The 576,716-nt window shown below is 43.8% G+C and overlaps 1 protein-coding gene across 1 annotated transcript; it reads left to right on the plus strand.

Annotated features, from left to right (window-relative positions):
- Window positions 1-351: 351 nt before the first annotated feature.
- LOC144824184 (putative methyltransferase DDB_G0268948) lies at window positions 352-245,161 on the plus strand. Its single transcript, XM_078683339.1, has 4 exons — window positions 352-462; window positions 75,183-75,343; window positions 244,711-244,924; window positions 245,066-245,161. The coding sequence occupies exons 1-4, from the start codon at window positions 352-354 to the stop codon at window positions 245,159-245,161; spliced, it is 582 nt and encodes a 193-aa protein (XP_078539465.1).
- The last annotated feature ends 331,555 nt before the right edge of the window (window positions 245,162-576,716 follow it).

A 576,716-nucleotide genomic window follows, 5' to 3' on the forward strand; every position in this document is an offset into this window, starting at 1 on the left:
ATATATGGCGTTATGACCAGAGTTCCCAACTTTGTAGCTGGGGAACCAGGTTCGAGCCCTGGTGACATCCTGTGATTCTGGGAAAATCACTTAATCTCCTTATGCCTAAAAAATAAATATGATGCTGTGTTATGTAACTGGTATGTGCTGTTGGGCTGAGTTTGTGGTATATACAACTGCAAAAATAAATACAATATTCCTCATTGGCAAAACGTGCGTGACATCTGTTCAACATTGGCCTCGGAGACCATTGACGCTGCCAGTACTTGTTTCCTTCAAACGTCCTTGTTTCCTTTAAGACTGAAGGATGTGTTATCATTTTCTGTATGCTTTGGTTTTCTGTCATAGGAGATGGCTTACCGATTCTTTGAGAGAAAAGAACATTCCAAACTCTATGAAAAATACATGATTCGTGAACCAGATGCCGTGCTAAGGATGATCCTTTCCTTCCTGGAAGAGAAGGTAAGAAACAATCACTGTAAGCTGGTGGTAATTAAGAAAATGTTTAACATATACACATATTTTCATAGCGAGTTTCTGTGCACAAGTGGTGAAGTTACAGTTTCAGAACTGTTGATGGGGTATTAGTAGCTGGCCCGTCCGGAGAGCATGGAGATTATTCACCAGGCCCCACACTTTTGAGATTCCTGCACTCGTGTTGCAACATTTGTTTATAGATTTTTGAAAGCAAGCCTCCTCTGGTACTAGTCTAAATGACAAGACACTTAACATGTCTAATATCATTAGATGATAGATGATACATACCACCTATTGGAAGTGCTGCGATTTTTAGGTATGTCATTAGCCAAAACCTTTTATTTTGGTAAAACAATAGCAGCAGATGTTTACCTGGCTGCCGGGTTAATAGTGAATTTCCACTGCTATTTATATTGCTGCTGGTTAAATAGCAGAGATTATGCACTATTTGAAGGTGGCAGTGCAAATGTGCAAATACTGTTGGACATGATTGCCAGCCAGCAAACTTTTCAAAAGCTTTTTGTTTTTCAAAAAGAAACTTCCAAAGATGGGGTTTGTTTTAGGAAAACAATAAATGAATGACCCCCCGCATGCTGGGAGTTTTCTCCCAGTGTCTCGTTGTCATTATTTTTTTTCTATCCCTTTCAGACAAGTTTTTCCTAAATAGGGTGAACGGTGTGAAGTCCATCCCAACCCTAGTCTGTCATACCACGATAGGAAGTATTCCATTGAGGAGCCACGAGCGAGTGAAAGAGACTATAATTATTTACACGAAATGTCATTGGAATATGAATAAATATTCCTAGTTAATCAGTGAAAGGCAAGTAGGCATCAAAGCCAGAGAATAAAATAAACTCTCACAGATATTTCATCATTGGCTTTTGTAAATATTGTAAGAAATAAGATACTGAATAAACAGAGACATTTTGTAACCTCCATTCTTGTGACCTATGGACCAATCATTTCACAGTTCCACTTTTATATTTATTTTCCAGACAGAGGATGTGGATGCACTGTTGAGGTTTCAGAACTGATTTGTGGTGATTCCCTTTTAAATGGCATTCTGGCTGTAGCTCAGTCACAGTCTCTGTTCTAAGTGATGAAACATACAGAAGTAGCAATAGTGATGGTTCCAAACAGGAAAAAAGGGTAGGCCTGCTTAGAATCTTTGGCACCTTTAACACGAGAAACGTTTGACCTACCCCTCACTCCTAACATCGACACTATGTCATCATTCAGGAAGACCTAATCAGCTACCCTGTGCACCATACATCTCAAATCATTTTTGTGGATAGCCTTTTTTCCATCCTCTCTCATTTCAATGTCTAGGTCTACACTAGGAGACTCCAAACATTTTTATAATGAGAGCTACTTCTGATCAGTGAAATCCAGTGTGAGCTACTAAAGGCAGCGCAACTCGCAAATTGTTCCGAGGGTCTCTCCCATGCCCAACTTCATTAAATAAAGGGCCTCTACGGAGAAAGAGCTATCGGTAACACTCTTAGACTGCTTGTTAAATTGCTCAGTTGCACAGCGAAAAGGGGAAGAATTGTTTTTTAAATCAAAAATAGCTTTTAACCCTTTTTTTAAAATGAATAATGTTTTCACAAGAATACCTGATTTTAGGTCAAGCCTAGTCAGCGCGCATGCGCTGTCTGCAAGACCTATTGTATTCAATAATTTGACTTAATTCCCGCCTCCTGCTTCCTCCTGTTCACCTGTGTCCCTCTTCTTTGGTGCCTCTTAACTGGTTCTAATATCCAATACTCAATTCCTTTTAGGGCTCAAGGAGCACCAGTAAAGTACCATTACCTTATGCCATCAGTGTTCATCTGTTGTTTAGGTGAACTCTTTTGGTTCTGCTGTTCTTCACCCCAGGTCTCCCTGATCAGAGACATTAAGTGCTCTACCTTTTACAAATACAAGACCGATAACATTTGAGATACGTGTGTTAATTACTTGCTGTGCGCCTTCGCATCCGACCATCCAGAAAGTTATTAAGTGTGAGCAATTTAGACCATAAACATACTGATAACAACGGACTCTAAATATAACTAAACATATGTATGTATGTATAGACGCTCTTATAGAGCGCTAACACTGTCACCCGATGGGCATCCTGGCGCTTAGACTATTATGACACAGAGCAAGATTTTACCAGCTTCCGATCTATTTACATTGTTCTGGGGAACAGGTGGGTCTTTAACTCTTTTTTAAAGGTGGAGAAATCTTCCAGGCCCCTAAGACCTAGCGGTAGAGAATTCCACAGCCGCGCTGCGGCAATCCTGAAGGATCGTCCGCCCATCCGGGACCTCCGGAACTTGGGTACTACGACCAAGTGAGCTGAGGCTGACCGGAGTGATCTTGAGGGAGTATACCATGAAAAAAGATCCTGCAAAGGGGCCGGACCTTGACTGTGTAAAGCTCTAAAAACAAAACATAGAGCCTTAAAGTTCACCCGTTGAAAAATTGGGAGCCAGTGAAGGTCCCTGAGTGCCTTAGCAGAAGAGTCCGAGCGACGTCGCGAAAGTGCCAGTTTGGCGGCAAAATTCTGTATTTGTTGGAGTTTTCCTAGCACCGTAATTGGAGCCCCCAGTAGCAATGCATTGCAATAGTCGAGCCGACTTAAAATTGTGCACCGCACTACTTCTGGTCTTGCCTGTGCCGGAAGCAAAGGTAGGATCTTTCTCAAGGATCCAAGTAGAGCCATACACGTAGCCACCATTTTATTTACTGATGTGTCCAGCTGTAGATCGGAACTGAACATTACCCCCAGATTCCGAACCGAATCAGCAGGCAGACTAGTGCCTTGGAAGTCGGGAGGCCAAAAACCCTGTGGTAGGGGTCTGGGGATCCGGTCCGTGGAGCAGTGTAGTACCTCGGTTTTCGAGCTGTTAAATTGGAGGGAATTATTCCCCAACCATTCTGCCGTAGTACCCATGCATCGATGAAAAACCTCCTGTGACACCCCGCCCTTACCTTCAAACGAGAAGATAAGTTGGGTGTCGTCGGCATAGTTGGTCACTGTTATGCCAAACGATTTGATCAGCCTGATCAGGGGACGGAGGTACAGATTGAAAAGGATAGGGCTGATGGCTGAGCCCTGGGGTACTCCCTGTCCAACCCTCTTGATGTTCGATTGAAAGGGTGGTAGTGCAACTACCTGGTGCCTTTGCTCGAGATATGACACCAGCCATTCAAGGGCCAAGCCCGACACCCCCGCCTCTGTCAATCTCCTGATCAGAATAGCATGGTTGACCGTATCGAACGCGGCTGACATGTCAAGCAGCACTAGAAAGGCTGCTTGACCCTAGTCGGCCCGCGTCCGAAGGTCATCAAGAACAGTCACCAGAGCCGACTCTGTCCCATGTGCCGGTCGAAACCCAAACTGAGCCACATCCAAACAATCATTTGTCTCAAGAAAGTTGGAAAGATGTTTTGTGGCCAGTTTCTCTAAGATTTTGATAGGGAATGGCAAGAGGGAGATGGGCCTGAAGTTAGCTGGGCATGTGGGGTCCAGATTCTCCTTTTTAAGCAGTGGAGAGACCACCGCCAATTTCCAGCAGTCTGGCACCCGTGCCGAGGTGAGAGACTGGCAACAGATGGAGAACAATGGGGGAAACAGCTCTTCACGACAGAGTTTCCAGAATCTGGGTGGTAAAGGATCAGAGGGTGAGCCAGAAGACACCCCGTCAGCCAAAGAGCAAAAGTCCTCAAAGGATGGTAGAGGGAAGTTGCTCAGCTCACCTGCTTTAATACACTCCTTCCCATTTTCTGGCGAGATGGAATCATATGTAGTGCTGCCAGTTGAGGGGGAGAGATTGTTTAAGATGTTGGTAATCTTATCCTCAAAGGCTTGTGCTAACAAGTCGCAGAGAGCTTGTGAGGCCGGGATGGCGTTTTTGGTGCAGCCAGGATGGGCCCAGTCCTTTACGATCTTAAATAAGGCCTGAGAATTGTTAGCGGCTGCCAGCAAAGATTCTTATAGAAATCTGGCTTTGGCCAGCTTGATCTGGATGTTATAGGATGCCAATGCCTGTCTAAAGAGGACTCTGTGTGATTCCAGGTACTGTTTTCTCCAGGTTCGCTCAGCCTGTTTGCATTGTAGCTTGAGCTGCCGAAGTTCTTCCGAGTACCATGGCATGGCGAGATTAGTCCTATCTTTGATTTTCCGCACCGGGGCCAAGGAATCCAGAGAAGTAAAGATTTGCTGACAGAGAGTCTCGTAGCTCTCATCCACGTTCACTCCCAATACAAAGCCCTCCGGCAGCAGAGAAGGCAGAATGGCTTGTCTAAGGAGTCCGGACCATTGTCTCCCCGTTCTAGTGCCCGCCGCACTCCCTTTCTTCAAGAAGGTGCTAGTGCACGAGAGGGAGAACTGGACAAGGGCGTGGTCCATCCAACACTGAGGCAGGACGTCAAGTATTGAAGTACGACCAGCATCAGCAAAGAGTAGATCAAGAATATGGCCCTTTGAGTGGGTTTTGGAGAGTACTAGTTGTTCTAGCTCAATGTTAAGACACGCTTCTACCAATTCTTCATAGGCCGTATTGGTCGATCCTTCTGACCACAGATTGAAGTCCCCCAACACCATCATCTTTGTGTGGGAATGGGAGAGATCATATACCAAATCTATGAGCTCAGGAACGGCCGATAGCGGGCAAGCCGGGGGTCTATAACATAGTAGACCCGTAAGTAGCACACCTCCCAGGTCCTTGATGGAAAAGCCCAGTGTTTCGCACCCAGCAATAGCCTTGACGTTAAGCTGAGTGAGGTGTAGAGTCTGTCTGAAGATTATGCCAATTCCACCTCCTCTGCCTCCCACCCTAGGATTATGCATTATTTTGAAGCCCGGGGGACAAGCTGACCCCAGTTCCACCGAACTAGTCGGTGTTGTCCACGTCTCTGTCATAAAGAGTACGTCAAGATGATGAGACTCGATAAGTAACGCGATCTCATCACAGTGTTTGATGAGTGAGCGCACATTCAACAGCCCACAAGACACAGTAGCTGGGTGCTTACTGTAGGAGTTGTACTTTTGGTTACTAACAGAACCAGGATTGAGGCGTAGAAGTTCATCGCGGGAATAGGAATGGAGGGGAACATCTAAGTTCCCAGAGGTAGTATGTTCGGCAGCCGGCGCGTTCCGTGCGCGAACGGGTGCAAACGGGCTTACCTCTGGCACACCTCCGGCGCTCCGCCGGCGCTCCCACTGCGCGCCTACGCTGCGCGCTTTTGGGACGCCATCGTTTATAGCCGTAGACGCAAGAGTCCTCTAGTGCGATCACTAGACCCCCCAACCAAGATGGCGCCAGCAATTCGGCACTCCCTGGTTCCCTCACTCATTCAAGATGGCGGCTACCAACACCGCAGCGCGATGTCTCCGGGAGCCCTGAGTTCCCTGAAGTGGTCGATTTCCCGCTAAGTGCGGAATGTGGACACAATTTATGGTGCAGGTAAGAGGGGAAGAATGGTGTTAAATAAAACGCTAAAGCGAGATAGCGCCTAGCGCCGAGAGCAACAGCGCGAGCACGCAGTAAAGTAGATAAGTTTTTAAAATAATTTAAAACAGCAGCAATGCAGCAATAGATTCAGCAGCGCGCAATGGTCAAAGAAGTCTGACCTCACGATGGGGAGTTCTGCTTTTATGCACTTCTAGTCACAAGAGTCCTGTAGTGCGATCACTAGACCCCCCAGCCAAGATGGCGCCAGCAATTCGGCACTCCCTGGTTCCCTCACTCACCCAAGATGGCGGCTACCAACACCGCAGCGCGATGTCTCCGGGAGCCCTGAGTTCCCTGAGGTGGTCGATTTTCCGCTAAGTGCGGAATGGGGACACAATTTATGGTGCAGGTAAGAGGGGAAGAATGGTGTTAAATAAAATGCTAAAGCGAGCTAGCGCCTAGCGCCGAGAGCAACAGCGCGAGCGCGCAGTAAAGTAGATACGTTTTTTAAATAATTTAAAACAGCAGCAATGCAGCACTAGATTCAGCAGCGCGCAATGGTCAAAGAAGTCTGACCTCACGATGGGGAGTTCTGCTTTTATGCACTTCCAGTCACAAGAGTCCTGTAGTGCGATCACTCGACCCCCCAACCAAGATGGCGCCAGCAATTCGGCACTCCCTGGTTCCCTCACTCACCCAAGATGGCGGCTACCAACACCGCAGCGCGATGTCTCCGGGAGCCCTGAGTTCCCTGAGGTGGTCGATTTCCCACTAAGTGCGGAATGGGGACACAGTTTATGGTGCAGGTAAGAGGGGAAGAATGGTGTTAAATAAAACGCTAAAGCGAGATAGCGCCTAGCGCCGAGAGCAACAGCGCGAGCGCGCAGTAAAGTAGATTCGTTTTTAAAATAATTTAAAACAGCAGCAATGCAGCACTAGATTCAGCAGCGCGCAATGGTCAAAGAAGTCAGAACATATAACAAAACATAACACCGAACTATCAAAGCACTTTACATACACTAAACTACAAAAAAAACCTCACAACAAACATAAAATCCAAACCTTATATACACTATATAGTAGCTAACTACCTTCGCCCTACCCCTAAATTAAGTCTAAAAGCAATTAAATTAAACTTACCTTAACCTATGCAACGCAGCTTTCAACCGTGAGCTTTTCCTCTCATAAATGACCTAAAACAACACCAATAGCCTAAAAAATAACACTCAGTTTAAAAAAATGGGCACCTAATTAAAATAACAAAAATACTTTCCTACATTAAACTCAATATAAATTAGAAATGTTATACAAAAAAGTTTCAAAAACACTTATTAATATTACTAATGTAAAAAAAGAATTCTGTTATGTTAAACATGATAAGATGTATAATATTAAATGTTACAACACAAATAATATTCATTATTATACATTTACAACATTATAATAACTTATTATTGTAAGAAAAAAATGGAACTGCTTGCTAAAAATTATGAAAGATTGTATTAATGTTAAAAATAGATTTTTTTTACAAAATGCTTACTTAGCTGTATAATATTACTTTTTGAGACACATTAAATAATATTATACAAAATATAGTATTATTTAGTATTAATTATGCAAATAAATAGAAAACAAAAATACAATGAAAAAAGTGTTACAAAATGTATATTATGAATAATGTAAATTGTATATATTTATCTAATGTATATTTACAATATAAAAACAATTGTGTAACTTTTAAAATAAATATATAGATAAAAAATTGTATTCAAAACAGTGGATAACTGCATCTTTCGTTTTTAGGATAGGATAGGATAGTATTTATAGAGTGCACTAAAACCAAAAGGTGTCAAGGCACTGGGCGAGCGGAGGAGAGACCAGCAACAGGCAGCTAAGAGGCAAAGAGCCAGGTCTTCAGAAGCTTCCTGAAGACCTGGAGTGAGTCAGCCGTGGTGATAGAATTGGCGCAAAGAGTTCCAGAGTTTAGCAGCCGCCACTGAGAATGAACGGCCTTCCCATTTGGACCTACGGCATCTGGGAGAGACAACTTTTTTATGAATGGAGGATCTCAAGGCTCTTCTTGGAGTGTACCATTGAAACAAGGATTTAAGGTGTGGTGAGCCGTTGGTATGCATAGCTTTGTACACCAAGTTCAGAGCCTTGAAGGAGATGCGCTTCCTGATAGGAAGCCAGAGCAAGGCACAGATTTCTTCCCTGGCGGACTGGTGTTTTGGGATGTTAAGAATACGCCTTGCCGCAGCGTTTTGCACCACCGGGAGCTTGTTCAGAGAACCTATGCTGGCATTAAGGTACACTGCATTGATGGTGGGCCGATGTAGCTCCAAAGGGATATACGGCAGTACTTTCTTCAACATTTTAAGAATGTAGAAGCAGGTACTAACTGTGCGGTTCACCTGGGTGTCAAAAGACAGGCCCTCATCAAAGAGGACTCCCAGTTTTTTAGCCATGTTAACCAGAGCAAGAAGGGGACAGCAGTTTGATGGCCACCAAGCGGCAGACCAAATAGAGGTTTGAGGGCCAAAAACCAGAACCTCGGTTTTGTCCATATTGATTTTATGAGAGATGTCCTTCATCCAGCATATTATGCAGGATATAGAATGATTGAACTTTTGGGCAACCAGCTGCAGATCATTGGAGATGGAAATTATGATTTGCGTGTCATCCGCATATGAGAGTACCTGAAAGCTGAATGATTTTAACATTGAAGCCAGGGGGCTCACATAAAGATTTAAAAGAGTGGGGCTGAGCGAAGAGCCCTGGGCACCCCACAAGGGAGGCCAAAGGCCTTGGCTTTGGACCCACCATAACTGACGACTTTGGTTCTGCCGTGCATTTATGAGTGAAGAAGCTGCAGGGCCCTCCTGGTAACTCCTGCTTCCTGCAGTCGATGAAGAATGCAAACTGGGAAGATGGTATCGAATGCCGCCGAAAGGTCGAGCAGAATCAGCACCGCAGATCCACCCTTGTAGACCTGCATGTGGATACAATCTGAGGCTGCTAGAGCATGTACTTATTTCCCAACTTTTACATTATATAAAACATAGAATTGTTTCATACTTACTATGCTTAAATATTGTATATTAATGTTTAACTATATACTAAATATGTGACATATCAAAAATAAAAAAAAATCTTTATGGGGGTTTATCACAATATATATGAAACATTGTAAATAAAATAAAATGCAGTATATTTCTTTGCTTGAGTCTTTGAATGAAAATATATAAATAAATAAAATATAAATATTTTTATGTACCTAATTTCTATATTATGTTTCTTATACTATCTTTGCATTACTATATTTGCATTAAAATAATTTACATTTAATTGCTATTATAATTTAATAAACATATATTATGTACTATTACCACTTAAACATACATTATTTTCATTAATCTTGCTCCAAAATAAACTATATTTTATTACTCTCATACCAAACTACATTACCTCACAAAAGGCACTGGTAACTAAACAGATAAAAAATTATATTCCAACTCCAAACTATATTAACTCAGGGAAAGTGATGGACAGTCATTGCCTCTGAAGGCCTTCCAAACACTTCTGTCACATGACTCTTGATGGAGCGAGATAGAAAACAAAATTTTGTTTAAACTCGCAAAGTCACATTTCCATAACATGAATAATAATATTAATGATTTGTGATATGTTATGCTAATACAACTTAGATTAAACTTTACACGTGGGGGGACTAACATGTGTGCTCATAAACGTGCATAAATGTTGCATCTTTTTGTTCGTACAAAATAATAAAATAATTTATTGTTTTCGTTTTTGTCATTACTAATTGCTGCAAACTTAAAAGAAGCATGTGCTTGTTTTGCTTTTCTTTGTCTGTGTGATGTCATTTCTACTATTCTAGGTGCATATGGGTCTCATGAAGAAACGGAGACTGGTAGATATAAACGCTGCTTTATTTGTTTGCAATGGCTAGGTAACATTTTGATTAATCGGGTGGGTTAATTAATTAGTAAACCATGGGGTGGATACAGAATCTACTTTATTTCTTACATTAATACTTTTCTTGTGTTTGTTTTATACTAGAAAACATAAGTTGCCTGCTTTTGGGCCTAGTCATTTGAACCGCAGAAAAAGAGCTGACATATAATCCTGCAGAAAGTCACGAGACGCCCATTCTGAATTAAAACGTTTATTGAAGCTGCATTCACAAAGCAAAAACTGATGAGCTGACATCATTCTGTCGGACATGGCCAAGGTCGAAAGTGAACATTTTGTCAGTCCTTAACTTGGCATCCGCGGAAGTTGTATTAAAAGTCTATGGACGCTGCGAGAATGACTTAATACATTTGTTGCAATCTCAGGAAGCTTCTGGCTTCACGTGGAAGAGACAATGGTCTTTATGTGACATGATTTAATGGAACTTTTTGAGAAACGGGTGACATGTCACTTGTCACTCTCAGCCAATGGGACGTCGAGGATTTCTGAAAACTTTCCTTTGCTAGTTTAGTTAGTGTAGAAAGGTATAAAAAGTCATGCCCTTAGGGTTGGGCTGGCTGCTGCTTTCTGACTTTCCGATGAGGGTGATGTGCTACTGGACTTTGCGTGGAGCACGTAAGAATCCTCAAAGAACTTTACTTTAATTTCTATCTATTTAGCTTAGTTAGGGAATTAGGTTTTAGAAATGCTAAACTTTATATATTTTCTTTAAAATTGTTTCAATTGCTTAAATAGTAATTTTCTCATATTTCATTATAATCATGCTTGCATTATTGCTAATAAATTTCATTTATAAAACTTTCAACTTATATACCATAATTTAGTAAATAAAATCTTACTTTTGACAAACAAGCTGGTCTTGGTTATTCAGAAGTGTAGGTTACTATTAGCTAGATCACGTCGCCTATGGTGGTCATTTAAATGGTTGGGTTTTATTCTAATGACAATATTCTTTCTGCAAATGTATAAAAATGTATATAGTTTGTAGATAATGTGTATATAGATTTATTCTGACCACCTGATTCAGTAGGCCCAAAAATATATCAGGTTTATAAATGGGTCCATATTTAGTTTAGAATTTTGTTTATAGGTTATGAAGTTGGGTAGCGTAGTTTATGATATATTTTCTATAGCCCGCTGGATCAATTCTCTGGTAGCAGAAATTGATGGTTGCTAAGAGGTAACCAAGGTAATATGTTGGTTGCTAGGGGTTGCGTTATGGTATGGAAATAGGATCGATGTTTTAACACTTGTTGAGTTCGTTTTTCGTGCTATCTGTAAGCTATACCGGTATAGATTGTGTGGCGAGAAATTAGTCACGCAAGCCATCTGTTCTGTTTGTAGTGATATCGCCGAGTATCACAAGAGGTATCGCCGTGTACCATAGTGTTGTCGCCGAGCAGCACAGTTTTAGGGCTAGATCTGAATCTTGTATAGTGAGGGTTTTCTAAGAAATTAAAGCAGCATGAGAATAGGGACAAAGCGCCTTCCATAAAACTCACTGTGATGAGAGTATTAGTTATATCCGAGCTTGAGTGAAGGGTAAAATTAACGTCGGTGCATGATTATCTATAAACAGGTTAGAGTCCTGTACGGGTACATGTTTCATATCTATAAACAGGTGAGAGCCCTGTACGGATAACGTCGTTATTTTGCTAACGGTGCATGAATTCTATAAACAGGTGAGAGTCCTGTACGGATTTCATGTGTGTTTGAAATTAGGGAAATTTCAGTGTGAAAGTGCGAGTTTGAATTGTATTTTATGTTCAAGTGGAACTCTTAGAACTTTCACTTCGCGGTGGGTTCAGAGCAAAGCGAGTTCATAATTATACTTGTTAGAAGGGTGGGGTAAGGTTACTCTACTGACAATTGAATATTATCCTTAGTGTGAATAGCGCCGTCTATTCCGAAGTGTGGATACTTGAATGTATGTAAACTATCCTAAATAGTGAAACGAACAGATGTTGTCTTTATAGTCATTGTTAAGAATTAATTTACACTGAAAAGTGTCCTTAAAATGGCGCTGTGAAAAGATTTTGTGAAGGAGGGGTAAGCGCCAGGAGTGAGAAGCGAGAAACCGCAGCTGCTGTGTACGTCACAGAGCCGCGCTGGGATTGGGTGACCTACGTCACAAGCTGTATTCTGATTGGCTCTTAAGTCTCTGACGGCCTGTGAGCTGATTGGTCGTTCGAAAAAACTCTAAATTTATTGGTTGAGCAGAAAAGTGACGTAGCTCAACTATCATTGGCTTGTTGGTGTGTTTCGCGCACGGATTGGTTGTTTTGCGGAACATCCCGGAAATATTTTACGAACGATTTTGTGAATTAAATTTAACTTTTAAAAATGAGTTATCATTTTAAACATGTTGAGAAAAAGACAACATTATTTCAGAAATTTAAGAATTTATTTTCACCTGACAAGAAAATCGAAACGCGAGGTGGTAAACTACTTCATAAGTATAAAACACCTGCAGCGTACATGGAAGGTGAATACGGATATCATACTGTCTTATGGTTCGACAGTTGGAAACGCTATACTAAAAACGACGGTGTTTTAGCTTGGCCTGATGATGGTTCATTTAATGTAAGAGTTTTAAGAAACTTACGAGAAAAAATGAATGCTCTTGTTCCAAAACCGAGACCAACTCAATTTGAAGCTTTAGTTGAGTGGGAAGACGAGATGTATCAGTTACAAAGAGAAGCTAGTGGAATTAAAAGACCTTCTAAAAATCCATCTTGGAAAAGAGAAACTCATGAAGATAGATTGCGAATGTGGAGACAGGGAAACATGAGTGAAGGATTGTATTTAATTCATGAAATGGTAATGGGTACTCCTACAGGGAAATCTATGGAAAGTGAATCTGAGGATGCAGTTATGGAAGAAATATATACAACTGCTAGAAAGAATCAGCCTAATCAGCCTTTGAGACCTCCTAGATCATGGTCTACTCCGGTGGTTTCTACTGAAACTTCACCGAGTGCACCTCCAATTAGTGAAGCTCCTAAACTTTATCCAAATAATTGTGAAATCACTGAAACTCCTAGAAGATCAGAATTCGAGAATGCTCGAAATGAAGGTAGACATTTTACAATGACTCCAAGAGCAAGGGAACCTCCAAAAGATTATGCAAGAGAGACAAGAAATGTTGAAGATGTTGATTATAATGAATATTTAAGATCTAAAGAAGAATTAATTAAAAGAATGACAAAAGGCATGGAAGCTGTCACAGTTCCAGTAACAATTGGTCCTGTTCAGCCCGTATTTGAACCAAGAGAAACAAACAAAACTGGATTAACTATTCCTTTAAATACAGAAATTCAAAAGGCTGCTGAAAGATTTTATTCAGATTTATCTGAAATAAACACTTCTAAATCGAGAATGCCTGATTTAACCTTTAATGAGGATTTATCTCCAAAAACACCAATGGGTGCTGTATCAGATATAGGGAGTCCTGAAGTCAGGGTAACCACACCAAAACTTGATGTGGCCAAATTAAAAGCGAATATCGAAGAATTAATAATTGGAACAATTGGTCCAGATAGTTTAAATTACTATCGGGATGATGAACTACTGTTCATTTGTAAAAGCATTCAGTGGAAAACGAAAAATAAATATGATCAACTAGAGGATCTAGCAGCAGAACTTGAAATCGATGTGAGTAAACAAAAGAATTTTGCAAAGCATTACAGATTAGACTTTTCAGAAAGTGACATTGAGAGTTTGAACTCAATGGGAAGAATAGTTCACATTAAAGATTTGATTGTCTATATCAAAAAGCTAGGAGAACTGAATAAATGGAGAGTAAAATGGACGAAAAAGAAGGAAGATGAAAGATTGGATAAATTGTCAAAACAATTTCCAATGAGAGAAGTTGCAGGTGGAGGATATGTTCATATCCCGTGGTCGAGACAAGACATTCTGTTATTTACAAATGACTTTCCAAAATTGAGGGAAAAACCAGTTGAGTGGTACAGGCAAGTTGATAGATTTATCAAAGTGTCAAAAGTTCTGTGGATTGATTTAGATGGATTTTTTGACATTGTAGTTCCATCTGATCTTTGGACAGAATGTAAAATATCTATTAGTTGGCCAAAAGCAGAACCTGAACGAATCAAAGAAACAGGCGCTCCAAATCCACTTGTAATGGATTTTTATGAGAAAGTAATTGTTTGGATGAAAAACAAAATTCCACCCAAAGAAGTCGATTGGGTTAAAATAGAAAGAACAGAACAGGAAACAAAAGAATCAGTTCATTCTTTTTATGAAAGACTATTGTTAATCTTTAAACAATACAGTGGTTATGAAAAATTAGATGAAAAAGACATGAGTCATTTTGTCTATAGATTTGTTTATGGACTAAAACCTGAAATTGGAGAAATGATCAGAACTAGTATTGTCGGATAGCAATCACTATCTGTAGATGATATTCTAAGAAAAGCAAAATATTGTAGCGATGAAATAGAAGTAAAACAGAAGAAGCTGAAGGAGAAAGCCATGTGGGCTCAGGTAAAGGTGGCTGAGCAACAGATTGCCAGCATGGGAAATAAGAACACTAATTTTGTTCAAACTGGAAATACAAACCAGATACAAGGAAAGTTTAAAGGTAATAATTTCCCAAAGAAATTTAGCCCAAAGATAGAAGAGCTGAAACAAAGATTACCTTGTTTTAATTGTGGCGAAATTGGACATTGGAGGGACGAGTGTCCTCATCCTCCTAAAAACTTAAAGAATCCCTTATTGAATCCACAGATGCAGAATGGTGTTAACCTGCAGCAACAGCTACAGATGCAACAGGGGTTAAACGAATTTAATATTCAGCGACAGTTACAGCAACAGCAACAACAACAGGTGAATAATCGTCAAGACCAATTGCCACAACCACCTTTTCCGAATTGTGGGGGAGTTCAAAAATATAATCCAAACGTGGGATTTCAGGGAAGTGAACAGGTAATAAAACCACAAAAACAGCAAAAGCAGCAAAGGGTTCAAATGCAAAATGCTTCACAACAATTTTTATTAGCAGAAAGTCAAGACAGTGATTCTGATGATTATTGCTGACGGTGCCCGAGAGAGGAGGAAGAGTGTGTTGTTGGAGCCACTCTTGAGGATGACCAGTCTGGTCCTTATGTAAACGGGAAAGTTAATGATGTAGACATCACTTTTCTAGTGGACACTGGTGCTACCCGTTCTACTGTTAGATCAGTGGAAATTGAAAACCTACCTCTCTCTGGGGATACCATCCAAGTTGTGGGAGTAAGTAATCAGCAAATTAAAACAGACTTAACTGATCCAGTACCAGTTGAAATTGGAAATTACAGAGACAAACACAGATTTGTGGTTTGTAATAGTAGTCCAGTAAATCTATTAGGCAGAGACATCCTATGTAAAATGAATTGTAGAATATATTGTTCTCCTGATGGAGTTGAGTTACAAACAATGGAGGAAGATGGTTTATACAGGATGACAATGATGATGATGGAAGCAGAAGAAACAAAATTGTTTCCTGCATTTGAAGAAAAGGATTTACCTGAAGAGCTAAAAGAAACAGTGAAATCTGAAATATGGGATTTTACTGGGAATGAGATGGGTCTAATGAAAAACGTAGATCCTGTAAAAATTGCATTGAAACAGGGAATAGAATTTCCAAACACTCCACAATATAAAATGAAAACAGAAACAATTGAAGGTATTACACCTATAATTGAAAAATTAATCAAGCAAGGTGTATTAAAGGAAATGAAGAGTAGCTCTTGTAATTCACCAATTATGGGAGTTAAAAAGTCTAACGGAACATTTAGGATCGTACAAGATTTGAGAAAGGTTAATCAAATTGTCATTCCATGTTGTCCTGTGGTTCCAAATCCAGCAGTAATTCTATTTCAGATTCCACATGATGCTGAATGGTACACAGTCATTGACCTTTGCAATGCATTCTTTACTGTTCCCTTACATCCAGACAGTTATGAAATCTTTGCTTTCAGATTCCAAGGTAAGACCCTTGGATGGACAAGAATCCCTCAGGGCTATACAGAAAGTCCTTCAATCTTTAACGAACTGTTAAAAAGATCATTAGAAAATTTAGACTTACCAGGTAGGTCTACGTTGGTGCAGTATATTGATGATTTGTTAATAGCTGCAAAGACAAGAGAAAATTGTGTAACAGACACAAAAATTCTGTTAAATCGCCTTGCAGAAGAAGGACATAAAGTGTCCCCAGCAAAACTACAGTTTTGCAAACAAGAAGTAAAATATCTTGGTCACAGAATTGCAAAAGGAAAAAGACAAGTAACAATAGAGAGAATAAAAATGATTCAAGCAATGTTACCGCCAAGAACACAAAGACAGGTCAGAATGTTCCTGGGAATGGTAGGTTACTGTCGACAATGGATAAGTGGATTTTCAGTAATTGCAAAACCACTACAAAGATTGACAAAGTCAGATGTAAAAGATCCAATTATTCTCAATGATGCTGAGATGGAATCTTTTGAGAACTTGAAAAAGAGCTTATGCCAAGCTCCTGCTTTAGGCATGCCAAATTATGAGAAAGATTTTGAACTGTATTGCAGTGAGAGAGAAGGATGTGCATTATCTGTATTAATTCAGAGACATGGAAATTTAAAGAAACCTATTGCATACTTCTCTGCAGTTCTTGATCCAATTGCAAAAGCATTACCCGGTTGTTTAAAAGCAGTTGCAGCTACAAGTATCAGCCTCGAACAAAGTGAAGGAATCATTATGGGATTTCCTGTGAAAGTTTTTGTGCCTCATTCAGTTGAAATATTACTGACAAGAGGTAAGACTCAACATTTAACAAGTAGCAGATTGACAAAGTATGAGAAAATCATACTGGGAGCAGATAATGTTTCGATTTCAAGATGTTTGAATCTGAATCCTTCTACATTACTGCCTGATTCTGAAATTGTTGATGACATTGAAACTGAACATGAATGTTTAGATGTCATGGAATTCTGCACTAAACCAAGAAAAGACATCAAAGACAGACCTTTGTCTGAATCGGATTTTGTCTACTTTGTAGATGGTTCATGCTTAAGATCCGAAGGAGGTGTCTTGAAAGCTTCATACTCAGTTTGTACAGTTGTAGATGTTGAAGAAGCATCATGTCTTGAAGGAGTTCGTTCAGCACAAGTGGCTGAATTGATTGCTTTAATTCGTGCATGTGAAATATCAAAGGATATAAGAGTTACCATCATTACTGATAGTCAGTATGGGTACGGAGTTGTGCATGATTATGGACAACTCTGGTCACAGAGAGGATACATGACATCAACAGGATCACCAATTAAAAATGCAGTTTTCATTAGAAGATTAATTGAAGCAATACAATTGCCAAAAGAAATTGCCATTGTCAAATGTGCAGCGCACACTAGAGGAACTGATTATATTTCCAAGGGAAATGCCTTCGCAGATGAAACAGCAAAGTACTGCGCAAGGAAAAATTATTCATACAATCGGGAGAGGAGTAAAGAAACTGATTCAAATTCATTAATGCTAACAACTGTTGTAGAAACATGGCATGAGATTAGAGATTTACAAAACGAAGCAGATGATGAAGAAAAAGACCTATGGTTAAGATCAGATTGTAGACCACGAGAAGAAGATGGAGTGTGGGTTTACAAAGATGGCAGAGTAGTGTTACCAAATTGCTTGATTGCTGACATGGCCAGATTATATCATGGTCCTGCACATCTAGGAAGAGATTCTATGGTCAGACTTTTTAGAGAAACATGGTTCAATACCAAATTTAGAACCATTGCTGAATCTTTTTGTCAAAGGTGTTTGTCATGCCAACAAATGAATCCAAACAGAAAATCAGTGGTGGGGACAGGAATAATAGGTCGAGAGGGTGGTCCCTTTACCAGGTTACAAATGGATTTCATTGAAATGCCCTTACACAACTGTTTGAAATATGTACTTGTAATTGTATGCTTATTCTCAAGATGGGTAGAGGCTTTCCCTACACGACATTGTGATTCAATTACAGTAGCAAAACTATTGCTCAGAGAAATCATCCCAAGGTACGGTTTTCCAGTCACTATTGAGAGTGATGGAGGAAGCCATTTTGATAACAAACTGATGAAGTTAATTTGTGAAGCTTTGAGCATTGAGCAGAAAATACACTGTGCATACAGACCAGAGGCATCAGGTGTAGTTGAACAAATAAATGGAACAATCAAAAACAGAATTGGAAAAATGTGTCTTGAGACAGGTATTAAGTGGACAGATGCTCTTCCACTTGTTTTGATGTCATTAAGAAGTACACCAGATAAAAAGACAGGTTTGAGTCCTCATGAAATTTTAATGGGAAGAGTTATGAGGCAAGCTTTTGTACCTGTAGGTAAACTGTTGAGCATAAATGACAGTGCAATTTTGGATTACTGTAAAAGGTTATCTGATATGGTAACTTCTGTGTCTAATCAGGTGGGAACTGAAGCTCAATCAAATGAAAAAGTTTTGACTCATGATCTGAGACCTGGCGATTGGGTCAGAACGAAAGTACATCGGAGAAGGAATTGTCTAGCTCCTAGATGGCAGAAACCTAGGCAGATAATCTTGATCACTACTAATGCTGTAAAGTGCAGAGGATTGAAACGTTGGATACATCCTAGTCATACTATTCCAGTACCAACTCCTGAGAGTTCTGATGTTGAAAGTGATACCACAGATGATTCTGATTCTGAAGCAGAAGACAGAACAGAAGGTGAAGTAATTCCAGATTCTGAAGATCGACAAGAAAGTCGACATCTGGAAACTGTGCCAGTGAATGGAAATCTGACAAGAAAAGACTTAGAAATAATTGAAATAGATTCTGAAGGTGAAGAGAATCTGTTAAAAGGAAAGATAACTGAGGATTCGGTTGTCTCTATTGAAGACAAAGAAGCTGAACCAAAAGAAGTTTCAGACCAGGAGAGTATCGAAAGGCAGAGAACAAACTCTGAAGTAAGGAACAAAAATCCGAAATCTGGGAAGTTAGAGGTAATTGAGGAAGAGGAGGAGAACGAATTACCGAGTACCAGTAATGGAAGACAAAGTGAAGTACCTGAAGGAGTGAAATTGCCGAATAGAGAAGTTCCTGAGTCAATTGAAATTTCAGACTACGAAACTGAAGAAAGTGACGTGGAAGGTGGAAGTGAAAACAGAAAGAAAAGGACTTGGAAGTCAGAATCAAATAATTCTGAACCAAAGAAGAAGTATGTGAGAAAAGCAGACTACTGGCCAGGTGGAAGATTGAGAGTCAGATTGATCAAAAAGCCAATAGAACAAGTAGAGGAAATAAGTAGTCAAAAGAGTCCAGGAAAAGAAGTTGGAGTTGGAAGAAAAATTGAAGTGATATCGAGAAAAGGGAAGAGAATAATAAGACCAAACCAGAAATACAAGTCTCCTGAGTGGACTTACTTAGTAATTCCACCTGTTATTGACATATATGATAGTAGTGAAGAAGAAAACGAAATACAAGAAATTAGTGACAATGATTGAAGTACAGAATTATTAAATTGGCAAAAGGCTGAAGAAATCTTGTTAGTTGACACAAGGTCGAAGAAAAACTGTTTAGTTGAAGAAAACTTATGTATGACATAAGGTCGAAGAAATCTTGTTTAGGGTTATAAAAGAAAAATATATTTTAAAAGGGGGGTGTATATAAATTTTAAAATTTATTTTTATTTTTGAGGCTAAAACTAACCTAAAAATGCCTTATGTTAAGGAGAGCACTTCAAAGTGTTCTGTTTTTAAAAGATGCTGTAAGATGACTCTGGTATGTCTGCTCATTTTAGTTCTGCTCTGGTTGGTACTAGCTGTGATTATCCCTTTAGAAATGAATAGAGAATTACACAAAGTTAACATAACAAGCAAAGCTCTGGTTAGCCAAACTAAACATAGTACATCTGCAAAAGTTATTGATCATCAGCCTAACATTCATCAAGATAAATCAATAGGTGATTTTTCAAGTAATACATTCACAAAGCTATTGAGTGAATATGTAAAGGTAATGGATGCAAAAGACTGCTATGTCTGTGTTAAATTACCTGCTTCTGTTTCTGAGGGAGTAACATATAATATGCTTCCTCTCACTTATGCTGTAACATGTAGTGTATTAACTAGTTTATTTTATCAAACTGGTCGTTTAGAATATTACTATTCAAATTATGATGAAATTTTTGCTAATGTTAAGATTGACAATGCTTTAAATAAGCATAAGAAAGCAAAACAAATGAGAGATTATTTCCTTGTTACTAACGAACTCACTTACGAGTATGCTTACAAGAATAATCTAACATGTAAATTAAGTGCTGAAGGAAAGAAATTTTTGAATATGGTTGAGGAGAGAAGAGCAATTTATAAGAGAAATGAATTAGTCAAGCAGACTAAGTCAGCCTTCTGGCAAAAAGAGGATGAGAAATTAAATGGCAAAATGCTTGAAAATATTGCAATACACATAGACAAACCAGTTAGTGGAAAACTTTGCATTAGAAGAGATAATACACTTTTTGATAATTATTTTGTAGGTGCAAGTAACTGTGAAGATACTTATCAGATTATGGGAGGTTGGGGATTTAAAGGTGGAAAAGATCCTATCTTTCCTGGGATTTATTTTGTTTGTGGTGACAAAGCCTACTACAACCTTCCAGACCATTGGTATGGAACTTGTTATGTGGGAATTGTTTTTCCTAAAGTGTTTCATGTTGACAGAGATTCAGAAGGATTGTTTAAAATTCATAATTATGTAAATAGAGCTAAAAGAGAAACTTTTACCGAAGTTCTGGGAGATATTTTTCAAGCTGTAATACCTTTTGTTGGTATAACCCTAAATGCAGGGAGAATCAGAAAATTGTCCACTATAGTTGATAGATTATCAACTGACACTGCTGATGGATTTCAATTAGTGAATGTTGAAGTTATTGCAATTAGATCCATGGTAATTCAAGATCGTCTTGCTTTAGACATACTCCTAGCAAAAGAGGGAGGAGTCTGTGGCATTTTACATGTCCAACATTGCTGTACATATATACCTGATGAAAGTAAGAATATTGAAATGTATATTAAGAATATTACACAAATGCATTCAGAAATAATTCCTTTAGAAGAAGAAGATTTTACAGGGAAACTTTCAAAAAGGTTTCAAGCAATTAAAAACTGGTTTCATAATATCGGAAGTTCAATTCTTGGCAAGATTCTGGCACCTTTGATTATAATAGTATTCATTTTTATTTTGACCAAATTAGGTTGTTTGTTACATAAAAGAAAGAAACAGTTGAAAGAAAAGAAAAGAATCTATAAACTCAGAAAAGAAGAAGAAAGAGAGATCGAATTACAGGAGTTACATAGAGAGCGTCATGTTAATTGCAAAGATTATGCAGAAACAGACTTTTAGGTTTACTGATACAAATGAATTTGAATCGATTTCTTAAAAATTTAATTTACCAAAATTTTGAGTGCTGGTGTGGTGATTTGTTAATCACCAGATGAGGGAGTTGATGGAGCGAGATAGAAAACAAAATTTTGTTTAAACTCGCAAAGTCACATTTCCATAACATGAATAATAATATTAATGATTTGTGATATGTTATGCTAATACAACTTAGATTAAACTTTACACGTGGGGGGACTAACATGTGTGCTCATAAACGTGCATAAATGTTGCATCTTTTTGTTCGTACAAAATAATAAAATAATTTATTGTTTTCGTTTTTGTCATTACTAATTGCTGCAAACTTAAAAGAAGCATGTGCTTGTTTTGCTTTTCTTTGTCTGTGTGATGTCATTTCTACTATTCTAGGTGCATATGGGTCTCATGAAGAAACGGAGACTGGTAGATATAAACGCTGCTTTATTTGTTTGCAATGGCTAGGTAACATTTTGATTAATCGGGTGGGTTAATTAATTAGTAAACCATGGGGTGGATACAGAATCTACTTTATTTCTTACATTAATACTTTTCTTGTGTTTGTTTTATACTAGAAAACATAAGTTGCCTGCTTTTGGGCCTAGTCATTTGAACCGCAGAAAAAGAGCTGACATATAATCCTGCAGAAAGTCACGAGACGCCCATTCTGAATTAAAACGTTTATTGAAGCTGCATTCACAAAGCAAAAACTGATGAGCTGACATCATTCTGTCGGACATGGCCAAGGTCGAAAGTGAACATTTTGTCAGTCCTTAACTTGGCATCCGCGGAAGTTGTATTAAAAGTCTATGGACGCTGCGAGAATGACTTAATACATTTGTTGCAATCTCAGGAAGCTTCTGGCTTCACGTGGAAGAGACAATGGTCTTTATGTGACATGATTTAATGGAACTTTTTGAGAAACGGGTGACATGTCACTTGTCACTCTCAGCCAATGGGACGTCGAGGATTTCTGAAAACTTTCCTTTGCTAGTTTAGTTAGTGTAGAAAGGTATAAAAAGTCATGCCCTTAGGGTTGGGCTGGCTGCTGCTTTCTGACTTTCCGATGAGGGTGATGTGCTACTGGACTTTGCGTGGAGCACGTAAGAATCCTCAAAGAACTTTACTTTAATTTCTATCTATTTAGCTTAGTTAGGGAATTAGGTTTTAGAAATGCTACACTTTATATATTTTCTTTAAAATTGTTTCAATTGCTTAAATAGTAATTTTCTCATATTTCATTATAATCATGCTTGCATTATTGCTAATAAATTTCATTTATAAAACTTTCAACTTATATACCATAATTTAGTAAATAAAATCTTACTTTTGACAAACAAGCTGGTCTTGGTTATTCAGAAGTGTAGGTTACTATTAGCTAGATCACGTCGCCTATGGTGGTCATTTAAATGGTTGGGTTTTATTCTAATGACAATATTCTTTCTGCAAATGTATAAAAATGTATATAGTTTGTAGATAATGTGTATATAGATTTATTCTGACCACCTGATTCAGTAGGCCCAAAAATATATCAGGTTTATAAATGGGTCCATATTTAGTTTAGAATTTTGTTTATAGGTTATGAAGTTGGGTAGCGTAGTTTATGATATATTTTCTATAGCCCGCTGGATCACTCTCTGCCACCCTCCATCGGGCTCCTGGAGTTTCATAGACCACTAATCTGGTGCTGAAGCAATCCCTGATGGCCTTGATTCCCACTGCTATCACAGCTGGCAACCAGAGCCCCAACCAGAGCCCCTCCTTACTAAGAATCTCTCTTTATGACATCTAAAGTGATCAATCTAGAGGCTCTCCCTCAGCCCTTTTTCCGCTCATCTGAGTTGACTTATGATCCTCAGCTCCCCTTTGTTGATTGTCATAGCCCTTTGACCCCCTTTGTTGGCCTTACCCCTTTTTGATGACTTCAGTCCTCTGAGTTACTCAAAACCTGTTTGCTATTCTTAATAGACCACACTCCTTTTCACCCATCCACCTATAGAACCCTATCCAAAGTTTCAGTCCCTCTGTCACCAGATCCAGCCTCAGACTACTGTGCCAGCATCACTCCGTGTCTACGGTCACTCTGAGGTCAGAGTATAACATTTCTGTTGTTTTATTAATTTTACATACTCAGATTTTTCAGCAAATGCTTATCACTTCTATACGTGGGTTAAAAAAAGGTTGAGGTTTATTGGGTTGACAGCATAAGCAAAATGAATATGAACCCTTTACAAAAAGGATATCCTAATACATGTAGCATAGAATTATATAGTTGTCCTCCGGATCCCTGTCTTCTTTCTTCTTCTCCAGGTTATTCTGTGCCTTCTGGTCAGGGGCTACTGGAGTTCATTGGCAAATTGGGCGTTGCCCTGCCAACCTCGGGGAAGAGGCAAAAACAGGGAAAATAAACAGAGAGTCGCTAAAAAGAAATTACTGCTCTGAGTCTGTGGGGTTAGTCTCCTGGGTAAACTGTAGTGAACTTTGCAGATGTCCTACTGAGAATGCGCCAGCCAGGCAAGGTTGTCTTCCACCTGCAAGCACAAGCTACAGTAGTGACATCACATGAATTAGAATGCTATGGATCCAGTTGCTTTTGGGGCGCATGAACAGTTGCTCTGGGAGAGGTTACAAAACTCTATGCACTTCAATGGTGGGGAAGGCAGAGGTAGAGGGTGGCAACAATTTTCTGATTATCAGGGCAGGCTGTAGGAGGGGGCAGCTCTCCTGGCAGTAACACCCATTTAGTACTGCATTTGGTTTCACTTTGAAAAAAACAATATGGAGCTGAGCACACAGACTGCTCTTTATCACAACCGTAGAGCCCAAGATAAGGAAGGAACCAGCTGCGTAGAACAATTGCAGTATTGGACTAAAAGGTAAGTGTGCAGTTAAGCCTCTTAACCGGGGCATTGTCACCCTCCACTCTCACTCCCACTTTAGCAGCTACAGAGTGGGGTTCTTGATGGGCCTCTTTTGTCTGGAGCTTGGCAAACAAAGGCTCATAATACATTTTGGAGGGTGAGTGAGTGAAAGAAAGGATGGCTGGATGAATGCATGGAGGGAGGGATGTATAGATGGGTTGATGGAAGGGTGGAGGGATAGATGCATGTATTCATGAGTAAAAGTATGGATGTAAACATGGAAGAATGAGAGAGAAAGAGCCAGTATAAGTGAAAGGGAGGATGGGTGGATGGATGAATAGATCGAAAGGAAAATGGATGGAAGATTGAAAGGATGAATCAACTAAGGGTGAGAGAAAAGATGGATGATAGAAGAATGAGTGGAAGAATGGATGGATGAGTAGAAGTGTAAAAGGATGGATATTGTGGATGAATGGATGGAGTGAAAATATGGATGGGTGAGCGAAGGGATGGATGTGTGAAAGTATGTATGTAAAGATGGTTGTGTAAAACAATGGATGGTTGAGTGAAAGGGAGGGTAGATGGATGTCTGGGTAAAATAATGGATAGCTGGATGGGTGAAAGGGTGAATTGATGAATAAATGAAAAGATTAATGAGTGATTTATTGGATGGTTGGCAGAGTGAAAGGGTGGATGTATAGATGAGATGAAGGGTGGATAGATGGGTGTAAGGATGGATGGCTGAGTGACAGGGTGGATGAATGGATGAGCCAAAGGGGGGATGAATAGATGGAGTGAAATGGTGGATGGATAAGGGAAAGGATGGATGGATGAAAGGGGGTGGATGAGTGAAAGGATGGATGATTGAGTAGATTGATTGATTTAACAGATGACGGTCCCTGGACCAGTAGAAGCTCTCCTTTATGGGCTCTACAGCTACACTGTACCCTACTTGTTTTGTGGTCCATTTGTATTGTATCTCAAGTGAATAAGTATTGACTCGTGCTACATCAAATATAAAATGCAAACCCTCTTTGGGTCCAGCAACCAACTGAAGCTGATAGTGACATTGTGTGATTGCTGACACAGGTGCATGAAGGGGCCTGTGCCATCCAAGCACTGTGAGCATGTCTCTGTGACTATGTGTGTAAGTTAAAGTGAGAGAGTCAGTGAAGGAGTAAGTCAGAGTAAGTGAGAATGAGTGACAGTAAGGAAGAGTATGTGTGACAAAGAATGTGAGTGAGGGAGGGAGACTGACAATGAATATAACTGAGTGTTACTGTGTGTGAGGCACAATAAGACTGAGTAAATCAGACTGAGTGAGAATGAGTGGGACTGAGTGAGTCAGAGTGGGTCAGAGTAGAATGAGTGAGACTGCATTAATTAGTGAAACAGAGTTAGACTGAGTGAGTCAAAGTGAGACAGAAAACTTAGAGGGTTATTTACAAAAGGCCTTCGCCATCAGGGTTCACTTTTTGAAATTCTCTGATGGCACAGGCCTCGTAATCATGGCTTTGAGGCAGCGCAAAGACTACCTGCATGGCTTTGCATGGTATCATAGATATGGAATAAGACAAGGCAACACAAAGCGCTGTATGCCTTTCTCTGTGTAAACTTTTCATGATATTATTGAACCTGGTCCTCCTCTTCCTTGTCATCAAGTCAAGTCAAGTCAAGCAAGCTTTATTCGACGATTGTCATAAAAGCATACTGTACAAATAAATGTATATATAAAATGAATAAATATTCTTAAAATTGGAAAAAAATAGAATTCATAAAAGTATTACAGGTATCCTCTTAAAAGGTACTATTGCACATTATTTAAACAGGGAAATGTTGTCACCCATGATATAAAATTAATCTGATAACAGTTTACTTCTGATGGTCCATGCCCACCCCAGGAATTTTGCCACAGCTACATACACAGTCATGTTTGTACAAGTACAAATTATTCTAACTGCAGCCAATCCACTGCTAGTGCCCAATGACCTACACATTGGACGTAGCCTGATCTGGCGGGGGGGCGCATATGCTGGACACTCAAACAATAGGTGGCCAATAGATTCCGAAGGTGCCGGGCAGGCTGGACAAGAGGCTTTAACCCCCCTAGACCATCTGTTAGTAAATGCCCTTACAGGCAAACTCCCAATTCTCAATTGGAAGTAAAGTTTGCGATCTAGGGGTTTTTCGATGACATCCCAGAAAGCTTCCAAGTTTGGCCCCTCTTTGATGTCCATAAACATGCCAGTCAAAGAGCGGGGATCAGTGTTCCTAAAGGTTTTAGAAACCACAGACTTCCAATACAGGTCCTTGAGAGTCTTCTTGGGAGGAAATCTATCATTCGCCGGGTCCTTCCACAATTCCCATAGGGCCAATTCACTCAGAACACCCCGGATGTGCACTAGCCACTTAATTTTATGGGAATTGTCGTTTCTAATTATATCCAACAATCCCCTGGTATAGGTTGCCAATTCCGGCGTGGTCCAAATCTGCCTCCAGTATAAAACTGGACGTAGGGATGCGATAAGGGCTATTGGGGATAATCCTAAATCATGGAAAAGGGGATTCAGAGGGGTGCTCTGAGGTAATTTTATTAGATTCCTTAGAAATTAGTTTTCTGAGACTGACATCCCCCTGAGGTTCTCAAAACCCCAAATTTCCACTCCATATAAGGCGGAGCTAACCACTTTACCCGTATAAACCATTAGTGCGGGGGCTATCGGCTTAGTAAGGGACCTGGAGTGTTCCAGACTCAGGGCACCTGTGAACTGCCGGTGTTTCAAAGTAGCCAGCTCGATCTGCTGCTTCCAGCATAAATCGTTCTGAATACAAACACTCAGATAACTAAAAGCCTGGACCCTCTCCAGGGGACGCTTATTCATGGTGACAGTACCCTTAAAAGATTTTGAAGCATTAAAAGACATAAACTTTGATTTAAGTACATTAACTTCTAAACCACGAGCGGAGCAAAATTCTTCAAAAAGCAACAGAGCCTTCTGCAACCCGCTTGGGGTTTTTGCTACTATAAGACAATCATAGGCAAACATTAAAATGGGGACTTTGGCTCCTGCAAGGATAGGTGCGTCAACATTGGAGTCGATTAATATTCTGGCCACGTCATTGATATATAAGGAAAATAAAGTTGGGGCCAGGACACAGCCCTGTCGCACTCCAGTTTCAACTGGGAAACTGGGTAGTAACATTACCAGGGCTTCCCCACCTGATCTGAGCATAAATACGTTTTTTAACTAGTGAGAGGAGGGGCCCAGGCAAACCCATATCTTTAAGGACATTCCACAGGATAGAGCGAGGGACCAGGTCAAATACCGCTCTTAAATCTATAAACGCAGCATATAAGCTGCCACGTCCTATTACCACAGTCTTCCAGTACAGCATGGCAAAATGCAATACCTGGTCGACTGTGCTAATGGAGGTTCTGAAATCTGCCTGTAAGTGGGGCAAGATGTTATGATCCCGTTCCCACACCAGTACTTTATTAAGGATAAGCCTACCCAAAAATGTTTGGGAGGTGTCAATCAGGCTGATCGGACGATAGTTTCCGGGCTGAGATTTGTCCCCTTTTTTAAATACAGGTATGATTTCAGCCCCATTCCATGAATGAGGTATAGGAGCACCCTTAGCAACAATGTTTGACAGAAGGAGTATGTAGAAGCCCCAAGAATCTCTATCCTACAAGAATAGATCCGCGGGTATGCCGTCAATACCTGCCGCTCTACCAGGAACCACTAGGTCTAAGGCACATTTCAAATCTTTCAAATTAAATGCATCTTCCATGAAAGGTGTGAAAGGTACCTCCATAAATAAGTTTGTGGCATCACCCTTCGCATATTGTGGCTTGAAGTGGGATAGCCATTTATCCTGAGGAACCCAATTCTTGCGGCTTGTCTGGATTGCCATCCACACCCCACTTGTAGACATTCCAGAACCTTCGTGAATCTTTATGGGATCCTGCCTCCTTTAAATTATTCCACCTTTGCTCGTCCCATTTGCGTTTAGCTTTTGAGACGGCATTTTTGTACGTCACCCTAGCCAGTCAAATATTCTGACTTGACCCGGTTTTAATTGTTCTGCCCAGATCCATGCAGGCCTGCCTACATTCCCCTGAGTACCAACGTGGTGGTTAAGGTATACGGGGACCATTTTGCTTGCAAGGCCTAACAAAATAACTTTTTAAATCACCAAAAAAGGCCTCATGAATCCTTGTTGCCTCCTTTATTGATGAGGGCAATATATCCTCTTTAAGGAATACCTCTAGGTCACATGTTGCTTGAACAAGCATGCTAGATATAGAGTCAACACTCTCTTGATTTATTGAAACTTTGGACCAATGGACGTGACACATGTCATTTGATAAGACAGTATCAATAGAAGAAGTGACACCCATCTCCTCTCCAAGATGGTCTCGAGATTTCCAGTAGGTGAGAGTCATACACAGGGGGTTGTGATTGCTCTCTACCCTTTCAATAATTAACATATCCTGGAGATATCTCCATAGACCCAAACTGACCAAAATGTAGTCGATTCTACTCTCACAGGGACCATTCTTAAAAGTATTTTCCCCGGACTTGTCACCAACAGTCCTGCCATTGGTTGATCTTACGCCTTTGTTAAGACAAATTGAATTAATTTGAATCACTATTTCTAACCATCTTTTGATTGGTTCGAGATCGAGTTTGGGTACCCCCCACTACCTGTCTTCTTTGTCCAATATATTCCAATTATCATTTAAAAGAGGTTCGAAGGTTACATTAAAATCTCCCCCTACAATTGAGTTGGAATGGGCAGAGTGGCATTCAAGCATATCTTCCAGAAGTGCTATGACTTCAGATTTCTTCCCCCCAGTGCTGCGAGCATATACATTGAAAATATGGATGGGCTCTTTATTTAGAAACTCAAGTCTTAAAACCTGCAAATCCCTATGGTTGGTAGGTATGGCTTTGATTTTTACAGCATGGTCCTGTTTGACAAATATCGTCAGACCACCAGATGGACGGCCTCTCCCTCCCTTCTCTGTTAAAATACTGTAATTCAAATAGCCAGGAAAGTGCAGTGGATCTAATAGCCAGGTTTCCTGGAATAAACATATTTCATGCTGGCTAATAAAAGTTGCCCACTCCGGTGATTCTATTTTGGATTTCAAACCAGCTATGTTCCATGAAAGAACCGATCCGGGTTTGCCAATAGTGGGCACAGTACCATCATTTTGAGCTGCCTCTGCGATCACACAGACCTAGCTGCAGATAGTGGTGTGACGCAAACACCCCTCCCCCAGCAAAATAAGCTGAGGGGCCACTGAAACTCTCATACCTCACACACATTCTCAGTATGGAGGCTGAACTGGGGGCCCTTAAAGGTGGAACGACACCACCGCAAGAGCCTGTGCTGCGCCCCTGGCTACAGAGAGACATAAAGACGCCATGCCAGCGCTATGCAAATCATTAAAATAATTGAAAATATATACAAAAGCTTTTTTTGAATTCATTATTAAATGTGTGAAATTTTGCATACATTGAATATATTGATGTGACGCACATCCCCTTATAACTGAACACCTCTTTGCCAAGCAGTCCTTTCATTATGCTCTAAAAGTAGGGCCATGCTGACCTGTTACAAAGCCAGTATAACAAAATACGGCAGGCCACAACAATGACGCTATTTGTCTCAACCGGATGCCTGTGCCGGTCTCATCGCCTCCAGCATGGCTTGGGGCGGCTTAAACGCTATACTGGATTACATTTGCATTGCATGAAATTATTAAATGGCTGGCGTCAAGTCGTAATTAAATAGACTCACTTGCGGGCCTCTCTTTCCCAGTCCTGTCTCTAGCCTTTGCGATGCCTGCCTCAGAGTCACGCACACTTTTTAATGCATGAGCCCAAATGCGCATGTAATGATGAGTGTCACCAGGCAGCAGAGACCCCACCCTAGGTGAAACTAACTGTATAACCCCGGCACGCAGATGTGGAGGCAGAGACATCTGTGCGCGTCAACGACTTTACAAACATCATCATGGTCAGGTCAGGTGGTTTTTAATCAGTGGTCGAAGTGGGGGGGGAAAAAGTAGGAGAACTGTGGGCGGAGACTCCAAAGGCGGGGATAACCCAAGGATTGGATCAGTGGACAGAGTCAGAGGTATGGCCAGAATGTGCCACACATACCAATTTTTAGTATTTGTTTGGCATTTTACCGACCAGTTACAGCTATTGTGTCATTTAATTCAACCAATGGATGCACTTGATTATTTAAGGTTTAATAGGAGTTATTGGCATTTAAATACATTCACAAAGTGGGATATATTTCCAATCACACAATGTCCCAAATAAGCTTAAAAGTGGAATCACAAGCCATTTGTCTCCAAGTCATGCAATTTCTCTCATTAGCACTTTTCCTCCCTGCTTCCACAAGAGCAGTTCAAACATGAATGGCAAAATATCCTAGTTAGCAATTGTTTTCTATATAATTATGGCTCTGCCATATTTGCCACATAATACATCATCCACTGCATAATCTTAAATTTTTAACTAATCATTTTTGTAGCTCAAACGGATAAAAGGTTACTAAAAAACGTGACTTGAGTTACTGCAAAGTGGACGGCCCTTTGCAAAGGTTGACTGATCACCTTTCTCACTGCTGCATTTGTATGTTACACTGATACTAAGGAGGCAGTATCTTTGCAGAAACTTAACATGTGTAAAATGTCTAAATAATAAAGTATAAGAAAATATATTGCATTAAGCTGCAGCATTTTGTTTGTTGCATAACTTAGTCAACACTGCAGCATCATTTTGTCCCCCATTGCTGTATAATTCCAGTGGCTCCAGAGCAGGTAGCACATGTTAAACGTGCTTGTGCATGAAGCAGAGAGACTGTGAAGTTTGCAAACTTAGGGGTCGATTAGGATGGCGGACGGAAATGGGTTCCGTCCGCCAAGGACGCGGCCAAGATACTCCCGACCGCTCCGCGGATAAACCGCCGTTGCGATTAGGGTAATAATGTCATGAAACTCCGTCCACGGCGGACGGAGTACACCTGAGACCGCCGCAAGCGGACGGAACCTAAGAAACACCGTCCGCCGCGGACGAGCATTACCGCGGGAACAGGCACAGCCACCGCAATACCTGCGGAGGCTCCGTGCCCGCGATTAGGATAACGTCGCCAGTCCCACGGAACTCACCTCCATCCACGACCGCTGCGGAAACAATGCAATGATAAACCCAGCATCCCAGCGGAAGGACAACACGAACACCATCCCTACCGTCAAACCAATTTCCAAATGGCTGACGGAAGTAAATACAAAACACACCACACAGGACACCCACCCACCTGAAACACCCACACCAATCACAAGCCACAATGACACCCCCCCAAGCACCTAAAAATCCACACAAGTCAACACACCCACCTAGCACCTGACTGGCAACAACCATTGGGACACTACCACGACACCGAGTATAAAAAGATTCGTACCCACTACCACAATCCTTTGCACCACAGCATAACTGCAAGCAAGAGGGTCAATACAACGAACAGCAGACACTAAAGTCCACACATACAACCTGCACACAAACACCCACCACACCCTTCCTACACACCCCACACCTGCACATCCAAACCCACTCCACCCACACCTTGCACATCACACACCATGGCACCAAAGAAAAATCCTAAATTCACTGGCACAGAGTTGAAGGTCCTGTTGGATGAAATCATCGGTGTCGAACCCCACCTATTCGGCACACTAGTCCAGCAGACCACCGTGGCTACCAAAAACCACATATGGGACAGGATAGTCAGTCGGGTGAATGCGTCAGGGACCGTGCCACGAACAAAGCACGACATCCAGAGGCGGTGGCAAGACCTCAAAACAAGGGTCAAAGGCATCCGTGCAAAAAATCACCTGCGGGCACACCACACTGGCGGAGGCACACCCCCGGAGCCCATACCCTATGCCGATTGGGAGGAAAAGGTGCTGGGCATACTGCACCCAGAGAGCCTTGAAGGAATCAACGAGGGAGAAGAGGCTGGTAAGTACAAACTAAACACCACTATCACACCGATATGGTCTGCCTCACACAACTGAGAGGACACGTTCCCCAGGCCCCAAAACCATGCATGTGGGCCACATACTCACCAAAATGTGAACGACTCCCAACAGGCCCTCATGTCCACAGGGAGGGTGGTGGTGTGTGTTGGGAGGTGGGTGGTGTGTGTTGGGAGGTGGGTGGGGTGTGTAGGGAGGTGGATGGTGTGTGTTGGGAGGTGGGTGGTGTGTGTTGGGAGGTGGGTGGGGTGTGTTGGGAGGGTGGTAGTGTGTGTTGGGAGGTGGGTGGGGTGTGTGAGAGACGAGCACTACGACTCCCAACAGGCCCCCATGTCCACAGGGAGGGTGGTGGTGTGTGTTGGGAGGTGGGTGGGGTGTGTTGGGAGGGTGGTGGGGTGTGTTGGGAGGTGGGTGGGGTGTGTGAGAGACCAGCACTACAACTCCCAATAGGCCCCCATGTCCACAGGGAGGGTGGTGGTGTGTGTTGGGAGGTGGGTGGGGTGTGTTGGGAGGTGGGTGGAATGTGTTGGGAGTTGGGTGGGGTGTGTTGGGAGGTGGGTGGGGTGTGTAGGGAGGTGGGTGGTGTGTGTTGGGAGTTGGGTGGGGTGTGTTGGGAGGTGGGTGGGGTGTGTTGGGAGGTGGGTGGGGTGTGTAGGGAGGTGGGTGGTGTGTGTTGGGGGGTGGGTGGGGTGTGTTGGGAGGTGGGTGGGTGTGTTGGGAGGTGGGTGGTGTGTGTTGGGAGTTGGGTGGGGTGTGTTGGGAGGTGGGTGGGGTGTGTTGGGAGGTGGGTGGGGTGTGTTGGGAGATGGGTGGTGTGTGTTGGGAGGTGGGTGGTGTGTGTTGGGAGGTGGGTGGGGTGTGTGAGAGACCAGCACTATGACTCCCAACAGGCCCCCATGTCCACAGGGAGGGTGGTGGTGTGTGTTGGGAGGTGGGTGGTGTGTGTTGGGAGGTGGGTGGTGTGTGTTGGGAGGTGGGTGAGGTGTGTTGGGAGGGTGGTGGCGTGTGTTGGGAGGTGGGTGGGGTGTGTGAGAGACCAGCACTATGACTCCCAACAGGCCCCCATGTCCACAGGGAGGGTGGTGGTGTGTGTTGGGAGGTGGGTGGGGTGTGTTGGGAGGTGGGTGGGGTGTGTAGGGAGGTGGGTGGTGTGTGTTGGGAGGTGGGTGGGGTGTGTTGGGAGGTGGGTGGGGTGTGTTGGGAGATGGGTGGGGTGTGTTGAGAGGTGGGTGGGGTGTGTTGGGAGATGGGTGGGGTGTGTTGGGAGGTGGATGGGGTGTGTTGGGAGGTGGGTGGGGTGTGTAGAGAGGTCAGTGATATGTAATGTTGGAAAGATTAAAACATGTCATGTCCACTGCATTGATCATTAAAATCTTGTCCCTCAGGTGATCGCAACCTGACTGGCGAAACCAGCAACCGCCTGCAACAGTCGCCACACTCACAGCACGGACTCTCTGGGGACAATCCCACTGTCAGCTCCGGTGCGGAGGACGAAGGGGGCCCAAGCCGACTCCCAGGGCCATCTGGCTCACAGGACATCCCTGCCTCCACAACCTTGGCCTGTGTCACCCCACCGACACCTGCCATAGTGACCTGTGCAGCCACCACCACCTGTACCACCACTCCTGCCTGTGCCACCCTGCCTGACCCATCGCAGGACGCAGACCCATCTACATCCCAGCCAAGCAGGGAGAGTGGACGGCAAAGGACAGACCAGAGGCCACATCTCACCCACAGGAGTGCCTCTCACCGGCGAGGTGTGGAAGGACACCCACCCCATCCTGCTACAGAAACACTGGAAGCCCTAGCCAGAGTCCAGGCCTCCTATGACCGGGGGCAGGCACAGGCCGACCGTGTCCACCAGGACTCAGTGGAGAACACAAATCAGTTGCGGTCAGTTGACAGGCGCATAGGTCTTTTCATCTACCATGACCTTCAACTCACACTCCCCCAGCCAACACTTACTTGTATATATCCACCAGCATCAATTCACAACCTGTAAATAAATTTCACTTACACACTCAATTATGTTCTCCATGTTTTAATCACATGATTGTATCTGAATCAGACGTCACCAGGCGCAGGGAACTATGTCGGTGAGAATTATGCCTCAGTGGGAGTGACCTAGGGAAAATGAGAGACAACAAACACACGTCAGGAAACTGATTCACACCCATCACAACACACTGTACTGCAACATACCACAAACCACACTCACCACCAAATCTGTGGATGAGAGGACACACATCATGGAGCCTTGCATGTCCACAATGAATACAACACACACATGCAAACATAACATACCAGAACAGCCAGCTTTCAAACACCACATCCACACACCACCAGCAAACATACATCACGCATTGTCTTCCTGCACAAGAGGTAGTCACTCACATTCAAGGTAAATAGCGATCAATGAGCTGACGCCTCTGGTCCACACCTTCTTCTTCACCACTATTCTCATCAGTCGACATGGGTGGGATGGGAGGCCGAGGGACTTGTTGGACTTCAGGGCCCAAGATCAGTTCAATGTCATTGCACACGGCCAGGTTGTGGAGCATGCAGCAGGCAATCACGATCCTGCATACTTTGCCTGGTGAGTAAGGCAGGGCTCCTCCGGTTTTATCCAGGCAGCGAAACCTAGACTTTAGCAGTCCAAAAGTGCGTTCCACCACTCTACGTGTCCTTCCATGGGCATCATTGTATCGCATTTCACCAGCTGTAGTTGGATTACGTATGGGACTCAGCAGCCACGGCCTGTTTGGGTACGCTGAATCGCCTATGTGTGGGGATGACAGACACAGATATCACTACCAGGATTGGTGGGTACCCCATGCCACACAGAATACACAACTGTCCCCACAGCATACTCACCAACAAGCCACGCACATTCTGGTCGCAGATTTGCCATCAGTTGGGGGACAATGCTGCTCCGCATGATGTGGGAGTCATGTGCGGAGCCTGGAAATCTGGCACACACATGTGATATGATGTTGTCGGCCAGGCACACCACCTGCACGTTCAGCGAATGAAAGTACTTCCGATTGCGATATACAGGCTCACGTGCCCGGGGTGGAATGAGACCGATATGGGTGCCATCAATGGAGCCCACTACGTGTGGTATCTGGCCCAGTGCATAGAATCTGCTTTGACTGCTGCCAACTCTGCCGCCTGTGGAAAATGGATGTAATCATCCTTGTAAATCATCATGGCCCTGAGAACATCCCGCAGTACCATGCTGAACATGGACTGTGTCATCCCCCCGGCATGTCCAACTGTGTACTGGAAGGTGCCAGTTGCAAAGAAGTGAAGTGCCACCATCACCTTTGCTGTGGGTGTAATGGAACCAGGATATGTTCTTTGTGGCTGCAGATGAGGAGACAATTGGTCTACAAGCTCCAGCAATCTACGTCGATCAAGCCGGAATTTCCTGATCACCTCCTCGTCAACCATGTCCTCCAGCACAGTGTATGGGCGATGCACATTTGGAGCCCTCCTGTGTGGCAATAGATGTAGTAGATGTCAATTTACCAACAACGCATAGCTGTGCAACTCTATCACATGTAGGCCAACACAATCAAAATGAGAAATGTCGTCGACAATTATCATATGTGTGACATGTCTGCAATTACCTACAATACAGAGTAGCATGCAAACAATGTGCAGCCACTAACAACATGATGTGTGCCAACATGTACAATGTAACGTACTCACACATCAAAAGAACTGCCAACAAGACATGCCTAACGACCCTAATGTGGGCAAGCGTCATCACAGACACACATGCACGTGCACACAGAATACAATAATGCTACACACACTCCATATCTTCATGCACTAGTTACCAACTCCTACAATGGTGAGCATCCTCACATTACATGCATGGTCACACAAGAGGCAACACACATACGCATACACTGAATCCATGTGTACCCCCACCATTGTTACTTGCACGCACAAACCACACACTCATAACAGATCCTGAATGTGGCCAGACAGCCTTGATGTAGTGTGTAGATGTGTATGAGTTGAAACGTGTGTACGGAAAAACAAGAGGTCGACACGTAGACATGCACATGTGTAGCAAATTGGGTGCACATCAATGGCCATAGTGTGAACACACATGATATAGTGCATGACATATGCTGTTTAGCCATCACGTTCACACCCCTCATAACGCATGTGCGGACTACCACGACGGTGCTGCATTTGTAAATATACAATCAGTGGCATCGACATGGCGGTGCACGGCTTCCGCCATTGTCGATGGCGCATACGCGCCCCGTGGTACCTCTTCCCATTGGCTGCCTGTGCACGTGCCGTCACGGACACACATCGGCAACCGCAAGTGAGCACTTCCGCGACGGTTGCATGTTTTGCAACAATGTACAATCAGTGGCGCCACCATGGCCGTGCACGCCTTCCATGGGGGTGGGGCAGGCCAACACATATTTGTGATTATGGAAATCAAAATGGCAGTTCATGACCCCCCTTACAGTCACATTGCACCATCCACCGTAGACCGACCGTCCCAGCCCGGTCACCCACCGCCGTCCCAGCCTGGTCACCCACTGCCAGGCCAGGCCAGTCACCCACCGCCGGGCCAGGCCAGTCACCCACCACCGGGCCAGGCCGGTCACCCACCGCCGTCCAAGCCCGGTCACCCACCGCCGGGCCAGGCCAGTCAACACCCGGCGGTGGGTGACCGGGCTGGGACGGCGGTGGGTGACCGGGCTGGGACGGCGGTGGGTGACTGGGCTGGGATGGCGGTCGGTGACCGGCCTGGCCTGGCGGTGGGTGACCGGGCTGGGACGGCGGTGGGTGACTGGCCTGGCCTGGCGGTGGGTGACCGGGCTGGGACGGCGGTGGGTGACCGGGCTGGGACGGCGGTGGGTGACCGGCCTGGCCCGGCAGTGGGTGACTGGGCTGGGATGGCGGTGGGTGACCGGCCTGGCCCAGCGATGGCTGACCGGGCTGGGACGGTCGGTCTACTGTAATGTGACTGTAAGGGGGGTCATAAACTGCCATTTTGATTCCCATAATCACAAGTATGTGTTGGCCTGCACCACCCCCACGGAAGGCGTGCACCGCCATGGTGGCGCCACTGATTGAACATTGTTGCAAAACATCCAACCGTCGCGGAAGTGCGCACTTGCGGTTGTCGATGTGTGTCCGTGATGGCACGTGCACAGGCAGCCAATGGGAATAGGTACCGCGGGGCGCGCATGCTCAATCGACAATGGCAGAAAGAGTGCACCGCCACACCAGGGCCTGTCATTGGGCCTTTTCGAATGAGGCATCCAGGGGGAACCAATAGCTGGCGACGTGTGCCACTGACATGGGCTCTGGGCCCTATATATGTGTGATTTTCACAAGCACACATTCACTGCTTTGATCCAGTGCTGCCTGTGACCATCACCTCGACCTGCTGCTGCTGAGCTGACCAACGGCTGCTGCCTGTGACCATCACCTCGACCTGCTGCTGCTGAGCTGACCAACGGCTGCTGCCTGTGACCATCACCTCGACCTGCTGCTGCTGAGCTGACCAACGGCTGCTGCCTGTGACCATCACCTCAACCTGCTGCTGCTGAGCTGACCAACAGCTGCTGCTGCTGTGCCACAGTCCAGGACCTTGCCATGCAGGGAGTGCGAGAGACCCGGTCTCGTCCCTTCACCGCAGCGGAGCTGGATGTCCTTGTGGACGGTGTGCTCAGCCACTACCAACGGCTCTACGGTGCACCCGGACAGGTGGTAAGTACAGTGGTGTACATGTTGTTGGCCATGAGGTGTTCAGTGGCTCCTGTCTTCTGCAAGCCTGGCGGTGTGCTGTGGGACCTTCACATGTGTAGTGCTGAGCATGGCTGCATGTAGAAACGTGCTACTACGATGTTTGTGCATGTCATACTGTCCACTTACGTTACCCTCTTGTCTCCCATCATGGTAGGTAAAGCTGCACCTTCGCAAGGCCGTGTGGAGGACCATAGCACGTGATGTACGGGCAGTGGGGGGTGCAATAGACAACACACACACTGCCACAAGCGCTGGGACGTCATTTCCAGGCTTAGCAAGAATGTGGCGGAGATGACACTGGGGATGATTCCAAGATCTACACGTCTGGCCCGCCGCACCATGACCCCTCTTATGCACCGTATCATTGCTGTGACGCATCCTGACCTGTCCGCCTGGCTGAGTGGGGATTCACAGCAAACTAGCGGTAAGCAGAATGTATGTGTATGTGACTTGGGCCTGCAATGCATGTATTGGTGCTCAGACACAGTAGTGGCTTCCGTGGTGCGTATGTTTAGCTGAAATACCATGCTGGTGCCATTAGCAGGAGTAAGCGTTGGCATCCATGTCCACCAGGTGGACAGCCCACTTGCTTAGTAGTTGAGGGTTCCAGGACATGCCGTTGAGGTCTATGGTCCCATGGCATGACATGTGTGCAGATCCTCAGGCACTTGCCATGTTCGTGTGATGTACATGTTTGACAGCCAACACGGTTCTTTGATGTGAGGATGACTGGTAGGGGTGGGACGTGTGCAGGATGTGTGCTACATGTACTATGTATGTAATGGAATTCTAGATCTGTTGTCCTGAAGTACGTGAGTGTGGCACTTACTCACACCTCGTTTCTCTCTATTTCAGCTTTGGCAGAGGGCACTGACCCACAGACGACGGAGATGAGTGGTGGCAATGCTTCTGGATCAGAGGTCACACACACGCAGACTGACACTGAAGAGGGCAGCCCCGGAGAGGGGGACAGGACCGTCCCTGAGGACTCACATGTGGAAACACCATCGCCCTCATCCTCAGAAAGTGTTGGTGAGTCCGCACTGTTAGCACAGACAGGGAGTGGGCAATCGACACCTTCAGTCGGGACACAGCACACAGGGCCCACACTGCCACCCACTGCAACATGTACTGCTCGTGCTCGCCAGAGAAGGGGGAGCAGAGTTGCCCCTGCCCCAGTGACACAAAGTGCACTTTGTGCAGAGGCTGTTGATCTGCTGCGACAGCTGTGTGTAGGGCAGACCAACATGATCAATGCAGTCCAAGACCACGATAGGAAGTTGGGACAGGTGGTGGCATTCATGGAGGGTATGCATGGCGATGTTGCTGGTCTACACAGAACAGTTCAGTCATTGGCAAACACTGTGTCTTCTGCCATTGTACAGTCGCAAAGACAGGGTGCTACTTCTGTTCCCCCATCCACACCACTTGATATCTCAGGGGGGAGTGACTTCTCAGAGCAGGACTCTTTTACAGGTTATTGCACTAGGAGCAGCAACAGGCAGCAGGGCAGGGCACGGAGAGCACAGACCCCATCCCCTAGGACTGGTAAATCTGGCACCAAAGACGACGTGAGCTACACTGGAGTTGACACTCAGGATCCTCAAGGGGTGTGGGTGGAAATGGCTTCACATGCTACACAGGCATCCCCCACAAAAGGTAGTCCCAAGGGAAGGGCGACTCCCAAGTCCAGGGACACTACCAAGGACACCACGAAGGAAGGTTCAACTCCTAAGAGCAGGGACACTCCCAGGGACAAGAACACTACAAAGGCAAGGCCACCTCAAAAGAGCAGTGACACTCCCAAGGACAAGGACAATACAAAGGTAGGGGCAACTCCCAAGAGAAGAGACACTCCCAAGGACAAGGACACTACAAAGGAAGGGGCAACTCCCAAGAGAAAAGACACTCCCAAGGACAAGGACACTACAAAGGAAGGGGCAACTCCCAAGAGCAGGGACACTGCCAGGGACAAGGTTGCTTCTAGAGACAGGTACACCACAAGTGAAAAGTCTGCACCCAGGGACAGGGCACAGCCCAGGGAACAGGGAACTTCCAGGGACAGGACACCTCCTACGGCCAAGGCACATCCAAGGGACAGGGCTTCTCCCATAGACACTAGCTCCATCAAGGACAGGCATACATCACCCCTGGCTGCACTGAGGCTGATGTTGTTGAGGGAACGTAGTAAAGATGTGTCCGCGGTGGAGTCCCCCCATACCTCCACTCCGATCCAGGCCCGTCAGAAGCAGAGGAAGGAGTACCCTGTTGTTGCATCCCCCATTAAACATGATGCAGAGGCCAGAAGGCAGGCACACAGCAAACGACAAGCAGGCTCCAGCACGTCCCCAGAGAGCAGACCCCCAGCAGCAGATGCTGATTTCATTTGAGTCCGCACCACTTGCCAGTCTTGTCATGTCCAGGATGCCCTCACATATCCCTAAGAAACATAGACACACACCATTGACACCTGAACACCCCGATGTCGCTCCAGTACAGCTATCCCCAGCTCCCAGAGCACCCTGCCTCCTGCCCCATTCAGCCCTGTGGCTCATCATTTCAGTGGTACCAGTGGCGCAGATGCAGTTGACTCTCATGTGTCAGATAGTGGCACTGTGTCTGTTGTTTGCTGTCATGCATCATGTAGTAGCACTGTCTCAGTTGTGCCCTCTCCTGTTTCTGGTGCTGGCAGTGTGTCTGGGTCTGTGGCTCATGTGTCAGTCACTCGAGCTGTGGCTGTGTCTCACATTCCTGTTTTTGGTGCTGGCAGTGTGTCTGGGTCTGTGGCTCACGTGTCAGTCACTACATCTGTGGCTGTGTCTCACACTCCGGTTTCTGGTGCTGGCAGTGTGTCTGGGTCTGTGGCTCATGAGTCAGTGACTCAAGCTGTGGCTGTGTCTCACACTCCGGTTTCTGGTGCTGGCAGAGTGTCTGGGTCTGTGGCTCATGTGTCAGTCAGTAGATCTGTGGCTGTGTCTCACACTCCTATTTCTGGTGCTGGCAGTGTGTCTGGGTCTGTGGCTCATGTGTCAGTCACTCGAGCTGTGGCTGTGTCTCACACTCCTATTTCTGGTGCTGGCAGTGTGTCTGGGTCTGTGGCTCATGTGTCAGTCACTCGAGCTGTGGCTGTGTCTCACACTCCTGTTATTGGTGCTGGCAGTGTGTCCGAGGCAGGTAGTTCAAGCAGTCCACCTGATTCTGTGATGTGAGGTGCTGTTCACTTCACTCACATGTCTTTTCACATGGTGTGTACATTGTCCATTGTAACCAGCCTTGCACTGTTGTTGTCCTTGGGACGGGTGGCTTGATACACGTACTTGTGTTGCTAGTGATGTACCTGCTCTGTTGTCCACAATGCCCTGTTGCTGTTCTGATACTGCATTCTGCCCTCTCACGTGCTGCCTCTGATGTACCTGCTCTGTTGTCCACAATGCCCTGTTGCTGTTCTGATACTGCATTGTGCCCTCTCACGTGCTGCCTCTGATGTACCTGCTCTGTTGTTCACAATGCCCTGTTGCTGTTCTGATACTGCAGTCTGCCCTCTCACGTGCTGCCTCTGATGTACCTGCTCTGTTGTCCACAATGCCCTGTTGCTGTTCTGATACTGCATTCTGCCCTCTCATGTGCTGCCTCTGATGGACCTGTTCAGTGCAATGGACTGTTGATGCACTTAGCCCCTCTCATGTGCTGCCTCTGATGAACCTGTTCAGTGCAATGGACTGTTGATGCACTTAGCCCCTCTCATGTGATGCCTCTGATGGTCCTGTTCAGTGCAATGGACTGTTGATGCACTTAGCCCCTCTCATGCGATGCCTCTGATGGACCTGTTCAGTGCAATGGACTGTTGATGCACTTAGCCCCTCTCATGTGATGCCTCTGATGGACCTGTTCAGTGCAATGGACTGTTGATGCACTTAGCCCCTCTCATGTGCTGCCTCTGATGGACCTGTTCAGTGCAATGGACTGTTGATGCACTTACCCCCTCTCATGTGATGCCTCTGATGGACCTGTTCAGTGCAATGGTCTGTTGATGCACTTACCCCCTCTCATGTGCTTCCTCTGATGGACCTGTTCAGTGCAATGTACTATTGATGCACTTAGCCCCTCTCATGTGCTGCCTCTGATGGACCTGTTCAGTGCAATGGACTGTTGATGCACTTACCCCCTCTCATGTGATGCCTCTGATGGACCTGTTCAGTGCAATGGACTGTTGATGCACTTACCCCCTCTCATGTGATGCCTCTGATGGACCTGTTCAGTGCAATGGACTGTTGATGCACTTACCCCCTCTCATGTGATGCCTCTGATGGACCTGTTCAGTGCAATGGACTGTTGATGCACTTACACCCTCTCATGTGATGCCAGTGATGTACATGGTCTGTTGTACCCAATGCCCATGCTCTTGGATATTCTGATATTATGCACCTATTATGTTGAATAAAGCTAATAAATCATGTTTTGTGGTTTGTCGCTGTCATTCCTGGTTGTGTACTTCAATTGTGTATATTTTTGTGCGTTCGTCAATGTATTTCCTGTGACATGACACTCCCCCTCCCAACGTCACAGCCCTGCCAGATACTCCCCTTCCGACAGTAAATGGTGTGTAGCGTACCTGCGTCGTCGTCGATGATGGTCCATGACTTGCTGGTGGAGGATCGTGAAGAGTATCGGAAAAGCGTGTAGCGCTGGGTCCATGTGGGCGAGCTGCTTGTGATGGGTATCTTCGCAATGTGTGGTTTGTTAGCTGTGGGGAATCCGCCGTGTTCAGGCAGGTTGTTTTTCCGCAGCGGTTTTATGTGTGTTTTCCGCCATCGTGATTTGGGACACAGTCGGAGACGTCATTCCGTACGGCGGTGTCTCTGGATTGGTTACGTCCGCCGCCGGTCGGTGTGATTCCGCGGCGGTGCGTTCCCTTCCGCCGCATACGGAGTTTTGACAGTGTTTCCCATCCTAATATGGCAGTCGGACTGTCCGCGGCAGGCGGACGGAAAAAGGCTTTTTCCCCCTACTCCAGGACGGCGGTCGTCCTTCCGTCCGCCATCCTAATGTGCCCCTTAGTTTGGTGTACGTGCAAATCCTGCATTGCCGATCCTTGGTGAGTTGCAGCTACTACTGCTGAAACAAGGCTAATGGCGATACCAATGACCTCGATAGAAGGGCCGGCTTTAGTGCAGTTGGCGCCCTGTGCAACAATGTTGGTTGGTGCCCCCAATGATCACCTACACCTCAGACTCCCTCACTACCACCCTATAACAGTCTCTCCCAAGTCTCCATAACCACACTCTTTCTCAGATGCATTTAATTTGATTTACAGCGCCACTCATACCAGTGTACGGTATCAGAGCACCTACATCAAACACACTACACAGAGACAATCATTTATATGTGTGTAAATCACTGTATAGGAAATGTTACATAAGACAAAGGACTACAAGGTGTAGAAGCCAAATGACAACCATAATAGTAGGCAGTATAGTTTAATAGCTCACTGTTCTATGTTAGGATTTTAACTTATAAACTGCAAGTAACAAAAGGATCTCTCTGACAAAAGCAGTAATCTACTAACCTAGTTAACATTATGTGCACTTTGTGATCTGCATGTTCGTTGCAGCAGGCACATTAACCCTCTGTGCTACCTTTCCAGGAGTCAACCCTTCCACTAGACAAAACTCCAATCTCTCTCTAGGAAGAACATTAATCACTGAAGTCATCATGACATTTTTATTATTGCTGAAAATTGATGGAGGCAAGGAAGGAGGCAGCAAGTTATTTTTAAACCATAATATACTTGCAAACACTAAGCACCCACCTGAAATAGGCACCCAGTGTGGTCACACCGTTCATACCTCCCTAACCTGCTCAAGGTTCGTGTGACCTCAGTGACAGAGTCACAGTGACTGGATCAATGTTGCTCTAGGGTGTGCTGCTTCGTAGGCCTGCCCACAATACTGGAGATTAACTTCAGTATGGATTGTGGTGGACAGGCCTTCCAGGTTAACCCACAATTGACACCACTAGGGTACATCTGCTTGTGCTAAGACATCAGGCCTTCTAAGGTCTAGCATGGGAATATGCTCCCTCAGTAGAGTGATCTGGTGAACTGGTCATGAAGGCTGAACCCGGTTCCCCAGTACCAAATTTGACAGCTCTTGCCATAGTGCCACATCCTCTCCCCCACTGAACACCATACTGACTCACTGAGAGAAACTCACACTACAACCTAATTGTGCCGTGCTATAAACACTTGTATGTGGCTCAATTCAAATTATGCACTTGACAAGAGTAATATAATGCCTAAAAAAAAAAGTAAAAGCACACACTCATAGGGAATGAAAGATTAGGTAAAACATTTGAAATGTAAGCAGAAATAACATGTTTACCTTAACGATCTCTCACTCACTATTCAGAAATCAGCAAGTGGTTTTACCTGAAAAGTTAGGGACATGACTACAGGGCCCTGAAGGGAACCTTTTTAATGTCCATTGCTTATACCCTTACAAAATTTAAGCAGTCTTGTTTTAAAAGACCACATCCATAAACACAGGGTCATCGTACACATTTTGTTTTCCAATCCACCCATCAACCAAGTATTACAATACATCCAGGTATGGTGCACTTCCCCACCTGGGGACAACAGTGCTGTTCATAGAAAGATGAGAAAACAAAAGTAGCGCTTCACTGCAAAGTCTGTAAAGTAAGGCTAATGTGTTTGGATATCAATAAAACCAATTGGGCCACTTTGCAACCACTCTGTCCTGCTTTATTTAGTTATGTATTTATTGTTCATATTTAAAATCTTTTATTTCTCTCCATCCCGAGGCTGCACTTCGGAATAGAAAAATGTCAGAAAAAGGGAAATTCTCGCAAGTGTTTTTCTTTTTTGGATCCATTTCACAGGGAAGCAACTAAATGAAAGAAGGAAAGAGAGGTTGTGAACCATTTCTTCAAGTCACAGTTTTCAGTAAGTGAGAAGCAAGACAGAAAGAGAGAGAATAATAGAAAGAGAGGGGGGCAGCTGCCAGCACGGAAGCAGAACCGGCCCCCTGTCCCAAAACCGGCCCCCACCCCGTCCAGCCTACCTGGGGATTGCTCGATGCCCGGACTTACCGGTCCAGCCCTGGCGGTAACGGTAGCGATATTTTATTATCGTATTTTACTGTTCTTTGAATGGATGTCTATTTGTACTAGGCACTTTAGGCCTGTGACTGTGCCGCACATGAAAAGTCCCGACTAGCAGAGAGCGCTGTAGGACACTCTTTGCTGACTAGGTATTGTTTAGTCTTGTGGATAAGGCACCCATTGATAATACAGCCAGGTCCACGTGCTACTGCAAATAAGATGTTGAGATGAAGTGTCTATGGGTGGTAGATAGGGTTTCTGTTTTGAGATAGATCCGGGACCAAGGCAAAGTGCTGTTTTTTTCTTTTTAGAGAGATTTCTCCCATCTATGGATGATAGATGGCCATTTGTTAGTTTCCCAGTTGTACCAAGGGCTATTTTCATTTTTGGTACCTGTTTGCAGATGCCCAATGTTCATTTGGTTTATTTTCTTCCAGAATTTCCGTGGACTTATCTGTTTTTCTTGCCATCTTGTTGATGTTGATACACTTGGGTATCTCTGTAGATCCAGTATGCTGAGAGGTCTGTCTCTTCTTATATGTTTCCTTTGACTTCTTGGTATTTATCTGAGGTATGTATACCTTTGGGTCACAAGTGTTTGATTTTCTTTTTCTAGACTTTTTGGAGGTACTTATTTTGTATTCATTGTCTTATCTTTAATATCTGTCTTGAAGCGCCACTTTCTTGTGAACGTTGCCATTCACTCACTCTTTTTGCCTATAATTAAGGCAGAGTTCTATATGGAGATGTAAGCTTCATTGGTAAGTATGGCCTATTGGCTTTGAGGCTATGACATTAGAGTCGTTCTCTGTAAGCCTTTGGATCACACGGTGTTGGCAAAAAAGTCAGACTATATTATTTTATTTTGTTCTTTATTCTTGCACTGTGTAAGGGTCATGAACTCCTTTCCTTTTTCTGAGAACTACATGACCTTGGCGGTTACCTTTGGCGGACTTAGTATTTTCTTATACTATATAGATTATTATTGTTCTTGTTACCTCTTCCTCTCTGAGGGCAGACAGTGATAACCTTAGTTTGGGATGTCTCTACCTTCTTTTTTGATATTTTCACTGTATCTTTTTCCTTTGTCTTTTTGTTTACCAGTACATTATACTTGGCCCGTGCAAGTTAAGCTCTTTTAACCCAGTGCCCTTTTTGTCTGGTGATTAATATTTATCCTTTTTTTATATATAAAGAGCCTTTTGGTGATCTATCCGCATGTCGCCTAGCCCTCTCTTGGACCTTGGTATACCTACTACTTGTGTCGCCCTGAAGAAGGTTGCCTTTATTGTGGTCTACTCTGAAATGCACGTTGGCGCTTCTGATTAGAACAGTCAGACCAAGACCACTAATGCAATTTAAGAAATTCGGGCCATTCTACGGCTTCAAACTCTAATCAGTTGATAACATTTATTCAATATGGGGTTCTTTAAAAAAAAAAATCTTCTTGCTTTCTTGTTTATTGATAATGATTGGTTTGTTTATCTTATTTAAGAATGTTTTTGCCAGAATGAGTCAAGTTCGGAATTGTATGTGTATGCTTGATTGGAATATATGTGAATTTGTATGAAATACTTTTCCTGAGGGATGCTTCCTGGCTTTTTGTGAATTTTGGTGCATATCATTTGTACAGCATTATTACCTTTCCATTTTTGTCAATGTATGTGTTATGTTGTTTTGCATTATTGTTGCCTAAAGTTATGATATAATAGTTATTTTTAAAAAAATATTTTTATTGAATTTTTTTCCCCCTCGTTTTATTTCCTCCCCCTCCCCCATTACATGGACAAGGCACAATAAGATTCATAAGGCAGCCACATACTCAACCACATATTCAAGAAAAAAAGGGATAAAAATATTACAGTGTACATACTACATACAGATCCTATCAAAATATATACAAATACAAATAATATATGTTAGCTTTCCATAATACATATATTCCTCAAAATACCTTATTCAGTTCCAGCCTTCCAATCAATCAAAGGACCCCAGATTTGTATACCCAGCTTTTTACCCTTTCTCCCTTTCCTAGAATAAATAGCTGTTTCCAATTTTTGTATTGACAAAGTTTTTCCGAGCCATTGATGATACGTGGGAGGATTTGGATCTAACCAAGTTGAGGCCACAAGCAATCTAAAAATCGCCACTGCTACAAACAGAAAATATTTACAATTAATTTGTCCGTTAGGGGAGATTCCCAGCAAAATAGTTGCTGAGTCCAGCTCTATAGTTGTGTCTAAGGCATTCCAGAAAAAATTCCTGATATCTTGTTTTATCTTATCTAAATGTGGACAAGTAGAGAAAATATGTAACAGGTTGGCCTCCATACTGCCACATCTAAAACACGTGATGCCCGACACAGCCCCCCATTGAGCAATTTTCCATGGCGTATAATACAGGTGATACAAACTCTTGTAGTGCTGGGCCTGAAGAGACGCTGAGCATAGTAGTTTACATCCCATCTCAAGTGATTCAGAGAAAATATCTCTTTCTCTAGCTATATCCAAATCTGAGGACCATTTAACTATCCATTTATCAAGATCATCCTTTTTTAACTTTGTCATTTCTAAATAAAATCTTTTTATAGTACAGTCATTACCTTTTTGTATGAGATCCATCATTGTACTCCTCCCAAAACCTAGAGCTCCCCCTTTTTTATTTAATATACAGCTCCTTATTTGAAGGTATTTAAAGAAATGATTTGTGTTTAACATATACTTATTTTTCAGATCTATAAATTGTAACATACCATTGTCATCCCACATATCACCAATCATCCTTATACCTCGACTCTCCCATTCTTCGTATACCATTCCTGAGAACACTACCCTAGGTAATGAGGGATTATTTTTAAGTCTAGTATATACACTATATTTCCCTATTCCAACTTTTTTGGAAAATCCTTTCCATATATTATAGGCTGCCATGATTATCTTGAAACGTGTTCTTTTAAAGTAACTTCCATCAGTAAATCTTAAAAAAATATTTTCGGCATTTGTACCCAAAGCTACACCATATATAGCCAGCGAACCTGTCTTATCCCATCCATCCATCTCAGCCCCCCCAATTAATCCAACCATTCCTTGTATTGCTGCAGCCCAATAATATACCTTTAGATCCGGCAATGACCACCCCCCTTTCTCCCTAGGAAGGGACATATACCTCAATGCCCTCCGGGTTTTACCTCTAGCCCAAATAAACCGATTTACCATACTTTCGCAAGTTTTAAACCACTTATTTTCAATTAGAAGAGGAATTGCCCTAAAAAGATACAGCAGTTTGGGTAAGATCAGCATTTTAATAATATTAACTCGCCCAACTAATGATAAATGTAAGTTCTCGTACCGATCCAGATCTTTTCTTGCTTTTTCAATTACTGGGGCAATATTATTATCCACCAAGCTATCTAAATTAGACATAATATTGATTCCGAGGTATTTCCCTGCCGGCACTACTCTACTATCTTCACAAGGTGTAAAAGAGTTTTTAATAATCTGAGTTTTAGACGCGTTCAGTGAATACCCTGAGACTTGACCAAATCTTAAGGCCTCAGCCTCTACAAACGTAGTTGCTTCCGTAGGGCAGGGTGTTATCACCGCAACGTCATCAGCGTAGGCTAATATCTTGCATGGCCCAAGAGCTGTACTGACTGGAGTAATCTCTGGTGCTGATTCTATCTTACGTATTAAGGGATCCATATAGATGGCAAATAGCAGGGGAGAAAAAGGACATCCCTGGCGAGTTCCTCTCTTGATTTTAAATTGACCAGTTATACCCCCGTTTATCCTTAATGCTGCTCCTGGGTCCATATATAAAGTCTGAATTGCTTTCAAATACCCTCCTCTAATCCCAACTCTAACTAGGGTCTGCCACAAATACTGCCAGGAGACCCGATCGAATGCTTTTTCCGCATCCAAAAGCATGACTGCCATCGGGTCTCCTGCTACCTCCGCCACATCAAGTAAAGTTATAACTTTTCTGATATGGTGAGTTGACCATCTACCAGGAATAAAACCATGTTGGTGATCACTAACCAGGGTACTTATAATTCTTGCAAATCTTGCAGCCAGCGCCTTCGAATAAATTTTGGTGTCATTATTCATCAATGTTATTGGGCGGTACGAACCTGGTTCACTCGGTGGCTTTTCTTTTTTTTAAATTAATACTATATCTGCCCCGCTCCATGATTTGGGAATGGACACCCCACTTTGTGCAGCTTGAAATGTTTGAGTTAAATTATTACCTAAACATCCCCAGAAAGTTTTATAAAACTCAATCGGTAGCTGATCAGGTCCAGCAGCTTTCCCCGAGGGTAGAGCAGTCATTGCTTCTTTAATCTCAGTTTCGTCCATCACGATCTCTAATTCATCTGCATCTTCAGGGGAGATAGCTTTTACCTCGATGTTCTGGAGATATTCGTTTATTCTTTCGATACTACTGGGATCTTTCTCATCATATAAAGTTTGGTAAAACTTCCTAAAAACCTCCCGAATTTCTTCTGGTTCTGAATGTAATTGTCCCTTTTCATCCTTTATTTCCTTAATCGTCCCTGCCGCCGCTATCTGTCTGGTTCGTATAGCAAGGACTCGCCCTATTTTCTCACTGAACTCGTAACATCTCTCCCTTCTAATTGTATATTGCTTTGCGGCTCTATTAGCAAGTTCTTCCTCTGCTTCACTTTTCACCTTCAATAATTCTATTACGGATTGTTCAGTCGACTCTCCCCTTATTACACAGTTATTAAGTTGTTCTTCTGCCACCAGTACTTTTCCCTCTCTCTCCTTATATCGCAGTTTTTCTGTTTTCCTCTTGAAGGCACTATAACTACACGTTTCACCACTATTATATCATCAGGGATGATATAATAGTTAAATAAAAAACAAGAAACAGAAAAGAATATGTTTTGTAAGAAATTCATTTTCTGTAATAGAAATCATTGTAAGGGATTGTGGGGCATATTATCAAGAATGGGTGTTACATTATTGCCGCTTTTATCGGCAGGAAACTGCCGATAAAGCGGCGATAATGGGCTTGATAATATGCTCTATGAAGTCCAAACGAAGCCCATGTTAGATGTCTTTACATCTCCGGAGGAAGGCACTTGTGACTTCATTTGATAATGTGAACTATACAATAGAGATACACAATATATATGCTGTGCTTGCAAACTACTGTTAGTCAAGGGAGTATTCTGAAAAATTACAATTTCTACTTTCCTCGGCTGTTTTTGAAATTGACCTCTCTGGCCTCCGGTAATATAGTTGTTACCAAGCTTACCCCGACTAATTACTTGTTTACAAATCGAACAAATAACGTGGTTTTCCGCCTTTTTGCCAATACTAAAGAAGTCCCAAACTTGGGAGTTGAGATTTCTGGTGGTGGTGGTAAAGGTGCCACTTTCAATGCCAGATGAAGTGGAGGATGGGAGTGGCGGAATTTGACTCTGTTATGCACTTACTGCACCACTACTTGAGGTAATGGAGGTCAAGCCGGATGGAGGACCCTGCCGGCCCTTCTGAAGAGGAAAATATGGAAGCTGTAGGTCGTGTTGGTGTAGTAGTTACCTGTGTTGGTGGTGGTACCAGTGCCATGCCACCCACATCCTGCACAGCAGCATTTCGGGATAGCGTAAAAATGTCTGTCTGCTGCATGCCCGCTGGGACTGGAGTGACGACTGTGATGACTGGGTTGTCACCTGCCCGAGGCCACGCCCACTTTACCTTCTTTAGGAGCTGAATTGCAAGCTCAGTCCCTCCTCAGACTCTCCCGAGGCTTCTCCGGGAACACAGCCATTTTCGAATCCCTGCCTGCCTTTTAAAAATACCTGTGCCCACTTCATTGTTTTTAACCCCTGATTACTCACCTTCTTTTGGGTCTCCTGCTCGCCTCCCTGTTCCCCGCGCAGCCGAGGTGAACGCTGCTGCAGGGACACGCTCTCCCTACTCGCCGCCATCAGCGAGCCTCCCCGCAGGCCACGCCCACCTGCCCGAGGCCACGCCCACTTTACCTTCTTTAGGAGCTGAATTGCAAGCTCAGTCCCTCCTCAGACTCTCCCGAGGCTTCTCCGGGAACGCAGCCATTTTCGAATCCCTGCCTGCCTTTTAAAAATACCTGTGCCCACTTCATTGTTTTTAACCCCTGATTACTCACCTTCTTTTGGGTCTCCTGCTCGCCTCCCTGTTCCCCGCGCAGCCGAGGTGAACGCTGCTGCAGGGACAGGCTCTCCCTACTCGCCGCCATCAGCGAGCCTCCCCGCAGGCCACGCCCACCTGCCCGAGGCCACGCCCACCTTACCTTCTTTAGGAGCTGAATTGCAAGCTCAGTCCTTCCTCAGACTCTCCCGAGGCTTCTCCGGGAACGCAGCCATTTTCGAATCCCTGCCTGCCTTTTAAAAATACCTGTGCCCACTTCATTGTTTTTAACCCCTGATTACTCACCTTCTTTTGGGTCTCCTGCTCGCCTCCCTGTTCCCCACACAGCCGAGGTGAACGCTGCTGCAGGGACAGGCTCTCCCTACTCACCGCCATCAGCGAGCCTCCCCGCAGGCCACGCCCACCTGCCCGAGGCCACGCCCGCTACGTCGCCATAAAACATGTGCTTTCCACGTACGCGCAGCGGACGGGCGCTAGGCGTGCCTAAGGCAAGCCCGTCTGCGCCCGTCCGCGACCGACCGGGACCAGGGGCCATAGACCCTGCCTGTCCCCTGATCTACTCCTCAGCCCAGCTCGCCGCACACCTGGCTCCCTTCCCTCTTCCCTCCCCTTTGTCACAACGTCTTGACTCTCTTGGTATTTGTGCCCCCCACCCACCTTGTCCGCTTCCTCTCACTCTCTGCCCAATCTCTCCTTCCTCCGCCCTCCCGCCTGTTTCTTGGCCCCCATCCGCTCCTCTTGCTGCCACTGCTTGCCTGCTCAACACTCGTTCGGCAGTCAGGCACCAGATCGAACTCTTTAACCTCCTGAGCACCGATTCCCCTGATTATTTATTTCTCACCGAAACCTGGTTTTCCACTGATTCCCTACCGGATCTCCTGGCTATTCTCCCCGACACCTATTATGCCCTTCGTGCGGATCGCCCGGCTGGGAAGGCTGGGGGTGGCGTGGCGATGATTATTCGCTCCACCCTTAAATTTCAGCTCCTTGACCACCCACCAATACCCAATGTGGATTACCTGGTGGCCCGTTCCCTCAATCTCCCTGATCCCCTCACTGTCGTCCTTATGTACCGTCCCCCCCAATCCATGCCCCTATTTGTTTCCACCTTGCAGGACCTTTTGGCCACTCTGGCGGTCAACCATTCATCGGTCATCTTACTTGGCGATTTCAACTACTGGCCAGGTGACCCTAGAGAAGATTCTTTCTCCAAAGACTTTTCTGCCACCCTCCAGTGTCTGAATTTTTTACCTCACATTTTTGCTCCCACCCACGCCAAGGGTCATACCCTTGACCAGATCTGGTCATTGCGCCGCGATATCTCACCCCCTTTTTTAATTCCCTGCATTTGGTCCGATCATTTTATTATTTCTTTTTCCATTTTTTCTGCACTTGCGGTCAAATTACCCTTACCTAAAAATGTACTAGCTCGTAGCTGGAACCAAACGGATCTTAACATACTTTCATCTTCTCTGGCCTCTTCAATGCCAGATCTTACTGGTCTCTCCTTAGACTCGCAGACAGAAACCATTAGCACCTGGCTTTCCTCTTCCTGCGATCAGGTTGCCCCTCTCAAAAAGGTTAAATCTGTCCGACCCTACGACGCACACAAATGGTTCACCAAGGAGCTTAAAGATATTAAGCTCGGTCTTAGGCGTTCGGAACGTCACTGGAGACGTAACTACTGCCCCACCCTTCGTGCCAAGTATAAACTCCTTCTTACTGATTATAAAAAAGCGATCTTGACGGCTAAAACTAACTATTTCACTGAGAGAGTCGCTCTCTCTGCCAATAAACCTCGAGAAATCTTCTCCTTGGTTCATCATCTCGCTACCTCTGATCGCACCAGCACCAGTCTTGTCCCTACCCAGACCCTCTGCCTCTCACTCAACGATTATTTTATTGACAAGATCGCCAATATAAAGGCTAACATTCCCTGTCCCCTTCCTTTGCCCTCCTCGTCAATGGATCATTTTTCTCCCATTTCTACAGATTGCTTTCTCAATCTGCTTTCCAAAGTCAAATCCGGCTCGCCAGCGGACTGTGCCCCGGCACGGATCCTTAAAGCTCTTTTTACCAGTTGCCCCGCTCCTCCTCTTGCTCTTCTTAATGCCTCTTTGACTTTGGGTTCTGTTCCTTCTTCTTTTAAAACCGCAAGGGTTCTTCCCATTCTAAAGAAACCCGGATTAGATTCTTCTCTCCCCTCTAATTTCCGGCCTATTTCCCTTCTCCCCTACTTGGGAAAGATCCTCGAAAGCCATGTCACTTCTTGCCTGTCCTCTTACATCGAGGAGAACCACCTCCTGGCCTCCCACCAGGCAGGCTTTCGACCAGGACACTCTATGGAGACAGTTATCATCGCTGTCCTGGACGAACTCAAGGGGAAAGCGGACACCAATCTTCCCCAAGCCCTGGTTCTCCTCGACCTGTCCGCTGCGTTTGACACGGTCGATCATGCCACTCTTCTCGACTGTGTCAGCGCAGCGGGCATTTGTGGCGTAGCCTTTTCTTGGCTGGCGTCCTTCCTTTCGGGCAGGTCTCAAGCGGTTCACCTCTCGGGCTTTTCTGCTCCCCCCCCGCTCAGTCACCTGTGGGGTCCCTCAAGGCTCTTCCCTTTCCCCTCTTCTTTTTAACCTTTATATTCATCCTCTCATTATTTCCCTTCGCGAGCTGGGGGTCTCTGTGTATAATTACGCGGATGACCTCCAGCTCGTCTTTGATCTTTCTTCTCCCTCGATCTCTCTTCCTAAATTCTGCTCCACTCTAGTCTTTATTTCTGATTGGATGTGCACCAATCATTTAAAGCTCAATCCCGATAAAACGGAGCTTGTCCTCATGGGTGGTCCCTCCAACCCTTGGTCCCCGATCCACTAGCCCCCCTCCTTCGGCTCCCCCCCTTCTCCGGTCCCCTCTGTTCGGACCTTGGGCATCAAGGTCAGCCATGACCTTACCATGCACGCCCAAGTCAGTTCCGTTGTATCCTCTTGTTTTTTGTCCCTTCGTCTCATCCGGAAGATTTCCCGGTATTTTTCAGCGGACGCCCTTAAATCCATAGTCCTGGCCCTTATCACCTCTCGCCTTGACTATGGGAATGGTCTGTATTTAGGCATTCCTGCTTATGAAACCCGACGCCTACAGGCCATTCTAAACCAGGCTGCCCGTCTAATCCTCCGCCTCCCCAAATCATCTCATATCACGCCTGCACTTAAGTCCCTCCATTGGCTCCCCGTGCACCTCAGATCATTTTTTAAATTAGCCTGTCTGACTTTTCGGGCCTACACTGACTCAGCCCCCTTCTTCATTAGTTCTTTGATTACTCCTTACACCCCCACCCGCACTCTTCGTTCCTCTTCTCTCTCCCTCCTACATGTCCCCCGCTTTCGTAAATCCAGAACGGGGGGCACCCGCTTTTTGGTTCAGGCCCCTCGGTTTTGGAACACCCTCCCTCTCTCTATCCGTTCTATTCCCACCTATGCTCACTCTCGCAAAGCTTTGAAAACATTTCTTTTCTTTTCTCCCTGTTAGCTCCTTTGGTTTCCTCAGTTGAGTCTAGTTTGGTCTCAGCGTCAGGAAGCCGCTTGGCCGCAGTGCGCTTTATTAAATTTCTTTTTTATTTAATTTCATTTCATCGTCAGACTCTTCATCAGCAGCAGAATACACCACTTCTACTTCTTCTTCGTCATCAGCCATAACTGAAAGCCTTGCGGGAGCCTTCGTTTTACCTAGCTTTGTCGGCTCATGATGTGCCTCCCTCTTAGACTGAATTGGTGGGTGCCAATCAAGATCTAGGTCATCAGAAGGAAGTGGCGCCACTTGCTTCTTCTGCTCCTTCTTACTGGCAGTGGCACTGGCAACTTTCTTGATAGAGGAGCTACGGCCACCTTTCTTTGGGCCCATCTTCTTCAGATGTCAGTACAGCAGGATGCAGTTGCATGAGTTGCAGAGTTGTCTGTGGCCACCACACGTGACGTCACGTGACGTTGTGCACACACCGCAGCAGGACTTCTTCCTGGCACTACAACAAGTGATGATAATGTGGATGATTCCTGGTTCTCAGTCTTTGTGCACATAAAAGCAAAGAAGCCAGAGTAACATCAGTTAAATAAATGTTGCATATGTCGTGCTTCAATTAATACTATTGCAACTAGGCATTTATTATTATTAATACAACACACCGGAAAACGGAAAGACCCAAAATAAATTCTAATCAAAAATGGATGTTTAAACTTAATAGAAGAGAGACCACAGAGAGTGAGTTGTTTCATGCACCCATTCATAACCCTAGGCCTACTGGCCCGCAAGCTTCACTGTCTATGGGAAAAACTGCCTGGCCTCAATATGCCTCCCACTCCACACCCACATGGCCAGGCCCTGGACCAGGCCCCAACAACACCCCAAAAATCAAAATACACACAAAAATAACCCCAATCCAATGCCATCCATGCCCTAAATGATGTTTAAATTCAAGAGACCCCACAGAAAGACTTGGTCCATGCTCCACTGAGTACCCCTGGGCATAATGGATGAAAGCAAGGCAGACTGGGTGCAGGCCTATGGCACAAAGCACACTGCCTGGCATCCAAATGGCCCCTAGACTACCACCCTCATGGCCAGGCCCTGGACCAGGCCATTAAAATGGCCCCCACCCACATGGCCAGGCCCTGAACCAGGCACCAACAACACCCAAAACATCGAAATACACGCACACAAATCACCCCAATCCAATGCCATCCATGCCCTAAATGATGTTTAAATTCAAGAGACCCCACAGACAGACTTGGTCCATGCACCACTGAGTACCCCTGGGCATAATGGGTGAAAGCAAGGCAGACTGGGTGCAGTCCTATGGCACAAAGCACACTGCCTGGCTTTAAAATGGCCCCTAGACCCCCACCCACATGGCCAGGCCAGGACCAGGCATCAAAATGGCCCCCTCCCACATGGCCAGGCCCTGGACCAGGCCCCAACAACACCCAAAAAATCGAAAGACACACAAAAATCACTTCAATCCAATGCCATCCATGCCCTAAATGATGTTTAAATTCAAGAGACCCCACAGAAAGATTTGGTCCATGCACCACTGACTACCCCTGGGCCTACTGGCTAGTGTGGCTTTAACACGCACCCCAAAATTAAAAAAAACTTCCACATATAACAGTGAGCTATTCAATTGCATGCCATCTATGCCGTAAATGATATTTAAGTTCAACAAAACTCACAGAAACAGTTGTATCATGCACCCATGACTAACCCTGGGCCTACTGGATACTGTGGCTACCCACAATATATTTTTGTTAAAGTGTGAAAAAGTTTATAAATTGTAATTGCAGCAACTGCAATGCCCCAAACAAACAACATCAACTCACTTGTAAAATCTCAAATCCAAAAGTGATAGAAACAAAAAGTCCTCAAATACAAATATCCAGCAGCAGCCACAAAGAGTAATCCTTCCAGCTCCAGATCCAAATGAAAAGTGACCAGGACATGGACAAAGCACTGGGAGGAGTCTGCTGAACTGCAACAGCAAGTTGGAGACTCTGGGGCACTTCATTCCTGCCACCCCCCAAAATGGACTCCTTGCACAAAAAAAGTGCAGCCAAATGTCAATCTGAGGAGTTATTCTGATCCAAATCATCATTTTCAGAAGGTTTATGCTGCCAGCGATAGATTTATTGTGCCGAATTGAAATTTTTGCGACTTCGGGAAAGCGAGCTGTTCAAATGTCCTGCCGGATGTCAGCGGCACGTCGCATCTATGTATTCGCTATTGTTTACTCTCACGATGCGTGATCACGGTCCCTTATGAAGTATTCGAGTTCTGAAAGTCTCGCAGTGCAAGATGGCGGGACTCCATGAAGTACTCGCGGTCGAAAAGTCTCACTCGATCACGCAGCCAGATCCAAAATGCCGCAGCGCACGAAAACCGGGAGGAAAACAACTCGGCGAACTCAGAATCACGGTAAGTCAACGCTACGCGCGCGAGATTGTATTTTTGAAGTGCGACCAACCCAAAAAAATCCCCCAACTCGCGAATTGCGAATTGTTTGGCAATTTCGCGTGATTCGCGGACCGCGAAATTGCCAACAATTCACAAATTCCACGAGCAGAACGAATTTTCAGCCCATGCTTAGTCCTCTGCACCCACTCCCATACTGTTGGCCTATGCTGGGAGTCCTCTGCAACCACCTCTCATATGTCTGGACACTGCTGGGAGTCATATACACCCGCCCCTCATATGTCTGGACACTGCTGGGAGTCCTCTTCACCGACCCCTCATATATCTGGACACTGCTGGGAGTCAAATACATCCACCCCCATACTGTTGGCCTATGCTGGGAGTCCACTGCACCCACCACTCATATGGCTGGACACTGCTGGGGGTCCTCAGCACCCACACCTCATATGTCTGGACACTGCTGGGAGTGATATCCACCCACCCCTCATATGTCTGGACACTGCTGGGAGTCCTCTACACCCATCCCTCATATGTCTGGACACTGCTGGGAGGCATATACACCCACCCCTCATATCTCTGGACACTGCTGGGAGTCCTCTGCACCCACCCCCATACTGTTGGCCTATGCTGGGTGTCCTGTGCACCCACCCCCATACTGTTGGCCTATGCTGGGAGTCCTCTGTGCCCACCCCCACACTGTTGGCCTATGCTGAGAGTCCTGTGCACCCACCCCCATACTGTTGGCCTATGCTGGGAGTTCTCTGCACCCACCCCTCATATGTCTGGACACTGCTGGGGGTCCTCTGCACCCACCCCTCATATGTCTGGATACTGCTGGGAGTCTTTTCCACTCACCCCTCAGATGTCACGCACCGTACCCCAACATTCATGGCGTGTGTGCGGCTCGTATCACTATTGCAATGGTGCCATACGCGACCGTGTGAAACGCACCGTACCCCAACATTCATCGAGTGTGTGCGGCTCGTATCACTATTGCAATGGTGATATATGCGAGCGTGTAAGACGTACTGTACAAGTACACTTCCGTTGTTGCGGTACATTGTACTCACCGTCTGCGCCGTCGGTTTCTGTGCACCAGGTCGTAGGCGTACAGGACTGGGATGACAAGGACGATGCGGTTCATGGCGTGTATGTCGCGTACCAGGGGTGCAGTTCGGGCCGGACTCTGCTTTTACGGATGTTTTCAGATCCCGTAGAAAAAAGGTTGTACGGAGTGTCGCCGACACGAATTGTACTTGCTGGGCCGGAAACTGCTGCTTGTTTACGTACGGGCGTCGCGTACTGCGTGAACCGTACGTATTTTTTTGTCGTATGGTGTTTGGTACGATTCGCACAGAGATCTGCTTTGGGTTTGGATCGTACTTGCTCGTACGTACGGGAACGTTGAAGGTGTTCAATTTGTATGGGAAATACGCTCCGTACAACTATTCGTAGGGGAATTTACCCAATCGTAATTGGCCCCTATATATGCAGTAGCTCTATCTGTATTACAGAAAGGGCTTCAAAAGAGTCTGAGGCCCTTTCTGTAATATCAAAGTGCCCTGGGGGTGCACAAAGCGGTTGCACATGGAGGATATATTTATGTGCCATACATTCAGCGTCTTGTGTCTTGTGTGCAAATAGCAGCGCATAAGGTGAAACTTCAAATATCATTTTACAAAAAAAGACAGTAGACTGTAGAGGAGGTCCCCAGCCCTTGAGCAGCACATGCTTGCAAGGGAAGGCTGAATCTCAGACTAAGATAATTAAATAATTCACTTACTGAAGCTTTCTCATTAGGCCAGCCATGTAAGCCGCTCTTTAATTATCATAACAGCTGCACTTTTGCTCTAACTTGAACTAGGCTTTCGGTGAAATAACCATTTTAATGTTGTGAAGCCAGTAACACACTAGATTTTCTTTGAAAACAAATCCCAAAGCCACTTTATACCAGGATGTTCTCAAATATTCACTCTCTTCTGGGGAAATCTATGATGAAATTGGAGTCCAGTGCTTAATTTAGGCCAGAGGTTGCCAGTGGGGCCCACTGGCACCCATTTTTAGGGACCAGCTGTTTTTCCTTATCAGATATTGACTGCAAGCAAGAGAGAGGAAAACGAGGAAACACACAAATGGGAAAGAAGGAGAAAGAGAGACTGTAAAACCGGGATAAACTGGGTTTGCAGGGACAGCAAGAGTAAGATAAAGGGGCAGCAGTGTATGATAGCGAATTAAAGAGGCCTGAGTTGAATTCAACACTAGACAGCATTTGTATGCGGTTTCTCAATTTTTTAATAGCACGGTCGGGACAGAGCTTTAGGCACCGGCACTCATTTGTTTACAAATTAAGCGCTGTTGATGTCCGTCATATGAAATACTCAAAAGGAGACTGGCCTTTCCCAATGCCTTCAGACCTTGAAATTCCGTGTGCAAGCGGAAGACAAGCAGGCAGACCCAGCTTCCTAGCCCAGTCTCTCATTCTCCGTTAATCCAACCCACTCTACAGACAAACTCCCTTATGCGTGCTGCAAGGGATGTCTGCATGGAATGATCTGTTGGATGCTTGTTTATCCAGGCTGTGCACTCAATCCACCATACAGCCTACGCTCAGTCTCCTTTTTAACCAGGCATGTCTTGCATGGGGGTTAGCTGCAGGGCCTGCCCTGTAGCCAGGTTCTGCATTCAACCAACTGTGTTGCAAATACAACTACAGATGGCCTGATTCGTATGCTGTAGGGCCTGGGTATAGGACTCGGTCTGTAGCCAGTCGCTACAACCAACCTCTCTCACAGCAAATGCACCATGGGGCCAAAGTCTGCAGTGCACACCCGCTAATTCTTCATCTCAGCATGTACCAGGGGCCAAAAGCCAGGTCCTTGCACCATATCTATGCACTTCAATTTGATGCACACTCTCTTCAGCCAGAACAGTGAATTCTTAATGTAATCTTGGCATTCATCCCTGTCTGTGTTGGATCCTGTGCCACTCACCCAGCTACTACTGTTACCTGTGTTTTGGCTGAAGAGCCTAGGCTGTAGTCAGACCTGCATCCAACTGAGCACTGAGCCAACCACTGCTGTGCATAACCTTTGGCTCATGTAGCACTAGATCAGGCCCTCTATCTAACATTCTATGAAGCTAACTGTTGTGGGTAAAAGAAGTCCATGAGTCAGGGATATATTTATCTTGCTTTATTCAGGATAGTTACAGGTCCAGATGTCAAGATGGTAATTAAGAGACCCCACCAGGAGTGACCTCCCTGTCACTCAGCCTGCCTCCAACTGCCAGTAGGCTCAGGCAAAACCCCCAACATTCTATGATGTCACCAGGTAATCTCACAGTGACATCAAAAGAGTAACAAGGAAATACAAACCCGGGGAAAAGAGATAAAGTCCAGGTACAACACTAACCACTGCTGCACTTGCCCTTAGCCAATGCGGAGAGTGATGGGGTGCAGGAACATTGTCTAATTTCCCTTGTGGCCAGCCCTCACAGCAAGGGGGGTGGGTACAGGGGCTGGCCTGCAGCTAGGCCCTGTGGCCAACTGCCATGCAGTCAGGCCTGACCAACAAACTTTGGCCATGCACACCAACAGATGGCTCCAGGTTTGGCCTGCAGCTAGGACGTGCAACCATCCACCCTTCCAGCCAGCCTGCCATGTGACACATAGTCACTGTGCAGCCACAAGGCCCATCTTAGTTCAGAGTTTTTTTTAATTGTTTCTTTTAGTGTGTGCAATTGGGCCATGTCTCAGGTCATATATGTACTCTAAGCACATGAACACCAATGTTTTAGGACCAGGTAGTCACGACCAACAGCTGCGCAGTGTTGGCAGGGCTTCTGGGGCAACCTATTCCAGTCAGCTAGCTGTGCATGGCCTTTGGTTGCAAACTTGGCCTGCAGCCATTCCCTCTTCTAGCCTCTCTGCCACTCCACCATCTGTGCATGGCTTTGGTCATACAGCATTGCCCATGGGCACAAAACCTGGACTACAGCCAGGTCCTGCACTAGACACAGGTCCATTGAGCTCATTGTACATGATGACTGCCCATGCAGAGTTGCCCTGTGATTTTTATTCTTTTCAAGATTCCCAATAAAAATTATGTAGATTTTGTGGCCAGGTTCTGGCCATTTGAATCCTCTGGGACATCCCACCTCATCCATGGGGTCAGAGGAAGCTCCGTCTGTACTCATATACTTCCCCTGGCCCTTTTTCAGTACCTAGGCTCCGGTGGCTGGAATTCTGTAATGTCCCCCTTTGAATGGAATGTATTTATTTTTCAAATTTTGGAAACCCAAATCGTTCAATGATCCAAACAGAAGGGGCTATGATTTAAAAGACAAGATCGACAAAAGTCCATCTCTAATTAACTCTTTGAACCTCCCTTGACATCTTTTTGTAATGCAAGCATCTCAAAAATGAATGTCTGACAAAATATTGAACGACAGAAAATCAACCTACAAAAATACCGACACAGAAATATCAAAGGCAAAAATATCGAAGTCCTATCTACATAAAGGTAAGTACAAAAATATTGAGAAAAAAATATAGTTATAAAAAATATCGATGTTATAAATATAGTTTTTTTAAATGATTTAATAATGTAAAAATAAGTCAATAATAACTATAATTATAATTAAAAACAATTATAGATAGAAATATTAAAACATATTTAAAAAATAATAACTAGTACATATAATGTTCAAATTAACCCCTTGCATGCTGATGACGAGCTCAGCTCGTCATCAGCGTTACCTGCCGTGTGCTGATGACGAGCTGAGCTCGTCATGTAACGCGGTAATTTTTAAAATGCCGCCTACCGCGGGAAAAGCCGACCAACGCTTGCGGTTAATTAAACATCTACATATAAATTAATATATATACTTATTCCACATATTGCAACATTAGGGAAAGTGTTGGATAGTGTCAAGGTCAAAATTACTATGCCCACTCCAGTGAGTGCAACAGTAGGGAAAGCGTTGGATAGCAGGAGGGTAAAAATTACTATTCCCACTCCAGTGAGTGCAACAGTAGGGAAAGTGTTGGATGGCGTAGGGGTAAAAATTACTATTCCAACTCCAGGGAGTGCAACAGTAGGGAAAGCGCTGGATAGCGTGGGGTAAAAATTACTATTCCCACTTATTAATGTAGGTCGATATTTAAAAATCGATATTTTGACTGCTCACCCTCAAAAACTACTCAGTGGCTATACAAAAAACCACAAACATGCCCTTTTCTGTGTAAAGTTCTAGTTTTATCCTAAGTTTGGTGTAATTCAACTCAGTGATTTTGCTGCTGCAGTGAGCAGAAATTTGTATGGGAAGTTCAATGGGAAAAGCTCTTTTTTTTTCCACCACCCACAAATTGAACAGAGCTCCATCAGGCTTTGAGAAACACCCCTGCTCATTCGCTATGGCGAGCCTGTTCTTGGCAGGGTAAGATTTTTTGAGAGATATAAGTCCTTTGTCTCAAGTAGATACAGACACTGGGTTAGGTGGAACAGTGGTAACCACCAGCTCATGCAGCCCGTGCTCATGTGAACAAAATCGAAGCAGAATTAGGCAATTCAGGGTGCAGGCTGTCACTCAGTCTGCTCTCTCAGGTAAGATGGCAAGCCCATTAGATCAGAATGCAGGCTGCATGCCTTCACACATTGCTGCTTGGGAACAGAGTCCTGCTGCCCATTAGCAGCCGGTATCTTGTTGGAATAGTTGGGCAGGCACAAACATGCCCACTTACTTCCACCCATTCACAAGCAGCACACACAGTCATACCCATTCATTTTAAAGGACACACATGTGCACTTACAACCATCTATTCTCAAACACATTCACACATACTCACACCCATCTAGTCAGAAGGCCACACACTCACGCATATAGTCACACCCATGTATTTGCAAACAGATGTGCATGCCCATACTCACACCTATCCATTAATAAGCATGAATGCACAAACACATTCACCCACCGATACATAAGCAGATGCAAAGACACACTTGCACTTCCCCATTCACAGCACACACACACAAATATGCATACATTGCTACATACACACATGCACACTAACATTCAATATGTACTTACTGGGCTGCAGAGGTAATGGTAGGATCAGTGGGTGTTATGATTACTTCTAATGCCATCCCGGATCACTGAGAAATAATATTGAGCCCCTCATCAGCTATGAGAATGATCTCATTTGTCAAAGTAAGTTACAACACTTTATATTGTAATCCTATGTGCCTCAGAAATTAACGATAGGCTACACACTACAAATGCTTCCTGGGGCTCCATAGCAACATCATTTACTGTTTATAAATGGAAACCTAACTGGGTCTTAATGTTCTCTGGGGTTCAGTGACTTAATGTCGAGGGACATAATATAGAATGCCCAAAATATCGACTCCAAAATATCGAAGTATAAAATATAGAATCCCTATCTACAAACAGGTAAGTAATAAAATATTGAATCAAAAATATAGAATGTTAAAATATAGTTAACTAAAATATCGAATTTTTGAAAAATAATTAAATGAAACATACTAAAAATAATGTAAAAAAGCTTAAAATGTAGAAATATTAAATAAAATGTAAAAAAAAAAGTAGAGAATTTGTTAGGTAGTGAGAGGGTAAAAATTACTATTCCCACTCCAATGAGTGCAATAGTAGGGAAAGGGTTGGATAGCGTAGGGGTAAAAATTACTATTTCCACTCCAAAGAGTGCAACAGTAGGGAAAGCGTTGGATAGAGGAGGGGGGGGGGGCAGTAAAAATTACTATTCCCACTCCAGTGAGTGCAACAGTAGGGAAAACATTGGATAGCGTGGGGGTAAAAATTAGTATTCCCACTCCAAAGAGTGCAACAGTAGGGAAAGCGTTGGATAGCGGTGGGGTAAAAATTACTATTCCCACTCCAGTGAGTGCAACAGTAGGGAAAGCATTGAATAGCGTAGGGGTAAAAAATACTATTTCCACTCCAGTGAGTGCAACAGTAGGGAACGCGTTGGATAGCATAGGGGTAAAATGTACTATTCCCCTGCCAGAGAGTGCAACAGTAGGGAAAGTAATGATTTATTATTAAAATAAAATTAAATTAATTATCAATACCAATAAAAAATGAATTACAAATAATTACCAATTAATAAAAATTAATTGCCAATTGAAAAATGTAATTACAAATGAATAAAAATTAATGACCAATTATTAATTCATTATCAATTATCAATACATATAAATAAAAATAAATATTTACTTTATAACTATTAAATTACTTCCCACCCTATTCCCCTATAAACCCACAACCCACTCCAAATAATAAATAATACGGTTAACATAATTATCAATTAATCAATTAAGAAAAATTAATCATTAATTAATCAAGATGAATTACCAATTAAACAAATAAATTACCAATTAATAATTAATTATCAAGTAATTAATTATCAATACATATAAATAAAAATAAATATTAACTTTATTACAATTAAAATACTTCCCACCCTATTCTCCTATAAACCCACAACCCGCTCCAAATAAATAATACAATTAACATAATTATCAATTAATCAAATAATACAAATTAATTATCAATTAATAAAAAATAATTACCAATTAATAAACATTAATTACCAATTAATAAAAATTACTTACCAATCCATAATTAGTTATCAATCAATTAATTATCAATACATATAAATAAAAATGTATATTTAATTTACTATAATTGAATTATTCCCACCCTATTCTCCGATAAACCCACAACCCACTACGGAATTAAATTACGCAAAAATTAAATTACATAACATTTATTACTTAAAAAAAATAAACATACATTACAAAATTAATTCATAATTTTAACACATATACTACCATACATAACACTAAAAAAATTGGAAATTATGGAAATCAATATTTTAAATTCGATATTATGGAAATCGATATTTCCTACCCCAAATTCGATATCCTGACTAACTATATTTTGGTAATTCGATATTCTGTCCTATCTATATTTTGGAGTCGATATTCTGTCCATTCTATATTTTGGATTCTATATTTTGGTCGTTTACCGTTCTCTGCATCTAAACACTGCATTTTATATTCAGAATAAAATGCCATATTATGGTGTATTTCCCACCAGCATTCTTGCAGAGAGCTGCTTGGTTATTTCACAGTACTGTATTTCGAACTGTGACCTTTGCCTTACTAGTTCTTGAAGTGCTATGTCAACATCAATAAACTGTGTCATGGCAAGGGTACTTTTGACCCTATGGGAAGACTTGCCCTCCAGCCTTTTCCCTCTCTGTGTTCCTTTCTTCATTATTCACCTGCACTTTCATTGATAGGGGGGTGTTCAGTGCTGCTGTTCCAAATAGAACTGAACTCCAAAATTGGCCCTGGCTCCAGCAACAGTATAGACCACATGTAGATGTATACATTGATCACAGATATATGCAGTTTTTGAAATCAGCTAGAACATTGATTCCTATACCTTAGATGAACATTGTTCTTTTCTGATTATAATTTTGTGATTAACCATGCACCAGGTACAAGCAATGGTAAGACATACCCATTATCCCAACAGAGTCAACCTAAACTTCAAAGTAAAGTGGTTAATAATCCCCCATTGATAGTTGCATGTGAGACTCAAAAAAGTCACTATATAGCTCTAACCACAGTATAAGCAGTTCTACCAACAATATGCAAAGAAATGCAGTCTATTGACAAAGAAGTCTTAGTTAGAGCAAAGGAAGTTCAAAATGAGATGGATGGCATACTGGATTCCAGTATGATGTATTGACTCTCCGCTCAGATAAGTCATCAGGCTGTTTTCATGATTTGATTCGAAGATTGCTGGGCATCCTTGAATAGCTACAACATTAGTAGAAGTTAGAAGGTATTTCTGGTGGCTCACTTTGTTTAGAGATGTAAAGGGGGAGTGTATATGTATTCCATTTGTGGATATGTTAAGAGCTCATATAACATACCTATAGATCTTTTTTTGATGCCACTTCTGTTCATCCTCAAATCTGGCATACTATATCCAAGGTTATTATTGTAGAATTGCCTGAGAGTTAAAAATGTACTGTCATTCTGGTGCTTGTAGACCATCTAACAAGGATAGGGCAGCAGTTCATTTCAATACCAAGTTTGCCTTCTTCAAAATAGTTTTTACAAGGTTTTGTGCACCATATCCGTTGTTTGCATGGAATACCACACGTTTTAGTAGCAGACAGGGATTCTCAATTTACCTCTAAGTGTGGGTCTACATTGTATAGAGAATTAGGTTTGGAATCCCATGAGTCTTCTAGTTGCCACCCACAAACAGGTGGATCAATGTACTGAGCAATATCTAAGATATAGAGTCTTACTCTACCTCAAGAGTCCTGGAGTAACACATTGTAGCTAGCAGATTTTACATATAGCAAAACAGAAATTTCAGACACTGCGTGTCACCCTTCCTTTGTATGAATGGACATCATCCCAGAAAATATCCATAAGATTCTTCCTCGTCTACATTAGTTCCGTTAGTACAATAATATTTTATGATCTAAAGTAAATTCTAAAGTCAGCACATGAAGCATTTGAAAAAGCTGAGGCTCATTATGAGCTGTATGCTCAACAGAAAACCCCACCATACACAAATATGTAGTCAGTGATAAAATCTGTCAAGTAATAAAGAATTTTGCATTAGAAGAACATGTTTTAATTCACAACCAAGTTCATTGGTCTATTAATTTTCCATTGAACGAATTGTGAATCCCGTTATTGTACAGTTAAATGTTCCTCAGTCCATGACAATGGTTCCCATATTCAATGTGCTCTTGTTGAAACCCTGTTCTGCAGAGACACGCCTTGCTCCAAATTAACACCAGCTCAGGTAAATGCTGAAAAAGAAGTAAGGAAGAGCCTTGATGCATAAATGTTAGAAGACAATTGTAATATTTAGTAGATTAGAAGTGGTTTGGTCTTGAAGAGTGATCATGGGAACCAGCCTCCAATTGTCATGCTGCATGTTTGGTGCTGCTTCAGCTCTCTGCCAGTAACCTGGATACAACTGGAGCTTGATTATTGAGATGGTGGCCTGTGATCTGTGGCAGGGACCTACGTCTTCATGCTCGACTAGTGCAAAAGTCCAATACACCAAATTATCTGATGGTGTGAAGATTCAGAAGCAGGAAAGACTGCCAGTCTACACTGAGTGTAAATGCTGCTTGGAAAGGGGCTTCACATCTCACTGGACTGGCTACGTCATTCACATGAGCATGAGTTCGTCAGTGATCTTACATGTCCTATGACGTCACAGTACCTTCAGTGGGTTTGCAAAAGGTGGCAGTAACTTTGAAGTCCCAGAGCAGATGCAGCTTGTGGTCAAGACACTCTTGCTAGGCTATTGGGATAAATAGTTGCTCCAGCCAGGATTTTGTTTTCAGCATTAAGAGAAACCTTGAAGGCTAGTTGTGATACTTTTGGATTTGACAAAAGTTTACATTGGTTGCAGATAGGAATTCTAAGAAACTATTCATGGTCGATAACTTGGACTATATTTCCAAGTACTGTTTCAGGAGCTATCAGTTTAGGATTATGAACTTGTACTTAGATAAACGTGTCACTTCATAAGGGAATTGAAAGAATCTTTATCGATTTAGACTTTGACAACAGCCATTTTGACACATATATTGTATTGATGGATTTAGACAGGTTGGGAAGTGATTGCTTGTTTTCAGGAGAATGTTATCATCATAATGAGCGTTTATTATGATGATGTTTATGAATCTGTCGCTTTGAACAAAATATGAAATCCCACAGCATATTCCCATTTAAAGGAAGGTTTTTGTCTGTAGTTGAAAAAGCATAACATCTCTGAATGTTTAACATTGATTTCATAGCTGATAATGTGTTTTAGCTCCAGGAAGACTCAGGGTTTCTACCAAGTTTAGAGAGTTGGATATGCAGATATAAGGTATATCATGTCATATTAGGAACTGGCCACTTGTTCTTATCTTCAGATATCAGCACTCCTTTAATAGCACTGTCCATATGAATGACAAATCACAGTTACAATATTCAGCCTCTTTTTTTTTCATCCTATACCCTTTTCCCAAATCTGCTTCTAACAAACATATTCTTTTGTGTTTGTTTGACAGTAGAATTTGAAGACGTTTGGAAACATTCATCATTCCCCCAGAATCAGGTGGACAAGGTTATTTCATTCTTACACATGCAAACTGGACTCCCCCTCTCACTGTGATATTTAAACTACACCAAACTAGTTATCCCCACAAATCTCATCAAGTGCTTTGAGTGCATCCCTAAAAGATGCAGAGTAGAGGGTTACACAATTGAATTCCTTTCCTCTGTGCTTCTAATTTTCATGAGAAGTTCCACTGCAATAGCAATGTATTATAGGTACAATGTTCATGTGTACTCTTGTCCTCATCGTTGTGATCACTGTGGCATGTATTTATAATGTGGTAGACAATGCGGTAGACAAAACATTAGCGAGGAGTGGAGTTTCATCATTCCTGAACATCACACTGATTGAACATAAAAAGTCTAAGGGACATTCTATTTAATGTCATTTACACTTCTGTTTTGGAAAATCCTGTGATCATTCATTTACATTTTTTCCTTTCCCAAATCTTCTCTTGGGTAGAGGTGTTATGTTATGTTATGTTAACAAGATTTTATATAGCGCTCGTACACCCAGGGGTTTCATGCGCTGGTGGTTGTATCTCATGTAATTTGCTGTTGCAGAATTATGCAAAATTCAAGAGATTATGCTGTTTTATGTGAGAAGTATAACCCTGCATTTAGCACTATTTTCACTACCTATCCCTGTGTTCCTATGGTAGCATTGTTGCCCCAGATTACTCTAAATTACACAACCAGGAGTAATCAAGTAAGTTTGGTTAATTTCCCATCAGAAGATTAACATGGAAGGAACAAAATTACTCAAATTACTCCTACAGAATTAAAGCATCACTCAGGTCTACTAACATTGAGATTAAGTTTAGGTGAGCCTTGTGCACTTGTGTCCAGGAATTTTTCTCCTTTACCAACGTACTCTTGACTTGCCACTTTGTTTTTTAGGTCCCCACAGTGCGTACCCATATCTACAATGAATTGACAAAGTCTGTCAGTTCCTGCCATATGGCTGCTTTCTCCCCTCCACTGTCGGGGTATGGAAGTAGACCCTTGTTCCTTCAAGTAATCAACAACAAAAGTAACTTTAACTTTTGCCTCCTCCTCTTTGAAGGTCCTCTCCATCTGTAGTGTAGTTCCTATTATCCCAATAGGCTCTGCGCATTGGAATAATACCTTCAATAGTATAGGCCTAGACCAGACGTTAACTAGGTCTACTACTGTCGATATTAGACTTAAAGTTTTGGGTTTGCCAGCTAGCTCAGAGTTCACTAGAAACTTTCTCGAATAGGCAAGGAGGAGTTGAACCTCCCTGGATAGACAAGAAGGGATTTAGTTTCTGACAACCATAGAACATGACAACTTTGCTCTCCCCTAATCAAGAGTGTATCTCTAGAGTCGTGTGAAAACAAAAGACGACTTATTTTACTCAGTCAGTACGTGCATTCTTAGTCTCACCAGATTGTAGAGAAAAGGAAGAGACGGGCGTGTTCAATAAAAGATGTTATTTATTGATCAGTCTCTTTTCTCATACAAGAGAAATGGATCGATATTATTGCAATACTTATGGTTAAGTAAAGTGCATACATTAAAAGCAGAAGTATAAAATAATACTGTAAAAACATTGATATGGTTTCTAAGCCATATGAAGGTTTAAAATGAATAAAATAGATACATACATATATACATTGGACTAATCGTACTCAACTGGTGTTTCTAACTACGCCTACCCCGTGTACCTGACCTAAGCCTAATACGTGGGTGGGAATAGAAAGTTACAGTTTAAGTTAAGTTTGTTTAGCCAAGTGACTGACTATGGAATTCTCTGTGAGGGGTTATTCAGTTCTGTACCTGGAATCTAGGATGAATGAGGGATGGTATCTCTCGTCTCTGGTCTCGATATTCCAGGCTGCCTGCGAGGGCTACCCGGAAGCGCCGGAGCTGGATTTCTCGGCAGGAGAAAAGGCAGCGTGTCGTTCTCAGCGCGTCAGGAAGGCGGGGCTGCGCCAGCGGGGTCTGCTCTGCTCTGGGCTTCGGCAAGTCTGGCTGCTCCGATCTCGTCACCACCGAGTGTGTTTGCATAGGGCAATATCGGTAATATTTATACCTTTAAGGTGCCGAGATTGACGTAAGGATGGACATAGATACGTCAATAAGGATGTCATAAGACTTGGTCGTTAGCACATTCTTTTGCTGAAGTTCTCGATGAAATCAAAACAATGGCCGCAGGGTTTTTCCCAGGTTGTCATAGGTTTGATTTGTTTTGAGAACTCCGTATGCCTTATCAGGGGCTGGAGGAATATCGCTTGTCTAATTAGATGGCAAGCGTTATGACCTAATCAGATAACACGTTCCTGTGCCGTAGTGTGGCTTTTTCAGATAACGGTTCCTGCATCATGGGGGTTTTCAGCACCATGGGCTGGCTGCTAGTTAACTTGTTAACCAGAATAGGGTCAGGAATAGGGGGATCGATACAGAACCTATAGGAATACATCACACATCTTGAGTGGTGTTATCCCCATCGTTAAGGCTGTAGCAGGTGTTAGAAATTGGGTTTCTGGTTGGCAGATGTATGCACCATGTCTAACCAGGAACCACAATCCTAGTCAGGGTAAGTAGGATATACAATAAAAGTTAACCTGTGCTCACCCTCTGGTAGCTTGGCAAAGAGCAGACAGGGTGAACTTAAGTGGCAATGTGTAAAGCATTTGTGCAACACAACACACAGTAAGACAATAAAAACACCACAAAAGACTCCACAGCAGGATAGAAAAATAGACAATAATTTTATAAATAAATCAATACCAAAACAACACAACTCAAATAAGTAGATGTCAAGATATGAATTTTTAAAGAATAAAAGCGTTCCTAGTGCTTAGAAGCATCAAGTGCCTATGGGGGTTATCTGGTTGCACTGGACTGTGGCAAAGTCAAAAGTTTAAGCCGACCATAATGGAGCGCAGGCTGGATACAGGAGACATGTAAACCAATTCAACAAAGTAGCTTGATCTTGGTCACAACAGCGAGATGCAGGATGTTGATCCCACAATCGAGGGAGTGCAATGAGTTTCTTCTCACAATGGTGGTGATGCAGTGGTTGTGAAGACAAAGCGCCAGAGTCAAGGGGGTTTGTTGAGTTTACCAAACTGCTACAGCAGTGATACACGGTTCCAATGTGTCAGTTTCTGGAGGTGATGCATTGGTTTTGAGTGCATGTGTTGGGTCCACTCCCACAACAGGGTAGTTGCGTTGGTTTTGATTCATGCAAGCAGAGGATGCGGAGGTTACACTGGAGCAAGCACCTGGCTCCACTTCCAATCGACCAGGCAAAGGAGCAGATGATGTGACCTTGATATCCCTGAGTCTCTGAAAACGGAATGCAAGCCAACAAGTCCTAGGAGATCACTTTGGGTTCAAGGCAGAGTCCAGTGGCCTCTCAGCAGGATCAGAGAGCAGCAGGCAACATAGCAGAAAAGCAATCCTTACAGAGTGACAGTCCTTGTAGCAGCACAGTAGTTCTTCTGACCGAGGTTTTTTACAGTTCCAGAAGTGTCTGATTAGATGGGGTCAGAGACCCAGTATGTATACCCAATCTGCCTTTGACGTGAGGGTGACTTCAAAGAAGGTTCTCTGAAGTGCACAAAAGTAATTTCATCCCAGCCTGGCGCCAGACTATGTGACTTGTAGGGGGTTATCAACCCTTTGTGTAGGGACAGGATACTGCCTGTTCAGGTGTAAGTGTCAACACCTCCCTCTCATCCTGCCCACGATGAGCCTTCAGGATGTCATGGGCACTCAGATTCACCTAACCTTGCTTTGTGTGTGGCTGTCTAAAGGGAAGGCACAAAGTCAAGCTGCCACCCACCCCAGACAAGTAATGGAGGCAGGCTTCAGGCTCGCAGAACTTTAAGAGCAGAGAAATGCCAGCTTTCTAAAAGTAATGTTAAATCCAATGTTATCAGTGTAGAGAAATTATCATTACCATTCCAAAGACATAAAACATGACTTAGCTACTCCTTCTCAATCAGGAAATACAGTTGAAAGTGTAATAAGGACTTCCCAATGTAAAAGACAACATCAACCTCCTCATGGCGGCTGACTGACAGTCACCTCCATCTGCCTACCTTGTGGAACATCTTCACCAAGAAGTAAACAACATACAAAATGAGATCCTTTCACTCTGGAGTTCCACCCAATCCCACGACCACACTTTTAGCCTCTGCAATCAGACCATCTGCAAAGAACTCATTGAAGGATGAAGCCATCTGAATGAACAACAACTGTCTCAAACTCAACACAGACAAGACAGACGTTCTCATCTTCGGGAAAGGCAAGGACACCTTATGGAATAAGGAATTGTGGCCACCCGAGCTGGGCCTTTCTCCCAACCTACCGAATATGCCAACAACCTTGGCATCATCCTCATCAGCAAGCTATCCATGAAGAAGCAGGTCAGTGCCATCTCATCCTCTTGCTTCCTCACCCTATAAATGCTCAGAAAGGTCTTCGGATGACTCCTGCCTAACGCCAGGTGACCTGTCACGCAAGCTGTAGTCACTACAGACTCAACTATGGCAGCTACCTCTACATAGGAATCACTGCCAAACTCTTGAGGAAATGCCACACCACCCAGAACTCATTAGCCAGACTCATCCTCGACCTCCCAATACAGAAGCACATCATCCCTCACCTCATGAAACTCCATTGGCTACCAGTCACTAAGTTCAAGCTGCTCTCCCACGCTTACAGGGCACTACACAATAAACGACCAGTGTACCTCAACAAATGAGTGAAATCCCACCAACCTATCAGGGAACTCCATTCCAGATCCCTCTTCCTAGCAGCTACCCAGTGCATCCGCTGGGCGAACATCGTTGGCCACTCCTTCTCCCACCTGGCGACTAAGACCTGGACCACCCTCCCACAACACCTCAGAGCAGCTCCATTGCTCCAACAGTTCAGGAATGGCCTCAAGAACTGGATGTTCAACCAATGGGAACAAGCAACGGATTCCCACAACAGGACCCCCCAATGCCTAGTGAGCCTCCCAGGAGATGCAGCCAAGATATACAAATCCTGATCGATTAATTGATTGAACCTATAAGAGGGGTGGGCCTCATAGTAGTGACAATGAATGTAGGTGTTTTTCACTACCAAGATATGCAAAACGTAAAAGTACTTTTACTTCCACAGCACCCTGCCTATGGATTACCTATGGCCTACCTTAGTGGTGACATATGTGTAATAAAAGGGGAGTTTAAGTGGTTTTAGATGCCAAGTTGAAATTGCAGTAAACTGCACACACAGCCCCTGCAGTGGCAGGCCTGAGACATGTTTGAAGGGCTACTGGTGTGGGTGGCACAATCAGTGCTGCAGGCCCACCAGTAGGATTTAATTTACAGGCCCTTGGGATATGGTATATCCCTCTACAGTGGACTTACAGGTAAATTAAGGATACCAATTCTGAATAAGTGAATAATCCAATGTTACCATGTGTTGGGGAGAAGCACATGCACTTTAACGCTGTCTCGCAGTGATAAAAAGCTCAGAGTCCTGAGGCCAACAAAAAGAAACAGCAAAAAGAGGAGGTAAGCAGGCAAAAGGTTTGGTGGAGGACCACCCCAAGACTGACAGGTCCAACTCGGTCTCTGGCAGTTAGCAAAGTAACATAGTCCAAGAGACAGAGGGCAAAGCCTAAGACATTGGCTGCATTTTTGTGCTTGCTAGGTTACTGTTTGTCAGCTGTGTGAGATTTAGGTCAGGTGAATGTTTTTTCCCTATACTTTTCTTCCCCTCTACTGCGGAGATATCTGCATATAGATAGACATCTAAAATCCATTCACACACTAAGGATTGCTATAAAACTTGAATCTATTTGTGGGGACTGCACCAATGATGGAGGGTCTCATTCAGCAACTACTCCATTTGAGGGAACTCATCCTCACCTCATGTCTTGTAGTCTTTGTGACCTGAAAGAAACCTACATTAACCAAACAATAAAGTGTGATCTATTGTTTGAAAATATTAGTGTTGTTTACAGTTCCACACTGTAAGGACTCCTGCAATATTCAGGCCTGATGACTTAGTGGAGCAATATATCCTCTCTTTTATTTGATCCCATGAATGCATTTGAATTCTGGCAAGTCCACTCAGCCTTTCATTCTTCCAAGGCTGATTAACATGAGTATCATTGAGCTGCGTAGCCATCGTCATTTGTTATTCAGCACCCAAAAGACCAAAGATTTAAAGCTGCCCTTCAAAATACGTTATGGTACGTTATGTTGTCTTCTTCCTTTTGAGGATGGTCACAACTAAGAGTAACTCAGGTTTAAGTTAGGTCTCAGGTAAATAAAATCAACATTGTTTTAGCGAGATAATTGTCAATTTAATGTTTTGGGTGATCTCTTTAGGAATAGGAAATACAAATATATAACCCCTTAGTTGCTTAATTTCCAGAGTGCTTTGAAAATGGTATAAACCCTATTTTTTGTTTTAGTGTATGATGAATAAATAAAAGCTTTAATTACATTGTTTTGTAGGTTGCATTAGAGAATTATGCATTTTGTTGCTTCTATTTTAGATGATTACTGGCCATATTTTAAGTTCTTATCTGCTCCAGCAGGGTAGATCTGATTAAAGTGAGTTCAGATTAATTTAAATATGATTGTCATTGTATGTTAAGAGGCATCTGGCGCACAGTATCACTGTAATATGTATTTTGTTTACGAACCAAGCCTTCATGTGATAGTCTTGCTAAGACTCTTCTGTCGTCCTTCTTCAGAAAGGTAAGCCCTTTGACATTGCGGTGGATGTTGGCTGTGGCACTGGACAGAGCACACGGATCCTGGCCCCCTACTTTGAGAAGGTTGTCGGGGTTGATATGAGTGAATCGCAGATTGAAGAGGCAGAGAGTGTTATGTCCGCCAGCAATGTGAGCTACAAGTAAGTTGACTTTTTTTTAAACTTCATGTATGCTATTTTCCAGGGTGCCTCTAAACCAATATCAAAAATAAATAAGACAACCACATCTCCAGTACTGCTGAGCTTGGCACCCACATTGCCATGTTGGTCCGCATCAAAGTTGCACAGGTAATCCAGTCACTCATTCATGCTGGCTTTCTGAAAGTTAGGCACTCAACTAATAATACCAAATTGTTATGTCAGGTGTTTAGTAAACTTTTCCCACTATAAAAATCCATGTGGAGTTTTAACTTTAGATGCTGAAAAAGCTTGTAATAGTTTTTCTTTGGATTTCTTACTTAGTGTTAGGCCATAATGTAATTTTGGAATAAATTTGTTAATATTGTAAAGTGTTCTATATAGCTCATTCTGCTTTCTTGTTTATGAATGGGATGGTCTCCTCTCTTTTTAGATTAGACTTACATAGTAGACAAATAAATAATACTTATATAAAACTATCAGCTTAGATTGGTGATATTTTATTGTTTGTAACTGACCCTTTAAAATATGTTTCTTGCATTTACTCCATGATTTCTGAATACTCTAAAGTTTCTGGCTATTTGATCAATGTATGTGTTGTTATTCATATAATGCAAACCCAGCTAGGAAGCAGCAGAGTACTGTACATTAAAAGGAAAAGGCTCATTGTCAAATCTCATTGCCCGCAACATCTGTATATGATCCACCCTCACCTCCAATACCACATTCTACACCTGATTCGATAGTGTCCCGGGTGTCCTACAATGGCAGAAATTAACAAATGCTGGAATCCCAATCAATATTTTGAGAGCCAGTTAGATGCCCAGATTTCCGTTGAGGAAATGCAGGAGGCTCTTCGAGCCATGCCGGGATCCAAGGTCCCGGGTGCAGATGAGTTTCCCATGTTTTTTTTGCAGGCATACTAGGATCAGTTGATACAGCCTCTTTTGCAGGTGTACAAGGAGGCCTTTTAGTTGGGGGCGTTGCCTCCCTCAATGCGCGATGGGGAAAATGTCATGCTCCTTAAGCGGGGGGAATGCACAGGACCCCTCAGCATATCGACCATTCACGATAATCAACTCGGATGCGAAAATATTATGTAAAGTCTTGGCTACCAGACTGGCCCCTCAAATGACTCATTTGGTCCATGAGGATCAATGTGGGTTCATATAAACTCTTAATACAGGCATGAATATCAGGAGGTTGTCCCATATCTTACATGAAACACGACAAAGAGACAAGGAACTGGCCATATTGTCTATAGACCTGGACAAGGTCTTTGACTCTGTAGATTGGGGAATACTTTTTGGAGGTGCTTAGAGTGGTTGGATTCGGCCCCAAGTTTAGAAGATGGGTGCAGATCCTGTATACAGCGCCTGGTGCTGGAGTCCGAGTGGGAAGTAGCAGGTCAGGCGAGTGGAGGCTGGAGAGGGGGACGCGTCAGGGCTGCCTACTCTCTCAGCTGATGTTCACGCTGGCAATAGAGCCATTGGCGATTTGGATACGGAGAGATCTGGCCACTTGGGGTATTAATGTTGTTGGAACTTCCCAGGGAATATCTCTGTATGAGGTTGATTCATTATTCTATGTCTCCGCACCCCAGGAGGCAGAACCAAAACTGTTACGGGTGCTGAAGGAGTTTGCAATTGCTCTGGGCTTAGACTTAATAGGAGCAAATCTTTACTTTTTCCTCTGGCTCAGTTGGCTGGTTGGTCAGTGGAGTCGCTCCCTCAACTGGGACTGAGATGATAGATTGGACACTTTAGGTACCTAGGCATACAGGTGGCAGGTGAGGACTCTCAAATGTTGCAACTAAATATCAACCAAATGTTGGAGGCTTTAAGGGGTTCTGTTGGATTCTGGAACACTCTACCACTATCCCTAATAGGTAGACTGGCGATAGCCAAAATGGTGTTGCTGCCTTGCTGCCTGTATATGTTACAGAATACGATGTGCCCCATAACTCAATGAATATTCTGGGCTCCCTTTTGATAGACGTTTGCTGGGTGGGATGGCAAAGGAGTTGTTTTTGCAACTGTATATCGTACGTACCAGGGGGGTGGACTAAAGGCCCCCAGAATGGAGCTATATTACTATGCTGCTCATCTGCAGCACGCGACCAGGTGGTTTGCCGAGTGGGAGAAATGGCTCATCTGCGATGGAGTGCCTGCATCTGAACTGATAACCTTATTCATGGAGGGTGCAAGTACCCCGGAAACAGCACCTTATGTGGCTAGGCAGACAGCATGTGTGTGGCAGTTGTTTGTGGAGCGAATGCTTAGGCATGCTCTGTTCCATCGGGAATTGACTGTGGGGGAGTTGTTACCGGTCCGGAAAGTAATGGTCAATATGTAATTTAGGGTGTGGCAGGAGGGGGGCTGTAACTCGCTCTCAGAAAAATATCTGTGTGAGTGCTTCATTATGTTTGAACGGGTTTGCAAAGCTTTTGGGTTGGGGCAGGGACAATACCTACAACACGCTGTCCTAGTCAATATATTTAAAGAAATATGGTCCACTTATCCTCTGATACCACAACTCATACAGACACTAGATAGCTTACGCACAAGTGGGACAGGCAAGCACATTATATCCCTGTTATGCAGATCAATGAGGGCTGACGCCGGTGCTTCCCCACCGGTAGCATACATGGTTTGGAATGCAGACCTGGTGGACCCATTGGAGGAAAAGGACTGGAAGGTGGTGGGTGCACTCACACACATGATATCCTGTAATGCTTGTTTTCACTTAATTCATTACAACTACGTTCACTGTATGTACATGACCCCAGTAAGGATACATCGCATAGCACCTAGCAGACCCAACTCATGCCCCAGATGTCATAAAGCTGGGGCAAATTTCTTGCACTTGGCTTGGGAATGTCCTGACGTTAGCGGCTTCTGGACGGAGCTAATAAGGGTAAAACACTGCCTCTTAGGTTTGATTCAGAAAAGCAAAAAAATAGCAAAATGGGGTATAGGATACAACAGCTGCTGCTGGTGAGGCGTAGAATTGCAATAGTGTAGATAGGGACACGCGCACCGGAATATCGGCCATGGTTGCGAGATGTACTCGAGCGGACACTAGCAGAAGAAGTACACATGAAGAAAAGTCATAAAGAGGAGAAGCTAGAGGATGCGTTAAGGCTCTGGAGGGTGTTAAGCCGCGATTTAATGGCCGGGGGGGTCCCAAATTAGTAGTCATTGCACAAATGTGGGGGAAAACGTTGGGGGATCTGAAGAGGGGGAGGAGAGGGAGTAAATTGACTTGAATGTCCAGTCCCTGCATCAGAAAAGGGGGGGGTAGCGGAGGGTCCGATATCTTGAATCATTATCACTGAATGTCTTGTATATGTACTGCCCTTCCTCACTGCTGAGTGTACAGTTATGGTTATGTTGTTGAAAACTTTAATTAAAGTTTATAAAATAATTATTTGAGAGCCATTAAACTTTTGTACACAGACACTTGGCAACGTGTAAAGCTGGGAGATGGTATCAAACTCTCTATAAAAAAATGCACTGCAACCAGCCAGCAACCTATATATCTTTGATTTGTCACAGGGGCCAAACCTACCCAATGCCCATCCTTAGAAATTGGGTGGCCTTCCCATGACACACATCTTTTTTTTTTTAAATTAATTTTATTAACAGTTCACAATAGGTTACACACTGTATTATTGCACCAAGTCTTAAATTAACATGTATTTGCCATTAGGTAACGTTATAGGATCGTGATCAGTAAACACTTTGAAATCTAACACAACAAGAAACTTGCACCTAGCATTTTGGACAACGTGCAGTACCATTTTGTGGCTTGGTCACACGACAGAAAGAACATAAGCTGCATCATACTCAATTCAGCTACCCTGATGATACACAATACTTATGACCTTCTTTTACTGAGACAGGAATCAGTTGGATTGCAGCGCCTTCCGATCAGTCTCTTCAGATACACACAGATTAAACTTGACGTAAACCTCACTAAAACCAAAGGGGTCAGATTTATGAAGAAGTTCAGAACACCAGGTGCCTGGACCTTTGGCGGTAATAGACGTGTGTGTTCATCGCAGTACATATACCTATGAGTGGTGTTTGACTCAAGAGGTTCTTTTATTCCCCATATGGAGTCTGTGAAGTTAAAGGCTGCCTTATTAACATCAGGCTTCCTGAAGGTAGCAAAAACCTTGCATGGCCCAGTTCTTGGGCCACTACAAAAGGTGATGGCAGAGAAGCTATTACCCACAATAGCATATGGTCTCGAAACTGTGGGAGATAAGGTGGCAAAACCATCAGACCTGTTAGCAGCCAAGGCCTATTGACAGATCATCAAAATTCCAACCCACATCAGGCAGGCACAGGTATGTCTTGTATTTGGCCTCATTAAACACAATTGAACCATTAAACGTGCCTTCCTCAAAATGTGCCATTGCTTTTGCAAGGTCGAAACCAACACTGTGTCTGCTTGGGTATGGCAGGAAATAAATAGCTCACAAACAAAGTCGGGTTTAAGGAGTTCATTCAAACACAACTCAATCCCTCCATGCTGGAAATATCTGGAACGTGCACATTTCAATCAAAGTATTTAAAAAAACATATCAACCGAATCATCAGATGAATCTCTTTCCAGGAGGTTAAAGCTATACTGGCAAGGGAGACGCATCATAAACGCTTATAAACATTTTAAACCCCAGCCATACTTTGACCATGGGTACTCATTATATCTAAAGAACACATTCATCTGTGTTCATCTTGGTGTTCATCCAACTCTGGACTGTATTACGTTGTGGTCCAGACAGTGTGGAATGTAGGCTTTGTAGAATAGGAAAGGAGACGATGATTCATATTCTATGTGTCTGCCCTGTCTTACCCCCTGCAAGAAGGAAACTGTTGCAAGTCCCCTTGATCCAAGTTGGAGAAAAACTTGTTGTGTCGACAAGCACTTACAAGGGTCCTTACCCCCGAACACACTTGCATGATCATAAGGATAGAAAGATGTGTGCAATTACTTGTCGCGCTCAAACTCATGAGAGCAGCCCTGAATTTTACAGAACACAGTAATACGTCCACCCCACAGTGTACCACAGGGCTCCTCTTTGAACCCTATGCCTTTTAATCTGTATGTCTGCCCTCTGTCTGATATAATCTGTTCCTTTGGTTTTATGATGGTATCTTATGCATACGATTCACAGATTATTGTCTCCCTAATGCCCTTATATAGTTTCAGCCCCTTTAAGGTTTAACAACTGTTTAAAGAAGGTGTCCAACTGTATGGTAGCTAGCCGTCTAAAATTAAACTGTGATACAATGGAGGTCATGATCATTGGTAACAATCCAGCACTTTGGGACCAAATCAACTGGCCTCTGGCCCTAGGGGAACATTCAATGCCCAAGTCGAAGTCAAGAGTTTGGGGATTACTCTGGACAAACATCTTTCCATGACATCCCAGGTAAAGAAGGTGGCTGCCAGTTTCTTTGGCCTCCTGAGAATGTTAAAGAAGTCTGAAATAAATTCCTATAGAGGTCCGAAGGACTGCTATTCAAGTATTCTTTTTATGTTGCATTGGTTAAGGCAACTCACTTTATCTGGACAGCCCAACGTCCATCATAAAAGAACTCCAAATCATCCAGAATGTTGTGGCCTGAATATTGAGGGGAATTCCTAAAATGCAGTCAGCACAAGTAGCGCTCAAATCCCTTCATTGGTTGCTTGTACAGTGTAGAATACAATGCTAGGCACTATGTATCACATATCACACAAAGCATAAAGTAGGCCCACGTATTCAATTCTCCATCATCTTGTTACCACGATCGAAGTAATAGGGATCTTAGGTCAAACAATCTGGGCCTTTTTGTCATCACCAGAGTCAAGAGAGCCAGAGGTGGGGCTGGTGGTTTTATATATCTTGCACCAAAACTTTGGAACACATTTCCTACCAGCTTGAGACTAATTGACAAACTAATGAGCTTCAAAAAGCAAATGAAAACGTACTTCTATCCTTAAACATCTTTAGACAGTCTAACTCCAGCTAAGACTGACAGCGCTGAGAAGCCCATACTGGGTAGCCATGCACTTTACGTGAATAGAATAGAAAGTCCTTTGGTAATCGACCACTTTCCGTAATAATCGATATCATTTCAAACTAGAAATTGTTGATTGTGCTCCTATTTTTTCCTATTCTTTTAGTGTAATGCTTTTTATTAGGCCTGAGCGGTGAACTTTGCTCCTTTCGCTGAGTTTTCTGCACTCCGTGGAGCTTGCGGAGTGTAGAAAACTCTGCTTCGTGATGTGCAGCAGAGTTTTTCCCCCCGCAAACGGTAAGTTCGCGATTGCAAACAGTAAGTTTGCCAGTGCGAGCTGCCGCTTGGGTACGATTTCTACCTGAGCGGCAGAAATACCAGCACAAACTGCAGTTCGCACTGCACTCCGCCACTCACAGAACTTCGCTGAGTTTTGTTGTAACTTCGCAGAGTTCCGTGTAGCAAAACTCCGTGAACTAAGCCCAGGCCTACTTTTTATGCACATTTATTTGTAATGGTTTTAACAGACTATGCACTTTATTAATACATCTAAAGACGTGACGTGAGTCCCAGGCTCTCCACACCACTGGAGTCAAGCTATCCAGGCTGATGAAGGCTGATAGCCAGAAACCGGTCCTTGGATGCTTGATTCCGGTCTGGGAAAGACATGGCTTGGTAGTTCGGACTGGACTGTTCCCATGAGGCACTGGGTCAGAGCTGATTTGCATATAGCCAGTGTCTAACCCAGGGTGGTGTGGAGTGCAAAAAAACTATGGATTTAGGCCCAGATCCTTGTACTGGGGTGAATGTATGACATTGTTCTACATTCTGTCCATCAACTGTGTTTTTTGCAATTTTCACCCCGAGTGGGCTGGGTATGCTCAGACGTGAGTCCCAGGCTCTCCACACCACTGGAGTCAAGCTATCCAGGCTGATGAAGGCTGATAGCCAGAAACCGGTCCTTGGATGCTTGATTCCGGTCTGGGAAAGACATGGCTTGGTAGTTCGGACTGGACTGTTCCCATGAGGCACTGGGTCAGAGCTGATTTGCATATAGCCAGTGTCTAATCCAGGGTGGTGTGGAGTGCAAAAAAATGACGGATTTAGGCCCAGATCCTTGTACTGGGGTGAATGTATGACATTGTTCTACATTCTGTCCATCAACTGTGTTTTTTGCAATTTTCACCCCGAGTGGGCTGGGTATGCTCAGACGTGAATCCCAGGCTCTCCACACCATTGGAGTCCAGCTATCCAGGCTGATGAAGGCTGATAGCCAGAAACCGGTCCTTGGATGCTTGATTCCGGTCTGGGAAAGACATGGCTTGGTAGTTCGGACTGGACTGTTCCCATGAGGCACAGGGTCAGAGCTGATTTGCATATAGCCAGTGTCTAACCCAGGGTGGTGTGGAGTGCAAAAAAATGATGGATTTAGGCCAAGATCCTTGTACTGGGGGGAATGTATGACATTGTTTTACATTCTGTCCATCAACTGTGATTTTTTGAATCTGCCAGAGACAGCATAGCCCCATAAGGAAAATTACAATTAAGAGGCCCTGTGATGCCCAACGCTGCTTCACTGACAACTTAAAAGCAAAGAAACTGACAAGCTGAATGTATATGGAGATGTGACTATTGCTACGATAAAAAGGCTACTTATGTGTCCCTACTCAGAGACTACAAAAGTGCCATCTTCAAGACCAATAGTACAAAAAGGGGGGAATTTACCTATGCCTCTGTGAACAACAATGAAAAAGACATTTAATGCTGAACAGAGGGGAAACCACAATTAGTTAGTTGACCCAGACATTTAATTTCTGTCATTGACTTTTTTCGTTGTGTGATTCACAATTTCGGGCGAGAAAAATACATTGTCAACTTCACATTAAGCCCGACATGAATTTTTTAGAAGGAAAAAGCAAAAAACAACAAATAATACAACTAATGTGTAGAAGGAGTAAATAGACAAACCATACAAATGTACTTTTACAGAAATGTTGCCAACAGTCATAAAACCATTATCAAAAAACAGTACAAGGACGATGTCAATAAGTCAAAGCATAACATTTCAGGGGGTAAGTTCTATTCACTACACAACCCAAAAACCTGTCACGATATTATTGCAATAGTTTATATTATTAGCAACAGGAATAATAGCCAAAACAATCAATTTTTGACAAGCATGAATGACTGAATGCCTGATTTAATGCATTACATCAGGCATTCAGTAATTCATGCTTGTCAAAAATTGATTGTTTTTTGGGTTGTGTAGTGAAAGTACATTTGTATGGTTTGTCTATTTACTCCTTCTACACATTAGTTGTATTATTTGTTGTTTTTTGCTTTTTCCTTCTAAAAAATTCATGTCGGGCTTAATGTGAAGTTGACAATGTATTTTTCTCGCCCGAAATTGTGAATCACACAACCAAAAAAGTCAATGACAGAAATTAAATGTCTGGGTCAACTAACTAATTGTGGTTTCCCCTCTGTTCAGCATTAAATGTCTTTTTCATTGTTGTTCACAGAGGCATAGGTAAATTCCCCCCTTTTTGTACTATACATAGGCCCTACCTACCCTCTTCCCTACAGGGCCAAACCCCTCTTCTTCCCCCATCTTCCAGACCAAAGCAGAATATTTTTCCTAAAGAATATTCAAATCAGCCAACAAAACCAAGGACATCTTCTTTATAGTGGATGAACTTGTTAAGCCTGATCGAGTCATTGCAAAACCTACTCCATCACAACTTTTATGTGAGTCTCTCAATTCCTTTTTCATTAAGGAAATTGTCACCATTAAGGCCAGTATCCCTAGATCTACCTTACCCTTGGTCCTTCTGTGCCCACACATAAACTCTCTTCGCCTTGACCAAATCCCACCAATCACTAGAGATGTTTTCTTTGCTCTACTTAAAAAGATCTGTTCTGACTCCCCTACGGATAGTTCTCCTCCTCACATCCTTCAGAAAGGTTTCTTTTCCTGTCCAGACCCCCCTATCGCTTCTAAACTACTCCCATGCTCAAGGTACTGTTCCTAACTTATTTAAAACTGCCGAAGTTGTCCCTATTCTGAAGAAACCCAGCTCTGACCCTTTGATCCCCAGCAATTATCATCACATCTCCTTGTTGCTTTACTTAGGCAAAATTCTAGAAGCTCATGTCGCCAATTGTCTCAGTTCCTTTGTGGAGCAATCCTATTATCTGGACTCCATTCAAGCAGGTTTTAGACCTGCACATTCCACTGAGTCAGTCATCTTGGCAGACTTGGACGCACTTAGAAGGGGCTGACCAGGGCATTACCCAGGCCCTGGTGCTCCTGGATTTGCAAGCCGCCTTTGACATGTTCGACTATCACCTTCTGATCCACCGTGTCGACAGCGCCGGTATCCAGGGCCTGTCGCTGAAGTGGAGCTCCTCCTTCCTCACCAACCGCTTCCAAGCAGTCCGCTTTGCTAACTTCTCAGCTGCAAAAAAGAAAACTGACATGCAGGGTCCTGCAGGGCTCCCCCTCTCACCCCTTCTTTTTAACCTGTATATTTTACCCTTGATTCTGGCCCTGCGTTAAAAAGAGGTTGCAACTTTTAACCACGTTGATGATCTCCAGCTAGTGTTTAATATCGACTCATCTGCTTCATCAGTGGCACGCCTTCAATTTACAATGCGTTTTATCAGCAACTGGATGAATGTCAACCAGCTCAAACGGAATCCTGATAAAAACTGAGCTGATTCTCACTGTTGGGCCTACCAATCCGAGGACTTCTAATTTCTGGCCCCACTGCTAGGGAGTCCCCCACTCCCAGCCAGCTCTGTCAAAAGCCTGGGAATGGAATTGTGATCAGTAATGACCTGACCATGAAGACCCAGAGCAGCTCAGTGGCCTCTGCTTGTTTTTTTCCATCAGCGAAAAATCCGGAAGATCAGTAGATTCTTGGCCCCCGAGGCTTTTACCTACGTGGACCTTGCCCTGGTAATTTTGCATATTGATTACGCAAATTCCCTGTATGCTTGTATACCAGCATGCAAATTACATCATCTGCCATTAGTGCAGAATCAAGCGGCCAGGCTAATCCTTGGTCAACTTAAGCACCATCATTTTAGACCTTTGCTGAAGAGCCTCCATTGGCTTCCTTTATCCCAGTGCTGTCTCTTCAAGTTAGGGTGCACCATCTATAAAGCTCTCTTAGGACGCGGCCCTCCTTTTATCACTTCTAAGTTAAAGCGGTACTTAGGCTCTTCTAACAAGAACCTGTTGACTCTCAACTACTTCAAACGTAAGAAACATGTGGGCCTTAGATTCACAACTCTGGCTCCTCAATTTTGGAATCTTGTTCCTTTCGAACTAAGTACGACCACTTCTTATGCCCAGTTCAGAAAGCTACTCAAAGCGTGGTTATTCTCCCAGGCATATAATTGAGCTCACTGTGCTGTGAATGCTACCGCTCGTATTTAACGCTAAGAAACCGCCCGGTGTATGCGGGCTCAATAAATAATTTTTAACATAACAGCACTAGGCCACATTTCCTCCCTGGAAGTAAACCAGACGTTTTACCTCTTAATGACATACATTTTTAAAATTCTAAAAAGCTTATAAAAGATTATATTTAAATGGCCTACACTTTATTTAACTTGGTGGGGGAGGATAGATGCCTTTAAAATTATTATTTTTCCTAAAATCATTTTGTTTACTTAATATGTTACCGATTTCCTTTCCTCCAAAACGTCCTTTAAATCATTGATTCTTTAGTCTGTCATTTTGCATGGCAAAAAAACAAAACATTGCTTTAAATAAACTCCAAGCCTCTAAAGTGCACGGGGAAGTTAATTCACCTACTTTACAGCATTTTTACTGGACATTTTTAATAATACAAGGGTCTCTGTGGTTTAGGAAGAATAGCAGTGTCATTGTTCTTAAAACGTTATTAGTAGAGAACGGTACAATTTTATCAATTTTCCATATCTGTCTTATTGCCTATGCCTGTTTCTAAATAATTGACTGGCTATAGTCTACAATGAGAGCTTTGTTGAAATTAGATACTTCACTTCCTCATAGTATTGCGAAGTCTAATTTAATTTCAATTCAGCATAAGCCAATTATCAAATATTCCGCTAATTATATACTTTGGCAAGATTGGAATTTGAGAAGCACTTCCCGTCTGGGTGATTACTTGAATAATAATATCAGTTGTACAACTAATGGATTTGTTTCACCCTCCTTCAGATGAATTTTAACATTATTTATGGACAGTGCTTTATTTGTGCAGGAACTTTCAGGTGCTAAGCACCTGCACTTTTTTAACAGGGCCAGGACTACTGAATTTTTCTCCCCAGTAAGATGAGCCCATATTTATTAAAAAAAAATGTACCTACCTGTCCTGTGTCCTGTGTCGTCTTCCTTCCTGCAGGATGGCCCAACCAGGTCCAAGCATAATGGCTGCATCACATTAGTGATGTCAGTAGAGCACGCCTGTCTTTCAAGGAGCATTTTCTTTCGCATTGGTTAATTATTACAGTTGAGGGCGGGATGATGGGTGAGCTGGGGGCAAGGCAGACTGGGTCCCGGAAGGTTCCGGTCTCGGCAATAACCTTAACATGACATTATTGAAGTAATAAAAAAGGGCGTAGCTGCTTTCTGTTAACCCCTTCCATGCTCATGCCGGAATGGTTCCGTCATGAGCATCGGTGCTCCTCTGCTGATGACGGAACCATTCCGTCATGAGGCCAGGGGCATGAAATCCCTCTGCTGCAGACAGCAGAGGGATTTCCTTTTCACCCCTCTGACCTTGGGAGCTGGGGAAGAGCTTCTCCAGATCCCGAGGCCCCCTCTCTGGTTTCTGTTCAATGACGATCAGCGCGCACGTCGCGCTGTCGTCATTGAACACAAACCGAAACTAAAATGAGCCTTTAGGCTCATTTCAGTTTCACTTTCTACATGCTCAGTGGGCTATCTCAGCCCCCTGAGCACGTAGAAAGACGGGAGAGGTATCATTGGAAAGGGGAGAATCTCCCCTTTCCAATGGTACCCCTCCCGAGTGGATCCCTGCTTGGCAGAAAGCCCACTATACACCAGGGAATACTTTTGGTGGCACTTTTTTTAGGGTGGGGGCTGCCCGAAATGGGCGCGCCAATGCCCCCACCGCCCCCGGCACCATTACAGTCTTTCTGCCCCCCCGGGGGGAAATGGGAGCAGTAGCCCCCAATTTGCCCCCCCGGGGGGGGCAGAAAGCCCACTAAGCACCAGGGATTTTATTTTGTGCACTTTTTTTAGGGTGGGGCCTGCCTGAAACTGGCACGCCAATACCCCCCCCCCACCACCATTACAGACTTTCTGCCCCCCCCCCACTATGCACCAGGGATTTTTTTGTGTCCACTTGTTTTTTAGGGTGGGGGCTGCCCGAAATGGGCACGCCAATGCCCCCACCCCCGCCACCATTACAGACTTTCTGCCCCACTGGAGGACAGATGGGGGCAGTAGCCCCCAATTTGCCCCCCCGGGGGGGCAGAAAGCCCACTAGACGCCAGGGATTTTTTTGCGGGCAAATTTGAATTTGGATGGGGTGCCCAAAACGGGCAAGCCTATGCCCCCACCCCCTCCCCCACAAAATTAACAGCCTTCCTGCCCCCCTGGGGGCTGATGGGGCAGTAGCCTCCAATCTGCCCCCCCGGGGGGGCAAAAAGCCCACTAGACACCAGGGATTTTTTTTGGCAAAATTTTATTTGGGGGGGGGGCATTGGCATGCCCGTCTTGGGCAGACCCCACCCTAATCAAAATTTGCCCTAAAAACTCCCTGGCGTCTAGTGGACTTTCTGACCCCCCTGGGGGTAGATGGGGGCATTAGCCCCCAATCTGCCCTGCCAGGGGGGGCAAAAAGCACACTAGACGCCAGGGATTTTTTGAGGGGGCAAATATGAAATAGCTTGTGGCTCCCCAAAACAGGCATGCCCATGCCCCCCCCCTCCCGGCAAAACTTACAGCCTTCCTGCCCCGCTGGGGGGCAGATGGGGCAGTAGCCCCCAATCTGCCCCCCCAGGGGGGCAAAAAGTCCACTAGACACCAGGGATTTTTTTAGGCAAATATTTATTAGGGTGGGGGCATTGGCATGCCAATCTTGGGCAGACCCCTCCCTAATTAAAATTTACCTAAAAAACTCCCTGGCATCTAGTGGTCTTTCTAACCCCCCTGGGGGGCATATGGGGGCATTACCCCCAATCTGCCACGCCGGGGGGGGCAAAAGCCCACTAGACGCCAGGGATTTATTGGCAGGCAAATTTGAATTTGGATGGGCTGCCTAAAACGGGCATGCCTATGCCCCCACTCCCTCCCCCACAAAAATAACAGCCTTCCTGCCCCCCCCTGGGGACTGATGGGGCAGTAGCCCCCAATCTGCCCCCCAGGGGGTCAAAATGTCCACTAGACACCAGGGATTTATTTAGGCAAATTTTTATTAGGGTGGGGGCATTGGCATGCCCGTCTTGGGCATACCCCACCCTAATCAAAATGTGCCCCAAAAACTCCCTGGCATCTAGTGGACTTTCTGACCCCCCTGGGGGTAGATGGGGGCATTACTCCCCAATCTGCCCTGCTGGGGGGGCAAAAAGCCCACTAGACGCCAGGGATTTTTTGGGGTGGCAAATTTGAAATAGGGTGGGGCTGCCCAAAACTGGCATGCCCATGCCCACCCCCTCCTCCGCTAAAATTACAGCCTTCCTGCCCCTCCCGAGGACAGATGGGGCAGTAGCCCCAATCTGCCCCCCCTAGGGGGGCAAAAAACCCACCAGACACACGGGATTTTTTAGCACAATTGTCTTAGGTTAGAGGCTGCCCAAAATGGGCATGCCAATGCCCCCACCCCCCACCTGCAACAATGACAGCCTTTCTACCCCCCCTGGAGGGAGGATGGGGGCAGTAGCCCTGAATCTGCCCCCCCCGGTGGGGCAAAAAGCCAACTTGACGCCAAAGATTACGCTGGCTTTTTTATGTGTGGGGGTGGGAGCTGCCCAGAATGGGCATATCAATGCCCCCTCCCCCCCAAAAATATAGCCACAATGTTTCTACCCCCCTTGGGGGCATATAGGGGCAACTCCAGCCCCGAAATCTTCCCCCAGGGCAGCAGAAAGCCGACTAGGCACGGATTTGTTTTTAGCAATATGCCTACCAGTTGATTTTAGGCCCTAGCGCAGCTGCCACATAGGGAAACCTAGCAAACCTGTACATTTTTTTAAACTAGACACCCAGGGAAATTCAGGATGGGGTGACATGACTGCCTCCCACCAGGTTCTGTTACCCAGAATCCCTTGCAAACCTTAAAAATTGACAAAAAAACGCATTTTCTTCACATTTCTGTGGTGGAAAGTTCTGGAATCTGCGTGGATCAACAAATTTCCACCCACCCCGCGTTCACCCAGGTCTCCCGGAAAAAATGGTACCTCACTTGCGTGGGTAGGCATAGTGGCTGCAACAGGAAAAGGCCCAAATCGTACGGTGGAGAATTTAAAATAACCTATAGCAAAATTACCTTCTTTTATGGGGGCACCTGAGTTTTTGGCCCGGGGCTCGGCGGCAAACTTGTGAAACTACCAAACCCAAACAGTTCTGAAAACTAGACACCCGGGGAAGTCCAGGGAGGTATGGCATGCGTGGGTCCCCCAATGTTTTCCTACCCAGAATTCCTTGCAAACCTTAAATTTAGGTAAAAAAAATCACTTTTCCAAACTTTTTTGCGTGGGATCTCCGTGCCGGCACAAATGTCCTACCACCCAGTGTTCCCCTTGATCTCCCAAGTTAAATGATACCTCACTTGTGTGGGTGGGCCAAAGGCCTGTGACTAAGGTTAGGTGCTTAATTTGTCAATCCTAAATACAACAATTTTAAAAAATTCATTTGTAGCCTGTTCTGCTTTGGGGCACCCACACAAGTGAGGTATTATTTTACTCGGGAGAACAAGGGGAACGCTGGGTGGTAGGACATTTTTGCCTGCACGGAGATCCCACGCAAAAAAGTTTGGAAAAGTGATTTTTTTTACCTAATTTTAAGTTTTGCAAGGAATTCTGTGTAGGAATGTATAGGCATTTATATAGCGCACTACTTACCCGTAGGGTCCCAAGGCGCTTCGACCGCTGCGAAACCCTTCCTGGCTTCCCTGAGAGATGGTCCCTTAATGGGTATCTCCAGGGTGAGACCAGGCATCCCCGGCGGTCTGGTGGGGCCGTTAGTGAAGATGAGGCAAGCTAATGCCCAGAGTTGCCGAGTGTGAACGCTGATCAGAGTGGGCACCGAGGCGAGAGAATTATCGAGTCCGCTGACCCTGGTCCAGAAACCTGCCGCGCCGGGAATCGAACCCTGGTCCCGGGCCGTCCTCTGCTCTCGGGTCTGCCGCCTCTAACCAGTGAGCCACACTACTTCACTACACTACAGGAAGACATTAGGAGACTCATTTTATTTTTTTTATTTTTTTTTGTTTTTATATTCTTATAAAGCGACAGACTAGACCCCCGAAGGGGTATCTCCGCGCTATTGCTGCAGCAAGAAAGTGTTCTGATTCTGATTGTGTGTCCAAGAAGGAGATAAAAGCAGCAGGGCATTAGTTACCAGGATACAGATAGGTTTTTAAAATTTTCTGGAAAGTCAGGTGACTAGAAAGAGATCTTAGTTCTGGGGGCAGAGAATTCCAGAGTGCTGGTCCGGCATAGGCTAGTGCACGGCCGCCTTGTCTGGTCTTTTTTACTCTGGGTACCTGCAGTAACTGCTGATGGCTAGAGCGCAAAAGGCGCCCTGGAATGTAAGGCTGGAAGATTTCGGTCATGTATTTTGGGCCCTCCCCTATCATACTCTTGTGGATTGTACATAGAGTTTTAAACTGGACTCGTTTCCTCACTGGAAGCCAGTGGAGTCTCATCAGCAGGGGACATGAGGGTGTCCTTGGAGGAGCATTCAGGATAATCCTTGCTGCTGTATTTTGGATTACCTGTAGTTTGCTAAGTTGCTCCTCGTTAGCTCCAAGGAGCAAACCATTGCAGTAATCCACCCTGCTGATGACAAGAGCCTGTACAAGCGTCTTTCTGTGATGGTCCGGTATGTAGGGGAAGACACGTCTTAACATGCCAATAGCCCGAAAGCAGGTACCAGCAACTTGATTTACGTGGCCTTTGAAAGTAAGTTGCTGATCAAAGAGCACTCCCAGATTCCTGACTGTACTCTTGGGAATAGGAACAGGGCCTAGCTCTAAGGGCCACCAGTCAGATGCCCAGTGTATTGCCGCTTGCCCAAAACACATGACCTCCGTTTTCCCCACATTACACTGCAGACAGTTTGATGACATCCATTCTGCAATGGCTCTCATGCCATCTGCAAAAGATCTTTTTATTGCAGGTGTAAGGTTTTTGAAGGGAAAAAGGAGTTGGGTGTCGTCGGCATACGACACCGGGGTGAACCCGAAAGATCTTGCTAAGTTGGCTAAGGGGGCCACATACACATTAAAGAGTGTAGGACTTAGGCACAAGCCTTGTGGCACTCCCTTATTGAGCTCCCTAAGAGTGGATTTGTGGGAGCCCAGCCTAACTTCTTGGTAACGACCAGTCAAAAAGCTCTTCATCCATGCCAGAGCCTCTCCCTCCACACCCACCTCGCCTAGGCGGTTGAGAAGCACCGTGTGAGACACCGTATCAAAAGCGGCGGAAAGGTCCAACAGCACCAGAATCATTGAGCTGCCGTCATCCAGTGCCATTTTGATGTTATTGGTCACCGTCTGAAGGGCTGATTCTGTGCTGTGGTTTGGCCTGAACCCAGATTGCGAATAGTCCAGGCCATCCGTCGCTTTAAGATGTTGAGAAAGATAGGTGTTCACGTGCCTCTCCGTAACCTTGCCCAGGTAGGGTAGGAGGGAGATAGGTCGTAAATTGGAGAGGTCTGTCCATGGGGAAGATGCCTTTTTTCTAATTGGGTTCACCACCGCCCTTTTCCAGTCTGCTGGGACCTGGCCTTTTGTTAGGGAGATGTTGACCACATCCAATATGGGAGGACCCAGGAGGGAGATCATGGGGCCAACCATCTTAGCGGGAATGAGGTCACTAGGCGACCCTGATTTAATATGACTGCAGAGGGAAAGGAGCTCTGTATTGGTAATTGGAGGAAAGGATGTTAGAGGTGTTTTATTATTTGTAGCCGAGGTCTGAAGATGGCCATTGTTAGTTTTATTTATAGCGCGTTGGCTGCTACTATTTTTTCATAAATATTGTTTATTTTATCCTCAAAAAATATCGAAACTTCATCACATAGATCTTGTGAGAAGTCCTCTGAGCTCTCACATGCGGTTGGTTTAATGAAATTCTGCAGGATATTAAAAAGCTCCTTAGAGCAATTGCCTGCTTGTGCTATCTGTTGCGTTAGGTGTTGTTTTCTGGCAAATTTAATATTCTTGTAATACTTTGATTGAGCATCTAAGAAAACTACTCTGCTACTCTCAGTTTTCCTTTTTCTCCAAGCTTTCTCAGCTCGCCTACAGTTTTGCTTTTCTGCTCTCAATTCGTAAGTATACCAGCTATCTTGTTTGGACACAGGATACTGTTTATGCTTCTTTAAAGGAGCTACAATGTCAATGGCTTGCTTAATAGAAATGTTGAGCTTAGCTAAGGCCGTATCAGCTGTGTCTATTGCCAAAATTTCTGGATTTTTCCAGAATTCCTGAATTTTGTTGGCAGTGACTTTGTGCCATTGTCGTCGCCAGGTGGGGGGAAGAGAAACACTCTTTACAGTTCTTAATGGGGTTACTAATAAAAATTCTAACATGGAATGATCTGTCCATGACATTTCTTTTACCGGGGAGCAGATGACTTTGGCACAATTACAGAAAAGTAAATCCAGCATATGCCCTCCTTTATGAGTGGGTCCTTGATTTTGTAATTCTAGACCTAAGTTAAAAAGGTCAGTAATCAAGGCAGTGGATTCGGAAAGTGTTGGTAGATCTACATGCATGCCATACGTCCCTGGACTCCCCTGGGTGTCTTGTTTTCAGAACTGTTTGGGTTTGGTAGTTTCCCAAGATGGCCGCCGAGCCCCGGGCCAAAAACTCAGGTGCCCCCCCCAAAAAACAAGGTAGTTTTGCTATAGGGTATTTTGAATTCTCCACCGTACGATTTGGACCTTTTCCTGTTGCAGCCACTATGCCTACCCACGCAAGTGAGGTACCATTTTTTTCGGGAGACCTGGGGGAACGCTGGGTGGGTGGAAATTTGTTGATCCACGCAGATTCCAGAACTTTCCACCACAGAAATGTCAGGAAAATGCATTTTTTTGTCAATTTCTTAGATTTGCAAGGGATTCTGGGTAACAGAACCTGGTGGTAGGCAGTCGAGTCACCCCATCCTGAATTCCCCTGGGTGTCTAGTTTTCAAAAATGTATAGGTTTGCTAGGCTTCCCTAGGTGCCGGCAGAGCTAGGGTTCAAAAACAAAAGGTAGGCTCTTTGCCAAAAAAGTGCACGATTTCACTGCGAAATTGAGTTGCGACCACGTTACGTTTTACGCTGTTTCCTGTCTCAGGAACTAGGCAGACCCAGGCAAGTGAGGTACCATTTTTTTCGGGAGACCCAGTGGAACGCTGAGTGGGTGGAAATATGTTGATCCATGCAGATTCCAGAACTTTCCACCACAGAAATATGAGGAAAATGCGTTTTTTTGTCAATTTCTAAGCTTTGCAAGGGATTCTTGGTAACAGAACCTGGTGGTAGGCAGTCGAGTCACCCCATCCTGAATTTCCCTGGGTGTCTAGTGTTCAAAAATGTATAGGTTTGCTACGTTTCCCTAGGTGCCGGCAGAGCTAGGGTTCAAAAACAAAAGATAGGCTCTTTGCCTAAAAAGGGCACGATTTCACTGCGAAATTGAGGTGCGACCATGTTGCGTTTTGCGCTGTTTCCTGTCGCAGCCACTAGGCAGACCCAGGCAAGTGAGGTGCCATTTTTTTGGGAGACCCAGGGGAACGCTTGGTGGGTGGAAATTTGTTGATCCACGCAGATTCCAGAACTTTCCACCACAGAAATGTGAGGGAAATGTGTTTTTTTGCCAATTTTTTAGCTTTGCAAGGGATTCTGGGTAACAGAACCTGGTGGTAGGCAGTTGAGTCTCCCCATCCTGAATTCCCCTGGGTGTCTAGTTTTCAAAAATGTATAGGTTTGCTAGGTTTCCCTAGATGCCGGCAGAGCTAGGGGTCAAAAACAAAAGGTAGGCTCTTTGCCAAAAAAGGGCACGATTTCACTGCGAAATTGAGGTGCGACCATGTTGCGTTTTGCGCTGTTTCCTGTCGCAGCCACTGGGCAGACCCAGGCAAGTGAGGTACCATTTTTTTTGGGAGACCCAGGGGAACGCTGGGTGGGTGGAAATGTGTTGATCCACGCAGATTCCAGAACTTTCCACCACAGAAATGTGAGGAAAATGCATTTTTGTTGTCAATTTCTTAGCTTTGCAAGGGATTCTGGGTAACAGAACCTGGTGGTAGGCAGTCGAGTCACCCCATCCTGAATTTCCCTGCGTGTCTAGTTTTCAAAAATGTATAGGTTTGCTAGGTTTCCCTAGGTGCCGGCAGAGCTAGGGTTCAAAAACAAAAGGTAGGCTCTTTGCCAAAAAAGGGCACGATTTCACTGCGAAATTGAGTTGCAACCACGTTGCGTTTTGCGCTGCTTCCTGTCGCAGGCACTAGGCAGACCCAGGCACGTGAGGTACCTTTTTTCTTTGGAAACCCGGGGGAACGCTGGGTGGGTAGAAATTCGTTGATCCACGCAGATTCCAGAACTTTCCACCACAGAAATGTGAGGAAAATGCGTTTATTTTGTCAATTTCTAAGCTTTGCAAGGGATTCTGGGTAACAGAACCTGGTGGTAGGCCTTCGAGTCACCCCATCCTGAATTTCCCTGGGTGTCTATTTTTAAAAAATGTATAGGTTTGCTAGGTTTCCCTAGGTGCCGGCAGAGCTAGGGTTCAAAAACAAAAGGTAGGCTCTTTGCCAAAAAAGGGCACGATTTCACTGCGAAATTGAGGTGTGACCACGTTGCGTTTTGCGCTGTTTCCTGTCGCAGCCACTAGCCAGACCCAGGCAAGTGAGGTACCATTTTTTTTGGGAGACCCGGGGGAACGCTGGGTGGGTGGAAATTTGTTGATCCACGCAGATTCCAGAACTTTCCACCACAGAAATGTGAGGGAAATGCGTTTTTTTGTCAATTTTTTAGCTTTGCAAGGGATTCTGGGTAACAGAACCTGGTGGGAGGCAGTTGAGTAACCCCATCCTGAATTCCCCTGGGTGTCTACTTCTCAGAAATGTATAGGTGTGCTAGGTTTCCCTAGGTGCCGGCAGAGCTAGGGGTCAAAAACAAAAGGTAGGCTCTTTGCCAAAAAAGGGCACGATTTCATTGCGAAATTGAGGTGAGACCACGTTGCGTTTTGCGCTGTTTCCTGTCGCAGGCACTAGGCAGACCCAGGTACGTGAGGTACCATTTTTTTAGGGAGACCCGGGGGAACGCTGGGTGGGTGGAAATTTGTTGATCCACGCAGATTCCAGAACTTGCCACCACAGAAATGTGAGGAAAATGCATTTTTTTGGTCAATTTCTTAGCTTTGCAAGGGATTCTGGGTAACAGAACCTGGTGCTAGGCAATCGAGTCACCCCATCCTGAATTTACTTGGGTGTCTACTTTTCAGAAATGTATAGGTTTGCTAGGTTTCCCTAGGTGCCGGCAGAGCTAGGGTGCAAAAACTACAGCTAGGCACTTTGCCATAAAAGGGTCCATTTTTAACTACAAAATTGAGGCGTGACCACATTGCATTTTGCGCCATTTCCTGTCGCAGGCACAAGGCCTACCCACACAAGTGAGGTACTGTTTTTATCGGGAGACTTAGGGTAATTCAGATTGGTAAATCAACTGTTATTACCAATTGACTTTTCATGCATTTCTCCCTTCCCAATGAAAGACATTGTGTAAAAAAAAAATCTTTTTCAAAAATGACCAATAATTCTCATGCTAATATGAGTCTTCCCAATTTTGAAAATGTGCAAATATATACTGTTTCTAAACTCTATAATATGTACCCAATTCAGAAATACATAGGTGTCTTTCATACAGATTTTTCCATGTATACATTTTCCAAGAATAAGTGCTCTATACCCAGTAAATAATAAAATACCATTGCAAGTTGCTGCTCAGTTTTTGGATCTGGGTTCGTCGGGTTCTTGGTGAAACTACCAGTCCTATATATCCCCACAACCAGGAAGGTCTAACGGATGTAACGGTATATTGCTTTCCAAGAGCTGTCAAAATTACAAGAAGTTATAGGTGAAAACGCTGAGACAAAAGGCTGTTTTTTTCAACAAATTTTCAATTATTCCAATATTTAACTGTTAGTTTCTATAAAGAAACATTCATGGATTTAGACAAATGACCCCTTTCTGAATTCAGAATTTTGTCTACTGTGTGAAAATGTATAGATTTCCAGGATCCATTATTGCTTTCAAACTCATTTCTACCATTAACTGGAAGGAGTTTGAAAGCTCTAAAAATAGCAAAAATAGGCTATGTCCCAGAAAAATGCCAAAACTGTGTGAAAAATGTTGGTTCTCTGACAAAAAACTGTCATTCCCTAAAAGCTGAGAAAATGGAGATTTCAGCCCCACAAACCCTTTTTTGATAACATTTGCAGGGAAAAACCCAGAGGGTTTCCTTTGCAGCCCGTTTTTCGCATTTTTCTGAAAAAAACTAAAATGTCACTGTATTTTGGTTAATTTATGGGACCCCTCCAAGGGAATCCACAAACCCTGGGCACCTTTAGAATTCAAATGATGTTGGAAGAAAAGGACGCAAATTTGGCGTGGATACCTTATGTGGTCATAAAGTTACAGGGGCCTAAGCGCGCACTGCCCCAAATCGCCAAAAAAAGACTTAGCACAGGAGGGGAAAAGGCCTAGCAGCGAAGGGGTTAACAACTAACATGCACTGAAATGAAAACCCAGCAGAAGCAGACCATAACTTATTCCTTTTGACTTGTTATTTGCATTGCATGCTGATGCTCTTGACCATGCTAATGCATTTGCCCGCGAACTAATGGAGCCAGTGCCAGGGAGACTGTAGGTCACAGGTAAGTGAACAGTAGATCGTACAACAAGTCGCTATTAATTAATCTGGAACAGATTTACTATTCTGTGTCCTCTTCACCAATTTCTTCGCCTCAAATAAATGTATAAGTTAACTGTCAACTCTGCTTTTTCAAGCACAGTACCTCGTGACTCAACAGCCCCTTTCCTCTGCCACACAAGACCTCCCAATGTATGGGTTACCAGAATAAATTGCCAATGCCAGTGCTTTTCTGCATATGTAAACCGGCATGTTCTTCTTTCTGCAGTACAAGTTTAAGGCAGAACCCAGTGACACACGTGTGGACAGAAGTTCCTGTAGGTTATCTATGTTTGTGTTTCTAGCGCAGATTGGTCCACTGTAGGACCCCTGACTCTAGCATCTCCATTCTTGTAGTAAGCTTTTATGTGAATCACGCAATTGAACTATTATCAGACAGGCCTTGTGTGTGAACACTCACAGATATTTTGAATTTGCACATTCATCTCAAAGGCCCGGACAGTGCCACGTTTTTCACTGATGACATCATCCTTGTGAAAGAGTGGCAGACCTTCTCTCAGCGTAATATGACCTTTGATACACACCTTCAAAAATAGAAACTAAAATTTTCGAAAAAATTGAGATACCAATACCAGTTAGAAGAACCTATTCAGTAATTCCAACATCTACATACACATCCACTCATTCACCAACAGTTCTATATAGTCACTCATACATGTACTCACTCATCAAATGTACTCATACACCTATACATCCTGTTACACACTGATACTCATCCATAGAGTTACTCACACACATGCAAATAAACTATCAAACATCCATTTACTTGCATGTACAGCTGTACACACACCACTACACTTACTTCTACAGAAACATACACATACTTACTTTCTTAAACAATCACTTATAGAAACACATCCTTCTTTATACAGGAACTCTTCCAATCACTCACTCTCACGTATACTCACTTATATATATATCAATACTGACATATACTAGTTTAAAATATATGTAGTTACTCATAAAGATACTATTGAGACAGTCATGCACTCACTAACACAGCCATACACACACTCATCCACACATACAGTCCTGCACACATGCTGTCTTCAAAAAACATACAGTGAGTCACTCATTCATGCATCTATGCTCTAAGTAATACCCCCAGCACACCATACAAACACTCATACTAATACTCAAAAAACCAACTAATAACCCATACTCACACTCATGTAGCTACTCACCAACCCATGCAGCCACCTATACACAAAGTGAGACACTGACACAGATATTTAAATATTTAAAAATTATTCACTAATACATGTATTCACTAAGATACACTTAAGAAGTCAGTTATACAATCAATTTTACAAAAAAAACATCCATTTAGACACTTATTTACCCATTTATTCTTCCACCGACCTTTAGATATACATATATAAAAAATATTTATTTTTCAGAAAGACACACATTCACTGGATGATGTCATGAGTGATGTCATTTGAGATGTCATCAGTGATGTCATGAGTGATGTCACTGACTATATCATGAGTGATGTAATATGTGACGTCATCAGCAGAGGATTGCGTGCGCGCGAGTTATAGTTAGCTGAACTAACTATAACGGGGGAATTTAAATGGTTTTGTATGAGTGAAATGTCCAGCTAACTGTAACGTGTGAAACCTATGGTTTTTTCAGTGAATTTCTAAGGTCTTTGGGGGCATGGTGTTGGAAGTCTTCCAGATGCCTTATTATAATTAGGGCGGTGGGAACGTCATTGTCCTGCCACAGCTGCCAGAGAACCCCCATTCCCTGGCGGTGGTGCGGCCGTTTAGAGGCAGCCAGTGCTTAATTTGTGCCGGCAATTTCCCATGCTCAGCACCAGCACTTATTTGTCTGGGCTGGGTTTATGCGTGATATTAGTTGCTGTGTGCTCAGGGCTCACTGAGTTCAAATGGGTCTCCCCAGTGGCGGTGAAGAGCTGATTTCGCACTTGACTGCTTAAAATTTTTCAGATTGGACACAGTAGACACTCAACCTATTATGAGACACACACACACACACACTGCCAGAAACCGGCACCCTGGTCCCAGCCTCAGCTCACCAGTCACTACAATCAATCACATTAGTGCTACCAATGATGCCTGGAAAATATGTTATTAGTCTGGCCCCGTCCCTGCTTGGCAAATCATCAAGTGTGGGTCCCGGGTGGGACCAATGATCACTGTTTTCGCCCGCGGCCCGCCCCAGTATATTGCGCAGCTCCACACTAATCGGCTGCCGAAGACAGAAGATAGAAGCAGCTTGTTGCGCAGCAGGCCTCAGGTAAATTCGAACTAAAAGGCTGTCTCAGTAATGTTTAGTCTGTGATTCTGTTGTCTCAATTCAGTTTTCTAATATGGAGCAGCCCGGTCCCTGCTGCAGTCAGGCAGAAGCCATACTGGTAAAATGCGTGTCAGGGACAGTAACTCTTTCTGCAACATGTAAGGAATAACCTGTTCTTTTTAGTATAGTACTTAGCGACTTCGTTGTGGGACTTCATAGTACTTTAAAAGCTAACCGGCTGTGCTCATTTAATTGACTTCAAAATGAAGACGTAGAACTAAAGAATCTCATGTTGTATTCAAATCTTTGCTACTGGGCACTAACCCACTGAGCTATATTACAGGTGTTCTAGCTTGAAATTAAAGGCAGTGTAGAAATTCAAGCGTCTTAATTTATTTCTGATAGCAGCATTTTACTGTTGTCATTTTTATGCTGTGAGTCAGCCGTGCAGTAGCTAGCATTGTCACGGTCACTAGTATGTGAGAATCTGCTTGGAATGCAATTTGTTTTCAAAATAGGGAGAGGAGAGGACTGTGCTTGGAAAGGCATGTTTAGTGAAATAAATGATTCCTCTTTATATTGGGAGGAACAGGCTGGGGATGTGGATGAAAGTTCGTGGGGCACTCCAGTGGAATGGAGAGAGATTCCTATCACTGGAATGTTATTGAAGGGACATAGGCTGCCATCTCTGTACAGCCATGCAAAATGACCGACTTAGACACTTATACAGACCAACCAACCTTAGGAAAACATTTAAAATATAATGGTAGCTCGCCATCTTTGTTCGCTCTTGGAAGATAACTGTGTGCTAACACGTAGTGAACCAAACAATGCTACAAAAACAAATTAATGCAAACACTACATTTTAAAATTCTCATCAAAACATTTATGTTTCAAACAGAGGAAATAAGCTGAGTAGTCTCAGGTTGTTGTAACAGAGCACATGGGAGGTCCATCCCCGCCCTACCTTATATTTAATGATAAGAAAGTGCACAAAAGTATACTATATGTGCACACACAAACATTTGCATTCCTGAGGGTTTCGCAGGACAAGACTATTAAAACCTAGTTACAAGTGACCATTTAAACTGTGATCCTAAAATTTCACTGGTAATTACGAGGTGCGACAAAGATTGAACCCATCAATAGGGGAAACATCCATTAGTGCGCGGACATTTCTACGTGTACCATTACTTCGCATGCGTTAGTACTCATGCGATTTAACAATGTGTCGCCTTTAGTACGCATGCTGTTACATTACATGCGTACTAACAACGCATGCGTAGAGGGCAGGCGCCGCTTTTGGAGGTCGTCGTTGTAGCCATTTGCACCCAGGGTCTGCTGCTGCTGAGGACGTAGGATGCCAGAGGAAGCAGGAAGGGGGAGAAGATTGGAACCAATAGTGGAAAGAGGTAAGTGGGGCTGTGTAGGGTCATGGAGGGGCTGTGTAGGGTCGTGCAGGGTTGTGTACTTGTGTAGGGTTATACTGTTTTAGGGTGGTGTCGTGCAGGGTAGTATTTGGGATTAAGGACTGTTAGGTATGTATATTGTATAGTAGTGTATTTGGGTGTAGTGTAGAGGGTAGAGTTTAGGTAGTGTAAGGTTAGGGTTTAGGGTAGTGTTGTGGGGTTAGTGTAGTGTAGGGTAGTTTTTTAGGGTTTAGGGTAGTGCCGGGATGTCGTGCAGGGTAGTGTTTCAGTGTAGGGACAGGGTTGGGGGTAGGGGCAGGGTCGTGCTGGGGTAGTGTTTTAGGGTTTAGGATAGTGTTGTAGGGTTAGTGTAGTGTAGGGTAGTGTTTTAGGGTTTAGGGTATTGTTGGGGATTGTGCAGCATAGTGTAGTGCAGGGGGTCGTGAAGGGTAGTGTTTGGGAGTAGGAACAGGACTAGGGGTAGGGCAGGGTCGTGCTGGGGGTAGTGTTTTAGGGTTTATGGTAGTGTTGTGGGGTTAGTGTAGTGTAGCGTTTTAGTGTTTAGGGTAGTGCTGTGGGGTTAGTTTAGTGTAGGGTTTAGGGTGCAGTGTCGGGGGTTATGCAGGGTAGTGTTTGGGGTAGGGACAGGACTGGTGGTAGGGGCAGGGTCGTGCTGGGGCTAGTGTTTTAGGATTTAGGGTAGTGTTGTAGGGGTAGTGTAGTGTAGGGTAGTGTTTTAGAGTTTAGGGTAGTGTTGGGGGTTGTGCAGTGTAGTGTAGTGTAGGGGGTTGTGAAGGGTAGTGTTTGGGAGTAGGGGGCAGGGTCGTGCTGGGGGTAGCGTTTTAGGGTTTTGGGGTAGTGTAGTAGTGTTAGTGTAGTGTAGTTTACTGTTTTAGGGCCAGATGTAGGTAATCCCATTTTACCGACTCTAAAATACCGAATTTTACCGATTCGGTATTTTAGATTCAGAAAATGAGATGTAGGAAAAATTTCGATAAAAAATACTGATTCGGTAAAATTCGGATTTTCCGATTCGGCATTTACCGATTTGGTAAATACCGAATTGGAAAATACTAATTCGGTAATACCCATTCAACCCTATGGGCCTCCAGGCCCATAGGAATGAATGGGAATTACCGAATCGATATTTACCGATTCGGAAAATATCGAATCAGTAAATACTGAATCAGCAATACAAAAGATACCCAATTGAGCCTGTCTACCAATCAGGATCATCCACCACACCCCATAACAAAGCAACAGAGGAACCAACCAATCAAATGCATCTACCCCACCCCACTACCAGGAACTGGCCACACCTATGCAGGTGCAGAGTAACTGAACAGTCTGGAGAGCTGTGAGACACTGAGGAACAGGCTGCCCTGAGCTGAGCTGAGCTGCACAATGGAGTTCCAGGATTCACAGAGGTATGGAGCAGAGCGCAAAAGGAAACTAAAATTCAGCACACCTGAACTGCAGATGCTGGTGGAGGAGGTTGTGAAACACCACACCCAGTTCTTTGGTAAGCAGCCTCTGCATGTTGCAGAGTCTGTGAAAAGAAACACCTGGCTGGGGATCCAGTCCAAGGTGAATGCCATCGAGGTCACAACAAGGGAAATTGATGACCTGAAAAAACTGTGGTATGATCTTAGGATCATAACCAAAAAAAAGCTGGCAGCACAGAAAAAAAGAAGCCAGTGCCACTGGGGGAGGAAGGAACCGGGCACCTGCACTAACAGACCTGGAGCAGCTGGTGTAGTCTACCCTGGAGCCAGAGAGTGTACATGGGATAGGGGATGCTGACAGCTCAGCCCGAGCTGCAAAAAAACAAGGTAAGCTGCACGAACATCAATCCACACCCCCTTCCCTGTCCCCCTTCCCCAATGTGGTTGTGTGTATCACACTCCAGTAAAGGTTTTAGGATTTACCTGCAATGCATCATGGGAGACGTTGTCAGAGAAACATACATAAATACATTCCTCACAGAAAACAGCAATGCATGCCACACACTACATCCAGAAGCAGTTGAGGACTATGCAATTGTGTGACAGGAATGTTATGTAATAATGACACACAGGAGTACATCACCACTGAGCCATTGTTCATATCTGTCCACAGGAGAGTCATCGCGCAAGACAGCACAGGAAAGGGGGGAGAGGGCACCGCCAGCGGAGAGGAGTGAGGACGCAGGCACAAGTGCAGGGCAAAGCACTGATCCGCCACCCGCACCCACAGCACAGGCAGCAACAACACCAGAGCGACCCACCACAGCACAGCCTTTGTCGACTCTGCTGTACGACTCACCACAGCAGGATCCATCACCACTCTCCCCCACACCAACTACAGTGTCATCAGAACTGGTAAGGCCAAGGAGGCATGATGTGCCCCCTCTCAGGGTCTTGGAGACATCCGATGAGGATGATGGGGAGGGTGACACACAAATAGATCCACTGGAGGCAGACAACACTGGGCAGCAGTCCACATCTGAAGGTGAGCGTACCGGTGCCAGACGCCGAAGGGTACGGGAGAGAAGCGATGCTCAGCATGGAGAGGGGGTCTTCTATGGGCTGGAGTGGAGTGAGATGGTGTTGAGGTGAGGTACCGGTAAAGTCAAGGATGAAAGCTTGTGCTTAAACTGTGAGCTGAGTACTGTAAACTGATGTGCTCTGGGGGTTGTAGCACACTGGCGTAAGCAAAGTATTTACCCCTACCAGTGTGAAAGTGCTGTTTTGCCTACTGTGCGATTGTGCGGAGGTGAGGTGTCGGTCACTCGGGGATGAAACTGAGCCCCCATACTGTAAGCTGAGTGCTGTAAACTGATGTGCTCTGGGTGCTGTAGCATACTGGCTGCTGTAGCATATCTGTGGAGGTGGTGTTAGTATGCGTTTAGAGTATAGCGGGAGTGGGAAGCAAACTATTCACAGGTACCTTTCTGAAGAATCTGGGATGAAACTGTGAGTGTAAGTCGTGAGTTTATTGCTGTAAAGTGATGTGTGTGGGCGCTGTAGGATACTGGCCGCTGTAGCATACCTGTATAAGTAGTGTTAGTATGAGTTTATACTTTATAGGGAGTGGGAAGAAAAGTACTCACCCCTACTGGTCTGAAGACTCGGATGAAATGTTTTAGCGACCAGAATAAAGAAATAATCGTGAAGAATATAATGCAGAATGTACAATGTTTGGCAGACTGCATCGGTCAGGACTCAGACGTCAAGCCAAGTATCAGATACCACGGTGTAATGTCTATGACATCACCTTGGCACAAGAAACCAAAACAAACAACGCAACCATTTCACAAAGCCTTCTAATCCACACTAGGCATAACATAACCTAAATTATACTAATTTATCAAAGCATTACAAAAAGAGCAAAGATACACTAAGCAAACCATTATTCATAAATACCAAAGGACTACATTACTTTCAAATGATAGCCAAAAGCATATTATAAATTAAATTTAATCCTACCAAGACCTCAAAAAATACAACAAATTGTAATCCAACAAATCCAATCCTTTTTCTATATATTAACATAAACATTCTATTACATCAGCATCAGTGAAACAATTAAGTAAAATCACCAAGCTGATGTAATATATGTATTTGTATATGTGTATATTACCTACTGGCGGTTGCCAGTAGGTAGTTATAGTTAGGACCTAGTTTCCCTAGAAAGAACATTTTTTGTTTTGCTAATAACTTTAGTGTTGTTTGATGAATCTTCATAAAATTTTCAAAGCTAATTCTTTGTTCATATCAGCTCCTATGTTGAATGTTTGGGGGTGATTTGTCAAGGGGGGCCGAGAAAAAAGAGGGGTCCCTAAACGTATTTTCTCCATGTTCATTTCCATAGGAAACTTTAGACAAGGCTACAGTTTGAACGGGTGAATGGAATTACCCCAAATTTGGCAGGGAGAAGGGTATTGCTCTAGAAAGCACACTTTTGTTTATTTGGTGTAAATCCATTCAGTAGTTTTTGTGAAATACCAAAACTTACAGATATCGATATATTTGGGAATTCTGCCATCTGATTGGCTGAGGCGTTACGAGCACAAGCTTGTCGCTGATTGGCTGTGAGCGGTGCGAGCGGTTGCAACTAGGAAGTGTTGGCTGCCATTTTGTGATTCAGTTGAAGCGAGTAAGGGGAAAAAAGGGAAAAAAGAGGGAAAGAGGAGGGTTGGAGCACTGTAACCTCTGTGGGGTGTTTAGGGTATGCTATAGAGGGGGTGCGAAGGGAAGTATTTAACCCTTACCATGTAAAAGTGCTGTTTTACCCACTGTGAGAAGGTGCTGAGGTGAGGTGTCATGGGAGCATATGCAGAAGCGAGTTAACTGAAAAAACTAGTTGTCATTTGGATTTAGCAATGCTTGTTGATTTACTATTAGGTATAGTATGCTTAAACCAAATAGTCATTTGGATTTAGAAATGCTTGTTGATCACTAGGAATATGTTACTCGTGCTGTTTTCCAGGCTCCCGCATGTTCTGCCTCACGTTTCCAGAGTGTTTTAACTTTTTTTCCCAAACACGTGTTAGGCAGCCTACGCCCAAGCAGAGAGACTATAAAAGCCCTGCCTCGGTTTTCAGAGACGCTTCGCGTCATTCAGCGTCTCTCGAGTGTTCCAGCCAGCTGTTCGTGACTCTCCTCATCAGCCCGGACTCCTCGCCTCCCTCCTTCATCCCGTCTCCTCTTCCCTGCTCAGTTCCTCCCTCCTGGTTCCCCGGAGCTCAGTTCTTCCTACCTGATCGTATCTTCATCTCCGCTCATTCCGAAGCAATTTTCCCCGACTTCTGGACCTCCGTGCCTCTCGTTGGACTTCCAGTGACTTCATCCTCGGACATCCGCTTCCTGCTAACAGTAAGGAGAGTATCTTAGCAATCTATACATCAACAAACAAACCTTGGCAAAAACAATTTCGATTTTTCTTGTAGTTGCTTTGAACAATCAATCCTTGCTTTTAACGCAAACAAACCTTGGCAAAAACAATTCAGATTTTTGAGAATTGAAAGATAAAGACTTAATGAACAATGTATGTTTAATAATGATTGAACTGACAACTTTTAAAAGGGTTCAACAGTGATTGAAATGTGTTAGGAAACCCTGATGTAACCAGTTGGCGAATAATCCTGGGTTCATTTATTATTGCGAAATTTATGTGTTTTCTTAAGAAGATTCTGGTGAAATTATATGCGTGCACTTGTACTTTAGGAAGAATCCTTTTACATAGAATTTGGTATGTTCTTTCTTGTCCTTTTTTCTTTATGTGCTAATATCAATTGCAAAGTAAACAAGTTTGATGTGTGATACGTTAACTAACTCACCACTAATTACTAATCAGTTGTCGATAAGTCAGGAATTTTGAGTAACATGCTATTGTATTTATTTAAAGGCGACACAAGTCAAATAGACAACGTCTGGCAACTGTAGAAGTGTTTGAAAGGGCTTAAGTTAACATGGTATGTACAACATGTTTTCTTCTTAACATTTTTTGATGTTGAATCAAGGTTTGTTTATAGTAAGACGTTCAATAATATTTTAGTAATAGATGAACCGACCAGAAGTCTATGACAACACTGAAGCCCTGAACACTTCAAGAGAGAACTTTGCTGACATCTCCTGAAGAGATCCAGTGTTTGTTTTGTTTTCTCTGTCCACTTCCCCATTCTCTTGTTGATTAATCAATTGGTTAAGATTCTAATTCCTTGCCAATTCATTAGTTTGCAAAGGAGTTGAGAGCTTGCATCACCAAGAAGGAAACAACCGGAACCTCGTGAGCATCGCCTTTTAATGAGGTGCCGGTACACTAAGGGATGAAAGCGTGCGTGTAAACCGTGAGCTGAGTGCTGTAAACTGATGTGCTCTGGGTCCTGTAGCATACTGGCCCAAGCAAAGTATTTACCCCTACCGGTGTGAAAGTGTTGTTTTGCCCACTGTGAGATGGTGCGGAGGTGAGGGGCCGGTGAACTTGGCGATGAAAGCGCGTGCCTAAACTATGAGCTGAGTGCTCCGTAGCAAACTGGCAGAAGCGAAGTATTTACCCTTACCGGTGTGAAAGTGCAGTTTTGCCTAGAGTGAGATGGTGGTGAGGTGAGGTATCGGTAAAGCCGGGGATGTAAGCTTGTGGTTAAACTGTGACCTGAGTGCTGAAAACTGATGTGCTCTGTGTGCTGTAGCATACCGGAGTAAGCAAACTATTTACCCCTACCGGTGTGAAAGTGTTGTTTTGCCTACTGTGAGATTGTGCGGAGGTAAGGTGTCGGTACACTCGGGGATGAAACTGTGCACCTAAACTGTGAGCTGAGTGCTGTAAACTGATGTGCTCTGGGAGCTGTAGCATACTGGCTGCTGTAGCATATCTGTGCAGGTGGTGTTAGTATGCATTTAGAGTATAGCGGGAGTGGGAAGCAAACTACTCACAGGTACCGATCTGAAGAATCTGGGATGTAACTGTGAATGTAAGTCGTGAGTTTATTGCTGTAAAGGGGTGTGCTGTGGGCGCTGTAGGATACTGGCCGCTGTAGCATACCTGTATAAGTAGTGTTAGTATGCGTTTATACTATATAGGGAGTGGGAAGCGAACTGCTCACATCTACCGGTCTGAAGACTGGAATGAAGTGTTTTAGCAAGCAGAAATAAAGAAATAATCATGAAGAGTATAATGCAGAATGTTGCAATGGCGCAGAAGACAAATGGTGATATGAGATGTTTCTAAGAAAGTGGCTGTGTGTAATAAAGGGATGGAGTTTGAAAATTATATAGAAAGTGTCAAATCAAGTCAAAATAGTCTTTATTCGATTAAATAATCATAAAAGACATTTACAAATTATAATAATAACAATAAAACATTAGAATTCATCCTTACAAAATACAAGATCCCCATAGAAATGATCCAAAGTTACATATTCCGGACTTACAAAGTTACAATAAGTTAATATAAAATTCATCATAAAAACAATAATATCCATAAAACAGCCACCATATATATACCAAGTATCAATAAAACCAGTTAATACAATCACATCTTATACATTCATTGGTTACTCAAACCATGGGCGGATTATCCACATGCCATGTAAGAATTTGGAGATAGCGATTATACTTAAATCATTCCCATCAGTTTTTAAAATCCTTAAGGCTTCAGTGCCTGAGGTAATCCCCATCGAAAGACAGATCGGCTTTAATCATTTATGCCTCACATTCCGACAGACTAGGCAAATAAAAAGAACATGGCCAATAGATTCCAGTTGTGTTGGACAAAACGGACATTCCATACTTGAGCCTGTACCCCATTTGCATGTGAATAATTTGATAGGAAGGGTACCTATCCTAAATTGGTGGAACCATTTCGTATCACAGGGAACCCAGTATTTTTCATAAATGGGTACATGTTTGGTCTCTAAGTAGACCCTAGACAGGGAAGTGCTCGTCATAGACGAAAAGCGTTTTTATCATAACAATATTCCAGTATAGCCCCTTTAGTTCTTTACGGATCGGAAATGTAGGTCTGTTTCCTCCGGGGGAAATATCATGCGAACTTACCCACGCGGTCCTCAATAGGCGCGGCCATCTTGTTTTTCATTCATTGCTATGGTTCTGGGCATGCTTTTTCAATCCTCCCCTAATCTTTGCAATCCTTTGTTTCTTTTAACTTTTTTTTAATCAGGAAGTCATCCAGTCCATGCTTCTACATCTATATTTTGTGTTTTTTTCTACTTTTGGTTACTTTAAAGCTACTTTTTTTAAACTCTTTTCTTTTCTTTACTTTTTCCCTATTCTTTCCTATTTTTTTCAGCTGTCCAGTAGCATGGCAAAGGGAGCCAGGAAGAGCAAGGGGAAGGGTCCCCCACCCCGTATCCGGCGGGCGGTTAAGGGGGGAAGCAGTAATAGCCCGGGAGATTTTCAGCGCGGTGGAGGTGGCCACACTGATTTTCTCCGTTCAGCGCCACGTCCCTAAAACCGTCGCGGCAGGCGGCAGGCTCGGTGCTGGGTATGAGCTTCGGGAGCATTGCCAGCTATGGGGGAAGGTGTGCCGGGCCATGTATCGTGAGTCTGGGGTCCGGCACACCTACAGCCAGGCGACGCACCGGTGGTCCGAGGTCCTGGACCGGGAACACGACCTGCTCGACCTGCTAGACGTCGAGATCCCTGGGCTTAGTGACTAGTAATAGCTATTTAATCACTGCTCTGTTTTCTCCTGCTCTGTTACCATATTGCAAATATTTGTTTTTTGCGAAGAGCAAGGATGCTGCCGATTACATTGCAGGTAAATTATGTTTCAAAAGTTTCGGTGATTGCAGGTGCTGGCCTGCTCACTGGCGATGCTACTATGCTTACTTGTTTTCAATTTTGTGTTCATTTGGCCTGGGTGATGATTATGTATCAGTGTACTTTACAGAACTGCCTAATGCTAGACATTAGAGACTCAAGTCCAGTCCTTCCTTTGAATTCCTGCCACTAAGAAGAGATAGTGGTGGTGATCATGACAGACTGTGTCTGTCACTTCGCGTGCTGCGGAGTGCTGCCTGCCAGTCCTAGTAGAACCTTTTTGTAGTTGGTTTAGTGAGTAACATAACTTTCCACGACGGTCCGCGAATCCAGCAATATCCTAGTAGACCACATCAGATAGGTCAATAAATTTAGTGCAATTGTTGTCTATTTCCCCGAAATAATTTGTTATTGTTTTTTTGAAATGTTTGATGTGGTTGACAACAATCATCCATGCTTGTGTCTTTCTTTCATGTTGTACATCAGCTTCCCCCAGGGGCAAGGGGACACAGGAGGAGGAAGCAGTACCGGCGGAGCAGGGACAACAGCAGGAAGGCCAGGATCGGTCCGGTGAGGGCTCCTCTGCTGGCCCCAGTAATTTTTCTTGTTAATATTAATAATTATACTTCCCTATCTTTTACAGGACCTGTATTTTTTCCAAACGTTCCTCATTCTATATTTTCCTAAATCGTCTTTGATCTTCTTGTAGACTGTTTCTAAATTCTTATCATGCCCCTAGTGACTCCCTGTGGTACTACTAGATTATTATTAGTCTGTCTGTGTAGCTAACTAAGCTTGCACAGTTGGCAAAAGGTGTTAAACAAAACTCCTATTCTATTCAGCAATAGCTCTATGCACTGAGTGCAGTCCTCTGGGTTGTGCTTAATGTCTATTGAAGTCTTCTAAATGTTTATTCTTTGATAATTCCCAGCAATACAATGTCAATGGCCACCAAGAATAAGATACTAGTTTACTTTTTGATTGGATAGGAGGACAATCAATACTACTACTGTTGCAGGGACTATTCTGCACAAACAGAACTATGGACAAGAAATGGGGCATTGGTTATAAATTATAATAGGTGCAGTTAGACTTTCCACATACCTCAGTCATAACAGAAGTTGAATCCCCAATCTCCTTACTGACTAGCTAGTGTGTCAGAGTCATTATTTAGCTCCCGAATGCAGCGATGATTGATCCCCAATGATTATACAACCCAGGACATAAGACTACGGAGTCCTGCTTGCAAATTGCAAACCCTTACGCTCACTCACTCCAAAAAACACAGAGTCTATGTAAGTTTTAAAGCTTTATTAAAAGTAAAAACATTTATTAAAATCAACTTCATCATATAAGATAAACGGTGAAGGATTCAAAAATGAAAAGTGGCTGATTTCACACATTAGTTGTGGGAGAGCCCTCACCTGGTTGGAACTTCAAGTCTTCTTTGTGGGGATGAATCGTTGCTGACTCCAAGTGAGGATGATCTGATCTTGCTCTTGTTCTTAGAAGGGAAGCTTCTGTCTGTTTTGAGAAAAATGGTGCGTGTCAAAAAGCAAGCATTCATCAGTTGTGTCAAAAAGTGTAGCAATACATGTTACGGCTAAGCATAAATACAAAAAAACCTTCCCTGAAGAAAGGGAAATTTGTAGCTTAGAGACTAGAGAGTCACAAATTATTAAATGTGTTTATGTTGTACTAGTAAAAATTTTTCATTCCTAGACAAAATAGGAAGTGGTGTATATGGCATCTAAGAATATGAAATGTATTTTCTAGGCGGAACATCGGCACAGCCATCCACCATTGCCGGGGCCAGCGCGGAGGTGGGCACTCGTGGGGCGGAGGCGGTGGAACAGCCATCCGGAACTGCTGTGAGGGATGCCACGGTAGTGGCGGGCAGTGGTAAGCTATTATATTCCTTACTTATTGAGATTGCCGACTGCAGAGTGTGCTCTCTGCACGGGTGTATATATTGTACAGTACAAGTACACTTTACTGTTAAGAAGACTTACAAATTTAGAAGTAAGTTTTTGTCAAACAGGTAGAAGACATTCACCCTTGACTTCGCATGAGCAATAGCATTAGCGGCGGGTGTTGACGAGTTTTATCGAGAAGCCATATCAGAGATGAACTTGATGGATGGCATGAACGAAAAGGGAAAGAATGGTGTAAGGAAGGACGAGCGAGTTTAAAGTAATGACTGGCAAAGAATGATATGTGTTTTTGAATGCTGCCCGAGGTGGCTGGGAATATGATGCATGGCCGGTTGAAGGCTGAAGCAAGAATGGGTGGAAGGCGAAAGGGAAGAGGACTGCCTGGGTGGGTGAAACAGAAACTGTATGTGTGCGCAATATATCCTTTGGTTCAAATTCAAATGCAAGTCGAGCACGGATGCATGGCTGGCGATTTCCAACTTACCAATTTAGAAGTAAGTTTTTGTCAAACAGGTAGAAGACATTCTCCCTTGACTTCGCATGAGCAATAGCATTAGCGGCGGGTGTTGATGAGTTTTATCGAGAAGCCATATCAGAGATGAACTTGATGGATGGCATGAACGAAAAGGGAAAGAATGGTGTAAGGAAGGACGAGCGAGTTTAAAATAATGACTGGCAAAGAATGATACGTGTTTTTGAATGCTGCCCGAGGTGGCTGGGAATATGATGCATGGCCGGTTGAAGGCTGAAGCAAGAATGGGTGGAAGGCGAAAGGGAAGAGGACTGCCTGGGTGGGTGAAACAGAAACTGTATGTGTGCGCAATATATCCTTTGGTTCAAATTCAAATGCAAGTCGAGCACGGATGCATGGCTGGCGATTTCCAAAATAAAATTAAAAGGTCATTTTTCCGTGAGAAAAACTAAGGTTTGTCCAGTTGAGACATTAAGAAGAATGATTGACATTTACTTCGAATGGATGGATGCCTGGATCAAGGTACTATCTTACTCATAGATAGCATAGGTGTATGTACACAGAGTGGATGGTCACTGGGTGAAGTAAGTGTTACTTTGAAGAGCATTTAAAACCGCACCCGCACATCCGTCCCAGTGTAGCAAAGGCGAGGAAAAGAAGTTGTAATTTTTCAGAATACTACCATGACTAGTAACAGTAGTTTGCAAGCACAGCATATATCCTGCCATTACAGGGGCCACTCACTACCTCTGTTAATAATTTTATTACAACTCTGTCATTTATGTGTGGCCTATCAGTGTTCACTCAAAAAAAACAAAGCATCCCATATGTAAGCAAATATCGTGTGAAGGGATAGATAATCATATTATTTATCTTCTTCATTTTCCTTTTCTAGTAGTCATTGGCACTGCAGGGTGAAAGTTAAATTAATTTAGCATTAGCCTTTGTAACCGAGTATGGCCAGTGCCACCCATAATAGAAAAGTAAGAGTTTCACCACCTGCATGTACTAGAGTGGTACAGTAACGCAAGTCTGTGTCATCATGGCTTGCGTCTGTTTTTCTCGGGTGCAAGTTGACTGCGCTGGCATTATGTCGGCTTCCAGAAGTTTACGTACCAATTTCGCTAAACAAGAGAGAAGAAGAAGAAGACCGGTGTACTGTCTGAGTCTAATGTAGTACGTCCATATAGTGCTAGTAGAATTGATTCCTGAAACTCCCACTAGTGTTAGAGAAGAGGCCGATGAAGTGGGAGGTTAGATAGATACAGGCCACAAATGTTATGTACTGTGCTTGCAAGTTGCTAGTGCTACTGTGACACAGCTTTCCGCTGAATTATTTTGTGTTAATCTTCAAGCGCATTGGTTACAGTATGTTTTTCTTTCTTCATATAGAGGCAAAGGAAGCTGGAGGCGATTGTCGCCGAATATCGGCGACTGGTGGTCCAGGAGGAGGTGGACACGCAGTCTCAGTCCACAATATCCACCACGACAGCTGCATCCTCCTCCGCGCACCCTGGGTCAGCCAGTCAGCGCAAGCCTCCAGCGGTACGAAGCCGTGGTACCACAGCCACCCACCACCACCAAGCAGCCAAAAAATCAGCGCCCCCCCCCCCACAGCAGGTACAAGGCACGCATCCACCGCCTAACCCTCAGGGTGTCCAACCTTGAGCAGGAGATGGAGAGAGTCAAAACCCTGCTCAAGAACCTCTGCAGGGAGCAACAGGACCACCTGGCCAAAGGACACCGCCGGCGGCAGTAAAGGAGGCAAGACTGTCCCTTGCCCCTTTTTTAAAGACTTTTGGGGGGTGGGAATTGGGAGTTGGGTTTTTTGGACTTTGGGGACTTTTTTATTTCACGGACATTCTTTGGGGTTAGTGAGGGGGGGTGGGTCAGGTCTTGCGGGTTTATTTTTGTTAGGGATAAAAATAATTATTTACTTTCGACTTAAACATAGCATAAGCGTTTTTACTATTTTGCGGGGAGGCGGAGGGGGGTAACTGTACGTTTGTTTTCCTGAAACTTAACTGGCTGCTTGATTCAAATTGTCTAAGTAATCGCCCAAATGTTTACAAAAGTAAGTTCCACTCACAGAGTTAGTGAATTCAATTGTCCTACTACTTTACTAGTACTATCGTCAGTCTCTCCTCTCTCCTCCTACTCCATTATTCTTCCTCCCACCAAACGCTTATCTTACCTGTGATTCGTGTTTAAGAATAGGGCTAGGCACAGGGCTGGCTGCATGTCAAATGGCGATTAAGGTTGGCAATCCTGGACGGATGAAATGGCATCGTTGTGGTGGTAGTAGTGGTGGTACACAGTGGCAGTAGGAGCATATAAAAAAAAAGAAAATGAAACCTTAAGTGGCCTGAGTGGAGCATTAGAACAGTACGATAGATAGCACAGTACACAAGAACAGTGCCATAATTTAGCCTAACAAATGCTAAAGTATTCAAAGTATAACTACTAGTTACGTGGAGTTTGGCTTTGGCTACTACAAGAAATAGTACTGAAGGTGAAGGACACAGCAGCGTAATCATTCGCCACGTGTAGGAGGAGGATGTTCTTGATGATCAATCCAGTTGATAGCGCCCATGAAATTCAGATTTGATTTGCAAATAGTCATGGGTCTATGTCAAGCAGAGTGAGAATATATCCTCGGATTCCTTCACCAGCCTTGAAATCGATTTTCTGTTGCTTTGACCTTATCCTCCCCAGAAAGTGTGTGGAATTATTGTTCTCATTTAGTCATACCTCAATGAAAACCACACAGCCCGGGGGAAGAGCGGTGGGGTTTGAAAATTGGATGGGAATGGGGTTGTTTGGGAAAGTTTTGTGGAGACAGGAAAAAAACACAGCATGGACAAACAACAAATGAAGATAAGCAAATCTTTGGATGCGAAGATATCCATAAATCTTTTAAGGGACATAAAGGAAGTGCATGCACTACTGCATGCATTAAGTTGATTGCTAAATGGATGGTTAGGTTACTTAAACTAAGTATTATTTTCTACAACTTACTAACTATGTAGAAACAATGTGACAGTACAGGGCTGCTGTAATTACGCAATTTCACTTGCCTATCTGCCCTCAGAGAATAAACAACATTTAGTATTTGAAATTAGTTTTAAAAATAGCAAACAAAAACGTATACAATGGCTGGAGGGATGAATTTGAAGCAGAGAGCAAACAAATGCACAGAGTCACACTCATAGAACTTCACAATAATAACATTATTTAAAAGATAAGGAGAAGTGAAGAGGATACTGTAACTGTATGTTGTAGTTGTCCTGTTGAATTTGGGAAGTTGCGTGCATCCAGCCATTCCTCTTATTCGCGGTACTCCTCCATTCCATCTGACGCTCTGTCGATCAATCTTGGTGACCAGACACACTGTCCACTGCCTGCCTGGCGGATGCGGAGTTGCGGATCGCTAATGGTAAGTCTGAGTTATTTGTTTCTCCAATCACACAGGGTAAAAGCCAGCCTGTAATTGTTGATGGAAAAACAGGAAGTGATAATAAAACACCATGGATAAAAAATATAAGGTACGCTGTGTAGTGCAAAAATAACACTTTCAGTTTCAGAGGCGACAGTAATACATACAAGCATAATTTCGAAAGTGCGTACTCGGAGTCTCCTTTTCAAGGATAGTAATTAGTAAGTATGGGCGAATTGTGCGGATCTGCGGTCTGTGAGTTTGCAGGAAATAGCAAAAAAACGCGAATTTGCGGATTTTTCCGCAAACTCGCAGATTTGTTTGCAATTTGCATAACTACTACTGGAGTACTTTCTACTGGCTAATCCAGTAAGTGCTACCTCGTTGGGTAAATGTATAGTGCTTTTCCTACACTACAGCTGTGTAAAGTGCCAGAAGAGTTGTCTCCAGTGACATCTGCAACAACGCATTATCGGCAATGTTAGCCTATGGGCTGAAATGCACCTTAGAAACAGGGCCAAATCACCTTTCCCCTCAACCTACGACCAAACTGCTGTTTGGACACAAAATTAGACCTTTCCAGCAGTGCTCCCAGACCCCTAAACCCACTCCCAAAACTCGAGAACACCCCCAGATAGCCCCCCCAAAACATGCAATACTGTTACGTCGCAGAGGCCTAAGTTAAAATCGTGCCAAAACGCTCTCTGCAACTAGGCCCAAACCCCCATTTTCCACCATGGACTTTCTTCAAACCACTTGTAATCAAAATTAGACCTTCCCAGCAGTGCTCCCAGACCTCTCAACCCACCCCCAAAAATCTCGAACACCCCCAAACAGCCCCCCAAAAACATGCAGTACTGCCAGGCCTAAGTATAAATCGTGCCAAAACGCTCTCTGCAACTATGCTCAAACCGCCCTTTTCCACCATGGATTTTCTTCAAAGCACTTGCAATCAAAATTAGACCTTCCCAGCAGTGCTCCCAGATCCCTCAACCCACCCCCAACAATCTAGAACACCCCAAACAGCCCCCCAAAAACATGCAGTAGTACTAGGCCTAAGTTTAAATCATGCCAAAATGCTCTCTGCAACTAGGCCCAAACCCCCCTTTTCCACCATGGATTATCTTCAAAGCACTTGCAATCAAAATTAGACCTTCCCAGCAGTGCTCCCAGACCCCTCAACCCACTCCCAAAAATCTAGAACACCCCCAAACAGCCCCCCAAAAACATGCAATACTGCTAGGCCTAAGTTAAAATCGTGCCACAATGCTCTATGCAACTAGGCCCAAACCCCCTTTTCCACCATGGATTTTCTTCAAACCACTTGCAATCAAAATTAGACCTTCCCAGCAGTGCTCCCAGACCCCTCAACCCACTCCCAAAAATCTAGAACACCCCCAAACAGCCCCCCAAAAACATGCAATACTGCAAAAAAAAAAACATTCCACCATGAATTTTCTTCAAACCACTTGCAATCAAAATTAGACCTTCCCAGCAGTGCTCCCAGACCCCTCAACCCACTCCCAAGAATCTAGAACACCCCCAAACAGCCCCCAAAAACATGCAATAGTGCTATCCCCAAAACAAAAAATTGCTCTTTCCAGCACTTCCACTACTTCGATCCTCTTGAAACTTACCAGGACACTTGTTCCAGCGATTCCCAAGAATCTCAGCAAGGCAGAACAAAATCGATCCACTGGAAGATGTACGACTTTTCACTCAAACACACTCACTCGCAAAACACCAAAAAAGGCCAAAATTTGGCCAATTCTTGACCACAAAATGCCAAACCCCCCTAAAATCTTGCCAACATCATTATGAACGAGCCTGCATCGGGCCCTGAGCCCTAGACTCCGGGAACCCTACCAAATTCAACCCAAAAAAACCTTATAAACTGCGCTGAACCCCCAAAACAGCCCTAAACCCTAGATATGCTTTGTCTGTCTGTGACAAAGAGCCTAGGTATGCTACATCAGGTTGCTTCACTCAGTGGTGCCTGCCTTGACCTTCTGCATGGCCCTGCCGCAAGCCATGGGCCAAAAATCCGTTACGCTCAAGAATTTGCGAATTTTCGGCAATTTCGCGAGATTCGCACTTTTCGAATTTGCCTCCGAAAATCCGCAAATTTCAAGAGCGGAACGGATTTTTGGCCCCTGCTTGCAGCAGGGCCATGCAGATGTAGCATACCTAGGCTCTTTGTCACAGACAGACAAAGCATATCTAATTGTATGCAGCAAGCCACATAGCCCCAATTTTACATGAACTGCTGTCTGGACTCTGCCTGGCATAACAACACTACACTGCCTCGACAACACTACACTGCCTCGACCACTCCATACCACGACTAGACAGACATGTAGTTCTGCTGTAGTAGTTGTTGTAGACTGGTTTACCTGTTTGCCACTCACGAATTGGCCATAGTTCTTCCTTAAACCAATGCTGATGATCCATCCATCCCAGTGAGTGACTGTAAAGAAAAAAGATATATCATTTATTCAATCATCATGGTTTATTGGCAAACAGTAAGTTCAAGGACATTTTGCATATTGGAAAATGCAACGTAGTGGCACCTGCAGTTGAAGTACAATTTGAATTAAACAAGGTAAAAAAAGCAGAGTAGACTTGAGTTACATTTAGTGTGTAAAAGATTAAATAATAACAGAAGACATATGATTCATTTCATGCACAACAAACAAACAGCAATTGCTTTCATCAGAGCCAGACAGCCATTGCTGTCCACTGCATGCCATCTTCTTCTCATTATTCATTACCTGTTCCACTTTTTGTCCGCATCTTCTTCTGAAAGTGAGGGCCCACAGGGCAGCCTCTCTTGTCAATTTCAGAAGTAACTGTCAGCGATCAGCAAGCATGTAGTCAGTAATTCCAGTCCCACTTGAGGGGACTCGTCTACGAAGACAAAGTTTCTTTATTCTGCGTAATCCAGCCTTCTGCCTTGAGGAAAATGGATAGGGGGAGTCTGGAGGAGGAGGATATAGGTGAATGATTGAGTTGTGAACTTGTGAACCTCAGGAATGCAGACTGCGGCACCTTCAAATCAATAAAGAAATAAGATGAAGACAGTGCTGCTGATGGACTTGTGATTGGGTGATTAGAGTTTTGTTGTGGTAAAAGCTGCAAAACAAAGAAAGACACACAGGAATAAAAGTGAATAAGGACGAAAAAGGAAGTCATTTTCAGGCCTTGGTGTCAGGGAAGTAGAGCTCGTCCTCAAACTCTATGAATTGAGACGGGAGTAGGTCAGCTAACAGAGAAGAACTTCTGTCACCTAAGTCGGTGTCCTCTTCTTCCTGCGTGCATTCACGTATTTTGTAATCTGGTGGTATGAAGTGCTGATTCATCTTGATCAGTGTTAACCTCTCCACATTTTTGGACGGGAGGCGGGTCCTTTTTGAAGTTACAATGGCACCAGCAGCACTGAAAACACGTTCAGAAGACACACTTGCGAGTGGGCAAGACAAATAATTTATAGCCAGGCTGGTGATCAGTCGCCATAGAGGCCTTTTCCCATACCAATACAGCAATGGGTTCTGATTAACAAAGACCTCTGTTGGGTCATCCAGCTAATGGCCTGCACCATCGACTCAAGGTTCTCCAGGGTTGCTCCACTTTGCGTACCATCTGTGGCCTTTGCATCACTAGAACGAGCAAACCCTTGATGAGTTAGCCAATCCGCTTCCGACAATATTATGGCTGGGCCTGGTGCAGGTGAGGATGATGATACAGTTGCTGGTGTCTGTGATTGAAAGTGACTCCCTTCGGTCACAGATTCAAAAGTGGAACTTGACGCAGGATGGCCTGCTGATTCAGTAGTACTTCTGCCGGCTCCTTCAATTTTCTGCCACTCTTTTTGGAACCGAGTGGCTGACAGAGCTAGCCAATGTCTGTACTTTGAAACATCTGCTTCATCAAAAGGAATGAATGCTTTGCTGGCCACGGCCTTTTTGTACCGTGGATCCAGAATAGTGGACAACTGATAGGCGTCTTGCTTTTCAGCATCATCTCGGAACGTTGAAGACACTGCCTTCAGTTGATGCTCTAGCTTGCGCAACAATGGGATAGCTTTTCCCAAAGAACAGTCCTCCCTGATGACTTCACCGTGAAGACCTCAAAAGGATGAAGCATGTCTTCCAGGATTGCAACTAGCTTCCATTCCTAAAACTCTAGCCTCATGTCTTTCATAGTAGAACCCAGTGCAAAGACATACTTATTGATTACCCCCCACTGCTCAGACAGACGCTCAAGCATGTAGAACGTTGAGTTCAAACTTGTTGCCACCTCCTGGATGAGTCCTTTGACTGGCAGTCTTCGTTCATGTTGCATGCTCCTCAGCTTCTTCCGGGCCTTAAAATAATGGCTGAAATGTGTGCAGATTCTTTGGCGGGTGGTCAGTAACTTGCTGACTGTGATTTCTTTTTTCAAGAAACCTTGCACAACAATGTTAATACTGTGCGCCAAACACGGCACTCTGAAATAGCCACCTTGCTGCATGGCCTTAACTATATTACTGCCATTATCCATGGAAATATAAGCAATCATGCGATTTCTTTGATGCAGCCATTCATATACCTTCCTGTCAAACTCCTCCAAAAGGTTAGGTGCAGTACGAGATTTCTCCATGGCAAACATGGCTACTGTCGCATGTTTCCGAGTAGCTTGGAAAACTGTGTCCGTGTCAACACCTGCTTTTAACTTGTCTTTAACCCCTGGAAAAGAGACCCAGTGTGCAGTGATGCACATGTAATCAAGGGTTAGGCAACTGGTCCACATGTCTGTTGTCAGGTGGATAGTGTGAACAGCACTCTTCAGAATAGCTGCGCCAATCACCTCCAGCACATCTTGATGTAGTGCTGGAACAGCAACTCTGGCAAAATAGGACGGCTAGGAACCTTCCATTTATGGCAGACTGTTGCCACAAATTCTAGAAAACCCACCCCTTCCACGAAAGAAAGAGGGAGAAGGTCCAGCGCTAGCATTTTAGCCAGCTTTGCGTTATACAGACGTGCCGTCGGGTGGTTGCGTTCAAATGGCACCTCTGACCAAAACATGCTTCTAATGGTGGTCTGGACCGTTTTACGTGATGATGATGATGCAGACTTCTTCAAACCAGTTAGGCTCATTGATGCACTTTTTCGCTTTGGTGTCTCTCCCAGACTCTTAGTGTGTCTCATAGATGTTGCTGGGGTAGAGGGTGTGGGCGCTACCACTGCAGTACTGCTGCCAGGGGTACTGGGTGTACCAAAAAAAATGTATGTCGCTTCTTCACTTCCCCCTGCACGATCAACCCCTCGTCATCATCAGATGCAATATGATTGGATACATTTGGATTTGTTGTACGTGTGTTTTCCCGGATCTTCCTCATGTGCGCCTCCCAAATGATAGTGTGGTGTTTTGGGAGATGACCTCTCTGGCCTCCGGTACCATAGTTGGTACCAAGCTTACCCCGACTAACTACAGCTTAACAAATCGAACAAACGACCATGTTTTCCGCCTTTTTGCTAACACTAAAAAAGTCCCAAACTGGGGACTGGAGATGTCTGCTGGTGATGGAGTTGCTACTTTCAATGCCAGATAAAGTGGAGGATGGGCGTGGCTGAATTTGACTCTGTTGTGAACTTACAGCACCACTACTTGAGGTAATGGAGGTCGATCTGGATGGAGGTCCCTGCCGGCCCTTCTGGCGAGAAAAGATGGAAGCTGTAGGTCGTGTTGGTGTAGTAGTTAACTGCATTGGTGGTGATAAAAGTGCCACGCCGCCCACATCACGCTCGGAAGCATTTCGTGATAGGGTAAAAATGTCTGTCTGCTGCATGCCCGCTGGGCCTGGAGTGACGACTGTGATGACTGGGTCATCGTCAGACTGTTCATCCGAAGCAGAATACAACACTTCATGTTCGTCGTCATCACCAATGAGTGGAAGCCTTGCGGGAACCTTCCTTTTAGGCTTAGCTACCTTTGTCGGCTCATGGCGTGCCTCACTCTCAGACTGTATTGGTGGGTTCCAATCAACATCAAGATCATCAGAAGGAAGGGGGCTTGAAGAAGAACTTGTAGTAGCCATTCTTGACCTTTTTCTTGCTGGGGATCTGGAAGACAATGGATCACCATCAGGAGGAGTGGCTTCCTCGGATGATATCTCTGCTTCAATCTCGATTTCCTGATGTGCCCTACTTCCGGAGGAACAAGCATTGTGGGCAGCTGTGCCGCTCCATGCGCCTCTAGTTCCGCTTCTCCATGCACCTCTCCATGCGCCTCTCCATGCGCCTCTCCTTGCACCTCTACTTGTGCCTCTACTTGCCCCTCTACTTGCGCCTCTACTGGCGCCTCTCCTTGCGTATGTACTTGCGCCTCTCCTTGGGCATGTACTTGCGCCTCTCCTTGCCCAGGTACTTGCGCTTGTACTAGTTGCACCTGTGGTTGTCGTTGCGGCTGTGGTTGTTGAACACTCGTCAGCTGAGTTACACCCGGCGTTGATTGGATGCTACTTTCTTGCGATGAGCCAACATCACTGGTCGTTGGTGATTGAACAATTAAAGTGGCTGCCTCTGCAACACTCATGGGCTTGGATCTAACTCTGCGTGGTGGCACTGAGCACAATGAAGTGTCGGTGCTGCTCCCAGCTTGGTCCCCGGCGGACACCGCTGCTGCTGCAGGCGTAGGTTTTTTTTCTCCCAAAAAAGGTGTCTGTGGGCACACCAGTCTCCTTGGTAGGTGGTGCCACTTGCTTCTTCTGCCCCTTCTTACTGGCAGTGGCACGGGCAACTTTTTTCATAGAGGCGCTACGGCCACCCTTCTTTGGGCTCATCTTCTTCAGATGTCAGAACAGCAGGCCGCAGTTGCACGAGTTGCAGAGTTGTTTGTGGCCACACGTGACGTCACGTGACGTTGTGCTGCACACACCGCTGCAGGACTTCTTCCTGGCACTGGTGGTTCTCTTGTGCACCTAAAAGCAGAGGAAGCCAGAGGAACATCAGTTACACACCCCAAAAAGACGAAAAACACACAAAAATCACCACAATCCAATGCCATCCATGCCCTCAATGATGTTTAAATTCAAGACACCCCACAGAAAGACTTGGTACATGCACCACTCACTACCCCTGGGCATAATGGATCAAAGCAAGGCAAACTGGGTGCAGGCCTGAGCACACTGTCTGGCTTCAAAATGGCCCCTTGACCCCCACCACATGGCCAGGCCCTGCCTGGACCAGGCCTCAAAATGGCCCCCACCCACATGGTCAGGCTCCAACAGCACCCACAAAGTCGAAAAAGACACAAAAATCACCTCAAGCCAATGCCATCCATGCCCTCAATGATGTTTAAATTCACAACACCCCACAGAAAGACTTGGCCCATGCACCACTAACTACCCCTGGGCATAATGGATGAAAGCAGGGCAGACTGGGTGCAGGCCTATGGCATAAATCACACTGCTTGGCTTCAAAATGGCCCCTTGACCCTCACCACATGGCCAGGCCCTGCCTGGCCAGGCTTCAAAATGGCCCCCACCCACATGGCCATGCCCCAACAGCACCCAAAAAGTCAAAAAACACACAAAAATCACCACAATCCAATGCCATCCATGCCCTCAATGATGTTTACATTCAAGACACCCCACAGAAAGACTTGGTACATGCACCACTCACTACCCCTGGGCATAATGGATCAAAGCAAGGCAAACTGGGTGCAGGCCCGAGCACACTGCCTGGCTTCAAAATGGCCGCTTGACCCCCACCACATGGCCAGGCCCTGCCTGGACCAGGCCTCAAAATGGCCCCCACCCACATGGCCAGGCCCCAACAACTTCCCAAAAAGTACAAAAACACACAAAAATCACCTCAATCCAATGCCATCCATGCCCTCAAAGATGTTTAAATTCAAGACACCCCACAGAAACACTTGGCACATGCACTACTCACTATCTCTGGGCATAATGGATGAAAGTAGGGCAGACTGGTTGCAGGCCTATGGCACAAATCACACTGCCTGGCTTCAAAATGGCCCCTTGACCCCCACCACATGGCCAGGCCCTGCCTGGACCGGGCCTCAAAATGGCCCCCACCCACATGGCCATGCCCCAACAGCACCTAAAAAGTCGAAAAACACACAAAAATCACCACAATCCAATGCCATCCATGCCCTCAATGATGTTTAAATTCGGGACACCCCACAGAAAGACTTGGTCCATGGACCACTGAGTACCCCTGGGCATAATGCAGTGGTTCCCAAACTTTTTTGATCTGTGGCTCCCTTTACATAATTGCCAGTTGGCCGTGGCTCCCCATCATGTCACTTTTTTACCGGTATCGGAGATGTATGCCCGACCTCTGGAGTAATTCCAGTTTTCTGCCTTAAGGGCAGCAGTAGCCAGAGGTGCTGGGGCACTAGAGGGGTGTTAGATGGCGAGACCTCAGGTTACTGCAATGCCAGAGAGGTGCACCCTTGATGGTGGCCATGGCTGCTGCAATACTAGAGAAGAGATTCTGCTGTGCTGGATTAGGTGGAACCTCAGAGTGCTGAGGCTGTGTAGAGCAATGCAGGCTTAGGTGAGGGTTTTCGATGCTGCAGTGCCTTAGACATGCCGATCTGGGTGAGGGTTTGGGGTTCTGCAGCACTAGAGAGGACCCGGATAAGGTGATGATTAGGCTTGCTAAAGTGATATAGGGAGCTGCTGGATTGGGTGAAAGTTCAGGGTGCTGTAGTGCCAGGGAGGTGCTGCACAAGATGATTTCTAGGGGGCTGCAGAGCTAGAAAAGTGCTGCCCCGGTTGAAAGATCAGGTCAGGATGTAGCAGTTTGAGAAGTGCCGGCCTGGGTGGGTGTTTATCAGGGGTGCTGAAACGCGAGTGTTGAGTGCCCGGTTTTAGGTCTGATTAGGTTGCTCCAGCAGTATAGAGATGACGGCTGGGGTGAGAGCTAGCGGTACCATAGCGCCAGTCAGACCAGTGCCGCCCCAGGTCGAGGGCTTGGAGTGCTGCAGCACCAGAGGCCCAGACAGAAGCCGGGTGGGTGAGGCCATGAAGTGCTCCAAAGCCAGAGAGGGGCTGGGTGGGTGAGGGCTCGGAGTGCTGCAGCGCTGAGGCTGCTGTGCCTGTCTTCATGTCAGTGCATGGAGGGGTAAAAGACGCCCCTGTTTTTCTCTGCTGAGGTAATCAGGATTCAGCCATCAGAAGTTACCGGCTGAATGGGGATCACAATTTCCACAGAATAATCTTCTGTTGGGATTTACCCATCCCCCAGCATTATTACGCACTTAAAATGGTGAAATTTGTGGGTGAGAAATCAGATAAAAATGGAGAATTGCCACACAAATGTGTGCACTGCGGTAATAGCAATTCCTGAAGTAAATCCCCATTTTTCAAGGTCCATGTCAAAATAACACTATTTCCAAAAATTACAAATAATTATTTGCAACAAAAATAATTTTATTTCGGAGCGGAAATACCGCATCAGAATCCTTTCCCTCCGCTTTTTTTATATATCATTTGTATCTTGAACATTCAAACAAAATAGGCATATGGCACCCTTGATCTTATGGGGCGCTCGGCTTTTAGCAGAATTTACCAGGACCTGGTAAGACTGGTCGTGTTATGTTTACTGTTACCAGGTGAACCAGACAAAACTCTGTGCTGTCTTTTCGCACCAATAACGAGCACTTCTTAACTGTTAACAACAAATGTAGATAAATAGAAGTGGCTTTTTTTGCAGTTAACCTATTTACCTCGTTATTTTAATTTTTAATTTCTCTCCCCTAGAAAGCGGTAAACATGATTGCCGCTTTACAAATACACGGGCTTGTAGTCACGAGTTTGTCTTTGCAATTGTTCTAGTAACCTACTTGATGTAAAACACAGGCAGCAATAACACTCAACAGTAATCCTGCATATGCGGTGGCTAAGTGAACACTTACGTGTGAAAGGCGGCTAAAGACTCTGGGTGTCTCTTGTAACTCCCCAGTATGTTGCGACGCAGCAGGGTGTATTTAAATGAGGTTCACTTGCTGAAAGGCTGATGAAAAAGCCAAGGCTGCTGGTATAAATAAGCAATAAAATGCATTTATATTCGATTCATTGCGAGAAGTCTGATAATATTAGAACACTGGGCCATACCACGATTCCTGATGCCGGCTGACAGGTAGGGCGCCAAAAGGTGCAACATTTTTAAATTGCTCACAACATGATGTGCACTTTCCAAAGACGTGCATGGCGCCCCTGGCTGCTGCTAACGGTGCACCAGGGTGCCGCGGCGCACAGTTTGGGAACCACAGGCATAATGGATGAAAGCAAGGCAAACTGGGTGCAGACCTGACCACACTGTCTGGCTTCAAAATGGCCCCTTGACCCCCACCACATGGCCAGGCCCTGCCTGGACCAGGCCTCAAAATGGCCCCACCCACATGGTCAGGCCCCAACAGCACCCACAAAGTCGAAAAAGACACAAAAATCACCTCAAGCCAATGCCATCCATGCCCTCAATGATGTTTAAATTCAAGACACCCCACAGAAAGACTTGGCCCATGCACCACTCACTACCCCTGGGCATAATGGATGAAAGCAGGGCAGACTGGGTGCAGGCCTATGGTACAAATCACACTGCTTGGCTTCAAAATGGCCCCTTGACCCCCACCACATGGCCAGGCCCTGCCTGGACCAGGCCTCAAAATGGCCCCAGCCCACATGGCCATGCCCCAACAGCACCCACAAAGTCGAAAAACACACAAAAATCACCACAATCCAATGCCATCCATGCCCTCAATGATGTTTACATTCAAGACACCCAACAGAAAGACTTGGTACATGCACCACTCACTACCCCTGGGCATAATGGATGAAAGCAGGGCAAACTGGGTGCAGGCCTGAGCACCCTGTCTGGCTTCAAAATGGCCCATTGACCCCCACCACATGGCCAGGCCCTGCCTGGACCAGGCCTCAAAATGGCTCCCACCCACATGGTCAGGCCCCAACAGCACCCACAAAGTCGAAAAACACACAAAAATCACCACAATCCAATATCATCCATGCCTTCAATGATGTTTAAATTCAGGACACCCCACAGAAAGACTTGGTCCATGGACCACTGAGTACCCCAGGGCATAATGGATGAAAGCAAGGCAAACTGGTTGCAGGCCTGAGCACACTGCCTGGCTTCAAAATTGCCCCTTGACCCCCACCACATGGCCAGGCCCTGCCTGGACCAGGCCTCAAAATGGCCCCCACCCACATGGCCAGGCCCCAACAACACCCCAAAAAGTCGAAAAACCACAAAAATCACCACAATCCAATGCCATCCATGCCCTCAATGATGTGTAAATTCAAGACACCCCACAGAAAGACTTGGTCCACGCACCACTCACTACCCCTGGGCCTACTGGCTAGTGAGGCTTTACAGGCATCCCAAAATAAAAAAAATTAAAATCCACATATAACAGTGAGCTAAAATTCCATGACATAAATGAGATTTAAGTTCAAAAACTCACAGAAACAGTTGTATCATGCATGCATGACTAACCCTGGGCCTACTGGATACTCTGGCTACCCATAATATATATTTTTTAAAGTTGTGAAATAGTTTTAAACTTGTAGTTGCAGCAACTGCAATGCCCCAAACAAAGAACACCAACTTACTTGTAAAATCTCAAATCTAAAAGTGATCCAAACTCCAAAGTCCCAAAAGTCCTAAAAAACAAATATCCAGCAGCAGCCACATAAAGTAATCCTTCCAGCTCCAGATCCAAATCAAAAGTGACCAGGACATGGACAAAGCACTGGGAGGAGCCTGCTGGACAGGAGCAGGAAGTTGGAGACATTGGGGCACTTCCTTCCTCCCACCCCCCCAAAAATGGACTCCTTGCACACAAAAGTACAGCCAAATGTCAATCTGAGGAGTTATTCTGATCAAAATCATCATTTTCAGAAGGTTGATGCTGCCTGCGGTGGATTTCTTGTGCAGAATTGCAATTTTTGCAAGTTCGGGAAAACGAGCTGTTCAAATCTCCCGCCGGAAGTCAGCTGCGCGCCGCATCTACGTGTTCGCAATTGTTTACTCCCGCGATGCGTGATCGTGGGCCCTTATGACGTACTCGCGTTGTCAAACTCTCACTGTGCAAGATGGCGGGCCGCAATGAGGTAATCGTGGTTGAAAAACTCTTGCGCGATCACGCAGCAAGATCCAAAATGGCGCAGCACACGCAAACCGGGAGAAAAACAACTCGGCGAACACAGAATCACAGAATTCAACGCCGCGCACAAGATATTGTATTTTTCAAGCGCGACCAAGCAAAAAAAATCCGCCAGCTTGCGAATTTATGGATTTTTGGCCAAATTCGCGGGATTCGCGGACCGTGAAATTGCCAAAAATCTGCAAATTCCGAGAACGGAACGGATTTTGCGCCCACGGTTAGTTAGGACCTAGTTTCCATAGGAAATCCGCAACATTATATTTCGAAAAACTTTGGCGCCGGTTGACAAATACGCGCAAAATTATCCAAGAAAAAAGCCTGCTCCGCTCTGCTCTTTCCCTGAAAGTATCGGGGTAATTTCTGGAGCGGGGGCCGAGAAAAAAGGGGGGTCCCAAAACGTGTTTTATCCATGCAATTTTCCATAGGGACATTTAAGACGGGCTACAACCCGAACTGCTGAACGGAATTATACCAAATTTGGCAAAAAGGTGGAGTTTCGTTCGCAGTTTACGCTTTTTGTTAAATGGTGTAAATCCGTTCAGTAGTTTGTGAGAAAATCTAAAGTAAAATAATAGATATATCTATAGACGAAGTACCGTACAAGTACTCTCCGAGGATAGAGTGCGTACCATTACGAGCACGAGCTGCATGCTAATTTGTTGTCGACTTTCTGTCAACACTCCAAACCAGGAAGTGTTGGCAGCCATCTAGTGCCTCGGTAGAACCGATGCACAAGAATGCTGCGAAAGAAATGTGAAAAACACGCAAAGGGGGCAGGGTAGATACACCCTGACGCAGTAGGCCTGCTCAGGGGGTTTCACAAGGACCCCCTAGGCAAAAAACTTTTATTGTTTTAAAAAGTTGTGGTATACGCATAAGGTACGCGTATGCTGTGAAAAAGAATTTTAAAAAACGAAGCCCGCTTTATTGTTAATTAGCCCCGGGGGGGCCAAATCCCGGGGGGAATGTTTTTATTTATAATGGGTGGCCCAGAGGGGGGCCCACTCCTCTGACAAGGCCTTGGCCGAAATCCTCTGTAATGAGATAACCAGACAAGAGGCACACCCTTATCGTACATCATGGCCAAGACCTGTGAAGAACTCCACCTCAGCATCAGATTAACCCCTACACTGAAAGCATTCAGGAAGAGCCATACACCTGCCTTTTCGAATGACGAAAGCTGCACAAATCCCCCCTTTGAAATCCTCACAGCTGAATAGTGAGGTCTATACATCCCTAATTGATTAATTCATATGCCCCCACAGTTTGTGTTTGAGTGTTATGAACAGGCCCTGCCATTGCTTTGGCCTTCTGTAACTCTTAAGGGTAGTGAAATGAGCAGTGCTACCTTTTTTAATATGCAAAGAATCTCTGAGATTGGTTTGGTTTGGCTTCACGTCTGAGAGCTACTTTAGGGTGCTGGTGAGCTACCAGTAGTTCCCGAGCTAGTTGTTGGAGACCCCTGGTATATACAGTGAGTGGGGAATTGTAGTCCTGAAGCATAAATGTAAAGGTTATTACACCACAAAATGCATAATACATAGCACTTTGAATCAGTGCATTCCCTAAAGCCTGCCTCACTTCCTGAGTAGATGCTTACTGAGTGAATGATTACATTAATATACCGTATTAAAGAGAATTAAAAAAAAGTTTAAAAAAAGGGAAGTTACTAGAATAATAAGTATAAAGCATTTTAGAAATTATACGAAATTTAAAAAGTATGGAATGAGCCACATTTACATCAACACATGATACGCTAAAAAAGTGGAAATGAGAACACCTGTCAACTGAAAAATGTGACTTAATAGTGGGAGGAGCAATAAATTGATAGACTGTTAAGTAACCAAAAAGTATATATACCACACCATGGGATGATTAGTTTTGTTTCAGAGAATCAATACGGGCAAAGAAACTACGAGCAAAGGAATGATTCAGAACTGTGGAAACATCTTCACATGTTCTTTCATTTCCTCAGAGAGCACATATTGTTAATGTATATTTAAAAATACATAATACCGTATGTACTTTTCAGGGGAGTTGGATGAATTTCTACGGAGGATGGAAACAATATCGAAATACATGTTATTTATTGAATTAGTACGTGCAAAGTATTGATTAGGAGCGATATCATAATCTTCAATTCATCTTTCATTTCCAGAGAGGGTTCATATTGTTAATGTATATTTTAATTTATATTAAACTGTATGATCCTTCAACTGAAGTTGATTGACTTACAACCGCCATTTTTTTTTTTTAGTATGCAAGTATTTCTTTATGATTGAAAAATGTACTAAAACCAAAACTCTTTACCTTCTAGAGTGAAATTGGGCTAAAAGTATTTATAGTAAGTAGTGCTTTTTGCAAATTTCACTCGTGAAGAATAAGAGGAATATCTTCGGAAGCACTTTTTTGAAAAAAAGTAATATAATTGTGGTTTAAAATGTCATGATTGTTAAATGTAATAAGGACATGAAATGTACATGAAAAAGAAAGATGAAGTAGTGAAGGAATGTTTGTCGTAGCACTTCAATTCTACTTTATCTGAAAGTAAAAGAAGCCCAAACATTTATAAAAAGATGATGGGGCAACACTTATATAATGTAAACATAAGGAATGAGTGCTTATGGTAAACTTTAATTAAATGTATTCGAACGCGTAATACTAATGAATGTAAAATAATTTTTGCATTTCAACCATATGATGAATATAGAAGACTCAATAAAAATATTTTGAAAACATGAGCATTTTTCTTTCAAGGATGGTTTGAAAGTTATACATTTTATAAAAGAACATAGTACTGCACGCTAAAGGAGAAAAGTCAGCACAATTATGATAGAATAGAAAATAGAATAATGTTTTTAAATACTTTTACAGTCAACAAACTCGTAAGCAGAGTACACAGTTTAAGTTAAAAGCACCCTACCACAACTAGTTTTCGAAACGCATAGTAAAGTAAAGTGCTTCACAAAATGGGCTACATACATGGTGACTGTCTCGTAACGTCACATAGGAAAAAGAAAGCCAATCAAAATTAGAATGAGGAAGGTAGACGTAAGTACGCAACAGCCAATCGAATTTTTTTCTAAATCTGCGCAAGGAAAGGGATTGGTTGCTGATACGTTTTCTTACAATGCTTCATAACCAATCAAAAAGAGGTGTTGAAAGTTTCTGTTTTTATCATATGAGTAAATGAGATATCTTTTTATGTACACGCAGCGAGAGGGAATTATTAAAGATGACTTTCTTTCGCAAGACCCCAAAAGGCTTCTTCCTGAATAAGTACGCACTTCACTGCCAGACCCCATTTAATGATTATCCAGGCTCTCAAGCTTAAACACGTCAGAAATCATCTCTCATCACTTTCTCTTTTTTTTAGTGTATTGTGTGTGGCAGACTGCGTGACCCTATGCCCAGAGTCCTCGAAGGCCCTGGAGACTGCCACACCGAAGACCAGCTCCTGTAGTGTCTCAGAGCCAGGCGGCCCCCCTCCCAACATTTAAAAGCCCCAGGTGGAGGTATAAATTAATCGAGACTGAATACGTTAGTACAGCCCACTCCGCTTACGTTACCAGGAAAACACAACAACACTACATGGCCCAGATTTCCATTGTAGTGATTTGTTAGTTCCAGGTCTAGTTGTCAGATCGGCACACACACACTCCCTCATGGTTGGTATACACCCACACCACACCCATCCAGTGCATCCGTCGCTACACACATGACCCTATCTATAAACAGGACGGAACGCATGTGTTGTATGCCATTTTAGAGTTGTTCCCAAACTACCGAACAAGGGGCCCACTACCACATGCGTGACCTCTTTGATCACTGAGTTAGTGGTACCCGAAGCACTGAGCGGGTGAAGAACCTGTGATGATGATGATGGGAGCACGAGTATGTCGTTAGCCTTAGAGTATCACAACTCTGCACCATATATGAGACTTCTTTGTTACAGATCGGGACTACATGATGCAGGAGGTGTCAGCAGTGAGGCCTGGGTACGCATCAGGGGGAGTCAAAGGGTTGTAGCAGACTAGATGCAAAAAGGCGACGCAGCGATTTCGACGAACGCACTCCTATATAGTGTATCAATTTACATGTATACATTTTTTTCCCAATAGCAGGAACGTTTTTATAATCGCTGAAACGTCCGGAATATTACCTAGACAACTAGTTCGTATAAATGTGAGAAGGAACGTGTATGAAAGCGTGATGTTATCTATGTGCACATTAAGATGGTAACAATTACCAATCATAATATCTTTCTTTTATTATCTTTTAGATGTAGAGCATTATGTCCGGCACATGGTGAAAAACACCGGTGACAGAAAGGTGAGCTGCGAATATTGTTTTTAGTCACTCTCTTATTTCCTATCTCCTTTCATAAAATAATTACACACAATGTTAACTACCTTTTTATCTTACAGGTTGTGTTTTACAAATTGATGAAACTCCAGCAAAAGAAACCTACAAAGCTCTACGTTCGTATATTTTGCGATGATGCATGGCCACTGTAACAATGACTTAGAATCCTGCTTCGACACGTAGTGCACCCTCTTTGACTGACGCCAATGGCTCAAGGTGAGCAAAGAAGCTTGTTTCCGAAACAACGACAAGTTATCTGTGAAAGGAGAGAATATGTAGTATGCATCAGGCGCGCAATACCCATTAGGCTAACGGTATTTCAGCGCCCCACCCATCGTGTGTGTCTCTTCCACGTTTTAATGTCCTTTTTCTCTCTCTTTTTTACTATTCCTCACATTGTTTTTTTTTCTTTTTTACAGTTATGGACACTGCTGTATCCACTGTGCCGTATAGAACCTTACCTGAGTTTAAGTGGTGAACTCTGTTGGCTATAGTGAAGCCTGCTTCGAGACGTAGTGCACCCTATTTTAATCATGCCTATGGCACTAGGTGAGCAAAGAATTTTGTATCCAAACAACAACAAATTATCTGTGAAAGGAGAGTGGGTAGTGTGCAGCAGCTTGACTGTGTAGAAATGTATAATTACCTCCGAGCAGTGACAACCGATAGGTTACAACAGTCTGAGGAACAGATCTACAAGCTTATTGCCCCACTTTTGTGTCACTTTTAACATGGGAAAAGTGGCACAAGGAGCTTGTAAATCTGGGTCTGACTTTTCAAGAAAAACTCTCATTCCAGACTGTGTGAGTGCAACAGTCTAGGTACGGAATATTAAGAACTCACATTAAAATTCACTTTTGTCAGGAGTTTTGCAACTCAGAAGCAATCACGGCATATCGAGCAACAGCAATGGAATTGTCCGCAACGTATTGAATATACTTTGACGTGTAGAAGCAGAGTTAAATTCAAGTTCTGAACACTGATGGCCGCAGTGTTTATACAAGGTAAGCAGCGCCTAGATATACAATGCCTCCAATTAAATGCATTAGAAATAAATCGGCGTATTTACAATCCCGTTGTCCCACTTTTGTGTCAGTAACGCAGTAGGCACTTCCTTTTAGACACTTGAACGCGGGACTATAACAGAAGTGAAATGTACCAGGCACACTGCACACGTAAAATCGTAGTGTTACCTTGACTTGTAATGTTTCACCTCATTTGGTCACATGTACATCATTTTAAACTCTAAATTTCTTTTTTGCTTTGCAGATTGCCTATCGTAGGTCTTTTGGAGTCCACATCACAATTTGTTTATAATATTGTTTTATTAAAGTTATTTTTCTAGTTGTTTATTATATTGTTATCTTTAAGTTACGTTTACAGTTATTGTTGTTTTAATAAAAGTTAATAAAAAAAAATATACGTCTTTTTTTTGGAGGAGTGACGGTCCACAATAGAAATAATATTTATAATTTGTAGTACTATGGTAAGATGTTTGAGAGTAGGGTTGAAAAGTACTGGTTGTACAATAAGTTATATTTAGTCTGGATGCTCTACAAGACAGAAAGGAAATCAAAGTAAAACAAAACAATGTGTACCAGATTTACAAACCCCTTGTGCCACTTTAGCGTGCAAAGCCACCCCCTACAAAATTAAAAGTGTGTGGGCCTCAATGACACCCTTCAAAGCGCGGAAAGAACGACCCCCGGAGCTTTCTATATTGTGTGAGGGGGCTGCGTGGCCCTCTGCCTGGTGCCCTGGAGTCCACCACGCCCAGACCCGGTTCCTGCAGTGTCCTGGGGGGGAAACAGCCATTACAACGCGGTCATAACCACGCGTGACCGTCACCACAAAGCCATTAGCACGCATATGGATTTACCATGCATGCTTTTACAACTAGTATGCATTTACCACGCATGATAAAGGCATAAGCGTGGTAATGGCTTTGTGGTGACGGTCATGCGTTGTAATGGCTGTGGCTTACATGCTTCAAATTAGTTTTTAGGTATTCGTGTGACCAAGTCTGATAAGATCGGAGAACAAGGACAAATACCGTGGTGTCTGTGGTAGGAAATCTCATGGCTCACAGAGAAGGTAGACGGGGGGTAAAATAAAAATGAAAATGGTAGGCATAATAAAAATAACGGAAGAAAACTACTAAGACGGAGTATGTAATCAAGGTTTGGCGCACCAGGCAATATGTTTCAAATAAATATAGATAGAATATGATTATTAATATATTAGAAAAGTTTAGCAGCGGATGAGGCACACGGCCCGGGAGAAGAAAGCGGCAATGTAATACCTGAAATGAGGAGAGGCTTGCTTGGCGAACTTGAAGAAAAAGAAAGAAGCATGATCTTGGAAACGAGGCTGCGCATGCATACAGACTAAAACTGGTGCCGAAAAAAACCGGAAAGTTTTACATACTATCATAGAAATATAGCACTTTTTTGACCAGTGAAGTTAGTTCTGAAAGGAATTGTTTTTTTTGTCTTTTTTTAACATAAAAGAATAAATTGGAAACAAAACAGTGTCTCCACGGAACAAATAAACAAAAAAATATGTACGTTGTGAGCAACGGTGCCCCTGTTTGCGCCGTTTCATTATATTAATTGACTCCCCATAGCAGAGCATCTCATTGCAAAATTTGCAATGGATGATTAAGTCAGCAAAATCCGGTTCGATATTTGGATGCGGAGTCCGTGGCTGTGTGGTTGGTGCGCTTGAAGTTCTGGGAATAGCAGTTGATGGATTGTCCCGTAGCCTATCAGAGCAAGCTCTTGCATAATTGTGAGGATGGTAGTTTTTCACATGGCGAACCATGCTTGCTGTCCCAAATGAGTACTTCTTGCACGGATCTCCTCTTGACAGTGTGGTGTCACAGATGTTTCAGATGACCTTTGCAGCATTTACCTTTTTCTGTCCTTCTGGAAAGGTGAAAAAAATCCAGATCACTGCCTCTTTTCTTTTTCCCTGTGACTCCTCAGCTATAAATTCCTCCTCTGAAGAATGTTCTGAAGTGGATTCCAGAAATGCAGCCATATTAAAATTGTTTTGTCAAATGACAGGAGCTCCCGACAAGAGATGGTTCTTCTGAGAAAGTCAAAGAAGAATGATTAAAATGGGTGTGGTCTTTCAACAGTTGGAATTGGAAGTGTTATGACCGAATCAAATCTCTTATTTTAAAGTTACATGGCGTATGCATAGGGTGCGTTTACTATGCGTGAATGGACGACGTACACCGCTATTTGCGTAATTGCTTTTAAAAGTAACATACGCTTACTAAAAGTTAATAAATCTTATTTTAATATTTATCGTAGATAATGTCTTCCCTTAATATTTGCATTAAATACATAGATATATCTTTTTAAACATTAGGAAACTTTTGCGGTATGCGTACAGTGCGCCGTACAAACGTACATGACGTCACGTGGAAGAGTCGATGCGACGCGGTCTGTGAAAAGGTATTCATAACGTATGAGCGGTTGGGCGCACAGTACGATTACCCGTACAAAGGATGGTGAGATCACCGTATGCGTAGCGTACGAGTACTGATAAAAATACAAAAAGAAAATATATAGAATTTTAATTTAATATATTGAATTTTTTTTTTAAATATTTTAATTTTGTTTTGTATTATTTTATATTAAAAATGTGTAATGTAACCTAAAAAATAAAATAACTTAAATAATTATTATAAAAATGTTGGAAATTACTATAAAAAGAAATAAATATAATAATTAATACATTTAAAAACTATCATTTACAAAAGTTTTGAAATTCACTGAAAAAAACATAGGTTTCAGCCATGTTACAGTAGGAATTAACATTTAAAAAACCTTGCAAATTCACTGAAAAACCATAGGCTTCAGCCACGTTATAGTTAGGAATTAGCATTTAAAAAACCTTAAAAATTCACTGAAAAAACCATAGGTTTCACACATATTATAGTTAGCTGGACATTTCACTCATACAAAACCATTGAAATTCCCCCGTTATAGTTAGTTCAGCTAACTATAACTCGCGCGCCCGCAATCCACTGCTGATAACGTCACATATTACATCACTCATGACATGGTCAGTGACATCACTCATGACACAACTGATGACATCTCAAATGACATCACTGATGACATCATCCTTGTGAAAGGTTGGCAGACCTTCTCTCAGCGTAATATAACCTTAAATACACACCTTCAAAAATAGAAACAAAAATTTTCGAAAAAATTGAGATACCAATACCAGTTAGAAGAACCTATTCAGTAATTCCAACATCTACATACACATCCACTCATTCACCAACAGTTCTATATTGTCACTCATACATGTACTCACTCATCAAATGTACTCATACACCTATACATCCTGTTACACACTGATACTCATCCATAGAGTTACTCACACACATGCAAATAAACTATCAAACATCCATTTACTTGCATATACAGCTATACACACACCACTACACTTACTTCTACAGAAACATACACATACTTACTTTCTTAAACAATCACTTATAGAAACACATCCTTATTTATACAGGAACTCTTCCAATCTCTCACTCTCACGCATACTCACTTATATATATCAATACTGACATATACTAGTTTAAAATATATGTAGTTACTCATAAAGCTACTATTGAGACAGTCATTCGCTCACTAACACAGCCATACACACACTCAGCCACCCATACAGTCCTGCACACATGCTGTCTTCAAAAAACATACAGTGAGTCACTCATTCATGCATATATGCGCTCAGTAATACCCCAGCACACCATACAGACACTCATACTAATACTCAAAAAAACAACTAATAACCCATACTCACACTCATGTAGCTACTCACCAACCCATGCAGCCACCTATACACAAAGTGAGACACTGATACAGATATGTAAATATTTAAAAATTATTCACTAATATATGTATTCACTAAGATACATTTAAGAAGTCAGTTATACAATCAATTTTACAAAAAAAACATCCATTTAGGCACTTATTTACCCATTTATTCTTCCACCGACCTTTAGATATACATATATAAAAAATATTTATTTTTCAGAAAGACACACATTGACTGATGATGTCATGAGTGATGTCATGAGTGATGTCATTTGAGATGTCATCAACGATGTCATGAGTGATGTCACTGACCATATCATGAGTGATGTAATATGTGACGTCATCAGCAGTGGATTGCGGGGGGCGAGTTATAGTTAGCTGAACTAACTATAACGGGGGAAGTTCAATGGTTTTGTATTAGTGAAATGTCCAGCTAACTATAACATGTGTGAAACCTATGGTTTTTTCAGTGAATTTCTAAGGTCTTTGGGGGCATGGTGTTGGAAGTCTTCCAGATGCCTTATTATAATTAGGGTGGTGGGAACGTCATTGTCCTGCCACAGCTGCCAGAGAACCCCCATTCCCTGGCGGTGGTGCGGCCGTTTAGAGGCAGCCGGTGCTTAATTTGTGCCGGCATTTTCCCGTTCTCAGCAACAGCACTTATTTGTCTGGGCTGGGTCAACACGTTATATTAGTTGCTGTCTGCTCAGGGCTCACTGAGTTCACATGGGTCTCCCCAGTGGCGGCGAAGAGCTGATTTCGCACTTGACTGCTAAAAAATTTCCAAATTGGATGCAGCAGACACTCAACCTATTATGAGACACACACACACTGCCAGAAACCAGCACCCTGGTCCCAGCCTCAGCTCACCAGTCACTACAATCAATCACATTAGTGCTACCAATGATGCCTGAAAAATATGTTATTAGTCTGGCCCCGTCCCTGCTTGGCAAATCATCAAGTGTGGGACCCGGGTGGGACCAATGATCACTGTTTTCGCCCGCGCCCGCCCCAGCATATTGCGCAGCTCCGCACTAATCGGCTGCCGAAGACAGAAAATGGAAGCAGCTTGTTGCGCAGCAGGCCTCAGGTAAATTCGAACTAAAAGGCTGTCCGAGTAATGTTTAGTCTGTGATTCTGGTGTCTCGATTCAGTTTGCTAATATGGAGCAGCCCGGTCCCTACTGCAATCAGGTAGAAGTTATACTGGTAAGATGCGTGTCATGGACAGTAACTCTTTCTGCAACATGTAAGGAATAACCTGTTCTTTTAGTATAGTACTTAGCGACTACGTTACGGGACTTCATAGTACTTTAAAAGCTAACCGGCTGTGCTCATTTAATTGACTTCAAAATGAAGACGTAGAACTAAAGAATCTCATGTTGTATTCAAATCTTTGCTACTGGGCACTAACCCACTGAGCTATATTACAGGTGTTCTAGCTTGAAATTAAAGGCAGTGTAGAAATGCAAGCGTCTTCATTATTTCTGATAGCAGCACTTTACTGTTGTCATTTTTATACTGTGAGTTAGCCGTGCAGTAGCTAGCATTGTCACAGTCACTATTATGTGAGAATCTGCTTGGAATGCAATTTATTTTCAAAATAGGGAGAGGAGAGGACTGTGCTTGAAAAGGCATGTTTAATGAAATAAATGATTCCTCTTTATATTGGGAGGAACAGGCTGGGGATGTGGATGAAAGTTCGCGGGGCACTCCAGTGGAATGGAGAGACATTCCTATCACTGGAATGTTATTGGAAGGGACATAGGCTGCCATCTCTGTACAGCAATGCAAAATGGCCGACTTAGACACCTTTACAGACCAGCCAACCTTAGGAAAACAATTAAAATATAATGGTAGCTCACCATCTTTGCTCGCTCTTGGAAGATAACTGTGTGCTAACACGTAGTGAACCAAACAATGCTACAAAAACAAATTAATGCAAACACTACATTTTTAAATTCTCATTAAAACATTTATGTTTCAAACAGAGGAAATAAGCTGAGTAGTCTTAGGTTGTTGTAACAGAGTACATGGGAGGTCCATCCCCGCCCTACCTTATATTTAATGATAAGAAAGTGCACAGAAGTATTAATGTGCAGACACAAACATTTGCATTCCTGAGGGTTTCGCAGGACACGACTATTAAAACCTAGTTACAAGTGACCCCTTAAACTGTGATCCTGAAATCTCACTGGTAATTACTAGGTGCGACAAAGATTGAACCCATCAATAAGGGAAACATCCATTAGTGCGCGGACATTTCTATGTGTACCATTACTTCGCATGCGTTAGTACTCATGTGATTTAACAATGCGTCGCCTTTAGTACGCGTGCTGTTACATCACATGCGTACTAACAACGCATGCATAGAGGGCAGGTGCCGCTTTTGGAGGTCGTCGTTGCGGCCAATAGTGGAAAGAGGTAAGTAGGGCTGTGTAGGGTCATGGAGGGGCTGTGTAGGGTCGTGCAGGGTTGTGTACTTGTGTAGTGTTATACTGTTTTAGGGTGGTGTCGTCCAGGGTAGTGTTTGGGATTAGGGACTGTTGTGTAGGTGTAGTGTAGAGTAGTGTATTTGGGTGAAGGGTAAGGTAGAGGGTAGTGTTTAGGTAGTGTAAGGTTAGGGTTTAGGGTAGTGTTGTGGGGTTAGTGTAGTGTAGGGTAGTTTTTTAGGGTTTAGGGTAGTGTCGGGATGTCATGCAGGGTAGTGTTTCAGTGTAGGGACAGGGTTGGGGGTAGGGGCAGGGTCATGCTGGGGTAGTGTTTTAGGGTTTAGGATAGTGTTGTAGGGTTAGTGTAGTGTAGGGTAGTGTTTTAGGGTTTAGGGTATTGTTGGGGGTTGTGCAGCATAGTGTAGTGCAGGGGGTCGTGAAGGGTACTGTTTGGGAGTAGGAACAGGACTGGGGGTAGGGGCAGGGTCGTGCTGGGGGTAGTGTTTTATGGTTTAGGGTAGTGTTGTGGGGTTAGTGTAGTGTAGGGTTTTAGGGTTTAGGGTAGTGTTGTGGGGTTAGTTTAGTGTAGGAATTAGGATGCAGTGTCTGGGGTTATGCAGGGTAGTGTTTGGGGTAGGGACAGGACTGGGGGTAGGGGCAGGGTCGTGCTGGGGCTAGTTGTTTTAGGGTTTAGGGTAGTGTTGTAGAGGTAGTGTAGTATAGAGTAGTGTTTTAGAGTTTAGGGTAGTGTTGGGGTTGTGCAGTGTAGTGTAGGGGTTGTGAAGGGTAGTGTTTGGGAGTAGGGACAGGACTGGGGGTAGGGGCAGGGTCGTGCTGGGGGTAGTGTTTTAGGGTTTAGGGTAGTGTAGTAGTGTTAGTTTACTGTTTTAGGGCCAGATGTAGGTAATCCCATTTTACCGACTCTAAAATACCGAATTTTACCGATTCGATATTTTAGATTCAGAAAATGGGATGTAGGAAATATTTCGATAAAAAATACTGATTCGGTAAAATTCGGATTTTCCGTTTCGGTATTTACCGATTTGGTAAATACCGAATTGGAAAATACTGATTCGGTAATACCCATTCAACTCCAGGCTCATAGGAATAAATGGGAATTACCGAATCGGTATTTACCAATTCGGTAAATACCGAATCGGTAAATACCGAATCAGCAATACAAAAGACACCCAATTGAGCCTGTCTACCAATCAGGATCAACCACCACACCCCATAACAAAGCAACAGAGGAACCAACCAATCAAATGCATCTACCCCACCCCACTACCAGGAACTGGCCACACCTATGCAGGTGCAGAGTAACTGAACAGTCTGGAGAGCTGTGAGAGCTGAGCTGAGCTGCACAATGGAGTCCCAGGATTTACAGAGGGATGGAGCAGAGCTCAAAAAGAAACTGAAATTCAGCACAGCTGAACTGCAGATGCTGGTGGAGGAGGTTGTGAAACACCACACCCAGCTCTTTGGTAAGAAGTCTCTGCATGTTGCAAAGTCTGTGAAAAGAAACACCTGGCTGGGGATCCAGTCCAAGGTGAATGCCATCGGGGTCACAACAAGGGAAATTGGTGACCTGAAAAAACGGTGGTATGATCTTAGGATCATAACCAAAAAAAAGCTGGCAGCACAGAAAAAAGAAGCCAGTGCCACTGGGGGAGGAAGGAACCGGGCACCTGCACTAACAGACCTGGAGCAGCTGGTGTAGTCTACCCTGGAGCCAGAGAGTGTCCATGGGATAGGGGATGCTGACAGCTCAGACGGAGCTGCAAAAAAACAACGTAAGCTGCATGAACATCAATCCACACCCCCTTCCCTGTCCCCCTTCCCCAATGTGGTTGTGTGTATCACACTCCAGTACAGGTTTTAGGATTTACCTGCAATGCATCATGGGAGACATAGTCAGAGAAACATACATCAATACATTCCTCACAGAAAACAGCAAGGCATGCCACCCACTACATTCAGAAGCAGTTGAGGACTATGCAATTGTGTGACAGGAATGTGATGTAATAATGACACACAGGTGTACAGGGAGGAGAGGGCACCGCCAGCGGAGAGGAGTGAGGACGCAGGCACAAGTGCAGGGCAAATCACTGATCCGCCACACGCACCCACAGCACAGGCAGCAACAACACCAGAGCGACACACCACAGCACAGCCTTTGTCGCCTCTGCTGTACGACTCACCACAGCAGGACCCACCAGCACTCTCCCCCACACCAACAACAGTTTCATCAGAACTGGTAAGGCCAAGGAGGCATGATGTGCCCCCTCTCAGGGTCTTGGAGACATCCGATGAGGATGATGGGGACGGTGACACACAAATAGATCCACTGGAGGCAGACAACAGTGGGCAGCAGTCCACATCTAAAGGTGTGCGTACCGGTGCCAGACGCCGAAGGGTACGGGAGAGAAGCGATGCTCAGCATGGAGAGGGGGTCTTCTGTGGGCTGGAGTGGAGTGAGATGGTGTTGAGGTGAGGTACCGGTAAAGTCAGGGATGAAAGCTTGTGCTTAAACTGTGAGCTGAGTACTGTAAACTGATGTGCTCTGGGGGTTGTAGCACACTGGCGTAAGCAAAGTATTTACCCCTACCAGTGTGAAAGTGCTGTTTTGCCTACTGTGCGATTGTGCGGAGGTGAGGTGTCGGTCACTCGGGGATGAAACTGAGTCCCCATACTGTAAGCTGAGTGCTGTAAACTGATGTGCTCTGGGTGCTGTAGCATACTGGCTGCTGTAGCATATCTGTGGAGGTGGTGTTAGTATGCGTTTAGAGTATAGCGGGAGTGGGAAGCAAACTATTCACAGGTACCTTTCTGAAGAATCTGGGATGAAACTGTGAGTGTAAGTCGTGAGTTTATTGCTGTAAAGTGATGTGTGTGGGCGCTGTAGGATACTGGCCGCTGTAGCATACCTGTATAAGTAGTGTTAGTATGAGTTTATACTTTATAGGGAGTGGGAAGAAAAGTACTCACCCCTACCGGTCTGAAGACTGGGATGAAATGTTTTAGCGAGCAGAATAAAGAAATAATCGTGAAGAATATAATGCAGAATGTACAATGTTTGGCAGACTGTATTGGTCAGGACTCAGACGTCAAGCCAAGTACCAGATACCATGGTACAATGTCTATGACCTCACCTTGGCACAAGAAACCAAAACAAACAACGCAACCATTGCACAAAGCCTTCTAATCCACACTAGGCAGAACATAACCTACACTATACTAATTTATCAAAGCATTACAAAAAGAGCAAAGATGCACTAAGCAAACCATTACTCATGAATACCAAAGGACTACATTACTTTCAAATGATAGCCAAAAGCATATTATAAATGGAATTTAAACCTACTAAGACCTAAAAAAATACAACAAATTGTAATCTAACAAATCCAATCCTTTTTCTTTTTTTATATATTAACATAAACATTCTATTACATCAGCATCAGTGAAACAATTATGTAAAATCACCAAGCTGATGTAATATATATATTTGTATATGTGTATATTACCTACTGGTGGTTGCCAGTAGGTAGTTATAGTTAGGACCTAGTTTCCATAGAAAGAATTTTTTTTGTTTTGCTTACAACTTTGGTGCTATTTGATGAATCTTCGTGAAATTTTCAAAACGTATTCTTTGTTCATATCAGCTCCTATGTTAAATGTTTGGGGGTGATTCGTCAAGGGGGGGGCCGAGAAAAAAGGGGGTCCCTAAACGTATTTTCTCCATGTTCATTTCCATAGGAAACTTTAGACAAGGCTACAGTTTGAACGGGTGAACGGAATTACCCCACATTTGGAAGGGAGAAGGGTCTTGGTCTAGAAAGCACGCTTTTGTTTATTTGGTATAAATCCGTTAAGTAGTTTTTGAGAAATATCAAAATTTACAGATATCGATATTTGGGAATTTTGCCATCTGATTGGCTGAGGCGTTACGAGCACAAGCTTGTTGATGACTGGCTGTGAGCGGTGCGAGCGGTTGCAACTAGAAAGAGTTGGCTGCCATTTTGTGATTCAGTTGTAGGGAGTAAGGGAAAAACAGGGAAAAAAGTGGGAAAGAGGAGGGTAGGAGCACTGTAACCTCAGTGGGGTGTTTAGGGTATGGCATAGAGGTTGTGCGAAGGGAAGTATTTAACCCTTACCATGTGAAAGTGCTGTTTTACCCACTGTGAGTTGGTGCTGAGGTGAGGTGCTGGTACACTAAGGGATGAAAGCGTGCGTGTAAACCGTGAGCTTTGTGCTGTAAACTGATGTTCTCAGGGTGCTGTAGCATACTGGTCGAAGCAAAGTATTTACCCCTACCGGTGTGAAAGTGCTGTTTTGCCCACTGTGAGATGGTGCGGAGGAGAGGGGCCGGTGAACTCGGCGATGAAAAAGTGTGTCTAAAATATGAGCTGAGTGCTCTGTAGCATACTGGCAGAAGCAAAGTATTTACCCGTATCGGTGTGAAAGTGCAGTTTTGCCTAGAGTGAGATGGTGTTGAGGTGAGGTACTGGTAAAGCCGGGGATGAAAGCTTGTGGTTAAACTGTGAACTGAGTGCTGTAAACTGATGTGCTCTGGGCGCTGTAGCATACTGGCATAAGCAAAGTATTTACCCCTACCGGTGTGAAAGGGCTGTTATGCCTACTGTGAGATTGTGCGGAGGTGAGGTGTCGGTACACTCGTGGATGAAACTGTCCACCTAAACTGTGAGCTGAGTGCTGTAAACTGATGTGCTCTGGGAGCTGTAGCAGACTGGCTGCTGTAGCATACCTGTATAAGTAGTGTTATTATGCGTTTATACTATATAGGGAGTGAGAAGCGAACTGCTCACATCTACTGGTCTGAAGACTGGAATGAAGTGTTTTAGCAAGCAGAATAAAGAAATAATTGTGAAGAAAATAATGCAGAATGTTGCAATGGCACAGAAGACAAATGTTGATATGAGATGTGTCTAAGAAAGTGGCTGTATGTATTAAAGGGATGGAGTTTGAAAATTATATAGAAAGTGTCTTTATTTAAGTGCCATAATTGGACCCACTGGTGCAAGAGCTAGGGCATCCAGCTGATGCAAAGTGTAACCACTTCTGCTGTATTCAAATGTAAGCTCCTGCATCAGTGAATTCCATATTACATGTTACATTTCCATGTGACATAAACAATAGCTATTGCACTTGAATGACTCTAAATTCTATAAGGGAAATAAAGGTAGGATACGATGACCACATGTATCCTTTAAGAAAAAGAAAGAAAAAAAAAAGAAATTACAAAATGTAATCATCAAACTTTTTAGGTACCTTGGCAGTGCTTTTTTGTAACATAAAATGATCATAAGTAGAACAGTCAGCAATATGTTGTACAGTAAATTCAATGTGGTGCGTGTCAGAATTGGTACTAGTTCTACCCACATTGGAACTTTGAGGATGAATACAAACATTGAGCTTCTGAGAAGCACATTCAGTATCTTTCTAGTGAAACCATACATTATTGTCTTCAGCTGTTTCAAAAAAACATTCTTGTGTAGAGAGCTAAGGCATCGAGCTGAGAGAAAGTCTAACCGCTTCTGCTGTAGTCAAATCGAAGCTCCTGCATCAGTGAATTCCACATTATATGTTACAGTTCTATGTGACATACAGAATAGCTATTAGACATGAATGACTAAATTGTATAATGAAAATAAAGGTAGGGTATGATTACCACACAGTGTCAACCACTACCTAAACCAAGTCGCCTTTTTTCATTTTTATCGTCAGGTTGTGAGCAGAGGCTGTGTATGAGCAAATTTGTGTGAAAGGGCTTCGTGAATAACAGACAGGCAGAGAGGCGTGTGCATAAAGAATAGATGTTGTTTCTAATTGGGTGTCGGGTTGAGGCTAATTTAGCAAGTAAATAGCATATTTGCATAGGTCATAAATCACTGATCCCTGGTTTGAGTGGAGACGTAAGGGGTAATAATGAAGATAGAGTTCAAATGTCTAAGTATACTTAGAAAGTTATTAAATCAGAGTAGTAGGATTGAAGTGTATTATGAAAAATATAAAGCAAAAAGTAAAAAAAGATAGAAAAAATCCATCCAAGAATACAGTGAGTTTCTTGGAGATTGCAGTCCAGGAGTTCTTCAGTGCCTTAAGATGCGTAAATTTCCAAGAGGCTATTGTTGCCATCGTCTGAGAAAAGCATAGCGATCCAATTCATATCCCCGAAGGGACAGTAATGTTCCTCGAATGTTGGAGCGGCAATTTGAATAGGGAGGCAATCTGTGATGTTGTGAAAGGTCGCACATTGCAGGAGATCTTTCGTGGCTGCGCAGAAATCCCATTCCCCCACAATACCTTTTTGCATTGCATTCGCCATTGCTCCACTGCCAGAACAATCACGTTCATGGTTTTCAAGATACTGCATTACCTGCTGGATATCAGGAGCGATTGTTGCGATGTTGGCAAGGCATAGATCCATTCGTCAGTCGAATGGGTAAGTTTTGAAAGCAAACGATGGTTGTACGCATATTGCATAAGTGTAGATGAATGTTATGTTGTAGCTGGCTCCGATAATAGATAGAGGCAGGTAGCCGAAAAGTTTTTCCATTTTTCACAGTATTGATGTAGCTTGGCGTACAGGCGTATTCTGTCGGACATAGTTATTACCACAGAGAGTGTAGACATCTTTTTACAAGCAGAATTAGTAGTAGGATGGCCGCAAAGAGAGCGAGAATTATGGACACCGTTCTTGTTATTCCAGAGATGATCGAATGAATGAAGTGTGGTATTAAAAGAAGAACAGTCTGAAAGCATGTTAGAAGGCCGTAGGAGACGGTGCAAAAAAAGTGTGCCAGACCTTGAGTGAGATGTGTTGATAATTGTCTAACAATTCACAAAGTGTAATTGGCGGTTTGTATTTGAATGGGAGTGTATTTTACTTGAAATTCGTGGTATCTGCAGTCGATACATTTCTTTTGCAGAAGTGAGGGAGACTTCTGTTCTGAAAAAAAGCGCTTTTAGTTTGGTTTGTTTCATGAAATCTGTTTTCAAACTAGGAATTGAAGGCCAAGTAAAAGTTTGGGAGTTAGTTTGTGTGGGTGGGAATAGACATTGCCACAGGAAGTTACTCGGTTTGAAACAGTAAGGACATGCGGTATGCCAGCTCACATTCCGTAGGAGTGCATGTTATTGAGAAGCAGATAACTGACGTTAGAAAGCTGTGTCAATGTTGGTCTAATTGTGGGAGTTGGTATCCTTTTAAGAAAGGATACAATACTGGGGGCTGGAAGCTTAGAAGCGCCGTGTAGTTGGACATTCTATAGTTATAGATAGTAATGAATGACTGCCATTGTGGTCGCAGTTTTCACCTGTGAGAAAAACTTCTGTACGCTCTTTAAGACAGCGATATGTAAATGGGAGAAACCACTGCTTCTGAAAAAATGCACTACTTTATATAATCATATTCAACTAACCCTGGGTGTAGTTTACATAGCAGCACTACACATAGCTTCACATAGTAGACTTTGAACTACACGTAGTACACGTAGTACTGAGTAGCGTAGCTGATGGCACTGTGTACTTGTCTGCACTGTGAAATAATTGCAAATGGCATCCTGAACAGTGCAAGTTATGATAAAATAAGTATCTCTATCTTTATATACTAAAGATTATTATTTTACAAATTAAGCACTGGAGGCAGCAGTATGCTTGGCGGCACCGCCGCGGTCTTGTGAAGCACATTACAAGTTTCCTCTCCACCATGGTTTTCATGGTGTTGTTTACTCCATGAAAACCATGGTGGTGAAGAAACAAAGGGGGCCCTACAGGACCTCCTGTTGACTCTGGGCCATGGGGTGCATGCAGGGGTTTACAGGCCATGCCTTGCAGGAACTGTTTTTGGCTTTCCTATTGCGGTGCCCATTCTCTGAGGCACCGCAGTGGTAACATTAACCCCTTCTACGCTCAGCTCGTCATGGCCCGTAACCTGCGCTACGCGGATGACGAGCTGAGCTCGTCACGTAACGCGGGTTTTTGCGAATCGCAGCGCGCAGCGGGAAAACCGCCAGCGCGCATGCGGTTAAAGAAAAGCCCACCGGACACGAGAAATACTTTTTTTTAAGTGAATTTTTTTTATTGTTTCAGTTAATTAAAACCATAACAATACATTTTATAAAATCGACTACTGCATTTAAAATTTCCTAATATAAGGATACATTCTCTGTTAGTTCATCTAAAACATTCTGAGTCTAGTGCAAGAGTTTGGTATTTAAAGCAATCGAGCAGTCCGTATAGCTTATAGTTCCAAGAGTTCTAGTAATATATTTCATTAGATTCAAAGGTGCCCTCTTCCAAAACAGCCGCAGTCCTGTTTTCCTTTTGTGGACGGGTACCAAGTTGTATTTCAGCGCTTGGACATGAGCCATGAGGAACTTTAATAATAGGCAGTTCAAACGCGTGTCTGTTGGGTTCAGGGTTGCCATAATCCGATCTACACGTTCTTATGCCTCGCTCGTTCATAGCCTTTTTTGAAAGGTGGCTCGAACTTGGGCTAGGTTCGGGCAGATACAAACAAGATGAATGAAGTCCTCCTTGCTGCTCTCACATAGTCTACAGGTTTTGTGTCCGTCGTGCACCCAGATTGGTTGGTCCACGGTTGATGGAAGTTTTCCTAGGCGGAGCCCCATTAACTTTTGTTTTCTGTGAGCTGGAAATGTAATTGTTAGGTATGGAGCTGCAATGAGCGTTTTGTAGCTTGATATGACCATCCAAGCGTGTTTTCTTGTACTGAAGGTGGCTTTGTCAAGTAAAAGAGAATGGAATTTTGTTGACTTATTTATGGCTTGTTTGAACGCTGGGTAAGGCAGATTTAGTTCCCAAAGATTTTTTGTTCCAGTCTCAGTTATGGCCTTCTCTAAGTACTGATTGTATGGGGACTTAACATCAGTTTTTATTTCCTCCCACAGGGCTTGGTGCAGGGCTGAGGCTACCATATTCTGTTTCAAGCTATACCAGTACTTGATATTTGCGTACTTTCTTCCCACTGTTTCATTTATTATTCCAAATTCTAGTCTCGTCTGAGCTGGTGAAGCTCCCTGTTGAATTTGGAAGGTGGATTTAAAGATGGCTGTCTGCATTTTATTAAGCAGTTCCGCGTCTTTCCCGTGCAATCCTACGCTACCGTATGACAAGGTAGGAAGCACTTTTGCTTTTATCGTTGCCAATAGAGGTTTATATGATGGCCCCGTAAGCTTTTTAGCTAGAGATCTAAAAGCAAATGAAAGTGAGTTTGCTCTCTGGGCAATGTACGTCTTTTGCTGCTGATAGATATGTCGATTATCAAAGTAGAAGCCCAAGTACTTGTAGTTGGTCACAGCCTCTAGCTTTGTTCCCTCCAGTTGGATGTTTAGGTTGGCTGACCGTCGTCTGGTGATAAGCATTGTTTTTGTTTTTGTTGTATTTATCTCCAGGTTGTTATTTGTTATTGATTCCGCTAGACCTGCTAGTGACCTTTGAAAGCAATTCTTCGTAAGGCTCAACAATACCACATCATCCGCATAGGATAAATGGGTTAAAGATAAGGAGCTTAGTTTAGGTGGGTGGGATGAGATCTTATTTAGGCTTGGGGCTAGGTCTGCCATGAACAGATTAAAAAGAAGCGGGGCTAGAACGCAGCCCTGCCTCAGACCTTTGCTAGTATTGATTTTTCTGGAGAGCCGTGTTCCATTCCCCAGTTTCACTTCCATCCAAGTGTTGGAATAAAGGAGTAAGATTCCTCTCAGTGTTTTATCCGGGATGTTCCAGCTGCGCAGTTTCCTCCATAAGATGTTACGATCTACGCTATCGAAGGCCGCCTTTAGGTCGATGAAACATAGGTGGAGGGGCTGTTTCCTTCGTAGGTATTTGTCAGCTAACACTGAGAGAGACAGAATGTTTGTCATTGTCCCGGTCCCTTTCCTGAAGTCTGTTTGATTCGGCGGTATTCTCTTTGTGGTGTCAGATCAATTTGTTAGATCTTCCAGGATTAGGGATGCAAAGTACTTCGCCTCCACGTCCAGGAGGGCGATCAATCTGTAATTTGATGGTGATGTTCTGTCTCCTCCTTTGAAGATGGGTGAGATTATGGAGCCTAGCCAACTTGATGGTATTTGGTTTTCGCTTTCTATCTCATCAAATAATTTTTTTAATTTTCCGCTCCAAAAGTCCGGATCAGTTTTGAAGACTATTGGTGGGATGCCGTTCGGCCCTGGAGCTCCGCTGCCATGAGTCTTCCTTAAGATTCTTCTTATGTCCTCTTCACAAAACCATATGTGTCTGGACTTGTTTGTTGTCTCCTTCTTCTACCGTGGGTGAACCGCGTCACAGTGAAGCCTTGTTGTCCGGAGATCCCCGTCTGGTGATTGATTTGCTCTGCCTTCTTCCTTCGGATATGGAGTTTGCGTGCGGGGGGTTTTGAGTTTACCACTGGATACGGTGCTCGCTTTTCTTTGTTTGGCCCCTATGTTGGTATTTTGTTGGTCTAATCCTGTATTGGGCTGGTCAGGTGTTGCCTCCGAGAACCTCTGTGTTAATAGCGCGGCCCACTTTGCTTCTTGGACAGTAGATGTTATTGGGTTTGAAGGATGGTTTAAACTGTTATTGATCCTCCAGAATGCGTTTGAGTTGGTGTTCTTTGCCATGCAGAGTAATTTTGCCAAGAAGTCATCCTTCAGCGATCTTTTATGTTCCCACATTTTCTTTTTATACTCTTTCTTAAGGTACTGTCTTTGAGCCCAGTCTTTTGGGGACGTAGTTGTCTTTTTTAATGCTCTGGCGTTTCTCCTTATTTCTATTTTGAGCTTTACCAGGTACTTTGGCAGTGGAGTATTGTAAGTTGGAGGCCGTGATTTTTTTGGGATGGACATAGTTGTTGTTAGCTTTTCCGTAAAGCCCTCCCATTTTTGTATTTGATTGCCTATTGTTGTCCCACTCTCCGTTTTTAATCTCTGTACGTTTACCTGCAGCTCGTCAAAGTTGGCCATTGTCCAATTAAGTCATTTCAGGTTGGTGGAAGAGGAGCTGTCTCCCACTGACTAGGAGCTACGATGTTTAGTGAGTTTTAGATCAAAACAAGTATGCTGATATGAATGATCACTTTTTGATGTGTATTCAATTGAAAATTGCTGGACAAATGGCAATAGTGGAAGTGAAACTGCTGTGTAGTCGAGTCTTGAAGAGGTCAAGATCCCTAGGTGGGTATACTGCGGCGGGTTATCACCTGGAGTTCTTCCATTGAGGAACCGCAGCCCAAGGAATTCCAAGGATGTTACCAAATGTTGGCCGATTGGATCGAAGCGCTCTATTTTAAGCTGGCTTTGTGGTTTAACATTCCAGAATTCGTTGTCAGCTGCTAACATCTCATCCTCCTCTGGTGTATAGATTAGATTTGAGTTAAAATCACCTGTTAGGATGACTTCCCAGGTAGGATTGTTGTTTCGAATGTCCTTAATTGTGGATACTAACTGATTCAGCTGGGCTTGTTTCTCTTTCACCTTTGGAGGTGCGTAGAAATTAACCAATAGTACCAGAGCTAATCTACCCGGTAAAGATAGTTTTATTAATTGCGTGTTTGGTCCTTGCGGGGCTATTTGTTCTGATTTAATATTGATATCCGATGAGATATAAACTGACAGTCTCCCTTTTTGTCGACCGTAATTAAGTTTTTTCTTGCAGGGATGTTAAAGTGTGTGTACCCAACAAGAGGTAGCCCCTCGAGTGCCCAGGTTTCTTGAAGGGCGATGATATCGCATGATGTCCAATTGTGGGGGGGCAAACCATCTTCCAGCCATTTCCTGGACCCGGCTATATTCCAAGACAGTAGGTGGAACATTTCCTGGCTGTTATCCTTTTGGGGTTTTTGGGGTGGTCAGTTTTTCTTCTGTTTATTCAATGTGTCAGTTAGCCAGCTCCAGTAATCGGCGTCGTCTTTGGAGTTTGCTTGATTGCCTCTGTTAGTCGAAGGATGGGTAGCCGGAGATGGGCTATTCCCTCTTGCATTCTGTAGTACTGAAACTGCCTGATCATTTTTTCCTCGCAGGTTTTTGTTTTTTTCTTTTATTGCCGGACGTTCTTCAAGAGGGCCTGGATAGTGTGGTTTTGCCGGCCTGGAGAGCCTTATACCCCATGAGTTGAACCTCTCTCTGAAGGATAGTATTAACTGAGCAATCTCTGCCATTCGCCATGTTGTTAATGTTTGTTCTAATAAGTTATTATTATCTTGCTTGCGGAATTTGACTGCGAGTAAGTCTGCGTTGGTTAGATGTTGTAGGCCTTCAGTGTTGGCGTAGAGCTTAAATATATTGCCCCTGTTGAGAATGTCGTGCCTCCCCTGGGTTTCGAATTCGGGGGTGAAGAGGAGTTGTTTGAGATGTAGATCGTCTTTACTAGACCAGTTCCCAGAGCCTTTCCCAGATTCTAGTCTGCTATCTGTTCCAATTCCGCAATATGGCCCAGTCCCGGCGGATATTTGTGTTCCGTCCATACCGATTGCCTGTACGCATTGGGATGTCATAATCCTTGTGATCTGATTGCTCTTTTTCGTCCAGCCTCCGCTCCTAACTGGGCTGATCTGGGGGGCTCTGGTATGCTCCATCTCTGTCCCCCTCTCTAAGTTGGCGTCCTCCATGCAGTTCAAATTTACACTTCGTCCTCCGCCACTTTTTAGAATTTTTATGTCAGCGATAGGGGGTAAGCTTTTTCCACCCCCAACCTGGAGTTTCCAGTTTGGGGTTCTTTCAATGATTTTAGGTGGTACCTCTTGCTTGTCGATTTCATTAGCGAGCTGGTCTTGCTTGATAGTCCCGCATGATGCACCTTGAGACCTGCTTAGACTGGGGTTTGATTCTTCTCTGCCTTGTAGGCAGCGTTTAATTCCTTCAGGCCACTTTTCCAGATTCACGTTGGCTTTTTGTCCGGCTGGTGTTAATTTTTTATTCTCGGCCACCACTCTGCATTTTGCTGTTGTCTCCGATGTGATAGGTTTCCCTAGGGGGCCAATTGGTTGTGTCAAACTCCCGCTTTCTATACGGCTGCTTTTTTCCGCGGTGTCGTCTGTCTGTGTTAAGTTGCCCGAACCCAGCCTCGGGTGTGCGTCTCTGTTGTTTGTTTTGTCTGTAGGAGCTACTCCAGTACATGTGCCAGGGTTGCTTGTGACCTCTGCGGGTAGGACCTCCCTTCCTTTTTTTATTAAGAGCTGTTGTCTCGATGAATAGTGTGTTTGGTCTGTTCAATCATCGATTTGTCTTGTGGTGTTTAGGTTTTCTTCCTTGCTTTTGGCTGAGGTGAATATGGGGAACATTCTCACCCCTTCCTCCGTGTACCCTGTTAGTTGTTTGTTCCTTGCTTTCCTTTCCCGTTTTTTTTTACGTCTACTTAAGGTGTTTTTTTTGTTTGAAGTTGATGTATTTAACGTTGGGCTTACTTCTGCCATGTTCTTTCCTTTATGTATGTCTATTTCTGAATTCTTGGCGGGATTATGATCAGTGATGTTTTTAGGTGGTTTCACTTTGGGGGGATAAAAGTCTGATTCTTTTAGAGCCAGTATTTGTTCTATTAGGTTCGGAAGGAGGTTCAGTTTGTCTATGATTGGACCGCAGGAGCAGGGGCTTTGTTCCATTGTATACTTTGATTGAGCTGTTAATATCAGATTGTTTAATTTATCGAGTTTATTGTCGATCCCCGCAATGTAGTGGGCTATGGTATTCATTAAGTCAATTTAGGTGTCCATTTTGTCGGATTGCCAATTTAATGCCGTTGCTAATGACTGAAGGGTTTCCATTACTGAGAGAAGCAGCCCTGAATGAATTGCACTAGCACTCTGTTTGAGGTTTTGATTGAATCGAAGGTCAACGCGCTCTTGGCGAGGCGAGACGTTGCCAGATGTTGGAGTTACAGGTATTCCTTCTCTGATTTTTTCCGATGTTTTTTCTTGGCTTCGCGGCTGAGTAGTTTGCCCTTCTTCTTTTATGTTACGCAGTTTTTCCTCTGGGTTTTTTCCCCCTTTGTGATTGGTTTTACTTGTGTCTTGCAGCTTTTCCTTATTACTTATTGGACTTGATATGAGGCTTAATGATTTTCTTCCCACCGGGTTTGCTTCCCCTTTGTAATTGTTTATACTTGTGTCTTGCATCAGTTCTTTGTTTGATATTGGGCTTGATGTGAAGTTTAGTAGCTTCAGCCATGACGTTTCTGAGGTGTTCTGATGAATAGATTCCATTTGGCTTGTATTTTCTTCCCTATGTATCTGGACTTTGGATCTCTGAGACTCTGTCAAGTAGTTTCTTTGTTTGCGGTTTTGTGGGGGGGCTCCGTGATTTAGTTTTTAAAAATTTTATGAAGAAGGTTAGTGCTGCTTTGGGTGTTATAGATGTTGCGTTGGATGCTGATTTTTCTACACACGTCCATTCTTCCTTCGTCCTCTTGCTGACTGGGGTGGCCTCTGTTGGAATTCCAGTCACCTGTATTATACTTTGGCCCTGAATAGGGATTGCTCCTGTGCTGCACTTTTGTGGCAAGGTGGATTTCCGGTCGAGGCGCTACCCAGGTTCTTCCTGAGGGTGAACCATTACTATTGTCTCGTCCTGATGCTGACTTTGGCGAGATGGGGTAGTTAAGTTTGCCCGAGATGCATGGTGAGTTAATCTTCTGAATATAGATGGTAAGCCTTTATTAAAGGCGACCTTCTCGGGGGTTAGAGGCATGGGGAGACCTGGGAGAGATTGTTGGGTCGTTAGGAGAGTGGCTCCTGGGTTTTTCAGAAAAAAGAAAGCTTTGTTTGTCTCTAATTTCTCTCTCCCGTTCTGCTTTTTATTTTTGAACATTGTTGCAATTGGGGAGATAAGTGGGGTGTGTAACACTGTTGTTAGCCCTTTTTTTGTGTCCGTGTTGTTAAGTGACGTTTTTTCCTGGGTTGCGTTGCACTGATCGGTTAGTGGGGATTTCCTTGCCTTTGAGGTTCTTTTTTTTGCTTTGGTGATCTCCTAACCCTGCCTGATCTCATCCTTTCAGGACAGGGTGGGTGGCTTAGGTGGTTTGTTTGTTGCTTTGGGGGCTCCCACGACAAATTTGCGCTATTTGCTCTGTTGCTCAGTGCTCCCCGCACTGTTCTCTACTCGGCTTAACTTGGCTTGGCTTGCCTGAGCTTGACCGCAGCAGTGGTCAGATTTTCGCCGGGGTCCGAGGGCCCAGAGCCAGAGAAAGTCCGAGGGAACCTCCCCACTGCTTCCACCTGCTTTGTTTCGCTCTTGCCTCCCTTTTTCTGCCTCTCTAAGCCAGTGCTGGGTCAACTCAGGGACTCCAAGATGTCCCTCTCCTGGGGTGTTGACCCTCCCACCTCCTCTCCGCACTCTGCGCTGCTTTCTGCTGCTATCCTGCTGCCGCTTCTTGTGTTTTCTTTTTGCGTGCTGGAGGGTGTGCTGTGCTCTGTATGCGGGGTGATTTTGAGGAGTGCAAGAGCCAGAGAATCAGTAGCTGCCGCGGGGGGGGGGGGGGTGTTGATGGGTCGCACCAACCTGTACTGCTGCTTTGGTTTTGGTCCCGCGATGACCCCCCACGGTCCTGGACCCCCCGCGCTGATTTTCAGCTTCCTCTGCTCCGTTTCTTCGTCCTCCGCTCTCCGTTCTCGGACCACCGCCACCGCGCTTACGAGCAAGGCTACAGCTAAAGGGCCCCTTCTCTCTGGGAATGCTGTCGACTCAGTTGGTTGCCGTCCGAGTGAGTGAGTGCTCCTCACAGGCTGCCGAGTGAGTGCTCCTCGCAGGCTGCCGATCGCAGGGTGTCAGCAGCGAGGACCCGCGGCTGCTCCTTAGCTCCTTAGCTGGGTCAGGGTTTCAGGTTTCGAGTCCCCTGCCCAGGCGTAGGCGTAGGCTCCGATCCCAGAACCTGACCAAAACCTGCGGTTACTGCCTCGCTTCTTCGCTTCGCTGCTTCGCTTCGCTGCTTCACTTCGCTGCTTCACTTCGCTTCACTTCGCAGCGCGCTGCTTCGCGGCTCTCGCTGCTCTCTCCTCTCTCTGCTCTCTAGCGCCACCGGAACTCCGAGAAATACTTGTTATTTGGCGGATGGCCCGACATCGGGTTTGGTGGTGCAGCAACAGGTCAAACCTAGCGCCACATCACCAAACTCATAATCAGGCCCACAGTGTAGAATACTCCAGTAACACTAAATTCACTTTCGAAATAAAACAAATGATAGCACTAGTCTACATCCCTGTCACAGAGGTAGTCAACCACTATAGCTTGCTAATAGAAAGCCCTTTCGACCAACAAAATGAAGACAAACTGAGCCCCCTAATGGACAATTTCGAATGTACACAGTTTGGCAGATTGCATCGGTCAGGACTCAGATGTCAAGCCAAGTACCAGATACCATGGTGCAATGTCTATGACATCACCTTGGCACAAGAAACCAAAACAAACAACGGAACCATTGCACAAAGACTTCTAATCCACACTAGGCATAACATAACCTACATTATACTAATTTATCAAAGCATTACAAAAAGAGCAAAGATACACTAAGCAAACCATTATTCATAAATACCAAAGGACTACATTACTTTCAAATGATAGCCAAAAGCATATTATAAATTAAATGTAAACCTACCAAGACCTCAAAAAATACAACAAATTGTAATCCAACAAATCCAATCCTTTTCTATATATTAACATAAACATTCTATTACATCAGCATCAGTGAAACAATAATGTAAAATCACCAAGCTGATGTAATATATGTATTTGTATATGTGTATATTACCTACTGGCGGTTGCCAGTAGGTAGTTATAGTTAGGACCTAGTTTCCATAGAAAGAAATTTTTTTGTTTTGCTTATAACTTTAGTGTCGTTTGATGAATCTTCATGAAATTTTCAAAACTAATTCTTTGTTCATATCGGCTCCTATGTTGAATGTTTGGGGGTGATTCGTCAAGGGGGGGCTACAGTTCGAACGGGTGAACGGAATTACCCCAAATTTGGCAGGGAGAAGGGGTTTGGTCTAGAAAGCACGCTTTCGTTTATTTGGTGTAAATCCATTCAGTAGTTTTTGAGAAAAACCAAAACTTACAGATATCAATATATTTGGGAATTCTGCCATCTGATTGGCTGAGGCGTTACAAGCACAAGCTCGTTGCTGATTGGCTGTGAGCGGTGCGAGCGGTTGCAACTAGGAAGTGTTGGCTGCCATTTTGTGATTCAGTTGAAGCGAGTAAGGGGAAAAAAGTGGGAAAAAAGTGGGAAAGAGGAGGGTAGGAGCACTGTAACCTCTGTGGGGTGTTTAGGGTATGCTATAGAGGGGGTGCGAAGGGAAGTATTTAACCCTTACCATGTAAAAGTGCTGTTTTACCCACTGTGAAAAGGTGCTGAGGTGAGTTGCCGGTACACTAAGGGATGAAAGCGTGCGTGTAAACCGTGAGCCAAGTGCTGTAAACTGATGTGCTCAGGGTGCTGTAGCATAATGGTCCAAGCAAAGTATTTACCTTTACCGGTGTGAAAGTGTTGTTTTGCCCACTGTTAGATGGTCCGGTGGTGAGGGGCCGGTGAACTTGGCGATGAAAGCGCGTGCCTAAACTATGAGCTGAGTGCTCTGTAGCATACTGGCAGAAGCAAAGTATTTACCCATACCGGTGTGAAAGTGCAGTTTTGTCTAGAGTGAGATGGTGGTGAGGTGAGGTACCGGTAAAGTCGGGAATGTAAGCTTGTGGATAAACTTTGGAGTGAGTGCTGTAAACTGATGTGCTCTAGGCGCTGTAGCATACCGGAGTAAGCGAAGTATTTACTCCTACCGGTGTGAAAGTGTTGTTTTGCCTACTGTGAGATTGTGCAGAGGTGAGGTGTCGGTACACTCGGGGATGAAACTGTGCACCTAAACTGTGAGTGCTGTAAACTGATGTGCTCTGGGAGCTGTAGTATACTGGCTGCTGTAGCATATCTGTGCAGGTGGTGTTAGTATGGGTTTAGAGTATAGCAGGAGTGGGAAGCAAACTACTCACAGGTACCGATCTGAAGAATCTGGGATGTAACTGTGAATGTAAGTCGTGAGTTTATTGCTGTAAAGTGATGTGCTGTGGGCGCTGTAGGATACTGGCCGCTGTAGCATACCTGTATAAGTAGTGTTAGTATGCGTTTATACTATATAGGGAGTGGGAAGCGAACTGCTCACATCTACCGGTCTGAAGACTGGAATGAAGTGTTTTAGCAAGCAGAAATAAAGAAATAATCATGAAGAGTATAATGCAGAATGTTGCAATGGCACAGAAGACAAATGGTGATATGAGATGTGTCTAAGAAAGTGGCTGTGTGTAATAAATGGATGGAGTTTGAAAAGTATATAGAAAGTGTCAAGTCAAGTCAAAATAGTCTTTATTCGATTACATAATCATAAAAGACATTAACAAATTAAAATGATAACCATAAAACATTAGAATTCATCCTTACAAAATACAAGATCCCCATAGAAATGATCCAAAATTACATATTCCGGACTTACAAAGTTACAATAAGTTAATATAAAATTCATTATAAAAACAATAATATCCATAAAACAGCCGCCATATATATACCAAGTATCAATAAAAGCAGTTAATACAATCACATCTTATGCATTCATTGGTTACTCAAACCATGGGCACGGATTATCCACATGCCATGTAAGAATTTGGAGATAGAGATTATACTTAAATCATTCCCATCAGTTTTTAAAATCCTTAAGGCTTCAGTGCCTGAGGTAATCCCCATCGAAAGACAGATCGGCTTTAATAATTTATGTCTCACATTCCGATAGACTAGGCAAATAAAAAGAACATGGCCAATAGATTCCAGTTGTGTTGGACAAAACGGGCATTCCATACTTGAGCCTGTACCGAATTTGCCTGTGAATAATTTGATAGGAAGGGTACCTATCCTAAATTGGTGGAACCATTTCCCAACACAGGGAACCGTTATAAGGTCCCAGTATTTTTCATAAACGGGTACATGTTTGGTCTCTGAGTAGACCCTAGACAGGGAAGTGCTTGCCATAGACGAAAAGCGTTTTATCATAACCATATTCCAGTATAGCCCCTTTAGTTCTTTACGGGTCGGAAATGTAGCATTAGTTGGATTTTGCCACAACAGGTTCAACCCCAGGTCACACAATGTTAACTTGACCTGCTTCAACCACAAAAATGTTTCCGCACCAACTGTATCCCTGACTCCAAAAGAGAATAGGCATACTCGGTGAGCTCTGGGGTGACCCTCCAGTAGGCCACGGTTCTAAAACAGGCCACATCCTCCAAATACTGGCTTCCCAGATCATAATAGAGCGCTAGTAGAGGAGTAGATTGAGGTAAGCCCGTGATAGACCTCATGAGTTTGTTTTGCGAGGTCGAAAGTGATAAATTACTAAAGCCCCATAATTCTGCCCCATACAATACTGATGGTGACATTTTTGCATTGTACATTTTCAGTATAGGGGCAATCGGGTTGGTGTAGGATTGCCAATGTTTTTTTAACAAAGCACCAGACAGTTGAGCATGTCTAAGCAATAACATGTCCAAATGTGGATTCCACTTAAGTTTGGAACTTAATGTAATTCCAAGATACGTAAAAACATTTGCCTGCTCAAGTATAACATTATTCATAGTAGCTAGCCCTTTTACTATTTTCTGTTTGTGAAGGACCATGAACTTGGTCTTGTCTACATTTATGATGAGACCATAGTCCTTACAGAATAGCTCGAACCTTGCTGTAGCAGTCTGGAGCCCTTGCTGAGTTTTTGTTAATAGCAAGGTGTCGTCGGCAAACATTAACAAAGTATTTTACTACCATTTAAAGTCTGGGCATCAGTAGGGTGATTATCATAGTACTTCGTCACCATATTAATGTAGAGTTGGTACCAATACACACCCCTGCCTGACCCCTCTTTCGACCTGGAATCTATCAGTCACTTGGCCATGCAGACCCCAGCGGATTTGGGCAAAATTTGCTTCATGAAGTTTAATCAAAAATGCCAACAAGTCCCTGGGCATACCCTGTTCGGCTAAAATATCCCACAACCTGGCTGTAGGGACCAAATCGAAAGCCGACTTTAGGTCTGCGAAAGCGGCCTATAATCTCCCGCCATTAAGGATAACGACGCGCCAATAAATTAAAACAAATCTAAAAACCTTGTCTATTGTACTCTGGTGTGAGCGGAACCCCGCCTGTAACGGGGATAGGATATTACATTCATCGATCCAGTCTAGAATACGAGTCAACACAAGCCTAGCTGTCACCTTTTGTAAACAATCGATTAGGCTAATAGGCCTGTAATTACCCGGATCTGATCTATCCCCTTTTTTAAAAATAGGTAAGATCGCCGCTCCTTTCCATGACTCAGGGATTGGGGAGCCCTTTGCAATCGCGTTTACAAGAGTCTGTATATATGTAACCCAAAGTACCTTATTGTTCAAAAACATACATTCAGGGACACAATCAAGCCCAGGGACTCTGCCACGTCGTACACTGTTTAGGAGAGCTTCTACTTCCTGTTTGGTAAAACACAATACAGGAAGATCAGCTTGATTTTCCAGGGACCCCTGAGGTACATCACTGTCTCCATGTTGAACGGCAAATTGTTTTTTAAAATACGAGACCCATTGCTCGGGTGCTACATGATTAGTCGGTGATTGGCTAGTGCTACCTTTGCCCCACTTCAGCAGATATCAGAATCCCACCATGTTCCTATCTAAGCTGGCACCATACAACTCTTGCCAGTATTCCTCGTCCCACTCCTTCTTAGCTTTGTATTGTGCCAGCTTATACTCCACTCGAGCTTGGTGGATACTATCCCTATTCTTACATCTAATTGCCAAAGCTAATGCTTTGTAAGCCACCCTACATGTATTCCCATACCAGGAATCTACGGAAACCTTTACGGGCTCTTTCTTATTTGATATTTTGGAAGTAAAATAGCCTTTCAGCTTATTAAAAAGATCATTATGTACTAGTGCAACTTTGGACTCATTTCCTGGTTTATCTTGGCAGCTTAGGAGATCTACTGTCGCTTTAGACACCAAAGTATTTATAGCCTCCAACAGGTCATCTTTTAATATTATTTTTGACAATTTTCCTCTTCTGGAGTCATTGCTTAAATGGGTTTCTACTCCCGGGTGGGGGTGCCTCATCTGAATTTATACCCACACATGCCGTTTTCAGCACCAGGGGATTATGATCACTCTCCACCCTCTCCTCAATGATCATATCGATTAAATGTGGCCAAAATTCCTTGTTAACAAGTATGTAGTCAATACGACTACTTCTTGTCCCGCAGCTATAGGTTGGTAACCCATTCTTATCAGACATGGTCCTCCCATTAGCCGCTCTTAATCCATGCTCCAAGCACACAACTTTAAGTTGTATGGCCGCCTCTGACCATTTCTTAATCGGGCCAGGGATAATTGGGGGATTTCCCATAACATGTCTTCTTCCTGTCCTAGATCGATATCATTTGAGTCAAGAGGCTCAAAAGTACAATTAAAATCACCAGCGACCACTATATCATTCACTCCTCTGTACGTATTAAGATAAGAATCTAGAAGGGCAATGGTACCTGAGGCTTTTCCACCGGGTAGCCCTCTTGCATATACATTGATAATTATAAGGTCCTTTAGACCATTTCTTCTTATCTTAATTACCAATATATAATTTCCATTCGTATCCTGCTACTGAACTGAATACCTATCAGACTGCCTTACCCAGATCATAAGCCCCCCCCCATCAGTCTCCCCCTATGCACAGCAATGACAGGTTTATAAAAATTGATATATCCAGATCTAAATACCGGGTCCACTAACCAAGTCTCTTGTAGGACCACAATATCGTTAGTGTTAATGAAGGACCGCCAATCCAATGACTGTAGTTTGTTTTTCAGGCCAGCTATATTCCATGAAATCAGGCCGAAATTACGTGCCTCATTCCGAATATCTCCGCCATTTTGCACCGTACTAAAACTTTCCTCAACACATATATCAGCCCTGACCATTTGTGGTCTCGTAACCGCTTGATATGTTACTATGGGACTTTCATCAGCCTCTGTAATAGTTTCATTATATGGTTGGCTAACTAAAGGAATATTTATATCCATTTGAGAACCCCTCCATTGATGACTGATTTTGATGAGACCCGTCTCTCCTGAATCCCTGTTAACTGGTTGCACACAGTTATAGTCTTGAGATGGCAACCCAGTCAATCATTTTCTTCCAAAGAACTCAGAGCCTCATATCTATTATAAAATGGGACAACATAGTTAATTGGTCCCAGCACTTGACCCTGATACCTATGGGTACCCCCTATATTAGATAGGCTAGCACGGTAGAAGAACCCCAGGGGAAGAACGACGATGTCTTCTCTTATAAAGGCGGATGATGCCCTTTCTAGAATACACCTAACTAGTTTGGGGGACCTAAAACTAATAACTATACTGTCCCCTGCCATACCTTTAACAGATTTACCCGCCCAAACCACCCTTCTGACCATCAAAAATGTATCAAATAGGTGATTCTCAAGCCCCGTTTTTGCATCAAAAAAGTGAAGGGCCTTATTTTTTAGTGAAGGCCAGTGTTCCTCCTCACATGGTCGCAAGAGCGGAGCATTTGCCAACACTATCGTGTAAGGTGTTGCTTCTGGGGGTAGATCTAAAAAAAAAACTTGGATTTTTTCGCCACTGCCCTCCACCCTACGCCTCAGCACAGTTAGGCAGTTGATTACATGGATTCAAAACATTAGATATTATTGACACTGGGGCAAGAGGATTATTGGGACACACCGGTGGAGGGTTAAGGTTTGGGGGATCTTCACAGGCCGGTGTTTGGGCTTGAAGGTTCACAGAATTTCCTACCCGTGTAGGCCCTACTGCTTCACTAGAACCACTCCCTTTAGGGTTATCATCTGCTTTAAATAGATGTTCTTCAATTTTGTCAAACCTTTGATCTATTACATTTAATCTACACACGAGCGGATCAAGTAAGACTATGAGTAAATCTTTAAGTTGTTGCATAGAATCTACATTAAGCTCTTTAGAATTTAGATGTGGCTGACCATACTGTGATTGATCCATAGCTGGTACATCATCCCCAATATGAACTAGCGCAGTGGTTACTACATTAGACCCTCCCCTTGCAGGACCTGTGCTCCTATTTTTGGCTACTTTCGCAACCTGGGCACTTGTTTTCGGGACATTACAAGCTTTCCTTTTCCTTGTTTGAACAGCTGTACCAGGCGCTATTGCTGCTTTCTTTTGTCTAGTTCTGACCTTGCTGTCAAGAGCTACAGAATTACTAGCGGTCCTCAGGTCATTGGCCCTATGGGAGGGGTCTAACTGGGATTCACCACTAGACAAAATTGAAGATTGTGAGCACATTATAGGGCCAGAAGGGAGATCTTCAAAGACAGCTTGTCCAGGGGGTAGGCTTAAAGGATCTAATGAAAGCCTCCTTTCAGTAATCTCAATTTCGTGCATGAGCACGCTTTTTGCACGATTAAGAAAGGCATCCAGGGTCCCAACCACTCCTGCCCACCCTTTGTGTATGTTCTTATTGATGACTATACCAAATTAGCTTAACCACAATACCCAATGCGCTAGGGAAAATAATACATGCAGTTCTACTCAAAGTCTTACTTATAGTCCTAGGGTAGTGTTAGGGGAATGGCCCTGCCCAGCCTCTTCCGGTCGGGGACGGGCATGGGACGGGCCTGCCCTTGGCCCAGGCTTCGCATGGGCATGCCCGCGTGCGTCCCGCACCGCGTTGATTTAATCGCCTTGGCTGTGATGGCTTTGCGGTGCGCGGCCCCTCCCTGTGCATGCTGGGTAGTGTAGTTCCGCCTCCCCGAGCAACAAGGGTGGGGGCAATTCAGAGTGGCTCGGCCGGTCCCGTGGCGACGCTGCAAAAGCCCCAGAAACAGCTACAACAACAAGTAAGGGCTTAGTTTGAGAGAGAAAGTGTCCCGTGCCGCGGAAGGCGCCGCTTTAATTTAAGCGCCTCCGGGTGCTTGGCTGTGATGGCTTTGCGGTGCGTGGACCCTGTGCACGCTGGGTAGTGTAGTTCCACCTCCCCGAGTAACGAGGCTGGCGGCAATTCAGAGTGGCTCGGCCGGTCCCGTGGCGATGCTGCAAAAGCCCCAGAAACAGCTACAACAACAAGTAAGGGCTTAGTTTGAGAGAGAAAGTGTCCCGCGCCGCAGAAGGCGCCACGTTAATTTAAGCGCCTCCGGGCGCTTGGCTGTGACGGCTTTATGGTGCGCGGCCCCTGTGCACGCTGGGTAGTGTAGTTCCGCCTCCCCGAGCAACGAGGGTTGGGGCAATTCAGAGTGGCTCGGCCGGTCCCGCGGCGATGCTGCAAAAGCCCCAGAAACAGCTACAACAACAAGTAAGGGCTTAGTTTGAGAGAGAAAGTGACTTTATTTAAGTGCCATAATCGGACCCACCGGTGCAAGAGCTAGGGCATCCAGCTGATGCAAAGTTGAACCACTTCTGCTGTATTAAAAGGTAAACTCCTGCATCAGTGAATTCCATATTACCTGTTTCAGTGCCATGTGACATAAACAATAGCTATTCCACTTGAATGACTCTAAATTCTATAAGGGAAATAAAGGTAGGATATGATAACCACATGTATCCTTTAAGAAAAAGAGAGAACAAAAAAAGAAATTGCAAAATGTAATCATCAAACGTTTTAGGTACCCTGGCAGTGCTTTTTTGTAACACAAAAATGATCATCAGTAGAACAGTCAGCAATCTGTTGTACAGTAAATTCAATGTGGTGCGTGTCAGAATTGGTACTCGTTCTACCCACATTGGAACTTTGAGGATGAATACAAACATTGCGCTTCTGAGAAGCACATTAAGTATCTTTCTATTGAAACCATACATTATTGTCTTCAGCTGTTTCAAAAAAACGTTCTTGTGTAGAGAGCTAAGGCATCGAGCTGAGAGAAAGTCCAACCGCTTCTGCTGTAGTCAAATCGAAGCTCCTGCATCAGTGAATTCCACATTATATGTTACAGTTCTATGTGACATACAGAATAGCTATTAGACATGAATGACTAAATTGTATAATGAAAATAAAGGTAGGGTACGATTACCACACAGTGCCAACCAGCTCCTAAACAAAGTCGTCTTTTTTCATTTTTATCGTCAGGTTGTGAGCAGAGGCTGTGTATGAGTAAATTTGTGTGAAAGGGCTTCGTGAATAACAGGCATGCAGAGAGGCGTGTGCACAAAGAATAGACGTGGTTTCTAAATGGGTGTCAGGTTTAGGCTAATTTAGCAAGTAAATAGCGTATTTGCATAGGCCATACATCACTGATCCCTGGTTTGAGTGGAGACGTAAGGGGTAATAATGAAGATAGCATTCAAATGTCTGAGTATACAGGCACACAGCACCCAGCCTGAGGCTCAGGAGCGTGGAGTGCTCTGTATACTACTAACACAGTAGTCCAACAGGTAGCAACAGTTGAACGGTGTTTTAATACCATAGTGGTCAATGCTCGAACTGTATCTGAGAGTGGAGAGTGGAGATGAAGGTACTCTCTCCGACCAGAAGCATCCAACTCTAGGTCTCAACATTGGAACGGTGTCTTGATCCCACAATGGAAGATGTCCAATATTACCTGCTGCTTGGGTTTCACAGAGCTCCCTCCAGTGAGGTGCATTAGACTAGTTAATTGCTGCACATGATTATTAGGCTTGGTTGACTGTAGTCGCTGGACTACAGTGTGGTGCAGCAGGTGTGAACAGCAAAACGGGGGTCTTAATTTTATGATTGAGGATGTCAGAAGTTTAAGTGTGTGATGATTTTGTGTACCCACTCTGATCAGGTGCAACCAACTCTAGGTCCCCACAGTGGAACGGTGTCTTGATCCCGTAATGGACGATGTTAGAACCGTATCTGAGAGAGGAAGTGGAGGTACTCCCTTCGACCAGGTGCAACCAACTGTAGGTCCCAACAGTGGACAGTGTCTTGATCCCACAATGGACAATGTCCGATATGACTTAGTTTTCACAGAACTCCCTCTGGTGAGGTGCCTAACAATCTGTGCTTCTGTAGTTAACTGCTGCACATGATTTTTGGGCTTAGTTGACTGATATAGCTGCAATACACCATGGTGCAGAAGGTCCAAACAGTGAAACAGGTCTTAATTATATGATTGAGGATGTCAGAAGTTAAAGTTTGTGATGATTTCTGTGTGCCCCCTCTGATGAGGTGCAAGCAACTCTAGGTCCCAACAGTGGAACAGTGTCTTGATCCCACAATGGACAATGTTAGAACTGTATCTGAGAGTGGGGATGGAGGTACTCCCTTCAACCAGCTGCAACCAACTCTAGGTCCCAACAGTGGAACAGTGTCTTTATGCCACAATGGACGATGTTAGAACTGCATCTGAGAGTGGAGATGAAGGTATTTTCTTCGACCATGCGCAACCAACTGTAGTTCCCAAATGATTATTGGGCCAGGATGACACTAGTCGGTGGAGTATACTGTGGTACAGCAGGTAGGAACAGTGAAATGGGGTATTCATTCTATTATTGAGGATGTTATAAGTTAAAGTCTGTGATGATTTCTTTGTCCCCCCTCTGATCAGGTGGAACCAAGACCGTGCTTTCAAATCCAGTGGTACGTGGATGTGAGGTTAGCAGGGTTCACAATTCAGATTGAGTGGTGATTGTTTAGTTACAGAATCCAGTAGTTAAGTAACTACAACGTCTATTGAAATATACACAATATTGTTTTATTAGAACATTGGAATGTTGGGTGCTCAACGGAGAACAATGGAGTAGCTTTGGGCTTATAATGGCTGGTATAAGCCTGGAGCTGCAACATTACAATGTTTCTTTGTTCACAGTTCTGGCTATGAACAAAGGCTTCAGGGAGCCTGAGGAGATTCCAATCCCCTCACGTTCCCTTAAGGCTTTGCTTATTTGCTAAAACTTTATAGTTAGTTGGACATTTGACTCATAAAACCAGAGAAATTCACGTTTTATAGTTAGGTGAGCTAACTATAACTCGCGCGCCCGCAATGCACTGCTGATGATGTCACATATTACATCACTCATGACATGGTCAGTGACATCACTCATGACATCACTGATGACATCTCAAATGACATCACTCATGACATCACTCATGACATCATCCAGTGAATGTGTGTTACTGTCAAGTGTAAATATGTTTTATATATATACACGCCAAGGTGTATTGAAGAATGAATGCATTTACAAGTGCCTAAAGGAATTATTTCATATGTGCGTGACTAATTGTATAAGTGACAGTTTGAACGTGTCTTACTGAATGCATGTGTTTGTTTCTAAACTGTGTAAAAGTCTGTATTAGTTTTTCTGTTGATGTGTAAGCAACTGCATGGGTTGGTGAATAGCTACACGAGTGTCTATGTAGGTTATTGAGGTGTTGCCTGAGTATCTGTATGGGTCCCCGAGTGTCTGTGTGGGTGGGTGCATGGGGGAGTGTATGAGTCTGTGTATAGATGTCTGAGTGGGTGATTCAGTGGTTTTATGGATTAACAAGTGCATTTGGGAAGGACTGCATGGGTGAGTTAGTGTGTGTATGGTTGTGCTATTGAGTAAATTAATGTCTCAGTGGTATATCTGTCACTGACTACATATGTTTTAAGGCACTATATGTTAGTGTTGAAGTATATAAATGAGAATACATGAGACTACGTTATTTGAAGAGTGCGCGTATAAATAAGTGTCTGCTTCTATCAGTGATTGTATAAGACAGTAAATACGTGTAAGTATCAGTATAAATAAGTGATGTGGTATGTCTAAAACAGCAAAGTTGGTGTGTATAACTGTATACATGAGTAAATGGGTATGCGATTGATTCTTTGCTTTACTGACTAGTTGTGTGAGTAATTCCATGGATGAGGGGCAGAGTGTGACTGCATGGATAGATGTATGAGTGCATATTACAGTGCTGTATTGAAGAGTAACTAGAAGTATAAGTGACTGGATGTGTGTGTAGACCTAGGAAATAGTGAGTGTTATGTACTATATGGCATTCTTGTGTGTATGGTTTCAGAAATAGTCTGCACTTTAGAATGGGTGTATCAAAGTTTATATTAGAGCAATAGTATGTGCATCAGAGTATCATGTGGATGAAGTCATGAGGGAGGTCATCAGTGATGTCACTTGAGATGTCATGAGTGATGTCACTGACCATCTCATGAGTGATGTAATATGTGACATTATCAGCAGTGCATTGCAGGCACGTGAGTTATAGTTAGCTCAACTAACTATAACAGGTGAATTTCTCTGGTTTTATATGAGTCAAATGTCCAACTAAATATAACGTCCCTGAAACCTGTGTTTTTTTCAGTGAATATATATATATATATATGTATAATGCTGGTGGCGTGGAAAAAATCAAATAAATAATTCACCTTCAAGTCTGGGTCAGCTCTCGTTTCCTTCTCTGGTGTCCTGTCATATGGAGGATTGCTGGAGTTGCTGGTTCGAGTTGTTTCTGCACACACACACATATATATATATATTGATGTGATCAAGGCTCCGCTGAGCCGAAACGTCGGTGACTCTTTCTGCTAAATAAAACCTTTTTATACACCTCGAGGTCCGTGTCCGGAGTCTGCTTGCTGTGTTGCACGAACGCGCGAGTTAGGAGACAAACGGTGTACAGGATATATATATATATATATATATATTCAAAACCAAAAAATCGCCGCACTCGCCTTGGGTTTCAATTTGCAGTTTTATTATTCAAAACGTGACAACACCTACGCGTTTCGAACCGTAGTTCGTGTTCACGGTAGCCAGTTAGTGTAGTCCCCTCATTAGTTTTAACACATTGATGCCTGTAAGACACGCCCCTGAGTTTTGGGGCATGTTGGGACATGTAGTTTTACTCTGTTTGAGCCATCACAGTTTACAGTGTGAGTCATGGGGATTCGCTGCATTGGGGCGAGTTTTGGCGCTATTTCACCTAAAAGCGGGCCCTCTGTTAACCAGGGCAAGTCGCGCTTTATGACGCACATGTTGACATGTGCGTGTTGAGTCTACCCACAGAGTGGAAGGGGGCTGGCTCACGTGAAGTTTAGCTATTATGGAGATACTCCATTTAGGATAAAGGGCTGAGTGCCCTACGTCCCCAATGTTAGCGTCCACCCATGACTGTTTTGTAAAAAATTAATTTGGCAAATGTGAAGAGCAATTAAATACTAACAAATAACAAAATACAACTCTATTTTGGTGTCAGTGGTGAATCTCAATAAACATATTAAGCATATTAAAGAAGAAGAGTCCCAATTTGGTGATCATAAAGATCATTAGTAGTGTCCTTCATATGTGTACATAAAGTTCCTCATCGCCATTGAGGCCTCCAGGTTGTTTGGTTTTGAACCTCATGATCAACTTTGATTCGAGTCTTCGCAGTTGTTGGATACGGTTGCCACCTCTTTCATTTGGTGCGATCATAGCTAAACCAAAATATTTCACATCCTGCCAAGTTTTGTTGTCATGCTGGACGAGATGTTTCGCGATGGCATATGAGTTGTCATGATTCTGGATTGCACGGATGTGTTGTAAAATCCGTGTTTTCAGGGAACAAGTGGTACTGCCAATGTAGGATTTTCCACAAAAGCATTGAATCATGTACACTACGAAGGATGAGTCACAATTGATGTTGCCTTTGATTATGAAGTTCTTGTTGCTTGCATCCTTGAGGCTTTTGATGTTTCGGCCTATTTTGCAGGCTTTGCAATTTGGGCATTTGTTGAAGCCTTGTTTTCTCATTTCCAGCCATGATGGTACTTGTTTATATTCAAAATGACTTTGGGTCAACTCGTCTGCTAAATTGCGTGCCCTTCTATAGGAGACCAATGGGTAGTTTCCTATCGTTGTCCCAATGTCCGGGTCTTTCCTAAGTACTGGCCAGTACTTTTTCATTACATTTTGAATTTTGTGACTTTCTTTGCTGAATGTCATTATCATCCTTGGCTGGTTCGATCTGTCATATTCAACTGGTTGCGAGGGCGCGGGATGTTCCTTGGGTATTAGTGTTTCAGCTCTGGTTTTGCTTCTTGCTCTTATTTCGCAGTTTCTTAAGTCCACCTGTTTGTACCCTCTTTGTCTGAAGCGTTCTTTTGTTTCTTTGAACTTTGATTCCATCTCCTTCACTTCCGAACAATTTCTTTTCATTCGTAAAAGTTCTCCATACGGGATGCTTTTCACAAGTTTTTGAGGGTGGAAACTTAATCCGTGCAGGATGCTGTTTGTGGCTGTCTCTTTCCTATGAACAGTTGTTTGAATTTTGTTTCCTGCAATGTACACTTTGGTGTCAAGAAATACAATTTCTTTGGAGTTGATGGTATACGTAAACTTCAGTCCTTCTGAGTTCTGGTTGAGGATATTGAAGAAGGTGACAAATTCATTTTCACTGCCTTTCCACAGGAGGAATAAATCGTCTATGAACCGTAGCCAGAGTGCTACCTTGGCCATATGCTGTTCGTTTTCTTCCCTCCAAGCCACGCACTTCTCCCACCACCCCATGGTGAGATTAGCGTAGCTTGGAGAAAAGGAAACTCCCATAGCTGTTCCGCAGCATTGTCGGTAAATAGTTTTATTGAATATGAAGATGTTGTTGTATAAGCAAAGGCTTATCATATCTAAGATCATTTTTGAATGTTCTCTTTGGGAGATCGGTTGCTGGTCTAGAAAGTATTTCATTGCTGCAAGACCAATTTTGTGGTCTATCGACGTGTACAGTGAGACCACATCGATCGTCACCAATAGGTAGTCTGGTTGCCATTCGGTTTCCATTAGCGTGCGAATAAAATCGCCAGTGTCTTTTATATGTGAGCTGAGGGTAGGTACTATCGGAGCAATGAAGAAATCTACATAGCTCGACACGTTCTCGTACAGGCCTCCACAGCTGGAAATTATTGGCCTCCCAGGCGGATTATTCAGAGTCTTGTGTACTTTTGGTAAAAAGTAAATTGTTGGGAGGATCGGATTGTCAACCATCAAAAATTTCTTTTCGCTGTCTGTGATGAGGCCCTTTGAGAACCAGCCATCTAGCTTGGTTTGTAGTTCAAGTTTCATTTCTTCAGTTGGATTTTTCTTAAGTACTGTGTAATTCTTTTGGTCGGTTAGTTAACGCATGGCTTCTTCTACATAATTTGTTTTATCCAGGATCACGATATTCCCGCCCTTGTCCGCAGGTTTTATTTCAATTTGGACATTGTTTTTGAGACTCGAAATGGCTTGGCGTTCCTCAATTGTTAGATTTTCTTTCCTCTTTTTGTTAACGTTTTTTGGCATTTCTTCTATCTCGTTGGTCACTAGTTCATGAAAAAGATCGATTTTATTGCCGGGATACAAGATCGGGCAGAATTTCGATTTCGGTTTGAAAGCCGTGGGTTGTCTGACATTAGTTTGAATATTCATTTCATCCAGTACTTGTGTATCAGAAATAATTGTTTGTTCCATTTCATTCGCCAGTTCGTGAGCTGCTCTGAGGCATGGAATTTCAGAGATTAGGTATTCCGTGTTTATGGCACTCTGTTCTTTGTCTTGTGGCACGATGGGTCTGTTAATATTCCGTTTGGAAAAGAATTTTTTCAACTTTAGTTTTCTTGTGTATTTATATAAGTCTATTTTGGTTTCTGTTAAATCATGGTGAGTTTCTGGACAAAAGGAGAGCCCCTTATTTAGTAATTTCGTTTCAGAGATTGTTGGATTGTACAAGCCATTTCGAGTCTCAAAAACAATGTCCAAATTGAAATAAAACCTGCGGACAAGGGCGGGAATATCGTGATCCTGGATAAAACAAATTATGTAGAAGAAGCCATGCGTTAACTAACCGACCAAAAGAATTACACAGTACTCAAGAAAAATCCAACTGAAGAAATGAAACTTGAACTACAAACCAAGCTAGATGGCTGGTTCTCAAAGGGCCTCATCACAGACAGCGAAAAGAAATTTTTGATGGTTGACAATCCGATCCTCCCAACAATTTACTTTTTACCAAAAGTACACAAGACTCTGAATAATCCGCCTGGGAGGCCAATAATTTCCAGCTGTGGAGGCCTGTACGAGAACGTGTCGAGCTATGTAGATTTCTTCATTGCTCCGATAGTACCTACCCTCAGCTCACATATAAAAGACACTGGCGATTTTATTCGCACGCTAATGGAAACCGAATGGCAACCAGACTACCTATTGGTGACGATCGATGTGGTCTCACTGTACACGTCGATAGACCACAAAATTGGTCTTGCAGCAATGAAATACTTTCTAGACCAGCAACCGATCTCCCAAAGAGAACATTCAAAAATGATCTTAGATATGATAAGCCTTTGCTTATACAACAACATCTTCATATTCAATAAAACTATTTACCGACAATGCTGCGGAACAGCTATGGGAGTTTCCTTTTCTCCAAGCTACGCTAATCTCACCATGGGGTGGTGGGAGAAGTGCGTGGCTTGGAGGGAAGAAAACGAACAGCATATGGCCAAGGTAGCACTCTGGCTACGGTTCATAGACGATTTATTCCTCCTGTGGAAAGGCAGTGAAAATGAATTTGTCACCTTCTTCAATATCCTCAACCAGAACTCAGAAGGACTGAAGTTTACGTATACCATCAACTCCAAAGAAATTGTATTTCTTGACACCAAAGTGTACATTGCAGGAAACAAAATTCAAACAACTGTTCATAGGAAAGAGACAGCCACAAACAGCATCCTGCACGGATTAAGTTTCCACCCTCAAAAACTTGTGAAAAGCATCCCGTATGGAGAACTTTTACGAATGAAAAGAAATTGTTCGGAAGTGAAGGAGATGGAATCAAAGTTCAAAGAAACAAAAGAACGCTTCAGACAAAGAGGGTACAAACAGGTGGACTTAAGAAACTGCGAAATAAGAGCAAGAAGCAAAACCAGAGCTGAAACACTAATACCCAAGGAACATCCCGCGCCCTCGCAACCAGTTGAATATGACAGATCGAACCAGCCAAGGATGATAATGACATTCAGCAAAGAAAGTCACAAAATTCAAAATGTAATGAAAAAGTACTGGCCAGTACTTAGGAAAGACCCGGACATTGGGACAACGATAGGAAACTACCCATTGGTCTCCTATAGAAGGGCACGCAATTTAGCAGACGAGTTGACCCAAAGTCATTTTGAATATAAACAAGTACCATCATGGCTGGAAATGAGAAAACAAGGCTTCAACAAATGCCCAAATTGCAAAGCCTGCAAAATAGGCCGAAACATCAAAAGCCTCAAGGATGCAAGCAACAAGAACTTCATAATCAAAGGCAACATCAATTGTGACTCATCCTTCGTAGTGTACATGATTCAATGCTTTTGTGGAAAATCCTACATTGGCAGTACCACTTGTTCCCTGAAAACACGGATTTTACAACACATCCGTGCAATCCAGAATCATGACAACTCATATGCCATCGCGAAACATCTCGTCCAGCATGACAACAAAACTTGGCAGGATGTGAAATATTTTGGTTTAGCTATGATCGCACCAAATGAAAGAGGTGGCAACCGTATCCAACAACTGCGAAGACTCGAATCAAAGTTGATCATGAGGTTCAAAACCAAACAACCTGGAGGCCTCAATGGCGATGAGGAACTTTATGTACACATATGAAGGACACTACTAATGATCTTTATGATCACCAAATTGGGACTCTTCTTCTTTAATATGCTTAATATGTTTATTGAGATTCACCACTGACACCAAAATAGAGTTGTATTTTGTTATTTGTTAGTATTTAATTGCTCTTCACATTTGCCAAATTAATTTTTTACAAAACAGTCATGGGTGGACGCTAACATTGGGGACGTAGGGCACTCAGCCCTTTATCCTAAATGGAGTATCTCCATAATAGCTAAACTTCACGTGAGCCAGCCCCCTTCCACTCTGTGGGTAGACTCAACACGCACATGTCAACATGTGCGTCATAAAGCGCGACTTGCCCTGGTTAACAGAGGGCCCGCTTTTAGGTGAAATAGCGCCAAAACTCGCCCCAATGCAGCGAATCCCCATGACTCACACTGTAAACTGTGATGGCTCAAACAGAGTAAAACTACATGTCCCAACATGCCCCAAAACTCAGGGGCGTGTCTTACAGGCATCAATGTGTTAAAACTAATGAGGGGACTACACTAACTGGCTACCGTGAACACGAACTACGGTTCGAAACGCGTAGGTGTTGTCACGTTTTGAATAATAAAACTGCAAATTGAAACCCAAGGCGAGTGCGGCGATTTTTTGGTTTTGAATACAATTTTGGGACACTGCCCTGGTCCCATCGCAAGCACCGGCTGTAACAGTGCTCCCGCTGTGACAGGACAAGTTGTATGCGATATATATATATATATATATATATCAAAACAAAACCCTTTCAGGCATAGAGTGATGCATAAATTATGCAAAAACGAAGGAGAGAACTCTGGGTAGTTCTCAAGTTTAGGTGGATGCAGCCCCTGTTAGAGCACTCTAAACACCAGCGACCCTCTAAATCTGCTCACTTCAAATGTCTGTTTTTCTATCAAAGTTTTTAAGCATAGGATTAGCACAGTGCTATCCACGCCGAGATAGAAAATGACAAAGTCTTTTGCAATTTATACAGCAAAGTCTTTAAGCATAGGACTAGTACAGTGCTGTACGAGCTTGAGCTATATTCATCTTCTTCTTTGGGCAGAAATTAATGCCCCGTTTTAGAAGCGTAGTTTCAGTCTCTGTGATTATTCTTTTCGAGAGGTTGATAATTTGTAGTTCATTATTCACTTCCCCCTCTTCTGGCGCATGCTCCGTGTTTCTGTGCCCACTTTCTCGGTTGATTGATTTGTTCCTGTTGCCCCTTCTGGTCTTTTTTTGCTGCTTGTGGTCCATTGTCGACCTCTTCCCCTTCCTCTTGTTTGATTTGATGCGCCCCGGTTCTGCTCCCACTGTCTCTGTTGTAACACGAGGCGCATATCCTTTAAGAAAGGCGTTTTTTCAATATATACAATATATATATAACAAATATTTTTTTTAAATACAATAATCCACTAGCCAATGTAAACAAATACAGTATATCATATCAAATAAATACAACATATATTGAAAACAATTACACATAATATCATTCATACTGCTTCAACAATATATTCTCACATTTCCCACCAATACATTTTTTTTTTAAGTTACTTTTTTGTAGCTGCAGATCATTCTTCTTTCCCACATAACACAAAATAGGAATCCACAACAAAGATAAAAGTCCGAAAGCAAAAAGCTCCCCACAAAATCCAAACATATAAACAATCCAACAGAAATCCCTCAAAGCAATCCAGAATCTGTAAGTTCCATATAAAAAGAACAGAAAAAAGTATAAAAAAAAATAACCACTCCAGGAAGCCATAAAAAAGTAAATCTAGGTAAAAACAATTGGTTTATAATAAACCAAAACAGATTTCCGTAAACAAAAACGTATAATCAAACTAGAAATCATTATGGAACAAAAACATATACAAAAAAATTAAAGACCCACCCTCATAATAGAGTACAGTCCCAAATATACAAATACACAACACTTAGGGCCTAATTATGAGTTTGATGGTCTTGGTTCCGAAGTGGCTGCGGCATCAGATTCACAGCCGCACCGCTGGCGGTCTGACTACAGTATTACAACACATCCAGTTACATAGACAAAAGACCGCCATGGTCCTGTCGCCACTTCCAGGAAATCCAAACTGAGGTGGTGGACAGATAGGCCAATGCATCTGTCAGAGGGAAGACCACCAGTGTTATCACAGCCCAATTTGGAGGTTCCCTACTGCCGACGTGTATTTGGTGGTCCAACCACCACATCTCTGCTGGCAGAAAGGGAGGGATATAAGACCAAAACTCACCTGTACTCACCTCCAAATTTCCTGTGCCACCATTATGCTGATCGTACACGTCCTGCCTCTGCTGCACCTGCTTGATGACTTCCTCACAACTAGATGCAACGTCATGGACCTGGCAAAGGGGTTTTGGGACCTTGGGCCAAACATATTTTTTGGACCCATGTTCGGAATTGTTTTCAATGTATGACCCAATTACAGCTCCATCATGCCCTCTATGACCTGGTCACTGACACTGAACAGGCACACTCTACACAAATAGACATGTGTTTACACCTCATAACCAGTGATAGTGATGTGTGCATTAAATTGTGTCACACAACATCACCTCTTCATCAGTATCACACCTATTAATCTATGTGACATCCTCACATTGCCCACATCCTAGGTTCTGTTGTGATATCGAAGGAACATCTGTATGGCTGTGTCATGAAACTGAAAAACACCTTCTCTGTTACAACTCTGTACTGGTCTCTCAAACATCACCTAAATTAAAAGGTAATGTCAGTTAATGGGATGACACATAATCAGTGTGAGAAGCATTCAAAGGGTACAATGTAAACCCTCAATGCAGAGTAGGTATGTGTCTACTAGGGGTAACCCTTAAAGGCTGGGGCCTAGCACACAGTCCACTTTACACATGCCTTAAAACCTCTATGTGCACAGGACCTCTGTCTGAAATGAAGTATATCAGGTTTAACGAATAGCATAACCAAGTGCCATGCATGTGTAGGAAATGTGTATGTGCAAGTCCTGAAAACAAACACAGCACTAACAGCATTCGCCACACATTTATATATAGTAAAAGTAAGGCACACACACAAAAATGGACACATGTCCCTACAAATGTCTACAAAGGTATAACAATTTAGCACTAGGTGTGGATAAACAAATACCTAACTAGAACAAATCAAACACATATCCAACCTACATCATTGGGAGAAGTGCAACCTAAATGATGTTGTTATTGGCCAGGCCAAGCGGAAATGCTTACCATATAATAATACACCTAATGCAATGTCAGCCCCGATTGAATTCATCCCACATATACATCCATTAAACATTTCCCTTGTCCTGTGTACTCCGGCAGTAAGTCCAAGGTTAGGTTAGAGAGGGGTGGGTTTGGTTTTGGGAGGGGTTTTCTTGGACTTCTTAGGGGTATGGCTGAATTAAGTGGGATAGGGATCAGGTTTTTAAGGGGTGGATTTGGATGTGGAAAAGATAGGTTGTGGTTTGGGTGAGGTTTTGTTTACTTTGAGGGGATGGATTTCACAGGGTTAAGGGCAAGGGCAAATAAGACACTATCGTGGAAAAAATGGCCAGGATGTTAGATAGGGAGTTGGGTTTCGGAGGTAGAGGGAGCAGAAGTGAGAGGCGTGTGTGCTGTAAATTCTCCATGTTCTGTAGGTGTCCGTGGTGTGGTTGACTATGAGCATTTGTGATTTGGGGGTATATGTGATGTGGATGTGCTGCATATTTGAGGTATTGTGTATGGGTCTCTAAGTGTTGATGTGGTGTCTGAGGGAATGCTAGGGTTGGGGATGGGTCTGTGGTTGTTGGTGTGGTGTCTGTGAGAATGCTGATTGTTGGGGATGGTTCTGGGGGTATTGGTGTGGTGTCTGGGGGATTTTGGTGATGGGGATGTGTCTGTGGATGTGGTATCTGGAGTATGTTGGGGGTGGAGGTTGTAGTAAGTGGGTGAGTTTCTTGTGAGTGATTGCATGCCTGTGTCTTTTCTGCTTTTTTTGTTTGTATGTGGTATTTGGGCCTGATGGTGTGTGCCTGTGGATGTGTGCATGTGCTTAGGACGGGCATTGAATTAGGGAATTTAGCTGGGTACGGGGGAGGAGGTAGGGTGGAAGGTTTGGATGGGTGGAAGGCTGCTGTGAGGGAGGAGATCAGAGGCTGAAAATACCCCCCATGTGCCAGACATAGCACAGTGGATGCCTACTGGCTAGGCTGCCATCTGTGACAGCTGGCTGCCTTGCCCCTGGATGAGCACATGTATGCATTCTACATAAACTGTAAACAATTGGTTCCACTTATGTCATAACCCCAGGCAGCTCAAAATGCATTGATGAACTTGTCTACACTCCATCCTTATTTCCATACTACCATAGTTGTTCACCTTGCATACTCTGGCACTTGTAATGTACTTTAGTAAACTGATGTTATCAAATAGGATTGATACAATTTTTATATTTAACAATGTTCACATAAGGCCTATATTTCAACAAATATTAATTTCTGTTATAACACATCATGATGTTATGAAGGTCATGTTAAAAACCAAGGTACAATGAATATGTGATGTAACAGCAATCAAGTGACGTACAAATGCCCATCGCACACTGATGACACTTTTGACTTGAAACTTCATCACATGTCCAATACCTGAAAAGCCTCATGAAAACTGTACTGAAGTAGTTTAGCTATGTATCACATGGAGCAGAGAAAAGTAGCCTTGAAATGTTGAGGGGCAATGTTTTGGGAGATAGATTCTCCAAACTCACACAGCCTAAGACTTCATATAGCCATATGAACATCCACAAGTCTGCTTGGAGGAGGTGATAACCCCATTCATAGATTACATTCCTACAAGCCAATCCACCTTTGAAGGTTGTTGAGTGTCAGTGAATATTTATGACACGAAGATGAGGGATCACTGTAGTCCTTATGGGATGGCACATCACAGCACTCTTTATTATAGCAAACTCAAATTTCCATGTAAGGATAAGTGTAGACACTCACACATTATCTCTACATTTCAACATCTAACTCCCTGACGCATGTCACCAGTCAGTGAATGAATCTTGAAACACTATTGCAGATGAACTAACAACAGGGAAATGTACACTGGATAACATGTAGGAATTAATGCTGATGGCAACAGTGATGTTTGCACACTCATGCCACTGTTAAATCACAACTTACCAATGGGAAGTGTTGTACAGTACTGCATAAAGAGTGCGCTGTCTGGCCTGTCACATGTAATAGGGTCACCATCGCCTGAGAGACAGTAGTAAGGGAAAATCACCCCTTACACAAGGAAGACAAGTGATGTTTGTTATAATTGTCACCCAGAACATCAAATAACATGAGATGAATTATTAGTTTGCTCAGCCTCATATCTGGTTTAGACAGCAAATTGACAGTGGACTGGTCTCTGGTGTGTTCCAGGTCATAAAGGCAATGGGCACAGCACTTCTGCATGCACCTACTACTTGACCTACACAAATAATAATTCTTCTTGTGCGTCGCCCATTGGCCACCCCCCAATCTTGATGCAGAAATGCCTGCCTGTAACACACAACGTTGGCAATGTAACATGCATTATTCTGGCCAGGATCCAGCCCTTTGTAGTTGCTATTGGGTCCTAAGCTGCCGATCAAGCTACGGGCAGGCCACCACCAGTATGTGGGCCACTAGGGGGGGTAAAGGTCAGGCGTTCCCTCCTTCCGCATTGGGAGGACTTCCCCAGCTGGTCCTCTGCGATCTTTAAAGTCCAGCACCTCAGGTCCTCCCACCTCTTCCTGCGGTGGATGCTGCACCTGTTAAATATCTCCAGGGTCCTCACCTTTCAGGAGATGGCTCTCCAAATGGCTTTCTTCTGATGGGTGTTAACCTGTATAGATGTAATAGATGAGGAAATAGATCGTACTTGCAGGTTTTTGGATATCTAACAACATGTAGCCCTGGGCCAGCCTATATGTACTGTGATGTGAGGTACTACAAAATACCCCACATTATTGTGATCTTCTGAAGGGTAAAATACCTGTGCATGACTGTACAAACACCTTTACAGCCAGGCCCATTGACTTGATGCATACGGTCCATAGAGCTTGGAACCACAGTTTGGATTACATCCTAAGACTAAGGTCACAATGAAAGGGCTTGCATGTTTGTCACTGAGAGTTTCCTCTTTGGGGAGGTATAGACATATAGATTACGTAATTGTATATCATACTACGTCTGATTGAGTTAGTGTGGTATGTACTGTCGTCACAGAACACATATTTTGCCATACATGGCACTGTTACAGGGTTGACAATCAACATACAATTGTATGACTTGTATGACTGGATTGAATGTAACAAAGCTGGTAATTTACATCAAAATCTCTTGAGAAGTATTCAACTATCTACACTGTTAATGTGTCACATGTGCAATAGGTTTATAGTGCAAGCATGATTTATGGAAAAGTGACAACAGACATGTGGAAGTAAGGGGCCTATCATACGTAAATGCCACACATTGACACTGTGGGTAAATGGAAAGAAGTATCAGGTCAGGGGTTACCTTAGTCACCAGTCCAAATGTAGTCCATGTAAAAGCAATCAGGGCTACTATTGGTTCAGAAAAGTCATTATTGAACATCCTAGGATCTGCAGGTCTACAGGGAGAATCAGTTGTATTGTCACAGAAACTCTGCCCCAGCCTGGGCTATGGCCCATAATGGGCACAACTCATTGTCAGGCCTTGCTCTCTGCAGGCTGAGCATGCTGATCCCACATAAACAACACATTTCCACTAATTCATTACATACAAGTACATTTTCTGGCCAACAAATACCTGACCTCAAGGTTGTGTGGCACTATGAACGAGTCTGTGAGGCATAGCTAGCTCCCAGACTACAGTTAGGTGAGGCCTGATGTGAGCTTTGGGATATGTGGGAGTGTACACATTGCTAACATCATCCTCAACTGCTTCTTACGGTATACAGACACAGCTTATGCTGTAACGCCAATACATGTATTTTAACATTTACCATGATCTGATCAGCAAATATATCATAGGTTCCATTGTAGGAAAGTAGGGTCTGCTTTCATGGTTACCCCCACTACTTGCCTGGTGCTATTCTGTTTCTGACTAGTCTGACTGGGATCCTGCTAATCAGGACCCTAGTCTCTCTGCTTTCTCCCCTACATTATTATGTGAGTAGTTAGGTACATCCCAGATTGGACACTTGTGTACCTCTATCAGTCCCTAGTGTATGGCACTGAGGTACCAGGGCATAGGTAGACCAGGGTTCCCCCATGGGCTGATGCGTGTATTATGCCACCCATTGAGACAACTAAATGTGTAGCTACAGCCCTGCCATTTCAGCCTGTATAAGTTGGTGCTAGCACCTCTTACGAAAGATATAGTTTCCCTACATCTAGGGTCACTGCACTTGAAAGCTATAAGTCACCCCTACAGCAGGCCTTTCCAATCCTGAAGGCAGGGTGCTCAGTTCTTAGTGTGAGGGTACCCCTGCTTGAGCAGGAGACCCCTACAGCCTTCGGAGTCCATTATTGCAGGTTGTAAGTAAGACAGCCATATAACATATAGAGGAGCACCGTGCTATTGCACGATGATCATCTCGAAACTGGCTGTTACGAACCCTATCATGTTTGGTATCAAACATGTTGGAATCATACCCCCACACCGCAAACGGTGTGGGGGTATGATTCCAAGCTCTGTAAAGGCCCTCCGTTAGGCCCTCAGTGCTCCCAGTACCAGTCTTCTAGACCCGGACAGCACAACATGGCTGCTGCTGACCAGAGACACGATTCTGCCCTCCTGCTGCTGAACCAAGCTCGATCAGGGGAAGGCAGAACAATAGATATCCTGTCACAGGGAGGTATGACCACTTCCCAGTCAGGGTTTAGTGTATTCGGGACGGGTGGGAGCACTTGCCAGAGCCACTCAGTTGCTTGAAGGGCACATTTGGTACCCCACTTGCATTGTCCAGTTCAAACCAGCTCAGGGGGCCGTTGGGTCCCGCTCTGGTGCGAAACTGGACAAAGGACATGGGAGTATCCGCCCCACTGTCCAACCCCTCCCCTGGGATTGAACCCTGATTCGCTCAACCCTTTCCTTAGGGTACTTAAGGGCTTACCTGAGGGAATATCCCTAGATTTGTCGTGGGAGACGATTCAATTCAGACACCACTTCAACTTCGACAGTCTGGGCATCAAAGCTGCAACCAGGAAGACTCCTGCTGCTCCTGATCTCTTCAGCCTGCTTGTCTGCTGCAATGTCCGTGCCTGTGTACCATACAGGAAACCTTACAAGGCCTGTGAGCATCGAAAACACCTGAAGGAATCTACCTTGAAGCGAAGGAGTCACTTCCCTGCATCTACAGGCACCGTACCTCAGCTGGCCAGTCTTCTGATCCTGGGCTCCCACAGACTTAAAAAGGCATAGCAGCACAGGTGGTGGTTCTCCACATCCCTCAAGGCCTGCCCGGTCCTCATACCAAGTTTGAGGCAAGTATTCCACGTTGGAGCTGCAGAAACCGAACCCCTCTGCACAGCGTCAACTTGCAGTTTCAAAGGCTTGTTGGCTTTCCTCCATCAAGATCTTTGGGCTCCATGTAGCCCCATCCTCAAGCTTCTCCAGTGACTAGAATCTTCAACCACACCGCATTTCTTGCACCGTGGGCCTGCTTCTTTAGTAGGCTGCTGGAGGTCATCTTGCGATTCCAGTGCTTCCAGCCTGTGGGTCCTGTTGAGGGTCACCTTTGAATATTTTGGGCTCCACTGATTGCTTAGGGCCTACCCTGGCTCCCCTGTTTGTGGTGAGTCTTCTGTACCATGCAGGTCCACACATTGCACCTTTTTCAACTTCCATATTAATTGCAGTTGCTAAGGCTTGTTGGTGGTCCTGCTGGACACCGACCCCTCAACTCTCGACATTCAACATGGGACAGCTTGTGTACATCACCTGGTTTACACAGCTGCAGTTCCAAGGTCATTGTCAGCTCTCCTGCAACACCCGACATCAGTGTGCCTTCATCTTCCGTGCCTCCTGGTCACTCCTGAGTGACCTACACTCTGTCCACTCTACTTGAAGGTTCTTCTTATCGTGAATCCACCTTTGGGTTCCCCCTGACACTTTCCTACTCTCCAGCAGTGGCATCTTCCTGAAGTCTCCCATAGAGTTTGATGCCGATTTCCGACACCACTTCACACCTACGCACCCAGCTTCCCTGGTGCAGATAACCTGGTTCCAAGGGTATCCACGGGTGGGGTAGCACTCCAACCTCTAGTCTTCCACTGCGCTTTTTCAGGGTCCACAGGGAAGGGTCCTCTTTCTTTAAAATTGCAACCATGACTTACACGTTGATTTGTGCGGATTACACAGTCGTGTTCCTATACTGTACACATCCTCCAAGGGGCTCCTAGATACTCACCTTGAGTGGTTCCTTGGGTCCCCGGCACTTCTTCATTCTCTGACTATTGTCTTGACTCATGTCATGGTTCACATACCACTATTTTAGTATATGGTTTGGTCTCCCCTTGGGGACCACTGTGTATTCTGTGCTACTTACCTGTTTCTATTGCAAATTATCGTGTGCATTGTGTATATCTCTGGCTAGGGGATATCTGTATGTGTTAGTAAGCCTCTTATAATAAATTCATATTTCTACATTGTGTGGTTCTTTTTCACTTAATCTACACCTATAAGATTATGTTCTAGTGAAACAAGCTGCTTTACACTCCTTCTGGACTAAGCCTGAAGGCTGCTCTCCACAGCTACCACTTAGAGAGCTTTCTAAGGTTGTCTAAGACCACTAATCTGGATCAGTGCAGGGTTTTCTCTTACATAAGTGTAAATCATATACTGAGCAGTCTTTCACATCCATGAAATGCATACATGCATAGATATGTCCATGCAACACAAGTAGGATATAAGGCTTATCACACATCACAATGGTGATGTTAAGTCCACAAAGTAACATGCCTCAAAATACATTGCATGATTGTCCTATGTAGGGACCACAAAAGAGCACAATAAAAATTCAGATTTCGCTCTGGGACTCAGGGGCATATTGTAGAATGTGGGAATGTAAAGGATGACATTGAAGAGAGTAAGTAATATATTTTAAATTGATACCTGTTCCTTTGGTAAGGCATACACCTGGCCATACTGGGGAAGGATCTCGCCAACCAGGGTCTCCAGCTCCACTGGACAGAAGGGACATGACCTCTCACATGCTTGGCCTGGCATGATTGCCACCAGTGCTGCCAAATACAGCTACAGTGGAGGAGGTGTTCATAGCAGCAATGTCAGTAGGCAAGTGAGTTAGTTTTCAAACAGCAGAGTACATGTAAGCGGTCATCAGCATAGACAGACACAGCCATTGGACCGCGTCTGTCACAATCATCAACATTATCCTACGGCTGTTTCCACCGTGTAAGAAACCAGGCACCACACGGTTCATTTCGCAGGATGTCCCAAATGTCTTATATGCGAGGTCTGGCATCAGCCATTTTATCGGTTGGAACTACGGTATTGGTGACTGTTAAGTGCCTCACCGCCACTACAAATGAGGGCTAGCATTTTCACATTTAAAATGCAGCCATGTAATTTCCAACTCACAAATCATCTGTGTAGTGCAGACAAAATGTGCAGGGTGCACTAGACTAAATACATTTCTTAATTTATTATTATAGTGCACATTTTCACATTTCTAATTAGATAATGTGCATATTTCTGTTATAGACAATATAGGGATTATTAGTGGATGTTGGACAGTAAACAATGATTATGTAAATTATGTGTAATGCTTTACGAAGCAGTTATGTGTTGTCACGTTTTTTGACTCAGTCTTCATATATGTTATAGTGGACTTTGTGACCAGTGTTCAAAATTGTTTTCACTCCTCACATAGGTACCCTGGGAGAGGGAGGATATGGCAGCCTCCAGTGTACTGCCCCTTTCAAGACCTTCAGATATTGCATGAAAGGCATGTCATCAAGACGTTTTGTTTGAATAGACAAACAATACAGGATTTACGGCTGATCTCCTTCCTCAAATCACTTATCCTGCATGCATCCCACAATTGTGAAACCTATGTTGGTATTGCATTTTCTGGACACAGGTTGGTTTCAATATATTGTGAGTATATCGGGTGGTATGCCACAACCAATGTTAAGTGGCGTACTACAATATATGCTTTCAGCAATGATGAGACACATGGACAACTAGATCCAGTTCCCCAGAGATGAGTATTTAGCCACTGTGAAGGAGGATTTCTATAGATCTGGCCACATCCCACATGTGGTTGGTGCCATTGAATGCACCCATATTTCCTTAGTACCTCTGCAAGCCAAGGAACAAGTTTAACGTTACAGGAAGCACTTCAACTCTATCAACTTGCAAGTTGTCTGCTTACCAGATTTGCACATCTAAAACATCTGTGACTGGTTCCCAGATTCAGCCTATGATTCCTTCATCTTGCAGAATAGCACCATACCCCAGATGATGTCACAACTACTACCGGAGAAGGCCTGGCTTGTTGGTAAGTTTGATCTGTACTAACTTTGTGTGGGTAATGTCAGGTGCTATAATCAGAAAGCATATGATTTATTGTTGCACTTCTGTCTATCTTCTATCTAGGAGACGCAGCGTATCTCAACTGTCCATGGGTTCTGGCACCACTGAGGAATCCAACGACACCAGGGGAAGTCCTCTTCAACAAGGCCCATGGAAGAATACCAGTGCAGCAGGCTTTTGGGCTCCTGAAGGCCAGATTGAGATGTCTGGACAAGACTGGGGGAGCCCTCTTCTACTCACCCGGGAAGGTGTGTCAAATCACCATGGCCAGCTGCATGCGCCACAACATTGCCCTACTACAGAACATCTCTTATATTTCGGGGAATGAAGACAATGATGACCCACCGGGTGAGGATCTTGCAATGGAAAATGAAGATGATAGTGGTGAAATGGAAGGAGCTGGCTTGAGTCAAGATCTCATTGGTAGCTTCTTCTCATGAGTGTAAGTATTTTGTGAAATGTCATGACTTTTACTATTAAAGTAACTCTTGTAATGACATGAGGAGGATGTTTATGGGAAATACTAGGAAGGAAAAGCTTGGGCAAAATCTGGTGAAAGGTGTTTATTGAGGAAGGTTATGAGACATGCTTAGCTTTGTTAGTGTGGCTCTGTTTAGCTTAGAATGTTGCCATGGACTGTGTTCTCCAGAAGTTGACTATGCAATTGTGTCATACATGGTTTCATAGCTAATCTCTTTGTTTTAATCTGTTTTGGGTACCTTCACCATGGCATCTTCATTTGAACTTTTCAGAGTTGTGACCGCAGCAGTTATATATGCTGTTTGAACGTAAAAGTACATATGGATTGTTCCTGGAAATGTCTGCCACAGATCTTGGGTGTACAAAATCTGTACCAATACAGCTTACACAGCAATAGAGTGGAAGTAAAGAGGGTTCATTGGACTTGTTCCTCATGGTGTGGTGGTCTTAATGCAAAATGTGTGCCATCATGTGCTCCCAAAAATGTTTGTGTTGGTCTCAAATAATTTTATTCTGCCTTCACATTGGCTAAATCCTCATTGCGTATGAACTGTATGTAGCTGTCGAGGTCTGTCCTCATTGTAGGCCAAAGTTGCTTGTGGCCCATCACTGACATTTATTTGTGGCATTCCACCAGATGCAGCAACACTGGATTGGAATGATGCTGTGATCAGAAACTGTTGCACTGCCATATATCTGTTTATTGGTTTAAAATGATGTGGGATTGCTTTTGTGAGGTAGGCGATATGCCTCCAGCTGATTTTAAAGGCCTGTTTTTATGTTGCCTATTCTATAGGAAATTGTCTTATGTGTCCCCTCATTCCATGATGTTAAGGTCTGCACCTGAAAATATGATCACTGACACAGAATATTTGAGTAATGTATGATTTGCTATGTTTTTGACATCATGTCAGACTATGATTGGAAGAATGGAATACATATAATATAAGACCAGACACTTGTATGTATTTGTTGGTATGACATGGTTGTAATGCTGTGGTAAACATTGTTTACAGTCAACATATTCATACTTACATGAGTAACTTGTTTTGGCATTGTAAAGTTCACATGGGATCATACATACATTGTTAGATGTGAGATTTACTACAGGAGGCAAGGATGCTCTGCTGTGTTCTCACCTATACGCGACGTAGCCCGTAGCCTGCAGCCCGCCTCTGCCTCCGTCCCAAAGCCATCCCCACGTACGATCGATGTCCGACGTAGAGGAAGGAGAGTGAGACAGCGCAAGCAGCGGTGAGCGGAGCTGCAGAAGGCAAACCGGCATCGATTTTGAAAACCGGCATCGATTTTGTACCCGGCACGGAAGGAAAAATGAGGACTGCTAGAAAGGCTACAAGAGACGTGGTGGGGCAGGGGGTTCCCTGCTCAAAGCGGCTGGCAGACGGGCCGGGCACCAGGTGCGCTAAACAAGGCAGACACGCAGAGGTAAGTGAGGGGTGAGGAGAGGAGGAGCATGAAACCCCAGTAGCAGAGTGGAACTGCGCTTCTTGGCTCGAGCAATCGGGGGACCCTGTGATTTGGGGTTTTTAGACAACAATACAGCAGCAAATCGGTGGTTGAACTGACACCCCACCGAGGTCTATTTTTGTGCATACGAAGAGCCATAATCACAAGACTTGTTCGACTTAGGCAATAGTAGTAGTGGACTAAACCATACTACCAAAACACTCCCCCCCCCCCCCTATCCCAGACAACGAAAAAGAGCCACTAGCCCCAAGAGTAACATTAACACCGGGTGAAATCGCCAAGATGGCCGCCAAAAAAGGTAAAAAAGTGGCGGAGCAAAACTCAAAGACAAAAGCGAAGGTGGCAAATGTAGTAAGCCCGGGCTCCCTGGAAGGGAATAGTGGGAGTCTAGACTTGTCTCCAGTTAAAGGGAAAAGAAAGGGGCTAATGAAGACCAAAGCTGTGGTTGACCCTACAGCCAGAGCCACAACAATGAAGGACTTTGTGGGGAGACATTTCAAAAAAGTTGTCACATCAGCTCAAATACATGACCAAACCCTAACCCACGGAAAATCTATAAGTGAATCAGCTACAAGAAATGGGAACTCTGATATGGGCGAGAAAGGAAGTACCTCCCTACCGGTGGAGATGCATGAGACCGATTCCCTTAATATGGTCAACCACTCTCTACAGCTATTACTGGTTCAGGGGGGTCTACCTTCGCCACGGTTGTCATCATCACCACAGGCACTCTTCTCATATGACCTGGAGAGAGACGACCTGGATAGCCTGATCCAACAGGACAGCCCAACACCCTCGGAAGGGAAGGAGAAAGCATCAGAAATCTCCCTGAGCTGCAGGACAACCGAGAAAAGAATGGACCTTAAAAGTCTGCTGGGAACCCTAGATAACAGCTTGAAGCAAGCCGACGAACTAAATACAACACCAGAGATAAATCCAGATCTAAATCGGGACTTATCATCAATGTCTGCAGTCTCTATGTTGGATCTAATGTTGATTCTCCAAAAGACCTTACAAGGTCTACTAGAAGTAACCCTGTCTAATAATACGGTGTTAAAAAATCAAACTGTTTACTTAGGCAAAATAGAGGGGGAGCTGCAGGGGATAAGGGCTCTCATGCCAGCAATGGTAAGACAAATCCCTGATCATGAGTCACCAATACAGATACAGGAGGAAAGCAATGAACCGACCTTAGGGAAGGAGCTTTTGCCAAAGATGGTAGATAAAACGCCAATGCCAGAGAGAGATATTAAGGGGAAAAGTCAAACTGATAACCTCCTCAAGGAGAGCCATCAAGTATATATATAAAAATGGCCTATGAGGATAATAAGGAGAGCAGAGCATAATAGATGTGGACATAGAAGTAGTGAAACTAAATGTGCAAGCGGTGTAGGTAAAATATTGTAAGTAAAAGGAAACAAATAATGGTCGAGGAAACGGAGATGGTAAAGATAGGAGGTATTATTATTATTATTATTATGCGTTCTTATATAGCGCTCGATTACCCGTAGGCATCTCGGCGCTTGCCTTGGGAACCCGTCCTGGCTTTATCCCTGTGAGATACTGGGCATCCCCAAGGTGAAAGCCAGGCATCCCGCCGCGGGGGGGCCGTAGTGGAGATTAAGCAGGCTAATGCCCAGAGCTGCAGAGTGTGAACCCGTGATTCGAGTAGGCACCGAAACGAGAATTATCGAGTCCGTGGATATTTGGGCTCAAGACCCTGCCGCGTCGGGAATTGAACCCTGGTCCCGGGTCTGACCTCTGCTTCAGGATCTACCTCCTCTAACCAGTGAGCCACACTTCTCCACAGGTACACAGGGAAGAGTCATAAAAGGATCTGTACACTATAGTAGTACACAAAAAAAGGAAACTGCAAAAGGGCAGTTAAACGCGACGCCCCGTCTCAAGAATTCGAACACACAAAAGAACCCAGATAGAAATGGCCCCCTAGCTGTGTCCAAAGTGACTGCGAGGCAATTGGGAGGAAATCTGCAGACCTGGGTCACAAGGGAGATTAGACCTGGTAGTTCTAATGAAAAAGTAGTTAAAGCTAATATGAAAGAAATATCCCCACTGTCTAGGGTAAGAAAAGAGAAAAACGGGAACATGGAGTTATACTTTGAACAAATCCCGATAAGAAAAGGGGGGAAGAAACTTGGAAAGAGGCCGCCCCTAAATAGATCACAACTGCTGAAAGGTTTTGCAAAATGTCAGAACCTCAAAGCAATTGGAACAAACAACCTAAGGGTAGTGGGGTTCAGTCAGGTCGAAGAAGGGAAAGAGATTACAAAAGATACACTGTATTCCAACCTGGTAATAGAGACGATCAAGAAAGCAGCAATTGGGTTACAGAAGGAGGGAATAAGACTGCTAGAGGAGAACGAAGTATTGGTAGATGTAGGTGAGAAGGAAGGGCAGGGACAACACTTCCTTAAATGCCACGCAGGTCTAGGAAAGAGACAGGTCAGGTTATGTGAGTACGAGGTTGAGGATGGCGAGACGCCAGGAAACATAAAAATAACAGCAAATAATTCAAATATCGACCAGTGGTGGGGGAACTGGAGCAAGGAGTTAGGGCAGGCAGGCCCATCACAGAAATTCGTGGAAGAACAGGGGGAGGAAGGTTGGTTAGAGGACATTGAATAGGAAAAAGGTATGCCACATAGCATAAGACTGGCCTCCTGGAACATAAATGTGTTAGGAGCTGATGAAAAACAAAAAAATGTAAATGAACTTGGAGAAAACGTAGAAATTATGTGTATCCAGGAGACCTGGTTATTGGCAAGACACTCATTTTCGATGGTTTCTGCCAGTTAATTCCACCTGCAAAGAAGAATAGATTTGGGCGTCCTGCGGGTGGAATAATGACCCTGGTGTCTACGAGAGTTATGAAAAAAAGGGGCCGTGGCCGACAGCCGGCGGGAATGGTCGCTTGCTAACGCGACTCCCGACCCCTGCCCGACGATCCGCCACAGTGATCCGTCCGCAGACGGGGGATCCCTCTCCTATTTAAGGGAACCCCCCCAGGAGACGACTGTGCCTGTTTCAGCGAGGTGCTGGCCCCGTCCGGGCTCCCCGGAGGCTGTGTGACCAGGACTTGAGAGGTCCCGGGGCTCCGCAATATGGTGGCCGCATTGGAAACCCGGCCAGCCTTCTGACCGGCCTCGGCTAAGAGTAGCTGGGCCCGGGTTGCATCGGAGCCCGTGTCGCCTCCCTGCCGCCCGCCGGACTTGCTTTCTGCCCTACCGGGGTGGGCTGGGCCGCCTGCACAATCCTCGAAGCTGCCCCTGGCCTGTGAGGTGTGGCGCTGCGGAGATCCCTCCTGCGCCGGGGAGCCGTCTACGTGACGCCCCGGCTTCGGGGCCTACTGACCGTGGAGCTTCGGACGGCCCGCGTCCTGCAGGTTGGACCCGATTTGCCGCTTTGCTGCCCGCCGTACCTCCATCCATCCTGCTGAGGAGGGGTGGACCTCTGGTTCGCGCTCTGCAGCCACTCTGGACCCATGTGAGGGTGGACGGCAGGGATTACTTCCACACCAGGGCGCATCTCAGGCGGCCCCCGGCTTTGAACTCACTATTTCTGAAGCCCCGGAGCGCTGCCCTTCTGACCTGTGAGGACATGTGGCCCCCCCGCCTGTGTCCCGTCAGCAGCGCCTCCCTTGAACTGCGGGGGGTGTGCCCTGGGGACCCTGGCGAGTCTCTGCTTTTGCCGGCCCTGCTCCGGGCCTACTCAGTGGGAATTTATCCGGCTCTGTAGAGTCCACCGGGGGCCGGGACAGGGACTGACGCCTCGGGTGTGATCTGGCCACCTATCTACAGTACACGCCACCCCTGTCCCGTAGCTTGAACCTGTCCTGCGGTGGTGACGGCGCCCCTGGTTGCTGTGCCCCTCTATGCCCTGGCACTTGGCGCTTCCATCCAACGCTTGAGGGCCGTGTGCCCCGTGGATATACTGGTGTAGCCTCGCACGTTGCGCCCACCTCTCGGGGCGCTGAGGCGACCTGCGCCTGTGGACCCACACGAGGTGTGCCCTGCTGGTGTTGTGACAGATGGCCCGAGGGTGCTGTGAAATCTGCTCCTGTTCCGCTCCATCGCCGTGGGGACGTGTTGGCCGTCGACCTTGTGCTCGACCCCGTCTTGCCCAGATTGTTCTGAGATTCCACCAGCCGGAAGAGATGGCATCCGGCAAGGGGTCACGGCCCCAGACTCAGAGACAGATCAATAAGAACTCCTGGGGAGCCAGATGGGACCACAAAGACGCTGCCCCCCCGGGAGATCTGAAGCTCGCGTCCCCCTCGCAAGGGGCAAAGACACTCACCCTTGAGGACGTAATGGAGGCCATTGCTGGAGTTCGTTCCTCACTTGAGACTCGAATTGACTCCGTGAACATTGAGGTGACCCTCTTGCGAGCCGACTTGCGTAAAATGGACACTAAAGTTAAAGACGTGGAAGTCAAGACGGCGACCTTAATTGATGATACTTCTACACTCCAGCAGCAGGTCGCCCAACTTCAGAAACAGCAGAAACAGAAACGTCAACAGCTGGACGACTATGAAGGGAGGGCGAGACGAAACAACATCCGTATCCTAGGGGTCCCGGAGAGAATGGAGGAGCCATCAGCTGACCTATTTGTGGAGTCCCTGGTTACGAAGCACCTTCAACCGAAACAACTTTCGAGTTATTTTTCCATTGAAAGAGCGCATAGGGTCCCAGGGGGTAGACCTAGGATTGGGCCCCCCCCACCCCATCATTGCGAGGGTCTTCAACTTCAGAGATCGCGACGCTATACTACAGGCTGCTAGGTCCGCCCCGCCTCTTCTCCTAGAAAACGAATCACCATGTTCCCGGACTTCACGGTTAAGGTACAGGTGAGGCGTCGCAGCTTTTTGGAGGTCAAGAAGGTGTTGCGAGATAAAGGCGTCAAATACTCCATGCTCTTCCCGGTGAAACTACGTGTCGAGATGGATGGAAAAACATGGTTCTTTCTCTCGCCGGAGGAGGTATGGGACTGGTTGGAGGGCTGGAGTAGGGTCGGAGGTTCTCCACGGAATCGATCTACGCCGAACGAGCCCTCCTTAGAAGACCACCCACCTGAGAGCCCGGATCTTTTCACCGGACCTCTTGATGGAGTGGAATGACATTCCTTTGCTGAGGTGGGATCTGCCGAAAAGCACTGGTGTCTCTACCATGTGGCTGCTTTGAGATTGAAGTGACTGCCTGCGGCAACGTGCTTCTTCTTTTTGGACTGACCTCTGTTTCTGGGACCTCTCTCCTCCGACCGCGGTCGGGACGCACCGGCTGACTGACAAGTAAGTTTTCTATTATGTGAATGTTGCATGAGTCTTCTGGTATGATCTTACAAGTGTATTTCATTTATACTGTTTTTAAATCGGGCAAGCGGCACTGGCGGCTTCTCTCGTACCCCAATTATGAGTGGGAGGACGACAGGCACTCTGCCTAGTTGGGGGTGGATAGTTCTGAATCCGCGGGCAGGGAAGCAGGGTGGGGGGAAGGGGTGGGGGCGTTGGCAATGTTTTGTTGCTGTTATGTGGTTCACTTTTGTCCTTAGCAGAGTCTCCAACGGTCATCTAGTCTTGCTCACCCATCCTTGTATCTCCAGCAGAGTCGTCTTTAGTTTTGCCTTCTGCCTGCCCAGGGTCCCGTGGTGCATGGCCTGCTGTCCTGGCGGCTGCCTAGCTCCCAGGGACCGCATGTCCTCATCCGTCCCAAGCTCCGAGTGACCCCGAGGCCTGGCCGACATAATTGGTCCCTGCCTGGACGATCCACTCATTTGACTCTCCCGCCTTACAGCTATGGCTCAACTATTTTCTAGATCCCTTTCTATCCTCACATGGAACGTCAATGGTTTAGGTCACAAGATAAAAAGGAGTGTGGTCGCTCAATTCCTTAGGCGCCACTTCCCCGACATAGTTTTGTTGCAGGAGACCCATTTGGTTGGCAACACCTGTCAGGCGCTGCAGAAAGGGGGGTATAAGCTTCTGGTCCGCGCTGGGTTCACCACTAGGTCCCGGGGCACCGGGATTTTAGTTCGGAAATCTCTTACACTCACCCACTCACGCTGCTGGGCCGACCCCCTGGGCCGTTTTGCAATAGTGGAGGCTACCTGGGAGGGGCGTCCCTTGAACATCATTTCCGCATACCTCCCGCCAACCTTAGTAAGGGAATCCCTTAAAGAACTGGGCACCCAATTGTTAGGCCTCTCCCCGGGTACACTCATAATAGGTGGGGATTTCAACGCCACAATGTGCGACGATCTGGACCGCAGGCCCAAGAGAGGATCACACCGTCAGAGCTCGAAACTGGCTGATTTTGCCCATGCTTTGGGATTAAAAGACATCTGGCGTCTCCACTTTCCGGACACACCATATTTCACGCATTATTATAACGTACACAGCAGCATGTCCAGAATTGACTATTTCTTTTGCCCCATCGCAGACCTTGGTTGCTTTGTCCGTCCGAGGGGCCTTCCGCGTGGTATATCCGACCATTCGCCACTCGTGGTAGACCTAACTTATAATCGCGAGGTAGCGCAAAGACCTATCGTTATTACTCCCTGGCTCGTGCAGATCCACTGTATTAGAGAGGCGCTGCGGGAGTGAAAGGATCTTTATTTTGCGGAAAACGATGGCTCGGTGGACTCGGCGGTTACGCTTTGGGAGGCCTACATAGCAGTTATGAAAGGTGAAGCTCTAGCACTCAAGATGAGTCATTTGCGTAAGCACGCCAAGCAAATCACGCAGGCGGAATCTGCCCTTATCAGCCTTGAGGCGTCCCATAATGTTGTACCCTCGGATTCCACTGCTGCTCGCCTACGTGCCCACAATTGATCTACAAAGCGCTGGCCCAAGAGAAAGCACAGGCGCGGTTGCTCCATACGCGTCATCGGGTCTATGAATTTGGGGACAGTGCAGGCAAGATGCTCGCATGGCTGGAGTGTCTTGACCAAGGATCTCGATGGATATCTTCCATAACTAGACCAGATGGGTCTGTGGCGATGGATCCACAAGACATTGCAGAGGCATTTGCCGACCACCTTGAACAGGTTTACACTGCTGGTAATGCCTACTCGTCCGCCGAATCCAGGCAACTGTTGGATGAGATCCGTCTCCCGACCATCTCGGGCCCCGATCGGCTTGCACTTGACGCTGACCTCTCCGTGGACAAGCTCACCACGGTGCTCTTTGCGGTGAACTCCGGCAAGGCCATGGGCCCCGATGGAGTCCCTGTTGAATTCTTGAAAGGAATGGTCCCTGATATTATTCCTCATCTTCTCAACATGTTTACGAAGAGTCTAGAGCTCGGAGTACTACCCCTCAATCAAAGACTGGCTTCAATTGCGGTCATTCTAAAACCAGCCAAGCCTCCCACTGCTTGCAGCTCCTATCGTCCGATTTCCCTGATCAGCGCTGGGGCCAAAGTCCTGGCTAAACTATTAGCGACTCCTCTTCTCCTGGTGCTCCCCTCCCTGATACACTCCGACCAGTCCGGTTTTCTTCCGGGCCAGAACACGGCGCTGAATCTCCGTAGGGTGCAAAACATGCTGAGTCGTCAGCCCACCATGTCTCATGATGCTGCTTTTTTATCCCTCGACGCAGCGATGGCATTCGACTCGATTGAATGGCCTTACCTGTTTGAGGTTCTCCATCGATTTGGCTTTGGACCCAAATTCATTGGATGGGTGCGTCTTTTGTATATGGACCTCCTTGGTCAGGTCCGGGTCAATAATTTCACGTCCCGGAGATTTCCTCTCCATCGGGGCACCAGGTAGGGCTGTCCCCTCTCCCCATTGCTGTTTGCCCTCACCCTGGAGCCTTTTGCTCACTGGGTCCGCACCGATGTCTCAATCAAAGGCCTGCGGTGGAGCGATGAGTCTGTAGACAAGATCTCTCTCTACGCCGACGACATCTTGATATATGTGTCGTCCCAACAGTCCTCCATCAACAGCCTGTTCCACGTCCTTACTAATTTTGGAAAATACTCGGGCTACGCCATAAACTGGACCAAATCGGTGTTGTACATGTTACATGGTCCTCCGCCTCACCTGCCCAGGGGGTTTACAATCACAATAGCCACGGATGGCTTTACATACCTTGGTATTTTCATCACTCACGACCACAAGTTGTTCTATGACCGTAACCTGCTAGGCCCACTACGTAGGCTCCGTGGCGATGTTGCTCATTGGCGATCACTCCCGCTTTCTCTCCCGGGCCAGGCGGCATTGTTTAAAATGTTAGCGCTTCCACGCTTCCTGTATGTCCCACAAAACTGCCCCTTCCCCATTCCGGACTCATATTTCAGGGCGGTAGAAAGCGAGCTCCGAACGCTACTTTGGGACGGCGGCGCAGCTCTGATTGCTCTCTGTAAGCTGTTTCAGGGCTGGTACGATGGGGGAATAGCCCTTCCTAACCTCCGTCTTTACTACTGGGCCTCCCAGCTTGTGGTGATCAACCACTGGATACAAGGTTCACCTCTGAATCCGGCCTTCCTATTGGATAGAGATCAAACGGGTCGGGAAGGTTATCTGGGGGCCCTATATTGTAAACCCACTAAATCTAGATACATTGGACCTATGGCGCACACGGTGGACATTTGGCACAGAGCCAATAGAAAGTTGGGATGGGCCGATAAACTTACCAAGGCATCCCCTTTGTGGTCCACACAACGCCTGGGCTCCCTCTGCTTCTCCCAGGGCTTTGACAGATGGGACGTGATCGGGATTTCTGAGGTTGGAGACCTTCTCCACAAGAGTAAATTGCTGTCCTTTAGTGACCTACAAGCTAAATACGCCCTTGCATCCACTGAGTTCTTTAGGTACCTGCAAATCACACACGCTCTTCGGGTCGCTTTTCCTGACTTTGCCTCCATACCTGACACCTCCTCTCTGGAGGACAGGCTGTTATCAGAGCCCCTACCTGAAAAGGCCATCTCCCTTACCTATTGTAAGCTCTGCAATAACCTCCCCAACCCCTTCCTGTCCCTGCGGACCAAGTGGGAGGCAGATTTGGGTCCCATAGTTGAAGAAGACTGGCGGTCGGCGCTAATGTCTCCGAGGGAATCGGCCATATGTCATAGGTTTAGATTGATCCAACTAAAAGTATTGCACAGAGCATACATGTCCGCCCTTACCCTGGCCAAAATTGGTCGACGACCTGACGCACTATGCCTACGTGGTTGTGGACTCTCTGGGACCTTTTACCACATTCTGTGGATTGCCTATGATACAGCGGTTCTGGACGGCTGCGATACGTAAAATGAGCAGCTCCCTGGGCAAGCCGCTCCCCACATCGCCTAGGGAATGTGTCCTCAACGTGTGGGGACCAAACGACCTAACCGCTCCGGAGTTACAATGGGCGGCGCTGGGGTTTCTGTTGATCAAACGCTCCGTAGCGATGAGTTGGGGCTCCCCTGACAGACCTTTGGTAGTGGGATGGGTGGCTACACTGGACCAATGCATGATAGCGGTAAAAACTGTGTATAAAAGAAGGGGCTGCCCCAAGGTGTGGGACAAGAAATGGGGACACTGGAATTCATACCGTGGCGAACTGTGTGATTCTCCAACGGTGGAACTGGCGTTGCCCCGTAGGGATCCAGGGGGGGGTGTGTAAGCTAGAAGGTATGGGACTTGCCTTTGCTGTGATCTGCCTATGTTTTTCTACGAAATATGTGTTCTTCCTGTGAATATGTTTTATACCGACAGGGGCCTTGGGCGCTCCGGCACCACTAGTTGAAGCTGGTCACTCAGGTTGGACTATGTGCTATTCTGACTCTCTCTGCTGGATTTATTTACTTGGTTATTGTTATTGTTATTGTTCAAAGCAAAATAAGTGGTGTGAATACCCTATCTATGTCCAATGCAGGTAATAATTTGCTTTTACTGTGGTTTTACTATACTGAGATGCCGTCCGACCTCAGGGTTGTGGACTGAATGGCTGTGTTCTACAACTCAACCTGATTACTGCTCTTCACCTTTTGCCTGCAGGTATGCAGATGTGACTGTATCATTTGTTTTTTGACAACACCACAATAAAAAAAAAAAAATAATAGAATTATGAAAAAAGTAGTTGAAATAACTGTAAGATGCAAATGTTAATGTTAATGTTAATGTTAATGTTATGGGTGTCTTATATAGCGCTCGGATACTCCAAGGATTGTCTTGGCGCTTTCTGACCCATAGCTGAAACAGAAAGGGGAAAATGGATAGGAAGCATGCCTTATTGACTATAGAGCCAAGTTTTCAAACCTTTTCTAAAGGACAGCAGGTTCGAAGTACAGCAGAGTGCCAGGGGGAGGGTGTTCCACAACTTAGGGGCGAGATGTTGGAAGGAGCATCCGCCTACCCTAGCTTTCCTGATAATAGGGACCGTTGCCGGACCAAGAGATTCTAATCTGAGGGATCTTGTCCGCTTGTAAAAGGTAAGGCGTTTCTGAATGTACTTGGCACCTCCAGCATGAAGTGCCTTGTGCGCCAATGTAAGTGCCTTAAAAACAATCCGCTTTCTGACAGGAAGCCAGTGAAGGGAGAGTAACAAATCCGAGGCTCTAGCATGGCGGGGAAGGCCAAAAATGGCCCTTGCTGCCGAGTTTTGGACCACCTGTAGTTTTTGCAACAGGTAGTCCGGAAGACCCAAATATAATATATTTGAGTAATCGAGCCTGGAACAAATTAAGGCCTGAACCGTCGTCTTCCTATGGACCAGAGGGAGCAAAGGGAGAAACTTGCGTAGCATTTTAAGAAGACCAAAACAGGTACCAGTTAAGCCTATGATCTGGGACTTCAATGATAGCCTATTATCAATTTTGACCCCAAGGTTCTTAGCAACCGAGGAGGAAGATGAGGGAGGGAACATATTCACAGGCCACCAATCCTGCCATGGCGGGTCAGCCTGACACCCGAAGAAAAGAACTTCCGATTTGTCAGGGTTGCACTTGAGGCTGTTTTGCTGAAACCAGTCGAAAACAGCCCCAAGGCACCCGCGGATGCCCTCTCCATCGAACTCGGCACCCTTTCTACAGGTGAAGAGAAGCTGGGTGTCATCAGCGTATGATATGATCTGGGCCCCAAAAGACTCCGCCAGCACCGCCAAAGGAGTCATAAAGATGTTAAAAAGGGTCGGGCTAAGCACCGACCCTTGAGGAACTCCGACCTCCAGAGGCGGAACTTCGGCCGAGTACGGGGGGGCCCAGACCACCTGTCGACGACCCGCTAGATAAGATCTAAGCCAGCTCAACACCGTCCCTCTCAGGCCGATCTCATAGAGTCTGCTGAGGAGACCCTCATGAGGGACGGTGTCAAAGGCCGCCGACAGATCTAACATCACCAGCATAGCTCTTCCACCTGAGTCAAGTACTTCCTTGATGGCTTCATTTACCTCCAGGAGAGCAGTCTCAGTACTGAGATTGGAGCGAAAGCCTGACTGGGTAGGATGGAGCAAACCATGAGTTTCAAGAAAAGTGGAGAGCACAGAGTGAACATGCTTTTCCACGATCTTTGCCAAACCCGGTAAAAGAGAAATTGGCCTATAGTTTGCATGATTCTCAGGATCAAGGCCAGGTTTTTTAAGAAGTGGGACAACCATGGCCTGCTTCCATGCCAGAGGGACCTTGCCACTCGCCAGCGATACATTGAGAATAGGATTGATCAAAGGGTTCAGAATCTTCGTAGTACTAGCCAAAAGAGTAGCGGGACAAGGGTCTAAGGGGGAGCCTGATTTGATCTTAAGAAGGAGGTCAAGGGAGGTGGAAACAGACATAGCTGGAAACTCAGAGAGAACAGGACTGGGCTCAGTTGATACACTTGAAGGGTTACTAGAGTTGGAAACTGCGCTAGGACCGGAGAAGGGAAAGGAGTCTTGGATCTGTTTAATTTTATTTGTAAAGAAGTTTGCCAGCGAAGTAACCCATGGCTCAGAAAACTCTCGATGGACTGCACTAACCTTGGGGGAGACAAACTCCTTGACAATAGTAAAAATTTCCCTACAAGAGTTAGACGCCGACTCAACTCTGGCGGCAAAATAGCTCTTTTTAGCAGCCAGAATGTAAGCATGATAGATCTTAATAGAGGCCCTGTAGGCGGCCTTTGCATCCGAGTCATATTGCTTACGCCAAAACCTCTCAGCTACCTTACAGTTACGCCGGGATAGAGCCAGAGACTCCGAGAACCATGGCGCCGAGCTCCGCTTAGTAGAAGAGCGGGGCGTGGAAAGTGGAGCAAGTTCATCCAGCCGCTCAACCAGCCACTTCTGTAGCGTATCTAGGTCATTATCTAAGTCACCTGATAGAGTGCAGGGATGTTCCAGGCAGGCCTGAGCCATACTTTCAGGAGTGACCCGATGGTATGCCCGCCTGGGGTGCCTAAGATGGTTAGAGTTTACACAAGGTAATTTGCTCGTTCCCAGAATTTGAAAACAGATCAAAAAATGGTCCGACCAAAGAACAGGGACGGAGCAGGCCATGACAAGGGGAATGGTGGAAAACACTTGATCAAGAGTGTGGCCCTTATCATGGGTTGAACCCGACAGATAGGGAATAAGACCAAGAGGGGCGGTGATGTCTTTGATTTTAATTGCATCACCGTCCTTCTCAGTATCCATATGTATATTAAAATCCCCTAACACTATGCAATGTTCTGTCTTAAGGCAAAGTGTTGTAATTGCTGTCTGTAACTCATCAAAAAAGGGACCCCGCAGGCCAGGAGGTCTATATATGAAGAGCCCTGAGAAAGATTGATGGGGAGATAAAACAATGGAAAAAACAAGGGACTCACAACCTGAAATGGACGTCGACGGCACGACCACACAAGTGGCAGATCTTTGCACTATCATTGTAACCCCTCCACCCCTACCTATAGATCTATCCTGTCTATAAAGTACATAGTCAGGCGGGATAGCTGTGGCAATATTCGGATTTGAGGACGCACTTAACCAAGTTTCAGTAAGCATTAAGCATAAGGGTTTTTCCTTTGTTAACAGCTCAAAGATGTCCAAAGCATGTCTACACAAGGAGCGGGTATTAAGTAACAGGCACTTATAGTTGACAGTGGGGATAGGGCAAGATGCCCCGGGCACCGAAGAAGTATTAGGGTGCTACCCACAACCGGGACAACGGCATTTACCTTTATACCGCCCAGGAAAGACCGGCCGACACATGGCTATACTCTTCCTGTGTGACAGCAGATCAGCTGCGGTATATATGAGCCTTGGGCCAGCATCTTCCGCCGCGCCGTCCGCTTCCTAGACGCGGACGAGCGCAGACGGGCAGGACTCTGGCACGACTCCGGCGCAGGTCCAGCGCGTCCGCTGTACGCGTCCGCTGCGCGGAGTCATCTCTGTCTGTTTTTAAAGCGCTGCTAGAGCGCGTCACCAGCCCGACCCACACCCAATATGGCGGCCAAAACTGAAGAGCACAGCCCTCGGCGTCAATCATCAGCCGAGAGCCGGTCCGGAGGCGAGGGGAGGGGGGAGAATGAACACAGAGCGCCAGGAAGCGCAAAGAAGTCTCAGCACACTTATTAAAATCAAGTCTGCGAAACGCTATGGCAGAGGTTTAAGAACTGCTATAAGCACAAAGTCACAGCACACTTATTAAAATCAAGTCTGCAAAACGCTATGGCAGAGGTTTATGAAATGCTATAAGCACAAAGTAAAGAGGGAGACCTCCCGGCTTCCGCCTCAGGAGGAAAAAGCAGCAGTAGTCAGAGTATCACTCGCTCTAACCTGACAATCCCTTTTAAAGCGCTGCTAGAGGGCGTCACCAGCCCGACCCACACCCAATATGGCGGCCAAAACCGAAGAGCACAGCCCTCGGCGTCAATCCTCAGCCGAGAGCCGGTCCGGAGGCGAGGGGAGGGGGGAGAATGAACACAGAGCGCCAGGAAGCGCAAAGAAGTCTCAGCACACTTATTAAAATCAAGTCTGCGAAACGCTATGGCAGAGGTTTAAGAAATGCTATAAGCACAAAGTCACAGCACTCTTATTAAAATCAAGTCTGCAAAACGCTATGACAGAGGTTTATGAAATGCTATAAGCACAAAGTAAAGAGGGAGACCTCCCGGCTTCCGCCTCAGGAGGGAAAAGCAGCAGTAGTCAGAGTATCACTCGCTCTAACCTGACAATCCCTTTTAAAGCGCTGCTAGAGCGCGTCACCAGCCCGACCCACACCCAATATGGCGGCCAAAACCGAAGAGCACAGCCCTCGGCGTCAATCCTCAGCCGAGAGCCGGTCCGGAGGCGAGGGGAAGGGGGAGAATGAACACAGAGCGCCAGGAAGCGCAAAGAAGTCTCAGCACACTTATTAAAATCAAGTCTGCGAAACGCTATGGCAGAGGTTTAAGAAATGCTATAAGCACAAAGTCACAGCACACTTATTAAAATCAAGTCTGCAAAACGCTATGACAGAGGTTTATGAAATGCTATAAGCACAAAGTAAAGAGGGAGACCTCCCGGCTTCCGCCTCAGGAGGGAAAAGCAGCAGTAGTCAGAGTAAGCCGCTGGAGCCGCTTGACTTAATGTGCGCTGTAATGTAATCAGGGAGTTGAAGCTCTAATCACCTTCTGCCCCAAAGGTGCAATTGTCTCAAGACTCTTGGAAGGGGGTGTTACAGATAATTAACACGGAAACTGCTGGGATGCAGGGACTGGTGCTGCTGGCTGCTGGTTTGTAGAATAATGTTATCGGAGTGTATAAATCTTGATACAATACTACTTATAAATGTGTACATCCAATGGGCCTCTATGGAGCAATATGTGGAGGAAATGGCTCTTTTTCAAGAGGATCTGGTTTCTCTATGTGAAAAGTACTGTAAGGACATTATTTTGCTTCTTGGAGATTTTAACCACAAATTACACACAAAGAATGTAGACTGCTGTTTCCGAGAAATACTAGAGGCATATGACATACAGCAGGCAATATTCCCTGAATGTTTACTAGGTGCAAAGGACACACAGTTGGCTAACTTCCTAGGAGCTAAGAATCTCTTCTGCCTAAACGGAAGGGGCCCCCAAGACTGTCCTGCCAAAAGAACATTTAAATTAGGTACACAGAGTTGCCCTATTGACTATGTTTTTTTTGGCACCCTGGAACTTCCACTTAGTCTCGGGGTTTAGCTTCACAAATAGAGAAGGGAGTGACCATAATGTGCTATCCCTAGAGTTTCCTGCAGCAAAGGTAGAACCCCGCCCTCAAGTGTTAGAGCAACAGATGGATTACCCTAGACGCCGTACAACTAAACTAACGGATGAATACATCTCAAGACTAATAAGGTTGCAACAAAATCTAGACCTACAGATAGATAGTGGACAAACCCTTGACTGGTATGTAAGAAAAATCGAGGAGGTTGTCCAAATACTCTGTAAAGGATTAAGAGATGGTAATGGGGGAAATAACAAAACCAAAGTGAGTAATAGAAAGATAGGAAAACGAACAGGCTGGTTTACAAAGGAATGTCTGGAGAAGAAAAGAGAAGTCAGGAGAATGGCTCGCCGGTTTGCCTGAAATGAGAATCAGGCCAGTGGAAATGCTTTAGTGGCCCTAAAAAGAGAGTATAACATGTTAACAAGGAGGTTAAAAAGAGAATTTAAAGAAGGATGTTGGTTAAAACTTCTAGAGATGATTGAAACAAGGAACCTACGCCAGTTCTGGCAACTAGTGAATTCAGCAGCAGAAGGCCACAAAGGGGCAATGAACTGCATTGTTGAGGAGGCGGCCTGGGAGGAATATTTACAGGACCTGTATAGCGCAAAAACAGACCAGGAAGAGAACCTGTACACAGACTGGAGCGGTCTGGTAGTAGGTATGAAACCCGAGTTTTCTGTCGATGAGGTTAGAAAAACGATAAAGAGTTTAAACATTACAGGAGAGGCAGGCCCTGATAACCTCCCGGCACTGATAATTAAAACACAGCCAGACTGGTGGGCAAAATTCTTCGCGGATATGTTTTAAATAATCCTCAAAACCGGGAGATTCCCCGATACCTGGAAAGGGGCCATAATACGGCCCATACATAAGAAGGGGGATATGCATAGTCCTAAAAACTATAGACTAATCAATTTACTTGACATTGGGGAGAAGATCTTCGCCAAAATAGTCCTAGGCAAATTAAAAAACTGGGTAGAAGCAAACCTAATTATCCCAGTGGAACAGGGAGGATTTAAGGAAGGCCATTCCACAATGGACCACTGCTATGCACTTTGGGCGCTGGCCCTGAAGACGATAGAGCAAAGGGGAAACTTGTTCTGTTGCTTTGTCGACTTCCGGGCAGCCTTCGACTCAGTGGACCGCGGGAAATTTTGGGAGTGCCTGATTAAATATGATATCCCAACTGACCTATTAGCAATATTAAAAGAACTACATAGAGGAAACTGGGCCCAAGTAGTAAAAGATACACAGGGGGCACTCACAAGGAAAATAGCTGTAGACAATGAACTCCGACAGGGCTGCGTGTTAGCTCCTCTACTCTTTTCAATCTTCCTAGCAGACTTGCCGGTAGTATTGGAGGTGGAGAAGAGTGCTAGCCCCAGAATGAGTGGTAAGAAAGTTTCATGCTTATTGTATGCAGACAATCTTGTCATCACTGACCAGACAGAGTTGGGGCAAGAGAGGAAATTAAATGCTTTTAATGAATACTGCAAGAGTAAATTGCTAATAGTAAATATGGACAAAACAAAGGTAATGTGCTTTGGTAAAAGGCCAAAGAGCTTTTGCTGGTTTCTAGATAACACTAAATTAGAAACAATAAAAGAATATAAATATCTGGGCCTATGGTTTGAATCGTCCTTAAAATGGACCAAACATGTAGAAAACCAAAATGCAAAAGCTTCTTCCTCCATTTGTGGTTTGAAAAAATGTAATAAAACCTACGGAGATATGTCACACAAACCCATGATAAAAGCTTTCTCAGCCATGGTCCCCCTACAAGTACTATATGGGGCAGAGGTCCTATTCTTTAGTGGTAAAGGGGATTGGAATCGGGAGGAAGGTAAAGCAGTAAAAACGCTACTGTCCTGGCCAAAGTCAGCCATGCTACAGGCAATTAGACTCGAAACAGGATTGATAGGGTGGAATACCCAGGCCAGAATGGTGGTGGTTAGATTTTGGAAACGTCAATCTCTAGAAGAAGCTCAAAAGGTGTCACACTGGTGTAGTGAGGAAATACAACATAGCAATTTAAGATGGGCAGCTGAGGCAAAAAAGAAGATAAAAGAGACAATGTGTTGCCTAGATGTGGGTACAACCCAAAACCCCTTAGAAGCAGTCTTTACAAAAGTGACACTTAGAGCACAAGGAAGGGAGCAGTCGAGAATGCAGGACTTAGGTTATCTAAGAAACAAAAAATCGGTAAAAAACATGATAGAAGTATGGGAAACCGATACAGGATATCCATACCTAGAGGCACTCCCAAACTATGGATTTAGGTGGGATATTTTAAAAATGAGAATTGGCATAATCCCCTGGAGAGTGGAGGAGAAAGTCACGGCAGAAATGATGTACCCAGATGGTTTATGCAAGTGCGGTATGGGGACTAAGTGTGAGATAATGCACATTCTTCTTGATTGCCTCATGTATGTTGAAGTGAGAAAACGGATTCTGTTCATAAAAATATGACACAAGAGTGAGAGCCCAAGCAATCAATTTAGTGCTAAGAATGGAATATCTAGAAATAGCTGTAGCTCTGGGTTACTACCTGAAAGAAATAAATCAAATGTTCAGGGGAAAGCGCAAAGAAGTGTAGTGAGAAACCCCAGTTACCCTGTATATAATAAAAGAAGAAGAGTAACTTAGGCCGGACAAGTCCTATGGGTTTTAATATCTTTTAATCTCCTTACTGCAATGGTGGACTGCTGAAGATAATGAATAGCCTTAACTTTAAAAGTCCAAGACGATTCAGCTTTTAAGTAGAATGTTCTGTATGTTTTTATACCTGTTAAAGATTTTAACAAAAAGCTGTACATTGTTTTACTAATAATTAATTATTTCTAATACCCTGAATTGTATTCGATTTGGTTTTAAAGACTAAGGTCTAAATAAACAGAGTTTTTCTCTCTCTACAGGAGACAAGGAATTTGTGACTAGTGTATTTATTGCAGTGAACAAGGAAAACAATGTGCAACACCAAACAGGGAAAACTAAAGGTGAAGAAGTCAGTCATGGTGATGGAAACCATAGTTAAAGCTGCCAAATTGTCTGAAATCCAAAGTCTATAATACTACTCCTATCAGAAACAGAAAAGTGACTAGAAATAGTCCATTAAGTAAATGTGTTGCACACACTGGAGGAATTTAGGTGTGAGGTTTTTTACAGCCGGTGGTGGGTGTCTTGCAATTCTCACCTCCCGGAATTTTTGGTGGACGATTCCTCATGTGGGGCAGAGGTAATCCACTGCTGCTTCAACAGGTGTGTTTGAAGTCGTGTCTTCCTCTGACAAGCCTCCCTTTCTGTGGCTGCAGCAGATGTCGAGGGGCCGGATGTGGTTGGACCCAAGGAAGGGGTATATGGTGGTGGAAAAGTCCTGCAGAAGAGTGCTGTTGTTGTCCTGCAGCACCCCAATGAGCTGACCCATGTTGGTGTTGTCAGTAGCCAGCTACTGGTAGATGTACCTCTACAGCTGCTTCCTCTCCTGGATTTCCATTAGTACCTGGCCCATCATGCTTTGGGAGTCCTAACTGGGTTCCATGACTTGGTTAACAGTGGCCTGGGTGTGAGTGGCACAAGTGGGTTCACTCAGCGGACCCACTGTTCATCTCCTACAAACCCTACCTCCACAGGCCTGTGTCTTTGGCCCAAACTGCACCCTTCCACTGGGTCCTGGTTCCTCAGTGATTGGGTTGGTGATTGTCACCTTGGAACCCAGGACTGGGGGGGGGCTCAAGATGTAAGTAACTATGCTAGGGACATAGTTTGGGGGAGGGAGTATGGCTGAGATGTTGCAGCCGAGGTTGGGGGTGTTGTTGTAGGTACAGTGAGACGCACTGTTGCCATCTGCCCAGGTTGACCTGATATGTCAGGAAGGTCATCCATGTCAACATGGACAGAAATGTTGTCATCGCTGAGGGCTTCATCTGTGGGTGGAGGGCGAGTCGGTTCAGTGGCCAAGCTCTGTCCAGGTGCTTTGACAGATCGACCTGTTGAGAAATAGAGAACATTGTTATTGGTGGAAGTATGGTATATACATCCACATCATTTGTGTGATAGTAAGTAGAGACATAGGAATAAATAAAATAGATAGAGATTACTTTTGTGATCTATTTTCATGATTACAAGACATTTGTTGACATTCAATACATAAAGTAGAATTGAGAAAATCCATGAATATGCTGATACATTGCATTTTTGGATTAAGGAATAAACATGGCATAAAAACATTTACTCCACCACAGTGCAGAAGTAACATGGGTATCTGACCATTGTAAGGCCTAGTTGTGTACATTACAGGTGAACACATAACTTCGTTTTATATTTAGCATTAGTCATCATGTTAGAATTGCAGAGTCAATTGGTCACCTGCCAATTCTAATCAGCTGAGTGCCTTACATATATTTGACGTGAGCCCTTGGTCATGCTATCAATATTTTCAGTTGAGAAGACAGGACAACATTGAGCAAAGCAGGCAGACATGTCTCTGAGTAGAGCATTGCATGTAGATTGGTCAGTCCATAAGAAGTGCAAACAACACTATTGCATCTTGTTTAGAATTACAGAAACAGAGCTTCATAATAGTTGGTCATTTCAATCTCTGCTTCCCTGCGCTTGGGAAATGGGTAACTCCATGAGAGGTGAACATCAGTTGTAACCTAGCTGACAAGTGAGAATGGGCAAACAACACTGTTGCATATTGGAGAGAGCTACAGAAACAGGGTCTCATGGTAGTTGAAGTCATTTCTATCTCTTCTTCCCAACACATGACAAATGGTTAGTGTAACATACCTGTTGCCAAAATTTAGTTGGGCGGACCATACATTTACATATTGACATTTATAACATGGGTCCTGGGATGATAATTTAATAGTAATACACTTACAGGCAGCATTGCAATATGTGGCATGAACTGGAGATTAATACATGTGATCCTATACGCAACAATGCACATGGAAACTAACACTCAAACATCTCTGATGCTTTGAGCACTGCATGTTAGGAAAGTAAATAGAGAACACATTAGCAAACGCTGAGATGAGAGCATACAGGACATTGAAATATTGTGACAGTAAGTGAGGTATAGCCTACCATACTTCACTCCCCCAACTATTCCTGTCAATCCCTCAGAATGCAGGATGGCGTAGACCTTCTCTTCCCAGGGAAAGAGTTGCAATTGGGCACTGGGAGGACCACCACCAGTCTTCTGGGCCTGCAAGTGATATTTGAAGGCCAGAAAACAGACCTTCACCCTCAGGTTGTGCCAACTCTTCCTAATTTCCTCCTGTGTGCGCAGGATGGTGGCTACAGCTTTCATTTTGTTGACTATCCTGATCCACATTTCCATTTTTCCACTGGGTGGAGTATATTGGACTTGGGCTCCAAACAACTGTAGCTATACTCTTACGATTTCATCCACCATGACTGACAACTTGGCCTCTGAAAAACTTGCATTTTTGTGTGTAACCTAACGAGAGATTTAAGTGGGTGACAATGACTAACAGAAAACACAGTGAAATTTTTTTTTAAAAGTGTGTGAAGGTGTTAAATGGGATAGTGGAAAACAAAAGAAAGTTGTTGTAGGGGAAGATAAATCGCCACACAAGACTTGTTGCTTGATTAGAAAGGTATTTAATATGAGCTACAGAGATAAGCTTATGTCCCCATAAAGGCTAACAGGAAACTGATCTTACAATCTGCATACATGGAATACAGGCGACACAAGAATCTAAGTAGAACATTCACATCAAAGGGAAAGACCCCACAAAGGTGATAAGTGAATACAACATATCCTCTTCCCTTCACTCATTAACAATACAATCTTTATGTAAAACCTATTAAAAAAACAGAAATGATAAAGCAAACAAAGTACATATTAAAATAAAATGAAAGACAAAGTCACCAATAAATAAGAACTACATGTTTAGTCACACAAGTCATTTTTTAAATAACCAGGAGGAGGCCTGCATCTCTGGTTAAAAGGAGTTCTATCTGAAGACACCATGGTATTATCTTCTTTCCCATTCTGAAGAAATCTTTTAACTCCATGTACTCCTCTTGAAGACATCATGGTATCTCCTTCACTATCAATCTGATGAAGTTTTTGTCCAACAACCCCCTTACACTCTCTACCCACTATCTTATTCTTCTGATATAAGGCAACTCTTCTTAAGTTCCAATGTTCTCCATTAAATAATGTGACACATCCATTGTGAACTGATTTGACTTTAAATGGGCCCCTGAACTTCGTCAAACCACACCCAAAGCGTCCAGGTTTAACCTTCACTAAATCATTTACAGATATCTTGCTAATCCTTTCCTTGTTACCTTCCTCTTCTGGTCTATCACTTCTTAAATTTGCCAAACCAATGCAATCCTTCATCCATGCTGGCATAGGTTTAGTACCAGCAGAACGTCCTCTCATCATTCTAAAAGGAACTTCCCCAGAAATACTATTCTCAGTGGTGCAGTAAGCCCACACCAATTCCTCCACCATTTCTTTAACCACACCACCAGTCGACACAGCCATTTGTATCGCACCTTTTACCATTCGATTTGCCCTCTCCACAATACCGTTCCCTTGTGGGTTATACAAAGAAGTCCTACAATGAACAATTCCAAAATAATTCAAATACTTGACCATCTCATCAGATGTCAATTGTGTTCCATTGTCAGTTATCAGTTTTGCTGGAAAACCCTCCTCCCTAAAAAAATTTTGACATCAACCTAATGGTACACCTGGTAGTTATCTCTCTACAAAACTTCACAGTCAACCACTTTGATGTAACATCAATCATCACAAGGGCAAATCTCAAATCTAAACCCAAGCCATTAAATGGTCCTATAAAATCCATACACACGCTATGCCAAGCTATTCCCAGATCCTCTATCTTCCCAAATGTAACCTGACTACCTACTTTCAACCTTTTCTCACTCTCAAAACACTCAGAACACCTTTCAACCCACTCTGTAATCTGTTGATCCATTGTCGGCCACCAAAAATACGCTTTTTCGTAAGAGACTGACCAAGGTGCCCTTCGTGTGCTAACTTAAACAAGACAAATCTTAAATCCTGTGGCGGAATAAACTTATCCTCCTTCATCACTATGTTTTCATCTTTATCAAAAATGGACAAGTCATCCAAGACCTTCAAGTATGGTCTAACAGCAATCGGAAGCGTGCTCTCACGCCTCGTACCCTTAACAATCATTTCTTTTACACACCTCATAACCTCATCTTTTGCCATACTCTCATTCCACTGTGTCCTCCCTATTGCACCACAATATAACTCCACAATCTCATCAATAGCCGCAACAGATACCTCACATTGAGATAACTCCACACCAGATTTATCTACCTCGTACCACCGCAATGGTAGTCTAGACAAACCATCCGCTTGTGCATTCTTCCATCCAGGAACATAATCAATCTTATAAATAAATTCCTGCATCCTTGCTGCCAACCTTGCCAATCTCGCAGAACCTTTCCCTGCACCACCCGGTGACAAAATCCTCAACAAAGGTTTATGGTCTGTTTGAAGTTTGAACTGAAAACCCCATAAGTACATTCTAAAGTACTCGCAACCCCAGGCAGCTGCCAATGCCTCCCTTTCAATTATTGAGTAATTCCTCTCAGAACTAGTAAGAGACCTTGATGCAAATGCTACTGTCTTAATCCCAGAGCCATGTTCTTGTGCTAAAACTGCGCCTATACCGACTGCACTAGCATCCACAGTCAGTACTGATTTCAATTTCGTATCAAACGGAGTAAGTATGTTTGCTTCACATATCTCTCTCTTAATTTTCTCGAAAACCTTTCCTTGCTCCGCTTCCCACTGAAACTTACAACCCCTTCTTAACAATTTCCTTATGCCCTCAGTTTTATCTGCAAAGTTTTGCACAAATTTTGCATAATATTCTATCAGACCCAAGAACGATCTTAATTGGTCTCTATCGACAGGTGTAGGAGCCTTTCTTATGGATTCCAATAAATCTCTCTTTGGTTTCACACCATCTTCTGAAAGCGTGTAACCCAGGTATTCCACCTCCCTCACACCAAATACAAATTTTTCTTTCATCAAAGTTAAACCTGCACTCTCGATTTTCTTTAACACCCCATTCAAGATCATATTGTGATGCTCTATTGTTTACCCAAACAACAAAACATCGTCCTGAAAATACACAACATTGTCCAACCCCTTTCAAGACTGATCCCATCATACGCTGGAAAACTCCTGCGGCAGACGCCAATCCAAATGGCATGCGCCTAAATTGGAACACCCCTTCAGGAGTTATGAATGCAGTCAACTGCTTTGATTGCTCATGCGACCTTATCTGATGATACGCACTGCGTAAGTCTAATTTTGTAAAGAACCTTCCCCCCTTTAACATCAAAACTAATCAGTTGATATTCGGTATCGGAAAGTTATCTACAATTATATTCTGATTAAGCGTGTGTAAGCCCACAAAGAATCTGTATTTTCCATCCGATTTGGTAGTGATAACTACTGGTGAAATCCAGTTTGATGTTTCAATTTGTTCAATCACACAACATCTTCTTCACTTCCTCTCTTGCTATTATGGGTACTTTCCTCACCTTGTGTTGCATTGGAACTGCATCCGGTTTGAGAACAATTTTGTGTACGTACTCCTTCAATTCACCAATCTCCTCCTTGAATAAGCTAGTCATCCCTTCCACAATTGACTCAGTTGTCATCTCACTCACCACCATAACCTGGTCCTTTGCCCTAGGATTTATTATGATGTGTAAATCGTACTGATGACCCCACCCCAAAATTGAGCTACATATACCTTCCCCTTCACTACTCTTCTTTTAAAAATGATGTCTGCTAACACGTATCCAATTATATCTATTCTCTCATCTTGGTAACCACTCGGATTTATATCTTTTGGTTCCAAAATCAGGTCAGGCCAATTTCGCCGAAACAATTACTCTGGAATAATGGTCCAAAATGAACCCGAATCAACCAATAACTCCATTTCCTTCCCATCGATAACAAACATAGCAATCGGTCTCTTCCTCCTCCGAGGCTCCATTTCCGACTCTTCATCACTTATGCACAATATTTTTTTGTTTTCCTCCACACTGCATCCCGAGACCTCACTCACACACTCTCCTTGAACTACAGCTATTTTCGTTCTACCCCCTGACTTACACATTTTATAGAAATGACCTTTCTTCCTGCATTTCTTGCATTCCTTGTCTAATGCAAACCACTTTTTATATTCTGCTGTGTGATATGTGCTTCCACACCTAGTGCACATTCTTCCCATACTTTTATACTGATCTGAGTTGTTGAAGACAACGTATTTCTTATTACTTTTCCCACCCTTTTCACCGCTCTTTTTACTATCTACAGCGGCTACCTCCTCTTCATTTTCCACACAAGACACATTCTCTTTCACCTTCTCCTTCCTTTCCATCTCCCTCATACATGCATCCGACTCCTCCACCACCTTTGCTATTTCTATCACACTTTGTAGTGAAGGATTCTTCGCCGCCCACAGTTTCTCCTGCATCTTCTTATTTCTGCATTGCACTATCAGTTGATCTCTTATGATCTCATCTCTAATCGTGCCAAAGTTACATTTTATCGACAACTCCCTCAAACGTGTAACAAACTGGTCAACTGTTTCGTCTTGTCTCTGCGGCTGTGTATAAAATTTGTGTCTCGCCATAACAATATTCACCTCCTTGGAATACTGTTTTTTTAGTCTTGCCTTTGCTTCAAGGTATACATTCAAGATATTCCTTCATTCTGCATTTGTGCCTGTAGGTAAAAACTTAAATGTGTGCTGCCCCTCTTTGCATATGGCCATGTCTGAACTGGGGTGGCTGAGTGAGCTAAAGAATGGTGATGGATTAAACTCAGATCAGTTGACTGGGGGTGAGTGTTTGATTTGCTCAAACACTCCATCCATCATCCCCTTTTGTATCGCTTTGTTCGCCCTAAGTTGGCAGCGTATGCTCAGACGTGAGTCCCTTGCTCACTTGGCCACTGGATTCCAGATTGCCTGGCTGATGAGGATTATGAATCCGAAACCGGTCCCAGGATGCTTGTTTCCGGTCCAGGGAAGACATGGCTTGGCAGTTCGGGCTGGACTGTTCCCATGAGGCACAGGGTCAGACTGATTTGCATATGGCCATGTCTGAACTGGGGTGGCTGAGTGAGCTAAAGAATGGTGATGGATGAAACTCAGATCAGTTGACTGGGGGTGAGTGTTTGATTTGCTCAAACACTCCGTCCATCGTCCCCTTTTGTATCGCTTTGTTCACCCTAAGTTGGCAGGGTATGCTCAGACGTGAGTCCCTTGCTCACTTGGCCACTGGATTCCAGATTGCCTGGCTGATGAGGATTATGAATCCGAAACCGGTCCCAGGATGCTTGTTTCCGGTCCAGGGAAGACATGGCTTGGCAGTTCGGGCTGGACTGTTCCCATGAGGCACAGGGTCAGACTGATTTGCATATGGCCATGTCTGAACTGGAGTGGCTGAGTGAGCTAAAGAATGATGATGGATTAAACTCAGATCAGTTGACTGGGGGTGAGTGTTTGATTTGCTCAAACACTCCGTCCATCATCCCCTTTTGTATCGCCCCTCTTTCCCTAACGTGCTCAACAGTAATGCTTTTTTTCTTGCTGCACTGAAGTCTTTTCCATCCAATGCTTCTATATAATTTTCGAATATCTCAATCCATTCGTCCCATTCTATGGGCGGATATCCACTTTGTTGCAGGAATAATGGAGGTGTAATTACATTGAGATTTTCCATGATGTTTTAATTTCCCTTAATACTCCAAAAAATGCAACAAGCTCACTTTTTTGTTGTGTCACATCAATTTACTTTGTTTGTTTGAGTCTTTGTATGTTAACAGTCAACTCTATTGCTTACTGCTCTGTGGGATATCCGGAAAAAAAAGTTCCCCTAACACCGTCAGTCTTACCGAGTTCACCTCCGTTTCAATCTACCTTTACCTCCTGATTCCTCTCCAATTGACCTCCCATTGCTTTCTGCTTTTCTGCACCTCCCACTCGATCCGACGTCACCTAGCAACCACTTGTTATTTTTAAGATGGCCGCCACGTCGTTCATTACTTATTACGCTCCTTTGCGTAACACGTCAATCCGTCAACCCGTACGTTACCCTTTGCGTTGCCTTCGTCCCTGCGCTACTTCCTGTGCTGCTCTGTGACGCTCTCACTTTACACAATGGCACTGTTGGCTTCTATTTTTCCTCGCTGTCCTCACGCTCGAGAACGCGTCTTCATCCAAACCGACTCCTAAGGTAGCATTTTCTGAAACTTTTAAAAGTGAACACCCGACTCCAACAGCATGCGACAATTTCATTTCATGCCTTTCAACTGATACACTTTCTTTTTTTACTCGTACCTTATGCTCTTGCCACGCATTTTCTTTACTTTTTTCCGTCAGTTTCAAATGCTCCTTTTCAATTATTTCTTTCTTTCATTCTTCATATCTTTCTCGCGTGTGCCTTAATTTTCCTTTACACACTTTTCTTTTCTTCTCATCATACACAAAGTATCTTTATATTCCTTACTTTTCCTTCTTTTTTTCCAATTTTCACGCGTTGTTCCATCAGCTGGTTTTCTTTTAACACACTCTGTGCTCCAATTCTCTGCTAGCCATCGTCGCCATATGTTGTAGGGGAAGAAAAATTGCCACACAAAACTTGTTGCTTGATTAGAAATGTATTTAACATGAGCTACAGAGATAAGCTGATGTCCCCATAAAGGCTAACAGGAAACTGATCTTACAAGCTGCATACATGGAATACAGGTGACACAAGAATCTAAGTAGAACATTCACATTAAAGGGAAAGACCCCACAAAGGTGATAAGTGAATACAACAAAAGTCTTATGTACACAATGTGCTGCTGTCTCTTGCTGTGCTGCACTGTAGAGGTATAAGGATCATGGTCTGTAATGGGGTGTGTTTTATTGTGTGATTGGCAGGTGTGCCCCCTTGGCCAATGGCCATCATCTGTTTAGTGTTAGAGGGGCACTGTTGATATGCTTAGCAGCAAGCGTTTCGCGGCGGTCTACCACTATCGGGGAAGCGCCGTTAGGACACCACCAGTAAAACTGTGTTTGCATAATTGGCTCAGCAGGAAACCACAGCCTTGACGGCATCAGAGTGTGCATCACCAACATTGTAGACCACCGAGGCCCAAGCGGGAACCACACCATTGATACTGTTGGCGGTGTGGACTGCATGCATCATAATACGGCAGGAGGAAGACCGCCGGAGATACTGTCGCCACAGTGCTACGGCTGTCAGACCGCCAAACTCATAATCATGTCCTCAATCTTTGAAATATACCTAACATCATGTAATTTAACATAAAACATTCATACATTTATATCACATTTAAAAAATGGCAAAATGATAAAACAGTGCAAAACCTTGCCAAAACACATCTAAATACCAATTACACTAAAACAGCACTATACCCAACTTTTAAACCTTCATCCTTAATCCAGCTTCCCTAAATACCCTTAAAATCCATAAAAAAGGACTTACCTGTTCCAAACAACAGCAGCACTTAACGGCGACATGGTTGCTGGAAAAATGACCCCTAATAACACAAATAGACCACAAAATAGAAGGTAAAGGTAAAACAAAAGGTCATCAAATGAAACTGAATAAAGTACTATTTTCTTATAGAAATCGAAGGGAAGTATCGCATACATGTTTAAAAAGTGTTTAAGAAAGTAATACATTTAAAAAAAAGCTAAACTTGTCAAGCAATATTGTAAAAAATGGCAAAGTATACAATAAATATTAGCTTAAAATCTATACAATTATTTAATATGTACTTATTAAAAAAATATTAAAGTTAAATGAAAAAGCAAATTACAAAATTAAGAAATGTATAAAACATGTAATACACTTTTTAAAATGGTATACTTGTCAAGCAATGTTATAAAAAATCTTTAAAAAAGCTGTAAAGTATAAATTAAAGAATCATATGAGATATATATAATTTCTTTAATAAATACATTTTTTAAAATACTGTGAAAAAATACTAAAAAAAATTGATAAATGTAGAAAAATTCTAAGCAATGACAAATAATAATTGAAAATGTAGATTATACAAATAAATTAAATATGATGTACTTCTGTTTTTTAACAGTTGAAAATTAATTTCTTTTTACTTAACTTAATTTTGTAAGGTAAGGGCGCTTCCTGGGATTCTTACCTGCCATCCGTGAGGAGCCAGACTCGTGCTGTGTGCTTCCCTGCATTTCCTGCATTTCCTGCATTTCCTGCAACTGTTCGCGACACCCGCTCCGCGGGTGCCGCTCACCGCCTTCTTGCCCTGTCCTCCCTGGTGTGAGCGGCTCCACAGTCAGTGGAGAGCAACGCGCTCCCAGGTTGAGGCTAAATTCAGCAGATTGTGCGTGGAGCCTACCGGGGGACTGCGAGGTCCAGCAGCCTCAGCTGCACACAGCTGCTGCCTCTTCCCCCGGCGGCCACGCCCCCAGCCTCCGCATTTAACACCGCCTGGGTTTTCTGGCTGACTGGCGCTTCCTGGGATTCTTACCTGCCATCCGTGAGGAGCCAGACTCGTGCTGTGTGCTTCCCTGCATTTCCTGCAACTGTTCGCGACACCCGCTCCGCGGGTGCCGCTCACCGCCTTCTTGCCCTGTCCTCCCTGGTGTGAGCGGCTCCACAGTCAGTGGAGAGCAACGCGCTCCCAGGTTGAGGCTAAATTCAGCAGATTGTGCGTGGAGCCTACCGGGGGACTGCGAGGTCCAGCAGCCTCAGCTGCACACAGCTGCTGCCTCTTCCCCCGGCGGCCACGCCCCCAGCCTCCGCATTTAACACCGCCTGGGTTTTCTGGCTGACTGGCGCTTCCTGGGATTCTTACCTGCCATCCGTGAGGAGCCAGACTCGTGCTGTGTGCTTCCCTGCATTTCCTGCAACTGTTCACGACACCCGCTCCGCGGGTGCCGCTCACCGCCTTCTTGCCCTGTCCTCCCTGGTGTGAGCGGCTCCACAGTCAGTGGAGAGCAACGCGCTCCCAGGTTGAGGCTAAATTCAGCAGATTGTGCGTGGAGCCTACCGGGGGACTGCGAGGTCCAGCAGCCTCAGCTGCACACAGCTGCTGCCTCTTCCCCCGGCGGCCACGCCCCTAGCCTCCTCCTTCTTTGCTGGCCTCAGCTCTACCGCGACGCGGGCCGGAGCACGGGGCGAAGACCGGGCAAAGAGCGGGCCGTTTAAGGCCGTTCAAGGACGGCAGAGGACGGCCCAGGCCCTGAATCCCTGTCTCATCGCCCTGAAACCACCATCCAGGTAGGCCGGCTGCCATCCAATCTTCTTCGAGGCTACTGCCATTCAATATCTGGTATAGCATTTTTCATCTTCAAAGTCAATCATGCGGCATAAAACAAGAAGCTGCACCAAAAAAGCTACGGAGGTAGCGCTAGTGACTGGTCCCATTGACCTTTTTATCTCTCGGGTAAATGAGACAATTGACAAGAGCATTGTACTCCTAGAGAAAAGAGTCTCCCTTGACCTAATGAATGCCAAGCGTTCTTCCCTGGGTTCTCTTGCTAACGCAAATTCACCTCTTCAGCAAGCTTCCAACAATTGCTCCTTGCCCTTGACCACTATAGGCACTATCACAGTACCGAGTGCTGTCGACCTGTCAGTTTCCTGCTCGGAGTCGGACCCGTCCTTTGTGGATTTGGAGGCGACCCCAGATCTAGAAGCCTGTCAGTCTCCTGGAGAGGTGGAGCCGAGCATGGACGATCTAGCTGCCAAGTCGACCCCTCATGTGCCTAGCGATCCCAGGGGAAAGGCTGATCTTATTCCCATAAAAGTGGTAAACAAATCTGTAAATAAGGAGTCCAAACCCAAGGAGAAGGATAAAGCCAACATACAGCGCCAGGCATCCCATGCTGGGTTGATAATATGGTCACGGACCTTAAGCATGATCTTGAAGCTACAATAGCGGCCCATATTAAACCCTTGATTTCTAAACTTGATAGGTTAACATCGCTCATTAATACCAAATGGCCCAATAAAATTAATGAGCTTGGGCCTGTTCAGCAACAGGGGTATAGAGAACCGCCATCTAATTCCCAACAGTCAGCCAGGGTCACTAAGCCCATAACTGATAAAGCGAAAATCCTTCCATCTCCTAAGGACCAAGCTGTATCATACTCTCCCCACCTAGGGATTAACCCTGCTCAACCGCCACTTATTTCCAATGCAAAAGCGGTGAGCAACTCTTCATCTGTGCAGCAATTAGCCGTTGGTACTAAATCTAACACCTCCCAAACTACGGTTCCCAATAGTAAACCTACGAATACTCTAGCCTCTGACCCCACAAACAACTCTGAAGCCCCTAAACCAAGGCAGCCTCGCTTCAAGTCTATTAACCTGCCACCAGAAGTTTCTCCTTTTGTGGTTGTGTTAACTGCTGTCCCCCCTCTGAAGGAAGGAGCTAAAGAGACTTATGTGGAGTTAAGAAATAAATGTGCTCAGTGGCTCCAAATTCATAAACCCTTGCCTAGTAGTATGAGTGGGGAGATTCTAACTGTACGGAGAGGTGATTGGGTGGGTAGGAGTAAGAAAACAATACCAGGGGATGTAATTACTGTTAATTTTAGGGATGTGGGGGCTGCGACCTTTATTTGTAAATCACCTAATAGTGGTCCTGCCACCCAGATCAAACCACTCCCCTTATCTCACTTCCTTCCCCACTTGACAAAACCCAATTTCCATCGGCCAGCTAATCCAATTAATCAAGGGCTTGCACGTCCCCCTCAATATGTCCCTAACCACGGGCGACAGCCGTTTAACTTTCCACCCTTTGTCCCGTACCATGCTGGTCACCAGTGGCAGCAACCTCTCCCCTCTGTACCGCCCTTTTTCCATTCTACTGAGCAGTGGCAGCAACTTCCCCAGCAACCATCCATTGCCAATCATTATTGGCAACAGCCATGGCAGGACCCGTCTCCATCCCCGTCCTTTAACCCCTCCTATACACAGTTTGCCCATCCCAATAGGTACTGTGTATTGGATGAGGTTGATTGACTCTCTTTTGAGGGAGGTTTAGTCACTAACCTCCCTCATGTAAATGAGGGGAAAAAGGATGCATCGTTGGGTACATTTCTCCCTACAAACTTAGAGGTGTCATCACCTATATCAGTTAGGGACAGTGCAGATTTATCTAACCCTCGATGTATTGCGGTTCCTGCCGGAAACCCAGCGCATGGCGAGTTAAAAATCCTTAGCTGGAACCTTGCTGGGATTTCAAGGAAGCTGGCCCTCCCGGAGTGGAATGCCCTGGTTGATGCCCACAATATCTGCATTTTTCAAGAGACATGGGCTATCGAGCCACTGCATAGGGTGGGGTTTGTCACTCTCTTTGTACCAGCAGTAAAAACCAAGGCGGGGAAGGGACGGCCATCGGGGGGGCTTATTATCTGGATAAGTATCCTGCTTAATTGCAGAATAACTACTAAGAAGGCAGGAACTCCGGATATTCTTGGTGTCTCCCTATTGGGTCTACGGGGAAGTATAACCGTTGACCTTTACAATGTTTATATTAGGGGAACAAAAAATGGGTGTATTTCACCCACAATGAAGGAGCTTGAGGTTCAGCTGGGAGAGCAGAGTGGTTGTGGACATATCCTAATAGCAGGGGATTTTAATTGTACATATGAACCACTCCCCTTAGAAGGAATTCCAGATTTAGGAGAAGAGGACAGCAGATGGGGTATCCCTATTCTCTCTATCCCACCCATTAAGCGCTGGACTCGCAGTGCAATCCATCTCAATGCATTTACTTTGGAGTTTGGATTAAGAGCTGCTAATGGTCGCACTCGATCTGATCTCCAGGGTGCGCCCACATTCAACAGGGTTGGCCAATGCACTCGGATTGACTATATCCTGCTGGATAGGGCCCTCTGGAGTTATGTTAACGATATGGTTATTACCAATACCGTAGAGAGCGACCATAACCCACTCTCCTTATCCTTAAAAAATCCTTGGAACATTGAAGCACTGCCAGTCTCTCTTGGCCGCCCACAGGGGATTACTGTCGCTACTTGTGGCAGGCGTCTAAAGTGGAGTAAGTTTATGTGCAATACCGACAAACTATCCACAATAGACGAAGTGGTTAAAGGCATGCAAGCTGAAATTGGCTCTATTAATCTGACCATAGCAGCAGACAAGGTCACCGCTGTTTTTGAAGCTGCTATAAAAACTATTGGGGACCTCTTTTGGGTACAATTGCCAGTAGGGAAACAGAAACCTAAACCAAAAGGCACACATGATTGGTATTCGGCAAATTGCAGGAAGGCCAAATCACGCCTAATAGAGGCAGTTAAAGGGAAGTCTCTCCCTCTAATCCAAATTGCCAGAAGAGACCATAAAAAGGCTTTACTGGTAGCAAAAAGGGAGTGGGAGGATAACTATTGGCTAACCCTTAAGGAAGCCAGCACGAAAAAAGACTCTAAATCCTTCTGGGACACCATAAGGGCGCGAAACAGACCGGATATTGACCTCGTAACCTGCAATATTCCGGGTCAGGTATGGGAGGTTCATTTTTCCAAACTGTATTCCTGCCATGACGATATGAATGGAAGAGGGTCTGTCCATTCCTCTCCTCATGTTGACTACTCCCTTTTCCCTGGCGATCCCGATTTTACACTGAAGGAAGTAGAGTATGCTATTAACCCCATCATTCCACAAAAAGCTGCAGGACCAGATGGCATCCCTGGGGATCTGCTAAAAGCTGATGGTGCTAATTGGGGTAAATTAATCCACTCCCTCCTCCTTGCCATCTGTAGGGGTGCCCCCATTCCTGTCTCTTGGAAGGGGGCAGAGGTGGTTCCCATCCACAAGAAAGGCCCTAGGGATGATCCGTCCAATTATAGGCCGATTAGCTTACTGGATGTAAGCCAAAAAGTTGTCGGTAAAGTCATTCTACTCAGGATACTCAACTGGGTGGATGAAAACAAAATACTTACCGATTTTCAGGCCGGCTTTAGAGTAGGCACTGGAACGATAGAGCAGGCCTTTAGGCTTATGATGATCCACTGGAAGGTGGTAGTGATAGGCAAGGGCAGTCTTTATCTCGCATTCATCGATTTAAAGACTGCCTTTGACCTCGTCCCCAGGGACACGCTATGGAGGGTTCTGGCCAACATGGGGCTCCCACAGTACTTATTGTCCCTATTAGTTAGGCTCCATCAAGACAGCTTTGCCCAAATCAGGTGGGGTTCCGGAGGGGAGAAAACAGGCTGTATTCCGGTCGAGAGAGGGGTCCGCCAGGGATGTGTTCTGGCTCCCACCCTTTTCTCCCTGTACATTAATGGGGTGGTGGAGCACTTACTTAAATCTCCATCTGACGAACCATCCCTGGGGGGGGGTACGTATACCGACCCTCCTCTTCGCGGACGACACGCTCCTAATCTCCAAAACCCCTATGGGACTACAGAAACTCTTGGATAACTTCCAATCCTTTTGTACCGACCGAGGCTTGGTCATAAACACCAATAAAACAAAATACCTCGTCCTTAATCCCCCTAAACAGAAAGTGCGCCCCCCTACTTTAAACACCGAATCCCTGGAAAGGGTGAAAGAATTTGATTATTTAGGGATACGCATTTCTGACAAAATGGATTGGACTCCCCATCTAGATAAGATGCTGCTGAATCATAAAAGGATCACAGGTGCCCTATTAAGGGAGCAACGTTCCAGTTCGTTCAAACCAATAGGAACAGTCCTAGAGATCTATGCCGCCAAAGGTGTCAGCTCTGCGCTTTATGGAGCTGAACTTTGGGGCTTCGCATCTTCTCAAGCACTGCAAAAATCTGAGAATAAATTCTGTAGGCAAATAATGTCCCTCCCTCAAAGTACCCCCCTTTTGCCCTTATTTATGGACCTCGGCTGTACCCAGATCGGCGAAATTGCGAAATTTCGCCCTCTCCTATTATGGGCCCGCATTTGGCGGGTAGAGGAACTTAGTGCCTACGCGAGAAGTTTGGAAGAAATAATGGAGTCACCACACTGGGCCAGAGTCAAATGGTTAACTGATATGAAAAATCTATTGTCAAATTTGGGCCTATCAGACTCTTGGTCCAGCAGAACCTCTCCTCCAAAACAAGTTCTTAAAAACCTCTTTCGGGATTGGGCTTGCTCCCAAAGGCATTCTAGTCCATCCATTGGCAGACTCACAGAGGATTTTTTGATGTTTAAAGACTGTCCCAGGCGAGAACCCTATCTAGACACAATCGGGAAACCTTTTGCCCGGTCTTTGTATTTTAAATTCAGAACGGGTACTCTTCCACTGAACACTTTTACCAAAACATGGAAATCCTGTACAGACAAAACTGACCTGTGTCCATCATGTTCAGCCCACCCAGAGACATTAGCTCATTTTTTATTTGTCTGCAAGGAATATGCCAATCCAAGAAGGGTGTGGCTGAAGAACTTGTGTCGGCAACTTGGAACTAGGAGCCATGCTGAGGCAACCAGGATACTTGTTTCGGATAGTTATGTACCCTATGCTTGTGCCCTAGCAAAATTTCTATTTTGGGCTTGGGCTATTCGAGCCAGAAAGCTTAAATACTCTGTTTAATTTTTTCTTAAACAATATTTATTCTAGTAAATGCTGTACTTCTTGTTATCAACTGGACATGTATCATTAATTTTATTATTACTTTTAAACTGCTTTTATGATAATGACATTTTATCGAAATAAAGCTTTTTGACTTTGACTTTGAATTTTGTAATTACTTTTATTTTTACTAGGGGTGGGAATGTGAACTCCACTCCTCTGGCAGAGTTTGCAGAGTTTGTGGCACTCGTCACTTCAAACGGAGTTCCCAAAAAAACTCCACCAACTGCCAGTGGAGTGGCATTAATCGGCGTCAAGCACCCATTATTTTCACCATGGGCTGACCAGTTACCGCTTGCAACCTCAGACGGAGCCAGATTCCCACAGCAGTCAGTGCTTGTGAATCAAGCCATGTAGCGCATCACAGAGCGTGGATTCCTCAGGAAAGGAAGAGGAGGCGAGTAGGACATGAGGACCGAGAAGTCCTCTCACTAGGGGTAGCTTCCGGTCTCAGGTTTGGTACAAAAGTTTGACTGAGCAGTTAAACGTTTGGATCAGGTGAGGGCTTGCACTACTCACCAGTCACTAAATGCACCCTGAGGCTATGGTTCTGCCAGTGGAGTGATTTTGGCTGTTTTGTCAAGGGAGACATAATGGTGTGCGGGAAAAGTGTTCTGGTAATGGGAATCCTTGATTTTGGATTCCTAAACTTGGATTCAGCATGCCTTGGACAGGGGTCCTGCTGTTACTGTGGACTGTGCTGCATCTCCTCTCGGACGGGGCTGATGTGAAGCCCCGCAGCTGTGGTGAGGTCAGGCAGGTGACTGGCATCTAATTTTGAGGTTCAAAGATGTAACGTAAATTAGTCATATTGGAATATCTGTGAAGTTCGTATTCACTGGTTGTTCACTTAGGATGGTGCCCATACCGGTCCCTATGGACAGGCATACCAACGCGCATTAACCGTATGATAAGATATAAATACCATATAGTTTATAATAACATAGAAATGGTTGCACAATACCCGTGCAACTTATTGTGAGATCCGCCTCTGGGACTTGATATATATGCACATCAGAGAGAGAACGGAGTTCGCATATACATGAACACACCCAAGATGGCGTTTTGCACCGGGCCTAGTTATCGTAATAGATAACGCGTGTGCATCACATAAATATGAGACCTGAGTACCACTTCCGGGTACACAGCACTGACTCAGCGGGAGATACAAACATGTAGTGGACGCGTATTAGGCATCCCCAATCAGGTACGTTTTATTGCAAAATATGGATGGGTAATGTAATTGAATAAAAGATGTTGAGTACAATGAGGGGTCTAAGGTGTTGGCCTAACGGCTAGGACGGTCAACCTCAAATCTGGAGACATGGGTTCGAGTCTTGGCAATAATGCTGAACATCCTGTGATTCTGGGCTAATCACTTAATATGCACGTATCTAACAAAAATTAATGTGTCCTCCTGTAATGCAACTGGTGCTATGTAAAGCGCTCTGATACCCGATTTGGGTCAAGTTTGCGCTATATAAAACTCTTTAAAAAAAAAGTTGAATTCCTGTCTTGTTTTACTTTTTTTAGAGTGTGAGAGCATCTAAACACACTTGCATAAATTAAATAGTCGCATACATGAGGCTTAATATTGGATTCACCTGATTTAAGATACTGAGGTGAGGACGCTTGATGGTATTGACTCGAAGATGCCTATAATCTTATACAAATGAAATATACGGTCTTAAAATAGAGGAATGATATTATTTAAATCATATTTACACAGAATATTCAGTGAGTGGGGTACATATGCAGTCTGGCTGCGATAGAAGTGTAACCGGCATCAAGGTACGATGTCTTGAATGGAGGCATTTGACAATTATGTTTGAATATTGTTTTGGCCCATTGGAGGTTGTATACTCATCACGAACCTTTACCTTGCCATCCAGGTGCATAACGAGATATATGAGAAGACAGGTATGCACGGTGCCAAGTTTTAGGTATTCATGTTTGGATCACGGTGCATATATGGGAGCATGATATGAAATCCCACTTGGGGATATATATCCACATTTTATGTGTTAGAACTGAGGATCTCTAGTTGGCAATGGTATACACCTTTGTCCAAATAGGGACCCCTGCTTCTAGGTCAGGATAAGTGGATTACACTACTGGATAACCCCTGCTCACCCGCTTGGTAGCTTGGCACGAGCAGACATGCTTATCTCAGAGGAAGTGTGTTAAGCATTTGTGAATATACACAGTAATAGAGTGAAAACACTACAGATGGACACAACACAGGTTTCATAAAAATAAGCATTCTTTATATAGACTTAACACAAGACCACAAATGACATAAATCCACAATACTGTACTTAAGATTGACTTAAAAGATGGTAAAAGTTGCTTAGTTCAAGTTGGTGATAAATGCGACACAGTTCTCAGAAAAGTACCTGGATGCGTAACGCAAAATGAACAACAGGCTCGCAAAGGGAGATGCGTCGGTTCCGTGCTCTGGGGGAGATGATGCGTCACGCCTCAATGCTTGCGCAGAGTAGGGGACGTGTTGTGATCCTTACCGGTGCGGGGATGATGCATAGGTTCTCGGCCTGCGGCCCGGTTGCGATGTGCAAGATGGCGCCTCGATGCGGTGCGACAATCCTGGTGCGTTGCGAGAAGATGGCGCCCTTGATGCGATGATGCAAAGCCGGATGGAGCCGGACAGGCCCTGTGCCACGCTTCTCTGGCGATGCGATGGCGACCCTCTCGATGGCATCACTCTTCTCCGGCAGATAGCTTTGACGAAAACACGCTTCCTAGGAGATGCGGCGGTGGCACACTTCTCTGGTGGTGTGACAACTATAGCTGCGGCGGTTTCACGCTTCTTCTCGTTACATCACGCTTCCAGCTCCCAGCGACACGCAGGCTTCTGCAGATAGAATTTCCAGCAAGGAAATTTGCAGGGGAGCTGGATGTGAAGTCTTTTGTCCCTGAGACTTCAGCAGGAAGCAAGCACAAGTTCAAGCCCTTGGAGCAATATTCTGCAAGGTGATGAAAGTCCTTAAAAAGTTCTCCACTGCAGGCCAACCCAGCAAAAAGCACACTGGAAGAGGGGCAGTACAAACTCCTGCAGCTTCCTTGGTTCTTCTCCTTGGCAAAAAGTTTGTCTTGTTCCTAGAACTGATCTAAAGTTCTTGGGCCTGGGTCCCAATATTTATTCTACTTTTTTCTTTATTCTCTGAAGGCAGAGGGGCCTTTGCCCAGTCCAAACAAGTTCTGGAGCACATGACTCCTTTTTTCCTTTCACAGTGCAGGGCAGAAACATCAGTCGCCCCACAGGTGGTGGAGCCAGCATTGTGGAGGGAAAGCACAGCCCTGGAGCACTTTGTTGACATGATTCCTTCTCTTCTTTAACAGTGCAGGGCAGAGGCATCAGGTGCTCCCCAGGGGGTGGAGCCAGCATTGTGGAGGGAAGGCCCAGCCCTATTCAGGTCCCAGGTGCAACTCCATTCTACCATCTAGATGCAGACCTCCCTATTCACCACTGGGCTGACTCATTCTGTCTCTTGGAATCCCCCAGCCCTGTCAGTCAAACGCCAGACAAGGAATACACAACCTACCAGAGGTAGACCGTTTATAACCCTCATCAGCCTGATTTGCATATGATCTGGGGTGGTGGAGTGAGCTAAAGAATGATGATGGATTAAACCCAGATCATTTGACTGGGGGTGAGTGTTTGATTTGCTGAAACGCTCCGTCCATCATCCCATTTGGTATCGGACACTCAAGGGGTGACATTTAGTATTCCCACTCCAATCTAAGCCAATTAGTGGAAAGTGTTGGACACTAAAGGGGTGACAACAGGCCAGTCCAGAGTTCAGCTGGCAGGCAGAGTTCGCCGGTGCACCCGTTTGCATAGCGAAATGCAACACGGAGTATGTCTTTGAGTTCCAAATCACGTGCAAACGGCACCATGCAGTTCGTATGGGTGCGGCCATTTTGTTTCTTACTTTGTTTATGGTGCTGGGCCTAATTTTCAACCCCTCTGTTATCTTTGTAATCCTCCGCCCTCTTATTTAATCTACCCCTCATTTTTATTTATTGTATTAGTGTTATTTACATTTCTTTAAAAAATCACGTTTTTCGTGACATTTTGTATTTTTTATTTTTCCCCTTACTTCCTTGTTTCTACTTTCCTTTCCTTTCTTTTCTAATATTTTCTCCACCCAGAGCCATAGCAGAGAGGGTAGTCTGTCTAGCAGGTGGCACTGCCACCCAGTTGTGAGGTCCCAGGCTATATTCAGCAAGGAGGAGGTAGCAGTCCTTTTCTTTTGTTTAGCACTGCACCCCCTCAATGCTGGCAGCAGGCGGCAGGAACGGCAGCGGATACCCCCTGCGGGAGTTTCAGCTGCACTGAGGGAGCATGCGTTGGTGCGTGCGGTGCACCAGCCAGGCTCAGTGCACCGTCCAGCAGCTGACACACCGGGGCTCGGTGAGTATTCATTATTTGTTGTTTTTCTACAATGCTAAAAATAAATCCAAATAGCGGGTAACACTTAGAGGTAAATTACTTTTAGTTTACATTAATAATATTGTTACTATGTGATCCAGTTTCTGCTAGGCAGGTGCTCAGAACTATCTAATCGTACTCACCATTGACGATCGCTTTGGCTGATTGATCTATTGTAAACTCTTCTGTCCACCTGTCACCATAATGAATCAGTGATATCAGTGAGTTACCATTCTCTGTGACTTTGGTTTTGTCGCGCAAACAGTTCCAAGCTACTATTTAACAGTGATGTGTAGTATGCACCTATGCATTGCAAAATAGGAGACTGAGTTGGTCCATCAAAGTGTTTGAGAATTGAGAATGAAATCAAATCAAAGATCATTCAATGCAATGCATTTGTTCCAAATGTAGTTTTTGTTAAGGAAATTTTAAATAGGGATTTTAGGATCAGTATGGGCAACTCAACCATTATCGATAGACTCAAAACTACAACTACTGGTGATCTGTTTTAGAGAAGTACAATTATGTGATTGAGTTTGTCTGTCATAATAGTTTTGTAGAGATTAACTGAATCACTAATCTGTTTTTTTTAATCTTCTTCATTTCTTACATCAGCATAAGGTTCAGAAGTAGCTGGTCAGCAGGAGGCTCTGAGGGTTCTTATAACCCTAGTAAGGCCTATTCTTTATTTTTATAATTTCCCTAATGTTGGGTTTTATGATTGTTGTGGGCTTAGGGTAGAATCTTATGGTATTGAAATGTTGGTGTTTGATTCCATGATGGCAGTTGCTGCCTGACGTCTGTTGTTGCTGGTGAGAATAAAGTTACTTACCTGCTGTCTTCCTTTCATGTGGCAGATAGGATGGGATATGAACCCACTCTTACAAAGCACAATGGATGAGCTCTTTTTCCTCTGCCCACCATACCACTTTAAAATCTCGACTTGATTATTTTTCTATACTGTCTCCTCTTTTTTTCCAAATCCCCTATTCAATTTGCATGTCATTCCTGTTATTCCTGCTTTATCTTTTTCCCCCCTTATATTAGATGTTTTTCTTTTATGGTAGCTGACTTTTTCCGGTCTCTAGTTCACTTATTTTCTGCTTTGATTATAATATTCTTTCTCTCTTTCCTATATATCTTGTAGTACTGTAAGACTAATACATTTTTGGTACTCTAGTGTCTACCGTGAAGATTGCAGGCCCAAGTAAGGTAGTATTATAAATAAAATTCACCATGTATATTTATTGAGAAGGCTTGGTACCCCCATTAAGATAACCCATGCAGGGACAAAGATGCTCAGTTGGAATATTGCGGGGTTAAAGAATAAGTGTGATGATGTTAGGTGGAGGGCTTGTCTAACTGAGTCTGACATTAATGGGTTACAGGAAACTTGGGACACCAACAATTCATTTAATTTGGATGGTTATACGACCTACTGGTCATCTGCAACAGCTTCTCCCATGGGGAGGGCGAAGAGTCGTTTAATGACACTGATCTCCCTGAAAATTGCGGGTACTCACACCAAATTGGAGACAGGTTCTCCCCACTGTCTGGCAGTTCAAATTGCGTCCACTGAGGCTGGCAACTGGATTATTGTTAATTTTTATAATTCCTTTGAAAGAACTTTTAACAACGAACATTTAGTCAGTCGATATCATTTTCTCAAATCATATAGCAAGATAAACATCAAATCTTATTCGGTTATTGTTTTGGTTGATTTTAATATACATTGTTGTAATGAAAAATGCCATGTTTGGGATAGCTTGGGACCGGCTGACCAAGAGGATGGATGCCCATTTTGAACATACCTCACAGGGACTTTACCTGGAGGAATTGGTGGCATTAAATGGCCTGATTTATCCTAAGCCAACTGGTGGGGGTCTGGCGGTTCCAACTTTTAAGAGCAATGGCACTGGGTCAATTATTGACTATATTTTTATTGGAGATATATTAATTAATAGGGTAAGTGGGTATACTGTATCTTGGTCTATATTTAGTGACCATAATCCCTTCACACTGACCATAGTGGATGACCTAAAGAAATGGGGGAAAAATAATAGATCTGTGGGCAAATTAGATATACGGCCCACAGACCAATCCCGTAGAATTAAATGGTGTCGGGTGATACCCCAGGATTTCCATGCCACTCTGCTGGCTACGGCCGTTCACGAGATGTCCATTTGCATGAATGAATGTAATGGGGATGAAGATGTTCTGGCGGCTTACACTAAAATCTGCACTCAGATCGCCTCGGACCTCAAACGGCCATGCAAAGGACAGGATATAGTAGTGGAGAGATGGTTTGACCATAACTGTTCAGTAGCCCACAGGAAGCTGTCGGCTGCTATAAAACTAAACCCACTAGATAAGCCCAGTGGCGGCTGGTCCATAGGGGCGCCGGGGGCAGCGCCCCACTAGGCAGAATCAACAGCAGAAAAACTGCTCACAGGCAGCAAGAAATGTAAGCAGACGGCAATTCGTCTGTTTACATTTCCGGCCTGTGCTTCACAGCCTCAAGTCAAGTATGCATGAGTCATTAAACAAACGCACAGTGCACACATGCAGGCAAAAGCAGCAGAAGTCCAGAACTGGACTCCCACTGCACATCTGCGAGGGGCGCTTTTAATTTCAGCACCCAACTCCATTGACATTACACTAGGCATGCTGCGCATGCCTAGTGTAGTACAGGAGCCTGAAGATAGGATCCTGCTCGGGCGGTGACGTGCATTCGCCCCATGCCCTGTCAAATGGCAGGATTTTACCGAGTAGCCACGCCCAGTCGCATCCAGTCTTATGATTTGCCACTTACTTGCCATGAAAGGGCTCGGACACGTGATGCGACATGGTACCAGCGGAGGAGATGCCTCATCCTGGTGGTAAGTTTATTTATTTTTGTTTTATTTAATTAATAGTCTCCCCCTCCCTGCACATACACCCCTCCCCCCGTCATGCCGGCCGCGACTGGGAGTCAGCGAACTGATATGTGCCTCGTTACAAGGCTACGTGGGTTGTGATGTGACTGCCTGTCCCTGTGTCCCAGCGCTACCAGCCGTGTATCAGGTGAGGTCATCATGCATGTGAAAGTTTCTTCCCGTGCTGAAGCAGTCATTCGAAAATACTGACATACTCCCTCTATTCAAGTAGCTAAGTGCGCCCTAAGGAGAACACGTCTCACCCGGAGGCCCCGCTCTGACGCAGACTCTTCCTTCCTGAACTCCATCCAGCACTGTCTTTGCTCTAACGCTGGGAACATGTCTGTCTGCAGCCTAATGATAGTATCACTCTCACCGGTGACGGGCATAGTTGTACAATGACCCCCATTTCCTGCCTCTTGTATCGCTCCCTCAGCCCAAGGAGTCAATCGTTAATAGTAGTCGCAAGTGCAAGAGGGCCCCCGGGTTCCTGAAGATGTCAGATATTACCTACCGCCGGGCTTCTGTACACCACGCTAGCATTCTGCCTCGGCCTTCTTGGTTCTGTCCTAGAAACAGCATCCATCTTTAGGTATTTACCATGACCCCTCCTCCTCCAGCAGTGCAAACAAATGACCAAGCACTTTCACCCACCCCCATCCTTTGACACCTATTGTAGACAGATGCTACCCCCACCAACACCCCAGTCTCAGGCATACCCCTCCCTCTGTCACCTCAGTCCTCTTGGGTCAGGAAGAACGGATGCCCCAGAGGGAGGGTGGCAAACAAACTAAGCAACAGCACAGCCGAGAAAGGAAACGGAATTATTTTGAGTTGATGTGTGACATATTCGTATCTACAACGTCCCTAGCGCTACACTCAACTTGCTTCCTGTGCGGGGGGACTGGAGACGCGTGGGGTTTCGGGGGCGAGGGGAGGAGGGGGGTGTTGAAGCACTAGGGAACAGATCAACGAGCATTTTCAATTGCTTGGATGAAGGATCAGAGGAGGGTAATTGTGCATTGATACCTTTCATCATCAATGCATGGTGGTGGAAGACGCCCCTACTGAACTCTGACTTACCACCACCCTTAGCCTGTATGGTGTTAGTATTTATATAGTGCTGTGCAGAGTGCATGCGTGCATGTGTGTGCTGTGAAGTATGTATGCCTTTGAGTGCTAAAGTACACCAAGGTCTATGAGTTCCATATTGCAATTCCACTCCAGCTGTTGTATCCAGCGTGCTGTCTGCCGTACTCATATAATTTTGTGTGCGTGCTGCCAGGTTTCAAGCAGAGCACTTACCTCCTCCAGGTTATGCATATGGACTTACACCACCTTGTGAGGCTCACCCTCTGCTTAAGGCCTAAGGATGATACAAGTCTCAAGTTACAAAAGGAATCCCACAGCTGCCACTAGGTGCTGGAGGTGAGGGGGATAACACCACTTACACCACTTGCATTTTGATCACAGCCACGCAAAATCTTCGGAGTTTGAGCTTGAAAATACACCCTTCACCCACTCTTTTTTCAAAATGTTAGATGTTCGGGCTCGCTCGCTGCGCTCGCTCGCCACGGTGCACTCTGACAGAAAGTTTACGGCTCACCACTTTCAAATGTCACCAGCCGCCCCTGGATAAGCCAACAATAGCTGCACTAAGGAAAACTTATAAATTGGCACAAACAAATTGGAAAAACGAGATCAGAAAGGAGGCTTGGAATGAGTTATTATCCACTGATGTCATCAAAAATAGCGCCAAGTTTTGGGAAGTGGTTAATAAGCCCTTCTTTCATGAGTCTCCTAATTGCCAGCTTGATTGTGGCATCCAGGAGCAGATCTGGCATAATCATTTTAAATCAGTATATGATGGGGATGATGTTTGTGGCAATCCAGATTTTAAGATTGAGGCGTATACTTTATCTTTCTCAAATTCAGAGGTGTCAGTGGCAATAAAACAGATGACGAGCAACAAGGCTCCGGGACCGGATGGTGTGCCGGCTGAACTCTTTAAGTCTGATATTAAGACATGGTCCAAAATATTGTGTAACGTTTTTAACAAGGCCTGTCAATTTGGCCTACCCAACACGTGGTCAGAGTGGGTAATAGTACCAATTTTGAAAAAAGGTAATAGAGGGGATCCTACTTGTTACCATCCAATCTCCCTCATTGATTCCGCAGTCAAGGTGCTCGGAAGGGTGGTGCTTAGTCAACTCACAGGATGGCTAGGGGAAACAAAAACCCTTTCAGATCTGCAATATGGTTTCAGGAAGGGTAGGGGCACGTCAGATCAATGCCTCAACTCACACCTACTGATTGGGAAATACACAGTTGCCAAGAAGGGAGCACTATTTCTGGCATTTGTGGACCTTTCCTCGGCCTTTGACCGAGTGAACAGGTCCAAACTGTGGGTCATGCTCCAGAAATTTGGAGTTGAGGTAACATTGTTTATTTCCTTGCAGATCTGCATAGGGGTTTATCTGCCACTGTGCGATATGATCAGATGGGCAACTGCACAGGAGGATTACGTATCACAAACGGTGTCAGGCAGGGGTGCATTCTGGCCCCCTTACTTTTTACTCTTTACATTAATAATCTGGACTCTGCAATATGTGATGCGTGTAAAGATATCCCGCATGTTGGGAAACGCCTGATCCGGGCACTACTTTATGCGGATGATGCCGCTCTTCTAGCACGAACTGCAGTGGGGTTACAACTACTTTTAAATTCCTTTGCGGACTTCATGAAATCCCTAGACCTTAGTGTCAATTTCTCCAAGTCCCACATAATGAAAATTGGTCCTAAGACCATAAGGGCTAAAACCTTTCATTGCGAGGGGAATGTATTGTCCAAGGTTTCTACCTTCCCGTATTTAGGAGTTATATTTGATGATCATCGCTCCTGGGCTCCACAAATGTTAGCAAAAAGAAATGCCTTGTCGAGATCGACGTCTGCTGTTTGGGTTTGCACGGAATTTGGGGGCAAGACCCATGCAAGCCCTTTTGAAAATATACAGTGCGAAATGTGTCTCCCTCGCAATGTATGGTGCTGACATTCGGGGAATTAGGAACGTGAAAGCAATCCAGGTCATTGAGGATAAGATTTTTAAAAAATGTTATCTGTCCCACAACCCACAGCTGGTTATATTGTTCATCAGGAGTGTGGAGCTGGTTTTGTGGAGGATGTAATAGCCATGGCACCACTTTTAAAATGGATATTGACCTGGCTGAACCCGGAACTGGAGTTAAACCAGGAAATCTTTAAATATTGTTTAGCTCTCGACCATGGGAATCGCATCCCCTGGCTCATATATGTTTATAACTTGACAGTGCAATTGGGCCGACCCGAGTTATATAACTCGCCTGAGAAGCTGTCGAAGGGGGGACATCAAATGGGTCAAGGATTCATCTCTCTCAATGGCTGCCATGGCTAGAGAAGATAGGGAGTTGGCAAAGCCGACGGTAAGGGCTCATCAACTGCGGAAACCACCTTGTCTATTGAACCATATTTGGTTAGCGTTACAAACCCCAACCATCGATTCTTACTGGTCAGATTTAGGCTGAACCAAGTTAATTTCCTCCTTGCAGGGTCATCAGGATGGAAGAGGGTGGAAGAGTTGGGTTTTGTTCGTGTGATGATTTTTCCACACAGGATACAATGCACTTTATTTTTTTCTGTCAGCACTTTACCGCTATCCGGAGGCGTTTTATCCTCCCAATTCTAGCTAATAAAGGCTTTTTACAAGCTAAGCCAGCTCTTCTTTACCTCCAGCTATTATCAAATGTGTGGGAAATTTTTAATTTCGCTAGCTTCCTCACTGCGGCCGTAAGAATCATGAGGAAAAAATAAGCTATGTATAACCGGCCCCAATGCACCTATCTGAATTAATTGAATGTATGGTTGTCTTAGCTCAGTAATGTGGTTTTATGAAATTCACCCAAAATGAATTTGAACATATGTATTGTGTATTTAAAAAATGTTCTATACTGTTACTATTTTTATATGTAATTAATGGTTTTATAATTCCTTGGTATAACATTTGTAGTATGCTTTTATGGTTTTAAAACAAACCGAATAAAGTATTTTGACTGACTGAGAGAAGGCTTTCTTTTTCCTGTTAACGAGAGAGTGGCCATGATCAAGGACCCCCCCTCAATGTTGCGTGCTGTGTAATTTATTGATACAGTATAGCAGCAGTTTCTATGAGGGTGCAGCATGGCTGGAAAAAAGTATGGGGTCCAATTGCATTTGCCAACCAACACCATATGTCTTTCATTGACCATTATTCCACCTGACATTGTCCTTCAATGACTGAGTCCTCATGATAATCACGGGTTATAGCTCTGCCCCTCTATTAGGAAGCGTTTTTGGTTGGCTTTACTACCTGGAGGGTCTAACATTGTCCAACCAACCAAAATTGAAGAGTGATATTTTTGTTAGAAGATCCTGCAGTGCTATCCAAACTGTAGTGATGTATTGTGGTTGTGTTTTTTGATTGAAAAAATAAGGGGCAACATATCTGTCATCCAAAAATATGTATAATGGTTCATTCTAGCCACACAGACCACCAGTTACGCCTGCTCAAATAGTGCTGCTGTAGCAGGATAGTCAGTTGGAGGGGGAGAAGTGGCGGCAGAGACAGGCATTGGTAAGTCCCACTTGCTTATTGGCAATTACTATTATACTCATGAGCTACCAGGGTGTTGTCAACTCGTGACTGCGAACTCCCCCACCCCGCTTTACCAGCTGCAGCGGTGGATGAGTTATGGCCTCTTTTATCTGCAATGCAGTAAAAGCTCAAATAATGAGTGTTCATGGCTTGAGGGAAACATGAAAGAAAGGAGGGTTAAAAGAAAGGAAATTGATAGGGGGGTGGGTCAAAGAGTACATGGGCGGGTAAAGAATGTACGGGTGAAAGGATGTTTGGAAGAAAGCGATGATACTGAATGGATGTATAATGGATTGGAGATTTGGTGAAAGACTGGATGAGAGAAAGTAAAGCTTAAGTCATGGTGGCTATGGGTGAATTAGAATGAAAGGATGAATGAATATTTGCATTCCTTGGATGAAAAAAAAAGGCTGCTTTTCTAATGGAGAGTGGCATGCTGCTGCTCACCTACTTTGCTTACTTTGTTTATATAGGGTTATCAACAATGCTAAGGTTTAAAGTAGGTGGTATTTTTTAAATGTGTGTTCTACTCCCTTGACTCACTGTATTTGTTAAGCAAGACAGATATTTCCCACCCATCATCATTCATCACCCCCCTCCCTGTCTATAGCATATTGCCACGCATGACAAAATAAAGTGCAGTATGATTCAATTTCAAACTGCAGCTTTGGCGGTACAATGTACATCTGTATCAGTTAATGTGACATTTACACAGATTTCAATGCATTGCAAACTGAACACACAAGGTGTGTTTCCCTTCACCCACTCCATCACCTCTTAGTAATTCAATCCTTTATTTCTTTTTTAAGTCCTTTCTCCCCAGCCTACCAGAAATTGAAACACCCATTCATGGCATGTGCCACATTTGATATTATAGTCCTATGAAGTGATTCAAAAATATATTTCATGGTTTCCCAGAACATATTTTTTTCACGCCTGTTCAAGTTTTTCCCTTTCAACTTTTGTCGACTAGTACAGTGGCTGAATAAGCCAAAGATGATGAATTAATGATCATTGTAGTGACAGTGACCCCTCTTTTCTATATCAAAAGCTCTACCCTAGCTGCTTAATCCCACTACCCTACCCTGCAGTAAAGTAAGTCAAGCTTCCATTCCTTACTAAAGAATTTGTGGGAAATAATATGTGGTGGTGGGCAAAGCCAGTGTGCAACGTGGGAATAAGTGCATGATTTGATGTTAAGTTTGGCCTATGCGATACGCTGTAACAAACATGCCAAATGCAATTCGTATAGCCACTTCCTTTCCCTGTAGTACACTACATCATTTTTCCCAATGTCTGCTTTTGGCAGACAGGATAATATCTGCATTTCATACATGAGGTGTGTGACATAGTATCTCATTTAATATTCATCTCCCTCTTCCGAGTCAGGGTAGAAAGAGAAAAGCTTTTGGTAAAGAGCAGTGCCATTGGAATTAAAAATAGATAATTGTCAACTACAGTTGCTCCAGCTGCAAAGAGTAGCAAAATATCAGACGCTCTGGGTAGCACTGAGCAAGGCTTCATTCATTTGGCACAACACACAACTTGTACTTCACAGTACATAATGCTTCACTCATTAATGAGATGTAATTTATTTTTCCACTCAAGGTGCCTATTTGGATATTTCAAAAGCCTTTAGAAGAAAAATTATTATAATCACATCAAACGCCAATGACCCCATGGGACCAGCAATGTACTGCTACTGTGCCACCCATTAATTTAATGCAAAAACAACAGTTGATGGACAGAATGCAGAACAATGTCATACATTCACCCCAGTACAGAGATCTGGGCCTAAATCCATCGTTTTTTCTGCTCACCACACCACCCCAATTCAGACATGGCCATAAGCAAATCAGCCTTGACCCTGTGCCTCATGGGAACAGTCCAGCCTGAACTGCCAAGCCATGTCTTCCTTGGACCGGAATCAAGCATCCTAGGACCGGTTTCTGGCTATCAGCCGTCTTCAGCCAGGATAGCTTGACAGGCAGGCAGGAGATATCGGCCCATCTAAGGTGGCAGTGGCTGGACCACATCCAGCAGGAATACTGCCAGCTGGTGGTCTTGGATGAAGAGGAGGTGGAAATAGCTGTCTCTCAAGGCCCCAGTGCAGCTGGTCCCCCTAAGCCTCCATCCTTCTGGCCATCCCAGCTCCGACACCGCCACCAGCTGCAAGCAACTGCTGCCTCCCCCTCCTGCTCAGACAGAAGGCCATTGATGCAGCTCATCCTGGAGTGGTAGGACAATATAGAGAGCCAGCTCGTGAGGATGGAGCAGAGCCTGGACCAGCTCTGGACTGAAACTGACAATGCCCTCTTTTAGTCCTTTAAAAATTTTTTTTTGGGTGGGAGGGATTTCTTGTTGATTGAGAGGGTGGGAAGTGAGTGGGACCAGGTCTTTTTAATTTGTTGGACATTTCACATTTTTGGACATTGGTGGTTCGTTCAATTTATTTGGGGAGAGGGGATGGCATTTTGTGGGTGGAGAGGGTGGTTTTGTTTGTAAAAAATAAATCAAGGGAAAATATTATATTTAATCAAAATGTATGCTTGAAGTAGTTTTTTAATGGTTCACTTTTACTTTGCACTGCTGGATTTTAGTTTTTACGCAACCTGTTTATCTGTTTTGTTGTAAGAGTGTATTATACCACTTAGTTATAGACTTAATATTAGAACTATCTAACTATTGTGACCATATGGAGGATGCTTTCATAACCTACATTGCCTACAACAACTTAGATAAACGATACTTGCAGTAGCACTTAGTTACTTACTTACTAACTTAACAAGTTAACTTCATTCCATAGTTGTCTTGCCTGAATATAGATGAAGCAGTAACAGGGAGGCATCACAACTTCACAAGCTAGGTGAACTCCAACTGTAGGATTAATTGAAAGGATTATCCATTGCCATCATATAAATGGGAATAAGAACACTGAGTTAGTGGGTAATATCAAAGCTTTACAAAAAAATAGCAATAGTAATAACTTGAGAAAAGGTGAACTACTATTTAATTAAAAGTAAGGTCAATAAATGCTTGAGTAAAAAAAAATCGATTCAAAGTCTGGAGTGAACATGCTTTGTTTATAATTTTATGGTTACGCAACACTAGGCCTAAATGATGCTGAAACAGGTGTTCTTCATTCAGTATCCAAAATATGGAACACTTTGATACATGGGTGTGAAATGGGGCCAGTGTGGGCTAATGCTTAGAAGATTGTGTGATCCATTGACGGGGTAAATTAAGCCACATCTCAGTAAATCACATAGCCCGAGGGAAGAGGGTTAGAGGTTTGATGAACGGATGAGCAAAGGGATTTTGGAAAGGTTTGACAAAGGCAAATGCTACACAAGTACAACATTTATCTGGGCAATGACTAGCACATCATTCAACATCAATTTGTTGTGGTTGGAAACAAAGGAATGAGAATGACACAGTACAGTTAGATGCATTGCAAACAGTCCTTCTGTCCCCAAGAACCAAGTTATCAGATATCTAAATGTTGTGTCTTCTAGGTTAAACCAAAGTAAGCTAAACTGTCTTCTAGTTTCGAATTTTTTTTATAATGGAAGAGTGAACCCACCTACTCAGTTCGCTAAATATGATTGTTAAAAGAAAAATGATACTGTATTGCAAAATTAGGTGGTGCATCTGAATTTTCCTTGGTCATGTCCATCACTCCTGGGTGTCTATCTGGACTATTCCAGTAGGTAAGCAGGAGTGTTGAGGCAGAGCTTCATGAGGAGTGTGCCAAAGAAACTCAGAGGCAGAACAAAAAAAACAAGAGGGAGATTAAGTTTCTCTTTTGCCGTCATACAAACAAAAACACAAACATATTAGCATTTCATAAATTTATGCACCTCTTTGCATTCCACATAGCTGAGAACTAGGCCTCAGACTCATGGTTTCCCTCTGAAGTCCACAACTTCTTGCTTCTAGCTGTTGATGAGGTAGTCCCGCCCTGAGTTATTCCATCCTCCTCCTGACTCCAAGTAACTCCGTCCCAATCATGACCCAAGCAAGATAGATGCATAGTGCACTGCTGTTGAAGGACAAGTAGAGAAACAGAATTGCATTATTTTGCATAGGTTTTCGTTTGTTAACTAAAGTGACTGTTCTCCTCTCGGAATAACCAGAAGAAAAATGTAGGACACTGCAAATAAATCTGGCTAAGTGTGAAAGGGCCAATCACCTCCAGGAACAATTGCTCACCCAACATTCAGGCCCCGAACATTGCATATCATTATCAGCAAGTTCCCAAATTACTGTTTAGCACCATCCATCCCTCACTGTCTGCCACCACATGAATCCTCAATCATCACTTACAATCACTCAAAAATTACTTTGTGCAATGTTTACCTGTTCCAATCCAAGCACGGTAGTAGGTACACTATCTCCCCTTCGATGCAAGCAACAGATTGGAATTTGGCAGTTTTGTAAATGAAATGATTTCAAGGAGCAGCCCTCCTAGGTTATGAAAAAACAGAAGGATAATAGGAGTAGACCATGCAGGTTTATTTTCTCTAAGTAAGTTTGTAAAGGTCAATCATCTCCAAGGAAAAATTATCAACCATCATTCAGGCCCCAAACATTGCAAATCATCCAAGCAAGTTCCCAAATTACAGTTCAACACCCTCCCTCACTGTCTGCCACCACATAAATCATCAATGATCACTCACTCACCATTGCAATAGTTGTAGTTACCTCTTCCAATTCAAGCACGGGTAATATTAGGTAGTAGGTGCACAATTCATCTTTGATACAGGAAATACATTGGAATTTGGTATTGGCACTCTGGGGCAGTAATGCTAGTGCTAAGTGATGTTTAATTATATTTAATAAGCTCAAATATTTGTTCTGAACAGGTCGACGGTTCTCCTCAATTAATGCTTTAAAATGTAAACGGCCATCGAATAAAATGGCCAGATACGAGAAGGACTGCACCTTCTCCAAACTGTGTTTGCCTATTCCATAGTTAAAATGTTTACTTGATTGAGTCCCTGTCTCCATAACATACGACTTAGTCAGGTTAGCAGACAGATCTAAATTATTCACAAAATCCACAAAACCATCTATCAATCGCTGTAGTCCCAATGGAGTGCGTGCCAACAAAACCGCATTGTCTGCGTAAAGCTTCTGCCTGCTCAGGGTGAATCCACATTTAAGCTTATTAGGGCTTGTTCTAGGCCATTTATATACAGGGAAACCAAGAACGGAGCCCAAATACACCCCTGTCGCACACCACTAGTGCAAATGAGAGGCTCAGTGCTTCAGCCCTCTAAATTATATCTAACTTTGGCCAAGGTGTTCTAATGTAGGGCTCTCATAATCTTAATAAGGTCTTGGTATACCCCTAAATTACTCATTAAAACCCACAGCTTCTCCCTAGTAACACAGTTGAATGCTGCAATAAGGTCCATAAAGGCTATATAAACCACTTCATTATTAGCAATGGTGTATTTCGCCACCAGTAGATATAAATGTAAGCATTGATCTATTGTTGATCTTTTAGCCCTAAATCTGTACTGGAAGTCAGTAATAATATGTTGTTCCTCAGCCCAGTTCATCAGGCGATATAACCACTTCGATGCTCATGACGAGCTGAGCTCATCATGAGGTATACCTCTTGTGTGCTCATGACGAGCTGAGCTCGTCATGACCACACCCATTTCCATTATGGCCCAGCACAGCAGAGGATCTCCTCAAGCAGCCAAGGTGTTAAAACAGCACGTCCAATTACTTTGGCAGTTACATCTATCAGGGAGATAGGGCGATAGCACTGGGGACTATCTCTGTTCCCCTTTTTGAAGATGGGGACTATTATGGCAGATGACCACGAACGGGGGAGCCCGGTAGCTATAGCAGCATTTATTACTCTTGTTAAAATTGGTGCCCATACATCCACCTTACTTAGAAAAGGTCCGGGGGATCCCGTCTGGTCCCTGTGCCTTATTTCTGGTGAGACCCAGGATACCAGCAGTAATCTCTTCCAGGGTAAATTCTAGTGTGACATTCCACCTCCCCACCCACTCCTCGTTATCCTGAGCCTCACTATTCCCCCGATTATAAAGCCCTCTAAAATGCTCCATCCTCTGTTCGGGTAGAACATTGGATCCTATCTGCGGGCTATTTGCATCTTGGAAACAGGGGTTATTAACTATCTTCCAAAAGGTGGTCATATCTTTCCTTTCGGCAGCTCCTCTCAGGTCCTCCCAGGTTTGGGTTTGGAGCGCACTCTTCCTGCACTTTACTGCCTGCTTATAAATTAACCTGCAATGGATAACCCTGTATTTGTCCCTTTGGTTAATTCTTAGGGCAGCTCTTAGCTTCCTCTGTGCGAGGGAGCACCCTCTATCGAACCATCTAGGATACTTTTTAGGCTTACCCTGCCCTGTCATCTGCAAAAGACCCTCTATCAGGCGCCCTATTTCCTCAAATGCCTCCACTAAGGATGGTCCTTCCACTGATAAATCTAAACATTCCTCTAAAAACTGTTTCCCCTCTTTTGCAAAGGACCTATAAAAGCTTTCACCATTAATCCTTGACCATTTCAAATGCCTGCCCTGATCCGTAACCTTCTCTAAGTTTGTCCCAGCCCCCCTCTTTGTGACCCTACTTGTGTTTGTCTCTGCAACCAACAGTATTAGGGGGTTGTGGTCGCTAAAACCACTCAGCTCTATTGAGAATCCCACTAGCCACTTCTTAAGCAATTGGGAAACTAATATAAAATCATTAAAGGAGCTACAGCCCCTTCCTTTAAAAGTAGGGTTAACCAACTTATTAGGGTCAATGGCCAATAGATCAATTGTATGTTCAAGTATGTGATCTTTCATCACCCTACTCAGCTCCCTGCCCTCCAGCGTGTGCTCGGTGTTGCCCCTCCTCCAAACTGCAGGAGGTCCATTCTTCTTTGATGGGTAACAAATTTGGGCACAGATGACAATTAAAATCCCCTGCTATTAAAAGCATGGATGCCGTTGTACCCTGCTTCAGCTCCATCAGCGAACTTAATCTTTTGTCAAGCTCTCTCGCTCTAGATCCTCCCGCATTATAGAAATTTACCAAAATTATATTAAGGCCCCTATTTTTAAACCGGAGGCCTATCATGTAATCTGAATTCCATTTTAAATCAACCCAAACCCCTTCCAGACACAAGTCTACAAATATTAGAAGAACTCCCCTTGCTCTTCTGGCCATAGACTTACTTGCCGGGACCCCAAACGATTTATTCCCAACTAGTTGGAAATTAGTGTGTTCTACCTCCCAGGTTTCCTGTACACAGATTATTTTGAATTTGTTAATAAATTCCAACCATTCCTGATTTCGGAACTTAGCTGACAAATCTGCTATATTCCAGGATACTAATTCAAAGGAGCTCCCTGGAGGATTTAAGGGGGGGGCAAATGCCTATGATAGGCCTATCACTGCTTTGAAAAACTTCAATCCTAGGTGGCCTTGTTTTGCAAAAGGCGAGCTGGGTCACATTTGGCATTACACATCTTGGATGCTCCTACGCCTGTGGTTTTAAATTTGAAGAAGCCACCTTTAACAAGTTTTCTTGGCCAAGTTCCTCTCCCTGTAGTCAGTCCACTTCGCTAAGATGTCTTCCCCAGTGGAGTGGGGTATATTTATTGAAAAGTGGGGGTGCTGGCCCTCCCCCCTCCCTCCAAAGGGCTACCAGATGGCCATGTATGTCTCCTCTCCCTAGTATTGCTGGCAAAGACTCGCTCCTCACCCCATCCACCTCACCTCTCATCCTACCTGGCTGACCAATCCTATCCCTATGGCACTCATAATGCCCAGAATTAGGCATATAATCTGGTGGAGTATAAAAATAGCTTAAATTCCAAGCCTGAATAGAGGATCGTGGATGTGTCCGAAAGCCCCAGCAGACGTGGTCCGCCGCCTTAGGATCTTTAAAATTAATGACAATACAGTCTCCTGCTGTATTTTTTGTCCTGCATCCTACCCAACTCACTCTACTCGCAAAAATAATCTTACACTGTACATATCGGGGCAGTGGTCTGTTATTATTTAGCCAGAGTGTTGTCTTTTTTTTTTGTTGGTCATAGGATTCAACTTTACCGTGTTCCAATTCAGGAACACCAGTCAAAACAGCAACATAAGGTGTGCAATCTGGGGTTAGGTCTAGGTGGGGATACAAAATCTTTGCCTCGTTCCCATCCCTATCACTAGTACGGCTTGCCCCATGTGTCTCTAGGGGAACTATGTTTCCACCACTCACTATTCCGCCCCTTAACTAATTGGGGCCCGCTGGTTGCACAGCTGGAGCCACAGTTGGTGGCACAATAATGCTGGGGCAGGCTGCGGGGTCCCTTCCTCCCTCCCTCACCGACTCGTTTGCGTGACCACCACTCACTAATTTGTTTTCAATGCCTCCCAAAGTGGACAATATCAGTCCTTCCGATTTCTTAAGCCTGTTCTCAATTAACAAAAGTACTATCATTAGGGGCTCCAAAGAGGATGTTATGAGAGCACCTATTTTTTGCCAGTACACTTCCTCAGTCTGCAGTAGTCCAGTTACAGTTTCGTCCATATTCGTGGTATTTACTGCCAACAGAGTTTCCTGTGAAACTTCAGTAGTTGGAGGGTCTGTATTTGGCGTCTCTCTCTGTTTACTCGGTTTAGAGATCTTGGACTTCTTCTCCCTTCTGCTGTGTACCTCCTCGTGTGCCTCCTCTTTTTCTCTTAGAAGCAACCCCCTGCGTGAGTTCCAAAGATTGTGAGGGCTCTTTGTGGACTTCTGCCGTGCACATAACCATACTCTTAGGTAAGTTTGCGCTGCGTTACTGTGATGTGGAATTCAAAGGGTCTCCATCAGTGTTAGGGGATGCTAATGTTTGCTGTAGACTTACATTCTCAGTCTGAGAGCCAGTGGCGGGAGCATTTTGACAGTATTTTTCTGGCAAGCACACATTCATAATACCCCCCAGAGATGATCATTTTGAGAACACGGGGTCCATAGAGAGACGTCGCTCCGTGATAGCGGTCTCATGGGCAAGCACAGATGTAGCCCTCATTATAAATTGGTGAAGGGTTCTTGCAACATACCAAATTCCAGCAACTTTCCTCCCTCTCCCCTCACGTGCTGCCATTTTGGTTCAATTTAATTAAGAAGAATGTAAAAAAAAAAGAATAATTGAAAATGACTCAAATAGCCGTCTTTAAATCCACTTACTGGAAAGGCAGGTCAACCGTTGATATCCAGGGCCTTAGAGGGGGGGGGCCCAGCCCAGCCTCTCCCTGTCTCGAACGAGCTCAGACAGGCCCACCCTTGGCCCGGGCTTCACCCGGTGCGCGCCCGCGCGTGTCCCGCAAAGCGGGAGCCGCGAGGAGTGATGTAGCGCTTGTGGGCGGGTGCTGATGTGAGCAGGGCTCCTGGACCTTGAAGTCCCGTGAAAGCAGAGCAGAGAGCGTCCCAAAACGGAGTCTTCTCCTACGAGCAGACCCCGCAAAGCGGGGGGCGCGAGGAGTGATGTAGCTCTTGTGGGCGGGCGCTGATGTGAGCAGGGCTCCTGGACCTTGTAGTCCCGTGAAATCAGAGCAGAGAGCGTCCCAAAATAGATTCAACTACTACAAACAGCTCGCGCGAAGCGGGGGCCGTAAGGAGTGATGTAGCACTTGTGGGCGGGTGCTGATGAGAGCAGGGCTCCTGGACCTTGGAGTCCTGTGAAAGCAGAGCAGAGAGCGTCCTAAAACGGAGTCTTCTCCTACGAGCGGCTCACGTGAAGCAGGGGCCGCGAGGAGTGATGTAGCGCTTGTGGGCTGGGGCTGATGTGAGCAGGGCTCCTGGACCTTGGAGTCCCGTGAAAGCAGAGCCGAGAGCATCCCAAAACTGACTCTTCTTCTACGAGCGGCACTATTGTTTCAGATGTGCCACTGCATGACTGTGATTTCCAAGTCAGCCATGGTATCTCTTGATTTCCATGTGCATGTCAAATCACATGTGGGAGCAATGGGTATGGTAGCATAAGTGCTACTTTTGCCACCATAGGCTCTCATACACAGCATGGAAGGTGCTAGTACATATACCAGAGGTTTTCCTGACCAGGTTTTCCTGGCAGGATCTGACTTTTAGGTCCTTTGTTCTGAAGTCAACTCTTCAGCACTAGAGGGATTTAAGAGCAAAAATCCCAAAATAAGACTGTGGGATGTGTTTCGGACGAGAGGCTAAGGCACTGCAGTGAGGGTCAGGCAACATCAGAATTCTGATGAATAGAAAGTTTGAGGGGTAAACTTAGTTTTGAAGGAAATAGTATAGCTTGCATTGGAAGATTTTCCAATGGCAGGGATTCTGCAATCAGAACTACTGTCGCTTTATTGGTAGATACATAGTTTGACAGTGGCAATTGAACCAGTGGATTTTCCACCCACATAGGCTTTGCCATGCTATGTTGTGCTTATAAACCACACACCTTAAACCACATGCTTTCTTTTATGAACGAATGTGCTTGATATGTGTACAGATATAGTTTATCAGTGTATTAATCAACATAATGATTCCACAAACCAATATTATTCTCTACAAACTAGTATAGTATATACAAACTAAGACAACTTATATGAACCAATGCATTATGCACAAAGGCATATTCAACATGTTTCATACACAAACCAATGTGGTTGCATGGTGAACCACTATGGTTGCTGTAAACCAATATGAGTCACAAATGATGCGATTGAATGGTGTCCTGTTTGACACCTCATAAACAACAATAGTTGTCTGGCTTACAGTGCAAAGTGCTTGGAGAGACGAACAGCTTCTACAACATTGGAGACACCCAATAAGTTGAAGAGGCCTGGATCGGCAATGCTTAGCTTCTGATAGTTCAGTTGTTGGGGAAGGATTTCAAGAAATGAGCAGGTTGTACTCAGTCTGCTCCTTCATCTACAGCTAAGGACGGAGGTTATGAAGGCTCTCAGTGTGAGAGAAGAACATGTGTTTAGTGTTCTCCTGCAGTTAAGCAGTATGGAGAGCATGTGACCAGAAGACTCTACCATAGTGTGAGGACCTCAGTGATAACATATCTGACTCCTGTGTCTTTGAATTGTAATGGGGAAGGTTAAGAGTCAAGGGTGGGGTGGGGGAGATGAACTTTCACTGCAGATATGGGTCTATATTTGTTTACCGTTCTTAAGTCATGTGAAGATTTTAAATCTTACTCTTGACCTTAGAGAGATCGTGTTTTGACTATGGAAGGTTGAGTATGCCATTGCGTTTTCATCAAAGGTAAACAGAGAGCCTGGATGGCACATTTTTAATCTAGTACATCCACCTGATAGTCAAAGGGACAACATACTGGTGAGTAGCAGAGTCATGTTTAGAACTGACTATACTACTGCAGTGTCATTTTGGATGAAACAGTACAGGTTCATGGCAACCATCAAAAGAACAGGCTCCTTGAAGATCACACTGTTTTACCTCTACCGTCTACCAACCAGAAGGTAATATGAATATCCAGATTCAAGTCACAGCTGTAAATGTAACTTTATTTTTCTTTGTAGGATTGCCAAAGCAGAGGAACTCCCATTTGAAGACAGATCTCTGGACCTCGTCACTGCTTCAGTAGCTGCACATTGGTTTGAACTAGACAAGTTCTTTAAGGAAGTAAATCGTGTCCTCAAACCAAGTGGCTGTCTGGCAATGTATTGTATGGACTTACGATTCAGTCTTTTCTATAAAGATTGCTCCGAAAGGTTGACGGATGTATTAAATGAGGTGAGAATAATGTATTTTAAGCATGACATATACCAGACTTTTAAACCCAAGGCCCTTATTCCGAGTGTCCCAATGATTGCCAATATGTGCAGTCAACTCTGTTTTCACATAGAATTATGATTCTTATGTGTATTTTATCAGTTCCGGTACATACTGTGTGCAATAACTGCATCCTGTATTACATTTTGGCATGTTAATCCTGAAGAAATGTTAAATGAAAATAAGGCCTTGAAATAAATCAGACTTTTGTATAGTAGAGCAGTAGGCACCTAAATTTGCATGTAAGGCCCCATTTCATAGGCAAAGCTTGTCATTAGAGATAGTTATCACAATTGATAAATTCCAACCACCAGGGTGCCTGATTATATCAGATGCAACAAATTATCACATCTAATACCGGTCACTTATAATGAGGACCAAAGGGAGTTTTAGAGAGTTGACGGGCATGCAATTCATCAAAAACGTGGGAATGTCCCATCCACCATATTGCAAGTCTATATTAGTAAATGCCACTGTAAATATGGGAACCACAGTTTGACAGTGTACTCCGTCTGCCAACCTCTAAGAAAGGTCCTACAACCCACATCACCTGCAATTCATGATCACTGATGGGATAGGTAATAGAAGTTGATTACAAGTAATGCAGAAACACCATAGGTCCACACAGGTACCCCTGGAGACTTTGCCTGCCCAAGCGGTTGAAATATCTGGGTGAAAATCCAGGCAGCAGTGAGAAATAATCAGAATAGTCAGATTCTTTAAATGTGAAATCTGGTTGTTCCCCATTACCTGGATCCTCAGGGTCCAGCTCATAATGAATTGGTGTTTTCAACCCCCAAAGACATCCTTCAATGCAGTAATGGCATTTAGAAATACTGGGTCTATTAATGGGCATCCTGTAATGAAGTCTTAAATATTTAAATTGAGGCCACTGCATAGCAGTTGTCTTTTCTTAGGTTCAGATGACTTCTTTCTCCAAAGTTTAAGTCTATTTTCACCTTTTGGGTACTCACACCGGCATTCCCCCATTAGAATTTCTGATACCAGTGACATAAGTAATTTCAGGAGAATATTTTAGCTCCAATTACTGTGGTGGAGATCAAGTAGAAAAGTATTCTTAATGAACCCCAGTAGCCAATGTGAATTATTTAAACAAACGATTACAACCAAAATTACCCCTATTACACCTGCCAGGAATTCAGGAAGAAAATCCTGGCAAAAGTAAGGCCATTTATGCGAGAAGAGATCTTTGCCACAAGTGCATCCCCACAGCCGTAATTTCCACTGAAGGGAGCAGAAGGGAGGTTTCTGAGGTGTGATTTGCCTTGGACGTTTGTGAACACTCACAAGCATGGGCGTTTATGGCCATTCACGAACACCTCCATGATTCCTTTCCTCCCTAGAACTTATCCGTGATTTACTCCAGCACTGGACTATAGGAACTCCCCTTCCATGATGGAAAGAAAAATGTATGACCCCCAGATTTTCGGCAGGTAGAGTGTAAGGGCCTACTTCATGGTGAAAAATATTTTTCCACTGGAAAAAAAATTAAAATAGAGTGCAGATGCTCCTTGGATCCTATTTCTCCTGTGTTGAATAGGTTCTGACAGAGAAGGTCACACGACCTCTCCACTAGTACTCCTGGAAAGCTCGCCTGGTACAACTTTCCATATGTACCAATGGAAATGTTTGTGGATCTCCAAAAGTGGTAGATCTACAGTTAATCAGCACTTGCATGCAGACGTTAATCTGCAGATTTACTTCTTTCTTTGTGAAAAGGGGCCAATGTGTTTTGCCTATTGTCAACTTTTGTTTAGTATAAGGGTGTTTTCTTTTGGATGAGAAACATGAATATTTCAGAGAATAACTTGTTTTAGTCCCCTTTAGAAGTTGCATCCTAATACTTTCCTTAAAATTCATTAGATGGCTAACATTTGGATATACTAATGGTACACTCATGAAAAAACAACATTTAATAACGATTTTAAAGAATGATAAACTGTATGAAGTTGTGAAAAAAATACCTAAAAGTGTCAACTAAAAACACTTGTTACATGTGTCTGCCTTACAGTATTGTGCACTTTCTCTCCTTGCAGAGATTTACTCAATACGTTATGCTTACTTCCAGTGCCATACTAGACAAACCTTTATCAGTAGTTCCTAGTCCTAAGACCTTACCTTTTTGTGCATTTCATTATTATATGTTGTATATTATTTGCCGAAAATATTTATTGCACACCGTTGATAGCCATATAGTTATGGTTATGTCCGACTTTCCACCTGAAATGCGTTTGTTTCCCACTAAATTTGGCATCTGTCAACAAATCTACACAATACTTTGTAATAAAAAAGGTAATCAGATTTAGGATTGACATGGCAAAAAATTGACATTTCTAATTTTAATTCCCATTGAATTCATTTGCTTTCATTTACAGAAAAACGCTCCACTAAATTTGTTATGAGAACTTAACAAAAGGAAATGCCCTTACTTAATATGTTGTAAATCCGTTCAGTAGTTTTTGACAAATTACCATTTAAACTTTGTATTTGCTGGGCTTGAAAGGGCTAAGACAAAGATCTATCTATAATCGGAATCCTTAGAAATAAAGGGAGCTTTTTCAACCTTTGCAAATTCAGGGCTGCAAGCTCAATTCGAGTTTCGTTAAACCAAAGCCCTTCACTCGCTGACAGCAATTTTAGGAAAAATGTTTCAGCAACATTGACGGATGCTGGGATTCAATCCCCACATCCTGAACAAAAAATTAAAAGATCAAAAAGACTGCAGACATAGCATCAATTGATCCTCATGCTCCCTTGGGAGGAATACAGACATTTACATCACATGTGTTGTAAACGATCGCGTTGTTACCTCGCAGTACCATTACGATACAGGTAATTACAACGGCTTGCTGTAGGGGGCGCGCTGGACTTAGGAATAGTATAATTTACTATTCCAACTCTAGTGTGTGCAACAGTAGGGAAGCTGTTGGAATAGTAAAGTATGCTATTCCTTAGTTTAGAGCGCCCCCTACAGCAAGTTGCTGTAACGACTTGCGTTGTAATGGTACTGCAATGTAACAACGCGGTCGTTGTAACAACCGCGTTGTAATCGTATGCGTTGTTACACATGCGATGGCTTTTTCCCCCTTGGAAGGGGCCGAAAGAGACCCCTCTAAGTAAAAAATAATAGTTTTTATTGAGCTGGGTTCATGGGGGTCACGATCCATGTCCAAGTGAATTTCCACCCGAAGCTAGAGTCTTTTACCCTTGATGGACCTTATGCAGAGTCTGCAGATCTAGGAAAAGGTCCTGCATGGGTCCAAGCACACCGCTAAATTTGCGAACTCTCTAAAAATGTATGAAAAGAAGGCTGGGATGAAGCCTGGACTTAAGGGGGGTTGCCAACTCATGGGGTGTTGCATTCAAACCTCTACTTTAACTCTGTTTCTAAATGAATTTTAGTGTTTTTTAAATGTACGTGAAGATGTATAACCAAAGCTTATTATAACCACTTTAATCTTTGATTTTTGTTTTACTGAGAATTTTTAGAGCATTTTCTCCATACACCACATGGAAAGTTCCCTGCTCATTTTATTTATTTATTTTATTTTATTTGGGATTTGTAATGCAGCAACGAGGCGTCCCAGCGCAGACCAGAAACCAAAGAGAGAACAGAGAGACCTGCAGGTGCCTAAACATCAGATAATGGAAACAGCCAAGTTGTTATGGACTTACGAAATATCAAGAGATTTAGGATACCTCTAATGTGCACAGGGAGGGAGTTCCAAAGTTTCGCCGCTAAGAGGCCAAACGAACGGCCCCCGGCCCTCGCTCTCCAGACTCGAGGGACACAGACAAGCCCACGGTTGGCTGATCGCAATGCGCGTTTGGGCATGTAGGGCATCAGTAAACAGGATAACCCAGCAGGGGCTTGGTGCATCAAGATTTTATGAGAGATGCACAGCACCTTAAACTGAATGCGCTGTTCGATGGGCAGCCAATGAAGGTTGGGGAGCACATGCGCCACCGAATAGGATTTGGGAAGAGCCACTAACAGACGCGCTGCCGCGTTCTGAACCCTTTGCAGGCGTTTAATGCAGGCTTTGTTGGCACCTAAACATAGGGAATTTGCATAATCAAGCCTAGCAGGAACGGAAGCCTGCACGATAGTCTGGCACACTCTGGGAGGAAAAAAAACAAGCAAAGGTCTCAGTCCTCTCAAGAGCCCAAAGCAAACAGCGGCAACAGTCAATCCATTATCAAACCAGACACCCAGGTTCTTAACAGCCTCCTTAGGTGAAGGGGCAGGTTTAAGATGGTCCACCACTGTTCGGACCAGAGTTCCTGGTCCTTCTCAAATAGTAAGTTCTCGGATTTGCTGGCATTTAATTGAAGACAATTAGCCCTCATCAAATCCGAGATAACCCACAAGTCCTCCTTAAACCTCTCCAAGTTGGCACAACAGTTTTAGAGAAGGCAATCACCAGCTGGGTGTCGTCGGCGTATGGCACCAAAGACAGCCCCCTGTCTCTAGCCACTTCCACCAAGGGTCTCACATTAAGGTTAAACAACAACGGGCTCAAAATAGAGCCCTGAGGTACCCCTGGCGCAGGGCGTAATCCTGGGAGTGAAAAGGTGGCACAAAAACCTGGAAGGACCGCTCTGCCAGGAAGGACCGGATCCAGTCCAGGGCCCCACCCCTTTTTCCAACTGCACGGAGGCATTCAAGAAGGATTGCGTGAGATACCGTATCGAAAGCGGCACTTAGGTCCAATAGGACCAAGGCCACGGAGTGTCACCCACATCCAGCCTACTCCGAATGGATTCCGTTACAGCCAGGAGCGCTGACTCGGTGCTATGGCGAGGGCGAAACCCATGTTGAGATGCATCGAAGATGTTAAACTCATCAATAAACTTAGACAGGATGGAGTTTACATGCGCTTCTACTAGCTTGGCCAAAAAAGGCAGCTGGGATATAGGGCGATAATTGCCAGGGTCTTCCGGATGGCTTTTTTATCAACGGAATGACTTTAGCGTGCTTTCACGCCCTGGGGACAGAGGCTAGTTTCAGAGACAGATTGGCCAATTCTAGGCCCACAGGGGCAATAGATGAGTGGAACTGGCGAAAGTGGGCAGATGTGTGAACAGATGACATCGGGTCAGCTGGGGAGCCAGACTTAATTTTTAAGCACAAGGCCTCAAATTCCTTGGGGCTTTAGCAAAGGGAGGAATGACAGACAATTGCCCTCCATAATGTCCACCCCTCCAGATACAACATTCTCAGCAAGAATAGTCTCATTAGAGAGGCCCTGATAAATCTGCTCTACTTTTTTCACGAAATGGTTAGCTAATGCCTCGCATTGATGGTTAGAGGCTACAGGAGAGGCACTGGTCACGCCCGCACTATTCATATTTTTGAGCATGGCGACAATTGTCTTGGCGGGATTGGAGCTGGCCAAGATTTTATTGGCTACAACTCCGCCCGCGTTCTTCGAATAAGCTTATAACTCATAGCTGCCTTATGCAGCCAACCCTCACTATGAATGGGCTTCCACCATGAGTAAGTAGTAAATTATTACAGGACTGTGACCTGTTACCCACGTCGGGATCGGGGTAGAAAGATGGAGCAAACAAACAATATCCCAACTGGTAATATTCTGGAGACGATTACACATGTATGCTAAAAGCATTACAGGTACAGAAGTAAGGAGACTTGAATCAATTTCAGTTTTGGTTGTTATGCACCATATACTATTTACAAGAAAATTATACACTTATAGCAGCACTGTACGAGAGAAATCAATAACAACCCGATTGCACTTGGTGCTTAAGTATGTGCAAGTGACATAAGTGGCGACGAAAGTGACAAAGTGGACAGCGTGAACGGCAGGAGTTGAAATAGGGTCTGGCCACAGTGTTGGGCACAGGGCCTGTCCCCAATTTGCAGCCAACCCCTGATGTGCACATCCTTCCTCTGTACAGTATAGATTGAATTCAGGGCCCCAACCCAGCATGGACAGCCAACCTCTCCTGATTATGGCCGTAGGGCTTCCCCACTGGTCCAACGTGACACAGGTGGACAACCCCTCTGCGTGTGGCTGAACGCTTTGGCTGGCTTCCAGTCAGGTTCTGTGCCCCTGGTCCAACCTGATGCAGGTGGGGAACTCCTGCTGCACACAACTGAACTCCTGCTGCACATGACTGACGGCTGAGCTTAGTAGGCCTTCAATCACCCCACAGCTGACAGCCTGCCCCTGCATGTATACATTGACGAAGCACTACTCATGTGTGCTAAATTATTTGAAATAAAATGGATTCAAGACTCATACATTCGGTGGTGATATTACACATTTTGAGACCCCAGAAGGAGATTAGGGAATCCCTCCTAAAAAATGGTTTTTCTGAGATACATTTTAATTCTATGGCAGGGGTTACAATTGGAATGGGGGTCAGTGTAAGAAAGGGTTGGCCGCATGGCCTGCACCCAAAACTCTGGCAGCAGCCAACACCCACAGAGTAGAGCCTTCAGTCAGATCTAGTGGGGCTTGGGCAGAGTGCTTGAACTTCAGCAAGGCCCTGTGCCCAACACTCCAATAACAACCAACCCTTGCTGTGCACGGAGGAATGTCGGCAGCAGCAGGGCAGGCCATGCACAGGTGGGGGGCACAGGACCTGGCCTTCAGCCAGATCCTGTGCCCAACTAACCATAGAAGCCAACACCCACAGTGCACGCCTTTGGCCACAGGGCCTGCCCAACACACAACTGGTAGGTAACCCATGGTCTCCGGCCCTGCACAGCAGGGTATTGTTGGTAGGCCCTTGGCTCTGGGCAATCCATGGGCCTAATTCACAAAGGGCATCCACACTCATGACGAAGGCCCCACAGTCTCTGGGGAGTCTTCCTGCTCGGGGCGGAATCTCCACAATGAGAATTCCCATCGTGGAGATTCTGCCCGAAGTGCAGAGATTCCCCCACAACTGCAGGGCCTCCGCCATGATTGTGGTGGGCGTTTGTGAATCAGGCCCCATTTGTCCAACTCTCCATCAGCAGAAAACATCAGCAGCCCTGACCTTCGGCCTGCGCAGATGCGGTGGGCTGCATGGCCTTACTTCAGGTCACATCCTGCACCCAATGCTTCATGGATGTTTAACCCAGTTGTATATGGCACTCAGGTGTGCCCAGCAATGCATTTTCAGCAGGGCTTGACTTCCAGTCAGGCCCTGACCCCACCTTCTATTTGCAGCCAACACTCACAGCACATGGCCTTTGCCTGTCGAAAGCAGAGGTTTGCTGTAGTTTCTGACCTCCAGTCAGGTTCTGTGCCCAACCCACTGCAGTCTGCAAAGGTCTTGTGCTCACAGCCTTTAGCCGTAAGCAGCTGATTGGATGCAGAGTGTTGCTTCCATCCAGCCAATGCAGCCACCAGTGTTTGTTAGCCAACACTCGCAGTGCACGACCTTCAGCTGTTGACAGAGAGGTTGACTGCAGATCCTTGCATCCAAAAGTGGCATGAAACAGAACATTTACTTAGAAAGCATACATTTGTTGGCTTGGTGCAAATTCACTCAGCCGTTTTTTAATTATAATCATTAAAAAAAGTTGCAGATTCTGTTTTAAAGGGTGACCACTTATGTATTTTTTGGAGTTGTTAACGGTAGAGATTTCAGATCTGACTAGAGATCCAGGAGTAGATTATTAAAAAAAATAAAGAAATTCAATTAGAAGAGGGATTCTTTTCCTATTGCCCCTTTCGGATCTCCAGTCCCAAAGTTACGACCACGGATCCAAGTGCTGATTGGCAGGAGTAAGAGAAAAAATTCTCTTGTGGCAACCATTTCAGGATGCTTGGCATAGTCACTACATTCCGTAAAAAAATGTCAAGGGCCAAAGAAGGGGCAGTGTGAGTATAGGGTTAGTAAACTCTGACCCCCAAAGAATTGTGGGGGGACTCCCATACGGGCACTTATGGTTCAAATTGAAAAAAATTACAAACAGTTGATGGAACTGAGGATAGCTTTTAGGAATCATGGTACCAACACATAAATTGGTGCCCAGGATCCGCAGTAGCGGTCTTGGTAACAAGGACCACTATTTTGGATGTCAGAGTACTACTAATCTGAAAAGGATGCACAGATAGCGCAATCTTCGTGCCTGAGTACCACAAACACAGGCTAAGCTTTACCAACCTATGCAGCACCATTTGTGGGTTTATGTTACAATCTTATATATGATCTATCTGTTGCGTTATATTTTATAAGTACAACTTTGGTATGTTCCTAGACCCCCGTGCTGACAGGCCTGTTGGTACCTGCCACCTGTGAAGCTTATCTTAGAATGTTCAAGTGGAGAGTGAGAGATTGCTGGAGAGCGGAGGAGTGAGGAATAAAGACAGTTAAGCTTCTATGGTGATGTTCTTTATTTAACAATAGACTTTATAACAGTGGCGACGATCTGTGGAAGGGGACAGATGTTCCTGCTCCTCCCCTTTTTGAATGAACTCTAGCAGCAAGGAGTAAAGTGCAACAGAGATAAGAGAGTCCAAGGTAACGGACAGCAGCAAGTCACTAGGAGAAGTGTGTCTTCGAAATTAACACCCAGCAACATGAACTGGTGAGGTCTCTTAAATATTTTAACTGGTTAAAGATAACTTAGCTTGGGAACATGGACTTCAAAAAAAAAAAACAGACAGGTTACTAACGGAAATTATAGTGTCCTGTGACAGCTTAAGTATATTTAGCTAGTGAATAAGCAACGGCACTTTCTAAGACTTTGGTAAATGAAAGCATATTCGATTCAACTCACTACGTCAGGAATAAAAAAAATTTAAAAACCTGACCTCAGTATAAAATGTACCTATCGGTGCTCGAGTCTTGTAGCGCACCCGAGCTTTGGGAGCCTCAGTCCTCACAGCTGGCATCTTAATTATCCATACACCCCTGGCAATTTGTGTGTGTGTGAGGAGTCAATAAACCCCTCGGAGTAGAGTGCAGATTGAGCCCAGAGCCTGTTTCTTCAGCACTGCACTAGCGTATCATACCTCTGCGGTGTGTAAAAGGAGAATAACGGTTCAAAGGGGTTACCGGGAAGTTCTGGCCGTGGCCAAGGGAAGTTCCTCAATGCACTAAACGGGTGATAATTATTGGCACTCACCTGGTGTTTTCAGTCGACTCCTCAGACTACCGCCATCGAACCGCGAGCGGAGCCGGCTGGTGGGCGCCTCCAGCTCGACCGAACCTTGCTCGAGTGCATTCACTGCGACGCAGACGATTCCTGTCAGGAACGCCTACAGTCAGGGCCCCAGAGAGCCGCCTCTTCCTACGCGGCAGTAATTAGGGCCGGTAAACACACGGACAGCCACATTACCCATACGGAGATACGCACTCCTAAGTGTGTGTCAGTTCAAGCAGTGGGGTTAAATTTCCTCACGGTGACACGCACACCTAAATCGTTAAAGGAAATGCAGTGGAGATACGCACTCCTGTGTGTGTCAGATCATGTGGTGAATCTGAATACGACCACGGTGACACGCACACCAAATTGCAATCCATACTATTAGTGAACTGAGAGTGAACTTTATTAAATAGTATGATTTGTCAGTGAAGTATTAACAGCAGCAAGAGAGGTGTTAAATGCTAATTCTTCTACAATTATAAATCAAATGCGTACAACGTAATATTTAGACTGTCATATTTGGCTATGTCAAAGTAAGTAGAGAATTGTAAGAAATTGTATATTACCATTTTGCTATCTTGGTTATAGGAACACATTAACTCAAATTTACCTGGTTAATAGCAATTGAAATTTTAATGAAGAGTTATAGAGGAATTTACTCAGAAGTCAGTGTGTTAAAGTATCTAGAATACCATTTAAATGTGTATCTAAGTCAATAACACATGTTAACATAGGTATGTTCATCTGAATAATCCTTTTCTATAAATATAATTATCCTCTTTAAATTTATATCATGGCAGCTGCCAGCATGACACAACCTGCGTCATTCAGTGGAGTGGTGTGGCTCACTGGTTAGAGGTGGCAGACCCGGGAGCAGAAGTCGGCTCGGGACCAGGGTTCAATTCCCGACGTGGCAGGGTCATGGACTTGGGTCAGCGGACTCGATAATTCTCGCTTCGGTGCTTACTCTAATCAGGGGTTCCACTCGGCAACTCTGGGCATTAGCTTGCCTAATCTCCACAATGGCCCCATCAATTCCGGGGATGCCTGGCTCCACCTTGGGGACTCCCAGCAGGGACCATCCCAAAGGGAAAGCCAGGACGGGTTCCCCAGAGTTAAACAGCGCCAGGAAACCCCTGACGGGTAGCAGTGCGCTTTACAAGCTCAAATACATTTACATTTACATTCTTAAATGAAATTGGGGAACCCAACATGCCATGGGAGGAATGGGAAAAGATTTTTGAATCCTAGCTTGTGGCGATTGAAGGGGAGAAGTTCTGCGAGTTTAGGAAACAACATATTTTGTTGCATAATTTGGGTCCCACAGGCAGAAAGGTGTATGAGTCACTTCCAGAACCGGAAGAGGAGGAGGATGACGATGATGATGAAGCAGTCTATAACATCACACTCGTCAAGTTACGAAATCATTTTGGGGATAAGATAAACATAGTTTTAGAGAGACATAAGTCCTTCAGTCGTGCTCAAGGAAAACAAGAAAGTGTTTCAACTTATGTAGCTATACTGAGGGGTCTCAGTAAATTGTGTGATTTCAAGGACTTAAATGACTCCTTAATTAGAGACCAACTTGTACGTTGTACAAACAACAAAGAAATTCAGAAGAAACTTTTACAAACCCAACCTGATCTGCAGGAAGCAATAAAAATCGCCAAATCTATTGAACACACCGACATGTGCATCAAAGAAATGAACAACGCAGATAACAAAGTTACGGAAATAAAAAACATAGAAGAAGAAAGTGAAGTGTGCAAGATCAAAGGCGAATCACACAGAACAGAGTATAAGAAGGATATGCAACAAAACCATGCAGGAAATCCAGAAGGTTCTAAGTTAAAGTGCTTTCGCTGTGGAAGCAACAACCACTTAGCAAATTACCTCAATTGTCAAGCCAGATCGGCGTGGTGCAGGAAGTGTAATAAGAAAGGGCACCTGGCAAGTTTGTGTGAATGCTTCCCTAAGAAAACATGGAGCAATAGACCGGGAGAAGACAAAACTCAAGTGAAGAAAATAATTCTACAAGTCAATGAAGTGGGTATGGAAAAACAAGAGTATCCGGAGTGTGAAGTCAACATTGATGGGAAGAGTGTTAAAATGTTTGCTGATTCTTGTTCCCCTTTCACCCTAGTGAACTATTCAGATTTCGTATCAATTATGGGCCAAGAGGAAAAGAAAATGTCAAAAGCAGACATTTATCCGAGTGGGTATAATATAGACCCTATTCCAATGAAGGGAATGCTCAAATCCATAATTGAATTCAAAGACCGCACTACAGTAGGAAAAGTATACATTGTGGAGAAGGGGTCTAACTTATTAGGGTGGCAACACCAGAGAGAACTGGGAATTAAATTGGACCCTAATCATCCGGAACAAGTACTGTGCACCAATCTAGGAAATTACTATGAGCATATTGTTAAAGAATTCAAGGAAGTCTTCTCGGAAAAGCTAGGATTGCTCAAAGACTATCAGCATAAAATCAAATTAAAACACAACGCTAAACCAGTAGTGCACAAAACTAGACATATTCCACACTTGATGTGGGAACCACTAAAGAAAGAACTAAACAGACTAGAAGAATCGAAGATCATTGAACCTGTGGATTGCACAGAATGGGTGGCCCCCATTGTGATCGCAAGGAAGAATAATGGTCAAGACATCTGGATGTGCATCGACCTGCGAGACCTGAATAACAGCATCCTAGTTGAGAGACATCCCTTGCCACGCATCCATGAAATTTTAAGCAACATGGGGAAGGCCACTCGTTTCAGCGTTCTGACCTATCCATGGCGTATCATCAGGTGGAGCTACATCGAGAATCTAGAAGACTCACGGCGTTCACCACCCCTTTGGGTGCCTTCAGGTTCTCCCGCATGCCGTTTGGGCTAGCATCGGCGGGTGCTGTGTTTCAGAAAATTATGCAGCGCATTCTTGATGAAATACCTAAGACGCTTTGCTTTCAGGACAAGGTCCTAATCTATGGTGCGGATGAAGAAGAGCATGACTGTATCCTAAGACGGGTCCTTTCCAAATTCAAGGAGGCGGGACTCACCCTCAAACAAGAAAAATGCAAACTGGGCGTGGAATCTGTGGAGTATCTGGGACATTGCATCTCCAGAGATGGGTTCAAACCTAAGCTCTGCCTAGTTGAGGCCGTAAAGGAAGCTCCTGCACCGACCAACAAGGAAGAACTAAAATCATTCCTAGAGCTGGCAGAATACATGGCAAAATACGTACCCAGGAAGGTCCCAATTTTCCCGCTTCCCATACCAAGCAAACCATGGGAAAAGATCGCTCTTGACATAATTGGTCCACTGAATCTACCGAGAGTACTTAAGAAATTTGCAATAGTCTTAACAGATTACCACTCACATTGGACAGTTGTTAAAATGGTTAACCAAATAACCACCGCTGCAGTGATTCAATTTCTAAGAGACACCTTTGCTACTGAAGGCATACCTGCATCCATGGTCACAGACAATGGGGTCCAGTTTGTTTCCCATAGTATGACAGAGCTTCTCAGCATACTTAACATAAAACACATCACTTCACCACTGTACTGTCCCAGGGCTAACGGGTTGGTAGAAAGGATGAACCGTATGGTTAAAGGAGGAATTCAATTAGCCAGTAGCAACAACATTCCTATCAAGCAAGGCCTTCAAGAAATGTTATGGGCCTATCACACCATGCCCAACCAAGTCACAGGAGTCTCTCCTTTCTCAGCATTAAGAGGGAGAAAACCCTGCACCAAGTTCTTCCCCAATTGGCTAGGGGGAGGGTCTCTCATTACCAAGGACATGAGTGTTTTCTCTGACAGGATTCAAAACCATCAAAACAAATACAAAGAACATTATGACTCAAAACATGGTACAAAGAGCCCTAAATGGAAGGTGGGTGAGTGGGTTCACATAAAAAAATCCAAGGTGTAGTAATCCTGAAAGCAAGTTTTCAAAACCCATGTGTAGAACTGCAGTCAAGAGAAACATGGTCAGTTTAGACGATGATCAAATGTGGAGCATGGACAGACTAGTCAAGTCGCGACAAGAACAAAGCAGGCAGACCCAAAATCTTCCCAGTTCTAAGCACCCATCCGACTTTACCCCTATCCAGAGAACACGCAACACACCTGGTTGGCACAAAGACTTTATTGTGTACAAATGAACCTCCTCCTGGAGACTTGTGATGTTAGACTGTATCTATTGAAGTTTTATTGTTTTGGTTCTTAGGGGGGAAGATGTGTTACAATCTTATATATGATCTATCTGTTGCGTTATATTTTATAAGTACAACTTTGGTATGTTCCGTATACCCCCGTGCTGACAGGCCTGTTGGTACCTGCCACCTGTGAAGCTTATCTTAGAATGTTCATGTGGAGAGTGAGAGATTGCTGGAGAGCGGAGCAGTGAGGAATAAAGACAGTTAAGCTTCTATGGTGATGTTCTTTATTTACCAATAGATTTTATAACAGTTTACTATCATGAATTTGGAACTGGAAACCCTCAGACAATTAGCCATGGGTCAGAGATGCTTCCCTGAATTTGTAGTGCAAGGCTGCCACAAAACTCGCCCTGAGTTTATCTTACAAAATTGGGATATACAAAAACCAAAAAATGCATTGGGCCTGGCCAAAGGTCAACATGTGTGTCAACCCCTGTGCATAGTAAAAGCTTTGCATAGTGGGATGGCATCCCATTGCCCGTCAGAGGCTAAAGGCCCATGCAACAGTGCTTTAAGATTAAGTGCATTATTAAAAACAGATTAAATTCACTACAAAAGTAATAGTTAAAAAACGAATTATGGTTCTTGCTCAAACGCATACAACCACTGATATTTGCCAGTTATGCTATCCAATACTGCATGCATCATGCTGCCTGCCATGCTGAAAACACAGAGCAAAACACAAAACACCTCATTTCAAAATGGCAGAGGAAAAAAAAGCTGACTACCAAGAGCAAAGCAGGGTGGGTGGCATGTGTTAGAGCGTACATTGTGTGCATTGCATGTAATATCTGGTAGATTTCAATGGTTTTGTGCATTTAAGTCTAAACCATAACTCAGTTTTGTTTGTGAAAAAAAATATATATGTGCAAAAATGAACAGGGAAACCCTGGGAAGTTTCTAAGTTCCAGGTGCAGTGCTGCACCTCAATAGGAAACGCTCTACAACACACCAACACTCCAAATCTGCCCACCTCATATGTCTGTTTTCTAGCAACGTTTTTAAGCATAGGATTAGCACAGTTCCATCCATACTAAGCTATAAAGTGACACAGCCTTTTGCCATTTATACAGCAAAGTCTTTAAGCATAAGATCAACAAATGCCATCCACACTGAGCTATACAATGAGAAAACAATTATACCATTCCAGGCACAGTATTTCAGCTTTGGATTGGCACAGACAACCTGGAATTAATATACCAAACTATCACTCACTGGAGTTAATAATATAAAATCTCGACTCAATGAGACAATAGTTCTGTAAAATTTTTTTATTTAATAATAGTTGTCTAAATTTCTGTACACAATTTCTGGAGATGGGAGTAGCAAAGAAAATGACCATTAGACTAATCCAGTCTCCTTGTGATGCTGTTGCTTCCATATAAAGGTGTTACTCTACATAGATGTTATGGTTTGTAAATCAATCATGTTGTTTTATCTTTTTAGGCTATTTACTTCCTATCAAAGGGGAATGGGAATGAAAAACTTGTAATCGTATACGCTCACTATAAAGAGATATTTGATGCTTTGCCTTATGTAGACAAAACAAGGTAAGAAAACAAAACTATAAGCATGTTTTCAGAATTCCACAGAAACCTCCTATCATCTCAGGCAGGGAGTGGGCATATGTATACACGCAGAAACCGAAGCCCCTTGGGTATCACAACCGAATAATTCCAAACCTGTCATGTGTCAGATTAAAGGGATGGGCAGGTAGAGGTTAACCTCTCAATTTCCACTCAAATGTAAGATAAGTGTTCTCATTGGAGCTAATATAAATTCCAAACTCATCTGTTACTAACAGCATGCTCTTCTGATTGCAAATGATGGCTCAATGCTGTATATCATTTTTCGTGAACACTTTATTACATAATTCAGCAAATTGTAATGGACATCCCTTGCAAGTAAATATTGAATACATTTTCATAATCAAATGATAACATGTCTCTAAACGCTTTTCAGATTTCTATGCCCTCAATGAGAAGAATGGTCATATTTTCATGAATATCCTTTGAATTGCTTAGATATCAGGTAAACTCTTTGGGACCAATGAAAAGATTTTAGCACTCATTTGCAATTATGAGGACATGTGTTGGACCTGTTGGATCTGGCCCTTTCTGGATGGTCACCCCAAATTGTTTTGCCTTTCTCCGCCTTACTTAGAAGAGCAAGTTTTTGTCTGCATCAGGACTCTGCACTTTACCTTTGCTAATCAGTGCTAAAGGGCTTGTGCTCTATTTTTTAAAACCTGGTAAAATTGGGCAACACCTTACTAGCACATTCAATTTATTTGGAAGTCCCCAGTAAATGGTACTACATTTACTATTTAAATTAAATTAAATAATACTAGTGGGCTGCAGCAATGATTGTGCCACCCAATAAATTAGCCTTTTAAAACATGTCTGAGGCCTGCTCCTGCAGCCTGTAGTGCAGTTTCAAACTGGTATTTCAACCTGACAAATAAACATTTTGCCATGCCTAAACCTTTCTTTTCAATAATTATAAGCCATCCATAAGGCAGACCCTAAAGTCTCTTGGGGAGGGTGACTGGTATTTAAAGGTGGGATGTTTGTTTAGGTTTTACATGTCCTGAAAGTGAAAAACTCCTGAAGTTGTTTATAACTGTTATAAGCCATATCTCTCCCGAAGGGTTACATTATTTCAATTAATAAGTGCTAAAGTCAGACTGGGAAAGGATATATAAATTATGTTTACACTGAAATGAATTGCATTTTGAAATGCTTTTTAATTGTAAAGTCTGATTTTAGATTATCATTTTAAAAACGCCACTTTTAAAAAGATGCAGAAAGAACAATTGAAGGACGGAATACTGAACAATGTCAAACATTCACACCCAGTACAGGGATATGGGTATAAAGTCATTTTTTGTTTTGTTCACCACGCCATTCCAGTTCGGACTCAGCCATATGCAAATCAGTTTGGACCCTGCCTCCCCATGGGAACAGTCCAGCTCGAACTGTCAGGCCAGGTCGTCCCCAGACCATAAGCAAGCATCCTAGGACCGGTTTTGGGGTACCACCCCTCATCAGCCAGAATAGCTTGTCTCCACTAGCATGGTGAACACAGGTCGCATGTCTGAGCATACCCATCCTGCTCAGTACCATTTTCCTGCCCATATATTGAGAGGCCTTTCTAGGAGTTTCCAGTTGCCTGCATCTGTTAATGGTTCCCCCATTGAGACTGTGTATTTGGGACCAGACACTTAACAATGGGATCTAGGTGTAGTTGAGAGAGAGTCTTCCTGGAAAGGTGTCGGGAAAGGAGCTGTATTCTGCACTTATTACATTTCAAAGTTGTTGTGCCATTGTGTTTTCCTGTTACTCTGTACTCGGGCTCCCTTTTGCCCTGCTCGACGCCCCCTCCCCCTTTTTTCTTCTGTACTCTGTCCGATTCCCGGCTCTGCTCCCCTGCGGCCCACCCCCACGCCACCCTGCTCCCGCCTCCCAGCTGCTCCTCCCTCCCTCCCCGCCTCAAATGGCGGCTTCTGCGCGGCAGTAAGAGCGACCCCTGACCCTGCTTAGAGGCCAGGTGACCCCCCCCTCCTGCCGCACAGCTCCACCTGTGTGCCTGCTCCTTCCTCCTCGCTGCCGCTGCTACGAGTGTGAGTTTGATCCTGCTGCGCCCTGAACGTGCTGTCTGGTTTGTTTAAATTTATTGCTGCCACTGTTCCTCTGTTGTGCCATTGTGTTTTCCTGTTACTCTGTACTTGGGCTCCCTTTTGCCTTGCTCGTCACCACCCCCTCCCCATTTTTTCTTCTGTACCCTGTCCGATTCCCACCACTGCTCCCCTGTGGCCCGCCCCCTCACCGCCCCGCTCCCACCTCCATGCTGCTCCTCCCTCCCTCCCCGCCTCAAATGGCGGATGCTGTTCTGCCGCGTCGCTGCCGTGCCGGAAGCATGCCAGAGGCAAGACATCTGCGCCCATCTGCACCTGGACCGCGCCCCGCGCCAGAACACCTGGACCCCGTGACCATCACGGCGCCAGACTCAGGTACGACGCCAGCACTTTCCTCACACTCAATGCTGGCCACCACCCTACCTGCTTCCAGGCTGCCCCAAAATGATCCCATGGACCCTTCTCCTGCCGAAGCTGCAGATTCTCCTGCGACACAGCCGCCAAACCACCAAAGACTGGACCCAATCACCTCGGCTGCATACTCCTCAACACCCGCTCTGCACGCAAACACGCTGTAGAGCTCTGGGACCTGCTCGACAATTGCGCCCCAGACGTCGACTTCCTGACCGAGACCTGGTGGAACGACTCTGCGGCACCAGACACCGCCATAGCCATCCCAGACGGATACAAAATCTCCCACAGAGACCGCACCAATGGAATAGGAGGAGGAATTGCTATCGCTCACAAGTCCTCCCTCAAGGTCTCCACTCACGTAGAGGACACCCTCAGCACTGTCGAACACTTGCACTTCAGGATCCACACCAACCCCAACTCCACCCTCAGAGGAACCCTCGTCTACTTACCCCCTGGACCCCGGCCACAATTCAGCTACTCCATTGCCGACCTTGTCAGCACCCACGCCCTTGCCTGCACGGACTACATCCTCCTCGGGGACCTGAACTTCAACCTCGAGAACAACAACGACGCCAACTCCGCCACCCTGATCAACAATCTCGCCAATCTCGGCATCAGACAACTGGTCACCACACCCACCCACACCGTTGGCCACATGCCTGACCGCATCTTATCCATGCAAATTCACATCTCCTTCTACCACACCACCAAACTCCACTGGACAGACCACCACTGCATCCACTTCACCTACAATAAGCCCACCACACACCACCACACCCAACAGCTGCCCCGCCACTGCTGGAGCAACGTTAAGGAAGACCAGCTTGCCAACAACCTCGCCCAGAACCCACCCACCGACCCCGCCAACCCAGACACCGGCGCCCGCAACTTTAGACAATGGAGGGACGACTGCGCCAACACCCTCGCCCCGATCAAGAAACCTTCCAACAGTTGACCAACAAGAAAGCCGCCTGGTTCACCAAAGAACTCCAGACATCCAAATGAACATGCCGGAAACTGGGGAGGAAATGGCTCCACGAACGTACATCGGACAGCTACGCAGCCCACACAGACGCCACCCGCAGACATCACCACCTCATCAGATCAGCCAAGAGATCGTGCTTCAAAGCCCACCTGGACAAGAAGGCACACAATAGTAAAGAACTTTTCGGCATCGCCAACCCCAGCGCCATCACCAACGACATCCCACCCACACAAGAACTATGTGACGCACTGGCCACCTTCTTCCACCGCAAGATCTCTGACATCCATGTCAGCTTCGACACCCCGATGACGCCAGACCCCACCCACCTGGCAAACACCACCCGCATCAACCACCTGACCACCTGGACCAACTTCAATGATGACGAAACGCGCAAGATCATGAACTCCATTCACTCAGGATCTCCATCAGACCCCTGCCCACACCACATATTCAACAAAGCAGCCGCAACCATCGCACCCCAACTCCAGAAAGTAATCAATGCCTCCCTTGAGACAGCCACATTCTCGGAAAGCTGAAAACACGCCGAGATCAGCGCCCCCTCAAGAAACCCAAAGCGGACCCCAAGGACCTCAAGAACGTCCGGCCCATCTCCCTGCTCCCGTTCCCGGCAAAGGTCATCGAGAAAGTCGTCAACAGGCAACTGACCCGATTCCTCAAAGACAACAATATCCTAGACCCATCCGAGTCCTGATTCCGAAGAAACCACAGCACAGAGACATCCCTCATCGCCGCCACAGATGACATCAGGATGCAACTAGACAATGGTGAGACATCAGCCCTCATCCTCCTAGACCTATCAGCCACCTTCAACAGGGTCTGCCACCGCACACTAAAGACACGCCTCCGAGATGCTGGAATCCAAGAGAAAGCCCTTGACTGGACCACATCCTTCCTCTCCGGGAGAACATAGAGCGTCCGCCTCCCGTCCTTCCGCTCCGAAGCCACCGACATCATCTGCGGCGTACCCCAGGAATCATCCCTTAGCCCGACACTGTTCAACATCTACATGGCCCCCCTCGCTCACGTCGCCCGCCAACCCGATCTCAACATCATCTCCTATGCCGACGAAACCCAACTGATCCTCTCACTCACCAAGGACCCACACACCACCAAAACTAACCTCCAGGAAGGAATGAAGGCCATAGCAGAATGGATGAGGAGCAGCCGACTGAAGCTGAACTGAGTGAACTGAGAAGACGGAGGTCCTCATCCTCGGACCCACCCCCTTAGCCTGAGACGACTCCTGGTGCCCAATATCGCTAGGAACAGCACTGACACCCCCGACCACGCAGGCAACCTGGGAATCATCCTCGACTCCTCACCCTCCATGTCAAATGAGGTCAATGCCGTCTCCTCCTCCTGCTACAACACCCTCTGCATGCTCCGCAGGATCTACAAGTGGATCCCCACCGAATCCAGAGGAATGGTGGCCCAGGCCCTCGTCAGCAGCAGGTTGGACTATGGCAACGTGCTCTACGCAGGCATCCCGACCAAACACCAGCGACGACTGCAACGCATTCAAAATGCCTCCGCCCAACTCATCCTCGCCGAAGCCACATCACCCCTCACCTGAGAGACCTACACTGGCTCCCGTCAAACAAAGGATCATCTTCAAGCTTCTCACCCACACACACAAAGCCTTCCACAACACCGGATCAGCCTACCTCAACGGCCGACTCAGCTTCTACACCCCCACCCGCCAGCTCCAATCCGCCTCCGTCCCCAGCATCCAACGAAAGACCGCCGGCAGCAGATCCTCTCCTTCCTCGCCACCAAGACCTGGAACACCCTCCCCACCCAACGACGGCAACTCAAGTCCTACTCACCTTCAGAAGACTCCGCAAGACCTGGCTTTGAGACCCTCATGGGTAAATAGTGCGCTTTATAAATGGATTGATTGATTGATTGATTGATTGAAAGAACCTCCCCACAGCACACACAAAGGAAACCTGCCTTAGGCCAGCCTTTGCCTTTATCCCCCTAGACAATTTTAAACCAGGACCAGGGGAAGGTGACAAACTGACCAGAACCATTTTTGTGTGGTTGGCCAGACGTTCTCGACACAAAGGCTGGCACCAGTTATGAAAATAGGACCCTCAGAAAACTCATCAGATCACTTCTGGCTCTGTGGAAAACTCAAAAGAAGGACTATCCTGCTGCCACAAAGACTGCCCTGATGCTTGAGGGAATAACTTGATGTCTGCAGATCGAAGATTTAACCTGCCTGCTTTGATCCTAGGCTATCCTTTTTTGTATTGGGAACAGGCCAGTACACTCCAAAACTCTGCCACCTGTGATGACCGCCAAAGCAAACCTGCAATGCTTAACCTGCTTTTTGTGCAGAAAACCTCCTTCAATAGGAATGGATCTTATTGCACCAGCCTTGAGAAGGTAACTCTTCAATGTCACTAACCTTTAGTGAGTTTTGTGGTTCAACCTGACCAGGGCTGTGGTTGTGTATTGAATGGGGCTTCCACCCCACTTAACAAATAACCAAATTTTTCACAGCATGCATTTAGTACCAGATGAGTTCAGACTTGATCCTTAGTCCGTGGCAGCCGGGAGGGATTTGGGGTGGTGAGGCGGGGGGGTAAGGGGGTGTAAGAAAAAAATATCACCTACCTCCTTGCTGCTCTGTCCCATGTTGTCTCTTCTCCACTGAACAGGAAGGTAGCCTCCCCAGAGCCAATCACAACACTGCAATGCAGCCTTGTGATTGGCTCCGCTAAGCCAATCACAACTCCAAAATGCAGCATTGTGCTTGATCTGAGTGCTGTAGTTTGACGCTCAGATGGGGACTGTGGGACTGGGGACCTGGTCATGTTCTCCATCCGGGCTGTAATGCAGCCTGGGTGGAGAACAAGCTAAGTGAGCATGACTGTTTGGCCGGGCCAAGACATCCGGTCAAAGTGCCATGCACACTTTAGTGTGCCTGCCACTCCTCCCCTGCCCTGCGAACAGAGCAGCCCCACCCAGCGCAGCCACTGCAGGAACAAATAAAATGATAATAACATCAAGTTATTGTCATTTTATTTTTCCTTTTTTTCACTGCTGCAAAGCAGTGAGTGGGGCAGCACTCCTCCACCTCAGTGGAGAAGCCGCCACTGTCCTTAGTTCAGCTCACTTCTAAAAAGAGGAACAACGGCATATCTCCTTACAAACTAAAATTCATAAACATATATGTCCGTCAAGTGGCTTCCAAAATTATACTATTGCCAGAGGAGACTATGGGGAAGTAGTGAACAACCACACATTTGTAATTCTGTGGGTGTTAGCAAATATTTTTTTATCTTACTTTGCACACTGATACCTAGTGCTGATACCGATCTCTATATATGTGTACATTGGCTTTGAAACATACAAAAGCACCCCATATTTCATGAGGGTCTGAAAGAAAGGAACTCACCCTATAGGTAAGTAATGTATGCAAAGTACTTGTGAGGAAACAAATAACTAGAAAGATTCATTTTTGACAGATTTTTTATTTGTTCCTGGATATTTATTTTACATTGAGTATATTTAGTTGGTTTTATTATGCATTTGTTTCATTTATTGTTAGTTTATGTATTTTAAATTGCAGCTTATTCAGGGTTCCTGGTCAGATTATTGTTATGTGCATTGCATGATTGTTTATATTTAGATTTTGTTTATGTGCTCTTTACACTTATGTTTAATTTCATTCTGTTATTGGTAATTGTTATGTTTCTACTTGGTTTATGTTTAAATATGTTTATGTCCAGTTACGATTTAGCCTACGTTAAGATCAGCTTCCGTTTGTACGTTTAAATTACATAGCATGCAGATGATGTGCGAGGTGTTAGTGCTCCCTAGATTTTAATATCTGCCAGTTTAAGAGATTTTTATGGATTAATTTTGTTTGTTCAATTTAACATTCAGATTTACATATATAGACTGACATAGTGCAATTGTTTTTTAATCGAATTCCCTGTGTAGAAGTGGGGTTTTCTAATGTATGTTAGTTAGGCCACATTTTAGTGTAGACAAACATTTTGGCTAAAATGAAAGTCGTCTTTGTCACTCATCATTAATTTCCCCCTTGCACTCATCCTCTCCCCACAAACTGCAGCACACAGTCAAGCTGAAAACATAATAGTTTATTTCCAATGTTACTGTTATTTTGCTCAAGATGAACCTTCTACAGTTCAGCTGTAGCTTGCAACATGTCGCCATGTCTTCCGCTTCATTCACATAAAACATCGGTGTTAATGGATCTTCTTTATTCAAACATCTCTGAATGATATTAGCATAGAGGTTGCAAAATAAGTATTCATGTAGTGGGTTAGTGTTTAAGTGCCTAAGCAATGTAATGTTTACTTTTCATGTGCTCTATTTTGCGGAAGAAATCATACATTTGCTCACCGCACGATGAATGCATAGAAATTCCTATTTCACATGCAAGAATTGTGTATAAACCCCCTTATTTTAGGGGTGATGCCGTACAAGTTCACATTTTACTTGGGATGCTGTCTGATTCATTTTTGGCTGATTTTGCCTACTCTGTATAAGGCCGCATTTGAGAGCCTTCATAACATTGAATCTGTATATCATTATTCTTGATTTTTTTTTGTTATAAATTTGTTATTGAGCAGAGCAGAGAACCAAAAAAAATAGCATAGCATTGGTCTTCAGGTAGGAATAATACTCATATTTCCACACATAACGCACATATATCCTATATCATATATACAAGACACCTATATCATATGTACAGTTAAGAGCTGAAACCCATCAGACTAAGATATACAGATATTTAAAAGAAATAAAGCAGAGAGTCCTGAACACCCCAAGTTCATAAACATCAAGACAGCAATTAATTACCCCCTTCGCATCTGACACTAACTAAAGTGATTAGTACCGGATAATCATCAAGAATAAATCGGTTAGTTCGTCTGTACCTTTTTCCATTTAACAGATCGTGGCATTATTACTACAGTACAAAAACTTTACTTGAGGTTGAAAGTGCAGTGCATTAAGTGCTTAATTTTCTAAAGTGAAAACGTGCTAAAGTGCTGGAGATCTTGTAATACAGCCAAGTTGTCAAAAAACTTCCAAACCACTGCAAACCTTTTTTGTTGCACCAACCCATTTAGCACATGCTTCCTCGAATCTCCTTATTCGTGCCATTTTATTTACCCATTTAAGATAAGATGGAACCTCCTGCGACCTCTAATTTTGGAGGATTAATGAGCATGCTACTTTAGAGCAAATTGATAAATACATCTCTTCAGTTCCGGTCAGTTCTGTCCTAGCTTTTCAGAGTCCAAAGAGAACCACTTCTGTCTCGGGGTTGATTGGCTCATTGCTCAAAAAATATTTTCCCAAAAGCTTCGGGCATGTAAAAAGTGTATGAAGCCAATCTCCCTTACATTGGAAGAGGCATCAAAAGCATTTATTGTCTACTTCCGGATGACATTTATTTAGCTTTTTCGGATTATAATAAGCCAGCCATCACAACAGGAGGGTCATCCTTTTAAAATTAGCCGCTCTTAGGGCCTTGCTTTCCAATTGGGCTATAGTCTGCCATTCCTGATGAGAGAAAAAACAATTTGTCTCCCGGCTTATTTTCCCCAAAAATTCATCCACCAAGGGAAGTGCCTTGTGCTTCATAAGTGAGGAATACCAATTTCCCACTCCCTTCAAATTTACTTTGAATAGCGCATTAGCTAGGGGAGTTGGAGCCCTGCTTACCGGGAATATATATTTTTTTATAAAATTTGTAATCTGTATATATTCTAAATACCCTGGCTTCATTTGGCTCCCTACCCTGCCTATTACTCCTTCCCAGGGAATCATTTTAGTACCAATGAGAAACTGGCCCAAATGCTCAAGGCCAATATCTTTCCATATCTTAAAATGACTTGAATGAATATGCAGGCCAAAACCCCTACATTCATCCAATTTCAGAAAGGCAAATCCGGGAACATTTGCTTGTATAAACAACAATTGAAGTCGATTAGAATAGTCACGCACGGTCTTATAGCACGACTTTTTCGGTAATTTAGATGTTTTTAGAAATGCGGGGATTTGTGTACCGGACTCAGCAATCATCTTCTTAAAATATGTGTCCATCTGATCGTTTGGTTCCACCAGGCGTGCCGTAAGATCTAATAACGCAGCCTCGTAGTATGTGCAATGTTTGGTAGGGCTAAGCCCCCCCTGATTAGTCTCTGGTTGTAGTATATGCAAATTGACCCTAGCTGCCTTTTTGTTCCAAACAAATTCCTTAAACATAGTGTTCATTTCCTTAAAATATTTAGCATTAATTTTTAAGGGTACATTAACAAACAAAAATATTAATAAAGGATGAATTGAAATTTTTAGGAGTGCAACACGCTCAATCAAGGGCAAAAGGGACCAATTATCTAACAAAGTTTTAATTTTAATTCGCCCAGCTGTATAGTTTAGATTGAATAATTGATCTATATGGCATGAGACAATATTACCCAGGTATCTGATTGGCTCATCTTTCTGGGCCTGAGTTCTTAAAATCATGGGTAGACAGTCACCATTCGAGTTAAGCAATAACACCTCCGTTTTCTTTTGATTTATCTTATAGCCTCCTATTTGTACAAATTTGCTAAATTCATGAAGGGCTTTTTCTCGATCTGTTTTTCCAGGGAAAGGTACATAATTATGTTGTCTGCAAATAATTTTACTTTTGGTATCCCTTCACATGGAGCTCTGATAAGGGAGTTTCCACGAATTCTTACAGCATGGGGTTCAATGAAATAAGTAAATAAAAGACGGGACATCGGGCACCCTTGTCTAGTACCGCGATTTATTTGCACGGTTCTTACTGCGTCTCCATTAACTATCACCCAGGCTTGAGCACCTTGGTAGATATTTTTTTAACATGTTTAGCATTTGAGCCGGAAAACCAAATTTACCTAAACCAAAAAAAAGTGCATCCCAATTAACAAGGTCAAATGATTTTTCAGCATCGAACATGGTAATGAGAGTAGGTATTTTATTATTTGTTACATAATCAAGTGCTTGAGTTAAAAATCAAGTATTTGTAGACATGTACTTCCCCACAACAAACCCTGTTTGATCACAGAGGATAAGCTGCTGGGCAATAGGAGTAAAGCGTTGTGGCCAGATTTTCATTAATACTTTAAAATTCACATTGAGAAGACTAATAGGCCTATATGAATTAATATCTTTACCATTTTTACCCTTTTTCACAAAACTAACCAATATGGATTCCTTAAAACTTGAGGGAACACAACCTCCTTGGATAATGTTGTTGAAAAGATTTACCAAGAACGGGGTCAGCTCTTTGAAGACAGTTTTAAAAAACTCTATAAGAAAGCCATCAGCACCGCAGGCGTTTGCTCCTGAAATAGACTTGAGGACCCCTAAAATCTCTTCTTCAGTGGTGTCTAGCAGAAGCTGTTCCGCCCTGAACCCTGAAAGAGAAGGAAGCTTGACTCTGTCGTAATAGTTACTAATTTGACTTGCTCCAGCTTTATATCTAGTTGTATATAACTGGGAGTAATGATCTAAAAAGACTTGAGCTCTCTCCTCTTTGCCTGTTACAGACAATCTGGTTTTGAGATCTATATTTTCTGTAATAGTGGATACCTCATGTTTTGTTTTCACACTCCCAGCGAGCAGCTTTCCAACCATCTGACTCTCCTCATATACACGCTGTAAGTAGGTTCTAGAGCTTGCAATTTCTTCCAAAGTAAAACACTCTGTTAACTCAAATTTGGCTCTATCTAACTTTGCTTTAGCATCCCCCAAACCTGCACATGGTGCGTATCTGGTTTTTGTTGCTTCTGCAATGTCCTGCTGGAGTTTCAAATTTTTCTCTTTTCTTGTTATAACTGAAGAGGCGGAAAGTGCAATCATTCACCCACGAAGGGCAGCCTTGAATGCCCCCCAAACTAAGAAAGTTTCTGCCGTATTCAGATTAATCTTAAAAAATTCAACAATCCACTCTTTGGTATCTGCCACCCATTGATGATCCTGTAGAAGGAGCCAATCCATCTGCCACCTGGATCTTGGCCTCTTGTTTACCCCAATTTCTATACTAAGTTTGATAAGAGAATGGTCGGAAAATGTATTAATTTCTATGTCGGCGGTTGTACAGCCTAGAGATTGTGAAATTTAAAAAAAATCAATTCGAGAGGTCATATGAAATTGACTGGAGTGACATGAGAATTCCAATTTTGATGAGTTGGCAATTCGCCAGAGATCGATCAAAATATGCTCCTGTTTTAAGGCCTCAATCACCTTTTTAGGTTTAGGCTCCTTTTTACTTTTGTTTGAGGTATCTTTTTTTAAGGTAATTGTTAAAATTTAAATCCCCTCCCATAATCAATTTCCCGGGTATCCCCCTTATTAATTCAGTAATTTTACACAGGGCAATAGTGTCATCTACAATAGGGCCGAAATAATTAATTAAATGAAATCTCGTACTATTCAATTTAGCCTCCACCCATATCCATCTCCACTGAGGATCTCGCTTTACCTGGCCAAACTCCCATGGGAGACCCCTAGAAAAATAAATCGCTACTCCTCGCTTTGCAAGACCCGCAGAAGCGAAAACGGCATGAGAGTACATTCTTGGAAGAAATATTGTAGGGAAATTAGTTTTTAATTGTGTCTCCTGTAAAAAAAAAGTACTTGGGGTGCAAACGAGGCTAGCCATCTAATTAGGGCTCAATATGTTTTTTTTGTTCCAAATTCCATTCATGTTAAGCGAAAGAATATTACATTTACTCATCGTTGGTAACCCTATGTCTACAAGCCATGCCAACTACAACAAAGCTTTGCTTGCTCCTGCCTCTTATTCCAATCAAAGCCCTGCTACCGCTCATTTTACAACTGCTTACTTCCCTTCCCACCCCCAAAAAACCAACTAACCAACCCCTCGGGATGTGGAAATACCCCCCAAAGCCATGCTATCCACATTCCAACCCTCCTATCTAACCTAATGGGTGTCATGGAATCACACCCAGAGTGACCCCACTGATCCCGGACCCCCCCAACAAAATTATCACTATTGGTTACTTGGCATACTGGCCAGCACGGCTTATATTAAGGAAAGAAGAAGCACATATTGTTCCAATTATCAATCTAGCAGACAATTTCTCACCATATAGTACCTCAGAAATAATCTCTCTGCCAGGCTATAGACCCCCGACAATGTCGTAAGACCACTCTATAGGACGTCTAACCCAACTTGCGTTCTAGAGGAGGGGACCCTTAAATATTACTATTACTATTGGTACCGACACTATCGAGATCTCCTTCAAAAGGGCTTGTGCTTCTTCTACATCTGAAAACATAAAACATTTCCCTTTAACCAAAAGTCTCAGTTTCGACTGCTGAGCAATTGATGCGTGTGCACCATGAGCCTTAAATAGATGGAGATTTTTTACAAATTCTTTTCTCCTCCTTGCGGCAGCGGCAGTCATGTCAGAAAAAATACGGCATTTACTAGTTTCTGTCACAGAAAATCGTCTCTGCTGAATAGCTTTTGACAGGATTCTCTCCTTGCCCCAAAGTTCACAAAGTTTAACAGGATAGTTCTAGGAATGGAAGAGTTAGAAAAGCGTTGTGCAGGTACTCGATGGGCTCTTGTGATAGTGAGGTCGCCCTCAAACTCTGGTAGTACCTTCTGTTTAATGAATGAGTTCACCCATTGGATAGGTTGTGAGCCTTCTATATCTTCGGCAACCCCGACGATCCTGAGGTTTGACCTCCGAGAATGATTCTCAAGTTCCTCCAGTTTACTCTAAAGAACATTTTTCTTTGCTGCTTCCTTGGCCTCTCCTATTGCCATATTAATTTGATCCTCTAGTACAGCAATTCTCGCTTCAGCCTTCTGTAATCTAATAGGGAACCCAGACATTGTTTCTTCAATGTTCCCCAGTCTCAAATGCAAGGCAGCGATCTCTATTTGCTGTGCCTTTTTCATTTCACGGATCTCTTCTAAAATTAAATTCAGCATATCTCTGATACATCCCCTTGGTCTCTGAACCTTGGCATGAGTTTTCAAACAAGACATCGGTGTTCGCACTCATGCTTCCCGCCTTGGGATCCGACTTTACCGATGGAATCGATGGAACCGATGTAGCCTCCGGTGGTACTTTCCTTGAGATCTTATTTGAAGTCTTATTTGAAATTGTGCCTGTAGACTGAAGACGGGGTTGTAGGGACACCGGGTTCACCGGAGTCTCAATCGCAGACTTCCTGCTTTTCTGGACTGCACCCTGCACTAGAGAGGGATCCAGATTAGGTACTACATGTTCTGCCACATTCAGGAAGGTTGAGGGTATGAGGGGTGCTGCCAAAGCTTGTACTTGAGTTTGAACTTGAGACTGTACTTGAATCTATTCCGTCTATTGCTGCTGGACCCGGAGGGAGTTCAGTTCAGGGGTTAGTTGCGTTGATCCCGCATCTCAGGGAGCTATTAATACTGCTGAGACCAGACCTGTATCTGGCAATAAGGCATTGGGCGGCTTGGAGGCTAAGCCCACAGTTGAAGAGGAGGATTGAGGGTGTTAAGATTTTGGGGTAGTTTTCTTTATAAACAATGGAAAACCTTTAATTTCTTTTGCACCTTTCTTCGGGTTGTCTTGAGCTGGGCTTGTTGATCTCGCCTCGGCTTCTGCTAATTCCTGTGTAGCCTTTGCCTGATCTGCCCTGATTCCGCTAACTCCAGCTGCCCCTCACATTGTAAAGAAATAGAAGTGGGGGGAGCTCATCTTCTGAGCTCTGCAAGGTAGTATTAAGACCTGGGGAGGAGGAATTATTCCCCCCTATCCTTATCTTTGGCAGCCCGAAGTGCAGCTTTTTTCGCCAAAGCTGGACGTGTTTTTGCTTTAAGACGGGCCGCAATATCAGCTTTACTGGGCTTACTGGCAGTACTTTCATCTTTATGTGGTTTACCCATTTCTCCCCTCACTCCTATTATACAGCCTGTTGAATGTCTTATAACTCTTTACCCCCTACGTGTCTTTGTCTTCTTCAGTGCGCCTCAAATTGCACAGTTTTACTTTTACTTTTGTTTCACGAGATTACAGTTGAGCTCGTAAATAGCCCGTGCCTCCTCCAAACTCTGCTCAGTCTCTCCTCACCTCCTCACCTCCTCACCTCCTCACCTCCCTTTGACATCTGTGTCCTCTAGTCCGAACCCAGATTTCTGCTTTTACCCTCCCTGCGGCGTGCCTCAATCACCAAACTTCGCTTCTCACTGCGGCTATCCAGCAAGCAGTCGCCGGGGGAAGTAAACAGCCTTTTTTTTGCTGATTGAATCTTGAGAGAACATGCGCTCCAGGCTGGATGCGCAGCCTGCACCACTACAGCTGTGCGGAGTCCTCAGCTGCTCCTTCTTGTCGCTCCTCCTTGCTGCTGACTCCCAAGCTGCCAAAGGTTACAGCCACTCAAAGAAGTCGTTGCCACTGCCACAAAGCCAAAAGCAAGCCTTCGGCACTTCCCCACATTCTCCTCAGATGCCGCACCGCGCCTAAATCCATGTAAATTCCTGCCTCAGCAGCTCCAGAGATGTCACACCATACTCGACAGCCACAGGGGAGTAACACAGGCCCCGCAGACCACACTGTGTGGGGAGGGCCCTAGCTCCAAGGGGCACCCTCGGCACTGAACTCTGGACGGGAGAGCTCCTGATTGAGCCCGGAGGCGTCCCCCCTAAGTACCGTGTAGGGAGGCCCCCTCACTTTTCATTACGCAAGTGGACAGCCAGGTACATGCCGCCTTTACGGGGGTGGGATCGTGGGTCACCTGTGGCTACACGGAGGCGTGGTGCTCCGTCATTATTCTTGAATTTTGTAATTAAACCCTTCAAATGATTTAGAACTCAGTTATTGAGTGGGGCCCATTTAATCCTTCTCATTATTATTTAATTATATTCCTGATTTCAGTATTTTGGGAGGTGCCTTATTGCTGGAATGCATTGCCTCATGAATTTGAGCTTCAACACTCTCTCTGGTCCAGTAAATGTGAGAAGTTGGATTGAGGTACACCGTTATTGAGAGGGGCCCATTTAATCCTTCTCATTATTAATTAATTGTATTCCTGATTTTGTTTTTTTGGAGGCGCCTTAGTACTGGAATACATTGGCTCATGAATTTGAGTTTCAACACTGTCTCTGATCCAGTAAATGTGCAAAATTCGATAGAGGTATATTTGTCTGGTGTCCAGATTTTGGTATACCCCTTTTTACCCACAAATGTTTGTTAGCAGAAGATGGATGCACAATTAAGAGCACCTCCTTTCTGCTTTAGAAAAGTCCAAATTGCCCAGTACTCGGAAATAGGAGATTTTTTGGTGTGGATTATCATGTTCTGTCCAAAGTTCACCAGGATCTAGATTTATACAGACAATTTGACTTGCAGTGTTGTTTCTGAACAACTTGGATTTTAACTTTGAACAGGGTGGATTGATTCTGTTGAATGTGAGTGTTTCTGGTGTGTCTGAGGTGTGATAATGAGGTTTTGAGTTTGTGTTGAGAGATGGATTGTTATGCTGTGTGTGATGTGTTTGGCTATGCAATGTTGATTTTGGGGACAATAGGTGCTTTGTGTACTTTTTTTTTTAACATATTCTTATTTGTGAATTCTCATGACATGACATTTACATTTACATATACACAGATAGGGGGTTCTGAATTAACGAGTTTTCCTTTTAAAAAAATGGTCTTATCTGGGTTGGTGTCTTTTGCTCTTAACATGCGCTGGTTTAGATACATTAGCCAGGGTAAATTGCAGCTGGCCTGAGTTTACGTAGTGTGAACTTGGTTGTATTGTGTAGCAAAGGTGTTGTCCTTGTTTTTAATGTTTATGAGACTTGTCTTATTTGAACATGCTTATTTCTTCCTATTTAGTTTAAGCAGATTAGGTTTATTATTGTTAATTTAGTATAAATTAATTAAGAAAGGCTTTGCAATTGTTTTTCTCCTTCGTGGAAAAGTCATTCTGTGATGGGTTACTTAGCCGGAGAGCCGTGCTGGGATTGGGGAGATGTCACCCAAATGCCGCACTGTCATTGGCTGGTTGGTGACCGAGCTTCACTGCGATAGGTTGACCTGTGAAAAAGCTGCACTGGGATTGGTTGTTGTTTGCTAGTTTATGTCGAATGATGTTTAGATCATTTAGAGTGAAAATAATGGGTGATGTGTTGAAAAAGCCTATCATTCCAGTTGGAACTTTGACTGAGGATGAGACATTACCTGCAGAGGGAACACCTGCATACAAAATGATGACAGACATTGGGTTTTATACAAGTACCTTGATTTCTGAATGGCATGAATATACTGCTACTGATAAAAATGAACAGTTTAGACGGTACCTTTAACAGTGGAAAGCTAGATTTTCAGATGCAAACTATGAGCGACATAAAACTGTTACCTAGACCTAGACAGTTTGAAGTGCTAAACAAAGGGGATCAAATGGCTACAGAGAAAGAACATGTTAGAACAAGTGAAGAGCTCATTAAGGCAATGGTTAGAAAAGAAATGGGATCAACAGGAGAAAGGATGGAAGGAGGATACAATTGAGGTACTGGGAATTTTCCTAGCAATGATTACAGAAACAACTGACAAAAAGAAATGTGAGGAGGAAGAAAAAGTAAATCAAGATTTGGATGAGGAGGATCACGTTTTTAATGTTTTTTTTTATTCCAGACCTCTTCCATATACTGATAGACTACAGGGGCAGGGATGTGGTCATGGTCCTGATGTAGTACCAGATATGGGTGCTGAGGGAGATTATATAAGTATGCTAGCACAGGGAGCAGCCACATTTGCGGTTATAAGTACAATAGTGAGTGCTCCAAATGAAATTGTAATGACAGCATTACCAATAACTAGTAGATACACTAGAGCAGTTTTTCTAGTCCGGACTGAAATTAAAATTACTACTATTATTAATGAAGAACCTCCTAATGAGAGATATTAATGTGGGTGCTTTACTAATTTTATTTGGTGAAATTTTCCAGGGGACAGTTGACTTGAACAGGGTATTGACATAGAATGTTGATGGAAGTAGATATTTTCTTAAAGAAGCAGCCACTTTTGCAAATGAAGCGCACAATAAAATGAAAGAATACAATAGGAAGCCTTGTCACTATCGACTTGCCCCTGATCATTTTTGGCTTGCAGGATAAAGTCAGAAGTCCTGCAAGATCGCTAATCTTTTACGCCATGCTCCTACCGAGGAGACAAATTTGTATAAAATGGACAGATTCTGTCCCTCCCTCCTTTTTAGACTGGCAGTCTTCTGTTCTGGCGACTTCCAAGTTGGATCTATTGAGAACAGGCAGTAAAAAGAAGAGAACATTCTGGAACATACTGAAAGCAAGATGGGACCCGTGGTCAATTGCAAAGTGTTTTTTTTTTTCTCTCTTTTCTTCCCTTATCGGGTCCTATGATTATGCTGCATTAATACTCTATGGGCCATGTTGGACACTCTCAGTTTAAAAATAAAAATGGAAAGTCTTAAGACCAATACAGCATAGCCCATTGATACTCAGGCTGTTATCTGCATTGACACTTCCTGAGAAGTTGGCAATAATAAAATTTAACGCTCACAAAGCCATTTCAGACGATGTTGGGATGGGAAATGAGTTTGCAGACCAAACAGCTAAGGAAACAACTCGATCAAAGATGAAAAATATGTTTTTGGCAGGTCCCGCTAGATGGGTTCCAGACAATGGGATGTTCGAAGACACATGGGAGAATGTCAGGGAAATACAGAGGGAGGTGAAAGTAGATGCACTGGCAATGTGGGAAGAGAGGACAGGGCGTCTGGCTGAGGATGGGGGTTGGACTGACTTTTTGGGGAAACAGAGATGGTTGCTCCCAAACACATACATGCTCCCTGTTGTGAAGATGGCCCATGGTCCCGCACATATTAGTGCCAAAGGAATCTGTAAGTTGTTGGACCCAGTATAGCAGAATGATAATATCTCTAAGGTAGCCACATACCTAGTGAAACACTAAATTGTTTGTTTGAAGCATAATCCTGGGAATTACACTTCTACACCTGCAACTTTGCACCGCCTTCCTTCCCTTTCGAGGTTCTCCAGATGGATTTCATTGAAATGGAATGGGTGAACAACTTGAAGTATGTGCTGGTATTGATTTGTGCATTCAGTAAATGGATTGAGGCTTACCCCACTAAGGAGAATATGGCCATGGTGACGGCCAAGGCACTCCTAATAGAGTTCTTCCTGTGCTACGGATTGCCATGTGTGTTTGCAGTGACAACGGAAGTCACGTCAATTCAAAAGTCAATAAACTGGTGTGCAAGGGCTTGCATATTAAGCAGAGGTTTTATGCAGTGAGCCAGCCCCAGTCAGTAGGCCTGGTTGAGAAGTACAATGGTACTCTCAAACTGAAGCTACCAAAGATTCAAGAAAGCACAGGATTGCCGATGGCCAGATGCGTTACCTTTGGCTTTATTAACTACCAGGGCAACAGCGCATTCTAGATCAGGGTTGTCCCCGTATGAGATCGTCTTTGGCTGCCCTGCCAATGTCTGGGGTGTCCCAAGACCCAAGCACTTTTCCAAGATAGAGTACTCCTTGCTTATAGATTAGTTGTATGAGTTGTCGAAAGATCTTCGCTCTATTCATCAACAGATTCATGCCACGCTGCAACCAGTAGCAGAGGGGTCCGGATATCAGCTGCAGCCAGGGGATGTTGTGCTTGTCAAGAACTTTCAACCGAAGAACTGCACCAGATAGTTCAGTATTGGAACCATCACTAGCTTTAATATTTCAAGCATTAAAAGATCAGAGACAAGAAGCCCAGGAACATTACTCGCAACTGAGGACAGATAATTTAGGCATTCAACAGGCCCATAAGGCGGCAACAGCTAAAGTTGATTCCCTTTTAAATGAGATGACAGATCTTCAGCAGCGTATAGTAGATACGGAGGAGACAGTGACACAGACAATCGAACATGTACAGACTCATGATACATCAATTAAGGCACTGCAGCTTAAAGTGGAAGACTTAGAAAATCGGCAAAAAAGAAGAACCTGAGATCATTTGGTGTCCCAGAGGGAAAAGAGGGCGCGGACCCTCGAGCATATTTAGTACTGCTTTTTCAGAAGGCTTTCCCAGACTTGTCAGATTGGGACTGGGATAGCCAGATACAGCGGGCGCATAGACTTCCTCTTGGCCCTCAGAGACTAGGATCTAAGTTTCCTAGGCCTTTATCAATTTATTTTGGAATTTTTTTGCTGCGCCAGGCTGTATATTTAAAAGCCCGACCTAGCTCACCTATAACAATTGATACTGTGACCTTTTTTGTACGCGCAGACCTTTGTAAAGCTTCAATGGTTAGGAGATGGCTAATGCGTCAGTTAATAGAACCTATGAAATTCTTAAATTTACAGGTGTTTTTACAAGAGCCAGCCAGTTTGAAAGTTTTGAGGGGTGGTCAATCCTATTTTTTCTCTACAGTAGAAGAGGCTAAGGAGCCTCTTGGTAAATGGCAAAATGAGAAGGGTGGGAAACATTAAGAAGAGACGAATCTCAAACTAACCTTAAAAATAATTTTGATGAAGGGACGTTTAAATTTTCACGGCTTCTGGGAGTTTTCGGTCTGTTCGGGGTACACTGTCTTCCTTAGGCTGCTGTTGTAGCAGCCTTTTGCAAGGACGGAAATTCCTTTCCCAAGGTACGGGGGGTGGGTTGGTGAGAAGGATTTAGGTAGGGTAAGGTGGGTGAAAAAGAAATCAACAAGTCAGCTAGAAATGTGGAAAATAAAATTAACAAGACGATTAAGAGAAGAATCACATATAAGTTTGTTTATAACAGGGAATCAGGAAAGTAACTTAATAAATGGTATAAGGCTGAAAATAAATATAATTGTTTTATTTGAAAGGAAAAAGAGATGAGGATGATGGATAGAATCAAATGTATAATTTGGAACAGCGCTGGTCTAAATAGTAAACTCAAGAGGCAGTTGGTACGGCAAGAACTAAAGATGCATAATCCTCAACTTGTTTTTTTAACAGAAACACATTTGTCTTATAATGATCGTAAACTTTTGCTACAATTGGGTTTTGAAACCATTGTATGCACTTCTCAATCTTGCCCTATTAGAGGAGCGGCTATTTTGAAGCAAAAGGGTTTTACTTGTGTGATACATAAAACTATGACCGACAATGCTGGGAGATGGGTACTCACACAAGTCGAAATATGGTGTAAAAATATGCGCTATCTGCTTTATATGGTTCTAATGAGATGAACCATCAATTATTTGATGCTTTAAATATGGAATTATTGAATTCGGAGGGAGAAAAACTGATAATGGGGGATTTTAATTGTATTATGAATCATAGTTTAGATACAAGTAGACAAATACTTACTAAAAGAATGTCTAAAACAAGAGCTGCAATAGTTGAGATGGGCCGTTTACAACAAATAAAAGATCTATGGAGATGCCTATATCCTAATATTGCAGGATATACTCATTACTCGTTTCCACACCATTCCTATTCAAGGATAGATATGGCATGGGTTTCAGACGGGATTATGACAACAGCTGATATTATGATATGCCCACGTATCACATCAGATCATAACCCTCTTATGGTGACATTTCAGGCTATTGGAGGAGTTAAGATTCGTAAACCATTTACTTTTCCAAAGTATTTGCTCAAAGATGAGTTATATATAGAAACCACTAGGAAGCAACTTGAAGCTTTTTTTCAGGACAATATAGGCTCAGCTACTCCTGTGATTATATGGGATACATGGAAAGCAGTTATTCGGGGGACTGACTTTGCAATATATAGTGCAACTAAATAAAAAAAGACAAAATGTTATAGAAGAAGGTATCTCTGCTATAAAACAGGCTGAAATAGCACATATTAATCCAGTTAGGCCTGGATTATCCAACCAGAATGAATTATTATTTGAATTAATTGATTTGAGGGTGGCTGCTAAAAATGTATTTGGGAAAAAATTGTTGCAAATCTTAATAAGTATCGCGCCTCACAATATGAGTTTGGTGAACATATAGGAAAAGTCCTTGCTTATAAGGTAGCTGATGATCGGGCTAAAACCTATATAAAGGAATAGGAGGGGCAAATGGTGATATGCATACAGAACCAAAAGAGATTTTAAAACAATTTTCTACTTATTATCAGAAATTATATACTTCTGATATTGTTACTAATAAGGCAGACATAGAACAATATCTTCAAAACATATATCTCCCAAAACTTAAGGAGGAAGATATTACCTTAATAAGTAATGAGATTAGCAAAGAGGAGATAATTTCAGCGATCTCTGCACTTCCATCTGGGAAAGCGACAGGGGAAGATTCTTTTCCGCTGGAGTTCTATAAAGTATTTAAAGAGCAGCTAATTGAACCAGTTAGAGGGGTTAAACAACATAGAAAAAACACGTTGTATCCAGAGCAATTTAGAACAATCATAGTATACACATCAATAGTTGAAAATAAAACATTATAATCCAGTAAAGAGTCAATCTTCTTCTTTAATGTTCACAACAGCATCCTTTTGAACTCTAGCCAACACGTGTTTCATCTTATAAGCAGTGTATGCATATAGACTTCATCAGGGCTAGAATATACAACAAAGGCAAGAATTACTAACTGGCTTTGTCAATGTGAGATAAAAATAAAATAAAAAAGAAGTAGAGACCAAGTGACATCAATAATACAACAGAATTGACCAATACTATTAACCCCTTCGACGCTCATGACGAGCTGGGCTCGTCATGAGGTAGCCTCCTCGCACGCTCATGACGAGCCCAGCTCGTCATGAAACATGCGGTTTTAAAAATCTCAGCACAGGAGCGGAATTTCGCTAGCGCGCATGCGGTTAATAAACATCCTAAAGAATGGTTCACACTTGGTATCATTAAAGAATGTGAATATAAATATCTGCTGGTGGATAGACCCAGTTTTCCATGCATGTATGCCTTACCAAAGGTTCATAAGGATCCGGTTTCCCCACCAGGTAGACCGATAGTGACTGGTATTGGTATTGGGGGGCCCACTGAGAGACTCTCGGAATTTGTGGATTAATTCTTGCATTCTTTTGTATTAAATTTACCATCTAGTATTAAGGACACCAAGCATGTTCTAAACATTATGAATGACTTTGTTTGGGAATCAGATATGCTTTTTGTTACACTAGATGTGGTATCGCTATACACGAATATTGGTCACCAACATGGTGTGCATGCATTACAACATTTTTTATATCGAAGACCAGTGGAATTATTGGAGCATACTGAAATGCTCATTACTATGGCCAGGCTTATATTGGAGCAAAATGTTTTCCTGTTTAATGGCAAGTGGTTGAAACAGATGTGTGGGACTGCCATGGGTTCCAGATTTGCGCCGTCCTTTGCCTGTCTCTTCATGGGATGGTTCGAGGCGGTGCATATCTGGGGCCCTGGTGGTTGCCCGTGGCATGACTTTATTGGCTACTATGGACGGTATATTGATGATTGCTTGCTAATTTGGACGGGTGGTGAGACTGAATTACTACGTTTTTTTGAATATATGAACACCAATGACTTTAACATGACCTTTACCATGAACCACAGTAGTGAGAAGATAGTGTTTCTTGATGTGGAGTTATTTATTGAGAATGGTAGGGTTTGTAGTAAACTCCATAGAAAAACAACTGCCTGCAATTCGGTGTTGCATGGTCAAAGTGCCCATCCGAGAACACAAGTAAACTCAATACCTTATGGAGAACTGTATAGAGCACGCCGTAATTGCGCTAGGGATAAAGATTTTTTAGAGTGTATAGACGATATGGAACAGCGTTTTTTGTCACGTGGATATGACACTAAAGTAATTGCACAAGCCAAACAGAGAATCATTAAACTCCCTAGAGAACAAACTTTGAAGTCTAAAAATAAGAACATGAATAAGAGTGTGTCCCCTGTGCGAATGATTACTAACTACAATACTCTGGCCTCTAAAGTATACAGGATTTTGAAAAAGTATTGGTTTCTCTCGACATCAGACTCTGGACTACGTCCATTTATCTTAAACCATCCCTCTGTAACATACCGCAAAGGCAAGTCAATTAAGAACATTTTAACCCCTAGTTATCCTAGACAGCACTTGCAGGCCCTCATGTGGCTACAGAAAAGAAGCATTGGATCACTTAGATGTGGAAATTGCAGTATGTGTAAAATGATGATACATGGTATACGCTGTTTTATTTATAATGGCTCACAGCATTTTAACATCACTACACACATTGACTGAAATTCTACGTATGTAGTATATGCCGTCATCTGCAAATGCCAATTAATTTACATTGGGAGCACCCTTAACAGGATTGAGGGATCGAATATCAGAACACTTCAGGGCTCTTAAGAATCGTGATATTAGATATCCTATTGCAGCCCATGCGGCTGAATGTAAGTCACAGGGTACTCACCCCTGATGGACGCGAGAGGTGGTAATAGGGAGCTTAGACTCCGACAGAAAGAGGCCCATTGGATTTTGAATTTGCGTGCAGTCGAAAAGGGCTTGAATTTTGATAATGAATTACAATATTTTTTAGGATGATATATTCCCTTAGCAAATATACTGTATTGTCCCAACTTAGGAATTATGTGTAATTGGTTATCACATTATTTATGTACTTTTGAATTGTTCTGTGCATATGGATGTTATTTTTTTTAGTTTCGTCACGGTTTAATGAATTATTTGTTTTGTCATCAGCTGTATGTTCAACAATTTATATTGATTTATGCTGTAATTTTTATTTCTCACTTTATGGGTGTTTTTTTATTTCATTTATTATTTTTCTATTTTAATTTTTGCTCTTTTGGTGATGGCTATATGGAATTTAATTTTCTGGATATGAGTTTTGATATGAGTTTTATATCCTTTCTAGTGTTTTATAGATATACAGACTTTACTATTATGAGATATTCAATGTTATCGCTTAGAATTATGGATGCATTTGTAATCAACTGGTAGGGAGGAGGAAGGAAATGTCCATTTATTTCCCCATGGCAAGTATTCAGTTATCAAAAAAGAAAAAGGACACTTGTTACAGTTCTAAACCGTTGGTTAGAAAACACCCTCAAAAACTCAATGTTATTTAGAAAAGCGGTATATATTCTTCATCCGCCCCACATTGATGTTGTGGCATTTATCATTGGATGTTACAATACGTACTCAATGCCAGCCTCATCCAGAGGCACCTCTGGTATAGAATGCAGGGTCCAGAGATTGAGGGATGCCCCCAAAAAGAAAAAGTGCAAAGTAACAAAAATATTTGAAATGTTAAAAAAGAACGTCACCAAGATACTTTAATGAAGGGTGAGATTCTATTGGAGTAAAATATAAGGGTACTTTAAAAAGATCGAGTTACTAGATCCATTAGTATTATTAGAATAAGCTTGTCGACATGTTTCAGCTCCCCTTGGCCCAGCCGGGTCTGTGGAGCTTTCGTCAGGACTAGCATACACAAATATATATACTTACACGACTTGTGTAGTATATTTAAGTGTCCACTTTTTGGCACTTAATTACCAAACGTGCTCTCAGTGATCTGTAATACAAAAGAGAGTCAAGCAGCAATACATAACTTTTGGGTATCATGCTCTTTTTTTGGGGGGGGGCGGGGGAATTTTATCATCTATATTGGATGATTGCGTTAAATATCGCTAAAGTTCTGGTGAGAAAAGGACTATTTTTGGTAGAGGACCAAGATATCTCTAAGAGCAATATGTGTTGGTAGAGTTAAATCATTCTTCTACATTTTCAGAGTAATGTTGACATACTAACATGGGGGTGGTCGGTTGTATATATCACCCTGTCGCAGTTAAGTTCTATATAGGAGGGATTTGTAGCAGTGCGCACCAGCATCAAAATACAATTGTCAAATTACATAACAGCAGCAAATGTGACCTTTATACTTTCGTAGTGTGATACACAATCACCACAGCTTAAGGGCACCTAAGTCACGTAGAGGAATAATCCCCACAGCTTTTAAAATTCAAACCTTGTGATTAATATGAAGTGAGGGTATGTGTTGTATAATTAAAAGTTATTTAGCGCGAGGTTACAGATTATTTCTCTCGGTAAACCTTACCTTAGCACAGAGAGCGAATTGCTTCCTCAGGGGGTTGCCGCTTATAAAGCGCAAAGCTGGAGGAAAGGAAGGAATGTTGTTAAAATCACCCCTCTTGCACCTTACCGGTAAGTGGAGATGGATGTTGAGCCGCCATTACCCGCGTGGTTTGGAGTGCTGTGACTTGTGCTGACTCTGCCCCTGGACGTCAGGTGGGCGGGTTTAGCACGTTTTTAAAGGGCCGTGAGTGGTGAATGGAGGCAATGGTTTTTTCAACAACAACTTTATGCTCGGCTGCTGGGATATTACGGACAAAGAGAATTGTTCACAATAAACAAACATGTTACATTGCGATGTCAAAGGGCATAAACATGTCGCTTTATGTTGTTATTCGAGCAAGAAGGGTATTTTCCTAGATTGTTAAGTATATTACGTTTGCAAACTAGAGATCTCTTTATAATGCCTTAACCATATGATAATGTCTATATTGTCACTAAGTAGGCTTATAGTCTCAACTTTATTTCTTCTTAGTCATGCACATGTGTGTAGAATAGTATTATTTCACATGGCAAGCCTGGATTTCTTATCGTATGTTACTATTTTGCAAATTGATGCCATGGAATATTATCGTTAAACCCAGCAGGTGGGTTTGGAGGCGGTTTACCCACCTCTGTTCCTTTTCATAGAGTTTCTTTTCTGCATTCTGTGACTTGTCTGTTAGCATTTCTAGCACAGTCCAGCGGAGATCCTCACTGGAATGTTTCATTTCCACAAAGTGCGAACATAGTTTTGTGGTGTTCTTTTTTAATCTAATGTTGCTTTTGTGTTCCCCTATTCTTGTTTTGACTTTTCTGCAAGTCATCCCAATGTATTTTTTCTGACATGGACAGCTTACCATGTAGATGACGTGGGTCGAATTACAGTTTGTATGCTGTCTTTGGGTCCACAGTAGGGTCTCTGTTAGCTGTAATGATTTTGATGTTGTAGTTGATTTGCATGCAACACATGTCCCACAAGGATGGTGTCCTGTGATCGGTGTCATGGAAGTGTCTCTTATTTGGTCAGGTGATTTCCTTTTTGTGGGTCGAGTATGTACCAGTGTGTCTTTCAAATTCTTGGTTCATCTGTTGGCAAATCTCGGTTTTGGCCAATCGAATCTTCCTGTGTTCAGTATGTGCCAATTTTTGTTGACCAGTTTTTTAACTTCATAGGTGGATGGACAGAACGTCGTAACACAGGTAGCTAAGTCTGGCACCTGTTCTTTCAGATGGATTTTTAAGAGGCAGTCTCTCGGCTAGTTGTTTGCTCTCTTTCTACATTTGGATATAGTTTTAGAAGTGTAGTCTCTCACCTTTAATTTTTCACTGAGTTCTTGAGCCTGCATTTTATAATCACTGTCCTTACTGCAATTTCTTTTAAGTCGTAGAAATTGACTGTATGGGAGGTTGTCCCTTAGTGGCTTTGGGTGGTAGCTCTTGTAGGATAAAAGGCTATTCTTGGCCATTGGCTTCGTATAGGTTTTTGTTTGCAAAGTATTATTTTCAGTGAAAATCGTAAGATCCAAGAAATCTAATTGTGAATTATTGGCCATGTAGGTGAATTTTAGACAAGGGTCGCGTCCATTCAGCCAGTCAATAAATAGTCTTAAGTCCTGTTTGATATCCTAAATTAGGAGGATATCATCAATGTATCTGTTCCAGTATAAAATACTGGGAGAGAAGGGGTTGAACTCATTGAGGACATACTGACTTTCGAAATGACTAACATACAGGCCTGCCACTGAAGGGGCAATAATTTTCAAACAACAAAGGTCCCCAAGAGTATATAGGATCAAAATTTAGAGATAAAACATAGGCCACAATGGGAGCTATATTTGGCCACTGTCCAGCCGGACAGGGTATTTTATTTTCTAATAATTTGAGAAATAACGGAATATGAAAACAGGCACAATCCTGTACCGTGTTGGGAACAAACAGGGAGGGGAATTTTAGGCAAAAAGGAGCATTATTGGCCACTTGTAATTCAGTGTAGTTTGTAAGTATTGCCAAACAAGTGCTAGACACAGCATGAATAAAACATAATAGTTGGGCTGGAAAAAACACTTTAACCAAGTCGACGTTTCGATCCCTTATGCTCAATAGTGTGGGATCATCATCAGGACTAACAATAAGGACATTTGCTTGCCTGGTATATACATTTTAACACACAACCGCCCATGCGGGTCGGAAGGGTTATGGGGATTGTTGGGATTTGTCGGAGACAAATGCGATAAAGTGTCTCCTGTTTTCAGAACTAGGCTATCACAGTCGTTCCGTCAGAGTTTTGGATCAATTAATAGCTTGAGGGTGGATAACCTTCGAGGTCCGATAATAGCTCTCAGGAATCTTCGGAGTATGATTCCTCCGTGGTGTATGGTAACCCTGGGTGCACTGCCAGACTGCGATACCCACGGTCCCTAGATAACCGAATGGGTTCCCTTGTTTTTTGAAGCAGACTGAAGGGGCAAAGGCACTGCCCATTGAAGTACCATGGTTTTGTAGGTACAGATCTCCGTTGTATTCAAAAAAGCTTTCTTTCAGTGCTAATTTGCAGTACTCCAAAACGAAGTGTCTAGGGGTGTTGTGTTGCCAATCCTCCATAAAAAGTACGTCCTCCAACATCTGAAGGGTTTCATCTTGGGGTAAGCTGGTATACAATGACTCCACGTCGAGTCCCACTAGGAGCATAGTATCAGGGTCAAAGACTTTGTCAGAGATCTGTATTAGCAAGTCTCGAGTATCCTTCAGGTAGGTTGGAGTTTTCTGAACCAGGGGCTTGAGGTATTTGTCTGCGAATTTAGACAGGGGCTCTAAAATTGACCCAATGCCAGAAACTATAGGTCGTCCTGGTGGAGGGGACTTATTTTTGTGGATTTTTGGGAGCGAGTAGAAATAAGGAATCTTAGGTTCTTTTGTTAGTAAATAATCAGCTTCTTTCTTTGAAATCCACATGTTTGTCTCGGCTTCATAGACCATCATTGCTATGGTGTTTAGGAGTCTCTCTGTCGGATCCACAGTGATCTTTTCATAGAATTCAGTATCTGACAAGAGGGCGAGGCATTGTTGGTTGTAACCATCCTTACCAAGGATTACTATGCCTCCCCCCTTGTCAGCTGGCTTGATTACTATATCCTCATTCATTTGTAAAGCCTCTAGTACCAGACGTTCTCTCTTGCTCAGATTTTGAAAGGTTTTTTTTCTTATTTCTTTCCATGTTGTCCACACCTTTCAATAGTGCTTGTTCAAACGTCTGTAATTCTGGGGGAACAGTACCTGTTGGAGGATTGAACGTAGATTTTCTTCTTAGAGTGGTATCTCCTTCTTGCGTTGGGGCAGATGTACCTGAAAAAAAGGCTTTCAGTTTGAGCACTCTACAAAACTCGGCTAAGTAGCATTTTAATTTGAAAGTGTCGAGTGGTGGAGTTGGTACGAATCCTAAACCTCTATTGAGGATACTCCTTTGGTCTTGGGAAAGTGCTATTTCTGATAAGTTAACTATCAGTGATTGCTCTTGCTGGTGGTGGGCTGGGCTGATGACATGCTCCTTGTCAGTATGTTTCTCTGTTGGTCTTGCCAAGTTAGGGACTTTTTTCTGCCTCGGGGTTGATTTTGGCCCCTGGACAATAAAGGCTGCTCTTGTTGTTGTAAGTTTTGTTGTCCTGTCATCTGTTGATTTCCCATTTGTGGCATCTGTTGTATCTGTTGCATCCCTTGATTGTAAGGGTCTATCCACCCTCCGTATGGTGGAATGAATGGTTGGTAAAACGGTATATTCATACCAGGGTAGTACGGTCGTTGCCATCTATTGCCTCTCCTGGGGCGTTGGTATCGATAGGTATTACGGCCTCTTCTTGGGGTGTAATCTTCTGAGCTACTGACGGAATTGTTCGAGGAATTTCTCCCTATAGATTCGTTGTCCGAACCTGGGTCCAGGATGGTATAATCTTCTTTTGAGTAAGGATGCATCTTTTCTTGGCTGAACTTTTTAAAGTCCTTTCCAAGTTTTTGTAGTTTACTTTGCATAATGAATTCTTGTGTCTCTTCCATCTCTTTTGTTATCTCTTCAAGCTTCTTTTTATATACGAGTGGATTAATGCCCTTCTTCAATTCATTCTCACAAGCTTGAATCTCTACTAACAGTGCTTCGGACAGTCTCCTTGCTGTCTTAATGATTAGTACAAGATAATCTAAAGTACATTTCCAAGAGATGGAAGACCAGTCTCTGCGAAGCGCGAGGTCATGTAAGAAAATTCTTGGTGCATTGTTTACCCATAAGCCTCTTGGTGCTGTTTTTGATCTAAGATATTCCGTCATGATAGCACCATGAATGGCGGTACGTATTTGGTCTCTTTTCTTCTCTGTTAATGTGTCCCAACAATCCGTTTGGGCAAGAGCTTGTGTCAAATCTGTATTGTGTAGAATAGCCTTTTATCCTACAAGAGCTACCACCCAAAGCCACTAAGGGACAACCTCCCATACAGTCAATTTCTACGACTTAAAAGAAATTGCAGTAAGGACAGTGATTATAAAATGCAGGCTCAAGAACTCAGTGAAAAATTAAAGGTGAGAGACTACACTTCTAGAACTATATCCAAATGTAGAAAGAGAGAACTTGGGTGCAAAGATAATTGCTTACGCTGACGACACCCAACTTCTCTTTACCTGGAATAAGGAGAATATCAGCACTTCAGGAGCTCGCCAATGCCTATCCTCTGTATTTGCTTGGCTAGCAAGAGCCAAGCCTCAAGTGCAATGAGGACAAATCAGAAATCTTGCTCTACGGCCAATTTCCAACTGACTTTAAGGATTCCATTTGGCCCAGTGGATTACCTTGCCCTAAGGGAGAGGGTGGGATAGCTAAGAACCTTGGAGTCTGGTTTGGTGCCGATCTGTGTTTCCGTGACCAGATTACTAGACTGGCTGGGACTTGCTTTGGAACTCTGACCACCCTTCAAAGATTCTTTCCCCTTCTTCCCCAAGCGGCCAAAGAAACAGTAGCCAGAGCATTGGTGCTCTCCCGCCTGGACTACTCGAATGCCCTTTACATCGGGGCACCTGACTTTCTGATTAGAAAGCTACAAGTAGTCCAGAATGCGACGGTGAGACTCCTCTATAACATCCCGAGGAGACTCAGCGTTCGTAAGCAATTGAGGGAGCTTCACTGGCTTCCAGAGGCCCAAAGAGTGCGTTTTAAAGCTCTAGTACTTGTTTATAAAGCCCTGCATGGACCATGTCCACCCTACCTTGCAAAAAGATTTGCTTTTTATCTACCGACCCGTCAGCTACGATCTGCCTCCCGAAAGCAGGTAGTCGTTCCCAGATTTAAGAGAGTTCGCCTGGGGGGCAATCCCTGACGGTTAGGGGAGCTCAGATGTGGAACGCCCTTCCTGATGCTCTAAGACATTCTCCCAACCTGATCAATTTAAAAAAAATTGTTAAAAACTCACCTTTTTACACATCATGAATAGCTATTCCCCGATTACTCTGATTCAGTTTCCTCTCCGCGCCAGGATAGTCCCGACTAACAGAGCGCGTTATAAATCAACATATAACATAACATAGCATAACATAACCAGCCGAGAGACTGCCTCTTACAAATCCATCCGAAAGAACAGGTGCCAGACTTAGCTACCTGTGTTACGACGTTATGTCCATCCACCTATGAAGTTCAAAAACTGGTCAACAAAAATTGGCACATACTGAACACAGGAAGATTCGATTGGCCAAAACCGAGATTTGCCAACAGACAAACCAAGAATTTGAAAGACACACTGGTACATACTCGACCCACAAAAAGGAAATCACCTGACCAAATAAGAGACACTTCCATGACACCGATCACAGGACACCATCCTTGTGGGACATGTGTTGCATGCAACTCAACTACAACATCGAAATTATTACAGCTACCAGAGACCCTACTGTGGACCCAAAGACAGCATGCAAACTGTAATTCGACCCACGTCATTTACATGGTAAGCTGTCCATGTCAGAAAAAATACATTGGGATGACTTGCAGAAAAGTCAAAACAAGAATAGGGGAACACAAAAGCAACATTGGATTAAAAAAGAACACCACAAAACTATGTTCGCACTTTGTGGAAATGAAACATTCCTGTGAGGATCTCCGCTGGACTATGCTAGAAATGCTAACAGACAAGTCACAGAATGCAGAAAAGAAACTCTATGAAAAGGAACAGAGGTGGATAAACCGCCTCCAAACCCACCTGCTGGGTCTTAACGATAATATTCCATGGCATCAATTTGCAAAATAGTAACATACGATAAGAAATCCAGGCTTGCCATATGAAATAATACTATTCTACACACATGTGCATGACTAAGAAGAAATAAAGTTGACACTATAGGCCTACTTAGTGACAATATAGACATTATCATATGGTTAAGGCATTATAAAGAGATCTCTAGTTTGCAAACGTAATATACCTAACAATCTAGGAAAATACCCTTCTTGCTCGAATAACGACATAAAGCGACATGTTTATGCCCTTTGACATCGCAATGTAACATGTTTGCTTAATGTGAACAATTCTCTTTGTCCGTAATATCCCAGCAGCCGAGCATAAAGTTGTTGTTGAAAAAACCATTGCCTCCATTCACCACTCACGGCCCTTTAAAAACGTGCTAAACCCGCCCACCTGACGTCCAGGGGCAGAGTCAGCACAAGTCACAGCACTCTAAACTACGCGGGTAATGGCGGCTCAACATCCATCTCCACTTACCGGTAAGGTGCAAGAGGGGTGATTTTAACAAGATTCCTTCCTTTCCTCCAGCTTTGCGCTTTATAAGCGGCAACCCCCTGACGAAGCAATTCGCTCATTGTGCTAAGGTAAGGTTTACCGAGAGAAATATTCTGTAACCTTGCGCTAAATAACTTTTAATTATACAACACATACCCTCACTTCATATTAATCGCAAGGTTTGAATTTGAAAAGCTGTGGGGATTATTCCTCTACGTGACTTAGGTGCCCTTAAGCTGTGGGGATTGTGTATCACACTACGAAAGTATAAAGGTCACATTTGCTGCTGTTATGTAATTTGACAATTGTATTTTGATGCTGGTGCGCACTGCTACAAATCCCTCCTATATAGAACTTAACTGCGACAGGGTGATATATACAACCGACCACCCCCTATGTTAGTATGTCAACATTTCTCTGAAAATGTAGAAGAATGATTTAACTCTACCAACACATATTGCTCTTAGAGATATCTTGGTCCTCTACCAAAAATAGTCCTTTTCTCACCTGAACTTTAGCGATATTTAACGCAATCATCCAATATAGATGATAAAATTCCCCCGCCCCCCCCCAAAAAAAACATGATACCCAAAAGTTATGTATTGCTGCTTGACTCTCTTTTGTATTACAGATCACTGAGAGCACGTTTGGTAATTAAGTGCCAAAAAGTGGACACTTAAATATACTACACAAGTCGTGTAAGTATATATATTTGTGTATGCTAGTCCTGACGAAAGCTCCACAGACCCAGCTGGGCCAATGGGAGCTGAAACATGTCGACAAGCTTATTCTAAAAATACTAATGGATCTAGTAACTCAATCTTTTTAAAGTACCCTTATATTTTACTCCAATAGAATCTCACCCTTCATTAAAGTATCTTGGTGACGTTCTCTTTTTTAACATTTCAAATATTTTTGTTAGTTTGCACTTTTTCTTTTTGGGGGCATCCCTCAATCTCTGGACACTGCATTCTATACCAGAGGTGCCTCTGGATGAGGCTGGCATTGAGCACGTATTGTAACATCCAATGATAAATGCCACAACATCAATGTGGGGCGGATGAAGAATATATACCGCTTTTCTAAATAACATTGAGTTTTTGAGGGTGTTTTCTAACCAACGGTTTAGAACTGTAACAAGTGTCCTTTTTCTTTTTTGATAACTGAATGCATTTGTAATAAGCCATATAAATATTGAGTGTTCTATTTTATGTGTTGAATAAAGTTTCGAGAACTGGTTGACGAAATGGTCCTTCGTGGGTGCCATTTTGAAATGGTCAATGATTTAGGTTTACCTTGTCCTTCCTTTGTGTCCGTTATTTAGTATTTATTGGCATTGAAAGATGGCGCGGGTGCTAGATGCCGTACTCGTGCTGCTGTTTTCGTTTGTAACACGGAATTTACTCTGTGAATGTTAAGAGCTGCTTATTTTATATTCTTCAATTTGTCGCGTGTCTTAATTTGACATGGTTTTGCGGCATGGTTCTTTTTCCAATTGATGGTTCCTTATTTAATATCTTTTAGTTCTGATACGTGCATTAATATTGCCATGTTTTGTGATATGGCTTTTGCTGAAACAATGTTCCGTGTATTTTGAGACTGGCGTTTATATAGTTATAAGATAAATGTCTGATGGAATAATTGGGACCGTCTTTTGTTTACTAATGTTTTAAAATGATTGATTAGTGTATTAAATAGTTGATGCGATTCTCTGAACCCATATATAATTTTAATTGATTGCCATGCTGAATCGGGATCGTGGAATCTGGTTTTGAGTTCTGTGTAAATACGTTGTAGCAATATTCACAACTCGGGATCTAATATTGATGCCTTGTTTTAGATTTCGTGACTGGATTGCCCTGACGAGGGTATTGATAAAAAATTTGCACTCGAAGTGTTATCTCTACGTGGAGGCTACTTTGAACTTTGACTTCTGTGAGTATAGCAGCTTTTGCGATAATTATGATACTCTGGATAATTCTGGATTGTCATTTTTATTACTGTGTTGTGATGGACTTCAACTTGTCCTTTTTCCAGTTTTAACACGCCATTTGGAACTGGTAATCAATGGTGTTGCCAGTATTGTAATACATCTGCTGGTGAGCTTATTAGTTTATTAATTACATTTTTTATTGTTTTTCTTGTCACTTGGGGTCTCTTTAGGATTAGCATGCTTTAGGGGTCCGGTTTGGTTATATATGTTCTTATGTATTGTCTTTCTCCTTTTTATTAATTCATTGATCTTGGTCCCTTCTGGTGTCTTTTGGTTTTCAGTTTCTTTGAACTGGTTACTCAATCTTGTTATTGCTTTGCTTATTTTGTATGCACTTTTTCTTATTCTTATTCTCTTTTTTTGGTTGCTTTGCTTGGATCTGTTTTGCACACAGGCAAGAGGCACTTGCTCCTTTGGGTGCTCCTGTCTTCTGTAGTATTATTGATGTCACTTGGTTGAGGTATATCTTGTCTCTACTTCTTTTTTATTTTATTTTTATCTCACATTGACAATGCCAGTTAGTAATTCTTGCCTTTGTTGTATATTCTAGCCCTGATGAAGTCTATATGCATATACTGCTTATAAGACGAAACACGTGTTGGCTAGAGTTCAAAAGGATTCTGTTGTGAACATTAAAGAAGAAGATTGACTCTTTACTGGATTATAATGTTTTATTTTCAACTATTGATGTGTATACTATGATTGTTCTAAATTGCTCGGGATACAACGTGTTTTTTTTTTATTGATGTGGATTTTCTACATCTAATGATGACAAATTGATAGACGTCCTTATCCTTATCCCTAGTAGCAGCCCTAATAAGTTTCATAATTACTTATGACAATTGAGCGCAAACATATAACCTTCTACCTATTGTTCTTCTGTTTTGTTTGGGTTAAACAACATATTGGGAACTGTGGCATAGTGCCCGAATCTTGGAATTTGACTCAAATAGTGTTTTTTTTAAAGAAAAACAAACCGTCTTGCGAATGTGGCTCATATAGGCCTATTTCGCTTATCAATTCAGACGCTAAAATATTTGCGAAAATTCTTGCCAACCGGCTAGTACCAACTATGCCAGGTCTCATCTCAGTCCATCAAAATGGTTTTATTCAAGGCAGAGAGACTACAGCTCATATAAATACTGCAATTTCTGCTTTTGACCTTGCGGAAAAAGAAGATATTACACTAGGTATGGCGCTTTTAGACGCTGAAAAGCATTTGACAGGGTTAATTGGGAGTTTTTATGGGTTGTGTTGGCAAAAGTGGGGATAAAGAATATGTTTTTTTATAGTGGATTCAGGCTCTATATGATAAACCACAGGCAAAGCTAATGTATGCAGGGATATACTCTGAAATCTTTCCAATGTTTTGTGGTACGCGACAAGGATGTCCGCTTTCTCCATTATTATTTGCTCTTTATATTGATCCATTTATTTTTTCGTTATTGTCTAATCCCCAAATCATCCCGCTACGATATGGTGCAAACTTATTAAAGATAACCGCTTATGCGGACGACATAGCTGTTTTTACGACAGAGCCAAAGAGAGCAATGGAGGAAATTGTTAAGGAAGCAGCTGGGTTTGGGGCAATAGCCGGATATAAACGTAATACTCACAAAACTCAGACACTTCTGAATCATACACCAAGGGAGCCCATAAGTGGTCTATGCTCTGTTGCTACATATTTGGGAATAAGTCTATTGTCGCAGATTAAACAAATAATTTTGTTAAACTATGAGCCCTTGATAAAGGATACAGCAATCTTATTGAAAAAATGGCATAAACTACCTATGGGTATTATAGGCCGGGCTAATATTATTAAAATGAAGGTACTCCCTTAATGTTTGTATTTTTTTAGGTCTATTCCTTTACGTCTTCCTAATAGTTTTTTCAAAAGATTAGATGGTCTTTTTAGTAGTTTTATCTGGGGCTTTAAGAAGGCAAGGAGAGCAATAGACTTACTTAAATGTCCTTTCAATTCAGGGGTAATAGACTTTCCAGATCTTAAGATGTACTTTTGGTCTGCATTTACGCGTTATCTCCGGAGCTTGTTAATTCCTTCATGTACCACTTTTTTTCATCAATTACTTCTGGCAGAGAATAGCTTGATGTACTTGTATAACATCATTGATCCAAACTATTTCAAGCGTGTTAAATTTAAGACCTTACGGGACACTCTGTATATTTGGAAGGCTATTTTTGCTAAATGTGACTTAGCATATTATCATGACAGCCTCCCCTTGTGGGGCAACCCGATCTTTCCGGAGATTTTTCAAGTTACTACGATTAAGCAATGGGCTAATTTTGATATTTCAACACTTGGGGATCTGTATGACCATGGCGGTTTTTCTTCTTTAGAAAATCTGCAACTTTTGTTTAAGTTAACGGGGTATATGTTTTTTAAATAATTACAAATTAAAAATGATCTTTTGATACATCTAAAATTGACGAATATAACCAAATCAGAGAGATGGGATTATTTTTTATCAGGATGAAACTAAATCCATGATTAGCCATATGTATAACATTTTCATTAGTTTTAGAAGAAGTGATGGTGATAAATTGGCTGAAAAGAGGAGGTTAATGTTGGGGGAGTAGGTTACGGTAAATAGTATAGAACAGAGTCTGAGGGGAATCAAGAACTCTGTACATTAAACTAATTTAAAAATGCAACAGTTGCGTACACACGTGAGAAAATATCTAAATGGGCTGCTATAGGATCATCTAGCACTCGAGTGAAATGCCCAAGATGTGATCTTTTTGCTGCAAATTTGATACATATGCTGGTAACTTGTCCTAAACTTGATAATTTTTGGCAACAGGTGGGTCAGATATGCTCTCAAAAGTTAGGGATAGATTTTTCCCCTACAGTTAGAGATATTATGCTAGGACCCGAACATTTTAATCATCGACAGAATTGTTTGTTATTGATTGTGTTAGTAATAGCTAGATTAGTGATTGCTAGAGTTTGGATCAGTCCAAATCCTCAAGTTCAAGTTCAGGAATTTGTATAGCGCACTACTCACCCAGAGGGTCTCAAGGCGCTTGAGGAGGGGGTGGGGCTTTACTTATCGAATATCCAAGTTTTTAGTTGCTTTCTGAAGGAGAGGTGGTTCTGTGTGAAGCGGAGGTGGGCGGGGAGAGAATTCCAGGTTTTGGCCGCTAAGTAGGAGAAGGATCTTCCCCCCATGGTGGATCTACGGATGCGCGGGATTGCGGCGAGGGCTTGACTGGACGATCGTAGTTGGCGGGTGGGAGTGTAAAAAGACAGGCGCGTGTTGAGGCATTCGGGTCCTAGGTCGTAGAGGGCTTTGTGTGCGTGGGTGAGGAGACGGAACGTTATTCTCTTGTTGACGGGGAACCAGTGGAGTTCTTTCAGGTGACCGGAAATGTGAGCTTGGCGGGGGATGTCTAGGATGAGTCTGGCTGAGGTGTTTTGGATGCGTTGGAGTTTTTTCTGTAGTTTGGCTGTGGTTCCGGCGTAAACGGTGTTTCCGTAGTTCAGTTGGCTTGTGACCAGTGCATGGGTGACCGTCTTTCTTGTTTCTTGTTTCGGTGGGGATCCAACGGAAGATTTTTTTGAGCATACGTAGGATGTTGAAGCAAGAAGATGAGACGGCGTTGACTTGTCTGGTCATCGAGAGGGAGGAGTCCAGGATGAAGCCCAGGTTACGTGCGTGGTCCGTAGGTGTGGGAGCGGATCCCAGGGCCTGTGGCCACCATGAGTCGTCCCAGGCAGAGGGGGATGATCCTAAGATGAGGACTTCCGTTTTGTCCGAGTTCAGTTTTGAACGGCTGCTCTTCATCCACTCGGCTACTTCTTTCATCCCTTCGTGTAGGTTGGTTTTGGCGGTGTTTGGGTCTTTGGTGAGGGAGAGGATCAGCTGTGTGTCGTCTGCGTAGGAGATAATGTTGAGGTTGTGTTGGCGCGCGATGGATGCGAGGGGACTCATGTATACGTTGAAGAGGGTGGGACTGAGTGAAGATCCTTGTGGTACGCCGCAGATGACTTCGGAGGCCTCTGATCTGAAAGGGGGGAGGCGGACTCTCTGTGTTCTTCCGGCAAGGAACGAGATGATCCAGTTCAATGCATTTCCTTGTATTCCGACGTTGCTGAGTCGTTGTATAAGGGTGCTATGACAGACTGTGTCGAAGGCTGCGGAGAGGTCAAGTAGGATGAGGGCGACTGTTTCTCCGTTGTCCAGTAGTGTTCGAATGTCGTCAGTTGCTGCGATGAGGGCGGTTTCGGTGCTGTGTTTGGCTCGGAAGCCGGACTGCGAGGGGTCGAGGGATTTGTTGGTTTCGAGGAAGGTGGCGAGCTGACTGTTGACGGCTTTCTCAATGAGTTTTGCAGGGAATGGGAGGAGTGAGATGGGGCGGTAGTTCTTAAGTTCAGTGGGGTCTGCTGTGGGTTTCTTCAGGAGGGCGCTGAGTTCGGCATTTTTCCAGCTTTCCGGGAAGGTAGCGGAGTTGAGGGAGCAGTTGATGACGTCTCGGGGATGGGGTGCGATAATGGAGTCAGCTTTGTTGAAAATGCGGTGGGGACAAGGGTCGGTTGGCGATCCTGAATGGATGGAGTTCATCAGGCGGATGGTGTCTTCAGTGGTGATTGGGTTCCAGGCGCAAAGGTTGATAGAGGGGGGTTTTGGTTCGGAGGTGGGTGGAGTGGACTGGTCTCCGGGCTGGTTTTCAAAGCTGTTATGTATGTCGGCGATTTTGTTGTGGAAGAATGAGGCTAGGGAGTCGCAGAGGTCTTGGGAGGGAGTGATGTCGTTGGTGCCGGCGGAAGGGTTGGTTAGTTCTTTGACGATGTTGAATAGTTCCTTGCTGTTGTGGGCGTTGTTGTCAAGTCGGTCCTTGAATGCTGACTTCTTGGTGGATCGGATTAGTTGGTGGTGTTTGCGGGTGGCGTTCTTGAAGGTGCCCAGGTTGTCAGTGGTTGGGTTTTTTCTCCAGGCTTTCTCGAGGGTGCGACAGAACTTTTTGGATTTCTTAAGGTGATCGTTGAACCAGGGGGCATTTTTGCTACCTTGCTTGGTTTGATGGTTTTTCAAGGGTGCTAGTTCGCCGGCGCTGTGGGTGATCCATTGAGTGAGGTTGGTGGCTGCTTGGTTTGGGTCCGAAGATTTGGCAGGAGGGTTTTGGAGAAGCGATGTAAAGAGCTGGTCGATGGTAATTTTGTTCCGTTTTCTTTGGGAAATTGGTTGTGGATGGTTGTGGGTTGTGGTCTTTTTGTAGTTGAAGTGAACGCAGCTGTGATCCGTCCAGTGGAGAGCTGTGGTGTGGTTGAAGGAGATGTGCTTGCTGGAGGTAAATATTGGGTCGAGCGTGTGCCCGGCACAGTGGGTGGGGGTATCAACAAGTTGTTCGAGTCCGAGGTTGGTCAGGTTGTCCAGAAGGGTGGTGGTGTTGCTGTCGTTTTTCTTTTCTAGGTGGAAGTTGAGGTCTCCCAGTAGGATGTAGTCCTCAGAGGAGAGGGCGTGTGGGCTGATGAAGTCAGTGATGATCTGCGCTGAATTGTGTGCGGGGTCCTGGTGGCCTGTAGAGGAGGGTGCCTCTGACTGTGGTCTTGGGGTCGGTGTGGATCTGGAAGTGAAGGTGTTCGGCGGTGGTGAGGTTGTCATCTGAACTAGTCATGATGCGGATGGTGTTCTTATGGTCGATGGCGATGCCTCCTCCTGTTTGGTTGGTGCGGTCCTTTTGGATGATCTTGTAACCGTCCGGGATGGCTATGGCGATGTCGGGAGCTGATGAGGCGTTCATCCAGGTTTCTGTTAGGAAGGCGACATCCGGAGATGTGGTGTCGAGTAGGCTCCAGAGTTCAATGGCGTGTCTGTGGACCGAGCGGGTGTTGAGCAGGATGCATTTCAGGTAGTTAGTGTCGGAGCTCTGGTTGGCGTTTGTGGATTTGGTGTGGGTCTTGATGCACTTGAACTTGCATGAGTGGCAGGTGAAAGGTCCATGGGTGTGTCCAGGGGTGGCTTGGTAGCAGTTGGGGAGACGGCTGGGGTTAAGTGCAGAGAGGGTAACGGCGCTGTACCTTATGCGGTCGGAGAGGGTTTGAGGGGGCCAGGGGGTCTGGCGCTGGGCGCGGTCCAGGCGCGGACGGGCGTAGACGGGCTTACCTTTAGCGCACCTTCGGCGCGCATGGGGCGCGACTGCTGCGCGTGAACGCTGCGCGCACAGGCATCTGTCATATGTGGATAGTGGAGGGGCGAGGGAGGAGCAGCTGGGAGGCGGGAGCGGGGTGCTCTGGCGAATGTTAGGGGTACTCATGCCCTAAATAAACTAAAAACTATATGGGGACTTATATTTTAGTGTATTAATAAATGATATATGAACTATGATTGAACTTATGGGAGGACTTAATTATCTTTTGTTCTTTTTCTTTTTGGTTTGTGATTAAGAAAATAATGTATTGGTTAGTCTTATGCCATATAGGATACATATGATTTTCCCTATGGATTGTTGTAAATGCTCACTTGTTGATTAATACAAATAGGTATAAAAAAAGTAACTCACTTCTTGTTCATCATTGTTATATTTGTTAACATTGGATTTCTTGTCTACAAAAACAATTACAATCTACTGGAGGCTCCTTTTTGACTTGTAGTGGCACTCGAGTCCAGGATTGAGTTTCCAGTTCTGGAACTGTTGGTGGAATACATGTAATCTTTAGATACCACAAAGGTATGCTGAGATTAGATATGTTATATTTGTCTTTCCCTATTCACGAATGTCATTTGCTAAATGTAAATGTCCTTGAAGACTACCATTAGTTGTAAAGCTAGGTTTTGCTCTCGAGTTACCTTTAAGATTCAGCCACTAAATGTCCCTCTGTTGTCTGCTGACAATGTTTGCATTTTGACCATCTCCTGACCAGTTTGACTCAGCAATTAGTGACGGTGGTATGCGTTGATCTGGATGATGTTCTTTCCTCCCAGAAAATGCAGGGACCTCTGCTACTGTGGTTGTCTGTACTCTGGCTGAATGTGTCAATAGGTGAGAATGAGAAAAGTCACTAAATGGAAAATGTACATGTGGAACTTGTCGGACATTTCCTCATATCTTTTGCATGCTAACAGTACTGTGAAGATCTGCCACGGCCGGTGCAGGTATGAGCAGTAGGGCGTTGGGGATGTAATGGCGTGGCCGGCTGGGAAATAGACAATAGAATATGGCAATGTAATGTTTTAAAATAAGGATTCTCTCACCTTCTGCTTTGGGATTTTGGTAGGCACAGGGTGAGGTACTTTTTGGATAATTTGTATTTATGTTTCCTATTCTGTTGTCAGTTGATTTTCCTTTGCACCGCACCCCCACCCCCATACGTTTTTGACTGACCAAGCCACGTCTGGCTAAGTGGAAGGGGCACTTTGACAATTGCTACTTACTTAACAGTGTTAGGTATAGACAGCAGCAGTACTGGGCCCATGTTTTAAATAGTGGGAAAGGGATTTGCCATTTCTGATACAAAGGATTCTGGGGCTTCTGGTGCAACATACAGGGGGAAACACATGAGCTTCTGACTGACTATATTTTTATATGAACTTTGGACAACTTCCTTACTCACAATGGCAGTACAACACAGACATTCATTTTGTATACTTGTTCTTGTCATTCCATTTACTTGCTACCACATTACGGACATCACTCACAGGCAGCCATTAGAGCATGTGGGGGTGGGTTGTAGTAAGGACATCATCCTCAATTGGGGTGAGCGGTAGGTGGGTTCCAGATAGTGGGGCAGGGAGAATCCTGTGCAACTCGATCCTGGAGTACTCCTCCTTCACCCTCATCTTTTTGTCCTGCCACTTCTTGATGGAGTGGACTGTGCGCACATCCTCCCCAATGCTGTGACAGCAGTGGCTGAATGCTGCCATAGAGCTGCCTTCTGTGTGCCACTGACTCAGTAAGGTGAGAGACCATAAAGGCATTTGTGGTGCCTCATAATGAACTCTACAATCATGGTGGTCTCCCCAGTTGTGAAGTTCTTCTTCCTTCTCATTTTATACATTTTCCAGTAGCGATAAACAGCAAATGAAACCTGGAACTCTCTGTGGCCAAACCTTGAATGTGTGCTGCTTTTATGTGGTTTGTGGTGCTAGTCTTGCAGATATTGTTATTTGACTTCAGGTGCATCATGGTGGGGGATGGTAGGCACTTGAAATGATCATCAGACCCAAAGGCTGGTATTCCGGCTCAGATACGGAAACTGCAGCCCGCGTCCGGAAATTCCGTCCCAGGAGTGGAAATTCCAGCACAAGTATAGGATTTCCGCTCCAGGTGCGGAAATTCCGGCACGAGTGCTGACAAAGTTAGGAGTCGTAAGTGCATTCTGTGAATACCAACTATCATAAGTGCCTTTTGTGAATACCAAAACTAGTCAGTTTAGGATTTTGTCTCAGATTAGTTCTGTGAATCAGCCTCTTATTCCTTTTCAAACTTCTTAACCATAAAGGGAGCAGTGTGTTTATCTTGAACTTGAACTTGATGTCTGTCTAGTTAATGTTTGTCATCAGGTTAAGATTGGGCGAGTTGCCCTCTGACAATTGTGTCAGCCAAGTGGGAGGGCTGAGCAAGAAAGAGCAATTTACAGCTGTTAACACTGATGCGAGACACACACCTCTACTGTCCGTCTCATGAATATGGATGCTTTGTAATTTTTCTCAGGTAAACAAAATATTAGAGAACATGTAACTCTTATGACTGGCATTGCTAGTCTTGGTTTTCTCCAGATGATACAGACCATGGTCATTTTATCATTATAGCTGTTTTTTCATTTTAATTTTATTTCTTTTTATTTTTTCTGTTTAATTTCAGCTCATTGCATATTTATTTCTTATTTAGGTTTTTTTTAGTTTGCAGTTGTCTATAATGTAAACATGAACCAATAGGTATCAGAGCGCTTTGCACCAGAAGAGATCTGAACTCATGCACACAGAAGGGTTGGATCAGAAAGGGTCGCACAGGTTACACAAAAAGATTATCGTTTCAGGATTCAAGTTCTAATTAATGACTGAAGTTACATTTAAAGAATTGAAAGTTCACTTAAATGGTCTTTGTATGTCCCCATTAGTTATACTCAGCATTTTCATATAACTAACCAATTTAACATGGCTTCTCCGGTGTCCTGGGATTTCTAAGAAGAACAAGTTGCTCTAAGTTGGCTAGTGAGAGTACTTTAGTCTGTTATGTTATTTTGGCATAGAGCTGACTGCCTCTTGTTGGGCAGTAGGCGCTATTTACTGCCTATCAGTAGTTGGGACTATTCATCACCTTCTCTATCTCTTCACAGTTGATCTTTGCACTCATTGCATAAAGCCTCCACCTGACATACCTGTACTCCTTTTCATGTCAAGAGCAGGGCAGGATGACTAGAGTAGTATTTGAGCTGTAAGGCAGGGTTGAGAGCTGTCAGCCTCATTGTAGTTCAAGGCTGCTCTCTGCACTATGGTCTGTGTGGGACCTCTGTCAGCATGACGACTTTACCACCTTTACAGTCTCAGATTAGCAGGAGGTAACCTTCCATTCTTCGCGGTTACAAGGTGCTACTCTTGATATTAGATCATGCAGCTGGCACCGGAGAGATGGTGGGGGGGTTGGAGACGCTAGTAATGTTTAGCCTGTGGAGCGCTTCATGCAGGAGCTCTGACCTCACTACTGTATTGGGGTTCACCGTATTTAGTTTGTGATATTATCTTTTTAGGTTACATTTAGGTTTACTTTATGTGTGATCCCTATTGATTAAACGCCAAGGTACATAGCCTGAACGCAGGTTTTGGAGTGCCAACCTAATAGCATGATAGAACGTAGCTGAGAATGACCATGTTGCAACATGACCAAGTCTTGTTTCATGATGTCTATGGCAGAGGAAACTATGCTGTCCAATGAATATATCCTGGACGACAGAGTCGTTAACCCATTGTCAACTACAGAGAGAGATTTCTCTAAATTAATGCGATCAATTTCTCGTATTCGATCTGCAGTCTCTGCTTGCGTAATCTACCATATTTCGTTAGATGCAGCATATATATAGTAGCATATATGAAACGTTTTTGATGCGGTTTTCTTGGTACTAGCAAGAATTCCCTAAGGTCTGCGCCATCTTTAAGTAATGATAAGTGCTGTTTTATATCGTGTAGTGTAGCTTTCTGTAGCCAAACAAGGCATAGCTTCCCTACAATGTATGTTGTTATTACCCCAGGATGCTGTCTTTGAACATATCTTCGGTACGGCCTATTGACTTTGAAACCTTGAGTTTTATTCAGGAATCGATCTTGACAATTATTTGTGCCTAAGGGCCAAAGCAACCATTTGTTCCAATCTGGCTCTGATCTGTTGTGATGGAAAATATTATATATGTTGACCTCCCCCAATGTAGAGCTATTACTCGCAGGTATTGGTAGGGTCGGTGTCTTCATGTCTTTGATCTTGGCTAACCCAAGGCAAGATGCCTATTGGACAGTGTCATTCAAAAACATAATTTGCTCAGGGATTATACATGATCTAAACAATGCTTCTAACTTGCCAATCTTTTGAACCCCAGACAGTTTTTGTCTCAATGTTGTCTTTCCAAAAGTCGAAACTCTGTCTAGACAGTTGGGCATAAAAGGCTGTTCTGTTCACATTTATAAAATAAAAGGTTTCTGCATGTGATACATTGAACCCTGAAAAATATGGAAACGTACTCGCAAAAGTTTTTGAGCTACCCTTTTGAGGCGTAGGACACTGTTCCCATTGGTTATACATATATACATTTCTAGGCATTGATTTGATTTGATTTGATTTCTCCATTTCTAAAGCGCGCGAATGCCCGGAGGCGTCTTGGCGCTATGATTTGTCCATTGTCCTGAGCAGGTCTGTGGTTAGCGTAATTTATACACAGAATAGCCATGTTTTAATTTTCTTTCTGAATATTTCCAATGTTGGGCTGTTTTTTATATCCAGTGGTAGTAGATTCCAAGTCCGTGCTGCATGAACTAGGAAACTTCTTCCTCCCCAGTTTGATCGCTTAAACTTGGGAATCGCTATCAGATTTTGTTGTCCAGATCTGAGTAGCCTAGAAGGTTCGTAATGTTTTAGGTGCATTTTCAGGAAGTGTGGTCCTTTACCCTGCAATGCCTTGTATGTCAGGCATAAAGACTTGAACTTGACTCTTTTAGCCACTGGAAGCCAATGTAATGATTCTAGTTTATGGCTAATAGGTTGGAACTTCGGAATTTCCAGTATTAGTCGGGCTGCCGCATTCTGTAGTCGTTGCATTTTTTGCGTGATTTTTACTCTGGCTCCCGTATATAGCGCGTTTCCGTAGTCCAGTCGCGACAATGCAAGAGCAGTCACCACCGTTTTACGAGTGTCTTGGGGGAGATACGGAAGTATCTTTCTTATCATTTTTAAAATCATCCAGAAAGACGAAGCTAGCTTGTTTACTTGTGCTTCGTATGCTAATTTTGTGTCGACCATGAATCCTAAATTTTTAACCTTTTCTGAGGGTTCTGGTCTGATTCCCAGTTCAGGAGACCACCAGTCTGGGGACCAAATGTCTGCGTTACCTCCCAGAATCATTACCTCACTCTTCTCTCCGTTGAGTTTGAGGCAATTTTGTTGCATCCATTGACTGACTTTTAACATGCATATTTGGAATTTTTTGGCTATTACGTTATAGTCTTTGCCTAAGGAGATGACGATCTGTGTATCATCTGCGTAGGAGATTGGCGTAAAGCCATTTTCTCGTATTACTTCAGCAAGGGGGGCCACATATAAGTTAAAAAGTGTTGGGCTTAATGAAGAGCCCTGTGGGACACCGCATGGTACCGTGAAGGAGTCTGATTTTGCTTCTCCTAGTTCCACTGAGAATTTTCTGTCCTTCAGGTAAGATGCGATGAGATTGCATGCCTGATCGCTTGCTCTGGTTTCTTTAATGCGTTTTATTAGTATCTCGTGGCTGACCGTGTCGAAGGCCGCCGAGAGATCTAATAGCACCAAGGCGGCCTTTTCTCCATTATCTAATATTTTTCTAAGTTCTTCAGTTGCCATAAGGAGGGCTGTCTCTGTTCCATGTCCCTCGCGGAAACCGAACTGGGAATGGTCCAGCCAATTGTTTTCCAGAAGGTACAGTGAGAACTGCTTGTTTAGCAGTTTCTCCAGTATTTTCGCAGCGAAAGGGATCCTAGCTATAGGTCTATAATTGCTAGGAACTTCACTGTCCAAATTAAGTTTTTTCAGAAGTGGCCTGATCGATATGTTTTTCCAGTCATTTGGAAATGTACTGGTGTTCAGGATTACCTCAAACAATTTTTGTAATGCTGGTCCTATTTGTTCAGAAAAATTTTGCATTACCTTCGGTGGACAAGGGTCTAAGGGGCTGCCCGAGTTGGTTGTCATTATTTCTTTACTAATTTGTTCCACTGTAGGTAAAGACCAGTGAAAAGAGGGTGTACCGCTAGATTGGTTTTGTAATTTTATATTATTGGTGAGGCTTTCAGTTATATGGTCTATCTGATTGTTTTTGAATAGTTCATAAACTGAAGACACTTTATTTATGAAGAAATGGCCTAGGGTGTTGCAGAAATCGGATGATATGTTTTCGGGATTATTGTTTTCGATTTTAGCAAGTTTCTTGACTACTGCAAACAGCTCTTTGCTCGAGTTCTTGGATTCGTTTATTTTACGTACAAAGAATTTGCTTTTTTCTGCGATTGTCATGTTCTTGTAAATGGACAATTCTTTTTTGTACTCTGTCTTTAATTTGAGGTCATATTGTATTCTCCACTTCTTTTCCGCTCTTCTGCATGTCTGTTTCTGTATTTTTAAGGCATCCGAGTACCAAGGTTGCGAAGGTGACTTCCTTTTGAAGATCGCTCTTTTCTGTGGTACGGAGCTCTGCATTGCTGTTTTTAACCAATCATTAAATTGCGTACAGGCTATATTGCTGTCACTATCTAGAGTAGGATGTGATGAGTTCAATGCCTCTATTAATATTTGGGGATCAACTTTTGACCAATCAGGGTAAGTAACTCTTGTAAGCTTTTCAAGAGGTTTTCCTAGGTCCTCTACAATCTCTAGTTGAAACGATACAAGTTTATGATCTGTCCACGCCATCGGGTGGACTTCTACGTTTGTTAATTTTTGGCAAGATGTAAAAATACCATCAAGTGTATGTCCTGCTATATGTGTACCTAGCTGGACTTTTTGTTCTAGGTCGAAATTGTCCATTGCATCTTTAAAGGTGCTAATCTTAGGGTCTGTGGTTTTCTCCAAATGTAAATTGAAGTCCCCCAGTATTGTGTAGTCTGGGTTCGTTACACAGGATTCTAGGAATGGGCTTAGTGAATCAATGAGCGGTCTTTTTGCATTTGGTGGCCTATAGATGAGTACTCCATTGAAGCTGTAATTATTAGTAATCATGATTTGGAATGTCATGATTTCACAGTCAGGATGACTTCCTTTTTCAGAGCTCTTAATCCTGAGGTTTTCTTTGGCTATAATTGCTAAACCTCCTCCCCTTTTTAATTTTCTGTCTACTCTATATAATGAGTATTTTTCGGGTATCGCCAGTGCGAGGTCGGCGTCTGACGCCTCATCCGCCCATGTTTCCGTTACAAATAGTACATCGATTTCTCGATTTTCCATCAAAAAGGCTATGTGGGTGTTATGTTTTACCATTGATCTGGCATTTATGAGTCCTGCCTTAATGGAACGGTTTTTGGTACTCTCTATATTGTTGTCTGTTAATGAATTATTTGTATTATTTATTGTGGCGAATTCGAATTTAAGAGGGCAGCAAGGACATCGCTTACCTTCTTTAAGTAGATCTATTGGAGGGCATGTTGCAATACATCTTGGTGTCAGGATCTCTTGTGATGTATATTTCCTGCAACTGATCTCTTTATCTTTTTGATCAGGGGGACTGGCCCTGGGCTCTGTCCTGGCGCGGACGGGCGCAGACGGGCTTGCCTTAGGCGCGCCTTCGGTGCGCAAACGGCGCTCCCGCTGCGCTCGTCCGCTGCGCTTCCGGTGACAGCACATAATGTAGGCGGGGTAGGGGGTGTGGCCTGCAAGGTGGGCGTGGCCCAAGATCTGGCCGGAATGGCTTCTGACTAATCGTTGCAGCCGGCGCTGAGGAACGCTCTCGGCTGTTTGAGGTAGGCTTGAATTGCTAACAGCTGGTTAAAACACAGAAATATCACAATAATTTTTAAAATCGCTCTTAAAACGCTCCCGGCGTGTGCCTGCGGAGTGTGGTTCAAATCTGTTGCGGCGCTCGATTTTTGGCGCTTTTATATGATTCCTAGCGAAGGGGGCGTGGCCTGCAAGGTGGGCGTGGCCCAAGATCTCGCCGGAATGGCTTCTGACTAATCGTTGCAGCCGGCGCTGAGGAACGCTCTCGGCTGTTTGAGGTAGGCTTGAATTGCTAACAGCTAGTTAAAACACAGAAATATCACAATAATTTTTAAAATCGCTCTTAAAACGCTCCCGGCGTGTGCCTGCGGAGTGTGGTTCAAATCTAGGCATTGCAGAGTTGTGCAAGAAATTATGAGCATAATGGTTATAACATTACATTTGTTCATAGTCTGATGAACCTTCTAAATATTCATGATTTGTGAATAATGCAGACATCTCTGGATCTGACATCATAATATTAACAGTCTTGAAGTCCCAATCATCTGAAAAGGTAGAAGAGGTAATAAAGTCACTTAATGAAATCTTGAATAAGTGTGGAATCTTCAACAGCTTCGACAACGGCTATGATGTTCACTGCTGACAAGTCTCTTTGTTCACGATGGGCTGATTTGTGTAGCTCGAGGAGTAAGATGACTTTCTTACTTGCTGTGCCCATTTTGACATATCTTCCATTTATCAGCATACCCAGAGTTATCACCAGAGCTAACCAAAGTAGAAGAAAAAATATTCCCAACACAATCCAAAGTTCAATCCATGGTGAAACCAGATAAGTTTTTTCCAGTTGATGAAAAAAGTCGGTTGCTTGTTCTTTGAAAGTTCTTTTTGCTGGTGTTGTTTCAGGTTCGCTGGGATCCTCAAAAATCGTATCAAAGTTAATGAAATAGCCAGAGGCAGTTCTGTCAATGGTTGGAATTGCATTCGGATTTGTTGAAATTGCTGGAACCACTTGATCACTTGTTACTTCATTGTAGACAGGTGTTTCATGACAAACTGTTATTTGGGTCTCAAGAGGAACGAGTTTGATAGCTTTGTTGCTTAGTCCCTTTCTCACTGCAGATTCTTCAATGGTGATAAGTCTCTCAGTTTGAACTGTAGCTAGAGGAGTGCGTCTGCTACATTGTCGGAGTCCACTTGACCTACTGTTTAGTATCGCCCACATAGTGTGGTTTGATCAGGTCGATAGACACAAACCTGTTCTCCCTTTTACCAGCATGGGGAGGCAGTATCACTGTTCTTATTCCATGCATTGCTAGGAGAGGTACTAGTTTTCTGTAAGAAGGCCCAAATTCTTTCTCGTCCGCGATCTTTTCTCTGACTAGATCACCAAGCTTTGGGATCCAGATAGGACTTGCTGGGACGGTTGGTTTTTCCACAGTGGTGGTTGGCTTCAGGAACACATTGATTTGTTTCGTTCTTAGTTCATTTAAGTCCTGTAAAACAACCAAATGATCTTAGATATCAAATTTCTTAGTATCCACCACTGCTGTGTGACAAATCTAGGTCCGGGACTAACATTCTTGTCCCAAATAGGACCTCGTATGGAGTGATACCTCCAGAGAACTTCTTGGCAAGTTTTTAAGACTACATTGGACACTTATTAGATTTTTAACCCACCTGTCACCCGTACTTAATAACCTAGCTGTTATAGACTGCTTTATGTCCCGTTTTTTTCTTTACAAAACTGAATTTCACTCAGGATGGAATGGAGAAGAGTACTGCAATGCAATACCCAAACTGGCCATGGCTTCTTTGTAAGCCCTAGAGCTAAACGCAGGACCCTGGTCAGAATGTAGCATGCCAATTGCGTATGTGCCGATAAAGACTCGCAAATCTTTTATAACAGTTCGAGTGTCAGCCAAGCACTGAGGCCACATTCAAAGGAACCTAGAACACAAATCCACTGTGACTATGAAATATTTATAGTTACCATCCCTTTGTAAGGGACCGCAGTGGTCCAGGTAAAGACACGCTAATGGTTTATCTGAGAGTAACAGGGGCGTCTGCGGAGGATGTTTCACAGTAGAGACTTTCATCTTTTGACATATTTCGCAGTCCAAAACATAGTTCCGGGTCTGTTTCCTAAAGGCTGGCCACCAGTACCTCTGTTTTAACAACGATACTGTGGCGGAAACACCTGCATGAGCCGAGGCAAGCCCTTCATGTGCTGCTAGGATTAGTCCCAATCTATGTTCCATGTTTGGAATTACCCTATCCCCCACTCCAGGGATTCGAGCAAACAGAACATTATTTGTATCAGTTACATACGAGTATTTGAGAGGAAACCCTTTAGGTAACGTTGCACCGCTGCCTTTGCTTGTCATATTGACAGCCAGTATTATTTCACTGTCTATTTTCGTTTTTAACGAGTGATTGCAGCTACGGAAGCCGATTGCACAGCCCCCTTCGCGGCTTTATCAGCCAATGAATTCCCTTCAACGTGAACGCCATCACGTTGATGACTCAGTGTGTGTATCACGTGAGTGTTTTGTAGTCCATTTCGTAACTTAACTACTTGTTCCCAAAAAGTTTTATGCTTGATTGTGCCACCTTTTGCATCTTTGAACACGTTTTGAAGCCAATTCTGCAAATATTAATTATATGATTGTTTACTGTAGAAAGAATTGCACACTATGAGGGGGGGAATTCACGATCCGTATTTTCAAGTGCCATTTGGAATGCTTGTAGTTCAGCTCGCTGAGCTGTACAATCTCCTAGAGATTGTGTTTTTGTGACCATAGGTCTAAATTTGCCATCGCGCATATGACCTTTAACGATCACGCAGGCAGCACTATAAGCTTGTTTCCCCCCGTAGCAGGTTGTGCTGATCCTACAGTATAAATTATACATTCATACTGGTCTAGAGGTAGAATTTCTGTAGGCAGAGGACATTCTTGTTCGTATTGCAGGAATGCTTGTGTTTTCAAATAAGGATCAAAAATTTATTCAACATCAGTTGCAGTAAGAGAATTAACCCATTGTATCCATCTCGGATGTAAACCTTTTGCATTCGGAATGCTCGATTTTGTCACTGCCTCTAAGGCAGGTACTGGAGTCACGACCATTATGCGTTTCCCCTGTGCTAGAGCTCTTTATCTTGCTACAGCGGTTTGAACTGCTGTCAAAAAAATTTCTGTAGAAGTGAATTTCATTTCTGCTTGTGTGTACAAATGTGATTTGTATGTAATTGGTACTTTTTCACCTTCGTTGAAAGTTAAGTAGATGAATCCACATTGACCCAGAATGATTCAGATCACTAAGTTGCATACGTTTACGCGTGTTTGTAAATGTTTAGTTGCTAACATGTCTGTTTGGAGTAAACGCAACATTTCTGTGTGTTTTTTTTTCCAATTAATAATTTTAAAATCTGGTTTGATTAATTCGTAGAGAGGTTTAACCCTTTCTGCGTAGTTTAGAATTTAAGTTCTGCCAAAATTCAGGAAACCTAGAATCAATTGTAAATTCTTCAGCGTTTTTAGAGGTTGGAGCAGCGCACACTTTTCTAAAAAGTTGGCTGCCAGGCTTTTGCCTTCACTTGATGGTTCATATCCTAGAAAAAGGACGTTGAGATGGGCAATTCTCAATTTTTTAAAGTTGAATTTGTACCCTTCAGAGGCTAAGCCCAGTATAATGGTGTTCACCCTGTTCAAGTCACTATCCAAGTCATCGTCTGTCAGATAGATATCATTGACATATGAAAATGCCTCGTCATCAAAAGTTTGTAGTAACTCTGTTACCTTTGCTGAGAATAACCCCAGACTATTCTTGAATCCTTGAGGGAGACAGTGTTACAGGGATTTTGCTGGGAAGCAGAACTGCGCTTTGGGAGATAATGACTTCAGAATTAGGGACTGAGTCTCTCTCCCACATAGTGCCTGTAGGCCTGTAGGTGGGTGTCAAAGCTGTTGTGGATGTCTGCGATCTTGCAGTGGAAGAAGGTAGCCAGGGAGTTGCAAAGTTTTTGTAATGGCGCAGGAGCGTTGGAGCAGGAGCAGGAGGTGGCGAGTTCTTTCACTATGTTGAAGCGCACTTTGCTGTTGTTTGCATTGTTGTCGATGCGTTCTTTGAAGGAGGTTCTTTTTGTGGATCGAATGAGTTGGTGGTGTTTGCGTCTGGTGTTCAAGAGGGCTGCGTGGTTGTCTGGTGTCTGGTCATTGCGCCAATATTTCTCGAGTCTTCTGCAGGTGTGCTTGGAGTTTTAAAGGTCGGCGTTGAACCAGATGGCTCTTGTGTCGGTGCGCCTGTTGGAGGGTTTCCTTATCGGGGGGAGGGTGTTGGCGCAGTCGTCGATCCATTAACTGAAGTGGTTGGCTGCTGTGTCGGTATTGGAGGGCTGGGTGGAGGGTCTCGAGCAAGTGTTGTGGTGAGCTGGTCTTCGGTGACTTTTTTCCAGCAGTGGTGTGGGATGCGTTGTGGTTGGTTGTGTGCGTTGTGCTTCTCGAAGGAGAAATGGATGCAGTGGTGGTCGGTCCAGTGGAGTTTGGTGTTGTGGCTAAAGGTGACATGGTCGCTGGCGGGGAAGATGGGGTTGAGCATGTAGCCGGTGGAGTGGGTGGGTGTCGTGACGAGTTGCTTGAGTCTGAGGTTGTCGATCAACGTTGTGGAGTTGCTGACATTGGCTGTTCAAGTCACTATCCAAGTCACCGTCTGTCAGATAGATATCATTGACATATGAAAATGCCTCGTCATCATAAGTTTGTAGTAACTCTGTTACCTTTGCTGAGAATAACCCCAGACTATTCTTGAATCCTTGACGGAGACAGTGTTACAGGGATTTTGCTGGGATAGCAGAACTGCGCTTTGGGAGATAAGGACTTCAGAATTAGGGACTGAGTCTCTCTCCCACATAAGTGCCTGTAGGCCTGTAGGTGGGTGTCGAAGCTGTTGTGGATGTCTGCGATCTTGCAGTGGAAGAAGGTAGCCAGGGAGTTGCAGAGTTTTTGTAATGGCGGTATGTCGTTGGAGCAGGAGCTGGAGCTGGCGAGTTCTTTCACTATGTTGAAGCGCACTTTGCTGTTGTTTGCATTGTTGTCGATGCGTTCTTTGAAGGAGGTTCTTTTTGTAGATCGAATGAGTTGGTGGTGTTTGCGTCTGGTGTTCAAGAGGGCTGCGTGGTTGTCTGGTGTCTGGTCATTGCGCCAATATTTCTCGAGTCTTCTGCAGGTGTGCTTGGAGTTTTAAAGGTCGGCGTTGAACCAGATGGCTCTTGTGTCGGTGCGCCTGTTGGAGGGTTTCCTTATCGGGGTGAGGGTGTTGGCGCAGTCGTCGATCCATTATCTGAAGTGGTTGGCTGCTGCGTCGGTATTGGAGGGCTGGGTGTAGGGTCTCGAGCAAGTGTTGTGGTGAGCTGGTCTTTGGTGACTTTTTTCCAGCAGTGGTGTGGGATGCGTTGTGGTTGGTTGTGTGCGTTGTGCTTCTCGAAGGAGAAATGGATGCAGTGGTGGTCGGTCCAGTGGAGTTTGGTGGTGTGGCTAAAGGTGACATGGTCGCTGGCGGAGAAGATAGGGTTGAGCATGTAGCCGGTGGAGTGGGTGGGTGTCGTGACGAGTTGCTTGAGTCTGAGGTTGTCGATCAACGTTGTGGAGTTGCTGACATTGGCTGTTCAAGTCACTATCCAAGTCACCGTCTGTCAGATAGATATCATTGACATATGAAAATGCCTCGTCATCATAAGTTTGTAGTAACTCTGTTACCTTTGCTGACAATAACCCCAGACTTTTCTTGAATCCTTGAGGGAGACAGTGTTACAGGGATTTTGCTGGGAAGCAGAACTGCGCTTTGGGAGATAAGGACTTCAGAATTAGGGACTGAGTCTCTCTCCCACATAAGTGCCTGTAGGCCTGTAGGTGGGTGTCGAAGCTGTTGTGGATGTCTGCGATCTTGCAGTGGAAGAAGGTAGCCAGGGAGTTGCAGAGTTTTTGTAATGGCGGTATGTCGTTGGAGCAGGAGCTGGAGGTGGTGAGTTCTTTCACTATGTTGAAGCGCACTTTGCTGTTGTTTGCATTGTTGTCGATGCATTCTTTGAAGGAGGTTCATTTTGTGGATCGAATGAGTTGGTGGTGTTTGCGTCTGGTGTTCAAGAGGGCTGCGTGGTTGTCTGGTGTCTGGTCATTGCGTCAATATTTCTCGAGTCTTCTGCAGGTGTGCTTGGAGTTTTAAAGGTTGGTGTTGAACCAGATGGCTCTTGTGTCGGTGCGCCTGTTGGAGGGTTTCCTTATCGGGGGGAGGGTGTTGGCGCAGTTGCCGATCCATTATCTGAAGTTGTTGGCTGCTGCGTCGGTATTGGAGGGCTGGGTGGAGGGTCTCGAGCAAGTGTTGTGGTGATCTGGTCTTCAGTGACTTTTTTCCAGCAGTGGTGTGGGATGCGTTGTGGTTGGTTGTGTGCGTTGTGCTTCTCGAAGGAGAAATGGATGCATTGGTGGTCGGTCCAGTGGAGTGTGGTGGTGTGGCTGAAGGTGACATGGTCGCTGGCGGAGAAGATGAGGTTGAGCATGTAGCCGGTGGAGTGGGTGGGTGTCGTGACGAGTTGCTTGAGTCTGAGGTTGTCGATCAATGTTGTGGAGTTGCTGACATTGGCATTCTCAAAGTGGAAGTACAGATCTCCGATGAGGATGTAGTCTGTGGAGACAAGGGTGTGTGTGCTGATGAGGTCGCAATGAATTTGCAGAACTGTAGTTGTGGTCCCGGAGGTCTGTAGGCGAGTGTTCCTCTGAGGGTGGTGTTTTGATCGACATGGATCTGGAAGTGTAGATGTTTGGCCATGATGAGGGAGTCTTTGGTGTTGGATGAGATCCTGATGGTGTTCCTGTGGATGATGGTTATTCCTCCTACTGGTCTGTTGTTGTTTCTATCCCTGCAGGTGATCTTGTAGCCGTCTGGGTTGGCTATGGCTATGTCGGGCGCCGAGGAGGTGTTCATTCAGGTCTCTGTCAGGAAGGCGATGTCTGGGGCGGAGGAGTCGAGCAGGTCCCAGAGTTCCAAGGCGTGCTTGTGGACTGAGCGGGTGTTGAGAAGTATGCAGCTGAGGTGGTTGTGGCCAGCAGTGTTGGGATGAGCAGTACATGCAGGTGTGCGCTGGCTGGTGTAGCTGCAGTTTCGGCATGTGAAGGGTCCGTGGGAGAGTTTCAGGGCAGCCTGGGAGCAGGTGGAGGATCAGCCTGCATTGAGTGCGTGGAGGGTTGTGGTGTCGTAGCGATGTCGGGTGTTGTGGCACTCGCAGTGGCCAGAAGGTCTGGCGCTGGGCGCGGTCCAGGCACGGATGGGCGCAGTCGGGTTTGCCTTAGGCGTGCCAGCGGCGCTGTCGCCATTAGGTAGGGGTGGAGTGCGGGGCAGGAGGAGGGAGGCAGGAGCGGTGGCTGTGTCAGGGGGAGGGGCCGGGGGCAGCAGCAGTGGGAAAATCAACTCACATGCACTCACAAGGCAGGACAGGTACAGAAAATAAACAGGGGGTAACTCAAAAATACAGTCACACAATTAAAAACAGTCCCCCTTTCAGTTACTCAGTGCGGGGATATGGGAGGCGGGGTGGGAACGGCAGTGGGAATAAAACAGCGGTACTGCGGGCGAGGGGCGGGATACAGGCACGAACCCTGCTCAGAGGAGGCTCAGAGACAAGATAAAGAGACAGCACTGCTGGGGAGAGTGCTGGCCTGGACTGGACTCTAGATCTCACACGTGCTCCCCCGCAGCGGTCACCATTAAGTAGGGGAGGAGGACGGGCTGGAGGAGGGAGGCGGGAGCAGTGGTTGTGTCAGGGGAGGGGCCGCCGGGCAGCAGCGACGGGAAAATCAACTCACAAGGCAGGGCAGGTACAGAAAATAAACAGGGGATAACTCAAAAATACAGTCACACAATTAAACAGGGGGCAAGACCATGAATACAGTTAAAAACAGTCACCCAGTCAGTGACACAGTGCGGGGATATCGGAGTCACGGTGGGGGCGGCGGTGGGAAAAAAACTGCGGTACTGCCGGCGAGGGGCGGGCGTCAGGTACGAACCCTGCTCAGAGGAGTGACGAGATGAAGAGGCGGCGCTGCTGGGGAGAGTGCTGGCCAGGACCGGAATCTAGGTCTCACACCCTCTCTGCTCTCCAAGTGGTCAAGACACAGTTTATGTGATAAGAACTATTGTGTTATGAAACTGCAGCTATTCTACTGTGTTGTGTCTACAAACCTTTGGAGATGTTGCTGACCAGACACAAGAAAACAGTACAGCATGTTGTTTGACCTTGTATGAAATTTTAAAGACTGAATCCCAAGAAGAGTCACTGAATAACAAATAATATGAGCAGAATACTTCTAAATAATTTCATGTCACAAAAACAAATGTACTATGTGTGGCTGTACAAAGCAAGGGCAGCCTAAAGCAGCTAATACGTGCAACCAAGGGAGAACCAGAGTGGGCCCAGATGGTAAACACTAGAGTGGGAGAAGGTACCTCCTATGCTGTTGCTTCTGTGAATCCAGGGGGTGTCTGTGAGAAAGGGTGAGGCGGATAGTAGATGTCTGGTCAGTGGGAGGGCATTCGTTTGTTGATGTAAGCTTCTCCTTTGTTGTGCACTGGCTTTGTGTGAGTGGGTCAACGTCTTGTTCTGGCATCTATTCTGGGTCAGGAGCCAGGGTAGCTTTTTGAGGTGGAGTGTGATGTGGGTTAGTCTAGGGAGGTCGTGGATGAGTCTTGCTGCTGAGTTTTGTATTGTCTGTAGTCTCTTCATTAGGCTTTCTGTGATAGTTAGGTAGAGTGTGTTCCCGTTGTCCAGCCGGCTGGTGACGAGGGCCTGTGTGACAGTCCTGGTGTTGACCAGGACCACTTGAAGATCTTCCGGAGCATGGGTAGGGTGTTGAAGCAGGTGGAAGAGACTGCGTTTACCTGTTTCTTCATACCTAAATTGCTGTACAAGATGATGCAGAGGTTGCAGGTGTGGTCTGTCGGGCGGGGGATGGGCCGAGTTCAGCAGGCCACCATGTGTCGCTCCAAGTGGAGGTGTTGTTTGCCAAGATGAGGACTCCTGTCTTGTCCGTCTTGAGTTTGAGACAGTTGTCCTTCATCCAGACTGCGACGTCCATCATATATCTGTGGAGTTGGCTCTGTGGTGGAGGGGGGCTTGTTACAGCACGAGGGTGAGCTGGGTGTCATCGGCATAGGAGATGATGCTGAGTCGGTGTGATCTGACTGTGTTGGCCAGGGTGTCATGCACATGTTGAAGAGGGTGGGACTGAGGGATGGTCCTTGGGAGACAGTAACACACACTGCTACCCTTGACAATCAACTCCCTATTCCTAATCGTGCCTTTCAATAGGGACTAACAATGGCTGTTCCCAAGGCCCTGCCAACACTGAAAAACCCACTACCAAGAAAATGTTGAACTACCGTCCTCCTGTAAATTTTGATCTATGGACAATTATGTCACTCTCTAAAAGTGGTGGCTAAACATTTCCCTCACTACTCTGGATTCTGTTTCACACCGCAAGCAGCGCGGTGGTGCCATCGCCCGACATCCTAATGGACCCCTTAGTCTCTTTCTCATAATTTCTCCCTCATATGCACTCTGAGCCTTTCACACCCACCTTTCTCTCTTTCACTCACAGTCGTTTTGCTTTCTGCCTTTCTTCCTTCTCTCCCTAGATCTGGGAGGAGGAGCCAGGTGCCGGCCTAAGATAGCCGCGTAGGAACTCGGCTCCTCCGTGCCCGCCCCTCAGCACTGATATCCTGGAATAAATCCTGACATTGGAGTGCGCCGCTCGATAGCAGAAAGGAAGCGACGCTCCCGACTGCAACTCCGGCCCTCCGGTGACATCGGGGGCCAGAGCTACGACAATGAAATTCTGGCCTGTGCGGAGCCTGGAGCCTGGAGCGGTCGGTGTCAAGGCCGGAGTGGAGTGGAACAACAGTGGGGCCGAGGACCGGAAATCGCCAGCCCGCCCCACTTCCCGAGAGGAGCTGCGGGAACGTATTGAAGGCGGCGGGGACAAGTTGGGGAGTGTTGGAGGGCCCCCCTCCGCGCACGGTCCCTAGAGGGGCAGACAACGACCTGGTAAAATGGAGGCAGTGCTGGTGCAATTTGGCAGCGAGAAGAGTGCAAGGTGGTCCTGAGGAGGGCCTGGGTGTGTGCTGGGGCAGCGGGTGGAATGCTCTTCCCCCCCTCCCCCTTCTCTACCACCTACGTGCCACTGAGGTGGGGGCACGCTGCGGGCCCTGGAGGGCTCGTTCCGGTGCCCCAGCAGCCAGACAGCTTGCTGGGCAATTTCCAATAGGACCTGCTGTGGATCCTGGGGTCCCCGAGTGTGCGGGAGTGATGCCCCACCCCCGGGGGCTACTCTTTGGCCAGGGGGGACTGCGGAGCTGGCGGGTGAGCCCAATATTTGGAGGCCAGGCCCAGGCACTGTTCTTGGGGGGCCCGGGAGAGGCGGACCTCCCCAGGAGAGGTGATCATCAGTCAGCCACCTGAATCGAGAGGGGACGGTCTCTGGGCCCCCGGGGGTGCCAGTTCCTTCGCAGACCGGACAGCACTAGGCACTGTGGCAGTCATGATCTTGTGGTACTGTGGGGGTGTGTTGTGTCCTCCGGCCTGGACCCTGGAAGATTGACCCTGGGAGAGAACAAGTTACACAGATAGCCAGCCGTGTTTGAAGCGGGTCGTGACACTCTGAAACGCAGTTAGAGAGGGATACTGCACTGGTGTGCCTGGGAAACGAATTCCAGATGGCAACAAAACAAGATGCAGACAGGCATCAGCCTAGGACATCCATGGGGACAAGATAGGTCCACTCAAACAAGTTGGACCACTACACGATGCCGAGAGGTTCCCCTACAGATTCGAGACATCCTATGCCGTCGGGGGGAGACTACTCAGGCCCACGGCCTGACCCGACACTCCTTGACGTCATGGCTGCAATAGACGGGGTCAAATCGTCCCTGGGGCTAGACACTGTCACCATTGGCAACTTCCGTATGACCAGCGAGTGGCCAATATAGTGGTCATCCACAAGGACGGCAAGCCTAAGACATGCTGCCCATCTTATAGGCCTATCTCGCTGCTGAACGCGGAGCCTAAGGTCTTGGCGAAGCTGTTGGCTATGAGGTTGGCCAAAGTCATTACTACCTTGATACATCCGGATCAATCAGGCTTTATGCCACCACGAGATACAGCCCTCAATCTACGTCAGCTGCACAGGGTCCTTGGTAAGACGCCAACGATTCAGGAGCCGACGGTGCTGGTGTTGTTGGATGCCACTATGGCATTCAATAGAGTCGAGTGGTCCTATCTTTTTGCAGTGTTGGACAAACTGGGTTTCGGCCCAGAATTCACGAGTTGGATATGCCTTCTGTATTCTGCTCCGATGGCCCGTGTAGTGGTAAACAACCGCAAGTCCACTGACTTCCACTTGGGCAGGGGCACCAGAAAGGGATGTCCCCTGTGCCCGCTCCTTCTCGCCCTGGCCTTGGAGCCATTGGCGGCTTGGGTCCGACAGGATCGTTCGATACGTGGAATGTGGTGGACAATGGAGTGGGAGGACAAAATCTCACTCTACGCAGATGATTTCCTGCTTTACCTCACAAACCCGAGGGGATCCCTAATCTGTTTCTTGGACGTTTTAACTGTTTTTGCTAGGTACTCAGGCTTCGTGATAAACTGGTCCAAATCGGTACTATATGTTTTTCGGGGTGACCCGCCAGTGGTCCTAGACTCTTGCCCGATACAGATTGTGCCTGTAGGATTTAGGTACCTTGGTATCTATACCACGCTCGACCCGAAGCTCCACTACACTAACAACCTTGACCCTCCTCTGACGCGATTTAGAGGAGACACGTGCATTGGAAGGCTCTGCTGCTCTCCCTGTTAGGCAGAGCGGTGCTTTTCAAAATGATGGCTTTGCCTAGAATTTTACATGCGCTTCCGAACGCGATGGACCTGGTTCCCGCGTCCTACTTTCGGGAAATCGAGGCCCTCCAGAGGCAGCTACTCTGGGACGGTAAACCCCGTGTAGCATTCTCCAAACTTACCCTTTCCTGGTATGATGGGGGAATAGGACTGCCGGATCTAAGGAAATATTACAGGGCTTCCAAATTGGCAGCAGTGAACCAAGTGATATATGGACCCCCAGATAGCCCCGGGTACGCAATGGACCATTGGCAGCTACCGGGGGAGATTATACTAGAGCGCTGTATGCTGGGCCATGCAGGTTTCTGCTCACAGGCCCCACGGCACATGCCGTCCAGGTGTGGCACGCGGCCAACAGGCACCTCAATGGGGATGTACGACATTACAACGCATGCTTTTACCACGCATGCTTTTACATCGCAAGTTTTACAACGCATACCATTACAACGCATAGTGCTTTGGGGCGCTGGATAGTGAATAGTTTAATTTACTATTCCAACTCCAGTCCCCATGGATAGTAGGGAAGGTGTTGGATAGTACATTAAACCTATTCCCTATCCTAGAGCGCCCCCCAGCGCAATGCGTTGTAATGGTTTGCGTTGTAAAAGTTGCGTCGTAAAGGCACTGCGTGGTAAAAGTTGCGTTGTAAAGGATGTTTCCCCCTCAATGGGAGGGAAAGCTCACACTTGCCACCCCGCTTTGGAACTCGGAGAGGTTGTGAAGTTTATGGAAATCCAAAGGATTTGATAAGTGCGACCTTATAGGGATCACGCACCTAAAAGATGTTTGGGGGAGGGAACTATACACACATTTAACTCCCTTAGGCGGCAGTATCAATTGAATGACTGTGAGAATTTCCGGTATCTCCTGATCCGTCATGCGTTGCTCACACACATTCTATGGGGCATTACACTCCCTGATGCCTCTCCCCTTGAAGACAGAATACTGGACGGGCATCTCCCCAAGAAAACCATCTCTTTGATATACAAGAAACTTATAAATAACATGGAGGACCCATTACTAATAATAAGGCGAGGACTGGCAGGAGGCGGTTTCCTCCCCACGGGTGGTGGCGATTCATAAGAGGATTAGACTGGTGCAAATCAAGATACTACATATGTCACCGGGCCCTGTCTGGTCCGTATGGGTCGCTTGGAGAGTGGAGAGTGCAAGAGGGGATGTGGGGAACGGGGGACGTTCACCCATATAATGTGGCACTGTCGAAGCGTACAAGCGTATTGGGGTGAGGTTCATCGCACGCTGCAGCGGGCCGAGGGATAGCAATGCAGCCAGAGGCCTGTAGGTGCATTCTGAACGTCTGGGAACCCACGGACCTAAACACATATAAAAAGCAATGGGCAACATTGGCCTTCATGATAGCGAACCGTAATATCGCCCAACTGTCGGGAGCCAGCCAGCCGCCCCGGATTGAGAAATGGATGGATTACTTAGACTGGTGTATGTTTAGGGAGAGGTCAGTCTATTCTGCCAGGGGATGCACAGGGAAGTGGGGTAGGGCCTGGGAGGCTTGGAACCACTACAGGGGCAAAATCTGTGACACACCGGCACGTCAAGAAGAATCGGAGGCGCACAGACCCCCTTGATCCATCAACTGTCATAACTGCATAATATTTTGAATGTATGGAATGTCATTGAAAACCTTGATATATTCATGAATATGTCACCTGATGTCTTTTTGTTAATTTTATTGTTTAATAAAACGAAATTAAAAAAATTAAATAAACACTGATCTACACAAAAATGCACACTACACAATTCAACTACACAAACTATTTCAATATCTCATAATTCCCCACAGCGCAGTTCAACTTCACATCATCCCACTACAAGCCACATAATGACAATCCATCAAATTCAATTCCACAGATTTCCACTCCACTCCATGCCACATAATTCTACTTCACATAATACCACTCCTACAACATAATTCCATTACACTCCACACAACACAATTCAACTCCAAACAACTCCACTACACATAATTACACTCCAAACTACATATTTACACTTCACGCCACATAACTACACTCAACATATATCCACTCAGCTACAAAACACATATTTACACTTAGCAAAATTCAACTCCACAACATGCCACATATTTACACTCCACATAATTCCACACCATGCCACACAACTCAGAACAATGTCACACCACTCAATTCAACACCACACAATTCCATACCACACATCATAATTACACTCAACACCCCATAATTAGACTCCACATAAATCTACTCCATACCACATACAACGACTTCACATAAATACACACATTGCACATAGTTCTGCTCTTCATAATTTCACTCAGTGCCACACAATTCAATTCAACTCCACACAATTTCCATTCCATCACCACAGAAAATTCCACTCCACAACACATAATTCTACTACACACCACAAACATCCAATCCACTCCATACAATTCCGCCTTATGCCACATAATTCTACACCACACCACATAATTTTACTCAATGCATGTCACTACATGACACACAATACAACTACATATAAATCCATTTAATTTAATACCACATAATTATATGCACATAATTCCATTGCACATGCCACACTGACCCACAATTTGTTTTATTAGTTCACTTCAGGTCTTTCAGCACTGTTCCTTTAACATAACGTTTTGAAAAATCCAAACTGCAAACACATCCTCTCTTCTTCTTCTTTTGGTGTCTTCTGCGTACACAAGTGGAGCCTCTTTATGCATCAATATCCTTCGCTCCCCTGTACTCTCTCTTTCCCACACACTCTACCTACTACTCCATCTAGAGTTCATTCACCACTTCATAAAGAAATAACCTATCCCTCTTAATCTTACTTTCTATTTTATACAGCTCTCACCTGTATCAATTCACCATACCACATATTTCCAATACACAAATACACTACATACCACACAACTCCACAACTAACAATTCCAATTTAAGCCACATAATTCTACTACAAACAACATACATCCACTCCACTACAAACAAATAATATAAGTATAAAGTAATATAATTTACAATGCCAGCAGCTCTAACTTTCATAAATACAAGACTGATTGCATTGGAAATGCTTGTTGACCTCTGCTAGCATCAGGGTGTAGTGTAGTTCCTATCTTCCCAATAGGCTCTGCGCATTGGAATAATACCTACAGCAGTAAAGGCCTAGGCCAGACGTTAACTAGGTCTACTACTGTCGATACTAGACTTAAGTTTTGGGTTTGCCAGCGTAGCTCAGAGTTCGCTAGAAACTTTCTCGAATGTTCAGGAAAGAATTAACTCCCCTGATTAGACAAGAAGGGATTTAGTTTCTGACAACCATAGAACATGACAACTTTGCTCTCCCCTAATCAAGAGTGTATCTCCAGAGTCGTGTGAGCACAAGGCAATTATTTTACTCAGTCAGTACGTGCATTCTTAGTCTCATCAGAATGTAGAGAAAAGGAAGAGACGGGCGTGTTCAATAAAAAGGTGTTATTTATTGATCAGTCTCTTTTCTCGTACAAGAGAAATGGATCGATATTATTGCAATACTTATAGTTAAGTAAAGTGCATACATTAAAAGCAATAGTATAAAATAATACTGTAGAAACATTGATATGGTTTCTGAGCCATATGATGTTTAAAATGATTAAAATATATTTACATACACATATACATTTGACTAAACGTACTCAACTGGTGTTTCTAAATACGCCTACCCCGTGTACCTGACCTAAGTCTAATGCGTGGGCGGGAATAGAAAGTTACAGTTTAAGTTAAGTTTGTTTTGCCAAGTGAATAACTAAAAGAATTCTCTGTGAGGGGTTATTCAGTTCTGTACCTGGAATTTAGGATGAAGGAGGAATGGTATCTCTTTCTCTGCTCTCGATATTCCAGGCCGCCTGCGAGGGCTGCCCGAAAGCGCCGGTGCTGGGTCTCTCGGCAGGAGATAGCAGCGCGTCTCTCAGCGCGTCAGGAAGGCGGGGCTGCTGCCAGCGGGGTCTGCTCTGCTCTCGGCTTCGGCAAGTGTGGCTGCTCCGTCTCGTCACCACGCGTGTGTTTGCATAGGGCAAGATCGGCAATATTTATACCTTAAAGGTGCCGAGATTGACGTAAGGATGGACATAGATACGTCAATAAAGATGTCATACGACTTGCTCGTTAGCACATTCTTTTACTGAAGTTCTCTGTGAAATCAAAACAATGGCCGCACGGATTTTCCAGGTTGTCATAGGTTTGATTTGTTATGAGAACGTCGTATGCCTTATCAGGGGCTGGAGGAATGTCGCTTGTCTAATTAGATCTCAAGCGTTATGACCTAATCAGATAACACGTTCCTGTGCCGTAGTGTGACTGCGTCAGATAACGGTATCTGCATCATGGGGGCTTGTCTTGCCTCATGGGCTGACTGTTAGTTAACTTGATAGTTAGTTTAACCAGAATAGGGTCAGGAATAGGGGGATCAATTCAGAACCTATAGGAATACATGACACCCACTCCACGCTAACTATGGTCATATTTACTAATCTATGCATAGTATAACATAGTACAACATACTATGGAGTATAGTGTATACCTTACCACCCCAAAATACATAAATGCATTTTGAAATTTTCAAATATACTGAAAAATTGCAGTCATATATTTTGTATGCACTCAAGCTATGAATTAAACGCTAAAGTAAACACGCATTTGTATACATTATTGCTCATTTGGTATATGAGAAATACACATGAAATGGCTCTTAATATGGCTATACAGAAAGAAAGTTCGAGACCATTTCATCACATAATAAAATGTTTGTGAACATACCAGCGGGCAACTAAAGTTTATAAAGTATCTAAAAGTAGAAATCTTAGTTCTCTAGGAATAGTTTCTTACTTTAAGCAGAAGACAAGTGTCCCGAAAATTTTGTAAAAAAATAATTTGGGGCTGCCAAAAAATTGCTGTCCGTGAACTGGTGGGAAAAATTGTTCATGTGACTTTATTTTTAAAGTTGAAGGCCGAATTCAGGGAACGCCGTGTGCGAGCTTGCTCAAAAGTCTCTATTTCTGTTCTGGAGAGAACATCATATCATTAAGGCTTTCGAAAAAACTGTCAACAGCTTCATGGGAAAGTTCCACTAAGTCGGAAATAGGTGTAACCATGCATTCGTGCGCATGATTGTCTCCATTGACATTCTGATTCGCATTGCTGACAGAAGGTCGTACCTGTTCGATGCTGCTTTCATCTTGAACTTCACTACTCTTCAATCGTAGTGGTGAAGATTCCACGAATGCCGTCATCAGGATTGGCAGCCTTTGAGGGCAGCACAAAGCGTGAACCTTGGTAGGAACCAACAATGTATCTGCATCCACTGGCGCATCCGATTGTAGCGTCAGACAGGTGTCTAACACGCATTCTTCTCCGCATAGCAGACACCTCAATACAGGTAAAACACACCTTTGCCACATTGGTCGAAATGATAGAAACCAAGTCATGTTCAGGTCTCTAAGCCGGGAGAGTCCCAGGATTTTTGATATCCGGTCCCGGTATCCAATGGCTAGGATTGTATCTTCCATTGTCGCGAGAGTTTGATCTGTGACATGGGTTGCCATAACGAAAAATAAGGACTAAGAATAGGATTCCGGCAATTAGTCCCAGGATCAGGGGAAGTCCGCCAAAAATCGAATGGACGAAATCTGGAAAAATACCCAGTATGGCTTTGAATGGTGTTAATGCCATCGAAAATATTGTCTTAAATACCTTTGAGACCCCAGTGGTATCAGAAATATTTAAGATTTCGCTCAGGATTTCCGCGAAATGTACGGGGGAATTAGTTGATAATAATGTATGTATCTCTGCAGTCGTCCTTGCGACTTGTAGATCATACGTTTCTTTTGATGACGAGAGCCTGGTAGGCGTCTGAAGAAGGACTGTTTTCATTCTGCTTAAAGTATCTATTCGAATAGAAGTAATTTTCAAATTGGGCCATGCCCTTGCCTCCCTGTCTGGAAAGGAGCTGGGGAACAAAGAACGTCCACAGCACTTGACCTTCGCAGTCGTAGTGACTAGATAAGGAGTCCCGGGCATAAGACTACAACATCTGCGGTCTACAATAAGAATGTAACTCCCATTATAGAGTCTTTGAAAGAATGGTTCTATTTCAGTTGCAGGTGCGCCTTGCTGGTGACATGAAAGGTTGTATGAATTCCCTTCACAGGCTCCATGCAAACTAATTCCGTTACACAGAAGCGTGCCGCTTAGTGACATAGCACAATTGTTGCCACTAAGAAACACTTTCTGTCCTTTATTACTGACACATGCATGTGAATAGGGCAGGTTCCAAGTTGTTTTAATGTACCCCTTTCCCAATTTCTCGTACATGCCAGCCTGTATATATTTTTGGCAGTATTGAAACCTGAAGGTTGAGATTGGAATATTTATGATTCCGTGTATTATCCATTCACTGACAGGTCGTTCTGACATTGTCATTGGTAATCTTTCTAGTTTTTCAATGCTCAAGATTGTATAATCAGCACCCTTTTGCGCCATACCGATTTGTCTATCAGTAAGGTTAAAGATTTGGAATAGCGACGTTGTGTTGATTAAACGCCAAGGCACATAGCCTGAACGCAGATTTTGTAACGTCCAGCCAAGCTGTACAATAGAACGCAATTGTGACTGACCATGTTGTAATAACAGTAAGTCTTGCGATAATATATCGATTGCTGAAGACACAATGCTGTCCAATGAAAAAATTCTGGAGGACAGAGTCATTAACCCATTGTCCACTACAGAAAGTGATTTTTCCAAATTAATACGGTCAATTTCCCGTATTCTCTCTGCTGTTTCAATTTGATTAACCTTCCAGGCCTCATTGTATGCTGCATATACAGAGGCTGCTATGAAACGCTTTTGATGCTGTTTGCGTGGTCCCAAAGTGAAATCACGCAACTCAGCACCATCAGTAAGTAAAGTTAGGTGTTGCTTAATTTCAGGCAGTGTGGAAGTTTGTAGCCATTGAAGGCATAATTTGCCCACACTGTAGGTTGTTAGTATCCCTGGGTGATGTCTTTGGGGATATCTAGGGTCTGGCCTGGTCATTTTGAAACCCTGTGTTTTATTCAGGAATCTGTCTTGACAGTTATTTGTATCTGTGGGCCAGATCAACCATTGTTTCCAATCAGGATGTGTTCTGTTTTGGTATAATATATGGTTTACGTCTATCTCTTCATCCGTATCAGAGCTATTGCTAAACATTGTTGGCTTTGGAATAGACGGTTTATTTAAATCTTTGATTTTGGCTAGGCCAAGACAGGTGGTTTGTTGAACAGTGTCATTTAAAAATATCATTTGTTCTGGGATCATGCAAGCTCTAAACAAAGCTTCTATACCCTGTACTTGCCATTCTTTTGTACCCCAAACACTTTTCAAATCAACATTTTTGTCCCAATAATCAAATCCAAAAGTATTCATTTTTTCAAAGAATGAGTCTGAATATAACAATTTTGTGTTGGTTATCATGGTTTTGGTTCCTGTCTTGTTTGACAATTTAAAATAAAATGTTTCAGCATTACTTGTGTTAAAACCTGAAAAATATGAATATTTGTCATAAACGGTTCTGGAGCTCCCTTTTGGAGGTGTTGCACAATGTTCCCATTGATTATAATTTAAAACATTTCTAGGTTGTGCAGATCTATGTAAAAAGTGATTACCATAGTGGTTATAGCAATACATACTGTCATAATTTGTAGAACCCTGCAAATAATCATGTTTGGTAAATTTAGCAGACATTACTAAATCAGACATCATGTTATTAATGCTTTCGAAGTCCCAATCATCAGTAAATGAGTTTGGTTTTACAAAGTCACTCAATGAGATCTTAATTTGGTGTGGATATTTCAGGATCTCGACCGGACCATAAATTTCATAGTCAGTGTTGTCCCAGGCTACCCCACCAGGTAGCGGATTGGCTGTGAAGTTAGCTGAAGAAAGTTCTCTTTTCTCGACGTGTGAGGATGTGTGTGGTTTGAGGATCAAGTTGATGTTCTGACTTGCTGTGTCCATTTTAGCATATTTTCCCTCAATGAAGCGTCCCAAAGTAAGTACCATGATGAGCCAAAGTATGAGGATAAATGCACCAAAACCCACCCAAAATTCAATCCATGGAGAAATCAGATATGTTTCTTTCAGTTGGTTCAAAAGTTCATTAGCTTTTTCTTTAAAGGTTTTTGATGATGGCTGTGTCTTTGATTCACTGAGGCTTTCAGAGGAATCATTGAAGTTTATGAAGTAGCCGGATGCAGTTCTGTCAATTGTTCCAATTGCTTCAGGATTTTTGTTTCTTGCATTTTCACTTGGTACTTCATTGTAGATTGGTGTGTCTCTGCTAAATGTTTTTATTTGGGTTTTCAGAGGTCTGAGTTCTATTGCATTGTTGCATAGTCCTTGTTGTTCTTCTGTAGGCGTCTCGAATGTGATGAGCCTCTTCGTTAGGACCTCTGTACTGGTAGCAAACCTTGGTGTTCTGCTACTTATTGGGAGTCCACTTGGCCTACTGTTTGTTATCGGCCACATGTTGTGGTTTTACCAGGTCGATGGATACAACTCGGTTCTCCTTTTTTCCAGCAAGTGGCGGTAGTACAACTGATTTTGTCCCGTTGACAGACAAGACAGGAACTGCTTTTCTGTAAGAAGGCCCAAATTCCTTCTTTACCGCGATCTTCTCCCTGACTAGATCCCCGACTTTTGGAATCCAGACAGGTCTTGCTGGGACAGGTGGTGATTCTTCAGTGGTTGTTGGCTGTTGTTTCAACTGTATGTTGCTCAGGTCTTTTCTTGTTTTGTTTAAGTCCTGCAAAATAGCCAAACGGTCTTTGACATCAAAGCTTTTTTCTTTAACCACTGAAGTCTGACTGTCGAGGTCAGAGATAATCATTCTAGTTCCAAATAATAATTCGTACGGACTGAATCCCTTCAGAGAATTTCTTGGCAAGTTATTTAGACTACGTTGGACACTTATTAGATGTTTGACCCACCCAGCTCCCGAACCTAATACCTTTGCCGTTATAGATTGCTTTATGTCACGGTTTTTTCTTTCAACAATTCCGTTCCCCTCAGGGTGAAATGGACAAGAGTACCGCAATTGCACGCCCATGCTGACCATGGCCTCCTTATAAGCCCGAGAGCTAAAAGCAGGACCATTGTCCGAATGCAGCATGCCAATTGCGTATGTGCCGATAAAGACTCGCAAATCTTTTATAACAGTTCTGGCGTCAGCCGTTCGCTGGGGCCACATCCATATGAATCTCGTGCATGAATCTACTGCGACCAAGATATATTTATAGTTACCATCCCTTTGTAAGGGACCGCAGTGGTCTAGATAAACACAGGCTAATGGTTTATCCGAGATTAGAAGGGGCGTCTGCGCTGGACGTCTCACCGTTGATACTTTCATTTTTTGACATATTTCACATTCTAGAACATAGTTCCTCGTTTGTCTTCTCATTTGTGGCCACCAGTATCTCTGTTTTAATAATGATACTGTGGCTGAGACGCCAGCATGGATAGAAGCAAGCCCTTCGTGTGCCGCTATTATTAGTCCTAACCTATGTTCCATGTTTGGAATTGCCCTATCCCCCACTCCAGGGATTCGAGCAAAAGGAACATTGTTTGCATCAGTTATGTATGAGTATTTTACTGGAAAGCCTTTAGGGAGTGGTTCTATCGAATCCTTTTCTGAAGCGCTGACAGCTTGTAATATTTCGCTGTCTATTTTAGTTTTTGACCGGGTGACGGCAGCTACGGAAGCCGTTTGCACAGCTGCCTTCGTGGCCTCATCAGCCAATGAATTCCCTGCAACGTGAACGCCATCACGTTGATGACTCAGCGTGTGTATCACGTGAGTCTTTGGTAGTTCTTTCTGTAAAAGAACTATTTGTTCCCAGAGCATTTTATGCTTGATTGTGCCACCTTTCGCATCCTTGAAACCATTCTGAAGCCAGATCTGCAAGTATTCATTATAAGACTGAACGCAATAATACGAATCGCACACAATGAGTGTGGGGAATTCTCGATCGGTATTTTCAAGCGCCATCTTGAATGCTAGTAGTTCAGCTCGCTGAGCTGTACAATCTCCTAGGGATTGTGTTTTAGTGAGGGTTGGTTTAAATTTCCCTTCGTGCCAACGACCTTTAACAATCGCGCACGCAGCACTGTAAGCTTGTTTACCCCCTACTGCGGGTTGTGCTGATCCGTCTGTATATATTATACAGCCGTAGTGATCTAGAGGCAGAATTTCGGTTGGCGGAGGACATTCAAATTCATATTGGAGAAATTCTTGTGTTTTTAAGTAAGGATCAAATTCGTACACCACGTCTGTTGCAGCAAGAGAGTTAGCCCATTGTATCCATCTCGGATGGAGTGCTTTAGCATTTGGAATGCTTGCCTTTGTTACCGCCTCTAAGGCTGGTATTGGTGTCACGATTACTATTCGTTTACCTTGTGCAAGGGCTCGTTCTTTTGCTATAGCTGTCTGTGTTGCTGTAAGAATTTTTTCCGTTGGGCTAAATTTCATTTCAGCCTTAGTGTACAAGTGTGATTTGAATGCAATTGGTACCTTTTCTCCCTCATTAGAGGTCAGGTATGTGAATCCGCATCTCCCTGGGATGACTCGAATCACAAGATTGCGTGTGTTATCACATGTTTCTAATTTTGTTTTAATTAGCATGTCTGTTTGTAAGGATCTCAAAATCTCTGTGTGTGTTTGAGTCCAACTGGATCTTTTAAAGTCTGGTTTAATCAGATCATAAAGGGGTTTGACCCTTTCTGCGTAATTTGCAATGTATGTTCTTCCGAAATTTAGGAAGCCTAGAATCGACTGTAAGTTTTTTAGTGTTCTAGGTGCTTGGAGTACGGCACATTTCTCTAGGAAATTGTCAGCCAGGCTTTTGCCTTCACTTGATAACTCATATCCTAAGAATAGGACCGTCAGATGGGCAATTCTGGACTTTTTAAAGTTGAATTTGTAACCCTCTGCTGAGAACCCGAGTATTATGGTGTTCACTCTTTTCAAGTGAGTCTCCAAGTCATCATCTGTTAAGTAAATGTCATCGACATAAGATAATGCTTCATCATCATATAGTTGTAGTAATTCTGTTACTCTCGCTGAGAATACCCCTGGGCTGTTCTTGTACCCCTGGGCTAACCGACAGAATTGTTTTTGAGTGCCATTTACTGAGAATGCAGTTAAATATCTGCTCTCTGGTGCAATATTTTGACAAAAGAATCCATTGGAGATGTCCAAGGTAGTTTTGTATTTTTTGCGCACTATGTTATTCATCAGTGCAGCACTGTGTGAGTTTTGCACTGCAAAAGTTTTGCAACATGTGTTTAGGTGTCGGTAATCCAAAACTAGACGATATGAATTGTCTGGTTTGGAGACCGGAAACAAAGGATTGTTCATTTGTGAGGTGCAAGTTTCAATCACCCCCTGGTATTCTAGCTGATCTAGTATTTCATTTACCTGTTTTCTAGCTTCTTGCTTAATTGGGTACTGTCTTTGTGCAGTAGGTTGTGATTTTAACTGGATTTTGTGAGGAGGAGATTCCTCATCCCATCCTACATGATTTTTATATAAAGCAGGTGCTAAGGCCACTGCCCACTTTCTGGCAAGTGTATATTTTTTATGAATCGGGATTTGATTCGAGAAGGCAGGCATAATTATTTCTTCGCCATGAGGGCACTCCCTGACAAACTCTGGTGGCCAGTCTTTTTCAGCTAGAAGGATATCATAGCCCTTGGAGAGATTATCCCAAAATAGTCCCCTTATTTTCCTAGTCTTATCTCCCTCTATACGTAATGTTATCTCGTATATCTTGTGGGGTTTGCTAACTCTGGTGTCTGCAGTTTCCACTTGAAGATATTCATTCGTGTCCACTGTCTCCAGATGATTCATAAGGACTTTGCGAGCTATGCTCACTTCTGCTGCGCTGTCTAGCATTGTCTGAGCCCACTCTCCGTTTTTCAGTTGTGTCCTCAGTATTCTCGGCATTGTTAACTACCTTGATACTGTCTACCTTCTTTTTTGGAAATTGTAATTTCTTTTTTTGCTGAGCAGGTTCCTTGTCTTTGGACTTGGCGTGCTCTTCTCTTTGTTCTGATCGTCCTCTTTTTTCCGATTTCTGCGAGGAAGTCTGAAAAGATTGAGAGGGACGTGTATCAATGTCTTGATATCTATCAGGTTTTTTAATATTATCCCTATTTCTAAGGTTATATCTTTTCCCAGAGGGGTCACTCTGGGGTGACCTGTGTCTCTGGTTCGGAGATTTCTCCCTTCGCCTAGGAGACCTTCCTCGGGACTGGAATTTCTTTTCTTTTGGATTGGATTGTTTGTTTCCATCCCAGTTCTTTTTTGGTGAATTATTAAAAAATATTTTTTCTGGACTTTCAGTCAGTTGCGGTTTTACGGGTATTCCACCTAAACTATCTCTACCTAGTTCTTCATAGGATTTTTCTATGATTCTGGCAATTTCAGCTGGTTGGTCTGCTATATCTGTCTCTTTTAACCTTTGGCGGATCGCCACGTTTGCTGCTTCACCTTTTATATTGGCTAATAATATAGCCGAGACCTGCTTGAAGTCTTTCAGTAATTTCATACCAAGAGTTAAAGCAGGCTCTGGACCGTATTCGTCTTGAATTTGTTTTAGCACATCTGGTATCACCGAAATGGATGGAACACCGTGCGTTTTTGTGTAGATGGAAGCAAAGACTGTACCCCAAGTGTCACAGTCCTCTATGTGTGGTGCGATTCCCATTGGGAGACATATAGTCAGAATCCTGTGTTTTTCTAGCGGGGTGGTGTCAGGAAACACCGCCTCTATTTGGGTGATTTTCTGTGCCAACCAGAATGGTATTTGTTCCCGTTTAGCCGGAACTTTACCTAGGCAGGATTGGATGGTCTGTGGTGTGATTTTATTTGTGTTCCCCTGGTGAGGGGTCAGCTGTGGAAGTTTAATCGCTGGCTGAATTGTTGAAGTCCGCATTACATACTGTACTAATTGTCTATGAATTTTTAGTAATTGTTTTAGCTGTATTAACAGCTCTCCTGTAGACATCCCTTCGATGTCTGGGTGTGGTGTGTATCCGGCTAAGACCGGCCACGTTGCTCCTGGTCTACCTAAAGGACCGAGCCTTGTAATGTGATTGTTATGTATTAGGGCGCCATCAAATAAGAGCAAATGCTCTTGAAATTTGAGTGGTACTTCCACCTCCTCGAAAGGAGTGTAAATGTCAGGTGGTACCTCTATTTTGTAATAGTGGAAGTACTTTGTTACAGCATTTGCTGCTGGAAAATGTATCCATGAATAGTATACCTCTGTCTGCCGATATTCGTGTGCCTCAATTACGAATATGACTGTACCACCTCTAGGTGTCAGTCCATTTTCTATAAGTTTTAATGTTATAGATTTCCTTTTGGCGACCGGGATGAGTATTATATCCCCGTCCGCATCTAGTGCTGCAGTATCAGCTGCTGCTATTTCAGCTGCTAATCTAACTGCCTCTCTTTCTTCATCACTGTCTCCCATTTTACCGACAGGATGGTATTATGCTTGTTTGCAGATCAGGTTTCTTATGGAAACAGAGATTAGATGCACAATATTTTGGAACTGTTTATCCTTCAACGTTGACTATACCAAGAACCATACATAGGAGTTCCCTCCTACGAGGTCTTGGAGGATATTACCTTTCACCCACTCCAGACGTCTTTGGAGTATTTGGGAAAAGGGGTCTGAGTGAGAAAGCACGACTGAGTTACTCTAAATGTCTTACGTTAGTTTTATCGCCCTTTCCAAACGCGTTGGGCGCCATGTAGTGTAGTTCCTATCTTCCCAATAGGCTCTGCGCATTGGAATAATACCTACAGCAGTAAAGGCCTAGGCCAGACGTTAACTAGGTCTACTACTGTCGATACTAGACTTAAGTTTTGGGTTTGCCAGCGTAGCTCAGAGTTCGCTAGAAACTTTCTCGAATGTTCAGGAAAGAATTAACTCCCCTGATTAGACAAGAAGGGATTTAGTTTCTGACAACCATAGAACATGACAACTTTGCTCTCCCCTAATCAAGAGTGTATCTCCAGAGTCGTGTGAGCACAAGGCAATTATTTTACTCAGTCAGTACGTGCATTCTTAGTCTCATCAGAATGTAGAGAAAAGGAAGAGACGGGCGTGTTCAATAAAAAGGTGTTATTTATTGATCAGTCTCTTTTCTCGTACAAGAGAAATGGATCGATATTATTGCAATACTTATAGTTAAGTAAAGTGCATACATTAAAAGCAATAGTATAAAATAATTCTGTAGAAACATTGATATGGTTTCTGAGCCAGTTTGATGTTTAAAATGATTAAAATATATTTACATACACATATACATTTGACTAAACGTACTCAACTGGTGTTTCTAAATACGCCTACCCCGTGTACCTGACCTAAGTCTAATGCGTGGGCGGGAATAGAAAGTTACAGTTTAAGTTAAGTTTGTTTTGCCAAGTGAATAACTAAAAGAATTCTCTGTGAGGGGTTATTCAGTTCTGTACCTGGAATTTAGGATGAATGAGGAATGGTATCTCTTTCTCTGCTCTCGATATTCCAGGCCGCCTGCGAGGGCTGCCCGAAAGCGCCGGTGCTGGGTCTCTCGGCAGGAGATAGCAGCGCGTCTCTCAGCGCGTCAGGAAGGCGGGGCTGCTGCCAGCGGGGTCTGCTCTGCTCTCGGCTTCGGCAAGTGTGGCTGCTCCGTCTCGTCACCACGCGTGTGTTTGCATAGGGCAAGATCGGCAATATTTATACCTTAAAGGTGCCGAGATTGACGTAAGGATGGACATAGATACGTCAATAAAGATGTCATACGACTTGCTCGTTAGCACATTCTTTTACTGAAGTTCTCTGTGAAATCAAAACAATGGGCGCACGGATTTTCCAGGTTGTCATAGGTTTGATTTGTTATGAGAACGTCGTATGCCTTATCAGGGGCTGGAGGAATGTCGCTTGTCTAATTAGATCTCAAGCGTTATGACCTAATCAGATAACACGTTCCTGTGCCGCAGTGTGACTGCGTCAGATAACGGTATCTGCATCATGGGGGCTTGTCTTGCCTCATGGGCTGACTGTTAGTTAACTTGATAGTTAGTTTAACCAGAATAGGGTCAGGAATAGGGGGATCAATTCAGAACCTATAGGAATACATGACAAGGGAGCCAGGGTCGAATGGTGTACTCTGCATATACAAATGTGAGCAGGCGCACTGCTCAGCCATTCATTGCACATGCAATGAGGCCTTCCCTGTGTCACCGCAGGTACTTCAGGGGATTCTGCTGCTTGGAGCCTGACTCTGGCAGCCAAGGGTATCAGACAGAGCTAACAGCAAGCTCCTAGTGCTGTAAGAGGCCCTAATGCCCTAATAGGCAGTGGTGCTCTAACAATTTTAGTCTGGTAAACATGTAGTATGTAGCTGATGTTGCATTTAGGACCACACACATATATTATTAAAGCATGATGTGGTAGCCACTATCATTTATAGATAGCACATTTTCTATTGAAGTGACCACTAAATTTGCATATGCATTAAATGATACTGCTAAAACTATGCAGCACAGAAACGATAATGTGTGGAAATTGGGTTTCAGAAAAATATTGTCATTGCACATCATCAGGTAAAGTGTCTTCATTGGTTTGACCCTAATAATATCTTTGTTTCCATCACACACTAGAATTGGAAAAAGTGCTTCATTTGTGCTTTTCTGTTTCTACATTTTGAAATATTTGTATTTAATTTGTAAGTATGTAAACGGCTTTTCAGTTCAAACCAGCAAGATTTTCACATAGTTTACTTTACAAAATCATCACATTTTGCAGTACCAAATGGAAATTAAACACGTCTTCAAGTAAAAAAAAATTAAGCACAAATTTATCAGAACACTAGCCTCACATTTGACCTCTGTCTATTAACACACAGCAAATGTGACAAGATAAAAACAAAACTTAAAGTCATCTTTAATGTGTTCAGAACGTCAGCATGATTAATTAGGTGGCCTGTCAGGACTCAAAGGGTTCTTTGTAGTTGGGACCCCCTCCCCTTCTGGTCCCCAGTGCACTGCACCGGCTGCATCACTGACAGCGATGCCCCTGTCTAGGTTCCTGTTACCCCATACAAAGCATTGATCACCTGAACTATGGACAAGGCCACTGGGATTTTGCAGCAAAAGAGCACCAAATTATGCAGCAGGGCTTACTAAATGATGCAGCAAGGAAAATAGAAGTGTGCTACATAATATGATGCATTGTGTGATAGTATCTGTTCATTATTAAAAATGTTAACTCTGGACAAAGGTTTCACCTTATTAGTAATAGTTTAACACCCAAATTCATCGATATTCAAGTGAAAGATGGACAGCCAGCCTTTGCGAATTGCCTATTGCTGCAAATAAGCATTGCTGCATTTTTAGTAACTTTTGATCTGTTTTAGCAAGAAACACATTTCATTTACTTAAAGTCTGCAAACTTTGCAGCAAATGTTTGATAATGTGGCAAATGCGGCAAATCCATAATTATGCGGAAAAAATTAGCCAGCGCAGAATTGCATAATTCCAGTAGCCTTGTTTATCGTTCTCAGTACAGCAGTAGCACTCAGTAGTGGCCCCATTCCTAGAATATAACTGTAACTCTATAAGGCCCAATAGGGACAATTGCAGATGGCACCATTTGGCATATTGCATATTTGTTTCAAACTATGAGGGGGTCTAGATTGTCAGATTTATGGATTCCATGCCTGTATTGATATAGATTACCAGGAATTTAAGGCATTCAGGTTTCTATTGGAATTGATATCCCTCCATACTGGCCCTCATTGTAGTAGGGTCTTACTTGTATCCCAGTTGACCTTCAAGCCTGAGATTTGGGAGAACTCATTAATGATAGACCTTATCCCAGAACTTTTTGCCTTCCTATGGTATTTTCTCTTCTGACCTGCTGTTGGTGGTTTTAGGACTCTGGGCACTTTTTTACTGCTGACCAGTTCTAAGGTGCATGTGCTCTCTTTGAAAAACTGGGTAAGATTGGTCTACACCGATCATAAAATGTAATATCCTCAGCTTGCTTGTCCAGTCGGTAGTCTGTGTGTATAGATCAAAGTCCTGGATAGTCCTCTCTAGCCTCTCTAGTGCTTCTTTTGTGTTGGTAAGCACTTTGTCATCAGTTATTTCTTTTTTCAATACAGCAATTTCCTTAATCAAACAGTGAGGCAGATAGGCAAGGTCCCAGCACAAGCACAAGCAACTCAGGTCCGTTATACACAGACCAACAACCCCCTTTTTTATTGGAAGGACCCTGGTGGGAGCACAGAGGGAGGGGCCAGACCTGGGGGAGACCCAGGGCACGGACTGATCCCACGTGGAACAGAGGCAGAGGGAGGGCAAAGAAGCAGGTACATTACCAACAGGAAACACATGGGGACATACAGACCTGCCGACAACACTACAGGTGGTAGCAAATACACATGCCATGCCAAAAAACCCTATTGTGAATGTGTTGATCCATACCTTGAAACCTGATGAGCAAAATATCCTGGAAAATGGGTTATCGTATGTACCAACCTCACTGCCTACACATTCAATTTCAAAGTCGAACTACTGTATCATTACTTTCGAAAAATACACCTCAAACACTTTTTCCAGAAAATTCCCTTTCAACCCACCTTTTCTGGCACAGGCCTCTGACCTCCATCTAAATTCTTCCTCCCTACCCATCAAATGTCACACAAGATTCTGGCATATGAACAGGTAGTAATGCTGGATATCACAAACTCTCTCTCATAACATCAGTATGTTAGGTATAACATTACCAAATCTGAATGTTTGGCTCTGACATCACTCAGTAACAATGACAATATAGTCATAAAGCCCTCCCATAAGGGAGGGGGGGCTATTGTCATTCAAAACACCCAGGATTATAAGAAAAAGATCCTGTCTCAGTTGGGAGTGCAGGGCAATTATGAGAAACTCAGATCAGAGCCCACTAGAGAAATTGCTGAGACCATCAAGCATATTACCCTTGAAGGCATAGAGGGAGGTTCGTTGAGTGAACATGAGTTTGACTTTTTGAACAACAAATATCCTAGGACACCCACAATGTATACCTTCTCCAAGATTCACAAACGGATGCATGACCCACCAGGGAGATCTATCATCTCTGGTTGTGGCTCTTTGTTGGAGCCACTATGCAAATACATAGATGTATTTCTAAAACCGATTTCGGAGAACACCATCACTTACTTGAGGGATACTATGCAAACCATTTAATTGGTGGACAATTGTCCATACACTAGTGATAATAATCTTCTTGCCACCATGGATATAATATCACTTTATACCAACATCTCCCAGGGCGAGGCACTGATAGTCATTAGGAGAACCCTGGAAAAGTGTCCAAGACCCCACAGGGTTTCAATTAACTTCATTTAATTAATTTCAAATTGTGTTGTTGATTGACTGGGGTGTGAGCCCTGGTCAAGCAACAGCCACAATACCTTGCAGGGTAGACCGCATAAAGTTACTATATTAACCTGGACTCAACCCTGGGTAGGGTTGCACAAAAACAGTCAGGCTTAACTTAGAGGCAATGTGTAAATAAAATATTTATGCAGCACACAAGTAGTCATAAAGTGATAACACAACACAAGACCAATCCCAAACCAATTTAGAAAAATAGAGGAAATTTTAATAAATTATTTGATATCGAAGCAACCAAAATCGAATCAGTAGACCTGGAGTTATTAATTTTTAAATATTTTATTGAAAACTAGCACCTAAAACAACCAAGGCACCATCCACGGACCTCTAGTTGGGCAAGACCAGATCAAAGTCGATAGTTTACCATATCAGACCATAGAAATGACGCATCGCTGCGTGAAAGCAGCGATGCGTCACTTCTCCATGCGCACTCCTTGCGACATACCTGATGCGTCATATTTAATGTATGACGCATCATGTCGCAAGGTGTTACAGATACGTCAGTATTTCTGACGTATCTGTAAGCGCAAAAGTGACGCATTGCTGGAGTGTGTCAAAAAAGTGACGCAACTCCAGCAATGCGTCCTTTCACATGGGGAAAGCCCCATGTGAAAGGGCTTGCGTCAGTCTTACGCCTGCTGTGAGGCAGACGCAAGATTTTGACGCAACAGCATCCTAAAAGTGACGCAGTGAAATCTCATAGATTTCACTGCGTCACTATTACGAGGCTTTTTGCGGGGGAACTCCCCCTCTGCATACATTATACCTGACGCAGGTATAATGTAGCGCAGGGGTTTACAAAGTGAGGCATCTGCTTAGATGCGTCACTTTGTAAATAGTGCGCAACAGGAGGCATGTTTTACGCCACCGATGCGTCACAAAAAGTGACACATCAGAAGCGCAAAACTGACGCAAGGCCTCATAAATGAGGCCCCTGGTCTTTTGAGACACTTTAGGGGGTTGTATCCAGCAATATGTTGAGAACAATGCTGGAACAGCTTCTTTGGCCCAGATAGACGGGGATGCATGTAAATCCATGCTCAGGGGGAAATGCATAGCAGAATCAGTGGGGATGAGGCGCACACTATTGAATGAAATGATATCATCAGAGGAAGCACACCCTTCTTATTGTTTATTATTTTATCCAACTCCCCCTTCTCCTTTTGGAGATATTTCCAGACACTATCTTAAACAGGGCGTCTGATGTATGTCCCAGAAGGGGCATTGGAAAAAGTCATCTTTCTTCCTGTGCTTTGGTGCCAAAAAGAAAGGACGAGTTGAGATCCTTCTTAGGGATGATTGGATTTTATAGTAAATTCATTAGTAATTTTGCTAATCCATTGTGCTTTGCATGTGTGTTTTTGTATTCCATCCTTGTTGCCAGTGTCAAATCTACAGAAGCCTTCACAAACAAGATTTACAGACGTAGAAGTGGAAAGGAATCTTTTAATGTGTACACCACAGCCTCATCAACTGTCATAGCCACAGTATAGCTTACTTACATAAGTCTATTTTACAACCTGGAAGCACCAGGATTCTAAGGATACAGTCCCAGCCTCAGTGACAGCTGTGGTAGATGCCACAAAAGCCCATACATGTAGTTTATTTTACAACAGTAGTTTTTATTTTTATTTTCTTGTCTGAAGGAATGCAGATTATATCATACGTATTTGATTGCACGTTAAATCCAAGTCTGGATCTTCAAGACTACAAATTAAAGAGCTATTGTTTGTTAATAAGTTGCATTGGGGTACTTGCAGTACAGTGTCCAAACAAGCCTTGAAAGATACTGGAAGTACTTTTAATTTGTATATCTGAGGGTTGGAAATGAAGGGCAAGCATGTGACATGAATTGACAGGTCAGATTTATATAAGTGTTTGTAAGTATTGGAAATTGGGTTACTGATTGAGGGGGGTGACGTACTACTCAAGCTGCAACCACAATTCTTGTTAGGGTGAAACACAAGAAAACATCAAATCAAGCTGTGCTCAAGCCTCTGGGAGCTTGGCGCAAAGTAGTCAGTCTTAACTTAGAGGCAATGTGCAAAGTAGTTATGCAGCACTTGAAACAGTAATAAAGTGAAAACACAACACAATAAAAATCCCATGCCTTTTTAGAAACACAGAGTAAACTCTAATTAATTATTTGAGACCAAAACAAATGCAAATCAAATCAGTGGAACCAGATTTATGCCATTTTAAAGATTTAAGTGATAGTAAAGCCTAAAAGCAGAAAGCACCAACTGTGGTAATCTGGTCACGGCAGACCGGAAGAAAGTCACAAGTTCAGGCCAACTGCAAATAAGCATGGGCCGAATCAAGGGACCACGTTAGGCCCACTGAAAAAATACCTTAAATACGGGTTGCTGATCTTTGCGAGATCCGGCATGGAGGATGTGTTGCGCAGTGGTAGTTCCGATGGACTATTGACTGCATTGCAATTTTCGGCATTGGGGATGCATCGTGCAGCGGCGATACCAGGGAGCTACAGGGTAGTGGTGCAAGATCCTAGATCGAGGATGCACCTCGCATTGAGGGTTCCGAGGAGTTGCAGAGCTATGATGCATGGTTGTGCATTGGGGAGGCATTGCACAGCGTTGGCTCCAAATAGCTGCAGGGTCCTGTATCAGGAATACATCGCACATTGGTGGCTCTGATGCTGAACTGCAAGATGATACATTGCATTGGCTTGGTTCTGGTTGGACCACAGCTGGGGTTGGCAGAGCACCTTTATGCCCTCTTCAAAAGGTCCACGACTGAGGTGGCACCACTTGGGGAGCAAGACTCACAGCATACAGAGTCCAGGTGCTGGGGTTAAGGTAGGTGAAGCCTTTTCTGTCCTTGATGCACTGATAAGGAGGTCAGCCGTATAGCCCTTGGAGTCACTCTGGTGGTTCTGGGTTCAAAATGCTGGTCCAGTCCTTCTCACTTGGGCAGCAGGACAGCAGAGTAGCAGTCCTTCTTGCAGCACAGCAGTTCTTCTGAGTCTTCCAGAGGTGTACTGAAGAGTTGTGTCTGAGGGTCCAATATGTATACTTTGTGCAAGCTTTGAAGCATGAGAAAGTTCTGGAGGTTTCCACCCCTAGAGGTATCTGGAATTCCCTGTCTCCCTACCCTGGCCCCGGCTTCTCTATGGGGCACAAAAGATTAAGGTCTAACCCTTTTTGAGTGTGCTGAGCCAGAGGCTTTGTGAAGTTCAAGTGTGGTAGGTGACAGCTCCACTCCTATCAAGTCAATGATGGCCCATCCTGCCAAAACCTATTCCCCCTTTGTTTAACTGTCTAGGAGCAATACAAAAAGACAGACTTCCAGCTACAATTAGTCATGTGACCAAGGATACCGGCTGCAGTCACCAAATGGCTGAGACAAGAAATTATCAAATTTCTAAAAGTGCCATTTTCAGAATTAGGACCTAAAATCTTGACTTTCTCGTTAAAGAGGTTTTTAAATTAAAATTCCTCAGACACCAAACTCGAGATTCCCACCTGCTCTCAATTGAAGTTGTCATGTAATAAATGCAATAAGGTAATGCAATGCCATCCTATGGGAGAGGCATGCCTTAAAGCAATGTCCAACTTTTTAAATACACTCACCCTACCCTATGGGCTATTTAGTGCCTACCGTAAGGGTGACACATATGTATTAAAAAAGAAGGCCTAGGCCTGGCAAAAGGTTTACTTTGACGGGTCAAAATGGCAGTTTAACCTGCGCACACAGGCTGCAATGGCACCACTTTAGCACGGACTCATATGTAAAATGTGCCACTTGAGTGTAAGCCAATGATTCCTTGTTTAAGGATATGAGCACACACATTTTAGTACTTGTTAGCAGTAGTAATGTGCTACGGCCAACAAAAAGGAGACCAGCGAAATAGGAGGAGTAAGACAAAACATTTAGGGGAAACCATCCTAAGGCTGACAGGCCTAACCATAAGTAACAAGGGTATTGGAACCAATGGATTACATTATGTGAATGAATGTTTTAATTGTGGGTCAACATTTTTACAGTTGTTCGATTTTGTAAGAACTTCATATTTTGGACATTTTAAAAACATTAACATTTTAATTTGTTCTCCTTTGATTAGCAATGTGGATATACAAGTGACATGGTTACATTCACTTATCTGTGGTGTATGGTCTACATCATCTTAAAAGTGAGCAACCCTATTTTATCAAAACATGTACATTTTAGTAACAACTTTATTGTGTACTTGCCCTATATTCTGTACAATAGCAGTCAATTTGGTCCACAACCTCTCCCACATATATTCTAAAGGCTTTCAGCAACAGGGACATCTTGCCTGTGTTAATTGTGGAGTGGGCATGTGCAGAGTTTGGCTGGTGTTACTTCTTTTTCTTTATAACAGATGTAGAGTATTATCCTCCATGGATCTGTCAGTAGAGAATAGACTCTAAATATGGCATAGAGAATGTTGTTTTTTTCAATGGCCTACCAGTCAATTTTTCATCTTAGAAGCCATCAACTGAGGTGGGGGTAGGCGGTGGAGACAGCATCCGGACACCGGATCGCAAAAATCCTACGTATAGAAATTATTTTTCTATGTCCAGGATGGATGATATACCAATTTGGAACATTCATTCACATTCTGCAAACTCTAAGTAAGCCTCATAGTTGTTTCACCTATACAACCTCATTAAAATTCACTCCTGGGTAAGAACTGTTTGTATATTAATTCTTGTTTTCAGAAATGATGGCATGCGTCTCAACTAAACATTTAAAGTCATGGTATAGTTTCATTCAATAGGACCAAACCTAGCTGTATGTTTTTCCCAGTATTTGAACATTTTCATTTACCTAGACATATCCATTTAGACTAATAAAGTCCTTTCCTCTTAATTTGAATCTGGTGGTTTTCCTGGAATTGTGACTTGGAGGATACAACTATTTTCTTCAGTTGGTTGGCAAAAGACACTCATCCGGCTAAAAAAGTGAAAACATAGAGTATGTTTTGGGGTTTGTTAACTTGATGGATTTGTATTAAACTTCTTTCTCCATGAGTATCCACGTGGGAGTGTCTATAACCACTCCACTCCCGAACCTGAGATAGAATGAATACTTGGTGGTAATTGTTCAGCTGTGGAAATCCTTTTATTTCCAACTGAAATATATATATTTGTAAAAGTCAATCAACAACGCAAGCCAGATATGTAGTCATCAACATCAATGCTACATACAACTCATGAAGAAGCTACAAAACAACAACAACCTCATAGTGCGGCAATCAGATAAGGGAGGGAATGTTGTTTTGTGGCCGCGCACACTATATATGGAGGAGGCTCCCCTCTAAGTGAGTGACAATGAATGATATAAAAAGAGCAATATTAACATTGTCAAAACCTTTCGGAATGACTATTATGGTAAAGTATTGGCGTGGAAGTGTGGAGGATTGCTGTGTGATGATGAATGTTTTTTTTTAAAGAGCCTCCAGTTCTCCTCTCCCCTTTATTTCATCCCCAAAATCCATAAGAATTAAGCCAAACCCCCTGGCAGGCCAATTATTTCGGCCATTAACAGTATAGTGGAAAATACCTCAAGGTATATTGACTACTTTCTCCAAGAGTGGGTTAAGAGCTTACCCTCCTACCTGCAGGACACTTCAGATTTTCTTGGGAAAATTAAGGGAATTGAATGGAGTTCAGACCTGATTTTAATAACTATGGATGTAACTTCGTTATACGCATCTATTCATCACCAGGATGGCATCAAAGTCATAGAGCATTATTTAAACCGTAGACCGGCATACCTTTACATGCATAATAAAATGTTGGTCAATATGGTCACCATCTGTCTGGAGCAGCACTTCCTTTCTTTTCACAATCAAATTTACCAGTAGACATGGGGAGTTGTGATGGGGGCCTGCTTCTCACCCAGCTATGCTTGTTTGCATATGGGGCTGTGGGAGGAGCAGATCCTCATGAAGCAATTTAAAAACACTATAGACCAACATGTACCCTTATGGTTGTGTTACATCGACGATCTGTTCTTGATCTGGAGGGGTTCTGAGACACTTGTCCGCCTGTTCATTGAACAGATCAACAATAACCAGTTAAACCTACAATTTACGGCAAGTATTAGCAAATCTTCAGTATATTTCCTTGACGTAGAGGTTAACATTAAGGATGACACCATTGCAACCAGACTGTATCATCAACGCACTGCTGGCAATTCCCTGCTGCATGCCACAAGCCATCACTCGCGTCATTTGATTCAAAGCATCCCCTTTGGGGAGATGCTATGGGTGAGGCGTATTTGTAGCAGCGAAGAAGACTATCATGCAGCACAGGAAGCTAGCAACAGAGGGTTTGAGAAAGAGGCTTTGCTCCGGATGTCATAGACAGAGCTATACATAAAATCAGGCTCTTTACCAGAGACCAGGTGCTTGCAATTAGGGGCGAACAACAAAAAACAGGTTAAGACCAATTGGAACCACCTTGTAGGGTGATCTTGACCTACAATAAACAACATAGAGCCATTAGAAAGATATTAAACAAACACTGGACTTTGGTACTCAGTGACCCCGTTGTGGGCAATCATGTGTCCAAAAAAATTGAACTAACATTCAGGAAAGCCAGGTCAATGGGTAATAGCCTTGTAAAATATAGTCCAGAAACCAGAGCCTCTACTAATTGGCTCACCTCGCATAGAGGATTTACAAAGTGTGTGTCATGTAAAGCTTGTAAATTTGCTAAAAATAAGACTAGTTACACAACCCCTTTCAAGCCAGATCCAGTATTTATCAGCAAAAGATTGAACTGCAAAACGGAGTATGCTGTATATGTGCTGGACTGTCCTTGTGGTTTAAGAAATATTGGGAGCACTAAGCTCCCAGTACACAAAAGGATACTCCAGCACATTAGAGCCATTACAAACAAGGATCAAGCCTATCCAGTGGCCAGACACTTTGAGCAATCCATCGCACCTCCTATACTTTGTAATAAACTCCATTCCCCCTCTTAGAAGGGGTGAGAATCGTGAAGGCCTTCTCCATTTACTTGAAACACTATACATATTGGAGCTCGACACAAAGACGCCGGCAGGGCTCAATGCGAGTGAGGACCTTTATACTTGTCTATAGGGTGTATAGTATAGCTAATCCATTGTTTTGAAATGCTGTAAAAGCACTATATCTAAATGAATTTCTGGAAATGAAATCCCATATTTGTATATATTTGATATAATGTCCCTTGCTTTGCTAATTCCATTTTAATCACCTATTCACATATGAAATTGTTATTTAACATTTCTAGCACTTTCAAGCACTGTAGCACTTTTTGAAATGGCTGGTTCAAGTGGGTAACACATTCTTTTGCTTAACACAATTGGTGTTCTTTCAAGACACGGAGTGATCATTTGCACACTGGGTCTGAATTTTAGTGAACGTATATATGCAAAGATATTACCATCTTGCCAGCAGATAGACAACAAGAAACTGCATTCACATTAAGCTGTATTGACAGATTGGAAAAGTCAAATATCATACAGTAGCAGTCTTTAGGTATTATGGATCAATTTATTCATGTTTATAACATACATGTTATTTATCTTGGCATTCTTAGCTTTTTTACATTTTTGACCGAATGTTTTATAGATTTTAAATACCACTAAATTGGTTACCATATTTTACACTTGTAACAATATTTTTTTTTTGCATTCAAGCGTATATTTATTGATGTATTTGTTATATCAATTCAATTCAATTCAATTCAATTGTTATATTTATTATACAATCAAGTGTATTGCAACCTTTGCACATAGTGGATGCTTTGTACTACGTCCAAGCACCATGCAGTATGTCTTCGATGTCTATTGTTTGAACAACTGTTTTCAATTTGCACTGGCACATTAAACAATGGTTAAAAAATATGCAACACGTCATGTGATCAAGGCCCATGTGGGGCTGAAACCCGTTATGGCGGCGATGCAGGGCAACAAATAAAATATTTTCTACACGAAGAACTTTGGGTCCGCGTTTGTCTGTCCGAATTCAAGTGGATGTTTTCAGACGAAGTCTGCAATATATATATATATATCCATCCAAGAAGACTTGTGGATAGTATCCCCTATGGGGAACTTCTACGTGCCAAACGTAATTGTAGCACCAGTGAGTCATTTGAGGTTGAGAAAAAGAGAATGGTCACACGCTTCAAAGAGAGAGGCTACAACAACAAGACCATACAGGGGGCAGTCATGAAAGCAGAGACCAGAACAAGAAGGGAACTCCTTAACACTAATGCGGGCACAGAAACCGAATCCAAAATAAGGTTTATAACCACATTTTCAGGCCAATCTGGGGAATTGAGGAGTATTCTTAATAGACATTGGCATGTGTTACTTACAGATCCACACCTCAAACCACATGTTAAAGAGTACCCCCAGGTGACCTTTAGAAAAGGTAAATCACTCAGGGATGAGCTTAGTCCCAATGCTGTGACTGGATCCATTAATCCTAAAGAAACACCAGGATTCAGGTGCTGTAGATCCTGCAAAGCGTGCCGTAATAGCACCAATTGTAAGGAAATAATGATACCCAGTACAGGCAAAATCTTCAAGATACGTAAAACTTTGACATGCAATACCATGTACTGTGTGTATTTGCTAATTTGCCCATGCAACAAATGGTATGTGGGGAGCACGACTCTAAAGGCTAAGGACAGGGTGCTTCAGCACATGAGGGCGATAAAAAATCATAACACACAATACCCTGTTGCCAGGCACTTCTTCGAGCAGCACTACCAGAACGTGAATCTTCTCAAAATGGTGGTGCTAGACAAAGTAGATCTAGGTGCTCGAGGAGGGGATAGAACTGCATGTTTACGTAAACTTGAATCAAGAATGATTATTGATTTTGAATGTACATACCCGGAGGGGCTCAATAATCATGAAGAATTGTCTGTTCATTTGGAGAAGTAATCTCAATAACTGGATATGGGTCTAAAGAATGGGCCATTTGACTGGTAAATGATTAGGTACCATTCTTTGGATGTTTGTAACTTTTGAAATCTTGCATGTTGAACAAAGTCTTGCCTGCATAGTCCGTTATAATATTGTGCCTTGATTTTAAAACATTTTGTTTTCAATTAATTCACAGATACTTTGCACTTGGGGACTATTGGATATCAAATATTCCAGGATAGGATACAACAGAGGAAAATTAAGATGATCTTTCGATAGCACCCTTATCAACACTAAAAGATACAAATGTCAAATAATGACAAAAGTGTGATTAAAATACTGCACATCTTTCAAAATCAAGTCTCTGATGTAGAGCCATATATACTTGTGAATCAAAAGCATAATGAAACAAGGTGTATGGTCTACCAAGAAAAATTCCAAATGTGTGCATATATATATATAAGAAAAATTCCAAATGTGTGCATATATATATATATGCACACATTTGGAATTTTTCTTGGTAGACCATACACCTTGTTTCATTATGCTTTTGATTCACAAGTATATATGGCTCTACATCAGAGACTTGATTTTGAAAGATGTGCAGTATTTTAATCACACTTTTGTCATTATTTGACATTTGTATCTTTTAGTGTTGATAAGGGTGCTTGCCTCATCTGTGATCACACTTGCTATGTAAGTTAACTGTTTTGTTTCCTATTGAAATGGGAGTGAGACTCCCTCACATTTTTCTTATCCCGTGTTCAAATGGTCACTAGACTGACTTAGTACAATTTGTGTTATAACAGAAGACGTTGCTAAAGTCATCAACCAGTTAAAGATCTTGAGGAATAGCTGGTCTTGGGTTGAATAGATGCCAAACGTTTAACAAAAATATGTATTACAAAACTCAATGGTATAGTCACATAACTGATTCATAGATCCCAAACTGGTTTTGTAAAGAGAAGGAAGGATGCAGACAACATCAGATGGCTAACAAACATCATACAATAAAAGAGCAATAGGTTGGAGGCGTTTAACATCAACCGAAATACCTCCCAGAACTAATGAAAGGAAGAAACTTTAGCTCGAATTTCTGCTGGAATATCAAAACTTTTACAAAGGATCAAATCTAACATCAACAAAAAGGGGATTTTATAATAAAAGATAACATTTGTAAGGACAACCAAATATGGAACCCGCTCTCTCCTTTTACGCTCATTCTGGCTCTGGGGCCCTTTGGCATCTGATGCACTCTGGCATCAGAATGGGGCTTGAGTCACTCGATCGTCACTTATTCAGACTACGGATGATCTGCTACTCGCTCTCTCCAGCCAAGATCTGTTGCTCATGTGTTTGATCTAGTCAAGTGAATGTTTTTAGTAAGATGTAATTCTGAAGGTATATATTGTTTTTCATCAGTATTAGACCTGCTTTTGTAAAACATTTCCCCATGGCTCTAGTTGTACAATAGGATCGTCGCAGGAATCGGCACGATCTAGGACCCGGACAAAATAATTCTGATGTCCCCTCCATCTTTTGGGACAAAATATTTCTCATGTGCACCCACAATGGTCATATTTGCATATTGTTTGTCATTTGTATATTTCTGCTGTTTACACATACGTTCTGATGGGATCACTATCTGCCCGAGCAGAATGTCTCTCAGAGCAATGAACATGGAATTTCAAGCATAATGTCTGCAGTTCAATATATATTAAGGTTAGAGTTGGTCGGAGGGCCTGCAAGCTCTCGTCTCAAGCGACCTGCGCTAGGTTTGCCTCCCACTTATGAGGTCAGACACAACTCAAGCGAGGGAGGCCTCCATGTCACACTACTTGTGTTTCTCAGAAACAAATCTGCCGAGTGTCTGAGAACTAAGAAGACAACGGCCCTAATGCATGCATAAAGAGCTTTACCTCTTTGGGTGGGGATGTTGCGTATTCTTCCAGACAGGGAGTGTTAGGCTTCGACTGGGCCTATGAAGCTCTCCAAAGGGCAGCGGTTTCCGACAATGAAGCAGCTAAGGGCCACCTTACAAAACCTGGTGGTTCCGAGGCCTCGAATTGAGGTGACAGAACATGTTTGACTCTGTCAGTCTTTTATAATGAGATCTTTGTGAGCAGGCCATGTGGTGTGACTATATCAAACTTCAATAGCCAAAAAAGAAAGGGAGGACTCCTTATTCGTACAATCTGGGACAAGGAGAACAAACGTACAAAACTAATCAAGTCCCGTCAGATCAACTCTTGAGACCCTTTTCAATGTGCTGCCCTCATTCCTCACAATGCAAAATTTCTAGAAACACATACATAAGTTATACCATATTAAACAAGGTGAAAACACAAATGAGAATGAAAATATTATTGATATGTTAAAAGATAAACAATTTATTATAAATCAATCAAATCACAAATCATTTACATCAATACAGTGCCGGATGTTTTAAAATACCATCTAAGGTTGCAATTTAAAAAAGGGGGGGTACTCCTTCTAGGCATATAAAACAATATTACATAATGTGGTTCACAGTTATCAAATTTTTGCAAATCTTAAAAAAAAAAAAAAAAATCACAGTTTGTCAAAGTTGTCGACGCGGCGTTTCGGTGTACTATGATGTCACCTTCATCAGGACAAAACAGTTCTAAGCAGAGAAAGCATACAATTAGAGACATTCATAAAGCTTACTCGATTAATCACAGATTTCTTTATTCTTTTTTTAAAAAAACACACGGCCTGGCTATATTTTCACCATATTCATATATTATACGTTCTACAATAATGAGCAATTTCATACTAGAAAAGTTTGTGCATTAGAGTGGAAATAGGCGCAACAAGTGAAAAAGTGAGTATAAGTGACGGAGGGTCACTTAAAGGTAGCTATAGGCCAATAAGCGATTATGCATACCTGCAAGGATTTAATTAGGCCTCTTATTTTAATTAGAGGTAGTCTGGATGACGTATCTCAGATGGTGGGAGCTTTGATAAAAACCATCGAGTGCGAGATTCCTTTCTGCAATGGGACATAAAGTTATACAATGTAACTCAGCATTCTAGTGTCCTGCTTGGTCTTATTGTGTATTGAGGGGACCCCATCTAGTTTATTAATAATATCTGTTGTTACCTGTTTAATTCAGGAGCTCGAAAATGAAGATGTCGCTGGAGGGGAGCCACCGTTTTTTTATTAAAAGGGAGTCTAGACCTGTGATAAAATAAGTGCTCTTAGACTCGTGCTGCTTAAAAAGGTCAGAAACAACAAACATCTGATCTAGGTCAAATAATGGTACTCACCACCGGTAAGGGGGTTAAAATAACCCTTACTGCAGCATGACTGGATTCTTTTAATTTGCTCTCAGTGCTGGGTTTTCGTTCGTGGTATAGTTATCAATTCAACCTACAAGGAGTTATATTAAAGATATCATGATCCATTATGGCATCTCTGCCTTCCGTCACGTATATTCTGTCTCTATTTAGTTGCGCAGGCAATTATAAGGGTTTTGTCTTTGCATTTGCTTATCTTCAAGTTTGTCAGTTTTAATTTTAAATAAACATAAACACGTACGATATCATATTTTTACTTTTAAATTCAGAAGCATAAACTTAGTCGAGCACAAAATGTTTTTACGTAAAACTATCTCTCATTTTACGTTAAACAAACTTTCATTTTTGACTAGGCTTTAGTTATGTGCTACGGATCTATCGTGTCTTTGTCCTCCATTGGTGTCAGTGATAAGAATCACATTGGTATTATTAGCCAAGTTTAAATAGCGCCGTACCGCATTTTAGGGGCCAGATACATACAGTCATCTCCAGCGCAATTTTCGCGGGTCTTACCTCTTTCTTTAGTGTCGGCCTCCCTGCGCCCCTCACATCTCTTCGGATTCTTGGTTCAAAACTGGCTGACACTAGTATCAGATCACTTGATATTTATGAGCACAATCGCGGGCTTTTTGGGGGAAAGGTACCGCGAAAATTGAGTCACCATATTGGTGCTGTTCGGCGCATAGTAAGAAAACTACTGGAGTAGTTCTCTCCTCATACCTCGTGTCCGCACGTATCGTCATTAATATGCGGTGCACGACTTAAGAGGCTTCAATAGTGGTTTTGTATTCTATATTAGCCCTTTCGTTGTTTTAGAGCCTTTAATTATTATAAACCTAATCTTTTGTAGGTGACGCAAGGTACATGATTAAAGAACTACAGGAGTAGTTCTCTCTCTGTGCCTTGCGTCTTCACATGTCGTCATTAGTGTGCGGCGCGCGACTAAGGAACTACAACAGTAGTCTGTTATTCTATATTGCACCCTCTCGTTACTTACAGAGCTTTTAGTTATTTCGAACCTAATTTCTTGATACATAGTTACTTGCAATTAAGAGAATATTTCTTCATTTGATGTTGTACGTACAGACGTATATTAGTTGTTTTTAATTCTGCTGTCAAATAAACCTATATTATCCTTTCCCAGTCCTCTTTAGTATTCAACCCTTCCCTTACTGAATTGAATCTGGACATAAAGAATTGTTCACGTTTTTTCCTTTTCATCTCAGTATTGCCACCTCTGCTATTTTGAGTTGTTAGTTCTAAACCGCACCAGCGTAAGTCGTTGGTGCTGTGTCCTGATTTTTTCCAATGTTCTGTCAGAGGGGCGCCTACTTTTTGACAGCGAATGGCAGATTTATGCTCGTTAATTCTTAATCTTATCTCGCGAGATGTTTCTCCTATGTAAATAAGATTACAAGGGCATTTAATTAAATACACCATGTTTTTAGACCTGCAGTTTATGAATGATTTTATACTATGCTTAATTCTTTTGTGTTCCAAACAATCACCTTTGATAATATTCACGCAGTTTGAACAGTTACTGCATGGAAACGTACCTAGGGGGAGTGGATTACCATCAATAGTTTATTGCTTGCTCTTATTGTCTTCTCTATAGGTGTGGACTAGACTGTTCCTAATAGTCCGATTGCGTTTAAATGCAAACAAAGGTTTGGGAACTTTCTCTTTGTTCTTTTTTGTCACCAAGTTCCAGTTGCGATTAATTATATTTTTTATTTTGTTACTTACTTCACTGTAGTTACTCACAAAAACTAACCTTTTCTCAGTTTGTGTAGTTTTAGTTTTCTCTTTGAAAAGATTATCTTTGTTAAAGTACCTTGCTCTTTTAAAGGCTTGCTTAACCATCCGATTGGGGTATCCCCTATTTTTTAATTTTGTTGAAAGTACATCAGCATGTTTTAAAAAATCACTGTTCTGAGAGCAGTTCCGTTTCAATCTTAAAAACTGTCCGAAGGGAATGTTATCCTTCTGACAGGGCGGATGGTGGCTTTTATAGTGGAGCATGGTATTTCTGTCTGTCTTTTTCGTGAAAAGTTCTACCTCTAGTTTACCAAACTCATGTTTTATTATTATGTCTAAAAATTCGCTTTTTTGTTGATCATAATGGCTTGTGAATTTTAAATTTCTGTCGCCTAGATTTAACCATGAAATAAAATCATCTAATGTTTCTACAGGTCCCGTCCAAATAAAAAAAATATCATCTATGTATCGGGACCATGCTGAAATGTTTTGAAAAAAAGGGGCAACTGTATTGAATATATGCTTCTCTTCGAATTGTGCCACGTAAAGACATGCCAGGCTGGGAGCACAGGTCGCTCCCATGCTGGTGCCTTTCGTTTGTTTAAAACATTCTTTATTGAATAAAAAAAATTTCTTTTTTAAAACCGTGGTTACGCAATCAATGATAAATGAATCATGGGCAGTAGGTTCACTTTCATTTGGACAGAGTAGGTTTGTAATCATGTCAATAGTATTATCTTGAGGTATATTTGTATATAATGCCTCTATATCTAGTGTTACTAGATATTGTGTTTCAGGATCAAATGGTAGGTTCTCTACTTTTTGGATAATGGCAGCCGTGTCTTTTATGTAAGCCTTTTGTTTGATTACATATGACTGTAAAAAAGTGTCTGCATATTTACTCAAAGGCTCTGTAAGGGATCCTATGCTAGACACTATAGGCCGCATTGGAGGATCAGTGGGATTTTTGTGGACTTTTGGAAGTCCATATAGTGCAGGTACTGTAGCGTTATTATTTAATAAAAATTTGTACTCCTCGTCACAGATTATATCATCATCTTTTGCATAGTTTAACATTCTCTTTATCTTATTTTCTAGAGTGGACCATTCACTTCTACTTGACTTTTGATAATGTTCTTTATTGTCAAGGAGTGATATCATTTTGTTATTGTATTGTGTAGTTGACATCACCACAATACTCCCGCCTTTGTCGGCCGGTTTAATTGTCAGTCCCTGATTGTTCTCCAACTTTTTGAGGGCCTCTTTCTCTTCTTTACTCAGATTATAATTGGTCCAAGTTTTTTGCTCCAAAACATCTGAAACGCTTTTGGTGACTGCTACTTCAAAAGCTTCAATATGTTTGTCTACCTGACTGCTGTGTGGGGTCCATGTTGATTTGGGTCTTAGGCCAGATTTGTTGCGTGAAGGGGGCTTCTCTTTGTCGTCAAAATATGACATTAATCTAACTTTCCTGAAGAAATTTTGAAGGTCCCTTTCTAGACTAAAGCGATCAACTGGGGATGTAATCGCATATCCTAGCCCTTTTTCAAGTAGTTTATTTTCTACATTTGACAGTTCTATATCTGAGAGATTAATGACAGAGGCTTTGTTTATATGTCCCAGTTCTTCTGGCTCCTGGTATAGGGTCTCTGTTGGTACTGAGGTTGAGGCACATACTTGCCCCTCCCTCTGCCTCTCCCTCTCTGTTGGCCAAAATTCTGTTGTTGTTCTAAAAAAGAAAGGGAGTCTTTATTAGGCCCTTTTGCCAAATCATTCTCTTTGTTAGTATTTCTATTATCATTTTGTGGTTCTGATTCACTGTCTGAGCTAGTATATGACGTATCAAAAAATCGGACCTTTTTCTTTTGATAATTATTCCCCTGATGATTTTGCCAGGGTTTACGATATTGGGATATCTCTCTAGGACGCTCATAATAATCTTTTTGTAAATAAGGGTAGATGAATTTTGGATTGAATTTGGCAATATCTTTTTTTAGTTTATTGCACTTTTTATTGAATAAAAAATCCCTGTATCCATCTACATCTTTTTGGATGTCTTCCAATTTTTTAACAGCATCATCTAATGCTGTGCTTTCTGTTAGTTTCTTTTCAAGGTCTTTCAACTCTTGTCTTTCTACTATTAATATATCCGATGCCGTTTCTATAATTAAAAGCATCCAGTCACGGCTGCATCTGTTCGCAACTAGGGTCCATTTTTCTATAAATCTATGGATTGTAATGAAAATCCCCGGTTCATTTGTTACCTGTAACCCCTTGGGATTATCCCATTTTTACAGTAATCGATTAAAAAGTCAGAATGTAGTTCAGTCCGTATTATTTTTTTCTTAGTATTCCATAAATTGCGCCACTCTTCCTCGTCAGTATTGTTAATTTGGGCAGATGGAATGTTTTAAGTTGTTCCATTGATTATTTTATTATATTGATCCTCACTATAACTTAGGATCTTAATGCCTTCCATTGTGGCTGCTAATTTAGCAAAGAGATAGCGGCACCTCCCCGGTTAACAAACCGTGAGTCAATAGCCCAAAAAAAAAGGGAGGACTCCTTATTCGTACAATCTGGGACAAAGAGAACAACGTACAAAACTAATCAAGTCCCGTCAGATCAACTCTTGAGACCCTTTTCAATGTGCTGCCCTCATTCCTTACAATGCAAAATTTCTAGAAACACATACATAAGTTATTTTAACCCCCTTACCGGTGGTGAGTACCATTATTTGACCTAGATCAGACGTTTGTTGTTTCTGACCAGCACATGTCTAAGAGCACTTATTTTATCACAGGTCTAGACTCCCTTTTAATAAAAAAACGGTGGCTCCCCTCCAGCGACATCTTCATTTTCGAGCTCCTGAATTAAACAGGTAACAACAGATGTTAATAATAAACTAGATGGGGTCCCCTCAATACACAATAAGACCAAGCAGGACACTAGAATGCTGAGTTACATTGTATAACTTTATGTCCCATTGCAGAAAGGAATCTCGCACTCGATGGTTTTTATCAAAGCTCCCACCATCTGAGATACGTCATCCAGACTACCTCCAATTAAAATAAGAGGCCTAATTAAATCCTTGCAGGTATGCATAATCGCTTATTGGCCTATAGCTACCTTTAAGTGACCCTCCGTCACTTATACTCACTTTTTCACTTGTTGCGCCTATTTCCACTCTAATGCACAAACTTTTCTAGTATGAAATTGCTCATTATTGTAGAACGTATAATATATGAATATGGTGAAAATATAGCCAGGCCGTGTGTTTTTAAAAAAAAAAGAATAAAGAAATCTGTGATTAATCGAGTAAGCTTTATGAATGTCTCTAATTGTATGCTTTCTCTGCTTAGAACTGTTTTGTCCTGATGAAGGTGACATCATAGTACACCGAAACGCCGCGTCGACAACTTTGACAAACTGTGATTTTTTATTTTTTTTAAGATTTGCAAAAATTTGATAACTGTGAACCACATTATGTAATATTGTTTTATATGCCTAGAAGGAGTACCCCCCTTTTTTAAATTGCAACCTTAGATGGTATTTTAAAACATCCGGCACTGTATTGATGTAAATGATTTGTGATTTGATTGATTTATAATAAATTGTTTATCTTTTAACATATCAATAATATTTTCATTCTCATTTGTGTTTTCACCTTGTTTAATATGGTATAACTTATGTATGTGTTTCTAGAAATTTTGCATTGTGAGGAATGAGGGCAGCACATTGAAAAGGGTCTCAAGAGTTGATCTGACGGGACTTGATTAGTTTTGTACATATATCAAACTTCACCCACATTATAGCTGTCTGGAAACCATGTTCTTATAAGCAAGTGTACTTTGAAAAATACTGTAAAAATGGAGCTGTTTACTGATCTAGCTGTTACTCAGTGAAAACATTACACATTTGCATTTGTTCCTTGTATTTAGATCCTAGTATTCAGGATCTTGGTGTCTCCTGTTTATCAACAGCCACAAACAGTTTTCAGACCTAAACGAGGTAATGTACCCTGGGTCAAAAATCAAACATAACCAACTGTATCTGTGCCTTCTTTACAGGATTACTGGCATTGTGCAGAGGCGTCAGATATCCACTGCTGCATTGATGGGGTTCGTGGAATCGCTTTGCATGTACCAAAACTACTACTTGGCAGAGCCACAGGCAGCTCAGAAATTCCTGCAAAAGCTTCAAGGAAAGTAAGTATCCTGGATCCTCTAAAATCAGATGACGAACACTCTCAAGGAAGTCATATGTTTTCCTAAATGCACATCACATTGTGGCCTCCAAGCAGAAGAGATGCTAAATCCATTCAAGTCAGCAATCATGACACCGTTTGATGATAAAGCACTATGTTTGCATGCACAGAAAGCCAACATTTGGAAAGCAGGAAGAGGGAGCTTTTAGAAAAATAAGTGGGGTGGGGCTTATTTTCCGCACTAATCTGAATTGTAATGCGGGCAGTTGCAGGTGGGATAAAACATATTTCTGGCTATAATAATCGTGAGTCTCCCGCTGGGACCAGGTCAGTTGACATGCACGAGAAACCTAATTCTATACCAGGTCCATAGTCACGGAGTGGTCGGAATGGTCCAGCGGGACAGTGCCAGCTGACATTTTTGTGAGCCCCCCTAAGAAACACAGGCTTTTGCTGTTTTTCCTATTTTTTTAGCTGGTCACATTATTATTTTAGTTTGCTCTGGCCTGCTGCGTCTTTAATAGGACCCGAGACCGGATCAGGGTTGGGGAGTAGTCTTGCAAGGGAGTGAAGGAGGGGGCAGTCAAGCTGCATGCCCATTTACTTTTGGTCTGAAAAAGGAAACTAAACTAAACAAAAAATGAAGAGGAAGGGCTGTGGGGTGTGCCCTCCATGACTCAACTCTGTTAGGCGGGATGGTGTCTCCAATAAAGACTGACCACATGATGGTTTTGAAAAGGCCGCTTTAATGAAACAGGTACCAAACTTTAATAACAAACCTTAGCTCTTAGCCTTGCATACTGAATGAGTGTCCTCACTATACATCTTCATAACTATCCAACATCCGCTCCCCTAAGCAACCCTGTATAATGCCACAAACCAAAATCTAATCACAACTCTCCCCACCCAAACTACGCGCTACCAGTTCCTGTGCATACAGCACTGATGCCATCGAATTACATTCATAAACTTCCTCCCGAAACTTTAAATTGGATCTGAACATGACCAAAGTTTCTTGCAATAACTTTTAAAGTTGTGGACCAATGCCCCCCCCCAACTTCTCATTGAACTTATATTCCTACTGGCAAATGAAGCATCTCTGCCAAAACACTCTGTATTTTCATCACGTGCAGGTCAATACTGTTGTGCGCTATGCTTGGTGGGGGTATTGGGCCTCACACAGGCCGATGAGGTAGCGCGGGGGCAGGACGCGCTGCTGCTAATGACCCACGCCGACACTTGCTCTCAGTCGGAAGTGACGTCCCCGAGCGGACGTCATCCTTTTATTCACCCCCGGAGGCCACGCCTGGCCTGCGGATGTAGGAATGCGTGTGTGCGTGCAGCGACTAGAACGCTGTGAGCATTACATCCCTACCCAACTACATATTTTTCTTTTAACAAACAAAACAGTCTTGTAATGCAAACATTTGAGTTTGCCAACGTTCAGGTACTTGCGTGTCTCTTGGTACCATCTTCAAGGTTTCAGCAGGCAGGCATAGTCTCTTAGTCTCTGACTGGGTGGTGGGTTAGGTGGTAGATTGTAGTGCTGGGACGTAGGTCGACCACCTTCAGCTCCTTGGCAAATATTTCTGGGCGTGACAGTCGGTGTCTGAGGCACCGGTGCTGATTCGTGTCCTTCTGTTTGGCTCCCCATCAGGGGTGTATCTTCTTCCTCGGAAGTTGTCACCATGCTCGAATCAGTTTCCCCATCACCTTCCTCTGAGTGTCGTCGGTCCCTTGGCGGAACGGTCTTGAACCAGGATGCGTTCCTTGATACTTCCTCCCCTCCTTTCTGAGCCGTGACCATGGTTCCATTTGTGGAGGTAACCGTCCAGGTGCCCGGTTCATATCGAGTTTGGAATTTCCCCCCTGGACATCTGTTCTGAATAATCACCCGGGTCCCCGGGACTACTCTTCTGGGGATGGCTTTTCGACGACAGCTCGCTCGCTGGTTCCATTGGCGCCTCCGTTCCTGCACCTCCTCCATGTCGACTGTGGATGGTGTCCACCCTGGGGCGCTGGGAAGAAGGTCTCTCCGCGGTCCCTGAAACATGAGGGCCCACGGGCTGCTTCGGGTGGTGCAGTGAGGAGAGCTCCTGTACTCCCGTAGGAATTTGTGTAGCCTCTGCTCCGGGTCAGCTTGTTCTACTATTGCTATCCGGAACACTTTGTTTAGGGTCCTCATAAATCTTTCAACATCCCCATTTGCCTGGGGCCATTGAGGCGTGATGCGGCGGTGCTGGATTCCCCTTTGTCGAAGGAACGTGGCAAAGTCAGCCCCCTGGAAAGGTGGTCCATTGTCACTCCGTATCTCTGATGGGTATCCAAACATGGAGAACATCTTTTCGAGTGCCGGCCCCACATGTGTGAACGCAGTGGAAACCACCTTCTCCACTAATGGATATTTCGAGTAGGAGTCGATGCCTACTAAGGTGTGTCCCTCCCCTAGAAAACTCCCAAAGTCTATGCTGATCTTGGTCCAGGGAGCAGTGCAAGCTTCTTCAGTGATCACGGGTAGTGGTCTTTCAGGGTCGCTGGTCCGCTGACAGGCCATGCATTTCCTCACGTACTCCTCCACCATGTTCTCCAGCTCCGGGAACCACACCTTTTCCCTCATGCGTGTCTTCATCTTTGTCGCGCCCTGGTGGCCTCCGTGGGCAAGTTGTACTGCTCTGTGTCGTAGACTCTGGGGAATTATCAGGCGTGATCAACAGCACCCCGTCTTCGGTAGCGCTTAGTTCATGCCGGACCCGCCACATCTTCGTGAGAGACTCTCTGTCTCCTGCTGACCAGGAGTTGGGTGGGCGTAGGTAGTCTGCCCACGACCCTTCCTGAACCGCCTGTAGCGACCTCAGATAGACGTTGTCAGCAGCGGCCGCTTCTTTCACCTCCTCTATGGTCATTCTTTGGGGGCACGACGTGAGTGCCACCCACTGGGCATACTCATCACAATCGTCATCCACTGGCTCTGGTGCTTGTTCTGGAGGAGACAGATGTCGCGACAAGAAGTCCGCAGGATTTTTGGCTCCTGGCCAATATACCACTTCCATCTCGTATGGTTGAAGTTGAATCACCCATCGTTCAATGCCAGCGGTTGGTGGTCAGTGACCATGACGAAGGAATGTCCTCGCAGTTATAGGTGGAAGTGGCCACAGGCCCACTTGATGGCCAGGGCCTCCCTCTCGATTTGGGCATACCTGGTTTTGGTTGGGGTGAGAGCTTTACTGGTGAATGCCAGCGCTGTCCATTGGCCGGGTTCATGTTCTTGGGTTAACACCGCGCCGAGGCCCACCGGGCTGGCTTCCACTATCACCTCCGTCCGTTTCGTGGGATCAAAGTATGAAATGGGTGGCTTTCTCCAGGAGAGCATCCTTAATTCCTTGGAATGCTTCGTCTTCCTTCGGACCCCACTGCCAGGTGGCATCTGTCTTGGTCAGTGCTCGTAGGGGTTCGCTCCAAGTGGCTAAGCCTGGTATGAACCGGCCACAGTAAGTGGCCATCCCAAGAAAACTTCTTATTTCCGTCGGGGATTTCGGCGCTAGGGCGTCTTTGATGGCCTTTGACTTTCTTGGGTCTACCTGGATACCCTCCTGATTAAAAATGTATCCAACGAATTCATTGGAGGGCTGGAAGAATTGACACTTCTCCTTGTGAAGTGTGGCTCCATGGGCACTCAGTCTCTTCAAGACATCCCGAAGGTGTTTGTGATGATCCGATGCGGTGGCGGAGTGTATTAGGATGTCATCGCTGACATTTATTACCCCGGGCAGCCCAGATAGGAGTTCTCTGATGGTGTTTTGGAACACCTCCGCCACCGAGGAGATGCCGAAGTTCAGCCGCTTGTACCTTCGTAGGCCAAGATGGGTGCTAAACGTGGTGATGAACCGGTTCTCCTCTGCTAACGGTAGCTGGTGGTATCCAGTGTTTAAGTCAATCTTCGAAAACCACTTTGACCCGTTCACATCAGCAATGATATCATCCATGGTAGGGGTCAGGTGCCTCTCCCTCCGGATCGCAGCATTTGGTAATTGCATGTCGATGCACAGGCAGATTTCACCTTGTTGCTTAGGCTTTTCTACGATGACCATTGGTGACACCCACGGGGTGGGCCCTGTGACCTTCTCTATGACGCCCAAACTCTCTAGCTTTTCCAGTTCCTTCTCCACCAGTGGACGGAGGTGAAACAGTATCCGACGATGGCGCAGGGTGGTGGGAGTGACAGACCTGTCAATGTGTAATTTGATCGGCTCACATTTTATACAGCCCAAGCCTCGGAATAGTTCGGGGAATCGTCCCAGTAGCTCATCTACTTGGTGTGCTCTGATGTGATTGGCGAACGCTATTAATTTCAGGTCTTCCGCCGTGTGGCTACTTATCAGCGTGTCAGCCTCTCGGTTGATTATGTGGATTGTCGCCATCACCTCCAAGTCGTCAGCCTGGATGGGTATTGTAATTTTTCCTTTGAGGGGTAGTGGCGTGTCCGATCCGTATGCGAATATCCTTGTCTTGGACGGCAGTACTTGGGGGCGTGGTCGTAGTTTCTTGAACTGCTGCAGACCCATGACATTCAGCGTGGCTCCAGTGTCGATTATTGCCTTGACTTCGTTTCCCGCCATCTGTACCATGCACGTCGGCTGCGGTCGCCGCCGTTGTTTGAGTTCTCGCGTGAACGACACGATGTAGGCCTCTTCATCCTCGGACTCCAAGTCATCATCCACCGTGGGTAGGTGTCTCTCTGTCTTTGATGGCGACGGTTCCGCTACTGACAGGTGCCGGATGGCTTTGGTGATTATTAATAACAGGGGGTACCCGGTAAACCAAAAGGCATCTGGGTGAAAACACAGAATTACAAAAAAGGTGATGACAAGGTATTTGCTACAAAAAAAGTAAATTCTGAGAACAAAAACAGTCAATTATTTGTCTCTTCACAACCTAAGTTTTTATGATATATATCTCTCGTTTGTTAAAACGTTCATCCAATGGTTATTACCATAATACAAGTATAAATAAATAAGGAAAAAAAACACAACAAAACAGTAATATAGTTTGTGAATTATTTTAAAGATCCTTTCTCTTTTTTTAAATTTTTTTACATTCCAAATATAAATCAGTCGACCAAACAATATTTAATCTTGTAAGGATTAACGTGTGAAATTCCAAAAAACAAAGTTAGTAATCTAAATCCAGATAGTCCAAATGTCTTATTGTTGTGGATCCTTAATCCAAAGTTTATGTAAGAAGCCCAATGGTTTATTTACAAGGAAAACATGGCGTTGTCTTTTCTAGGCTTTATTTCCTTTTTCTGACACCACATTAGCAAGAAGCAAAGGAAGCACAATTGATTTTTTGGCTTCAACAATCAATGATGCTCCTAGGAAATATATCCATCAGTTTCCAAATCAAAACCAGGTGCCGAAATTAGTAATAACTGTCGACGCGTTTCGGCCTTTCAATTAGTTTTAGGCCTCATCAGGACAAAGGGCAACAAAATACATTTAAATGATCCAAATGTTATTATCCAAATAACAGAAAACATAGGGGTAAGTTAGTCCAATGTGGTAAAACTAGTTCCCATGTGTCACACAAGTCAGGAAGAACTTCATGTATATGGCACACCAGTACTTGCCCCGATTTCATACGAGTCTAATGTCAGTGATTAAATCACCGGCAACCGCAGGGTATCTAAACCCAACTCCTATCTCACAGGTGAGTCAGAGTCTCTGGTTTCTCAGCGTGTAATACAGCTCTGGTGGGCATTGGTGGGCATTCGTGACTTCTTAAAGGTCTTTGTCGTGTTCCTCCTTCGGCACACTGTCGCAAAGTGGTTTGGAATCCCGCAGTTCGAGCAGGTTTTGCCCTGTGCTGGGCAATCATTGGCCACATGAGGCACATGTCCACAATATCCACACCGGGCCGGGTACTGGTCCTGTTGGTGTTCTCTCTGGGGTGGTCCGCGTGGCCGAGTCTTCACTGCATCTGCCCTCTCGCTCTTGACAGTCTCTGATTTGACTTGGGGTTTGTGGAGAGCTTGTTCCATGGCGGTGGCCCTGACATTCGAGAGGTCATGGAATCTGGCCAAGATTAGTATATCTTCTAGTGAGATCCCTGGTTTGCGTAGTATCGATCCTCTCAGCGCCTTGTCTCTGCACCCTTGTATGATCTGTCTTTGTATGGCTTTTGGTTGATCCTCGTCGGTGCAGGAGCTGGCTAGTTCCGGTACACGGGCGTAGAACTGGTCCATGGTCTCGCCTTCCCTCTGACGTGCCTGTCCCAATTTGAAGACTTCGAAGTCTAAGTTTAGCTGTGGGTCAAAACGACCATTGAGGGCAGCTACCGCGGCATCATAATCACCCACCGCTCCTGTGTTAGGCAGGTGTTTGAATAATCGGAATATCTCATCCCCTGCTTAGTGTAGTAAGAGCGACCTCTTCACTGCTTTGTCTGTCTCTCTTGTGACTACAAAGTAATTTTCCAGCCTCTCAATCCATATTTTCCTCCTTGGTGACGCAGTAGTCTGGTCCTCCTTTTCACTGAAAGGTGGTAACACCCCAGATGTGGCGTGTTGAAATGGGATGTTAATGGTGGCCGCTGGCACCTCTTCGTCCCCCATGGTGACGGGATGGATCCGCCTTCCTTCCCTTCTCCCCCGAAGTTTATGCGCACTGGGCGTGGTTCTGGTGACCGCTTATCCCTCTTACGCCTGTCCCGCGACGTCATGTGGCAGCTGTGTGGCCTACCTCCGTTCCGTCGAGCGTGTCGCAGGTTCTGGTGGTGTGGGGTGTCTGGTTCTCACTGGAGTCCTTCCCCTGTTGCAGAATCAGCTCACACTCCCTCCAGGGCGCAGTCTGCAATGCCAGAATATGATTTCCGGGACCCACGCGCAATGCGTGAGTATTGGCAGGGTGTCGCACGTGTGCGCAGCTCACGTGAGATGCGTGGGACACGGCCTCGTGTCGCACCTCCGGTTCGGTTCCGTTCGGCACCACACGGCAACACACGGCAGCCACAGGATAGCACCAGCATCCAGGCGAGGGGGTGCTGGGGAGGCCAGGCGGGCCAGACAGCACCACTGCAACAGGGGGGAAAACACGCGGTGGGGCCGTGGAGAGGAGCAGGCGTCTCCGCTACGACCGCCGGTGCACGGGCGAGGGTTGGGCCCCCTCCGCTCGTCGCCAATGTTGTGCGCTATGCGTGGCGGGGGTATTGGGCCTCACACAGGCCGATGAGGTAGCGCGGGGGCAGGACGCGCTGCTGCTAATGACCCACGCCGACACTGGCTCTCAGTCGGAAGTGACGTCCCCGAGCGGACGTCATCCTTTTATTCACCCCCGCAGGCCACGCCTGGCCTGCGGATGTAGGGATGCGTGTGTGCGTGCAGCGACTAGAACGCTGTGAGCATTACAAATACCAACAAAAGACAAATGGACCCCGTCATCTCTAAAAGACTCAAGACCCTCATATTTAATCTCGCAATGTTCCCAAAATATTAAGCCTCCCACATTGCAGAACTTCCTCAACTCTCTGTTACCTTTTCTGCGAGCTTTATCTATTGCCCCTGGGTTCTGAGCTCCACACCAAACTCTTCTTGCCCTTAATTCTGTCAAAACCACTGTTGTGCCAGACCAAGCTCCTTTTATACACAGTAAATCCTGCTTCATACATTTCACTAGCACCAATCCCTTTAATTTGACGAAATCAATTTCTCCTAGGTGCAAAATTAGAAGGTCGGGCAGCACTTCACAAAACGATTTAGCAACAGTTTGTGCCATCTCAGGCCTCCTTTGCCAAACCATTATAGTTGAACCACCGTATCAGGCAGCCACAATTGCCGGCCTCCTCTCCTGTTCTCGACATGTCTTACTGCCCACTTTACAAAGGAGTGCCCATAGATCCAAACCTCAATGTGCACTCTCCTCGAGCCTGCAATGCAACCTAGGAGAAAATAATTAATGTCAATGCGAATCATGAAAAACCCAGCAGGTTGCTGGTAACAATTTGACCGCCAACGTCCCACATGCCTGATTACCACTGCAGCTCAACACCTTCATACTGCTTTCATCGCCATCTGAATCCTGAAAGAATGAGACCCAAAATCTTGAGCACAGTGCCCAAGAGCCGAAAGCACTTTTCTCAAAACTCGCCATCCTCCTCCTCTGCGAGGCAAACCCTGAACTACTCAACATACCGTGCACAAGCCCAACCTCCAAAAGTAACGTGAGCTTGCACACCACATCAAAGTATTTAAACAAAGCTACACACCCTTCTGGGTATTTTTCACACTAAACACTCGCGTACATGAGGAAGGCTGCATCCCAGTTCTCTATGTTCACTGGCACACTTTGTCTGCAGGATTAAGTGTACTCCTCTTCTTTGGAACCGTCCTTTGCCCTTACCTCCCTATGTAACCGCTGAAATAACTCCCCTTTCCAAATGCGCTCCTTGGTAGTCAAAATTAAAGGAGCCTCTAGGGCAGAGGTCTTCAAACTTTTTTACTCTGAGCCCCCCCTAAGCAAAATGTTTTGAGGTCGGGCCCCCCCTCCAAAACTTTATGGCAAGGATTGGGGGAGTGGGAGGGACATGGCTGCGTGCAGGGAGCGGGGCTTATGAGATGAATTCAGGAATACATTTTCTATAGCTTATGAACTGCACCAAATATGAGACTTATAAAACAGCAAATGCATCAAACAAAAACTGATATCCCAAACAAACTGCTCCCCATAATTGGGGTGTTGTGAGCCCCTCACACTCTTTGACCCCAATGCAACTATACCTGCTGCACTAATGATAAGTGCAGTCCGGAGTAGCAGGCTATCTCCTCTGCCTTTTTTACCTCTTCCCCACCATGATGGATCATCACCTCTGTCCTAATGCTTGAAAGGACAATAAGCTCTGATGCCCCCTTTTTTAAAGGTAGACAGTCAGAATGTGATGCAGTGGGCCCCCCAAATCCCAGGGCCCCAGTCATGCTGCATCTGCTCCTTTATGATAACCAGCAGTGGCCACCTATACACTTGGCAAAAGTACCAGCTTCACTAATGAATGTCCTTTCTAAAAAAAAAACTACACTTATATTGTCACCTTCTTTGTGGTATCTCTCTGAAGAAGCGGTCACTGGCCATTTGTAAACATAAAAATGAGTCCGCATACAGTGCTCCCTATTCTGTCTGGGCCTTCTCTTTGACAATATCTATGAATCTCGCTCCTTTGCTCTGTCTCTTAGAACATTACTGTGAGTCCCAAGGATCAAGAGGATTAGGGCTCGGCATCTGAATGCAATCCTGCTGGCCTTCTACCTGCCACCCCATGGACTCAGCTTTCAAAAACAAAATGCCCCTGAATGGTTAATACTGACTTTGAGATGCCTCTGCCTGAAATCGAAGTGTGTGGTGGTAGTGCAGAAAGTTAAAAAAGAAACCATGGAATTATGAGTGTCTGCAGCAGCAGCGTTTTCCACATAATTATCAGTTTACTGCATTTGCTACATAATCTGCAGATTTCAACAAAGAAAACTTGATTCTACCTCAAACGGAACAAAAGTTACTTAAAGCGTGGCAAAGTGCTCCGGAGCAGTGGAAGACCCTTTGCAAAGATTGACTGGTAATCTTGTAGTTGCTTCCTGCTCTATTTGGGTGCTACACTGGTACTATTGAGGTGAAATATTTCCCCTGACAGCATTACCATGAATTAAAATGACAAAATAATGAAGAAATGCTAACCACAAAATGTGGAGCATTGTGCCGCATAATTTACCTTTTCTTGCTGCATAATTTAGTCAAACCTACCGCATAATATTGTACTCTTCTGCTGAATAATTCCAGTGGATCTGCTTAAAGCTTTATGGTGGCAAAGATCTATCCTTTTTAAGATGCAATGTAAAGGAGATATCAGCTGGGATCTGGAATAGTGGGGACCTTACAAAAATGTCTGCATTAGATACAGTTTGATTACTTATTACTAAAAAGTATGTTTTGTAAGAACTTGTTTTATCTCAATCACTGCATCATTTTGCAGCAGCCTAGCTTAGAGTATGTAAATACCGTTTTAAATAATGACTTACATATTCACAGTGCTTTCTGCCATAGGCTGGGACCTCATATTACTTTAAACAGGGCCATTGGAATTATGCGGCAGGAGAACATCAAATTATGCAGCAAGCAAAGGTATATTATGCTGCATAATGTGTGATAGCATTACTGCACTACTTTGCTATTTTTACCCTTGTTACCATTGTCCTGGCCTTTATTGCCCCTCATACGTACCACATTAACACCCACATATAGCAATAAGCAATAGAAAGGTGACCAGTCAACCTTTAGAAAGGGCCTTCCACTGTGAAGTAACATGTGTTGCTGCATTTTTTAATCTACACATTATGCAGCAGACAATGGATTATGTGACAAATGCGGGAAAACCATAACTATGTGCTATGAGTGCAGGGTGAGCGTGAAAGTGAAGGGTGAGAATGAGGACTGAGTTGTCTGAATGCAGGGTGAATTCCCAGACACTTGAAATTAATCAGCATGTTATTGACGGGGCGTAGGGTTTCCGATATAAGTTAAACTACAGCTATTATGAAATTAATCAAGGAATAGAGAGTGAAGGAAATAAATAATGTGCTGATACTGCAACAAACTTCCAGTCTTATGATTAGGGTTGCCAGCTCATTATTTTGATGTTGCAGATGGTACAAAAATAAACAGTCAACTAAAGCCCTATTTACAGCACTTATCTTTGCGTACTTCGAAAAGCAAATATAAAGCACTTTTAAATGCGTTCCAGGGCTGCCTGAATGTTTCATGACTGAAAATGATAGGAACAGAAAGAAAGTCAAATTACAAATGAATACATACTTCTTTATTTAAGAGCCTATATAGGGGGTCATTAGGATGTCGGGCGGATTGCCTCCGCCAGGCTGGCGGTGGCTACCACCTGCCTGGCGGAGGCAATCGCCCGACATCCTTCCCTGCATTCCCCCCCTCCATATTACGATGGCGGAGGGGACCGCAGCGGTGGGAAACACCGCCTGCCTGTTTTCCGCCCCGGTCGCCTTGTGGCCGGGGTGGAAAAGGGATAACATGATGGTGGTGTCTATCAGACACCGCCAGCCATATTATAACGTAACCCGTATCAATCAAGGCCGCCACCAGGTGACCATCCACCATCACTTGACACTTAGGGATACCCTTTCGCAGGTGACTCACAGGCAGGGGGACTTCACTCTGGGGGCCCCCTGTGGGCCCCCCAGAGTGAAGCACAGTAGGGGGGTGCACACTGCCCGCCACAATGCTGAAAATACAGGATGTGCCCGCCACTATGGCAGGCACATCCTAATGGCACCCCCGGGAACCCCGCCCTTAAGGCGGGCGGTCCCGTTTTCCGATAGTGCAATCCTAATGAGGCCCTTAGTGTCAAAGCAAGGTCTTTGCAGGCTCTTTAAACATACATGGCTGGCATTTTTTCTATTGGCAACCCTTTTTTATATTCCTTTTCATAAAATAAATTTTCACCCTACGGCAGTAAATTTAAAATACAAAGGTAAGGAATAGGCAGAGTGGGTGGCCCAGGGGGTACTGGAAAAAGAAAAAAAACTAAGCCTCAGTAACCAGTTTCCAAAGGTATTCAAATGGTCTTTAAAGATCTGTGAAAAACGTGGGCGTGCTGGAGCCTTAATAAGACTCCAGTCACTGCCCAACCAAGCCCCCAGCAGCACACCCACTGACCTCTGGCCCGGTGGCACTCTAAGGGCTTCGGAGTAAATGAAGACTGCCTGGAAATGCAGGAAATAAACATGGCTGCTCCTTCAGGCGTCTTCATTTACATGTGCTTGCAGAGGCCTTTGCATCCCCTTGGGAACACATCCACACCCCCCAGGGAGGCACGCCCCACAGTTTGAAGACCTGTGCTCTAGGGCCTTAGTAATGCCCATGTAGGGCAACCTTTTTTGCTTCACTTCCTTACTCTCTTTCTTGTCCTCACTTATGGCTATTGGCACCCCGTACGCCTACGCGTTATTAGCCGACCCCGCCCACTTACTTCTCTATATTCTTGTCTGTGTCCATACCTATGCCCTGATCCTGCACATTCCTACCTTTTGATAAACGGAGTCCAGAGTTCCCCGGAATTTGCGTTGCTGTGTCCATTGGCTGCACCCCAACCTCAGTGCCCATCCCTCTAGACACCTTACCTGGCCTCAAGGTCAGGGCCCGGATCAAAGCTGTTCTTCCTGATGTCGAGGTCATCTTGTTAGCTGACACTGTTTGTCCTGGTTCCTCCGCCGCTGATTGAAAAACACTAAAACTACCCCTCTGGTTTGTGGCACCCTGAGCCTGTAACGCATCCTGTGAGCCTCCCAACATTCATTCTCACCCCCATCACCCTCAGCAATCTTCCTTTCTTCCAATTCATCCTCTACATAATTCAAATCCCATTCTGTCTCCTCACACCTTCTACCAGCCTCCGCACTCGTACCAGGTACCTCACCATCTCCCACACCTCCATCACCACACCGTGCAATGTAAAAGTCCTGTGAATCATGGAACTCCTGCAAAGTTGGCATATAGTCCAGTCCTTGCCCCTCCAATGATTGGTCCAACGCCATCCGAGAGTCAGCCACACAGATGCGCTCTCTACTTTAAGAACGGGGTTACCAGGCCACACGAGAGCCTCCTGGCTCATTGGATGTCACCGCTTCCAATGACCCTGCCTCAAACCCCTGATTGATGCTAACAGGTCCCTGCACAACCTGCTCAATACCACTCGGGCCCCCTCGTAACACCATGCTTACCTATCTGGACCTCCATCCTGAAAAGTCAACTGTCTCAACCACATAAGAGAACGCACCATCAGCGCCTGGAATGGCATCATGATATCACCGCCTTGTAACATCCCTTCCCCAACTGACCAGAAACATCTGCGTCCTCCCAGATGCCTGAGACACCTGCAAAAGTCCATGCCCATAAGACCTAGAATTGCCAGAACAACCTGCTCTTTAATTGGAAAACCATGCATGGCTCATAACACTCCCGATACACTCAGTGCGCCCCAGGCCCTTTACTAAGGCCATTACACCCTCTCAGGTCTCTTCCTCCCTTCCTTAATTTTGCTGCAATGCCTGCCTTTGTGAACTCAATAGGGTCAGATGCAGGTAATGCCATCTCAACCCCCTGATGTCACAAGACTCTGTGCCTCCATGTGGCTGAGAGGCGTTACCGCACACTTGGGCCACTCCAGCCCAATTGATGCCACAGACAGCATCGCAGTGCCGGCGGGTGCCTATCCCTGTGATACAAAGACTGTGGATCGACATAACTTCCTTATCGAAAGGCACATGCTTCTACACGATGTGCACCCCCATTCAGACTGGGTCACTGTGGAGCAAGAGATTGCATCGGCCCGCACCATGTCCCTCATGCCTCACATCCCTCCTGTCCGTATTCCAAAACCCGAGGTGCTGGGAGCACCTCTTTTCCCCTTCGCCATAACCTGACCCCTCCTGCCCTCATTGGACCTGCGGGCCTGGCGGCTTGAGGCATCTGTACAGCCACAGGTCCCTGTGAGCACCTGAAACCTACTGTACTCTGTTTAACTTGCAGATGGAGGCGAGCAGTTCATACCAGTCGCTGTCACATCTCTCACTGACCTGGTTTTAGGGACGCTGCACGACAGGGCAGCCTGCTTCTTGCAAGGCCCCCTCCACCAGCAGATCAGCCCTGCCATCCTCAAGCAACACCTGCAGGGCATCCAACACACTTTCTGACAATGACATAAAGGCTGCAGAAAAAACAACTACAAACAAACAACTAGAACTACCTTGAAAACTAAGGACAGCCCCTATTCTAACATGGCCTCCAGCCCTAACTGTCATGTCCCTAAAATGTCGAGATAACCCTGCCTGTGCTCCCAAACCAATCCTGGAGCTCCTCACCCCTGTACCCAACCATCCGCCTGAACATTTCAGGAGGTTAGGGCATTCTGACTGTGATGTGGCCACTGGTGGCGCACCCCATCAACGTAACCCGGAGAGGTGGTAGTGGTCCTCCCTCTGAATTTGTACACAGGTGGTTTTTCACGTAATGATAGGGGGTGGAGCTAGTAACTGAATAAAAGATGCCTGGTGTAACCAAGAAGTTGAACATAGCACTTCCGGTGTCCTGGTGCTTACCTACTTGGCGGTGTACTTGAACATAACATCTTGGTGACGAAGCGGGTGTTGCTGCGTGTCCTGTTCCCTGCAGTGGCCGGGTGCCGGCTGCTTCTTGTTTTGCCTGTTTCCTGGATTCTCGCTATCTAGTTGCTGCCTCGCTGCCTCATAACTGATGTTGGTAGCTTGGCCCCGTTTATTCCTGGGGGCGTGGCTGGAGGAGGCTGGGTGGAGTGCAGCTGAAGTGCTGCTGTTGCCCGGCGGACCGTGACCTCCTGCGGAGGGTGTGAGGGGCGTTTCACCGGCTGTTGTGCTGCTGGTGCCCTGCGGATTGTGGTCTCCTGCTGGAGTGAGAGGGGTGTTTCATCGGCCGTAAGGAGCATTTTGCCTGCCTGGAGCCTGGTGCTTTGCCTGCTTTTCTGGTGCGAGACTTTGAATTCAGGCAAGTTCTGCTGGGTCTTTCTTGGGCTCTTTTGGTGATTTTCAGTTCAGAGGTGGTCCCTGTGTGGTGTGGCTGGGGCTGTGGTGCTTTTTGCTGAAGGGTGTTGATATCGCTGCCATCTCTCCTGTGGAGCCTTTTCTGTTGTATGGTCCTCCATCAGCCCAGACGGCCCTTTGGAAGGACTGGGTGGACCGTTTAGAGACATATTTTGATGCCATTGACTTGGAGGAGGAATGACTGCGTCCCATGCTGCTGCACCTGCCGGTGGTTGAAGGTGGACTACCACATACGTATGGTACTTTGAAGCAAGCCCTTACTGCCCATTTTGAACCACTGGCCAATCCGGATTATGAGCAGTTACTGTTGCGTCAAAAGCGGCAGTTACCAGATGAGTCTGTGGATACATTTTATGCCCATCTGCATGATTGTGCCAGCACCTGTACGTTACCAGATGCTGCGGATGAGATCAGGGCCCAATTCATACAGGGCTGTTCCTCTAGTAAATAAAGTGAAGCTATTCGACAGGTGCCGGGCATGTCAATGGCTGATATGTTGACCCGGGGAAAATCTAAGGAACTTTCTAAAGTGCGAGCAGGCCATATGGAGGCGGTGCTGCAACAGGTGGAGAAGGTGGAGCCGGTTAATGTTGTTTCGGCCCGAGTCAAGAAGTAGAGGAGTAAAGGGAGAGTGGAGCAGTCCAGGTACTGTTAGGGTTGTGGGGGTCCTTTTCCTCATAAAGGGATGTGTCCTGCTACTGGAAAGAGGTGTTCCAATTGCAGCAAGTTCAACCATTTTGCGAAGATGTGTCGCTCTGCCCCGCACTAGGTTCTGTCCCTGTATCATCTAATCAGGTGTATGTTGCTGCTCAGTTGCCGGTGGAAGGAGCCGTGGACGATGACGATGTGGAGGGGGCTATACATGTCCTCCATGCTCTGCAACCTGGGAGTCACCTGCGAAAGGGTATCCCTAAGTGTCAAGTGATGGTGGATGGTCACCTGGTGGCGGCCTTGATTGATACGGGTTCCTCTATAAATATCATGGCCTTGTCAATGATGCAGACGTTACAGATTTCTCCCAATTTGAGTTTGACCACTACCAGCGTTTTTGCCTATGGGTCCTCTGATCCCCTTCTGTTGGCAGGAATTTTCACTGCTGAGGTGGCACATGGCTCTTATGTGATAAAGACATGAATATATGTCACCCAAGTGTGTCAAGGCGTGTTGCTGAGCTGTCGGACAGCGGAATTTCTGCAATAGGTTACTTTTGCCTTGAGTGTGCATCAATGGAATGTGGAGGAATTGTTGGCTCAGTTTTGTTTGAAGGTATTGGCTGTTTGAAGGGTCGCATGATCAAACTTCATATTGATGAGTGAGTCCTGCCAGTAGCTTTACCTCATAGCAGGGTGGTGTTCAATCTTCGGCCGAAGGTGGAAGCAGAACTGGCGAAACTTGAGCTGGTGGACATCATTGAAAGGGGAGATGGTCCAACTCCCTGGGTGTCTCCGATTGGTGCGGCCCGTAAACCTAAGCAGCCTGCAGAGGTCCATATTTGTGTGGATATGTGGTTACCTAATCTTGCAATCAAGAGTGAACGGCACCTCACCCCTACTGTGGACGATATAGAAGTGGAGGTGAGTGGGTCACGTTGGTTTTCTAAAATGGATCTTTGTGCCAGCTATCATCAGCTGATGCTTGACCCTGCTTCCTGTATAATTACCACGTTTTCTACGCATGTGGGTTTGCAGAGGTATAAGCGTTTAAGTTTTAGGGTCTCCGGTGCTGTAGAGGTTTTTCAGGATGCGAGTCGGGGGGTCCTTTCTGGCCTGGATGGTGTGTTTAATGTCAGCGATGACATTTCAGTGCATGCTCCTACTTTGGATGAGCTTTTTTGTCGCCTCCGCGGTGTATTTCAGCAGTTGCTGGAGCATGGACTTACGCTTCGCAAAAAAAAGTGCAAATTCTTGAAAACTGACATTTCGTTTTTTGGTTATCATTTTTTGCAGGATGTTGTGTCACCGGATCCTTTGAAAGTTCATGATATTCAGATGGCTCCTGCTCCCATTAATGTGTCTGGTGTGCAGAGTTTCATGGGAATGGTGAACTATTGTGGCCATTTTATCTGCAACCTGACTGATCTTAAGGCTCCTTTGCGGGAACTTACCAAGTCTAATGTCGCATGGAACTGGGGTCCGGTGCAGGAGTGTGCTTTTCAGGCTACTAAGCAGGCCCATCAGCTGATACCACTCTGGTGGATTTCAAACCAGTACTGGAGTCTGAGTTGTCAGTGGATGCTAGTCCCATTCGGTTGTGGGCTGTGCTTTCTCAGCGGCAGGGCAATGGGGAATGGGCCCCAGTGGCGTATGCCAGTCGTGCATTGACTGCAACTGAACAAAGGCATCCATTTGGGGTGTTGCAATTTTCATTTATATCTATATGGCTAGCCATTTGTTGTACATACAGACCATAAAACACTCATTCCGCTGTCCATGGGGTCTTCTTCCAAGCCTCACCACGAATTGAGAAATGGACCCTGCAGTTATTGTTTTACTGTGGTGTTTCGTCCTGGGGCCCTGAGTCCTGCTGACTATGTTTCAAGGCATTTCCGTCCTGCTACTCCTAGTGAGGAGTCTGATGCTGAGAATACTGAGGAACATGTGAGTCTGGCGGTGGAGTGGTCTCAGCCTCTTCCTATTTCTTTGGAGGAGATTCTGGAGTGTACGAAACTGGATGATTGTCTCCAGCTTCGTCTTTCTGCAGTGAGTAATGGGAAATGGAATGTCCTGGTGGATACAGCCAAGTGTTGTACTGAGGATGCTAGGTCTACTTTGGCGTCCCTTTACAATGTGCGGGATGAACTGGTTATATCCCTGGAAGGCTGTTTGATGAGAGGTCCATGGGTGGTTATTCCTGGTTGTCTTCAACAAAGGGTGGTGGATCTGGCCCTCTTGGCTCATCAAGGAGTAGTGAAGACTAAATCCAGGTTGAGATGAAAGGTTTGGTTTCCGAGCCTAGATGCCTTGGTGGAGAGCACTGTGTTGAGGTGTGCGCTCTGTCAGGCTGCTGGGGCTGGGGATTCTCCAGCTTGCATCCTCACAGAAGACATTCCTTTATTTCCTTGGCAGTGGGCAAGTGCTGACTTTGGGAGTTTACCAGATGGGCGCCATATGTTGGTAGTTATTGACGGTTTCTCTAAATATCCCATGGTTGAGTTACTGGACACTACCACGGCTTGTCAGACTATTCCTTGGTTCGAGAAGATCATGGCTACTCATGGTTTGTTCACTGAGCTCCGTACTGACAATGGTCCTCCATTTTCAAGTCAGGACTTTTCTACCTATCTTCAGTCCAGGGGTACTCCTTTTTGCCTCAGGCAGTGGGGAGGCTGAGCACTTTATGCGTACCCTTAATAAAGCCATTAGGATTGCTGTGGCTGATCGGCGGGATTTGAATTGTGCTCTGTATATTTTCTTGAGGGAATATCGGATGACCCCTTATTCCACTACAAAGGTTAGCCCTATGTCTTTTATATGAATCGGCCTATGGTTGACTTTATCCCTCAGATGGAGGCGATGTCTGCCAAAAATGCATTTGTGGCAGATGAGCTACGGAAACACAAGTTGAAGAATGATAAGGTTTCTTCCAGGTGCGGAGCAAGTGGGGGATGCTGTATGGTGCGGAATCGGCATCCGAAAGGGTAGTTTAGTTTGCCTTTTGAGCCTGAACCGTAGATTGTTCAGTTTGTTCATGGGACTAAGATCACTGCAATGAGGCATGGAGCAAGCATCTCTAGAAACATGTCTTTCTTTAAGACTTACTGGAATCCTGGTGGCGACCGGATGGAGGATGGTATGAATCCAGATAATGGAACTCTAGTTTCTGACAAAGAGTCTACGAATGGTGTAGATCTGGATAGTGGTGGAACTTCTCCTGATCAGGCGCTGGACGGGGGTGGACTTCCCAGTGGGGGTCGTGTAGTGGCAGGACAGTGTGGTGTCTCCTCCTCTGCAAGGACACCCCGTGTGGCACCAGAGAGTGATCTGCTGCCTTGGCCTGATGAATTGCAGGGGCCTGAGTCTGGTCCACAGCGAGGGGATGTTGCGAGGTACCAGCTTTTGCCGTGCCCTGCAAGGTCTTCTAGACTAAAGAACTATGTAACCTATTAATTTGGTTTAATGGCCCGATCATTGTGTTCTATTGTGTCTTTTGTGTGTCTTACATTATGCTGGGGTTTTTGTTTTTGTTTGTTTTATTGTTTTCTTTGTGTGTTTTTCATTTGTAGGTTGTGGAGAAGTGTGATGTGGTCACTGGTGGTGCACGCCATTGCCGTAACCTGGAGGGGTGGTATTGGACCTCCCTCGTTATTTGTACACAGTTGATTATTCACATAATGATTGGGGATGAAGCTAGTAACTGAATAAAAGATGCCTAGTGTAACCAGGAAGTTGAACAGAGTACTTCCGGTGTCCTGGTTCTTACCTACTTGGCGGTGTACTTGAACATAACACTGCCCACCCCCCCAAAACCACATACTGCCTCTACAGATGAAATCATCCTTGTGCTGCAGCACAGCAAAATCTGTCAAGTGCTTCACCTGCACTGCTTAGCTTGGGGAAAAGCTTCAGTTCCTATCCTAGCCGTACAAACAGTGCCACAATGACATGGAGCACAGGACCCCATGGAGGTGCTGCTAATTAATGACCCTGCTGGCTTAAGCCTGTCACACAATTGCTGCATGCCATCTGCGTACCCGAGCTGTCTCTACCTGTATCTTGTGCTATAGGCCCCACAGCAGCTATCATCACCTGTACTATATGCAGAATGGGGCACTCTGCTCTTTCGGCAGCATCGGTGAACAGGCCAGCTACAGGCAATGAATGCACTAGTTCTACCCTGCTTCACCACCCCACACAAGGAATGAGCGGCCCTCAATTCACCTGGATGCTCTGCAAATAAGTCTTGTACACACAAAACGAGAAATTACCCCTTCCTCATAGGAGGTGGCTGAATACATGGCAACATTTTAGACCAGAAAAGTGCAGGGTTTAGGAACAGAAATTGGGGGAGTATATTTTCCCCATTGACTTCTATTGAAGCAGAGGCAATTTCAGGCGTAGACACTTAAAGCCATTATTGGCCTCCAAAATCGTAGTAACAGAGATAGCTGTGCCTTAGCCGAGCTAAGGGTGTACTCTAAAGTGTGGATTCATGAGCCCAGCATTGAAGAAATTCGGCAGGTATACCATGTAGCAAACATGAGGTAAAAATACAATAAAGTATTCGCAAGATTCACAATGTAAATTATATTTGGAAATCAGGAGCGCTTAACCTTAAAATATCAAATAATATTACTGCATTGAGAGGCCTTTATATTATAAATGACGGTTTGTAAACTTCAAATTAGAAACATTCCAGTCCCTGGGTCAGACATCTATGTAGTTAGTGAACACTAAGGGCCTGATTACAAGTCTGGAGGTCAGAGGACTGCCAGATTCGTGGTGGCTCGGTGGAGGTGGTTCAGCTACCGCCACACCGGTGGTCCGACTGCCCCATTACGAGTTGGGCAGTTGGACCACCTGGATCACTGCTGCCGCCATTGAAATGCCATTCCCTGAAGGTGACACGGCAGTCAGAGGCCGCAACATACCGTGGTCCCGCCAATCATATTACGAGATTCCTCTCTGCCAGCAGTGACATGGAGGGTCATAACATGTGCCTTCCTGTGTGCATGCACAACAGTTCCTGTATGGCATGAGCTTTTCAGTCCATGCCTTTCAGGGACCTTGAGAGGCATTCCCATTGCAGTGCCTTTTTTAAAGGCACTGCAGCCTTTGAAAGAGGCGCCGCCTTGGGAACACTATGCCACCCACCCACTAGACTACAAATAACTTGTAATCTGGCGGACGGGCAGCTTCGAGTTTCGTCAGTGCTGCGGCATGGCAGTGGAGGACTGACCGACCTCACACCGCTGAAACTCAGAATTGGGCCCTAAGAGGCAAGTCAGTTGTCATGTGCACCCTATATGAGGCCTAGATTCATATTATGCATTGAGCAAAATTATAACATATTCACAAAAGACAAGAGCCTTTTGTACAGCATACATTCTAAACTTACTATTTGGATGGAGTTCTCATATGCAATAATGAGCAAACCACAGAAAAGTAAAATAAAATATTTGTCAAGGATCACAAAAGTTGGTCAAGCACTGAAGCTGGGATTAAACCCATGACTTAAAGTTACATGTTTTGCAGATTAGCCACTTGCTTAGAATCTCTTACTCTTTCTTTTTTGACATCATAGGTTAATGCTTTGACTTCAATTATTCGTACGTGAGCTTAAAGTGTTGGTGGCAGGCAGAAGACTCAACGAGGGCCATCTTGTTTAGAATTCGAGCATCCAAGAGGACCTTAAGCTAAAATTAAGCAAGAATATGGCTTGACCTTTCAGTGGCCTGCCCACCTCTACTTTCTCATCACTATAACTAGCAGGGGTATTCTCACCAAGTTGGTTAACCAAGTCCAAACCCACCATGGCTTATTCTGCTGGCACCTTCTTTAAAATGCTCAGAAGCTATATGTGGTGTGTAGAGCTTAGGTGTACTCGTGTACCAACGTCAATTCTGTGACATTAGGTGGATCACACCAGTGCATAAGGAGGGGGGAGATATTGCTGCAGTATTGGGAATTTTCCAGTGGTTATCTTGTTTTGGAATGCCAGTGGGACTTAGCCTTGGACTTAAGACCACATTTTATTTTTACTAATTATAGGGTGTCTAGGTTTTCAGACCCCAAAAAAACCAGGACTAGCAGTAAGTATTAGCATAGGAATGCAAAAGTGCAGCCATCCTTAAAGGCGGAGGGGCCCTGCCCCCACCTTTTTGCAGACATAAAGATTGTCTGTCAGGCTGAGCGAAGGTCAGCCAGACAGACATTATTTATGCTTAGGTCAGGCAGCCAAGCGCTATGCATATACTATATGGCGTGGCTGCAGTAGCCGAACTTTGACGGCCTGAGGATTTCACAGACCTCTAGGTGCAACTTCCTCAGCTCTGCAAACCTCCTGGAGTTCCTCCACTTCATAACGAGGGGGCTTATCGCAGACAGACTGGGGCCTGGGCCCTTCAATTTTCTGCCCTGAAGTGTCCAGGGCCAAGTGTCAAATAATGACACCTCGTCACAGAGTGGAGTGGGGTCAGCAACTCTCACTGACCCCATCCCACTCTGTGTTGAGTAAGGGACTGCTGCCACTTGCCTCCTCGTATTGGTTAAGGTCAGCCACTGAGAGAAGGCAGCATTCCAACCCTCCAGGAACCTCAGAGACTCCTTCCCACCATCCAAGATTACCGCTGCAGTCCTTTAAGGTTTTTTGCTTTTTTAATGTTTAGTTTGTGCGTGCTTACATGTGTGTGTGCATGTATGAATATGAGTGTTTTAGTGCTCTGCGTGCTGTGGATGGGTGTGGGTGTGTGTGCTTGTGAATGCAGGGTGTATGTGTGCGTGATTGTGAATGTGTACACAATATAATTAAATGGTAATGTTGTCCTCTTTTAAAAAAAAGCTCATTTTGCCACATACTGTAAAAGTACAGTATCTGATCTGGTATGCTGTGTGACCACATTTAACCATTTTTACCAGCAAATTCATAATCAATGAGCATGGCTCAAAAGAAAATCACTACTGCAATGGCATTACTCAAAAAGGCACAAATAAGATTGGATTCTCTTTCAGCAATGATAAGAAGAGACAGCAGCACTGCTGGTAGCATAGTCATCTGGTTTACCAGCTTCATGCGTGAGTTGCTCCTCAACAGTTTTTTTTCTTTTCATTCTGGGACATTTAGCCCTGAAGCCCTGGCATTATAATGGGACAAACAATCCGTAGAAGTACCAGAATATAAGGAAAAAATCCTAGACCGGAATCACTATTCACACAGATCTGGGAAACTTGGCGTGCTGTGGTACAGTCATTGGCGACTGCTGTGTCTGGTCTCTTAAGCTCTGCCCCTCCACTATGTCTCAATCTCTAATGTCAGGTTCATCATTGTGCTGTGCTGTCACTGTCAGTTTCATATTTGGAGTCTGTGAAAGGACCGCACTGGTGCACATGTGCAGGGCTGACGATTGTGCCCCCACCACCAATGGCATTTATTTAATTTTCCCTCGTCGTGGTCTGGCCAAATCCTCCCCACCCCGTCCCATTGCTCTTACCTGCACAAGCTGCTCCTGTTTCACTGCACACTTGGAACTACAGTCCTAAGGACTTTGGGCCAGATGCACAACCCTATTTTGCATGCGCAAACAGGTTTGCGACAAGTTTGCGCATGCACATACAATAGGGCCATGTACAAACCCAATTTAGTGATTCGCAACTTTTTGCAACTCGCTAAATAGGATTTGCGACTCGCTATTGGGAAGGGGCGTTTCAAGGGTGTCCCTTCCTAATAGCGACTCGTTACCCTATGTAAGAATGTTTTGCGAACGCAATTGCGGTTGCAGAACACTCACAATTTACCGCCCTCTTCAATAGGGTGAACGGGAAGGGTCCCCAGGGGACTCCTTCCCATATGTGAATGCAGGGGATAATATTTTTATGGGGCAGGCAGTGGTCTCAGGGACCACTACCTGCCTTTAAAGAATGAAACAAAAAAGTTTCATTTTTCTTTTTCTAAATGCATCCTGTTTTCCTTTAAGAAAAACGGGCTAATTTTTTTAAAAAACTGCTTTATTTAAAAGCAGCCTCAGACATGGAGGCTTGCTGAGCCCAGCAAGCCACCGTCCCCGAGAGGGCCAGCCATTCCCAATGGGGTGGCAAATTGCGCATGCCTCCTGAATATTCATGAGGCATGCAATTTGCGCCCCATTGGGAATCGCAAACAGAGTCTCAGACACTGTTGTACGTGGGAATTTGCGACTCGCAAATTGTGACTCGCATTTGAGCGCAATTTGTGAGTCACAAATTGTCATGGTCATACATCTGACCCTTTGCCTTGCTTCAAGAATGATTAAGGAGAGGACTCCCTGCAAGCTACAGGTTAACTGAGCTCACTTGCATTATCTCCACCAAATCGTCCCAATGCTTGAATGTGTCCATTGGGCATTTAAGGATTTTGCTAGGTGCACTGTGGAAATTCTAGTCCCAACATCCCAAGAACAATCTCAGAGATTCTAGACCCCTGGATTGGTGTTGTGAACACTTTGAACCCTCAAGAAGGAACTTCAGGAAGAAGTTCTAGAAGTTTGGAGCAACATTTTTTAAAAGCTCCATAAGCTGACTAGGTGCATTGTGAGAGTTGTAGTCCCAGACCCCAAGAGTCAAACCAGAGCATCTGAACCCTTGGCTGGTGATATGGGCCACTCTCCTGCATCAAAAACCACTTCTGGAGGTTAGAGTAAAGAACTCTTGTTGGTCTTCCTGAGTTGCTGCAGTCTGCCTGCCTTTGATGTTCTGAAGTCCTATCTCATCAGTCAGGCAAGGGCAACAACCATTCTGAGTCTTAGAAGTGGCAAGAGACAAATTATTTGCAAGCAAACTGACTTGTAAACAAATAAGCCAAGAAGCATGCTGCTCTTGACAACAGTCAGAAAGTAAGTTTTGCCGATGCATTGATTATGTATATTTGGTAACTTCATTTTGAACGTAAAACATAAGCCAAAACATAAGACAGAAGGACACAAAGTGATCTCTACCTGTAAACAAAGTTGTCTTTTAGATCTGGATTTCCATTTCCATACGAAGGTAAATGTCCCGCCATTGGAGAGATATTTAAAGGCTGTAGGAAGGAGAACCAGTTTGTGATACTTTGTAAAGTGAAGGAAAAAGTAAATGCGTCACAGCGCAAGGAAAATGGCCACCAGAACCTTCCAAAAGCAACATTCAATGCACGCCCATAATGCCAAGTGTCAACATCAATTGAGGCAAATCAACACTGAACAAAGTAGATTCTCCTCTAAATCATTGTCAAACTGTTTGTTTGCCATAACATCGAGCGAAAGTGAAGAAGATTGTTGTGCCATGTCAATGGTTACCTCAGAGAAACATGAGCAATTTGGACTGGCCCCATGTAAGAAAATATGTCAGTGGTATACAAATTGACATGAGAAAGCACCAAAAACATATAAACATTGATCGAAGATTACATTGAAAATAAAAAAGATGTTCAATACCTTTTATCATCGACAGTGGTGCTTTAATAAACATAATGCCTGAAGGGAAATATAATGGACTGTCTCCATTACCACCACTCACACCATCAAAAGCAAAAGTGTATACACAGGCTGCATCATCGTCCATAAAAAGTCAAGGTTTGTTTGTTGGGAGAATCAAACACAAGAAAATGAAGGTGCAAGAACCCATTAATGTGCTTCAAGGTACAGCTTTAAGTGCCTGTTTGCTTAGTTTTAGCACAGCAGAAGATATGGGACTGACTTCTGTGAATTACAATATGAATGCTCATTACAAAATAGTAAGTGAATCCGCTTCATTGTTTCATAGGTTAGGAAAGCTGAAGACTATGAAAGTGAAATTGCACATTAATTAAGATGGTTGTCCCATTGCTTAGAGACATAGACACATTGCTTTCCACTTAAAAGAAGCTATTGCAAAAGAGCTTGACTCGTTACTAAAGCATAACATTAGTGAGCATTCTACTGGTCTCACGCCATGGGTTCTCCCATAATGGTAGTGCCCCAAAAGGACAGTGAGGAGCTGTTCACATATGCACTAATATGTGTCAGGCAAACAAGGCAATTGAAATAAAACAACATCCAGGTTCTCATATAGCTGACATGCTAACACAGTTAAATGATTAAAAAGTGTTTTCTCGCCTTGATTTAAATTTTAAATAAAGGTTATTATCAGTTAGAACTTGAAAAAGATTGCAGGTTCATTACGACATTTTCTACTCATGTTGCTCTGTTTAGTTACAAGCGACTCAGTATTGGTTTGTCATCGGCTGCTGACCTTTTCCAAGATGTCATTCGATGTATCCTACAACTTGTTGTAAATGCATTCAAATATAGCAGTGACATTCTGGTTTTCAGAGCTACACAGAAAGAGCATGATAAAGCTCTCGTAAAAGTGCGTTGTTTACTTACAGAATCAGGCCTGACATTAAATGTAGGCAAATGCTAGTTCCACAAGGCAAATTTGAATTCTTTGGCAACATTTTTTCAGACCTGATCCTGCAAAAATCCTAGCACTATCAAACGCTGATCCCCCATAAGATGTTTTTATGCTATGTTCGTTTCTTGGTATGGCCATTTACTGTTCTTGCGAACGCAAAATTGTTCTGCCCCATGTACAAACCCTATTTTGCGAGTCGGTAACCTATACAGACTCACAAAATATGGTTTGCGACTAGCTGTTAGGAAGGGGCGTGCCAAGGGCGTCCCTTCCTAATAGCGAGTCTAACTGCAATGTATGATAGTGACAATATACTTGCACTACCACCTACTTCAAGTAGGTGATAAGACACTCGCAAACAGGAAGGGGTCCCCATGGGAACCCTTCCCCTTTGTGAGTGTGTGCCAACATATTTTTTAAAAGCAGGCAGTGGTCCCAGGGACCACTGCCTACTCTTAAACAAGCATTTGCAATGCAATCGGTCTCGCCTTTGGGACCTTATATGTATCTAGCGAAGAACCATATTATCCTTCCTTCTTCTGTGTCACTTTGGATCGTTTAAGCAACAGAAAAGCAGTAAAAGTGTTGCACAACCTCCAACACGATGCACACAAAGGTGGACCAAGCAAGCATATAAAGAGATAACCACAATGCTTGGAAATGAAACGAGGCGGGAGGGAATAGGGGAAAGAAGATTCAAGAGCGAGAAGTGCCGAAGTGGGGTCCCGAGCCAGCTTCCTAAACACTGGTGAAAGCCTGCGCACAGGACCTCGTCCCTCAGAGAGCTGCACGCATGGGACCCCGGACACACACTGACAGAAAAACATGGACACTGCGTCGGCATATACACACACGTGGTGGATACTCACTCAATTAAATACTGCATGCTCGCACCTGCCCCAAGGTGTACAACATATTACAATATGATGAATATATAGCCAGACACTTAAAGATATACAAACATACACAAACACCGCCCCCCCACTGCACCTTGTGGATTATTGCACAATTCTGAACAAGTGAGTATCCGTTCCTTTTCCTACCTTTTGCACATCGTGGACCTGCATGACTTGGAGAATTTCGCGTTAAAGGGACGTCTTGGGATTCAGAGTATTCATAAAGAGGTGGGGGCTTGTTTTGCTGGCAAAAGTAAGGGGTTGAAGGTAAAACTCGAGTAGCGTGGGCCCAGCTGTGCCACCCGGAATACGAGTGGATTGCTTCAGGGGTGCTCTTGGAAATTCTCACCGATGGGCCTGTCGGCAGCCCACTGGAGCCCGCTGTCTGCGTCAATGTTGTAAATTCCCAGGACGAGCAGTTGGCGAGATAACAGAACATGCTGACCTCAGCGGCACCTCCACCTTGGCAGCGCCACCTTAGTCCCCGCCGCCATAGGTTTAATGGATAAGAGAGGCGCCAAGCCATTGTCTGCACACCTGAACCCGTGGCCATCATCAGTGATGTACAAGGGATTGCATAGGCAAGCATTTTAGGTAGCACACATTAGCCACAGGTTTGGTAAATGTTCCCAGAGCATGCCATTAGTATGTAAACCTGACCCGTGGCCATTAGCTGTGTTTATATGCACATGCCATTAGTTGATACACCTCAGCCCCCCCGACGCCGTAGGTTTAATGTTTGAGATGCGCAAGGACATTGTCTGCACACCTGAACCCGCGGCCATCACCAGTGATGGCAGCTGTTACCAAAAGCACGTCCATGGCCCTCGAGCTGTGAGGCAATGGACAGCAGGAGGGGGCGGGAACAAAAGGAACGCGGACAACAGGAGGGGGTGGGAACAGGAAACTAAAGAGAGCAGATTAGCGTGCTGGCTCAAGCTACACGTAAAACAAGACTTCCGGAGCAACCCAAGGTTGTTTTCCTGTGCACCCCACGGATGTCACTTCCGGTACACTACGACTTTGTCGTGCCTGCCTGTAAATGACTGTGCACTACTTTAAAACAAGCATTTGCATTGCAATACAACTCGCATTTACGCGAGACGTATTGCATTAGAAATGGGACTGCGGGCATTTAAGAAGGCACGAACGGGAGTGGGGGTTGAGGATGGGGCAAAAAGTGCCGAACTGCTGGAGGGGGTGGGGGGACACAGGGCAGCAAATAGTGTTGGAGTAAAGCGGCCAATGGCCAGGGAAGGATACAAATAACAACATGGCTTTCAGGAGGAGAGACTAACAAGCCTAAAACAAATCATATGGCAGCATTTAGGATGTAAGCCAATCAACAATATGGGCGGAGAATGGGCAGAGCTTCCAGAGAGCTTCCCCGCTATAGTAATAACGGCATGCCTCGCAAAGCGAGCACCGCATGCGCTGCAACGCTAGGTGAGACCTACAAATGAAACAGAAACATTTCATTTTTCTTTTTTAAATGCATCTCGTTTTTCTTTAAGGAAACATGGATTCATTAAAAAAAAAAGATACCTGCTTCATTTAAAAAGCAGTCACAGACATGGTGGTCTGCTGGCCCCAGCAGGCCACCATCCCTAGAAGTGCTAGCCATTCCTAATGGGGTCGCAAATAGCCCCTGCCTCATGAATATTAATGAGGCAGGCAATTTGCGACCCCATTAGGAATTGCTAACAGTGTCTGTGACACTGTTGTACATTGCATTTTGCGAGTCAAAAATTGTGAGTTGCAAAGCAACGCAATTTGCGAGTCGCAAAATGTAAGAGTTGTACATCTGGTTCTTTGCTCCATTATGGTGAAGAAAAATGTTTCATTTTAGTGGTTGCAAGAACGATTGAAAAGTATTGAGAAAATTAAACAAGCCATTGTGCTGCTGATATTGCCTACTTCAATCGAAATATTCATACAGAGGATGTTGTTTACGCTAGCCCTGTCGGGTTAGGAGCTATTCTTGCCCAGCACAATGGACAACCAAATGCACAAAGGCATATTGTGGCATATGCCATTAGCAGTTTGTCCCAGACATGAAGTGCTTAATTACAACCTGAGAAAGAGAGTTTAGCTATACTATGGACTTGTGAATACTTCCATGTGTTCCAGTCTGGAAAACCTTTTACGTTGGTAACTGACCATCAAGCTTTACGATTATGATATGCCTCCTCACATTAAAAGATTGGTATTACAATTGCAAGAGTACAATTATGCCATTGTGCATCATCCAGAAAAGGATCAGAATCCTGCTTACCACTTTTCTAGAGTACCTATACAAGGTCAAGTTATTCCATTCAAGACTGCCGAGGCCTATATCAATTTCATCGTCAAAACAAATACACCAGCTGCTATATTGTTAGCCACAAGTCATGATAGTAACATGCTGAAATTGAAAGATATAATTACACATCAGTCATGGAACTAACACACTCGACCCCTCACTAATGATGGTGAAATATCAAAATTACAAGAACGTTCAAGATAAACTGTCCATAACTCAGGAAGGAGTCATGCTATGAGGGTCAAGAATCCTAATTCCAGAAATTCTGCAACAGAGAATCATTTAAGTGGCTCACGAAGGACATTGTGGTATAATTGCCACCAAAATAGCTCTTCGAGATCGAGTTTGGTTCCCAGATCTAGATGAGGGTGTAGAAAAGAAACTGAAGGCCTGTTATCTATGCAACTGCCTTTCTACAAACATGACTCAACATATGGAAGAGATTAGCCATTGAATTCTTTGGTCCACTTGATAATAGACTTAATTTGCTAATAATTGTGGATGAATATTCCCACGTACCGCTCATAGAGGATCTTTCATCCACTACCCATGAACGAGTCATTGAGAAACTGGATAATATCTTTGCATTTTGGGGCATTCTTGTAATTGTGAAGTCTGATAATGGTCAGCCCTTTAATAGTTGGTAATTTAAGGATTTCCTGCAGCATATGAACATAAAGCATCAGAAGAGTCCACCTTTGTAGCCGCAGGCCAATAGACTCGTTGAGCGTTTTATGAGTACTCAAGTTGAAAACTGTACTAAATTCCACCCTATGTGCCTATAGTTCAACACCACGGATGTATGACATTACAACGCATGCTTTTACATCGCATGCCTTTACAACGCAAGTATTACAACGCAGTCCATTACAACGCATAGTGCTTTGGGGTGCTGGATAATGAATAGTTTAATTTACTATTCCAACTCCAGTCCTTGTGGACACTAGGGAAGGTTATTGGATAGTAAATTAACCTATTCCCTATCCTATAGCGCCCCCCAGAGCAATGCGTTGTAATAGTTTGCGTTGTAATGGTTGCGTTGTAAAGGCTCTGCGATGTAAAAGTTGCGTTGTAAAGGTTGTTTACCGGACTTGGTTACTGTTAGAAATGGGGGTCTCTAGTTGGAAAGAGTTTGCAAAATTGTCCAAGTAGGGACCCTTCCTGCTAGTCAGGATAAGGGAGTTAACACTCCTAAAATAACCCCTGCTCACCCCCTTGGTAGCTTGGCACGAGCAGTTAGGCTTATCTTGTGTAAAGCATTTGCATATAACCAACAGTAATACAGTGAAGACACTACAAAAGGACACCACACCACTTTAGAAAACTATGCAATATTTTTATATATCCAACACAAGGTCAAAAATGATAAAAATCCACCATGGAGTTCTCAGGAATCTTCAATCTTCAAAATTCAAAATAAACTTGAAATGCAGTTCCTTGAAGTCGATAGCGCTGTCTGGGGCTATCCTGGTATCGTGAACAACAAATCCAAATATTTCTGGTTGACCGCGGCATCACGGGCCAGCTACGGTGTTGGGAAGACCCGCAAAACACTACCTTTAGAAATGCAGGGATTCGGCAACCTCTCGATGAGCCCCAAAGAGCCGACATCCGCAGGCATCGGTTCTGGAAGTTGGTGCAGGAGTTGTCAGGCCAAACTCCTCATGGTTGAAGTCGGGAGCGCCAGTGTCGGCAGGTGTCGGTGCTGCGGTACGAAGTGCAGTGGTCTGGCATGTGATGCCCTCAGGTCATGGTGCAAAGTGGTACAAAAGGGGGTGGTGATGGACGGAGCATCTGAACCAATCAAACACTCACACCCAGTCAACAGATCTGGGTTTAAACCATCACCGTTCATGGTGCAGGCAGCGACTCGGTGACAGTCGTCCAGCGGTGTCGTGAGACCAGGTCTGCACTGCGAAGGGATGCAGTGCTCATCACGGTGCTGCCAGGTCATGGTGCAAGCAGTGGTGTTGTTGTTGCTTGAGTGCTTTCGTCGGCTGACGTACTGGAGTCGATGGTGCCGGTGTCGGTAGCCCAAGGCTGCGGTGCGGGATGAGGACGGTGCATTGTTTAACTTATGAACTGTGCCACTGAACCACGGTGCAAGCAGCGGCATCGATGTCGGTTTGGAGCAGTGTTGTCGGGGATACCAACGTGGCGTCATGAACAGAGGCAAGCGTAGTATGGTGCCAACAGGTCGCGGTGCAAGCAGCGGCTTGGTGGCGGCATAAGGTGGCGTCATTGGTGATGCCAGGATGAGGTGTGGCATGCGGCGTTGTCCTCTGTGGTGCCTGCAGGACACAGAGTCGGCAGCGGCGTCGTAGATGGTGTCGGTTTGCATTTACTTAAGTTGTAGCACAAAACACGCAGTCCCCAGTGCTGACAGAAGAAGAACTGAAAGTCTTTGCTGTTCCTGAGACTTCTTATACAGGGGCAATCTCTACATCAAGCCCTTTGAGAAGCTCACAAAAAGAAATTGCAGAAAGTTCAGTCCAGGCAGAAACAGACACTGCAGGCCAACACATCAAAGCACACAGCAAAGTGGTAGTCTGTTGGCGAGGTATACGTCTAGTCTCTACTCTGCAGTAAAAGTACCTACTTATTCCTACTGGATCCCAGCTTATTATTCATTTACTACATAGTCCCTCCTCATAACTTCTCCAGCTCTTCTTTTTGGCGGTCTTCTTTGTTCCAAAAGAGTTCTAAAGTTCTGGGCCCCAATATTTATACTCCAAATTCCTTTGTCCTCTCAGGCAGATAGTGTCTGTGCTTAGTCCAAACCAGTTTAGTCCTCTCTGGCCCAGCTTCCCAGCAGGAGGCGAAGATAGCATTGTCTGCAGCAGACCAGGCCCATTCAGGTGCAGGGAATCTCCTCCCACTACTCTAAATGCAGCCCAGGAGTATTCAGCCAGCTCTGACTCATCCAGACTCTCTGGAGCCCTTGGGCATTCTCATCCCCTGTCACTCCAAAAGCCAGACAGTCAATACACATCCAAGCAGAGGCACACAGGATGGCTTAGCAAGAAAATGCCTATTTGCCAAAGGTGTTATTTTCAAACACAGAATGTAAAAACCGCCTTTACTAAAAAATCCATCATTAGATTCTGAGTTCATGCAAACAAAACTGTATTTTCCTATCTGGTTCCAATGGTAAGCTATATTTATAAGATGTTATAAATTAACTCCTATACTTTCCTATGGGCCAGATAGCCTTTCAGTAGTGAAAAACGAACTTGGCAGACACACATCAGGGCATGTCCTACCTTTCACATACACTGCACCCTGCCAACAGGGTTATCTTGAGTCTACCTTATGGGTGACTCACATATCAGAAAAGGAAAGGTTAGGGCCTGGCAAGTGGGTGCACTTGCCAAGTCAACATGGCAGTTACAAACAGTGGGTAGACCCTGCAGTGACAGGTCTGAGTTAACTTTGAAGGACTGCTTGTATGGGTGGCACAACCAGTGCTGCAAGCCCACTGGCAGCATTTGATTTACAGGCGTTGGGCACACAAGGTGCACTGTACTACGGACTGACCAGTAAATCAAATGATCAATCATGTAATCACCAATCCATACCAACAATTTACAACAGGAGCACTTGCACTTTAACACTGAACAACAGTGAGAAAGTGAGCAGAGACACTAAACCAGGAAAAACAACCGGGAGGTCAGACAACAAAAGGACAGGGGAGACACGCCAAAAGATGCCAAGCCTAACAGTTACCAAGCAGAAAATAAAAGCCTATACAGACAAAAGGCGATGGGCAGAGAACCACATGTTTAAATATGGAGATCATGTGATCGCCTGCAGATGTGAAGAAGGAAGTCTGATGCTCCCTATGATGTTGATCCCTTGTGTGGTATCCACCAAGGGACATATGGTGACTGCCCAGCATCCTGGGAAGTCTGTAACGAAAGACTCTTCTCACTTTAGGCATTTAACTCATCAGTCTCCTGATCAAAGTGGTGAACAAAATACTGAGTATGAGAAACCCATGACTTTTGTTGTCTCTTCACCACATCCCCCGGGGCTGCTATATTTAAAAAAGGAAAGGAGGACATGGCCCTCTCCCAGAGTGTTGTAAATGAATCTTGGACCCTAGTGTAAATGTTCCCGATTCATGCCCTTATATAGGTATAGATTATCAGATCCTTATATAGGCATAGAAATCATTACCATATTTAGACTGAGCCTATACAGCCCCAATACAACATGGCTACTTCCACTATGTTCCAAGAATCAGCAACGATTTCTTAGAAAAACCATCCTACAGCAGCTAGGGGCATCCCCTTGCCTGAATACTAATTTATCTAGGGAATCATGGAGTTTTCGAAGAACTGAGTCTATGATGACGTTAGTAAGTCCAATCACACGTCAAAATCGGCACCTTAAAAGTATAAATATGCCTAGATTTACCCAGACAAACACACAGTGGTTTGGAGCAGATTGACTAACTACTTGCCCGACGCCCTGCAGCAGCAAGTGCTGAAGGAAGCCGACCCTCCAGCTGACGCACTGAGAGACTCTGTCTTTTCTGCTGCCGAGAAATCCAGCTCCAGTGTTTCCAGGCTACCCTTGCGGGTTACTGGGAAATCGAGTCCTGAGAGAGAGATACAAGACCTCCTTCATTCTAAACCAAGGTACGATGCTGATTAGACCCTTAGAGAATTCTTGATTAGATTCTTGGCAGAAAATACTTAACTTAACCTACTCCTCACTTACTTCTTCCCTTTGTGCTAGGCTTAGGTCAGGTGCACCAGGGTAGGCGTATTTTAGAAGCACCAGTTGAGTACTTTTAGCCATCATTTTAACACAATGTATTTTATCCGTTTTTAGGAAATTTATGGCTTAGAAACCATATCATGCTTTCACAGTACTACTTTATAATACTGTTCGTATTATATACTCTGTACTTTATTACCAGTATTACGATTGTAGCAGTACATTTCTTATGCTTGAGAAAGAAGACTGTTCAATAAATACTTTTATTGAAAACGCCCGTCTCTCTATTTTCTCAGCACCTCTGGTGAAACGAAGCATGCACAATTGACTGAGTGAAATAGCTATCTATTGTTTCCGCGACTCTAGAGATTGATTTCTTATTCTTGGGAAACAAAGTTGTCATGTTTATGCAGTTGTCAGAAACTAATCCCTTCTTGTGAATTCGAGAAAGTTTCTAGTGACCTCTGAGCTAGCTGGCACTCACAATTAAGTCTAATATATCTGATAGAGACCTAGTCGACTTCAGTTCGACGTCTAAACTATAGTATATATTATTCCAATGCGCAGAGCCTATTGGGACTATAGGAACTACACTACATGGCGCCCAACGTTTGGTAAGGCGATAATTTAACGCTAGATACTAGAGTAACTCAGTCGTGCTTTTCACACAGTCCCCTTTTCTCCCGTAAAATACTCCAATAGACGTCTGGAGTGGGTGAAAGGATAATATCCGCCAAAACTTAGTAGGGCGAAGAATCCTATGTATTAGTTTTAGTTTTTTTCAATGTTGAAGGATACAGTGTTCCAAAAATATTGTGCACCTAATCTTTGTTTCCTTGAAACTTGTTCTGCAAACTCTTCAATCAGTAAACATAATGGTTACTGACGAAGAATTAGCTGCAGCTGCAGCTCAAGCAGTTTTAGAAGACAGAACACTCCTACAGAATGACCCGGATGCTATAATCATCCCGGTAAACGTAAGGAAAACTATAACTTACAAACATATAAACAATGGAGTATCATCGAGAGGTGGTAAAGTAATATTTGTTATAGAGGCACATGAATATCGGCACACAGAGGTATTCTATTCATGGATTCACTTTCCTCCAGCAGATGGAGGAACACACTGGTTCCACTTCTACAAAGTAGAGGAACCTCCAGAGGAATATGTTCCTTACGAGGACGTTGAAATTCCATTAACTTACCAAAAGCATCAGCTCTGGTTTAAAGGCGCCCTACAACATGAAAATCACATTACCAGGCTCGGTCCACTAGGTAGACCAGGAGCTACATGGCCGGCACTAGCCAGTTATACACCACATCCTGACATAGAAGATATGACAGGTCGAGAACTGTTAGCTCAGCTGAAACAGTTAATTAAAATACATAGACAATTGGTTCAATATGTCAGGCGGACCTTAACAGTCCAACCTACTGTAAGGATTCCACAACACACCCCTCACCAGGGGAACACAAACAAAATCACACCACAGACTATACAATCAGTCATCGGTAAAATGCCTGCCAAAAGGGAACAAATTCCATTTTGGTTAGCACAATAAATGACTCAAATTGAGGCAGTATTCCCTGATAGTACGCCTCATGAGAAACACATAATTCTGACAATCTGTTTACCAATGGGGATAGCACCACATGTGGAGGACTGTGACACTTGGGGTACATTCTTTGCTTCAATCTACACAAAAACACATGGTGTACCGTCCATGGCGGTGATACCAGACGTTCTGAGACAGATTCAAAATGAATACAGTCCAGAACCGACCTTAAATCTAGGTATAAAATTACTGAAAGATTTCAAACAGGTCTCAGCTATATTATTAGCAAACATAAAAGGTGAAGCAGCTTCCGTGGCAATCCGCCAAAAGTTAAAAGAAACAGATATAACAGACCAACCATATGAGCTTGCAAGAATTATTGAAAAATCATATGAAGAACTAGGAAGAGATAGTTTGGGTGGGAAAACATTAAAACCCCAGTTAACTGAAAATCCTGAAAAGGTATTTATTAAAAATAATCTCACTAATCCTAAAAAGAAGTGGGAAAATACTAAACAGACACTTCCTAAAGAGAAACATTCTCAGTCCAGAGGAAGATCTCCCCAAAGGGGAGGTAGGTCTCCCCAACGGGAGCCCTCTGAAAAAAGTTATAACCTTAGAAATAGGGATACTTTAAGAAAACCTGATAGATATCAAGATACTCATACTCGTTCCTCTCGTACCTTTCAGACTTCCTCGCAGAAATCCGAGAGGACAATCAGAACAGAAAGAGGAATGCGTGAAGTCCAAAGAAGAACAGCATGTTCCAAAAAATAAGAAAACTCAATTCACCAAAAAGAAGGTAGCAAGCATAAAGATCAGACAAGCCGAGGATCTTGAGGACACAACTCAAGAATGGGGAGTGGGCCCAGAGAATGCTAGACAGCGCAGCGGAAGTCACCATAGTTTGGAGGATCCTGATGGATCATCTGGAGACAGTGGACTTGAATGAATGCATTCAGGTTGAAACTGCAGACACCAGGGTTAGTGTACCCCACAAGTTATATGAAGTAACACTCCGGATGGATGGGAACATAACTAGAAAAATAAGAGCATTCTTTTGGGAGAAGCTCTCTAAGGGCTATGACATACTTCTAGCTGAAAAAGACTGGCCACCTAAATTTGTTGGGGAGTGCCCACATGGCGAGGAAGTAATTATGCCAGCCTTCTCAAATCACATTCCTATTCATAAAAAATACACCTATGCCAGAAAATGGGCTGTGGCCCAAGCTCCAGCATTATATAAAAATCATGCAGGATGAGATGAGGACTCTCCTCGCCATAAAATCCAGTTACAAAATCAACCTACTGCACAGAGGCAGTATCCAGTCAAGCAAGAAGCTAAAAAACAAGTCAGGGAGATTTTAAATCAACTTGAATACCAAGGGGTGATTGAAACATGCACCTCATCAATGAACAATCCTTTGTTTCTTGTCTCCAAACCAGATAATTCATATCCTCTAGTTTTGGATTACAGACATTTAAACTCCTGTTGCAAAACATTTGCAGTACAAAATGCACATAGTGCAGCACTGATGAATAACATCGTGCGAAAAAAATATAAAACCACATTAGACATTTCAAATGGGGTTTTCTGTCAAAACATTGCACCTGAAAGCAGGCATCTGACCGCTTTCTCAATTATGGGGACACAATGACAATTTTGCCATCTCCCCCCGGGATTCAAGAATAGTCCAGGGTTATTTTCAGCCAGAGTAACAGAGTTACTACAAATGTACGATGATGAGGCATTATCATATGTCGATGACATCTTTCTTACGGATGACAATTTGGACAGGCTCTTGAAAAGAGTGGACACCATAATACTTGGGTTCGCCTCCGAGGGCTACAAATTTAATTTTAAGAAATTGCCCACCTCAACGTCCTATTTCTAGGCTATGAGTTGTCAAGTGAGGGCAAAAGCCTGGCAGCAAACTTTCTAGAGAAATGTGCGCTGTTCCAACCTCCAAAAACACTGAAGAACTTACAGTCAATTCTAGGTTTCCTGAATTTTGGAAGAACATATGTTCTGAATTACGCAGAAAGGGTTTAACCTCTCTACGAACTAATCAAACCTGATTTCAAACCAACTAATTGGACTCAAACACACACAGAAATTTTGCGTTCAGTGCAAACAGACATGTTGGCAAAAACAAAGATAGAGACAGGCGAAAAAGTGCGCAACCTTGTGATGCGAATCATCCCAGGGAGATGCGGATTCACGCACCTGACTTTTAATGAAGGTGAAAAGGTACCAATAGCATACAAATCACACTTGTACACACAAGCGGAAGTAAAATTCACTTCTACAGAGAAAATTCTGACGGCGGTTCAAACTGCAGTAGCGAAGGAGAGAGCTCTAGCGTAGGGTAAACGCATAATGATCATTACACCTGTACCTGCCTTAGAGGCAGTGATGAAAGCAAGCATTCACAATGCAAAAGCTTTACATCCGAGATGGATACAATGGGTTAACTCTCTTGCTGCAACAGACGTTGAATACGTGTTTGACCCCTACTTAAAAACACAAGAATTCCTACAATACAAGTACGAATGTCCTCTGCCAACCGAGATTCTGCCTCTAGAACATTACGGAAGAATAATATATACAGACGGATCCGCACAGCCCACAATTGGGGGAAACAAGCTTATAGTGCTGCTGCGTGATCGTTAAAGGTCGCTGGCGCAAAGGTAAATTCAGACCTATGGTCACTAAAACTCAATCACTCAGAGACTGTACAGCTCAGCGATCTGAACTACAGGCTTTCAAGATGGCGCTTGAAAATACCGATCGCGAATTCCCCACACTAATAGTGTGCGATTTGTATTTCTGCGTTGAATCTTACAACAGACACTTGCAGAACTGGGTTCGAAATGGTTTCAAAAATGTAAAAGGTGGCACAATCAAGCATAAAACGCTTTGGGAACAAATAGTTATTTTGCAAAAGAACTACAAAAGACTCACACGATTCACACACTGAGTCATCAGCGTGATGGCGTTCACGTTTCGGGGAATTCATTGGCTGATGAAGCCGCGAATGCAGCTGTGCAAACGGCTTCCGTAGTTACAATCAAACGCTCTTAAAGAGTAATAGACGGTGAAACGTTACTAGCAGTAAAAGCCTCAATGAAAGGCAGCCAGCGTTACCTCTAAATTATTCACTCCGTAATACATACATAATTGATGCAAACTCCGTTCCTTTTGCTCGAATCCCTGGAGTGGGGGACAGAGTAATTCCAAACAGGAATCGGAGAGCTGCTTTAGTACACGAAGCACATATGGGAGAGGGTCATAGACATCAAGGGATCTTAAAATCTCCAATAGAATTAGAAAAGATGTACTGGTGGCCGGGAATGAGCGTTGATGTGTATAATTTCACAATTTATTGCCCTCATTGCAACAGAGACCGCAGCAGCGAAAGCCACCAGATACCTGACTACAGTGTAGCCAGCCCAGATCATATACCATTGCTAGACAGAATTAGACTATCTACACGCAAACGTTATATTAAACGAATGCGGTCCCACAACTACAAGGACAAGATTTATTTGGATGTGGCCCCACCGCTCGGCTGATGCCAGAACTGTTATAAAGGATTTGCTAGTCTTTATCGGCACATACGCAATCGGCACGCTGCACTCTGACCAGGGTCCTGCGTTTAGCTCTCGAGCTTACAAGGAGGCCATGGCTAGTCTGGGCGTTGCATTGCGGTATTCTAGTCCCTTCCATCCTGAGGGTAATGCGGTAGTGGAAATAAAAACCATGACATAAAGCAATCCATAACAGCTAAGGTATTAGGTTCGGGTGATGGGTGGGTCAAACATCTAATAAGTCTCCAACGTAGTCTTAATAATCTGCCAAGAAATTCTCTGGGTGGAATCACTCCATATGAATTACTGTTTGGTACTAGAATGATAATCGAAGACCTTGATTGTCAAACTTCAGTGGTGGAACAAAAACCCTTTGATGTCAAAGATCATTTGGCTGTTTTACAGGACTTCAACGAAACAAGAAAAAGTCTAAGTAACGCAACACAAAAGACAACATCCATAGAAGAAAAAACACCTGTCCCAGAAAGACCTGTCTGGATTCCAAAGATTGGGGAGGATGTATGTCGGTACAACGCGTACCGTTTCAACGCGTGCATTTACAACGCGTCTTTAACAACGCAAGCCGTTACAACAACTTGGGTTGTTGGGCACGGATAGTGAATAGTATAATTTACTATTCTAACACCAGTCCCCGTGGATAGTAGGGAAGGTGTTGGAATAGTAAATATACTATTCTTTATCCTTTAGCGCCCTCCAGCGCAAGTCGTGGTAATGAATTGCGTTGTAAAGGACGCGTCGTAAAAGCACTGCGGGGTAACATCTGCGTTGAAAAGGATGTTCCCCATTGGGGATCTAGTCACAGAGAAGATCGCGGTGAAGAAGGAATTTGGGCCTTCTTTCAGAAAAGCAGTACCTGTCTTGGCAATCCAAGGAAGAAGATCAGTAGTACTACCGCCCCTTGCTGGTAAAAGGGAGAACAGAGTTGTATCAATCGACCTGGTCAAACCACAACATGTGGCCAATAATAAGTAGTAGGCCCAGTGGACTCCCAAGATATAGCAGAAGACCAAATCTCGCTACCATCCAAGAGGTTCAAACTGAAAGACTTATCAACTTTGATAAACCTGCAGTGAGAAAAGAAGGACTATGCAATAAAGCCATGGAACTCGTGCCTCTTGAGACCCAAATCACAGTTTGTCAAGAAACACCTGTCTACAATGATGTAGCCTCTGACTATACAAATATGACAAAGGAAGAAGCAGCTCCAAAGATTAATAACAATCCTGATGCAATTCCAAGAATTGAACTTTGATACATTTTCTGAGGATCCCAGTGAACCCGAAGATATGCCAGCAGATAAAACTTTCAAAGTAAAAATAAAAGAACTCTTTCATCAACTTGAGAAAATATATCTGGTTTCACCATGGATTGAATTTTGGATTGTGTTAGGTGTACTTTTCCTTCTGCTCTTGCTCATTCTGGTTTTGAGCTTGGGAAAATGATAGATGGAAAATATAATACAATGGACACAGCAAGTCAGAAAATCAAATTGGTCCTGAAACCTCATAAATCTTCCCATCGTGAAAGAAGAGATCTGTCATCAGTGAACATCACAGCCGTTCCTATACCTGGTGGTATAGCATGGGACAGAACTGAGTATGACATCTATGGCCCGGTAGAGCTTCTGAAGATTCCGCACCAGTTCAAGATCTCTTTAAGTGACTTTGTATCACCAAACACATTTTCTGATGATTGGGACTTTGAGACTATTAATAATATGGTGTCAGATTTAGAGATGTCAGCTAAATTTACTGAACATGAATACTTACGAGGTTCATCAGATTATGAACAAATGTATTGTTTTCATCATTATGGTCACCATTATTTGCATAAATCTGCAAGCCCTAGGAATGTTTGCACATATAATCAATGGTAACATTGTCCAACGTGCCAAATGGCATCTCAAAAACGTTCTATGAAAAGTTTCCATACTTCACAGGGTTTGTTACAAGTCCAGAAATGTTTTATTTCAAAAATGAGAATAAGACAGGAATGAAAACAATGTTGACCAATACTAAACACATTTATTCTGCAAACTTTTATGCTCAGCTGTCTACATTAGGTTTTGACTTTTGGAAAGATAACATCGAGACAAAAACTGTCTGGGGCACAAAAGACTGGCAGGTGCAAGGTTTAGAAGCCCTGTTCAGAGCCTGCATTATACCAGAACAAATGATGTTTTTAAATGACACTGTTCAACAAACTTCTTGTCTTGGCCTAGCTAAGATAAAAGATTTAAATAAACCGTCTATACCTAAACCCACATCTGACAGTGATGATACTACAGAGGAGAAGGTAGACGTACCCTATATTTTAAAACAGAACAGAGCTAATCCTGATTGGAAAAAATGGTTAATCTGGCCCACAGACACTAATAACTGTCATGATAGATTCCTTAACAAAACACAAGGGTTCACAGTGGATAGGCCAGATCCAAGATATTCCCAGAGACAACATCCAGAGATAGTAACTACTTATAGTGTAGGAAAGCTATGCCTTGAGTGGCTACAGAAATCTACACTTCCAGAAATCAAACAACACTTATCTTTACTTAAAGAAGGCAATGATTTGCGAGATTTCTTAATAGGGCCTCGCAAACCACGTCAAAAATGTTTCATATACGCCAGTATACATGCTGCGTACAACGAAGCTTGGAAAATAACGCAAATGGAAACTGCAGAAAGAATACGAGAAATTGATCATTTTAATTTAAAGAAATCTCTCTCTGTAGTGGACAATGGGTTAACAACTCTGTCCTCCAGAATATATTCTTTGGACAGCATTGTATCATCTGCAATTGACATAATAGAGCAGGACTTGCTAATGTTACAACATGGCCAGTCTCAATTACGTTCTATAATGCACCTAGGCTGGATGTTGCAAAATCTTCTTTCAAGCTACGTGCCATGTCGTCTAATCAACACCATGTCATTGTTTTCTGTATTTAACCTTACAGATAAACAAATATCTTTGACACAAAAAGGAGCAGACTATACGGTGCTGAGCATTGAAAACTGAAAAGATTATCATTAACAGTTTCTGAGAAGCCTGTCATTGAATGGATAATACATGGCACCATAACGATACCAGTGACAATTTTCCAGTTTGAGTATTGTCTACAGCATATACCAGCGGGCCTGTATGAAAGGTTGGGTAAAGAATACATTAAGTCGACCTGGACTTTACCTTACACACACAAATGTTGGAATAAGGGAAAAGATGTATTCCTTAGTGGTAAAAATTGCAAGAACTCACTAAGCGGTACACTTTTGTGCCAAGGTATTAATTTACACGGAGCCTGCGACAGTTCTGAAAATAACCTCTCATGCCACCTGCACGGTACTCTATCCACAGTGATAGAACCAATTTTCAGGCTGCTATCCAATGGCAGCTATGTTATGCTCAATGACCACAGCTGTTGTGGCATGTTGCCAGGAAATACTTATCTCGTTAGTGTGTCATCCAAGGTCACTTGTTGTATGCAAGTATTGTAAATGTAAATGTAGCCGTACTTGTAAAGCGCACTGATACTCCTGAGTGTCCTGGCGCTGTACTCATACCGCTAGGGAACCCTTCCTGGTTTTTCCCCATGAAAGGGGGCCGTTGTGGAGACTAAGCAAGCTATTGCCCAGAGTTGCAGCGTGTGACCCATGCTTAGAGTAGGCACCGAGGCGAGGCATCCGGTCCAAGGAATTATGAGTCCAAGATCCGCCGAGACCAGCCAAGGCAGGAATTGAACCCTGGTCCCAGGCCAGACCTCTGCATCAGGGTCTGCCGCTCTAACCATTGAGCCACACTTCTCCAAAGAGCAAGACAGACAGGGAGACGGAATTATGGCCTTCACTGAATATCTCTTCTAAAAGAATTGATGCTTTAAGCAGAATGAAAGTAATTCTTTTACAAAAAAATGTGCCACTGGCCTCGTCTAGAGAAACGTATGATCTGCAAGTTGCAAGGACTTCAGCAGAGATACATGCATTATTATCAACAAACTGCACAGTACATTTCGCAGAAATGTTAAGTCAAATCTTAAACATGTCTGATACCAGCGGCATCGCACATGTATTTAAGACGATTTTTTCGGGACTGTTAACACCATTTGAAGCAGTCCTCAGCATTTTTCCAAACTTCGTGCACTCTGTGTTCGGCGGCCTGCCTCTCATCTTGGGACTTGTAGCAGGAATTCTATTTTTATTCCTTCTTCTCCAATATGGCAAGTCCGGTCATCGACGATACCCAGACTACAATGGAAGGAACCCTCCTTGCCATGAGGTATCGTGAGAGAATTACACAGATTTTTGGCTTGGCTCGTTTAAGAGATCTGAACACAACCTGGTTTCTATCGTTCAGACCAATTTGGCAAGATTGCATCTTACCTGTTCTACGATGCCTGCTTTGCGGAGAAGAATATGTGTTGGACATTTGTCTTACACTTCCATCAGTCCTGCCATCAGATGTTGACGCCTTGCTAGGTCCGGTAATGACTCATGCATCGTGTTGCCCCCAACGGCTGCCAATTCTGATGACGCCATTCATTGAGGTCTCACCGGCAAGTCTAACTGAGGGTGAGATACGAGAAACTACAGGCACACAGGTACCTCTTATTGCAGACATTGCTAATGCATCAAAGGCTGACGGCAATGATCCTCAACTATGCACATTTGATTTGTTAACTGAAGCGGTTCCACTTTCACCTACTATGGTGGACGGTTTCTTTGCCAGCCTAGACGCTCTTATGTTTTCTCCTGACACCGATTATAGCTTTTGATTCATGCACACAGCGTTGCCTGAACTCTGAATTTCTGCCTTCATTGTTTAAAAATAAACCATCTAACGAAAACTTTTCTGCGATAAAAATTCGAACTTTTTCCAAAATGGAACTTTTGGCACAGAGTAATCTGCTCAAAGTAGAACTATTCTTGGAGAACAAGATTTCTTTTGAAAACTTCCTGAAATGACAATATTTGACCTGATCATCATAAACTAAATATTGTGCTATAAGATGCTCTAAAAAAAAAAATACTGTATAAATGACAGAATGAATTTCCCACACTAGGCTTCATGTCTGTAGAGAACTGTTTGTATATACAAGTCTATGCTCGTTCGATTTCAAACAAGCCTTCGCAAATGCGAATTGTATTTTGGGTGGGATTGTAAACACTAGCTTTAGATAGGTTCAGTACTTATACGTTTAGTTTTATTGAACTTAAAATCATGGAGTGGGTGTTATAAATGAATCTCGGACCCTAGTGTAAATTTTCCCGATTCATGCCCTTATATAGGTATAGATTAACCGATCCTTATATAGGCATAGAAATCATTACCATATTTAGACTGAGCCTATGCAGCCCAAATACGGCATGGCTACTTCCACTATGTTCCAAGAATCAGCAACGATTTCTTAGAAAAACCCGCCTTCAGCAGCTAGGGACATCCCCTTGCCTGAATACTAATTTATCTAGGACATCATGGAGATTTGGAAGAACTGAGTCTTTGATGACGTTATTAAGTCCAATCACAAGTCAAACTCGGCACCTTAAAAGTATAAATATGCCTAGATTTGCCCAGACAAACACACAGTGGTTTGGAGCAGATTGACTAACTACTTGCCCGACGCCCTGCAGCAGCAAATGCCGAAGGAAGCCGACCCTCCAGCTGACACACTGAGAGACTCTGTCTTTTCTCCTGCCGAGAAATCCAACTCAAGTGTTTCCAGGCTACCCTTGCAGGTTACTGGGAAATCGAGTCCTGAGAGAGAGATACAAGACCTCCTTCATTCTAAACCAAGATACGGAGCTGATTAGACCCTTGGAGAATTCTTGATTAGATTCTTGGCAGAAAATACTAAATGTAACGTACTCACTCACTTACTTCTTCCCTTTGTGCTAGGCTTAGGTCAGGTACACCGGGGTAGGCGTATTTTAGAAGCACCAGTTGAGTACTTTTAGCCATCATTTTAACACTGTATGTATTTTATCCGTTTTAAGGCAATTTATGGCTTAGAAACCATATCATGCTTTTACAGTACCATTTTATAATACTGTTCGTATTATATACACTCTGTACTTTATTACCAGTATTACGATTGTAAAAGTACATTTCTTATGCTTGAGAAAGAAGACTGTTCAATAAATACTTTTATTGAAAACGCCCGTCTCTCTAATTTCTCAGCACCTCTGGTGAAACAAAGCATGCACGATTGACTGAGTGAAATAGCTATCTATTGTTTCCGTGACTCTAGAGATTGATTTCTTATTCTTGGGAAACAAAGTTGTCATGTTTATGCGGTTGTCAGAAACTAATCCCTTCTTGTGTTTCTAGTGACCTCTGAGCTAGCTGGCACTCACAATTAAGTCTAATATATACTATAGGGACTTCAGACCTACGTCTAAACTATAGTATATGTTATTCCAATGCGCAGAACCTATTGGGAATATAGGAACTACACTACAAGAGCCTCCTCATGCCTTGGAGACCCCTTGCCCCGGGGCCACATGTTTTTTAAAGGGAAAAGGGGGTATGCAGCTCCCTTCCCCGAACCTGTCAAGGCCCGGGGGACTTCATGCTCTGGGCAAATTTATTTTAATGAAGGGAGCAGGGCTGTATGTTCCCTAACGAAGTCAATAGCTCCCCTTCTCCCAGAGCCCATAACTGAGCACTGTCCTGGGTACCAACCCCCAGGACAATGTGATTCCTTGCCTGGGAGGGTGTAATCATACCCCTCATGTTCTCCCCCGAGCAGAAAACAGAACTTTGCTCACGTCTAGCAGGAGCAAAGAAAAGGTGCTGACGCCTGCCAGCACCCTACTACGGGGAGCCAGCTGGGCCTGTGGGGGGCACAGGACTCCTCCTGTGGCACCTGACAGTCCCAGCAGTGTGGGTACCTCTGGTGGGCACCCACCAGAAATGTTTGAAAAAGGCCAGCCCATATATAGTCAGCCATGTGTGATTTTGGGTACCAGGCCCTCTGTCGACCCCCCAGCAGCACGTAGCCTTCAGCTGTGTGCACTGAGGGTTTGGGTGCAGAGCCTGATGCACAATCACCAGCTGCTCACGGCCTTCAGCAGTCCTCTCCATGGGGTTGGGCACCAATGAGGGGTTGGATACAGGGCCTGGCCACAGGCCCGACCCGGCAGCCAACCACACAGGCATGCGCGGTGGGGGTTGACATTACATATAGTAAAAAATATCACTTTACGCTAAAGAAACCCTAGACATTCACAGAAAGAGGCCAAAGGTTAAAGTAACGGCTAAAGAGAATTACAACAAACATGACAGAAAGTTTGAAATGTACTCATAAAGTGTACTTTTCATTATTTAGAGGTGTAAAAAAGTAGATACATGTAATGGTAGGTCCTGTGAGTCTCCCACAGTAAATTCAAAATTTAGAAAAATCTGATTGGCTAAGAGGGCTTTATGTCCTGTCAGTTTTTTGGCGCCCATAGGATCGCTACACTCCTGTAGGACTGACTGATCTGATTAGCTAGTCGCAATATGAATATAAAATTGCCGCCAACATTACAGGACCCAGGGACTCATTACCCATGTCCTGAGTTAAAAAAAAGAACGATACTAGGGAGCAGGGTAGGAATAGCCTGACGCCCTAATGCCTACTGAGGTTTCCAAAGCGACCCATTTTAGGACCAAACTATTTTTTTTCTTGCTGTGGGTCCCACAGTATTTCTGCAGGACCCAGTGCAGCCCTGTATGTAGTACCATGAGACTCCTGATTGAAGCTTCTACAGTCTTGCGGTACCACAAACAAGAAAGAAAAATGCTGGGTGGGGGGTATCTGGCTGTACGCAGCCCCCTGGGGTTGGCCATTGGCGTGGATTTTAGCAGAGGTGCAACCACATGCTTTGAATGGTAAAACACTATGCTCAGCAAAGGAGTTGGGTGAATATGATCACTATCAGCTATGGAATTGGGTAAAAAACAGAACTTAACTGATAAAAACACCTGTTGTTATAGTTAGGTATAGTAAAAAGATATTTCTTTACATTAAAAAACACATACATTAACTAGTAAACAAAAGTTAAATAGACGTTATGGGTAGGTATGATAAGAACATCATAAGTTAGGACTTTAAAACCTACAAAATTCCCTCAAAATACAAAGGTTAAAGAGACATTATATTTAAGTAAGATATCAAGATTTTAACTTTCCACAGAAGGCAGAGTTGCCAATTCCACAAACTACGCAAGTGGAGTGAAATTTGATGCCCAGCCCTGCTCATATTCCTCTGCATCAAGAACTCTTCACCAACATCGTCAGCAAACACACTGTGGTCCCTTTTGTTAAGACATCCACCATCCAGGCACAAGACAGGAAGAATTGTGCATACCCCTTCCTATGAGGGACCACGTGGCCCCAACATACCGATTTTGGCCCCAGGGACCTCATTCCGGGGGATGGCCCTCTTCATCCTGGGTGACCTGAAGCCCACCCAGGACACCCAGTGTGCTATGCTGGGGACTGCGTGGGGAGCCTTAATGCCCGCACTGCCTCATGGAGAGCAGCAAAAAATGCAGCTGCCTGTTTGTGGGAGCAATTTTTTATCTCAACAGATGAAAAGACTTCTCCCAACTGTGAGAGCAGTTTTCCTGCTCCTGTTCGCGGAGAGAGGTCTTATAGCTTGCTTTCGAAAGTAAACTGCTATCTCCCAGTGGTGAATGTAAAAAGAACAATTGATGGACAGAATACAGAACAATGTCATACAATCACCCCAGTAAAGAGATCTGGGCCTAAATCCATAGTTTTTTTGCTCACCATGCCATTCCAGTTTGGACCCAGCCATATGCAAATCAGTAATGACCCTGCGCCCAATGGGAACAGTCCAACCCGAACTGCCAGGCCAGGTTCTCGCTGGACTGGAAACAAGCATTGTAGGACCAGTTTCAGGCTTTCAGCCCTCCTCAGGCAGGACAGCTTGACTCCAGTGGCATGGAGAGCACGGGACCCGCGCCTGAGCATACCCGTCCCATTCGGGGTGACAAATGCAAAAAGAACAATTGATGAACAGAATGCCGAACAATGTCATACATTCCCTCCAGTACAGAGATCTGGGCCAAAATCCACCGTTTTTTTGCTCACCATGCCATTCCAGTTTGGACCCAGCCAATCAGTATTGACCCTGCACGCAATGCAATGGGAACAGTCCAGCCCGAACTGCCAGGCCAGGTTCTCCCTGGACTGGAAACAAGCATTGTAGGACCAGTTTCAGGCTTTCAGCCCTCCTCAGGCAGGACAGCTTCACTCCAGTGTCATGGAGAGCACGGGACCCACGCCTGAGCATACCCGTCCCACTAAAGGTGACAAATGCAAAAAGAACAATTGATGGACAGAATGCCGAACAATGTCATACATTCCCTCCCGTACAGAGAACTGGGCCAAAATCCACTGTTTTTTTGCTCACCATGCCATTCCAGTTTGGACCCAGCCAATCAGTATTGACCCTGCACACAATGGGAACAGTCCAGCCTGAACTGCCAGGCTAGGTTCTCCCTGGACTGGAAACAAGCATGTAGGACCAGTTTCGGGCTTTCAGCCCTCCTCAGGCAGGACAGCTTGACTCCAGTGGCATGGAGAGCACGGGACCCACGCCTGAGCATACCCGTCCCACTCGGGGTGACAAATGCAAAAAGAACAATTGATGGACAGAATGCAGAACCCCAGTACAGAGATCTGGGCCTTAATCCACAGTTTTTTTTGCTCACCATGCCATTCCAGTTTGGACCCAGCCAATCAGTATTGACCCTGCACACAATGGGAACAGTCCAGCCCGAACTGCCAGGCCAGGTCTGCCCTGGACTGGAAACAAGTATCCTAGCTAGCCTGGCTGATGAAGGGTGATGCTCTAAAAACCAGTCCCATGCTTGTTTCTAGTCCAGGGAGGACCTGGTTTAGCAGTTCAGGATGCACTGTTCCCATAAGGAACAGGGTCAAGACTGATTTGCATATGGTTGGGTCCTAACTGGGGTAGTTTGGTGAGCAAAAGAATGATGGATTAAAGCCAGATCCTTGTGACTGGGGGCGAATGTTTGCATTGTCCAGCATTCCGTCCATCAATTCTTTCTTTTGCATATGTCCCAGTGGTGGGCACCACAGGACTTAGAAAAACAGCCCTGGGGGTGGCAGGCCCCAGGGCAATTAAGGGCCTTCTCCATCCTTTATTTAGGGCTAGTGCCAGGGGGTTTATGGTCCTCAAGGTCGGGAATGGGCCGGGGGGGGGGGGGGTGCATTGCGGCCAGCTCTGTCTGAAACCTATACTGAAGCCCCAGGGAGGTGGCGGTCCCCAGGGCAGTAAATGGCTCACTTTAATTGTGATTCATGGCCCCTAGGAGATAGTGGTCCCCAGGGCCCATTAAGGCAATGGATGGTCTGGACAGCCCACATCCATTTTTTATATAGCCCCTGGAGTTGGTGCCCCCCGGTGCTCTCAAAACCCCCCCTCCAGTTAAAACAATATCATCCTGCCCCGGGGAGGTGGCAGGCCCTGGGGACAAGATTTTACGGCAAAAGACTACCCCAGAACCAGGACTAGGGGGTCAGAGTATTCCGTCCCTGCCCCCTTTTCATTGTTTTTACAGTTCGAGTCCCAAGATGACTGCCGACACTTTGTGGTTGAAGTGTTGTCAGCCAATCAGATCTCTGCTCACTCGCACTTGCCAACTTAGCATTTTCGAGCCACACAAGAGCAACAAATATGCTGCACTTGACTGAGTTTGACTGGAACTCCGCATTACAAGCGTAATTTAAAGTGGTCAAAGTTTCGCCAATTCTGCCAGTGGAGCAGAATATATCGCCCACTTCTAATCTTGTGTAGAGAGTGGGAGGCAATCAGAATCCACATGAAAGCTTAGCTTGTTATGGACTTGAGTTTCCAACATGGCCTCGAGCTGAGCCAGAGCCAGGCTTCAGGCTCGAGCCTAGCTTGAGCTTTCAGTGGCTCGTCCACTTCAAGTCATCAATGATGTCATGTGAGATGCTATCAGTGACATTATCAATGATGTCATTTAACATGTCATGGGTGATGTAATAGGTGAGGTTTTAACCAGTGTATGATGGAGGCACAAGTTATAGTTAGCTCAGTAGAATATAACTGGTGAATGTCATGTTTTTAAATGTTAGTTTTTGTACTTTTACTTTCACTATCAATACGTGTGTGCGTATGTATGTGTGTTAATTTCTATATATGTATTTAACAAAAGACAGACAGACAGACAAACAGACAAACAGATAGATAGATAGATAGATAGATAGATAGACAGACAGACAGACAGGCAGACAGACAGACAGACAGACAGACAGACAGACAGACAGACAGACAGACAGATAGATAGATAGATAGATAGATAGATAGATAGATAGATAGATAGATAGATAGATAGATAGATAGATAGATAGATAGATAGATAGATAGATAGATAGATAGATAGATAGATAGATAGATAGATAGATAGATAGAAGTTCTAGAATGAAGGAGGGTTGACCATATTTAAAACGCACAGATTTATGGTGGTGTGACATCTATGAATAAAAGATTTGAGGCAGTTTAATTTATACAATACAAAGCTCGGAGAGGAGAAGATGAAAAGGCAAAAGAAAGTAAGGTGATAAAATAGTGCCAGTGAGACCCCAGCATTTGGAAGATGTGTATGCCTGTGCATTGTGACTCGTGGGGAGCATGGGTTCACTCTAATTGCCGGGGACAATGCAGAAAATGTCTAGCATACCTCAAGTGAGTATAAACTCTATTCTGAATTAATCAATACATTATTGCTTCCTTACTCTCTCTTTTTAATTTTGCAGCTTTCTGGAAATTATGGGGGAATCCTCTGCAGACACCGAGTTAGAGTTCTGTAGCAACCATGTCTGCATTCTTGCCTGTCCCTCACCCAAATGAAGTTAACGCCCAATGACGAAACATCTTGAAAATCCTATGCTTCTGGAATCGGAAATGGATGTGTTGTGGATATGTTACTGATTTGCATCTCTGAAATGGTATATGCTCAAGTTATTACACGATATACCCCTGTTTAAAAAGAAAATTATGCCTACCTCGCCGTTTGTAGGTAATCCTGAGTCCTAATAAAATAAATAATCAGCAGCATATAAACTTGCATGGTGTAGTGTAAGACTTCATTGAAATCTCATTGTACATGTCACCAGATTTAGCCTGTCTTAAAATAGTGCTACCTTCCCAAGATGGCAGACAAAAATGTCTGCAATCACAAGACAAAATCAGTTAACTTAAGAGTAACCATCATAGTCGAATATGTACCGAACTTCGAAGACGGCTGTCTGTAAAGTAAATATGTGAATAAACAAGTTACACATTCCACAAAACCTGAATCTCCTGCATGCCAAAGATAGCTGTAAATAGCAGCCTTTTAAGTACACATTGTGTGTTTGTATATAAACATGTATGTAAACGCAGGGTTGCATTCACGGTTTGTGATTGTAGGAGAGTGTGCATGCTTAAATGCATGATGAAGAATGTATGTGTGGCAAGAGCTCAAATGAATACAAGAGGGCACTGAAAGGCTTGTGTGTATAAGGAAGTTCTACCTATCTGTGTCCTATGCGCCACATGAGTCTTGCTATCCATTGCATTCAAATTCTTTACATATGTCAATTTCTTCACAAACCGCATTGACACATGCAAAGTTGTGGGCTCTAGGACCACTTACTTAAAACTTATGGACACAGACACAGTAGTATGGTTACTAGTAACTGACCGCTAGCACATGTACACAGGCCCTTTTATTTGCAGGGCCACCTGACCGATGACGGTTGTGTTGGATGGGTTTGAGGTGGGTATATGGCCAGCCCTCAGAGGAGTGGCTGGTACACTGGTGCCTGCTGAGATGCTAGAACCTGTCCAGCAGGACACTACATTCCTCCCAAACTTTATTGAAAAGCAGAAAAAAGTCCACCCGGCGGGAATGTAAGAAAACAACTAAAACAACACAGTCTCACAGCCTCAAGAGACAGTCCGCAGGACAGCGGTGGACGGGTGCAGCTGAAAGCTCCCGGTCATCTCTGCACACGTTCATGATTTACCAGCTACCACTGGGCACTAACACTGTGTAGAGTTAGTTTGGTACTTTTGACAGCATGTCAGTTGAGTCAGTGTCCACTCACGGACTGATGGTCAGTCCTTTGTGCTCTTACTTGATGTGGTTAGTGTTAACAGTTCAAATGTGGTGCATCAGGAACATCACTGTAGTCCCGCTCTGAAGCTTACTCTTGGGGCAGCTTGGCATTGTGATGACAAGACTTGTTAGGACTGGGTTGGCGTTTGGACATTTTCATCTGAAGCCCTGGTGCTTCCTGGTACTTTGTTGGTGGAGCAGCTTCCAGACCATCTCTTGCACCAGGATACCTGGGTGCAGAAATGTCCTTTTCCCTCGGTTTGCCCGGGAATACATGGACTGTGCAAGGCTGCATGTGGGCTGCCTGGGGCCGCTGCAGGATCACTGACAGAACCATGGCTAAGTCGTTCACGGAAACACAAGGGTGGATGACTCATGGTCGGTGTGCTTACCAACAGGAGTCAGGTGTGGTGGACTGTCAGATAGTCTTTGGACCCTTGGTCCCTCATGTTGCAAGGAATACCTTGTTGGTACCTTGATGTTTTGTGAGTGTAAGCCGCCACCTGGTGATGAGAAGCTCCTTCGTTGGATCAGGCAATGATGATGTTGTTGCAGTTAGACCTGGATGGCAGGTGTTAATGATTCGCTAGGAGTGAAGGTGACTGGAGGGACTTTGCAGCCATGTAGCACAGTGTCTTTGCAAGTGCTGTTCTTCTCCCTTGGCATATGTGGTTGGGAGCAAGGATGCCATCTGGCTTAAGCACAAGATGCTTGGGAACTGACGGTCGCACTGGGAAGCATGGGGAGAGAGACGCAGTTTGTGCTCGCAGGCGGCTTACATGTGGTTTTCCCATTCAGCTGTCTCCAGGGATGTTGGTCCACTCAGTGCCTGGCTTGTGTCCGCAGATGCACTCTAGTACTGGCATGAGTCCTCATTCTAATCCCCTTGTTGGTCTCTCAGGCGCACCTGTGGTCATCCGGTTCTTCAGTGTGACAGGATTGTCAATCTTTTTCGCAATGTGGTATTGTGCCTCACTCTCTTCTTGCTCGATGTGTGATGTGGCATTCAGCCACATTGCATGTCTTCTCTGCACATGCCGCAAAGTGATGTCAGGCCACGTGGCATTAGTTCTCCTCACAGGGACCTTCTGCCAGCTCTGTTGTGTCTGTAGGACTGCACATCTTCTTCCTTCTTGGACCACTCAAAAATGTTGTCCTGGCTGTAGGACTCAACGTCTTCTTGCATGTGCATCAGCCATTTTGTGGATGGTAGTGGAGGTTGGAGTGCTTTAATGGATCCTATCTGTAGCCTCTTCCATTCCTTTCTTCACCTTGACAAGGTGCAACTCAGGATCGCTGTGGGAGGTTTGGATCTCCTTGCTTTTATGGTGGTGGCAGTCTGCCTCTTAGGACGTGCAACTCTCACTGGACCTGTAATGGGCCAATACACAACTCAGTCTTAAAGCAGTGGTTCAAGGTTCAAGCCAATGGTTCAGTTTCCGTGCACAAACAAAAGAATATAAAAATATGGTCTGGAAAATTAATAGGTCAACAAACGAAAGCTTCTGGTCAAAACTAATTTATAGTTCAAAACTACAGAATACTAACATATTTTGGCAAACAATAAATCGCCTAACAAGACCCCGTAACGTCTTAAGTTCCAACGTGCAAGAATCAGAGTGGGCAGCGTTTCTAGCAAAAAAATGTAAAGACACCACGCCGATAACACTAAATAGCGACCCATGTACAAAAAGTGAAAATACAATGTGCCCCGTTGAAGAACCTTGGAGTAAACCAACGACCAGCATATATTGTAACATATTGGGTACAGACCTCCAGAGTAACCCATTCACGTCGGAAGAAATAATGAAAATTATCAAAAAAGGAAAAACCAATGGGGCGCCAGGTCCAAACGGCATCCCACAAGCAGCGTACAAACATGCCCCTGAATTTTGGGGACCTTGCCTGGCGGAACTGTTCTCAGCTGTGCAAAACTTGAATCAGGTTCCTGAAAGCTGGCAAGGATCAATATTCACGCCAATTTATAAAGGCGGAGACAGATCCTTAGTAAACAACTATCGCCTGATAGCGTTGCAGGACGTCGAGGCAAAATATTTTGCATCATTACTATTAAACGATCTAACAGCCTGGTCAGACGAAAAAGCCCTGATCCCCATTAATCAAACGGGGTTCAGGAAGGGGATTGGTACAACAGCAAACATCCTATCCATCATTATGATTGCGGAAAAGTGCATGAACATTAAACAGGACCTGAATATGTGCTTTATTGATCTTCAGGCGGCCTTTGACAGTGTCGACCGCAACCTACTGTGGGCTAAGATGCGAACAGGGGCAATACCAGAGAAAATTCGAAGGGGTTTGCTACTATTTTACACGGATACTTGGTCGCAAGTAAAAATATGTGATGGAACACGACTGTCGAGAAAAGTTCCTACAACGATTGGCCTCAAACAGGGGTGTGTCCTCGCTCCGCATCTATTCAATCTCTTCATTTCAGATCTTTCGGGGAAACTGAACCATTGTAATGCCCACACACCGAAACTAGGAGTCTTACAGCTTACCCATCTAGCTTACGCAGATGACATAGTACTTCTGAGTTTAACGAAGGTGGGACTAACCAGACTAGTAACGGAACACTCGACCTTCTTGTCGGCTAATAAGCTGGCATTAAACATCTCAAAAACCAAAACTATGTTGATTACCAACCGCCGTTGCTCGCATCTTGATATTCGACTAAAAGGAAAAGTGTTAGAGAAGGTCTCAGCATACAAATACCTGGGCTTTTTTATTGATGATAAACTCAATTTCAAAGAACAGAAGAAATATCTGACCCAAAGAGCAAGTTCCCTATTATTTGGACTAAGTACTTTGGCCAAAAAATTGGAAGGGCCATCACTCAAACCCTTACTAACTGTAATGGCAAACAAAGTGCTTCCAACCCTGACCTACGCAAGTGCGGCAATGCACAGAAAGGATGCAGATTTATTAAACAGCCTGATAACAAAAATTTACAAAAAGGTATTACGATTAGCAACCAGTTCATCACCAGCGCACATGCAACTAGAGTTTGGATTAAAAAATGAGACCCCAGGCAGATTATACTAATACATTAAGGTGTGGTATCAGATCAAGCGTACAGCATGTTATAACAATCTTAACACCCATCTATGGCAAGAGCTTAAAATACAAAAAAAAGCAAATCAATTACTCGCGTATGCTTTGGAGACAACATGCTCAAAAACCTTATGGGACAAAAACCTGTCATTTGCTGCACTAAAATTGACCTTAAATAAAGTGGCTAAACTACATTCATTAGTTTTGGACAAAGAAATGTTTTCCCATCGATCCCACTCATGGGCTGTGATAAACGGCTATAAGACATTGACACCAGCAATATACATGGAAATAACCTACTCTATATTTATTAAGAGAAAGCTGATGTCTCTGAGATTCGGTGTTTTTCCAACACTAGCCGACGATCCTGCCTGGAAACAGCATGCCGCTGTTACATGTCGATTGTGTGGTAGCCATAAAGAAGATTTAATACACATAATCTGTCACTGTAAGATGTTAGCCAAGGAACGTTCATACTTTTTAAAGGAAAGTTTTCGGATCAGTAAACTACACACATGCAGATCTGCCATTATTGGAAGCCTGGACACAACCGCTCCTCGAATAAATTGCAAGCTGGTGAAATTCTTGCAGGCATTTGCGAAACGCATAAAACAACAAGAAGATTTAAATTTAAATTGTTAATGATTAGAGTTTTTGACCAATGAATGAATTATTGTACTGTATAGTGATGTACAAACAGTAGGAAAATTATTGAGCTTTATCCTGCCTTTTTTAATTAAGACGTTTTATCACTTACTTTTTTTTTTTTTAATGATATGTCTATAAATGTGTATACCAGTTGCGTGAAATTCATCAAATTGTTATGGTTTTAATTAACTAAACAATAAAAAATAAAAAATAAATAATAATAATAATAAATTAAATTTAAATTAAATTCAGTGTTGGGAGCAGTCCCTAAATAGTCTCTGGCCCACTGGGGGCGGCACTAGTGCAGTTTGGGTGTCGGTGCTCTCCTTCCTGCTTTTGTGCCATTCTAGTCCTTTCCTCCCCTCTTTCTCTGGGGACCGCTAGTGTCACAGGGCATGCGCAGCGTCTCTTTTCCTAACATCTCGGTGGAACCAGGCACTTACCTTAAGTGGCATTATCTCTTCAAGGGTGCTCTCAGCCAGGGCACGAGTCGGGGTACCACGCGGGTGGACGGCATCCCCCCACTTATTTTCGAGGGTTTTCCAGGGTGGACGCCGTCCACCCTGCTCAATCAAAACGCCGTCTACCCTTTTCCATCAAAACCGCGTCCATCCTTGCCTGCTGCCTGACCTGCCTCCGCCTCCCACTCCAGACTTCCCTGCTCGAGACTCCACTGCCGGCCTCAGCTGCTGCCTGCCCTGCTCGAGACTCCTCTCCCGGCCTCAGCTGCTGCCTGCCCTGCTCGAGACTCCTCTCCCGGCCTCGCCTGCTGCCTGCTCGTAGATCGAGTGTGAAACTAAGTTATGCTAATAACATGTACGAAGCGATTAACATTATGGCCTTTAACTCGTCCCAATCAGGAACTACTCTGTTGCTCTGAAAATAAACAGTTTGAATGTTGAACTTGGCGGGGGTGGAGGGGGGAGGAGGGGAGGGGTGCGATCACAAGGTAGAAAGAGCTAAACATTATTAAGACTGTGAGGAGAATAGGGCGACGTGGGAAAATAGGTCACCGCTGTCAAGCAATAGGGTAACTGTCTCAGATCTTGGAGATACAAATAGATGGGTGCATTGATCTTATGTGGTGCATAGCGCGTTCTTCTTGGGAGAGATCTCTCGGATAGAGTTGTTTTTAGGTCTTTCTGAAGTGAGTGTCAATTATCTGCTAAGGGGTGCTTGCAGAATCCCCTGGCCTATTCTCTATGCAGCACATGGCTCTTGGTGCCAGCCCACCTGAGAACGTCCTAGTTCCATGAAGCCAGGGAAGGTGGAACTTTGGACTTCAAGTGGGGATGCACTTTGCTATGAGTAGGGCCAGGTTAGCCAGTCTCTTGTTACATCCTTAATGTGACAACCTTAAAGGCCTGGGTGGTCCTGTCGTACCATCTCTTAGTTGTGTACACCATGGACAGATAATGTTTGCATTAATCACAAAGACCAGGTGAAGTATTTTTTCGTGAAAAAAGGAAAGTGAAGTGTCATGGTTCGAGACACAAAGAAACATGTTTTCCCTTTTGTTTTGTGGCACTAAAGACGTGCTGTATAAGTGAACTGGTCGCCGGAACCCCACAGCTTAAGAAACATACTTCATGCACCCTCTAAGGGATCATGCTAAAAGTTTGTCTTTCTCGTGCAAGTAGTCTTATTTCATCATGTGATGGGAAAATATACAAACTTTACTTGATCCCAGTTCAAATTCGCATTCCAGTCCGAAGTGCAAAAGCCTGCGGGTGTACCGAAAACAAACTCTTGGGACGCTCACATTGTAATCGGACATAGTCTAGTCTCCACTAGACCAATAAAATACTAAGCACGAATGTTCTCATGAAACTATGTTACTCCAGATATGGGGGTAGAGCCAAGGCCGGCGCTAGGCATAGGCAGCGTGGGCGGCTGCACAGGGCCTCGCACTCAGCCCACCAGCATGGGGCCACGCACTGGTGATGTCTCCTGTTGTTTCCCTGGCTATCGATTACAAAGAAAGGTGTTGCCTGCAATTAAGGTCCATTGGAGTGGGCCCCCTCCCTGGGCCTCTCATGGATGGTGTCAGGAGGCATAGGGGAGGGAGACAGAGACGCTCCCTCAATTGCAAGGAGACCATTCACAGACACTGTGGGGGGCCCATTGTCCAGCATTTTGGTGCCCCCACAGTTTTAACTTTTAGACCACAATCAATTTTCACACCTATGAAGGTGTGAGAAATGCTTGTGGAGTAAAAGTTAAAACTGTGGGGGCGCCAAAATGCTGGACAATGGGGCCCCCACAGTGTCTGTGAAGGGTCTCCTTGCAAGGGGCCACTTATGTAAATTAGAGGGGGCCTTGCACGTGCGCTTTCAGCCCAGGGCCTCGCAAATCCTAGAACCGGCCCTGGGTAGAGCTTTGAAACCTTTAGCAGAACGCAAAGCTAGTGGGACACCTCAATGCTTAAATCAAGTGCAGCACAGGTATGTTCATAGAAAGACAGACCTAAAAAGGAAACGCTGAGATTTCCCTGAAAATCTGGGTTGTATCTATGCGCCACAACTGGCTTGTTTTGGTATGACCATACTACAGGCTACACCCATGACATCTCCTAGGCCAGAGGAAGTCACCTGGAGGGGCTGAGACAACTAGGCTCTTATTGGACTTGTGCACAATAGAGGGCAGTGTTAAAAACTGTGCAGTTCTATTCCCGAGGCTCATTATGCAATCTGCCTATTCGGGAGATGACCAAATAAATATAGACAGTAGACAGTAGACAGTAAACACATTGTTTTCTGTCTGTATTTATCTGTAAACTGCTAATTCCTTCATACAGGGACCTTAAGTCACAGGCTTAAGTACCAAGCAGCTTCAATTGTTAAATCTTGCAATATATGCAAATGATAGATCTGCCTTACATGTGATGTCACTTCCTGTCGGGATGTCACTTCCTGTCGTGATGTAACTTCCTGTGACCATGCCTACCTTGGAGAGTCCCCCCACTTCTTTTTTTAGGACTTGTGCCCTGCTCTCTGCTGGCTCCCTGTACGCCTGCATCTTGTCACATGGAGTGTGGGATGCCTTTCTCCCCACCTGTCTTTTCCCCGAGGGAAACTGCTCCTAGCACTGCAGGTACGTGGTCCTAGTGTTGGAGAATGGTGTAGCACTAATTGTTTCAGTCTTACTTTGGCTACATTTGCTCTTTCTTAAGCTTGCAGTATTTCTTTTATGATGGTGACCTACTGACACTATGGGGTGAGACTGAGTGGTGCTCTCAACACCAGTCCTGGTTGTTTCTCACAACCTTGGTTTCAATTCCCCTTTTCGGCAGATCAGGGTGCAGCGTGGCACAATTACCGCCAGGTGGCGCTGCAGCTGACCTTCCTTCTATGTTGCGGCAGTCTCGATCCTGTATTGTGGACCTATGGCATGACTGGGGCCTCCTGTGCGTGGGCCAAAGTATGTGGGATGCTGCAGGCCGCTGTATACACATGCCGGGCACCGGGCGGCATGCCCCCTTTAAAGTCCTAGCTCTGTAGGCTTGAAACTGGTCACTGGGTGCGATCAGCCAGCTTCAGGTGCGGGGGTTTCACACCATTCTGGTGCGGCATCGGTTCCCTCTTTATACTCGTCCCAGCCGGGGCCGCCGCATGCATGGGTCACGCCAGCCGCTCTGCATGTCTCTGCAGGAGGAATGATACTCCCGGGTGGAAACAACTACGGGCTGATTCACGCTCTTCTCCCCTGTAGGGGGATCTCAGCAGGGTCGTAGGTACTATTCTCCTCTTGTATGGCAGGTGGCCTCAGGCAGCAAGTCGGGGGCATTCTGCATTACTCGTCGCCAATGTAAAGTCGTGGGCTCTAGGGTCGATGCCCACATATATAGAAATAATGGACGCAGACACAGTAGTATGGTTACTTGTAACTGGCCACAAGCACGTGCACTCAGGCCTTTTTATTAGCAGGGTCACCTGACCAGTGAAGTCTGTGGTGGATGGGTGTGGGGTGGGTGTATGGCCAGCCCTCAAAGGAGTGGCTGATAAACTAGTGCCTGCTGAGACACTAGAATGTGTCTAGCAGGACACTTCAACGCATTCCCCCAAGTTATGCGGGCCAGATTACACAAAACTGACAAGTAATAAAACACAGTTTAGAACTCTGGCCAGCTTGAAAATGCAAGAATACTCCGACAACGTTGCTGGCAGTTACATCGTGTTTGAATCAGTGCCCGAAATTTGTTGCATCAAATACACATAAAAACAGACAATTAATATTCTTTTTAAACTAGTCTTCTGACCAGATAAAGAGGAACTTACTTGAAGTGACGTTGTGGCTGTTTACAAGTAATTGCATACATTTTCAGTGAGAAGTGGTTCCTGAAAAAACTTCTGGAAATTATGGTTGGCTTGGCAAGTACCATGACCAGAGTGAGGGAGTAATCTTTTAACATCACTTTTCACTCTTAAAAATTGATCAGAATATTGATATGAACGTATTTTAATAAAATGCATGTCGCCCATCATTCTTACAAAATATAGCAGTCATGCGCTGTGAAATGAAAGTGAGCAGGTTCTGCTTAATTGCAAGAAACTTTGGGGCAGATTTACAACTTCTGGCGCATCTCTGCTAATCAGCAGGGATGCGGCAGAAGAGTTGCGACGCATCTGCCCACCCGTGCTCCACCACTGATGCGCCTACAATGGTGCGTACTGTGGCGCACAGATGGGCAGATGCGTGTCGCATCCACCGGTGGAAATGCGGCGCATTGCTGGAGTCGCATCGCAAGCGCGATGCAGCTCCAGCAAGGCTCAGGGGTGCCCTATGCCTATCATGCTGCGTCAATCCTTACGCCTGCTTCAAGCAGGCGCTGGGGTTTGACGCAGCATGGCCGTAAAAGTGCCTCAGTGAAATATTGTAGATTTCACTGCGTCACTTTTATGAGACGTACCTGCGAGGGAACACCCACCCTGCGCTAGAACGCCCGCATGAAACCCTGACGCAGGTTGCATGTTGCGCAGGGTGTTTACAACGTGACGCATCTCCCTAGATGCGTCACGTTGTAACTCAACATGGCACATGATTTACGCCGCCGCTGCGTCACAGAAGTGACGCAACAGCGCCGTAAATGTGTCGCAAGGGGCTTGTAAATCTGCCCCAGAATATGCACCTGGCTTTGAGACAGCTTGGTCGTTTAATGCACTTTCTGCCAATATCCATTTTCCTTCAGTCCTGCTTTTTTGCACATATGGTTCACACACTGTGCTCATTCTTATTACTTCAGGAATCATGCACCAGTAATTTTTCACCCAGCATTACTGACACTGATGGTATCTGAAATTACTGAATGCAAAATGATCCCACTAATATCTATTATTCTATAAGGAATAGAAATTATCGGCAAAAAGGTATTGCCGCACCGGTTTCTACAGATTAATCTGAAACTCAGGGACATTTCCCAGGGACACATTCAGAAATCTTTCACTTGTTGAAATGTAAACTTGGAAAACCGAATGTGGCATCAAGTGAAGTGATATTTATATGTCACATCCATTGAGGCTGAAAACTCATGTTTTCGCCCAAATAAGGCCACTTGAGGACCCTGTTTTCCCATAGTTAACTCACAGACCTCCACGTTGTTTTTTATCACTCCTCAGCAGAGGCAACTCTGGATTCCTGGTTTACCACAGTGGACCACAACTCATAAGTTGTTTTTTTGCCATTGTTCTTTATTATTTTTCATAAGAAATCGTAAAACAGTACTACATTACCATTACCATTTTGTTTAAGATTATTATCATGCTGGCCCTTTCTGCTTCCAGTAGATAGCGGCTGGGCCTTCCAACAGCCACAGCAGCTTTGTGTACAGTATTGGCAATTACAAGACTACTATGACACTGGCTAAAAACCAAAGAAAGACACACGAAATATGCATTTTTCTGTAGTAGTGAGCCTGTGAATGAGGAAAATGCGGCGCTAATACGATCTCCAGCACCCCAGTATGGTCCGCTTCATAGTGTCCCTCTCCTACAGGTCTACGTTCGGGCCCCAACTCACCTTACCCCAAATGCAGCCCTCTACCCCAGAGTGCCTGGTGCTCGTGAAGGGGTGCTTGCTCGTCTATGCTAGGACTGAATGTATCAAAGTGAATATACCATTCCATATTGCACACACCTCTGCCCCCTCAACCCCGGGGACTTGACCTCACATTTACCTTGACTCAAGCCTATTTCCGTAGATATGCAATCCAGTCTCCCTGAGTTCGCACCCTTGCGAACGTCCAGGGCATTGCGATGCGTTGCTTAGTGAGCATTAATGCTAGGTCGATAAACTGTGTCACATGCTTGTTTTTTTCGTACTGGTAATTATCCCCTGCAAGCACAGCGAGTCATATCGAGGCAGAAGTCTGTCCATAAGGTCAGTTATGTTGTGCAATACTGTGTCCCCGAATACCACTGTAACTTTGCAGTGCCCCACCATATGCAGGAAGTCAGCAGCATCCTCACCACATCAGAGGCACCTTGAGTCGGCTTCCGGGAACCTGCGGTTTATTCTGTGGAAGTTAAATAGCTATGATGAAGGAATTTAAATTGGACATGTCGCATTCTAGCATTCCTGGAGACTCTTTTAACCCTCCCCAGGCATTTCTCCCAGTGTTGCGCCACATGATGTAGCAGTACAGTATAATGTGACGCGATGGCATGTTTATCAGATCCATTCATTACTAAGACGGATCCATACGTTAGTAAGACTTGCAATGGTTTTGATATTACTGGAAGAGGTTGCTCATTGCTGCATGAAGCAGGAAAGCACCTGGTTCCAAATTAGAGGACTCTTGCCAATTCTGAAACAGCTGCCAGTTGCATTCAAGGAGCAGATCTCCCAACACTGTGATGTCCCCCTCCGTCCAGGGGTATGTCATAGTAGGAAGCTGGGTTTCTATTGCAGTAACCCCTGCACTTTTTGCCAGACTACTGAGTCACTTTGACTTGATGTGCCCTGGGTCCCTGCCAATCAGGTTTCCAGGGCCTGGGTTCTTTCCCAAAACGGTACCTTGTACCCTCATTTGGCACCTCTCTGGCCACATGTCAGTCCCTTGTAAAAGGTGCCATGAGTTCCAAGGGCACCGTGGCCAGGGAAGTCCTCTAAGAGCGGCAGCAGGTATTGTGCCGCCCTTAGAGGTCCTGTACCTTAATACACACACACTGCCCTTGTAGGCTGCGTGTTTTGGTGCAGAACAAAGTGAATAGTCAACCTGGCAAGCATCCCTGTGTGCCATGCCTACAAACCACTGCCCTGGCATTGATCAATCTCCCCTCTAGCTGGGTGCACTATACCAGTGATTAGGGTACAGGTGTAAGAGCCCCATACCCCTACAGTGTCTAGGCCAATTCCTAGACCTTGTAAGTGCAGTGCTTCCATTAAGAGTTTGTCATTACGAACTCCACAGTACCATAATGGCTGCACTGAAAACTGAGAAGTTTGATATCAAACGTCTCAGCACATTAAACCCACACTGATGCCAGTGTGGGATTTAATGAGAAATATACTTAGAGCACCTCTTAGAGAAATTAAGTATTTAGGGGCATCCTGAACCTTCCTTCCTCAGATCCCGATTTTGAAAAAAGAAGATGAACAAGAAGAAAGAAGACCTGCTGTGCAGGTGCTAACAAGAGGACGACACCAACTGACTTGGCTCCAGCCCTACAGGCCTGTCGATCCTTGAACCTGCTCCTGCTAAACCCCGGTGTCTCCTGTGGTCAGCAACCTCAAAAACCCCGGAGGACCTGACTACTTGCTCATGTAAAGACTGGAACTCCCAAGAGCAGTGGTTCTGCTCAAACAGCAACAACCCCTGGTGCCAGCCACGAACCTCGAATCCAGCACACTCAGCACCCTCCGAGTCCGGCCCGTGCCTGAGTAAACAAAGACCGCGAGGACATCCCCCCGGTGACTGTGACCATGAATCCAGCACCCAAGGACCCTCCTCGATGACCCTGACGATGCCTGCAGCCTCACAACCAGGTACCCCTTCAACCGTGACCAGCTGAGGGTAAGATTTCCCGAGACCAAAAGACACCCCTGCAACCGGCGCCCTGCGGCCCCCTGTGCCCTCCTCTGGGGTGCCTACCTAACCTACAGCTTCCCAACGTACCTCTCGAAGTGGTAGTCACACCTGAAGAATCTCCGTCCCGAGCCTGCAGCCTTTGTTAAACTTCCAGCTTTCCCTTTGAAATACATTGGGTGCCCGACGGCCCGAAAGCACCCTGCACCCAGCCGCCCGACTGCCACTGGGAGCGCAGCATCTGTCCTATCTTACTTCCCCACTTGCCCTGTGTAAGTGACAGCCTTTGTTAAACTTCCAGCTTTCCCTTTGAAATACATTGGGTGCCCGACGGCCCGAAAGCACCCTGCACCCAGCCGCCCAACTGCCACTGGGAGCGCAGCATCTGTCCTATCTTACTTCCCCACTTGCCCTGTGTAAGTGACAGCCTTTGTTAAACTTCCAGCTTTCCCTTTGAAATACATTAGGTGCCCGACGGCCCGAAAGCACCCTGCACCCAGCCGCCCGACTGCCACTGGGAGCGCAGCATCTGTCCTATCTTACTTCCCCACTTGCCCTGTGTAAGTGACCAGGAGCCCCGCTCCCACAGCCACGTGGCCTGCCTGCTAGCAGCCACCAACCAAAGGCCCCCTGCCCGCCATAGGCTAACATTGGGCCTACTCTCTCTGCACCCGGCTTCCCCAGTGCCCCTGAGAGTGTAACAACTGTACCTACCTGACCCTGGGAGACCCCTGAGCCTACCCCCAGAACCTTAACTCTGCCAGTCGAGTACTTACCCAAAGACCAATAACTTGATTTTCTCCATAGGGTAACATTGGCTGGTTTTCACTTGGAAATTCTTGTGTGTCGAGTTTTGCAACTTTAAAATATTCACTAAAAATCATCCGATCAACGAAAATGAAATTACTCACCCATGAGCAGGAAAGATTGCAGGGCTGGACCTTTGTGCCCAGCACTGACCTTCAAAAGTAATTATAACTGTGATATACTGTTAACCCAATTTTGCTCCATAGGAATGCATTGTCTGTTTTTTGCCAGAATTTCTTTTGTGTCAATTTTCAAAACTTACAAATATTTCTTTAAAATCGCCTTTGTAACAAAAACTATTTCTTTCAACTGCTTACAGGAAATACACCAGGGCTGAATCCAGGATCCTGCCCTGAGTAAGAAAAACATTTGTAAAGTGGTTTTATTGCATTTACTTAAAACTGCCCATTGAGCTCTATGTTATAATTGTGTCTAACTTGTGTTGCGTATTGCAACAACTGTATCTATTGCATTTAAAAGTCAAGTGCTATTGAAAAGTATTCTATTGCAACATCCCATTCTGAGAAAGTATTTTTATACCTACTTGTGGTTCTAAAATAAAACAACATTATATTTTTATATACAAAACAATTGGCCTAGAGTTCAGTTCTTGAGAGTGTGAGACCATTTGTTGACTGAGTGTGTAAAACAAATGCTTTACACTGTCCTCTGATACTGGCATACTGCTCGACCAAGCTACCACTTTATAGAGTAAGGTTATATCTAACTTTAGCCTCTGCTAAACCTCTGGGGACTGTGGACTCTGTGCACACTGTACCTTACTTTGGTCCAGTATATAGAGAGCCACTTTCTTACACTGGTAAGAAGATCTGACCCTAAAAGTCACCCCTGCACCCGATGCCCCACCGCCTTGGGTGGCCCAACTAACGGTGCCTAACCAACCCAAAACATCCCAACTTACCTCTCCAAGTGGTGGTCGCACCCAGAAGACTGTCGTCCCTTAGCCTGCAGTGTGTTTGCAAACCGGAGACTCCCCATTGAAAGCTCCAGGGCACCTGACGCCAAAACAGCACTCTGCACCCGGTCACCCCAGCGCCGCTGGGGGTGAACCTTATGTGTTGGCCTAAACCCCTATTTGCCCTGAGCTTAAGTCCAGGAGCTTTGCTACCACAACCCAGTGTCCTGCTCATTAGCAGCCACCAACCGGAAGCACACTATCCCTCATTGGATAACATTGGGCCTCAGCACTCTGCACCCGGCCGCCCTAGTGCCGCTGAGTGTGTAACAAGAGTGCAACCTTGACCCTGGGGGACCCTCAGTCTATCCCCAGAATACCAACTCCCACAACAAAGTACTTACTGGTTAACCAATAACACTATTATCCTCTATACTAACATTGGCTGTTTTTCTATGAAACGTTTCTAAGTGTGGAGTTGGAAATCCTAAGAAATCCTTTTCAAATTGTACTAAATAACAAAAAAGCTTTTACTCACCTCTTTACAGGATATGTCCCAGTGCAGTACCCAGGTATACTGTACTGTGTAAGAAACGTAATCTGTAAAGTAATCTACTGGTCATTTTATTGAAAAGCCTATACAAAGTCATTGCATTTTCAATAACAATACTGTAATCAAAACAAAGTGCATATACAATTGCAATTCAAACTGTGTTACAATTGCATTACTAATGTAAAGTATGTATTGCTTACCTGTGCTAGTCTTGCTTTGTTCTTGAAAAACAAAATAACTAAAAGACTATTTGTATTAAAAAACAATTGGTCTGAAGTTCAGTCTTTAAGTGCGTTAATTCATTTGCTGACTGAGTGTGTACAACAAATGCTTAACACTGTCCTCTGATAAAGCTTTACTGCTCGACCACATGACCACAAATAGAGAGTGAGGTGCTATCTACTTTACCTCAGCCTACCTTTTGAGTTCCACTGAACTCTGGGCAGACTATGCCTCACTTTGGTATAGTATATGGAGCCAGCTTCTTACAGTCATGTATCGCCCCTTGCGGCGCACTCTCAGGTGTGGACCAGAAGGGCAACTCCAGCATGTATGCCAGTTTCCTGAGAGCACCCTGTAAGTACTTTTTCCAACACCAGCAGGCTGTCCTAAACAGCACATTGGTGGCCGTGCACTTTTCATCAGTTCCATGTAATTAAATCTAAGTCTTGGAACGTAGATAATTTTACATTTTACATAATAGCACTATATAATGCAGGTCAAGTTCTCCCAGCAACCCTCCTTTCCATGAAATGGTATACATACTTATACATCTGTGACGCCATTGAACCTTTCGAGTTTTACCATCATGAATTTCTCCTATAGAAAACATGGACATCACTGGTACAGCACACTTGTGTTGCTCATTATATCTGCATTGCTAATTTAAAGAGTGTTACAAAAATGTAGGCATATTTTACTCATGTGGATGAAGATACTGGCTGTCATGTTGATACTGCATTACTAATAGGAAGAGATACTGCTGCTCAGCTTCCTTGGAAAGAAGAAGGCGCTGACTGGGTGGATAGAAAGAGGCCAACAGTTCACATGCTCCTTTTAAAATTGTATCTGCTGGTACCAGCAGCAACTGGTTATAGTGATGATTGGGGCATCCTCCTATGTAGAGACTGACTTGAAAGTAAGTTGATGCTCAGTTGATAAGAAATCCAGAATAGGCTGACAGTGCCACAGATACAGTATACAGATCTCTGAATAGGATCCTGGCTGTTTCAAAGAATAGCCGATGTACTGATAATTGCCAGTCTTGATGAAACCAGAAATAGGTGGAGTGCAAGTGCTTGGCTACAGGAAATCAAGGTGGAGGTGGCTCGCAGTGCTTTGTAATACTGGTGCCATATTTCTACACATGATAAGCTGATGTGATGAGGCTGCATATCCACTGTGAAAGAAACAAGCATTTGCAATGCAATAGGTCTCAGAATTACGTGAGTTTTAGCTATTGGCATTGTAAATGACAATGTGTTATATCTATGCTCCAAAAAACCAAAACATAAATAAAAAGCATTTTCATTTACAATGCCACTAGCTTAAACTTGCGTAAATGCGAGAGCTATTGCATTGCAAATGCTTGTTTTGCATAACTGAAGTGAATGTATTTAGTGGTGGACTCAGTTTTGGTTTTTAATTAAAATAATGCACACTGGAGTAAAGTGATTTTCATAGGATCACACATTTTGGCTAAATGGGAAAACTTAGTAAAGGAAGTAGAATCAGGTGACCAACTATATGTGCATCTCCATTTGTGCGTCCTAACAGTATACATTATTTTATATTAATTTATTAGGCAAAAGCGCTAAATAAAATTACAGATGCACCCTGCTCAGAGAGCGCTTTTGCAGTTTCAGGAATTCTCTGTGCAGCCACATTCCGATGCTGATACGTCACTTCCAAAACATGAACCCCTGAGCGAATAATAATGAGGGACTTCGTAGACACTTTCGTAGACACTCTCGTTGGTGATGAGTCAGTAAGAGTGTCGCACCACCAATACGCAAGAAAGTTGAACCTCGCCAAGTTCGAATCCAGGCTTTAGCTCAACATCCTGTCATTTTGAGCAAATCAGTTTATATCCACGTGCCTAGAAAAAAGATCTGCTACATAAAACGTGCAGTAAAAGAAATCTTGCACATACTTGAAAAAGTATCAACATCATTTTTGGGCATAAGATAAAAAAAAATTAGCAACTCATCAATTATGTTATTTCCATTCGATCTTTTCTGGCACTGTTTTTGATGGATTTGTATTGGTAACGTGGGGCTACAATTGAAACTACATGTCCCAAAATGCAATACGGAGAAGAAGAAGAAAGGGGACGTGTGAAGCTTGTTTGGTGACCGAAATGCAGCTCAAACACAGCCAAATGCCCAAATCCCTATTTCGCACCTTACAGATGTGGATTTCCTCACCCTTTCACATGCACTCGTCTCTAAAGGTGCAATTGGACTAGAATAGGGACTGGTCAGATTTTTTTTATCCCGCCACTTCCGGTCACGCTGAAAGTTCTGAAGTTGGAAAGCCAAGTTTGGCGAGCGTGGGGATGACGAGGGCAAGTGAGAGCCACCGAGGTCTAAGAGGGTTGAGAAATGGCGATTTCTTTGTGGTTTCTGGGACCTGGTTATCCGACTGCTGCGGGAAGATGTTGTAAACAAAATAATTGGAGATTGTTTATCCTAGCAGGAGGTATCAGGTAATGATTGTGGGGCATGTTTTTAGGATTAGCTTAATTTGGGAGGGGGGGCAGTTTTATGTAGCGCAAACTCGACCCGAAAGTACCGAAGTGCTTTACATGAGTACCAGTTGAGTTGCAGATGGACACATTCAGTTTTTTGGTGGCACTACAAAATGAAGTGATTTGCCCAGAATCAGAGGTTGTTGAGCCGATGAGACTCAAACCCGGTTCTAGAGCTCCAAAGCCAACAGCTCTGGTCGTTAAGCCACATCCTCATTATGTTAATGATTTTATAGCGCGCAACGTATTTGGTTATTTAAAAAGGCATGCCATCGTTAAGGTCTCACTAGCCCAAAAGTGCCTTCAGCAGGAGGTGGCAGTTATCAGAAATGTTTGAGCAGGCAAGAGCTGTTTCCGTTTCTCTATTATGATTGGATTCAGAGGCGGCTGATGCCCTTCATTGGGGTTAATGGCCGGGAGTCTGTTACCTCTGCTAGATAAAACAATTGTTCCCTTTCTGTTTTGCAAAGGGGGGTCGAGTACATGTAAAATGCTCGCATAAAGCTTAGTTTCAAGCAGTGACATCCTAGACAAGCATTAAAAACAACAAACTGAGATTGTCCCAGCAGCTTCCAAAGTGAAAGCGCGCACAGCGCGCTAAATATAAACAAAGCACGTTGTCCTGTCATAAGTAGGACAAACTCAATATAGAAAATAAGCACCTACTGAGGTCTTTTAGAAATACCAGATGTTCAGGGCGCACAACTTGTAAGCCGCTGAGTGGTGACAGGCACTAGTGAGAAAGGTGTAGGCAATAGGGCGAGTGGTAATACCTCACAACCACTCGGGATGACCAGAAACTGGTCAGCAATGAATATGAACAACAGTGCCCCTGCACTAACACAAAATCATATGGTAACAATTCTTGTATACAATTGTAAAACACGAAAATGACATATAGTGCATCAATCTAAACAGTTCGTGTAGGTACGTGATTCAAAGAAAGTTCATCTATTGCGACGGGTAAGTCAGTCAATAGTCTGTGTTGGGGGTGTCCATTTCCAGTTTATTGTTCCATTTCAACAAAAGCCAACACGTGTTTCATCGCACGGAACAAGTGCGAATCTTCAGGGCTGAAAAAAGGCTTTATGGACCGGATATGCTGGTCAAAAGTGGACACATGAAAGGGCGCGAAGCGATCAGTCAGGGCTTGAACCGGCCCGCCAAATATAAGATCTATTTGGCTACAAAGTAGGGGAGGTGACTGCCACGGTGACTGTCACGAAACACGGCGCCGGGAAACCCGTAGAGGGAGACACACGTCCGTAAGGGACTAGGCACATTGTGGTAAAAGAGCGCACCCGCCCTACAACCACTCTGACCCCGCTCCTCCCGGTTTCCGCCTTACCTGCAGTAGACTAAGATGTGTTTATCCACACATCGGATACTGCGGCCCTAATAAACGTCACACGAGGTCCTTTGCCGTTACCGTGGCAGTCACCTCCCCTACTTTGTAGCCAAATAGATCTTATATTTGGCGGGCCGGTTCAAGCCCTGACTGATCGCTTCGCGCCCTTTCATGTGTCCACTTTTGACCAGCATATCCGGTCCATAAAGCCTTTTTTCAGCCCTGAAGATTCGCACTTGTTCCGTGCGATGAAACACGTGTTGGCTTTTGTTGAAATGGAACAATAAACTGGAAATGGACACCCCCAACACAGACTATTGACTGACTTACCCGTCGCAATAGATGAACTTTCTTTGAATCACGTACCTACACGAACTGTTTAGATTGATGCACTATATGTCATTTTCGTGTTTTACAATTGTATACAAGAATTGTTACCATATGATTTTGTGTTAGTGCAGGGGCACTGTTGTTCATATTCAATATAGAAAATAGTGCTAACAACACCAAACAAGCATTTGCAACACAAAAGGACTCGCATTTACGCGAGACCTATTGCATTGGAAACAGGAGTACGGGCGGATGAGAAGGCACGAACCAGAGTGCAGGGGGGAGAAGTCAAGGGCTGCAGGAGGGGTGTGGCACAAGAAGAAAGTAGGGGCCCATTAGGTTGGCGGGTGGACAAAGTCCGCCCGTCATCCCGACGTAAAACGAGACCGCCCGCCATAAGGGCGGCGGTCCCTTGTGGGCCATTAGGATGCGCCCGCCACACTGGCGGGAGCATCCAGCAATGCCCGCCGCAAAGCTATAAATGCACATTGTGCACTTCAATGCACAACAAGACAGGCACCGTGCGGTGCCTGTCACATTGTACAGTAAAGTGCAGGCGGGTACCATAGGTACCCTCCATGTGTACCACCCACCCCCCGGAGTCCCTGGGGGCCTGCAAACGGCCCCCACAGAACATTCCCGCATGCCTTTCCGTGGCGACGTTGCTGCCATGGAAAAGCATGTCTCCGCCTACACCCTAATATGGCTGGCGGTGTCTAACAGACACCACCACCATATGAAACCCTTTTCCACCCGGTCAATTCCTTAGGAACCATAGTAATATGGCAGGGGGAAATGGGTGGCGGGCGGGGAAGGATGTCGGGCGGATCGCCACCGCCCGCATGGCGGTGGCGATCCGCCCGATATCCTAATTGGGCCCATAGTGTTTGAAGTAAAGGGGCCAGTAGCCATGGAAGGATACAAATGATGACATGGTCGTCATGAGGAGGTATTAACAAGCATAAAACCAATCGGAAGGCAGCATTTAGGACCTAAGCTAATAAAAAAGATGAGCAGAGAGCGGGTGGTGCTTTCACGAAGCTTCCACGCTATACTGAATGCTAGGCCTGGGCAGTAAATTCCGTTCCGCTCACAGAATTTGTGGAATTTGGGTAATTTTGTGTTCCGCAGAGTACACGGAATTGCCCAAAATTCCTCGATCCGCGGCTTTGCGGAATTCTTTGTTTGTTCGCGCTTTCAAAATGCGTGTTCGCAAGATATTTCCCCCCGAGCACGCAAACAGCATTCGCAAACAGGAAAAAAGCATTGCGAACTCATGGAAGAAGCAATTCCGTGTGTTCGCTGAGATTTTTTACCGTTTCGCTGAGCTTTGCGTAGTGCAACTACGCAAATTCCGCCCACTCCTATTAAATACCGCATGCCTCGCAAAGCAAGCAGCACAAGTGCTGCAACACTAGGCTCCAAGTAATAAACTAAATTGACAGCAAGTTGGTGGTTTGCCAATAGTGCTTAGGAGCGTGGTGGCTGCTCTTGTGTTTCCCCTACATAGGACTGACTTCTGAGATCACTGGCAGATATCCTAAGGTGGCATAGGCCTCAAGGGGAATAGAGACTGATTGAGGAGTAACTGTTGTTGCTCTGGCCATCAGGAGAAGGCAGATCCTGCTTGTAGGAATATATGATGTTACTACCCATACATTCACCACACATAGCTTTATAACGTGGTCGTTACAACAGCCACGTTGTCACCACGCATGCCATTACATCGCGAGTCGTAACAACGACTTGCTGTAGGGGCTGCGATGAACCTAGGAATATTATTAATTACTATTCCTACTTCAGTTTGTGCAACAGCAGGGAAGGTGTTGGATTTAAAATCCAACATATTCCCTGGTGTTGCACCCCCCTTACAGCAAGTTGTTATTATGACTTGTGATGTAATGGCATGTGTGGTAACAACACGGTCGTTGTAACTACCGCGTTGTAAAGCCATGAGTTGTGGAAACACTGTTGTAAATTATGCTTCTGTGTGGTAGCTGCTGTCTTTGAGTTCTTGCATGGGCTATTGGCTTCTGTGATCACTGGCAGATTTCTTCAGGTGCCATAGGCCTTAAGGGACATAGAGACCGATTGAGGAGTAACAGTTGTTTGCCTGGAAAAGTGTGAGGCTGCTTCTCTGCTTGAATGATGGACAGGAACAGCTATTTTTTTAAGAGAATGGCCCGTGGTGCATGTCAGCGAATCTGTTGATGGCGTCATTCAAATTTAGCTGCTTGACCTCCTCAGGTTCACAAGCCATTATCATAAAATTACTGATTCTCTTGTCTCCACGTTTATTGCACCAATACTTTTTTACCTCTTTCATACAGGAGAGGAATCTCTTATTTGTAGCAGTAGTAATATGTAATGTAAGGACTAGCAGTAAAAGATTCAAAACGTGAGGAAACGCTCCTGGTAGATACATGGGATACTGCCTAACAGACTGAATACTGGGTACATTCTCATTTGAAAAATACAGTTTAGCAGTTTCCAGTTCAGATTGTTGAAGACTTTGGTCCACTGCAACCTCTGGATATTTGTCAGCAATAACTAGTGCAGAGGAAAAGTCCCACAAATGTGCAGCATTTGGATTACACATTCCAACAGCAGACATGAGGCCAACTTTGTCAGTCAACTGAGCTTCAAACTTAGTAACAAATCTATCTAGTCCTCTAGCCTTGCTTCAGCCATTGTTGAAGCAGTACAGAAAGCTGGACTTGACTTGGTGAAATGTGTTGCCCAGTGCTAAGATTGAGCATCCATTATGAGTGGCTGTTCAAATGGTGTCCAATCAAAAATTTTGTTGCCCAGTGCTAAGATGGAGCATCCATTATGAGGGCTGCTAAGCCCTTAGACTGACTTAACAATCACTCCATTGATTGTCTTGATGGAGTTTCACTGAATCACTTCTTGTTGACTTATCTAGATGACATTCTCTCTGCAAGTCAAAGTCTTTGCTGTGTAGTATTTCGGATAGACTGTGAATCTTTCAAAGAATGAGTTCCATACACAGCAATGTAAGCAAGTAACCAAAGATTTCAATGTTCTTCAGAAGTGCTTTGTCTTATGAACTAGCCTCCTTGTCATGTTGTTGTGATTCTTTTTGGATTGAAACTGGAGATTTAAGGGTTTTAGTATTAAGGAAGTAATGGCGCACAGCAAATTCACGTCAGTGTGTATGGGTTGCAACAGTGCTTATAGTGCTACCTAGGAAGGGGAGACCCTCGTAACCCCTTAATAACTATAGGGGAACCCTACAGCAAATAAGCATAGCTAGATCCTGTGCACACATACAAAATATCAACATGAGATGCAAATATCAATTGGAGCAATTTGTACAGAATTCTTGGGTGATGTAGTAACTTCTTTATTCCGATGGAAAAACGAAACCAGCCAACACGTGTTTCCTCGGGGATAAATGATCCCACGACTCTTCAGGGCTTAGGGCAGTTTGACGAAAAGCTGTATTGTCCCTATACCGGTGATAATTCCAACCCGGTAGGGCTCAAGCTCAATTTAGAGTTTAACCTAAGGTCGAGTATCCGGCGTCTGAGAAGTTGGGCATCAGTGTTGCGTGATCGGAATGCCGGTGATCATTCCAACCCAGCAGCACACGATCCGGGTGAAGGAGCGCGAAGCAAGTATTTAGGAAAATCTGTCAAAGGCTAGTACACGGCATGAACCGCCAGTAGAATACACGTGTTAGTCAAACGGGTGTCTATATGGTTTAGGTGCCAGAAGTATTTCTAGTATTCATCCAGAACGAGTGCATTCAGGAAGGAACACGAGTGAGTGTTTCCTGTATCTGTTTAAACACAGAGTAATACACGCATCCTGGCGGGGCCGGTTCTCATGGTGGCATAGGGACAATACAGCTTTTCATGAAACTGCCCCAAGCCCTGAAGAGTCGTGGGATCATTTATCCCAGACAAAACACGTGTCGGCTGGTTGCGTTTTTCCATCAGAATAAATAAATTGCTACATCACCCAAGAACTCTGTACAAATTGCTCCAATTGATATTTGCATCTCGTGTTGATATTTAGTATGTGTTACCAGGATCTAGCTATTCTTTTTGGATGACCAGAGCTGCCAGAAGACACACCCCCAGCACCTTGAGACCCTCACGGGTGAGTAGTGCACTCTATAAAACCCTGATTGATTGATTGATTGATTCTATTACACAGAGAGTAATGATAATAGACACAAGCCCTTATATATTCACTTAGACACTCTCCTTACAGTTCTCTAATCATCCAGTCAGTACCTAAGTACTCATGCAGCGAAGTAGGCCTTAGAACATGTACTGCTTCAAACCCCTATCCAGTATACATGCAGTATTCTCTCCATCTGCACACTTGTCTTTCACATGTTCAATTCTCCACTCTGTATCCTTACACTTCCACCAAACACTCTGTCACGGCTGTTCCACTACTGTAGTGACCCATTTAGCAGTATGTGCTAATCCATTCACTGCGCTAAAACTCAAGCACTTATAAATTCAGTCTGGCACTCTCCTTGCAGAACTGTCATCATTTAGTCAGTACCCAAGTATTCATGCAGCAAAGTAGGCCTTAGGACATGGTTGCTTCAAACCCCTATGCACTATGCATGTAGTCTTCTATCCACCTGCACACTTGTCTTTCACATCGTTAATTCCGCAGTCTGTATTCTTACACTTCCACCAAACACTCTGTCACTGCTGTTGCACTGTTGTAGTGACCCATTCACAAGTATGTACTAATCCATTCAATGTACTAACACTTAAGCACTTATAAATTCAGTCAGGTACTCTCCTTGCAGAACTGTACTCATTCAGTCAGTACCCAGTACTCATGCAGCGAAGTAGGCCTTAGGACAAGGACTGCTTCAAACCCCTATGCACTATGTATGCAGTCTGGTATCTACCTGCTCACTTGTCTTTCACACCTTCAATTCCCCAGTCTGTATCCTTACACTTTCACCAAGCACTCTGTCACTGCTGTTGCACTGTTGTAGTGACCTATTCATCAGTATATACTAATCCATTCACTGCATTAAAACACAAACATTTATAAATTCACCCAGGCAGTTTCAGCAGCAGTGCAGAGGGAAGCATAGACCTGTAACATATTTATGTACATATGTTACATTCATGTGCTTCGGAGGTACTACAGTATACTGCAAGTAAACACCTTATAGAGTTATGCTGTTGCACCTCCTTATAGTTCTGTACTTTCACATTCACCATACACTACCAATGTGTTCTTTCATTCAATTATGCACTACACATTCATTCAAAAAAAGCTTTACACACTATCATACTAATATAGCTCTTATTTGACCAGTGAAGTTAGTTCTTAAAAGAACTTTTTTTTTTGTCTTCTTTGTTGTTTTGTATTTTTTTGGTGATTTTTTGAACAATTTTTTTGTTATTTTTTTTAAAAGGAAAAAAGCAAACTGCACAAACAAAACAGTCTGGAACTGGAACAAATAAACAAAAAAAATGTACGGGGGAGCAACGGTGGTCTTGTTTGCGCCTGCAAATTAAATCTATGGATTGTTCTCCATAGCATAGAGTTTCTTTACAAAATTTGCATAAAATAATTAAATCAGCAAAATCAGGTCGGATGTCTGGATGAGGACTTGATGGTCCTGCGGAAGTGCTGGCTACAGCTGGTGGAGGGTCTTTGTGAAGCCTGTTGCATGCACCTCTCGCAAAATTACAGGGATGTCGTGTTTTTGACATGCTTCTCCATGCTGGCAGTTCCAAAATAATATTTCTTATTAGGGTTGCCTCTGAAAATCACTGTCGCACACAACTTACAGGTTACCTTTGCTGCATTTACTTTTTTTTCTCCATCATGAATCGAAAAATACTTCCATATAAGTGCTTCCTTCCTTTTGGGGACTGGATCCTCAGCAACAAACTCTTCTTCTGAAGAGTGTTCAGAGAAATCTTCATCCTGGTGTGCAGCCATATTGAAGATCTCTTGAAAAACGCAGCAGCTTCACAAAAAGATGTTTATTCAATGAAGGTCAAAGAAGAATGATTAAAATGGGTGGGGTCCTTCAACAGTTAGAATAGGAAGTATTATGAACCAATCAAATCTTTTGATTTTAGAAGTCACTTGGGGTGCACCTAGGATGCTCTTACATTGCACATACGTACGACTTACCCCGTGATTTGCGTAATGACTTTTAAAAGTAATATACGCTTATTAAAACTAAATGAATACTATTTTCATGATTACCTCAGATAATGTAATGCCTTAAAATTTACATTAAATACATAGATATATCTTTTTAAACATTAAAAAATGTTTGCAGGATATTCATCGTGTACAAACGTACATGACGTCACACGGAAGCGCAGATGTGACGCGTAACGTCAAAACGTATTTGTGACGTATGCGCCGGTATGTGTACAGTACGATTAAAGATGCGCAGTAGTGTGCGAGGACAGTACACGTACCCTACGTTTACCACAAAAAAATGCACAAAAATATATAGAAATTAATTTTGATATATTGAAAAAAACTATAAAAATAAAAAAACATATTAGAATTTTCTTTTATTATTTAAAATTAAAAATATGTAATGTTATTTAAAAAATAAAATAGCTAAAAATAATTATTATAAAAATGCAGTAAATTAGTAACAAAGAAATAAATATAACAATTAATACATTTTAAAATTGGCATTTTACAAAACCTATGAAATTCACTGAAAAAAACCATAGGTTTTAGGCACGTTATAGATAGGAATTAGCATTTAAAAAACCTTGCAAATTCACTGAAAAAACCATAGGTTTCAGCCACGTTATATTTAGGAATTATCATTTAAAAAACCTTAGAAATTCACTGAAAAAACCATAGGTTTCACACATTTTATAGTTAGCTGGACATTTCACTCATACAAAACCATTGAAATTCCCCCGTTATAGTTAGCTCAGCTAACTATAACTTACGCTCCTGCAATCCACTGCTGATGATGTCACATATTACATCACTCATGACATGGTCAGTGACATCACTCATGACATCACTCATGACATCTCAAATGACATCACTGAGTGATGTCACTGACCATGTCAGCAGTGCATTGCGGGCGCGCAAGTTAGTTAGCTGAACTAACTATAACGGGGGAATTTCAATGGTTTTGTATGAGTGAAATGTCCAGCTAACTATAACATGTGTGAAACCTATGTTTTGTTTTGTGAATATATACGTATATATATATATATATATATATATATATATTCACTGAAAAAACCATAGGTTATAGACCATATATAGTTAGGAATTAGCATTTACAAAACCTTATTTTACTCACACAAAACCATTGAAATTCGCATATATAGTTAGTTGCACTAACTATATATCGCGCACTCGCAATCCACTGCTGATCATGTCACATATTACATCATTCATGACATGGTCAGTGACATCACTGATGACATCACTGATGACATCTCAAATGACATCACTGATGACATCACTGATGACATCTCAAATGGCATCACTGATGACATCACTGATGACATCTCAAATGACATCACTGATGACATCACTGATGACATCACTGATGACATCACTGATGACATCACTGATGACATCTCAAATGACATCACTGATGACATCACTGATGACATCTCAAATGACATCACTGATGACATCACTGATGACATCTCATTTGACATTACTGATCACATCACTGATGACATCATTCATGTGATAATACGATGAACCTCTTCAGACTCTAATATAACCTTAGATACACTCAGTGTAAACAGACACTCACAGACTGTCACTCATCCATGGAGTTACTCACACACCTAGTCAGTCATGCAAAGAATCAATCACACCTCCATTTCCTCAACTATACAGTTATACACACCTTACTTATTCAAACATATACTAACACATATTTACTCTCTTATACAATCCCTGATACAAGTTCACAATGATCCATACAGCCACTCACACATTCACTGGCTCTTATGCACAGTTATTTATATATGTCAACTCTCACATGTACTGTGTTTTACATATGTACTTACTTTGACATGTAGCACTGAGATATCCATTCACTCACCAATACACTCATGCACACAGTCAACCGCCCATACAGCTGTTTCCACATGCACTTTTGAACCCATACATCTAGTGAATCAACTGCTCACACATCTATGCACAGAGTCATACACCTCCCAGCCACCCACACACACACTCAGTCTCCCATACAAATACTTGGGCAACCAATCAATAACCCATATAGTTACTCATATAGCTACTGATCAACACATGCAGCAGTTTAAAGAACAACAGACATAATGATGCACAAATTAAGACAGTTTAGTCACTAACCCATGCACTCAGTGAGACACATTTAATCACTCACTCATACAGTCAGTCATGCACCTACTAAATCCTTCATCCAGACACTTATACATCCACTCATTCTTCAATATGTAAGACATATTTTAACTTTACAGAAACATACAGTCACTGGATGTTGTCATCAGTGATGTCATCAGTGATGTCATTTGAGATGTCATCAGTGATGTCATCAGTGATGTCACTGACCATGTCATGAATGATGTAATATGTGACATGATCAGCAGTGGATTGCGGGTGCGCGATATATAGTTAGTGCAACTAACTATATATGCGAATTTCAATGGTTTTGTGTGAGTAAAATAAGGTTTTGTAAATGCTAATTCCTAACTATATATGGTCTATAACCTATGGTTTTTTCAGTGACTTTTCAAGGTTTTGTAAATGCTAATTCCTAACTATATATGGTCTATAAACTATGGTTTTTTCAGTGAATTTCAATGGTTTTTTAATAGCAAATATCAAAAGCTGTAAAATGTATTCTTCTTTTAAAGGAAAAATATATTTTATATGTATTTAATATAATTTTTTTATGTATATAAATTTTTGGAGGGAACGAATTTATCAACTATCATGCTGAAGAAGAGTGTGGGGAAAAAAAAACAAAGAGGAGGACTAAGAGGAAAGAACAATCAGTTCAAAAATACAATTGCTTTAAAGCATGAAGTGCTTTTCCACACATTTACATTTAAATAACCCATATTAGAACATACAAAATATCTACAGAGGAGACGGTGTACATTGAATTTTAGACTCTTCATTGGTACCTACATGTTGGTACTTACATCACCCACACAACACAACAGCTCTATTCAGAGCTACCCTACCTCAAAGCACTCTAAAATATTATTTTAATATTTCCCTTGGTTTTCCCCTTGTTACGCTTTCCGGAACGCTACCCGGTGCGCGGACCGGGCGCTAACCGTGCGAAAATATTTTTTTTACATATATGGGCCTCCTCAGCCACCCTCAGAAAACCTAGGGGGTCAGGATATGTCTCCCGTGCCCCCTTAGACCCATTCCCAACATTGTTTATCCTCCATCTTGTGACTAAATTCATCCGAAACACAAGATGGCGGACTCCCGTTACGCTACCGGTGAGCTACCCGGTTCGCGAACCGTGTAGCGCTTCCACCGCGAAAAATCGAAAAAATAATTATTTTATTTTTGTGCCCCGCGGGGCCCTTTAATAGCCCCCACATCAATCCTAGGGGGTCAGGAGGGGTCTACCTTGCCCCCTTTCATTCATTTCCCCCTTCGTTTATTTCCACCTCTTGTCTCTCGATCCTACCGAGAGACAAGATGGCGGCCGCTCCGGACTGTTTAGAATGTTGACAGTCACCGGAGAGCCAATCCGCTTCTCCTCGCGAAGTTCCGTTACGCGTCTGGTACGCGAACCGGGGCGCTAACCGGGACGCTGTCACAGGTATATATATTTTTTTTAACCTTAATTTCTCAAAATCCACTGGAGCACATATCTTGAGACCTAGCAAAGGCACATCGGGCAAACAGTCTCTACAATTTTGCCAAGTTTCATAGAAATCCATTCAGCCGTTCGAGCTAAAAGTGAGTCCAACCGCCCTATGAAAAACTCAATGTTAAAAACACGTTTTGGGACCCCCCTTTTTTCTCGGTCCCCGCTTGACGAAACCCACCCCCAAACTTTCAGGGGACACTCAGAAACAAAATGTGCAATTTTCCTGAAAATTTCAGCCAATTCCGTCCATCAACGCCAAAGTTATTCAACATAGAATTTTCAGAAATCCCTATTCAAAAAAATCCTAACTATATATATCTACTGGCGACCGCCAGTAGGTAATATGTATTTATATATATATATATATATATAACATTTCTATGGCAAAATGAAACCCCTCATTTTGTTCCTTTTCAAATTAAATGTATTAAGTGTTACCACTTTATTCCAATCAAGATGACTTCAGGTGTGCCATACTTTTGTCATAAGTAAGACTGTTAGCGTTCTAGTTGTTCTTTAGAACACTCTGGGACATTCTGTCATTGGGCTATAGTTAGGCTACATCTGGCTGATATTTGGGCTACATTTGGGCTCTTTTGTCTCTGGTGGCCATCTTGGGAGACTGCATATCAGATTTCTTTTAATGAAATATAAGAGGATTTGAGAAGTCACTCAAAATGTGCCCTAATTTTTCTTTCTGCAGCACTAATCATAATTTCTATGGCAAAATGAACCCCCTCATTTTGTTCCTTTGCAAATTAAATGTTTTAAGTGTTAACACTTTATTCCAATCAAGATGACTTCAGGTGTGCCATACTTTTGTCATAAGTAAGACTGTTAGCGCTCTAGTTGTTCTTTAGAACACTCTGGGACATTCTGTCACTGGGCTATAGTTGGGCTACATCTGGCTGATATTTGGGCTACATTTGTTTTTTTGTGTCTCTGGTGGCCATCTTTGGGCTACATTGGGCTACATTGGGCTACATTTGGGCTCCAACATATATATAGCCCAATGTAGCCCAATATATATTTTTCAAAGTTAATTTTCGTAAAAACCACTGGAGCATACATCTTGAGACATAGCAAAGGCACATCGGGCTACCAGTCCCTACAATTTTGCCAAGTTTTGTGGAAATCCATTCAGCCGTTCGAGCTAAAAGTGAGTCCAACCGCCCTATGGAAAACTCAATGTTAAAAACACTTTTTGGGACCCCCCTTTTTTCTCGGCCCCCGCTTGACGAAGCCCCTCCAAACTTTCAGGGGACGCTCAGAAACGAAATGTGCCATTTTCCTGAAAATTTCAGCCAATTCCGTCCATCAACGCCAAAGTTATTCAACATAGAATTTTCAGAAATCCCTATTCAAAAAAATCCTAACTATATATACCTACTGGCGACTGCCAGTAGGTAATATATATATATATATATATATAAATATATATATATATATATATATATATATATAGTCACAGAAAAAAAACATAGGTTTCAGGGGTGTTATAGTTAGCTGGACATTTCACTCATACAAAACCATTGAAATTCCTACATTATTTATGCTAACTGCAACTCGCGCGCCTGCAATCCACTGCTGATGATGTCACATTTTACATCATTCATGACATGGTCAGTGACATCACTCATGACATCTCAAGTGACATCACTGATGACATCATCCAGTGAACGTGGTTTGGTTTGGTATTTAAATATGTAATATATATATATTCAATTTTCAATTTATTTTATTATGTTTTGGCTCTCAGAAGAGGGCCACATAGAACCTACAGGATAAAAAACAGAACAAATACATTACAAAAATATGACGTTAAGAAACAAGGTTAAATACAAAACTGACATGCAGAACGAATCTACGGGAAGTCGGAAAGTCAAAACATCTCCAGGGACATATTAATAAATAGCTAAAAAACCTTTAAAAAAGTTAAAAATATGGAAGCAGAACATTTCATTAGGAGGGCAGTAAAGTGCATGAAGAAAGCCGTTCAAGGTGACGATGCCAAGGCGGAGACAAATAACTTTTAACCATCTGGAGCGCAATTTACGGAGCGCAGGGCAAATCAGTAAAACATGCATACAGTCCTGGATGTTCAATTTACATAAATTGCACAGAGCAGAGGAGCCATACCATTTGGATAACAGTAGATTTAAAGGTATTAAATCGTAACGTAAAAGAAACCAAAATCTACGAATACCATGTGGTAGGTTCCATATAACATAGGGTTGAGGTAACTTCATCACATAGGAGTTAAGGAGAAGGTCTACATTCCTTTTTTCACAAATTAACTTTTTATCCGAGTGAAAACATAGGTCCCACGAGGCTGCTTTTAAAACGAGTTTTAACTGTAAGGGAGAGTACAAAAACAAAGCGTTTTCATCTAATTTTAGAAGGGTTACAGCTTTTCTAAAGTTACATACAAGTTGAGAAAACTCGTTAAAATTACCCAATAATTCACTTCTGAGGAGAGCTCTCATAGTCCCTACTTCCGCTCTAGCCAGGCAGGCCACCCATCTTACTAGGGCACATAATCCCTGTACCCAGCTGCTCCTAAGACCAAAGTCAAGCCTGCAGGCGGCCAAAGAGCACGCAGTATTTAGGGAAGAAAGAGATCTAGAAGTTTCCCCTCAATCTTATGGCAAAAGTCCCAATTTTTCACCTCTATAAGTTCGATACCATACAGTATTGTTGCGGGGATTTTAGATCTATACACTTCCAATAAACTCGGGAAGTGCCGTTTCCCCGTTGCCTGGTATAGGGAATTCAAACCTTTGCCGTGGGCAAGAGCTTTGCGTGAACAATGCTCTATATGGAGCCTCTCACTCAAGTTAGCCGTGATGATTTTTCCCAGAAAGGTATAGGAATTTACAACCTCCAGTTTTTGGCCCCCAATAAACCAACCAAAATCTGCAGATCGGCACTTCTTCTTACCAGCTATACACATAACTTTACTTTTGGTAATATTGATCTTCATGCAATGGGCTGCAGCAAAGGCATGAAGAGCATGTAGCCGATTTGCAAGTCCTTTAGGGGTCAAGTCAAGAATAAGGACATCATCGGCGTACATCAGGCAGGAGATAGGGGTCCCCCCCACCACCGGGGCAATGCCCTCTCTGGCAGACAAGGCAGCGGGAAGGTCTGCCGTGTATAAGGAGAACAAAAGGGGAGCCAGTAAACAGCCTTGTTTAAGGCCATTCAAAGATGGAATTAGATAAGATAGCCCCCTTTCGCCCCCCAACAGGACCCTACACCAGGTCTCTGTATGGAGAGAACGCACCAGCTCCAACAAATAGGTTGGAAGACCAAGCGCTGCCAATTTTCTCCACAGCGTTCTACGATCAACTTTGTCGAACGCTGTGGAGAAATCAATAAAAGCGGCATACACTACCCCTCCTCTCACCTGGACATATTTATCTGTAACCACATGAAGAGCGGTGAGGTTGTCTAACGTACCGTGGTCCCTGCGGAAGCCAGTCTGTTCAAACGGCAGGATGTTATTCTCCTCTACCCAATCGGAGAGGGAATTTAAAAGACATTTCGCAAAGACCTTTCCGATGGAGTCGAGGAGAGCAATCAGACGATAATTACTGGGGCTATCCCTAGTTCCCTTCTTAAAAATAGGGACCAAGATACTTCCCCTCCAGGAGGCAGGTACCGATTTAAACAAAAAACAGGCTTTATACACAGGGTACAGGATTTTACTCCACCTTGAAGGATCCTGTTTCAGGACCGTCATGGGGAGTTCATCAGGGCCCATTGCCCCAGAGACACGCATGTTTTTTATAGCCGTCTCAATTTCTTCTTCTGTAGGGTAATTAATGAGACCTTCGGGTGTAACATCTATGGCAGTATCATCACCTGTAGTCCCGTTCCCTGCATAAAGATCCCGAATATAAGTAATCCATACCTCTTCCGCTATAGGGATGGGAGAGGGACTTAGTCTAGAACCGCACCCCTTACCGATTATTGCCTAAAATTCTCTGATCCTACCATGAACAACAGATTCCTTCAAATTGATCCAAACATTGTCCTCCCTTACCTTTTTTATTTTTAGCTTAAGTCTACATCTCTTTCTTTTTAGCCTGGAAATTTCTTTTTCATGTTCCATGTCTCTATCTAGGTATTGTTCACGGACTAGTTTATTTATTTCCTTGTTCAGGATACGCAGTATACTAGGAACCACTACCCCTTTTCTAGTTCGAAAAGTTTTTTTAGCATAAGAAATGATGTTTCGCATAAATTCTTCAAAATATACTATTTCGTTCCCACGCCACTCATTTAATACTAGTAGGGTATCAGATAGGAAATCCTGTACCCCATTAATTGCGGAAGGATTTCAAAAACACCTTCCCAAAGAAACGTGGAAGGCAGCATCACCTCCGTTGAGAGACCAAGGCGCAGTGGTCATGGGATTTAAAGAAATAGTTATAAACAATATGCTATGGTCACTCAGGGAAGTAGGTATGATCTTAAGGTCCTGAATAAAAGGAAACAAACCATAGTCTGCGATTGCATAGTCCAAGATAGAAGACCCAAAAGGAGATGTGTGAGTAAATTTTGCAGGCACGTCAGACGGGAATCTCCCGTTTAATATAAGACCATCGACGGCCGCTAATTCTTTTAACAGAATCTTCCCTCTTTTATTTGTCACTAACTTATCAGGGAAGAGTGATTGAGGAACAAAATGCGCCTCTTCTTTAGATTTATTCCTAAAAAGTTTCAGACTAGCATTGGAGATTTTGCAGTTCAAGTCTCCCACAAGCATAATTTCCGGAGGGGATGGGACATTTTTGATTTGATCAATATATCGGAATACCTGCTTCAATATCGCGTTGAAACACTCTTCTGGAGGGATATACACATTTAGGATTACAATAGGTGACTTTATGCCGTTATTAAACAGATTTTCAATGGTTATAGCATGGAAAAGTTTACTAGGGTCGATATAATGGGAGAATCTCCATTGCAATTTATTTGATAGTAAACAAGCGATTCCCCCCCTAGCATGACCTTTCTTGGAGGGGGCAGCAGGCACTTCCAAGGCGTAAAAATCCTTAGAAACATCCAGCACATTGGTACACCAAGTTTCCTGTATACAAATCACGTTAGCTCCTAGAGAAAATAAGAGATCAAATTTCTCTGGGCTACTGTGAATCCCTGCCGCATTCCAGGAAATAATTTTTAGTGAGGTGTTAAAGATGATGAAACAATCTGGGATGATCTTTTGTTTTTGTAGATAAGGCACTATGCAGCCAATTCCACCGATTGTTATCCTCTGTAAAGGAGGCATTCTGAGTTAGCGGAAGTGGCTTCACTTGCGAAACCGAGCGTTTTCCCTTAGAGACCCAAATCTTCAGGTCTCTAAGAGGAGAGGCTACCCCATTTTGCTCATCCCTTCTAAATACCTTCCCAAGAGAAGGTTTTGTGTTACCAAGGTTAAAAATCGGGAGAATGTCGATACCTGTACGTTGAAAATTCTCAGCTTGCTGCAATATCAAGTTTACAATAATAGGAGAATAGAATTTAACCCTTATACTCGATACCCTGACTCCACCCAACAGGGAAACTAACTCAATGTCCCTAGTTTGAATATGGTGAAGACTTTCAATCTCGCTAAAGCACTTAAGAAGCCAGGCTCTGTTTAGGGGTAGGTCAACATCGAATAGAGGTAAAAAGTCTAACACAAGAGTGTCCACTGGAGCTTTTAGAGTTGTTAAAAGGCGATCAGGAAGAGAGCGGTCTCCAATCTCTAAGGCTGCGGAGAAAGGAGGGGCCAAGGGGTTAAGGGCCCCAGATGGATATTGGATTGGAGCTCCAGTCGCAGTCGGTGGAGAAAGACTTGGGAGAGGACCCCCCATTTGTGGCATAACTTCCAAAGACGTTGGCGGACACAGTTCTCTTTCCACCTTTAAAGATGTAGAGAAGGGTGAGTTCAGTTCAATTTCCGCATTTAAGGATGTAGAGGTAGGATCCAAGTCTATTTCTTCATTCTCCAGTGCAACCAGAGAATTTTGGAAGATTATCCGACGCTGCCTTTTCTTCCTGTATTTTCGAATTGGTTTCCTTTTATTCCCTTTATTATTTCTGTGTTTACCGTTTTTTACCTTTACCTCATGTTTATAGTCCATAGGTTCTTTTTTATTTTCAGACATGAAGATAGGGAATAAGTCTTGAACCACTTTAGGGCCAGAAGTGGATTTGTTTTCTTCCTCGATCTCTAGAACTGAGTTCTTAATACAGTTAGGCACTGCGGTTAAGGGGATAGCTACGGTGTGTGTTTCCAAAACTGCTGTTGCAGCCTTCATGTCAGAATCCAAAAAAGGCACATTTATTTTCCCCTTTGGCAAGCTGTGTTCGGTCATGGGGGGGGGAACACTCCTCATATCTGGCGACTTTTGTAACAATGTCTTCAGTATTTGGGTAACTGAATCCAAGATACAATCCGAGCTGCCTACAAATTTCCCCAGGAGAGATAGAATGGAGGCTAATAATTGTTCCAAAGCAATCATGGATTCAGAGATTGGTTTTTCACATGCTTCCACTGGACGGCAGATACCAGATAAGTTGAGACCCGGACTCCCGGTCACATCTAACAAATCGGACATGTCCTGACCGTTTAACGAAGGGGTACTACTATACAACATTAGCCCAGATGGAGTAGCACCCCCCGAAGGCTTAATAGGGTCCTGAGTCTCCAATTTAGCTGTATTTACATAGCGGCCACAGAGTTCGAGGTCAATGGATAGTGATGAAAAAATCACCACCCAACCTATCATTCAGGAGGGTTTGAGGCAAAGATGGTTGATTCGCAAGTTCACTTTCAGGTACCGGAAGATCAAAATTACTCTCTCCCTTCCCTTCTGGGTGAACAAGGGAAGAGGACACCGCTACCACAGATTGTGGTAATACGGGCTGCACAGGAGGAGAAGGAGGGTCTATGATACCTTGAGAATGGACCTCCTGGACCGTGGCACAGGGAGCTTCTTTAGCAGCAAAATTAGCTTTCTTAGAGGAAGGCAAGTCCCAAAACTCAAAGAGTTGGCATTGACCCTTCAACGGGGGATTGTTTACAGATTTGTTTCTTGTGCGGATAATGTCTATTTTTGCATCTGGTATTCCTCCCACTTCCCTTCCTGAACGTAATTTTTTAGACATCTTTTGTAGGGTTATTCCACGGAATTATGTTATAGGAGTGATTTACCTCCAGAAGAATGATAACAAGAAATAATGCAATATTCATAAAATAATAAATATAGTCCTGGAGATGCAACAATGACTGACCGGTAGTAGAATACGAGGAAGCAACGAATAAGTTTCAATAGATGGTTCTTCCTCAAACAGTCAGGCGAATTAGAAATAGCAGAAAAACGATGTCAATGAAAATATCCGGGCCCAGCCCAGCCTACCTCGGCCACTGAGGGCCACAGAGGGCCCGCCCTTTGCCCGGGCTTAGCCCGGCGACGCCCGTGCGCGTTCCGCGATGCGCGGTCCTTCTGCGCAATTGTAGCCAGGTGAGGGGGGCGTGGCGGGGAGTTGTTCCTGGCCCAGATGGCTTTGTGGGCTTTGTGGTTTTCTCTCACTCTCCAGCCACCGCCGGCCGCCTTCAATCCCCACACGAGTGTTTCCCGCGAAGCGGGAAACGCGAGCAGTTCTTGACCAGCGCTGTCAAGTAGCGCTTTCAAAGTGACGGCACAGGAAAACTATTCAGGAGCGTTTCCCCAGCAGTTCAGTAATGCAGGCTTCGCTACAGCATCCGATGTCACCGCAAAAAGAAGAGTATATATATATAGCAATCTGCATGGATGGTTTAGTAGCAGTGTGATTGATTGTTTACTTGATTCATTTATAGTGTCTCACTAAAAATATTGGATAGTGACTAAACTGTGAGACTATCTGTATCACTTTGTCAGTTGTTGTGTGAAATGCTGAACCAGTTGGTTACTAGCCATGTGAAAGTCTATATTAGTTATTGATTAGTTAACTGAGTATTTGTATGGTAGAGTGAATGTGTGTGTGGTTTGGTGGGGTGTGTGTGACTGCCCAAGATTAGTGAATGGTTGATTCAGTAGGTACATGAGGTTAAGAGTACATGTTATAATAGTTATTTGGGTAACTGAATATCTTTATGGGTGTGGTGTTGAGCAAATATATCTCTCAATGGCACATATCCAACAAACTAGAAAAATAAAAAGCAGTGTATGTGACATTTGTTATATATAAATAAGTATACATAAGACTCAGTGATTGTATGAGTGACTGTATAGATTACTGTATACTTGTAATAGTGATTTTATAACACACTAAGTATGAGTTGCTAGCTTTATGAATAAATAAAGTGGTGTCTGTATAAGTGTGTAACTGAGTAAATGTATGTATGACTCATTGTTTGCATAAGTGCGTAGGATGCCTGCATAAGTGAATAAGATGTGTGCTGTGTGTAATGTCGAGAAAGGTATATCAGTATATTTGATAGTGTTCTATTGATCATTGACAGCATGTATGAGTGAATCTATAGGTAAGTGATTAGATGTGTGTGTACATCTAGGAATCACTGAGTGGGTTTTTAGAAACTTGTATTGGTGTGTCAATGGTTTCAAATATGGTACTCCATATTTTATAATGAGTGTTGAAAGGTTATAATAGTGTATAATGAGGTGTATCAGATTGTCACGTGGATGATGTCATCAGTGAAGTCATTTGAGATGTCATCAGTGATGTCACTGACCATGTCATGAATGATGTAATTTGTGACATCATCAGCAATGGATTGCGGGCGCGCGAGTAGAACTAACTATAATGGAGGAATTTCAATGGTTTTGTACGAGTGAAATGTCCAGCTAATTATAGAACCCCTGAAACCTATGGTTTTTTCAGTGAATTTCTAAGGATTTTTAAATGCTAATTCCTAACTATAACATGTCTGAAACCTATGGTTTTTTCAGTAAATTTCAAAGTTTTTTTTAAATGCTAATTCCTATCTATTACTTGTCTGAAACCTATGGTTTGTTCATGGAATTTCAAAGGTTTTTTCAATGGCAATTTATAAACGTATTAATTGTTATATTTATTTATTTTTATACTGATTTACTACTATTTTAAGCTATTTATTTTAGATATTTTATTTGTTAAATTACATTATAATTACATTATACATTACATTACAAAATATACTTTCTCAGAATTAATTACTTTAGTTTAAATACTTTGCAAATAGGCAATTGACTTTTAAGTACAGTAGTTACAGTTGCTGCAATGGGCAACACAATTTCAAACACAATACAACATTGACCTCAATGTGAATTTCTAGTTAAATGCAATTAGTTACTATATTGATGACTTTTCTAACCACAGGACTGTATCCTAGATTCAGTCCTGTGACATCTCCTGTAAACGGTCGACTAAAAGCGTTTTGGTTACAGTAGTACATTTTAAGGAATATTGTTGTATTTTATTAAAGTTGATACTTTGACATTTTTTCACATAGAATCACCAATGTTATCCTATGGGAGGAAATTCACTTAGCAGGTACGTAGTGTTATCATTACTTTTTCTTACTCAGTGGTGGATCCTGGATGCAGCACTGGTGCATATCCTGTAAACAGTTGAAAAAATGTGTTTAAATCATACAGGCGATTTTTAAGGAATATTTGCAGTTTGTGGAAATAGACACTTAGAAACTTTTCTGGTGAAAACCAGACAATGGATTCCTATGGAAGGAAATACAAGTTTCTGGTAAGTATGGTTGGAATTACTTTTCAGGGTCAGTGCTGGGCTTAAAGATGCTGCACTGGGTTATCTCCTGATAACAGGTGATGAAAATCGGAATTCGTAGTTCAGCTGATTTTAGAGGAATATTTTAAAGTTCCAAAACTACACACTTAGAAGAAAAGCGAGATTGAAATATTCCTGGGGCTATGGCGGTGTACCACGCCTCCGCGTAGCCACCTGTGATCCTTGCCCCACCCCCTCAAGTGATGGCGGATTGCTGCCGGTGTGTTCGCTAACGCCAACGCGTCTACCTTCGCTTGGCTCTGTGGTTTTCCTTGGTGGTTTGACGGTCCGACGCTGAAAGGCGATCCCTAAGTCTTCGAGGGGCTCCTGCTCCCACTCCCGCTCATACGCTGATGCCGTTTGTTTCTGCTCCAGGTCAATGAATATCCTTGACCTGTGGCGTTTTTCATCTGAGTTTTACGGGTGAGAGGGGAAAAGAGCGGTGAGAGTAGAGAGAGAGGATGCTGCGGTGGCTGATCTGCAGCGCACTGCAGCCAGGAACCAGAGAGCTGGCGGGAAAAGGGAATAAAGGAGCACTGAACCGAGCACTGAACCGAGGGATTAAAATATTAATAGGATTGTTGCGTGAAAATGCTGCCCCAAAGAAACTGCTGTGATCTCTCAAAAAACTGAGCAAAAACTGGGGATAAAGGAAAAATAAAAAGAAAAAAAATCCTCTTTTACAGCATGGTGCTTTTTGGACTATAGTCTGTCTATGTATTCCAGGCAGTCGGAGAAGTGGCCATAATCTCTGAGGCATTCCCCCTTTTTTATTGTTTTGGCTGAGACCCTTTCTGGGATGGAGAGCATTCTTCATATGAAGGATCTTGCTCTGTGTCTGAGCTTTTGAGCCTTGAGCCTTGATCTTTTTTTTCCCCTGCGAGTTGGGCTGGGAAGAAACCGCTGCGTGCAGTAATTCCTGCTGAAGAAAGCCAACACATCGGGGCAGATAAAGTAGGAGAGTTTAACTGGAGGGGAGCCTCAGGAGAAAATGGACAAATAATTGAATGCACGGATTAAAGCCAGAACTCGCCGGCTTCAGGCAAAAGAAGCAAAAGTAGCTGCCAGGATGATGGGCAAAGAATCCTCTGAAAAACCACCCGGGCGTAACTCCACATTGGAGAGTTCAGATGATCAAGAGCTCACGGAACCTTTAAATCAGACTAGTCCTTTAATGAACTCGACACTGGACGATATGAATTTGAATGTGAATGTGATATTTGCTAGCCCGGAAGTAACTCAGTTGGACAATACTGGATGTAATGGCTTTAAAAATGGCTCTAAAAAAGAAAAAACTGTTGCCGTTGCTGCTAAGGAGCCAAAGCAATTGCCCCTCTTTGTCAAAAAAATCAACACGCAACCTCCCGTAAGCCCTGTTCAAACTCTGCAGCCTACAGATGAAAACCTAGGGATCAATCAACGTGTGTCATCGCAATTAAAGTCTATCAGTCTTGTCGCATTCGGCCTCGAGCTGAATACCGCTCTGAATACCATGCCTCCGCCAGGTCTGCCGGGTCTGCCGGGTCTGCCGGGTCCGATACTTCAGTTTAAAAGGGGGTGGTGATGGACGGAGCATCTGAATCAATCAAACACTCACACCCAGTCAAAAGATCTGGGTTTAATCCATCACCGTTCTTTAGCCCACTCTGCCACCCCAGTTCAGACATGGCTATATGCAAATCAGTCTGACCCTGTGCCTCATGGGAACAGTCCAGCCCAAACTGCCAAGCCATGTCTTCCCTGGACCGGAAACAAGCTTCCGAGGACTGGTTTCTGGCATTCCAGCCGTCTTCAGCCCGGCTTGTTTGAATCCAGTGGCAAAGTGAGCAAGGGACTCACGTCTGAGCATACCCTGTCACACTTACGGCGGCCAAAAGCAGTTTAAAAGGGGGTGGTGATGGACGGAGCATCTGAATCAATCAAACACTCACACCCAGTCAAAAGATCTGGGTTTAATCCATCACCGTTCTTTAGCCAACTCTGCCACCCCAGTTCAGACATGGCTATATGCAAATCAGTCTGACCCTGTGCCTCATGGGAACAGTCCAGCCCAAACTGCCAAGCCATGTCTTACCTGGACCGGAAACAAGCTTCCGAGGACCGGTTTCTGGCATTCCAGCCGTCTTCAGCCCGGCTTGTTTGAATCCAGTGGCAAAGTGAGCAAGGGACTCACGTCTGAGCATACCCTGCCACACTTACGGCGGCCAAAAGCAGTTTAAAAGGGGGTAGTGATGGACGGAGCATCTGAATCAATCAAACACTCACACCCAGTCAAAAGATCTGGGTTTAATCCATCACCGTTCTTTAGCCCACTCTGCCACCCCAGTTCAGACATGGCTATATGCAAATCAGTCTGACCCTGTGCCTCATGGGAACAGTCCAGCCCAAACTGCCAAGCCATGTCTTCCCTGGACCGGAAAAAAGCTTCCGAGGACTGGTTTCTGGCATTCCAGCCGTCTTCAGCCCGGCTTGTTTGAATCCAGTGGCAAAGTGAGCAAGGGACTCACGTCTGAGCATACCCTGCCACACTTACGGCGGCCAAAAGCAGTTTAAAAGGGGGTGGTGATGGACGGAGCATCTGAATCAATCAAACACTCACACCCAGTCAAAAGATATGGGTTTAATCCATCACCATTCTTTAGCCCACTCTGCCACCCCAGTTCAGACATGGCTATATGCAAATCAGTCTGACCCTGTGCCTCATGGGAACAGTCCAGCCCAAACTGCCAAGCCATGTCTTCCCTGGACCGGAAACAAGCTTCCGAGGACCGGTTTCTGGCATTCCAACCGTCTTCAGCCCGGCTTGTTTGAATCCAGTGGCAAAGTGAGCAAGGGACTCACGTCTGAGCATACCCTGCCACACTTACGGCGGCCAAAAGCAGTTCAAAAGGGGGTGGTGATGGTCGGAGCATCTGAATCAATCAAACACTCACACCCAGTCAAAAGATCTGGGTTTAATCCATCACCGTTCTTTAGCCCACTCTGCCACCCCAGTTCAGACATGGTTATATGCAAATCAGTCTGACCCTGTGCCTCATGGGAACAGTCCAGCCCAAACTGCCAAGCCATGTCTTCCCTGGACCAGAAACAAGCTTCCGAGGACCGGTTCTGGCATTCCAGCCGTCTTCAGCCCGGCTTGTTTGAATCCAGTGGCAAAGTGAGCAAGGGACTCGCGTCTGAGCATACCCTGCCACACTTACGGCGGCCAAAAGCAGTTTAAAAGGGGGTGGTGATGGACGGAGCATCTGAATCAAACACTCACACCCAGTCAAAAGATCTGGGTTTAATCCATCACCGTTCTTTAGCCCACTCTGCCACCCCAGTTCAGACATGGCTATATGCAAATCAGTCTGATCCTGTGCCTCATGGGAACAGTCCAGCCCAAACTTCCAAGCCATGTCTTCCCTGGGTCCGATACTTCATCAAGACGAGAGGTCATCACTGCTGATTGTGCAAAAGGACCACCATTCTGGAAATCTCGAATCAGCACAAGGCCATAACCAGTCTAAGGGTATCTCTAACACCCTGGATCCCTTAAAATCAAAATCTTTCTTTGCTGAAACCCAGACACAGCCTCAATCCGCATCCCAAAAGGCTGCTTCACCACTGTTTGATAGTCAGCCATCCTGGGCAATTGATCCCTTCAGTCCTATTCTCAGCCTGGACACGGAATCGGCAAGTGAGGTCTAGATGACGGTGAAAGATATGTTAAATCTAATCTTGGATGAGGTTCGGGAGCTGAAAAGATTTCAGCGAGCCGAGCTCGCCTCTATTCATCTGCGACTGGAGAAAATTGAGGACGCAGTGTCAAGCTTTCCACTTAGAATGCAAGAAGCGGAGGCCCGAATTTCAACTTTTGAGGACCAGATGTCAGAGGTCAAAGAAGAGGTTAAGGTGGTAAACAAAAGTAAACGGGCGCTGGAAGTAAAACTAGATGAGCTTGAAAATTATACACGAAGATCCAACCTCCATAAAGCAAAAAGTAATCCCAGAATTTGAAGGGGACTTGACCATAACTCGAGCGCACCGGGTTTCTGCCCACCCCTTTCCTAATTCTACACGTACAATCCTTCTAAATTTTACGGACTTTCGAATAAAAGAGACAATACTATCTAAAGCAATTCAGCAAAGACAGTTTGCAGCTAATGAGACAACTAAGTGCCGGATTTTCTCGGATATGTCAGCAGCCGCTGCGCGCAGGAGGAAGGAATTTATAAAAATTCTCCATCTATTTAAGGCTAACGGTGCTCAGGCCACCATTTCTCAACAATCCAAATTGAAAGTGTTGGTGAAGGTCAAATTCTATATGTTGTCAGATTTAGACGAAGCTGAGGAATTACTGAAGGAAATTTCTCAAGGTCGTAAGGGGTGAATGGTAGAGATAGGATACTGAATAGGGCAAACCCCACGGGCTCCAAATACAGGAATGATCAGGGATGCTTAGTTAAGTGCTTTTCTCCTTTTTCGTCATAAACTGGCTCTGGATGGAAAGATACTATAAACTGTAAGCTCAATGGAGCGTTAAGAACCCAGAGTAATTAATTACTCATTAAGACGTTGAGAGAATCTCTGGATGTTAAGCATGATAAGGGCTTGCTTCTATACACTTTATACTGCAGGGGGTGGGGGAGGGTCCTAGGGGTGTAATAACCTGAGTTGCTAGGGGAAAGGGAACTGTGGCTGGTGTGGGGGAGGAAGTAAGGGCCACAATTCGAGAGGAAGGGGAACAGGGGTAGGTATAGGAGCACTATTGTGGGGGAGTGGTTTATAGGGGGTAGGGAGGGAGCAAAAGCAAGGAAAAAATTAAGTCCTTTATGTTTTCTGTTTGGTTATTTTTTATCAAAGTTTTGGATATGGTATTAAGAGATTGAACCGGCTACAGAATTTGTTAAACATTCTTGATGTCAAGCAAGGAGTAATTGAAAGTAATATCTTTTAATGTCAATGGGTTAAATAATAAAAAGAAAATGCGGGCCATAGAGAAGTGGATTAAGACAGAAAATCCCTCATTAATTCTGTTATAGGAAACTCATATTCCATCCATAAAACTGTCGGATTTATCTATGTTCAAGGCATGGGCCTCATATCGAGGCTTCTCCTCGATCTTGGAATCTCAGAGAGGGACAGCCATCTTTTTAAACAAAAATATTCATGCAGAAATTATACATTCTGAGAGCGATGATCGAGGGCGTTGGTGCTGGGCCACATGTACAATTAAACATAGACAGAGACCTATTACCTTTGTAAGTTTTTATGTGCCAGAGGAAGATAATTTTATGATATATGAAGAGCTTTTTCAATCCTTAGTGACCGTTACAGGAGAGGTGATTATTGGAGGAGACATCAATATTCTTATTGATCCAAAACTAGACTCCACTACTAAGACAAGAAAACAATTAAAGCCAAAATCTTTGAAAGTTCTCCAAAATTATACATATACTCTTGATCTTCATGACCCATGGCGCTCGAACCATTTAACTAAAGCAGAATTTACGTGCTGATCAGGAAGATTCAATTCTTCATCTCGCTTAGATTTTTTCTTGGTTTCTAGGAATCTACATGTTAATCATCAGAGATTCCTTGATAATGGATTCTCTGATCACGCTATGCAGGTTATAGAGTGTGTCTTAAACAATTGTGTAAGAACTCCCAAACGGTGGGTGCTCAATAAACAGTATCTGAGTGATGAGGCATGGATTAATTCTATGAAGATAGAGATTAAACAATTCATCTCTGGAAATAAGGGGTCCACTCCCATTAATATTGTCTGGGATTCCTTAAAGGCCTTTATTTGGGGAATGGTCATTGGCAGCTAGCTTAAGGGCAGTTAGAACGAAGAAGAAGATCCTAGAGCAAAGAATTTAAGCACTGAGCACTATAAGGCTTCACAATCCATCTAGTATTAATCAAAATCAGCTAGATCAGGCCAAACGGGAACTCAGCGCTAACTATTATGCCCAAAGTGAAGATGTTTTTCGACAACAATGCCAGAAGATATATGAAGAAATCAACTTCACAGGGAGATTCCTAGCCTGACAGGCTAGAGAACAAGCTGCTGCTAACCTAATCAAAGTGTTAAACTGCCCGCTCACCCACTTAGAGACAGATGATCCGGTTAAAATAGGGGATATAATGCTTAACCACTATGGCCACTATGGTCTATAGCCAGCACCAAAGCGTAGATCCTCGAATGCTAGAAACCTTTTTACTCAATCATACATTACCCTCGCTCTCGGAAGTAGAACCACTATCTATGGCTAGTCCATTTTCTATGGAGGAATTACAGATAGTTATTAAAGATCTCCCTAATGGTAAGGCGTGCGGCCCGGATGGGTTTCCTTCAGAATTTTTTAAGGTTTTTTTTTTGCCCTTGCTGATTTCTTTCTCATTTTAATAAATGCTATGCTAGAGGGAGGCACAATACCAGATTCCTTCAGACAAGGCAATGTGGTGAGCTTTCTGAAGAAGGGGAAGGACGCTAATGACCTAAATTCCTATCGTCCAATAACATTATTAAATTCTGACTATAAAATAGTAACAAAACTTCTATCATTACGTTTCAATCATTGTACAACAGAATCGATCCATCCAGATCAGAATGGTTTTATTGCAGGTAGGCAGTTAGTCACAAACACCCATTATTTAATTGAAGCCTTGGATTATTTTGAGACACGAGGGATTTCTGCTTTGGTTCTGTTATTGGATGCTGAAAAAGCTTTTGATTTGGTAGTTTGGGAGACACTTTGTTATTTTGGAGCACTTTGGTATTTCGGCTCAAATTGTTTCTTTGATTCGCAATTTGTATACCAACGCTAAAGCTAATATCATCATCAATACCTTAATGATCGGGTCAGTATTAGTTAAACGTGGCACGAGACAAGGGTGTCCTTTATCGCCAGTTCTTTTTGCTTTTTTTATTGAGCCCTTGGCAGTCGCATTGCGGAACTGTGCAGAAATTCTCCCCCCACTTCCATTAATGGCCTAAGTGAAATTGTATGCAGAGGACATCATGCTTATTATTAAACCTGAATTACGAATTCAAGCAAAAGTATTTCAGCTCTTCCAGGACTTTGAAGTCCTGGGGGGATATCGCATAAATAAAAAAAAAACAGAAATACTACTCTGTGGTGGTAAAACTCTGGAACTGCATCCCGATATACGCTGTTGTATTAATACTAAGCCCAAGAGATATCTCGGAGTCTTTTTTCCGGCTTCAGTTAAAGATTTAAATGACTTGAATTTTTATCCCCTTCTTCGGAGAGTTCAAACATTGTTTTCACGTTGGAATGCCTTACCATTAACCATCTTAGGTCGAGTGGCAGTGATAAAAATGTCTGTCCTTCCCCTATTTAATTTTTTGTTCTCTACTATTTCCTGTTTTCTACCTGGCTCTTTTTTTACTCGGGTAGAATCTATCTTTACGGCCTTTATCTGGGCAAAGAAGACACCTCGTATTGCAATAAGCACTTTATATGAGGATTTGGATCAGGGAGGGCTTGCCCTGCCAAATATCAGGGATTATTACAGTGCATATTTTGCACAGTATTTATCAAAATTTAAATGTAAAACTCATATAAAAAAATTATAAATTAATTTCTTTATTGACGGTGAATGTGTGTTTTTCTGAAATTTAAATATGTTTTATATATGTATATGTCAAGGTCGATAGAAGAATAAATGGGTAAATAAGTGTCTAAATGTTTTATTTTCTAAAATTGATTGTATAACTGACTTATTAAGTATATCTTAGTGAATAAATGTATTAGCGAGTAATGTTTAAATATGTAAATATCTGTATCAGTGTCTCACTTTGTGTATAAGTGGCTGCATGGGTTAATAAGTACCTACATGAGTGTTTATATGGGTTATTAGTTGTTTTTTTGAGTATCAGAATGAGTGTCTGTATGGTTGGATGGGGGTAATACTTAGCGCACAGATGCATGAATGACTGACTCACTGTTTGTATGTGTTTTGAAGACAGCATGTGTGCAGGACTGCATGGGTGGATGATTGTGTGTATGGGTGTGTTAGTGAGTGAATGACTGCCTCAATAGTGTCTTTATGAGTAAGTACATATGTTTTAAACTAGTATATGTGAGTATTGATGTATATAAGTAAGGATATATGACAGTGACAGATTGAAAGAGTTCCTGTATAAATAAGTATGTGTTTCTATAACTGATTGTTTAGGTTTAAAGCATTTTATTGGTGCAACACAAATGAACAAACATACAGAGCGTATGAGGCATCAGGTCACTGCGGCCAGGGCCGCGTTCTCGGTGTTGCGTCTGCAAAGGATATCCCAACCGCAGACTAGTCCGCAGCGACATTTAAAGACAGGCAGTGTTGCAGTAATAGAACAACCCTCCCCTCCCGAACTCCCCCCCCAAACCCCAACTCCCGGAACCCTTCCCCCCTACCCCCCTTCGTCCAGTGCGCAGGTCTATCCCTTGCTGTCCACCCTGGTCACTCTTTAGCGAAAGAAACTAGGCCTGCATCCATTCAAGTGGTCGATTCTGCAGGGGTCGTGAGCCGCAAGAGTCGGAGGTATTTGGGGCAGGTGAGTTCCCTGAATTCAGTGAGCAGCAGAGACTGAAACGGCTGCCAGAGATCGTCAAATTCCTCTATATCCCCTGCCACTGTGAGCGACAGTTTCTCCATTCCCAATACATGCCACAGTCTATGGAGCCAGCCCGTGATAGAGGGAAGCGTGGTGGTGCGCCAGTGTAGTAGGATGTTCTGAACTGCTGAGCCTAATGCAATAGCTATCTGTCTGCCTCTGCGAGATCTGAGGGGATACATTAATCTGTTTGGGAGTCCTAACAATATGTATGCTGGGAAGCGTGGCAGTTCGGTGTCGAAATGGGAGTCTATCTCATCTAACACTTCTTTCCAGTAAGAGTCTAAGAGCGGACAGTCCCATAGAATGTGTGTCAGTGTGCCCACTTGCCCGCATCTCCTCCAGCAAGCACTGTCCTTACCACGGTCCATTTCATGTACTCGTTCTGGCGTATAATACCAGTAGGTAGAGACCTTAGTCAGTGTTTCAGTGAGTCCCATGTGGTATGCCGAGTGCCTTGCCCTGTATGATATCTGCTCCCATTCTTGATGGCTCAGTGTCCTGCCTAATTCCCGCTCCCAGCGCTCCCTCCCCGGGTTGTAAAGGTGTGAAGAAGGTGGTTGCAGTAGCTTATAGAGGCCTGTAATCAGTTTCGTAGTCGACGTGCGCGTCATGAGCCATCTCTCATAAGGGAGGAGTTGCCTATCGGCCGCTTCCCGTACCTGTGGGTATAGTGCCCAGTGGCGAACCTGCATGTAGCGGAGTCTTTCAGACTCTGGGAATGAGTGTACCTGTCGGAAGTGCGGGAAGGGAATGACCCCTTCTGGGCCGTACACATGGCACAGGGCCTGACACCCGGCCGCTCGCCAGTGGGTAAAGACCCCCTTTTCCATCCCCGGAATAAAGTCCGGATTGTCTACCAGCGGTGTGAGTGGCGATGGGAATGTGGTAAGATTGTGAACTAAGTTGGTGGCATCCCAGACCCGCAGGGGCACCCTGGTAACAAAGGAGGCATATAAATTTGCGGGGCGATGAGGCCGGCGCAAAAATGGCACCTCCTGTAGGGGCCGGCCTGCCACCGCCTGGTCCTGGAAGAGCCAGTGCTTGTCCGATTCCCACCTACTCCATTCTACGAGATAACGCAGCTGTGCCGCCTGGAAGTATTTGCGGAGATCCGGTATCCCAAGCCCTCCAGCCTCAGGGGCCAACATAGAAAGCGTCCTCCGCATTCTGGGCTTTCTGCCTTGCCAAATAAAACGCAAAAGATCTGCCTGTGTCTGTTGGATCCACTCAGCGGGAGGTTGGAGCGGTAAGGCCCTGAACAGGTACAGAACCTGGGGTAAGACCGTCATTTTTACTGCAGCTATTCTGCCTAACCAGGAAAGGGTGCTGCGATTCCGCCCGAGTTCCTCCCGGATCTTCTTGCCCAGTGCGGTGTAGTTAGCTGTCACCATAGCCGGCAAGGTGGGAGCCAGCTGGATCCCCAGGTAAGGCACCAGATCCGACGACCAGAGCATTGGGAACAGGCCCTGTAGGTAAGATCTAGTGGCCGGCGCAAGGGAGACGTCCAGGGCCACCGATTTCCCCATGTTCATTCTGAAACCCGCAACAGCAGCAAAGGAGTCCAGCTCCTCAATGCACACCGGAATGGCAGTCCGGGGCTCATCTAACGACAATATAATGTCGTCCGCATAGAGGCTTATGGTGTGAGTAAAGCCCCCAAACCGCACCCCCATTGCCGCCGGATTGGTACGTATCCGTTGGGCGAAGGGCTCCATATAAAGGGCGAAGAGCAGGGGCGAGAGCGGGCACCCCTGCCTAGTTCCTCTCTCAATGTCAAAGCTCCGTGAACTGTAACCATTCACCCGTACTACTGCTGTCGGGAATTTATAGCAATTAAGGATCATGGATCGGAATTTCTCTCTTATACCTACCTTCATCAGGACTTGTTCTAGATAGGGCCAATGAACCCGGTCAAACGCTTTTTCAGCGTCCACCGCCAACATCATTCTCTCTCCAGGAATTCGGGAGGCCTTCTCTATAAGGTGGACGATCCTCTTGGTGTTGTCCACCGTCTGCCACCCGGGAACGAATCCCGCCTGGTCCGGGTCTAGAAGTCCTGGTAGATGGGGGGCTAGCCGGGTCACGAGGATCCCGGTGTACAGCTTAAGATCTACATTTAAGAGAGATATCGGTCTGTAGGAGCCGCATTGCGACCGGTCCTTCCCTGGCTTGGGGATGACCGTGAGAGAGGCCCGTAGGAGGTCAGGCGGGATGGCCCCCGGAGCAGCGAACGATTTAAATAGGCGGGTGAGGAGCGGAGCCAACGATGTGCAAAACGTTTTATAAAAGAGAGATGTATATCCGTCCGGCCCCGGAGCCTTACCATGCTTAAGTTTGGCGATGGCGGAGATCACCTCCTCGATTCGAATTTCTCTCTCCAGGTGCTCTGCTAGTGAGGGGGCCAGGGAAGGGAGGGCGACCGAGTCTAAGTACGCCGATGTCGCAGAAACATCCGGGGGATCCCCGGCGTATAGATCTGCGTAAAACCTGTGGAAGGTTTCGGCGATATGGGCGTCCTCCGTGACCATCGACCCTGTGGAGTCAGAGATCTCCTTCACCATCTGACGCTGGTGTGTCACCTGGAGCCTATTAGCCAGCAGTCGGCCACAGCGGTCCCCCCGGTGTAGTAGGTATGGCGCAAACGAAGCGCAGCATACTCCGTGCGGTCCAAGTCCAGGGCCGTCAGGAGTTTCCTCGCCTCTGTAAGCTGCTTCCAGATCCGGGGGGCCCCCGACCGGCGGTGTATCTGTTCGAGCTCGCGGACCCGCTGGGTGAATTCATCCCTCTTACTCTGCCGTTCCTTATTTTCAGCCGAGAAGATGGCTAGAAACTCCCCCCTAAGTACAGCCTTCAAGGCCGCCCATTGTGTCGCCAGGGAAGTGTTGGGGTTATCATTGTGGGACAAATAGTCCCGGATAGCACCCTCGATGTGTTTAACCACCACCTTCCTGTGCAATAAGGTGTCCCTAAGGCGCCAGACTCTGGGAGGGCAAGATACCGGCGGCAGGCATAACGTGGCGGTGACCGGGGCATGGTCTGATAGGGATATCACTCCCATATCCGACGTTGAGACCAAAGCATGTACCGGAGTCGTGACCAGGAGATGGTCCAGCCTCGCGTAAGTTTTGTGTGCGTGGGAGTAATATGAATACCCCCTATCAGTGGGGTGCATGCAACGCCAGAGATCGTGGAGGTCCACCTCCGACAACTGTGCTTTACACCCGGCCGAGAACTCCCCGACCTGCGGAGAGCGTTGTGCGGATCTATCTCTAGGGCCGAGTCGAAGACCATATTGAAGTCTCCTCCGATGATAATGTGCCTGTCCTGCGAAGCGCTAACGTCTACCAGTGCCGATCGTAAGAAGCGCTCCTGCTGGTCATTAGGGATATACAGGGACCCGACCGTAAAGGCAACACCCCCGATCCTAAACCTGTAAACTAACAGCCTGCCTTTGTGTTCTGCATGTTTGTGAAGGACTTCCCCCCTGAAATGTCGGGCCACTAGGATCGCTACCCCTGCAGTCTTAGTGTTGTTAGAAGAAAAGTATTGTGTCAGGAACCTATGGGAGCGCAGCCTATGGGAGTCGCGGGGCAGCAAGTGGGTCTCTTTAAGAAGACAGATATCCGCTCGGGTGCTCTCTAGGAGAGACAGCACCGCCCGTCTCTTGACCGGGTTGTTTAGGCCCCTGACATTAAGAGTCACTACCTAAAGAGTCGTGGGAGGCATGGGAGATGGTGGAAGTAAAAACGTAAAATCCCCGCCTAAGCGGGACAAGGTGCATGAATGCCGCTAAAGCGGCTAAGACCTGCATAGTGCACTGGACGAACCACCCTCCCCCCCCAAATCCCCTACCTCCAACCAAAACTCCCCAGTCCCTCCCCCCTGGCCCTTCCCCCCTGACCCCAACTTAGAACAACACCCCCTCCCCCCCTGTGCTCTCGATGAAAGCCAGAACCCCATAGTCCCAGTCCAGTCCGCAAAGGACAAGTCTGTGGTAAGTTACTGAAGTGGACGTCCAGCCACTACACTCCTGCCTGCCACCCCACCCCCCGGAAACCCCAAACCTGCGCTGCAAGGATTGCTGTGTCGATCTCCCCCCCGGAGACATCTTAGGCTGTCAGCGCGATGTCGCTCGAGCCCGTGTCCCTGGCCACCTCTCGCACTGCATTATCCATTTCTGCTCGGATATTAGGTGTGTCCGGTCGAGCAGAGGATTCAGAGGACCGGCGTCCAGAGAACCGTTGCCAGCCGTCCCTGGTGATGCGTCACCGCCTTGGAGTAGGCGCATCTCCGTTTCTGAAAGGGAAGTCCTCCTGTTCACCCAGTACTTCCCTAAACAAGGCCTGTAGGTACCCAGCAGTGTCCTCACCCTCTTCCTTAGATGGCACCCCCCGGACCCGGATGTTGTCCCGGCGGGACCGGTTTTCGAGGTCTTCATTGTGCGCCTGGAGGTCCAGCTGTTGATCCCTCAGGCACAGTACTTCCTGCTGCAGCTGCTCGATTTCGTCATCCCGTGTGTGTCCCGCTCCTTCCATGGTAGCCACCCTTTCTCCTAGGCCATCAACCTCTCTCCGTACCTCACAAATTTCTCCGGCCACCTCCTGCTTCAACGTCTGTAAATCATCCCGCAGGGAGCTGAAGAGAGACTCCAGGAAAGATCTGGTGACCGGTGGATCCCCCCCACTCGCATCCTGAGAGCTTCTCGATGGGCCCGGTGAGTGCTGTCCTTTGTCCTGTTTCGGTGGGCCCTTGTTCAGTATTTCAGGCAACGTCCGGTCCCCCTTCTTGCCCCCTCTGTTGCCAGCCATCGTGTGAAAGGATACTTCCAGGCAAAAGCCCTAACGTGCCCGTCTACCAGCCTCAGAGGTCAGCAATGTTCAAGGATAGCAACTAACTCTGGGAGTGTACTTCTGCCATTGCCAAGACACTGTTCGTTTCTCCCGGCCGGGGGTGCAGCGGTTCGGTCCCACCGTTTGCAGCCCCCCTGAGTCACTCCCCGCACTCTGGCAGAGGTCGGCGGCCAGCACTAGCCCCAGATCAGTCACGGTAGGGCTTGACCTAGCGAGGGCGTCCAGGCTTTACCACCGCCCTCCTCACACTCACTGCTGGCACTGTCTCACTGGGTCCAGGGCCCGTCGGGCATCCGCTACTGTCGGCCGGCATCCCAGGCTACACCGGCCCGGTTGCAATCCCCCTCCAGCCGTCCGCGGCCTACAGACTGCCCATGCCCGGTCGGGGGAGAAGCCTCACGGTCACTCCCAGGCCGTGTCCCTCTAGCAATGTCCAGCAGGCTCCCTCCCAGGCATCAGGGTGCGGCGGGAAGCCGCTACTGCAACCCCTGCTGAATCTCCCAGGCACACTCCAGGGGTGCGTCGGTTCACAGGTCCTTCATGCCACTGGCCGCCCAAGTCAGCTGCCTCCCCTGTCCGCCGATGGTGCCGCGGCATGCCCACTAGTCCTCACAGCGACCACCTCCGGTCACCGCGGCTGGCCCTCAAGGCTACAGCCAACCTCGGCTGCACCCCTGTCGGTTGTTATAGGGTTGCTCAGAGGAAGGCCTTGCTCCCGGGATAAGCCGCTGAAGTGCGCAACACTCCGGTCCTGGTTCTTGGCGAGCCCCCGCTTCCAGATATTCCGGAGTTCTAGCTAGCTTCGGGGTCCACCAGGCCACTGCCCGATCGGGCGGTATTGCGTCTGTCCCGTGTCTCACCGGGGTGAGGGGGGGTGCGGTCACGCTCTCCTGCTCTCTTGAGCGGAGTCCCCCGGGGGCTGCTTCTGAACCGGGGTTTCCCCGCTTGCGGCTCCTCACCTCCGCCTCCAGGGGTCCGGCCGGGTCCGCGGGAGCACGGCCCGTGCCTCGATCAGCTGCTGCAAGGGCTGGCCGTCTTCCCGGCCGCCCGCCAAAAAGGCTGCGCCCACCAGCGAAGGCCAACCTGGGCTCCACTCCTCTCTCCAATGGTGGGTCCGCACCTCTCCTGGGCTCTCGCCGTTCATCGGCACCTCACCGCCGCCGGCTCCTCGCCTTCACCCCTCCAGCAGAGGGCCCGCAGCTGTCCAATCACCGGCAGGGGCTCAGACCACCTCAGCAGTAGGCCGCGTCCCCGGCCTTGCGTAGATGAACAGCGCGGTTCACACGCTCCGAAACTGTAGCTGTCCTCTGCTGGGCGCCTCCTCGCTGCGGGGCTCCGCCAGCGGCTCCAACAAGGTCTCGCCCTACTTGGAGGTGATGCACGCCGCTCGGGCCGCTTCAGGCCAGGCCGCTAAGTTGCCACATCCGCCAGTGGGCCTCGGTTCTTGGCCCCTCCCCCGCTCCACTCCGGCCCTTGTTCGCCGTTTAGAGCTCTGCCTCTGCCTTTCCGGGGGTCGCCTAGGGCCCCGTAGGAACCCACTGATGCTCTGCTGCCTCCGGTGCAATTCGCCAGCAGACCGGGGGGAGATCTGCTAAAATCACGGCTTAGGGGCCTAGGTTCGTGGGAGCTCGTGGAGAGTGCGTCCGCTCACCTCGCCATCTTGGCCACGCCCCCCTATAACTGATTGTTTAATAGAGTAAGTATGTGTACGTTTCTGTAGAAATAAGTGTAGTGGTGTGTGTAGAACTGTATATGCAAGTAAATGGATGTTTGCATGTGTGGGTATATGTGTGAATAACTATGTATAAGTGTAGGTGTGTAACAGGATGTATAGGTGTATGAGTACATATAATGAGTGAGTACATGTATGAGTGACTATATAGAACTATTGGTGAATGAGTGGATGTGTATGTAGATTTTGGAATTACTGAATAGGTTGTTCTAACTGGTATTGGTATCTCCATTTTTTTGAAAATTTTAGGTTCTATTTTTGAATGTATGTATCAAAGGTTATATTAGGGTGAGAGGAGGTCTGCCACTCTTTCACAAGGTTGATGTCATTTGAGATGTCATCAGTGACGTCATGAGTGATGTCACTGACCATGTCATGAGTGATGTAGTATATGACGTCATCAGCAGTGCATTGCGGGCGCGCGAGTTATAGTTAGCTGAACTAACTATAACGGAGGATTGTCAATGGTTTTATATGAGTGAAATGTCCAGCTAACTATAACATATGTGAAACCTATGGTTTTTTCAGTGAATTTTCTCTTCCAATAGCAATCTGCTTTGCTATTTGGTAGAGAGAGCAGGATTTTGCCCCCGGGGACTAATTAGCACTAAAGTGCAGGAGCCCTCGCTTCGTTTTTTTTTTTGATCGGCAGGATCCGTGCATCCTGCGTTGATTTTGCCGACCCTCTGAACAGGCCTAGGGGGTCAGGGTGTTTCTACCCTGCCCCCTTTTTGTATTTTGCGTGTTTGTTTTTATAGGTTTCTTGTGCCTCGATTCTACTGAGCCACAAGATAGCTGCCAACACTTCCTGATTTGGAGTGTTGACAGCCAATTAGAATACAGCTCGTGCACGGCAGGGTGCGCTTAGGATGCGCAGATTCTGTGCAGCCATAGATATATATGTACTTTTAAACGTGATTTTCTCAGGAACTACTGAACGGATTTACACCATTTAAGCAAAAGGCATGAGTCTGAACTTAGGACTACCTCTTTGCCAAATATGGTGTAATTCCGTTCAGCAGTTCGGGCTGTAGCCACGATGAACGGATTCTATGGAAAATTGGATGGGGAAAGCACATTTTGGGACCCCCTTTTTTCTCAGCCCCCGCTTGACGAATCACCCCGAGACTTTCAGGATAGGAGCGTACCAGAGTGCCCTGCCAGTTTTGAAGATTTCGCGAAGATTCGTCATCCGGCGCCAAAGTTATTCTAAAGTTATCCTAAATAGAATGTTGCGGATTTCCTATGGAAAATAGGTCCTAACTATAACTACCTACTGGCGCCCACCAGTAAAATATATATATATATATATATATATATATATATATATATATATGAGAAAAGCATACAATGATCTGGTTAAGAAACTGGAAAGTCTGACAAGGGGGGGAACCTTGTACTGTGGCCAAGGAAAGATTACATAGCGGAAGCATTACATCAGCTAAACGATGTAAACTGTTATTCGAAATCCAATGCTAGAAAGTATGACAAATCTAAACATGTATTACAAAAATTGTTAGCATCATGGAAAAGACAAGGCCTCATCTCAATGGAAGAACACAAGTTCATGTTTAATGATTTCCCGGTACTACCGGTTCTTTACCTAATTCCAAAAAATCATAAAAATGTTTTTCCAATTCCTGGTAGACCGATTATATCGGCCATAAACAGCTTAGGTGAGCATGTGGGCCAGTACATAGATTTTTTTCTGCAAAGCTTGGTAACGGGGTTGCCAAGCTATGTAAAAGATACTGGAGACTTCCTACTGAAATTAAACAAATTGGAATGGTCAGATGATTTGCTTCTTATCACTCTTGATATAGAGACATTATACACGAGTATAGACCATGCACAGGGGTTGGCCTTGGCTAAACATTTTTTGGAAACTAGGTACAGTACATTATATGAGCACAATAAGGTTGTGCTGAAACTCATTAAATGGTGTCTTAATAATAAATATTTCCTGTTTGACAAAGACATATACAAGCAGGTGAGAGGAGTGGCGATGGGGGCCTGCTTCTCCCCCAGCTATGTATGTTTACATGTATGCTGGTGGGAGGAGCAGGTCCTCAAAACCGCCTTTCAGGTGGAATATCAGACACATGTGAGATCATATCTGCGGTACATAGACGATGTGTTCATCCTGTGGTAGGGTAGTGAAGAAGAAGCAGTTTGCTTTATAAACAAGATTAATAATAACATCTACAATCTAAAATTTACCTCCCACATTCACAAAAACGAAATTGAATTCCTTGATGTTAAGGTCTTTGTGAGCAATGAGAAATTTGAAAGCACCCTTCATAGGAAATCGACTTCTGGCAATATCACCCTACACGCAACCAGCTCTCATCCTAAACACCTCATCGTTAGCATTCCGTATGGAGAAATCCTAAGGTTAAAATGCATTTGCAGCAATGAGGAAGAGTTTAACAAATGTCAACAGGAGCTGGTTGGCAGACTTAAAGTAAGGGGATATTCACAAAAAATCTTGCAGGATGCGATAAATAAAGCCAAAACTAAATCTAGAATGAGCTTATTTATTCCTGAAGCAGATACTTTATCGGTCCCTAACACTGCTGTAATCTCCAGGAGTATCAATACTCCAAGATTGATTACTACCTATAATAGGGAGGAACGGCAGATAAGAACAATACTTAACAAACATTGGCCCGTAGTGCTAACAGATAATATTCTTCGAAACAGAACAGGGGATAAACCTGTTGTTACGTTTAGAAGAAGTAGCACTATGGGCACGGTATTGGACCGAGTATCACCTGAGGTAAAAAAAGTTACTACGTGGCTAGCACCGAAGAAGGGTTTCATAAAGTGCACGTCATGTCGTGCTTGTAAATTTGGATGCAACATGTCAAAATACTCTACACCCTTCAGTTCTACACCTACATTGATTTTGGGAAACTCCAATTGTAAAAACGAATAAGTTGTATATGTCCTGACGTGTACCTGTGGGCTTAGCTATGTGGGTAGCACAAAGCTGCAGGTGCACGTCAGGATCTTGCAGCATATAAGGGCCATTCTCCACAGCGACGCAACATATCCTGTTGCGGGAAATTTTTATGACGGTGCATGCAAACAACATCAATTGCTTGTCTTACTTTGTAATAGATGCTGTGGCAAAGAAAAGAAGGGGTGGCAATAGGGAGCGCCAACTCCGTCAGCTCGAAACTAAATATATTCTCGAGCTTGATTGTAAATGGCCCAACGGATTAAACACTACGGAAGATATGCGCAGCTTTCTGTAAAAAAAATACACTCTAGCTGCAATATTGTGGTTTTCATTTATCATTAAGGTTTTATTCATGTAAATAGCAAAATTCATTAATGTCCCTGTATGAAAATATATTAACTCTCTGATTCTACAAATTATTTTATTATATTTTCTCTTTTCCTTTGGATTGATTTCTCTAAAGTATTCATTATATACAGAATCAAATGTTTTATGATAAAGGTGGCTTTTATCAATTGTGTATTAATTTTAGAAATTAGATTTATCTATATTCTAGGAACAGATGGTTTAGCCCTACATTAGCATTTGATCAATTGAGAAATCAATACTGTCTACACCAGCAATTTATATTTATATTTATATATGCACTTTTGCACAGACTTTCTCCCACTCGTGCTTGCACTGAAAAAAAGAAAGATAACAAAGAAAATATGATTGGGCATATAATTATGATAAAAATATGTATGTGTTGTTATGCACGCAGGACTCATAGGCCATATTGGTTGAGATGACAACAAGCGAATTCATCCGGCAATAACTCAGTATGGGCGTTGTAGCAACATAGGCAGTCTTGGATTTATCCAATGAGAATCTTAAAATGAATTGTATTTATTATTTTATGAATACTATGACATTCAAGCACTTTCATGGGTTTCGTGAGTTTCATGGGGCCAGAGACTCGGCAGATGCTGGGGTTTCATTCATGGTACAGCGGCGAAGGAGAATTCATAACCAGCTTTCCGAGTTCGAAGCTCACTGGAGCAATACTTTTGAACAATTTAATTACAGTCATTGCTGGGCCCACATGGGGTTTTTTATTTGGCTCCAAATTAGTGATTGACTACAAATACCAGCATGCCAGTGATACTACTGACAGGATATTACACCTGAGATTAATTAAGAGAGTGCATGCAGCGAATGGCATTTGGGAGCAGTTTCCAGCAGCCTGTGATTTTTTCCTCTGATGAAAGAGCTGCCATAAGCCCTGAAACGCGTAAGGAAGGACATTTATTTTTGAACGTAGAAAAGCTGGTTTTCCGAATAAATTGTGGCATTGACCAGCCTGCTGTGAGTGTGTCCTTGCCTCAGGGCGAACTTTCGAATTATGTATTTGCGGAACGCCTGGCCGCAGAGGACACGCCACTGTGAGTTTCACGGGGCCAGAGACTCGGCAGATGCTGGGGTTTCATTCATGGTACAGCGGCGAAGGAGAATTCATAACCAGCTTTCCGAGTTCGAAGCTCACTGGAGCAATACTTTTGAACAATTTAATTACAGTCATTGTTGGGCCCACATGTTTTTTTTTATTTGGCTCCAAATTAGTGATTGACTACAAATACCAGCATGCCAGTGATACTACTGACAGGATATTACACCTGAGATTAATTAAGAGAGTGCATGCAGCAAATGGCATTTGGGAGCAGTTTCCAGCAGCCTGTGATTTTTTCCTCTGATGAAAGAGCTGCCATAAGCTCTGAAATGCGTAAGGAAGGACATTTATTTTCGAACGGAGAAAAGCTGGTTTTCCGAATAAATTGTGGCATTGACCAGCCTGCTGTGAGTGTGTCCTTGCCTCAGGGTGAACTTTCGAATTATGTATTTGCGGCACGCCTGGCCGCAAAGGACACGCCACTGTGAGTTTCATGGGGCCAGAGACTCGGCAGATGCTGGGGTTTCATTCATGGTACAGCGGCGAAGGAGAATTCATAACCAGCTTTCCGAGTTCGAAGCTCACAGGAGCAATACTTTTGAACAATTTAATTACAGTCATTGCTGGGCCCACATGGGGTTTTTTATTTGGCTCCAAATTAGTGATTGACTACAAATACCAGCATGCCAGTGATACTACTGACAGGATATTACACCTGAGATTAATTAAGAGAGTGCATGCAGCGAATGGCATTTGGGAGCAGTTTCCAGCAGCCTGTGATTTTTTCCTCTGATGAAAGAGCTGCCATAAGCTCTGAAACGCATAAGGAAGGACATTTATTTTCGAACGGAGAAAAGCTGGTTTTCCGAATAAATTGTGGCATTGACCAGCCTGCTGTGAGTGTGTCCTTGCCTCAGGGCGAACTTTCGAATTATGTATTTGCGGCACGCCTGCCCGCAGAGGACACGCCACTGTGAGTTTCACGGGGCCAGAGACTCGGCAGATGCTGGGGTTTCATTCATGGTACAGCGGCGAAGGAGAATTCATAACCAGCTTTCCGAGTTCGAAGCTCACTGGAGCAATACTTTTGAACAATTTAATTACAGTCATTGCTGGGCCCACATGGGGTTTTTTATTTGGCTCCAAATTAGTGATTGACTACAAATATCAGCATGCCAGTGATACTACTGACAGGATATTACACCTGAGATTAATTAAGAGAGTGCATGCAGCGAATGGCATTTGGGAGCAGTTTCCAGCAGCCTGTGATTTTTTCCTCTGATGAAAGAGCTGCCATAAGCCCTGAAACGCGTAAGGAAGGACATTTATTTTCGAACGGAGAAAAGCTGGTTTTCCGAATAAATTGTGGCATTGACCAGCCTGCTGTGAGTGTGTCCTTGCCTCAGGGCGAACTTTCGAATTATGTATTTGCGGCACGCCTGGCCGCAGAGGACACGCCACTGTGAGTTTCACGGGGCCAGAGACTCGGCAGATGCTGGGGTTTCATTCATGGTACAGCGGCGAAGGAGAATTCATAACCAGCTTTCCGAGTTCGAAGCTCACTGGAGCAATACTTTTGAACAATTTAATTACAGTCATTGCTGGGCCCACATGGGTTTTTTTATTTGGCTCCAAATTAGTGATTGACTACAAATACCAGCATGCCAGTGATACTACTGACAGGATATTACACCTGAGATTAATTAAGAGAGTGCATGCAGCGAATGGCATTTGGGAGCAGTTTCCAGCAGCCTGTGATTTTTTCCTCTGATGAAAGAGCTGCCATAAGCTCTGAAACGCGTAAGGAAGGACATTTATTTTCGAACGGAGAAAAGCTGGTTTTCCGAATAAATTGTGGCATTGACCAGCCTGCTGTGAGTGTGTCCTTGCCTCAGGGCGAACTTTCGAATTATATTTATATATATTTATATATATATATATATATATATTACCTACTGGCGGTCGCCAGTAGGTATATATAGTTAGGATTTTTTCTCTATGGGTTTTTTGAAAATTCTATGTCTAATAACTTTGGCGTTTGTGGACGGAATTGGCTGAAATTTTCAGGAAAATGGCACATTTTGTTTCTGAGCAGCCCTTGAAAATTTGGGGGGGGGTTCGTCCAGTGGGGGCCGAGAAAAAAGGGGGGTCCCAAAACGTGTTTTTAACATTGAGTTTTCCATAGGGCGGTTGGCCTCACTTTTAGCCCGAACGGCTGAATGGATTTGCACGAAACTTGGCAAAATTGTAGGGACTGGTAGCCCGATGTGCCTTTTGTAGGTCTCAATATATGTGCTCCAGTGGATTTTGAGAAATTAACGTTTAAAAAAAGATATATATCTGTAACAGCGGACCGGGCAGCGGCCCAGGACGCGTACTTTTCGCGCAACGGAGCTTTGTGAAGCGAAGCTGATTGGTTCTCTGGCGTCTGTCAACATTCCAAACAGTCCGTAGCGGCCGCCATCTTGTCTCTCGGTAGGATCGAGAGACAAGAGGAGGCCAAAGCGAAGGGGCAAATGACCATAAGGGGGAATAGTAGATCCTCGCTGACCCCCTAGGTTTGATGTGGAGGTTTTAAAAGGGCCCCGCGGGGCAAAAAAAAAAAATAATAATAATAATCGAACGGCTGAATGGATTTGCACGAAACTTGGCAAAATTGTAGGGACTGGTAGCCCGATGTGCCTTTGCTAGGTCTCAATATATGTGCTCCAGTGGATTTTGAGAAATTAACGTTCAAAAAAAGATATATATCTGTAACAGCGCTCCGCTTCGCGTAACGGAGGTTTGCGAAGCTGATTGGTCATTCTGTCACTGGGCTATAGTTGGGCTACATCTGGCTGATATTTGGGCTACATTTGTTTTTTTATGTGTCTGGCGGCCATCTTTGGGCTACATTGGGCTACATTGGGCTTCATTGGGCTACATTCGGCTAATTAGCAAATAGCTCATCGCAAATTAGGAATGGTAAAGAATCGCTATTTATTCCTTAAAGTTCGCTATTTAGGAAATGCAAAAAACTTTGATGATATATATGGCGGTTCATCTCTAACAAGATAAGAAGCATAGGGATACATTTATGATGACTGGCGCATCACCAGGGATGTGTTAGTCATTCTGTGCCGCTGTTCCGTCACCTATGGTGTGCTGCATTTACAATGCGGCGCATCATGGGGCAAAAACAGCACAGATGCGTGATGTATCTGTGCCGTAAAGGTGGCGCATTGCTGGAGTTGTATCGCAAGTGTGATGAAGCTCCAGCAAGGGTCGGGGGTGCCCCTGTCGCAGGGTTTCTGTTCTCACACAGAACTGTGGACAGAGGATTGGAACCTCGGCGAATGCATTGCTGGAGTTGTATCGCAAGTGTGATGAAGCTCCAGCAAGGGTCGGGGGTGCCCCTGTCGCAGGGTTTCTGTTCTCACACAGAACTGTGGACAGAGGATTGGAACCTCGGCGAATTAGGGTGTCCCAAAACTCACGTTAGTAATCAAAAACTCCTTAGCAAGCTAGGTACAGTGTCACATTGGATATAACAAACTCTCAATGTTTAGACAATCCAGAATATGAACTTATAGTACCTCAGGATACGTGGAACTCATGAACAGTCGGTCGTTATAGATTTCTTAGAAACCAGAAAATGGAGTTAAGAAGAACAGATGTGTATTTGAAATGTTTATTTACTAATGCCGTCTTCTCAGGCGTAGTACCTTAGATAATAAAAGTACACATATTATCAGTAGCAAAATTACCAGCATAGTTACTAGTACATAAAAAGTGAATGGTGATAGTATGTTAACATGCTGTAAATGAATAAGAGTTAGCAACACTTATAAGCAGCCGCGGGCCGTGGAGGGAGTTACGGTGAGGCAGGGAGGCGGGGAGGGGGAGAAGCAGGGTGGAGAATACAAGTACACATATTATCAGTAGCAAAATTACCAGCATAGTTACTAGTACATAAAAAGCGAATGGTGACAGTATGTTAACATGCTGTAAATGAATAAGAGTTAGCAACACTTATAAGCAGCCGCGGGCCGTGGAGGGAGTTACGGTGGGGCAGGGAGGCGGGGAGGGGGAGGGGCAAGGTAGAGAGGGCTCCACCCTGCTTCTCCCCCTCCCCGCCTCCCTGCCTCACCGTAACTCCCTCCACGGCCCGCAGCTGCTTATATCTCACCCTCCCTAATACACATATTATATTATTTGCTAAGAAGGTCTCTTTGTGTTGGTTTAGGGCGTGCCCATACTTTAGTGTCTTAGATTTGAAGGAATCACATCAGCATACACCAGCTCTCTCTTCATGTGAACCGCATCAACTGTTGTGTATGTGTGTTCGGCAAAGCAATATAAAACCCGCCTCATGCCCAGAATTGGCAGAAGTTGCACTTATGTTATGAGTATGAAGTCGTGGAGATCAGACCTCATAACAATTCTGTATCGTGTTGTTCTTGAAACTTTAGCACTCGCTGTACAGATATAGTTTAACAAGTAAAGCAGATAGTAGACCAATAACATATTATTCTCATGTAAACCACGATGAACTACTAGGTGGAAAGCTAAAGCAACAACTAAGTGTCGTGTGCAGAAGTTGCAAAAAAGGAAAAATGGCGTTTAAACCGGTAATGAGCCCATGCTAACTTAACACGGTGTAAAGATATCCAGGACCTAGATGACACCTCCTCATGATCCGGAAACGAACTGAATAAGATAATAGAAGTGCCATCTCATGAGAGCAGATTGCAAGTTTATATGTGGACGGTCCGCAAGGTAAAGCATTAAAAACTAGGAAAATTTAATGCTAAAGAAAAATAAAACAGCCAAGTACTTTATCGAGTCTTAAGCCAATAGGCAAGGTAAATAATAAAAACTTGACAAATAGGTTAATGAATTGTCAATGAAATGCTAGTACTCAGCATATCAAACATGAAAAAGGTCTATGACATAACTGTGTATGCAAAATAAGCTGCAACAGCCTCCAATAGGAAGTCACCGTCTTCATCCGAAAACAGTTCAGCCATCCAATTTAAAAGCGGAAAAGAACATACGTGCTCTCCCAGCACCGGATCCTCTATCACCATCAGAGGACAGCTCGGTGGGTTTTCAAGAAAGCTCTGTTCCAAGAAAGACTGTGCTGCCGCCAGTAAATTCCAGGGACCAAGTAGTCCATGCATCAATGCCACAGCCATAATCCTTTCGCCAGGACAAACCAACTCGTGAGTAATGATAGGAGTCATCAGCTGATTAAAGTCGACGTCAGGAGAAACCGGTCCGCAGAGACACAAATCAATGGCCCAATCGAAATCACAGGTCAGGCAGTGAAATACAGGCTGGATACAGGTGAAGTAGGAGAACCGAAAAGATAATCCATATGCCGTGCTTAATATCGCCAACGGCATTGTGCCATAATATTCTAGCATGCGATTGCGGAACAGTGTCAGCAGCTGCAGGGTCGGAGGTTGCATAGGAGGGACATCCATATTTAAAAATGTAAAAAAGCACAAGAGCGTCCGCTGGTAATGCAAGTAAAAATGCCAATCCACGAACCAGAGTGCAGAAAATACAATGAAAGGAAGCAGGGATGACTCCAAAGATTTTCTCAAATGAAGTCACGAGGCCACTGGTAACAACTTTAAAAAAGTGTGTCAGGGACTTTGTGGAGGATGCGTTAAAGATAGTCGGAAACATGTTGCTGAAATTGAAAGGCAAATCTTAATTGAAAAGGGTGTGCACCTCTGTACGGGTGTTCGCTATGTGAAGTACGAAAGTTTCACGGGCCGAACTCAAGGCCACCTCTCTCTGAGACAAAAGAGCTCTTATTCTTGCCATGCCGTTGAAACGTGTCCCAAGGTTGGTATTTGTGGCCAGATTGAAAACTCCCTATGTTCATGTGTGGGAGGAAATAGAACATTTCTGCAGCAAATAACCCGTTCACTTACTGTTACGATAAAAGGAATACTTTTAATTAACTCAGAACAATCTTCATTATTGAGCATCAAATAACTACCATTTTCCAACAACTTGAACGTGGGGATGATAGCAGGAACTGGCGTGCCTTGCAACACGCAAGCCATATTTGGTCGGTGTTTGTTGCATGAACCGTGTAACTGTATGTGCCTACACATTAGTGAATGATCTGGCGTCTCAGTGCATTCCTCTCCATTCAGATAAACTTCTTGATCATCTTTGAAACATCTGTATGTGTATGGAAGCGACCAGACCTCATGAAGAAAAGCACTACCTAAAGGTTCATAACGACCTATTGGTATATATTTCATACAATTTGAAAACTTATATAAAGCAAAAGGCAGCGTTATTAAACCGTGGATAAGGCATGTTGTCAAAAAACCCGCAATCCTCTGCTGATGATGTCACTGAGCATGTCATGAATGATGTAATATGTGACATCATCAGCAGTGGATTACGGGTAATAGTATCTCTAGTTTACTCCCCTATAGCTGTCTTTATTTTAACATAAGTGTGTGTTTCCCTCCCTTATACTTACTGTTTTTGGTTCGCTTCCAGTTCGCGTACCGGCGAGCGAACTAGGAAGCGAACTAAGAGAAATAGAGGTTGGCACAGTTCCAAATATTGTACCAATTTTTTAATAACGGGGAGGTAGTTCTGAAAAGAACTTTTTTTTTTATTTTTCTGAACATTTTTTTACTGTTTTTGAATTTTTCGGAACAGTTTTATATTTTTTTGGGTTTTTCTTGGAGGGGGCAATGAAAACGATTCATTGTAAAGGGCTCAACAGGAGCAACAAAACAAAAAAAAGAAGTATTTATTATTTTGGGCGTTTCGGACAAACTTGCATATGATAGTCAATAGCTCTGTTGATCAGAGTGATGCTTCTTTCTCCGTAGGAAATGAATCCATCGCAAAATACGCAGGTGTGTTTTACTTCACCAAATCTCATTTGTATATTTGGCACCATCTCCCTGCCCTCTGGTCCCGTTACTTCCGGTACAACAGATCTTCTGGCCATAATAGGGAGATTATCTAGGTCGTTCCGAAACTGTGCAGCACTGTAGTTGTTAGGATGCCACCTAGTCATATGGCGATGCATTGTGTAGTTTCCGAAACTGTATTTTTTGTCGGTCCCTCTGGACAGTCTATCTTGACATATAAGGCAAGTTACGTATCTTGCATTTACTTTTTTCTGACCTTTGGGAATTTTAAAAAATTGCCAAATGAAGTTTTCTTTCCGGTGAGACGTCCTGGGCTGCTCAGGCAAAAACTGCCTCTCTTCGTGCTCGTCCTCCTGTTCCTCTTCTTCTTCTTCTTGTTGAATTATAACTTGAGCAGGTGGTCCACTCTTCCTTGGATGTGGTGGAGGTGGTGGGGAAGCACCAGCTGAAGCTACTAAAGAAGCCATTGCTCAGTGATCACAAAGGGTCTTTCTCTCACAATGATGAAAGTCAGAGTGAGGAAAGAAGGAGGGATTTTCATCATTTGGGAAAAACAAGAGTTCTCAACCAATCAAAAGTGTTCATTTTAGATTATATGACCTAGTCTTACATCATTAGGAAACCAAAAGTGAAATGAACCAATGAAAAGTGTTATTACCAAGTCACATGACTTGCTGTGTTTACGTTAAGCGCTTTGCAGGGCCTCCCGGTTTGCTTCCAGAAACCTGCGCTTTGCGACTCGCTTCGCGTACCAGTTCGCTAACGTAGTACGTCATATGACGTATCACGCGACAACGTGAAACGTCATGCGGACGGGAGGCGTCACGATGTTGTTTTGTAACGCGGCACTTGCGGTAAAGAAACGTTTACCGGCTCGCGGTCTATTTCGCGGCATCAAGGTCAGCTAACGGGAAGCTTCCCGATTTGCGAAGCGGGAACGAAGAAAAAAAAATATTTAAAAAAAAAATTATTCATAAACATATAAAATATATTTTTGGATTTAAAGAAGAATACATTTTACAGCTACAGATATTAGCTGTTAAAAAAACAATGAAATTCACAGAAAAAACCATAGGTTATGGACCATATATAGTTAGGAATTAGCATTTACAAAACCTTGAAAATTCACTGAAAAAACCATAGGTTATAGACCATATATAGTTAGGAATTAGCATTTACAAAACCTTGAAAATTCACTGAAAAAACCATAGGTTATAGACCATATATAGTTAGGAATTAGCATTTAAAAAACCTTATTTTACTCACACAAAACCATTGAAATTCCATATATAGTTAGTTGCACTAACTATATATCGTGCACCCGCAATCCACTGCTGATCATGTCACATATTACATAATTCATGACATGGTCAGTGACATCACTGATGACATCACTGATGACATCTCAAATGACATCACTGATGACATCACTGATGACATCTCATTTGACATCATTCTTGTGCTAATACGATAAACCTCTTCAGACTCTAATATAACCTTAGATACACTCAGTGTATACAGACACTCACACACTGCCACTCATCCATGGAGTTACTCACACACCCAGTCAGTCATGCAAAGAAACAATCTCACCTCCATTTCTTCAACTATACAGTTAAACACACCTTACTTATTGAAACATATACTAACACATATTTACTCTCTTATACAATCCCTGATACAAGTTCACAATGATCGATACAACCACTCACTCATTCAGTGGCTCTCATGCACAGTTATTTAAATATGCCAACTCTCACATGTACTGTGTTTTACATATGTACTTACTATGACATGTAGCATTGAGATATCCATTCACTCATCAATACACTCATGCACACAGTCAACTGCCCATGTAGCTGTTTCCACATGCACTCTTGAACTCATACACCTAGTGAATAAACTGCTCACACATCTATGCATAGAGTCTCACACCTTCCAGCCACCCCCACACAAACTCAATCTCCCATAGAAATACTTGGGCAACCAATTAATAACACATATAGCCTCTCGTATAGCTAATGATCAACACATGCAGCAGTTTACAGAACAACAGACATAATGATGCACAAATTAAGACAGTTTAGTCACTAACCCATGCATTCAGTGAGACACATTTAATCACTCACTCATACAGTCAGTCATGCACCTACTAAATCCTTCATCCAGACACTTATACATCCACTCAAGACATATTTTAACTTTACAGAAAAATACAGTCACTGGATGTTGTCATCAGTGATGTCATTTGAGATGTCATCAGTGATGTCATCAGTGATGTCACTGACCATGTCATGAATGATGTAATATGTGACATGATCAGCAGTGGATTGCGGGTGCACGATATATAGTTAGTGCAACTAACTATATATGGAATTTCAATGGTTTTGTGTGAGTAAAATAAGGTTTTTTAAATGCTAATTCCTAACTATATATGGTCTATAACCTATGGTTTTTTCAGTGAATATATATATATATATATATATATATATATATATATATATATATGCTCCAAGATGGCTCCTGATTGCAAGACCCCTGGCGCTCCAAAGATTCGGTGCAAAAACTCCTCGGCTGAGCCCAGCCTTAATTATCTTTCTCACCCCCTCACTGCGAGGGATTAAGTTTGCACTCACACAGGTTCCACAGTTTTCCAACATTTAACGTTTAACCGTGAGCAAGCTGCGTGTGGGAGCAGCGAAACGCGTCGGTTGTTTTTGACTGATGAGCTGAAAATCGAGAAAATAAACTAAAAAATTGGAAAACTGTGGAACCTGTGTGAGTGCAAACTTAATCCCTCGCAGTGAGGGGGTGAGAAATATATATATATATATATATATATATATATATATATATATATATATATATATATATATATATATATATATATATATATATATATATATATATATATATATATATATATTACCTACTGGCGGTCGCCAGTAGGTATATATAGTTAGGATTTTTTCCCTATGGGATTTTTGAAAATTCTATGTCTAATAACTTTGGCGTTTGTTGATGGAATTGGCTGAAATTTTCTGGAAAATGGAACATTTTGTTTCTGAGCAGCCCCTGGAAATTTGGGGGGGTTCGTCAAGGGGGGGCCGAAAAAAAAGGGGGGTCCCAAAACGTGTTTTTAACATTGAGTTTTCCATAGGGCGGTTGGCCTCACTTTTAGCCCGAACGGCTGAATGGATTTGCACGAAACTTGGCAAAATTGTAGGGACTGGTAGCCCGATGTGCCTTTGCTAGGTCTCAATATATGTGCTCCAGTGGATTTTGAGAAATTAACGTTCAAAAAAAGATATATATCTGTAAGCGCGCTCCGGGCAGCGCTCCGGTTCGCGGACTTTACGCGTACCGGAACTTCGCGTAGCGAAGCTGATTGGCTCTCCGGTGTCTGTCAACATTCTAAACAGTCCGGAGCGGCCGCCATCTTGTCTCTCGGTAGGATTGAGAGACAAGAGGAGGCCAAAACAAAGGGGGAAATGACCATAAGGGGGCATAGTATATTCTCCCTGACCCCCTAGGTTTAATGTGGAGGCTTTAAAAGGGCCCCGCGGGGCAAAAAAAAAATACTTTTTTTTTTGTTTTTTTGCGTGGGTAGCGCCCGGTTCGCGAACCGGGAAGCGTTCTGGGCAGCGTACTATAATGAAAAATGAATGATAGACTTTTCAAATACTGTATGTTAATTGATTGTTGGTTTTGTTGATTATTTTTTAATTTTTTAATATTTTAAGCAATTATTTATTATTGTGATTGTGTTTCAAAATTTAATACCATTTCTAACATTTAACTAGTTTATGAATTACATATAAAAATGATTAAAGACTCAAACAATTTTTTAATATTACATACAATTTTATTTTTCAGATTGTTTTTCAAAATTTAATAGAACGTCTAGCATTTGACTGTCCGATATGTCCTCTTGTTGAGTGAACATAAGTTCCCACATTTGACCGTCATCATAATGGAGTAAATGATCGACAGATTCTACACATTGAAGTAATTCATAGTCCCGTGACTCATCCATGAATTCTAAGTCATCAATGGGTTCCATAACTTGTTCATTGTTGCTGTCCAGAACAATTTCGAAGGAAACATTCTGCTCACCTTCCATTTTATTGCTGTAATTTGCATAAAAAATAAATATATCAGTAGTGATAGGGCACTGTTGGGTTTAAGTTCAGACAGGCACTTGTGAGTTTATAACAGAGAAGTAATCTATGGGCACTGTATGGTTTCAGGCGTGAAGTAGTACTATTAAAAAGTGCCTGTGAAGAAGCCTAAGTAAATTCATAATTATACCACAGAAACCTAAATCAATCCATAATTATAATAAAGAAGCCTTTCTCAATGTCTAACTCTTACAGAGGGATAGTATATAACTATCTGAAAATGTTTTCAAATTTATAAAATAATATCTCACCTTCTAAAAACAAGTTAAAGTTGTGAGTGAAAATGATCTTGCAATGTAATTCAGGAAGTAGTAGTCAAAATGGCTGTGTTTTTCTCTCTTTCTTTATATATATTCAGGTACATAACCAATCAAATGTCAGGAAAAAAAAGTAGAAAATGAAAGTAACATTTTAATTGGTTGTCAATTCCAACACTTCAGATGTGTTTTGAGAAGTAATTTACCTCAGGGTATTTAGAGAGGTGTACAGGCTAAATGGTTAAATGGAATTTCAATCAAATTTGTGAAAATGGTAGGGATTGGTATGTAGTATGAGCTAATCTATATTTGGTGAAATTGTCTCCAGTCGCTTTTCTGTAAACTACTTTCCCACCTTTTTTGATGGTGCGCTTCCCAGGGAGCGACCCGGTACGCGAACTGGTGAGCACCCCGGTTCGCGAACCTTAAGCGTTACGGGAGTCCACCATTTTGTGTTTCGGTCGAATTAAGATACAAGATGGAGGGCAAATAATGTTCAGAATGGGTAGAAGGGGGCACGGTAGACTTATCTTGACCCCCTAGGTTTTCTGAGGGTGGCTGAGGAGGCCCATATGTGCGAATTTTTTTTTTTTTTTTTTTAAATTTAGCGAGGTTAGCTCCCGGCTCGCGTACCGGGAAGCGCCCCAGGGAGCGTACTTTGTTGAAAATTTGTGAAAAATGTTAGAGTAAAATAATAATTGTGAGTGATCAGATGTAGGGTAGCTCTGAGAAGAGCTTTTGGGTTTATGGTACATTTAGGTACTTATAAGTAGGTACCAATGCACAGTCTTAAATTCAGAATGAAAATTCTGTTGCCCTCATCTGAGAAGTGAACTCCATCTCCTCTGTAGATATCTTGCATGTAGTAACGCAAGTTATTGTTGTACAGGGAGCCCATTCCATGGTCTCTCATGTAAGCTGAAACAGATTTGTTTACATGCTTCCTCGACTTCTCAATTTGTGGACAAAATTGGTTTGACCACCTCCATTTCTGTCTTTGGCATATATTTGAATATACCAAGGCAGTCTGAGGAAAAAGTGCCATCAATTGCTCAAAGGTGTCCTTTAAAAGCATTTCCAGACCTACCCCAGTCAAAGTGCCCAAATCATTACCTCCACAGTGCACAATTAACAGGTCAGGTTTTTGCAAATGCATAAAGGTTTTCACCAATGGTATCAATTGGTGACATTTTAATCCTCTGTGGCCAAACCACTTAATTTCCACATCTTGTAAATTGAGGTTAGGTAAATTCCTGTTCTCAGCATACCTCTGAGCCCAATAGATGTAACTATGTCCAACAATCCAGACAGAAAACATGGTGAGAGAAGCTTCTCCTGCAGTCAGATGAAGTGTGGCAATGAAATGGCAGTTGAAAAAATAAGAGTTTAAAATGAAAAAAACTGTGGAGTTTCTGTGTTAATGAAGCAGTAACAGTGATTGGTGGATTTTGATTGCTGAAAACAGCAAGTTAGGGTGCATGGATGAGTTCTTTGAAAGATGTATTTTGAATGGTCAATAAAAAATCATTAAATGAAAGATTGCACTGGATATGCAGGTGCACTGAGAGTTCAGAGTTCAATTGCAACATTGTTGTGTGAACTTGCAAACACCAGAGGTCTTCCAGGAGGTGGTTGACATGCAGAAAAGGCATGAAATGGCAGAGGGGGGAAGGGTTTTCATTTGAAAAAAAGTGAGGGAAGAGTTTTGATTGGGTGACATGAGAGATATGTGTGAAGAATTACAGCATTTCTGTGCTTTTGATAGCTGCAGACTCTGGAGTGCATACCTTTTGCTCTGCTAAAGACAAAGTGGTGTGTTTCTGAGACTGTTTTGAAACTCATAAAGTATTTGTTAAGGTGAGAAAAGATTTATTTAATTTAGATAGAGAATAGTGTGCTTTAAGGAGAAAATTATGAAGAAAGTTGTGTTTTTCAAATGTTGCTTTGTCTCAAGTGTTTTACAAATAGATTTTGTTTCTTTGAGAAAATGTAATTGGAGAAAATGTGAAGTATTATTACTGACAGGGTGTTATTGTGCATAGGAGCTGTGGAGTCTTTTCAAATTATGATTTGAAAATCGTTTTTGAGGAAAATGAATGGTTATAATATTTATGACAAGGACATAATGGTGTATGCTTCATTATAAGGCAATTGAGTGTCTCTGATGTTATTTTTCCCATTTTAATGTAAGACCTTTCTCTGTGGAGCATATTGCTTGTAAATATGCTCCCACCTGTGCATGGCAAATTTAGATTTTGAATGTTTGTGTTACATAGCCATGTTAAAAGTGACACAAACATGCTGCAAAGGCAATCAAAAAACGCTTTTATGTGTGGCGGACCTGTAGCGCACTGTGGCGCACATTAACTGGCGCATCCCTGGGGATACGCCAGTTAACATAAACTGCCCCAATATATCTAGCTACAGTGCTTACATTGTAATATATATATATACATCACTGAAAAAAACCATAGGTTATAGACCATATATAGTTAGGAATTAGCATTTACAAAACCTTGAAAATTCACTGAAAAAAACCATAGGTTATAGACCATATATAGTTAGGAATTAGCATTTAAAAAACCTTATTTTACTCACACAAAACCATTGAAATTCCATATATAGTTAGTTGTACTAACTATATATCGCGCACCCGCAATCCACTGCTGATCATGTCACATATTACATCATTCATGACATGGTCAGTGACATCACTGATGACATCTCAAATGACATCACTGATGACATCACTGATGACATCACTGATGCCATCTCAAATGACATCACTGATGACATCACTGATGACATCTCATTTGACATTACTGATCACATCACTGATGACATCATTCATGTGATAATACGATGAACCTCTTCAGACTCTAATATAACCTTAGATACACTCAGTGAAAACAGACACTCACAGACTGTCACTCATCCATGGAGTTACTCACACACCTAGTCAGTCATGCAAAGAATCAATCACACCTCCATTTCCTCAACTATACAGTTATACACACCTTACTTATTGAAACATATACTAACACATATTTACTCACTTATACAATCCTGGATACAAGTTCACAATGATCCATACAGCCACTCACACATTCACTGGCTCTTATGCACAGTTATTTATATATGTCAACTCTCACATGTACTGTGTTTTACATATGTATTTACTTTGACATGTAGCACTGAGATATCCATTCACTCACCAATGCACTCATGCACACAGTCAACCGCCCATACAGATGTTTCCACATGCACTTTTAAACCCATACACCTAGTGAATCAACTGCTCACACATCTATGCAGAGAGTCATACACCTCCCAGCCACCCATAAACACTCTCAGTCTCCCATACAAATACTTGGGCAACCAATCAATAACCCATATAGTTAATCATATAGCTACTGATCAACACATGCAGCAGTTTACAGAACAACAGACATAATGATGCACAAATTAAGACAGTTTAGTCACTAACCCATGCACTCAGTGAGACATATTTAATCACTCACTCATACAGTCAGTCATGCACCTACTAAATCCTTTGTTCAGACACTTATACATCCACTCATTCTTCAATATGTAAGACATATTTTAACTTTACAGAAACATATAGTCACTGGATGTAGTCATCAGTGATGTCATCAGTGATGTCATTTGAGATGTCATCAGTGATGTCATCAGTGATGTCACTGACCATGTCATGAATGATGTAATATGTGACATGATCAGCAGTGGATTGCGGGTGCGCGATATATAGTTAGTACAACTAACTATATATGGAATTTCAATGGTTTTGTGTGAGTAAAATAAGGTTTTTTAAATGCTAATTCCTAACTATATATGGTCTATAACCTATGGTTTTTTCAGTGAATATATATATATATATATATATATATATATATATATATATATATATATATATATATATATATATATATATATATATATATAATTTATTTTTTTTTCGCTCCAATTTCCTCCCCCGTCACGGAAAGGATGGTCGCACTCGCATGGCAGAATTCAAATTATTTATTGCACAGAACGCGTTTCGGCGTGACCACCTTCCTCTTGCTGTAAAATATATATATATATATATATATATATATATATATATATATATATATATATATATATATATATATTTTCAACTCGGTCCCCCAACGAACACAAAATCCACTGGAAGGAAATGAGGCCGCCACTCCAGTCACTTTCAAAGTTCGTGAGCACAACTTAATTTATTCTTAAGTTCATAACAGCTTTAGTCACAGCATTAAAACCAACGCGTTTCGTTAGCTCCCAACTAACTTGTTCACGGTTGTCTACAAACACTGTTTGCTGATTGTGTTTAAAAGGGAGTTCCCACCCACTTTGATCACATGGTAGTGTTCACATTCAGTCTATTATCAACCCGGAATTCTGGGACATGTAGTTTCTTTTGAAATAAAAAGTTTTCTTTCAAATCAATTACAACTTAAATTATGCACATTGCCCCCTTTGCTTGTTTCTGTTTAACAAATGTTATATGATTATATTTACATTTTTTAGCCTAATCATATTTCTAGTATCTGAGAGGTTTTATCACTCTTATAAATACAGTTCCCAGATCAAAAGGTGAATCAACATCCAGCTTTTTTGGTTTATTTCACCTCGTGCTTATAGCCCTCTGGTGGGCTGATGTTTCTACCTGATTGTGACCTGACAAGATTATGTCCAATTTTCAAAATTCATGTGATCGAGTCTCTAGATCTTTGTCTTTGACTGTGTCATTTCTGTGGGATTCATGGGAAAAAGAAAAAATGGTGGAGACTTGTCTGAGAAGTGTTCAGTTTTCATATTTTTCATAAATGCACATAAAGTTCTTCCGACTGATTCAGTCCAAAAGGGGTCATCGTTCTAAAGTTCAAAATGTGTCTAGATTCTTTCTGGCGTAATAGTTTTTCCCGATGTCCCCCTCTGTCTGAGAGTGACATGGTTTCCAGACCCAGGAATTTTAGGAGTTTCCAATTCCCGTTGTGGTGAGTTTCCATGTGTTTTGCCACCGCATTTGTTCTGTCCTTATTTACAGTGGCCCTCACATGTTCCAAAATTCGTTTCTTTAATTCGCAGATTGTACTTCCTATGTAACGCAGCTTACAAGGACATTCAATCATGTAAATTGTATATTGGCTCTTGCAAGTGATCAGTTCTCTTATTTTCCAAATTTTTTCATTTGCCATAGTCAGTTGTTTGGTAGGTTTGGCTATTTCACAGACTTTGCAATTATAGCATTTGGTGAATCCAATGGTTTTTAACCAGGGTGTTTTTTTCTTTTTCTTGACAAAGTGACTGTGTATTAATTGATCCTTCAGATTCTTTGCTCTTCTGTACGTCACTACCGGATGGTTTCCCATTATTTCACGTATGGTTGGGTCAAGTTTCAGGATTCGCCAATTCTTTTTGAGAATTTTGATTACCTGCTTTGATTCTCTGCTGTAATCCAATATGAGTCTGATAGGCTCCTCTGATTGGGTATCTTTGTTTGCTGGTTTCAAACTATCCGGCCTGGATTTCTCATTTGCTCTTGCCAGACATTTTTTGATTAAATTTTTACCATATTTTCTTTTTTCGAATCTTTTGCTGGTGCTCGCACTGTGTTTTTCCCATTCGCCATTTTCACTGCAGATCCGTTTGATACGGAGAAATTCTCCATAGGGTATACTTGAGATTACAGCAGGGTGGTGGAAACTGGTGGCTTCCAGAGTCGCATTTGTGGCTGTTGCCTTTCTGTGTAATGTTGTTTCAATTTGATTGTTCTTAATATATACTTCAGTATCCAGGAAAGATATTCGTTCCTTGCTTTTGGTACATGTGAATTTTAATCCCGGTGTGCTGTTGTTCAAAAGCTCGAAGTATTGATCAAATTCATTTTCACTTCCGTCCCACACTATAAATAGATCATCAATGAATCTTTTCCATTGTATGATGTGTTGGGTAAATCTCGCATTTTGAGGGTTCCAAGCCACTTCTTCTTCCCACCAGCCCATAGCTATGCAGGCATAGCTAGGGCTGAATGAGAACCCCACAGAAACCATCCTCTGAACTAAATGTAAAAGATGCCGACAGTTATCTGACACTTCTGAACTTAAATGTGGAAGAGGAAGATGAGATATCACTAGAAGCGGTGATACCACAATTGGGAGCGGGAACAAGCACAATGAAGGCAAAATCAAAATTCTATCCACAACTCACTCCCGGCAATAAAATCGATCTATTCCAGGAGGTCATCACACAAGAACTTTATAACATTCCCACAAAACATTACAAAGACAATCTAACCAGACAAGAACGGGAAGGATTGATCACACTAATCAAAGACCCAGGAGTAGAGATAAAAATGGCCGACAAAGGGGGCAACGTGGTAATCTGGGACAAAGAACTATACACGGCGGAAGCAATGAGTCAACTAACAAACTCCGCGTATTATGAAAAATTATCCAAAAATCCAACGGATACCATAAAAAGAGACATCGACCAAAAATTATCTGTCTGGGAAAGAAAGAATCTGATTGACTATGAAGAAAGAAAATACTTAACAGTAGATTTCCCGCGGACAGCCACAATGTATTTTCTTCCCAAAATACACAAAAATCCCACTAAACCACCAGGGAGGCCAATTGTATCGGCTAATGGCTCTTTGATGGAACCCATGGCAAACTTTATTGACTTCTTCTTGAGACCCTTTGTGGAGGAATTAAAATCATATCTGAAAGATACAACAGACTTTTTGCATACATTGTCGAATTTAAAATGGCAGGAAAGTTATCTTTTAATATCAATGGACGTCATCGCACTGTACACAAACATTGACAACAACTTGGGTTTGCAGGCCTGCAAACACTATCTAGACAGACGGAACATACACTACAAGGAACATAACGATATGTTATATGAGATGATCTCCCTGATGTTGACCAATAACATCTTCCTATTTGGAGAGGAATTGTTCCGACAGTGCAATGGAGCGGCGATGGACTTCTCATTCAGCCCTAGCTATGCCTGCATAGCTATGGGCTGGTGGGAAGAAGAAGTGGCTTGGAACCCTCAAAATGCGAGATTTACCCAACACATCATACAATGGAAAAGATTCATTGATGATCTATTTATAGTGTGGGACGGAAGTGAAAATGAATTTGATCAATACTTCGAGCTTTTGAACAACAGCACACCGGGATTAAAATTCACATGTACCAAAAGCAAGGAACGAATATCTTTCCTGGATACTGAAGTATATATTAAGAACAATCAAATTGAAACAACATTACACAGAAAGGCAACAGCCACAAATGCGACTCTGGAAGCCACCAGTTTCCACCACCCTGCTGTAATCTCAAGTATACCCTATGGAGAATTTCTCCGTATCAAACGGATCTGCAGTGAAAATGGCGAATGGGAAAAACACAGTGCGAGCACCAGCAAAAGATTCGAAAAAAGAAAATATGGTAAAAATTTAATCAAAAAATGTCTGGCAAGAGCAAATGAGAAATCCAGGCCGGATTGTTTGAAACCAGCAAACAAAGATACCCAATCAGAGGAGCCTATCAGACTCATATTGGATTACAGCAGAGAATCAAAGCAGGTAATCAAAATTCTCAAAAAGAATTGGCGAATCCTGAAACTTGACCCAACCATACGTGAAATAATGGGAAACCATCCAGTAGTGACGTACAGAAGAGCAAAGAATCTGAAGGATCAATTAATACACAGTCACTTTGTCAAGAAAAAGAAAAAAACACCCTTGTTAAAAACCATTGGATTCACCAAATGCTATAATTGCAAAGTCTGTGAAATAGCCAAACCTACCAAACAACTGACTATGGCAAATGAAAAAATTTGGAAAATAAGAGAACTGATCACTTGCAAGAGCCAATATACAATTTACATGATTGAATGTCCTTGTAAGCTGCGTTACATAGGAAGTACAATCTGCAAATTAAAGAAACGAATTTTGGAACATGTGAGGGCCACTGTAAATAAGGACAGAACAAATGCGGTGGCAAAACACATGGAAACTCACCACAACGGGAATTGGAAACTCCTAAAATTCCTGGGTCTGGAAACCATGTCACTCTCAGACAGAGGGGGACATCGGGAAAAACTATTACGCCAGAAAGAATCTAGACACATTTTGAACTTTAGAACGATGACCCCTTTTGGACTGAATCAGTCGGAAGAACTTTATGTGCATTTATGAAAAATATGAAAACTGAACACTTCTCAGACAAGTCTCCACCATTTTTTCTTTTTCCCATGAATCCCACAGAAATGACACAGTCAAAGACAAAGATCTAGAGACTCGATCACATGAATTTTGAAAATTGGACATAATCTTGTCAGGTCACAATCAGGTAGAAACATCAGCCCACCAGAGGGCTATAAGCACGAGGTGAAATAAACCAAAAAAGCTGGACGTTGATTCACCTTTTGATCCGGGAACTGTATTTATAAGAGTGATAAAACCTCTCAGATACTAGAAATATGATTAGGCTAAAAAATGTAAATATAATCATATAACATTTGTTAAACAGAAACAAGCAAAGGGGGCAATGTGCATAATTTAAGTTGTAATTGATTTGAAAGAAAACTTTTTATTTCAAAAGAAACTACATGTCCCAGAATTCCGGGTTGATAATAGACTGAATGTGAACACTACCATGTGATCAAAGTGGGTGGGAACTCCCTTTTAAACACAATCAGCAAACAGTGTTTGTAGACAACCGTGAACAAGTTAGTTGGGAGCTAACGAAACGCGTTGGTTTTAATGCTGTGACTAAAGCTGTTATGAACTTAAGAATAAATTAAGTTGTGCTCACGAACTTTGAAAGTGACTGGAGTGGCGGCCTCATTTCCTTCCAGTGGATTTTGTGTTCGTTGGGGGACCGAGTTGAAATTTTAAGCGACTTTTGGTTCCGTCGCGTGAGGCAACGCACCTGCAGGCAGCGCCGTACACGGGGGTGCAAACTGAACCTAACAGTGTTGAAACAAAAATATATATATATATATATATATATGTATATATATATATATATATATATATTACCTACTGGCGGTTGCCAGTAGGTAGTTATAGTTAGGACCTAGTTTTCATAGGTCTACAACATTCTATTTGGAATAACTTTGGTGCTGGTTGACGAATCTTCGTGAATTTCTCTAGGAAAATGGCCTGCTCGGTTCCGCTTCTTCCCTGAAAGTTTGGGGGTGATTCGTGAAGTGGGGGCCGAGAAAAAAGGGGGTCCCAAAATGTGTTTTTCCTATGCAATGTTTCATAGGGACCTTTAGCCAGGGCTACAGCCCGAACGGCTGAATGGAATTACACGAAATTTGGCAGAGAGGTAGAGTTCTGTTCGCAGATTGTGCTTTTTGTTAAATGGTGTAAATCCATTCAGTAGTTTCTGAGAAAATTGCAAGTAAACTCATAGCGATATCTAGAGACGGAGTTCAGCACGCGTACTGAAATCTGTTCAATTACGAGCTCGAGCTGCATGCTGATTGGCTGTGAACTGTCTGTTAACACTCGAAACCAGGAAGAGTTGGCGGGCATCTTGTGCCTTGCTAGAACCGAGTCACAAGAAAACAGTAAAACAAAGTTGAGAAATAAGGGAAGGGGGTAGGGTAGAGACATTCTGACCCTCTAGGCTTGCTCAGGGGGTTGTACATGGATGTTTAGGCTCTATTTTGTATTTTTTTTAAAGAAAAATCGCGGCGTACGCATATGGAAATACGTACAAATACGAGCAGGAGCTGCATGCTGATTGGCTGTTAATACTCCAAACCAGGAAGTGTTGGCAGCCATCTTAGATAGATAGGGGTAGAGGAGTTGGCCTAATGGCTAGGGCGCTCGACCTTGGACCTGGGGATCTGGGTTCGAGTCCCGGTAACGATGCCAAAAACCTCCTGTGATTCTGGGCAAATCACTTACAGCCTGATTCATGTACATGCCGTTTTGCGTGTCCCTAATAGCGAATCATAGCGATTCGCTATTGAGGACACGCAAAACGGCATTCATGTAGGAATTGCTACTTAAATAGCGATTCCTACATGTTCTTTATTTGCGAGTAGCAATTTGCTACTCGCAAATACTCCCCATTCATTCCTATGGGCCAAGAGGCCCATAGGAATGAATGGGGATTTGCGAGTAGCAATTTGCTACTCGCAACTAAGATAGCGAATTTAAGGGTGCCAGGGGTGTCCAAAGGACGCCCTGTAGCACCCCTAAAATGCACTTTTGGACAGGTGTTGCGCACACACATGTCCAAAGGACATGTATGTGTGCTACATGCAACTGTGAAAAATGCTTTTAAAAGCATTTTTCTGAGTTTTTGCTATTTACCGACAGGTCTGACCTGTCGGTAAATAGCGGCCCCAAAAGTCCAAAATCGCTATTTTGTTTTGTGTCATGAATAGCATTTGAGGAATCTCTATTAGAGATTCCTTAAATGCCATTCCACGCAAATATGCGAATTCTTACATAGCGATTTTTGCATTTGGTATCATGAATACCAAATGCAAAAATCGCACTCGCAAAGGGCCAGATTCTCAGAATCTGGCCCTTTGCGAGTGCAATTTACCTACATGAATCAGGCTGTTAATCTCCCCGTGCCTAAAATGAATGTGTGTCCGTCCTCATGTAACGTAACTGGTGCTATGTAAAGCACTCTGATACCTGATTCGGTTCGGGTCTAGTTCGCACTATATAAAACTCTGCAAAAAAGAAAAAAAAAATCTTGTTTTTCGGGAGAGCAGAGTCACAAGAAAACAGTAAAACAAAGTTGAGAAATAAGGAAACGGGGCAGGGTAGAAATATTCTGAGCCTATAGTCTTGGTCAGGGGGTGATACATGGATCTTTAGGGTCAATTTTTATTTTCTAAAAAATAAAAAATGGCGGGGTACTCGTGCAGTACTTGTACGCGGTGGAAAAGGTAAAAAACAAGTAGAAGTCCGTTTTATTCATTAGGTCCCGGGGGGCAAATTACGGGGACAATTTTTCTGCATAATGGGGACTTGTAAGGTGCCCCGAGCACTGGGGGAACGGAACTCCTCTGGTTTTATTTTGAAGTATGCTGGGGGGGTACGGTCCTACTCCCCGCAGTCTCGGTGAGCGGCACCCCTTCGGGTCTTTTTAAATATATATGTTTTGAGCTCGCTCTCTCTCTCTCTCTCTCTCTTCCCGTACACGTCGCGGGGAATGTCACATTTCTGGGGCAGTGATATGTAAAATGACCTTCCAGCTCCGGGTACCTGCATTGTCTGGAGTTTTTTATTAATGTTGGGAGGGTGGGCTTGATAATAAGTACTTGTAAATAATTCCCATAGAAGCCTATGTTCTGGTGTTAACAAGGGCTTCTATTGGAAATAACAAGGCCGTATTATGAAGCTCATTATCGCCATTTTCATCGGCAGTTTCCTGCCAATAAAACAGCGATAATTTTAACTCCGGTCCTTGATAATATGCACCTAAGTTTACTGCTAAAAAAAAAGAGCAATGGGCCATATTATCAACAAAAGGCGATACATTATCGTCGCTTTTATTTGCAGGAAACTGCCGGTAAAGTGGCGATAATGGGCTTGATGATATGCCCTTGTGGATAACCATAGCAGCCCATGTTAACATCAGAACTTGGGCTGCTATGGGAATTTACAAGGGCCTATGTTTTTTAATTAATGTTGGGAGGGTGGGCTTGATAATACGTCCTTGTTAATTGCCATAGAAGCCTATGTTCTGGTGTTAACATGGGCTTCTATGGGAAATAACAAGTCCGTATTATCATGGTCATTATCGCCGTTTAATCGGCAGTTTCTTGCCAATAAAATGGCGATAATTGTAACACCGGTCCTTGATAATATGCACCTAAGTTTACTGGTAAAAAAAAAAGCAATGAGCCATATTATCACCAAAAGGCGATACATCATCTTTGCTTTTATCGGCAGGAAACTGCCGATAAAGCGGCGATAATGGGCTTGATAATATGCCCTTGTGAATAACCATAGGAGCCCAGGTTAACACCAGAACCTGGGCTGCTATGGGAAGTTACAAGGGCCTATTATCAAGCACATTATCGCCGCTTTATCGGCAACTTCCTGTCGATAAAAGCGGCGATAATGTATCGCCTTTTGTTGATAATATGCTCCTTCATTTCTATGATAGTATGTAAAGCTTTCCTTTTTTTGGTGTAGCAGTTGTACTCTCTTCGCATGCTCAGTGTCGTTTTGAAGCCCACCTTTTCTTTTTCTTCAAGTTCAACAAGCAAACCGTTCTTTATATCAGTTAGTAAATCTGTTGCTTTCTTTTCCCGGTTCGTGTGTCATCCGCTGCTGTACTTTTGTACAGTATTAAGTCATATTTTTTATATATTTATTTGAAAGGTAGTGCCGAGGAGCCAAACGTTGATTATGTAGTCCGTCCACCGCCATTTTAGTTGTTTCTCACCGTTGTTTTTATTATATCTGTTAGTTAGAACTCAGTTGTTTTCAATCCTAGTCTTGACTATCTTACTATAGTATTTCAACATTATTTTTATTGTGAGCCGTCATACCCCTCCACCACAAAATAAAAGAAGTATGTCGTTTTTTTAATTAACTTTTATTAAACAATAAATATAAACGAAACTCAATTATAACTAGATTAGAACTGGAAAAATAACTTAAACAATGTTATAAACAAATTGTGAAATGGATTCCAAAAGGTGTCCGATTGGTAATCTGCAAAAGAAAAAAGAAAATTAGAGTTTAGAATTATGTAGATGTGAGTAAATGAGCTGAAGCATTACGGGGCATATTATCAAGAACGGTGATAAAATTATCACCGTTTCAGCGGCAGGAAACTGCAGCTAAAGCGGCGATAAGGGGCTTGATAATATGCTGTTGTGAATTCCCATAGCAGTCCAGGTTCTGGTGTTAACCTGGGCTACTATGGGAATTCACAAGGGCATATTATCAAGCCCATTATCGCTGCTTTAGCGGCAGTTTCTTGCTGCTGAAATGGCGATAATTTTATCGCCGTTCTTGATACTATGCCCCTACAAGTTTTGGTAACTCTACGGTTTTACGAGTGCAGTGTGACTCGTACATTCCAGTTCTGTTATAGTGCTGCGTTCAAGTGGTGTCTATATGGAAGTGCCTACTGCATTACTTACGCCCGTTATGGCGACTTATTTCTAATGCATTCCTATGAAGGCTTTGTAGATCTAGGCCTCTGTGCTTACCGTTGTATAAACCTTGCGGGTAAACATTTCAGGCAGTTGGTGTCACAACTTATTCTGAACAATTCTTCTACACGTCCAAGACAGCAGTGTCTAAGTTTAAGAGAGAAAGAGAAATGATGTCACAGAGAGTGAGAGAGAGAAAGAGAGAGAAAACAACATTAAAACTGTGTCGCAGAGTCTGGAGTTGAGATGTTTTCCTTGCGTCACTTTACTCATGTTAAAAGTGACTCAAAAGTGGCGTAATAAGGTTGTGGATCTGTTTGTCAGACTGTTGTAACGTATCTGTTGTCACTGCTTGGAGGTAATTATAGATTTTACAGAGAAGCTGCTGTACACTAGGCACTCTGGGCCATAATATCAAGCATGGGCGACAAAATGATCGCCACTTTATCGGCAGGAAAGTGTCGCTAAAGTGGCAATAATGGGTTTGATAATATGCTCTATGGAATTCCAATCGAAGCTGTTGTTAGATGTCCTTCACATCTAACATGAGCTTCGATTGAAATTCAATAGAGTATATTATCAAACCTATTATGGCCACTTTAGCGGCAGTTTGCTGCAGATAAAATGGCGATAATTTTGTCGCCAAGGCTTCATATTATGGCCCTCTCTCGTTTCACAAATAAAGCTAACACTACAGTTTTACGAGCGCAGTGTACCTGGTACATTTTACTTTTTATAGTGCCGCGTTCAAGTGGTGTCCATATGGAAGTGCCTGTTGCGTTACTAACGCCTGTTATACCAAATTATTTCTAATGCATTCCTATGAAGGATTTGTAGGTCTAGGCCTCTGTGCTTACCGTTTTATAAACCTTGCGGCCAAAAACATAAGGAAGTAGAGTTCACAACTTAATTTCAACAATTCTTCTACACATCCAAGCAGACAGCAGTGTCTAAGTTTAAGAGAGAAAGAGAAATGATGTCACAGAGAGTGAGAGAGAGAGAACACATGAAAACTCTGGGCCATAATATCAAGCCTGGGCGACAAAATTATTGCCACTTTATTGGCAAGAAAGTGTCGCTAAAGTGGCAATAATGGGTTTGATAATATGCTCTATGGAATTCCAATCGAAGCTCGTGTTAGATGTCCTTCACATCTAACATGAGTTTCGATTCCAGGAAACTAGATTAGGGCATAGACTACCACAAACGCACAACCTCCCCTATGTAGGGTACACCGCAGGATACCAACCCTGAGAACAAGAATGGGGCATCGACTACCCACAAACACACAACTTCCCCTGAATAGGGTACACGGAGGATAGTAATCCTGGCAACTAAAATGGGGCATTGACTACCCACAAAAACACAACCTCCCCTAAAAAGGGTATACCGCAGGATAGTAATCCTTGGCACTCAAATGGGGGCATTGACTACCCACAAACACACAACCTCCCCTAAATAGGGTACACCGCAGGATAGTAATCCTGGCAACTAAAATGGGGCATTGACTACCCACAAAAACACAACCTCTCCTAAATAGGGTACACCGCAGGATAGTAATCCTTGCAACTCAAATGGGGCATTGACTACCCACAAACACACAACCTCAACTAAATAGGGTGCACCGCAGGATAGCAATCCTGGCAACTAAAATGGGGGCATTGACTACCCACAAACACACAACCTTCCCTAAATAGGGTACACCGCAGGATAGTAATCACACAACCTCCCCTAAATAGGGTACACCGCAGGAAAGTAATCCTGGCAACTAAAATGGGGAATTAGACTACAGCATCCCCTACATGGAGTACACAATAAGGTACAAGATCACCCTAGAAACAAAATTGGGCATTGGCTGGCCCAACAACCTCCCCAAAGAAGGGTACACAGAGGGTTAAAATGTGTTAACACACACAATAGGGTGAATTCCCCCCAAAATGTAACACCAACAAGACACTATTCCAAACAGACCCGCACTCACACATGCACTGGGATGCTAAATGCTACAAAAATAAATAAATAACTTGAACTCCGGTGAGCGATCTCTCATCCGGGATCCATACACACAGACCATATACCAAACAGGACATGCATTATGTCAACTTGCTGTGTCCCAGTAGAATGCTTGCGGGTCGATGTATTGTTGGTACTGGTGTCCGCAGTCAACGCTGAGTCTTGCCACACAAGCAAAGTATCAGGCCGTCTATTGGATGCAATATCTGAAGAAAAGTCAAGAATTTCAGTGCTCCACTCCCTCTTCGAGTGATACATCGCCCAAATTGTCTAATGGTAGAAGCAACGCTGTACGGTAACTGGGATGTGTACACTGCAAGCTGTTGTTGTGGCAACTGAAATGAAGTCAAAATGGCCGCCACGTCGACCGTAGCGACGTAAGCAGCGTGAGGGGCAAGCTTGATGTGTCTCCAGAGGAAAGCGTCACAGGCGTCACAGGAACGAACGATTAGAGCATCGGAAGAACTTCCCTACGTGAGAAGACCTTTGCTAACTTCCAGTGCATTCCAAACACGTCATCAGATGGACGGTAGCAGGGAAACAGAGAAGATCGCTGCCGGCCAACCGTCGGCCAACCGTCATCAACATACAGTACGGTGTGTATACAAACTTGGCAAAGAATAGTGATACAGTATACTCATTCTGAAGCCACGCTGTATTTACGCGCTGCTAAAGAACTTCAGATTCTTTAAAGAGCTTGCACATTAGAGATTCCATGCAGTACAACACGCAACAAGCGAAGAACAAGACTTATGCGCAGATAGTAACGAGTTCTGGCGTTGTAAACCGATAAAGTAAAAGTGCAAGAACTCACCAGAGAGACACAGAAACTGCCATGCGAGCATGCGAGAACATAGACAGATGGTTCCTGTTAACCAGTGTTTCAAATCACCACAACAGTTCCTCTGAGAAAGATCAGAAAAGTTCACCGCAGTTGTCACTGATGCTGCCAATAAATAACCTCACCTATGCACTTACATAGGCTGTGGAGAAAGTCGCAAGTTGTAAGTTGAAACACACTGCCATCGTCTTTAGATGTGACTTGCCAAAGTATAAATAGCCAGTTTCTGAGCACCCTTGACGCTTTCCACACTGGATGAAGGCCAGATGAAATAAATACACTCCGCAGACCGCAGGGAAGAGTGTTGCTTGAGAAACTTTTCCCAGGCAGGGTGACAGCAGGCAAATTAGTAACAAACACCTAGGTTGCAGGCTGTCCAGATAGTACAGGACACTGGTGGGGTTAGCTGAGGCGCTACTTATGAATTTCACTTGACATGTTTAAAGTCCTTAATGTCCTTGTTTGGCCTTTCTTCTTAGTTCACGCGTAGGTTTATCCAGTTCAAATCGTTGCCAAATTGTAGTAAAGGAAGATGCACAGTCCAACTGTGTAGGTTAGATAATCCTTTATTGTAGATCCCTTCTAGGTTAGATGAGTAGGATACGATAAGAAGTACAGATATAACAACCCCACCAGGAGCAAGCTCCCAGCAGCTCAGCCTGAGTTGACCAACTGACACTGTGAGCCAGAGAGTCACCCAGGCACTCTATGATGTCATGAACATTCTATTCAGTGAAGAACAGCAGAGAAGTAGTTTACTACACTAACACTACAGTTTTACGAGTGCAGTGTACCTGGTATATTTCAGTTGTTATAGTGCCGCGTTCAAGTGGTGTCTATATGGAAGTGCCTACTGCGTTACTGACACCCGTTATGGCGACTTATTTCTAATGCATTGCTATGAAGGCTTTGTAGATCTAGGCTGCTGTGCTTACCTTGAATAAAGAATGCGGCAACCGGAGTTCACCACTCGACTTGAAATCTGCTTCTATACGTCAAAGTATATTCAATAAGTTGCAGAGAATTCCATTGCTGTGGCTCGATAGGCTGTGGCTGCTTCTGAACAATGTTTGGTGAAGGAAACAAAAGGACATTTTGATTAGTCATTGAAACTGAGTTGCGTAACTACTATCAAAAGTGAATTTTAATGTGGGTTCTTAATATTCCGTAGTTAAGACTGTTGCAGCTGCAGCAAACAAAGAAGATCAATAAGTTAATAAAGGCCTGGGACGGCCTCATGACACAGAAAAAAAAATACTATCATAGACGCACAATTAATAATAATAGAAGCCTAAGCACGTGGCGTAGTACAGAAATACGAGACAGAAATGTATGCACGCACAATTTTTAAGATTAGAGGTGTATAGGACCTATAAAGAAATATTTCAATTATGTAAGTACAATTTAAAACCATTGAAGGGTAGGAAAGCCATATGAAGGATAAAAAAAATAGTATTATGCATATACAATTTACAGTGGAGGCTGATGTTGTGACGTCTTCTCTTACCTTCGTCTTTTGTCGTGTCTTGAAAGGCTGTAGTTTCGCTGAGTCTGGGGTGTTTTCGACAGTCTGTCTGTCATCGCAGCAGAGGCAGGCAAAAGAGAGCGTGCTCACGTCAGTGCCCGCATTATATGGTAACTGCAGGGGCTGACCAAACGAAGCCCAGGGCCGTCATTGGTAGCATTTTCGCGGTCTATAAGAATGATGGCCCTGGGGGACATCCCATTGGCTAATGTAATGGTTTCCAGGCTAAAAGATAGGAAGCATGCTTGGTGGCGGCATGTGGGTTGTGTGGGCGGGCGTGCACCGCGCATGTGCAAGTATGAGTGTGTGCACCAACAATTGACAACAGAGAGAGATGGGGGTGGTGTTATAATGTACGCAGAGGCAGGCCCAAAATCGGATCTGCAATGAGTTAGCACTTCTAATCATTCTCCTCAGTGCGCCCTGAGCGCTGATTTGTCACTGAAAGGTGATCGCACCATAGTTTGTACTGCTTATCATACTCAGCGTGTACCCGCGCATACGGTACGAATATGCTTTGACGTTATGCGTCGCATTGAAGCTTCGGTGTGACGTTATTTATTGTTAATTGTTATTGTTATTGTTAATTGAGATTTGTATAGCGCTAAATCACCGACAGGTTTCTTTACGGCGTTCTGTACGCGAAAGGGGGCAATGTTTCTACTTGGTTTAAAACATGTATGTATTTAATGTACATACAAAGGGCAGACATTTGGGATAACTATGAATTTCTTTTAATACTTGTAATAATCATATATTACTTTTAAAAAGAATTGCACAAATCACGGTAGAACATCATGCGTACTTGTATTGAAAGAGCTGCGCAAGTGCATCATAAGAGTACGCAAAGACATGTGACTTAAAAAGTAGAGATTTGATTGGTTCATAACTTTTCCTATTGTGACTGTTGAAAGTTCCGTCCCATTATAATTATTCGACTTTGACTTTCTAAGAAGAAGCATTTGTTCTGAGAATCTTCTCAAATAGAAGGAAGATCACAATAATAAGAGCAATGGAGTCATCTTCCAGCAGTTCTTCAGAGGGAGATTTCAAGTCAAGTCAAATATGTCTTTATTTCGACAATTAGTCATAAAAGACAACATAATAAAAACAATAAAATACAACATTTCATACTTATTACATCCAATGTTCACAGTTTACAGGGAAAATTCATTTATTAATTTATCCAATCGATGTTTAGTACAGGGTGTTCCAACACAACCATTTAAGAAAATAAATACTGTGTAAAGATAAAATCCATTAAAATTTAGTACCATTTTTACTAATCATACATATTTTAGGTTTAGGGGCCAGATTAAAATAGTGCAGACTACAGTAATTTCAATTTGTCCCTGCGTATTGACCACATCCATTTGAAAAATTTTGCAAGTGCAATTACCATGCTATCAGTGCAATCTGTTTTAACAATTCTTAGTGCCGCAGTGCCACTTTGGATGTCTTTCTGTATGCAAATTGGTCTAATCCATTTATGGCGCGGGGCTTTATATGCTGGACATATAAATAACACATGAGCTAGACTTTCAGATTGGGATACACAAAAAGGACACAGATGGTGATCTTTGTTGCTTGACCATTTACTAGTAAATGTATTGATAGGAAGGGTTCCCACCCTATATTGATGGAAAAGTTTCCTATCATTTGGGATGGTAATGAGGTCCCAATATCGCTCGTAAGTGGGAGTGTGTTTTTGTTCCCGAAAGGCCCTACTGAGTGATGGATCAGTATGTTTCTGAAACTCCCTTTGGGTTATGTATGCCCAATACAACTCTTTTAAGGTCTTTTGAGAGGGGAAGATATTTTCTGATGGTTTTTCCCATAGTTCCATCATTCCTAAGGCTTTAAAAAGCGACTTGACGGGGGGCGTGGCTAGCAGCGGATGATGGCGGCAGCAACTTAGAGAGGCTCCCGGCGTAAGGCGATATCCCACATCAATCCGAACATTTATCCGTCTACAAACTCGGCTCGGAAGGAGCGGCTCCGGACTGGTGACCAAGCGGCGGCCGGTGAGGTTATTTGGGAGCAGCGGCACGTTGGAACCCCGACGAAAGGAAGGAGTGCCTGACGGGGCCTACAACCCTCCGGCGAGCAGCGGACTGAGGCAGAGGCGATATCCGGGCGGAAGTGCGGTCGTGGCAGACGCCGCAAACCGGAAATACCCGCTGCGGACCGACTGACCAGGGACACGGCGACCATACTCCGCTGGAACCCCGCGGCCCACCGGCTTGCTCCGGGGGGAGTCGGGCCGCGACAACACACCACAAGTGAAGGTGAGGGGGCGCTGAGGCGGCCACCGAGATACGGGAGGCAGCGCCACCACCTTGCGCGACGGCACCACCATCTTGTAAAAATACCCGTTGGCCTGCTGTGCTGCCCATCCACATGGGAGCTGCTGCGGGGGCTTTGAGCAGAAGATCTTAGGCCGCGGGGGCTGGGAGCGTGGAGATCCCATGGACGCGGCGTCTGTTTACCACAGACGGAATGCACAGAACCGGCACACACGCTGAGGGCGGACCGCGACCCCCCCTGCCCCCGCTCCCCAGCCCTTCGAGACAACGGTGGCTTCTGGCGACCCCGCGGGATAACAAGGGGAAAGGACCCCGCATTGACCACATACGAGGAGCGGGTGGCCGTCGCGGGAACCCTTGCCGGCTGACCCACACAGCTGTCCGAGTGGGCTCATCCATAACGTTGGGGGCGAGAGACTTCCAAGTGGCCGCCCTGCACTAACAGACTCGGAGTGCGGCTGCGGAGAGGTGAGACTGGCACAGCACGGCGCACACACTATATGGTGAGGTAGCTGTCCACGTGGGAGGTGCCACTTCAGGAGCCCAGATCAGCACAGGCGGTGGCCGCCATTACCCCGGTCATTCTGACGTTGACGCGAGTGGATCTACGACTGGCGTCCACCACGGCAGAGGAGGTGCACGAGACTTGAGACACAGTAAGGTGCTCGGACAGGGGCGGAAGGGCCTGTAGGACATTGTCATGGCAGGCAGAGGATCGAAGAATAACTCCATGCAAGCCAAGCTTGACAAATTTGCCTATGACAAACAGACTCCCACTCAGGCGGACCAGCGTAAGTCTACGGGAAAAACGACGGATGGTGATGGAACAAAGAAGGCCACGCTGGAAGATGTGCTTAACGCCCTGGCTCAAGTGCAAGCGACGGTGGGAGCGACAGCGACGGAAGTAACCCTTATACGCGCGGACTTGCAAAAGATGAATGAGAGGGTGAAACAGGTCGAGGTTGTCACTAAATCCTTGGTGGAAGATGTGTCTGAGCTACAAATCCAAATGGAAAGAATGCAAGCTGAAAACAAGCTGCTTAGGGAGAAGCTGGACGACCAGGAAGGTCGCTCCCGACGGAATAACGTGCGAATACTAGGTGTGCCGGAGTCGGAAACCAAGGGAGCCATTGACCTCTATGTGGAGGACCTGGTCAAAAATCAACTTGCCCCTATGGGACTCTCACATTTCTTCTCTGTGGGAAGGGCCCATAGGGTGCCAGGAGGACAGCCGCAGCCGGGGGCCCCGCCGAGGCCAATTCTAGCTCGGCTCTTCAACTACCGCGACCGAGACGCCATTCTGCAAGCTGCCAGAGTGGCGCCGGCCATTCAAATCCAAAACTCCAGGATTTCCTTTTTCCCGGATTATACGGCAGAAGTGTCGCGGAGACGGCGCACGTTCCTCGAAGTTAAAAAGACTCTGCGAGAAAAGGAATTACCCTACTCAATGCTGTTTCCAGCGCGACTGCGAGGAGTCGCTGACAAAAAGGTCTGGTTCTTCGATACCCCAGATGCGGCAAGGGACTGGCTCGAGGGATGGCGCACGACAGGACCTCCGCGCAGGACACATAGAACGAACCACGGACACCGAGACGGCAGCCGGACCGGGTCACAGACATCGAGATGGGGAGGTGCAGGAAGATCACCGACACGAACCCTGACTGCAGCCGACGGCGGAGATTGACCAGGGCAACCCGGGACGCGGATGGCCGCTGACATGTGTAAATGTAAATGTGCTGGATTTGTAGAGCGCACGGCTGCCCGTGAGCGTCCCGGCGCTTGCTTAGGGAACCCGTCCTGGTATTCCCCTGTGAGAAACCCCTGCAGGGTGTCCACAAGGTGAAAGCCAGGCATCCCGCCGCGAGGGGCCGTAGTGGAGATTAAGCAAGCTATTGCCCAGAGTCGCAGAGTGTGACCCCGTGGGTTGAGTAGGCACCAGAGCGAGAATTGTCGAGTCCGTGGAATTTTTTTTTTTTTTTGAGCCTGAGACCTGCCGAGGCAGGGAATCGAACCCTGGTCCACGGTCGATCTCAGCTTCCGGGTCTGCCGCCTCTAACCACTGAGCCACGCTTCTCCACTGCATTCCCCTGCATTTACTAATTGAATAGCAGTCGCTGTTGGGCGCTGGAATGGGTCGCCCGGAAGAGTGCAGGGATGTCGCCTGCCCGGGGAGACGCTCTCCCCCTGACACGCAAGTACTCTGGTTGTGGGAAGGGTCAAGCGCTCTGCACAGTTGGGGAGGCGGGCAGTTAAAGGTCCGTTATGCAGGGAGGCAGGGAGGAGGGGGGGACGGGGGGAGTGGGGGGGGAGTTTAGTAGTTGTTGGAAATCCACAAGTAAGGTCTGGACATAATGCATTACCGTTGAGTTACTTGAATGACAGGAAGCATAGAGAAACTTGGGCCGAAGGGTACGATGGACAGGCACTGGAGGGACTGACACTATCACAGGCGGGGTCACGAGGTGCACCTGACTACTTACACTGCTTATCGGGTGAGGGTGGGGGAAACGCATGTGACACGGGGCACGACATTCATACACTGCACTTTAAGTTGCTCAATGGCCGATTACACAGCAGGTAGTGTAGAGGGTGAGGAGCCGAAGACACAGGGCGCACCGCTCCACATGCTGACATGGAATGTGAGAGGGCTGGGGGATAAGGTCAAACGCGGGCTGGTGCTTACTGCCTTGAAAAGACGGGGACCGACCCTAGCACTCCTCCAAGAGACTCACATGACGGGGACGACGACCAAGGCTTTAGATAGGAGGGGTTACAAAATGGTAGTCCATTCTGAGTTCACCACGGGATCCAGGGGAACCGGCATCCTACTCAAGAATTCCTCACAATTCATACCACTGGGCACGAAGGTTGATGGGCAGGGATGTTTTGCAGCACTGCAGGGACAGTGGGAGGGGCGACTCATTAATGTGGTATCAGTTTATATCCCTCCGGCGCTCCATTCGGTCATGTTACCGGCACTAGGAGATTTCCTTTTAACCCTACCCGAGGGGGATGTTATACTTGGGGGGGACTTCAATGCCACAATAGACACCCTGATAGATAAATTCCCAGCGATAGCCCCGACGGGTGGCCCCTCCCGATTCCAACGGTTCCTAACCGCTCTGGGTCTGGTAGACGTATGGCGATATGCGCACCCTCAAGAGAAGCACTACACCTTCCACTCCACTGTGCACAATAGTTTGTCGAGGATTGACTATTTTCTGACACTGGGAGATGGCCTCCAACACGTAGACAGCGTAGATGTCCACCCTAGAGGCATATCGGACAATTCACCTGTCTCCCTGACGCTCTCCACCCAAGAAAAGTCACGTAGACGGATTTATCCCATACAGGCAGCATATCTTAAGATTCCCAAGGTCAGGAAGGCACTCAAGACTGCGACAGCGCACTATTTAGAGGAGAATGCAACGTCTGTATCTTCAGCAGCGACCTTATGGGAGGTGTTAGACCTGGCATCATTGGCATGAGTCTCTCCTCCATTTTTCCTGTTTGCCTCCTCTGTTTACGATGTTTTTGCTGGTAAATGCTTTGGGCACTGTGCCACTGCTGATCAGTGCCACAGTGCAAGTGCTCCCTATGTGAAATTGCTGTATTGATTGAATTCCATGTTTGGCCTATTTGGTTTACTGTCAGTCCCTAGTAGAGTGCACCAGGAGTGCCAGGGCTTGTAAATACAAATGCTGCTAGTGGGCCTGCAGCACGTGTTGTGCCACCCACAAGAGCGGCCTAGTAAAAGTATGTCGGAAGGTCTACCATTGCTAGACCACGTGCAGTCTGGTACTGTCACGCAGACTGTACAAGTACACCTACTTGCCAGTCCCTAAACCTTCCCTTAACTTCATGTTAGTCACCCCTATGGTAGGCCCAAGGGCAGGGTGCATTGTAAGCATAAGGTAGGACAAGCCTGACAAGGTTGGCATGTCCTAATAGTGAATTACAGCCATATTCGTTTTTCACTATTGTAAGGTAACCTGCTCTCCATCAGTTAGAATGGGCTGCCAGGATTATTAATGCTATAATCCTAGCGGGCTCGGGGAGCATGGTGCAATGTCGAGTTTGGTATCCCTGAACTCAGGGTTTAATAACGCATCTGATTGTGTGGATGGTTTTTGGACTCTGTGTTTGAAAATAGCACTTTTTGAAAGTAGCTATTTTCTTGTCTAACTGTCTACCGGTCTCTGCTGGTTCTGGTGTGCGTGTGACAGGAGCTGGGTGGCTCCAGAGGTCTGAATGAGTCAGTGTGGGATGAGTGGGGCATTTGCATTGAGAGTAGGGGAAGAGTAGCTCCTGATAGCCTGCCCTGCCTGATACAATGCTGGCTCCGCCCCCCTGCCAGGCGACTGATGACTCTGTGCCTGCCTGGGACTTTCCTGGCCCACCTCCTGCCGGGCAACTGATGGCCCTGCCCCTGCCAGTGACAATGCTGGCTCCGCTCCTGCTGGGCGGCTGAAGACTCTGCCCTGCACAGTGAATAGGCCAGGTGCTTCGGCCTGGCAACACTCACAACAAACCCAAGATGGGGGGAAATTCCCCTGCATGGACAAAGGGATCAAAGCCAAAAAGGGGTATAAGAGAAGGACCCCTGAACCAAGAATTTAGATCACTTCTGACAAGGAAACCTGAACCAAGGACAAGAAGCCTGCTGATCTAAGGACTGCCTACCCCTTCTGCCAGAGTGCTGTTTGTTGGGGGAATCCTGCATTGCTTCTTTATTTTTGCCAAGGAACCAGGAGAGAGGAACTGTGTGTGTACTCTCAATCTTTGCTAAGAAAATCTCCAAGGGCTGGAAGAGTGCCAGTCTCCTGTTGAAGTCACAGGGCTAAAGGACTTCATCTGCTTAAAGTGCTGTTTGCTGGAACTCGTGAATCCAGCCCCTCTGAAAGAATCCAGCAATCTCGACGCCGACGGACGCCGCCGAATCCAGCTCGACATCGTGAGTAACGGCTCCAGTGTCCCGCTTCCTCGACGCCGGGCCCGATCGACGCCAGCAACAACGCCAGTGAGTAGTGAGTTCGGCTCCAGCTCCAAGTGACCTCGGGTCTGCACCGCTGCTGATCGCATCGACTTCGAGCCCTCTCGACGCCGTGAGCGCTGCTCACTCTTGCAACATCGACATCGACGACGCCGTATCCTGCTTCATCTCGTGAGCGCTGCTCCCGCCTGACTTCGGTCGATGCCGCTGCAGATCGCCCCGACTCCGAGGCCCGATCGACACCGGAGACGCGACGCCGGACATCTCGACGCCGCTGATCATCGAGTGCTTCACTTTTCCAAGGTACTGTGTTGTTGGGGTCTGTGCGATTCCGGGCTCGACGTAGCGCTCCTCGCGGTCGACGCCGAACCTTTGGATTAACTTTGCCTCGACGTCGTGTGACTCCCGTGTGGGTTACATTGTTGCCAAGAACTGTGTCTTAAAGAAGAAGAGTTGCTTTTGATACTAAAGACTTTGTGCTAAGAAGAAACCGTGCTTGAATTATTATTTTTTCCTTCCAAGAGTATTTATTAAGATTGTGGTATATTTTTGTCGTTATTTGGTCTTGTGCTAAGCCTTATATAAAAATCCTTATTTTTATAATACTACTGTGTCGTGTCCATTTGTAGTGTATTCACTTTATTACTGTATGTGGTCATAAATGCTTAACGCACTGCCTCTGAGATAAGCCTGTCTGCTTTGCCAAGCTACCAAGGGGGTGAGCAGGGGTTATCTAAGTGTGTGATCCCCTTGCCCTGACTAGAAAAGGTGTGTCCCTATTTGTCAGAAGTGTATACCTCTGCCAACTAGAGACAACCGCTTCTAACAGGAGGCATATAAGACAGTGCTCAGAGGCCATGCCATTGTTTCAATTGCTGGTCACAAACGTGAAAAGGCAGCCGATCTAGCGACTTTAGAGCTGGAGCTGGGGGAAGCTACGGTAGCGCATGAACTACGCCCAGGGTCTGAAACGTCGCGTACCCTACACATTCAGCAAGAAATGTACTCGGAACATTTACATCATCAGGTGAGGGGGCAAATAACTGATACGCAGCACAGAATCTACGACGTAGGAGACAAGGCTGGTAGGATGCTGGCATGGCTAGACAAGAGGGGAGGGAGCTCCAGAGGTATCCAGAGACTGAAAAGCGGAAGTGGGGTGGTTCATACGAGTCCCGAACTCATAGTAGAGACACTTGTAGATCACTTCGAGGAGGTGTACACGCTGGACGGGGAAGTGTCTGTTGACGCGGCCAGGGCGGCACTAGACTCCATCCAAATGAAACCACTACAGCCGGAGAGTGCAGCGGATCTAGATGCCGATATCACTAGGGAAGAAATACAGGGGGCCATACGAGCGTTAAAAATTGGGAAGGCGCTTGGACCGAACGGCATCCCGATAGAATGGTACCAAGCCACGTCGGAGAGGCTGAGCCAATACGTACTTGATATGTACACAGAATGTTTGGAGAAGGGAGAACTTCCCCATGACCAAAGAGTGGCGACGATCGTCGCCATCCTCAAACCTGGGAAGCCAACGGAGGAGTGCAATTCCTACCGCCCTATTTCTCTACTTAACGCGGAGGTTAAGATATTGGCCAAACTCCTAGCTACACGGCTGATGGCTCATTTACCTGTTCTTATACACCCCGATCAATCCGGGTTCATGCCACATAGGAACACGGCAATGAATTTACACAGAGTACACGGGTGCTGGCGAGGGCGGAATCGATCCCTGAACCGGCGGTCATACTGACACTCGATGCTAAGATGGCCTTTGATTTAGTAGAATGGAATTATTTGTTCGAGGTCCTGGCGCGTTTGGGTTTCGGACCCAGATTCATAGCGTGGGTTAGACTGCTCTATACCAAACCGGTGGCGCATGTGGTAGCGAATGGCCACATTTCGCGGACATTCCCGCTGAAGAGAGGTACCCGACAAGGTTGCCCTCTTTCACCGTTGCTCTTCGCAATCGCCTTGGAACCTTTAGCGAACCTAATACGAACTACTCCACTGCTGAAAGGAATATCCTGGGCAGAGGGATGGGAGGACCGCCTTTCACTGTACGCGGACGGTATGTTAGTGTACTTGACCGATCCGGGAAAGGGTGTGCCGGCACTGCTGGCCCTTTGTGATGACCTCGGGAAAGTCTCGGGATATAAGCTGAATTGTGCGAAATCGGAGCTATTTGTCTTGAAAGGCCCAGCTCCGGCTTTCGACGCAGGCTGCCCCTTGCAGGTAGCCGGCTCCTCCTTTAAATATTTGGGAATCCATGTTACCCTAGATCAGTTGGAATTTACCCGGAAGAACTTACTACCACCTTTAGAGAGGCTTAAACAAGACGTTGCGTATTGGGCGGGGCTACCACTGACCATGTTGGGTAAGGCAGCACTCTACAAGATGATGTCTCTGCCCCGTTTTCTGTACATTCTAGACAATACACCGTACCCGGTAGACCCAGGCTACTTCAGGAAAGTGTTGGCTCTGGTGGCTGGCCTCCTGTGGAGTAATCGTCCGTCACGCATTGCGCAGGTGAAAATGCACAGGGGGTGGTACGACGGGGGGATTGCGCTGCCTAATCTGAAACTGTACTACTGGGCGGCGCACTTGAAGCCCATCAATCAGTGGCTGCATGCCCCCCAGAGCGACCCGGCATTCCTAGCAGACAGGGCGCAATTGGGCTCCAACACTTTACTTGCCCCTCTCTATGACCAACGAAAGGTAGGCACACTGGTGGGTCCCACGAAACTAACAGCAATGGTATGGCATACGGCACAGACGGCCCTGGGATGGAAAGGCAAAATAACCAAACTCACTTCACTGTGGGACTCACGGGCTCTGGGAAACCTGCGGAACAGCAAGGGTTTCTCACAATGGGATACCATAGGGATATCCACGGTGGGAGACCTGTGGGAACGTGGTACGGTGGTCCCCTTTGAGCAGCTGAGGGAGCAATACGAACTAGGAACTCGAGAATTGTTCCGATATGTCCAGATTCGACATGCACTAATTCTGGCCATTCCCCCCGAGACGGAGGTCCCAGAGGCTTCTCTGCTCGAGGATCGACTTCTCACGGACTTCATGCCAGAGCGGGCGACGTCCCTAGTCTACCGCAAATTGCTAAATAACTTGCCGGACCCCATGACTGGCCTGAAGGAAAAATGGGAGGGGGACGTTGACGCTATGGACGAGAATGAATGGAACGCAGCTCTGGCGTCACCTAAGGAGGTGGGTATCTCGGCTAGGTTTTGACTGGTACAATTAAAGATCCTCCACAGGGTGTACTACACTCGGACGCTACTGCACCTCCTACGCCGGGCTCCCCACCCATACTGTCTCCGTGGATGTGGTGAAGAGGGCACATTCTTCCACACGATGTGGGATTGCCCCCGCATTTACGACTATTGGAAGCGAGTAATGCGTACGATGTCACAGACGATGGGAACCTCGTTGGTCCCAGAGCCACGAAAGTGTTTGCTGAATGTGTGGGGACCCAACGATCTGTCCAGGTGTGGGCAACAATGGGCTACCCTAGGCTTGATGGTTGCGAAGCGTGATATAGCGCAAAAATGGGGAGCGGTAGAGATACCGACAAAAACGCAATGGTGCATGAATATGGACAGGGTGATGATCACAGAAAGGGCGGTCTATGCTAGCCGGGCTTGCCCGAGGAAATGGAATAAGATATGGTCCCCATGGAATGCCTATAGGGGGGAGATCTGTGACCTCTTACCGGAGGAAGACACACTGACATCAGATGACGACGAGGAAGATGACTGAGGGACCCTAGCAGTGGGCATGGAGAGTGGAATGACACGGGGAGGGACGGGTGGGAGCGAAACACAACGAGTGGACGGCAGATGGGACTGACATTACGCTAACCCGGGGGGAACATGCACACGTGACCGCACTCAGGCTTAGACACCACGGCCCTAACCGCCAACAGGTAGATAGACCTATGGCTGTGTACATTGCGAAGGTGCAATAAAGGTTTTTGGAAACAAAAACAAAAAAAAGCGACTTGACCTGTCTGAACCATAGTATTTTACCCCCTGAATCCATATTTCTGGTTTACAGAATTGCTAAAGCATAATGGGAAAGTTTGGGTGTAACCCATAGCCTCCTCCAATATGCGATAGGTCTAAAGCTAGATATGTCCTGTATTTTCCAACATCCCAGATCCATGTACAAATGTACCAGTGGTGTAGATTGCGGAAGCCTTGTTAGGCACCGCAAGAATTTGTTGTGTGCATTAGTCAGGGCTGTGACGTCGGAAACCCCCCACAGTTCAGCCCCATACAGAATTGAGGCCCTAACTTTAGTGTCGTATATTTTAAGGGCTGGGGCTATTGGTTGTGTGGCTGAGGTTTTTAACTCTCTCAGTAGGACACCAGCCAACTGTGCATGTTTAGTGGTTAAATAAGTCATGTGTGGCTTCCACTCTAACCGAGACCCGATACTCAAATAACTGAAGCTATCTGTTTGTTCTAAGAGCTCGGCATTCATAAAAACTGTGCCCCTTACTTTCTTGTGTATATGCATTACCATAAATTTTGTTTTCGACACGTTAATGATTAGGCCATAATCATTGCAGAACATCTCAAAACAACCAATTGCTTTCTGAAGCCCTTCTTGCATTTTGGAGATTATAAGGGTGTCGTCTGCAAACATTAATAGGGGAACTGAGATACCATTTTGTTTGGGTGCATCTGTGTGTACTTCCCTATAATATTCGGTGACCCTGTTTATATATAACGTAAACAGTGTTGGTGCCAGGACGCACCCTTGTCTGACTCCCCTTTCTGTTGCAAATTTATCAGTAAACTGGCCCTGGTTTCCCCACCTAACCTGAGCGTAATTATTTTCATGAAATTTGATCAGGAAGGCAAGGAGTTCATGTGGCATACCTTGCTCATGAAGCACTCTCCACAGCCTTGTGCGTGGCACAAGATCAAAAGCCGATTTCAAATCGACAAAGGCTGCGTAAAGAGTGCCCCCTCCAAGGATAACCCATTTCCAATATATGGCAGAAAATCTAAAAACCTGATCCACTGTACTCGTAAATGGGTGAAAGCTTGCCTGAAGCGCGGACATGACCCCTGAGTCGTCTATCCAGTTCTGAATCCTAAGGAGCACGAGCCTGGCCACCACCTTCTGAATACATGCAATTAGGCTAATTGGCCTATAGTTCGCAGGATCGGCACGATCCCCTTTTTTAAAAATTGGAATTATTTCAGCTCCCCTCCAAACTTCTGGTAGTGGCGAGCCCCTGGAAATGGCATTCGCCAACAGCTCTATATACGGCACTCAGACCTCTTTGCTATGAAGAAAAAGGTCTGCCGGAATCATGTCCGGACCCGGGGCTCTTCCTCTCGGTATTGTGTTTAGAGCTTGTTCAATATCTCTCCGACTAAACACCAGCGGGGTGGTAGCTGTGTAATTTATAGTAGGAGGATCCCGACTTTCTACGCTTACCCAAACGGGGCGTGCAAACTGTAATTTAAAGTGCAATACCCAGCGTTCAGGTGGGACAGAGTTTTCTGGCTGGGGCCTATGGTTCCCTTTACCCCATCTCACTAGATTCCAGAAGCTTATCATATTTCTGGACTTATTTGCCTCATATAATTCTTCCCAGTATTTATTCTCCCAGGATTTTTTTGCTTCCTTCTGGGTCATTTTATAATGACACCTAGCATCACGTATTAAGAGCCTATCCGTTGATCGCACTGCGAGTGCTAGGGATTTGTAGGCAGTTCTACAGCTTTTGCCATACCAGGAGTCTGGCTTCCTTCTACCTAGACGGAGTGGATCATTTCTTGCCTTAATAAAAAATTTAATGAGATTTAAAAAAAGAGTTGTGTGGATAGGAACCACCCTGGTCACATAATCATCATCGGATAAACAGCCCTGTAGCTCAGAGATTGCACCCGATAACAAAGCATCCATTTCTGTGATGCAGTGGCGATTACCTAAACATTCAGCCCAGATTTCATTCCTGAAGAACGTCCAAAGAAGAGGAAAGAAGCTCTAGTTTGGAAGTTTTTCACTTTTCCAGAAGGTCAAAAAAAGGTTAATGCTCCAAAAGTAACCTGTAAAATTTGCAAAACAACTCTTTCAATGGGGTGATCTATGTAAAAAATACTCCTTTGGCACAGCAAATATGGTGCGACACGTGAAGAATTTGCACCCCAAGAACTGTGCTCAAGCTGCAAGACGGAGGTTGCACGAGAACCCACCTGCTGCTACACCAAGCACATCAACTGCGGCAGCAGGATTTTCAGCAAGCAGTCCACACCCACATATTGATTCTGACCTTGCTAAAGGTAAAATTCTATGCATTTATTGCGATAAACTTTTGTGTTATGGGGAACAGTCTATAGACTTGATGAAACGCAGGATGCAGGATCATTGCTGTCCTCAACATTAGTTGTTTTTTTTTTCATTCTTTTGTTCCGCTTGGAATTTGTTGAGAAAACACATAAAAAATTCAAAACAAAAAAAACTGTTCTTTTTAGAACTATTTTCACTGGTCAAAGAAAGAACTATATTTCTATGTTAGTGTGGAAAAGTTTGTCAGAATGAATGTGTAGTTCATAAATGAATGAATGAATATGTTACTAGTGTATGGAGAATGTGAAAGTGCAGAACTATAAGGAACTGCTACAGCATACATCTATAAGGTGTTTATCTATAGTATACTGTAGTATGTCTGAAGCACTTGAATGTATCATATGTACATAAATATGTTACAAGTCTATGTTTCAATTTGCGCTGCTGGTGAAAGTGCCTGGGTGAATTTGTATGTGTTGGGGGTGGATTTACAATCCCCTTGTGCCTCTTTTACACAGCCGTTGTGTCACTTTTGTGACACAGCGATGGTGCAAAAGATGTGCCATGGTGTGTGGTATTAACAAGGTGATGCATCTGGAGGGTGTATTACATTTTAAAGCGCTGCGCCAGAAGAGTGTTTCTTGTGCAGAAGGGGGTGCAGCAAGGCCTCCTAAAAGTGACTGAGTGAAATGTATAACATTTTATTCAGTGACTTTTGAGCTTATGCTGCGTCAAAACCTTGCACATGCTTGAAGCAGGTGTAAGGATTGATACAGCATTGTGAGAATAGGAACCCAAGAGAATTGCTGGAGCAGTGTTATACTTGCAACCGACATCAAGCAATAATTCATCCCAAAATTACTTTGCAATTTAGTTTTGTTATTATTTTATAAGAATATGAAATATAATCTAAAAAATAAAATAAATAGAAATATTAAAAATATAAGAAATTAGTATAAAAAGAAAGACATAATAATTAATACAATTATAAATTATCATTTACAAAACCTTTGAAATTCACTGAAAAAACCATAGGTTTCACACGTTATAGTTAGCTGAACATTTCTCTTATATAAAACCTTTGAAATTCATCCGTTATAGTTAGCTCACACGTCCTGTGGTGTGTTTTAAGTTGGGGAATTAATTCCTCTTCAATTATGAGGTCCTCTGTGGGCCAACTAGCCCACCAGGTACCTCCAGTATGCGCCAGGGAGCTGCAGTGCAGAGAGGTGTTCAGAGGCCACACACCCTTTATACAACAGTCTGTAACGCAGCTCCGTGGCACTTAGAGGAGGTACCTGTTGGGCTAGTTGGCCCCTAGGGGACCTCTGGATTGAAAAATAATTAATTCCCCAGATTAAAACACGCCACAGGGCATGTTTGCACACATATAACCTCAAGACCCACCCCCTACCTTTACAACTGTGCAAAAGCGCCCCGTAGCGCATTCTAAGTTGGGGGATTAGGTTCCCTTGCATACTGGGTGTCCCTGGTGGCAACTAGTTCACCAGGAACCTCCAGTATGCGCAGAGGGCTGCATCGCAGAGGGGTGTAAAAAGGGGCGTGGTCTAATTACACCTCTCTGCAATGCAGTCCCATGGCACGTTTCCAGAGTGGGAACTAAATCCCCTTGAATACTGGGGTCCCTGGGGGCCAACTAGCACACCAGGAACCTCCAGTTTGCGCCAGGGGGCTGCATTGCAGAGAGGTGTAAAAAGGGGCGTGGCCTCATTACACCTCTCTGCAACACAGCCCCCTGGCGCGTTTCCAGAGGGGGAACTAAATCCTCTTGAATACTGGGTGTCCCTGGGGGCCAAATAACCTACCAGGAACCTCCAATATGCTCCAGGGGGATGCGTTGCAGAGAGCTGTAAAAAGGGGAGTGGCCTCATTACACCTCTCTGCAACGCAGCCTCCTGGCGCGTTACCAGAGTTGGAACTAAATCCTCCTGAATACTGGGGGTCCCTGGGGGCCAACTAGCCCACCAGGAACCTCCAGTATGCATTGGGGGGACCCCAAGCCCCCAAGGTCCCTGCCGGCTCACCGCATCCTGCGGGAGCCGGCATTGCTTTTCTGCATGGGGAGCAGCTAACATGCTGCCCCCCCATGCAGAAAAGCAATCGGCTTTGGTTTTTGAAAGAGAGAGCAGGTTTCCTGCTCTCTCTTTCAAAAACCAAAGCAGTTTGCTATGCTCCCACCTTCCATAGCAAACTACAGTGTCCTGGGGGTGGGCACCCCAGGACACTGCAGGAGCTGGCCCTGGGGGGTGGCAGTCGCCAGGGCCACCACAAGGCTCCAGGTGGGGGGCCGCGTGGCCCCCCTCCCAACATTTAAAAGTCCCGGAGGTGGTGGTGCCCGGGGCTGGGGGGTCCGTCATGGACCCCCAATTTAAATATGTAGTGCCCCGCAGAGGTGGCAGTGCCCGGGGCATGTGGAGGGCTTGAACCCCCCCACAAAGGTGTTTTTTTTTATTTAAAAAACAAAAGCCCCGAGGGGTGGAGGTCCCCGGGGCTGGGGGTTATGCCATGCATGAGCCCCCCCGCATACATCATATATTAAAGCTTCGGAGGGTGGTGGTCCCCCAGGCTTTGGTGCCTTAGAGGCCCCCCATCATTGTACATTTAAGCCCCGGGGGTGGCGGTCCCCGGGGCTGTGGGAGGGCCGTGTGCCCCCCGCTATAATACATACTTTGCCCCGGGGGTGGCGGTCCACAGGGAAGTGTGGGGGGGATTGGCCCTCCACACATTTTTTATAAAGTCCCCGGGATTTGCCCCCCCTGGAGGCTAATAAACATTAAAGCGCAGGAGACGCGCTTCGTTTTTTTGGGGGGATGGGCAGGGTACGCATACTAAGCATGGGCGGATTTTGCGAATTGGCAATCCGCGAAATTGCATATTTACGGATTCGCAATCCGCAAAATCCGCGAACTCTCGCGAATTTTGCGGATTCCTTTTTTTTTTTGTGTTCGCAAGTGTTTCTGCCATTTCGCAAGGGTTTTTTACCAGTTCGCAAACGCAAACTTACTTGTCGGGTAGCAACGGTTGCGACCATGTTGTTTCTACGTCTGGTTCATCACAGCACCCTCTGTTTCACCACTGCCACCCTCTGTTTCACCACTGCCACCCTCTGGCTCACCCTTGCCACCCTCTGGCTCACCCATGCCACCCTCTAGTTCATCACTGTAGATTATGGGGGGAAAAGCACACCTGCCCTACCTCAACTGACATGAATGAATTAGGGGCTGATTAATGTGTCACTGAATTTGAACTTCCAGGCTGGCACCTGCTTCCTTATCTGTAATTGCTTTCTGTTGCAGTGTAATTTTTTTAACAGGACCTTTGTTGTATACTTGTAGCTATTCTCTGAGCCTGCTGTGAGGGTCAGAGCAGGGTCATAGAATAGTTGCAAGTAGGCAACTGAACTCTGAAGGGGCCCCTCAGGAAGCACTACAGGGAATGGTTACTAATGATAAGATTGAACTTTTGCACCTGCTGAGTGCTTTCAGTTTTGCAAAAATCCAAATATCCAGCAGCATCCACAAAAAGGTCAAGATCCAAATCAAAGTGACCAGCACATGAATAAAGCACTGGGAGGAGCCTGCTGGACAGGAACAGGAAGTTGGAGACTGTGGGGCACTTCCTTCCTCCCACCCCCCCCCAAAATGGACTCCTTGCAAAAAAAAAGTGCAGGCAAATGTCAACCTGATAAAAATCATAATTTTCAAGGTTTATGCTGCCTGCTGGTGGATTTCTTGTGCGAAATTGCAAAATTGCAAATTTTGCAATCTCGCAATTGCGAGATTGTCGCTGCCCGCCGCATCTACGTGTTCGATGCGTGATCACGGGCCTTTATGACGTACTCGCGTTGCCAAACTCTCGCTGTGCAAGGGGGCAAGCCGCGATGACGTCAACAAACTCCCGCGGGATCCCGCAGCAAGATCCAAAATGGCGCAGCACACGCAAACATGGAGAAAAACAACTCTGCAAACGCTGAATGACGGTAAGTGAACGCTGCGCGCCACAAAATTGTACTAGTATTCTAGTTGGCAAGTGCGACCAAGCAAAAAATCCGCCTCGCGCGGATTGCGAATTTGCTGAAAATCCGCAAAATCCGCGAGCGGAACGGATTTTACGCCCATGCTTAACGCGTACCCTACGTGCATCCCTACATGCATCCATGTGGGACCCCCTAAGCAGGCCTAGGGGGTCAGGGTGTTTCTACACTGGCCCCTTTTCTTGTTTTTTGCGTTTCTTTTTCTGTTTTCTTGTGCCTCGGTTCTACCGAGGCACAAGATGGCTGCCAACACTTCCTGGTTTGGAGTGTTGACAGCCAATTATCATAAAGCTTGTGCTTGGGAGAATACGCGTTCGGTACTTCGTCAATAGATATATGTATGATTTTACTTTTGATTTTCTCAGGAACTACTGCACAGATTTACACCATTTAACAAAAAGCGTAATCTGCAAACCAAACTCTACCTTTTTGCCAAATTTGGTGTAATTCCGTTCAGCAGTTCGGGCTGTAGCCTCACTTAAAGGTCCCTATGAAAATTGCATGGGGAAAACACGTTTTGGGATCCCCTTTTTTCTCAGCCCCCGCATGATGAATCACCCCGAAACTTCAAGAATAGGAGCAGAGCACCCCATCTTCTTGGAGAATTTCACAAAGATTCGTCAACCGGTGCCAACGTTTTTCCAAGTAGGTAATGTATATAAATATATATATATATATATATCTATATATATATATATATATATATATGTAGATATATATATATATATATATATATATATCTATATATATATATATATATATAGATATATTCACTTAAAAAACCATAGGTTTCAGGCCTTGTATAGTTAGGAAGTAGCATTTAAAAAACCATTGAAATTGCTCCTATATAGTTAGTTGTACTAACTATATTTCGCGCACCCGCAATCCACTGCTGATGATGTCACATATTACATCATTCATGACATGGTCAGTGACATCACTGATGACATCACTGATGACATCTCAAATGACATCACTGATGACATCACTGATGACATCTCATTTGTATCTATATATATTACCTACTGGCGGTCACCAGTCGGTAGTTATAGTTAGGACCTATCTTCCACAGGAAATCCACAATATTCTATTGGGAATAACTTTTGCGCAGGTGGACGAATCTTCGTGAATTTCTCGAAGAAGATGGCCTGCTCCTTCCCTGAAGGCCCACTGGAGGGCCTTATCGTATTATCATATATAATTTTCATCATCATCATTGTATGATTGCGCACAAACATTAAAACTGTGATCACAGCAACAATAAATATCTCATGAGAGGAGTTAAACTTAGGCCAAATAATATCTATTAATATCAATATATGCGCTTAGATAAAAATTCCTGATGCAATCAAACTGAGGCAAAGAATGACGGCAGAAAGAGTGGAGTCAGACCTTCGCTCTGCATTAAACATCATATGTAGTGGCTGAAAGCGCATTATGACGAGAAATCTACATGACAAAATAAGGAGGGCGTACAGATCGGGCTAATACATGGGTCATGTTAAAAATGTTAAAAATGTAAAAAGGAGTAAGACATAAGGAAAAAGTCTAAAAATTGTAGTTAATAAATAGGTAAAAACGGTATTCACACATATTATAAATACCTTTTGCACGCAGGTGGACAAGTTTTATAGGTATATTAAAAAAAAAACATCTTTTGTACATATAAGTTGAATTGACATCAGAGTAAACCACAATTCCCAAAATGCACTGCTGAGGTACTGGGTTTTTCAGAACCGGTACCGAACCAGTAACCCAGCGGTGTCAGGGTACACCCTAAGACCTCGAGTACTTTCCTGATTCAGACCACAGAAACTCAGAGTCTTCTAGGTGAAGTCAAAGATCGAATTTATTGGCTGCAACCAAGTAACAGGCGTCCTAGAAGTACAACAGCACGGTGTGTATATGCTCAGGAGACTGCTCAATCTTACAAAGCCAGGCTTCTCTTTTTATACAAAATATTATGCTTCAGGCAAACATTCTTGGATTTACAGTAGACCATTCACATATTTTCACTACAAAGAAAAAGCAGAGTCATGATGACAAGCCCACATTCCAATTTGTTCAGCCCACAATAAATTACCCGGCATGGTCCAACATTTTCATCAGATATCGGTGTACCCCCAATAAAAACGGGCACCTCCTCATCATAAAGCAAGTGAGAGAAAAGAGCAGGGACAGGTGTGAGCAAGATTAGGCAGGGTGTGTGTGCGATGAAAAGGGTTTATGGCATGTTGTGCCTTGATGCTATCTCATTCGGCCACTGGGAGTTGAACTGACCGAACAGGTTTGGCCTGGGGCAATGGTTCCAGCTTGCCTAGGTCACAGAGAAGTCAATTAAGGTGTACGTGTCCTTTGGAATCGAATTTGGCTGTATTATAAGCCTATGTGAGGGCAACTCTCAAAATGGCTGCTGTACACAAAATGGAAGCCAAGGGTTCAAGACGAAAATGACGATTTAGAGGTGAAATCGTTACTGGAATATGACGAAAATGCTTGTACATAGTGTACTAGCCATTTTCGGTCTTCTGATATAAAAATCGTCATGCTACGACGAAGTTTTATTCACGAGTTCAGAATTTTCAGAACTACAAACCCTCCCTTTGCCCTTACATAGGCAATTAACCTATCCTCATGCTAATCTGAGTCCAGGTCTGTATTCCTAAAGTCATTGAGATGTTGCTGTAACATCATCCTAGTACTTAGCTCGTCTCTTGATACAGGTTTCCTTACACATGATGTAGCACAGAGGCCACATATTGCAGGAGCACACTGCACGCACAGACAGAACAGGAAAAGAATGGCTAAGACCATCCCAATGACCATCAGAATTTTCCATCCCCAGGCGGATATCAGTTCCCAGAACCATCCCATTAACGACCAATCTCCTTTATCCACATGAATAGATTCGGAAATCTTATGTAGTTTGGAGACGGCCTGGTACACTGTTGGAGCGTTATCTGGAATGAAAACACAGCAACTCGATTGGATCAATTTACATACCCCACCTCGGTCTACAAGTATGACATCTAATGCGACCCTGTTCTGAAGGGTCATAAGACGATCCGACTGGAGCTCAGCAGTCAAGTTACTAAGGGCACCGGCAGTTTCAACCACGGTGGATTCAACCACCCTTGTCAATTGCCTTATGTTCCTGCTGTTACCCATGGGTCCCCAGAACGGCAGAAAACCCTTTACGAAGTCCCCAAATTCTTGTCCTGCAGTGTCTTCTTCACTGAAGACACCTCTAACTATCCTTGTCTTGTGGTAATCTGCCGCCGCTGTGTAGGTGGTAGGCAGCAGAAACGAAACAAAACATGTGCCCGAAAAGTCAGGGGGCAACCATGTATAGGCTCTATCATGGCAGATGAAATAGGTACCCTTAGCTGCTAAGAACGGAGGGGAAGTCTGAGATGCAAAAAAATATGTTTCAGTGCAGATGCTTTTCCCTAGCTGAGCTCTGAGATTCTTGCCAGTACCTTGCAGACACAGGTGACCCTGATGGGGTACAACCCAAATCGGGGAAGATCTCTTAGCTTGCTGTTTCTCACTCAGAGTAGCTCCATATCCGGTCACGTTCCATCCTATGTATACTAGTGTCTCATCTCTAGGGATAGTCTCGTAGGAAATATCTTCCTTAATCATGTCTACTATACCCTTAACTAGAGCACTATTCTTAGGATTGTCTTCCACAGAACGTAGGGGGTAGACTTCATGTGCATAGATGAACATTGTTCTGTATGCCCACACAGAACCATTGTGGCTGAATGGCAGGACCAGATAGGGAATACCCTTATCCGTTGTGTGAGGCATAAGACCACACACCCAACAGTTAGTCGTGTTCATTACTAGTTGGTGTTGGTGCAAAAGCTGAACAAAGGAGTTATTAATAAACTCTAATCTCCTAGCGGATTCGTGTTCAGGAAGGGGTTGAAAAGAGTGTGGGGAAACAGTAGAAGGAGGAGGTATGGGCGGTGTAGTGGGTGCAAATGTTACTCGAAAAGAGAATAAAACATAACCTATTAAAAATATCATCACACTAAATAACATGAAAATCCACAATATCAAAAAGCTTTTCTTTGTCATAATTTTACATATTCGGTTTTTAAAGTTCACAGTTTTGGCAGATCTCTCCATCTCGAAAAACTCCATCCTCTCTAAAATGCTGCCCGCGATGGGAGGTTGTTTCTGCTAAGGAATGCTTCTGTCAGTCTAGGGCAACTCCCTTAGACCAACCAGAACTGTCGACCTAACGTCGTCAGCTGCACCCCAAAGACTTTGGGCAATCGCGGCCTTAGCAGCGGAACCCGGATGGCGGTTCGAAAAACAAAAATAAGCAAGTTTCTCAGATGGGAGAGCTGCGCTTTCAAAACTAGCAAAAAGGAAAATTCTGTTTATTTGTCCATAGGTCTCGGCCTCAAATTATAACGTTTTCTCCCAGGTACTGTTTGGTCTTGGAAAAGGAGTTCAGGCTCTGTAGTGTCCAATCGAATTGACGGTGATACAGCTGGTTGCAAAATGTTGTCACTCTCTTTTTCAGTAAGTGTTCCTTTTACACGTGCATCACTGAAAGGCAGAAAACGTGGAACAGTTTCAGTCTCTGAGTCGGCGACACCCTCCTGGACCCACCGGTCGTACGGCAAAGGTAAATGCACCCTCTTGCAGTGTACGCCGTGGATCCAGTGCTTCTTCCCTTCTACACGAACAGCTGATCTCGTTGAAAGAAGGACGAGGTGTGGACCGGTCCACGTGGGCTGGTCGTTCTTTGTTCACTGAAAGTTCTTCACCAGAACCCAGGATCGATCTGATGTCCTGGAGCTTCAGAGACCTGAGGCAGAGTATCATGCACCTGTTGGTGTAAAACACGCAATTTAGCCGTCAATTCATACAAATAGTCAAGCAAAACAGGGTGTTCAATTTAACTAAATTTTGTGGGCCTTGGCACTCCCCATATGTTGGCCAGGCGGCCAAAAACTATCTCATATGGACTAAGTCCCACTCGCGAATGCACAGTCATTCTGGTGGATAGGAGTACTAGGGGTGGAGCGTCAGGCCATTTAAGACCAGAGCTCGCTTGAATTTTGGCCAATTTAAGTTTCAATGTGCCATTGTAGCATTCTACTAGTCCAGCTGATTGGGGGTGATTTGCAGCGTGAAATTTCTGGTGAATGCCTAGCCCTTCACATACTTTCTTCATCACTCGACCCACAAATTCACTTCCATTGTCACTCCAGACCATTCTAGGCATTCCAAACCTGGGGAAGAACTCTTTCACAAGGGCTTTAGCTGTGGATAGGGCAGTGTTGTCTTTTAGGGGGTAGGCTTCCACCCATCTTGAAAAGGCACAAACAACAACGAGTACGTATTTTAAATTGTTGCACCTTTCCATGTGGATAAAATCTAGCTGCAAAACCTCGAACGGATACGTAGGAGGTGCAAAATGACCAGCTGGAGTTGGGGTTCCCCTACCAGGATTGTATTTCAGACACACCATGCAATTCTTGGCCACATTCTCTGCACACTTAGGAATTCCATCATTTTGCCATACTGGAGCCAACAACTTACAAATCCCTTTCACACTGATGTGAGCCATTCCATGGGCCATTGTAACCACTGCAAGCACATACGCATCGGGTAACAACCATCTCTGATGCTCTGACAATCCAATCCAACAACCATTGGCATCCAATTTACCCATACTTTCTCTCTACACACTCAACTCTTTCTCTGTAGCTTCAGCTTGAATAGATTTCACACTCTCTATCGTGTCTTCACACATTCCAACATCACCAACCCATCTTGCAGGGCCTGCAACATACATTCGACTCATCACATTCCTTGCTGTTTCTTTTGCGATTTCGTCAGCAAATGCATTTCCACGACCAACATCATAAGTCACCTTCTTATGTACACTGCATTTCACAATCGCAACTTGCAACGGCAAAGTAAGTGACTCAAGAAGCTCATTCCCCAACTGACCATGCTGAATCTTAGCTCCATGCGAAGTCAGGAACCCACGTTCTTTCCACAATTGTCCAAAACTGTGAGCCACACCAAATGCATACTGGCTGTCGGTATAGATGGTCACTTTCATTCCTTTTGACAACACACATGCTCTCGTAAGTGCAATCAATTCTGCTGCTTGAGCTGAATTATGTGGGATACGTGCAGCTTCAACAATTGTATGCAAAGTCGTGACAGCATATGCTGCAGTCGTATCACCATTCGGAAGCTTGAAGCATGAACCATCCACCCATAAGGTACCATCACACTTTGCAAGGGGAGTATCTAGGAGGTCTATTCTCCCTTTCGTTTCTTCTTCTGTTCTAAGAAAACAATCATGCTGTTCAGAAGTATCTAACTCTGTTACAATTGGCAACAGCGTAGCTGGGTTAAGTGTGTTGCATCTTTTTATGTGCACATGACTCGCTAACAATGTTAACTCGTAACCTGACAATCGAGCACTAGTTAAGTGCTGTGTCTTGGTTCTGTTTAACAACGTGTCCACTGCATGTGGAACCATCACAATTAACGTGTTATTCATCACTAAACCAGCAGACTGTCGAATAGAAACAGCTGCTGCCGCTGTTGCTCTTAAACAACTCGGCAATGCTTTAGCTACCGGGTCCAAAGTCGACGAAAAATACGCGCATGGACGCTGCTTGTCTCCAAACAACTGTGTCAACACTGATAATGCACAACCTTCTTTCTCATGGACATACAATGTAAAGGGCTTGCTGTAGTCGGGGGTACCCAACACAGGAGCCGAACATAATGCACTGCGCAATTCAAAAAAACTTTTCTGACACTCTTCAGACCATGAGACGGGATTCGGTGTATCTTTACAGGTTAATGCCACCAAAGGTTTGGCCAGCAAGGAAAATTTGGTATCCATTGCCTGCAATATGATGTAATGCCCAAGAAAGCACGCACTTCTCTCTGTGTTCTTGGCACACTCAATTTCGCTATTGCCTGAATTCTTTCTGGGGTCAGTTTCCTTCCCTCCTTCGATAAGAGATGACCTAAGTAGGTCACTTCTTGTCGACAATATTGCAATTTTGAGAGAGACACTTTGTGATGCAACTCACACAAATGACGCAACAAAGACAACGTGGCTTCTTTACAGATTTCCTCAGTATCTGCAGCAATAAGCAAATCATCAACATACTGAATGAGGGAGGCGCCACCAGGTAAAACAATCGTATCAAGCTTTGTTTTTAAAGCTTGACTATATATTGATGGACTTTCACAGTAGCCCTGGGGAGCGCGTTTAAAGCGGGAGCTTCGTCCTCCTAAACTGAAGCCAAAAATGTCCCTGCTCTCCTCAGCAATCTGGATGCAGAGAAAGCATTCTTCAAGTCAATCACCGAAAACCAGGTTGCAGAAGCTGGGATCATAGTCAATAATGCAGTAATGTCAGGAACAACTGGAAATTGTGGCACAACTATTTTATTGACCTCTCTAAGATCAATCACAAATCTGTAAACAGGTGGCTGGGAAGGGTCAGTTCGTTTCAAAACAGGCAGAACAGGACTATTGCAAATGTTGCCTCTTGTCTCTTCAATTACATCTTTTTCAATCAGATCATAAATGATTGCTAGTAAAGCTTTTTCACCTTCACTAGAGATTTTGTTTTGGGGAATTCGTGGCATTTTAACATTGGCTTTCAATGTCACAACATATGGTGGTATTTCCAAAAGACCCACATCATTAGGCCAGTAGCCCAAAGAATATTAGGGAGAGATGACAATTCTGTTGGAAGTTTATCCCTTGACAAATACATTGGAGAAATCACTTTCTTACCCAGCGTAAGTTGTACTCCTGAAGCAGAACAGTACAAAGTCGCATACAATCTTTTTAACAGATCCAATCCTAGCAGGTTTTCACCACAACCTGTTGTCAGAATAAGGGGTGCTTCGAATTCACGAGGTCCAACAGAAAGGGACAAAGGGTCAGAAATTGGGTTTCTAACTGGGGCGCCGGAAAAACCTACTGATACATTCGTTTCGCCAGACAAAGGTGCGCCAGGGAGTTTTGAGTGCATAATAGAACTCTTTGTAGCACCAGTATCCAACAGAAAAGGCTCTGACACACCTGATGTAATCACCTCAACGTAAGGTCCACTCTGATCTACTGGAACTGAAACAACTCCCTCTCTTTGTCTATGGCTGTCCTAGCAATCATTACCGTCCATATGCTCATCTTCTGCATAGTAATCATCAGCATAGTACTGAGCTGTCCTACCAAACGCGTTATTCTGCTGATCAAACTTATTCATTGAATTTTGAGGCGGAAAGGAACGCGTGTTTTGGGGGAAATTTCCACGTCCTCTACCTCTAGGTGCTTGTTGAACACCTCGACCTCTTGAGCCAGAAACACCATTTGCGCGCTGGAACAAAACAGGGCAACTATACTTAAAATGACCCTCTTCCTTACAATATGAACACTGATTGGGACCTACAGGGACACGTGGTTGAGTATACTCAACTCTTTGCGAGTTCCTCTGAAACTGTTGAGGAAGGTGATAGTTATTCTGATAGTTACTCTGAACACCACTATTTTGACCACCACGTGGCGGGTATGCTTGTTGTAACAAAACCTTCGTTTTTAACTCTTTCGTTTTCTTCTCTGCTCTATCTTTCTCATCTTTGTCTCGATTTTCGTAGTACTGTGCAGTAGCCAATATCTGTGCTGAAGAGGAAACTGCCCAAGAACTCTCTGAATCGTTTAGCTTCTTACACAACTCGGGAAGTAAATTATGCACAAATTTATCGACGAACAATCGCTGACCACCTTCTGTACTCATATCTTGACCACTGTGGTCGACAAAAGTCTCTTCAAACCTGGTGAAGAAATCAGACACCGTTTCATCTTTCTTCTGTTTACACGCAGACAACTTATCCCAATTTACACGCATCGCAGGCATTATAGTTTTCATGTAATCAATGATCTTACCAGGAAGTTCTGCTACTAAAGGCTCAGGTTTAGCACCACCAATTTGTAGGGCATCTGCAGCAGCAATATTAGCCCATGAATCACCCAACTCCTGATCATGATCTGTATGACAAATCTTTCCCCATAAAGGCTGTGGAACAACGTTCCCAAACAACATGTCTATATCCGCTAAATTCATAATGCAAGAGCCAGCAGTCTGTGACAACTCTTTGTAATACCCTGCGGGATTTTTACAGGGATCAGGCAATGTCTGCTTAAGGGCCAAAACTTCAGCTCGCTTCCTTGGGACATGTACCCACACATGCTGAAAATGAGGCTCAATAGGTGGGTTAGCTGCTAGGTCCCCTTCCCTCCATTGTGGGGGAACTTCTCTCATGGGATATTATCTTCCTTTCTTCTTGACAGAAGAATCAGACTCAAACAACGACTTAGAAACACCTTCAGTCTTAAGCGACAACAACGTCACAACTGCTTTCTTAACATCTGAACCCACAATTGCGCCTTTTGAAAACTCGAACCGTACATGGCTCAACTCGGGCGGATTAGAGTCCAAATCATTTTCCTCTAAATCTTCACAAAGAAAAGCACAAATTTTCTCAAAAACGTACCTCTGTTTTGATGCTTCCCACTGATGGAAGACATCCATAACAAACTCTAGACCATATTTTGTCGGGTCAGTCACCCATCTATGTGCCAAATGATTTAACGTTTCTTTCTCCCTAGAATCAGGCAGTTGGCTACGCAACTGTGTGCGCTCAGAGGTAGGAGCTGGACTTGCCGCTCCAAAGAAAGGATATAGAATACTAGTAACAGTACTAGCCACTCTCTGACGAATAGAAGGAGAAGTTGATGAAAAGACAAGCGGAAAAGCAGGGTGAGGCAAGGCAGATGCAGAAGCAGTGTCAGGAGGAGTACCAGGTGTGGTAGTCGTTATAGCAGTTAAAGTTGTAGGAAGTATAGGAGGAGCAGATGTCAAAGACGGTGGCCCTTGAGGAGGCTGCACCGGAGGAGCAGGAGCCAACTGGAGAGTAGCTGGTGGGTGCTGTGAAGGAGCAGGAGGCAATGCAACCACGGGTTGCGCAGCTAAAGGTTGCGGAGGTGCTGTAGCATTCTGCGCATAAGGGGGTGGCGAACTTAACAAATGCGACATTAGGGGATCTTTTTCAAGCTCTTTTGCTGCATCTTGCTGATCTTGCATCTAACTGGGGCGCCAGAAAAACCTACTGATACATTCGTTTCGCCAGACAAAGGTGCGCCAGGGAGTTTTGAGTGCATAATAGAACTCTTTGTAGCACCAGTATCCAACAGAAAAGGCTCTGACACACCTGATGTAATCACCTCAACGTAAGGTCCACTCTGATCTACTGGAACTGAAACAACTCCCTCTCTTTGTCTATGGCTGTCCTAGCAATCATTACCGTCCATATGCTCATCTTCTGCATAGTAATCATCAGCATAGTACTGAGCTGTCCTACCAAACGCGTTATTCTGCTGATCAAACTTATTCATTGAATTTTGAGGCGGAAAGGAACGCGTGTTTTGGGGGAAATTTCCACGTCCTCTACCTCTAGGTGCTTGTTGAACACCTCGACCTCTTGAGCCAGAAACACCATTTGCGCGCTGGAACAAAACAGGGCAACTATACTTAAAATGACCCTCTTCCTTACAATATGAACACTGATTGGGACCTACAGGGACACGTGGTTGAGTATACTCAACTCTTTGCGAGTTCCTCTGAAACTGTTGAGGAAGGTGATAGTTATTCTGATAGTTACTCTGAACACCACTATTTTGACCACCACGTGGCGGGTACGCTTGCTGTAACAAAACCTTCGTTTTTAACTCTTTCGTTTTCTTCTCTGCTCTATCTTTCTCATCTTTGTCTCGATTTTCGTAGTACTGTGCAGTAGCCAATATCTGTGCTGAAGAGGAAACTGCCCAAGAACTCTCTGAATCGTTTAGCTTCTTACACAACTCGGGAAGTAAATTATGCACAAATCTATCGACGAACAATCGCTGACCACCTTCTGTACTCATATCTTGACCACTGTGGTCGACAAAAGTCTCTTCAAACCTGGTGAAGAAATCAGACACCGTTTCATCTTTCTTCTGTTTACACGCAGACAACTTATCCCAATTTACACGCATCGCAGGCATTATAGTTTTCATGTAATCAATGATCTTACCAGGAAGTTCTGCTACTAAAGGCTCAGGTTTAGCACCACCAATTTGTAGGGCATCTGCAGCAGCAATATTAGCCCATGAATCACCCAACTCCTGATCATGATCTGTATGACAAATCTTTCCCCATAAAGGCTGTGGAACAACGTTCCCAAACAACATGTCTATATCCGCTAAATTCATAATGCAAGAGCCAGCAGTCTGTGACAACTCTTTGTAATACCCTGCGGGATTTTTACAGGGATCAGGCAATGTCTGCTTAAGGGCCAAAACTTCAGCTCGCTTCCTTGGGACATGTACCCACACATGCTGAAAATGAGGCTCAATAGGTGGGTTAGCTGCTAGGTCCCCTTCCCTCCATTGTGGGGGAACTTCTCTCATGGGATATTATCTTCCTTTCTTCTTGACAGAAGAATCAGACTCAAACAACGACTTAGAAACACCTTCAGTCTTAAGCGACAACAACGTCACAACTGCTTTCTTAACATCTGAACCCACAATTGCGCCTTTTGAAAACTCGAACCGTACATGGCTCAACTCGGGCGGATTAGAGTCCAAATCATTTTCCTCTAAATCTTCACAAAGAAAAGCACACATTTTCTCAAAAACGTACCTCTGTTTTGATGCTTCCCACTGATGGAAGACATCCATAACAAACTCTAGACCATATTTTGTCGGGTCAGTCACCCATCTATGTGCCAAATGATTTAACGTTTCTTTCTCCCTAGAATCAGGCAGTTGGCTACGCAACTGTGTGCGCTCAGAGGTAGGAGCTGGACTTGCCGCTCCAAAGAAAGGATATACAATACTAGTAACAGTACTAGCCACTCTCTGACGAATAGAAGGAGAAGTTGATGAAAAGACAAGCGGAAAAGCAGGGTGAGGCAAGGCAGATGCAGAAGCAGTGTCAGGAGGAGTACCAGGTGTGGTAGTCGTTATAGCAGTTAAAGTTGTAGGAAGTATAGGAGGAGCAGATGTCAAAGACGGTGGCCCTTGAGGAGGCTGCACCGGAGGAGCAGGAGCCAACTGGAGAGTAGCTGGTGGGTGCTGTGAAGGAGCAGGAGGCAATGCAACCACGGGTTGCGCAGCTAAAGGTTGCGGAGGTGCTGTAGCATTCTGCGCATAAGGGGGTGGCGAACTTAACAAATGCGACATTAGGGGATCTTTTTCAAGCTCTTTTGCTGCATCTTGCTGAAGAGGCGGAAAAACTGGATAACATTTATCTATTACCATTTTACGTTGCCTGTGCAACTGCTCACTCATCTGTTCTTCTTCGTTATCTTTAAACTGCATAGCAGCTTGCATTATCGAAATACCCATTTCTCTCTTATTTTTCTTTGCTAGTTTAATTTCTTTCTGTTTGGCTTCCTTACGCCATAGGCGGAAAGAGTCAAACATCGCCGGCCGGGCTTTCTTCTTAAAAAGTTTAACTTCTAGATTATCTAGGATTTCCGTGTCAAAGCTACCATATTGGGGCCATTTTAAAACACCATCTTTTCTGGTGTATTTGATCCACACTTCATTATATGTGATGGGGCCTACTCCATGTTTCACATACAATTCATAAGTTGGAGTTCCAATCGGAGGTACCGGACACAAGTCCTCCAATCGGGAGTCCCTATTATTACAACCAAGACAAAACAAATTTCCAAGTCTGCTAAGACCAGGCATCTTCGCTCTCTAGTCTAGCTTCAAACTTCAAAGGATTATCGATTACGATATTCTCGTGAATACACGAGTCCTTCGGCTTTGGTACTTGCAAGTTCCAAATCAAAGATCCCAAAACTAAGAACCAACTAAGGACTGGGAGACGCTCCACTTATACTTAACTGAGATATCGATGACGTCACCAGAAGACTCGTCTAACGTTTCGCTCTACCAAACATCAAGGGTCCAAATCAGGGCGATAGCCAGGGCAGCTGTCCTTCGTAGCCGTCGGGAAGCGGGGAACCTCGCAGCAAAGACTTTCGGACCACGTCGCCATGCAGGGGTCGATGAAGTGGCGGCCTTCCTCCAGAATTTTCACACGAAGCTCCTCACGAACCTCTGGCTTGGACCGGTACGTTGGTATCGCCCCACGTTGGGCGCCAGCTGAGGTACTGGGTTTTTCAGAACCGGTACCGAACCGGTAACCCAGCGGTGTCAGGGTACACCCTAAGACCTCGAGTACTTTCCTGATTCAGACCACAGAAACTCAGAGTCTTTTAGGTGAAGTCAAAGATCGAATTTATTGGCTGCAACCAAGTAACAGGCGTCCTAGAAGTACAACAGCACGGTGTGTATATTCTCAGGAGACTGCTCAATCTTACAAAGCCAGGCTTCTCTTTTTATACAAAATATTATGCTTCAGGCAAACATTCTTGGATTTACAGTAGACCATTCACATATTTTCACTACAAAGAAAAAGCAGAGTCATGATGACAAGCCCACATTCCAATTTGTTCAGCCCACAATAAATTACCCGGCAAGGTCCAACATTTTCATCAGATATCGGTGTACCCCCAATAAAAACGGGCACCTCCTCATCATAAAGCAAGTGAGAGAAAAGAGCAGGGACAGGTGTGAGCAAGATTAGGCAGGGTGTGTGTGCGATGAAAAGGGTTTATGGCATGTTGTGCCTTGATGCTATCTCATTCGGCCACTGGGAGAGGAACTGACCGAACAGGTTTGGCCTGGGGCAATGGTTCCAGCTTGCCTAGGTCACAGAGAAGTCAATTAAGGTGTACGTGTCCTTTGGAATCGAATTGGGCTGTATTATAAGCCTATGTGAGGGCAACTCTCAAAATGGCTGCTGTACACAAAATGGAAGCCAAGGGTTCAAGACGAAAATTACGATTTCGAGGTGAAATCGTTACTGGAATATGACGAAAATATTTTTACATAGTGTACTAGCCATTTTCGGTCTTCTGATATAAAAATCGTCATGCTACGACGAAGTTTTATTCACGAGTTCAGAATTTTCAGAACTACACTATGTATATACAAAAACTACCACTAGTCACATGATGTTCTGATAATGTTTTTATTGGTTGAATTGTTTGTTTTCCAAACTGAACCGTGAACAAGCTATCAGGGATAGCGAAACACGTCGGTTTGTCTCCTCAATCTTGGATATATTTGAAATAAAATAATTGGGGAATGGAAAAGCCTGTGAGTGCGTTATTCAAAAGGAATTCATGAGGATTCAAAACGTAGCAATATATAAATATATACATATATATATATATATATATATATATATATATATATATATATATATATATTGTGTGTATATATATATATATATATATATATATATATATATATATATATATATATATATATATTACCTACTGGCGGTCGCCAGTAGGTATATATAGTTAGGATTTTTTCTCTATGGGTTTTTTGAAAATTCTATGTCTAATAACTTTGGCGTTTGTGGACGGAATCGGCTGAAATTTTCAGGAAAATGGCACATTTTGTTTCTGAGCAGCCCTTGAAAATTTGGGGGGGGTTCGTCCAGTGGGGGCCGAGAAAAAAGGGGGGTCCCAAAACGTGTTTTTAACATTGAGTTTTCCATAGGGCGGTTGGCCTCACTTTTAGCCCGAACGGCTGAATGGATTTGCACGAAACTTGGCAAAATTGTAGGGACTGGTAGCCCGATGTGCCTTTTGTAGGTCTCAATATATGTGCTCCAGTGGATTTTGAGAAATTAACGTTTAAAAAAAGATATATATCTGTAACAGCGGACCGGTTAGCGCTCTGGTTCGCGGACTTTTCGCGCAACGGAGCTTTGTGAAGCGAAGCTGATTGGTTCTCCGGCGTCTGTCAACATTCCAAACAGTCCGTAGCGGCCGCCATCTTGTCTCTCGGTAGGATCGAGAGACAAGAGGAGGTCAAAACAAAGGGGGAAATAACTATAAGGGGGCATAGTAGATCCTCGCTGACCCCCTAGGTTTGATGTGGAGGTTTTAAAAGGGCCCCGCGGGGCAAAAAAAAAACAAAATAATAATAATCGAACGGCTGAATGGATTTGCACGAAACTTGGCAAAATATTAGGGACTGGTAGCCCGATGTGCCTTTGCTAGGTCTCAATATATGTGCTCCAGTGGATTTTGAGAAATTAACGTTGAAAAAAAGATATATATCTGTAACAGCGCTCCGCTTCGCGTACTTTTCGCGTTACGGAGCTTTGCGAAGCTGATTGGTTCTCCGGCGTCTGTCAACATTCCAAACAGTCCGTAGCGGCCGCCATCTTGTCCCTCGGTAGGATTGAGAGACAAGAGGAGGCCAAAGCGAAGGGGGAAATGACCATAAGGGGGCATAGTAGATCCTTCCTGACCTCTTAGGTTTGATGTACCATTTTGCCAAGTTTGGTGTAATTCCGTTCAGCCATTCAGGCTGTAGACGTATGTAAATGTCCTATGGAAAATTGCATGGGGAAAACACATTTGAAAGTGTTGAAATTTAGAACCAATTAAAATGTTACTTTGGTTTTGTATTTGTGTGTGATGAAAGTTAATTGGTTATGTATATATGTCAAATGAGAGGAAACCACAGCCATTTTGTGATACTACTGTCTGAGGTACATTTGTGAGGAATTTTTGGTGGTGAATTTCTGGTGTTTGATTTACACAGTACTAACACTTCTGCTACTTTTAAAAAGGTGAGTTGTTAATTTGTAAGGGGAACTATGTTGTACACTTGAAGATAATTTGAAAAATGTTTTCTGTTATTTATTTGCAGTCCTTCTGTTATACTAAATACTTGATGAAGTTAGTTTTATATTATGTATTACTAAAAACGATAAATGAAAGTGATTATTTTTTTCTGCAATTTACAGCAAGCAATTTCAAAATAAAATGGCTCACAATGAAGAGACCGTGGCAATTTCTTTTGAATTGTCCACTACATTGATTGAAATTGAGAGCACCAATAATGAAATATTGTCACAAGGAGGACATGACTTGTATGATTCCATTAGATTGATTGAAATGGACAGCACCAAGAATGAAATATTGTCACAAGGAGATGACTTGAATGATTCCACTACATTGATTGAAATTGAGAGCACCAATAATGAAATATTGTCACAAGGAGGAGATGGCTTGTATGATTCCATTAGATTGATTGAAATGGACAGCACCAATAATGAAATATTGTCACAAGGAGGAGATGACTTGAATGATTCCACTACATTGATTGAAATTGAGAGCACCAATAATGAAATATTGTCACGAGGAGATGACTTGAATGATTCCACTACATTGATTGAAATGGACAGCACCAATAATGAAATATTGTCAGAAGGAGGAGATGACTTGAATGATTTTTTTGATCAATCTCTTGATGGCGAATTTATCGAGTGTTTGGAGACCATAGAGTTACAAGAATCATCATTGCAGACTTTTAATGAGGAGATTCCAGATGAGATGATTGAAGAGGAAATTACTGATGAGGACATGTTACTAGTTGTTTCAAATTTAGAAAATTCTGAAGAATAAATTTATATTTAGAAATCAAAAATTGTTTGAGACATTATTTATTTTTATTTTTAATTTATGAGGTTGTAGCGAAGTGATTGTAGTATAAAATGAGACTTATAGTATAGAGTGCAACATTTTTATGTTACATGGTAAGTTTACTCATATTTACTTCCCTTCTGCCACTATATTATCTCCAATGTGTATTTGACATGTCTTCTTCATCTCCGGCCTCCTTTCTCTCACTGTGTGTCTCCGATGCATCTTATCGCTGGTATTTTGTGTAATTACAGAAGAGAGTAAAATAAAATAGTTCGGAACGTGAAAAGGGGGCAAAGTAGAGTACTCCTCACCCCCTAGGCCTTTTTAGGCGGTCCCAAAAGGATCAGTTTCTGCTTTCCTGAGAGATTATGGTATGAGTTCCATATACCACAATAACTTGCATTACAACATGCAAGATATCTATCTCCTATTACCAACTTTTGGAGATATTCGCGCTAAGCGCGAATATCTCCAAAAAGTAACACCTGCCCTGAGCAGTTCTTAGCCATGTTATCCAATGGGAGGTGGATAACATGGCTAAGAGTATTAGCTCGGTAATGCATGAATATCGCTGACTTTTTAGCGATATTCATGCATTGCGGCCGTTTATTATCGCATTTGCGATAAACCTTGATAATAGTAAGGTTTATCTTCGATAATTTCTGACGATGCTTAGTGGTAAAAAATTGGTTGGTAAGCATCGTTAGCGATAAATATCGCTTAACTTTGGTAATATGCCCCAACGTCTGTTAACGTTCGATTCGAAGGAAATGAGGAAGTGTTGAAAAACATTGTCTGCGCCATCTTGCCTTTTTTGAAATGCCACACTTTTGTCGTGCACGGCAGCCATTTTAGATGTCTTGACCAGACCCACTCTCTGCACGCTGTCGATTCGTAGCATGGCTCCTCACCCTCGTAAGCATCTCCCCCAGGCACTGGTCACCACCGCTCTCTGTCTTATGCATGGGCAATAAACCTTCCCCCATCTGCGCTGCTCTTCCCTGAGAATCACACTCTGTGCCCGCCCGACACCTCCCTTTCGCCCTATTCACTACCGCACCCTCTGACACTCCTCTTCCTCTGTGTTCGAATGTCCAGGCCGGTCCTAGGCTATCAGCTAGCCCTGCAGATGTAGTTTATGGCCCCAGCTGTAAAGAATCACCCCTCTTCAAAGGAGTTATAGTAGATCAAGGCCCACACCCGATGTGATCCGTCACAGCACACGCGTTCCTACTATCTGAAAACCATCCTGTATTGTGATTGGGGAGGGGACCGAGCCTGAAGCGGAAGATTCCAGGAATGACTCTTTGTACATCAAAGTTTTTACAATTATGTGTCACATTAAAAATATATAGCACTCCAACAAAGTAGTAGGAATATAAAACTTTAATAACATATAAATATATACAACAAAACAAAAACAGTAAAAACATTTAAACAACGAAGAGACCGTGGCAATTTCTTTTTAATTATCCAATAGATTTATTGAAATTGACAGCACCAATAATGAAATATTCTTGTCAGTAGCGGTCTGTTGTGCGAATAGTTCCAAGGCAGCAGAACGCGCTGAAATCTAGATGGCACGAAAGTGATGTCTAGTAAGTTGCCGCCCAGCAAAAAACGGCGTGGGGCGCCGCGGGGGTGAGTGAGTCCAGTAGGCACCACAGCTATTCTTACCGGCATTGCAGAATTACTGCTGGGGACAATGCCTGTGCTGTAGCAGGGTCACAGCAGAAACAAAAAGGATTCTGTTGAAGATGTTGTTGGTTTTCAATTTGAAAACAGTTCTGGTGTCAACTGCTATGCTAATGTAGTGGTTAATGTTTTGTTTTCTCTAGAAAATGTAAAAGAGGGGGAGGCAGTCCAAAGTTCCGTTAAAAGGGCAAAGGAAAGGATCGGTGGTTTGAACTATCAGTCAAAAAGGGGAGGGGGTGCAATAATTTTTCCTACCGGGTCACACTGTGCTTTCACCGGAAGTAAGGTCTGCAGGATTGTAGTAATTCAAAGTGAGGCTGGCGCCAGCATGGGAGCGCCGACGTCCCGCGGATACAGTTTCGTCACTCCACGGGCGATCATGGCAGTCATTCCCCATCGGGGGTCGGAGACTCCCGCGGCTCCTCTAGAATCTTCAAGGTCGTGGAGGACTACGGTGGTGGAGTCAACCAGTGACCGGGCCATTTCTTTATGTTGGGCCCGCTCTTGCCAGGTCGACCGCCATTTTGAGAGTTCGGCAGCTACCGGCGATCGCGGGGTCACATGAGCGGACGGGCTCCACCCTGCCGGGCGAGACGTTGCAGCATGGCCACAGTGGAAGAACCGTTATCTAGGTCGTTCCGAAACTGTGCAGCACTGTAGTTGTTAGGATGCCACCGCCTGGAGCGCTGAGGGTGCAGCTGGGAAGCCTCCACCTGGGGAGGCGGGAGAGGCCTGTTCGCACCGTCTCTCCCTCCCAGTGCACCCCACGGCGTCTCGCTTGAGATTTGTTATGGCCGGACCAGGCGATGAGGACGAGGGGGGGGTCGGAGGCATGTGCAAGACATCCCCCTCCAGTGTTGTCGCAGCCATTATAAAAGAAAGAAGTGTCCCGTCCGTCTTCGGGCCGGGCTTCCGGTGGATGTCGGCCGGACGCCCCTGGCTCTGGCCCCATGAACGGGTTTCTTGGTTTATCGGCTGCAGCCGGATCCCGTCGGCCTCGGCCCCCCGACCGTTGGTGGTCGGACCGGAAGAGCATGTGGCGAGACTACCTGCAACTCTCAAGGGCCACCGCGGCCGGACTGGGAGAGAGAGGGGAGGGTCGAGGAGACATTCCCCCCCCCTGCAACTGTTCAGCGTTGTAAAGGCAATCCCCTGGCCGGGTCCCGCTGGTCTCGGCCTCTCCTCCGGCTACACCCTACGTTAGGATCTCCTGGCCGAGGCGTGGCAGCAGGACCTGCCTTATATGGGCTGCTCCCGGCTGGGCGTAGCCGGAACCCTGCCCCACCTTGGAAGTTTCCAGAGTGGGGGTGGATGTTCTACTGACTTGCATTTTCCCTAGTCTATCGATTTTTTTGGCGTGGCAGGCGGTGGGACAGCGAGGGGTGATTTGGTTTCTCTTACTGTTTTTCTGGTCTCTCACCACTGGCATATTTTAACGTTTTCTTGTTTCTAGGACATTAATAGGTTTTATCATTACGTTATGTTATCGTTTCTTTGTTCGTTGTTTAATAAAAGTTCATGTTCATCAGTGGCCTACTGATTTTCGTTTTCCTATTTTTTTCTTTCCAGGTTGTTTCATGGTAAAGTTTCTGTTAACAGGATACAGTGATCACTTCGTTATTATTGCATATGTCCTTTTCACTAGGGGTGCTCTCTGGTCGGGCCAGATGACGTATCTCTAGTAAATGGTCCGGGTGAAAAAGGTGCATCAATCAGTGGGGAGTAGATAGGCATGACAGATTACAACGGGGGAGAACGGTCCGCATTACGTACCCTTTCACTACTTGCAAAGATTTTCCTACGTTTATTTGCAAACAGGGAATACCTCCAAAAAGAACTAATTCCCAAACAGTCAATGTTCGGACAATCAATCAATCAATGAGGAATGAAATAGGTACGACGTGTTAAAGGCTTGCGTTACCTACCCTTCACTATCTGCAAAGGGAGATAGAATATTCCTATTCTTCCTCGTTTGCAGGTAGAGAAGATCGTTAAGAGAATTAACTTCGAACAATTCAATGCTCGATTGAAACAATCAACAAGGGGTACTGTGAACACAAATGAACGCCGCTTATATACATACGCATTGCTATTTTCAACAGGTTGTTCCTAATGTTTCTATTTTAGCGAGGTCAAAAGAGATCCCATTAGTGGCCTACTGATTTTGCTCGATTCCTTTTGTTTTTTTACACGATTTTTCGCTATCTGCAAAGACTAAACAGAGTATTGCGACTCTGTGCTTGTTTGTAAATAGAGAATGAACCAAAGAGAACAATCAATCAAATGGAGAGAGAAGCAGGCACGACGGATTACAAAGGGGGAAAGGGCTGCGTTAACTACCCTTCACTATCTGCAAAGAGAGAGTACTCCTAATAGAAATGAGGGGTGGGGGGCAGCAATCAAAGCAGATCAGTGTGCATAAACACGAAAAAAAAAATTCTTACCACGTACTTGATATTCGACAGCTTATGATATTTGCTATTAAAAAACCATTGAAATTCACTGAAAAAACCATAGGTTATAGACCATATATAGTTAGGAATTAGCATTTACAAAACCTTGAAAATTCACTGAAAAAACCATAGGTTATAGACCATATATAGTTAGGAATTAGCATTTAAAAAACCTTATTTTACTCACACAAAACCATTGAAATTCCATATATAGTTAGTTGCACTAACTATATATTGCGCACCCGCAATCCACTGCTGATGATGTCACATATTACATCATTCATGACATGGTCAGTGACATCACTGATGACATCACTGATGACATCTCAAATGACATCACTGATGACATCACTGATGACAACATCCAGTGACTATGTTTCTGTAAAGTTAAAATATGTCTTACATATTGAAGAATGAGTGGATGTATAAGTGTCTGGACGAAGGATTTAGTAGGTGCATGACTGAATGTATGAGTGAGTGATTAAATGTGTCTCACTGAGTGCATGGGTTAGTGACTAAACTGTCTTAATTTGTGCATCATTATGTCTGTTGTTCTGTAAACTGCTGCATGTGTTGATCAGTAGCTATATGAGTAACTATATGGGTTATTGATTGATTGCGCAAGTATTTGCATGGGAGACTGAGTGTGTGTGTGGCTGGATGGGAGGTGTGTGACTCTGTACAGATCAATGTGTACTTGTATCAATGATTGTATAAGAGAGTAAGTATGTGTTAGTATATGGTTGAAAACGTAAGGTGCTCTATGTTTAACTGTATAGAGTAGAAAATGGAAGTGTGATTGATTCTTTACAGGACTGACTAGGTGTGTGAGTAACTCCATGGATGAGTGGCAGAGTGTGAGTGTCTGTATAGGTGTATGAGTGCATATGATTGTGTTGTAAACATGAGTGATTGTATGTATGAATGATTGTATGGGTGAATGAGTGAATGTGTGTGTAGACGTAGGAATCAGTGAGTACGTATGTAGTAACTAGTATTGGTGTGTCAATGGTTTCAAAAATTATACTCTGTTTTTAACACTGGGTGAAACAGAGGTTATATTAAAATGTGAGGAGATGCATTGTATTGTCACATGAATGATATCATCAGTGATGTGATCATTGATGTCAAGTGAGATGTCATCAGTGATGTCATTTGAGATGTCATCAGTGATGTCATCAGTGATGTCACTGACCATGTCATGAATGATGTAATATGTGACATCATCAGCAGTGGATTGCGGGTGCGCAATATATAGTTAGTGCAACTAACTATATATGGAATTTCAATGGTTTTGTGTGAGTAAAATAAGGTTTTTTAAATGCTAATTCCTAACTATATATGGTCTATAACCTATGGTTTTTTCAGTGAATATATATATATATATATATATATATATATATATATATATATATATATATATATATATATATATATATATATATATATATATATATATATATATTCTGCTCCTGGCGGGGTGTGTGTCCAACAATGAGCTGCACTCGAGTGTCTCCATGCTTACCCCCAAAGCTTTTAATGGCATGGGCGGTTACATTTTCATACAATAAAAACACTGACGTTGGCCTGACGAGTTTTGAATGTTCTCTTCTTCAGAGGCCGTCAGAAGAGTGCAAGCAGGACATTCACTCCCCTAAGTTTGGCGATATCGTGCGCCCTGATGGGTGGATCCTTATGATGCAACACATTGCCTTCTGGGAAATGAAGTAAGTTAGATGTCCGATAATCGCTGTACTCTCAATTCCGTGTCAAATGAACCAGTCCTCAATCCATGGGAGACACTCCACCTACTGGGCCCCAACAAGAGACCCGTGGCCCCATTTCCCGGGTTGGTGCATGCTCTGCAGCAGGATGGCCGCATTTACATTCTGCTCCTGGCGGGGTGTGTGTCCAACAATGAGCTGCACTCGAGTGTCTGCATGCTTACCCCAAAGCTTTTAATGGCATAGGCGGTTACATTTTCATACAATAAAAACACTGACGTTGGCCTGACGCGTTTCGAATGTTCTCTTCTTCAGAGGCCGTCAGAAGAGTGCAAGCATATATATAGATATATATATATATATATATATATATATATATATATCTATATATATTCATACACAAAAGGTTGCCCTTGAGGAGCCGCCGCACACAAAGGGGTTACAGCGCAAATCGCCACAGGTAGCTCCGTTGACAGCATGCCCCACAGCTCTCCATGATGCCATACGCGTTTCGAGCGTGTTTGCCGCTCTTGTTCACTGGCTGACAATGATGAAGGAAGCAGGCTCATTGAAACCAATTACTTTATTTGAATAGCGAGTCCTGCCCATGTGGGCGTCTTACAGGCATTCTGGTCGTAGTAGTCCCAAAATAATGTCCCGGTTTCTTACAAAACAAGTGTGCCGCTGCCTTTCATCATTAAAATATAACTGTCCTTGTTAGGTGAGGAGCGATGATTGCACCACTGTCCACAGCGCCAATATCTGCCTGTGGCTAAGGCCCCCTCTGTTCCAAAAAGAGTCCATGAATCACGGCTCTCAGGACCCGCCCGACAGCGGCGTGGCAGTTCCGCGACCGAGCCAGCCGCTCATAAATTCATACACAAAAGGTTGCCCTTGAGGAGCCGCCGCAGTCTAAAAGGAATGAGGGGGATTCAAGGAGCAAGGCATTACAGTAGTCCGCCCGACTAAGGATTGTGCTGCGTGCTATCAGGACGCGGGCTTGGTGGGGTAAAAGAGGAATGATCTACCTCAGCAAATGAATAATAGCCAGGCAGCAGCTCACCACCTTCGCCACATGCGCCTCCAAGGAGAGGTTGCAATCAAATGTTACCCCCAGGTTACGCACTGTCTTGACCGGCTGGCCAGGATTGGGAAACTCTGGGGGCCAAAGGTTCCTGGGCAGCCCTGCTGTGTGCCTGCGCACCTCAAAATGCATCATCTTTGTTTTGGCTATATTGTACTGTAATGAATTCTCCCTCAACCACTGTGACATGTCTTCGAAACATCCATGAAACCCTTCTACTGAGATGGACTGGTCTCCCTCCAGGGAGAGAATGAGTTGCGTATCATCAGCGTAGTTGATGACCTTGATGTTAAATCGCTTGATGATCGTCAGCAAGGGTCTCAAGTAGACATTAAAAAGAATAGGGCTGATGGCCGAGCCCTGAGGTACCCCATGTAGAACCTGAGTGGAGGCAGATTGGTAAGGGGGAAGAGAGACCACCTGCTGTCTCCCTGAGAGAAAAGAGTGAAACCACCTGAGGGCCACTCCAGTCACTCCCACCTCTCTCAGCTGGCTCAGAAGGATGTTGTGGTTGACCGTATCGAAGGCGGCAGACAGGTCCAGCAGAATCAACACTGCTGCCTGACCCCTGTCTGCCCGCCCCCGAAGCTCATCCATTACGGTCACCAATGCCGTCTCAGTACCATGCAGTACAAAAGGGGGTGGTAATGGACGGAGCATCTGAATCAATCAAACACTCACACCCAGTCAAAAGATCTGGGTTTAATCCATCACCGTTCTTTAGCCCACTCTGCCACCCCAGTTCAGACATGGCTATATGCAAATCAGTCTGACCCTGTGCCTCATGGGAACAGTCCAGCCCGAACTGCCAAGCCATGTCTTCCCTGGACCGGAAACAAGCTACCATGAGCCGGTCGGAACCCAAACTGCTCCTCCTCCAGATGTTTAGCCTGTTCTAAATGTGTGGACAGTGTGCCACTTACTACCCGCTCAACTATTTTGGCCGGGAAAGGGAGAAGAGATATTGGTCTAAAGTTTTTTAGGCATTCTGAATCAAGGGAGGTTTTATTAGCAGTGGCGTTACAAACGCCTGCTTCCATTGGCTTGGCACCACCCCATCTGCAAGAGACTAATTACAGATCTTACACAGTAATGGAAAGAGTTCTGCCCCGAACTCCTTCCAGATTTTACAAGGCAGTGGGTCGAGGGGAGAGCCAGACACGATACTGTCTGCTATCTTGTAAAAATCCTCAATCTGTAGAAGGGGAAATTCCGAAAGTGCCCCCAGGGCAAGCTCCACCGTACTGTCACTCTCTGCCACCTCACCCATGTCTTTAGTGAGGGATAGCTGCTCTATCACTACTTTCGACGGAGAGGATGTCTTCTCCAACTCTTCAATGATATTAGCGACTTTATCGCGGAAAAAGTCAGCGAGACTATCGCAGAGCCTCTGGGATGGCAGGAATTCATTTTTACAGCCTTCAGGTTTAGTCAGGCTGTTAAGGATTTTAAAAATGCAACGAGAGCTATTCGAAGCCCTGAGTTTCTTAGAGGCAAAGAAATCAGCCTTCGCTCTCTTGATGACCTTTCTATAATCCACAGTCTTTGCTCTCCAAGCCTTTTTATCCTCCACTAGATATTTACGCCTCCAAGTTCTCTCGGCCCGATTACACTCAAGCTTTAGCTTTTTCAACTTCTCCCCAAACCAGGGGGCATATGGCCTCCCTCTGCTCTGAAAGGACTTGAGGGGCACAAGGGAGTCCAGGGTCAAAGTGATCTCTTTACAGAGAGCGGTGTAGTTCTCCTCTACCTGGGCCTCCGGCAGGAGGCAGTTTTCACCGAGAACACTTCCCCAAGACCTTTCATCTGTATCAAGGCCCTCCAGTCCCTGCCCACAAAGTTCGTTCTCTGCTTGCCTTCCCTTATCTCCCAGCTGGCCATATTCAGAAAGAATTTAACCAAGAAGTGGTCAGTCGAGTCCATCGGGAGAACATCCCCCATATATAGCTGCTCCTCTACTGCAAAGATGAGATCTAGCATATGTCCCCCCGAGTGGGTGCCTACAGAGACCTGTTGATGCAGTCCCAGCCCCACACATGATTGGATAATATTGGCCAGACCTATGTCAAGGGAGCCATTCGGCCAGAGGTTAAAATCACCCAGCATTAATACTCTCCGGTGAGTAGCCGCCATATTAGTAAAAGTTTCCAGCAAGAGTTGCTGCTGCAGCAAACTAAAGAAGCCCGGTGGGCGGTAGCAAATGATCACTGTCAGAGACTGACCCAGCTCACTCCTAAAGGTGAACCCAAGGAGTTCAACCCCCGCGACCAGGTCAATGTCAAGGATCTTTAAATTCAGGGTTTCTCTGTAAATTAGCCCCACCCCTCCCCCTTTCCCCTCCAGCCTTGGCTTGTGCAATATTTTGAAGCCCGGTGGGCAGGCTAGTCCAAAATCAACCTCGCAGTCCTGCCGTGTCCAGGTCGCGGTCATACATAACACCTCCAATTCGTGAGCTTCTATTAATAACTGAATTTCAGTCCTATGTTTAGGTAGGGACCGAACATTCAGCAGCCCACAGGGGATGATGTCCTTGGTCAGAAAGTCGGACTGAGGAGCTGCAGTTTCTACCAGACCTAGATCACCTCTGCTACTAGCCCCTCTATTAAGGTTATGCAACGCGGCAGACGAGTACCTTATGCTGTTTCCCTGGCCATGGGTCCTAAATGTCATGGGAGGGGCAGCCTGCCCGGCGCTGAGCCCGTCCTTAGCGCGGACGGGCGCTGAGGGGCTCACCTTCGGCGCGCCCGCTGCGCTCGCCCGCTGCACGCTCGCAATTCCATGTAGCTATATCCTGTGCCCCCTCCAACTGGGATGCTAGCTACCAGAAGGGCGGGACCAATCGCACGGACGGTCCCAGACAATCAGAGCAGCGTTAGGAATCAGACCAGGAAGAGGCAAAGACTCCACCGACCTCTCCCGTGTCAGTGCTCCACCCCTCTGTGTACCGACTGTGATGAGAGCAGTCAGGGATTGAGGAAGAAGATGCCGCCGGTGGTAAACAATTAAAGAACCTCACAGAAAGCTCAAAGTAAAAACACAGCTCAATCAGCAAATATAAAAGTGTCCTCTCACGACACAACACCGCATTACACAAACAGCAGAGAGATATTAAAAACTCGCTTAATCAGCGCAAAAAGCTCCCTGCAGCGGAATAGCCTCGGTTACTTACAAATTATGAGGTCAGGGTGTGGGAGATGCAAAAATTTTACCAATGGCATCAATTGGTGACATCTCAATCCTCTCTGGCCAATCCACATAATATCCACATTTGGTAAATCAAGGTTGAGAAAGCATCTATTTGCTGCATACCTTTCACTCCAGAAAATATAGCTGTGTTCTACAATCCACACTCTAAGCATCTTGAAGGGAGATCTGGTTGTACTCAGATGGGCTCTGGAAATGAAATGGCAGTTTGAAAAGTAGGAGAAAAGTGGATGAGATTCTGTGCACTTGAAAAAAGAATAAATGATTGGTGGTTTCTGAAAATTCAACTAGGGTGCATGCTACTGTTTTTTTTTTAAGGAGAAATGCTAATGGTTGAGAGAAAGTGATTGAAAGGAACATTACACAGGATTCGCTGCTGTATTGAATAGTCAAACACCCTTGCTGGTTTACTTTGCAGATGAACTTTTCACCTGTGTGTTCAGTTAGGTGTTCTATGGAGTGTTACCATGGTAACAGGCAGAGAGAGCAGCGAGGGAAGGTTGGATTTTATGTGAGATTGAATGTGTTTCCATGTAGAACCAATTAAAATGATAGTTTGGTTTTGAATTTGTGTGGGAAGATATTTGATTGGTTATCTTCAGGAATATGAGTGTAAAATGAGAGGGAAGCTATGCCATTGTGTGGCTGCAGTGATTGGTGCACTATTCAGAGATTCTGCTTAAGAAAATCTACTGTGTGATTGACACTGTTCTAAAACTACAAAAGCATTTTTAAAGGTGAGTTGTTAATTTGTAAGGGGATCTATGTTGTGCAGTTTAAGTTACATTGAAAAATGTATTCTAATGTGGAAGCAGGAGTTTATTTGTACAGAGTCTGATTTTGAATTTGTCTGCTTTGGGAAAAACATTGTGAAAGGAGCATTTGGTATGTTGATGTGTTTGAGGAGACATTCGTTTGCAGTACAGTGCTGTTGTTAAAAATGATATAATAATTTGCTTAGATTTTATGTGTTTTAAAATATGGCAAAAGATGTAGTTGTGTAGTGAGTCATTCCTTAGGACAGTTAGTGCTATAAAGTCCAAAGCAGCATGTGTATCAGGCCTCTGAATTCCCAAATAGTCTCCATGCTGTGTAATAAAGATCCTGGGTGTGCTGTAGAAATTGCATACCAACTTTTTCAGTAGCATGTAGAAATCATTTCAGTGAATTCTCATTTCTACATTCTCAGTCCCACCTTGAGCCCCTGCACTGCCTGTACACCACTGCACTGTCCTAAAATGTGAAACAGCACTCCTAGCTAGACATTTTTTCACTATAGTAATCATTTTACTGAATTGCAAGGCATACTGTCATGTGTCTAAGATCACAGTGTGAGTGAGAATTCATTTCAGAAAACTGTGGCAGAATAATTTGCTTAGTTGATGTGTTTTAAAATATGGCAAAAGATGTAGTCGTGTAGAGAGTCATTCCTTAGGACAGTTAGTGCTATAAAGTCCAAAGCAGCATTTGTGTCCGGCCTCTGAATTCCCAAATAGTCTCCATGCTGTGTAATAAAGATCATGGGTGTGCTGTAGAAATTGCATACCAACTTTTTCAGTAGCATGTAGAAATCAATTCAGTGAATTCTCATGTCTACATTCTCAGTCCCACCTTGAGCCCCTGCACTGCCTGTACACCACTGCACTGTCCTAAAATGTGAAACAGCACTCCTAGCTAGACTTTTTTTCACTGTAGTAATCATTTTACTGAATTGCAAGGCATACTGTCATGTGTCTAAGATCACAGTGTGAGTGAGAATTCATTTTAGAAAAATGTGGCAGAATAATTTGCATAGCTGATGTGTTTTAAAATATGGCAAAAGATGTAGTCATGGAGTGAGTCATTCCTTAGGACAGTTAGTGCTATACAGTCCAAAGCAGCATGTGTGCCAGGCCTCTGAATTCCCAAATAATCTCCATGCTGTGTAATAAAGATCCTAGGTGTGCTGTAGAAATTGCATACCAACTTTTTCAGTAGCATGCAGAAATCATTTCAGTGAATACTCATTTCTACATTCCCAGTCCCACCTGGAGCCCCTGCACTACCTGTACACCACTGCACTGTCCTAAAATGTGAAACAGCACTCCTAGCTAGACTTTTTTTCACTGTAGTAATAATTTTACTGAATTGCAAGGCATACTGTCATGTGTCTAAGATCACTGTGTGAGTGAGAATTCATTTCAGAGAAATGTGGCAGAATAATTTGCTTAGTTGATGTGTTTTAAAATATGGCAAAAGATGTAGTCATGGAGTGAGTCATTCCTTAGGACAGTTAGTGCTATAAAGTCCAAAGCAGAATCTGTGTAAGGCCTCTGAATTCCCAAATAGTCTCCATGCTGTGTAATAAAGATCCTGGGTGTGCTGTAGAAATTGCATACCAACTTTTTCTGTAGCATGTAGAAATCATTTCAGTGAATTCTCATTTCTACATTCTCAGTCCCACCTTGAGCCCCTGAACTGCCTGTACACCACTGCACTGTCCTAAAATGTTAAACAGCACTCATAGCTAGACTTGTTTTCACTGTAGTAATCATTTTACTGAATTGCAAGGCATACTGTCATGTGTCTAAGATCACAGTGTGAGTGAGAATTCATTTCAGAAAAATGTGGCAGAATAATTTGCTTAGTTGATGTGTTTTAAAGTATGGCAAAAGATGTAGTCATGGAATGAGTCATTCCTTAGGACAGTTAGTGCTATAAAGTCTAAACCAGCATGTGTGTCAGGCCTCTGAATTTCCAAATAGTCTCCATGCTGTGTAATAAAGATCCTCAGTCCCACCTTGAGCCCCTATACTGCCTGAACACCACTGCACGGGAAACAACCTTTACAACGCAACTTTTACAACGCACTACCATTACAACAAAACTTTTACAGCACATTATCCATTACATAGTATGCCATTACAACGCAACCATTACAACGCATGACACTACAACGCATATCATTACAATGCATGTCATTATAACGCAGTCATTACAAAGCATACCATTACAATGCATACCATTACCATCCAACACTTACCCTACTGTTGTAACCCCTGGAGTTAGAATGTTAATGTATACCCTTACACTATCCAACACTTACCCTACTGTTGCACCCCCTGGAGTTAGAATAGTAATTGTTACCCCTACACACTCCAATACTTACCATACATGCAATGTAATGTTATGCGTTGTAATGGTATGCATTGTAAAGGTAGTATGCGTTGTAATGGAATGCGTTGTAAGGGTAGTTTTTAAAAATACGTTGTTATGGTATGCGTTGTATTGAAATGAGTTGTAATGGACGTTGTGTTGTAAAAAATGCGGTGTAAATGTGTGCGTTGTAAAAGTATGCGTTGTAACGTCATACAACCCCACTGCACTGTCCTAAAATCTGAAACAGCACTCCCAGCAAGACTCTCTTTCACTGTAGTAATCATTTTACGGAATTGCAAGGCATACTGTCATGTGTCTAAGATCACAGTGTGAGTCAGAATTCATTTCAGAAAAATGTGGCAGAATATTTTGCTTAGTTGATGTGTTTTAAAATATGGTAAAAGATGTAGTCATGTAGTGAGTCATTCCTTAGGACAGTTAGTGCTATAAAGTCCAAAGCAGCATGTGTGTCAGGCCTCTGAATTCCCAAATAGTCTCCATGCTGTGTAATAAAGATCCTGGGTGTGCTGTAGAAATTGCATACCAAATCTCTCTGTAGCATGTAGAAATCATTTTAGTGAATTCTCATGTCTACATTCTCAGTCCCACCTTGAGCCCCTGCACTGCCTGTACACCACTGCACTGTCCTAAAATGTGAAACAGCACTCCTAGCTAGACTTTTTTTCACTGTAGTAATCATTTTACTGAATTGCAAGGCATACTGTCATGTGTCTAAGATCACAGTGTGAGTGAGAATTCATTTTAGAAAAATGTGGCAGAATAATTTGCATAGCTGATGTGTTTTAAAATATGGCAAAAGATGTAGTCATGGAGTGAGTCATTCCTTAGGACAGTTAGTGCTATACAGTCCAAAGCAGCATGTGTGCCAGGCCTCTGAATTCCCAAATAATCTCCATGCTGTGTAATAAAGATCCTAGGTGTGCTGTAGAAATTGCATACCAACTTTTTCAGTAGCATGCAGAAATCATTTCAGTGAATTCTCATTTCTACATTCCCAGTCCCACCTTGAGCCCCTGCACTACCTGTACACCACTGCACTGTCCTAAAATGTGAAACAGCACTCCTAGCTAGACTTTTTTTCACTGTAGTAATAATTTTACTGAATTGCAAGGCATACTGTCATGTGTCTAAGATCACTGTGTGAGTGAGAATTCATTTCAGAGAAATGTGGCAGAATAATTTGCTTAGTTGATGTGTTTTAAAATATGGCAAAAGATGTAGTCATGGAGTGAGTCATTCCTTAGGACAGTTAGTGCTATAAAGTCCAAAGCAGAATCTGTGTAAGGCCTCTGAATTCCCAAATAGTCTCCATGCTGTGTAATAAAGATCCTGGGTGTGCTGTAGAAATTGCATACCAACTTTTTCTGTAGCATGTAGAAATCATTTCAGTGAATTCTTATTTCTACATTCTCAGTCCCACCTTGAGCCCCTGCACTGCCTGTACACCACTGCACTGTCCTAAAATGTTAAACAGCACTCATAGCTAGACTTGTTTTCACTGTAGTAATCATTTTACTGAATTGCAAGGCATACTGTCATGTGTCTAAGATCACAGTGTGAGTGAGAATTCATTTCAGAAAAATGTGGCAGAATAATTTGCTTAGTTGATGTGTTTTAAAGTATGGCAAAAGATGTAGTCATGGAATGAGTCATTCCTTAGGACAGTTAGTGCTATAAAGTCTAAACCAGCATGTGTGTCAGGCCTCTGAATTTCCAAGTAGTCTCCATGCTGTGTAATAAAGATCCTCAGTCCCATCTTGAGCCCCTATACTGCCTGAACACCACTGCACGGGAAACAACCTTTACAACGCAACTTTTACAACGCACTACCATTACAACAAAACTTTTACAGCACATTATCCATTACATAGTATGCCATTACAACGCAACCATTACAACGCATGACACTACAACGCATATCATTACAATGCATGTCATTATAACGCAGTCATTACAAAGCATACCATTACAATGCATACCATTACCATCCAACACTTTCCCTACTGTTGTAACCCCTGGAGTTAGAATGTTAATGTATACCCTTACACTATCCAACACTTACCCTACTGTTGCACCCCCTGGAGTTAGAATAGTAATTGTTACCCCTACACACTCCAATACTTACCATACATGCAATGTAATGTTATGCGTTGTAATGGTGTGCATTGTAAAGGTAGTATGCGTTGTAATGGAATGCGTTGTAAGGGTAGTTTTTAAAAATACGTTGTTATGGTATGCGTTGTATTGAAATGAGTTGTAATGGATGTTGTGTTGTAAAAAATGCGGTGTAAATGTGTGCGTTGTAAAAGTATGCGTTGTAACGTCATACAACCCCACTGCACTGTCCTAAAATCTGAAACAGCACTCCCAGCAAGACTCTCTTTCACTGTAGTAATCATTTTACGGAATTGCAAGGCATACTGTCATGTGTCTAAGATCACAGTGTGAGTCAGAATTCATTTCAGAAAAATGTGGCAGAATATTTTGCTTAGTTGATGTGTTTTAAAATATGGTAAAAGATGTAGTCATGTAGTGAGTCATTCCTTAGGACAGTTAGTGCTATAAAGTCCAAAGCAGCATGTGTGTCAGGCCTCTGAATTCCCAAATAGTCTCCATGCTGTGTAATAAAGATCCTGGGTGTGCTGTAGAAATTGCATACCAAATCTCTCTGTAGCATGTAGAAATCATTTTAGTGAATTCTCATTTGTACATTCTCAGTCCCACCTTGAGCTCCTACACAGCCTGAACAGCTCTGCACGGGAAACAACCTTTACAACGCAACTTTTACAACGCACTACCATTACAACGAAACTTTTACAACGCAACATCTATTACATAGCATGCCATTACAACGGAACCATTACAACGCATGACATTACAACGCATACCATTACAATGCATGTTATTACAATGCAGTCATTACAACGCATACCATTACAACGCATACCATTACCATTCAACACTTACCCTACTGATGCACCCCCTGGAGTTAGAATAGTAATTTTTATCCCTACACTATCCAACACTTAACCTACTGTTGCACCCCCTGGAGTTAGAATAGTAATTTTTACCCCTACACTATCCAACACTTACCATACATGCAATGTAATGTTATGCGTTGTAATGGTATGTGTTGTAAAGGTAGTATGTGTTGTAATGGAATGCGTTGTAAAGGTAAGTTTTAAAAAATACGTTGTAATAGTATGCGTTGTAATGAAATGAGTTGTAATGGATGTTGTGTTATAAAAAATGCGTTGTAAAGGTGTGTGTTATAAAAGTATGCGTTGTAACATCATACAACCCTACTGCACTGTCCTAAAATCTGAAACAGCACTCCCAGCAAGACTCTCTTTCACTGTAGTAATCATTTTACGGAATTGCAAGGCATACTGTCATGTGTCTAAGATCACAGTGTGAGTCAGAATTCATTTCAGAAAAATGTGACAGAATAATTTGCTTAGTTGATGTCTTTTGAAATTATGGTAATACATGTAGTCATGGAGTGATTCAGTCCTTAGGACAGTTAGTGCTATAAAGTCCAAAGCAGCATGTGTGCCAGGCCTCTGAATACCCAAATAGTCTCCATGCTGTGTAATAAAGATCCTGGGTGTGCTGTAGAAACTGCATATCAAATCGCTCTGTTGTATGTAGAAATCATTTCAGTGAATTCTCATTCTACATTCTCAGTCCCACCTTGAGCCCCTATACTGCCTTAACACCACTGCACGGGAAACAACCTTTACAATGCAACTTTTACAACGCACTAACATTACAACAAAACTTTTACAACGCATTATCCAGTACATAGTATGCCATTACAACGCAACCATTACAAGGCATATCATTATAATGCATGTCATTATAACACAGTCATTACAACGCATACCATTACAATGCATACCATTACCATCCAACACTTACCCTACTGTTGTACCCCCTGGAGTTAGAATATAAATTTTTACCCCTACACTATCCAACACTTACCCTACTGTTGCACCCCCTGGAGTTAGAATAGCCATTTTTACCCCTACATTATCCAATACTTACCATACATGCAATGTAATGTTATGCGTTGTAATAGTATGCATTGTAACGGTAGTATGCATTGTAATGGAATGCGTTGTAAAGGTAGTTGTAAAAAATGCGTTGTAAAGGTGTGTGTTGTAAAAGTATGCGTTGTAACGTCATACAACCCCACTGCACAGTCCTAAAATCTGAAACAGCACTCCCAGCAATTGCAAGGCATACTGTCATGTGTTTAAGATCACAGTGTAAGTCAGAATTCATTTCAGAAAAATGTGGCAGAATAATTTGCTTAGTTGATGTGTTTTTAAATTATGGTAATACATGTAGTCATGGAGTGAGTCAGTCCTTAGGACAGTTAGTGCTATAAAGTCCAAAGCAGCATGTGTGCCAGGCCGGTGAATTCCCAAATAGTCTCCATGCTGTGTAATAAAGATCCTGGGTGTGCTGTAGAAATTGCATACCAACTCTCTCTGTAGCATGTAGAAATCATTTCAGTGAATTCTCATTTCTACATTCTCAGTCTCACCTTGACCCTCTACACTGCTTGAACACCACTGCACTGTCCTAAACCCGGAAACACCATCTGTACCAAAACCTGCTAAACTCTTTCAACACTACTGCACTGCTCTAAACTCTGAAACAGCACTCCCAGCAAAACCCCCTTCCACTGTAGTAATCACTTTATAGAATTGCAAGGGATACTGTCATGCATGTAAGACCACAGTGTGAGTCAGTATTCATTTCAGAAAAATGTGGCAGAATAATTTGCTTAGTTGATCTGTTTAAAAATATGGGAATACATGTACTCATGAAATTGATCAAACTAGTTTTGTATTATCTATTAGTAAAAATAATAAAATGAAGTGTTTATATTTTTCTGCTAGGTACAGCAACATAATAAAATGTATTATGGATCAAAATCAGAAGAACATTGAAGTCACTTTTGAAATTTCTAACACTCTGATAGAGGACTTAAATGTACCTTTTGTGGACAGCAGCAATGAAGAACAACCTATTGGTGCAGGAGATATAACCTGTGATTTTTTTGGATGAAAGTTTAGATAATGAATTAATTGAAGCATTGGATGATATTAAGTTTAATGTGTCAAGTTCCGAAGTTGATGAAGATGTTAATGAAATTTCTGATAACATCATGCTAGATGAATACATTTATGATTAAAAATTAAAAATGATTTGAGAGAGTCTTCTTGTACAATTGTAATCTTTGAGCTAGTAGCCAAGTTATTGTGGTATAAACTGAGTCTTACAGCATCGTTTTTATTTCCAGGTGTATATTGTTTGACTTTTAGCAAAGTGATTGCTGATTTGCTATTGTACAAAGGTATTCAAGAGAATGTCTGTTTGTATGCACTGTGGTAAAAAACGAGACTATTTGTGATCTTAGACACATGACAGTATGCCTTGCAATTTAGTAAAATGATTACTACAGTGAAAGAGAGTGTTGCTGGGAGTGCTGTTTCAGGGTTTAAGAGTGTGCAGTGGTGTTCAGACAGTGTAGAGGGTCAAGGTGAGACTGAGAATGTAGAAATGAGAATTCACTGAAATGATTACAACATGCTACAGAGACAGTTGCTATGCAATTTCAACAGCACACCCAATATTTTTATTACACAGCACGGAGACTATTTTTGTATTCGGAGGTCTGGAACACATGCTGCTTTGGACTTTGTAGCACTAATTGTCCTAAGGCCTGACTCATTCCATGAGTACATGTATTCCCACATTTTAAACACATCAAGTAAGAACATTTTTCTGCTACAATTATCTGAAATGAATACTAACTCACAGTGTGACCTTAGACACATGACAGTATCCCTTAAAATTCAGTAAAATATTACTACAGTGAAAGGGGTTTTTGCAGGTAGTGCTGTTTCAGGGTTTTTGGCAGTGCAGTGGTGTTTCAACATTATGGGGCATTCGCTGAGGACGGTGATTCTATATTGAAAGCAGTGCAGTGGTGTTGAAAGAATTTAGTAGGTTTTGCTAGGAATGGTGTATCAGGGTTTAAGACAATGCAGTGCAGTTCAGGCAATGTAGGGGGTCAAGGTGGGACTGAGAATGTAGAAATGAAAATTCACTGAAATGATTAGTACATGCTACAGAGAGAGTTGCTATGGCATTTCTACAGTACACTCAGGATCTTTATTACATGTAGTGCTACAAAGTCCTATGCAGCATGTGTGTCAGGTTTCTTAATTCCCAAATATTCTCCATGCTGTGTAATAAAGATCCTGTATGTGCTATAGAAATGCCATTGCAACTCTCTCTGTAGCATGCCGTAATCATTTCAGTGAATTGCAAGGGATATTTTGATTTGTCTCGAATCCCTGCAGAGAAAAGATAGGAAAGTTAGAGGCAAGATGGCGGTCTAGCGTTAGACCGGTTTTGCAGCACCACGCTGAGCTCCGTCTTCTCTATGGCGATTTACATAATTTAAAGTAAAAGACTGTTGGCTACTGGAAAAAAGGAAAGCTATGGGAGCCGATTAAAACTAAAAAGCGTCTATCGAAGCTATCATAGCTAAAGTACGCTTTAATTGCATCTTTACCTTCTCTTTTCTGCTGATGTGACGCTATGTTACAAGAAGTGATCCAATGTTGTAACTTCAAAGGAAGCCTCGACAAACACACAAACCTGCCTGGAGCTTCGCCGAGTGCCGCGGCTTTCCCGCACAGCGCGTTAGGAAGATTTCGACGTGCATTGACTGGACTCCTGTGGGTCTATCGGGCGGCGCAGCTGTCATATCCGAGAGCTGAGATGGTGATCTGTGGCTTTGTCTGCCGAGCGCGGCCGCTCTCACAGAGAAGGACGCTGAGCATAACGAGGGCAGCGAGAGCAGCGATGCCGCCAACAAAGAATGCCTCGGCCGCCGCAGTCAGAGTGCGGGTTGCGAAGGCAGCCAAGGTACTCCGGAGGAAGCAAAGCGACTACAACGCGAAGGCTCATTGGATGGGGGAGACTCCGACAGCATACCAGTCAGAGCCCTGAGGTCGAAGAAGCAACAAACAACGCTGTCTGCAAGCAACACTCCAAGCAACACTCCAAGACAAGAAGTCATCGCGTCTAGAAGAAAGTTAAGTACTGCTGGGGGGAGGTCAGTACTTGATTTATTACTAAAGAAACAAGTGGGCCAAGCTAGCGCACAACCCAGGGCTAAGGATGAATCATCAACATCCATGTCTGTGAATGACGATCAGACTCACATATTAGTTGAAAGCCTCCCAGCCCTTACTATGTCTCAGTCTCAGCCTAATGGCGTTTTGAACTCGAACAATGTAATATCTGACTCCCAAAATGTCTCCGCCATTATTCAGCCCATAATTGACGATACACCTACAATACACGATACATCTACTGAGTTGTTGGTTATTGTGACCCCCGGGGCCCTCGAACCCACACAAAACATTGAGACTGCAGAGGGGTTAGAAACTAATACTAACCAAGTGGAGGAGGGAATATCTTGGGAGTGCAGACTGAACAGACAAAACCGACTCTGGAAACAGAGTTAGAAAAAACCCAAACTATGCATAAAACATCGACTCGGCACATAGCCTCTACTGAAGAGCTAACGGCTAGACCTCCACATGTTAACCCTGACCAGACTGTAATTAATGAAGGTGTTTCTGAGTTAATCCTGGATGCAACCCAGACCCAAAATGCTCAGATCCTGGAGGGCGAGAAAGATCTTAGCGAATTCTATTCCTTCTCTGACGAAACCGGAGAGGTTGGAGCTGATGCTGTGGGAGAATGGTCAGAGAGCTACGAATCTACGGAAGCAGAGGAGGAAGAAGAGGAAGATGAGATATCGGAACCTCACCCTTACTCTTCAGAAGATAGCTATGGGGAAAGGAGGCATAATGTCAACACCGTCAAAGCTAAGGCTAAGTCTAAGTCTAATGCAGCGCTTAAAATTACGCAAAATAACCCACGTCAACTTGATAACTACCAGGCTGCTACCCCGGCTACCATGGAGATACCTCCCACTGCAGTTGAAACTATCTTGCAAGCGATAGCAGCTCACAGAGAAGAGACTGCACTTGATAGCAAAAGGTCCCAGGCAGCTTTGCGTAAAATGCAAGGGGTTGTCAAGAAGCTCACCAAAACCTGCAACCACATAGGTGAAAGAGTGACAGAAATGGAGGTAAGGGTGATGTCGGCTGAAAAAGACTCCTCGGAGAATTCTCAAAAAATCAAGCTTCAGGAAGCAGAACTGATGGATATTAGGTGGAAACTTGAGGACCATGAAAACCGGCAGCTACGCAATAATTTGCGTATTTTAGGTGTACCGGAGAAAATGGAAGGGGAGAACGCACGAGCCTTCATTATCAAACTGCTTAGCGAGTCTATGCCTGAGATTCAAGATTGGAACTGGGATATGGAAATTCAAGCTACCACCTAAGCCGGGGGTGTACCCCCGTGCCATCTTAGTATACTTCGGAAACTTCGAAAACTTCTTGCTACGCCAGGCGATAGCAGAGAAATAAAGTAATCACTAGAGAAACAGACACTAGTTACACCTTATGACCATTGGTACAAGGGGTAAATCAGAATATCCTCAAAAAACTCTATGTATTTGTTGGTTAGAAGGTGCGGTATATCTGGTTCATCCGCCCCACATTAGAGTTGTGGCAGTTATCATTGAATACTTCGAAGTAGTGGTTTTGCCAGCCTCAACCCGAGGCGCCTCTGGTCTAGGGTGCAGTGTCCAGAGAAAGTGAATGAAAAAAGTGTGGAAGTAAATTGTACAAAAAAGGAAAAAATTATTAAAAATGGTAAACAACCCAATGGATTTTTAATGTAGGTTGATTAACCACAGGTAGTTAAAAGTAGATAATACTCCTTTTTAGACCAAGTTACTGGGTCTAGCAGTATAATTGGGAAAAAGCGTCGACATGTTTCAGCTCCTTGGGCCTGGGAGGGTCTATGGAGCTTTCGTCAGGACTAACAAACATAAAATTCGTACTTACACCATTTGTGTAGTATTGTTTTCGATTTGGTCGTTTTTTTTGATTTATTATAGTTGAGAACTACTCCTTCACAATCTGTAATGAGATTGAAAGATATACAAAACAACTGCACACTTTTTATTAAATGCATTGCATTACTAATAAAGTTGGTGGAACAACATTTTTATCACCAAGACACCGTGACTAAGGGAGGTAATGACAAAAGTGGATTAAGAAATGGTAATATTTAAGTAGTGCTAATGATGGGCAGCCGCGGTATGGTGCAAGGTTAAGGTATAAAGGGCGAGCTTTGTCTGTTTATGCCAAGTTTGTATTCGCAAAGCTACAATAATAATAACCCGCCGATTATGACCTGGGGGTAGTCGCATAAACATTGTTAAAAATAGCGGGTGGGAAATGTACAAAGTCACGGATATGTGCAATATATACATGAGCCACTCATGGTCGTCCTGCTACTTTGCAATAAATGTTTACCGAAGATAGGTGGAAAAAGCAATAACGGTAGGATTATTCACTAACGCTATTCAAACAATGCTGTTGAAAATACAAGTGAGAATAAATGGTTTTTCCTACCTGATGCCAAGGAGTATTCTACTTCTTCGGGGTCCCGCTGTTTTATTTAAAAGCCCAGAGCTGCTAGGAAAATGATTCCATTAGTCTAAATTAGCTCATGCATCTTACCGATTTTGCGTGATTCAGAAAATGCCGGCGCCATTACCCGCGTGCATGAAAGGTTCCTGCCTTGTGCTGACTCTGCCCCGGGGTGTGGCTTCTAAGTCAAACACAAGGGTTTTTAAAGGGGCCCGGCAGGCGGCAATGGTTTTTTGTTATTCTTTATTTGGCAATCGGGTAACTTTATTGATCTCTAGGATGCAAATAGCAGGGCTAAGTTCTTTTTTTTCTTTTTTTCCAACTCCGGATCAAGAGTGTTCACAATGACAACCAAAATGAAAAAGATATTCTATAGAGGTTATCACGAGATAGTCAGTCAGTTTCTGCTCTGTAATTATTTGGCAAATCGATGCCAAGGGATTGCATCGTTCAGTCCTTGGTCGCATGTTTTATGGCGGTCCACCCATCTCTGTTCTTTTTCGAACAGTAATTGTTCACAGTTATTCCTTTTATCAGTGAGCATTTCGATTACAGTCCAGCGAAGCTCTTCACATGAATGGCCTGACTCTACAAAATGGGCACATAACTTAGTGGTGTTCTTTTTGAGTTTGATATTACTTTTGTGCTCACCAATTCTTACTTTGATTTTTCGGCAGGTCATCCCGATATATTTCTTGTTGCATGGACAACTAACCATATAGATAACGTGTGAGGAGTTACAATTCGTATGTTGGCGTTGTGTCCATAGCAAGTTCTCCGTCAATTGCAGTGTTTTTGATCCTGTAGTTGTCTTACAGGCTACACACGAGCCACAAGGGTAGTGTCCAGTTACAGGTGTCATCATTGCATCCCTCGTGGTTCCCTGTTGCTGTATCACCAATGGACGAGTGTGGACTAAGACATCCTTTATATTCTTGGTTCTGCGGTTGGCAAATCTGGGTTTAGGCCAATTGAAAACTCCGGTATTTAAGATATGCCAGTTTTTATTTATCATTTTGTTGACTTCATAAGTCGAGGGGCAATAGGTCGTCACACAAGTTGTCAAGTCTTGTATCTGTGCTTTTGGAAAGTTTTGCAAGAGGCACTCCCTTGGTTGGTTGCTTGCTCTTTTTTTGCAGTACTTGATTGTTTTGACCTTGTAATCCCTTCTCATCAGTTTTTGACTCAGTTCTTTTGCTTGTGAGAGATAATCTTCATTCCTACTACAGTTTCATTTAAGCCGCAGGAACTGGCTAAAGGGAAGATTGTCTCTAAGTGGTTTGGGGTGGTAACTATGATATGATAAAAGACTGTTCTTGGCCGTAGGCTTCGTGTAGGTTTTGGTCTGTAGAATATTGTCCTCTACAAAGATTGTAAGATCCAGAAAGTCTAAGCTTCTGTTGCTAGAGGTAGAGGTAAATTTTAACCAGGGATCCAGCTGGTTGAGCCAGTTCATGAACGTCCCAAGTCATCTGCAGTATTCCAGATCAAGATAATATCGTCAATATACCTCTTCCAGTATAAGATACTGGAAGAGAAGGTGTTTGTTTCATTATGAATATATTGGCTCTCAAAATTACTCACATAAAGTCCCGCCACCGATGGGGCGAAGGCACTACCCATAGATGTGCCATGGGTCTGAAGGTATAGATTATCCTCATAGGCAAAAAAATTCTCTTTTAATGCTAATTTGCAACATTAGAGGATGAAATGTCTCGGTGTGTTGTATTACCATTCTTCAAAATAGAGGACATCCTCCAAGACTTGTAAAGTGTCATCTTGTGGGAGGCTGGTGAATAACGATTCAACATCTAGGCCCACCAGGAGCATTTTGTTAGGATCAAACGGTTTGTCTTTTATCTGTACCAACAGGTCTCGGGTGTCCTTGAGATATGCTGGAGTTCGTTGGACCAAAGGTTTCAGAAATTCGTCCGCAAATTTTGAGAGCGGCTCAAGGACTGACCCTATTCCAGACACTATAGGTCTTCCAGGGGGTGGAGACCTATTTTTATGAGTTTTAGGAAGTGAGTAGAAGTAGGGTGTTCTAGGCTCTTGAGTGATCAGATATTCTGCTTCTTTTTTTGTTATCCACCTCCTAGTCTCTGCTTCATACACCATGATGGATATCATATTTTTTAATCTCTCTGTTGGATCTATGGTGAGCTTTTGGTAGAATCTCGTATCAGACAAGAGAGCAAGGCATTGTTGGTTGTATCCATTTTTGCTTAGGATTACTGTGCCTCCCCCCTTATCCGCCGGTTTGATCACTATTTCATCATTCTGCCTCAGGGATTCAAGAGCTAGACGCTCCTTTTTGGAGAGATTCTGAAAAGTTTTTTTGTTCTTGTCTATTTGGTCCACACCTTTGGTCCACACCTTTCATTAGAGCTTGCTCAAAGGTATGGAATTATGGAGGGACACTTGAATGTGGTGGATTGAACGTTGATTTCACCCTCTTGCTTACTTGTGGTATTGTTATTAAAATAAGCTTTTAGTTTCAATGTTCTACAGAACTCTGCCAGTTCACATTTCAATTTGAAAGTATCAAGTCGTGGTGTTGGCACGAAGCCTAATCCTTTATTGAGGATTCCTAATTGATCTTCTGTCAGTTGCAAACCTGAGAGGTTAACTATGAGTGATTGGTCTTGCTGGTTGAGGGTTGTGCTGCTACCATGCTCCGGGTCTGTACATTCCTCTGTTGGTCTTGCCACCTTAGTGACTTTTTTCTGCCTCTCAGTTGATTTTGGCCCCTGGATAAAAAAGGCGGTTCTTGTTGGTGCGCATTAGGATTTACTGTCATTTGTTGCTCACCCATCTGTGGCATCTGCTGTATGCCCTGGTTGAAAGGGTCCATCCACCCTCCGTATTGTGGAACAAACGGTGGATAGAAAGGCATATTGAAGCCTGGGTAAAAAGGTCTTTGCCATCTATTGCCCCTTCTCGGGCGCTGATTCCTATAGTTATTGCGTCCTCTCCTTGGGGTATAGTCGTCTGTACTAGTGACAGAATTATTGGAGGAGTTATTCCCTGTTGATTCATTATCAGAGCCTGTCTCGGGTGCAGTATATTCATCTGATGTGTAGGGATGCATTTTTTTTAGCAGAGAAAGCCAGACCGGATCGTAAAATTTCTTTCAGTGATTTCTCATTTTTTTCAAGGCCCGATTTTTGCCACGCAACAGTGGAAAGACGATGGCGACTACACCTACTGATCAAACCATTTCAAGAAAAAGGAGCTTTGGCATTCTTGAATAATCCTGCAAGATTAAAAATTGTTCATGGTGGTCAGACAAAGTTTTTCCAGTCCGAAATTAAAGCAAAATCTTATCTTGATGAGATATCCTAGATAAAGTTTAGAGATCAATAGACGTATCCGATACATGCTTAAGAGACAATAACATTTCTTATGATTGGTCTGTATTATGGTTTTGATCATATCTCTGTAATAATGGGTTGGCTGGCTTGTTGGGAACTTCATTGATGTCTGACAGGTTACAGAGGTCTATAGAAATCTAGTAGCCAACGTTATGGACATGACTTAATTTTCTTTTGTCTTTTTTTTTCTTTTTCTTATTATTATTACTAGCACGCCTAATATTCTTTGATATTGACTTGTTGTTATTGTCAAACGATAGCTCAGTAGTGGTGCAGCAATTTCATCACACAGACTCTGGTGGAGTCTGAATGCCTACAAAAGGGGGAGAGGGGTAAAGGGGGTAAATTTTTGGGGGGGCTTTGAGAGGGACTGTTGGGGCAGTGGAAAGGGGAGAGTGTGGGGACGGGGGGTAAAAATAAAAAATAAACCAGGCTTATCAGCAAGAGTATGTATAATTTCTGAAACATCAGTAGAGGAGGTACGACAGGACAAAAGTTTTTACTGGAACAAAAGTATTAGGCAACTTTACTATATTAACAATGGCTAAACTAACTATTCAATCCTGGAATGTAGGAGGGCTCTTATCTAGAGATAAGCGTCTTAGACTGGGGGAATTAATGAAATTAAATCCTGTTGATGTTCTGTGTATCCAGGAGACACATATTCCTTGGAGTAAAAGAGCCCTATTAAATCTCAAGGTATATAACTTGTTAATAACAACATCCCAATCTTCAACTATAAGGGGTGTTGCTATCTTTGCAAAATCCAGTCTTGGACAGGGAATACGTCACCTAGCTGACGCACATGGAAGATGGGCAATTGTTAAATTGGCTAACGGAATTACTATATGTTCCATTTATGGATCAAATCATGATGACCCCGCAATATTTCAAAACCTGGAAATAGAATTAGCTACCTGGCAAAGGCCCATTAATTTTATGTGGCGATTTTAACATCTCACTTATACCTGTAGTCTTGGTGCAATGCAAATACCAGAACAGAAATATATGGTCAGGAAACCAAGGGTATACCGTGCTGTCAAAAGTTTGGTTTATAGTTTGTGTTTAACTGATATTTGGACACAGAATAATCCCGCTGATCACGGTTATACATATTTTTCCCACCCTCATCAGAAGCATGTCCGGATAGACTATATCTTCACGTCCCAGGATTTAGTACCTTATTCGCAAATAAACAAACCACCGAAAATAATCTCGGATCATAATCCTTTAGTTCTGCTAACTACTTATGATGTCAATCCTACACAAAAGAATTCCTGGTCATTCGATAGGAAGTTACTATCTAACAATGAGTATATTAATTATATTAAAATCTGGACTGATGAATTTTTCAATATGAATCGCTTTAGTGCGCCAAGGAATATCGTGTGGGATACCTATAAAGCTGCACTAAGGGGCGAGACCATCAGCTTCCAAAACAAAAATGGGAAAATTATTAAAAAAGAATATGAACTGAAAATCGCAGCCCTAGCTAAAGCCGAAGAAGAACGTACTGCCAAGATTATACATAAACAAGAAGCCACCCACTCGATGATGCAGGTAACACTGTTGAAATCTGAACTAAATACTAAACTTAGCCAGAAAGCTGCCCAAACATATCATGCGCATAGGAAACATATTTATGAAAGCGGGGAGAAAGTGGGCAGACAATTGGCACTTTCTACACGCCAGAAAAATGTTAGGAACAATATCTCCTTAATAGTAGATAATGGTCAGACTTTTTCCCACGCTAAAGATATTAACTATCAATTTCAAAGGTACTACCAAAATCTTTATTCGGATGAAACCCCAGCTATGGAAAAAGATATAATTGATTATTTGGACAATTTTCTTATTAACTCTGAGGGTATGGAGCTATTAGATGATGCCACCAAAGAAGAACTTGACAAAGAAATTACACTTCCAGAGGTCAGCGCTGCATTGTTATTATTATCATCAGGTAAAGCAGCAGGTCCTGATAAACTGCCTATTGATCTGTTTAAAGTTCTTGCTCACCAATTGTGTCCTATTTTACATGACTTGTTCCTTGGGATTCAACATATTGGCATCCCACCAACTTCTTGGGATGAGGCCACTATAATCGTTTTTCCAAAAAAGGGAAAATCTCCCGAACATCTAACCTCGTATCGTCCTATATCCCTGATTAATTCGGATTCCAAATTATATTCAAAGGTCTTGGCACTCAGACTCAGCAGGATCGTTGAGCATCTTGTATCCCCGTGGCAACATGGTTTTATACCTGGCAAAGGAACCACGGAACACACCCGTAGGGCAATCGCCTTATTTGATGCCAAAGTTGCCACGGGGGGACAAATGTCGATGATCCTGCTTGACGCTGAAAAAGCGTTTGACCGCGTTTCATGGAAATTTCTCTGGGAAGTTATGAAGCGTAATAATTTCGGCTCTAAATTTATCCAATCCATTAAATCAATGTATTTTCGTCCCAAAGCAAAAATTTTAGCAGCAGGGTTATTATCACGACATATCAACATTGCTAGAGGCACCAGGCAGGGGTGTCCTTGTTCGCCCCTGCTTTTTGCTCTATATATCAATCCTCTCATCTTGAAGTTATTAGAAAGCAATACTATTAAACCGGTTATTAGTTGTCACTTTGAAACTAAAGTATTGGCCTATGCCGATGATATCGCGGTCACTACACCTAACCCGATTGAGGCTATTTGTGAAATAGAGAAATTAACTACTGAATTTGGACCCTGCTCGGGCTATTCTCTCAATAAAGGAAAAACGATTATTCTGTGCACTGATAATACCATCTGTTTGGATCAACGAAGGGCTAAAAAGGCCACATATTTGGGTGTTGTTCTGTGCACAAATATTAAACAATTACCAAAAGCCAATTTTGATCCATTAGTGGCTAAAATTAAGAATGATTTTGAAAGGGTTAACAGCCTCCATCTTTCTATCATAGGAAGAGTCAACTATGTGAAAATGAATACGTTACCTAGATGCCTTTATTTATTCCGAGCCATCCCACTTGCCATTGACCAAGAAATGCTAGTATTGATCAACTCACTTATATCTAAATTCATTTGGCAAAATGGGAAGACTCGGAGATCGCTTGCACTTTTATCACTCCTGTTGGACAGAGGCGGTCTTACTGTCCCCAATATAATCCTATACCATTGGGCAGCCTTTTTAAAACAGATTTCTCCCATGATTACTGACTATAACTTAGAGAGCCCAGAAGGCTTTGAAGAAATACCTTCCATATATGAGCTTCTCATAGGGCAGGAGGCTAAGGGCTTACTCCTCCGGAAGACCGAGGCAAGAAATTTTAAGGATTTCAAGGGAGAAGTAATGATTAGTGCACGAAGAGTTTGGAACAAAGTGGCCAAATATATTCATATTGGGAAAATCAACCGATATACGCCGCTTTGGCACTCAAATATCATTCAAGGTCAGGATTTGGCTTCGGCTGCGAAAAAATGGGACAAGTTGGGAATTAGAACAATTGGTGAATTTCTAGTAAAAGGTTTTGATACTACTTTTTATGATCTGAAAGCCAAATTTAATTTACCAAATGGTGACTTTTTAAAATTTGCACAGGTATTTGCAAAGCTGAAAGCCAAAGAGTCCCTAATTTCTCTACACAATATTGAAATGCTGGATGTATTATCTAGAATAAACTCTAGGATTGGAATTCTGTACAATATTCTTTTAAATAAACAAAAAGATGATCTTGACAAAACTGAAAATAAATGGGCTAGAAAATTAAACAATTCTAATGTAGATATCGATAGAGTATTAGAATTGGGCCAGAAGCTATTTATGGCTAGCAATCTTAAGGCGCAATTGTATAAAACCATATTTGATCTTTATTTTACTCCTGCTAAACTATTATCGTGGGGTAAGCGTGAGAATGATTTATGCCCTAGATGCACGCAAGGACCAGCAACCCTCACCCACATGTTTTATAACTGTTCTGAATTGACGTTGATCAAAAATATGTTACTATCCTTTTGGGAAGAAATATTCGGTCATAAAATACCAGAATCAGAAACTCTGTTTTTACTAGGGCATGATTATTCTTTAAATTTAACTAAACCTGAAGAAAATTTTATTTTTATAGATACAGCAGTACTAAGATTAATTCTATCTGCCCGCTGGAAGGAAGCAGACCCACCTAGCTTCCAGATGTGGCTAGCGCGCTTTCTATCGGTTTGTAGATGTGAAACCGCTATATTTGAAATAAGAGGAGTAAAAGCTAGGGCGTGCGGAGAAGCTCTCTGGCGTCCAATTTCCAACTGGAAGGCGGGGATTATTCCCACTGGTATTGTTTGATTTGAAATTTATCAATTTATAATTTATGTTTTTTGTACATATCGTTGTATTTGAGCTCTTATTTTGATTAATCTAATTTCGAGTTCTTATTTTTAATCTAATGCGTTAGTAATTGTTCAGCTTGTATCAATTTGCCTTACCTCCTCTACGATCTAGTCATATTATATTGTAATATATTATATTGTGTTATTCTCTGTAATTTTTGTAAAATGTACCTTTCTTTTTCCTGGTTTAAAAAAGAAATAAAAAACAAAAAAAGAATCACTTGCTCGATGCATGTGTTTGCAGATATGAGAATACATGTACTCATGGAGTGAGTCAGGCTTTAGGACATACAGTGCTTTATACTCCTAGCCCTTACATGATACCATACACTGCCCAAGCACAACTGCACTGTTCTAAACTCAGAATTATCAGTCCCACCTTAAACCTCCACAGTGCCTGAACACCACTGCACTGTCCTAAACCCTGAAATACCATCCCTAGCAAAATCTGCTAAACTCCTTCAACACTACTGCACTGATGTAAACCCTGAAACATAATTTTTAGCAAATACCCCTATAATGTTCAAACACCACTGCACTGTCCTAAACCCTGAAACAGCACTCCCTGCATGATCTCCTACACTGCCCAAACTCTGCTTCTGTGCCTTAAAATTACTTATGGAGTGAACCAGACTTAACAACATATAGTGCTTCTAATTGCTATGTAGTATGCTAGTAGTGGTCTTCAATTGTTACAAAAATAATTAAATATGTTTTTATTTCTTCACAACAGATTTAAATTATCTTCAGAAAGAAAAAACAATATGCCATCTAAGAGTGAGAGAAGAAAAAGATATAAACAAGTACAAGATTTATCTAAAGAGCAATGTCTGGAAAAAACAAAGAAAGCTCCTGGTAAGTCAACAAAGGATTTTATAAGGAAAATAACAACATTTAAAAAAACTGTGGACAATCAGGAAAAAAAATAATATCTGTAACTACAAAGAAAAAACAGAAAAAAAAGAAAAATGATGGAAAAATAAAAAATCAGTTTGTTGAGATTCGGAAGCGAATGTTTCATAACAGAGTTGTTGTAAATTCATTAAAAAATATAAAGAATTGTAAAAGAAAAACAGCTTTTTATAAGAAAAAAAGCCATATACAGACAATTGTTGACTAAGCTTTTGAATTAAAAAAATAAATTGTTTGTTTTAGTAATCAGTAGGATTCGAACACTAGGTAAGCCAATCAATGTTATGAAGGTCAAAAGTAAGTGGAAAAGACTAATTAATAGAACTAATTTTTGTAATATTTTTTCTGGAGAATGGAAACATAGTTCAAGTTGTGAACCGTTTTTTAATGAAGAGAGTTACTTTCAGAGTATTGATTTGTTGCATGCAGTTGACACCAGTGGTCGAGCTTATGAGGTTAAGAATGGTTGTCCGATTGAAAAAGAGAAAATTGTCCCTAGAAATGCAGAAGAGGTGTTAGCTGATGAAGTTTTAGGGAGACGTCCTAAGGCTCCAGTGTACACTTGGAATTGTAGTAGTATTTGTAGTGTACGACAGGATTCAATTGTTTTTTTCGCAATTTTTTACGTAAGTATACTAAGAAAAGTGTTAAACAGAAGATTAAGATGTTGCAAGAATTAGACCCTGCAGAGTGAGAGAAAAAACAGGTTTGCAAGGTCATACTTTGGCTTGTCTTTCTAAAAAAGTATGTCAGAGTGTGTTTCGCCATTTTTGAATGTTAGCAGTGCATCATACTGAAGTGAGGAAATTACTGAGAAGGTTGTATTATGCAAAAAGTCCAGCACTAATGTAAAAAGTTGAACAGTGCTCTTTTGCATGGATCTGTGTTAGATGTAATCAACATTTGTGAAGAAATTGAGGTTAGTTACTTTGGTCCTGAAGAAGATAGTGCAGAAACAGATACATTAATAGAAGGAAATGTGGAAGAAAATGTACAGAATTTTAGTACAGAAAGTTTTGAGCAAAAAATTACAAGGTTTAAGGTCATTTCAGATGAAAAGCCAAACGTTTCTTGAATTTGTTGTAGACGAATTCATTATACAAATCAGACCAGGTTAGTTGATCTATATTTAAAAAGTGAAATGGAGAATAATAATGAGTGGAAGGAATTTGCAACTTATTTGTTGGTAGAGAATTGTTTTGATTTGGGTTCTGATCAACGTATTTGTAAATATTTTTATAATAAATTAGATGACAATAAGATGCCTGCTTGAGCTGTCCATAATAATCTTCAGTTGGTAAATATTCCTTCTGAACTGATGGATTTAAATACTTATGAGTCTATTTTTTTTTTTTTAATATACTTTTTATTGCAAGCAAGTCAGTTCATTACAGAGTTATGAGACCGAAGAACCAGAAAAAAACATAGAAACAAAATATTGAAGGAAAAGACATTACAGTTCTATAGGTGTTCATGGCACAAATAAACAATAATGGATCACATTAAAGTAATAGCCTGAAAAGACAAACATTCTACCCCCTCTAGTTCCCCCCGAATCCAATGCTGTACTGGAGCCCAGATTTTCTCCCCCAAGAGTCTTTTTTACGTCCTTTCGAAGCATAGGTGGCGTGTTCCAGATTATACTTAGCTAACAGCCGAGCTCTCCAGGTAAGGAATAATGGAGGGTCTGGGTTTATCCATTCTTGAGTAATGCAAGCACGATAAATAGATAAATCAGCTTTTTCTCAACATCTGATATATTTTCAGAGGATACCCCTATCAATACCAACTCTGAAGTCAGATTTACAGATCTTCCAAACATTGAAGACAAGAAAGTTTGAATTTCAGAGAGAACCTGTGATAGTTGTGGGCAAAGAAAAAATATGTGGGTTACGTCTGCTGCCTCCAACAAACATCTCTTACACACTATAGGTGGCGATGCTCCCCATTTGGAGATTTTTGCCGGGGTATAATATAGATCAAAAACAACCATGTAATGCTGAGTTCGGGATCTACCCGTGAGAAGGATGGAATTAGCCATCAGAATAGAGTCTTCATTCAGCACGTTGGTTACCCCCAGATTCGACGCCCAACGCTCTTGTACTGATATTAAATCATCTGGACAGACTGAAATAAGCAAATTATAAAAAAAGCTAATCTTTCTTTTAGTATACAAAGATTCAATCAGGTGAACCTTCTGAAAACCTGCGCATTCAGCAGGTGATAGAGTTTTAAAATAACTATGTAAATGAAAGTATTTAAAGTACTCAAGAATTGGAATATTAAACTTAGCTTGTAGATTCTGGAAAGAAATCATTGTCATTCTGCCATAGATCACTTATGCAGTTGATCCCTTGTTTAGACCATTTTACCATAATATGATCCCTAAAAATAGCGGGAAAATATGCTTGGATGTCAACGGGGTATACTTCAAAATTTTGGGAATCTCCAGATGTCGCTTAATATTCTTCCATGCTGCTGCTACTATCTTAAATTTGTTTTTTTATAGTAGCTTGGTTCTATATTTTTCAGCAAGCAGCCACGAGCCTCTTCCCCTAAAGGGATATCATAAATAGAGGGAGAATGTGCTTCATAAATTGGGGCTTTAGTTCCAATAATCATAGGGCTAATAAACTGTAATATTGATGCTAAGTAATAGAAAAGAAAATGTGGAGTACTCCATCCCCCTCTAACCTTTGGGAGAGTCAACTTTATAAAGGCTCTACGATGACGCTTATAGCCCCAAAGAAATCTTGCGGCCATTCTTTCTAATTGTTTAAAAAATTCTTTTGGAAATTCAAGGGGTATAGTCCGAAAAAGATATAAAAATCTTGGAAGTATTAACATTTTTAATACATTATTTCGGCCATATAGGGACAAATGTAAGTGGTCGATACGCTCCAAAGTAGTGTTTGCCTTTTTGAGAATAGGAATAAAATTGAGCTTGGGAATATCAGAAATAGGAGTTGTTAACTTAATTCCCAAGTATGTTGCCGTAGTTACTATTTTAAAATCTATCAGTGGATTCTGACCTACACAAATAATTTGGGTTTTAGAAGGATTTAAGTTATATCCTGAAAAGGCCCCGAATTGAGCTGCAATGTCTACAATCTGTGGCATTGCACTTCTAATATCTGTAGTGACCACCACCACATATCGGCATATGCCAACGCCCTATAAGAAGTGCCTGCAACCTCCAATGGCATTATTTATTCATCTCGGTTTAACTGGTTAAGATAGATATCGATATAAATAGAAAAAAGCAGTGGCGATGCCGGACAACCTTGTTGAGTGCCACGTAAACTGGGAAATGGAGTAGATTTACAGGGCCCCAATTTAACACAAGACATTGGTGATTGATATAATGCTTTTAGCGCCCCAATCATTCTTGGTCCAAAGCCCTTTAAGGCCAGGACATCCCACAGATAGGGCCATGCCACCCTGTCGAATGCCTTCTCGGCATCCAACAGGGGGATTCCTATAGATGTATTAGTGCCCTGCGCCCAATCCATCAGAGTATTTACTCTCCATACATGGTCCGCTGTATCCCTATTAGGGATAAACCCATGTTGCCAGCGTGAGACAATAGTAGATATCGCTGAAGACATACGAATAGCTAGAATTTTCAAACAAACCTTGCTATCGGCGTTTATCAGCGATATCGGCCTGTACGAGGCTGGGTTTAAAGGTGGTTTGTCCTTTTTGAGGAATGCCATTAATGTTGATTGATTCCACGACAGCGGTGGAAATCCTCTCTGAGCTTCCTGGAATGTAGTCAGTAAATCTTCCTTCATGACATTCCTAAAAGTCCTGAAAAACTCAAGAGGGATACCATCAGGCCCCATTGCTTTCCCTGTAGCCAACTAGAGTAAGGCTATTTCAATTTCTTCCCATGTGATGTCAGCTTCCATAGAATATGACTGAAAATCAGTCCGTTTTGAAAAATTATTTTCAGCAGCGAATTTTAAGATCATTTCAGAGGAGTATAGCATGTTATCCTGTTTGTACAGCTGGGAATAAAATTGTCGAAATACAGCAAGTATTTGATCTGATTGTTTATGAACCTGGCCTGCCTCATCCTGTATCGCATTAATGGCATTTAAAATTTCTTTCTCTCTAGTTCTTTTTGCGAGGATCTTTCCCGAGTTTTCTCCCAGTTTGTAAATCTGCGACCTGAATGTCGCAAGCTGTTCTGCCAGTTTAGTTGCAAATGTTTCATAGACCCTTGCCTTATGTATATCCAATGTAGTTTTAGTTTGTTGGATATCTAGCGATGTGGAGATGGCTGTGACTAATGTTTCCTCCCATTCTCGTACTAGATTAAAATTTTGATCTAATTTTTCTCTGATGGTTTTTTGTTTCCGAATTGTATAAGAGAGTGTCTCACCGCGAATCCCTGCCTTAAAGGCATCCCAGATGATTTGAGTAGATGCACTTCCTCTGTTAAAAGCAAAAAATTCCTTAATCCATTTCCTCATTATTTCTATGTATGTTAAGTCAACTAACAATTTCCGATCAAATGTCCAAGATCTTACAGTTGGAGCAGATCCACTCTCTACCATTACCTCGATTAGTATTGGATTGTGATCGGAAATAATTTGAGGAGAGATTTCAAATGTAACACTGTTCATAAGCACAGAATTCACAAAGAAATAGTCAAGTCGTACAAATTTCTGATGAGGATTAGAGAAGAAAGTAAAACCAGGAGATAGAGTTTTTTTTGCATATCCCACGTCCATTAATCCATATTCCAGAACTAAACCTCTTAATGCCTTATATGTTTTCTTTTTTAGACCAGGGTATACAACATCTTGAGATATATCAATCCCCCCTTCTAAATGTAAATTTAGGTATCCACAGAATATTACAGAGGGGGACCAGTCCGCTAATTCCAAACTTAAAAAATGTAATATCTCGGGATCATCTGAATTTGGAGCATAGACTGAACATATTGTCCAGAGTTTAGTGTCTATTTGAAGCTCCGCTATCACCCATCTTCCATACTGATCAGATTTAATACGTTTTCAAAATCCTAATCCATGTCTCATAAAGATTGCCACCCCCCTTGAGGTGGTACCTTGTCTAGTACACCCAAGTAATTACATACCCAGATCTTTAAACAGATTCCTATTGTTCCACATGAGATGTGTTTCCTGCATACACATTATATCTTTTTTCATACCCTGTATGATTTGATTACAAATTCCCCTTTTTTCCTGTTATTGATGCCACAAATGTTCCAGGAACATATTCGAAGTTTTCCCATCTTCAGGTAATATATAATGCCCGCACTTTTCCAACGCAATACATCCCTGATAATTGATACATGATTATAGAAACAAAGAAGAAAAAAAAACACTTATTTTTACATTCGACATCATAGACATATTTCCATTTTTTTTAAGCATAATTCAATAAATGTACACTAAAACACCTGAGACTCTGCATAAACATTTTTTCCTTTTTTTTTGCTCTTGACTTTGCTTACACCCCCCAGCCATCCAGGTGAACCGCCCTCCCCCCCACCCCTAAGCCCTGACCCCAACCCATCGCGGGAATAAGGACGTAGTCCTTAATGTTGATGTTGCGAGAAGCATCTGGTGTCTCCCTGCCTCCTCCCTCTAATATTAATCTCTTTCTATTCAGCCCTTATGTCTTTTAACCGTAGCATAGAGATTCTTGAAATAATTAGGCATAGGGTCATAGGATGCAATAATTAATTATTCAAAAGCCTGCTCATTTAAATACCTATATAACCATAAACTTTTGAGAGAGAGGGGCACATTATTTAAATAAATTGCAGTGACCTCAACATAATAACCCCTGTGAATCAAAGAGCAGCATAATGACTAAATTCGTTACATTCAGAGTGAGATCAAGAGCTCTTTTGCCGCGAATTCCGAAGTCAAAAAGTAGGATTTTTCTTTAAAGATTACTTTTAATTTGGAAGGGTTTAAAAGAAAGGCCTGAGCACCTTTAGCCTGGAAAGAAGGAATTAGCTGCCAAAACTGCCATCGTTGCTCTACAGTGGCGTGACAATAGTCAGCCCGAACAAAAAATTCCAGGCCTTTGCCCCTTCTTTTTCGGTCTGGCCTATGAATCTATTCTCATTCAATGTGTGCATCCATTTCAGGCTATTGTTCGCATGGAGCCTAAGACAGGGAAATTGCCTCCTTCAGATTTACAGAGAGGATTAAAGGGAAGAGTTGTTTATGTGCCTCTAGATTTAAAGAAAAATATTGAAACAATTGGTGTAGAAATTGTGGAAGAGGAACCTCTAGTTATTCTAGTTAATGGCGCTCCTACAAAGAGTAAGAAAATCTGGCAAGAATTAGTGGATGTTAGGAAAGTGAAAAAGGCAATGTTGTATTTGGTAAAAAATAATCCATACTATAAAAATGTATATGTAGGAGAAGAGTAAACAACTGTAGAAGAGGACAGTGATTTGCCAACTGGACAAATTGAAAAAGTGGATGTGTCCAGAACTGAAGAAATGTATGAACATTATAGTGTGCATCCAGTTCACCCTAAAGAAGTGATGGGGAATACTTTTGAGTTATTTCAAATGAAAGAAGCGAAAGGAAGTCCCATTAGTGTATGGGAAGAAAGCTTGGAAGCTCGTTGTTTCCCGCAGTTATTTCCAACAGGCAAAGGTGGACGATATGATGAACGACCTGTGCAGATTCCTGCATCTGAAAACCGGACTTCAAGATTATATGCAGAAGATCCAAGGTTTCGCCAATGTATTCCACATTTGTGTAATCTTCTGTTTGAGAGTGACTTGTCTGGACTTTCTTATGCAGTGAACCATATAGTAAAAAGTTGAGTGCATTTGCAAAATGTTTCGGCAAAGGACTTTAGGGATAAAGTGCAACAGAAAGAATGAGTATTGGTACCGTCGTCATGGGGAATTGACATGTATGCTAAGAAACTTAGGAACTCCTACATGGTTCCTTACTCTAAGCTGTGCAGCGTATGCTTGGGAAGATTTACTTCAATTTCTTCGAGAGGCAAATGCTAACATATGAAATATAGAATACAAGACACCTGGAGAACTGTGCTCTTTGGATCCAGTTAATGTATGTAGGTATTTCAATCATAGATTTGAAGCTATGATGTCGTTTAACACAAACAAAAAAATCCTCCTCTTGGAGAGGTTCTGGATTTCTTTTGGAGAAAGGAGTAACATGCAAGAGGTGCTCCTCACATACATATGCTGCTATGGATCAAAGATGCCCCAAAATTTGGAACAGATTCAGATGACACAGTGATGAGTTTTATTGAACAATATTCTACATGTGCCGCACCCAAAAGTACAGTAGAAAACAATTTAAGACATCAAGTCTTACGGTTTCAAACCCATCGTTGTGGAAAATACTGTAGTCGAAAGCACAAATCTAAGGATAACTTCTACACAAAATGTTGATTTGCATTTCCACTTCCAGTATTATCAAAAGGAAGAGTGAACAATTTTATGTCATCTTTGCGACACACTCTCACAAGAAAATCACCGAAAAATACCTACAACTTAAGAAGAAATGAAGAGTCAAAATACATAAATGACTATAACCCAGTCATTTTGTCCATGTGGAATGCTAACATGGATATTCAATATGTTGCAGACAACTCCATTGCTGGGGCTCGATATGTAACGCCTTACATTACTAAATCTGAAAAGACGGAACTAAAGGAAATGTGGGAAGAAATTACTCGTGAAAAGAGCCTAAGTAAGAAATTGTACAGCTACAGTTTGAAGATGTTGTCTCATCGAGAACTTGGAGCATATGAATGTTCAGATCGTTTATCATCTGCAAGTCTATACTCCAAATCTAGAACAATCATTTGGGTGAGTTTAGGTCTTGCAAGAACATGAAACCGAGTTTTGAAATCTGTACAAGAAATTGAGTATTTAGCAGTGAGAGAACCAGACAGTACAGATATTTTGAAGACAAATATGTTGGATACATACTATCCAAATAGAAGTAATCATCTTGAGAACGTTTGTCTCCATGAAGTACTGCAAAGCTATACTTTTAAGAGGAATATTACAGAAGATATCAATAAAGGAGTATATGCTGTGATTGGATCTGAAGGATGTTTAGTGAAACAAAGAAAAGGACATTTGATTAATCACCGAAAACTGAGTTGCGAAACTCCTGACAAAAGGGAATTTTACTATTTAGCTCTTTTGCAACTCTTTAAGCCATGGCGAACAGAACTGGAACTACTTGGAGATTTTGACAGTTATGAAGATTCATTCAACGCAACTAAAAATACTATAGAATGTTCTGCTTTTACTAATTATCGGAAAATGTTGAACGACGAAATACAGCAAGAAGCTACAATTGGAGCAGAGATTGCTAGAGACAGTTCTCAGGACAAGCAAAGTTCTCCTTCGTTGAGTCAGGATCCACTAGGGGAACCAATTATTCAAAATGTAGCAGCAACTGCCATGGATGAGGTGGAAACAGCAATGCAACAAGCTCAAGAGGATATAATAAACTTAGAAGAATTGGAAAAACAACTAAATGTTGAGCAAAAACAAATATACGATCAAGTGACTGAACAGATTGAGCATGGTTTATATCACGAGAAAAAAGAGTGCTCATGTACGTCATTTAAACCTGTCCGACTGTACGTGAGTGGAGAAGCAGGAACTGGAAAAAGTTTTCTAATTAATGCAATTGCAACTTATCTACAGAAAAGAACTGAGTCGTCACTCTCTTGTGTTGTTACTGCTCCAACTGGGTTGGCAGCACATAACATTAAAGGGATTACTTTATATCGTTTATTGATGCTGCCAGTAGAGCATGAAAATAAATTAGAATACCACAAGCTATCTGGAGAAGCTTGCTGTGAAGTTTCTAGAGTCTTGAAAAAAATGAAACTTCTCATTATTGATGAGGGAAGCATGGTATCAAATTTAATGCTTGCCTTTGTGCATTTAAGAATGCAGCAAATCCTTAAAACAGAGTATGATGTGTTATTTGGAGGAAAACACGTCATAGTTTTTGGAGATCTACTACAACTAACCCCTGTGAAAGGACAGCCAGTATTTAAAACAGTTACACATGAAGATACTAGAAAGTGCCTGGGAAGCATGGGAAATGTTAATATTTGGTCATATTTCGAATATTCAGAACTCATTACATATATGCGACAGGCAAAGGATGCTGATTATAAAAGTATTCTTGAAGTATAAGAATTGGAAAAGTGAGTGAACACGGCAAAGAAGCTTTACAGGCACGATTACTTACAAATTTGTTTCCAAACGAAAATATTCTCCCAGAGAATATATATAGAAAAATTGCAGAAAAGAAATCAGTGATATGCTTGATGCCAAGTCTACAAGAAGGTTCAATATTCAATGAAAAAATGCTAAAGTTAGAAAATCAAGAAATTATAAAACTGGAAGCTATTGATAGAATAGAGCATGAAGGAGCTACTATTATTTTGTCAGAAAAGTTGAAGTCAAAATTGGATTCTTTAGAAAAATCAATATCTAAAACTGCTGGTTTAGAAAAGAATCTATATGCATGTATAAATTGTCGGATAATTTACATGTGGAAAGAGGTTTAGTAAATGGAGCAATGGGTAATGTTGTTGATTTTGTGAATTATCCAAATAGAGATGAAATTGAATTTTTGAAAATCAAATTTGATGAAATTGAAGAAGTACAACAATTGAGTCGTTATTCAGCTCGATTTTTGCTTGTAAAAGATATATATGTCCGCCGAAAACAGTTTCCTGTTTGTTTGGCATATGCGGTGACTATTCATAAATCTCAAGGTTTAAGTGTAGATTGTGCTTTGGTGAATATTGGAAGTACTGTGTTTAAAGAGAGTATGGCATGTGTTGCTTTATCTCGAGTCAGAACTTTATCTGGATTATACCTGATTGATTTTGATGACACAAAGATTAGTGCAGATGTAAATGGTGTAAGAGAGTATAATAGGTTAAGAAGAGACCATGCTTCTAATTTACCTCAATATCCAGTACTTGAAAAGAGTGTGGTAAGTTGAAAAAGAAGATATGAGAAAAATTGTAGCGAGGTTGCAGAGAAAAGAAAAAAACTAGATGAACCAGTGATAGTAAGCAAAAAGAAAAAGGATTCTATTGAAGAGGTTGTTGGTTTTCAGTTAGAAAACAGTTCTGGTGTCAACTGCTGTGCTAATGTAGTGGTTAATGTTGTTTTTTTTCTTGAAACTTTACTACAACAAATTGTTGAAAATCGGGACAAAAGATTTTGTTGTTTGTTGAATTCTGTGTTTGAGAAATGTAGTAGTAATAAAACTAAAATAGAAAGTGTTTCTGATATTCGAAATGTTTTAGACATATGTTCTGGTTTACATCAATTTTCACAGAATATTCAGCAAGATTGTCAGGAATTTCTAATTTATATGCTTGTAGTATTGCAAGATGAAGGTATAGAAATTGAAAATCTTTTTGGCCTTTCTTATAAATGGCAACATGACTGTGACAATTGTTGGTTTTCAAGTAGTACTGAAATAGACACTGAAATATTTATATATTTGACTTTACCAGACTGCAAATCAGTGTCTTTTAATAATCTAGTTAGAGAAGCAAATCAAAACATGGTCTGTACTCAATGTAACTCACAAATGTTATCAACATTATTTATACAAAGGTATGAATAGTATGTAATTTTAATGCTTCAGCGATGCAGACTTGATGGAAGAAAACTGACAACTTTAATAAAAAATGTGTGGCTTCTCAACTATCAATATCAGGAAGAACTTTTGTAACTGTAGCAATTATTTTCCATGATGGTCCTTCTACAACATCAGGACATTACACACCTTTTTTGAAATGTACGAAAGGCTGGACTTATTTTTAAACAACGTTTGCCTTATGGCTTACCAAATTCTTACCTAGTTTTTTTACAACCCAAATTTTAGGGGAGATAATTGGCCTGGGTAAATTACTGCTGTTAAGAAAGGGTAGTCTGGTGTTGAAAAGTACTTTGTGAGTGAGGGTGATGATGTTAAAAAAAACTCTTGGAGTTGACGTAGAGGTAGTGTAGGTGTATCAGATAGTGGGTGATGTGGCTATCACAGGAGATGTTGATCATCAGTGAGTCGGAGGTGTTTTAGATTTGTTGTAGTTGTTGGAGATGTTGCTGACATTTTTCATTCCCTTGTAGAGGTTTGTTTTAATGGTATACAGCTCCTTGGTAAGATAAAGGATGAGCAGAGTGTGATCGGCATACCAGATGATGTTGAGGTCCTAATAGCATGCTAGTTGTTTAAGGTTCTATGTACATGATAAATAGCATCGGGTGGAGGTATAACCATTGTTAGATGGTACAAAAGATGTTGGTGCTTTTGATTCAGAAGGTTGGGAAACAGACGCTTAAGAGTACTATTAAGTATCTTCCAAACTAAGGATTTCACACATACTATTTGGCCATGAAGAATGGTATTTGAAACAAAAAATGACTATTTCTGGTAAATGTTTGTACAATACTTTATTTAGAGTGTATAAAATAGAAGTAATAATGTTTTGTTACTTTGTGATTGTTGGTAATATCCCTTACTTACGTAAAAAATTGCTGTTCGAAAAAGACATTTAAGATATGTTTTTTTCTAATTGTTACATTCATAATGAATATGTTGAATGGGTTTTTTAAAGACAATCTTATTGATTGTCTTTCTTTTTTTGCCCGCTGTTATATGATGAGTACTATTGAACTCACTGTTTTCAGTGAAATTCGATGTATTCTAAGAACAGCAAAATAAAATAGATAACATATTGTACAAATTATTTTGTATTGAGCAATATATATTATTACTCAATTTGTTCTTCTCTTCCACAGATATTATATTTATTAGAAATATATTATTAACTTTCCATTACTTATAAGGTGAGTATGACAAACAAAAAATACTTTCTCATCACTCTCTTACTTCTTTCCCTTTTTCACTTTCTTCAGTTTGTCTCTTGCTCCACTTTCTTTGCTCATGTTACTCTCCTTCACTCACTCTCTTAACTCCTCTTAATTCACCTTTACACTCCTTCTCTCACCATCCGTACCCTTCCCTCACCCTCACTTACCTTCTCCTGCTCCCTCTTTCCTCTCTGTGACCCTCAGTTCTCTTTTCTTTCTTCCTCCATCACTACCCTTCTTTTGCTCTATCCCTCACTCCTTTCTCTCTCCCCCTCACTCTCTTTCCTTTACACCATCCCTCACTCACTTTCAGTCACTCTACTTCTCTTATTCCCTCACTTCCTTTTGCTCACTCCCCTTCCTTTATTCCCTCACTCACTCCCCTTTCCTCCATCTGTCTCTAAGTCTCTTCCTCTGTCTCAGTCACTATAACTGCCTCACTTTCTCACAGTCCCTCACTCTCCCTCTCTTTCTCTCTCTCACTGTCTCCCTCTCTCTCCACCAATCTTCCTTTTCTTTCCTTTCTCTTTCCATGAAATCTTCTCTCTCACTCACTACTTTTTCCTCTATCCTAATATGCTTCATTTCCCCTCACTGTCACTGCCCTTCACTCAATCTCACTCCTCTTCTCCTACTTCATATTCTCCTCTCTGTGCATCACTCCCATTCCCTTTCACCTGCTACCATTCCCTCACTCCCCCTCACTCTCTTTCCCTCACTCCATCCGTCAGCCCTCTTCCCTTGCTTCCCTTTCCTCATTCACTTTTGCTAACTCCCATTCGTTTAGTCCCCCACTCCGCTTCACTTCATTTCTCTCTCCCTCTCTTCCTCTGTTTCACTCAGTCTAACCGCCTCACTCCTTCTCGGTCGCTCGCTCTCCCTCTCTTTCTCTCTCTCTCTCTCTCTCTCTCTCTCTCCCTCACCCTTCCTGTCTTTCTCTTTCTGTTTCCTTCACTTCTAATTTATCCCTCAGTCCCCTTTCCTCTCTCTTAATCTCCTTCCTTCTCTCTCATCTCCCTTTTGTCACCCTCATACCCCTTCTCTCACTGTTACTGCCTTTCCCTCACTCACCCTCACTCCTCTTCCTTCACTCCTCTTTCCTCACTCCATCTCACTTACTCCCCTTCATTTATTCCTTCCCTCACTTTTTTTCATCCATTTTTCTCTCCCTGTCTCCCTCTGTCTCACTCACTCTAACTGCCTCACTCCTTCTCAGTTCCTTGCTCTGCCTCTCTCTCATTCTGTCCCTCTCTCTCCCTTACCCTTAAATTCCTTTCCTCTCTCTTTCTATCACTCCTCCTCTCTTCCTCACTCACGTTCCCTCTCTCTTAATTTTCTTCCTTCTTCCTCATTCATCTTCCCTCACCCTCATACTCCTTTCCTAACTGTCACTGCCCTTCACTCACCATCACTCCTTACCCCCTCTGCACTTTATCCTATCTGTATTTCGCACCCCTTCACTTTCCCGCTCCCTTTTCCTAACTGCCCCTCGCTCTGCTTCTCTCACTCCCCTTCCCTCACTTTCCTTCCTTTACTCCTCTTTTGTCACCCCCTCACTCCATCTCACTTACTCCCCTTCGTTCACTCTCTCACTCACTTTTTTTTCATCCATGTTTCTCTCCCTGTCTCTCTCTGTCTCACTCACTCTAACTGCCTCACTCCTTCTCAGTTCCTTGCTCTCTCTCTCGCTCACTCTCTCCTTTACCCTTAATCTTTTTTCCTCTGTCTTTCTATCACTCCTCCTCTCTCTCTCACTCACTTTCCCTCTCTCTTAATTTTCTTCCTTCTCCCTCATTCCCCTTCCCTCACCCTCATACCCCTTCCCTAACTGTCATTGCACTTCACTCACTGTCACTCCCCTTCCCCCACTCCACTTCCCCCTGTCTGTATTTCTCACCCTTTCACTTTCCCGTTCCCTTTTCCTCACTCCCCCTCGCTCTCCTTCTCTCACTCCATTCCTTACTCCCCTTCTCTCACTCCCCTTTTCTAACTCCTTCCATCCCCTCACTCCACTTCTCTCTACCTCACTCCTCATCTCTCACTTTCCCTTACCCCCTTTTTTCATCGTCATACCCCTTCCCTCAGCGTCACTCCACTTCTTACCTTCACTCCCTTTACTCTGCTCTACTTCTCCCTCTCCATCTCTTACTCCCCTTCCCTGTCTCCGTCCCATGCTCCCCTTTTCTCACTCCTCCTCCCTCACTTTCCTTTCCTTACTGCCCTTCCCTTACTCTTTCTCTCCCCTTACCTCACTCCCCTACTCTTAGTCCCCTTGTTTCAGTCACTCTTTGACTCCCCTTTCCTCACTCACCATACTACCCTTTCCTCACTCATTTCATCAATCCTTTCCTCCTTTTCACTCAGTCATTTCAGTCATTCATTTATACACTACACATTCATTAAAAAAAAGTATGACACAGTATATACGAGATATAGCTCTTCTTGGAGAAGTGAAGTTAGTTCTGAAAATAACTGTTTTTTTGTCTTTTTTGTTTCGTTTTTTATTTGCAGTTTTTGAACAATTTCATATTTTTGGGGATTTTTTTGAAACAAAAAATTAAACAGGTAACAACAAACTGTTCAACTGGAACAAAAATAATCAATGAAAAAAATTAAGTGCGGCGGCATGTGTGCTGTCTAATCTTCATGTCAATCAAATTAACACTCTGCTCCCCATAGCAGAGAATCTCATTGCAGAAGTTGCAACGAATATGCACATTTCCCCAAAGTGACCGGATATCCAAAGAACTGGATGAAGGAGATGCTCCTGCCGAAGAGGTGCTGGGGACAGCAGCTGGTGGGTTGGCTGCAAGGTCTCGAGTAGATGCCCTTGCGAAGTTAACCTGATGCACATTTTTGACATGCCTTATCATCGTGTGGATGCTGAAAGAGTAATGTTTGTTTGGATTCCCTCTTGACAGCACACTTCCACAGATTTTACAGGTGACCTTCGGGGCATTAACTTTCTTCTGCCCCTCTGGAAAGGTGAAAAACTTCCAGATGAAGGACTCCTTGCTCTTCGAAACACGTGGCTGTTCTTCAACAAAGTCCACAACTGAGTCAGATGATGTATCCTGTGGCTGCTGTTGCTGTGCCATTTTGTCAAGATTAAAAGCTTTAAAGAAATCACCAAAGATCCTTCTCCCATCAAAGTGAAAGAGATAGTGAGGGAAGTGGGTGGGGTGTTTGAAGATTCTGGAAAAGAAACTACTTTGAACCAATCAAAAGTGTTATTTTCAAGTCACATGACTTTACGTGCGTGCACGGGAGCGCGCACGTTGCGTGACCGTGGCATATGAATGA

This window comes from Lissotriton helveticus, chromosome 3_1, assembly GCF_964261635.1.
Source record: "Lissotriton helveticus chromosome 3_1, aLisHel1.1, whole genome shotgun sequence".
NCBI classification, from domain to species: domain Eukaryota; kingdom Metazoa; phylum Chordata; class Amphibia; order Caudata; family Salamandridae; genus Lissotriton; species Lissotriton helveticus.

Excerpts from the sequence above, each read along its gene's own strand:
- LOC144824184 (XM_078683339.1), top strand. The coding sequence starts at position 352 with ATGGCTTACCGATTCTTTGAGAGAAAAGAACATTCCAAACTCTATGAA. Across the intron at positions 463-75,182 it reads TTTCCTTCCTGGAAGAGAAG|AAAGGTAAGCCCTTTGACAT; the intron begins GTAAGAAACAAT and ends GTCCTTCTTCAG. Across the intron at positions 75,344-244,710 it reads GCCAGCAATGTGAGCTACAA|GATTGCCAAAGCAGAGGAAC; the intron begins GTAAGTTGACTT and ends TTTTCTTTGTAG.